The sequence below is a fragment of the Aythya ferina genome (genome assembly GCF_964211825.1).
Source record: "Aythya ferina genome assembly, chromosome: 8".
Lineage (NCBI taxonomy): Eukaryota > Metazoa > Chordata > Aves > Anseriformes > Anatidae > Aythya > Aythya ferina.
The window spans coordinates 8784217-9360932 of NC_140304.1; the positions used below are offsets into that span (position 1 = coordinate 8784217).

The following is a 576716-nucleotide window of genomic DNA, read 5'->3' on the forward strand; positions in this document are numbered from 1 at the left end:
TACCTACAATTACAACCTAATGGTGTAACAGGGAAAAATTGCCCAGTTTGCTTAGGCATGTAATTAGCCAGCAATCACTGAGCTATTCATTTGGGATCAGTATCAACAATACATCAGATAGGACACTTAACAGAAAAATGCTAACAAGCACCTAACAAATTGCTAAACGTCCTTTCACTACCAATCTCCAAAGTTTCTATTCATACACACAAATCCATGTGCACCTACTCACAGAGAGTTATATGCACAGTCCCCCTCTCACATAGCTCCTGTTGGAGATGTGGGTTCTTAATGTGTACTTTTACCGCTCATCAAAGTCTGTTAATGCACATACTGGGGAGTAAGCACCACCCAAGGTCACAAACACATACAGGTGTGCATACCTACATGTTGCACCCTGAACTGTCTCTGCCCTCACTGGATGCAAGTTGCTTGTATTTGATGGTGCAGATGCTCCAGCTGGCCTAGGGAAAAGTCATGATGCTGGTGGGCCAACATTCAAGAGTTAAGCCCAGCTGCTCTGCTTTTGACAGCTTCTCTGTTCCCACTGTTCTCCCTACTGCTACAAACTTTCCTTCATTCCTTGTAACACTTGTCCAAACTGGGACCTCCCTTGTTTCAAAAATTACTCTGTAACTCTCTCATTACTGTTTAAGCTGCCTGATAGTCATCAACTCTTTAAATGTGGTCAGCTGTGGCATATGGAGTCTCATACACTTTTGGGTGCTTTAACTTGGATTCACATCTTAATGGCTGTTTTTCAGGCCATTTCACCAAGGGTGGTATATGTAAACACCCATGGAAATAGAAAAGCAATTTTAGGATTTATTTGAATGTTGCTTTATCTTCTAATGCAAAATATATATTAACATGTTCAGGTAGGATTTTGCAGCCATGATGGAAGACCTATCATGCCCACTTCTAAATAATCTGTACTTTAAATAAATGTTATATTATAAATTTGACATCTTCTGTAATTTTTATTAAGAATTATCGTAACTTTATTATAAATTACAATAATTTTTGTTATAAATTTGCAACATGTAAGTATGCACACCCATGTACATGACCTTATGTGGTGCTTACTTCCCAGTATGTGCATTAACAGATTTTGATGAGCAGTACACGTACTCATTAAGAACCCACCTCTGTTTAATTGCCATCTCATTCTCCTAGCTTGGTACTCTGTAGTCAAAAGAAAAGCAAAAGTTATTTGAAAAGTGCTCTTTGCAAAAAAAAAAAAAAAAATTGTCTCCTACATAAAAGCAGTTGTTACTACCTCTAGTTTAAACTAAGTTCTATTTACAGCCCAGTGAAGATCTACTGGAAGGCAGTTCAGAGGACATCACCATTTCCTCCCATGTTGCTCTGCCCTGCCACAGTGCTACCATCCCAATTGTTCCTATAGTTTCTGTTACTGGTCACCATGGATGTCAGAGCACTGTGGCATATAACGGCCAGGGATAGCCCTGAAGTGGATACAGCTCCTTTTGGGATCTGTGCTATGGTGGTGCTGCTTATAAGAACACATAGATCAGGTGATATTGAATGCCCTGTGTCTGAAACAACATTAAAAGGTTCATGCTTGCAATACAGAATCATGCTCACCAGACTGTGTAAAGCAGGCCGTCTACCTACCAATGTTTCAGTTCAATTAAACAATTGAAACAAACAAACACAAAACCTTCTCCAGTTTTTTATACTTTGAGAGGAATAATCAAATTGAAAATTCCTCAGTTTTCTCCTTCTCCCCTAGCTTTACGGTGACCTTAAAACTCTGTTCTCACTTTGGGCTATTTCAGTCTGTTACTGTTTCTGAATCACTATCAAACCTTTTGCTCCAGCAGAACAGTCTGTATACTGCACAGTCATTTACCAAATGTAGAAAGAAAGGAAGACTCCAAGAATACTTTTTCTTTGAAGTTTAAATAAACATTTTTCCTGTAGTTTTTGCATGCCAAACAATGCAGTATTGTACTCCAAAAGGTGTATCAGGCAGTAAAATGAAGAGAGATGCAAAATCAACATGAAGAACACACAGTAAGAAAATAAATAGGATCATTAAATCTTTCAAGGTTTATAAGAATAGCAGTGTACTTTTGGAACAAGCTCCTGGTATAGTTTGAAACTGGTGCTGCTGCTTGTTATGATTAGTTATGATTAAAAGCTTTTGTAAAGTTTCATTTTGTATTAGTAATATTCCCCCAAAGGCTGTGTCCTCTTGAAGGACAATTAAAACTATCAGCAACTACTCTCGTTTGCATATCCAGCATACAAGCCAGCTACCTAGCAAAGAGATAACATAAGCATTTCTTTCTGTAGAAAAACTGTAGAAACTGATAGTTATTTAGGCTTATGGTCATACACAGACTGCCCTCCTCATTCTCCTTATGGTAAGATTCAGAATGAACCAAAATCGGATCTTATCCCTAATAGCTAAGAATCTAACAAGCCACAACAAACGTACATTTAAACAAACAAAAAGAGGGTTCAAACCAATACGTTCATGTTGACCTAACTTACTACTGAGATATTTTTGAGAAAAGGATGCGAAAGAGATCAGAGTGGCATTGCTATTGCTATGGTAGTTCTCTTGCAGCAAGGGAGAAGAAAACGATGACGCTTTCAAATGTGTGGGAACAGAGACTTTTGTTAGGGAAAGATGCAAAACAGAAGTAAACATTTGAATAGAAAATGACATAATAGAATACAGAAAAGTCCAGGCAGCCCTTGGAAGTGAAATGGAAATAAGTAGTGGATCTTTTATCTAACAGATACAATGTTATGGTGACAAAAATGGGGAAGGTAATCAAGGCTGCCTTTAGCTGAGCAGCAATAGACATAAAATTATGGGCCTAGGAAAGAATACATTTTAGATTATATGAAATAAATGTGCAAGAAATAGATCTAACTAGATTTAAAACTACAGTCTCAAGGGCCCTAGAATTGTTGCACTGGTCAGCAACATGCCCTTTGCTTTCCACCAAACTCAAGAAGCACAAGCGTTGGGTCAAAGTAAAATAGAATGCTACAACCAACAATTGAAGGTCATTTTGCCCTCTTGCTACTCAATAAGAACCCACTTGGGCAACATGCCCTGAGCTATAGCTAAGTTTTATAGTGGTGATATATATGCTTTTTACACATATAGTCAAAATTACTGTCTACAAGCTTTCATGGTTAAATTCATTAAGGCGTCCTCTAGATAATCATTTTACACTGTTGTAATTTTTAGTCCTATACTCCATATTAGTAAATAATAGTTTTGTATTGTGGTAGTCAAAGAGGGGGAGTCCTCAAAATAGAACTCTCACCAGTTTCTGATATTGGCTTGGTTTAGCCTTTCACATCCATTCAGACTGCTGGCCCCTCAGTCCAGCACACCTAACTTTTTTCCTACAAGGCATCGATGTTCTGTGCTTCAGAACACATCTATGTGCTCTTTCCATTTGAGCTTTGCACCCATTAGTTTCTTGCTTTTTAAAAAGATAGTAACTTTTTTTTTTTTTTTTTTTAATAAAAGTACTGTTTTCTAACTGAGGAGTATACTCCTCCCCCCCCCCCCCCCCCCCCACTACTGCATCTCTATTTTCTAAGATAAATAATATTTATCAGGAAAGATTCTTCAGAATTATACCTAGGCATGTTTTAACAGACAATGTCATTATGATTTTTTTTTTTCCTATTGAAAAATCTACCTTTGGAGGGTATTTTGGAAGTGAAATTGCAGATAAGTAAAACGTATTTAAACAATATTTGATTAATTTATCTAAACCACTGTTCATTTTATGTTATGTGAATAATGAATCCCCAAACTTTCCATTCAGCCAGCAAATCTGCAGAATTATCTCGTGCGCTTTCCAGTGGTGCCAGTACTCTAGACCCTTGTTCCAGTCTTAACCATGAAACCACACAAACACACTCAAGAGAGTTGATCAATGCACAGAAATGTGGAAATAGAGTTTGAAAAGTAGTTACCTAAACATCCAGATACTTCTTGGTTCCGGGATGGAGGAGGTGGAGGGGATATCTAAGAAGCACCAGGGCAGAGAAAAAAAAAAGCTTCAAAATAAGTTTGAGTTTTTGTCATTTATTTTTCAGTTAAACATTTTTTAAAATCATGTTTAGCTGTTTACCAGCACCACAAGACTAATAGGAAAAAGCATGCCAACTTTACAGAGAAGGCATTTCCTCTTACTGTTTTTCACTACCACCTAGACTACTGGCCTATGGGAAGCGTCTTGTATATGCCTACTTAGTGAGTTAACTGAATATCGAAGACAATATTAGTCTATCATCTTCCTTAAAAGGATAATACTTGCAAATTACTGCTGAGTATTACAGAACCATTTAAAATAATTTAGTATGCACTTGTTTCATACATGCCCTTTTCTTCTTCACCTTTTGTTTGAGAGGCTTATCTTTAAACAGTGTTCTTTCCTGTCTAACCACAACCTAACAACACTGTGTAGAAGAATAAAAACAATAGGGTCATAAGCTTATCAGATATATCAGACAACATTTATTGTCTCTGAATCTGGTATACAATTGAAAAGCAATGGAGGGAACAGAAATTAAGAATTGTGTCTGATAAGGACTATTTCATCTCCTCAATGCAAAGGACCATCACCACATCAAAATGCACCACTTTATCTCGGGCAACATTCTACTCTAACTGTTTGCAGTCAAGTTTTGCTTTGATTTACCTGAAGAACTGTAAGTATCAACACCAACAGCAAAGAATGTTCCAGTGTCAGTAAATAAACTAAATAATAAAAACATACAATCTTTTTGAGGAAGGTATCAAAAACTAACCAGTTAATCTGATTTACTTGATTACAACAAAATGCACAATTCAGACTTACATAAACGGGAAAGACATCATTAATAAATAATATATACCTCCATATACACTGCAAGTGTTCCAAAACATACAGAAGTCATTAACATTGTGCCAGCATATGCTTTTACCTATACATCAACAAAAATATGAGTAACCTAAAAAGGAAACTTAAATGCTTTTTTTCTATTTTCCATACCTTAGTATGAGCCAAGATTTATATAAACACTAGCAAAAAACTCAGCAACAAAGTTCTTACTCTGCCTCCCTTAATCTTCAGGGTTACCCACCTGTACCTAATCAGTAAAAAAGTTTAAAGAAGACAGATTAATTCAAGTCTATTTTCAGTTTCCAAGACTGTGTCACAGGTGTTTCTGATACTTCTCAGGGCTGCCATCCCCTGAGACTAAAAACTCATATTCCTTGAAAGAAGTGAGTGTAGCTCACAGCTTTTCTTTAACACTTCAAGCATAGCAGAAAGAAATCCTAGCTTGAGCACAGTGACCCAGTAAAACAGCTTGTGTATAAGAGCATTTATCTCCACGCAGAAGATTCAGTGTCTCTTCAGCTTGAAGATGTTCAAGGGGGTTTAAGTCCTAATCAAAATATTAGATTCAGATAACTAAAAACCTAGCTCTGTCCAATTTTATACACTTAAGAGCTTTTCTGAAAAAGTACAGCCTAATTTTATACAAAAGTATAGACCAATTTTGTACACTTAAGTCCAATTTTTATACACTTAAGAACTTTTCTGAAAAAAACTTTTCCTAGTCACTTTTATGAGTGACTAGGCCTCATACTGTCAGAAAGGAAGAACAGTTATTTTATAACGCAAAGAGTTTATATTACTTTAGAGAATAAAATTAAGTTTCCATATATATTGAGTGACTATAGACTCAGTTATGAGTTTGCTTTTTATTTACTCTGCTCAGCTATTTACCAGGGTGCTAGTATGCCAGATACCTACTACCATTTTGAAAAGCATTTCTGTGGTAGAAGAAGTGCAAAAGCTTCTACTGTTACTTAGCTCCTCAAGCATGAAAACAAATGTTAGATTAATCAATTAGGGTGGAAAAATTAATGAGGCTGTTAGAAGATACAGTAGACACACAATTAATTTCTCATCTGACCTATGATTCACAGACTTCAGAAAAGGACTATAGTTAGCCCAAACCCTATTTTACTTGTACAACAGATCATTATAATATATAGTTTCCCTCTGCTTCAAGTGAAGGAATAAACACAGAGACCAAGTTTTTGCAAGATGAGAAAACACAGGGGCAGAGCAAGGAAACAATGTTTTCTAAGAAGAGACACCTTGCTTGGGTGGAGAAACAGCTAAGAAGAAAAAAATAACTGCACATAACAAATATTCTAATGGAAAAAGATCCTGTACTTTTTTGTTTGTTTTTTAAATTAGAGTTTTAGAGAACTCTGACTTCAGAATGCAGCATGGTAAAACTGGCAAGAATGTGGCAGCAGGCTAATTCACTATGTTATTTATTTCTCATATCAGCCAAAGCAAAGAGTGACTTACCTTTGAACTGTTGACACATATGTGCATCTGTCTTGCTTAATCTAACAAGCCCTTATGAGAAGCACATTGTGAACTCTGAATGCAACAAACTCTGAAAAAGGGCAAGCATCATCCCCCTGTTATCCCAACGTTTTACAAGACTTGGGCTACAACATCCCACTCTCTAAGAAACAGCAATCAGAGAAGCAGTGCTTTAGAACTCTACACTGAAGAAACAATGAAAGATGCGTTGTCTGTAACAACAGAAGAGATAACCCAAGTCTCCAGTTAGTCATCTTGGTCACTTGTAGAAATCTTTCCACAGCAGTATGAAGCTTAAAGTCAGATTCTCAGCAGGGCACATCACTATTATGCAGTACACTCCAAGTACACTTGCCATGCTTCAGCTGATCCCATTTGTGCCAGCTTTTAACTAGCTTACACAGAAATCCAACTGGATGGAAGATAGAAGGCTCAATCTTCAATGCACAAAATGAACGTAAGCATCTAGTTAAGCATGCAGTATTTAGACCACATTTAGGGATTAACTTCTCACTTAGTCCCAGAACCAGCAAAGACTAAAAACCTCATTCAAACTTAAATATTACACCAGTGTCACACTGTGAGTTACTTCATTTTAATAAAGAAACACTACTACTGAAGAGCTTAGATGAAGACCTAACCAGGGAAGGCAAATCATGACAGTCAGGGAAAATGTAACAGTATTTTTGTTTACTAAAGCTGTGGCATTACATACTGAGTATGACTATAATACATATGACAGTCTAGATTACAGTGTACCTTTAAGAAGAAATCTAAAAAACTTTCTTTGCTATTTCAATTCGGACAGTGAATTCAAAGAGATCTTCATATTGGTAATATGCACTTCCTCAGTCATGTGGGAAGTTAGAGTAGTTCCTAGAATGTATCCCACTTTCAGTCATTGGCCACAAATTTCAATGTTCAGTTTTCTTTTTCTTGCACAATTCAGAGACTTTAAAGGAGTAAAATAAGATTTCAGACAAACATTGCAACTTTGGTCATCCACAGATTACTTGCTTGATTTCAACAATATCACTCAAATATGGTACAGTCTGGTCTCACTCAAAACAGTTACTAACACAGAAAAAAATCTGGCTTGGGAAACAATGCGCTAGAAATGTTTTCAGAGATGAACCAATTCAAGTACAAACCAAGATGTCCGCTTCTGTGAGAAGAGAAAAAAAAAAAGAGAGAGAGAACAAAAAAAGCATTATAGTGTCTGCTTTGATGCCCTTAGTTGTTGGTCTGATCTGTATTGACCTCAAAAAAAAAAAAAAAAAAAAAAAAAAAAAAAAAGGAATGCTAGTATGCAACTAGTGTTTTATTTTATTTTATTTTTTTTTTTTAACAAGGAAAGTAAATTTTTCATCAGACTATATTCTGTAAAATAAATTTTTATATCCACATACAATCTTACACATTCAACATGTAGCCAAATCTTATAAGATGGATGATTACACTGAAAAAGTATAGGAAAAAATGGCGAAGGATTGTGCAAAACACCCACGTATATTAATAAGAAGTGTTTGATTGATGCTTGCTTGCACAGAAAACTAAAATTGTAGTTTATTGAACCTTTAAACTCACACAAACCTACTGCTGAGATAAATAAGTCTTCCCTATCTTATGATGGCTTGTTGCTGCTCTGCTGTAGCTGCACTAGCTCTTCTGCCAGCACTTAGGGTGAAACTAGGTTTGGGAAAGTGACAGAAATGAAAATTAACCCAGAAAAAAAAAAAAAAAGTTATTTTTCAGCTGCATGGGTTGCAAATTCAGTATGTGTGGGGAATAAGTAGCCAGGGAGAGAGGAAGCGTACAAATGACCCCTCTGCCAGCTCTGCCCCTTCGTTAAGGCCTGTCAACATACAGGCGAGGCAGAACCACCTGGCCACCAGGCACTGCTCAAGAACCTCAGTGACCCTGGAGTATCCCCACGAAGGGACTGTGCTGGACGCATTTTGCCATTTCAGAGGTGCCTGTGCTCCCTTGGTAGATAGACCAGCCCAAACTGGGGAGCCAGGAGAGCCCCTTTTTGGGGAGCCAGCCGTGGCAGCTGTGTGGCTGCGCACCCCCTGGGTTCTTACAGGGCCTGGGCACTGCTCCTCCTCTGTTGGACAAAGCCCTGAACCATTATAGCACCAGCTCACCAGTGGCTTACCGCATCTGCACGTGTGGCTTCAGAGAGCTGGCACGAAGCAGGACGAGCCATTTCCCAGAGCCGTGCTTTAACCCAAGGGACTACAGGTGGGCAGGGGACAAAGGTAGGGGACAGCGGGCTCGGCTGAACAGCTGTCAGTAACGCGGGGCTGCGCAGACGCTCCCTACAGCCGGAGCAGCCAAAACCAAAGGAACAAACCCAAACACGCGGCCCCCAGGGTTTATACTGGCGTTGCATCCCTGGCGTGGGTCCTACACCGGGGCACCCCCAGGTGCAACCAGCGGGGGCTCAGCCCCCCGCAGCAGGGCCCGCTCAGCCCCTGCCCCTCGTGCCAGCGGGGCGCCTCCCATTGGCCGGCAGTGCAGAAATCCCCGCCCTTCTGCTTGAATATGCTAATCAGCGCCCACCCCATTGGCTGGCCCGGCGGCGGCGGCTCCGAACGACATTTGCATGGCGGCGGGCAGCTCCTTTGTTGTCAACGGCGGCGGGCGGCGCGCGTGCTCGCCAGGGCTGCCTGGGTGGGTGGGTGGGTGCGCGCCGCCGAGGCCGCCCCACCGCCGCCCCCGGCGACCGTCACCCGCGGAGGGACGGCGCGGCGCCCCCCCGGCTCGGCGGCTGAGGGGGGACGCCGGGGAGCGCCGCTTCGCCACCTCCTCCTCCTCCTCCTCCTCCTCCTCCTCCTCCAGGCAGGATGGTGGACCTGGACAGCGAGGTGCCCCCGCTGCCGCCGCGGTACCGCTTTCGGGACCTGCTGCTGGGCGAGCAGGGCTGGCAGAGCGACGACAGGTGAGAGGGGGGTGGCAGGACCCCGCCTGCCCCGCGGTGCGTGAGGGGGCTGCCGCGGCCGGGCGCTGAGGGGAGGCAGCCACCTCACCGCCCCTCGGCGGGGGCTGCGCGTGTTAAAACGCCCGGGGTGGCCGATTGGCACGCTTCTTGTGCTAGCTCTTAGGCTGAGGCGTAGCCACCGCTCGCCGATTTATGAATTATTCCCTTTACTAAGAAAATCAGCTAACGCCGTTAGAAGAAACAAGAACAGACGGCGGTGTTTGGTTAATTGCAAGGCGCGATGCAGAACTCAGGGGCAGCAGGAGGGCTGTGCCGCGGCTTGACCACGCATCCCATCCCCGCGTGTCGGGAAGCTGCTACACGATCCAACCTGGCAAAATTGCGTGCGAGAACCACTTTGCACGGGCAATTTATTATGGTTAAATGACAGGGAAACAAAATTGTCTGCTCGTATACAGCGGCATGCTGGATCGATTTTAATCCAATACTTTTATATAGCCAGAATGAGTCATGCTTTAACTCAGCAGCCAGAAACTTTGAATTTAATGCTAATCTAACCGTTTTCAGATTGTAGCCACATTCCTAAGAAAGATGGATTCTCCCTGGTAATCATGCAAATACGGAACTTGGTGTTAGCTCTGTTTATGGGAACATGGTATACGTTGAAAAACTAAATTAGGTGTATTAAGACAGTTTTGAAATGGTGAATGATGTCTTAAGATGATCACAAAAATGAATGCTGTTGATTGGAAATGATGGCGTTGTAAGTGTGTTGCATTAGTTTAACACACTGCCGAGATGTTTATCAAAGCATGGTTTTATATTTAAAATATTAATTAAACCATAGGTATATTCAGTGTTCACAATTTCTGATGACAGTATTCTTTGAGATTTTAGAAAATGTGGATCTTGGCAACTTATACCTACATTTTACTTTCCACTGGCATAAGAAAATAAAAAACACAACTTTTCTTATTTTACCAGCTAGGATTTCGATGGCTAAAATAAACAAAATATTCTCTATACATTTTCTCTTTGGACCACTCCATGACAATACTTTTGCCAGCTCTAGGTCAAACTTCTGCCAAGTACTTCCCTGATACCAGTTGTTTGACTTTCCTAAACTTTATAAAGTTACGTTCTATGGAGGAAGTGTTGCCTGGTCTCAGTAGAAAATAGTGCATAAGCACCTGCACAAACCACAGCACCTCTTTAGATATAGAAATTTCAATTTCAAGTCTGTGTCTGCTTGATGAAATATATAGAAATAGGCCTTGGAAAACATTGATAGTGGAGTTATAGCATGACAGTATTACAGAGCATAATTATAGATGGAAAATTATGCCTAAGGACTAGTGGAAAATGAATAGTTACTTCTAGTTATTTTGTTGATATTCATTCAAGCAATGTAAGGAAGATCTCTGGACACATATAGAAATAAAAAATATGAACCACAAAATAAGAACCTGGGACTGCAAATGGCTAGCAGAAATGGCTTTCCAGATCTTCAGGTGTTGTCCTCTGCCAGGGCTAGGCACAGCTGCGGTGTGGGGGTAGGCTGCACAGTTGTTTCCCCACAACACAAACAGGATCCCACTTTACATGAGGCTGTCATAGCAGCACTCCTCTCTTCCAGCTCTGCAAGTTACCATAGCAGTCTTTTCTGATGCTAGTTTTCTGTTAACTGAACAAAGTCCATTCTTAAAAAAAAAAGAAATTTGAGTTTGTTTGTCCACCTTACTATAGGATTCTGTTGAGATTCTTGTATTTCTGTATTCAAGGATCTCTTCTAATACTAACATGTTACTCCATGCCATGTTATTTTGCTACTAGTATGAAAAGCATACTCTGCGCAGAAATACTGTCAAATGGAATATTTCAAATATTACACCTACTTTCATGAAATGTTTAATGAAAGAGACAACAAACCTGTGGGGACCCTAAGATAAATTGTTACTTTGTAATAATTAGTCAAAGGAGCAATATCACAAGTATGCCTTTATTTTATATTATTCTTTTTCTTTGCAACCTTAAACAAATGGTCTGAGTTTGGTTTTGGTGAATTATGTTTCTAGTGCTATCTTCTAATTAATGTGTAATACAGATATTGCCAAAGGTGTTGCTTGCACTCTCTTCAGCTGAATGGACGTTGACTATGAATAGAATACCCTAACATTATAATACAATTGAAGCAGCCTTAAAATATGGCCACACAATAGCAAGTGATCAAGATAGTTCATTTTGGGAGGTTACTTGCCCTCGATTAAGATCCTGGAAATAATTTTCTGCACACTTCCAGTTCACTGCAACTTCATACTTCCAGTTGCTTTCAGCTCCTGCACTCAGATTTACATCGACTGTTTTCCATCTGTGGTCTGTGAATTTCAGGTCTGTTACCAGCTGAAACCCTCTGTTTCTTGTCTGTTCATCCTGGAGGTCTCTCTTTTCTCCTTCCTCTCTCCCTTTCTAGAAAGATGTTCACTCTTTGCTGGCTGAGGGGCATACATGCCATCTCTGTGCTTGTAGATGCCTGTTGATTCTTCAAAGTGGAGAGGAGATGCAATCATTCCTCTGATCTGCCTGCCACAAAACCAGCCAGGGTTCTGTACCACCGAATCTCAGTTTCAAAGGAATAGTTTTCCAGAAATTCATATGGTACTACTTAATAATAAATATGATTGGAATGATGTAGGTCTTTTTTTTTTTTTTTTTCTGGAAGATATATTTTCAACATAAGCATAGTGTCCAGTTTTGAAACCTTACAGGTTATGTTTTTTTAGGAGCAGGGTTTGATCAGCTCTTTATTTTGAAGGATCCTGTTCATTTATAAGATACAAACATAGAGTTGTTCTTAGCTGAATGTAATAGAATCCTGATTCAGGAAACTATTCTTAGATCTGTGCCTGGTTGCAGGCAGTTTTATAATTTTCCTTTTCTCTCCATGGTGGAGCTTCATTTAGGTTTTTCTTTTTTTTGGTGTCTTTCATTGTCCGTTTCTTACCCATCCTTCCCCAATAAGGTAACATCCATTTTACTACTTTTGCATTTCTCTCTCAGAATAAAGGTAACTACACTTGCATGGCATAATTCCTAATAAATGTTGCAGTTGGCCTCAGTAGCAGATGGGTTCTGGGCGGTCGTATTCCACAAACTATCAAATTGTGTTGTATACTCTTTTCCATAAAAGAAGTTTCTTTGTGAACAAAAACACAGCAAGCCTTTGGCAAATACATAAACTATTTAAAACAATCAACATTCTTGAATTTTCTGAGTAGTTTTTCCTGGGGGGGGGGGGTGGGGGGGGTGGCGGGAAGTATGTTAAGACCAGTTTTGTTTTTAAGGGCTAGATTTTCAAAGGACCTAGCTCCCTTTGAAAACCTTGGAGGTAAAGATGATGCTTACAGCACACAGGAATCACAAATTATCTCTTTCTGATTTATAGCTTAAACTTTCACCAACATCTACCATTTAACCTGGTACAATTAGATGATGTTAATTCAATAATGTTAAATTCCTGGACTATTCTGAGGCAATCTTTTCATATTAAGCTATTCACATTTTATATGAAAAACATTACTCAAATCATTGTGGTTAGTTTTTTATTTTACAAGTTGAGGCATTCATGTTCCTGTCACTATGAAAAATATTTAAATATTGCCTAGATCAACATGAATTTTTTCTGCAGGAGAACAGGTAAAAGATCGGCCCAGTAGCTAAAGTATGGGTGTGCCATGTGGGCTATTTCTGCAGCAGGTAGGGTAGCATACCAGGTTTCATCTGGCCTTATAAATATTCCGGCCATTGGACTAAGGGTAATGAAAAGACTGAATGATTGACTTTTTCACTAATTTTGTAAATATCACTAATATCCCTTTGTGAAGCTCATATTTTACTTTCACTGTTGAAAATATCTGAAACTAAATGGTTTGATTTATTAAATACACTGAGATGTTTTTCTTAACTGTCATAATGCAGATTGTCTTTCAGTTTGGGTGCTTGGGAAGGAAGCAGGAGTAAAGGGTTAACTCAGTGGTTAGCACAACAGTTATTTACCCACTAACTCAGTGAGGTTTCACTGAAGTGCAATTATAACAGTAAATTACATAATAAAATGTTTCAGTTTTCATAAACCTACTGATAGTCAATTCTTAGTCTTACCAGCTGTGTTGAAGAGCTACACAAATAAAAATAGAAAATATCCTACTAAGTGAAGACCTGATATGTTTAAAATCTGGTAAATAACTTGCTTCAGAAAAGGGCAGAAAAGAAGATATTTATTTTAGGTTCCTGTGTCAACTTTGGAAAGAGCTGTTTAGAAAACAAAATGTGTTTTCTTGTGTCATGTACCTGTGTAAATATATAGTCATTATATACTTTAAAAAAGCCAAACAAGAAGATACTAGAGACTTAAAAATTCTAACTTAAAAATAAAAAAATAAAAACCCAAACATTTAAATTCTGCTGATAGGAGTGCCTACTTTCTGTAAATAACTCAGTGCTTAAGTATCTTGAAGAGTCAAATTTACCTCATGTTTCTTAAACTGTTTGTGTACTTCTAGTCCATTCTTCAGAAGCTTATAAAGTTATGATGCTGCATTTGTTTTAGTTCAGTAAATTCAAGCAATTCTAGAATGTTCCCCACCATCGAAGAATGACTGCTTATACTAGTGACCTCTTTAAATTTTCTGCTGTATGCTTTGGCCAGCTGTTGAACAGCACCCATAAGTGATTCAGCAGTTGGAGTGTCCAAGGAAACACTCCTAGAAGGCAGGTTGCAGGCAGTCACCCAATTCTGGAGGCTGAAACAGTTTTCCGGTGTGTATGTAGAATGTTTTGTGCAATTTAATGTCAGTGCATGGGCATGTTAACTCACTGGTAAAGACATACCTGGAGTGGGTCATGGTTTGAAGTAACTGCTACGCTTGAACATTATGTGCCATTTCTCCCATTTGTGCTGCTAGATCCGTCTTTCTCTTCTCCTGTATTTCCTGCACAGTCACACACTCAGATTATGCATATATGGTGGCTGCATTACAGGGAGATCCATTTATAACTCACAGACTTGCTAATGCCTGGTGTCTTCCTTTCTCAAATATACAATATAGCCATAAATGTAGGCAATAAGTGTATTTTGTCCCGGAGTCCTTAAAAAAAATATGTATCTGTTAAAGAGCTTTAATTTATTGGAAAAATTATTTTCCCACAATATTTTACAGATAGAAAAAGAGAAGCATATGGATGTTTTTAAGATGTGCAGAATGAGATTCATTGTATTGACCTCATAGAAGCATATGTAGCATTTTAGGTTTTAAATATCTTTTACACTTTGGGTTTATGTAAGATTCAGCAATATGTTGGGCTTTCTTTGGATCTTGCACACCAAGGTAAATTTTATCAATGCTGAATATTTCTAGCAATATTCAACACCATCAAGTACATATTACAGCATTGAATTGGTGAATTAATAGTCTGTCATATTAATAGATTGTATATGCAATCCTACACATGATTGTACAGTCATATCTGCTTTATACTACCATTTAATTCTACCACTTTTTGGAGTTCAAGGTGGTATACAGAGGCAATATGTTCTAGGAAGAATCACCATTATTGTGCCACTGCAAAATCACAAAGATAAAAATTAAAGAACAACAACAAAAAAACAAAACAAAACAAAACAAAAACAAAACAAAAAAAAACACTAAACCCTGATACATTTTCCAGCTCCCACCCTCAAAGCATTGGATTTCATAACTTTTCCATATGCTGTATTTACAATTTCACAGTCATGGAACAAAAATTTACATTTCTCAAATCTGTATTCTTCTCATTTTGATACATAAGTAACAAGAGACATTAGCTGGTACTGGGAATGTGTTTCAAATACTGCTCCTATATCAAGGTAAAGATTTGAGTAATTTTGCTGCAGTTCATGATGAAACTATAGAACTAAATGTTACCTTTGTGCAAGAACTATTCTTATAGTGGCTACTTAATGGATTAAATTAAAATTAGTTTTCCCTTCTGATATGCTTACTACTTAATGAGCATTACCACCTATCTTGGAAGGAAAGATTCAGATAATACAGAACACCTCCACACATCACTTGGACAATTGTATGCTGCTGGCTGTCATGTTGACTGGTGACTTTCAAGGAACAACTCCCTACTGTAAGTCTCAGAAGGCACTTTAACAGTCATTTGTCAGTGTGAATTACTGAGTAAAGCCCTCCCTTTGACTTTCGTTTTGGAAATCACCTGAAATTGCTAAACTAAAAGGGGATAAAAAGCCCACACATTTCTGAATCAAATGATTTAAAATATCTGAGTCTAGATTCAACTCACACAAAAATTCTATTATAATTTCCTCAAAAGAAGGTTCTATTGTTTTCTTCAAAATAATCCTCCTCTTTCCTTTAAGAAATACTTCTGTCATTTTGACATCGATTTAACTTTTATGAGTTCTTTATTTAACAGAATCACAGAATCACAGAATTTCTAGGTTGGAAGAGACCTCAAGATCATAAAGTCCAACCTCTGACCTAACGCTAGCAGTCCCCACTAAACCATATCCCTAAGCTCGAAGCTACAAATTAAGAGGACTTCAGCAAATATTGCCAAATTTATCTTGAATTATCCTCATAAGTAAATTTTCAAAGTAAATTAAACGATTTAGAAGCCTAAGTTCTATTTTAGAAGCTTGATTGTGATTGAAACTGCTCAGGATCGGCAGGGACAACAAGGCTAGTGTCCTGGTCGGGGTCTGCTATAGACCACTGAACCAGGATGAGGAGACGGATGAGGAATTCTACAGGCAGCTGACAGAAGTTGCGAAATCTTCAGCGCTGGTTCTCGTGGGGGACTTCAACTTCCCTGACATATCCTGGAAGCACAACACAGCCCAGAGGAAGCGGTCTAGGAGGTTTCTGGAGAGCGTGGAAGATAGCTTCCTGACGCAGCTGGTTAGTGAACCTACCAGGGGTGGTGCCCCGCTAGACCTTCTCTTCACAAACAGAGAAGGACTGGTGGAGGATGTGGTTGTCAGGAGCTGTCTTGGGCAGAGTGACCACGAAATGGTGGAGTTCACTATTCTTGGCGAGGCCAGGAAGGGGACCAGTAAAACCGCTGTATTGGACTTTCAGAGGGCTGACTTTGAGCTGCTCAGGACACTAGTTGGTGGAGTCCCTTGGGAGGCGGTTTTGAAGGGCAGAGGGGTCCAGGAAGGCTGGGCGCTCTTCAAGAGGGAAATATTAATGGCGCAGGAACGGTCTGTCCCCACGTGCCCAAAGACAAGCTGGCGGGGAAGAAGACCAGCCTGGCTGAACAGGGAATTGTGGCTTGAGCTTAGGAGAAAAAAGAGGGTTTATAATCTTTGGAAAAGTGGGCAGGCCACTAGGGAGGACTATAAGGATGTTGTGAGGCTGTGCAGGGACAAAATTAGGAAGGCCAAAGCTCATCTGGAGCTCAATCTGGCTACTGCCGTTAAAGATAACAAAAAATGTTTCTATAAATACATCAACACAAAAAGGAGGACTAAGGAGAATCTCCATCCTTTACTGGATGCGGGGGGAAACTTAGTTACAGGAGATGAGGAAAAGGCGGGGGTGCTCAATGCCTTCTTCACCTCAGTCTTTAGCGGCAATACCAGTTGTTCTCTGGATACTCAGTACCCTGAGCTGGTGGAAGGGGATGGGGAGCAGGATGTGGCCCTCACTATCCATGAAGAACTGGTTGGTGACCTGCTACGGCACTTGGATGTGCACAAGTCGATGGGGCCGGATGGGATCCACCCAAGGGTACTGAGAGAACTGGCAGAGGAGCTGGCCAAGCCACTATCCATCATTTATCAGCAGTCCTGGCTATCGGGGGTGGTCCCAGTTGACTGGCGGCTAGCAAATGTGACGCCCATCTACAAGAAGGGCCGGAGGACTGACCCAGGAAACTACAGGCCTGTCAGTTTGACCTCAGTGCCAGGGAAGCTCATGGAGCAGATCCTCCTGAGAGTCATCACACAGCACTTGCAGGGCAAGCAGGCGATCAGGCCCAGTCAGCATGGGTTTATGAAAGGCAGATCCTGCTTGACGAACCTGATCTCCTTCTATGACAAAGTGACGCGCTGGGTGGACAAGGGAAAGGCTGTGGATGTGGTCTACCTTGACTTCAGCAAGGCTTTTGACACCGTCTCCCACAGCATTCTCCTCAAGAAACTGGCTGCTCTTGGCTTGGACTGGCGCACTGTTCGTTGGGTTAGAAACTGGCTGGATAGCCGGGCCCAAAGAGTCGTGGTGAATGGAGCCAAGTCCAGTCGGAGGCCAGTCACTAGTGGCATCCCCAGGGCTCGGTGCTGGGGCCGGTCCTCTTTAATATCTTCATCAATGATCTGGACGAGGGCATCGAGTGCACCCTCAGTAAGTTTGCAGATGACACCAAGTTAGGTGCGTGTGTCGATCTGCTTGAGGGTAGGAAAGCTCTGCAGGAGGATCTGGATAGGCTGCACCGATGGGCTGAGGTCAACTGCATGAAGTTCAACAAGGCCAAGTGCAGGGTCCTGCACCTGGGGTGCAATAACCCCAAGCAGAGCTACAGGCTGGGAGAGGAATGGTTGGAGAGCTGCCAGGCAGAGAAGGACCTGGGAGTGATGGTGGATAGTTGGCTGAATATGAGCCAGCAGTGTGCTCAGGTGGCCAAGAAGGCCAACAGCATCCTGGCTTGTATCAGAAACAGTATGGCCAGCAGGGCTAGGGAGGTGATCGTCCCCCTGTACTCGGCTCTGGTGAGGCCGCACCTCGAGTACTGTGTTCAGTTTTGGGCCCCTCACTACAAGAAGGACATCGAGATGCTCGAGCGAGTCCAGAGAAGGGCAACAAAGCTGTTGAGGGGCCTTGTGAACAAGTCCTACGAGGAGCGGCTGAGGGAGCTGGGCTTGTTCAGCCTGGAGAAGAGGAGGCTCAGGGGCGACCTTATCACTCTCTACAGGTACCTCTAAGGAGGCTGTAGCGAGGCAGGGGTTGGTCTGTTCTCCCATGTGCCTGGTGACAGGATGAGGGGGAATGGGCTTAAGTTGAGCCAGGGGAGTTTTAGGTTGGATGTTAGGAAGAACTTCTTTACCGAAAGGGTTGTTAGACATTGGAACAGGCTGCCCAGGGAAGTGGTGGAGTCACCATCCCTGGAAGTCTTCAAAAGACGTTTAGATGTAGAGCTTAGGGATATGGTTTAGTGGAGGACTTGTTAGCGTTAGGTCAGAGGTTGGACTTTATGATCTTGAGGTCTCTTCCAACCTAGAAATTCTGTGATTCTGTGAAGATCCTGACGGTCTAATTAATTCACTGAAAAACTAAGTGTTTTCATAGTATCTGCAGTGAGACTCTACACAGTAGTAGCTGGAAAACTTCAGTTGCCCTAAAACCTGAAAAAATTGCTGTATGTACAGGCCAACCCCTTTCCCACTGTGCAGCACCACCTAAATTAAAAAAAAAAAAAAAAAGAAATGATAGCATTTGTAAAGCCACTGCATCAGCCACACTTGAAAGTCCAAGTTTATACTTACATGGCAAGTGTAGGAGTGGAGTCTCACATGCATAAGTTCTTAATGTATCTCAGAATTCACCTTCCTTCTAAACTTATGTAGGATTAGGTCCCTTTTGTAGATAAAAAGGGGAATGCATTTCTTTGTGTGGAAGGGAGGAAGAGGGAGATGAGGAAACAATTCTGTCAGCCTCAAGGTAATTTCTGTTCTGACATCATTCTTATGACAGCAGTGAAAGCAAAAAAACCACTTTTTCTGTAGTCTACTTAAACTACCAGAAATGAGAATTGGGAGAAAGACATAAAAAGAGGAGGAACACTTCAGTATTTTTAAATCCGTATCTTTTCTTAGAAGACTTTGGTGGTGTGCCCCAGCAGAATTTTCTTGTGCAGAAAAGCTTCAAGTGTCGCAGCTTCAGAACTCTGACAGATCAAGTAGTCTTCCTCTGGGACAAGATGGTGCACCATTTGTAAATGTGCTTGGTACTTCAATCATTACTTAATTATACACTTAATACTCTAAAGCTCTTATTTTTCCATCTAGAACTTGATACATGCTACTTTACATCTGGCAGACACTATAGTATTCCTTGGGGAACTGAAGCAGTTTCTTCCCAAATGGTTTCTCTCTTAATTTTATGATTATTATTCTATCACAGCCAATGATTATGATTATTTATAATGGTAAACTTCTGTGCTGCACTGTGCATTACTCTCAGAATGACTCTTCTACAAGAAGTGGTAAAAAACACTGGTTCCTATTGTCTCCCTTTTATCCTGTAACAAAGAAATAGATCACTTGAAGCATATGAAATGTCCAGTTTTAAAATATTTTTATTATATGATAATTCTGCTAGGCATCTCAGTGCTACACATCCAGTTTCTAGACTGCACTAGTAATGTTGATCTTTTGTACTGATTTCTGTGGTACATTTAGTCCACACAAGAACTCATACTAATCCACTAAATACTTTAAAATGGGATTCCTCCTTTTTTGTTTGTTTGTTTTATTTTATTTTTTTTTTCCCTCTCTCCTCTCAACTAACTGAGCATGTTAAGTAAGTCCTTCCCATATGTCTTTACCCATTGGTCCCATGATCTGTGTTGTTTTAAAGAACATCCTTCAACTACTTTAGGTGTTCAGCACTGGAGAAGATTTGTTACAGAGTGCCTTAAAACAGCTGTTAAAGATTTCAGCCTCCCCCATGAAATCATCTGCTAATTATGTTAGCAGTCAACTTCCTGGTGGGAAGCAGCAGTAAAACAGAAACAGTCATTAAGAGACAAAACCAGTGTTTATACTCACAGATAAAACAGTGATATTATTTAGTAAGAAGTATCTCTTGAGGGACAAATCCTGCCTCCTCTCACAGAGATGTCTGTTACCAACTTTTCACCACAAAATACAGCACTTTCTAAGTCTGACATCCTTGTGCCTGACTTGATAGCCATGGTGGATATGGGGGAGCAAGGAGGGAGGAAGGAATTAGGTTGAGACCAGTGCAGGGGCAAGATACTGAGTTAAGAAAAGAACTTTGCCTAAAACCTCTGCCTAGGTCTTACAAGTCTGCCACTTTCTTTTGCCATTAATAAGTCCATATCTAACAGCTAGGACAAGGATCGTACACCTGACAGGGCGATTTACAAGATTTGAGCAACAGTCCTAGCTATGGATTAGCTCTGCCAGGAAAGTCCTGCCCGGTTTCCTAGATTCTGTAACCTGAGTCTAACTACCTTGACATTTTGCAAACAAGAGTTTGTACTTTAGCTTTTCAATGTTGAACTTAGTAGCATTTACTGTACATCAAGTATCTTTAAGTTACAGAGCTCCTTCAAAATATAGTGTTTTTAGAATCCTTAATAAGGAGTAAACACTACAAAATAGCCACACTCTTATCCTTCTAAATAGCCAAAACTCTTTTAGGGATTTTATGTTTTTACTAGCTTTCTTTTCTCTTCCCATTGCGACTAGAGAAGACTTCAGCACAGAGAAAAGCAGAGTTAACAAACCAAATCTGAAACAAATACAAAAGGAAAAAAACCAAGCTGAGTTGCAAATGGAAAATTGTGGTTATATTTGTTTGTTATGCAACAGCACCTGTTAATAAACAACATTCCCTGACTCTGGAAGGGAATTTAGTTTTCCATCTTCCCATCAAATTCAAAATAAACTAAGGGACCCAGTCATTTATCACTATTGCCCTGTAACTCTCATCATCAAGCACAGACAGCTATTGCAGAGATGGTCTAAAGGCTAGGCTCTATATTTATCTGAATGTACCCTTTTTGAAAAGCAAGCTATGTTTTCACTGTGTACTTGCATTTTATCACTTGTTCAAAGTGGTTTAATAATTTTAATAAACGATTATTTAAAAGGTATTTTTGTAGATACTGTCCATTTTTAATTACTGTTGTGTTCTTTGAGTAGAAATTCAAAAAAGACAAACACACAGCATATCAAAATATTCTGTAATGTGTAGATTCTGATTAGCTGACCAGTTTTTATAAAGACTATCAAACTCTAAGTGCATTTTTCAACACCCAAGAATATCATAAGAGTAAAATTTATTTCACAAGTGAAGTTCCAGATATCCGGTATCTGATTGATACTGAAAAATTAATTTATATAATTTATTCAAACAGTGACCCAAATGATCATTTGTTTTTGTACTGAGACTGACATCAGATTGCATGAAAATTACAATTGAGCTAAAAATGATTAAAAAAATCACATTTAAAGTGCACCAAATTTTAAAGACTTGATTAGTTTTTACTTCCCATTTTTCCTCTTATTTGGCAGTTCACAGATCTCAATCCTTAAGAAAAACAACAAATCAAAGTAAGTTGAATGTCTACTGGCATTATAAATTCATATAATTCTATTAATTGTGGCAGTTTACTGGTAACAAAAACTCAGCGATGCTATTTTTATGTCTTTGTGATTGATTCAGGTGGTCATTCAGACTCTTTTAGTGTGACCTTGGCAAAGTGTTGCATGTTAGGAGGAACAGGACCGACTACTGAGAATGCTTCAGAGTAAGCAGCTCCGAGGCTATTGGGAGGGATCTTCGATTATCATTTTAGACAAACGAGCTGTTGTAAAATCATCATTATCAAAGTTATGAGGTGAACATCTTCCTCTAAGGTGGGAATGACCTGGAGGTAGAGCTATCTATCAGGCTACAGTGAACTGTGGGTTTAGAAATTCCTTTCTAGGATGGCAGTGCCACTTTACAGTAACAGAAAGCATCATATTGCAGAGAAGGAAAAGTTGGAAGTACTACCATACCTTCTTTTATTGACTCAGACATTTGACGATGTTACTTGTTATTACCTCCTAATGTTAATACAATCAGTTAATTTCATAAATTGAAAAATCTCTGGTCATTGTATCTATGTATTCCACCTAATGCTAACTACTTAGCCTTAAGATCTATATACATCATCAAAACAAGGTGATGGAACAATGCCTTTCCTAATCCATCTCACCAACACAGTTAACTAAGAAGATTTTAAGTAGATTGACTCTCAAAGACAGAAAATGATGAAATTTCTGTATTCATTTGGGAAGTCACAGTTGAAGAAAAAATAGTTTACATTGAGTAAGCAAGTTTTCTGAAGGCACCTGGCTAACTCATTTTGTAAACAGACCTAAGGCATGTTATGGAAGTTGGAAAAATTAAATGCCGGGCACAGAATTCTACCAGCCAGACCACAATGAACTTTGAAGTGCTGTGAAAGTGCTACTTAACATGAATAAAGATGACAAATAGACTTGTAAAATATTTTCACAATATTTTAAGTTTTTCTTAATCTAATGAAAAACAAAACAATCCCTTTAATCAGGAAATATTACAGCTCACTAAGAAGAATGAGAATTATGTGAAATCCATGATTATACATGTACCTTGTTGCTGTGAAGAACAGTATCAGACAAGTGACATTTTAGACATACTGACTTTACAATACCTGTTCTATTATATATTCAAAGTTCCTGAATCGTTGCAACTTCTTCATGAGCTATTTAAAAGTGTATTACAATTAAATAACAAAGTAATCATATATAACGAATGTACTGTGCAGTAAATTGCATTTGAAAGGAAGAAAGACCACTGTTAGATATATTGCAGTAGTGTATATATATAGGATTTATGAAGTAATATTTGCAGTTTAACATATTTTATTCTCTATCTGGTAAAATTGATGTCAAAGCACCTTTACATTCTAGAAAATCAAGATAGATATGCATCAATGCATAATTACTTTAGCAAGTTTCATCAGCATGTGCTAAATGTGCTCTTCTGTTGATCTGGCAGAGCAAGACTTTCCTCAGTGGGGAAACTTCAGGCAAGACACCTACCATCAGGTATCAGGCTTTCATTTCATGCCTGTTTTCTAAACCTTTACCCGAATACACTTCTAGATTATATTTATCTATTAAATAAACACATTTATCCTCTGTGCAACTGTTAAATGCATGATTGCTGGAGACCATGCACAGGAAGATAATCTCATATCCATCCCTGTATTTACTTCTCAGAGTTGTTGGCATTCTTACAACAGCTTTTGGGGGTACCGTTTAAGTGTTTCCAGATTGCAAGCCTGGACTGTTTGGATATCCATCTTGGAAAAAAAAAAAAAAAAAAACAACCCACACTTCTTTTTGTAAGGCTACCACGGTCCTGGGGATGTGTAAAAAGCATGTGCAGTATCATTTTTTTCCCCCCCAACTTTTTAACACTTCAACTATATATGGAATCTCAGATAAGTTCATTCTAGGCTTGCTAAAGCATTTGTGGGAAGTTTCAGACTAAGTCAACTTAAAAAAATATATATATATATAAAAATCACTTGCATATCAGGCATAGTTCCTATGGTTATAATTTCTTACACTGTAATCAACAAATACTACTAACATAAATAAGGAACTAAACAATTTGAAAATTGTTTAGAGTACAAAAATGAATGAAACATTTACAGTTTTATTGTATTGCTCTGGCTGTCCAATTTTTACATCCTACTTAATTTAGTATTTCTTTTATTAGTAGAAGGAAAAATGTAGCATACAAAAGAAAAAATGTTTGCAGAAGAAAAATGTAGCTTAAATGCTTTGAGGTAAATCTTATTCTGTTTCAGTGTGCTTTGTGACAGTGATCAATGCACATCTTTAGAATAAAGTCAAGAAATAATGGAATAATATTTTTAGTTTTAAAAATTCTAAAAATAATAAATCTAGTATTACTGTATTTTAAGAACACTTACTAAATAGTGGTACTTCTCCTTTGGGAATACTGCTGACTATGATAAGAGTCAAGAAATAGCTATAAAAAAAACAAATTGTTGTGCATTCTTTACCCTTGTAAATGGAGTTCATATGAAGGTGAAGAATGATCAGATTAATTAACTAGAGATATTTATATTCGAGAAGGACTATGTATATGTTACCACACAACTTGGTCAATACATTTCCACAATCACTTTTACTAACACTGAAGAGACTATTTTAATCCTTTCCTCAAAAGAAACCAGAATTAAAAAAATGTTATATTGAATGGTGGTTTGATGATAATTAGCACAAAGTATGATTTTAACTGGAAGCCTAATCTCTTCAAAGCTGAAAAATCTTTTTCAAGTATTATTCTGCTTCTGTGATCAAGTTAGATTCACACTCCAAAAAGTTTGTTAACAATTTTTTACTAGATCATAGGGCAAAGAAGTTTCAGCATTTATTCCCTATTGCAAAACTTAACATAGATAACCTGTAAATGGTGTTGTTCCTTAGAAATTATGCACAAATGGAAAAATCCCAAAACACCCACTCAGTTTCTCTTTGCCAGCCTTCCTTCCTCCCATAGTCACTGCTTCACTTCCAACAGATTTAGAGTTGAATCTGTAGTTTGTGGAAGTGAAACACTAATGTTCTATCCATCAGATTGCCAAGTTTAAGTAGACTCATACAAATTCTGATCTGTGTAGCAAGACTGTAAAATACTATATTAGTATTCTAGAATATAGTTTTGCCCAGAATTTTATTCCCTTTGTATCAAGTATTCATCAAAATACCGTAAAAGCACTGGATCTACATGAAGAAAGTTGGCCAAATAGTGTTCTGACAGCTATGAGAAAATGGCAAGAAAAATCACCCACTTCTTTTTTAAAGTAAAATAATTTTAAAGTAATAAGTTAAACAACATATTATAAATGGCAGTGCTACCAATGCATACTTGTAAGTCTTACACAGAGTATTTCAGGTGACATCTTAATATCAGAATTTGTAGGTTGGAAGAGACCGAAAGATCATCGAGACCTAACACTAACAAGTCCTCCACTAAACCATATCACTAAGCTCTACATCTAAACGTCTTTTAAAGACCTCCAGGGATGGTGACTCCACCACTTCCCTGGGCAGCCCATTCCAATGCCTAACAACCCTCTCAGTAAAGAAGTGACCAGCATTTGACAGTCTAAGAACATTCTAGAGGATAGAGAAGTTCCCAGATAAGTTATGTATATCAGTCAAAATGTTGAAAATGTTAATTTGTTAATATTCAGTATTGTAAGGAGATGCTTTGTACACTTTTGAAAAACATAAATACTCATCCAGTCCAGTGCTTAACAACAGGCAGATAACAAAATGGCAACTCTACATTGCAGCACTTGGATTAAATGTAAGCCTTTGCCATCAGCTCCCATTTCAAGTACTATTACTGCTTGCAAGAGAACAAAGAATGTGAACTGGCTAATATGGACTAGCACAAGTCTGGGAAATTCAGGTATACTGTAAATACTTCGTATCGTAGTATTTCCTTTAATCATTAATTTCAATGCACCAGGCTGACATTTACATTGTCAAACAGTAAACTGAAACATAACTTTTTATTTTTTTTGAAAAGCTGTATCAGAATGGATATCTGACATCAGAGATGAGCTAGCATTTAAAGATGGTGTTTACATAGCTTTTCTTGTGATGTTAATGACCAAAACTCAGCTACTGTTAAATCATTACATTGTGCTCTGACCATACCTAGAATGCCTTAAATCTTAGTGAGATTTTGATAAGAATTTACACAGATAAACATTTAAAAAATTGAAAAGTGTCACACTGATCTTCAGAATAAATCAAAATACTATAATTACGTGTTTTAAAGTTAATTCATTATAAGCATACTGATATTTTTTAATCTTCAAAGGCATGACAGAGAAGAGACAGAGTGGTAAAGAAAATTTTCCATTGGCATTTGATCATCTCACCTTAAATATGGTAATATAAGTAAGATTGGTGGATAAATGCTGAAATACTAACAGACTCCATAAACAGAGTAGGAACCATTTAACATTGTATGTTAGTATAGTTGTGGGACATTTTTCCATTTCTGCAGGACAAGTAGTTCAACACAGTCAGCTGGAATAGAGTTATTCTATTGAAAATATGTTTTATTTTCAGCTATGCAGAATTGCAGAAAAAATAGTTCTGAGGAAAACAAAACCAAAATCTCAATTGACCAGTTTAATCTCTGAAACTATACTGAATTTATTTCTCAACAAATTTTCTCAAACTGGTCATTATTTCATGGCTTCTTTAATGATAAGAATCCAGACCGTTTTTAAGAGAAGACATTTTACGCTCATTTTTAACCACGACTGTCTTCTTTATACTAGTGATTTTAATATATAGTTCAAAACACTCTGAGGTATGAAAGCATTATTTTATAACTGTTATTCATTGGTGGGTTTTGTGGTAACATTTTGGAGCTGGAGAGTAGAGTGCTGAAATAAGCAAGAGATAACAGACAAAATATGAAGTCCAGGCTACAGAAAGGATTTATAGATGATTTGAATCAGTATCTCAAAGACATACAACAGAAGGCCATCTTTTCCCTTAGCTGTCACGAGATTTGTAGATTAGATGACAGCATGTTTAAAACACAGAGAGCAAGATAACCATAGGTCTCTCTGCTCTATAAGTGCATGTGTTAAGCTACATGTCCTAAGCTTTCCCTTGTCTTTCAAACAATTTCTCAGACTTCCAATTTTAACAATGCAATTTTAGACCTTTCAGTTCAATCACATAGGCACCAGGAGGGAAAGATAAATACATAGACCTTATTGTAAATATTAGGGAAAAAAAGTTACCTTGGAGCACTCCAGTTTTCTGAAATGGTTCACATACCTTTTGCCTTTCCTTATTAGAAGGAAAAAAAAACCTGTTCTAGTGACAAAAAAAAAAATCTTGCCAGCAGAATATGAGAAGACCCAAGATTGAAAAGTTTCTAATATGGAATAATTTCCTTGTTAAAAAACAATAAAGATGTAAAACAGAACATAAGTCACAGCGCTATAGCTGCTCTCTGTCTTAGGAGATACAAGGATGGAATCTTAGTTCGCAGTGAGGTAAACAGCAATCTCCCTACATAGTGCAGGATTTTGCTTACATGCCTGCAAATGAATGGAATGAGAGTCTTATAAAAACAACAATTGAATTTTTCCTTTTTCCTTTCCAGTCCTACTTCTTCTTAATACTTATTATGCTAAAACCACTGCTTAACAGTTAATGTCATGAAAGTTTCTTTTTCTATATTTAGTCATAAATTCTTAATAAGCGAAGGCTTTTTTTTTCCTCTCCTCAGCACCTAGCAAAATGATGTCCTCAGCTATTGGAATCCTTAATGTTCTGGTAAAAAAAAAAAAAAGTCTAGAAACATTTCCAGAATCAGGGCCTTAAGAAACCTTTATTCGATTGAACTGAACAACTGATGTTTAGCCTTTTGTGTGTGTGTGTGTGTGACTAATCAAAGTATTTATTTGGCAATCTGTTATTTAGTTGGTTCTCCACCTGTGAGCATACCAAGTACGTTGCTTGCCATAATTGATATATAAATACAATTCACAGAGCAAATATGTTTAGAATCATCACTAGCATGTCAGCTATGTGTTATTTTATCAAAGCAATTTAGACAACAGAAAAAAATAAGAGGTAATCATTAGCAATTTGTCACACAGCTATATTATCTGAACACCTAATATATTTGTATATGAACATGCAATATTCTGATAACCTGTTCCTACAGCTTTCCCTCCCCAGTGCCAAAATAGCTCATTCTACACCTGGAATATATATGTCCAATCGTGTTAGGCTACAAAGCATTTTTATTACTTCTGTGACCACGTGTACAGCAGTCAGAGTCTTGTTAATAAATGCTGATGAATACATGTTTATCTAAATGATCAATAGATTCACACCATAGGGAGAAATTAGAAATACTTGGATTTATTATTCCTTTGCATTTCAGTTGTATGTATCTAAGTTGCAAAATGCATATTCAGCATTACTTATTTTAGTATGCTTGTTGTTCAAGGCCAATGACAATGAATTCTATCTTGCTTAGTCTGCTTGTACTTTATAAGTGCATCAAACCTCTGCTTTGATATGTCTGTAAGAAGTTACCTGACTTACTCTACTAGGATTCTCTCTGTTCTATCTACAGGAGCAATGTATATTCCTTTATGAAAATGGACTGCATACTATTCTATTCTTCAAGAAGAATCATCTTCCTACACAGTTTCTTTCCTCTTTGATTTTTCAATCTAATTTACTTCTATTATATTAAAAAAAAAAAAAAAAAAGTCATGTTTCTTTGGCCATAATGGCAGTGGTACTGTATGTTATTTCTTAGAGAATGCCTTCTTGGAGGACAGACTCCCACTTTGTATTATATCATCTTTTTTTTTTTTTTGGGGGGGGGGGGGGGGGGGGGGGCGGGGGGAGGTAGAATTAGATGGGGATTGTAGGTTGTTTACTTCTTTTCCTTATTATAAAAGTATTTGAGTTTTTTTACTTTCAGTATCAATCTCCAGAGAACCTTTTTGAATGCCTTATAAAAATTTAAGTACATGATGTTCACTTCAGACTTCCCCCTTATCTATCTCTTCCAATTATCTCATAATGGAGCAGAGTGCTACAGCTCATACTCTATTTATATCTGTCATTTGCTTCGTTCTTAGTTTGTTCCCAGGCTAAATCCAACTTGAAGGTCCTGGCATGGGTGCCGTTTATTCTTTTTCATCTCTTGTTGACATTCTAACTAGTACTCGTGTTTTTAAATCAATCCTGATCTCCATTGCAAGAATGTATTTGTTATCTTTTTACCATGATTTTATTTATTTATTTATTTTAAAAAAAACCTCTTTACTCTTCTGTCTAATGTTGTGCTTAGAATTCAAATTACCTGGTTACAGATAATTTGATGTCTGTCATGTAACTAGTTTCTGTGCCTGGAAACCTTATAGGGTTTAAGAGTTCAACAACTGGAATACAAAACTAATCAGAGCTATGAAATTCATTGAAGAACATTAACCATATATCTCAGAGTACTATACCCATGCATGTTGTGCACGTGCAGTTAGGGGTGTAGAAATATTTTGCTAGGAATGTGGCTTATGGAGCTCCACAGAAACTGAAGTTACTATGCACTGCACATTAACCTGTGTTTAAAATATTAGGGCACTTTCCAACTTGAATGGCTATAGAATTGTTTTTCTGAGATACATAAAAAACAGCTGCATCACCACAAAGCACAAGACATACTTAGGATATCATAAAGAGAAGAACAGGAGGAAAAACACATTGAAAGGAAAGCACTGGGATATATAAAATCTGCTTTTGAACTTCATATATACTTGCCTTTATTTTAATTATTAATTATGTTTGTATGAAATCCAGATACCTTGGATCTAGGTCACACCATTGTGGAAGAGTGCGATAGGGAAACAGGAGCATATACATGACATCAATTTCAAGAAGAATATGGCATAAGTCAAGGAATTTGCACCAAGTAGATAGAGCACAGGATCATAATGTCCTTCAAATATAGATCAAACAATGAGTTCATTGCTACATCTAATCCTGAAGACAAGCAGAAGACTTATAAGCAAAATACACTTTTAGCATGGGAAATGATCCATTTTGATTTTAAGAGCACTACAAATTGAAATAGGTGGCTACATCATGCTTTATTTCAGTAAGCTAACAGGGTATACTGCTGTTTCAGCTATATAAATTCACACAGTCAGTTGAAATTCAATATTGTAAGCTTTTAAACACCTTTTTTGTTATAAAGGTGAAAGTTCTCATAATATTAATCAATTACCAGATACTTGGCTTTACTCAGCTAGGTTTCTTTTTAAAATCCTTAGTCTGTTACTTAGTAGATGATACTGGTCTGATTGGTCAGTTATTTGCAGACAGTAGTAAGAGACAAGAGGAAAAGTGTAAGAGCAGAGCAAGTTAACATACTAACTCCTGTTCTAATATAGCCTCTTTCTGGTGTACTCTTTTCCAATTCCCCTCTCCATGAACACTTGTCATATATGGTCCCATATTCTCTTTTGGACAATTTATTCTCTAATTGTCCTTACTAGTATGGTTATTATTGAAGCAAAGGACAGTTTTTCTAGTCACATCAAGTGCTTCTGATGCTGTGTTCTGAAATGCTAAAACGTACTCTGGAACTTTTCATATTAGTTAACGTTTAAGAAGTGTTATTAGGCAGTCTAATATAGGCAGTGTGATTAAGGGAAGGCTGGAGAGAAACAGCTGTAATTTCTTAGATGGGGTAACTTGTTGAGATGGGCTTTGGTTGTATGATTGTTAGCATGATCAAGTAAACAAGTGATATGTTCTGTTGAAATTACCCCTGTAGGAGATCATAGAATCATAGAATATCCTGAGTTGGAAGGGACCCTTAAGGATCATCAAGTCCAACTCTTGACACTGCACAGGTCTACCCAAAAGTTCAGACCATGTGACTAAGCGCACAGTCCAATCTCTTCTTAAATTCAGACAGGCTCGGTGCAGTGACCACTTCCCTGGGGAGCCTGTTCCAGTGTGCAACCACCCTCTCTGTGAAGAACCCCCTCCTGATGTCAAGCCTAAATTTCCCCTGCCTCAGCTTAACCCCGTTCCCGCGGGTCCTGTCACTAGTGTTAATGGAGAAAAGGTCTCCTGCCTCTCGACACCCCCTTACGAGGAAGTTGTAGACTGTGATGAGGTCTCCCCTCAGCCTCCTCTTCTCCAGGCTGAACAGGCCCAGTGACCTCAGCTGTTCTTCGTACGTCTTCCCCTCAAGGCCTTTCACCATCTTCGTAGCCCTCCTCTGGGCACTTTCCAACAGTTTCATGTCCTTTTTATACTGTGGTGCCCAGAACTGCACACAGTACTCGAGGTGAGGCCGCACCAGCGCAGAGTAGAGCAGGACAATCACCTCCCTTGACCTACTAGCGATGCCGTGCTTGATGCATCCCAGGACATGGTTGGCCCTCCTGGCTGCCAGGGCACACTGCTGGCTCATATTCTAACATCCTAATAGTGATGATACATATTTTTTTCCATAATCCATTTGGAAACATTTTTGCACTTTATAGATCACCATTTAGCAATTACCTACAAAAATATAGGCTGGCTACATGGAATTAATTACAATAATATGTTAAATTTTGTCCAAATTTGAAGGAGGCAAAAATTGAACCAACTCATTTAGTTTTGAAATACTGTTTTTAAAGTATGTTTGCCAATTGCAAACATTCTGAGTGAATATATAATAAAGCAATAACAATTATTATTGATACATTATGACTAGCATAGGTATTTTACAGAATTGTTGGAAGGCCATTCCTAAAAGGCTCTGTATCAAAGGACCAATTATGGAAATATGTATAGCCAGTGAACAACTCACTAGTAATACGTATACAACAGTTCAGTATGCTAAGTGAAGGCTTAGTTTTAAACAGTTATGGATAACACCATTTAAAAAAAAGACTAGCTAGCATTGTAAACCCAGATACCTATAAGCACATTTATGAATGCAATTCCATAAACATCACATGAACATAACAGCGTATAGTAATTGATAAAGTTCCTGGTTGTTTCACCAGTCATTCTTTTCTCCCAGTATTTTTTTTTTCTTTTGGTAATTTAGGCAAGTGCAGAGTTGATCTATTAATTCTGTGGCAGCAAATTTATGCTAAGTCTTTCACACCAGTGCAAGGAGATAGTTCATAATTGCCTTATACCACTCAATGCAAAAGAGCAGCAGGACTGCAATGTTTAACTGTGATGATAATCACAGTGATCAAGGTAAGTCTGGTTGACAACTGATCCAATTAAAAAAATTACTCTCCAAAACAACAAAAAAAACCACACACATATATATTATGATAGCTTTCAATCAGAGCAAATCCCTAGTTTGACTCATACAGAAATCACCCCATTGTAAGGGCAACATGAGCACTCCCTTTGCAGAGATGGCAGGTTCTTACACTGGTCATAAGATGACATCCTAAATTTAGGGTGTATCTAATGCTGTCTGTCAACAGTTAGAATAGGTCCATTTTACATGCCTTATAATCTTTTATTCCTACATCTGAATCATACAGAAGCCTGTACCACTGGTTTATCTGGTAGTATGCAAATCAAGCATTGGTGAGTACTGATAGATTTAACAATAGCTGGCACAAAATTGCATTGTTGAGAGCAGCAGAGAGAACAGGGACCTACATGTTGATAAATAAACAGCCATCAGTTCCAAACATAAATCATAAAGCTACTGCATCATGTAATATAAAAAAAACAACTATCTGACTTTCCTGGAAGTCTGCAAGAAGCCAATTAACACCAACTAGATGATTCAAAGAGGAAATACATCTGCCTATTTTGTAATAGTTTTGCTGCTTCTGCAGACAGATCTCAAATCTACCCCAGTAAATGACTCTGCACTGCACACATGTATTTTCCATATTATGTACATGTACACTGGTCTGCAAGTTTATCACCTACACATCAATGTTAAACATTCAGCTAGCTCAAACTGATATTGGTAGGCCTGTCAGTGCAGTCTACACTTAGCCTTATGTCCTAGACACCTCTGTACTGTCAGGCCTCTGTTAGCAGCCCTCTCCCTGTCACGGGTAATAGGAAGCTCAAATCAAAGGCCAAAGCTTGGGTCTCTCCTTTCAGATCTGCTATTCCTTGATCTTCAGATTGTGAAAGTAATGAAGGCCCATTGTTCTCTTGGGTAAAGTAGCTACTGCCTACGTAAGAATCCTGGATATCTACTTTTATATGTCACATTGCAAGGTTTCTTCAAGGCTTTATTTTTTTACAGCTTCCTCCTGCTTTCTCTTATGTTTCATTGTAGCAGTTGCAGTCTGTGCCTCCTTTGTAACAATTAAAAAAACCCAACTGCATAAGTAATCAGTCCTGTCACTTGGGCTTTGTAGATTACTGCTGCAATAGCGGTGTGGACTTTTATTTAAATCCTATTGAACTATATTGTACCTGTCAAATAAAGGTTTTAAGTCATTTTTCTGACTAAAAAATATTTTAGCTCATCAGTCCTACAGCTATTTATATTTACATCACTATGTTAACATGTACATAGCTTTACCTTCCACATAGCATAAAACTCACCCAGCCTTCTTCATGCTGTATAAAGTACTGTGGATCTGCTACACAGAGCCCCAAAGAGCAGCTTTGGCACTTACTCCACACTCATCATATCCTTCTCTGGAGGGGATTAGGAGGTGACAAATGAAACTGTGGTGACGACTGTGGGTGGCAAGAGGAAGTTGTGAGGATTAGGGATCAAAGGAAAGGAATAAGTGACAATGGTGGTAACAGAAAGTGAAATTGAATATTTTTCTCCCTTCCCATCTTCAAAAGTGAAGTCTTTTTTTTTCCTCTCCCCTGAAGGAAACAAGTGAGGGGTAAAATAGTCAAGGAATCAAATGTGTATGTATCCCAGGAATATAGAATTGTACATACAGTGTACAGATGATGTCACTGGAGATTAAAATTAGCATCAGCTTGGTTGTTGTGAAGCAGTAAACATACAAAAGATATATTGTCTCAAGTATTTCAGTGCTTAGTTTCCTGTGACCTGGCAGTTGCAGTAAACTTGTCTATTTTCTGAAAACATAGTTCATACTCAGATTGCCCTTGCAGAAAAGCCACATGTGAATTGTATAGTGCATGCCAAGCTTTCATTGACTGGAGATGAGTTTCATCTGCATTTTTTTTTTTTTTTTCATATAGCAAAGAAAGTATTTATTGAGAGAATTGTGTGATTAAGGTTTGAGGCATCATGTTAGTTTTACATCACAGGAAATGCAGAAGACATTTTACAGGGTTCACTTTGAAGCTAGATTCTCAGATCCAGAAACTTGTTGATATGCTTTATGCTCATGGTTAATAGTTATCTGCACTTAAGGTTTATAATTGTTTTAGATAAATAAGCTAAACTTCATGCTTCATTTCTCCTCCAAATATCTGCAATATGGTCACTGCGTGTGAAATGAAGCAAGTAAGTTATGCTTAGTTTGTCTTGAAGGAAGCAGCTTTAGGAGATTGAATAAAAAAAAAGAAATCAGGTCAGTCTGGATGGTATGAGATATCTATTTGGTGGCCAATTAAAAAAAGTAGGATCTTGAGCATAAAATGTATTCACTTTTAGCTTAACACTTAAGAAGAAAGTCTTCCACATTTGAAGGACAAATGCCGTGTTGTTTTTCTGACAGACACTTCCAGTTTATCTGATGCTTCTTATAGAGCTTTCTTGGTATTTTCAGCATAGCCAGGCTCTTTTTTTTTTTCTTGCCATTTTTACTGCAGAGCTCTGTGGGAAGCTGTTAAACAGCTAAGAATCATTATCATCTCCATGTAGTTATCTAGAAAGTAATCAAGACAACAAAGCTAGGACAAAGAAGTATAAGAACACAGCTCTCAAAAGGGAGGACACAGAATAGATCACATCCCACTAAGTCAACGTGATACAAAAGGCAGCATAACGTCAGGCATAGTAACTGCAGTTTTATGCGGGGAATAACTTTAAGGCTACAAAAACTTAAATTTCAGAATTTCAATACAAAAATTGAGACCAAAACAAGACTGTTGTTTGGGTTGATGTATGAACTTTGCTTGGAAAATTTGGATAGATTTTCTGCTTAAGGAACAATAAGGTACACAAAGTATAATTACCTTCTTGAACAAAACTATTTTCAGAGGGAAGACAGGAATTTGTGATTTTGACATGACATGTTGACATTGTCTTAAAATTCAGAATTCACTTTCTGAAACCTCTTCTTAACAAATGTTAATCAGTAAGACTGCATACAAAGGTCATTTAAATTCATAGAATCATTAAGGTTGGAAAAGACCTTCAAGGTCATCTGGTCCAACCATCATCCTACTACCAATGTTACCCTGACTGCTGTAGGTCAGGGTAACTTTTTTCCATAAACTTATATTTCTTTCTGTGTGGGTACAACTAATACCTCTCTATAATTTACAACGTTATATGTAAAAATGTAGGTTATCTTATTAAGCCCCAACATTTCAAGAAAAGTCTTCAAAACTTGTTTTTCTGGCTTGATGTAATTATGCTATTGATTTTTCTAAGACAAATTGTCAGTTTTAATGGAAGAATAGCAAACATAACATAAAAAAAGCAGAAAAGCCACCAAAGAGAAGTAATTATAAAACAAGATGTTAACAATAAAAAGCTCTGAAGTTGTGTTAGAAAAAGATCAATATACATCCTCTTCCAAATCTCACACTTGACCTCCAGGGTTGTGTAGAACATGTTGTACAAGTAACAAGAAGATACCTTTCATTTTGGGATAAAAACTGTAACTACTAAAAGCAAATGCCCAAATCAATAAGTGAATATCTGGTGTAATTACTTTATTACCTGGTTATTTTACTCAACTCTAAGTGAAAAGAATCTTTCTGTTGACCTTAGTGGGCATCGATTCTGACCTTCCAGGAAGCTTGCTGTGCATTTCAGCTAACAAGTCATATTTAAAGTTATGTTTTCCACTTGGTCACATGATACTTTAGAGGTTAACAGATTGGGATTCACCCACAAGGTTTTTTGTTCCTTTTTTGGATTTTTTTTTCTATATCCATCTGCTCTTTTTATCTTCTCCCTGCTGCTCCATTTTCAAAAAAATGAAATCTTAATTTCTTACTTTTTAAGTAAAAATAAAACCAAGATAAGAGATCCAATCTGTGAGGATACTATACACTAACAGCTCTCAGCCTTGTCCTACTTCCTGGTTTTGAAAAGGTGCAATCTTGAGAAACAAGAAGGAAGAAAAAGGTAACTTCACAGATGAGCAATAACAGAATAGCAAGATAAGTCTGTCTTATAGATAAGAGATATCCAAATTACTAATCGCGTAAACTCCACTTCTTATTAGGAACCTGATTTGAGATACTTGCAAGTGACCAGACTTGAAAAGAGTTTACTTAGAATTTCTTTACTGTCAAGACACTTTGGTTTTATCCTTACTAAACAAAAGACCTACACAAACACAGTTCTTCCTACTGTTTGAAGTCCTTGGCCACTACAAAAGTGAAAAGAAAAAAAATCTGCTATGCCACAGAGACATCTTTTTTTTCCCCTCATTTTTAAGAAAGGTGCTGATAAAGAGAGCAATGAGTCTAAGATTCCTTTATTTTGGGATGACAGAATCTAGCAGAATTTAAGGCTTCAGTTTATCTGAACACCTGTTTCTATCTTTATCTGGGTAATCTCCATGACAATGTCCCTCAGTGTTTAACTGCTAGCTTTGTAAGAGAGAAGTGTTAAATTGAGACTATGAAAACAGTATCAAAACTTATTAACATTTGATGCTATCTCACAGTAGGTTTTATTTTAAGTATTGGAAAAGGAACAGTACAACTCCTCACCTCTATCCATCCATTTTGAACATGCAATAGATATTACAATGTGTGGTCAACATTAAGTTTCAAATTGGCCTAAGGAAGTGATATCTTTTAGGGACCATATAGCACCAACAGTAATGGGGCCCATATGGCATTTATACAGTTCAGAGTTTATTAAAGCCATGATATCTGTGGACTATCTTAATAAGCAACACAGGTTATAGGCTGAAAATTGATGAAATAATCCATGAGGGGAGAGAAGACAAACATCTCAAAAGACTGAGATCTCCTAAGGTTCTGAAGTGATAACATTGAGAGCAGGAATTGTCAGATATACCCATGGCACAGGTGAATATTTTGTACATTAGCAATTCAGAAGGAATTGACTTCAATTTACTATTAAGCTAAAGAGATAGCAGAAACAGATGGGTGATTAAAGAGACAAAGAAGTTGCCACAGATAACACTAACTTAATGACACTTGGTGACAAAGACCTGTGAAACTGTTGACAGTGGCATATGAGAGATCTAGAGAGAAGGCTATACATTCTGTTTTCTCTGTAGTTTGAGTTAGAGGTGGTGGTGCTATGGGAGAGAATGAATTGTTTATGCAAAAGAAAAAGCAGAAGCAAAAATAAGAAAATGGAAGACTTTGACCATAAGGAGAGGAAGTTGCCAGAGGAGAATAGAAAAGGGTTAGTTACTAGCAGAAAGGAAAACAGAATTCTGAGTTACCTTTCTTTACGTGTTCACCATCTGGAAATGTGTTGAAAGCAAAGGTTCATGTGGAGAATTAGAGAAAAAAAGCCACATGATTGTGCTATTTTCCTCAATATTCTCAGGTAGAAAAAAAATGACATTCTGTAGTGTGGAGGAAGACAAGACAGGGTGAGTTCTGCAAGGAACTGGATAAAAGGACTGTGGAAGAAGAAAATGGAAGTATTTTACACTTCAGATGGAGGAATGGGGAGGAAGAGCAGCTGGAATGACAGGTTAGTGGAGTGTAAATTCTGAGCTGAGTGTGGAGAAGAGGTCTCCAAGGACCAAAGAAAGAGGTAAGCAGGAATTTAAAGGGATGGAGGGCTATAAACATTTCCTAAAACAGTCTGCAGGGACAGGAATGGTCTTTAAAGCTTTAGTGTAGACAGAAATATGTCTACTTGAGGAAAACTTACAAGTATTTTTATTTTAGGAGAGGAAATGAAAGAATGAGTCTTACTAAGGTAAGGTAACTCATTGGAAAAGTTATGTATACAGAAATTTGGTAAGCATTAATAAATACCTTTAATAATTTGTCTAAGAACAGTTATTTCTAAGTCTTTCATACATCATATGCAGTTTACCCCAGCAAGCTGCATGACCCTGTGTATAACTTGCCTGTCAGAGAGAATAGATTCAATGAACAGACCTATGTAGTTGTAGAAGTATCTGCCAAGTAGCTTTTGCTTTAGAATGTCAACGGTGATAGGGACATGTAGCTGTGATACAGAGTAGAGCACATTAGGCTCATGAATTGGCCTCCTCCTAAGGCAGTTGCATTACTCATGATTCACCAGCTGTCCTGTTGCCTTTCATAGAAAAGCAAACTCTTGAAATAAAAAAAAAAAATTGGTTTTTTGAATGGTATAGAGAAAAGTTAGTACAGAAAAATAATTTCAGGAAGTCAATAAATAAATTAGTCTGGTGAACATAGAATAATATGTGAGGAGCAAAAATAAAGATATGGTATTCTGTGATGTGTTACTCTGTCTTTTGCTCCTAACACTACAACATATAGTTAATTCTGGGCTGACAGCAACTGAGAAGTCTTATCAGCGTGCCTGGTATTCAAAAAAATTGTTTCAAGTCTCTTTCTGAAAAGGAGTTGCCAATGCTATTGAAAAACACGACTAGTATTTATGCAATTCAGGAATAGTTAACTGGCACAACTGCATAAACACTGAATATGGTCTGGAATCAAACTCATGAAACATACCACAGAATCACAGAATTTTCTAGGTTGGAAGAGACCTCAAGATCATAAAGTCCAACCTCTGACCTAACACTAACAGTCCCCACTAAACCATTTCCCTAAGCTCTAAACGTCTTTTGAAGACTTCCAGGGATGGTGACTCCACCACTTCCCTGGGCAGCCTGTTCCAATGTCTAACAACCCTCTCAGTGAAGAAGTTCTTCCTAACATCCAACCTAAAACTCCCCTGGCTCAACTTAAGCCCATTCCCCCTCGTCCTGTCACCAGGCACGTGGGAGAACAGACCAACCCCCACCTCGCTACAGCCTCCCTTGAGGTACCTAAAAAGAGCGATAAGGTCGCCCCTGAGCCTCCTCTTCTCCAGGCTGAACAAGCCCAGCTCCCTCAGCCGCTCCTCATAGGACTTGTTCTCCAGGCCCCTCAACAGCTTCGTTGCCCTTCTCTGTACCCGCTCAAGCACCTCAATGTCCTTCTTGTAGCGAGGGGCCCAAAACTGAACACAGTACTCGAGGTGCGGCCTCACCAGGGCCGAGTACAAGGGGACGATCACCTCCCTAGCCCTGCTGGTCACACTGTTCCTGATACAAGCCAGGATGCTGTTGGCCTTCTTGGCCACCTGAGCACACTGCTGGCTCATATTCAGCCAACTATCCACCATCACTGCCAGGTCCTTCTCTGCCTGGCAGCTCTCCAACCACTCATCTCCCAGGCTGTAGCTCTGCTTGGGGTTATTGCACCCCAGGTGCAGGACCCTGCACTTGGCCTTGTTGAACTTCATGCAGTTGACCTCAGCCCATCGGTGCAGCCTATCCAGATCCTCCTGCAGAGCTTTCCTACCCTCAAGCAGATCGACACACGCACCTAACTTGGTGTCATCTGCAAACTTACTGAGGGTGCACTCGATGCCCTCGTCCAGATCATTGATGAAGATATTAAAGAGGACCGGCCCCAGCACCGAGCCCTGGGGAACGCCACTAGTGACTGGCCTCCAACTGGACTTGGCTCCATTCACCACGACTCTTTGGGCCCGGCTATCCAGCCAGTTTCTAACCCAATGAAGCGTGCGCCAGTCCAAGCCAAGAGCAGCCAGTTTCTTGAGGAGAATGCTGTGGGAGACGGTGTCAAAAGCCTTGCTGAAGTCAAGGTAGACCACATCCACAGCCTTTCCCTTGTCCACCCAGCGCATCACTTTGTCATAGAAGGAGATCAGGCTCGTCAGGCATGACCTGCCTTTCATAAACCCATGCTGACTGGGCCTGATCGCCTGCTTGCCCTGCAAGTGCTGCGTGATGACTCTCAGGAGGATCTGCTCCATGAGCTTCCCTGGCACTGAGGTCAAACTGACAGGCCTGTAGTTTCCTGGGTCAGTCCTCCGGCCCTTCTTGTAGATGGGCGTCACATTTGCTAGCCGCCAGTCGATTGGGACCTCCCCCGATCGCCAGGACTGCTGATAAATGATGGATAGTGGCTTGGCCAGCTCCTCTGCCAGTTCCCTCAGTACCCTTGGGTGGATCCCATCCGGCCCCATCGACTTGTGCACATCCAAGTGCCGTAGCAGGTCACCAACCAGTTCTTCATGGATAATGAGGGCCACATCCTGCTCCCCATCCCCTTCCACCAGCTCAGGGTACTGAGTATCCAGAGAACATCCGGTATTGCCGCTAAAGACTGAGGTGAAGAAGGCATTGAGCACCTCCACCTTTTCCTCATCTCCTGTAACTAAGTTTCCCCCCGCATCCAGTAAAGGATGGAGATTCTCCTTAGTCCTCCTTTTTGTGTTGATGTATTTATAGAAACGTTTTTTGTTATCTTTAACGGCAGTAGCCAGATTGAGCTCCAGATGAGCTTTGGCCTTCCTAATTTTGTCCCTGCACAGCCTCGCTACTTCTTTAAAGTCCTCCCTAGTGGCCTGCCCACTTTTCCAAAGCTTATAAACCCTCTTTTTCCTCCTAAGATCAAGCCACAATTCTCTGTTGAGCTAGGCTGGTCTTCTTCCCCGCCAGCTCGTCTTTGGGCACGTGGGACAGACCGTTCCTGTGCCATTAATATTTCCCTCTTGAAGAGCGCCCAGCCTTCCTGGACTCCTCTGCCCTTCAGAAGAGCAACTCAGAGTTGCTGCAACATCAGAAACTTAAGGGAGATATGGAAAGAACTCACAGCCTCAGTGGGGTCTCCCTGGTAAGCCTCAGGAGGTGCTTCCCTGAAAGTATCCTCTCGTTTTGAGAGCATACAGAGAGTCATAGTATATGTGTAAAATTAAATCATGTTGCATAATATCATTCTAAAGCTGCAGTCATTTTTGTATTTTGGCAAATAGGTATAGAAGATTAATGCAATTAGTGGGACATCTGTTGGCAGCAATGTTGAAATCTGTATCTTATTCTTATAAGAAGAAAACAGATCAAAATATTAATCATGTAGATATGTTTTAGAATCATGTTTGGAGATAATTTAAACTTGGCAAACAAGCAGTTGAGACTGCTCATGGGTTTGATAATGAATGCCTTTAAACAGAAGACAATTACAACACTAATATTAGTAAATCTGGAATATTTAAGTCAAACTAGAACACCTGGGTAATACCTTCCTTGTGTTCTACAGGCATAATAGGAAGAGTACTTTGATTCACTATTCAGAAAATGTTTCATTCTATAATGAGAGGAAGCATTAAGATAAGGCAAATGTAAATATTAGATCTTAGTTTAGAGCCTGTGTGGTTTGCAATCATGGAGTTTCAGTACACAGTATTTTTTTATTTATTTAAAACAGAATACATAAGAGCCATAGGAGCTAATTTACCTGAAATCCCCTAGCTGTTCCTGGGATGTCATGTAGACTAAGTAGTAGTGGCTGTCCAGAGCCCAATGACTTTAGAAAGGCAAAAACCCCAAGTGTCAAAATGCTTCACTACAGTTTGAAATTCCATATTCTGCACATTTTGACAGTGAAATGAAGAGATAATTGATATAATACAAGACAGTATCACACAAATGGAGTTCAGCAGAGATCTTGAAAGTATTCATAACAAGTAGAAAAAAATCCCCTATCAGAAAGAGGCATTACACCTGTCAGTTTTAATTATCCTACACTTGTAGGAAGTATTCTTTAAGAAGATACAGGGACATATTGCAAGCACTAGATTTCATCTAGTACTATGCTTAGTGCTCGGCAAATGGCTTAAGTAAAGACTTGGATTTTAAAAACTGTGTTGTAAGGTACCCCCAAAAAACATTGAGGCTGTGATCTCCACAACTCTATCATATCATGCTCACACCACAAGAATAGACCAACAGATCAGGAAGCTACTAAACACATATCTTTTCTGTCTCTCCAATAAGTGGGATCAGACAAGCACCTCCCCAAAATGACTTGCTGTCATTCAGTATGGAGAGGAGTTGGAAAAACTCAGAACTTTTCTATTGTGTTTATCCTGACCTGTGCAACTGGAGACTCATTTCTTACCAGAAACAAATAGACCTCCCTGAGCTAAGAAACAGTAATGGAAAAATCACTAGTCTTATTGTTCTTTCCTTCATCATGGGAAGATGAAGTATCATTTGACAAATGGTCTTGATTGGTCATACTGATTTTGATAGAAAATGCAGGCCCAGAAAATCTAGTGTTAACAATTTAGCTGTGATGCTCTAAACAAGTCAGGGTTCCATTTATCCCCAAACTTACAAAACTTCAAAAAATGGGCTTCTACCCAAGGCAGTCCATTAAGTCACACTAATCTTTTCTTAAAAACTGTGAGAAAAAAGTGTCCATTCCTTTTTCATTGTAAAGTAAGCCCTGACAATTCACTTCAGTATTTCAAATACTTTGTTTTGATGCACCAACTGCAACACGCTTAATTTCCAAGTTGGAAATCTAACAGGATTTCACATATATTCGATTGTCAAATCCCAACTAAAAAGAACATTGTGTCTATATTACAAGGCTCTTGTAGTATATGTATCATGTAGTAGCATGAAGTGTCTCTTGCCGTAAAGACAGATTCAAATAAATGGGTAGTTATCTTCAGATTGGTTCCACACTTGTACAGCTGATGCCTTTGCTTGGTTCCCATGTCAAGTAACATTAAGCATAAACATTTTGCAGCTCTCTATGCACATAGTGAGAAATCCTACTCATACTTCAGTTTCTGAAAGGATTATTTCTGTCACATCTGCTACTGTTTAACACAAAAGAAAAGCAATTTGTAGATTTGAGGGTGCAGGGTAATACTGTAACTACAGTGAAGCATGGCTATGGAGTTAGAATGACATTATAAATAGTAGTGGAAAACTGCAAGAAAAATTAGTTAAGTCACTGTTTCCAGTGACACATGGCCACAAGAAAGGGATTTTGTATTAGTGTCCTTGATGTGAATTAGTATTTTTCCGCTATACTTTGTATTACATTAAAGTACATTAGTCAAGTTACATTTTGACAGAATTAGTAGAGTGCAATCCATACTTGTACTTTGGTACTGTCAGTGGAATGTTTTCAATATATCTTGCATCTCTCTTCCAAGCTTAAAATGGGGGAAGACCACCACTAATAGTATTTAAATCTAGAAAAAAGCTTTTAAAGCATGAACAGCACACACACAAACCAATAAAATGTTTTCAATAGTCATTACTTTAGTTGTTTGTGCCAGAGATATGTTAGCCACGTATTTGTGCATTTTCAGTAAAGCTGAAGCAAAGTAAAGCAAAATATCTGCTCTTTAACTCCCCAGAGCAGATTCACATGGTATATTCACTGCCTCCCACATAGATTGAGTTAGAAATGATTGACTGACTACATACACAATATTCTTGTGTTCATTAAACATTTTTGTCCCAGTAACCATCATGAAGCATGAGTGTTTAACATTAATCCACCAGCTTGATTTACTTTCTGATCAGGGTACACTGCACTACAACTGCTGTGTATGTGGAGATGAAAGACCCTAGAAACATAGAACAAAACCAAACCTATTCTATAGGCCAGATCTACATACACAGATCCCTGCCTTCATGTCACAGCTGCCATTTCATCAACAGCAGAATCACCAGTTCCATTTGCTTGGAACCAAATTAGTGTTGAAACTAGTGTTTCTGCTGCAACAGAGTAACCTTGTTTTATATAAACATATTGCAATGAAACATCCTAACTAATGCATAGTGAGTGCAGAAAAATCCTGTGCAAGCCCTTCACTGGTAATAATAGGTGATCGTAACATTGCAGGCAAAAATAAGAACTCATTTACATTCTGTTCCTGAAACACTCATTTTCTATGTTACACTTCAGAGCAGGAATAAGAGAGAAGACAGCAAGTATTTAGGGTAAACAATTATTCATTTGAAGAACACAACAATGATTGAAGTACAAACATTCTCCCCAAAACTAAAAAACAGAATATTGAAAAAGAACACAGTATCCAGCAGTTTCCATCCTTATCCCTACCAGTGGCTCCTTCAGTCATTTATTTTTGGTTTTATTGCTGTTTACTAAGTGAAATATTCTGTCCAGTAGCCAGAGCATTATGAAATTACAGTGATTATGTGTGTGATAAAGTATTTCCTGCAAATATAGGTCAGAACAGTTTTTACTGAAGTTGAAAAAAAAAAAAAAAAACAAAAAACCAAGAAATCCACAAACACAACCGGGGGAAAGGAGGAGTTGAACCATAGGAATGGTGTTAGCAGCATTTGTGATGCATTTTGCCATGGAAACTGCAGCAGCGTGGAATCCCAGCCTGCTGCAAGCTCTGGCTGCTAAGGAAAGTGAGGTGGAAGCAGACAGCTGCTAGAGGGCTAGCAGAGCAGTTCCTAACTGTAGTGATAGGAGGGTGATTAGCTCCCACATCCTCTTCCTTCGATATCATTAAATCATGGCTTTCTGTTAACATGTTGTTCTTCAGTTGTCAACTAATTTTTTTTAATTTTTTTTTTTAGCTAAAATCAAAGATTAGTGTAAAAAGATAACCAATACTGTGCTGCTTTTAAATAACATCTCACTTCAATAGCTTGTGCCACTTTGTTTACCTACTGAAACACATCCTTGAAGATTAAGTATATACACTTCTGTTGCAGTTGCCAAGTCATGGGAAAGAAATGTTTCCAACCTAAACTGTCACTAACACAGTGACAGTAAGTACTTTGGGAAATGTGCAGAAAAGAACTGAAGCAGAGCTCAGTCCCCTACCCCCAACCTGTTCACCTTCTAATTAACACCTGGACATGCTTCTTTAACTTGTCTTGAGATTACAGACAGTCTAACCTTCATTTCTGTTAATGCCAGTGCCTCCCACAGTCTTGAGCAACATAACATTCCATTTGCATCTAACCTCAATAAAGAAGAACCCAGCAACAAGCTGTTCATTGTCTGATGGACTTTTCCTCTAGACTAGTGGGACTCTAGGACATTCCTATATGCCTAAGCTATTCTAAATACATAGTTGTGGCTACTCTTAGTTTAAGAAGGGGAAGACAGGTGCATTTCTTCTATTTCCAACTGCTTACAGATCTTACCTCAGAAGGGGTAGAGCCAGTTAGGGCAGGAAAGCTGGTAAATCATATGATACAGTCTTAACTCTATCAAACATGTTATTTCACAGAAATAAATGTAAAATTCCCTAAGTTACAGAACATAGTTTCAATATAAATAGATGCTTAGAAATAAGCTTTTTTGGAATCCTTTGAATAGGAAGGAGTGGAATTCTCATTTGCTTTTGCGAACTCACTTCAGTAAGAGTACAGCAGTTCTCAAACTGACTGGCTTCTCAAAGAGGCACAGGAATTGTTCTGGGGTGAAGTGAATGAACATTCTCCACAGGAGAAGTAGAATTTGTGAAGGAGGTCGAGCTAATTGAATATATCAGGGACTTCAGTGAAAATGGAGTTAATGCTGCACTCATCTTAGCTGCAACCAGTGCAGCTCCACAACTCTAGAATGGACTAAGTTTTTCTGTACAGTTAATGTGCACGTTTTTCCTCTTGCTCACATCTACAACACTGTTCTCCCTTCCCATTTGAGAGCTATTACGTAGGTTATACTCAGACTGAACTGAGGGACAGAGACATGAACAGGATCCTGGCAAGTTGGGGGGTAATAGAGGAAAAGTTACTGTTGCTTTAGCAAAATTGGGAGGAACTGCTTGCAGTACAGCATCAGATGACTGCATTATGTTCTTGCTTTCAGGTCTCAATTTTGTTGTGACAAAAACCAATGAAATTCAGAAGGTGGTTTGCATGGTATAGAATCATTTGAACATTTGATACTAGCAAACACTTAACAGAGGCATGAATGCTTAATAAAGTTGTGAAGCAAATAGGAAAAGAAATCATTAAAATGCCAACTTTAGAGAAAGAATTAAGTTCAGATGGTTTAACCTGAACATCAATGAAATAAACTTCCAGTGGAAATTCAAAAAACATAGAAGTGTCTGATTTCTCAGTGTAGAGCATTCAAATACTTTGAAAATGATTCTGCTTGTGAAGAGGATAAACTAGTTACGTTTTTGTTTCAATTTTAGTCTTAATATTAACCACTCAAATCTCAGTAAGCTTTTGACTGAACACTTTTTGTTCCTCCAGTCATATAGAAAGAGAGATTATTAGGGAAAGTTATTCTTGAAAAAAAACATTTATTGCCTTTCATATTCAATTCTAATCCTTCCTTTTATATTTCAGGGTGCAAGTTGAATTCTATATGAATGAAAACACATTTAAAGAGAGACTAAAGCTCTTCTTCATCAAAAACCAAAGATCAAGTAAGCAGTTGGATTAATTTCTTTAAAGTATAATTGCGATATTTCGGGTAGAGTCCAGTTCCATTAAAAGCAATAGCAAAGTTAACATTAGTTTTCTTCTGAGCTAATTTTTCCCCAAAAGGAGTCCATTTTAATTGATTTCTATAATACACACAAAAGTATAATCTAAAACTTACAATTACTTATTTTGTAGGATCAAATAATTATAGGGATGTGATTTTATTGGTGTATGGTGATCAAACTGACTAATTTGCAGTGCTTATTAACATGTCCTGACCTTATGTTTAAGAAATAGAACTTCCAAAATGTTGAAGAAAGCAAAAACATGGGTGCTTCTGCAAAAGTGTTTAGTAGTATTAAGTATTCCTAAATAAATATCAAATCTTTTCTGTACAAAAAAAAGTGATTTGGAAGTCAAACTGTGGGAAAGATATACCAAATTCTCAGTTTTCCTGAAAGTAGTATCTTTTTAGTCTAATTTAAAAACCATCTTCATTGACATATGCACTTAGGCTATCATAGAGGAAAAACTAAGACATTCATCCATCCATGCAGCTGATTCAGAGATAAAACCTTATATATGTTACCAAATCTTCATTAAACCAGTAAGTTCACAACTGAGAAGAACAGTAGCTGAACTCGGATTTCATCTGTGTAAAATGACTGACCTCCCTTTACCCTTCACCTGTAAAGAACTAAGATTACAACAGTTTTTTAGGTAGTTTTACACATTTTATGCAAGTTTTTAAAAATAACAAGAATGCTTTTTGGTCTTCATGGTCTTCAAGATGGCTCCATGTCATTGTGTTTGCAAAAGGACAGAAGGGAGGAAGGAATGAACTTGACTTTCTCAGTGCCACAATTTAAGAAATATTGGAGAACTAGATGCAGATTATTATTATTTTTTTTTTTTTTTTTAAGACAGACCACAATATATGAGACCTACTATTAAATAAATGATAGTTTAAAATCACAAGACATGATCTTTTGATTTGCTTCTTCAGCTTTCAAATTGAGATAAGCAAAATATTATACTAGGCCCCCCTCAAAAACGTATTGTACTGTAAAACTGACACTTAGAAATCTGCAAATAATTCCAAAGATGAAATTCAATCTGGAGAATCAAGTCTAACAAACCTGTTGGATGTTCATTAACTTAGGGATGGGAAAAATCTTTGTAAGTTTAAAAAAGTAAATATTCATATAATAATAAAGACAGCATAGGGGAAAAGTCACCTTAACTCAGGTACCCAAATAATGTAGAAAGCAGAGACCTTACTTTCCTAGCAAGTACTTTGGGTAGCCTTTAAGTATCTTCATTTCTAAACTTAAAATAGGTCATAGGGTAGCTTATTTTTGCTTGGTGTTAAACACATTGTTATATATTTTACTAGATTTGGTTGGTAGATTTGTTCTCCAGTAAATAATTTTAACTTGAGTAATTCTGCATTAGCATAGGTTAGAGCTCTATTATATTTTGGCCAATATGGAAAGCGTATGAGATTTCAGCATGCACATCACAAAGAAAGGAGATACATGAAGAACAATTTCATACACTTATGTTTAGAATAGCATTTTTTTAAAAAATGAAGTTTTGCTCAGAGTTAAGGGCTATTAAGTTATATTAAATTTACATTTTAAGTGTAATTAATTGCACTATGATTTCTCCAATGGTTTTAGTTCTACTCTATTTTTTGCCCTGTGACTTTCAGTCGCAAGTAGTTTATATCTTTATAGTCTTCATCTTTTGAGGTAGTTGATATAGCATGTAACAGAGTAAGACAAAAAAAGGAAAAGCATTCTGAACTAAGAAAAAATATTACTCCTGGCCGGAGATGGAGTAAGAAATAAATAGCTTTCTTTTTGTTCCCTGAATTAGTCCACAAAACAGATTTGATGCACTCCTATTTACTAAGTAAGAACATCTGTAAAATTAAGAGCTGACTCATCGTAAAACTCTTCTCACTGATAAGATAGGAAGGTTCTCAATACCTACTTGCTTGAGATAAGGTCAATAATTCCTCCCCCCCCCCTTAGATCTTAACAGGATTAACAAATGCTTATTTTGATGACAGAACTGAAGATTGTACATTTAAAAATATAAGTTAACAGCAGCACAAAATGAAACCTGAAGTTAATCAATTGATTACTTAATTGGTTAGTTAATTTGCTAATTACTTTGGCAAGTGCTTACCTTTCTGGCTAAGCACTATAAAAGAGTCATCTTAAGTTATTACACTGGGACATATCCCCTAGGTTACAATTGGAGAAGTATTGGACTACGGAAGAGGAATAATGTGGAAGTTTTTATGAAAAATCATTTATGTTTTCAAATACAAAAACATCACCCTTTAGATCTTAGAATTCAGTGAAAACATTGAAAGCCTTCTTTCACATACTACACATCTAATTCCCATTCTTGCTGATTCTACTGATACATTTTCCTCAAATTTTCAGACATTATAGTGAACTTCTGGAGTTTGATTTAGTTAAACACTTTTCACTAATTCTCAAGACTTCAAGTAGGTGTAGACCAGAGAACAAGAAGTAATATCATTTGGTCTGGCGATATTACTCCAGAATTTAATATTCTATTGAAAATTAATATAAATTGTTTGGTCATCAAAAGACCAGTAGCATGAAATATGTTTCAATCATTATTCCAATTTTGAAGGCATTTCTATAAACCAGTAAAGTAGTAACTAAAATCTAATGTCAACCTAGTTACCACTCACTCCTTTTGCAAAAAAGTTTATAATCAAAGTCCAAACAATACACAATGCATTTTAAAAAGCTGTTGGCCAGTGAATAAAATGCTTGTAAGACTTGCTTGCACTTGCTGTGATCACATACAGCTTAAAATAAGTCTCAAAGGAAAAAGATGAGTGAAACTTCAATTCAGTGGAGAGGGAATAAAACTTATCAGGGTATGAATTATTAACAGTATACTTTGATCCAACTCCTAAAGCTAACTGCTAGTAAGATGATTTTGCTAAAAACTAACTGTAGTTTACAGACTTGCAAGGAGGGAATAATAGAATGTGATGGTAAAATCTTCAGCTACTGTCCCTGTCACTTGTGCTTTGATTTAGATCCAGTCTCTAAATTGGAGGATTAATCTCTGAAAATGCTTGTAACGGAAGCATCAAGAAGTTATAATAAACAAAAATCAAAGTTATAGTCAGTACTGGTTAAGTATGATGCATCAGTCTATACTTAGAACTTCTGGCGAGAAAGATAGCAGATACTTCTTCAAACTGAGGAGGAAACATTAACGTTTGATGTAGTTATAATTATTTCACAAAACAAACAGACTTTGAACTGTTATTATCAATTTCTTCTTTTGAAGAAGACAAAGCATCTATTGCTATGGTTACAGGCACACGGTGAAGTTATAATCTCATTAAACAATTCATAACAGTATATGATTGATGTAACTGAATACAAGTTTCAGACACCAACATCAAAATAGAGATTCTGTGCAAATGACCCTGCTACTTGAACAGTCTGGCTGGGAATGGGGAAAAAAGAAATTAAATCAAGCAGACCATGTTGCTCCACTGACAGCATGTAAAATAGAGGACCAAAATAGCCAACCAACAAACAGCGGTACAAAATACTTTCTTTTTAAGAGGGTAAGAAATGAAAAGTTAAGCCCAACCATTTAGCTAATACCTACCCCTTCCCTGATTTGAAACCTTAGAACTCAGTAATAGTGGAATAAACACATTTCTTCCAATTCACAGGTGTCACCCCTACATTCTGAGGCTACAGAGTACTGTTCTCTGGTACTTTGACCAGAGAACACTTATTTAGTATGCACACTTGTTATTACAGATTTAGTAGTAGTGACTGAATACACACCCTCTGACAGCACATCCTATTTCTAGAGGCTGACACATACAGAACTAGTGTTTTTCTGAAACAGAGGATATACTTGGTCTGTTCTTCCGCATTAATATTGTAGTGCCTGACCCAATCTTGTATGATAGGCCTATCCTATCACCTTGTCAATATAACCTACTCCATGATACTTTGTCTATGCTAACAAGAGCCCTTATATGGAAGCCATATGTGGTGTGAAAACCCTGCCTCATTCTGTGGGAAACAGCCATTCCTGTTGAGACATTCAGAGCCTGAAGCACTTAAATATAGACTGGAATAGATCTGGGAAATTTTAATATTGAATATGTAAGTAGTTTTAGATCTCTTAGGAACAAAATGTGAGAGTTTAAGACAGCAGCCAGGAGTGTAGGTCCCATGCATTGATTTAGTTTATAACCAGAAAAGCATTATTTTCTTTCAGAATTGAAACCAACATATAATTTCAAATGATTAGTAGAAGTTGACACATCATCAACATAGAAGAGAAGCATTTAAGACCAATATTAGTATTACAGAGTTAAGAATAGAAGAAACAAGTGAAAGACCTTTGAACTTATCTAATAAAGCTAGGTAACACAATATGGATAGGGCAAAGAAATCCAGTGTTTTTGTTATTGTTTCGTTTTTGCAAAATCTGTTGTTATAAGTACCTCATTGTTAAAGTAACCAGTAACTTTAACAGACTACACAAAATTGTTAATGCAGACAAACAATTTACATTTTCTTCACCAAGTGGTCAAAAAAAATATGGGAAAAATTCTAGCATAGTCCAAAAAAAAGTACTAGGGTACTTACTAGCAAAATAATAGCAATAACAACACACTTACCTACCTTTCACATCCCCTTAATACATTTACTATTTCATTGTCTTCATTCAGCTTTGGGGAATAAATAGTCTGTGGCTAATTAGGCTTGATAAAACAGCAGGAATCACTTAGGTTAATGTTCACAAACCTAATTACCAATAACAGCTGTGGGACTTCTCATGGTCAAGACATAGGCACAGAATTTTAACCCCTAGTTTACAGATGAGATGCTGTAAAAGTCCATACACTTCTCATGCGATAATTGCAGCTTCACAGTTATGTTAATAAACAGTGTTACGTAATAAATTTTCAGGTTTCTTTTAGCAAATGAATGTTACAATAGTTAAGAATGTAGTCTTTATTTTTCTATGATTTGCTGTTTGTCTTGTTTTAATGGAAATGGACCTAGGAGGTAAAAAAGGTGATTTTCCAGTATTGTCTGTAAGGTGTACATTTTGAACAGAGGGCTGAGTGAAGTGAAAAAGTTTGTAACAGAACCATAAGGTAATTATTTCTTTTAAAGGGAATGTATGCACACAGATTTGGATATGCACAATAAACCTGTAGTTCTCAAAGCATAGAAATAGTTATATCAAGTCCAGCAGGCCTACTAACATGTTTGCAACACAACAATAAAAGATCCTATCTTTATTGTGACTAGGTACAAATGAAATCAGATCTGTGTGAAACCCATTCAATCAGCGATCTGCTTTGGACAGAAGGGTTCAACTGCATGGAATTGGACTCTTGGTTGACATGACTGAAAAAAAATAGCTCTTAAGGTTGCCTGCTACCATAGACAACCAACAGTTTAATGTAATTAGTGAATGAAAACTTAAAAGCAAGAGTTAGATGAAAATATCTGGTAAATATTTACATTTAAGACCAATGAACTTAATAACAAGACTGAGGATTTAAACTGTAATACTCTAATGATTGCAAAACCTGATTAAAATACAGTTAAGTTTCATTGTAATATAAAATAGCAACAATTAGCACTGAATTAAAATGCCCATGTGATAGAACCAACAATCCAAGTGGATCCCTTGGAAGGAATCCTGTTTCTGTGCAGTAGACCTATGTTTGTGAGATATACTTAATAGCGTGTGATAGCATTTAGTATTTGAGACTTACCAGCTAGGACATTTCACTATTCACATGGTCCATAGAACAAGTTATTGATGCATTTCAAGTTGTGCATTCAACATGACTTTCATGTGTCCTGATTCTTGGATGTGTAATTATGCAACTTCAATGTTAAATAACTAAAACTTAATATTTTATGTTAGCAGAGTATTTATATATTCTGTATGAGAAACTACTTCATGAAGACTTTCAGATATTAATATTTAAATATTTGCCATTGGATATCCTCTGTTTATGATTGAAAGTATCTCTTCATGTTACTGTATCTTGCATCTCAAATATTATATGCCCTTCTGGTTCCCGTTCTGAGAATAAATCCGTAAAGCTACAAAAGATCCAACGAATGGCCTCAGGAAAGATGAGTATCATAGGATAGCTTTGAAGCAAATGACTGAGTAGATCTTCACATTAAACAGACCAAAACTTAACCCAGAGATTTCTGGAAGCTAGAAAGAGGTACTTTATGTATATAGGCATATTGCTACATTCTTCTGTATGATATGCCAAAGGCCAATATCAGGGACAGGTTAGTGGGTGGCTAGACCTTTGCAGCATGGCTATTCTAATTCCTTTTAGTTCTACCTTAAAAGTGAGTGAAAACAGAGTCTGAATTTCTGTGTTTTCTCTCTTTCTTTCTTTCTTTTTTTTTTTTTTTTTTTTTTTAATAGGCCTGAGAATACGATTATTCAATTTTTCTCTCAAGCTACTAAGCTGTTTCTTATACATAATTCGTGTGCTTCTAGATGATCCAGCACAAGGACATGGATGGTAATATTTGTTTTGTTATTTGTCCTCTCAAATGACTGCTTAACTTACATGAAATAAATTAGTTGTATGAATAAATGTTTGGTATCCTGCCAACAGGGATTTAGTTCTATGTCTTCCAGATATCATGAATGAACGATAAAACTAGTCTTACATTTTGAATGGAAATAATACAAAAATATCTTTTAATTTTACTGATAAAATAATACTGGCTATTTGTGCAGATACTGTGCAAAAGACATAGTTGTGCAAACATGTATCTTTTGGTTTTATTACTACATAAAATTTCTGTGTATAATTTTTGTGTTTTAATTTATATAAAAAATGAAATTACAGACACCTGAATACTAGTTTATGCAAAAGTACTGTAAAAGTATTATAGGATCCATACAGAACAGTGGCTGATAGGTGAACAGCTGGGAGAACCAAGCCAGGAAGAAAATGGGCAGATGAATGAGGAACAGTACTTTGGAGGGAATAAGGAAAGGTTTTCCAGAGAATACTTCTACAAGATATGTATTTTTTTTTTTTGTGGTTATAAAACATAGGACAGGAGTTAAGCGGAACTATTATCCACAATAGCTGGAATGGTTTAGAGCTGTTAAAAACCACTATTCTTCTTGTGCATAAAACGTCCCTATATAGCAGCTTCTTTCTGGTGCATCAGCTGGCAGAGAAACAACAAATCAGTAGTAGTTTTTTAGTAGTTTATTAAGTCTCCTGTCAAAAAATTTGTGTGTTGCTCTGCAGTTGTTCTCAGACACCAGAATGGAAAGTCCTTTCAATGTTATTTGTCAATAAGATAGTTTATCATATATGACTTATCTATGACACAAATATTAGAATGTTAGCTGTCTTACTTAAAACCCCGGATTTTGCAGTCAAGCAAACAAATGCATGAAACTGAGCTTTCATGCAAATGATATTGATGATAATTTTCCAGCCCTCTACTTTCTCTAAACACTTAGAAGAGAGGGAGACCTAAGGTACATTATATGCTCATGTTCTGTCATTCTAATGGATGATTTTTGCATACCTACAATTGGCAGTATGATATTCTATATGGGTCAATTGATATGCTTTTTTTCATGTTTTATACAATCAATTATCAATTATAGAAGAAATTATATTTATAATTTTTGCAATCCTGTACTTCAGTTGTATTTGTATTCTGGATATAATGAATCTTTTAAATTGTGAGTGCTAATAAGCACCACTATTTTATTAACTTACCTGCTTGTGCCTGGTGGACGCTGCTGCCTGTCTCATGTGCCTGTACGTAAACTCCCTAAACTTTCAGTCAGAATGAGTTTGCCAAAATGTAGTTTTAATATTCTCAATAGGCCATAGCAATCAAATAGGGACCATATTAGCAAAAAATTGCAAAGATCACAGTGACTTCCTGGGGCATGGACACATAGTCTCAACAGTCCTATGTAATCCTGATCAGGTCCTGCTGATTTTTCTTGTGACTAATATGTCCATCATTGAACAATGTAGTCAATTGTCCTCTCATAGCATGTTATTTCAGAGTATGTGTTGTCAGTGTGATGTATGTAACTGGTAGTCACTGATGTAAGTTGATGTAAGATCTTCAGAGACAACTCTCAAAAGATTGTTGAAGTTACTGCTTCTAATACTTTGACTAAAAAAAATGCAAACAAATTTTCATGAAATAAAATCACTATGTAGAATTTTAAACTTGACATTATTAGCTATTCTACAGTGAGAAGGAGTAAAAACTCAGGATTTTAAAAGACATAATGTGAAATGAGGGAGATATTTGAGCATTAAGTTGAGAAGTCTGCACAGGGAGCAATACTTTATAATGCCTCATAACAGTATGGAAGAGTGGTATTAATTCATGTGCATTTTGCTACAAATATGGCTTTTGGAAAAAAATGTCAAATTCAAACACTGAAAGATATATATATTTAAAAATAATTGTGGCTACAGAAGGGATTTTGTGGAAATTGAAACAATTACATTATTCTTCTGGTTTTGAATAAGTAATGCACTTGGTGTTGAAGTTTGAAGCACAATTGGGTAACAGAAAGTAAAATTGGACATCATGGATCCAATTTAAAGTAATGCAATTTTCTAGTGAAAAAAAAAAACAAACACAACACTATAGTTCACATGTTTTTGTGGCTAATAGTTTCTGTCATGAAGAAGCTACGTATATTGTCTTATTTTGAGAACTGTAGTGAGCCCAAATGCATGTTTTACATAGCAATGTTGTGGCTGACTATGTAGAATGGATTAGAACATCACCACTTCTGCCACTGGCAGGTATACTTGGATACTTTTGTATTCATATGCAGAGATCTTTCTTCATCTGGTAGGCTGCTTAATTCTCCAGGCATTTCCTAATGTATTTGTTCCTCGAGTCTAAATGTTTAATAAGTCACCAGCCAGAGAGTGTATTTATCTTTTCTATATATTATTCCATTGTATCATGTTGCGGTACATTTAATAGACTAGTTAGTTTGTTCTGTGTATATAACACCTGTCTGGCTGAAAAGTTTCAGGTAAGTCACTTCTTCATGCTCACCAAGAACCAGCCTTAGTAACTATTAAGTTACTAGTAACTTAAGTAACTTAGTTACTTAATAACTACTATACCAGACAAACAAACCCTGTGCCCAAATGGTACCTCATTTTGTCAATGGTTTTACCTATACAGATCCCAAGGGCTTGATACCTACCTAAACTACTGCCATAATACATTTTTACAATTGCTGTGAAAAAAAAAAAAAAAAAAATCCTTTCTAGAGACTGTGTCACAGTCTGTGACATTGTGTCCATTGTGTCAAAGTGGTTGACTTTAAAGTGACAATTCTGGGAGGAATGTTTTTCATCACAAACTCTCCCTGCAGATTTATTGCTTGTCTCAGAAATTCTAGCACAAGTTAAGAGTCTTTCATTTACTCCTTCAGGCACAGCAGATATACAGAGAAGTGCTTACGACATAAAGTGTCCTTATTAATGGACACCATTTAGCATCTGTCTCACTCATAGTCAGTAAAAATATCACTATTACTTATCTGTGGTCCACAGATTCCTTTCTTTTTTTGCTGACCTTGCTTGCCAGGGACAAACAAGGATATTTACCATCATTTTCACAAAAATATTTTCCCACATCCTTACATGACTGTTAGAAGGAAGGATTTGTACCAGCAATTCAAGGAAAGAGAACATCACATGTACGTAGCAGATTTATTTTTATTTATTTGTATATATTTTTTACATCAAGGTCACCAGCCTTCAGTAATTTCATATTCAAATTACTGCTTCATGAAACCCCAGCCCACCTCAACTCCTCACGAGAGGTTATGAAGAGTAGTTGGATGCAATCTTTGTTGTTGAGTGTATGGCAAGTGTATGTGCTCTTTCTATCTCAACATGTGTGACCTGTGTGATAGGGTTCCTAGTATGTCTAGATCTTTAATATCTATTGTGTACTTAGCTCAGGTTTTGAAAGCATACTTTGTTATATTGTTTTTGAATTGGATCATGTTTGAAAATGTCTTTAAAAGATGTAATCTAAAATGCTTTATAGTCTTCATCTATGGATACAGAACACATACAGAACTACTTTTTAAAAAAATATTATTTTTAAATGTCTATATCCATTGTCTAGTGTTACAAACTATTGCATATATATTACAGAACACTGTTAATCATGTAACTAATATGCTTTTTTCCCTTATATATTTTTATGATTGTGTTTTCATGTATATGTGCTAATGAAAATGAACTTTCCATGGATGTGATGACAACTATCAGTAAGGAATTAAACCGGAGTTGTTCCAATCAAAACTACACACATGGAACAATTGATTGGTGAGTTTGAAAAAGTAAACCAAAAGTCCATGTAATAGTGGGAAGAGCAGGGGAGCATGAAGACAAATATACTTCTGTCTTGAATGGTGACATTTTAACAAATAATGGTGACATTTCCATAACTCTCAAGCATTTTTCAAGTTCCTACATATTCAAAATTGAGTTTTAAATTCTAATTATTTCTCTGATTGTGTGACTCAACTGTTGGATTGGATGCTGTTGCAAGATCTGAATTCCTGCAGTCCTTATATCTTGCTGAAAAATAAAACAAAATGCAAAAAAACCCAAAACAAGCAAACAAAAAAAAATTAAAAAAAAAGGCAATAAAAAAACACACATTATTTAGAAAAAAAAGGATGACTAAGAGTAAATGACTAACCGTAACTTACTGTGTTATTGAGGGTGCCAGATTTCAGTAGAGCTCTATCAAGTATTATTGGGTTTAGTAAATACTAAAACAACATAAGATTTTTCTAAGATATGACAGTTCCTGTGACATAGCTACCATTTATACCATTATAGAGATGATAACAAAAAAATTCAAATGTAAAAATTGCCAAATTTCTTTTTCCCGGAACAGGTCATTATTCCTCTGCATCTCTAGAATCAAAACCTCAAATTGATATATTCATCTCCTATGATTTCCAGAATCATAGGAGATGAACTAGCAGCCACTGAAGACAGTAAAATACTTTGATGTTACTGGGTGTTGGATTATTCCTATGTGAACTTTGTGACTGGCTCTGGATTAGAAAGACAAAGAAGGACAATACTCAGATAGCTACTGATTTATTTATTGAGATTTTAAGTATAAGGTTGCTGTAATTTCCATTGACATATATAATTTTTCGAAACATTAACCAGCTTTTGTTTATTTTTGTATTTTTGTGCTGTAATGAACAGGTCTCCTATTATTTGGGTGAATCGAAGTTTGCCTTTATGGGGATTACAGGTAATATGTAAATGGCCAATTTAACTAATTCCATTTAATAACTATAGGCAATATTGATTTACAGTATTTTAGTGATGTTAAAGGATATGTGGGAGACTTAATGTTAAAGAAATCTACTTGATTACAAATACAACAAAAGCATAATGTAAAGATGAGCAGATCTGAGCTAACTGAATTAAATTTACAAAATATTTATGAAGTATTAAAGCTTATAACAAAATATTGTAGAATTGGGATAGCCTTTTCTCTTAGAATTATGTAATTCTGTTGAGTCTAGCAATAAATATTTTCTGTAATGATGAGTTTAAATTTCATAATCGGTTATGATTAGCATTTCATGACACGTGTTTCCTGGGCTTTCATGTTAAATACACTAGAAAGTTAAGGTTACTTCATAGTAGAAGCCATATGTTTAGAGGTTTATGTTACAAAAAATGCATTACATCTGCCCTTTGTGGGTCTTGGAGATCTTTTGAAGTACCTGGTCTAGTGGGAGGTGTCCCTGCCTCTGGTGGGAGTTTGGAACTAGATAATATTTAAGTCCATTCCAACCCAAGCCATTCTGTGATTCTATGTTATGTTGCAAAAGAGCAATGGAACTCAAGTTATGGCCTATGCTTTAGTCAGAAAAATGAGTACTTTAGCTTTATGCTAAATTCTGTTAGTTGAGATGAATTCAGAGGATGCACGGAAACACTTATCTTATTCTTTTCAATGTGATATTTTATGTCATATTCTGTAGAAGCCAGTATTAATATAAATATTTTCTCTCTCCTCTTAAGGTTTCAGTGGCTTTAATAAGTCTCTTTGAAACACTGCTGCTGAGTTACCTAAGCTACAAGGTAAGTACTTTAGTTGCCTGACTTACATCCCCACTGAATCCAAAACAAGAGGGTGTGCTGCTTTTTTCAAATCAGTACAGTGTTACCAACACTGGGACACAGCCTCTAACAAGAGAGAGATGCTAAGAAACTGTCAGTTTTCTGAAACATTCCTTTTGATGTTATTAATATACATACGAACAGTAGACCACAAAACTGCAGTAAAAATTCCAATGAAAATCATATTAAAACAGAAAGTAACTGAGTTAAATATTTCAATATGATATTCATGTGCCTGCATTTGAGTCCGCATTGATGTACAAGCAAGAGTTTAAGAAATATACACATACAGAAGACAGGATATGGAGGACAGGCAGCCCTGTTCTTGTTTCCCAAGTTGATAAGCAAATGGTAAATATTTAGAAAGTGGAAGTCAGTAATGGAATTTCCGTTCTTTAACTTTGTTCACTGACACGTTGTCATTTGGAAATCTTGCTTTTTGGATACCAATTTTCAAGTGCACAGTTTTATATGTGTTTGGAGTCCTTAATACAATGGACACATGATTCTCATTGATATCAAATCTGTACCTACTCATTATCTATAACTTATATTTCAGGTTTCTAAAACTACATAACAAAGGCTTGGGCCAAGGCAGTATTTTTTATTTTATTTCATTTTTTACAATTACCTAGGTACCTACATATTTATGTCATCTATCTCTCTGATGGCATTAGGCCTTGAAATCCTCTGATAAAAGAATGGGAATAAAATATACTTTTGTATTTCATTCTCCTTACAAAGTTATATTCTCCTAGTATATTTATTCAATTTTCATCATGTAATTAATTAATTTTGTTAACTGATATCCTAGTGAGCTTTAGCATTTTGATTATCCAGGGAAAAAAAAGATTTAAATAATTTATAAAATTTAATGCAAAAAGACTTGGTTTACAAAGCTGAAAATATCTTGGAACACTGTTTTATTTCTGCATTACTGCCATTCAGTAGCTGTAAGAGCCACTGAAGTTACAGAATTGTATTTTAGTGTACTTATCAAGGCATAAATGTTTTCCTTAGTGCCCTATAACGCTGAGAGCCTTAAAACTGTCTGCTAGCTAAAAATTGTTCTTCTTAATCCTTGTAAGCAGTATATGCTATTTAGGTGTTGCGGTTTACAAATGCAAATCAATTGTAGGCAGAAATAATCCATATTAAATTAACATATTTTGTGCCAAAACTTGACTAGCAATTGCAGTTTATACAGTTCCTCAATGTATTAGTCAGCATTTGATCCCTGTCCCCTGTGCCTGTGGTATGCACCAGTTTCAATGAGTACAGATGAGAGAAATATTGGGAAGTCAGCTCCATTGAGAAGTTACTTACTATTGTACAGTGGATATAAAGCTGTACTGTCCTGAGTTGCCGCACATACCTGTCAGAGAAGGTAATTTGACGCAATTTTAGGGTGGCTATATTTCTACTCTCCATAAGGAAATAAGAACATTATAAGGAAGAATAATAGTACTGAAATGCAGTTAGGCAATCTACCAATGCAAACACCTCCTTCCCTTTTTTCCTGTCCTGATGTTTAAAATCTGGAAACATCACGATAGAGACATTTACCTCAGTTTTACAGCAGTCTCAGTAAGCCAAAAAGGCTGTCAGATGCTGTAAAGCCTTTCCACACAGCCAGGAAGACTGAAGGAGTCTTGGTGTTTGTAAATCTATGACAGACTACTAATTTCATGCTACCATTTCCAAAGCTATTAGAATTTAGACACAGGTCAGAGGACAAGGAGGAAGAAAAAAACACATATTGCTAGGATTTCACAGATAATCTGTGAAATAAATAAATCAGTCATTTAAGAGAATACTTCAAGTAATTTACCGTTCTGATGCTTGGATGGTGACACAAGATGTCATTTAACCTGCAGAATATTGAGGACATAATAGCACGTTACGCTACAAAGATGCAGTGAATTTGCATGTTTTATTCCTTTCATACAGTGAGAAAGGCAAAGAACATAGCCCTGTATTGTACCGCTGAACACTTGGAGTCAAGAAAGAATGGATTACAATCTATGTTCTTACAGTTTAACACATTACATGAAGGTTTGCCCTTGGACAGAATTCTGAAAAATGTCTACATTACAAATGTTCATTGCCAAAACTTGTAGCAATAGTTGGGCAATCCTCCTATATCACTTGTGCACAAGCAGTCTTAGCTGCTTGTATAAGTACTGTGCACTCTCACTACAAGAGGCAATTTTGCAGAAGACATGATGTACTTGTATGTGGGAGCTGGAACATTAAGACAGCAAGCATCACTACATCCCTAGAGCACATCGTCACAAGTATTTTGCCTGCAGAAGTAAATTATGTGATGCTGCTTTTCAAGAAGCAGAACAGATAACTCGTAACATTAAAAATGAGGAAATTATCAAAAACACAGAATGGGTTAGTTGTTAGTATATAAGAAATTTGAAAATCAAATTTTCATTTTATTATTCCTACCATTAAAATCAGCTTACAGTCTCATAACTTCAATTCTACGTATAGGGCTGCTTATCATACAAAGTATTAAAAATTATTCAACTATGTCTTAACTGCCACCAGTTACAATTACATGGAAGAAAATAATCTCTGCACCATAGGTACAACGGCTTCCAGATGCAAAAGGGAAAAATAGAAGTAGAAAAAGAATGTTATACACAATGCAGCTTAATTTTAAGTTGCTATATCAGATGGTTATTTTAACAGGAAAGATTAATATGTAATTGCAACTGAAAATATGATGCTGTATTGGCAAATTATTGCAATATTATAACTACATATGCTGCATTGTTATTGCATTACCTATGATGGACTGTTAATATACAGAGTTAGAACCTGTAAGTCACTTAATTTTAAATACCTCCTTTCTTAAATATATGTATTTTCATCCAAACATATAATCGTTTACAATCACTGGTCATACGTGGAAAAGGTGGTATTCCCATTCTGCAGCTAGTGGTAAAGATTAAGAGATCTGTACTACTTCCTTTGAATTATGTGGGAAGACCTCTGATTTCATGTAAGCATGATCGAGGTTCAAAAAGTGTGCCCTAAAATGAAGTGTTTGTGGCAAAAATATAGAATTTTAATCTTGGAGTTATAATTCATATATTAAACACTAGACTGTCTTCCTTAACGTCTCTCTCAAAACCAGTTGGGAATTAGAGGATACAAAGTAAAGGTAAAAGAATAAATGCAAAGGATGGAAAGACTCACTATAGAGTACAGGTATCTTTTCCTAACTTAACCGCATTCCTCTTTTTAATACTTATTTCTTAATTAGTATCTTACTATCTTAATAGTAGGATTGGAATTAATAAAGACAAACATGCAGACCTCTGTGACTGACTAACATGCAGAAGCTAATGAAATAAGATTAAGAGAAAATGAGCTGTTATTTTTCTTTTGGAAAACAAAACATTTATACTCCTCTTTTACATTATATTCTGCTCTGAAATTCTATCAGAAGAATGTACAGAGATGTGGCTCATCATTCTACATAAATGTTGATTTTGATCATAGGGCAGTCACTTGTCCTTTTGATTAAGGATAATCAAAACAAAAATTTTCAGAGTAGGACACATCCTTTGCATATGTGTCTATACAATTCTTATACTGCACTGGAGCTTTGTCTCTAGTGTTTAGGCAGTCATAAATAATAGGTACTAAAGTGAGAAAAACTCTAGGTGCAATCAAAAGCTAAAAAAAAAACAAAACACACAAAACAGTTGAAGCATTGCAATGCAGAATTTTAGAGATTTAGAGGCTTCTAAGTAGAAATAATTGCAGGTAGAAGAATTTTGCCAGCAGGCTATGCTGCTGTATGAGCTTATGACTTTTATGCAGATTCAGTGAAAAACTAGAATTATTAAAAAGATAAATTCTGTAGGACAGGAGGCTTATCTCCTCATCTGTGTTAGTGTAATGTAAAAATTAAATTAAGCCAACCTTGGAAGAAGAAAAAAGCAGCAACAGGATCTCTATGTAGGATTCCAAGGTACTTAAAAATGCAATAGAAGGAACCAGAAACATTATTCTTTGAAAAAATTGAAAACTTAATTTCATGAAGCTCTTCATTAGAGCTGAGAGAATGAGTTGACTAGTTAATGCAATTAGAATTCTTCATTTGAGCTGTCTTACTAACTAGGTCATAGCAAGGAAATATACGGTCATAGGGAAGCAAGGAACTGCTGTATTAAAAACACAGATTTAAGAAGTATACACATGAGTTAAATTATGTAAATTATGTTAAATAACAGTAATAAAAATAGTCAGGCCATAGTGTCATATATTCTATTCACATTTTTATGTGTGTGTTTACATCTGTGAGACAAATCATCCTCCTGAAATTCAGCTACTAGGAGAGACTCCATATATGGTATTGGAATATTGCATATGTTCCTTATTTTGCTTATATATATATATATATATATACACATATATACATATATATATTTCTTTCCTTTTCTTTCCTTTTCTTTGAAGGGAAATATCTGGGAACAAATTCTGAGAATACCCTTCCTACTTGAAATAATAAATGCTGTCCCTTTCATCATCACGGTAAACCTATTTGAATTAATACATTTGCACATTACACTTTTACAGCTGCACAAGTACTCTTAATCTTTATTGAAGTAAAAGTAAGTCTTTTATGGATGTTAGGTCTATGGCTATGGGAATCAACATTAGTCAACAAGAAGAAGAAGGCAGTTTTCTACTTAAATGAAAACAATACATAACACTTTCTCCCCAAAAGGGGGCAAAAAACCCCAAAGACCTGAAACTCAAATTACAGTGCAATCAACAAAATCAACCAGCTAAACATAAAAATCCAAGAATCTCTTGTGTCTGCACTGGCAAGTGATTTTCTGTATTTTACCATATTGTTTAATATACAGTTCATCAAAAAGAAAAAGTGTTCTTTAAAGCCTTATACTAGAAACACATTAATAAGATAAATATTTTTACTGAGTGTTTCATTGCTGCTAGTTTCTTGAATAGGAAACTTTTAATGAATTTGCTAATTTTTCCTTCAGATTTTCTGGCCAGTCCTAAGAAACCTGTTTATTCCTGTATTTTTAAATTGTTGGCTGGCAAAGCACGCTTTGGAGAATATGATTGTAAGTATGACAAAACAACAACAACAACAAAACCTCAAAAACTCATTCGTACTTTCTATTTTCTTAGTATATTGTCTTTAGTGGGATTTTGGCATTGCAGTCCACTGTCCAACTTTGTTAGGAAGCTAACCAGATCTGTAGTTACATTATACAAATGGTCAAACATTGCTAAAGCTGCATTCTCCATCAAAATTAGAAAAAAAAATGATGTCAAGTGGAATCTCAAATTAGCATAAATTGGTACTGTGCCAATGAGGCACAGGTTAGAATGTCTGGTTCTTTCGCTACTCTATTCGTATACAATTACAGGGAACTCAAGTGCTATGCCTTAATTGGTCCTTGCAGCCTGTAATTTGTAAGCTAGATATGAGCAGACAAACCTTGAGGCAGCTTGCAATAGTACCAAAAGTATCAAAATTGTGCTGGGATGAACGAAGAACTAGTTAAATATTCACTAAATTACAGCTGTCTCTTTTGCACTCTTCAATGTGATCAGCAAATTCTAAGTGCATTTGAATGAGTGTATTTTATCAGGGCACTATATAATTCCACTGTATAGAATCAGTTCTTATTTATTAATTCAAAGCCAAAAATAACAGCTATTTTCCATTAATGTAGAATGATCTTCACAGAGCCATCCAACGTACACAGTCTGCAATGTTTAACCAAGTCCTCATTTTAATATCCACCTTACTGTGTCTTATCTTCACTTGGTAAGTGGCCAAAATCCCTTTGTGTTTATTATTATATATATTGACTTTTCTCACTTCAGTACATGATGATAAAACAGGCATTTTGGGAATCATGCATTGAAATAAAAAGAATAACATGCTTGCAATGAAAGCGTTAATTAGCACCTAGTACTGTTGGAGTCTTGATACTCTAGGTTTGGAAACAATGTGCATGCATGGGAGTGAGACTTACTCTCACTCTAAGGAAGGAAACACATATGATGCAAAAGCACAGGAGAAAGGGGAGGGGGGAAATACACATACATACTAAGAGTGCATTCTCAGTGGTAAAGTTGCTTGAAGAGTACCAATGGAAGTACAAAGTATTTTGCCAGACAGAGTGCCTTTGGGTTAGCACACAGATAAAGATTTGTCTGTCGTCTGGGGACAGTGATTTGATTTTCTCTTTATTTCTTTAGCTTGTTCTTGATAGCTGCTGTTAGGTGCCTCCTAACTCTTTTGGTAATAACAGTGTAAAATAAATAACATATGGCCTTTTTCAGTCCTGTCCCTTTCTATTCTTTGTTCAGGAAGAGGAGTTTGTTCTAGCCAGTGGCTAAATGAATGGTCCTTTGTTTTATGGCCATACAATTCCATGACAAATGCTATCAGTTCTAGTAAGCTAGTAACAACATTTCCTAAGAACTGACTGTGATCATTCCTGGTTGATATGGTACAGAAGATGCAGCTAAAATGGAACATCTTGCTCACCACCAGAAATTTTAATAAAGAACAGTAAAACATGAAGAAAATGGCAAGCTCACCTGAAGTAATCATGTCTGCTCTCAACAGCTGTAGATAGCAGCTCATTACAGATCATTATATACTGACCTAGTATTGACCCCACTAGACTGCAAAATAAGCTAAATAGGCTGAGAATACTCATTAATGCAGGAACTAAGGAAATTAAGTACTTTTGGAATGACCAAGAATAGATGTTCAAGCATTTGAAGCTTGCCTAAGACTGGGGTTCTGTTTAGGCATTTTTTTTTACTATTGCTTACATATACAAAAAATGGTGTTTTTATATTTTTTTAGCCCATCTATGTATTACCTTTATTATAAGGTCATACCTTTGTTATTAAGGTATGACCTTGTATTACAGAGTATATTTTAAACATACCTAAGAAATTCTTTGTAAACAGTCAAAATCAGCTTAATGTCTTCAAATTATATTATATCCATAGTAAATTTGAGGGAGTAACTCAATTTAGGAGACATCTTTTAGAGATTACATGAATTTTGTCATGTTGAAGGAGAAGCAAAGTCTGTTTCTGGAATCTGCCCACTTTAGGTTGGGTTTGATCTCAGGCTGTTCTCTTGTACTTTCTGCAATAGCAAGCAGTAACCGAGTGACTGTATTTCCCCCAGACACATATGGGACTATTTATGGGTTTATCTATACATGTAATAGAACATATTAAAAAAAAAAAAAAAAAAAAAAGTTTTGAGCTAGCATCAGTCAGTTTTCAAAAACACATTTTGGTGACATTTAGAGATATTACCTTGGTCCACAGAGTAGCACAGTAATGCAAAATTGATAAGCCTAGCTTAGTAGTTTGAATACTGTGTGTATGGTTTCAGAGCAATTACACTCATCCATACTTTTGAACTTTCCCCTTACAGTATTTTCGGTACTATGGAGACATGTGCATGGTGTGCTTTTGGTGGTACTGCTATGTCTACCTACTATGTCTACCTCCCCAGCTTTAAAGTTAATGAGATAATGCCTTCCAGGCACTGCATGTATTAAATTGTAATTAAATTAGTAGTTGCTGGTTGACAGCCTTACTTTTACCTTCTCAGTACTAGTGAAGTCTATATAACTTTACAACACAGGTTTCTGTTCAAAAGTTTGCCTTTTCTAGCAGACACATAGAAGGAAGAGGCACTAAACTTCTTAAGGGAATTACATCATTTTATAGGAAGTCTGAGATGGAATGAAGAACAGAAGGACTCCTCTTTCTACTTATTTTTACCTTCTTGGTTAGTCTGCTGCACTAAGAAAGTGTAGCAAAACTGCTTTCTTACTGCTTTAAGTGAGACTGACAGCTTTTGTAAGACTTGTGATGATCCTTTCTATGAGAAAATTTAAAATAAATTAATGCTGAAACATAAGCACACAATCAAGCACTAATCAAGTAATTAGTCCACATTTAAAAGACATGTTCCTTTTTTTTATTTTTTATTTTTAGCTTTGTGTGTGTATGTTTTTAATACCTTTAAAATATTGTTTTTGCTAGGTACCTGAAATGGGAAAGAGTTGCTTACTTTCTTGTGTAACTACAGTTTTGCAAGGAGTACAAAACAGCTGGATTTGTACCAGCTTGTTGGAGCTGACACGTTTCCACAGATAATTCTGAAAGTACAATTTTGCTGCAGAGTGTATTCTAGACTTTTCTGAGAGCTCACATGTTTACAGAGTAAGAGGTTATTTATGTCAGGAGATACTTCTGTCTGATCTTTGTGTGCACGCAAGTCTAGTGAGCAGCAACATGCCATGCTAGTTCTGTCTAGGCAGAGCTGAAATAATTCTTTCTTAAATGTGGAGGGAATGTTCAGTCCCATCATTTAGAAATGCCACAGCACACCCAGGACCCTGGAGATGAATCTGGCTGGACCTCCTGACCTCCCACTGCTTTACAATGGAGGGAGAAGATTAAGTGTGTTTAAGAACAGTACATTTTCCCTTCTAATATATAGACAATAGCATCACATTTGCTACCATTTGATTGATCATCTTTCTCAACAGAAATTACTTACGCTAGCTGAAATGAAGCAGCAATATTTATAGAAAACATTAAAAAAAAAAGAAAAAACATAAAAGTAGCTCTTCCTCATCAACTTTGCTACTATCTTGATATGTGCTTTCAAAATAATCAAACTTCTGATAGCTAGCAGAAAACCCACAGAAAATGAATTAAATTCTGCCTCATGCATCATCATCAAAAACATCAGTTACAATTCAGAGGTCTTGTAAGTGGTAGTGTCACATTCCAACCAATGTTTTATAACTCAAAAATAAGCTTTCAGATTAAATATTTAAAAAAATACGTATATTTTACGTATATATATACAAACATCTATATTTTACAATATTTATAAAGTCATTATTCAAGCTGTCCTTTGTGCTTAGAATTTAGCTGGAAAAAGCTCTTACATTTTTGCACACAGCTGACAATTTTTGGTGTTATTACAGAACAAACAGGAATCACATAACAAGATTTGTCGTCTACGCTGTTCTTTGATTTTTGATAATTGTTTATGGATCTGGGGGTAGAACTCATCTGCAGACTAGCAAATTCATAAGCCTAACTCCATGTATCTGCAGTTTACAGATTACCTACAGGGATTTTAAAATCTTTTCTTCTGATTCCAAGGATATGTTAGGCTATCAATAATTTATCTTTCTTTAAATATGACAATGATCTTCTAAGTAAAAGAAGTGCCCACCTGTATGACAAAATGTTCAGCAATTACTGTTAGACTTTTAGTCAAAGTATATGTTGTGTCATTTAGCTAATGGATGTTTGCATTTACTTGCCAAATGGAATACTAATTACTTCTGTAAACTCTACAGTTTACAAATAACAGTGAATGACTATTTCAGGCATCTTTCTATAACACAGTGAATCATCTATTAAGACTTACTTTGTTTTTTAAATCAATGTTAATCATATACTACCAGTGTAGAATAATTAGCTTGTGAAAAAAGTGGCTACAAACAGATTATTTTTTTTTTTCTTGCTGAAGAACATAAGAAGCCTGCACAAACTTTACTCATTGAAAGCTCACTGAGGAAAATCTTAACATTACCTATCCTTCAGTGCTTTCAACGTCAGAAAATGACGATATTTCCACAAACTCACTTACAGAATACCTGTAGTATGCCAATACTGTAGCTACAAAGTCAATTAAAAATTCTCATCTGAAGGAAACAGTAGGAATAAGTTGCTTGTAAGGATGAAAACATATCCAGACAACAACCCAGTCCAAACAAGGCAAACCTTCAGACTTTGAACACTATGTTACAGAAGACCAAAAAAAAAAAAAAAAAAAAAGGGAATAATCTCACTTAGTGTTAAAAAGAACGGGGCACCTCAATGCTCCAGTTCATTTTATTATCAATAAGAGAGGCAGCCACCTCAGAATGCAGTGCAGATCTGAAGCCAACTAATTCACTACATGCAGGTCTAATTCTCTGCCCTTCTGTGTTGCTTATAGCGGGAGCTGATAATGGCAATTCTCCAAGAAAGATGCCTAACATTAAGTAGGATGAACTCAGAGAGTGTTGGTGGATTATGTAATGTAGAATAATGTTTTTTTTTTCTTTTTTTTGTTTTTGTTTTTGTATCTACACTTCTTTCTATGCTGTAATGTTTTGTTGTACAGCATAGCCAGTTCTCAGGTCCAATCTCAGTTTATGATTTAGAGAGATTATTTGCATTCAAAAACAGCACAAAATTAAACTGTGATTATATCATTTAGTTTGATCAAATCCAATGATTTGATCATTGGTAAATGGTAAAGCCCATTTAGAACATTAATTGAAAGGCCTAAGTAACTGTAAATAATAAAAAATAAATTATTCAACTATTACAAGAATCCCAGAAAGTATTAAATAATAGCAGTTGTTCTTCTCTGTCTCTGAAATGAATCAGACCTGTCAGGAACTTGCCTGTTTCCAACAAAGGACCTCTATTTTCTGTTTTGAAATATCCCTATGCAGTGCTCTCCAAACAGAAAAATCCAGTCTTAGAAGTAAGCCAGGTAGTACTTCAGGTGGTCAAGAGCAGTAAGTTCTTCCCAAATCCATTGTACCAACTTTCCCCATGTCCTGTTTCTTGGTTGCTGAAATCAGGGTGGGGGATAGGGATAGTTTTCCTGTGAGTGTGTACAATTGAGTTCTACTTCAGACTCTACCTTAATGCTACGTTAAGTGATGGAACAATAAAAAGGTTGTGAAGCCTCTGGAAAGTCAACAAAACATTTCTCAAAACATACATTTGTTATTTGTGGGCAACTGATCTTTAAATTCAATAAAAGTTTATCTAAAATATTATTTTCTGGGAAAAAAGTGTAGATGAACAGGGAGACAACATTTTCATCAACTTCAGTAGGACAGAAATGTATTTATTGATATAATGTAAATTGTATTTTAGTAGAAGATTGTGGAGGAATTCAGAGTTGGCCCTGATTTCTGGCATCAAATGCAGTAGTCAAAGTCTTACTGATTTCACTGTGGCTGTGCCACATTTCTGTGTGTCTGTAGTGCCCAAGTATTTCCAAGGTTGTATATGGATATCATTTAAGCTGTAACAATATTATTTTTTGATGGTCATATATGCCATTTGAAAAACAAAACAAACAAACAAAAAAAGGCATTCCTGAACTGTAAATTCATTTGTTAAAATTAACCAATAAATAAGTATTTTGAGATTTAAACTATTAAACAGACATTTAAATAGTAAAGCAAACTGCTGATTACATTGTTGGTTCATGTTTGTCATGAAATGACAAAGTAACTGCTTTGCATCTTGGATGGATGTCATGAGTTGGTGATCCTTATCTCATAATTAAGGGAATCAGCCAAGACAATTAATGAATAGATTGATATATGTTGTTTTCAGGTATTTGGTTCAGGCCATGAAGTGGCAGAGATAGCTGAGGATAGCTGAACATGAATCAGCACATTTTTATCTGTAGATTAACTGTTGAGCTTTCAGCAAGGCCAGCTCTTTGCTTCTGTATGATAGATATGAACAGGCAAAAGGGATATATTTAGCCAGAGGTAGTATTTAAAGTCAAAAATTTACTGTAAAGAATACTGTATGACATTTTTACATCCTGAAGAGAAAACAAAAGGACAAAATAGTCCAATGTTTTTAATTTCGTCACAGATTTTAAAAGTTTGCTAGTAGCTAATTACTATTGTATACTCTGTATATCACTTCTCAAGCATATGTTGGCAAGAATTATTTAATCAGGTTTGAATTTCCACTGAGAAAGCTGATTTGTGATCCAGTCTGCTGGATCTGCTAAAAGCATGTTATTTAAAGATAATTTTTCTGTTAAAATTTTCAGATCAATAGTCATTTCCCCCCACCCCCCAACCCCTGATTGAAACTGTGCAGTTGTCAGAAATGCATACTGAGCATATGTTTTGTTAGGTACAGAAATTGCTAAGGTAGCTTTGTAAAATCTGCTTTATCAGAACCATGTGAAAACACAGTATTGCCACAAGTAGTTGACAGTCTAGATTATTTAAATGAAACAAAATTTATATAAAACTCCTATTGTTTATAATGGAATAAGGTCTTCTTGGATCGGCCACATCTTTCGCACCTTTGCTAGCAATGGGGATCATTTGCTTACGTTAGTTAGTACTATTAGTACTTGTAGGCCAAAGCCTTTCAGAAAGCTTGATTAGAACAGGTAATGAAAAACTACAATGATAAAATGTAATAAAAAGAAAGTTTCATGGATTAATGATGCCCTTGCTTATTTTAATGCAACTATTGTATTGCTACAATTGTCATATATAAATTTATACTCTTCTTTCATTTGGATGATAGAGTGGTATTTGTCATTATACATTTTAAAAAAGATTTTTACATTTTAAGTTCAAGAGTTCAGATCTTAAAAAAGCAATATGGCTGATCAAAACTGTTAGAGTGCTGCTTAAAGAGTATAGGATACAAGCTACTAAAAACTGGTGAGTTCTTTATGGAAGGCGGAATAGAAATCATGTTTATTGTAGGGCAGAGCAGAATTACAAAAGCCCAATCAGAAGTCTTCTTGGCTACCCATCAAACATGGTTTCTATGGAAACTCAGATAATTATACAGTGATTTTCATGCTATTTTAGTTAATAATTTGGTAGTGACATAATATTTCCTTTGTTAATCTTTTTAGATGTTTCTACATAGTTATTTCTAAAATAATTAGGTCAGAGTCTTTCCCATGCTGCTTGCAGGGAATTCTTTGTGCAACAGATGTAATAGAACATTTAAAACTAGATGCAGAGACCAGTGAAATTAAAAATAATTTGAGTAGCCTGTTTATTGTGGTCTGTGGTGCAAAGTCATAAAGATTAGGTAGTTCAATCTGTATTATCTTCTGAGTGTGAAAGATACTATTTGTAGTCACCTTCTTCTGAAAATAAAATAATCAGAAAGGCTAAATGGTAGTTTAGAAATCTGCCCTTCACAAAGCTTCTATAAAATGGAGTGTCAAAATCAGATTATTTATAAGCAAATCTTACTTTTATTTTTTCTGATGTTTTTTTTTTCATATGTAAAGAAATATTAAATTAAAGAAATAAGCAATATGATTGAAGGATTCCTGTTGTTTTACTATACCCTGGAAGATGAGTAGGGGCTTTAGGTAGTTGTGATATTTTCAAGTTACAATCAAAGCCTTGTTGATTTTCTAGCACAGGTTGTTGCAGATCATTAGGCTGAAAAGTAGTTCCAAGGTGAATTTAGATAAAGTGGGCAAAGAGCCCCCACAGGGAGCCTTGAGACATAGGAAACTACAGATGTAAAATTGAGAAGCATGCAAAGTCATGAAAATTATTGGAATATAGGTTCCCCAGTAAGTTTTCCATTCATTTGCAAATACACATGCACACATATCTGCTGCTGAATCACAGACTTGTAAGTAGATACCTTTTGTGGAATTGTAAATGTTGCATATGCAAAATACGCATGTTCTCTTCAGGTTAGGGTGACAAGAATAGCTTTGGTAAAATAAAATTGCTAGAATAAAAGTAGATCTGGAATGCAAACCGTGATTTGCAGATTGTGAAATACTTTATCATTTTATTGGTTAAATAAATACATAAATTTTAGGTTTCTCTTTGATTTTGGAGGACTTCTATAAAAGCAGATAAAGATCCTCTTAAAGAAGCAATTTAATACATATACCAAGTGTTAAAAACTTGTCTTCCTTTTTTTTTTTTTTTTCATTGCATGAAGGCATTGCATATCACATCCTTCTTTTTATCTTTGCAATTAAAAGAAAAATCTGATATTCCCATGCTGTCTTTGAGAGCATTTTATTATTTTAGACATTATCAAGCAGAATGCCATGTGTAGCAGCAGATGACTAATTAAGTTGAGGATATTACTTCACTATTTAAATTCAATGCCTGGCATCAACCCGTCATCACTCACTATTCCTGGCTCAAAAATGAAGTTGTCATTAGCATGCAGAATTAATATATATATATATATATATATGTATAATATTTCATTGACTGATTCATTAGCCTGACAAACTATTTACTTCACATTAGTGAGATTTCATGTTTGTGTTGGCTTATGCTAACACATTTAAATGTTATATTAGATGCCATCAGTTCTCTGATGAACAGTAATTACGTGTAGTGATTTGCTGACTTTTATTGTCTTTTACATATTCTAAATGTATTTTCAGAGTGTGGAGTTTAGCACAGTTAATATTTCTCAAATCAGAAAGTGAAGAATTAAAAAAGATGCAAATTTGGACTTACCAACAGAAGCTGGCACCAGCCACCAGGAATTACTTGCTCACATTAGGTATAGTTTTACTGACTATTGAAGGGATGTCTCTGAGACTTTGGCATAGTTAGAATTGCAATGTAAGATGATCTAAAATTAAGAAGAAAAAAAATTCATGCATTTAGGACAGTGATTTTTAAAAGAAAGAATTCTCATTTTGCTCTTCTGTATACTTGTATTCCATTAGAAATTGTTATGATGTTTAGCCAGATGTTCTTCAAACAGGTGAAGACTAGAGGGGTAAACAGTCATCCAAATATAGTACCACATTTGGTTGATAAACTTAAGTCAGATGTCCTTGGATTTCTCTAACTCACCTGTGTATGATATTCTTTCCACTAGCAATAGGGTTCCCATTCCCCATGCCTGATGCAACATGACAAAATCACTTACTGAGCTCAAATAAAGCATATAAAGAATTAAAACTATGATTCATTATGAAAATGTTACATTTAAATGTAATCTCTGATAATTGCTTGTGGAAATCAACAGAAGTTTTTAACAGAACATACAAATTTGTCAACCACTTGACCTAATCATCACAATAAAAAGTAAATGTGGGTCAAAAAGTGTTGAAATTAATCTCCAAATGGTATTTCAACTTTAGTAAACTTGCATTTCTAGCACTGTCAAAAGATACTAATTTCCATTCTTCCTCACCCTCCACAAAGTAGAAGTCTTATTAATAAAGGACATAATTCAAATAAATAGCAGAGAGATATAGGAAAAAAGCATAACTAACTAACTTCTGTTGGCTAGCAGCAGTCAGATAGTCTGTACTTCCTTTGGCAATAAAAACCTTCTCTTAAAAACAACTTAAAAATAGTAAATTATAGGGAGTTCTCAGCTTTGGTAAAGCATCCAATTGTATAGAATCATAGAATCATTTAGGTTAGAAAAGACCCTTTAGATCAAGTCTGACCATCATGTAACACTATACTTATAAAGGAACTTGAATCTAAGCCTAAAGTTGGATTTATGCTCCCATTATTTACAAAAACACAACTATATTTTTTGTTTGTGGAAGTTGAACATTTCTGAAACATACATGAAATATTATATATATACTGAACATCATAGTGGAAGTGCCCGAGTCACAGCAATAAGGAACAAAAAAGAATTAGTATTCATTTACTAAACATTGAAGTAGTAACTGTGAGTTGATTTTGCAGACTGAATGCTTAACGACAGGCATGAAATCAAATTGTCAATTCCTTTGGGCACAGAGTACCATACCTAATTACATTCCACAGCAAAACAGTATGCATACCAATATATTACAAAAGGAATAGGAGATCGTATACGGGGTGAGGCTGTTTAAAAGCATCCAATGCATTATGGTCTCCTATAATTGCATGTATTCTACTACTTTGCTTAACTTCACAGTGCAAGAATAAAATTCTTCATGAAATTCCAATATATTTTTGAATTACCTTTCTCATATTATCAGAACATCTATCATTATCAGCTAATAAATATGGCAAATGATAATCAACTGCTGCTTACTTAGGAATAAAGAAAAGCAGTGAATGAGTATCGATAATTTGTTTTTCAGTTTACAGTGTGTTGATGTCAAACAATTAAATCCAGTCCTATATTTTGCAAGTTTTTTATCATTAGTTATAAGCAGTGAAAACAAATTAAATAGAAGGATTTTTTTCAGGGAAGTTCAAAATAAAAGAGGATAGAGTTATGTGTGGGTGTGTATGTACGTTTGAGTGTACATTTATGTACCTATCTGTATGTACATATACGTAAAAGGGGGCCTACAAGAAAGCTGGAGGGGGACTCTTTATCAGGGAGTGTAGAGATAGAACAAAGGGTAAGAAAAGACCTCCAAGATCATCTGGTCCAACATCCCCCTATCACCAATATTCCCTATCACCAATATTATAAGTGAAACATAAATAAGGAAAGGAGAACTCAGTTTATTCCATGTCCAGAAGTAAAACTGACTTTTGACAGAGCTTGGATATACCTGTTTAATAGATAATAGTCTAAGATAAACCAAAACCAATACTAAACAATAAAAGGAATATTGTTTGTCATCAGAGAAATGCTATGAGGCTGAAAATAAATAAAACCATGTTATCAGTAGCTTATGGACCATTTTGTAACATGGTAACAGTTATAAGGGGGTGAACACCTAAGACTGACCCTGTCTTGAATAGCTGTAAAACTTTTCTTTTTTTTAATAAACTCTTTTCCTAAACATTTATTTAATTTCATGGCCTGGCTTATGTGGGATTAGATATTTAGTAAATTAGATATGTTGTGGACAGACTGTCAGAACAGACTGAAACTAAGGTGTTTTACCACCACAGGATCTGCACAAGGAATTGCATAAATCTAATAAGCTGCCATAAAGTAATATTGGCATCTGGGATTTTCCAGGAAACCAAATAAATGGTACTGAAAGATATTACACATTTCAGTGAGGTCTGGAAACACTTCTACCACAGGCAAGTTCAGTACATTATACATGTAAACATTAGAGAAGATACTTCAAGGACAGAAGCTGCAGGCTCATTTACAGAAAAATCAGTGTTTGTAAGGAGACTGAACTATACTTAGGCTAGAATGGACAGAAATGGTTTTCCCTCCACAAGAGAAAGTCTGCTTGTGGAGCACAACTAAGGTATGCACACTGAATTATTATTACAAGTTCTTTAATGTAAGTGGAGTATCTCTTGGGACAATCCTTCTATGCTGTTTTTGATTATTCTTTCATTGAACATCTGCTACTGCTCTCAGTAGAAACAGGCATTGAATTAAAGGAGCCTTTGCCTAACCTAATATGGACATTGCCATTTTTTTCTGTCAGTAGTTTAGAAACTTTTTCTCTATTCATCTAACTTGAAAATCATTTTGCCTGTTCTTACTAGATCTCTCCTTCACTATCATAAAGAGGAAAGAAGCAGGAGAAGATCCTTAAAGGATCCCATACGAGTTCATAGATTTTTCTTCATTTTTGACTCTGGCAAAAGATAGGGTTGTAAACAATTTTGTCATTTAATGAAGAGGTTTTGGAGCATAATGAACTCTGCAGCTGTTCAAGTCAGTGACTAAACCTATTTTTAGTAAAATAAGTCCAACTATTAGTTGCAAGATAATAACATGCAGTGCACAAAAGTCTGAGGAGGTTTTTATTGTTTTGAGAGATCATAAAATGGTATGAGACTTCAGCTAACCTAGGGCTTGCCAATTGTACAAGATAATTGGCAATTGGCTACAACTCTGGTTTAATCAAAAGGCATCAATAAATAAATGTTTGGTTCTTGATATGACTGAAAAACAGTTTGACACAGTTTTTCAGAAGATGTTCTCAGAGATTCAATGAACTATAGAACTGTCTGGGATACAGACATCTACAAGGCCAGAACATAGTAAGTAAGAATCCCTGTGCTCTTTTCTGAAAGTAAAAATTTAGTAAAAACTGAGCACGGTGAGTAGCTGTACATGGTACAGACTAGGAACTTCTCCCTCCCCAAAGTTGAGGCAGTTTCTACAGTTCATACACCACATTTTTGCACCTGCAGTATTTGACTTGGAACTAACATTGTTCAAAATCAATAAAAACCTAGAATAATAGGAGAGGCTGTCAATGTAAATTATAGATTCTGAGCACTTTTTCCATCTGGTAATGTCTGAAAAAACATAAGCGTCCCACAAAATCTTGATTCTCTGAAGCTATCCAAGCTAGGTGATTCTGTGGTTCTATACTTGGGAATACCATTTCAAGTAATTCTGAAAGTATATTCCAAAGAGTGGGAAGTGTATTTGATGGCCTGCTTGATCTTCATGGCTCCTGAGTAGCTCAGACACACTGTTGCCACAGATTAACAGCTACACCTGACAAAGATATAGAGCCAAAGATAACACGTGTGATGTTTAAAAATTTTCTGAGGAGTAATGAAGTCCAACATTTGGAACATAATTTTGTCCTCTGATTCATGTGGCTTAGCAAAGAGATTCGTTAGAAATACAGAAGCAGGAATGAAAAATGATCAATAGATTCTGGAAAATAGAGCAGGCTTGTTTTCTTTTGTAATTTATAGCTGTCCCTAGAACTTCAATGTGTGTAAGCCCACCTTACCTTCTCCTGAAAGGGGAAATAAAAAAGAGCCTATTTGGATTTAATCAACCTATGCAATGGAGACAGACTTTTCATAAACATAATCCTACCTGTTGTGCAAAATCTGGAAAGCAAGGTTTAAACATGCTTTACTATGATTGACCTGTGTAACAAAAAATCAATTATTGGAAGAGGGCATAGAATATTCCTAGGTGCCAGCCCTCCCACTAGGCTGGGTAGTCCTCCTCTCACTTTTATTAGTACCCCCACCCCCCCCACTGCTGTCAAATAATGCATTTTTAATGATTCCATGCAAGAGAAAATACCTTGGTAGAAAAGTCTGAGTCAATCAAGCTTATTTCATGACCTATTTACTATTTCCTTAGAAGTGGAGGATGTGAATTTGAATTCACAGACAGAGGATAAATATGAAGCTGGATCTTCCATATTCCAGTGGCAATCTAACAAATACTGATTAGTTCATTTAAAAATAAGCAAATATTAAAAATGATAAAAAGCAGTGCTGTCATAGTGGATATAACCTGAGTATTGATTTAGAGTTTTAAAAGATCGAGTTTCCATTTCTTTATTACTATTGTCTTCTCTTAGCCAACCTACTCTGATTCAAGAATATATATTTTTTTAATGCATCTGATTATTAAAATCAGATTTTTAAAACGTTTAACATGATTAAAAATGACAAATCTGTCAAGTACATAATCAAGCAACTTCTATGCTGACAGGGGTAAAATATCAGGGTTTGGAAATGCAAAATATTTTTCTACAAGTTACCTCAGAGCAATGTCAGATTCAGACAGATATCCAAGCAGTTTTAGAGGTAGTTTGCTTTTTTTTTTTTTTTTTTTCATTTTGTCATTATAAGGATTTTTTATTACTTTCAACAATGACTTACGCTAAGTGGATAACTTTGGACTCTGTTCTGTTACATGGGAAGGAAATATATGCAAATCTGTCTCCAATTCCTATCCTGATTCTACATGCTGGGTTAGTTTCTTCTCATGTACATTTAGCAAATGTTTGGCTATTGAATCCTTCAATTGTTAATTTAATTTAAACATTTTGTTGGAAGAGGGAATATGGATGGTTTGCATAATGCCTGTTACCCTCTTGGGAGTGTTTCAAATGTATTAGAAGAAACATTAAGCATGATTTTCCAAAGCATACCGTGTCTGGTGCAGACCACTTATTAAATTAGAAGTTTGCATTTGAATTTTCCAGCATAACATATATAATTTCTGTGTATTTTAGATTACCTAATTTTGTTTCCTGAAAAAGGATAGGTATTGTAATACTACCTAATTCTGTAGATTTCCTGGTGGTTAAAGTACGACTTGCATATTTCTATTTCCTGAAGAGTGAGTGACTCCTTGTGTGAGCAGTACAAAACCTCAGGCTCCAGCAGGCTCTTAGCTGTAACAGTACTGACACACTGAGGTCGGAATGTCAAGGTTTACTTCGTTGACCATCAATGCTCTGGGGCAGACTGAAAGCATACAAAAATACAGATAGTTCTCAGGACTTACAGACTGAAGCATGCACAAAGCTTTTTATGGAAACACTCTAAGCTGATGCAGCCCACAGTGGGACTCTACTTGAGCAGTCCCAATGACCAGGGTTCTTACACTGCAGCTCTACTTCACATAATGCAGCAGCAGCAGTAGAAAAGGTTTTCACTCAACTTCAACAAATATTTATACACACTTGTTCATTTCGTAATATCCTATTCTGCTTAACAAGATGTTCTGCAGTTTCTGGAAGTCACATGGCGTATTAGTAGAAGTTTATTTTTGTAAGTTCAGCTTTTGTACCATTAGCTACATATAACTTCCTTGGGGAAGGAAAACACTTACATTAGACATGGATAAGCAATAATACATCATCAGGCAAGATCATTTTGGCTGGAGATAGAATTGGAACAGAAAATGGTTACCTTTTCAGCTGAAGAGAAATTCAGTATTCATTTCTGACATCATGGGATTGCTGTATAGAGTAAGACAGACAATTCTCCACCCATACCTTAACTTGTATTTACCAAGTCCTACAGAACCCAAGAGCTTGATTCAAAGACTATTGAAGTTATCTGAGTCTTTTTCTTCGCTACAGTGATTTTGGGAAAAATAGAGAGTGTTATATGAAAATGTTTGCCTCTGAAAAGAAAACATTCTGGAAAAGTATAAAGACATTGGGCTGTCTGATGAAGTGGAATATTTGCAAAATATTCCGCAAAAATATTTGAGGTATTGTGTCCAGTCAGTCTTAGAATATATTTCAGCATGCTCTACTGCACTCAAAGTTCAACTAAGAATAACAAGTATATTTCTCGACTCACTCAGTTTAAAGACAGTATAACAATATTTATCTTCTTTCCAGTCAGCATTTCTCCCTCGTTTCTCTCACTGTCTTGTATATAATTAATCATTTCTGTGTCTTGGAAGTCAATAATTCCTACAGTTTTAAAGCCTATTATATGGAATGAAAGAAGGAAATTGGAACTTCCGTTCTAATTCTTAAATTTAATATATTATATATGATATATTTATCCGACCCCTACAATTATATTGTATATATTTGGATATTCCAACCCCTACAATTCTGTGATTCTGTGATATATTGTACCAGATTCTCTCATTTTAACATTTTAGAAATTGCAAATCTCTTTAAACAAGTCAATTTTGTTTTCCTATTTTAATGCTGTTTATGGAAAATTGCTTTTCAGAAAATAAATAATCAGACAAAACAGATTTTACAAAAGACCTGAGAAAACATCACAGGGCTTGGAAAAAGTGAAGCATTTTGTTTTCAGCAACCTAAAACCTTAGCTTTGGGAGGTTTGAGGAGGGTAGAGATTTTGTTATTGGTCGGGGTATTTTCTGATTGTCTTCTCTCTTCATTTACTTGCTATAGATTCTGATCATTCCTTGTTCTTTTCTTTGCCTCTCCCTCATTACAAAAGAATCAGAAGCTATTAGAAAGCATTAGATTATTAGATCACGCGTAAAGTGTTCAGCAACATCTTCACCTTTTCTGACTGTAGGTTCAGACTGCAAAGCTCTGTAGTGTCTCATAGAAGATAATCAAAATTCGGAGGACGTATATTGTCATTCAGAAGTTAACCTACAGTATTTCCATAATTATGATATAGTAAATTAAAAAGTCACTTTAATGTAATTCCAGTTACATCATCATTCAACACAAAGTTTTGTGAAGTATAAATTGAGCTTTTAATGATTCTCTGTATAGCAATTCTACCAGCACTGAGAGCTGCTTTTCCAATAATGCCTAACTTCAAAGCATAGGAAAGTACAGGACAAAACTGTATCTGTCTCTACATCAGTACCCTAAACAGCACAGCATACCCTACAGAGACAAATTCCAGTATGAAAGGTTATTTCCTTCAGTTCAAAGTAGGGCATTCTTCAAATAGAGCATTAATCCTAACATCGCTTTCGTTTCGAGGACTTTAGACTACCGCCAACTTGATATTAGCATCTTTAGCCCACAGTGAACACTTTTTGCCAATTTCAGACAAAACTTCAGTACATTTATCAGAGTACTAAAATTTAGTAAACACCTTCTAGAGACTGAAGTATGAACTGTTCTAATAGCTACAGTTTGATTTTGATTGAGAAAATTTCTTTTAACAACCTGAGTGAACTCTTACAAATCTTTGCTTTCTAATGCAGATAGTTACAGCCACTATAGTGGCAATGTATATCTCAAGGGCCTGCCATGTATTTCCTAGGAAGTTAAAATGGTTGTTGTCATCATCATTATGCTCTGTATTTTGCCCATAGGTATTTACTACAGTTGATAGTCTATCAGCAAAGGGTTCATTCCAATCTTTTTCGTACAGAAAAATAAAAAAGTCTGTGAAAGTAGCATTGGAAAACTTTAAAATAATACAAATATTAATTGGCAGCACAGATCAATCAAGTAATTGTAATTTAATTTGTCATTTGTTGTAACGTCACCATTTCATATTCAAATATGTGGAAACTTTAAAGACATTTGGATGTGAGAAACTATTAATTTAAATAGGAACACTTACTTCATATGGGCTGCAGAATTACTATATTTCTGAGTTATTTCAGATGTAACTTCTACAGTATCTAAGCACTGAGCCTGTACCACGGGATCTCACTGAACATGTTGCAATTTATCCCCAGTGCGTTCAACATATTCATTAGCTATTCCATATAGCTAGCTACTTACTTAAAACACTACAGAGGTAATTAGTCAAGTTGAAGCTCAAAGTCCAAGGAAAACAATGCTGTTAAATGCCACCTAATCCTGAAAACACCTAAGCATCTCTAACTTTGGCTTTAGCCTCTGATGCATTATTTTAGACCTCAAGAGGCTGTACCTCTAACTAATAATTTTCTGTAAAAGCAGAAATAAAGAAATATTAGATATGTTTAGCACCACTGACAAATGAAAATACAAAACAATCTAAAATGATTATATATAAAAAATAATTCATGTACAATGCTTGCAAATTGCTATCCAGATTCCTGTGCCCATTTCTGTGACATACTGCCACAGCATGGTAGCAACATGATTTAATCTCAGGGATTATTTTACACTGCAGTATTTATTTCTAACAGCAGGTGCTCAGAAACAAATAGGAACTGGGTTTGAAATAAAATAAAGCACAAGTTTTCCTTATTCCTCTGATTTCCACCTGTCCAGGTGACTTGCTTAACAGCACTGCAGGAGCAACATTGTAATTTTATTCTTTTTATATATAAAATAGTTGGGTAATTGTAACTCTTTTTTTTTTTTTTTTTTTTTCCCTTACAATTGTAGAATATTTTGTTACGTGTTACTGCAGTATGCTACTATTTATAAACTAAATCAATTCAGGCCCCCAAACATTTTTCTGGTTCCTTGGTATGGACTAATGTCATAATGCCCTTTGAATTCTCACTGTGGAGTGAACTGTCCCCTCTTCTGTGCTCAGATTTTCCCTGAAGAAAAAAAGTTCAAATTGGATTGCATAGGTAAAACTTAGGATATGCAGGGTGAATCATTAAGGTCCTGTGGTAAAAGAGGAACAAACCAAGCAGTGCAGACATTCAAAAAAAGGAAGTGGGCAAGACTAGATTTATATTTAACTGGACTATCCCTAGGTATAAGCTACAGCATCATCCTGTCTGTTCTGTTTAAACATCTGAGTTTCCTTACAGAAGGGCTGTCTTTTTAGCATGAAGCAGTTAGAAATTTGCATATCTGTGTCACACCAGTGTATTATCATTTCGATCTTAACATTTGGTTATTTTATCAGGACAGTTAAATACTCAACTAAGGGACAGGGAGAAAACAGTAAGCTCCTGGTAGTAACCACTTTCAATTTTTTTAATTTTTTTTTTTTTTTTTAAGGTAGCTTCTGCACTGCATGTGGAGATAGGTTATTTACAAACTGTAGTTAGTTTTGGCACAAAAAATACTTAAGCAAGCGAGTATTCCCGGAATTAAAAAAAATAAATAAATAAAAATTCCAGTAAAATGAAGATTGAACTCTCAAAAGTTCAAATGATACCTGGCTAAACAAAACATGACTGATCTTCAGAGATTACATTTATATGTTTAAAATAAGTTTTCTTCATGAGTTTGTAGTAAATTTGCTGACACAGCTTTTACTTTAGCAGACCCATGTTGTTGTTTTTTAGTAATAAAAATATCCTTTCCATTATACCAGCTTTATTTGTTGTTATGGCTTGCTTAAATCCACTATGAGAAGACTGCTTGTTGGAATTACCGAAACCTTAAATTGATATAGAAGGTGGAGAATTGGGCACCCTATTTTAATTAGGTGTTTTCTATGTATTTATTATTACAGTTTTCTCTTAAAGTACAAGCTGGTTTAAGCATTGCTTTTGCTGAACATTGCTTTCTTGATTGATATCGTTATGTCTGTCCAGGCATGACTAAGTAGATAATTGTTTTGTCATGGCATGAAAGGAAAGGAGGACATAAACAAGAATAAGGAGATAAAAATGCCACCATACAATATCAAAAAAGCAAAAAGAAAAAGTCTGAGTTATTGTATATTGCATTATGTTGGGAAATATGAGAAAGCAGAACAAGAACATATGCTGGCTCTTTTAGCACATGTAGTATTGATGCATCTTTTAAAAATAATGCTCAACATTTAACAATTTACAAGAAAAATAAAAAGATGCTGATGCTGTTATTCATATGAAGAATTAGGTTATAGAAAAAGTACTCAATAAATTTTGGGGGAATGGAGTAACTAATCCATGTGGGCTTGTCTTATTGGAAAGGCAGTAAATTTCCATTAGACTCTGTGTGCAGTATAACCAGGTAGCCCAGACTAATGTTTCTTCGGATGTACTGGTAGTGAGATTAAAGTACAAAATTATTGGTGAGGAGTAAAAGGGGTAATATTTAATTTGGAAATTAGATTCCCATAAAGCTGTCTCTCAAAAGTCACTTTTTCTGCAATTTTGTGATCCCTTGCTCTGCTAAAAACAACAGGCAGAGCAGCAAAATGACCAGTGAAATTAAGACTTGGTAGACTATTTTTGGATTTATCATTCCTTTGCTTGCAGGGTTATTAGGGCCTCAGGTATAATCTGGTAGAACTGCAGATGAAGTGCAAGTAATTTTGAAGAAAAATAATTTTTTCAGGTTCTAAGAAGAGATTAATTTCTGTTTCAGTAAAGCTCCCATGTCTTACTGACTTTAATATTCATAGCTAAAAGTAAGAAGCACTGGTTTATGCCCACTGAGTTCAGCAAAAGACAACTTGAATCCACAACAATTTGGCTAAAGCACAAAATTATTTTGACAGCTTCAAGGAATATGAATATAGAGGATTGTACAGGAGTTCAGCTAATAAAATGATGGGCTCAATGGGCATTTTGCTGTTCACTTAGAAAAGGCTGGAAGGTTAGCCAGACTATAATTGGGTTGGTTGGCTAAAGAAAGTACATGAACAATAATATTAATAAAGAGGATATCCCCTTCATCAAGCTGTGAGCTTTCCTATAAGCAAATTAGTAAAGATTTTTCAAGGTTTTACAAAGTGAATAAAAACTGAAGAAACAACTCACACTCCTTTAAAATGTAAAAAAAAAAAACAAAACAAAGAAAAGCACCACCACCACCAAGAAAAACAAACGAACAAAAAACAGATTTTATACATTTTAATCCATTCCTTTAGGTACAAAGTGAAGAATTGACCCTTTTGATTATGCAAACACTAAGCAATTTGACAGGCACCAGCATTAGAGAAAATACATTGCTAACAATCATAGAATCATAGTTCAATGCAAACCTATCTGCAGATACTTAACACTCTCAGTGGAATGGTATAATAGTCCTGTTATGGCCATATCATTGACTATGTGTAATTGCTACTTTCCTGGCCATCGTGACTTAATTCCACAAGTCAAGATTGTATTTTAGAGATGTACCCACAAAAGAAAACTGAAGAGAAGAAAACACACAAGGGTGTTCAGGAATAATAGCAACAACAACAAAAAAATCCACCACAAATCTGTTTTTAAGATTACATATAAAAGTTATGTGAATATTAAAATAGGTTATTTTTTGTACTTGGATGCCTCTGCAGTGTACTCCATTATTTCAAATTGAGACTAGAATAGGAGCTAGCTGAAAAACTTCCTTGCCTGAGACCAAAATAAAGTGTTTTTCATTAGCATGTTTCCAGACAGTCCCTCTGTTAATATTTTCAGGAACAAAAATATAATTGCCATTTTTTCTAAGAAGGGAGGGAAAACAAAGAAACAAAGAAAGAAGGAAACAAACAAAAAACAAACTGGGAACATAGTGAAATTATGGAAGATCTAGATTACAACACCAGTGAAAAATGTGGAACAAATTGGATAGGAATATAAAAGTATCAGTTCTGACTGAAGGATGGAACTTATGCAAACAGAAAAAAAAAAAAAAAAAAAAAAACGACACCCTTTTTAGAACATTTTGAGAAGTGTGAAAACTACAAATGCTAGAACTGTGAAAAGGAAACTGGGAATTTGATCCATATGTTCTGGAAATGCCACTGCCCACTGCTAAATTATTTTTGGAGAACAGAATGGAGAACAGAAGAACAACTGCTAAAGCTGTTATAAACACAGGCTCTCCCTGGTGATGCAAAAATTTTACCATGGCAGATATTAACGAGTGACTATTACCATCTGGATACGGTATTTGAAGAAATAATCTTTGGTACATTCTAGAATAATAATTACCAAGGAATACGGTATTATTTACCAATTACTTCTCAAATTCTCCAAGAGGAAATCATTCAGCTAACTTCAATGATAAAAAAACACAACACTATTCAGAGTGGTTCACGGATCAATTTTCTTCTTATAGGTGAATATAGTTTAATAACTGAATTTGTTTACATGATTCTACTGTCTTAAAAAAGATCATATTTTAAGCTTGGAAAGCTCTTCATCATGGTATAGTTTTTCAAACTGAAGTATTTTTAAAACATGCAAAATACAAAACAGCAATAGGACCTCTAAATAGATTCTGCCACTACTTCTAAAAACCAAAAGAGCATTAACTTACACAAATCATTCTGATTACAAGAGAAATAATTACCAAGTAACACGTGGAGCACACTGACTTGTTCATAGAAATGTGTGACAGGAAGGAATGAACATTATTTGTCCTGCTATTAAAAACAACCAAACCATATATTTCTATTCTGTACTTGTAGCAATCAGGAACTTCATAACAGTTGGCATCTTCTACCTGAAGTTTGGCCCTGGATACTTATTCCTCTGACAATTGGATAGCCTCCAATTCCTACATTCAGTTTATTCTAGACAGTTGGTACTCATTTATACCAACATTGTCTTTTTAGTATGCAACATGTACTCTCATAACAAGTTCATTCTAGTAGCTCTTACCATACAAAGTGATTTAAAGAAAGTATTATGTACATTTTCTTGGCCATACCAGCAAACGCTCCCTGAAAATGTTAAAAGATGCTTTTTAAAAAATTCTGAACGGTGGCAACTATATACCATCTGTTTTGTTCTGGTTTAGAAAGGAATTGCATCAATCCATGATGTTCTATACACCACCTCTCCCTCACAACAGCCACTAAGCAAAACCTAGCAACAAAGTTCTATCATATCAAAATATTGAAAAAAATTATATTCTTTTATAATAAATGATGTAAAAATTATACAAATAACAAACTTGTGGTTTGATACTCATTTTTCCTCTTTTTGAAAAAAATGTCTTTGCTGAGCAATGTATCCACTCTAAAATAAATAATTTTCTGCATATATAACATAATCATCAAATTTGAACTGAACCTAAGTGCACTTTATTTTTCGTGTCTTTATTCATTCTTTTCTACATAGTATTTGTGGAATTCAGCATCTGGAACGAGCAGGAAACAGGTTGACTCTCTTTGACTCCCTTTATTTCTGCATAGTGACATTTTCCACTGTGGGCTTTGGGGATGTTACACCCAAGATATGGCCTTCAAAGCTGCTTGTTGTCATTATGATCTGTGTTGCTCTTGTGGTGTTGCCCATACAGGTAAATGTGGATTTTTTCTTCTCTTTTGAATTGTTTTTAAAACAAAACAACTGAAAAAATACTGTTATTATTGCATATAAAATATCAGAAAATTACTGTCTTCTATATCTTTTATTCTATTTATACTTTTGCCACTGTTTGTCCTCATATAGTTTAGATTTATAATGAAATACGGAACACTAAAGCCAGTTTTCAACTGCTGGCAAAAGATATCAAGTACCACATAGCCCTTCTCTTCATCCTGAGATATGGGTTATTAATGGAGCAATTTAAAAAAGCAACACAAAACAACCAAACAAAACCAACCAACCAACCAAAAAAAACCAAACAACAAAACAATAGCCAGCACTTTCTTTATGAGTATAACATTTCCTCTGCAGGCTTTCCCTGTTTCTAATCTTGCTTCTCTCCACTTCCTCTCTTACTCTTACAGCTCAGTGCTAACTTAAAAAAAACAACTCATTAAATCTGCAACTTAAGCAAATTTTCTTCATATCTGTGTATGTCAGTATACACAGAGCCAAATGCACGTTTAGAAAATTTTGATGCCTATATAGGCTTAGGCCTTCTAACCCGTTTCTACAAGAAAAGGTTGATTCATTAAAATACTTGGATCAATCAATCAGTTTCATTACATTTACTGAACATTTGTCAGCTCATGAGCAAATGCTTGATGTCAGACACCCTCAGACTATACAGCAGCACTGTCATGATGTTAATGGTCTGACATCTGGTGATGACCTATACCTCCAGGACACAAAAGGGAAGTGTGAGGAGACACCATTCATGCTTATCAAATCTTGGAGTAGGCCTGATAGACCTTGAAGCTGCAGTTTCTCACACAGCTATGGTTTCCAGACTCTGCTGCTCTGATGGTGAACTAAAGCTTACTGTGAGCAAACACCACAGAGTCCCTGGGAGACTTGAAGCTTGAGCTGTCAGCATTAATTTCCTTGAAAAAAATTGAACATTTTAATTATAGCTAAATATACAAACATACACAAACATATGCACTAATACAATTATATTCCCACTCAGTGGCAATTTAGTAAAATACATATTCTTTTTGAGACTAAAATATGCTTTAAGAAATTTGGAACTTCCCCAGAAATAGAAATTTCATGTTTGAACTACTTCTAATATACACTTAAGCATCGTGTATATGGCATCCCTCCTGAGCAAAACTGCAGGCCACCATGAGGTCTCCCCTCAGTCTCCTCTTCTCCAGGTTGAACAAACCAAGTGACCACAGCCACACCTCACACATCCTCCCATCTAGTTCCTTCACCATCTTTGTTGCCGTCCTTTGGATGCTTTAGTATTTTTTATGTCCTTATACTGCTGTGCCCCAAACTGCATACAGTACTCGAGGTAAGGCTGCAGAGTAGAATGGGACAATCACTTTCCTTGACTGGCTAGCAATGCTGTGCTTGATGCTCCCCAGGAGATGGGTGGCCCTTTTGGCTGCCAGGGCGCACTGTTGACCTTGCCATTAACCAGAAGCCCCAGACCCTTCTCCACTGAGCTGCCCTCCAGCTGCTTGTTCCTCAGTCTGTATATATATCCAGGGTTGCTGTCCCAGGTGCAGAATCCAGCACTTGCTCTTGTTAAATTTCATACACAAATATTCATTCTTGTTAAATTTTACACACATACACATACATTCACTAGAGTGCCTAGCACTCTAGTCCATCAAGATTTTTTTGCAAGGCCTCCCTGCCCTTGAGGGAGTTAACAGCTCCTCCTAATTAAGTATCATTTGCAAACTTAGTATGCATTCAAGTCCTTTGTACAGATTATTCATAAAAACATTGAAGACAACTGTCACCCCAAAATGGAGCCCTGGTGTACCCCACTAGTGACTGGCCACCAGCCTGATCTAATCCCATTTACTATAATCCTCTGATCTCTTGAGCTTTTGTCCTGCTATGATACGATATACAATTATTATTCACAATTCAGTTTCTCCATCAGTTGAATGGAGTGAGAAAAAGAATAGTTATCAAAAACAGTTAAATGAAGCTCAGGATTAAATGCATATTACATACTACAAGAAGCTTTGAGATGGCATTTGTGTGTTTTATTAGTGGCACAGATCATTACAATATTATCTTTAGTCTAACAGGTTCAGACTAGAGGAGCAACATTTTATATACTTAATAACTAATTCATATTTCCTAGCCTATTGTGCACTAGGCTTCCCTTTGCAAGAGTACAAAACAGGTATTACTGTTAGCCTGCATACACTGTTAGCTGAATGCATCTATTATTCAGCAGCTGGCAAATGCAAAATTGCTGTATTAACAGCTCCAGTTATTTTAATTGGTATCTATATGTATAAAACAGATAGTTGAGTATAGATTTGATAGGAATATACAATGATATTGTCACCTCCTGAGTATTATAAAATCTCTGAAAAGAGTCATTGTCCAAAGAAAAACGGTGCTTCTATCTGAACATTTATACTTATAGTGACCTACATGTATGAAAATTTAACCTTTCATTTGAGAGAAGCATTTAGGTAACAGGGCACTGGAAAAACAGATCAGAGGTGTGAAATAAATAAAGTAAATAAGGTACAGTCTTCATTCTTTTCCAAATTTTTGTGACTGAGTATCACTTGATATTTTAATGGACTTATCCTGCTATTTGTGTGATAGAGACTGGCTGTGTTGCCATGTTTTTTTATTGATCTAATCCACTTATTAAAGAACTTTTTTTACAAAGAAAAATGCATTGGGAGCTAAGGACGTCTTTTAATAAAGGTATGAGCTAAACAATGCAATGTAGCTAAGTCATGATACAGTTTTACTGCACAGCTGCTTGTCTATATTTCACCGACACATGGCATCTATTGCAGTTTGAACAGCTGGCATACTTGTGGATGGAAAGACAAAAGTCTGGTGGCAACTACAGTCGACACAGAGCTCAGACGGAAAAACATGTTGTGCTGTGTGTCAGCTCCCTGAAGATTGATTTACTTATGGATTTCTTAAACGAATTCTATGCTCACCCCAGACTACAGGTATTTAGAGTGGGAAAAAAAAAAAAAAAAAAAACACAACAAAAAATAACAAAACTCAAAACACTGATTTCGGGAGACAGTGTTCTGGAATGGCCTTTAATTTGAAAAACTGAATTTGGGAATAGTTGACTGAATTGGGAATCTATAATTGCAGTAAGAAGCTGAGATACAGTATGGAGACAATCATTTTGAATTGAGCTAAAGGGATTAAATAGATAGAATTACTGTCTTGTTGAATTACGCTAGTCCTTTCAGAAACAGATATTTCTATGCAACTTCCTTTTATTCTATTTAAAGTAGACAAGAAATGAAAAATGTTCAAATTCTTTTTTTCCTCTTGTTTTGGGACCGTATCCAAAACTCCTCACAAGCCAAAGAATATTTTTGTTTTGTCATTTTGCTTTGTTTTTCATCAGTGTTAGGATAATTAGATCCTTTTGGAAATGTTGAAATTAAGAAAAAATTGCATGGACTTTAAAGGACAAAGACCTTGTAAGGTTGCATGTGAGATTTTTCTTGGTTTACAGTTATTCCCTAGTTAATGCAAACAGATGTCATAAAGTTGTTCTGATCACATAAAAGCATATATGAGGTAGCAGTTTGGATTCATTATTAGCTTTACTATAGACAATTTCTTTTACGAATATTTCTCTGACAATGTCTATTACTATGTTAACTGTGATACATTAAGTAATGCAAAACCCCCACAAAATACAGTTCTTCAAATAGTCAAGCAGCAGTATGACATCCCAAATGCAGATTATTGCCCAAATTAATTAGCTAATAAGAAGCATAAGCAAATGTATAGAGAAATCCAGTTTTTCACAGATATATACACAAACTGAAATCAAAAATTTACTTAACTAATCTTAATAATGAGTCTGTGATACACTAGAGACAAAGTAAGAAAAATCCTAATACTACTTCTGTAGCCTGAAACAGCTTATATACATTCTCTTCATATTTGAAGTAGGAAGCTGTAAGATACAGATGATGCTGGAAGTAAGCTTCCAGCAGAAGTCTGTGTCTGATAAGGAAGACTTCTACATCGAGCCTATCCTAAGCTCTCAGTCTCTCCCCTCCTTACATTCCTTCTTTCTCTCCTTTCATAACTACACACTTATATGCCTCTGAGCAACCTTACTTTTGCTGATAGGAATTTGTCTGTAGAACAGAACAGGAAGAAGTGTAGAACAGAAAACGAAGTTTGGATCAGCCCATTAGTGTGGAGGAAAAGATTTCAGGGACTAATAGAGCTGGATAAAATAATTCTGTTTTGATTGCGGAAAGCTTCTTACATTTTCCAGCTAGAATTACAGGAAAGTGAACTGTATCTAAAAAAATGACACTTGTACAGAAACAAAAAAAATGTTTCTAACTGGACCCTAGTGGCCACCTTTTAAGTCCTTCACGAGCAGTGAACAACTGTCCTGCCATTTTAAATTTGAGAATTAACACAAGTTTTTGACACCCTGACTCTCTATTGACTCATCTGCAACAACAAATGGTAACATCAAATAATAATGTGATTATTCCCCATTATGTTTTTTGCAGGACTATTATGTTGTCATTTTGTGTCCTACTGAGATGGATGCTCAGGTCCGAAGGGTGTTACAAATCCCAATGTGGTCTCAGAGAGTTATCTATCTGCAAGGCTCAGCACTGAAAGATCAAGACCTGTTGAGAGCTAAGTAGGCAAATATTGACAAATATTTGTTTTTTACTTTTGTTTTACACATACTGTTTCATAAATAAGCTTGACGGACAACAAAAGCTGCTGTACTAGAAAGAAAGCATGGGTATTCAGAAAGCAGGGATCTTTGATGTAATTTGTTTTTCCTAATATCTGAAAATTTTCAAGGAACATATATTTGTAAGCTTTCATTTCACCAATTTTTTCTTCACTGTCTTTTCTTTCTCAGTTTCTGGAGTTATTGATAGAGAGTGCCTGTTTTAATGTCTTCTGAAAAAGCAGTAGAGAAAATTCCCAAACTTCCAATAATGCTAGAATTTGTTTCTGTTCTTTGTGCTCAGATAATAAAGATAACAGTAGCTCTCCTGACTGATTAAAAGGGGTTGGGGGGGAGTGAAAAATTATTATAACCCTTTGAACAGGCTTGTTTTCTTACTAAGTTCAGCCTGGTAATAAAAGCGACAACTCTACTATACCTCCAGATACTCTTCCTTCAGGACCTTCCACTTAACTCACACTTATATGACTTCTAAAAAAAGCCTTCTGCCAGTTCTTATTGAATGACGTTACTCAAAACACATCAGTCAAACACCATTTCTCAAAAAAGAAAAAAATAAATAAAACAAACAAAAAAACCCACCTACCATTGCTCAATCACTAAAAGGTGGGAAGGAATTCACAGTGGAATTCACGTAGGAGGACTGTCTCTTCAAACTCTCCAAAGAGAAAGGTGATACTTTGCAAATAACTGATTTAACTTACCTGCACTTCTCTTTATAAGAACTTACCTGTCATCACTTAAATTAACCAACTAATACAGATATTTAAAATTAAGCCAGTAACTCAGTACTTGTGTCACTCAGCCTTTTAAAGAATTATTCCCAAGAATTTAAACTGTGAGAAATCTTGTAAGCAGCGGTGTCTTTTCAAATATCTACTACTAAAAAAAAGCTACTTTCTTATTTGTTTAAAATTTGAAAATACTGCAAAGCTTATTTTCAGGATTGCAAACTTTTTTTTAAGAAGTGGTTCCTTGTTTTTCACTTTGTTGCTGATGTTAAGGAGGAATTCATATGGGGATTTGGCTGGCATTTGTTCTACACATTGAGAAAGGAAAAATTAGACTGTTCCCTAAAGATAATCATGAATTTCACTTATAATAACCTGGAGGTAGTCAACTGTGCTTTTTTCTGCAGAACATGTAATTGAATGTACCTGTCATAGAATAATTTTAAACCTCTCCTGAGGGAAGAAGCATAGTAGGAATTTAATAGAACATTTAATATGAACTATAACCCAGTACCTAAGATGTTTGCTATATTTCTTTTTAATGAGAACGTAATGTACTGAGAAGATAGCAAGGGACATGGTAAACAACTTCTAATACAGTAATGGTTAACAACAACAACAAAATCAAGAAGTGTTTTTTTTTTTTTTTTTTTTTTTTTTTGTCAAAATTTATACATACATTATACATGAAATACAGTGCCAAAATATTGGTGATAAAGGTCTCGCCAAAAAAGGAAAGGAATACCAAAAGTTGGCAGACTAAATAATTAGTAAATCGTTAACTAAGGACTGTATTTTTCTTTCTAAGCCTTAGTACACAATCTGACTTTACAAAAAAATGATATTTGTTCTTGCTTCCTATCTTTGAGAGTTTCATTTTGGATTTTTTTGGTGTTCTCTGAACAGTGTTCACATGCCTAGCATTAACAAGAAAAAACAAATTCTATCCTGTGGTATCATACTGCTACTTATATTGTTCATCAGGACAACTAGAACTTTTGTATCTACTTCAGCATTTGAAATAGCACAGTAACTGATTAAACAGCTCTCATGCTGACTATTACTAGAATGTGAACACTACTGTGCTTGATTTCCTTCCCCTAGAGCTTTCTCCCAGTCTCTGTCATGAAAAACATTTTTTTTCTCTCTTTACACTTATCCACTTCAGTGAACCCTGCACAAATCTTAATCCTCTTCATATCCAGTCATTTTTTTACTTTATATTTTTTTCCTCCCACAAATTTATCTTCAATATATAAAGCGCTTTTAAATTCTGTCATTGTCAAGCAGTGGAAGAATTGTTTTTTGCAGATCCAGATTTTCTGACATACAAATATGGTGTAAAAGACAAGGCTTTTCCAATTGTTAGAACATTGTTAAAACGTTTCTCTCATTAGGGTATTATTGTGTTTAACATAGTTGTTATTAGTGTTTCTGTTTTCAAAATTCATAATATCCACAGAATGTTAATATCAAAGGGGTTGTTACCCTTGCAATATGTAGCTGAAGTGATTCAAGAAACTTCAAAAAACATTGGAGAAAATGGTGGATACAATCATTGAAGTTTAATTTTCTTATAAAATCATCTATACATGCTGTTGGTCCCTCATCATCTCTCATCAAAACGTGTTCCATCACTCATTTTACTGAATTTTCTTTCTTACAGTTTAAGACCATACCTTCCTATTTATGTTCTCATGCTTCACTGAAACAACTCATACAGCTCCCATGATTTCTTCTAAATCAGTGATTAGAATCAGCCTCCTGTCCTCACTTCTCCACATCAGCTGCACTTGACCTTACTATTTTAGATATATGGATTTGCCTTTGTTGCAATGTTTTTTTTCCATTTGAAATACTTCAATCTTCTGAAGCTTCCCTTGTTTTCCTGTTGTTTACTGCTTATGGGGAACCTACAATGACCTAACCTTATCCTTCTCTTTGTACTTTCTCTGAATGACCTCACACAAACCATGTATTTAATCACCATTTCTGTAGCCATAAATTATGAGGTTGCCCAATCTATCTGGCTTCTCATTATAGATATCTATTCATCAACTTTAGTTTAGTTCCAGGAAAATACATCTTAATTTTTTTTTTTTTTTCTGCCCAAATAAAACCAGTATGCTATTGTTGGTCATAAGTTTGGGATCATCTTGAAAAGCACCCTAAGTAGACTGAAACTGCACGTTTCAAGTGTTTTCTCATAGAAGCTCTCACTTTAATCTCACTGAAACAATGCTTATGTTTTTCATATATATCATCACTTTAATCTCACTGAAACAATGCTTATGTTTTTAATATATATCATCTTAAGTCCCTAAATACTTGTTTCAGAACACTCTGGAAATATTATTTATATAGTCCATTGTGTTACCTTTCACTGCAGTTCTTCCCTGGCTTACGTTTCTTTTCACATCAAAAAGTGACCCCTTATTCTCATTTAGCCTGCCACTCCTGGTCCTTACAGAGATGAAACTCTCTGATAAGCCTATAATACTATTCTCTTTCACACAAACAATAGGTTAGCATACAAATCCCACTGTGATTTCACCTGTGTTCTCCCTTCAGTCTGGGATGAATTACTCAGAAACATCTACAAAGTAATGCTAGTATTCTCCATTGCATCTTCTCTTCAATCTGTTCTCTGCTCTGATATCTAGTGAGATGACTTCCTCTCATGATAATTGTCTTTTTGTTCTGTGTGTACACAGCACTGAATAGAATAGGCTCTCAGTCTAAGCCTATGACCTAAACTATTGCTAGCAACCACCACTTCCATTTTCTAGCAGCAGAGAAATCAAAGATTTGGGAATCTCAGGTCCCATTCCAGAGTTGCTGTAATAAGCAGATAATTTTCTCCAGCTTATGTCTCACTTTCCCCTTTCCAGGACCATTCCTGTCATGCTGTTTTTCTTTCCCCATAAAGTCCTGTCTTCGCAAGCAGGTCAGCCAAGTCCCCATTTCTTTGCTTCCCTGCACCAGCAGGTGAAGTAGGACTCACTGGAGGATGACAGTAAGATCTGAGGCAGGAGTCAAAAAGCAAGCTTTCATGAGACTTTCAGTCAGAGAGTTTTTCCTCCCCACTTCCACCATCCCTGTTTTTACTACATGACCTGTAACCTGTAGAGAACAATTAAGCATTAAAAGTTTTCAAAGAGGCCACGGACTGAAAACAGTTGGTTTATTGCATACATACACAGAGATGTTTTTTATTCCTAACACATTATTCTACCACATCTACCCATATTCTTTGCAAGTGCTATGGAAGACAATTCTATATCATAAGCCCCCTCTCACTTCTTCTTATCAATAATAATGTGTACATAATGTACACTTACACAGTATATGAATCGGTGCTATTTATTCATTTTTTATACTCATGGCAGATAAATACTTATTTTGCAAAGAAAATGTGTTTGAGACCACCTTGTTTTTTGTTAATGTTGGTACAACTTCTACTGGCACTGGGGAAGGAAAGTTTCCTAGAACATAGTCAAGAAGTAGTGATAGTACTGTGATGTAGTACACAAGTTAGACTAAACTTTCTCTGTATTCTGTATCTATGAGCACACAAGACTATAAACTGTGAAACACAAGTCAACAGGTGTTTTTTTTTTGGTATATAACAGGGTTTTCTCCCCCCTTCTTCTAGAATGGATGATGCTGAAGCTTGTTTCATTCTGAGTAGCCGCTGTGAGGTGGACCGGACAGCAGCTGTAAGTTCTGAAGAAATAACCAAGAATGAGTGTGCATGCTGTTTATACTGTTATTGTGCCTTATAACCTCTGAGGAACTGAGGTTTGTTCTGTGAAGAGATTAAACACACAGATTTTGCATAAGGGGGATTAACTTCAAGTCAAAAACCTACTAAAACTTCCATAAATGCTTCTATTTGAATGAGTTAGAACCTTTTCAATTAAAAACATTTGCTGGAAAAAATCAATTCATCAAAATCATTCCTAGCAGATCTATCAGGTTCAAAACTGTTTATAGAAAAGCAACGTATCTTGCAATTTGCTAGAGATCGCACAGCTTTAACTGCTGAAGGTTCCATAACAAAGCCTACTATTAGGGCTCCCTGGAGCTGGAAGCAACAGGGTTTCCAGCTTCTATCTATCAACCTTGGATCCTGTTAGCTCATGTCTCAATGCTCAGTTCTGTCACAGACCTGGGAGCCTTGAAATCCCAGAGCATTACGATTCAAAGAAGTCATTATTCTGTGTCTCCAAAGGAGAATGGAGAAAGTCAAGAATCTCAGCTGTAAGACTCTTTGGGTCAATGTATTTTGAAGTTTTTAACCAAGATTTCACTTCCCACTCCGTTTTGTTGTTCAGATTTCCTTTTCACAGGGAATACAATTATCTATACTTTAAGTAGGAAATTGGACAAGCTTGTTTCTGTTTTTCATTTTGTTATATTTTACTACCCCCTAGAACTTTGAAATGAAATGGAATTTATTTTCTACACTGTTCCAGCTCTAGGCCCTACTGAGGATTTCAGTAATGTAGAACACAAGGCTACAGTTTGTCACTGAGCTGGTGCTATTTCATCTAAGTCCATCTCAGAATCAATCTACAACTGATTTTTTTACCTGCTGTGCATAAGAAGCCGACAAACTGTAGGAGTGCCTTGGATCCTCTCCTACTTTTGACAGCTGTTGAAATAAAAGATGCATCAGGGAGATCCCTTACCAGAACAGCTGTTGTTACTCATGTGATTTTTCAAAGCCAATGAGGCTTTATCTCTCCAGCTAGTCCTCAGCAGAAGATCTACTCATTTTGCCATAGTTGCCAGTGACAGTTCATTACTTCCTATTTTCTTAGTTAAATTCCACTGCCAAAGTTTATTCTGCTTCTGATCCATGGATTTCAACAGCAACTCAGAAGTACAATAACAGGTGACAAGCAGTTACTTGATAAAAATTGTTTCCTTTCTCACTTAAAGTAGTAGGAATTTCAATAGTCAGAGCAAGAATTTGTCAGCTTTCCAAAGTCTCCTACCAGCAACTCTCTCTATTCTGGCAGGAGAGAGCTTTGCCAAGTTTAATTTTATCAAATGCTATTTCAACATCTCAGACCAAGATGTAAGCTGCTCTTCTGCTATAGAATGCAAGACACACATCTGTTTCACACAGTAGGATGCAACTCTTAAAAGTGAATTCAATGGGCTGTCTACATCAAATTGCTCCACAAAACTAAGGTTCCTGAAACAGTGCATCTGCTATTTTAACCTAATAAAGGATGGGAAAAGTGTCTTTTAAACTATCCTGTAGATAACTCAATAATAGGTTATATAAGTATATGAAAGATGAGTTCTACTGCCAAAAGCTTTGTTCTGGTGCTTTCTGAAAATTTGGAGATTGCTGATTTCAAGGTCGCACCTTTTCTTCCTGTCTTTAATCAAATGGAGTGATATTACTCTACTGCTAACCTAAGTGTGAAGAAAAAAAAACACACAATACTAGTCAAAAATGTATTAAATCAGTCTTGGTTTGAGTTCTGATGATGTAAATTCCCACTACATCCTCTTTAAAACTTGCAGCTTTTAACAAATGAACTTAAATATCACCTCTATATTTATCAGCATCAGTATAACAGGTAATTTTTGATCACTGTCTGCAAGTTACTGTGTGGAATGCACACAGAAGAGAATGTATTTTTTTTCCCACATTTCCCAAAGATGCATATATTTTATAAAGAGGATAGAAGCATACTTTTGCATTAGCTGTCTCTGTTTATAATATATCCATATATGCTGCCTTTTTACATTGGAGAAATATCAAAATTTTAAAGTCACTGCAATATAGTATAGAAATTACTATAAACGTAAAACAGAAAGCCAACAGTTCTCCAGTAATGTCAAATTGTGATGAAGCTACAGAATCAGTGCAAACTACTCTAAAGACTGTTTTTCTGACACCTTTTCTATTTTCCTGACACCTTTTGCATAAAAAAATAGATGACATCTGCAATAATACAAGTTTTCAAATCAGTCCCCAACCCACCCCCAAACCTCTTCTCCTGTAGTGTATCACTATAACCTCCATGTATGCCATTACATAGCCTTTTGTTACTTCTCAACTGCGTTGGTGTTTTATTCCCTTGAGACTAAACAGGGAAAACAAAACAAAACCAAACAAATGCAAACCAAACCCACAGCACCCTAGGGATAAGAAGTCATAAAATACAGAAAAAGTGAAGAAAACGTGACTGCAAACAAGGAAATCTTATAGCATGGTATACCTAAGATCTGAAATTTCCTGAACAGACACAGCACTCCTACATCTTTCATGAAAAGGTTAACATGAAAAACATGAAATGAAGCATTTTACCATCCTCAACAGGTCTTTCTCTTATGATTTCATTCTAGTATTTCTACTAGAAAAACTACTTGCTACCATCTCAAGTGACATTAAAATATTATGGTTTGAAAACATCAATTATGTTCTGTTCCAGGCAGAGATTTTCCCTTGTGTTTATCAGTCTGAAAGCTTTTCTTACTGCTGATGCTGCAACCATAATGAATCATTCTTTACATATTATCTTTCCAAAGCACCAATTTCATGACTAGGCAAAGCATTTCAACCCAAATATTGTTTCCTACACGCAGCTCTCAATTATTCCTTTCTAGTTCTGAAATAAATAAAAACTGATCACTAATACATTGAAACTACCCCTAGTTCACGAAATTCAATATACGAATGCATTAGCACATACTTTTCTTTCATGGAATAACAGTATTCTTCCTGTCATTAACTCACTCTTGACATGTGGTAACAAGTGGGAAAAACTATCAGGCTAGGAAATCTGTTGGAATCCTTTGGCTGGTAGCTGGCTGCAGATAAGCTGTAGATAAGGATATGTTTGGTGTAGATATATACATATTTAGATTTATGTAATAAGCATAATATGTATTATTACTTAGATGTACATAAACATCCACACCAGCCGGTGTTGCATGTTTTAAAGTTAGTTTTCTGCAATGGAAATTTTTTTATTTTCTAATGGAACAATATTATTTGTATTATATTGTTATCACCTCACACTCTTTATTCTAGGATCATCAGACCATTTTAAGAGCATGGGCAGTTAAAGACTTTGCCCCAAATTGTCCTTTGTATGTACAGATACTGAAACCTGAGAATAAATTCCACATCAAATTTGCAGGTAAGTGTAAGATTTCAGCCATTTGAACCACCTGTTAGTGGTTAGCAGCTTGTTTCATAGATGCACAAGCAAAGTCATTTTACCTAAGCATATTTACATGTTAGAACCACATGAACAGTACAATATTTTCAAGTACCATGGGCTTATATTGTAAAATTTCATTTTTATATTAAACTTACTTATAAGCTTTTTGAAGATTACTGTATTTATTACTCTGCTATGTTATGTAATATACCATGTTGAATTATTTGAGGTCCAGGTAGGTTTTCATCCTGCTACATTACCCATGTCTTGAAACAACTTCTTACTTAAAACATACTGTTACCAAGGCGTGTATGAAAAGATCTGCTTAGAAAAGGCCACATTTAATTCAACAAGCAACTGAAAAAAATCTTTACATTGGAGTGTTTTTTTTTTTTCTAGGTCATGTGAAAAACATGATTTTCTTTTCTTTCAAATGTTTTGGAAAGAGAAAAATAATTTAATTCTATATTCAGTAAAATTTTTATCTTGGAAACTATGATATAAAATGCAAAATGATGTTAAGAAATCCAAACAAATCCTCTCTCATAAGAATGGATTACAAGCTCTAATCTGGCAAACTTTCTCTGCACTATATATGTGGATCTCTGTGTCTCTCAGTATACATAGAAACACACAGATGTTCACACACACACATATATATATTCATGTGCAAAAACATATCAATACATTTATGATGACAATTCATTTTGCCTACCTCTGGAAAAATACTACTATGAAGTAGAAGGAAAGCTTTCCTTTTCAACTGTAATTTTGAAAATTCAGTTTTCTTGAAGGATATTCTAATCAAGAAAAGATTGATGATTCATGCAAAATTCAAAAAAACTCAATGGAAAAATATTAGTCTCCTTCATCATCCCATAATTTGGTGAAAAAGTAAATTTCAGCGCAGAACAATTCCAGAGCAACATTTAAAGCTGTAATTTTTCAACAAGGTTGGAAAGAAGGAAAAGAGCATCAATAGCAGTCCCAAAGTTATAAAAGTGTAATCTTAAACTATGAGATGGCACAGCAGAGAATAAGATTCATGCTGTGACAAGAATGATGGTGCTTTTTCATCTCTCCCTTAAAACCACACAGCACAAACTCTTCTCCCTAGCCATGGCCACTTTTCTTTATTGGTGACTGTTAATTTGTTGTTCCTAATTGTATTTTTAAGAGAGTTTAATTATTCTTAATGTCTTGTCTCTGTAGGAGCTTATACGTAACTAGATTTGCAAAACAGAGAGCTTTTTAGTATCTGTTTAAATCTCAGGTTAAGAATTTGGCCCATATATTAAAACAAACAAAACCTACAAAACCTTCTTTTGTAAGATTTCCTTCCATTGAACTTACTCAATCTGAATGTTCTGTATTTCTTGAAGCTCTTGAGGAAACCTTATATACTCTATGCTTCATTAGCCCCCTCTAATATTAATAATAAAAGCACTGTATTATAGAACTATATGTATATATACAGCACCTTACATCTCAAAATAATTTTGAACTGATCAGAGGGATCACTGCATCCATTTCCACACACACTCATTTCAAATCATATTGTTTCTTTCATACAATTTCACTGTGCAAACAGAGAATTATAAGCCTTCCTGCAAGATTAATTTAATCTTACTGATTACACAGGAAATTTTTAATGCAGTTTTAAATTTGGCTAGGTTACCAGCAACACCAGATGCTAATCTACCACAGATAGCTGGCCACTGATATTAGAATCATCAGAGTAGCATTTGCTTGCATACCTTTTCCCAAGAGGACTCTTTTGGTTACTAATCTTGTCCAACTTGCTTCATTCTACGATACATACCCACTGGAAGCTGCAGGCTATAGCAATGTCCAGAGTCCTTACAAATAAAATTTGTCATAACCATTGGCAACATTTTTCTAAGTGTTTTTCCTGTTATGTTTCAAGACTGTTTTATTACTGCCTTAATGCAAGAGACTTCCTTTAGATTTGATACTCCTCTAAAAAATGACTCCTTTCTTCTGAATGTTTCCCAAACCAATATTGTGCATTTTTATGAACCTGAAGTACTCAGTAATACGATTTCTTCTTCTACTACTACTTTGTGTGTGTGTGGTTTTTACGTGCAAGTTTACAGAACACAGCTCTCAAAAACAAAGTTTCTGAATTTAGGAAAAAGAAAAAAATCAGGAAAGTTCTCCTAACAAAAAGTTTCATTTTAAACTAAATTGAAAATGTCTAAAACACTCAACATTTTATATTAACCAGTCATCTGAGATTGTATTAGACAATCCTGAAATGTAGACCCCAATTGCATTGTCCCAAAGAAAATCTCCAGGATGCTACTCTGTCTTGGATTTAGAAACAGTACATAGGACAAGTAATTATTATGATTTATTTCCATCCAATAGATAACATTTTGATGTTTTTCTTCTCTTTAATAAGAGTACAAGAACCCATTCTTATCATCACAGCAAGGGAATGGAGACACTTAGCACTGGGTAATATGGCCTGTCAGAAAGACATGTTTTCCTGTCTTTTCACTTGATGCCAGAGAGACACCCTTGCATCCTGTGTTTTCTCTGCTATTTTTTGCCATGGAGTTTTAAATAACTTCCCTTATTTAAAATGGTAGCTTACACTTAATACAGTGGAAATATTTCTCTGTATTTGGGTACTATGTTTCAGTGGAATCTGAAAAGCATGTGGCATAAGGGTTTATCTTAGTAAATTTCTTGGTGTGTTCAAGGTGTGAACACACTACAATGTGGTGACCTGAAAGTTATCAGATGGGCAAGGAAAGACTATATCATCATTCCTAACTATTTTTTGTCTTATCTGAAATGCTTTACTTCTTAGCTATTTCCAATATCCAAATACTTTCACATGTCCCATTTTTCTTTCAGTAATATTGCATTTTCCTTCACCTGCAATTGCATATGGTTTTCTTAATCTCCCAGTTTTTCCTGCAAACTCACAGGGTTACAAAAAACTACGTACCCTTAATGCATGCATCTGCTGTTGCATTTCAGCACAAACATGAAATAAAGTGAAAATTATCCACAGCAGAGCAGTACATTTATGTAATTCAGAGACTGGAGTACATTATATATTTTTTGAGTTGTACTAATAACTTCATATATTTTCTAGAAAATAAATTAATCATCTTTACGTTGAATATTCAGAAATTATATATAATCACAGTTCCAGGAACAGGGGACATATTTTGTCATTCTGTATTTATTCAAAATGCACTAACAAATTAGCTCATATTGGTGAAGTCTGACATTAAACCTTCAGTGGTTTATTATGAAAGAACACAGTCCAGATTCACTGAAATGGATATCGAATACATCTGATGATTAATCTATCCAACCACAGATAAAAATAGTGTAGAGATAATGGATGGACATTTTTATCTATCTGGTCTGGTAGTGATCATGTTAATTTATCAGATTGACAACAGCATCATTTCTGAGAATAGTTATGTCAGGTCTAGGACATTCTTACTACCTGGATAATGCTGCAGACATAAATCATTATTTTGGGTATGTTTTATCTTCAATAACATTACAGAAGTCATAACTCACTTCATGGCATTATTACATCTATTTGTGATAGACAGCAAATTTTCTGTCAAAATATATTTTCACAAAAACTACAATTTCCCAAATATTTTTAATGGCATATTTCTATAGTATAAATACAATCAAAATACTTCTGTTTGGTAATCTGATTTGACATCTTTAATATCCAAGATAACTTCCAGTTTCTTCCTCTACTTTACTGCACAAAGAATGAGTAATTTGTTGATACCAGTAGCCAAAGTTACAGATTTGACCAATGTCCCAGACTCGAGAACTGTTACCCAACTTTTTCCTTACTCACTTTAAAAGAGGAAGCATTAAATACAGTTCTGCATAACCCTCACCACAGCTCCACAATAAGAGTCCTGAATGTAAATATAAAGCACAATGACAATGTAGGCAAGTTATGATCTGTCAAATAATTAGAGAAATGAACAAGTTATTTTTGACCTTGTTTGTGTATTATATGAGACCTTAACTCCGACCAGAGAAGAGAAACCCATAGTACCTCTTCCTGATGTTTCAAATGACTACAGAAAAGAAGGAAGAGTGTTTATATAGTACAAAATATTCATTTGAATAATGTAAAAATGCAACTTATGAAGGGGAAGAGAGATATCAGATAATTCATGAAATAAGCACCACTGAAATAAGACGACAGCACAAATTAGGATAGGAAGAAGTAGTGGGCAATTTTTTCCAGTTGTATTTCTTGTCCTGTAAGTCAACACCCATAGTTAGGATAGAAGAATAATTTAGCGCAAACCTCATATGAGTAGATTTCCAGAAATGAACTGAAAATGGTAATAAGCATCCCATAAAGTCAGACACATTTTAACAATAAAGATAGACACATTTCTAGAATAAGACAAGGTTGGTTGCAATTATTTTATATTGCTTATAAACCAGGAGCAAAACATGACCCTAATATAGAGAAGAATCAACATGCAATTCTATTCCTTAGCACTTTGGATCCTTATCATTTTGGATCTACAGAATTTTACACTATTGGATTTCTTAAAACCTAGTTTCCAAGTGTGTTATGCGAGTCTGACGAAAAGGCAGATGAAGCATGAAAATGAAATTCAGAAGTAAATCTGATTCCTGCTTTGGGATTTACTAAGCCTAATGTTACTGTTTATAAATTAATATTTTACATAAATTTCATTTTTTTCTTAAATTGCTGAACAGGAATCAAGAAGGGCTGCACTATTGTATAGTCTGGAAATGGTGGTTTTTTAATTTAATTTTTATTTTTTTTACTAATGAATTCGAATAATGTTTCTAATAATGGTAATAAAAGTGCTGAAGAACCTTTTGTATGACGTTGTTGAAGTATCTTTGAGAATATCTATAGCTTCAAAACACTTCTGAAGTAGGGTATTATTTTCATACCCATTTTACAGATGCATTAAGAGTAATGAAGGACATGAGTGACTCACAGTCAAAGTCTATAAGAGAAGTGGAATTAGTCCTATAAGTTCCATTGTCATGAATCCTAATCTAAAAGCACTTGAGAACACCACATGCATTCCTTACACATCGGTGATTAGCATGACTACTGTAGGACAGCAATCTGTTTGCTGAGAGCTATATTTTCTGTTAGCCTAACATTTTGCATAAAATCCATCCAGAAAGTCCCTATATACATTAGAGAGTATAGGACATATGTAGGATTTAAGTGAGATATACTTTTCATTTGCATTGTGCCATCCATGACTGACTCTTTCATTTATATATAGTTAGGTCAACATACACAGTTTTGTTCAGTACAAGATTTGAAATAACAGCTGATGAAGTAATTTCTCTGTATATTTTTCTTGTGTCTATTTTCAGAAGTATTAGGTGTATTACAACAACATTATAAGGAAAGACCAAGGGGAATTTATTTGGTAAAGCTCTATACAAATTCAAAAATATAAAGATTTCTTATTCAATATTAGGAAGTCAATATTAGTTTTCATAAATCTTTGCTATCTGAGTAATGGTAACGGAATAGTGATATTTTATCTAAGTAGTAGACCATGCCTTATGCTCTCAAAATCTCTAGTTTAAAATTCAAATAGATGTATTAGTGTCACATGGTCAACTAAAAGAATACATTTCTGTCTGAAATATTTTGTGCAGCAAATACTTCATTGCTATAATTGAAATATATTTAGGGGAAGAAAAATCTCAGTTTGTTCTACTTTGACAGTGTCTTCATATAACTAGATTCATTCTTTCCCTATGGCATTCAAATAGGTCTTGATCTTCTGAAAATACAAGAATGAATTCCTCCTTTCAATAGCCAATGATTCTGTTAGTGAAAAGTGTCTAGAAATTAAAAATAATAATAATAGTGAAGGCATACAAAGTGCCCTTGTTGTTTTCAGCAAGAGGCATGCTCATAGCTACACTATAAATTCTGGCTGGAGAATAGCTTATTTATAGCAGTAAGGTGGTTCTAATCATTTTGATGATATGTTAGTGCAGTTAGAAGTAGAGTTATATAGTCAGTTCAGATCCAGATAGGATTATTCAAATTTACTTACTTTTAGTCATCACTTTTTATATGGCTTATATTCATCATATACGACCATCATCTGTACCAAGTGCAGATCATGCTCATCAGAAGCAAATACTGCTCCCATTGAAAGTGTGAATCTCCCATTTAGTGTGAATCAAACACTAAATTCAGAAGAAAAGAAAATTACTTAGCATGCAATAAATGTCTTTGAGACCTTTAAGATTCTACAATGAATGTAAGTTTAATTAAATTGTAAGGTTTATGCTTATCCCTTTTTATATCTGTTTTTCTACTGTCAGGTTTGCGTGAATGCCATTAAAGAGTAGTATCTGTTTCCTTTTCATGTTATCACCAGCACTGGTGAACTGGTGAACTGTGATCTGAATTGTAAGCAGTAGTCATCCAACCTTAATAATAATTATTCCAATACTGAAAGCATGTGCAGAAGATTTGGCAGTTTTAAATATAAGCCAATGTAGGGAACTAAATTTAATGCCTCTCTTGCTTTCTCTTATCAATTCCTCTCCTAAATTCCATTAAAACAAAGAAAAAAATAGACATGTCTACAGTACTGTTCCATCACAGCAAGTATTACTGTGCAGTACTACTGTGCAGACATACTTTCTTGTAAGGACTCTCAGAAACTAAGCACAATTTTGTAATTGCAAAACCCAGGCAAGGACTGGATTAAAAAAAAAAAAAAAAAAAAAAAAAAAAAAAAAAAATAAGGTTGTATGAAACAGTAAAAGAAAACAGAACCACCTTTGCCTAGATGATAAAAAGGCAGCAGCTATCAGCTGCTTCTAGGAGGTCGTACTAGTCAAAACTACAACATACATGCAAGTGCAGTGCAAACATCCCAGAGCTGCTGTCAAATAACTGGTCTGTAAGCCAGCACAGCCTAATTGATCGGGCAGTCTTGCACTGCAGTATCCTACGTATATTATTTTCTGAACACAAAAGTGCATCTCTGTACCATACTTGATGTCTCTATATGAGTTCATAGAGAACTGCAGGTACAAAATTTATAAACTAGATTATGTTACAAGGCCTACTCATACTACCAATGTAGCAAGATAATGGAAAAGCAGATTCACAGAGCTATTGCATTCTCTCCATGCATAGCTGTGGTGAAAGTAGAAATTGGATGCAAAATTAACTTCAGTCATACAATCTGAGAGACAGCACAGATGGGGCAAATCATCTTAACATCTTGAACCCCTCCAGGTTCAAGTGGATGCAGAAGATCTGAAGGCAAATTCTTGTCTTGTCTTCAGCATTTTCCTATACAAGGACAGGAATTGATAATTGTGTTCAATGGAAAGTATTTTTTATCTTTTTCCCCCCCCACAGATCATGTTGTGTGTGAAGAAGAATTCAAATATGCTATGCTAGCTCTGAACTGTATATGTCCGGCTACCTCTACATTAATCACACTGCTGGTTCATACATCTAGGGGACAGTAAGTATATACTACCATTATACTACCACAGCAGTCTTCAGACCATGTTTATATTTTCTACACTTTAAAAGCATTAAGATAATTTACTCAAGGTATTATAATATCAAAGAGATTTCCCCTTCCCCCATTCCAACTACTTAACAACTTCTTGCATCTATTGTGCACTAGTTCCACAAAGGAAAATGTTCATTGAGTTCAAACAAAATTTCTTTTGATAATATATAAAATACCATATTCTATTAATTGTGTGTACATTAAATAGCAAGCAAACATACACTTGAAGAGGTAGGTGGATTTCAACATTACTACCACACTGCTGGAAGGGGTACAGAATTACAGTATCTCTACAGACTGCAAAATCACAGTAGAAATTCTTTATATTTATTAAAATAATTTTACCATATCTATTACATTTCTGTTACACTACAGTCTTGGAATAATAAGATGTTCCTATTAAAATGTTATGGCGAGAGAGAAACATTTAAAAGTAAATCTCCAAATATACCTGTAGAAGTGGAGTACATGCATACAGACTGTACATTTGAGAGCAGTAAAATGCATATTTTTTTTCCAAGTAATCACAAGCCCAGTAATATCTTGATATTCACTAGCAGAATTATTTAACCTTCTGTATGGCATTTGCAGTATTCCCTTATGCCAAAGATGGGGAACACTGAAATTATTGCTACTACCAGCAACAACAAATGTCAAGATTTTAATGGCACTGTCTGTACTAGAATCTGTTAATAGGCTAACAGCAAAATTCTGTTTCCACGTCTCCTGAAAATCATGGTGACACACATTCTGTATCTGCCCACTTTTCATTACATGACATGCAAACACAGAATACAGATCCACTTTAAAATATTCCACATTATTTGTACATGAAAGAAGAGTAGTGTTAACATCAATCAGAGTTTTCTAGCAGCATAAAAACTAATATATGAAAAGGACTCTGACTCTGTTTTCTACTGCACCTTACAGTATTAGCATTTCTAACACAGGTATATTGATCCCCAGGCATAGAGCTTCCCAAATAAGATTCAAAAAGTTGTAATAGAATGCAAAGGTACTTATTACTTCTTTTGCAGTAAAAAATAATTGATGTAAAAAAATAAGTGTTTTTAAAATAACCTATTTCTACTCTGGCCATAAACTTTCAAAACTGGTTATTGTATACTAGGAGTAAGAAAAATATCTGTTGTGCAAATAATTATTAGTATTCCTTTGAATCCTATTTGCAGAAACATACAAACTTGCTGGATGAGTACAAAAAGACTTTAGTGAAAATGTTTAGTTGTCAGTCTTATACTTTTAGACAGTACTCATCAGAGCAATTGATTTCAAATGGGTCCCCAAAATACTGTCAAATGGCAAACTTCGGATAGCTTAGAACACGTGTATTAGTGCTGGAGTAATTGCTTGAATAGATGTGACTATTCTTTAAAGCCCAACTGTATTTGTGGAAGATAAAAAAAGGTACTAGAAGGAAGTAACTTCAAAAGTATTTCAAATTTGAGTAGTCTTGACTTCACAGTGCAAGAACTAGAAAACTTAAAAGATCAAGTATTCCCCTCCCAACATGTCACTAAGCGTTCCAATTTAATATTTTTGCTGCTTCCCTTCATTCCATCTTTACATGCATTAAAACGCACATAATTCCCAGACTGGTGTTTTTTTCTTCACATCTTATTAAAGATGATCTTCAGTAATGAGAGTTTTAAACATTGATATTTAACAAGTATGTGTTTATTGAATATAATATTCTGACTTTAAAGGACCATAATCACATATATTTGAAAAAAAAATTGTGTGGGTGAAAATAATTGCTTTTTCCTGGATTATCCATTAAATGTCCTGATTTTATCATTCTAGAGGAAAAAAACCTTTTAAACATGTCTTCTTCATTAAAGTCTCCTGAGATTTCAACTGACTTTGAAGTGCATGAAAAATGTTGGTAAAACAAATGACTCTGCACTTCATCGTCTCCAGGGGGTAATGTGTTTTCAAAATAGCTTTAGGTTTTTAGCTTCATCTACAGGTTGACATTGTATTGCAAACATAAAATTGCTTTGGATTTGGCTAATTAATAAGCCAGATTATTATTTTTTAGATTTTATAGCTATTTTCCAGGTTAAGTAATAGGTAAATGAACTAATTGTTAAAATACCTGCCCAATGACCCTAATTTATGCAAAAGAAAAATGATGTCAAATGAACGTTTGAGTTTATCTCAGTATAAGTAAAAAGATTTGGTGAAAATGGATTATATAAACTAAAAATTAAAAATTTAACTATACATGCATTTGTATCTGGACAAAATACTAAACTGTATCTTAATAATGAAAAGTATTGGATTAACAGACTTCCAATCTTAATAGTGAAGCCCTTTCCCTTAACATTGGTTCCTGTTTCATTATCTTTTCATTATGCCATTTTGTTTACTACCAATAACTGTATTCAACTTTCAGTAGGATGTGAGGTATAAAATCCCTGTAAGCAAGATTTACATGAGAAGAATAGAGTTGGATTATGGGGACACTGCTTCCAACTTTGGATAATCCTTTCAAGTCTATTCAAAATCACTGGATCTTAATGATTAGTTTTAGCTTTCACAGAATCATCTAGGTTGAAGACACTTCCAAGATCACCTAGTCCAACCTCTGACCTAACAAGTCATAAACCATATCACTAAGCTCTTTAAATGTCTTTTAAAGACCTCCAGGGATGGTGACTCAACCAATTCTCTTGGCAGCCCATTCCCCATATTTGCTGGCTTACAAGTTTAGTAACTTTAATGCAGTGATTGGGAGCGTTTGTTCAAATTGATATCACAGATAAGAATTTATTCAGAAAGTAGCTGGATTGATAATTTAGAACTGTGAAGTAAAAAATTGCTACTTGCTACTCAAAAAAATAAATAAATGTTCCCACCCTTAATCACCTCTTATAGTGACAAAGCTTTATCATTGTCTCTTTCCTAGATCTCTTTTTTATACAGCCTTCTCTTACCACTCAAAGTAGGAATTTTTTCTCTGAAGTCTTTAGATCTACTATTCACAGGACTGTGTAGCTCTAGTCCCTGCTGAGGGAGATGCTGGAAGCATCTAGCCACAGCAATGCTCCTGGCTGCCAGGAACCAACGTGTCTCTTTAGCACAGCTTTTAAAAAGAAAGGTACTTCCAAAAACCGTCACTGCTCTATGTCAGCATTTCATAACCAATATTTATCAGAGAACTACAGAATGTTTGAATGACTAATTTTAAATGATCATCAGTTTATTAACTTAGAGCATTGGAAAAAAAAAAAAAAAAACATACGGAAATAAGTAAGGTTAGCAAAAATAAAGCAGATCAGAACTAGAAATTGCTGACAAAACTGAATAAGAAGTAATCATGAATAGTGGGTTAATTTTAAGTTCAGCTATAACTGGGTCCAGTTACACACTGAAAGAAATCATTTGTAAGTGCATTTGCAAACTGTACACTGCTGTTCAATTTTTACCAAGTTCAGATGACCGCCTACATCTTTCCATTCCACAAGGAATGGCTCCTCTTCTTCCATACAATTTTAGACACATCCAAATGGAGGAGATTATCAAGACACTGACCAATTCCTTGATTTTTGTCATTTCCCTGGTGAAAATGAAGGGAGAATATGACCACTGTCACATTCTAGCTTGTTGTCATTTGTTAATTTAGCAAAGTTAAATCTTAACATGCATGGCTTATAATTTCATGGAATTGAAGAGTTCATTGACATTTCATTTGTTAAAAGAAAAATTATCCCAGGTATTTGTACTTTTACAAATGAACTGCCAAGTAATATAACTACAGGTAGACACAGGAAATCCCATATTTGTGGTATTTATAACATTTATTATATTTATATTTATAAATGGTGTGACACAAGTAATATGACCTCTTTTCTGATAATCATGAAGATAAGTACACTAGGATAATACTGGAAACTAAAGGCAATAAATAGCAGCAGAACACAGACAAAAATAATTATTCTGTATTATCCTAATTAGAACGATAACACAATAAACAGTAAACAAAAAGAAACACATACAAAAAGACATCTTGTCTACTGATATAAATATGTGAGGATGTTAGGGAAAATGTTCACTTTCTAATCAGTGTTGACTGCTTAAAATTAAGGGGAGGTTTGCTGAACTGGCTTTCCTCTTTAATACTACTTTTCACATTAACCAGACTAGATTGCCATCCCAGCTGTTTATGGAACTCAAAACCTCAGTTTGAGAGATCACCTCAGTTTGAGAGAGATCAAAATTCTACCTTTACATATGTTCTTATTTAAAATCTTATTATTGATCTTAATTATTAATCTTAACATTTACCTTTAAACATTTCCAGTCTAGTAATAGAACTCTAATATTGTTTGTATTATGATACAAAGAAAAAAATACCATTTCTGACTTGAACTTCACATGATCTTTGCAGAACAGCACCATGGGAAGCTTTTCGACAACTAACTGGAACCAAGCAGACTTTAAGCAGGTAAACATTTCATAGGGGGTAAAGGGAAATACGAAACAATTTTCTTCTGAAATTACAATCTATTCTACAGAATCACAGAATCACAGAATTTTCTAGGTTGGAAGAGACCTCAAGGTCATCGAGTCCAACCTCCAACCTAACGCTAACAGCCCTCCACTAAACCATATCCCTAAGCTCTACATCTAAGCGTCTTTTGAAGACTTCCAGGGATAACACGTAACACACTGATTTTTAATATTGTTTTACTTATTTCCATTAGCCCTGAAACAAAATGTTTCTATGCTGAGGGTGGAGAAAAAAAGGTAAACTGAAGAAAACAGAAATTGCATCAAAATACTGAAAATTCACAAGAAAGAAAAACACAGAGCATGTTTGCCGGTTATCCTGATACAGATAGGGATATATGCATCTATTATATCAAGTAAAGCTCATGCAGATGGAACCCTGTTTCCATGTAAAACTTCAATAAAGGAAGAGGCTCACAGAGGCCCCAAGTTTGCAAGTTTTGGTATTATCTAAGGTTTGGAACATTTCCACTAACGGTTCACTTGGATAAAAGAAGGTTAGCTACATATACTAAAGGTGATTAAAGGTGATACCCTTAAGGTGATTAAAATAATAATTCCTTTTTTTTTTTTTTTTTTTTTTTTTTTTTTTTTTCCCCTAGGAGAAAAAGGGTATATACTTATAATAGTATACAAAGCACCAGTAACTAAAAATGTTTTTTGGGTAAATGCTGAAGATAAACTGAGAATTAAATGCAGAAAAAACATCTCTTTTACAGATAAATTGATATAAGCCAAATGGGTCTTGCCTGTGTAAGTTATTTGTAAATGATTCTTTACCTTCTTCAAACAGAACCCAGGCAAACTGTCAAGGAGCATCTGAAGCAACTGCCTTTATAAATAGAATGAGCATGCTGTTGGTTTCACTTGTCATCTTTCGATTGCAGTGAATCTACTTACTGTGGTGTGAATTTAAACTAATTCTGCCATATTTTTCCTGATACTGAAGCACATAATCTTATAGGCCTATTACTTAGCAAAAAATGCACTTTAATTCATTAAAAACAATCTCTATACTTACAGCATCACCAAGCTTTGATCTCAGATATTTCACAGAATCACAGAATCACAGAATTTCTAGGTTGGAAGAGACCTCACGATCATTAGCCCATGGGACCTTTCCAATATACATTTGTAGTTTCTACAGCCAAGTGATATTGCTCTGAGATTAATAAGAATTTTACATTGTTTTAAATTATTCCTTTTATTGGTATATTTCAGGGAGAGTCCGCAATCATCAGAACAATGGCAGAAAATGTATGGCAGATGCTCTGGTAATGAAGTGTATCATATTAACCTGGAAGAAAGTACTTTTTTTGCTGAATATGAGGGGAAAAGCTTCACGTATGCTTCTTTCCATGCACATAAAAAGTATGCTTTTTTTTTTTATCAAGTATTAAAAATGTAAATAATAATTTGTTTTGCCCAAAATGTACCTCTGCATTTGAAGGTGCAGTATTATACATTACTCTGTTTCTGGAATTAAATACACTAACACGTTCTTATACTAGTACTAATAAGTATATATTAATATATTATGTATTAGTGTATTATTATATTATACTAAAATATTTCATAGATATTCTTCTCTATGTTACAATTGGTCAGGAAAATCTTGTGTTGTTATTTAAAGACAACTCAGTCTGAGACATTAGAATATACAGAATAAGCCTGACAACCAGGAAGAATCATACCTTTGAGACAGGTTATATCAGAACACCAGTCTTTTTTTTTTTTTTTTTTTTTTTTTTTTTTTTTGATTTAGGAGTCAAAAATTTGGTTTCCTTCACCGCATGTTCGTTTTTGGAAAATACTCAATTTTAAGGTAGTAATCGCTTAATCCTGGTGATTTTTCAAAATAAAAACATTTTGTTCAGTCAGATTGAACCTTAATGTTAACATATATTATGTTCCAGATCATTCATTTTTATTCAGTACTGCTATGTGAGTTGAATATACAAATGAACATAAATCATGTATATTCATATGTATTTAACAAAATTATCATATACCAAACCCTAAACACTGATTTTATTCTCATACTTAGTGTGAGAAAAAGATTTTTTAGCCTTAACTCCCTTTTCTATCACTAATCAAATAGATTTTTAGAGGTGAATGGCAAAAATGAATTCTGAAAATGGTTTCCATTACATGTGAATAATGGAACAATTTAACTTGATGAATACTTTTTCATGTCATGTATCCATTCTTATATTAAATATTTTCTCAGAAGGGACTATTCATCTCGTTGAAAAATTAACTGAAACAGTATTAGAAGAATACTCTGGGGATTAAGAAAAATGTTGGATTCAGATGCCAAGGGATTCATCAGCTCATAAAAACTGCTTGATCAGAAGTGGCCTATTTAGGAGATAACATTTTTCAAATTTATTTGTCCTCCAGAACTATACAAAATAGCAAATATACTGAAGACTCATTTCTGACAGTGGAAATTCTGGTGTATACAGAACTATGCAAAATGAACCATGCCTTTCCTTTTCTAATTAAGGTTTGGAGTCTGTCTGATTGGTGTTAGAAAGGAAGATAACAAAAACATTTTGCTGAATCCAGGTCCTCGCTATATCATGAGTTCTACAGATATATGCTTTTATATAAACATCACCAAAGAAGAAAATTCTGCTTTTAAGAACCAAGATAAGCATAGAAAAAGACATGAATCAAAATTATCGTATCATGGAGCTTCTAGGTTGCCTGTACACAGTATAATAGCCAGCATGGGTAAGTAAAAAAAATAAAATATATATATATATATATCAATAAGTAGCACATTTATAGAAATACCATGTTTTAAGAAATACCAAGCTTTAAGAAATTAAAACATTAAAATAGAAATTGTATTAAACACTTGCCCTCTTATTTTCTAGAAAAGTATTTTTTTTTCTTTTATTTGAGAATATGGAGTTAAACCGTTTAAGATTGTTGTATATAAAATGTATGCAAACCAAAACAGGGGATAAAATCACATAGCTAATTTCTGTCATTCACAACTAGACTTTCACAGTAAATTTTCATAATCTTCTTTAATTACCAAAATGCCCTGTGCAATTTGCCTCAAAGCTGCTGTAACTGTATCTTACTCAGCAGACAGAGATAGCCCCCCCACCTCCCAACAGAACAAATGTTATCAAGAAGCTAGCAGACATACAAGGAGAAAAATCAGTATGGAAGATATGCCTATGATAGACTAAAAGTCAGAGCAAATGAGCCAAAAAAAAAACCCTGCTTAATTAAGATAGAAAAACATGCTGTAAATCATGTAAAACTATCTTCGTTGTCAATTCTTAGTGATACTTGAGAACAATTTGAGCAGGTTCCAGAACTGAGATTTGGTGTAAATATATATATATATATATATATATATATACACACACACACACATGCATGCTCATATAAATACGCTATTATTAAAACCATCAAAAATATAAGTACTTTTTAGAATGGAGATTATGATTTTCACATACATGGAAATAGAATAAATTGATTTAGTACAAATTAATAAAGTAATTACACATTAGTAATTTCCATCAAGATTTTTCTTTTTTTCCATGGCAACCACTAGTAGATCTTACAACAAATAAGGAGATAAACAATCCCGTCCAAGTTTTTTTTCTCTCTCTCTCATTTCAGAAAATAACGTCTTAAAGTTAAAACAGATACTGAAAATTAAAAATTAAAGTGAATTAAAACAAAGTAAGAATTCAAGTGTCAACTTCTCATGGAGATTTTAGAAATACGAACATATCTAGTGAGTTGTTACATGCATTGGCAAATTTATAACTATTATTAAATGATATTCATCAATCAAATAAATCTATAGGAGATGCATACAATATGGATTAATTACAAATAGTATATATACTCTTGGTTAGAGAAAATGCAGTTTTTCAGGAAAGGGCTTCTTCAAGTATAGTTTAAATATTTGTTATATTTTAATGCAATAAACACAAATAATCAATACAGTATTCCTTTCAATCTTTGGGTGTGTGGGTCAGATAATCCCCATGAAATATGGGAATCTTATTTAAATGTTTTGACAACCACATTGAGAAAACAATTTCAACACTACTTCAGGGACAGTGGCTATCGATTTACAAGACACAGGATGTCGAACATCCAGCGGACCTACACTAGCTCTTCCTTCTGAGGGAGGTAAAGAGGGCAGACGGCCCAGCATAGCACCTGTTTTGGAGGTTGCAGACTCATCCTCACTTCAGACATGTGACCTGCTAAGTGACCAGTCAGAAGATGAAACTACCCCATCGGATGATGAAGTCTCTGCAGGCTTAGAGTACGTATATTCAATATAAACTAAACAGTATTTGAAATACTAATAGCATGTAAAAACAAGCATGGATAATTTTTGGACATGCAGATCAATCCAAGTTTTAGCAAGCAAGAGACAAAGGCCAGTTATGGAAACATTTCCTTTTTAAGAAATGCCATTGTCTGTTAGCAGAAGACTGTTATGCCCATTTTGAAATAAAAACAGGTCAACTCCTCCATTTACTGGAGATTTTCTACACTCTATTAAAGATTTAGATGTGTAGAGCAATTTATTTTATAGCATAGACAAAGTAACATTCCTGAGCATTTTTGTACACTCCATAGTTATAAGGACTACTTAACTAAGTTGTAAATGGATAAGTACTTCTGTCCTGACGATCAGGTCATTTAACAAGCTTGTTAACGTAGAACAATAGGCATAAGCATCTGACTTCAAAACGTAGGAGCAAAAAAAGCAATATGAGGCAAACTAATCTAAATTATATGTATGTTACTGAAAGTAATGATGCATTGCTCACATAAATGCTCAAAAATAAATCCTTTAACTGCTGTACAGATAAGCAATTATGTTTATTGGAATACTGACAGGGATATTAAAACTGAAATACACAATTAAGCCTATGGCTCACCTAGCACAGTTTCCTATCTCCAACAGCGGGAAGTATGAGAGGTCCCAAGGAAGATCACAAAAATCCAATGAAAAAAATAATATAAGAAGTCATCTTCAGTCTTCAAACTGAAATAACAGAGCATAAAAGGCTTCCTATTTGCTCAGTGTCCCCTGATGGCTGTGGATATTGTACATACCATGTATGTACAACTGAAAAACTTTCTAACTTCTGTTGCAAGTGACAGTCTTCCTTGCTACCACCCAGACTCTTATTAAAAATGAAAGCCAATTAGAAAGCTCATCTCAGGTAAAAGAAGGTAATGGTCTCTCTCAGTCTTATTGAGTTTTTGAAAGACAAATGGAGAAGGAAGAAGTCCCACTATGACTTCTAGGCTTTTTTATATCTTTATTTTCCGTTGTTAGAAATTTTTTGTATGTGTATTGAAAACACTAGAGCAATGAACTACAATACATCAGCCCAATTCTAAAGATGCCTATACACAAAAAAATACCAATCAGATTTCCTTCATTCCACAAAAATGTGACAGCTTTCATTAAATTTTATAGAATTGGTCAAAGATACAAAATACATTCTTTATTAGCTTTATACACTTCAGTCTATTAAACTACAAATAGCTACAAAACTTAGACATAGGTAAAAAATTGCATAGAACAGTTGCAAAGTCAATTGTGTGTTTCAGTAATTGGCTATATTGAAAAATGTTTTTTCTACTCCCCTAGGTATGCCAAAGGCTATCCTCCTTACTCTCCTTATATTGGAAGCTCTCCCACATTTTGTCACCTTCTGCATGAAAAAGTACCCTTCTGTTGTCTAAGATTAGATAAGGTAAAAGGAGTTTCTGTTACTGCATGAAACTGCATTTGCATTTGTCTTTTGCGTCAGTTAAATTCTGGTTTTAGCTTAGAGATAAGCTTTATTTAGTACCTACTAAGTTTTCTCACCCTTTTCATCACCAAGTATTTGTTTATGTCTACTCAGGTCTGTATCGGGTCAGCTGATACAATTTTCTATTTCTAGTCATAAAACCCTTCAATGTCACAGCTAAGTCTTTATTCAGGCTGGGAGACGAGGGGTTGGAAAACTGCCTGGCAGAGAAGGACCTGGGAGTATTGGTTGATAGTTGGCTGAATATGAGCCAGCAGTGTGCTCAGATGGCCAACAGCATCCTGGCTTGTATAAGAAGCAGTGTGGCCAGCAGGGCTAGGGAAGTGATTTTCCCCCTGTACTCGGCTCTGGTGAGGCCGCACCTTGAGTACTGTGTTCAGTTTTGGGCCCCTCACTACAAGAAGCACATGGCTCTGGATGCTCGAGAGAGTCCAGAGAAGGGTGACGAAGCTGGTGAGGGGTCTGGAGAACAAGTCTTATGAGGAGCGACTGAGGGAGCTGGGTTTGTTCAGCCTGGAGAGGAGGAGACTTGGGACAACCTTATCACAATCTATAGGTACATTTAAGGAGGCTGTAGCAAGGTGGGGCTTGGTCTGTTCTCCCATGTGCCTGGCGACAGGATGAGGGGGAATGGGCTAAAGTTGCACCAAGGGAGTTTTAGATCGGATGTTAGGAAGAATTTATTTACCGAAAGGGTTGTTAGGCATTGGAATGGGCTGCCCAGGGAAGTGGTTGAGTCACCATCCCTGGAGGTCTTTAAAAGACGTTTAGATGTAGAGCTTAGGGATATGGTTTAGTGGAGGACTTGTTAGTGTTAGGTCAGAGGTTGGACTAGGTGATCTTGGAGGTCTCTTCCAACCTAGATAAATCTGTGATTCTGAGACGATTCTGTGATTCATACCCACTGAACTTTTTTCTTATTTTGATTTTAGGGGTGCCAGCATAACTACTATGAAGATGCCAAAGCCTATGGATTCAAAAATAAATTGATTATAGTTGCAGCAGAAACTGCTGGGAATGGCTTATATAATTTTATTGTGCCACTCAGAGCTTATTACCGACCGAAGAAAGAACTAAATCCCATTGTATTACTCCTGGATAACCCGTACGTAGACTTTAGAAATATTATTCTCTATTTATTGTTCTTTTTTTTTTTATGATAACATTTTAAAATCATTTACCATTACTTTGATAGATGATCACTCTTCACACAACCAACTTAAAATCAAAAACATTATGGCACGTATAAGTTTGCAAAGTTGGTGACAAAAAATAGTACCCTATATGCATTGTCACGTACAACATTGACTTTCTGCTGACTGTAAAAGGTCAAAATTTTTATGTCCTTATTATTGACTGCTGATGTTTCAGTGGTATTTCTTAAAACACCTCAAATAAAATGAGTAGTTCCTAAAATTAAATAACTTCATAACTGCTATATAAAGATCAATCCGTGCAACAGTTTTATAGCTATGAAACAGCACTTCAAACCCTAACTTCAAAAAAGCACTTAAACATCTGGACCAGATAAGAATATTAATAATTTTAGACAAGATAAGCAGTTCTTTAAGCCATTAGGACCCACCTCCCACCCCCCTTTCTCTGTGATTATATAAAATCGTGGAAGAAGATTAAAACCTGAAATATTGTTGTAAATACTACATCTGTATGGTGACAACTCGAATTATTATTAGACAAATTCTCTAGCAAGACCACTTACAAGTTCACATTGAATATACAACTTTTTTTTGCAGCACTTTGGTGATGCTTAAGTATGTACAACCACAATCTGGAAGACATGCAAATAGAGGTTAGCCAGATGCAGAATATTAGACCAAACTGTGACTTAAAGAAATGGTAGCAACAGAAATGTACAGATTTTGATTCCAGACTGACACTTGTTTGCATATATATGTTCTGGTTTATTATAAGTGATTTTTTTTACGTACAGATCTTCAGTGAAGTATCCTACCTAGCCTCAAACAGCTCTTTAATGTATCTATATATGCTGGTGTTTGCAAAACAAATGTTTTATGTTTATATGTGTCATGGCATAATATTTAAATTAAAAATACGAGCACACAGTGACCTCTAGTGTCCTATTTACTATAGTGCCTGAGTTATACTTTAACACTGTTGTGATATTTTACAGCTAAAAACACTTTTCATAAGCAGAAATTAAAGTTGTGGTTGTTAAACTAATACCCTTAGTGTTGCACTCTCTACACAGCATTTTCTTTGACTCCTCCCATCATTCAGTGAGGCTGCAGAGGCCTAGCTGAAAAGCGAAAGTGCTTTTCATACGTGCACTAGGCAGAATTCATGCTGCCATTCAAGTCAATTGGAATTTTTAAATTACTTCACTGGACTTAGGAATTCAGCTACTTTTGACGAAAATATCCGTGCCTTGTTGCTATATTCTTATTTTCTGTTTATTGTAGCAATTTATTACAGTATGACCATTCTGACATATATCTCATGTTTTAAGATTTCACTCATTTCTCAGTATGTAAAAAGAAAGCCACTAAAACTTCTGAATAAAGAAACAATAAAATAATATTAGATTTCATGTTCTGTTTTAAAAATAAGGTTTCCTCTAAGATTTTCTCATCAACTTGAATAGTTACTGGCACTATTGGCACTAAAACCAAATGATGATTCTACTTTTAAATACTGCTAATTCATGCATTGGAGTGTAAGTTGGCAGTATGTCTTTGGAATCAGTCATTCGTTTTTATATTTGAAATTGTACTGTGCCATAAAATTTCTGATTTAAGAGGTGCATTTATTAATATAAGCATGTTAATTCTGATCATTCTTTACAATTACAGAAAACTGTTAATTCACAGCTTTCTGCAAACCTATCTCCTTTTTAAAGAGATAATACTGCCAATGTCTTTAAAAAGTTTATTTTTTATTTTGTAAAAAAATCACATGCTGAATCACATTGAAGTATTTTAGAAGAGATGCTGCTGTTGTGATATTGTGTTTCATTTTGTAATCCCATCTGCTGCTTAGGCCAGATATGCATTTTCTGGATGCAATCTGTTGGTTTCCAATGGTTTACTACATGGTGGGCTCTATCGACAAGTAGGTGAAGTAACTGTTAGAAAACTTAACATTGTAGTGCTCAGTGGTATGTTCTGTGTATTGTCAATGCATGTTTAAATGTGTCTTGTATTTGAAGATGATCTATTTGCATGCATAGTTTGTGTCTGTGTGCAACAGTTTAGGATTTCAAGTTTCTGATTTCTGAAGGATACAGTTAGTGAAAAGAATGAGAGGGAATGCAAGTTAGTATCTTCAAAAACAAAACAACAATTTATTAATATGTATCTAGAAATTGACAGATAATAGCCCTGATTCTAGTGTCATCCAATACTTGTCAGATTTGTTTGCATTTACAGACTGGTGTTTAGCAAAGATAGCTATAGAACATACTAAAAATGATAATTCTAAATGTATCCAACAGTCCTCATTTTCTGCTACATAAAATAATCGCCTAGTCCTGTCTTCAGAAATTCTGCTAATACATGTTCGCATCTCTAAGTTTAGCCACATGGATTTAACATAAAAATCAGGCAGAAATGAATGGATCAATTGCTCATTAGCATTTTACTAATATCCCTTGTATAGAGTGTCAAATCAAAGAAAATGGTTTACTTCACTACACAGCTAATAATACTGCCCATAATACTCATTCTCCAGATGGAAATCAATCACTTAATTTGCTGTCCTGAATTAACAGAAACCAGTTTTTCAGAGAAAATTCTAGAGATTCAACATTTTTCAGTTTCAACCTGTTGTAACAAGAGCTTTAAAACTACTTGTAATAGTGATACAGTTTCAGATTTATTTTGGCAGTATCACAGTCATTGTGAGATTTTCAGTGAATCTACAGAACTGTTTTTCACTTTCCAGATTTTTCTCTAACCCAAAAAGGTATCTTGAGTTGTTAATAGCTACTATTGTTTTTTTTTTTTTTTTTTTTTTTTTTTTTTTAAATCTCTTAATTCCCTAATGATTATAGAAAATTACCTAAAAACTATAGAAAATTACCTAATAACTATAGAAAAAAAAGCATACCAGCAGAATAATCAAATTGACTCAAAGTATTCAAAGTAATTAATAACTCAAAAATGTTTGTGTTTTTATTAATGTGGGAAATTCAGTTTAATACAATTCACTGAATTTATTTCATTTATTTCAAAGAGGAAATCACCAAACCCTTCCCTAAATATTGCATTTTATTTTATTTTTTTTTAAGAGCTGGATGCCTAAAATGGCTGTGTGCCATCTTTAAAAGAAGTGATTATGCAGAGTTCTCCAATCTACAGTTATACTAGCATGTACAGTTGTACTTTAAACCACTTTAAACTCTTGCTACTATAACTAGTCAGACTCTGTAGTTTATTTTTTGACATCTATTTTCGTCAATGACAAGACTTAAAAATATAGTTCATACTTATTCTGTGTTTTCCAAAATGTGTTTTTAAATCACATGCAATTATTAGAACCTGATCATCGTTAGCTAAGAACTACAATTAAAAATACCCAGAGTTCCTTTCTTATTTAATGTCTATGCTATACATTTCCTAAGCATTTAAAAATGCCACCTACTACCTTTTATACCGTAATTATATTATATATTTGTTTTTGAAGAATATGTACAAAATGTAAAATAAATACCTAGAATTTCTATCCTTTTCCTTATTCCAAAATTTCAAAGTGAATTTATAATAGGATATGGAAACCTTGGAACCTTAGAAGATCAATGAGAAAATGAAAAAAATGAATCAGGATGGTAAAGACAATATTATAGATAATATCAATTATAGAATCACAGAATGGTTGTGGTTGGAAGGGACCTCTGAAGATCATGTAATCCACCTCCTCTGCCAATCACAATCACCTAGAGCACATTGCACAGCATGGCATCCAGATGGGTTTTGAATATCTCCAGAGAAGGAGACTCCACAACCTCTCTGGGCAAATTGTTCCAGTGCTCTGTCACCCTCACAGTAAAGAAGTGAGCTCTTATATTCAGGTGGAACTTTCTGTATTTCAGTTTGTGCCCACTGCCTCCTCTCATCCTGTCACTGGATGCAACTGAATTGCCAAATGAAAAGCAAATATAATAACAAAATAGCTTTTCTCTTTGGAAGTAAACATGAGGATGCAAAAATTTAGCTTTCAAATTTCCTCTAGAAACCATGAAATACCCTGCTCATTTTAACTTAAGAATTGCTACGTTTCTAGCAGACACACACACACACAAATGTATGCCATCACAAAAAAGTCCTTCCTAAACTCTTCAGAAAAGTGCTTTGTTTCTATGGAAAATGTTATTGTTAAAACAACTGAAACATGCTTCATTTTGGAAACAGATACTAGTTGCCTGTGATTGTTTCCTTTGGTTGAGCTCATAGGAGGTATTGAACAATATTGGAATATATTCACTATTCCAGCAAGGTGAAAAGTTTTCCTGAAGTACATCTGCTCCTAAACACATCATAAGAACACTGTAACTACATAAGTAAACCTAAAAGAGGAGTTTCTTAGACATACTGTTATTTTTTGTTTGTTTTTTAATTAACATTTTGAAACAAACGGTTGTGGGGAAGAGCAACCCAAGTCATTTTAGGTCCATTTATTGCCAAAAGTAACTACAACAAAGTGAGTTGTTGAAGCACATAAGGACATACAGTTTTCCCACATTAGTGTTAAAGGCTTATTTTAACAATCTGAAATAGTTTTATCATTTTAGCAAAAGAAGAGGGACCATAACCTACTGAAATACATTCTGTATAACTTCAAAGTCAAAATAATTATTCATATTCTATTCTATCAATTCATTAAGATGATACATTTAACACAGACTATATTGGAGGTTATAGTATGTACATGGAGATTCAGGGAACCAGCAACTCAGCATGTGATTTACCAATACCAACCATCACTAGTCTTTCAAGCGTTCCATATTTAAGTGACTTGTTTGTTTCTTTCTCCCTCTTTCTCTACACAAAAGCCTAGATGACTTATTAAGATGTGGGGTCACCTTTGCAGCTAATATGGTGGTGGTGGACAAAGAAAGTACGATGAGTGCTGAGGAAGACTACATGGCAGATGCTAAGACTATTGTAAACGTTCAAACACTTTTTAGGTAAGAGACTTTTTCAATCTATCTATACACCATTATTAATCATGAAATATCTAATAATGTGTTATATACTTAGATGAGAAATAATTCTTTTTTCTTTTCTTCTACTTCAATTTCTACTTAAATTGTGTCTTATATGGGCAAATCTGTTCACATAGCAATAAATCTTAGCAATAAACTTTTTCTTGGCATACTAAGATTTTCTTTTGAAATCTCAGATGATCATCCCAAAACAGGATGATTGATCATTTTTAAAGGCAATTTACAAGTTTGCAGAAAAAGAAAGAAAGCTACTCTTGAAGACTTAGGACCAAAACTAGTTGAGAAAAAGGTTTTTTTTTTCCTCAGTGCAGTCTTTTAGAGTAATGCTAAAGCCAATACTAAAACCAGATTCTTCTAAAGCAATAACTTCTAAAGCAGTAACCAATGCATTACTATGAAGTTAGTTATAAGTGCTTGCATTTTGCGTACATGGTTTTGAAAAAAAAAAAAAAAAAAACAACCTGTTTTGTAGGCACATTTGTGTAGTATTATGTATGACAACAAAAGACTAAGAACCATAAAAGAATGCTTAGTGACAAATGATCAGTATAGTAAATGGGCTAAGGAACCAGTTTTACGATGAAGAGATAAAAAATCCTGAGAACCACTCCTGATTAAAACCGCATATTCAATATATTGATTCAACAAGTACCTAAGGATACCAGTCACTTTAAACTGTGAAAAAGTTCTTAGTTGCTTAAAAAAAACCCCACAAACAAACAAACAAAAACAAAAAAAAAACTCACAAAACCATATGTGTATATAAGCACTATACAGCCAAGTATGAAACACCTTCTTGATATAGAGGGTTCAGTGTCATTCAACACTACTGCCCTTTTGTGTGTCCATTTAACACGGGAGAGAGATGCATAGAAGTCTCTTGAAACTGTCAGTTTCTGAGAACTAAGCACATGAAAACAAAAGTATTTTAACAGATTTATTTTAATACACCTGCAACTACATAGCTAAATGCTGTCAGCATTATCGCATGTGCTCAGAAGGAGCAAAATCAATGTTGCATAGGAAATTAGTTCTGACCTGTTTTAACTTTGAGCTTAGTTTTTGAATTTGTATCTGATTTTAGCATAGGTTTGTTTCATAATCATGCACAAATTAAAAATTAAAAATGAACTTGATCTGTGCAACATTCAGGTGTACTATTAACCATATCACATTAGGGTATCTCACTGAGACTTTGATATGCATCACTAAATTTTCCAGAAATACTTCTTACCCTAAAATATAAAACAGAAATATAAACTGAATAACAAAATTCAGTAAGGACTAATTGATTTTTCCACAGTTGTGTTCTACCTTGTCAAATGCTAAAAATAAATAAAAAAGAAATCACAGTAACACCATAAATATCCAACTAGAACTTGCTGTATAATCATTCAGTTGTCTTGCACAATGCTTACAACTAGATAGCAGCTTTAACTCATGCATGAAACGTAAAATTCCAAGTATAGTTTAGTATGGTTCTAAGTCTGTCTTGTTCTTTTTGCAAACATCAAAATAAATATGTTATAAGAGTTAATATAACTTTTCTGAAAACTTTCTAAACTTTGTAAAGTATTGTATTTTATATATTTTTTAAATTTTTATTTTTTTTTTTCCTAGAACACATGCAAAACATTCACTATACTTTATGTAATATCAGAGTTGAAGAAATAACTAAACTTCAAAAAGAAGCATAAAATAGTGGCATTTACCTGTTTTGCAGGATAAACTACCTAGAAGACAGAGACCAAGGCTGAATCTCATTGATTTGATTGACTCAAATCAACCGATCTCATTAAGAACTGTGGACAGGCCTGAAAAGATGTTGCAAGTGTGCTGTAATACTGTTTGGCCTAGGTTGCCATTTCTAATAAATGTGTTCTGACATTATTCCCTGATTTACATAAATTAATCTTGCTTTTCCAGAAGGGTTGTTTTCCCCCCTCAACTCCCTTTAGGAACTAGATGTATTGTTGACAAGGTTATTAGCACCTTTAAGGCTAGAAATTGTTCCATACCAATTAAAGTTGTGACACTAGCTTATCTGACTTAATTATAGTTAAAAGGAGTGAAGAAGTGTGACTCAGTCATACAGAATTATAAAGGACTTTTTTAATCCTTTAGACAGAAAAGAACTAAGGAAAAAATACAAAAATAAAAGTACAAGGAGAAATTACTAGTTTGGGGCTGTGTCCTAGAGATGCTTTTCACTTCTTGCTGTAAAATTAGCCACCAACCATTGAGTTCCTATTGATAGCCACAAGTCTACCTGAGAAAAATAGGTTTCTAGCACAGATTCTCTGCCTAAGGAAAGAGCATTTATATTTACTTTATATTAATGGATTTAAATGTTGGTGTTTAGAAGTCCTGTTTAAGTTCTTATAAGCTAGCATTCTGATGCCTATGTTTCAAATACTACAAGAAGTATAGCAGTATCTATATAATCTATAGCAGTACATCTAACAACTAAAAAGTTCAACTGGGATCTGGCAATCAACACCAAATGAGGTTCATCTATAAATGAGGTTATGATGGCATTACATACTTTATCATCTTGGCTCAGGAAAAAACTAAATGCATCTCTCACTTGTCTGATTCTCAAATACCATTTCAACAGCAACCCATGTTTTCCATTAGACTGATCAAGGCTTTCTCCTCCCAGTCCAGCCATTTACTTTTACACACACACACACACACATATATATATATATAAGTATATATATAAGTATATATATAAGTATATATATATACACTTATATATATAAAAGTGTATATATATATATATATATATATATATATATAAGTGTGTATATATATATATATTATATATATATAAAACCAGAATGGAGTAGAGAAGAAGAATCTTGGCACAGAATTGGCCTGTTCTGGTGCTGAAAGCTTGCAGGCAGTGCCTTACACCAGGGACAAGAGGCAATCTGGCTTTGACAACCTGGAAAGTCTTTTCCCCTAATTCTGCTAGAGGGCACTCGAAGTATGAATTTTACCAATAGCAGGTTTGAAATAGATTTCCTAACCAAAGTCAGTTTTTACATCTTGGTGATGAACTAAATCAATTTTTAACAAATCTAGTAAATTGCAGATTTTCTGCTAGTTGTATAGATTTTATCATTAGATCAGGTGTTCAATTTACTGCTACTCTTAGTGCGAAATATTATACTGTTATTTGTCAAACCTGAATGCCTGTCCTTTAAACACAGCAGTACAAAACTTTTCAACCAGCAGAAGTTTCAGTAATTATTCACTATATGATGCAGAATTCATGCAAAAGAAATCAGGATTTAAAGAGGAAATTTATTCCTCAGAACTTTAAGAGATTTATTAAGCTCCTTAATAGATAAAAGTTCATACCTATAGAATATGACATTCTTAGGATTTTTACTTTTTAAACACATGATACATGTGCAGATGTATCACAGATGCATCTCAAGGGTATGGTTACTGTGTATTTAATCTGTGTATGCACTCTATTACTTAAGTGCTTTATCTTTAGTAGGATATAGCAGACTGTGTAACTACTGCACCACTGAGAGTTGGTATCAGTCTTACTGTAAAAGCTAAGAAGCTACAGAAATTCCTGAGTGTACACAATGCCTTTTAGTGTACAGTGCCCACAAATGGTCATCATTAAGTGATTCAGATTCTCACCCAGTTTGCCAGCTCCATTAACTTATCCTTATACAATCATTCAATATTTGGTTACTCGCAGGGATGTAAGTGCTAAAATAACAATGGTTAGCATTTCTATCATCACATGATCATTAAAAGTCTACTTTTTAGCTTCAACATACCTAGAAAACTATTGGAATAAGACATTAACACGCATACTGGTAGGTAGCTTTTGAAATGTATTTCCCCACATTTAGGCTCTACATGAATTAATATTTCAGTGAAGCTCCTCACACAAGACTGAAGGTAAAGACTAAAGACATGGAATTGATTTGACACTAACTTACTAAGTTCGGGTTCCAAGAAAACCACACAAAAACGGTTGATGAGCACCATTTCTTATTGGTATAAGATGACAGAGTTAAAGCTTTGCGTCAAGGTCTGTTCAAGAAAGCAAAGGTCATATCTCACATCTTTGCAAGGGAACTCAACCACAGATTTCTCCGAGTTTGACAAATACTTCCCTGGAAGAGGAACTAGAACAGAGCAGCTTTTATTTTTTTTTTTTAAACAGACAATTGCTCAAAAACTCCTTTTCATCATGGAAGTGATTGAGTAGACGTATGAAGATACTGCCAGTGTATGAAGGCAGACAGATTTTAAATCACATTTTGTACAAAATCTAGAGGTCCTGGGAGAAGAAAGCTTGCATCTCAGTATCACTAACCACTACTCCTAGACAGGCTGAAGTAATGTGCTGACAGGAAATTCAGAGAGAACAAACACAAGATACTAAGCACAGGAAGGAATAGCCTTGTGAAGCATTGCAGGTTAGGGAGCAGCTCTGCTGGGAAGAATCTGAGGGGCTTGGCAGACAGCAAGCTGAGCATGGGCTGACAGCATGCTCTGGCAGCAAAGGCCAACACAACTGTAAGCCGATAGCATCTTGGGCTGTGTTAATAGGAGCATGGCCAGTAGATGGAGAGAAGCAATAATCCCCCTCTACCCAGCACACGTTAAACTGAACCTAGACACTGTATCCAATTTTCAAGCCTTGATACAGCAAAGACATGGATAAACTGGAGGAAGTTCAACAGGAGATCACTAAGGTGGTCACAGGCAGAAGCAGATGCCCTGTGAGAAGCTGAGAGAGCAGGATTTACTCAGCCTAGTGAACAGGGAGACAAACGGAGGATTTAACAGTCATCTTAGAACTTGAAAAAAAAGGAAGAATGTAAGCTGAGACAAGAGAGGCTCAAACTGGATGTACTGAAAACCTTTTCCCTCTTGAGGACAGGCAAACTATAGAACTAAACACACAGGGAAGCTGCGCAGCCTCTGTCCTTGGAGGTTTTCAAGACCTGACTGGAAAAAGCCCTGAGCAACCGGGTCCAAACTCATAGCTACCCATGCTTTGAAGGAGGTGTTAGGCTAGAGGCTTCCTTGTAACATGAATTATCCTTCAATTTTTCTACAAACGACAGTTTTAAATTCAAAGTCACACCTGGAATACTGTGTCCAGTTCTGGACTCCGCAGTACAAGAGAGACATAGATACACTGGAGAGTCCAGCAAAGCACAAAGATGTTCAAGGGACTGAAACATCTCTCCTATGAGGAAAGGCTGGAGAGCTGGGACTGTTTAGCCTGAAGAAGAAAAAGCTCGGGGATGTCTCGATGCATACATTTTTACTGGGAGGATGACTGCAACAGGTTCAGCAGAGGGGTTGTGGACTCTTCCTCTTCAAAGATACTCAAAATCCATCTGGACACAGTCTTAGGTGCTACAATATTCTCAATAATGCTTGCAAATCTTTGCTGTTTGCTATCTGTAGACCATCTGTTTGTATTCACCTATCAGTGACATTTTTTTTTTTTAAATAAAAAACACTCCTTCATGATTGACTCATTTGGGAGAACATACTTTACAATAGTGAATCACTGGCACTGAGAACTAGAGAAAGTCAGGCAGTAGTTGCCACTTAGAATTTGCTGATTCCAAAAGTAACATCCACAATACTCCAACCCATGGCGAGTAGCAAACAATGGCTTTATTCCCCATGATAGCACCTGAGTTTCTTAGTGACCTGTAATCATTTTATCCCAGGATAAAGAGTATTTTCTAGGTTTCTTTGTATAGTGAGGGGAAATAAAAACATGCCAATCATTCTGGAATGATCTGATAACAAAGAAGGAAGCTTAAGTGATCGTAAAGCAATAAAATGTAACAGATTATTTTTATCTGAACAAAACAGAGGCCAGGATGTTTTAGTCATTAATATTACAATTTTCTACTATCATATGTAAATAAATACTTTCAGGATCAGAAGAGATTACAAATACATGTCTCATTTTCTTAAGAGATTAATTTACAGAGGAAATAAATAATGAGTTCTAGTCCAAATAGCGTAGCCTTTGCATAGGGTAACCTACAAATCTTTTTCCTTGTGAGATAGCTGAGGTTTGGGTCTTCAGAGTCAGCTTCATGAAAATCTCTTATTCAGCCAGGTCAGAGTTAAATTTCCTTCACTGTTTTTTGTTATTGAAAGTCTGAAATAGTGTTAACTTTGAAATATTTACACATGCAAAATATTTGTGAGAACACAGATATACATAAACATACATTTGCTCAGCAATTTTAAGTTCCTACAGTCCCAAGAAGTGCTAATTCTAGTCCAGATTACTCAGTCTGTAGACACAGACCATATAAACAGAACTAAAAATAAAAAGGAAATAGTACATAAGCTAGCTGTAATCAAATGGTATAGTTTACATACAACTGGATACCAAGAAAAGGCTAAATAGTTCTGCATTTTTTATTTCCTACAGATTTCTGTAATTTTAAAAATAATTAAATAAAAGCTCTGGTAATTAAGTAGTTCCTTTCTAGCATTTAAATAGAATGTAAGCTTGACCTTCAAATGTACATTTGCTTCTTTGTGAATTCTACAGAGAGTATTTGTAGAAGTTCCCTCTGCTATTATAACAGCTTTTCATTGTACCAAAAAAGGTGCAGTTTTCATGCACTTAATAAAAACATGGACATAAACACAAATCATAGCATTATATAGAGCCTTACACTTGTGATTTGTTGTAATTAGAGCTATAACTGTAACGTTCTTTTAAAATACAGGTTGTTCTCAAGCCTAAGCATTATCACAGAACTAACTCACCCAGCCAATATGAGATTCATGCAGTTCAGAGCCAAAGACTGCTATTCTCTTGCTCTATCCAAATTGGAAAAGGTAAGGAGATTTGCCCTTCTCCCCCTCCACCCCCAATGTAAATATTACTGTTTGAATACATTTTCTTATTTTTTCTTTCAAACAATTATTCAAGAACAAGTGGAAACAGTGAAATTATTTTATGGTTGTAGCAGCAACGTAAAAGCAAGACAAACAGTATCACGATACCGGTTTGCAAATACAGATCTCTCTTCAGTCACCTTCTCCCTAGTCCCATTTGCTATTAATCTAGGTATTATTGCTAGGTTTTCTCACATAGCCTCCTGTTCTCATCACCTCATGAATCTTAGTTATCTTGGCAAATTTGAATTCATGCTGAAATCGTTTTCATTATACAGAAATGAACATATGACTTCCATTTCCTAGCTGTACAATATAGTCCTAGATTCTGGGAGTAAATTTCAGATTTCAAGTATTTTCCCTATTCACTACATGATGTTGACATAGTGTTGACATGTGTTCACAAATTAATGTAAAAAAAACATTTAGTAGAAGCTTATCTTCACAGGCCAGCTCCAAGTTTCTTACATGGGAGTGGAATTGTGTAAACTCAGCCTGCCTAGAGGCGATGGCCTAAGTTTTATAAGAATCAACCTTTAACTCAGTTGACTATCAAGTTACATTTTGATCACAAATACATGGGTGATGTTTGTGATTTGTCAGCCTTTGCCTGAAAGAGAAGGAAGGCTTCATCTCATTTAGATGGTATTCTGATTTGCACTTAAAAGGAGAACAACGAAGAAGCTAGACAAAAATTGTTACGGATAGAGGAGCAGTTTGCATTAGGAGGCATGTTTTTCATTCGTATTATGCCACTCCCACTATCCCTAAAGATTTTTACCTGTGACTCCTGCATTTTACGACTCCCTTTCCTCTATGGTAATTGCAGGACGAATAAGCTGGAACAGCACACCAGAAGGCTGTTCTGCCATTCAGCAAGACCTGGACAGGCTGGAGAGATGGGTAGGAGGAAACCAAATGAGGTTTAATAAGAGCAAGTGTAGAGTCCTGCACCTGGGAAGGAACAACCCGAAGTGTCAGTACAGACTGGGGGACGGCCTGCTGGAGAAGAGCTCTGAGGAGAAGGACCTGGGGGTCCTGGTGGACGACAGGTTGACCATGAGCCGGCAGTGTGCCCTCATGGCCAAGAGGGCCAATGGGATCCTGGCGTGCATTAAAAGGAGCATAGCCATCAGGTCAAGGGAGGTGATCCTCGCCCTCTACTCTGCCCTGGTCAGGCCTCACCTGGAGTACTGTGTCCAGTTCTGGACTCCCCAGTACAAGAAAGACAGGGATCTCCTGGAAAGAGTCCAGCGGAGGGCCACAAAGATGATACGGGGCCTGGAGCATCTTCCTTATGAAGAAAGGCTGAGAGACCTGGGTCTGCTCAGCCTGGAGAAAAGCAGACTGAGAGGGGATCTCATCAATGTGTATAAATACTTGAGGTGTGGGAGACAGAGGGATTTGGCCAACCTCTTTTCAGTGGTTTGCAGGGACAGGACAAGGAGTAATTGTCACGAGATAGAGCACATGAAGTTCCGCATCGACACATGAAAGAACTTCTTCACAGTAAGGGTGACAGAGCACTGGAACAGGCTGCCCAGGGAGGTTATAGAGTCTCCTTCTCTGGAGATATTTAAGGCCCATTGGATGCCTACTTGGGCAGCCTGCTCTAAGGAAGCTGCTTTGGCAGGGGGGTTGGACCCGATAATCTCCTGAGGTCCCTTCCAACCCCTTCAATTCTGTGATTCTGTAACTGGCTGGAATCATGCACTGGCAATTTAGAGTATCCACTGTCAACAGCTGAAAGACCTTCAATACAGTGTTTCACCTACTGCAAAATTATTTTTTAAAATACTCCCTTAATCCATACAACTTAATGACATGGGGAAGAAAGAATAGGAATAACTTTTTTTTTTTTTTTCCCCTCAGTATATAGTATCTACAGTTGCTTCTGGACTATTCAATGGATGGTTAACGTATCAATTCCAATGCAATGAAACCAAGATTTTAATCTCATTTCTCTCTCTTGCCTTATACAAGCTCCCTTTTTTACCCAGCACAGATACTGAAAATAATTAGAAATATTATAACTTCTGTAAATTTATTTATTGCACAAATGCAAAGTTGTGGGCATAGGTTGGAAGCTGAACAGTTAACTTATTTCCTATCCAAACCATTCTATGCTGAAATAGCAGTAGATAATTTACCTTAAAAGAACATTTTCTTTATTGCGATTGAAGTTGTCTGCTGTTGATATTTCCCATTCATTCCATCTTAATGTTTGCAGGGAACACTTCACAGGTGGTGCTGGAGTTCATTAAGTGTTCCAGAACTCCCTCATGAAAAATCAAAGACAATTAAGAACTTGAGTAAAAATTATCTAATGCAGTCAAATGTACAGTCGATGATTATTTCTGCATTAAGCATCCCATTTTCAGAAAGACTTCAAAAGTCAGACTAGTTGTCTTCAGATAGCACTCAAACAAGCATGCAAGATTTACTTTTCAACCTAATGGGCTATGGAAGAAAGATACACATCTTGTGTAGATGTGAAGTCCATCTGCTGTTACAGCTGCAACTTTCCTCATTTTAAAAATAAATAGATCTGGACACCAATCTCAGCACTGACATAAGAGAAAGTAGTGGTCCTTTTATACAGCAGAGAAAAGGAAAACATAGTACTCACAGTTTAAACTTAGAACTTAGTTCTCCATTTGTCTTCGATAAGAAAAAAATGAAGTAAATGTTCCTGCTTTCTTGAAAAATGTTTAGAATACCTTGAATAAAATTCAGACTTTATTGTTTTATGATTTTTTTTTTTTTTTTACTATTTTGTAAGTAAATATTGCAGGTGTCGACAGAAGGATAAAATCTCTGAAGTGATCATTTTAAAATATGTGCATATATCTTTTCATCACACCAACACTGATTTCATACCTTCAAAGAGATAAGTATATATATATATTAGGTAAGCAGAAACCTGCCTTAAACATCCTAGCATATTTGCTATGACACATAAAAGTATGTTGCTTTTTTCAACTTCAGTTAAGGATAGAATCACAGAATCATCTAGGTTGGAAGAGACCTCCAAGACCACCTAGTCCAACCTCTGACCTAACACTAACAAGTCCTCCACTATGGCAAACGGTCTCCATTTGTTATTAATACTGATCAGGTTTTAAAACAGATTTGAAGTAACATTAAACAATAGCAAACAGGAATTAAATGTGAGTAATAAAAATATTGATTGGTGCCTCTTAAATTGTATAAATCTATCAGTTGAAGTGGATCTCTAATGATTTAGATCAGCTATAGCTCTGACTGATACCATATACATAATTTGCATGCACATTTTGTTGTTGAACTGACAGATCTATAGAAAGCTTTTTCATATCTTCAACAAAAATGAATCTGTTCTTGCCAAAACAGTAGGACAGAAGCCATTAAGAACATAGTCCAAAATATTGTAATCTATTCCAAAGGTGAAGCGATATTGATCCAAAATCCCTTATGTCAAGAAAGAGACCGTAAAGAGGCTTCCATACCCAGATTTAAGTCATATCTCACATGGGCAACAACCAGCATTTACCAAAACTAGCCGTGCACTTACGTTTTCTCTGTAATAAGCCACTAAACATCATCACGTTTATATGTTCTTGGATAACTCCAAAACTGTGTTTCACATTATATCCTTATACATTCCATACAGCAAATTTGCATTGTTCGTACATACCAGTTAGATAGCAGTTTCACATTACTGTCTAAATTGGTGTAGAATATATTAAATGAAGATGGGCCCCTACATCTCTTTCAACCACTGAAAGATATTCAAAACAAAGCTTCAGGTTACTTTGTAGTTGGTATTTTACAAGTTACATTTGAGACTAAAACCAAAATATCAGAGCCTTGATTTCTTCACTAGAAGCTACATGTATAAGGTCAAGATTTCACATGCAACTCCTTACATCACATACCCATACCTCACACTCTGGCCTGGAGCTGAAAGACATTTCCCATCCCCTAACAAGGAGGTGCAGCACAGCCCTTGTGCCATGAAACCACTGTGACAAGCTCATTCATGTTTACATTAGCACAGCTTAGAATATCTTTGTGTGAACTGCATCCTGACTAGAAAGAACATAACAGCATTGACTGCTATGAAGGACTATGTGTTTATTTATTAATAGTAAAAAAAAAATAAAAATAAAATAAAATCGTGATAATAAGAGAGGAAAGAAGGAAATAAAATTAAAACATTATGAACTTGACCTGAGCAAATATAGTCTAGTATTCTGACAACAAGCAAACCCCAAAGGAAATAATTAATTGAAAATTAAATAGCCTTCATGAAGAAGGCATGGCAAATGCTAGGAACTTCCCAAAACCAGAAGGGTATTACTGTTTTCAAAGCAATAACAAGTGTAATTCTGAACTTCACATGAGCAAAGCCACAACCATAAGGAGAACACTGAGAATGAAGTTGTAATAAATGGCTTAGTCTTCAAAATATGACTATAATCAAAGTTTACCATTTATTAAAGGAATAGAGGTAAGCAAACAGTGCAGTGTGTGCCGGGTCTCTGCTCCACCAAGACGCACACCAGTTACATCAAGCAGCTGATTTTTATGCTCCTAGGCTGATACATATTCATTACTACTTCTAAAAAAAACAGGGTTATTATAGTTTCCGGAATCCAAACCCTCCTACTGGAGCACGCGTATCAGTCTCCGGTGGTCCCTCTGGGGGTCTCTTGTGCTGAAGGCTCATAGTCTTCCTCCCTCTTGTCCTTCTCCATTGTCCAACTTGGCTGTATGTCAGAGACTTGTGCAGCGTCCCCTGCAAGCTTTGTCTTTTAGTCGTTCTTCAGCTCTCCCCGTCTCCTTAATCTCCTGGCCAGATATCAGAGACTTGCAATAGTCATAATAGTTTGCGGTTATACTGAACTCCCCCAGATATCAGAGACTTCAAGGAAAAGCCTACAAATACATTTCCCTTCAAGCTCTCCATTGACACGAACTGCTAAAACATTCCTTTGCGAGATACAAGAACTATATACATTAACCACTCTGTTTTTCCTAGACTTGTGGTTATACAAGGGTCTTTAGGACAGAAGGTCACATTCATCATAGCATGTGGTCCTAGCCTTGTTCCATACTGACACGAATCAGATGAACATATTTCACAAAGTAAATAACTCCATCTATTAATAACAGTCTTAAAATGTCACCTAAGAATGTGCAGTTCTGTTGGATGCACTCATGCCGTGATCTTTTCTACTTATGTTCCTAGAAACAATCTATACTTTAAGTAGTTGTAACCCCTTCCTCGTGAATTCCAAAAAAGTGTCAGGGAAGGAACTGCTGAGCATCACATGAAATAAAACAGCTGGGATATTCTGATACATTTTGGGGTTCTACATCTGCAGTATTATCTGGAAAACCAATGAGTCTGCAGGTAATAAAGAAAAACTTCAACACAGCATGCTTGAGTAAAAGTTGTATTTCTTAAAAATCTCATTTAAGCAAGAATAAAGAAAAAGCAAGCTTGTAATGAGAAGAAAGGAAACAATATAAGAAATGTAATATATATGGGAAAAATAAACTTCCAAGCTTTCATTTTTAAATAATCCAAACAGGACCTATGCATCTATCTTCAAAATTCTGTATACAAACAAATTATTCCCCCAAAATATATCTTTTACTTTATCCTATCTTTCTTAGCACAAAATCAGAATCTGCAACAATTTTATCTAAACAGATGGACAGATAAACACAATACCTCAGTCACGATGTGATGATAGTCACTTCACAGCCAGTAATGTACATTATTTTTTTTTTGCACAGCCTATAACATACATTATTTTTGATTCATGCCATAAAATGTTATAGAATGGATGTAGTTTTAATTTTAAAGTATTTGTTGTAAAACAAATCTTATGTTTTCTGTAATTCACGCAGAGATTTTCATTCACAACAGCAATTAAAGAAAAGTATCTTCTACTTTGCACTAAAAGAAAAACATTCAAAAACATAAACTAAACTACAAAAGAACTACATAAGTTGTTTCTGTGGCTTACACCAGTAGGTGTAATGTTATGCTTTGCTAGGTAAAATTGCTCTTTGTACTCTGAGACTGCTGCTTTCCTCAATTCTGTCTGAAATACACAACTTACTAGAAACACCCCTTTGCTGCTTGACCAGGGTATGTGAGCGCATGTTTGCATACATGCAGTTCACATGGTGAAGAAAAATTATGAGTCACAGAGAAAGTTAATAAAAATACAGAGCATTGGTTCAACCACACAAACAAATAAAAAAAAATATTAGGAGAAAAACCAAAACCAGGCATGTTTTTTTTTTTCTTTCTGTGCAAGATAATAGTCCTCCTTTCCTTTGCTTACGTTGAAACCTCTGCTCAGTACTTGTTCCACAGAAGCAGCATAAATCTTAACAATAAACATGAATCATGAAGGGCAGATTTAACCTCTTGAATTTAAACACATTGAATTTATTAGCCATAACAATGTATGTGATATTTCTTTCTACTGATTCAAAAGGAGAAGCAAGTCAAACAGATGCTTTTGAAAGTATGTGCAAAAAAACAAACAATACGCTTATGTACCTGGACACCTGCTTCTCTGGTTTTTCATTTAAACTGCTTGTTTAAAATAACATCTCTGCTGTGCTTTTAGTGGTTACATTCTTCCAAAAGGAAAATGCAACTCAAATTGATACTGTAGTATCAAATAAAATTGATCTTATAATAGTCTTGCATTGTAAGGGTAACTACAAAAATTCATAAGTTCTTACACTCTTGAAAAAGTAAGTAATTTAAAGAACAGACAATATTTTACTAGATTTTTAAGCAGGTTATAGGTTTTGAGAAATACGTGCTCTACATAAACACCTCTAAATAGTGGTGGACAGGATAGTATTGACAGTTTTAGTTAATGGGCTTATACTATAAGCCCTATGTCACACTCATACTTAACAAATAAAAACAAAACAAAAGAGTGTAGGTTTTTTTTGTTTGTTTGTTTTTGTTTAAAAACGTTTTATGACATAAAAGCACTAAGAAAAGAGGATTGTGACCCTACAGAAAAAAGGAGTACAACATCCTTTCCATTTAGCTTTGGTTTGGATACCTGGTTATTTGTTTGTAGAGACTATGCACAATGTCCAGCATACTAAAGTGAGTTGACAAGTATGAGAACAAACCTAAGTTGAATAGTATGGAAATAGGATCTTTAGAAGGAAGGAAAGAAGTTGAACACATTAACTGCAAGTCTTTCAATGCTGATGGCTATGGTAGGCATACTAAGACATCTGCACGTAGAACAGAGGCCTGCTTATTAGCAATTTGCCATAACATGATTTTATTTTATTTTTTTTTAATAGTAATGGGCCTGTACCTTTAGTCTTGACCTGTCTGATGATTAGGGAACAATTGTCTGTTTTGTGGAAAACTTACTTAGCTAGTCAGCAGGAATGCAGCTGACAGACTTGAAACAGACTTCAACCGTTAGCAGAGCAGTTAACGTGGCAAGGGTCAGAGAGGGAACCCAGAAGCTCTGTTCCAGGCAGGGTGGGACTGCACAACAACAGATGACACAGCAAGCCTTGGTCTTCCCCACTTCCTGCTGGGGAGTTATCTATAGCAAATCAGCAATCTCAACTCAGCCAGAGTTCTGGAGGCTAGTTTCCATCATTCAGGTAGTGCTTGGTATGGATGTACCTTGTGAATTAGCAACTGGTTATCATGACTTAAGTCACTGGTAGCACTTTGTAAGATTCTGGATCCCTCTTTGAGCAACAAAAACTGCTAGTGAGAGATGCAGTCTGTTTGACAAAGTTAGTTTCTTTGCCAACCTTGTTAGGAATAAGTTGTGAGTTAATGAGTTGCATTGGTTTATCTGATGCTGTCAGGTGAGTGCTCAGGAAGAGTAGGAGATATGACTTTCTACAGTAATGCCATCATCTAAGCATACATTTTAATTTGCTAATGCTTGTTCCAGTCGATATCTCCAAGGAGGGAGGCTTTACAAGCTGTTTCACTGTTATCACCCTCACAGTAAAAATTTGTTTCCTTATGTTCAGAAAGAGCCATTTGTATTTCAGTTTGTGCCCATTGCCTCTTGTGCTGCCACTGAGCACCACTGAAAATGCCTCACTCCACCATCTTTGCATCCTCTCTTCAGATATTTGTACACGTTAATGAGATACACACAAATACCCTCACCACCTCCTCTGCCCCAAACCTTCTCTTCTCCAGGCTAAACAGTCCCAACTTTCTCAGCCTTTTCTCAGCCTTTCCTTACAGGAGAGATGCTCCAGTCCTTCATTGTGGTGCTTTGCTGGACTCTCCAGTATGTCTGTGCCTCTTTTCTACTAGTGAGCTCAGGATACCATATTCCAGGTGCGACCTCACCATTGCTGAGATGAGGTGCAGGATCACCTGCTTCAACCTGCTTGCACACTCCTCCCCAAGACACTATTAGCGTCGTTTAACTTGGTGTCCACCAGGACCCCCATGTTCTGTTCTGCAAAGCTACTTTTGAGCCTGTCAGCAGCAAGTATGTACTGGTGCATATATGTGATGGATGTGTGTCTCAATTACAAAATATAACACTTCTGTACTTTGAGAGCACATCTTATTCTTCATGATGTCTCTGAACCAAAAGCTTGATGCATTCTCTCTCCTTAAAACAGGAAGCTCATTTCCAACCTGTAGTTTCACTAATAACTAAAGGAATAAGAAGCACATTGGTGTGGTGTCTCTAGACATGAGTTGTGATATGAAAAAGGAATAACTGTAGTTATGTTCTTTGGCTTCCTTCCCTAGACGTATCAGATCAAGAAGTTTCTGCCCTAGTCCACATATGATCTCCTCTCACATTCTCTGAAATACTATTTCTTCCCTTTTGAATAAGGTTCTGTTCATGCTTCATGTTCACTTCCCTAGTAGACTTTTTGGATCTCAACAAGAGTTCACTGTCAGCATCAAGAAATTTGGATCAAGAATAACAAGAATTTTGCTTTAAGCACAGTTGAAATCCTACAATCTTTGTTTAAAATGATCTGGTAGAAAGTCCCTGTGCAACTGCAGATGTGAAGATTGAAACAATATATGCATTAAACAAAATCTTTCAACTTGAAAAACTAAGTATTGAATGCAGGTGCTACATATTTGTGGAAACTACAATTCTGGGTAAAGGGATTTTATACGTTTGGTCTCTTTCAAGGTAATATCAGTTTGATATTATAATCCTTCTAAAAGCAGCACTAAAATTATTTTTTGTTATTAATTTCTATACAGAAAGAGCGGGAGAAGGGATCTAATTTGGCATTTATGTTTCGACTGCCTTTTGCTGCTGGCAGGGTTTTCAGCATCAGTATGTTGGACACACTGCTATATCAGGTATTGTGCCTAATTGTCTTCTGTCAACATAGATAATATGCATTCTAACCACCTGTTTTATTGTATGTAATTGTCAGATGACCCTGTTTTCCTACATGTAAGCCATTAACGTAGGTGTCTGTGCCACGAGCCAAAGACAGATCAGTGGAGCATGTTCCATGTGACCTCGCTATTACAGTAATCAACCCCTCAAATTGCCCTCTCATTGAATGAATTCTGCTTCTAAACAATACAATACTTGCTATGAAACTCTTAAGAGTCTGGTGAGATGGATAATTCTGATTCAAACGGTATAAAATACACATCATACAGGCTATTAATGCTTGTATTCTGCAACAAAAAGTCAGTGCCCATTCCCACAAAGTAGCAGGTCTAACCACAAAAATCAACAGAAATATTTGCATGAGTAATTTACCAGCCATCTTACCAGGCAGCCTCTTCTTACTCTTGTCAACTAGACCTCCATATGACCAGACATCACACTTTAAAGCCAAAAAACAACTAGCTGCAAGTTGTGTTCCAAGAAGGAAAGATAACCTGCCTCCAATGCTGCCCTGCTATACCCAAGAGGTGGCAACGAACAGTTTGCAGAGCACACAATGGCCTCTAATTCCAGCAGCCCAACTGATAAGGAGGAGAAACGTTAATACGTTTTAGTTGATCTAATGTCTGTTCCTGGTCTTTGCCTTCACTTCTACATTTAGTTTGCTTAGTCATATCTAATTTCCACCTTTCTGCCAAACAGCAAAACACTTTGTTAAAGCAACAAACCTAACCTGAGAGAAGGCAGATCTACTTTAAACATTAGCTGGGTCAGCAAAGGCAAATGGCTCCAGTTTCAATTAAAATAATAGCAGTCTCACCTTAGCATTATCCACTACGCAGTACTGCAGCTCCATCTAACATAAGACAGCATTTCATCTGCACTGAACATAGCTATTTTAATTTTGTAATCAACAAAGCTAACATCTGACTTCCACTGATATTACATCTACATGCACCTTAGTTTTCAGGCTTCCTCATTATACCTTACTCTCCCTGAATCTTTTTGTACACGAATGCAGAACCAAAAAACTTTTTTTTTTCCCCTGTCAGTAGATGCATAAAGAAATAGCTATTTCTACAATGATTAAGATATCTAAAAGATGAAGAGATTGATTTTAAATGTGGATGTGCAATGTGTTTAGAATTCACACTTAGCACATAAGGTTACCTGCTCATCTGTTCATTGAAGTTTTCTTTCTTCTCTGTCTCTCCTGCTGAAAATCTTGCAGTCATTTGTGAAAGATTATATGATTTCTATCACAAGACTTCTGCTGGGACTTGATACCACACCAGGATCTGGGTTTCTTTGCTCTGTAAGTTGTTTTTTTTCTTTAAAGATAAATTATTGTTATTACAGAATAACAAAAAATATTCTGTATTGTCTGCAAAACACCTCTACTTTCTTTGTAGAGCAGTTTCTTTTGTGAAAGTCCAAGAAAGGCCATCTGTTTCCGTTTTCACTGGGGAGAAGACAGGAAAAATGGGTAGAAAATGTGTCTGTTTTTAGTTACCTCCAAAGCAAAAAACATTCCCTATCCCCAAAACCCACAACCCATTCTATAATGCATGAAAGAAAACAGGCAAGACAGGAAAACACACAACTGCAAGTTTTGCTGTTGTTTTTGCCCCCCCCCCCCCTTTTTTTTTTTTTTTTTAACGTAGATGGCAGTTCAGCAACCAATTTTAATAACCAAATATATCAAAAATAGGAAACTCTACCTGTCTGTAGAGCCTAGCTAGCACTTACACACAATGCTGTTTGACAATACCTATTTCCATCATAGGTAACGAAGGGAAAAATTGGACTTCATATAAATATATATCTACACACATACCTAAACTGAAGTAATTTAGTATATGACATTGATGTTCAAATCATCTTGTTCATGTGTCTCTATATTCCCTATGCAGAGTTAAAAATATTTAAGTGGGTTACTCCACCCAACTTTGTTTTCTCCCACACCAAGGTAGCAAACATAGGTGAGTTTTCTAGTTTCTTTCTGGGAAAATATAAAGAATTGCAGGCTGTTGCTCTCAAAACTAAAGTTATCTTTGCTCTGATCAACATTGGCTGAAGAAGCTTGTTTTTTAAAAGAAGCACTTCAGTGTTTGTTGGCCAATCAGTAAGCTTTGTTACAGTGGAGTGCCAGTTAGTTTAATCTTTCACAAGGGACTCATAAATATCTTGAAATAAAGTTTTTGAAGTCATGAAATATTTGAAATTAATGTAGTAAATTTTTCAACCATTTACGCTTAGTGTATTGCTTTCTCCACCTTCTTTCTCCCCAAATACTGAGCTTGCTGTCTTAAAGAACAGTTATCTGGCAGCATTCAAAATATTTGCTTGTTCTACAGCCTGTCCATCAACAGGTTCTTACTACCGCTGATACGTAGTTCATTCTTTTTATATTTATTATTCTTTTTATATTTTACTCAGATAATGAACACTGGATGAGGGATACCATATAAGTTTAAATAATTTTAAAGCATTTTAAATGACGATAATTTTAAAGATAGAAGTAATTCCTAAATGACTGAACCACTTGCACCACAATGTCTACCAAAGAACAAAGGAACAGTGTCTACAAACTTGACAGAAATTTAAAATTTATTGTGAATGAAAGGTGCAACTCTACAATAAGATAATTACCAGCTAGCATTTAGTTTTCATTTTTTCTCAAGAGTATTATAATGAACAAGTTATAAGTCATCATGACTTAAAGTTTTCCTTCCTATTGTTTGTTCAGATGAAAATCACAGAAGAGGATCTGTGGATTAGGACATATGCCAGACTATATCAGAAACTTTGTTCTTCTACAGGAGACATTCCAATTGGAATCTATAGGACAGAATCTCAAAAGCTTACAACATCTGAGGTACGTCACTTTACTATACTTTGGAGTTGGTTACAGAGTATACAAGATTCTTTTTTTTTTTTTTTTATGGTCTTCATAAAAATTGGAACAACTTATTTAAAGAATATTGGGGGTGCCATGTATGCAAATGCACTTAATTCTAACCCACTAAGGCCTCCCTCCGCTGGCATGTATACAGTCAGATTAACACAAGGCCCAGACCACATGAATATCAGACCCAGTCTACATACAGATTTTCATTCCTATGCTCATCTATGAATTGACTAACTAAAGAGCAAATGCAGCTCAGGAACAGGTAGATTTAGGCTGAACTTGCATGTAACGACTAACAGCAATATCTATAACAAACTGTATGACCAGGTTCTGTATCAGGTGCAATAAGAATGTCAACACTCTAACCCAAACAGGTAGCATTTCAGTATTCACATGAATTTGTAACTAGAAATGAACTAGAGAATAAAATTGTTATTAAAAATATAATGGTATTTCTTTAACCTTGGCTGTTGTTATTTCTGTATATGTCTGCCATATAAATATATATTTCTCCCTGTGTGTGCACATACACACACAAACATATCAAAATTGATACTCTCTTTCCTGACTATTTAACATACGTGCTGTAGTGACGTACTACATCATTCATTTTCATTTTTTGTTTGTGCAGCTTCCATATCTCTTATCCATAAGCCATTTATTTACATGAGCATTAATACTGCCATCTCATTAAACCATGATTCAAATATGGTTCTACTTTGAACAAAATTTTTCTGCTTCTGAAATACAGTCTCAGTTTACAGATTTCCAATATAGACAATTTATATTCTTTTCTGCGGTAAGGTTATAAAACATTAAGCCATTTAACTACAGGCTTTATCTTGAAGCAAGTACAAACATTAAAGTTAACTTAAAAATAAGGGTTACAAGAGGCTATGCAAGATGCCAAGTTGACTAGTGATTCTTTGTGGAGCACCAATACTACTCCACATGGCTTCTACAGCCTAGCTGGCATGCACTGCATTTGCAATAATGTCAGATGACTTTAAATTTAGCAGCATTAACACAATCCATCAAAATCCCTTTGAGAGGGATTTTGTAGGCAAAATCACTGCCATCGCTGCTAATATGAAAAAAAAAGTTGTCATAGCTTTTATCACAGCAAAGGACATGGCAAACTAAGAATTAATTAAACACAGATAAACTTTCAAAGGCTTTACTAAAAAACAAGATTTAAGTCAGTCAGTTAAACTCACAATTTTACTGTAACATGAGGAACCTTTGAAGCCTGTACTTTAGTGCTTGAATACCTGATCAGATCAGGCCCAGATTTTCTGGGGAGGACAAAAGCAATTAAAAACCAAACAAAACAACAAAACAACAACAACAACAACAACAAACTCCTTCTATTACTTCCTGCCAGGTTTCATTGGTAGTCTCCTGAAGAGTTTGATAAATCAGGCAGAGGAAGAATTGGAAAAGACAAAGACATCTAGTTAAATTCCCAAGTTGTTATGTACTGGATTCAAGTGGAAGAGTGGTACTGTCTTTGTTCATTAAATTAAAAACATTTATTAACCTTTTTAAAAAGCTCCAGAATCAGAATGCAAACCCCAAGAAGTATTTCCCACATATACATACTCCAACAGTTTCTTGTTCAGTGGGTGAACATTCATGAAAACCTTACCCTTCTACAGAGGCATGGGAGCCTTTCCTAACCTAGCTCTTCCCCAGAATATGTAGAAGCATCACACCTGGCTCTGCTTCTGTGGTGAACTGAGAAATTCTGAAATCTGTAGTCTTTCTGGAGAGCTATTCCATTATTAAAGTAATTTCCAACTAATTTAAGAAATAGTGTGAACTATCATTTAGTTTTTCAATATATTAAACCAGAAAACAGCATTAAAATACTGTTTGATGAGGTCTTTAAAATGGAAGTTAGAGAAACTTGAATTACTTTTTTTTGTTTTGGAATGATGAATTTCTAGTCATAAATTGAAGGTTTCTAATGCAGAACCTCAAAAGTGTATATCAATTTCATTTTAAACAGACATACAAAACTTAATGTGAATTAAGTATACCTTAGAGCAGGCAGTTAATTTTTAACTTGATTCACAAGAACAAAATATACAAATATTTCTATATGTACTAGTTCTCCTTTGAAACCTTTTTTGTACTATCCAAATAAGACACCCTCACTTCACTCTGACAGACAGATGCACGTCTTTCCCCTAAAAATAAAATTTTCAGTGATCTAGTTGCTAAAGAACATGAAAACCTAGCTTGCCACACAATGACCTGCATGATTCCATCTATTTCCATTTAGTTAAGAAGAGAGATATGAGATATTCCTTACTACCTGTGTAATTGATTTTCTGTGGTTGCTGTTAAATACTCCATGTTTGCTTCTGTGAATTCACTTCAGTTTAAATTGTCTTTTGTTTTGTTTCCCCCACCCCTTTCATTGTCAGTCACGAGAAACGGCTTCACAAGTAAGTATTTGATCATTGTCTGCCTGTTTCTGAGTCAAACCCTGGGAGTAAAATCCTTACAGGAAACAGAACTATGTGATGGAACATCCTTGAATAAATAAAGTGTAAAGCAACATTGTTCTGTACACAAACATCTTATTGAAAATTTGAAAGCTGACAGAATGACTTTTACAAAGCCCTATGGGATTTGGTAGGCTATCCCTATTGAATCCTTTTTGAATCTTTGCAGTGAGCTGAAAACCTTGATCCTAAAGACACTAACTGTTAATGGACAAAAATCCCCAAGTTTATTGTAAAGAATATGTGGCTACACGTAAACCTGGTTCGGGTTGCTGTTGGAGCAAAATTTTCAACACTGACAAGGTCAACAGAATCTTGCCTTCAGATTTGATTTTAATAGAAAAAGATCTTTAGAACCTCTGTAGCTCTTCAGATAAATTTGGTGTAGTCATTGATCACTTTAAGTGTATCATGACCTCCTTCTGTTCTTGAGGATTCATATAAAGTAAGACAACCTCAACTTTAAAAGTCATCTTTGTTTTGGATTTAAAAACAAACAAAAAAAAAGCCACAACACATCAAACTAGCATCAGTAACCGGGTAATAAGACCACACTGATATCAGGATATTGGTGAGGGCTTCATGATTTCAATGCCAATGAAAGACATGTTTTAAATATCAGAACAACAGCTCAAGATTATAAGGAAGTAGGGTTTTTTTGTTTGTTTGTTTTTGGAAATACAATCCAAAGGTATTATAGTTAAATCTAACATTCACCTGAGTCATTTTAATACTGCTTTGTGTGATTGCACAAAGAGTATTATTGGTCACAGTTGGGTGGCATGAAGAAAATAGCAATAGAGGGCCAGATTTTAAGTCTGCTTTTTTACAATACCATTGCTAAAAAGCAATATAACTATACCTCAAGGTAGGAACTATAGATTACCACATTTGGAAGAGATGCCCTGAATCACACTTTAGAATATTGCATACAACTTCAGGAACAGATGTAGTCCAGAAATCACATGCTGGTAGATGAAAAATACCTGGAAATGAGACACTGGTAACAGGCAATTTTCACCTGTAGTATTAAGAGAGCACTCGAAATGGTGCAGTCAAAACAGTTACAACTTCAATTTCTTTTAAAAATTAAAAAAAGTTTTTTTTTTTTTTTAATTTTTAAAGCTAAAAAAAAAAAATAATCTAGTAGAGAGTAACCAACTCAGGAACATTCAGTAACTACGAACAACTAAATTCCCTCAGCTCCATTACAGCTAAAACACTTGTTCAGCTGCACTACTGAAAAGTGAATGTTTTATTCTGCCTCCATTTTTTAAACCCCTTAATGTCTCATCATTCTCCCTTCAAGTCTCAAATCTCTATTAGTGTGGAAGAATGGGAAGACACTAAAGACACCAGAGAGCAATTTAATTATCGCAGTAACCATCGTAACTCAACATCTAGTGATCAGTCTGATCATCCTTTGTTACGACGAAAAAGCATGCAGTGGGCCCGACGACTGAGCCGAAGAGTACCAAGACACTCTGGTAAAACGGCTGAGAAGATAAGCCAGCAGCGAATGAATCTTTATAGGAGGTCAGAAAGACAGGAACTTGCTGAACTTGTGAAAAATAGAATGAAGCACCTGGGCCTTTCTCCAGCAGGATATGGTATGATTAACTTAATCCTTAAAATTAATAAAAATATTAGCATTATACAAACCCCCCCTTTTTTTTTTTTTTTTTTTTTTTTTTAAGAACAGTGTGCCATAAGTAAAATAGGCTTGTGGTAATTTCTTTTAAATGAAATTTGTTTCATCTTTTTAAAAAAATCAGTTCTATTATCACCCATTCCTATTTTCAGATGAAAGTTCAGAATATATGAGCTTTAAATAAATATGACCACCTCCGTCATATTTAAATTTAGCATATATATGTGTATGCAGAATATGTAAATATTCCTTAGTCATTGAACAACTGCTCCATATTTCCACAAACTTGTTGAAACATAAGTGAAGAGAGCTATTATGAAGTTTGCAAATCTATCAAGGTGGGGAATTGTTTGTGTGAAGGAGGATACATTTTCCCTGTATTTTTAAAAATGAACGCAAAAGTGTCATATTAAAGGCATTTTTATGAAGCAAGTTTCACTAGGTCTTTAGATGTTTTTATAAAACATGTCTTTTTCCAGCAAAACTAATCTTAATTAAAAAAAAAAAAAAAAACCAACAACTCTATTGACAAGAGTTCTGTAATAAACTCCTAAACTTTATGCACAACAGCTGCCTGGGATGGCCTTCTACAGCCTTGGCTTTGTAGTGTTCTGTGGAAATCCTCAGAGCTATGGGTTCTAGTTTTCCTAGGAAAAGCAACAATTTCTTCATCTCTCATCTTTTCTGTTTGCAGAGTAGGTCCAATAAGAAGCTTAGCGCTTTCTTGTTCAGAAGAACCAACACTGCAATTCCCATGCTCAATTCACATTCAAAGCATCCAAAATATTGCTTGACAAATGCATTACTACTGATTTTTCAACACCATTTTATTTACAGTTTACCTATATCTAAAGTATCCATTAGCTGAAGGTAATCAGTATCTCCTATACCATGAATATTCTTATTGGCCCATTTTGACAGCACATATTCTTAATGCAGGGTCAGGACATCCTTTAACATCAACAGCAATGTACTACCCAGCAGTGGTTCCTATTGTTGCTATGTACACATTAACTTCATCATGAGAAAAAGCTACTGCAGAATACACGGTTATAATTTTGCTCAGTCTTTACAATTTACATACGAGTTCTTTATCTGAGACTCCAACTGGATAATTACTACTCCCACTTTATATGTGTATACTATGAGTCTGCTGAAAGAATCAGGACTAAGTATCTTCCAGGAGTGACACAGGCCACAGTAACATTTAATCAACCCCAAGAAATTTTGTAAACATTGTTCACGTTTATACTAGTCACAGGAGAACTTTGGTCAATTCCTACTTTTCTTTTATAATCCTAGTTAGGAGCTGACATCAGATGTTCATTTAATTACTTAAAACCATTCTGTTATATTCAGAACAGCAAAATCTTGATAGGTAGATGCTTTAGCTAATACAAATCTATCTGCCCTGCTTCTGATTTACAAACTTCTGTTATCTCTTCCGTGTTTTCTTACAGATGCATCTCATTATAAAGAAACTACTTTGACAACCCCAGGAACACCATGTTCTGAAAATAAAAATTAAGTTTTACACATGCAGCCAGCTGCTAACCTGGACTGTCACATTCCCACTGCCATCTATCCTCCTTCACATTCAGTAAAAAAATTCCACACGACTTTCACCTGCCTTCAAAACTAGCTCACTGCCCACTCATCCCACTACACATTAAGCTATTACTACATATCCTATTACTACATATAGAATAGAAACCTTTTAACATCCCTGTTTTTTCACACTTAGAAATCAGTCATTCCAGTTAGCTCCCTGCAGAAGTTAAGCATATTCCTTAACACCATCTTTCTGAGTGTATGGGGAGCGATGAAAAAAAAACAGGAAACAGTCACAGCTGCTTACATATCCCCATATAAAGGAATGATCCTATACCTAATTTCACATCTTCAGTTTTGTTTACACTGATAACCTAAAACCCCCTAAGCACTCCAATTCTAAAGTCAAATAACTGAATTCACTTATGCCAATTGAGGCACAACACATTTTTGGCCATGCAAGCCCTCTAGCTGAAGCATGATACTAGGATATTATACTAGCATGAGGCTAGTACACTGGTGAATGTGTTTGTGTAACTTTTTACAATATGTTGCATCAGCTTCATTTTACAGAAATAAGCTGTACTGTTAGAGACCATTTTAGCTGTGTAATTGCACCTGTGCTAAGAGTCTGAGTTTATCTAATTGTTCTCTAGACAGACATGCTTACGGTAGTGCAAAATGTGGTACAAGCACATAAAAAGTTACATGTAGTTTAAAATGTCCAATATCAATTTTCATCCTAAAGACCACATATCAAGCATACTTGATTAACGCCATATAGGAATTGTGCTGAAACTAGAATGGGACTGTTCTCTTTTGCATCATTTTCCCTAAAAGTGAAAAAGTAATTAGTACAGATGAAACGCAATTAAAAATTCAAATTTAATTTCAATTCAAATTTAATTTCAATTTGAATTAAATTGAAATTAGCCTCACTGCAACAACTTATGAAAAAACATCAAGAGAAGGTTATACAAAAGAAAAGATACAGCAGTGACAGCTACAGAGCTACAGAAGCGTGCTGAGACTCAGCTAAGTAAAACCCCTAAAAAAAAAAAAAAAAAAAAAAAAAAAGGAAAAGATTTCTGTCAGCCAATGCAACATAGCATTAGAAGAATGGTTAAAAATACAATGAAGAAATTCCAATTGCTGTTCATACAGCTTTCATATTTCAACCCACTGGCACAGGTGATAAAAGTGAAGATTAGTATTTTCCTTGACACTTAGGGAAAGTGAAGAGAGAGATATATTGACCAAATTTGGAAATGGATAGCATTTAGCTTTGGCTATCGGTGGAACTTTATGCCAACTGAGGATGGAAGACCCTACTTTCCTCTTAGCAATGTAAGCCAAATAAATGATTGTTTAATCAAAATAAAACTGAGTTGCATTCAGAAATAGTATGACTGGAAAAAAGTGCAAAAGAACATTTTTTAGAACACCAGAAAGAAAATGCATCTTGAGAGATAAATCAAAAGATGCTATGTCAGATAGTTTCAATTCAAGTACAGTTGAAAAGTTGCTAAACTTATTTGATATCACTTTGACACCTGATCCTTCTGACAGCTCTGAGCTTAAGATGATCTTTTAATTGAATTAGTTTACCAGAAATTATACTTTTGACAATTTGTTTTTCAGTCTAATGAATTTGATATGTGCATTTTTGTCCTCTAGATGAGATGAATGATCATCAGAACACCCTTTCTTACATCCTGATCAATCCTTCTCCAGATACAAGATTAGAGCTGAATGATATAGTGTAAGTATAAGCACAAAAATCACAGGACATGAGAATTTTATTACTTTTCTGCTGTTAACAGGAGAACACGCTTTCACATATACCTGGGAAAAAATATGGAGACTTCTGTTTAGACAACCACTTATATGTATAATTATGTAAAATATACACATTTCATAACCCTTTTACCTCCATATTCTCTCATCTTCCTCTTAATCTGTGTATTTAAACAAACAAACAAACAAAATTAACCGAGTTCACTGTATGGCTTCACAGAATTAATGTTCTCAATAAATTTCTCCAGTCTTAATAGAAATATAATTCTTCAAATGGGATTTTACTTCATGGATTCAAATGCCACTAAAATAAAAAGCATTTCTACCCCAAATATCATGCAATATTCATGCTTATGATAATTCAAACAAATGACAGAACCTAAATGCATCATTTTTTATTTTTAATTATTATTATTTTTTTTAACTTGCTCAATAAGAATTTTGAAGACCACTTGAGAAAAAACAGGTGAACGCAAAGTTTGAACTGCTCAAGAATTTTAGATATATTATCAGTCACTTTCTCATACTGAAGTTTGATGTGATTACTCTGTTTAGGTCCTATGCCGTTTTTGTCTCTAGCCTCTTTTGCCTCTGCCTTACTATACTAATATCCCCCATCTGCTCCAGGGTCCTTGTGCAAGGTCCTCCACGCCAGCGCCAACCCATCTCGCTGTCTACTCACAAGCAGGAAAATTGTTTGAGCTATTATCCCTATTGATACTAAAAAAAAAACACAAAACCAAACAAGGAAACCCTACATTTTAGTGCTTTATATTATTGTGGTATTCTAATAGTTTTTATGCTATACTTTTTAACAGCAACTACAGTTATAAAATTTGTTGAAATTATTTGGAATAGTATTTTCACTGTTATGGAACTCCACAATATAATATTTACTGATATTTAACCTGTAAATGCACATACTATTTCCTAGTCTAGCTAGATGGACTAGGAGTCCACATTTTATTTTTCTACCTCTGCAAAATAATCAAGGTATACAGCAATTCAATAGTGAGTGCATAATTTTGCAGCGGTACTGAATTTGCTGTGCTGTACCTACACATCTTTAGCCTGTACACGCACATACTGTTACCTAGCTTGATGTATGATCGTTTCCTGATAGCGGGCCTCAGAGCTTGTGTCTCAGTTTATGCCAATGGCTTTAAGATAAATTTTAGTTCTCTTGACTAGACAGCCAGTTTACCCTCATGCAATAGGAGATAATTAGTGGAGAGGCAAGAAAGAAGAAGTGGTTTTTTTCTACAGCAATTTTCCTTTAGTCACACATTTTAGAGCAGGTAAAAATTTTTTTTTTTTTTTTTTTTTTTTTTTTTGTCCTTGCTGCTGACGAGCTGGAAGGCTGGTCTTCCCACATCTTTTTTCACCTGTTTCTCAGTACATTTTCCAGACTTCCTCCTGCACATTACTCTTTCGTTGCTGTTATTTGCACTTTCAAGCCAATGTGAGTTAATCCCATCTAAGCCATTTATTTCTGGACAGCTCTATGATGAAAACAAAAGCCCTTAAAGGGCTACAGATTCAACTTTCATTGTCTGAATTCCTATACTTATACAACTGAAGTCCTTCACATTTGCTATGATCTTATTATGTTTGTGATTTATTGTAGGCATATTAGATAATATGCAACTTTGAGTTAGCATATGAGGAAAGTTTCTCGGCATTTAGAAATAAGAGTACTTTCAGGACTCTCCAAAGCAGTACTTGCAGCTGTTGGATCTACTAGAAGTCCTTTCTCAAAACTAAGAGGTCCATCCTGAGCCTGCCAGACTACACCAAGATTATCAAGATTGTGCTTTTCAGTTCTCTTAGCTATGCACAACTAATCTCTTGATTCCTTACAACATTCTTTTTAGAGGAAATGTATGAACTGCTTGTCCCTTTTTCAAGGCATAATGAGTAAAAAGAGATGCATAAAGAAATACAGAGTTACTGGCAAATGTGTGTTCAAGGACTGTAGCGGATGTTTAGGAACATAGCTGATGTATCAAAAAGATCAAAGTGGCTCTCAGGCAAAATTAAGGTTTAGCTGTACCCTGTACATATATAGGATGCCTAGGCAGATGGTGCGAAAGGCTTTACTATTATACAGTGTAAGTGGAATTGCCAAAAATTTCCAAGTTACCCAACAGGAACTAGGCCTATCTAATTCTTCCTCAAATCTTTTCAACATTACAACAGTCTGTGTTTATTTGTCCTTGCTTGTTCCAAGGCTTTTAATAAGAGGTATAATTTCTTTTTATAGATACTTGATCCGACCTGATCCCTTGGCTTATGTTCCAAATACAGCACCCAGCCGAAAAGACAGCTTCTGCAACACAATGGGACAAGATACCAGGGAGGAAACACAACTTTGATACGTAATTCATCACAAAATTAAGAGACATTTTTATACACACACAGTTTCCACCAACCGTTTTGAAAACTGAGTGGTACATTTTATTCAGATTCTGGAATCAAATTGACAGTTGGTAAGTCACCAACTTTAGAAACATGATCTCTAGAAATTCTAATTTTGGTGATTGTCAGGCTTTTGGCCTGTTCAGTATGGTAGTTGAACTTCATCTTAGCAGAATTGTGAAACTTATGATTTAACCAATATAAAGAAATGATGAAAGAAGTGATAGATTCCAACATATGTTTCACTTAGAAGCTTCTATGCATATTTGTCAAGTTGACAGCATGCCAGTGACTAAGCTCCTGATGTACATCCTCAAAGATTATCTGATGCCCATAGACAGATGATGCATAATTTGTGGCAGAAAATATGTTAATACCTAAAGGCGCCAATAAGGCTGTATGCATCAAGAATCCAGCCTTTGAGATAATATTCAAGCTTAACTTGACACCTATATATATTAGAAAAGCCTAGTTTGGTCCCATTGTCTCTAGGACTTCAGTGTATGTTCTATGGGCTTACAGAATGACACAACTTAGTCACACTCATTGAGGTTCAGATCTGGGGCACATCCACTCAAAATTTAGCCCAGAGAAGCCCATCTGGAAGCAACTCCCCATCATCTCACACAGGCATTTCAAAAGGTAGCATTTAGTAGAACAACTGAAGCAGGACCATTTTATTAGGGATACAGAAACAGCCCCCCCCTATCTGCAAAACCTGGGAAGGAAGTATGTGAAACTGCAAACAGTGGTAGCTCAGGTGAAAAACGACCCTTTTAACCTCAGGGAGGTGTCAATGAGAAGCCTTAGTAGATAACAGAGAAGAGAGAACATCTCTTTAGGAAATGATTCATATCACAGAGCCTTCCTATCTCCATGATGATGACAGAACTGCAACTGTCCAAAGTATGCATATGCCCAGTCAGATTACCCAAATGTGATAAATTTTATATGAAATTATGTATCATGTTGAAAACGAGAGAAACTTATTACCCAGCCATAAAACAAATGGAATACTGCATTACATGAAAAAGCACCATGGATTTGAAGGTTCGGTTTTGGCAGTAAGTACACAAGAAAGCATCTACTATTGTACCAAACACCTGAAGCTGTTACAGAATCTTCAGTCTACACATATAAGAACCTCAGAAGTTTTGCTCAAATCTTCTACAGAGGAAACATGATCTTGCAAAATCACATGCTTGCTTTGCCATCAATCACAAATGGGGAAGAGCATCCTTGAGGTAAAAATCCTACTGCTACAACAATCCAACAGCGCAAGAAATTTGACATGCAGATTACAGTGAAAAGACAGATTATTCTTTGGATTCCCTTGATGTCTTACATGTACAAAAAAAAAAATACGTTTTCTTCTGTATTATTCAGAAAACCAACTACATGGCAGATTTTGTTCTGAAAAATAAAATGCCAAGTTGCCCAAAGAAAACCTCATTGGTGCAATTATGCTTATAAGCATTGCAAGAATGTTGAAATCAAATCACATTCATATTAGGAATTACAGAAAATATATTATTTCTTCTCTTCCTCTTAATTCTTCTGAAACTTAACTGTTCCATATGGCTTTAAGATTACTGACTTACAAGAAAACAAAGGCCTTAGAGTAGACTGAAGTTGTCAGAACACTAGCACAAGAACAAGAGTTCCAGTTCTAAGAGGAAACTTCACTACTGAAAATTAGTACGACTACTATTCACTACTGAAAATCAGTACAAGTATAGGTTCTATACATATCTAATGTAAGGATCAATGGGCATATATAATTCATTTTGACAAATCAGTTAGAACAAAAGTATAAGTTCATTTTTCAGTTGTTCTCACCTATTAGAAGTTAACTCTGAATTTTGCTGCCTCCTACATCAGTAGGCACATTTGCAAGCTACCTGTTCTGTTAGGGGACAGGAGGGCAGGCAGAATATCTTCAGCACTTCAATTTTCTCTACTTAGAAGGGAAATTCAGTGCCAATGAAAGGACTTTCCTAAAATGCAACTGAACCATCGATTGCTTTACTGAAACAACTTTCCTTAGTGACAATTTTAATTACTTAGTTACCGGATAGACTGTTGGTTTCTAGATAGATGCTTTAATAAAAAACACATATTGCTTATGCTTCAGTATTTATACTAGTTTGCCTATGAAGCAGATAAATTATCCAAATAAATTATTCATAGATGCTACCTACACTTAGATCTCTGAAGTTTGGTATAGACTATTGACAATGACAGGAAGTCTGCTTATATCTAGGATATACCTATATCCCACAATATGCTAGCCAGAAAGGTAGTAAGTTATCTAAATCTGTATCAGAGCCAACTACTGCCTAAGCAAGCACCGCTTCAGCAAAACCAAACTTCATAAGAATAATTGTTTTACTACATATGAATGTGGAACATACTACATATGAATGTGTATGAACCCTGAATGTTTCAAGGGTTAGTTAAGCAGAGCCCAAAACAGCAACGCTAAGGAACCTGTGTTTTTTCCACAATGGCTGCCTGTGGAATCATTGAAATTCAAATAATGCAGAGCTGCCAGAAAGCGATATTCCACTAAAGTTTTTTATATGGGTCTCATGTCAGGCATTCCCCCCTCCTCCCCCACTACTTGTCTTCAGGCCTGTTCTCCAACCATACACACAAGATGAGGTTTCATGTAAGAGGGCCTGGAAACAGTCTCATTATTAATTGGAGCCAGAAGTAACGCATTCCAGTTAGGTGTCCAGAGGCCATGAATGTAGAAGAGGCAGGAAACTAACTCTACTCTGAGACAGCCATTTATACAAAATTAGGAGAGCTGACATGCTGTCAGCTAGAGACAGCATGTAGGAAGTAGATCTTATCACTCTCCCAAGATGCAAGAACTGTTGAATCCAGTGTTTAGATTAATAAGCATTGAGATTTGAAAATGTTTTTACTTCCTACCAGACACCTGAAATGAAAGTAGAATAGAACTATGACCACCTTTTAAATGTTTATAAACAAAGATAAACAGAAGGTGGGGAGATTCACAACAGGAAAATAGCCCAAGCACACAGGAGACTGCCTAGCATAAGTCATGCCTATCTTCTCAACCTGACTCCTCAAAAAACTCATGTTAAGTAGAATTAGCATGTATTCAGTTATCATCTCTGCCACGGAAGGTAATACTAGCCTTAGGGAACAAATTGGTCAGTTACAGAATCATCTCTGTCTTTTGATCCAGCTGGGGCCATCTCCTGAGAAAGTTCCCCTACCAAGAAGGAAAATTGCTATGATTAAAGAGTCAGAAGAGGAGGATTGTCAAATTCATTCAAGACACTGGTCTGTTCTGTGGCATAGGGAAGTCTTTCAGCATGCAATCACGTGTACTGGAAGTGACTACAATGCTGTATTCAGACTAGCCTGGATAGTGATTTAAAATCAGTCACCAAGACAATTCTGGAGAATAAACTACAATGCATAGGTATTTGTCTGTAAGCCACAGGCATCTGCTAAAGACATCTTACAGAAATATATACACATATAGTCTGTGCTTTTTTGCCTTTTTTAATTTATAAGATTTCTGGATGAATTAGCTCAAGACCATTACGTTAAAGGGAGAACAGAAAGAAGCTTTCTGTTGCAGAAGCTTTTCAATAGAATAATGTTTTGAGACCTCAGGAACCACAAATCACCAGCTGGGTCTTCTGCATAACCAGCAAATAAATGGCAGCTGAACCAGTTGCAGGACGTTAGCCCATTAGAAGAAAACCTTATGGTGTACACATGGGTAAGACACCACTGATAACCCAAGAGAATTTTCACAGAAGCAGTTTGAACAATGCTCACAAGTTACTTAGAGCTTGCCCCATTCACAATCCACCCTTTCCTCCAAGGGAAAGGGTCAATATTCTAAATCAAAAGACATGCATTTGTTACTGCTTCCAAACTGATTCTCTAACAAGCTGTGGAGATAAACTCTCATCTATCCATCCAATTCATCTCAGGTGCTAAGTATTCCACTAATAAACTACTTGATTTTTTTTTCCTGTGCAGATTATCTGGTCATTGCAGCTGTATTTATTTATTTATTTATTTATTTATTTATTTATTTATTTATTAAGCTGAGGCAGAGGGGAGGCACAGGAGATGTTGATTACTTTGTCTGTAACGGGGCTTGTTTCTGCAGAAAATTCCTTAAATCACCATGCAGAACTTCCTTATTATCAACTTCAACAGGAAAGAAAAAGACTAGATAGAGGTACAAATGATAGCTAGAAACATACAAAAACACTTTATTTACCAACCCTTCTATTTCAGATTTGGACTTTTTGAACATTTACGAGCAACAAGACTTAAGCTACGTTTGAGTATTTTATGTAATCTCCTAATTCCCACCCCTAGTATAATTCCATTATTGCCATCTGTACAGCCTCCATCACATTATAGGGGCAATTAAAAAAATCCTTAAATGCTTTTAAGAAATGGTGAATTCACATTAAATAAAGAGTTCAATACAGTTGAAGACTATTCATTCATAATAAACTAACTATAAACATTTTAATTAAGAGGAACCAGTCAGAAAAGACTTCAAATAATCCACAGGGCTTTGAGATATTCTGCATACTTGACACTTGCTACAATTTTACTATGCTCCTGCTGTGTTTGTGGCTTATGAAATACTACTCTGCATTTAGCAACTTCAGTTTTCAGGCTAACCTCTTCAAATAATTTATTAGTATGTCTAGAAGGAAAAGGAATGCATTTCAGCTTAAGAACAGCTAAAATGATGAGTTCTCTCTGGGCATCTTAAAATCCTATGCAAATGTTTAGAAAATAATCCCAATTACAAGTGTAAATCAATGTAATATCTGAGGTAAAAAGATTACTTTTTAAATTGAATTGCACTGGAAATTTTTCTTCTATGCTTTTTGTGAATACATTCATAAGAAACTGCGCTGAATAGGAACTGTTGGAATAGACTATTGCTATACACTAAACTATACAAGTGGTTGTTCTATGTCAGATAAAATGTAACCTGAACATTTATAGTTTTCTCCTTTCTAAGCAGAATAATAATCAAAATGCCAGCAATTATAAAGGCAATTATAAAATCTAGTTATTAATGGTCTTTTCCAAAGATAATTTTAAGTTACTTATGGATGCAAAATGTATTACATTTTTACCAGCCAACACCAGAATTAGAAGATTATCTCTGTTTACATTTCCTGAGATTAGTCTTACCTGAGTGCAGGAATTTGTCGCAGAAAAATTATTTTGCCAATATCCTTGTAGTCACATCAGTAAGAGTACTTCTGAAATAATTAAGACTTTCTTGTAAAGAGATGGTTTCAAAGGAGAACTATGCTGCTCAAACCTCCCCCATAGGGAGTACAGCCTCCCCCAGAACTGTTTCTAGTAGACCAGCAACTCCAGTGCTGCCAGAGAGGCTGAACAAGCCCCCAGCCCAACCTGCAACAAATGGACCTGAGCCCGATCTCAGCTTGCACCACTCCAATACACTGAAGGATCTTCTATGGGCAAAGGGGAGTTTGCAAGTTCCATCCCATGGACTAAAAGAGGTAAGAGACTCTATCCCATCTCCTGGCACCAGAATACCTGTTTCCTGGCATCAATATCAGAAGGCCTCCTAAGCCTTTCAATTAGCATTTTGAAAGAGTCCCCACTCATGCCTAAAGAATTGCATCACACAGCCTTGACCCTTTCCAACTTCCTGCCACAGGGGCTCAAATTATCATCACCTCTCTCCCGCTCCCATAAGTTTACTCACCTCCAGTGAACCCATAACACTTCGAAACTTCTCTACAACCCACAGCTTGCTTGTAAATTACCCCAATTAGAAGATCTACCTGCATCTACAACCAGTCTTAAAGAACCTGCACCATGTCATACAAAGGGCCTATCTGTTTCATCTGCAAAATAAAATCTAAAGATTTCCCTCCAGGGAAACATGAATTTAAAATGCTTTTGTACCATGACTAATGTAGAATCAAATCTCACTTTTTTTTTTTTTTTTAGGAGCCTATTGTTCAGGAAACAGATAAAAATGTTTAAAAATAGCTTAGGAAAACCATGTTACAGAAAGCAAGCAGCATTTAACAGCTTGTTCTGTTTCTGGTGCCAGATGCATATCCCTATTTGTTAGTGCTCACAGTACTCTAATTGCATAGTCATAATACACATTATCAATTTGACATACTCTGTAAACTTCACCAAATAAGCACGTTTTTTTGGACTTAATTAGAAAATTTGCATCAGCAAGTTTTGTCAGCTCTAGTACAGCATCCTGAATCAAGCCCTTTCTCACTAAGAATCATTATTATTGGAGTGTGTCTTGGTTTTCACCCAAATGCTATTGCAATCAGAATTTTAGCATGCCTTAGATAAGTTCCTACAATCATATATCACGTCACACAGTCATAGGATCACAGGATCACGCTACCTGGAAGGAAACTCAGAAAGTCTGCAGCCCCATCCTCCTGCTGAAAGCAGGACCAGCTGTGAGCTCAGATCAGGTTGCTCAGGGCTTTGTCCTGAAACCCTCCAATGGTGGAGACTGCACAGCCTCCCTGAGCAGCCAGTTCTACTGCTTACCTGTACTCAATGGAAGAAATTTGTTCTGCATATCATCTGAGCCTCTCTTATTTTAGTGCATGCCCTTCCTCTCTCATCCTCCCACCATACACCACTGGGCAGAGTCTGACTTCACCATCTCGATAGCCTCCCCATAGTTACTGGGGGCTGCTGATAGGTGCCCCCAAAGCCACCTCTTCTCTAGGTTGAAAAGCCCCACTCTATCAGCCTTTTCTCATAGGGCTTGTGCCTCACCTCAGCCTGATAACATACAGGAGTTGTTCATGGATTATAACTTTAAATTCAATTTCAGAAGGATCAATTCTTCTATGGTGGAGAAGTTAGTATTACAGAACACAGAGAGCGGAAAGGACTTTTCCTGATATATGTGCTGATGTGAATAAAGTTGTACAAACATTTAGCTTTTTGTAAGAGAGTTTGAAGAGTTCATTATTTTTTACTTTTTCTTGGATATGTATGATATATTTGCTGGGCATTGTATTATAGCAACACATTTTTTTGCATTGTACTAAAAATCCATCAATAAATAGGTTTCTTCGTTTATTTCTTTGTCATGAAACAATCTTTTTTTTTCCTTTCAACAATTATTTTTTTCATTTTAACTACTTTTTTTTTTTTTTTTTGTAAATTTTATATTTGAAAATGTGCCAAAAATAACTTAAAAACTGAATATAGAATGAAAAATTCTTCATCCAAGGAAATTTTGTAGTGTTTTCTCCTTGAACATGCATTACATGAAATTTGATGACTAAACCGGTCCAATATTGTAATTACTGTTTTTAATTTTTTTAGTTTTTCATGACTGTGTCATTTCCTGCTGAAATCAATGACAATGTTCCTAACATGCATTTTTTTTTTTTTTGTCTCAGTAAAAATCAAGCAATAGCAGTTAGTAAAACCACAACTTGAGCTACCTTAAAATAGTAATTTAAAACTCCTGTATTACAGATACAAAGTGATTTTCCTCTTGAGTTTGTGTTCTGTCTGAGTAATATTTCCTCATGAAGTAAAAAGCCCCACACTTGACAAAATACATATAAAGCAATTCATACAGACAGCTCTTGTATCTCTGTATTTAACCTTCTGTATACTTTTCTGAATATAATCTCCCTGGGCATTTAAAGCTTTTGGTGACACTAACATTATTTATTTGGACAAAGATTAATACTCACAAAATCATAACGTGGGGATGATAAGCAGAATCTCATCCTTACCTCCATGACAGGGCAGATCAGCTAAGCTGTTGCTGGCATATTAGCGTAACATAACCTTAAATTACAAGATGGAGTAAAGAAAAAAGCTCCAGTTTCTTCAGGTTTTCATTGTTGGTCATTTTGGTCAAGACTCCTGGATAATTTGTATTTTTCTCCTCTGGACTATCTTTAAATTGTTCAAATCCTTGGACATAATGGACAACACACAGAAATAACCTGCTAACCAAGAGGAAATAAAATTCCATGAAAGAAAACAGTCCAAATAGCAGATAATTTACATTCATAATCAGATAGAAATTTGGGAAGTAATTTACTTACATAGATATTTGGATTGAAACTTTTAGCCTGCAAGGTTATTAAGCATAGTGTTATTTTTCCCTTAGCTATGAGGATACTTTGTACAAGCTTGAATATCCTAAAATGGAATTTAATAACTTGCTGTCAAATTACTCTATCAGCATTTACTTTCCATCTAGTTTATTGTATCTCCATAATAACACCTAAATGGATATCTTGCATGAGGTATTCTCTGCATATTTGACTACTGAGAGTAACAGCAGCTGTACACATTAAGAGAGTTTGGGCAAATCCTAATATTAGATTTTCTGAAAAGGAAGCAGTTTCCACCCATATTTCTAATGACTTATTCGCTGGCATAGGGTACCCTGTATGCTTTCTTCTTCAATCACATTAGAAAGCAATCTGAGAAATATGAAAGGATATTAAGAGTAATTACATCTGAGTAATATAATATTAATGTATTAATTTATTATTACCTGTTAATGAAAATCTGTTTCATTGCATCTTCACTGTTCTTTCTTCAGTGTAACAAGTTCACATAATCTTTTTCTATAATTTAAAACAACAGACTTAATCAGTCTCATCCAAACCAAATTAACATACCAAGTGGCATTTAGCCAGCTGTTTTGGCAGAGAAAACCTGCTTTGCTCTTTGCACTTCAAAAATGAATATACATGTCTGCTGCTTTGTCCACTGACAAAGAAAGAACAGGCTGCCCACTATAGGTCTTTTCCTTTTACCTGACAGATATGTTTCTCTTTTGTAGTGTTTCCCAAAAGAATTTCTGTTCATCTGTTTGAACGTAATAAGATCTATAATTATGTTATTGTACAGACAAGGAGAAAATGGCAATTTGCATATATCAAACAATGAAACACTAGGTGGACGTAGTATATGTATTCCCTGTGCATTGAGATGGAGCCCAAGTAGACATCTTCCAAATGTATATACTTCATCATTACAGAACCACTGACAATTGTCAAAGCTAGGTCCCAGAAAAAGAGACATTTTCTGATCAAAACGGAAGATACTCATCACCCAGGTATTCTTATGATATGTATCATTTATTTGCCTTATTCTTAATAGGCTTCTGCCCAATTATTAAACAGCCTGTGAAAGAATGTTGTGGAGGAGGTGAGAGAGGAGCTTTTCTATTAGATATATTGTGTTAAAAGAAACATAACTATCTGTCCTCATAACAAAGCTTTTGCCCCTGCAATAGCAATCCAATTAGTACCCCAAGAATTAGTACCCAATTAGTATTAGTTTAAAGTTGTGATAAGTGCTCAGTTTGTCCTATTGAATAATATCAAGATATTGCTTACTTTCTCTCAGAAGGGCCTTATTTGGACTCTAACTCTCAACTCTCAGCATAAACAACCAATCTTAACTCCTGGAGCAGCAGAGTCATTTCACCAAGTTTTCCTGATGGACCTGATGAAATGGAAATATATATATATATTTTTTTTATTTTCCAACAGTCTAATTTTCAGCCGGTAGTTCTCAATTTTCTTTCAGTAAGAATTGTTTTATTTATTTGGTTATATACTGACCTTTGATTTCAGTTAGAACAGTAAGGTGATCAGAATTCAGAAATTAGAAAAGTCAGAGTTATTGCTGAAAAAGACTTTGAAGCAATCAGGAAACCATTTCTCTTGGTCCACTGACAAGGACAGGAGAAGGATTTTCTATAGTAAGTCATGCTGACAGCTTTAAAAGTGTGCACAAAAAGTTGTTCCTTTAATTGGACAGATATTGTATCAGAAGAGAAGTTAGTTTGTAATTGTATCGCTCAATGACAGGAAGATGGAAGCAATCTGCAGGCTTCTGATTCTTCAGAATTCCTTTTTGTATTAAACATATTCCAAAATTTCATTTTAGAATAAATTATAAAACATTTTAATAGAAGTAAAAAAAATCTCTTTAAAACTTCATTGTTTCATTTTCAGGTTTTTCCTGAGTAAGAGAAATGCAGTATGATGAATACTGAAAGAAATAAATCTAAATACAATAAATACAGTATTAATAAACGATTTTCTCATATATGGCAGACCTTATTATTCAGATATTTTAATTTAAATTAATTAATTTAAGTATTTTAATATATATGTAAAATATATAAGTGAATTCAATACAATATTATAGTCATTATTTTAATATGTATATAAATGCAAAATAACCTGCCAGACTTTCAGTATGGTTGCTTTCAATACTAGCAACAGGATAGTGAACATCTAAGAGATACGACAGATTGTAGAGTACATGTTTATTTCAAATGCATACATTTATTAAAACATGCAAAAATGCATACATTTATAGTAAAGATAGTAATTGCTGTTCCAATTGCTACCTACCTTGTAGGTTATAAAAACAGGAGAAAGCTTAAATTAATGTAAACTTTTCAAAATGTTAATATGCAATTGAATGAATTCAAATCTAATAAAAGGTTATGATTGATTATATGTTTATAGCCTTCGAGCTGTGGATTGTGATAAATCACAGAGCAGGTACCTTTGGCCATCTAAAAGTTCAATACAGAGTTGATAGTGACTGTCTAGGCTAAATAAAATGTTAATGCAGATAGAGAGCAAAAGATAATTTCCAATGATCTGAGTGTAGTTCCGCATTGTGATTTTCTTGATTAAGCTAAAACATCTTGTCAAAGTCTTTTTTGACTTCAGTAGGTTTTAACAGCACAATTAGATAAAATTCTGGTTAGCTGTAGAAAGAACAGTATCTTCTAAGGAAACATTTCTAATAGACAGCTAGAATATTTATTGGTTCAAGTTTGATAAAATTATTAAAATGGTAGCAGCGATTCATATTGCAGAACAGCAAACAATAAAAAAAAAAATAATTAAAATTTATCTTATGACTTTTAAAGTGCCAAGAAGCTCCTTGGAACTTTGTTTTCTATTCTTCACACCTTGTTTTCTATTCTTCACAGAAAAGAAGAAATGAAACATATTTTAAAGAAATTTCTTACCCACCAGAATTACCCATACTATTAAACCAAAAGAATTTGAACTTATGAGGATTATTTTTCTACAACATACTGTGTGGCAAACTTGAGTTAATAGCACTACCTATGTTAATGTTGACATAGTGACACACCATTTATTCACACACATATGTACACACACTTAACTGCATTCAGAATTTAACCTAATTTCAGATATGTTGAAAGAAGCCAGAACTAGGCCTTACTAAAATGATAAAAAGTAAGATGAATATGAGTAGAGAAAAATAGAAAAGGAGGAAAAAAAAAGATTAATATGGTACTTTTTATTGTAGTTTCTGAATACGTCAACATTTGCTTTTTTTTTTTTTTTTTTTTTTAAAAAAAAAAAAGTCAGATGTGAGAAGTCACGAGTGAAGATCTACCTCACTAGCTTCTTGTCCACCCTACCTCATCTCTGGTTTTTGAAATAATTTCAAAATAAGACAAAAACAAACAAACAAGCAACTCCCACATATTCTATCAGTCCTTTGATATTTTCACATCTTGAAATAATGAGTTTTGAAGTCCAGTACTTTCAAGGTGATCACACAAATGACAAACTTCAAAGCAAATTTTAGAAAAAATGGTACTTATGTTTTCATATGCAAATTAAAGATTGGCAGAAAGCTAATTGCAGAGATAGCTAATTGCATTAAAGTTGTCTGTTTGTAAACATATCACAGTGTCTTTTGCCTACTTTGTTTCAATTTAGTCAAACTGACTTTTGGCTGAATTGACTGAACACATAAAAGGAAACTCTGGGAAGAGAAGAGCGGGAAATGTACCCACATAGGCAGCCTCTGTGGAGAGTACTTCTATTCAGTGCTCCACCATCTCCTCTTCCTCAGCAGAGAAAGCAGTCTTCTGTGAAGACTAAATTGTGAAAAGTCCTGATCCCAACCTTCTGGTGGTGAGGAAATTCCAGGGACAACTATGGAATTAGTGAGATGAATCTATAGCCATTTCACCTATTTTTATTTTTATTTTTATTTTTATTTTTATTTTTATTTTTATTTTTATTTTTATTTTTATTTTTATTATTTTTATTTTTATTTTTATTTTTGAAAGCTTTATTTCACTTCAAAGTTAGGTACCACAATATTTGGAGGATTGCTCTGGGGATCTCAGTGAAATTTTCTCTCAGTGGATGCAGGGATATTGCAGTCCTGAAGCAAGCTCCACCAATTAGTCTTGAGTTACAGGGGGAAGAAGGCTTTCTTGATAAAAGAAAGCAAGTTCTCTTCCCCTTTACCAACAATATTTAACCTCCCAGAGAACCCATGCAGTTCTACCATCCTTTCCACATACAAAGTTATCCAGATGCCAACTGCTGAGGCTTGAGTTTAATTGGTGGAGAGAAAGAAGTGGGAAGGAAAAATGTACTATATCTTAACTTTCAACACATTCCAAGCATTTTCTATTTCTTCATAATATATTGTTGGAAAGATCTGCAATCAGTTATTTCAAGATTTGGAATACGTTTACATTTTACATAACTGACTCGGTATTATCATTAAACTGAAGTCTCTTACAGTGATTACAGCGATTTGAATAACAAATGGATTAATAAACTGTGAAGTGCATTAAGTACTTTAGAAAAAAGACTGGAAAAGTATGTTAATAACACTGAATAGTACTTAATGAACATATGGAATGGATTCAAATGCCATATGAAGTATTTTTTCAAATATTCTGTAAAATCTTCAGGTATGTACTTTTATGATTTAAATTATACCTAGACTGAGTTAATCTCATCACTACTTTTGCATAGAAGCAATATTTATTTACTTTTACCAGAACATTTGTGAAGTTTTTTTTTAAAAAACAGAAATATGTGACAGAGAAAAGAAGAATTACAAATTCTCTTTTTCTTTATACAAGTGCTCTATGGTTTTAAACATAGTTTTAAAGGAGTATTTAACAGTAGCAGCTATCTTAAGTTTTGATTGTCTCTAGTTAGCTGTTATCTTAATTTTTCTTACAATACATATGGAAGTGTGGATGATGAATACTTAATCAGATAAACATGGCAGTTCACTGCTTTTATGCAAGTCAAGTTCAAGAAAAATTTGTCATGGGACAAAAAGGGAACACACTTCATGTGTTGAGCTATGAGTTTTTCTTTAGTCCAGCAAAACAGTCTAATTGAAGAATGATTACTAGGTTAAACTCTCTACATTTATTAAAACTTATTTTCTTCTTATGTTACATCAAGCAACTAGACCTAAGATCTTGAAAATCATCCAGTACAACTACCTGAGCACTTCCAGGCCTCAGGAAGTTACAATATTGTAGTGGGTTTACGTGGCAAGGTTTTGGTAGCAGGGGGCCATAGGGGTGGTTTCTGTGAGAAGGATCTAGAAGCTGCCCCATATTTGGGAAGGGCCCCATTGTCTTCTAGAGCTGAGCCAATAAGCGATGTTGTTTTGCGCCTCTGTGAGAGCATATTTAAGACAGGGAAAAAAATGCTGCGCCACACAGCAGGTGGGAGAGTGAGAGGAGTGAGGAACAGCCTTGCAGGCACCAAGGTCAGTGCAGAAGGAGGGGGAGAGGTGCTCCAGGTGCCGGAGCAGAAGTCCCCTGCGGCCTGTGGTGAGGACCATGGTGAAGCAGGATGTCCCCCTGCAGCCCATGGAGTACCACGGTGGAGCAGGGTTCCACGCTTCAGCCCGTGGAGGAGACCATGGTGGACCAGGTGGCCCTGCACCGACGGAGGCTGCCGCCTGTGGAAGACCCCTGCTGGAGCAGATTCCGGGCCGGACCTGTAGCCCGTGGAGAGGAGCCCACGCAGGAGCAGGTGACCTGGCAGGAGCTGCTGCCCGTAGGGGAGCCAGGTTGGAGCAGTTTTCTCCTGAGGGATGGACCCTGTGGTATGGACCCATATCTGGAGCAGTTCTGGAAGAACTGCTGCCTGTGGGAAGCCCACACTGGATCAGTTCATCAAGGACTGTGTCCCATGGGTGGGACCCCACAGCACAGGGGACGAGAGTGACTGAGAAGGAGCGGCAGAGAAGAAGTGCTGTAGACTGACCATAACCCCCGTTCCCCCGTTCCCCTGCGTCGCTCGGGGGGAGGAGGTGGAAGAGGGTGGATGGATGGGAGGGGAAGGTGCTTTTGGTTTCTTTCCTTTGTTTCTCACTTCTCTAGCTTGTTAGTAATGAGCAATAAATCTTACTATCTCCTTATGCTGAGTCTGTTTTGCCCGTTACAATAATTACTGTGTGGTTTTCTCGTCCTTATCTCAACCTTTGAGCCCTTTTCACATATTTTCTCCCCATTCCTCTTTGAGGAGGGAGAGTGAGAGAGCGGCTGTGGTGGAGCTCGGCTGCTCACTCGAGCGGAACCACGACAAATATCAAGTTTTAAGGCCCATTTGGAATTTGGGAGTGAGTTGAATTGTATGTGTAGAGATATACAGAGAAAACCGAACAAGGTGAGATCTCAACATGACTTCAAGACCACATGTTGCCCCCAAACACCTGACCATTCTCTTTCCGCCTCAACAGATCTCTTGAAAGGATTGACATCTCCTTAAATGAACAACACAGACTTATTACTTCAGGTTAAAACTAGCACTAGGGAAGTAGAATAGAAAGATTACTTCATTTATTCTCCATGCTTTTTCCCTGTTCATAGACTGGGCAAAAATCTTTTTTTGTTAACTGTTAGATTTTTGATCCACATCTCTGTTATTGCAATAACAGGTATAGCTTATAACCTGCTGTGCACCCTTTTAGCACAGCTGTGCAGTGTAGCCAATATGCCTTTTTCTTGCCTATTTCTTATTGTATGCTACTTTACACTTTAAAGATCTAGTTAAGTACATAACTTCAAGAAATAATTTAAAGGAATCAGAGCTGCTTATATTAAAGCTATAAGCACTCTTACATAACTAAGCAATGGCAAAATTATTTAAAAAAAACAACATTTTTATAGTTTACTTGACATAAAGGGTTTTGTAATGATGCCATCTTGTGATCATGGTGAAAATGACACTGCCTCATACTAAGCAACATTTAATTTTCATATTTTTTCTAGGTTCAGGCAAACAGACAATCTTAGGATGAAACTGATGGCAGGGCATACTAGGTTTTGTCTCATTTCTTAGCTTGACCTAAAACCGTTTTTCCATGGTTAAGTTTTCATCAGGTGGCTAAATCTTAAGATTGTCCAAAGCGAAGGTACCAAACACATCTGCCAATAGTTTGAGTACTAAAAAGAAACAACGTATTTGCCTATATGGAACTGGCACTAGAATTTTCTTTAGAAAATGCATTTCATAAATGGCTTTCTATGCAGTTTTATAGATAAATTTAAATAAAACATTTTAACATCAGCAAAACTGAGTCAATGCAAAGAAATCAGAACACTACGCACAACCTCAAGAATCTACCGATTTTACTGGTGTTTAACAAGAAGGCAAGATGATAGGGGAATGGGATTATGAAGAATTCAACTGAAAATCTGGAATCATCAGAGTTTACATTTTACAGTGGTTGATTCTAACAGTAACCTACTGGAAGACATTTATAGAACATATTTGCTCCTCTGATCCTCCATGTAAAGATGTCACCTTTATGTATTATTAGACAGCTATTTAATACTCTATACACTCACAGAAAATCTAAGATTCAAGTTGCTTATAAAGCTTCATTTTCTAACTAAAAATTCCTCAGTATACACATTTGTTTTCATGAAATAAAAATTGCAAAATATGTCAAATGAAAAAAACATATTGCATTCTGCAAGTAACTTCCTTCCTATTAAAAAAAAATAGAGAAGGAAAATAAAATGAGAAAGATTTTTTCATTTCCATTTAACTGATCGAATAAAAACCCAGTACATGGCTGGGGTTTTATTGCAATTAGAATAAAATGGAAGACTATATTAGAAACGTTTTAGTTAATTTATATTTTAATAATTAAAAGTTCTGACGGTAATGAGTTACTACGATCAAGTACAACAAAAATTAACAAATTTAATTATGGGTGTTAATATGTGGGCAGTTCATAATCAACTATTTTTCAGGATCAGTGTCTCATAATACCTTATGTGGATTCCTGTAAAATCTACAGAACATTAAAGTGTTCCCTCTTCTCTTGGCTAGTTATGAACATTTATCATTTAATTCAGATGTTACTAAAGCTTAAATATTCATTAGAACAGAAGATCCTTGGGCTGTAGCCACAGGGGGACATGCATATGAAGAGTCCCGTGCATTTCTGTTACGCAGTCACTGGCTGTAAATCAAAGGACATTTTCACCACTGGATTGGAAACATTTCTTCCCCAATGGAACTGTGTGGGTCTCATGTGCTTTCCTACACGGGTTTGCCTCATGGAGTCAAAACACATGGGAGGTAACCTGGAACCCCTTCCAGCTGGGAAAGGCACTGAATCAACTCTCTCCTATACCAGATACAGTGCTACCTTCATTTTCTATGGTTACTGCCACATTTTTGTAAGTCAGCGCTTATGAATCAAACATGAGCTTTGCATGCTCATCAGACCTTCAAAAGAGAAAGTAAAATGTGACCTCATTTGAATAGTCTGATTTAGAAGTGAATTTAGAGGTGCGATGGACGGAAGTTGTCAACCTTTCCCAGACAATGACCACTGTGAGCTTGTCCACAGGCACTATGTAGAGCTCATGAGAAACCTCCCCAGTGAAAATACAGACACCAGCAGATTTTCAGGTGCTCTGGGGGAGAGACCGAAGCTGAAGACCGAACACTGAGGTTCCCTTGATTGCAAGACTGAAGCTACCTGCTCCAGGGAGCATTTTACAGCCCAGAGTCACACATTGCAGTTCTTTTTTAAACCTTTATAGTTAAGTCCCCTTGAATGTAGGAGAAAGATCACTTTTATTTAGGGGTTGTTAAGAAAAATTGGCCTGTATGAAGAATTGTATCCTGCCGAAGATGTTAAACTGTGAATTCCACACAGAGGAAAGCCTCATTTTTACACAGTTCCAAAGAAACACCAGCATGGTTACCTGCTTAATGCTTACTATCTAACTTGGGCAAAAATACCTGCAAAACCAGATATAAGGGGATTTTCTTTTGACATAATTGTTTCAAAAACACTACATTCACCTTTCAGTTCTAAAATAAAGAGAAGATGCAAACATATGAACATAAGGACAAGGAGGGTTAAATTAAAAAAAAAAAAAAGAAAAGAAAAGAAAAGAAAAGAAAAGAAAAGAAAAGAAAAGAAAAGAAAAGAAAAGAAAAGAAAAGAAAAGAAAAGAAAAGAAAAGAAAAGAAAAGAAAAGAAAAGAAAAGAAAAGAAAAATAAAAAACAAAAGAGAGAAAAGAAAGAAGAGAAACAACAAAAAAGTACATTTACTTTCCTGAGTGGGAATATCTGCCTATGCCTTTCCTGTCAAACTGTTCAACTTTTTGCTTGATCCCCAGGGATTTACTCTTGACCTTGACAGTCAAGAAGAATTCCTTTAGAAGATATTCAGCAAATTGTCAAAGGCAATTCAGGTAGCTGTGCTGCCAGGCCTTGGCAACTTTAAGATAATATGGGCACCAAAAAGACAAAAATTTTGTACTTAAAAGGTAATTAAAAATAGCAATCCTTTGCAATGATTCTTAAACAAAGTAACCTCTAAGTCACTTTAAGAAACTGTATAATAAAAGACTTTTTTTTTTTTTTTTTTTTTTTTTTTAATAATTTTAACTTTATACTACAAGGGGAAACAAGATTTTGCATTAAGATCTCTTAAATTCTTCCTTAGGCTAAAAACTTCAGAAGTCCAACCAGGTACCGAAACCCAGACAATCATAATGGATTGAATGATAAGTATAACTGCCAAATATAGACAGGGATTACACTCTGACGTGTGCTAATGTTCAGATTGCACAGAATAACAAACATTTTCACTTGTATGGAAATGCTTTGCTGAAATGTCCTGCCAGTTGAACTGGGGGAGTATATGTAATGTAGTTCTATGTAAAATTAGTTACATTCCTATTGGTCTAATAGGTATTCCTTTATAGTGGCTTAATCTTAGCTGGGCCTCTAGATGGTAGTCTAATACCACTAGTAAGAACAGGAGGACTTGTAATGAGGTATGAATACTTTCCCTTTGTCACTGGCAAATATCCACCTCATGTTACAAAGTAATCATAATATGCATGTATTATCAGTCACCGTAAAACTTACTGGTAATTCCAGTTCATGCTCTATTGGAAAATTGTCTGGTTTCCACCATTTGAATTTGTATTTTTATTGGCCACGACAGTCAATTATTCCCTAACAAAAATCAGTGCTAAAACACTCTGCTGAAATAAAATTTTAAAAATTTTGCAATGTTCCTGTAGAGGAAAAAATTACAATTTTTATTTCAGTCTAACACCTAAACAAACATCACTTTTATGCTAGCAATTACCCCCCACACCCAAGCCTTGTTGAAAGATGAATTCTGAAATGATATATAATGAATGTATCATGTAAGTGTCTTAAATACCCATTTTTTCAGAACGAAATATTTTAAAATTTGCTTTCTTTTTTTCTGTGCTTGGTAGAGTATTTATGAGGAAAGCCAATCTGTCCATAAAAACTTTATACATAAATTCTGTCAAAAATATTTGTGTGTTTTCTGTATTAAACAGTTGTACATGATGACTGAACTGATGGTGTTAAAGTTGTTTAATAATTATTTTTGATGTATACTAAGCTTTATTTCCTATGGACAGAGTTGCTGAGTTGGGAAACTAAAATTTTCTAAAGCACTTCTACAAAGATTAAAGTATAGTTTTCCAGCCATTAAGGACACCATTGTAGATACACTACATGTTTATCAAGTCAATGTACACAGTAAAGTGCACCTAACGTTCCCTATCTTTGATCACCTCTGAGACTGGATTTTGAAATGAAGGGTAAGATATCCTTTTCTTTAAGCAATGGTATTTGAAATGGAAATATGTTTCTAGCATGCTATCTGCATTGTGAAATCCTCTTGACTGGACTGGAATTCATATCGTGGGAATCAAGTTGGATTAATGAAAAATATTATAATATATTTGGTGTATATATCTGAACTAGGAAAGAAACAACATCTATAACCATCTAAAGTTAGTACAACAATGGGTGATAAGCTATCACTTTTTGTATTTTTTTGTATACTTCAATTATACTCTCTCCATTTCTCCTTCTGATTTTTGTTACAGCATATAACGTGAATCACCTCCTCAAGGCAGGTATAGAAAGAAGCATTTAGGCTTTCACATTTTTTTTTCACTGAGTTCTAATGTTCTTCTATTTGCTGCCATACCTTGAGCTCATGTAACATTCTTACTTGGATTTAGAATCAGGTTTTACACTTCAGAATATTACTGCAAGTAAGCCTATCATATATAAATAAAACATAGTTTTGAACTATCATGGTTATTTTTTCATAAAGATAGAAGTAGCATACATGTGGTAGTAAAAGGAAGCCACACTCAGTAGCAAAAGCAATGGAAAGCAAAATTCATTAATACTGCATCCAGACTATACCACTTGTCAGAAGTTTTCAAGAGAAAAAAAAAAAAAAAAAAAAAAAGTAATCACTCTGCTAGTCTGAAATGATCAAGTCATCTTAAAAAAAAAAGGAAGCACAAACAGAAAGCTTTGCGTTGCTATCTGAAATACAACACACTGTGATAGAAGGAAAAGAAGAGAGAATCTAGCTTTGAAACAATATCTCTGTATGCTAAGATGAAGGATAAGTGGGTCACTCTAAAATAGGGGCCAAGACCTTTGGAAAACTTAAGACAACCCTTTAATATAAACATGCTTATTACACAGAATCACAGAATCACAAAATTTCTAGGTTGGAAGAGATCTCAAGATCATGGAGTCCAACCTCTGACCTAACACTAACAAGTCCTCCACTAAACCATATCACTAAGCTCTACATCTAAACGTCTTTTAAAGACCTCCAGGGACGGTGACTCAACCACTTCCCTGGGCAGCCCGTTCCAATGCCTAACAACCCTTTCGGTAAAGAAGTTCGGGCATGGTTTAGCAGTGGACTTGGTAGTGCTTGGCAGATGGTTGGCCTTGATGATCTTAAGGGTCTTCTCCAAGCTAAATGATTTGGATTCTAAGAGTAGAAGTGCCCTATCCTTAGGGAGATTCTCCAGGAGACTAGAGGTGGTTGGTTCTGTTCTGTCACGCTTTAGGCATCCAAGTTGTCCAAGTTGTGCCCTGTAAAGCTTTCAGATGTAAACAGTTCATGTAGAAGACCAGGTTACTTTCTACTGAGAAGTACTAATTTGCTCTTGAAATTCGGCAAAGAAACAACTAAAAGAACTCAATTAAGCAGTCACATATTGTAAGCTCCACAGTAGAAATCCAGGCTCAGGTCATCTTACCTACCTATCAACTTGTAGTGACATCGTGATCCAACAATAGCATGGGGAAAACGCTTTACTATGCATACAGCTAAAGGCTTCTCCTAAGCAAATATAAAAATTTAAAGGGTAAATTATGCCCTCAAATTTCACGGGGCTAGGGTAAAGCTGTTTACACTGCTCTTAACACTTCTTTCCATGCCTCCATTTCCATGCCTCCATTGAGTCATGAGACTCAAACATCAAGACTCAAATTTAAGACTCAAATTACAATTACACTTCACTGGGTAATGCAGGAAACACTATGTGAAGTAAAAGGTAAATCAGACTAAGGGAGGAAAATTGGCTCCCCTGTAACATGGAAAACAGACTAGAGGCAAGTTGGGCCAGATCTTCAGTGGGTACGAACTGGCAGGCAGCCAACGAAAAGGATGTTACTTTATACTTGCTTAACCTCTACCCTTCATGTCCCCCCTCACCCCCCTTATTCTTGCAAATTTTATTTGTGATAAGATAGAGCATCAGTTAAGATAAATCCTTACATTCTGTAGCAACTCTAGTTTATTTCCTGGTATATGTTAATATTACAAGCGTCTTTGAAAATAAGACAGCCACGGTAGCAAAGCCTTCTGTTTTTGGGGGGTAAGACACTGCACTCTTCTTTCTTTCCTGTTTTTTCAAAGGTCCAGCATGTTGCAGTATCATTTCCAATGCCCAAAGAATCTCATGGCTATCAGTGACAGCAATGCTTCTGTTTCTAGATTGCTCAAAATAATCAAAAAGACCTGGGCACTCAACCTGAAGTGTGAAAAACACCTAAAACTCAAATCAACTTATCTGAACCAAGTCACTCACCAACACTTAAATCAGTCTCCCAAAGCATGTTCCATATGACAGATTTCATGACACACAGAAGGAAAAGACAGCTATAGTTTCAAAAAGAAGAGCCAAATTTCAATTTTCTTGCTCCGCAGATAACTGAGACACTGTCCCATAAATCCCTTGCCCAGCTGGCAACCCCACAAACAGAGAGGGGTTTTAGGACACTCACAGTCAGAGCAAGAAAGTCCTTTCCAATTGGAATAAACCAGAAAAAAATAATAATTCCACTAACTTGGAAATGAAACTATGGAATCATAGAATAAATAAGGTTGGAAAAGACCTTCAAGGTCATCTGGTCCAACCATCACCCTACCACCAATGTCACCCACTAAACCATGTCCCTAAGCACCACGTCCAACCTTTCCTTGAACACCCCCAGGGTGGTTACGCCACCTCCTCCCTGGGCAACCTGTCCCAGTGCCTGACTGCTCTTCTGAGAAGTAATGTCTCCTAATTGTTTTACTTGTTGAAGAGCAGTGCTCTTTGTTCAATTCTTTAATTCTTGAGGGGCAGGGGCATGATGTTTCCATTTTTCCACTCCGCAATGACATCACCCCACTACCAGGACTTTTCTGCTGTGATGGAGGGAGGCTTGGCAACTCCATCAGCCTGTTCCCTCAGGACCCTGGGATTCTGCTCATCAGGTCCCATAGACCTGTACCTCTTTGGATTCATCAGCTGGTCTTGAACCTGCTCTTCGCTTACACTGGGTGGGACTCTGCTCCCCCAGCCTCCATCTATGGGTTCAGGGAAATGAAGGATGTGGGAAGCCCATCTACCAGTGCACACAGAGGCAAAGAAGTTGCTGAGTACCTCAGCCTTCTCCACATCTGTCATTATCAATTACTCAGTTATAGAAACTCACTCCTAATATAAGAAATTAGCCACCTATAATCACTCACACACTACTATTTTCACCCCTCGGTTTATTTTTACAAATGTTAAAGGCGCATGGTGGTTCCTGGGGACTCCTCCTGTCACCCCAGCGCAGCAGCCCAAAGGGAGCTGGGGCCTCTCTTGGGCTCTTCCTCGAGGCTCTGCGCAGAAGGGCTGCCACCTCTCGCACAAGGGCTGCCGGATGGGAAAGAAGCACTCACACAACCCCTGAGAATTGGCAAAGGTCTTTATTGCCAGGTGGCTCCAGGCTAATGCCTGGAGTGGAGCCTGGGCGATGCGGAATAGGGAGCTTGCCGAGCCCTTCTGCACAGCTGCCGGTGTTCCTTGATGACACTTTTCAGAGAGCTGCCAGGGGAGTCCCATGTTTGTTGTGGCCGAGGTGGGTCCACTTCCATCGGTTCCTCTTCATCTTGTGCACCCACCTCCATGGGCTCTGCGGGTTGGAGGACGAGCCAGTCCCTGGCAGGGACTGCCCACACAGGCTGCCGTCCATTGGGCATATTTTCCGGCCATGGTGCCGCACCAGGACGCCTCCCAGTTCCGTGCCTGGGGTCCATTCCGTTCTCCGCTTGATTTTCATTCACGGAGTTCCTGCTGTCATCAGACGGTTGGCCACGGCTGGGTCCTGCATCATATTTCGTCCGCTGGGCATGGCTCCACTTCCTGTGGCCCTCCAACCCACGCTCTCCGTCATCACTGGACCTCCGGCTAGGCCCAGGCCTGCTGCTGGTGTCCATCCGAGGGGCCGGTCTGCTCCCCGCATCACTTCGGCTCCAATGATATTTATCATAATAGCCTCTGGGCCGGGCACCAGACACCTCCTGGGCACTGCTGTTTCTTGTGCTGGAGGTGCTGGCCCTCGACCCATGGCGCATCCACGCAGAGGCCGACATCCTTCTCAGTGGTCCCAGGAACAATTTCTTGTCCTCGCACTGAGAAGGGCTGCTGCTCGCCTCTCTCTCACTTTGCTCCTATATCTGGCCTTCCTTCAGCCGCTGGCTTTCAGAAGACCAAATCGCTGAGCAAGTGGCAGGCCAGTGGCAGGGGGGCTCCTTTTATAGGGCCCAGGGCAAGGGCGGGGCCAGTGGTGGCCACTGTGACCTCGGCAAAGCTCTGTGATGGAGTGGCCCGTGCGAGGCCGAAGGCGCCTGCCTTGGGAGAGGCCCAGAAGATGCCCTCATGTGGAGCGAGGACGAGGGCTGGGGGGGCTGAGGTCCCCCTTTTCTGGGGCTGGCTCCCCCCCAGGCTGTTTGGCTTGCCAGAGAGAAAGGCTGCCCCATGCAACCCTGCCTCAACCCGTTTTTTCTCCAGATATCCAAGGGTTAGAATCTCTCGTTAACAAAAAGAAAACCCCACCAACAAAACCAAAACAGACCAATTCAGAAGGCTAAAGCAGTCAAAACTGAAGTACCGATCACAGAATCACAGAATTTCTAGGTTGGAAGAGATCTCAAGATCATCGAGTCCAACCTCAGACCTAACACTAACAAGCCCTCTACTAAACCGTATCACTAAGCTCTACATCTAAACGTCTTTTAAAGATCTCCAGGGATGGTGACTCAACCACTTCCCTGGGCAGCCTGTTCCAATGCCTAACAACCCTTTCAGTAAAGAAGTTCTTCCTAACATCTAACCTAAAAATCCCTTGGCACAACTTTAACCCATTCCCCCCTTGTCCTGTCACCCTTCTGTGAACTCGCTCAAGCACCTCCATGTCCTTCTTGTAGCGAGGGGCCCAAAACTGAACACAGTACTCGAGGTGCGGCCTCACCAGAGCTGAGTATAGGGGGACAATCACTTCCCTAGACCTGCTGTCCACACTGCTTCTTATACAAGCCAGGATGCTGTTGGCCTTCTTGGCCACCTGAACACACTGCTGGCTCATATTCAGCCGACTATCAACCAATATGCCCAGGTCCTTCTCTGCCAGGCAGCTTTCTAACCACTCATCTCCCAGCCTGTAGCTCTGCTTGGGGTAGTTGCGCCCCAGGTGCAGGACCCAGCACTTGGCCTTGTTGAACTTCATGCAGTTGACCTCAGCCCATCAGTCCAGCCCATCCAGATCAAATTCTTTATGATTAGGACAGACGTTAACAAAACCTTATGCAAATAATATTAACAAAGTATTCTGTGTACTATTTATGACAAAAATTAGAAGTGATTGGAGGTTTTTGACTCTACAAATTATTGATGAAGGAAATATACACTTTTTACAGGTTGATTATTTACTTTGCATGTGCATGTCCCTTCATCTGTCTCTTTTGGAGCTATCTCCCTGGTCTCCTTGTGATTTTTTTTTCCTTCCAAACCAAGATGAACAGAGATGAACCTGGGTTCATCCCCACATTGCAGGGAAGTATCTCATCTAGCAAAGTGATTCACACACATTTTTTCTTCCTTTCCTTCTATTGTGGGATTCTGGGAGAAAAACTCAAATTTAAAATATTTTGTTCATGTATCACTGCAGTTGCAAATACATTTTGAAGTGGATAAAATTTCCAGGAAACTGTCAGCACTAGTAAAAAATAATTGTGGCCTATTCATGAAATCCTGCTCAGCCAAGTTTCCTTGAAGGCTGTGATATGAAGGAATGTGGGTTTTGGCCCTCTATTTCTTCACATCTTGTTTCTGGATTGTGGGAGATAATCATATTGCTATATGAAAACCAATCTCTTATGCACAGCTATGTGAACAGCACAATTTAAAATACTGCTTATACTTCCTTACAGAAGTTGCCATAGCCATTTCATTTCCTTGCAAAAAATGGTGACATCCTAAGTTATTCATTTCCTCCTTTGTAAATAATAGTAAATGGTTCTTCTGATAGGCAATTCCTATTATTGCATACAAGTGCCATCAAGTTACGGATGCATTAAAGTGCTGCAGGAATTAAATCACCTTGCTGCTCATGATACCTCCAAAAAGCTTGGATATTTTAATAGACTGTAATAAATTTTGTCACTGGAAGTCACTTTCACAATTCACTGTGCAACAAATTATTTAACTACTTCTCTACACTTTTCTACCACTCTTTTCTCAGATACCAAAGGCATTAATTAAATTGCATGCACTTCCTTGATACTCACAGTACTTTCCTCTCCAATCCTCTCATATACAGAAGCGTAGAATGAAGAAATCCCTCTTCAATGTGAACTTTAGGATGCAGGGTGAGAAAAAGTTTGATAAGCTCTTAAAATAGCCCAGAAAATAAATGTTATGTCACACAAGCATTATTTAAGCATTAAAGTGGTGTCTGTATGTCTGATGACATTAGCTAGGATATGGAACTAGTAAAACTATTATTTGAGTCAACTATTATTTTATTTTCCTCATACTTCTGCTTACAGCTTTCCTTTTCTCCTTCCAATTTCAATTTAACCTTTATGATCTGTGTAAGAATATTTGTTTGAAATTGAAATCCTAACCTCTGTTAAGAAATACAGAGGATACAGCCCACTTCAGAAACAATAGTACTAACATTTTTTAAAAATTTGATAGGAAATAGCAAGACAAAAATTTCTATTTTGTGCACATATAGTAAAATGTGCAAGCCCATCTATAATATAATACATAAACTTTATTGCCTACCTGTCTAAATGCATTGCAACCTAATATACTTTACATTAGCTATTACTTCTGCAAATTCTCATTTTCTCTGTCAAACGATGCATGAAAGCTAGAATCACTACAGCTTAATGGAATAAGCCTCTTATCAGTGCTATATGTCAAAAGCATCCCCTTCTGAACATCTAAGGACGGAAAGATCACAAGTTCTAAAACAATTGCAATGGAATTTACAATAGGTCAGAGGTTTCAAAGTTCTGCCCCAGCTGTTTACTCCTTCTGCACTGCAGAGACAGTGTTTGGTGTTATGCTTTAATTTGGTTTTTAGAGGTTTAAGTGTGCAGGAGGCCAGCATTGGCTTACAGATAAGAAATTATGTCAGGAAGAATTTATGTCTCAAAGAAGTACTCTAGCTGCATCTATTAAAGAAGTTTGGAAAAGACAAAGAGATAAGGTCATGCATATTTGAAATCATTGCTATAATATCAATAATTCATATACAGAATATCAATAATAATGAGTAATAACATAATGGAAAACAAACAATTGAAAATAATAGAATAATAAGTAGAATAATAAATAATAATAGTAGAATAATAAATAGAAAAATAAACAGGCAAGAAAGCAGTTGAAAACAGTTTAAAAAACCCAAGGCTGTGGTCATTCAGGCTACATCCAAAGAACAGAAGCACAGATTTCTGGGTGAGCTGCAACAAATGATGTAGCAGGAGAGGTGAGAGAAAACGAATTCAAGCCCATGAGTACCGTGATCTGGACTGACTGCCTCTGCATCTCTTCTAAGCCTGTGGATATATGGACTTGAGACTATATGAATGACTGTGTCCTTACTTAATGAAAATTACAACTAAAAATACTGCTAATGAACCATTACAGTGAAAATAATAATAATAAAAAAGATTTGTTTGCCTTTACACTTAAAAAACAGAAATTGTCAGTTTAGCAAAAGAAAAAAAAAAAAGTAGTTAAAAGAGATTATCCTGAAATTTCCAATTGCTGTCAGTATGAAGTAGCTTGCTTCCATGGCTATTAATCTACCATAGGACAGTACTGAAGAGAAAAAGGTGATATCTTTAAAGAGTTACAAATCAACAGTTCTACTTCAGATTTCAATCTTTGAAGAATCAGTTTGTTTCGGTTCGTTTAGCTTGATGCCATGAGAACATGTTAACCAACAGTCCTCACATATTTGAATATTCACTCATGGGCAAATCTGTGGACACTTAGACAGGGCTATGCAAACCAGCAAAGATCTAATAAAGAAACTAATCTAATAAAGTCCCACAAGAACAAGGACTTCTCTTAAGTTTTTCTCATTCACTTTTATTAGAGAGTAGAGTAACAGGGAGAAATGAGGACATAAAGCATTAGACTAAATTTACACAGGAAGCTTTTGAACCTTCCACCACTGCAGAGCTTTAAAAAAAAATCAGCTGAACTTCAGCCAGAAAAGACAGCCTGCTTCAGAGCATGGGAATTCCACTGATGATCACTGAAGGTCTCTTTCTGACCTATTTTCTGTTATTCCTAGAATATACACATTTACAAAATTATAGGTTCTTCAGAATCTCTTAAAATAAAGAAAAAGCTTATTACAAGTCTACTATATACATATAAAATAGGCTTTCTATTTAAAGAAAATATTTTTCCCTCACATCCATTTATTCCCTTCATTCAAAAGAGTCAAAGTTCCTACTAATTTCTTAGATTTTTATACAGGTATATGAATTTATTTCTTAGATTTTGATAACTGATATAACTCACACAGAGGAATGTGCCTGAATTCTTTTTTTTTTTTTTTTTTTTTTTTGACTTTGTTCACACTTCAAATGGATAAATGGATCCTTGCCTAGATAAAATGGGTCTGCCCATAAACTAGCTTATACTCCAGAACAGTTCATTCTTACTACTTCTATCTAATTTTTCATGCCTTTCTATGATATTGTGTTTATCTAGGATGATTTTTTATACATTTTATTTTATCATAATTCAGTAATTTCCAGCTAAATCAAAGGATGAGTGAATTATTTCAGTAAAACCTGACAAAGTGTGGGAGTTGCTCAAAATCATTTGCATTTTTTATGCACTGGACAAGCAAATTTCAAAAAGCTCCTGCTGTTGTAGCAGGATGTATTCATGTAACACCAGTGGACTGTGTTTATGAGTATTCAGCTCACAGGTGAAGCAGCATGAGCAAGAATGGGACATAGATGAAAGAGTGCTGACAGATGGCAAGTACGCCAACTTTCTTCACACATAGCAAAGAGGCTGGACAGAAAATGCAGAACTGAGAATTAATTCATTTATTTCTTAGTAAGGCCATGAATGTTTTACTGTTGTAACCTTTTGTTTCTAGTGGACTTCATAATGACATGATTTATTTAAATAATCTTGATTATTAAAGGTAAAAAGAGCATTGCCACTAGCATGCCATGAAAATAAATTATATACACACCATCTCAAAATATGTGAAAAATATGAAAAAGCAAGTCAAGAATGCCTCAACTATTTAATTACACCTTCAAAATCTGTTTCAGTGTTTGCTAATAATTACATCAAAACCCTAACTCTGAGTAGCCTTAGCTCCTTAGCCCTTAGTAATAAAAATGTTACTTTCATTATACTTATTAACTTATTAATGTTTTAAAATCTAATGTGTAGACAGAAGAAAGACTAGGCAGCAAAAATGTAGGTAGAAAGACCAGTATGTAGAAACATGAAGTTATATGTAGAAAGCAAAACATTACATTAGTGCCCCTTGTCATGATTTGCTAGGCACATGACAGTTCTGAGAGCAATTAAAAGGTTTCTATTAATTTCCAAGGTGCTGGATCAAGACCACAGGGACCTTCTCTTGTCAGTAGAAATATCCCACAATGTGAACAAGATACTCTGCCCTCTTCTTGTTATAGAGCTTTCTGAGTGTCTGTTAGAAAGACAAGGAACTTGTCCTGCCTCCCTGTATATCAGCTGCAAATACACAGAGGTGCATGGGAGCCCAGTCTCCTGTCTTGACTGGCCAGAGAGCATCTTGGAGAGAGATCCAGGGAATGTACACTAGCCACCTACAGACATGCTTCTACACTTGTTCCTCTTCTCCAGCAATGGTTCTACATTCTTCCACAAACTATTCACCCTCCAATGAAGCCCTCTTTCTTTATCTCTTTGATAATACCACTGCTTCAAATATCAGTACACCAAAAGCTTATATGCAATTTTTTTTTTCTGTTCTCACTTCAAACAGAACACCCACCAACTCCTACTTTGGATAGTCAGACTGCCAGAACACAGCAAAGAGAAGCACTAGTAGCAAACGATCCCTCCAAAATACTTCTACAGTACTGTATAATTTCCATCAGAATCCACTCAAATTCCCAATGGATAATTCCTTAAACAGAATAGATTATAATGTTATTAGCACTGATTTGAGGATGCATTTATCAGGGGCAGTTGCTGCACACTGGTGGTTGTTTTACTTTGTGCACACATATTATTGGGCCATGTAGTGTAAACCAAAATACTATAATCAAAAGGTAAGGACAAAGGGAAAGATGGGGTGAGTCTCACCCCAGCAGCAGTCACTTCCATTGACAACTGCGATAACAATATTGCAATTTTCAGGTACAAGGCGATGAGAATAACAGCATGAGATCAAAAGCATGATGTGCTTCTCTAGGAAGGAAGAAAAATATGAAATTATAGGGTTTGCCTAGATTCCTTCCACAGCACTACTGAAATAATTGAAAACATGAGCCAGATGCCCCAGCCTAGGAAGAATACAGGACCCTACAGATCTCAAGCACCTTTTTAGGCAGAATTTCTTTGCTTTTCAGTGGGTTAATCACATGGTGATGCCATTCTCTCAAGAAAATCAGCAGAAACATTTAAAAAGACATTTGACAAGGGCTGATCCAGTGAGCCAATCTTTCCAGTGCAATTTATAGAATCATATAGAGAATATTTAAACTTGATGATATAAATAAAATCTTTGTGTTCAGTTTCCTGACATATCCAACACATAAAAAATTTAATTTCCTTTTCTTTTTTTTTTTTTTTTTTTCATTCAAAATAATTTGCTGGAGACTGTTGTATTATTTTCCAGCTTTAGAAGTTCTGAAGCAGAGAGCAGAAACATCACTGTATGATTTATGTGATTAATTACACAACACAAAGCCAACACTTTATCTGCAGTGTCCAAATGTCACATATAACCTAAAGAGGATCTATAAAATCAAATTTTACCTATCAAAAAAGGCTGATTCTAGATACCAGTAAGTATTTAAATACTTCTACCTGGTTTAATTATCACTTCTTCCTAAACTTTGTTATTGCATTGAAAATAATGAGTTATTTCTCCTTCTCTACACACCTGATAATCATAGAACCATAGAACGGCTTGGGTTGTAGGGTCCTTAAAGATCATCTAACTCCAACCCCCCTGCCATAGGCAGGGATGCCACCCACTAGATCATGTTGGCCAACGCCCCAACCAGCCTGGCCAAATGTAAGGAAGTGGTTATAAATCAATGCTCCATCAAAAGTAAAGAAACTCTACAGAATCTGCTTCCTCTGAACATGAACTTGCCTAACCAATTAATAGATATGGTGTGACAAAGCTGTAACAAGTAAAAGAACTAGTGCATTTAGTGGTAAACATCCTAGTATGTCTTCTACATTTCAATAGCAAGAAAAAAAAAAAGTACATATATTTGGAGAAAGATGCAGAATTATATTTATACTGACAAGTAGAAAAGACTTGTCAGTCTCATGTGTTGGAAGAGAAAGAGCAAAAGAAAGTTTGAAATGAAAATAGAAGAAGGAGGGGGAGAGGTGCTCCAGGAGCTGGAGCAGAAGTCCCCCACGGCCTGTGGTGAGGACCATGGTGAAGCAGAATGTCCCCCTGCAGCCCATGGAGTGCCATGGTGGAGCAGGGTTCCACGCTGCAGCCCGTGGAGGAGACCACGGTGGACCAGGTGGCCCTGCACCGACGGAGGCTGCCGCCTGTGGAAGACCCCTGCTGGAGCAGATTCTGGGCCGGACCTGTAGCCCGTGGAGAGGAGCCCACGCAGGAGCAGGTGACCTGGCAGGAGCTGCTGCCCGTAGGGGAGCCAGGTTGGAGCAGTTTTCTCCTGAGGGATGGACCCTGTGGTATGGACCCATATCTGGAGCAGTTCTGGAAGAACTGCTGCCTGTGGGAAGCCCACACTGGATCAGTTCATCAAGGACTGTGTCCCATGGGTGGGACCCCACAGCACAGGGGACGAGAGTGACTGAGAAGGAGCGGCAGAGAAGAAGTGCTGTAGACTGACCATAACCCCCGTTCCCCCGTTCCCCTGCGTCGCTCGGGGGGAGGAGGTGGAAGAGGGTGGATGGATGGGAGGGGAAGGTGCTTTTGGTTTCTTTCCTTTGTTTCTCACTTCTCTAGCTTGTTAGCAACAAGCAATAAATCTTACTATCTCCCTATGCAGAGTCTGTTTTGCCCCTTACAATAGTTACTGTGTGATCTTCTTGTCCTTATCTCAACCTTTGAGACCTTTTCATTGTATTTTCTCCCCCTTCCTCTTTGAGGAGGGGGAGTGAGAGAGTGGCTGTGGTAGAGCTCGGTTGCCCACTTGAGCGGAACCACGACAGTCACGAAAACAAGGCCAAGTATAAACAAACACATCAGACATGTTTTGAGATTGATCCCCTCACTTCCCAGCCCTGTATTCACTGATTACTTATCCCCACTCCTTTCTTTCTCTCATTATATTCAGCATTGTTTTGCATTGTAATCACTTAAATAATGTTTACTGGTCATGGTTATTATTTGTACTTTAACAGGAAGTCTAAATGATAGATAATAAATAATAAACTTACACTAAATTTACATTAAATAATAAACTGACATGACCATAAAAAATCTTTGGAATTTGAGAAAAAAACAGTCAGCAAAAGCCTTCCAGGATGTAAGCTGGTGGTCTGAACTATATTGAAATTCCTAGGCTTTTCCAAATAAAATTATGATATTAATCTCTTCATTAAATGCCTTTCATTTTGTAACAACTGGACCAGTCACCGTGAGAAATTTCACAAAGAAAATCTGTTTGCCCATTCACCAGAAGACCCCATTCTGACTGGGCTCCAGATGGTCCCCTGGAATCTACTATTTTCACTTCTGTTGTTCTGTTTGCTTTTTCACTCCTACTATCAGTTACTTTATTATTATTATTATTATATATATATTTTTTATTATTCACATTTCCCTTATTTATTTATTTATTTTACCACTTTACCTCCTTATTTATAACCAGCTTCTGCCTCTGGTAAAGGCCACTAGAAACCTTCTCATTGTCGGACAGATTAGGAAACCCCTTTCCAAAATTTCATGCCCATGAACTTCTTTCCCACCTGACATGAAACACACCTGAGGGAAGGTACTTAACGTTATCTCAATATCTCACAGTGGGGCTGTTAGATTTCACCTGGAACTCTCATAGGAAAACATGAAAACAGGTTTGAAGGAGATATGAATCTTTCCTGTCATGCATTTCCCCTTAGCTGAGCCTAGGTCTCTTGGTTCTTAACTAGAACCTTTTACTCTCTGGCCATGCCCAAGGTGTGCAGTCAGTGCTTGTACCCAGAATCTAGAAATAAGGAGTCTGGATGTAACAACTGCAGTTCCTTTTCCAAAGGGACTCACTGTAGTGACTAAACACAGATTTTAAAAATTAAAAGGAAAAATAGAGATGCTCTTTGTCCTCGCTGTAAGCCTCTGATTTCAGTAGGCATTTCTCAAGGGTTAGAGCACTCATGATCAAGGATAAATTGAAATTAACTGAACCATTTGAGCTGTTTACTTTTGCAGATCTCACCCTTGCTATACATCAGGAAAAAAAAAAAAAAGATGACAGTGGATTTTCATGACTTTATAAAAATGTAGGTTTGGTCTCAAGTGCCTAACACCGCATTGGCAACACAGTGCATTATCACTTAATGCCTGTGCATAGCGATTAGAAAACACTAGCGTTTTCTCTCACTTCACAGGAACATAAAGTGCTATTTCAGATAGTCAGTGGGCAAGCCTGAAAGTGCAGCAAGGTGACTCAGTAGCAAGAAAAATAAATGACAGCAGGAAGCAAGAGAAAGCAGTTTGCCTCAGCCGCTGATGTTGCTTATCCCCTTCCTCTGCTGTGCCTTTTTTTTTTTTTTTCTAGCACATTACCTTCTGCTGTTTCACTAGCATCACAACTATCTTTTCCCCCCACAAATGAATTGTGGATCATCTGAATATAGGAAAGGCTAATATTAAATCTCATGTTTCACTTGCATTTTGCAGGAAAGGTTTGAAAACCTTTGTCTTTCATGGCCCGCTGTATTTAAAAGAGGGGTGCAGTTGACAAGGATCAGTGTTTGTGTTTCTTGCAAATATCGTTAAGGCTGGGGATAGAGGTAAAATTCAGCAAAATAAAGGTGAAAAAAAAAAAAAAAACACAAATGAGCATCTTGCTCTAAATGACTAACGGAGCTATGGTAAAAACTGGTCAGTGACTCATGCTTACTTTCAGGTTAAGCTTTGGAAAAGACTAGTTAAGATGCTCCAGTTAACTGACAGTTAACTGCTGGATCCTGGCAATTCAACATTTCTGTCTTGATCATAGAAGGAAAAAGGCTTGGATAATAGTTGGTTTTCTTAAAGAAGTATATCATCCAAATATGGGTAAGTGATTCAGGTCTTGGTATTCATGTTATCCTTTGAAAAAGGTTGAGTTAAAAGGACTATGATCAAATATACTAACACAAGAGCTTGTGTTAACACAGTCCTACCTATATGTTTGATTTTGGTCTGGCTGTGTGTTGCCCACCTACAATTAATGGCAAAAGACAGGACCAGCAGCTCAGGAAGAAAAAAAGACCACAAGAATGAAGAGGATTCGTAATCCTGGGTAGTACACAGGCTGTTAAAAAATGAGGAAGGCTTCATCTGGTACAACTTCGGTTGCTATTAGTAACATTACCCTTGGTTTCAGAAAAGGGTAAAAACTGAGGAAGACTAAGGTTAAAGTTTGGAAACAGGAGAGGTGAAGAACTTCCCTTATTGCTGAAGCCTGAGATGAGAGCTGGTAGTGGCAGATCTACTTATCTCTGAACTCTGGTGCCAAAATCAGTTCCCTAAGTGTGGATCAGTCCAGGTTTGGATTAGGAAAGGAAAACTGGAGAACCAAATCTAGTGTACGTTCTGACAAGAAAGACCTTTCTGTGGTCTCTGAACATGGCACAATCCATCTAAACAAATTATAATATGCCTTACTTTATTTCCAAGTGTACTAAACATGCATGTCTATCCAGAGGAACAGTCACTAATACCTGTAAACAACACAAAACAATGCATTATTCATTGTGATAACATTTATAACTCTGAACCACACTGATGGAATTGCCAAAGTAAGCAGATTTTATTCTTCTTCCATGTTCATAGAGGCCTGATTTCCTTAGATGCTGACATTTTATAAATGTCATAGTTTATGAGGAAATAATAAAAATCCAGATAACATGGCACAACACTGTGACCTTTAGCTGAAGGATTGATATAAATTCTTTGGTAAGCTCAGTAGAGAAATTCAGAGGTGAAAACTGAGGTTCTAGTAAGCAGTTGTGGACTTCAAAGGTCACAGATTTAGCATCAATTCTGTTTGTGAGTCAGAGCTAGTAACACTTCTAATTTTTTAATACCTGTTGTTTGTGATTTGTAAACCATTTTAATTTAAAACTTGTATGTGTTTGTTATTTGGAACTGAATTTGTTTTCCGTGACTAGACCAATCAAAATATAAGGAATCTCCACTATTAATGTTATTGCTTGGGATGTAGATCCCAGAGTATCTGCAATTTTATTAACTTAAAATAACTTTTTTCATATATACCAAATAAATCCCAACATTTGTTAGAAAAATGTGTATAGCCTACCATAAAGTTATGATACTGTACTTTACAGATGCTTTTTATAAAATATGAACAAAAAAATCCTGACTACCTCTGTTTAATACGACAATCATGTAATAACACAAGCTGTGAAGGCAAAATATGTTATTCCAAGAATATTTAGAACTTCAGCTGAACTCATGTCAACGTTGTGTAAAGCTTTTCTGATTTTCTGCTCTATCCACAAGCACACACAGAAACATCTCAATAGCAGATCACATGGTGGCCTAACAGTATTTTTATTCTGTTGGTCAATTAATGTGTTCTCTAAATATTGCAAGCAAATAACAGCTGCATCACTATAACTGTCAGTGAGCTACAGTAGAACCATTCAGGAACAACATTTGTTACAGAATATCACAAAACCACCAAACTTGCAGCTTCTTGAGAGATGTACAAAGAAATCTCTTAATGCCTGAACTGTAGAAAGAAATTCCCCTAAAATTTATAACTGTTCTAAAACTTCTTTGAAGTCATTCTCCATACTAATTTTAAAGACATCAGTTTGTTTCAGATCATGTCTTCAAACTTGTTAAATCCTGGTGTGTTGTTTTATTATTATTATTTTTATCTTGTAAAAAGCCCTTGTTTGAGATTAAATTTTACATGTCACTGTTGAGCATATTGCAGCAAAATGAAATATCATTATATCTTAGTCCTCAACTACCTACATATATTATGCATTTTAGAATAAAAGACTCATTGCAAACAGAGTAGATAAAAACACAGATTTTCCTATTAATTGTGTCCAGATATAACTTTGGCTTTTCCTTAAATCTTGAAAAAGAATTTTGCTGTTACACACTTACCTACTTTTAGATCAAATACATCCAAAGGTATAATTACTATTTTGCAACAAACATTGTGGTTACTGAAAAATTATGAACACCTTGTAAATGCGTGTTTTGTTAAATTTAACATGCAACGATGATGAAAGAGATGTTTCAGTCTCTAGATTTTTCAGTGATGTTCATAATAATCATTAATACCCTTCAAGCAAAAATCTGATAAAAATACTGTAATATCAAAGAGTATTTTGAATACACTCTGTACACTTAACACCAATTTGTATTTTAATTTATTCTACAATAGTATTTTGCAGTTGTGTAGCACCTTCTATAAGAACAAATTTTAGATCTTGCATACACTGCTTAAGTCAAGTTCATAAACTGTGGCTAAATATAACAATTGCTGGGTATTAGAATTAAGACATCAGATTTCATATGTTGAGCATAATGTGGAAAATATTAATTATAAGTTATTAGGAACCTAATCTGTGGGTCATTTAGGAAAGGTCAGTAGAAACCATTTTAAAGAGGAAGTGGAAAGAATATGAATGTCTCTCCCTTTCCCTCTTCCATCATTAAACACTCATTATGAATCATGATTAAGTAAAATGCATCTGGTTTATCACTTAGTCTGTGCAGCAGAAGGTTAAAGACCATTCTGCCTTCTATTGAACCATCTAATGAGATACTCTGATGAAGATTACGTGCAACAAAAATCTTCTTGAAAAATTCTGATTGAATTTTTCTCTGCATGTGGATTTCTTTTTCTCAAAAGAGAAAATTATGAATCTCTTTAAAAACCCAAATGTCCTTGAATGAAATTATCACTGTAAGGTTCTGGGCTTAGGAATGTGAAACTCTTTTTGATTCACTAGTAAGAGAACCAGCTCAAGATCATTGCTTCAAGAATGAGGGAAAAAATACCTTATTCTCATTCTTGAGGAAATCTTGCTTTGCAAAGTTTTGCTGCAGCAGCAGAACAACACTCTGGAGCAGGGTCAATGAAGTATGAGTTTTGTGAGTGGGCCATTGAGAATTTTAAGGTGGGGAGATAGATATCTAATAAAACGGTACCTTACTAGGGCTTCTGATTCTGTTTCAGGATGCTGTGGATCTTAGCGAGGATTGCTGTCTATCTTCTTACTGATCCCTTAAGTCTTTCCAAGCTTCATTGATTGTTTTGGATCATCAAAAGCCAAAGTCAGCTTCAACTAAAGATTATGCTACAGCAGACATTCTGGCCAGGCATAGACATGGAAGGAGTTGGTTAAATGGCCCAAATTTTATCCCATACCTGTAAATAGAAAGTAAAGAACTTCAGAAATACATAAATGTAAAAATAGGCAGAGCTCAGCCTAGACAGCTATAAACGATCTCATAACAGACCACATCTTGTCATGGTTCAACCCATGCTTGTGAGACACACTGGGAGCAGGGGAGGAAGAATAGGAAAGGAGAACCTGTGGGATGGAGGAAAAGATGAAAGTGCAGCATGAAAGAGCAGTTGCAATGTCTTAGTTGCATTATGTAGTGACACTACATGGAGTTGTCCCCTATAAACAGAGAAGAGTTGGCACAACAGCTGAGCACAAAAGCCTGAAGTCACTGTTACTACTTAATTCTAATTCTAGAGCTCATTCTAATTTTTATATATGTATTATTTCTAGTATTACTGTATGCATATGTATATATATATTTATATCAAGTTCTTAGGCTTAAAAAGTAACTTCACAAAGTTGAATTTATTAACTATGCAATACATAAGAAATTAAATCCTTCACCTAGTCACTCAAGACAGAAGTATGGTTTAGTCCCTATTGTGTGTGTGTATATATATATATTTATATATATATATATTATTTTCCTCACCTAATTTATATTAATTAATATAAATTGTCTGAAAAACAAAATAAAATAACAAGAAATAAGATTTCTGATCTCAAAATAACACAAAAATCCTGAAAGCACAGGAGGCTAATGGTATCCCATTTAGCCCATACATGCTTCAGGCAAAATGTTTACTTCTTTATCCACAACAACCTAGAAACAGAGGATGCTAACACTTCCATGAGGGGTAACTGTGTTAAACTGAAGCAAAACTATCCATGTATATCCTTTGTACGAGTACTCAATAGAAAGATCATTCAAATCATGTTTCTCCATAGTACATTTCCATCTGTCCATCTCAATTTCTTCATATGCCTGCCTAGCACTTCTCGTAGGAATAAGAGTTGCTCTTTCATTTGGCTACTGTTCTATACTTTGGGAATGTTCTCTTTCTGCCTGAGCTGCCTTTGATTTTTGTAAGCGTTACTATTATACCATGTACAAAAGTCTTGAAATCACGTTACTTCACTCTAATGAATAACCAGAACCCTTTGAAAGATGTCTTCCAAAAGTTCTCTCTGGCATTCCCATGCATCTGTCATAAATGAGCATGTGCTGGGTAGAAGATATAACAAGCTGCATTAGTAGAGTTGACAGAAAGAACACACATACATGAGATGCATATTGCCCTACATGCTTCCAAAAAGAGTGGTTTAAATAGAGATTGCTCTGTTCTTTACTACCGATTAGTAATTAATGCTGGACTACTTCCACAACTTCTCAGCAACTATTGACCTTGGTTTTATTTTTTAGTTGACAGCTTATGGAGTATACTATTCAAATTAAGACATAATATTCTTACAGTTTAATGTTTAGCAAGTACCCGTGGGCCATTAGACTGTGCATTTATTTAGCTTATGACTTCACAATGCCAAGTGCTGAATTGGATTCATGCCTTCAGTGAGTAAGGAAGATGGTCAAAAAGGAGAGAAGGGCTGCAGTTGCATTTCCATTTCAACCACCTGAGAGTCACAACAAAGGCGGGTTTTGCAATTCCTAGAAAAGGAGTACTTAATTCTTCATCCCACTTGCATGACACATGACATTTACCTTGCTCTCTATCCTTTTTCTTTGTCCAGTTTCATAGTGGACTAATAACCTCAGCCAGTTTTTTTTTTTTTTTTTTTTTTTTTTTTTTTTTATCAGATCTGTGCTCATCTGGTAACTCATCCGAAAGGAAGCACAGGGTTAACTTCAACAATGCAATGTCCTAAAGGACAAAGGTATTGTAGGTGTGAAAAATGAATATCTTGTTCACATGGTATCAAGTGAGCATAAGCAGGCAGAAAATAAGGGTGGGTGTGCTACTGATAAGGAGAAAAGCAGTCCTGCTTATTGAGAAGGAATCAGAAATGAAGAATAGTGGAACTTAATTAAACCACTTTGTTTTGAAGGGAAAACATTTGTAGTGGTCTGACATTCAGACCTAACCATTTTTACTGCCTTGTATCCTGACTAGATTCTTTCTTCAATGTGTTGCAGAAGAGCAAAACTAGCCATTTCTTTTCACAAATTACTCTTTTATGTAATACCTATTTCCATGCAATTTGCTACGGAAAGATAGGTATTTTCTAATATGGTGAGACCTATAACTGCTTTGATCCCCCATTTCTCCCATAAAACTATCCGGAGAAAATAGATTCATGCCATTCAAAGCCAAGTGAGATTCATATCTCACAAGTCCCCAGAGACATTTGGGAGGAAGTATAAAGTACTATTTACATGAGGAAGTCTGTACGGCTAGTCTTCCTAGCTGAATTAAGTATTACTTTTTGAAGACGGTTAGCCCTTCCAGCCATCTCAGACACAAATTACATTGGAAAGCAAGATAACAAAGGTTTCTCTCTACAGGTTAGGAGTGATTTGTTCCACAATATGCCATACTGTGACAAAACCTATAAAAGAGGAGAAAATTCTCAGTTATCAAGGTAGAATCTGTGATCTGAATAGCAGTTAGTTACTCCACAGAGAATACCTCATCAGTTATATCTTACGTAACAGAAGTAAATTGAGAATGGCTTTGATGAAGTCCAGAATATGGGAACCTGGGAGGAAAGCTGCCCTCTATTTTCTTCTATTATTTCAGATGACTGAAAAGTTGCCATGACCACTTGGCCACTCATGTGAGAGGACCCATCACCTATGAAAACAAGAATCTTATTTTTCCATAGTATACAAGACAGGTTTTCAGTTAGCTCCAGGAATTATAGTTTAATATCATTTATGTTTTTATCTACATAGTTTAGGCTACTTCATTTTATTATATATAAAACAACATATCAGGGGTTTGACAATGCTTGCATTAAGCAGACAGTCATGCATCTCTTTCTAGACAGCTTAATGAGTAATTTTATGAAGGAAAGAGCTCATTTAGGAATTATGTCTGAGACTGTATCACAAAGCCTTGTCTATACAAGTACATTAAAGGTGATAAAATATTTAAAATTACTTTAATGACTCTATCCTTATCTCTAAAAGAAAAGCAAGGGGGGCAATTCATGCCATTAGTGTTTAATGGAAGAGGTTTACGTGCTGATATATACTGTTTTGTTAACCTTCTTCTAGTTAATTCATTATGTATTGAAAAGCTTCTGACAAGATGCAATAAGTGAATTTCTCCTGTAAGTGAGGCAAAATAATTAACAGATTAGAGGTGCCCCAGGTGTCTGCTATGGCCAACATTAACCTTGCTTCTCTATGTCCTCTGCTGTAATTTCAAGATCATTTGTAGCCCCTTTCTTTTACAAAAGAAGGAATTTATTCTCAGGTATCCTCAGAGGTCTCACACCTTTCCTTCCCTGAAGTAGCCCAGCCCTATCTTCTTCAAGAACTCAATGCTAATGACAAAAGATACGACTCCTATTTTTAAGTTAGTCCATCTGCTAACAGTATTTGAGTAAATGAATAAAAGTAGAATAAATAAATGAAAGAACATTTGACTACATTTATTGCCATTAGAGGCTCTCACTATTCTTTTCATTAGCATTATCAGACAGCTTGTAGAACATTGTTCTGTTTTTCTGTATTTTCATTGTCTTTTCCTTACTCTGTGCAAAATGTTCAGATAAAATAGAGGGCAATTTGATTTCAGTGAGACTTTTTTCCATTAACTTTGGTGAGTGAGATTCTTTTCATTATCTTGAGTGGGAGTGATTTTATTAATAAGAGGGTTTTACCAAAACAGTTTCTGCCAAATTTACCTATATTTTAACTGAGAAAGACTGGCAGAAACCTGATTCTTTTTGTCCCATCGTACCCATTCTTTTTCAGCCATATCACTTCTGGTATCAAAAGAAATACTTCCTTTTTATTTTTAAAAAGTATATATATTTTTAATATTTATTCCTTATTTCTACTCAGTTTCACTTGAGAGCCACAGTAGACTGGATTTTCCAACCGTACTGGGTCTGGCTGGAATGTTAAATTTCCCTGCAGCAGCCCATACAGTGCTGTACTCTGCACTTGTAGCTGGAACAGAAGTGTTATCACACCAGTGTTGTGTCTACTGCTGAGCAGCACTGGCACAGCATCGGTCCTCTCTCTAATCCTCCTAGGGGGTGGGCTAAAAGTGAGAAGAGAAACATCACTAGGGCAGCTGACCTAAACCAACCAAAGGGATATTCCATACCATGTGATGGCACACTCAGCAATAAAAGGTGGAAACAGGAAGAAGAGGGGAGGGGTGGGCTCTCGTTGGGAAAACGTCGGTCCTCCTCTCAAACACCGGCTACGTGCGTTGAGGCCTTGCTTCAAGGACATGGTCAATCATTGCTCATTTGTGGGAAGTAGAAAGTAATTTCTTTCCTCTGCACTTCCATATAGCCTTCATTTATTTTATTTGTTTGTTTTCCTCCCTTCTTTTTATTTTCCCTCTCCTTTCTCCCCTTTCCCTTTTTATTTCCCTTTAGTTAAATTGTTTAGTTCATAATAATCTTTATTTAATTATTATTATTATTTCCCTTTAATTAAATTATCCTTATCTCAACCTGTGAGTTGTTCTTTGCTTTACTTCTCCCCCTCCTCATCTAAAAAGAGGGGGAGTGAGTGAGCGGTTGTGGCGTTTAGCTGCCCATCACGGTAAAACCACCACACCAACCAAACATTGTTGTATTTCCTTCTGTCAATATGAATTACTATTGAATTTTTTCTGGTAGTGTTAGAAACCATGTGGTTGAAACTTAATGGCAATGAAAGACGTATTTGTCACACAAGAATGAAGCATGCAATATCATTAAAGCACAAGACTGAGAATTAAATGATCTGGGTCATCAAGTAGCTGTGGATAAATCATTTAGAACAGTCTTTCCTAACTTCTGTTAAATCGGACAGTCAATTTAGATTTCATACATGTATATTCAACTTCCATGATAATTACATGTAGGTCACTCATCTGAAATGCCCATATCGCATGTACTTTACAAGAGGAGTTTTAAAGTTTCTGTGATTCTTTTTCTACCCATCTAAGATTAAATATGTTTTGGTTCTTTCACAAAGGTATATAATAAGGCTTATGTAATTAATTTAATGCACCACTATTTCTAAATAGTTAAGCTCTTAAAGACTAAAGCTGCTAATGAAACACTGTTGTTTAGAAGCTGGTGCTAAGAAGGGTGCAACTGATGTTAGAAATTGCAGGTAAGCCTAATGAGATCACGACATATGTCTTTTACTTTCTCACTGGGTATAAACCATTTGGATTGGAAAAGTAATGGATACAGTTGTTTCTTCTTTTATGAATATAAGCAAAACACACGTGGAAAGAAACTGTCTGTTCTGTTGCTGCAAATTCTGACACTGAATGGCTGATAAAATCCTTCTAGTAATTTCAATTCTCTCCGAAAGAAGGCTTTAAAGGTTTAGAAAGATTAGAGAAGAGACTGATTTAGAGTTTAACATTATCCTCTGACCCACTACATTAAATGACTAACATATTTAAAGATTAGAGGGCATGTTGAGACAGGATGTGGAAAGGTTATATCTGAATGATGCAGCATTTTTAATTGCTGACTATTAGAGACAGGTTCTATCAGAAAGACACTTCTGTATTTTATACTGCTTGTCTCCAACAAATGCTTAATTATACAGAAAAGGTGCATTTTCTGCCAGTTTTCTAAGGAGTCATGTGGTTTCTTTATCCACTTTGTGACATTTTAAAATTAGCCAGAAATAACTGCCATCATAAAAAAATGTTTTTGTAAGTTTTAAATTCAGAGCTGAACAATAAAGTTCCCCCTTTTACTTGCAGTACTTTTTACTCAGCAAACAAATAAAGGCTTTATCCGTGCCCTACAGATCAACCTGGTCTCAAGAACATTGTGTTTATGAGACATCAGTATAATCGTGCCTGCTTATTACAATTCTTATTAATTCAGAAAATTGAAGAATATCAAAGATGATCTTGCTTTGCTACACCAAAATACTGAAGAAGCCATCCTCAATTTTGTTATTAATAAAGGAATTTAAAAATGTTAGGTTTAGAAAACAAATGCAAAAATTTGCATCTTCTATTTTTAAAATTAGAAATACTTTTTGAATGTTAACCAGTGCCTAACTTCCCAGGACATTAAAAGCTAACATGGCCTTCCCTATTTCCTACTACACCGGAGAGTTTCAAAAGCAGCACTTTAAAAATCAAGCCCTTCTGTGTGAACTCTATTTCTTCTCTATTGGGGGTGGGGGAAGGTGCAGCACCCAAAACACCAACAAAACACCAACACAACCTGCTAAGAAACCTATTCTTTTATATAAAAAGATTCTCAACAGCTAAAAGCTTTGTGATATATTTAGCACATCATGAAGGGACATGTGTATAGGGTTAATTATGACAATGCAAATGGTTCTGCTGTTTACTTCCACAGAAAATTCACTATGACTATTAGATTACGTAATCTAAAACTATGTTCAATATAGTCAGTTTTTATAATTTAATTCTAGTGTACTTTAAATATGGTTAATGCAAAATTTGTGAAATAAGGTCACCTCATTAGTTATATTTCAATATAATTAATTCAACTAGCATGTACAATTGTACCTATAGAAGTGAAGCAGTACTATTTTCCATGGCAAATAAATACCTTCTGGCTGAGGTATGTCAATTTTGTACCAGCTGAGCCTGTTTACATCTTCTGAGACAGAAATAAGATTTGAGGATCCTTTCTTGGGAAGTGCTATAGTCTACCAGGATTATTATTATTTTCACAAGATCATGTAATACTTAGTTACAACTTCTGTAATTTACCATGTTATATAATGCAGAATTGAAAACCCACACAAGATAGTAGAGGGAAAATATGCCTCTGCTTTAGGAGTCTTTATCTCACATTGTGTACTACAGTCACTGAAAATTTAGCTATGTGATTTTATTTTAAGAAATGGTTGAATAGAACTGGTACTCTGGAAAAAAAAAATAGACATGCCACCCATAAGAAAAGAAGCTGACAATGGGAAACAGTCACCATAGCATAGCATCTTCCTAGTAAAGCACTACCTCTGCAAGACAAAGTCTCCACTAACACTTTAGCATCCAAAGCAGAAGAGAGCTTACCATCCCACCATCCTGCTCAAATCATACATACTAAAAGACAGTGAAATGCTTTTTTTATATTAGAATAGCGATAGCTTCTCAAGGTGAACACAGAAGTGCGTAATCCAGAGAAGTCTTCAGTAGACATGGGAAACAAAGAGGCTATCTTATCAATACGATGAATTTACTAGTTCAGCAAAGATAATTCAGTATGTAGTAGTAATGAGTTGTGCTGAAGGCCCTTTTTCGTATAAACTCAGGGTGAATCACAGAATGGCTTAAGTTGGAAGAGGCCTCTGGAAATGATTTGGTACAACGCCACTGCTCAGGAAGGGCCACCTAGCGCAAGTTGCCCAGGTCAAGCTACTATGTTCTGTCTTTTGCTGTCAGAAGCACTGGAAAGCATAACTAATACATGTGCTATTTTCAGATACTATGTGCACAGACCTAAAGTAGATTAAAGAATCCCTCTGTCAACAATTAATTATCTGAGCATAGGAAACGTTAATTTGCTGTTTACTTTACAAATACTACTGAGTACAAAATAGGAATTATTTCTGGACTGTTCAGAATCCTCAGAGTTGATGGTTTGCACATGATAAGCAACTGTCATAAAAAGCTTACAAACTCCAGATGAGAAAATGAGAAGGCAGGCTGACAGTCCATGGAGGTAGTCACACAGTATGTCATTCGCAAACCCTGGTGGAGACTGCCACCTCCTTTTATTCAACAAGGTCTCCTGGTTTAAAAGACAATACTGTTTTTGTAATAAACACATTGTGTTCTAACCTAAATAGCGAAACTACAGCAGAGTAGTCCAGCCCATTCCCAGACAGGAATGTTGTCCAAGGAAGGCCATTGCACTCTAACCAGTGTGGGGTACCTCTTACAATAAATGTCAACCCCTCCTCCCTCCCAAAAAAAAAAAAAAAAAAAAAAAAAAAAGAGAGAGAGAACATATATGAGTTCATGAGAAAAAAAAAGAGAGAGAACATATATGAGTTCATGAGAAAAGTGAAATTGTTAAAGCTGTCTGAAGCTGGAAAATAGAGTATCATAACATTTTTACAAATTGTTAAATTTCATTATATTTTTACTGTAACCTTGAAGAAAACTTTCTTTCGTTGGTTAAAATTTACAAGTAGAACCTAATGTTAACCAATGGCACAGGACTGTGACATGTGAGGATGTGAGGGGACACTAAGGAATGAAGAAGTGCAAACTATGGGACTTTCAATCACCTGAATAGACAGCTGTCACCTTAAATACAGTAAAAGTTAAAATCACCTGCTGCAAGTACTATTGGAAACAAACTCAGTGGAGGAGGTCATCGTTGTGAACAGCTATTCTCCAGAGCTCTTGTTAATGGATAGCATGAAAACTTCCTGAATGCACACCAGGACATCCTTGAAATAATTCTACCTGTGACAAACTACTGTAGTAGAAATAACTCATTTCCTCACTCAGAAATTCAGACTGTCAGATGGGAATCCCTGAATTACATAGTTTTAGAATCATAGAATCATAGAATATCCTGAGTTGGAAGGGACCCTTAAGGATCATCAAGTCCAACTCTTGACACCGCACAGGTCTACCCAAAAGTTCAGACCATGTGACTAAGTGCACAGTCCAATCTCTTCTTAAATTCAGACAGGCTCGGTGCAGTGACCACTTCCCTGGGGAGCCTGTTCCAGTGTGCAACCACCCTCTCTGTGAAGAACCCCCTCCTGACGTCCAGCCTAAATTTCCCCTGCCTCAGCTTAACCCCGTTCCCGCGGGTCCTGTCACTAGTGTTAATGGAGAAAACGTCTCCTGCCTCTTGACAACCCCTTACGAGGAAGTTGTAGACTGTGATGAGGTCTCCCCTCAGCCTCCTCTTCTCCAGGCTGAACAGGCCCAGTGACCTCAGCCGTTCCTCGTACGTCTTCCCCTCAAGGCCTTTCACCATCTTCGTAGCCCTCCTCTGGACACTTTCCAACAGTTTCATGTCCTTTTTATACTGTGGTGCCCAGAACTGCACACAGTACTCGAGGTGAGGCCGCACCAGCGCAGAGTAGAGCGGGACAATCACCTCCCTTGACCTACTAGCGATGCCGTGCTTGATGCACCCCAGGACACGATTGACCCTCCTGGCTGCCAGGGCACATTGCTGGCTCATATTCAACTTGCTGTCTACCACGACCCCCAGATCCCTCTCTTCTAGGCTGCTCTCCAGCGTCTCATCGCCCAGTCTGTACATGCAGCCAGGGTTTCCCCGTCCCAGGTGCAGGACCCGGCACTTGCTCTTATTGAACTTCATGCGGTTGGTGATCGCCCAGCTCTCCAACCGGTCCAGATCCCTCTGTAAGGCCTTTACGCCCTCATTTGAGTCCACAACTCCTCCAAGTTTGGTGTCATCAGCAAACTTGCTCAAAATACCCTCTATTCCTACATCCAGATCGTTTATAAAAATATTGAAAAGTACCGGCCCTAAAATGGAGCCTTGAGGGACCCCACTGGTGACCGCCCGCCAGCCTGACGCAGCCCCATTTACCAGAACCCTTTGGGCCCTGCCCGTTAGCCAATTGCTCACCCATCGTATGATGTTTTTATTTAGCTGTATGGTGGACATTTTTTGTCCAGTAGGATCCTATGGGAAACCGTGTCAAAAGCCTTGCTGAAGTCCAAAAAAATCACATCAGCTGGTTTCCCTTGGTCCACCATACGGGTGATGTGGGTTTTGGGTCTGATGTTCTCATAGAGAGGGCAGTCAACAGGCAATAAACTTAAATGGAGGAATAATTGTATTATTGTGTTGAAAAACCCACATTTTATTATCTCTTTTTCACTTCAGATGAATATAACATTCAGGTAATGAAGCAGTTATACTCATTTTTAAAATGATGCAGTCAGAGGCTAACTGTGAGCACAAGAGTTACAGGGATGGGATAAAACCAACAAGACCACCTCTGTTCGCAGCTGAAGAAATGAAGTTTGCTGAAGGTATGTAGTTGATATTCTGATGTATTGAAATGGTATTTATGCCATAATTAAAAGGCTCAGTGAGTGTTTATGTATTATCTTTTAGCAGTCTCTGTTGAAGCAGTTAATGGAACTGTTAAGGAATGCAATTAACTGGCTTAAATACCAATGGAAATTATCCCTGAATTTTCAAGACACAATAACCACTACAAAGATGCTTTAAACATTCAGTTACAGAAATCCCAAAATGACAACAATCATAGAATAAACACAGTTGCCTTACAGTTCAGGTGCAAATTGCAATCGTACTTCTCTGGAAGATACAATTATAAGAAAAAGATCCAAGTCTTAAATTCAGCATACCTTCCATGATTGAAAAGATAGGTTTTAACAAGAGTACTAGGAATTTGAAGCATACAATATGTGTTAGCACACCATATTAAGTATGTTTAGGCAATGCATTTAATATTTGGGTATTTACGGAGCTCTCAAACCCTCAGAGTTACTTTCAAAATGGAAATAACTTAACTGTAGGTAACACTCAGAAGTTTGTATTATGACCAATAACAAAAAAGATGATGTATAACAACTGCTCTGCCATAGGCAATACCTACTAAAAACAGACCTGGCAAAATTACTTGCTTCAGGTGAATTTCATAATAATCTGTTACAGGTTGTCTGGACTATCAGGAATATTGGTTTTGAGATGCAATCATTTCTGCTTTCTCCTTATCTAAACAAATATGCAGTTTATAAGAAAAGGGAATTTATTTTTATAGAACACATAATTCTTATTGGAAGCTTGTTCACAGTGGCAACTTCTTTGTATTAATGTAGCATTTTCAATGCAATTATTTCTTTTAGAGGAATCTTCTGCAAGAGTAATTATGTCTTCAAATTTTTCCACACAAAAACAAGACCACAAGATTCATTACCCTCCTCAGTTTATAACCCCCTCACCTCCAAAGTCCTAATTTCTCCAGACACTATATTCAGTAAAGCTTTAATAGACTTAGATAAATGTCTAATATACTAGCTCAAGCAAAACACCTTTTTGATAACCACTACTTACTTTCCAGCCTCCACTCACTGCAGATAGAAGTTATTAAGAAATTATCACAACTGAAAACTGAAAAGTTGGGTCCTACCCTCCCCTACAACAACAAAACAGAACAACAATAAAAAGCCCCCCCCCAATAAATAAACAAACAAACAAACAAACAAACAAACCCAAGGCTCATAAATGCTTTACCCGCTTCCGATTAACCAGTGCTTTGTAGCTGTCAAAGAATTTCACAATTTCTGTTTCCCAAGCAGATTGGGATGGAAGGGGGGAACTTGGAACAAACTGAATGCATTTCCCCATTGCTGATCTCTGTGGAAACAGAGTATTAGTTTGATTCAACTAATTGTAATGCAAGACAGGAATAAAGCTTATGGCATAATGACACTATTTTTGGAAATACAGTTTTATTTAATCATGAACATTTGCAATAAAGAATGCTACAGGCTGTTTTTCTAGTTTTATCTCAACTTGAAAAATGTAAAGGACCAAATACCTTTCAAAAACAATAATGAGATAAGTACTTTTTTTATGTTGAGAAACTTAATTACAGTATAACATGCAGAAAACATCTTTTTAAAAAAAAATACAAATATATTAAAAAAAAAAATCTAATGAAAATAAATTATCAGTAGATGCATTCAAAAATGATCAGATTTTTATGTAGTGTTCCTGATCAAAAAAAGCAGTTTGTATTGAATGTTTTAACATAGTTATGCTTGAATAGCAAAAAAAAAACAACAGAATTTAATAAAGAAAATAATTTCAATCTACAGAATATTTCCATGCAAGGACACAAAAATATGGAGTGGGATACATCATTAGCATTTGGATACCTAATTCTAAGAATCTGAAATCAGAATATTCCAAAGATCTGAAGCAACATAATGCATCTCATATGTTGCGGTAGAAAGCCATCGTTGGCTAATAATTAGATTTATGACTTTTTTTTTCCTAGTGGAAAAAATCATTGGGATAAGAAAATGTGACTTCATAAAACTTTTTTAGTATAGGCTTTTTGTTTATAATCTGATCCTGAAACCATCATACTCCATAGTGAAAACCTGAATATATAGTACCACATCATTAATCAGCTGGAAAAGGAATGCTAACAACAGTATAGGCAAGATTCTCAAATTCTGTTTCCAGAGAAGTCCAGGAGTAGAAAACTGCAAAACAGCCTTTAGAAAAAAAAAGCAAAGCTGACTTTTAATCAGGTTCTTGCTTTTAATACCAGACAGGTGGCTACCAGCAAATTTCCCCATCCTAGTCAACAGTTTTCATGTCAGAGGAGACTTGGCTGGAGCTGGAAAATAGTGTTAAACTCTGCTGCAGTTTGCTGCCAGTGTTTGACACTCTCTTGCCTCACCATGCAACACCTGTCCTTCCTTCACATCAAGTTTCAGCATCAACATTAATTTCTGTTTTGTACAGGGGAATGACAGTACTACACTTCATTTTGAAGTTAGTGCTGTGAACTGTGGTGACATTCCTTTTATCAAGACACAGCATGTTTACAGGAAATGACAATAAATATAGGAAGAGTGTCAGATTTTTCCTTTTAAAAAGTGTTATTTCAGAAAGGGATAGGATTTAAAAACAACCCTGTGAACATATAAGTTATGCCTCAACTGCGCTTGGAGAACAGTTTGGAAATCCTTTTACATGAATCTATAACAAATGTTGTACCATTCCCTGTTTCCAGACTAACAGTTCAATTAAAATTCACGAATTTTATTTTATTCTGACATCTGCTTGCTCACTAGGCATTCACCTCATGCAAACAGATAGAAACCTTTGAAAGGCTTCCTCTGTGCATTGTGAAAACACTTCTCACTTCTTGGTGAGATGCCCATGCGTTCTTTTTTAAGCTTTGCCGTTGTGTTTCTCCCACAACTGGAAAGTGCTTCAGTCATTCACATTGACTGTAGTGATTTCTGACAGAAGTACAGATGATTAACAGCAAGGCCTCCTGCTGTTTTCAGTCAGCAAGCAACTATTCATGCTTACAACAGATGTTATCTTTTTTTAGGACTTCAGAAACTATAAATGGGCTTGAAAAATTGATCTCAGTTCCACTCCATTCTGTTCCTACCACTACACATACAAAAATTGTTCCTCCTGCATCTTTCTCCATGCATCCATTTGAATTCCTAAATCATGTTCATTGCACTACATCTGAGTGCTGCCATAAACCCAGAAAACAGGGACTTAAAAAAAAGAAAGTCTTGATTCTTTAAAACAAGTTATCTTCCCACATGCAGTGTTAAAAAGTAACAAGTGCTTGATTAAGGCTGGGAAATTTCTCTGTGAATATCTCTGCATGAACACTGTACTTTTACTGTTAGTGCATTTTTACTGTTAGTAAATTACTTTTAGTAAAACAGATGAATTTTAGATTCTATGTCACTTAGCAGTAGGGTTTTATGCCAATGGCTGCACAACTGGTCAGATATGGACTTTCATACTACTTGGAAAACCCAAGAAAAAATTAATCCAGTGCAGTTAGCTATGGACCTTGCATAATCTACAGAGAATGTTCCATGCTGTGCCACAAGTTTTAGAGTTGAAAGAACATGAGATCTGTTTAAAAGGAAATTTTTTCAGATTAGGCAGTGGTAACCTTGATATTCAAATATTTTTTTTTGCAGTTCAACTGAAGAATGTTTCTAAGTGATTATGAAATACAAAAATCTGAAGTTCATAAAGCTGGATTCAGAATAATAACTATCCTGAAAATGATTCTCAGATAGTAAAAAAATATCTAATTTCTTTCAACAAACTCTTAAATTGGGTCTGAGTACCTTTGTTCATAATTATCTTCTGCTTATATATATTTATATAAATATGTATTTTATATGTTTACATATTCAGAAGATTAAAAAGTTGGGAAATATTCATTTCTATATTTTTTTTCAAATCTTTTTTCTCTTTCTTGCTAATCAATTCACAGTGACCTATTTTTGATTATGAAAATACCTTATTTTTCTCCAATGACATTTAATCTCTTAATATTGTCTCAAAAATCTGGAGTGGGTAGGGAAAACTAAGTCAACCACTAGTTTAGAATGCAAAAGACTCCCAGACATGCTAGGGTCTGATGAAGACCCATACTCCTAACTGAAAAGAAGGCTTGTATTTATTTATTTTGCCTTTCAATATTTTTTTGTTTTATTTTCACAAATTAAACACTCGAACCAATAGGTCACACAACTCCAAAGATGACATTTTTTTTTTTTTTCCAAGTATACTGCCTGTTTTATATTCAAAGAACATTGAAGAGAGTACTTTTGCTTATGAGTTGGCAAAGCTCCTGGCATAATGGGAATATAAAAGGGAAATTTATGTTGTTCCCCTGAGCACTGGGTTTTGCATAACATGCTTTACATATTAAGCAATACTGACAAAATGATATTTTTAATCTCCCCACAAAATACAGACTAGTGCTCCCAGGTGCCCCATGAGAAGTCTTTACTTGAGCAATTCCATTAACATCATTCGAATGCTACAAGCATAGATGGGGGTAATTTGGACAGCAGATCAGAGTCTTATTTTTATATGGGAAAACACTCCATGTGCACAGAATCCTCCCAATATAAAATTAGGCTTATAGTGAAAGCTTGAAAGATTATGTCCCACCAGCTAACAGAACTCTGATGCAATACAGATACAAAGAGAAAGATATGACATTCTATGAAAATTTTTGCGTCTTTTTTTCTATTGTAGTAGTTTGACTATTTTGATTAGGCATTCAAACAGCTGTTGTGATATTTTCCTGTCATCTCATAACAAACAGAAAAAAAATAGAAGATCATAATACAGTTATATTTTAAAGTATAAACTTCTAAAATCCACCTTATGTAGTTACAGGTTATGTAGTTATACCTTATGTAGTTACAGCTACATAGAATTCTAAGAAAGTGCAGCATCCTGTGAAAAACTATTTTCACCTTCCAACCCTTCTCCTTCCTTCTTTTACCTTGACTTTTTTTTTTTCTTTTTAAATCAAAAAATGATGTAATGACTTTCCAACTTAAGTCTACAGATTGTAGTCTAAAAATGACATTTCAGGAGTCATAATTTTTAGCAGCAATTCTATACACATGGAAATGGATTGTGATCGAGTCGGATACAAACATTCATTTATGATTCACAGAACGTGCATGTTTTATGTTTGCCTATGAAAGGATTTTGTATATTTTTAGTGCTTGAAATATGGTCAAACTTGGTACTTGGAAAAAATAAAAATAAAATTAACGTTAGGTCATCACATACATTTACAATACATAGGAAAAGAAGTGTAAAGCAGAGTTACGCACTTTGAACTTTCACCCTACTTTACCTCAATAACAGAAACACACTGTTCTGTGTCAAGGGATCCCCACCAACTAAGAAACACTGAAAGTCATATTTTTTACTTCTAGACATACAGCAGGCTGAGATGAAAGAAATACACCTGAGATGTATCTGTCCTTCTCAGCCCAAAACATGTCTATCCAAAAGAGCAATGGAAATGAAGTCAGTGAGAGTATAATGTCTTCTAACAGATGAATATTTCTCTGATTTTCTTTAAAGTAGGCATATCAAGGATAAGTTCCTTAGGTTAAGGAGATCTTTCAGAAATTCCATTATGATAGTCTCTTGGTCATACCTAATTTACAACTGTGTTTTTTTTTTTTTGTTTGTTTGTTTGTTGTTTTTTTTTGTTTGTTTTGTTTGTTTGTTTGTTTGTTTTTAAAAGAATAAAGAGCTGTCTGAGTGCTGTATGTCATCATATATTTCTGACACAGAGAACTCATTTAAGATGGCAACCATTTCCAAAACCTGAACATTAAGCTAATGTAACATGAAGATGAATAACTCAGTCTAAAGGTTTTGATCAAAACTCAGAAATAATCCTTACTACAGAAACACCTAGGAAATTTGCTCTTGGAATAAGAGGATTTATTGTTAAAAAATCCACATCACTGACAGCTCTCTGAACTAAAACAATGAAATGCACACATCAACAACATCAGAAACTTGCATCTTTTCTTAACAGCTTTTCATTCTATCACTGTGCTGCAGATAGTACTGGACTGTTTTCCTAAATTGTCTAAGCTTCTCTAGGACAGAAGACAGGAAACAACCTTTCTTTCCTAGGCATCAGCCCAGCAGTTTAGCTTTCAGTAGTGATCTTTGGTATTTTTCAACAACTAAGGAACAAGAAAAAAAAAAAAAAAAAAAAAAAAAAAAAAAGGGTTTTTAACCTCTGTGCTTTTTCATCTCAGTTTTTCTGAAGTATAAAGGAAAAGTCCAAACACTGTAGTATGCTACTGGCTCATTATGTCTCTAGTCTAGAAAATACTGTAGCTCTAGCTGTGAGGCATTACATGGGTATGATTATTCCCAAATTAACAGAAAGATTTTGTAGATTTTGTATAGGAAATTGTGCAATCTTCACCCTTCCTGCTCAATTTGTGAAAACCATGTTACTGGCTATATTGTTATATTTATGCGAAGGATGATTAGTTCTATACACAGATTTTCCAAAAGGAGTAAGTATTACATCCACTGATTACCCTAGCAATGTGAAATGGTAATGGAGAGGCTTGCATTGCAGGTGGGACTGCATCTCCTGCAGAAATGATTTAGAGAGCTTTGAACTAGTGAGATAATAGAAACAATCCTGTAACACCCCAGATTTCAGCCACATGACAATAGAAAAAGTATTTTTTAACCCATTTTCATGAAACTCAGAATAACCCTTCACTGAAAAATTCTGAAACTTCTGAAAATTCAGAGACCCCCAAACCCGTGACCTTGGTGCAGATCAAACTGAGAAAACTTCAAAATGGAAAACAAATGTTTCAAAGGGATACAAAACCACAAAAAACTCACCTCCAGTATGAGAAGATATGAAAGAGTGCATCAGTATAAAATGGCTAGTTTGACACCAGTTAAAACACATTTGTAGAACATTTTATAAAGTACTTCAGAAATTTTAGCATACTTCTTTACATCAGCCAATGGAATGTGAAATGCCAAAAAAAAAGTCTTGTGCCAATATGTAAGTAAGCCTCCCCCATCATTTCCTGTTTCTATCTGAAGGATCAAAGAAGAATATTCGTTTTTTTAATCTTGTCAGCTAATAATCTAAGGAAAGCCTTTTTCATCATAGATATCATACACCAATACCACGACATATGATGACACTATTTTATTTATTTATTTATTTATTTAATATGAGGAACTGTAATGGCTCAAGAGACTGGCAATGATATTTTGAACTTAGGTCTTTAACTACCTGTTTAAGACTCATAGAGAAAAAAATATTACAATCATGCAGATGCTCTTGGATCATGAGAATTGAATGGGTGTTAGCTATTAGTCTGTTATGGAAAACAGTCTTCTCTACTAGATATCAAACCTGTATTATCCCTGTTGTGAATTTTAATGGAGTCAATATAGATTTAATGAGCTTTGTACTTGAAATTAAAATAAAAACAAACAGGCATATCCAACACTGGTTTATGTGATTTGAAAACAAGTGGAATGGAAACTGCAAAATAAGAAACCTTAGCTTTTACTTGTAGTGGTAGAACAAAATTTAATGTACAATGTTGACCATGAAAGAATGATCTTTTAAGCTGTCACAGTTGTGATTATCAACCATTAGACTTAAACTGTAGAAAAAGAATGTTCTTGTAAAGGAAACAAAATGATGTGATCTACCTGGCTTCCAGCCTGGTCACACTAGTCCATTTTAAGTAGCAAAGCTATGAGATAAATGAATCCCAAATAAATGGTCTTACTATATCTACATTTTCTCTACAAGAAATAAAAAACAAATATTGATATTAAAGAAATTATGTTACCTAGTACTAATCTACAGTCTAGAAAAGCACCTGTTATATTAAGCATTAAGAACAGTGTCACAGTTCTAAACTTCATTCTTATTTTTTCCAAATTTTAATGATGTGGTTATCTAAAGCAAAATTTTCTGCAGCCTGGCTAATCATCATGGCAAACATTGGCAAATAGCAACGAAGACATATAAAGAAATGGAGTAAGTTATGCAATGAAAAAAAAAAAAAAAAAAAGATGGTATCTGATGTGAGAACATCAACAACAAAATAACAGCACAATTTGTCATTCATGAAGGCTCCTAGAGCACACACACACACAAATATACGCCTTCTGGCAGAACAAAGACTCACACCCAAATTTACAGTCCTCAAAATATCTACAGACCTTCTGTTTAATACTCGAGTCTACATGGAACTATCTAAAATCCTTTATGTTCTCTTAACAAGAACCTAACATTTTCTTTCTGGGCTTGAAGATATACGACACTATGTTGATACAAATGAGCAGTTTCAATGAAAGCTACTATTCAATGAAAGCTACTGCTCAAAAAAAAAACAACAAGGCAGTATCAAGGATTCTTTTTTTTGATAGCTAACTTAGTCTCAGATATTCCAATATTATAATATCAGAAAACTTTACATTATACTTCAGAATTATGGAAGACGATGCAGCCAAAATATACTTTGACACAAATAGCTCTAAGATGCATGTTTCCGCAAAAGGTATTAGAAGACAGACAAATTGCTTATGTCTTGAACTGCCTGAAGTATACGAGGAAATCATTAAAGTACATACAGGTAATTATCTGGAGTATGGACGAAAAGACATTTAAATGTCAGTGATTTCATTAATTTTATAATGGAAGATTGAGAACTGGTAGAGTAGAGGGTAACAAACCATGAATGGCTGTCATTATAGGCTAATGGACTATGATTCTGATTTCATAAAACTAGTTGGGACTGATGTACATGCATACACATAGAAGTATGCATGTGGAAGTTAGCAATGTCTGGAAATCACCTCAGTCAAGCACACTGTTGAAAATGATTCATGATGTGATTGTTGATTTTAGTGACTAGACTACATGGCTTACAGATAGGACATGTGAGTTGCCTACCTGGCTTTTAGCAGAGCTTTAATCCAAAATCTACTTTAGAAAATCAGAATGCTAAATTTGTGCAAACCCTGAACAGAGAATATATTGTGGACTTCAAGACATTGTGAAGAAAAAAATTAACAATATTATGGTGAAACAGAAATATGTATCAGCACCAGGAAACTTAGGTTCAACTTGGAAGACTATAAATATGGACCTAATTCATTACCTATATAGACACATTCTCCAGTTATGAGATCCACATCCTTAACACAAACTTCTCATCCCTCCTGATGCCCCATCTCTATGTGAGGGAGTCCAGTCAGCCTGTACTAAGTGGAGTCCTGGAAACTGCAATCTGATGTTTGTTCATTCACAATTTTGATTTCTTAAGCTAAGTAATTTAGCCAGGATTTTCATGGGATGCTGGACTCTGCTTATGTGGGTAGTTGCTAAGAAAATGTTTCTTCTACCAACTCCAAGCCAGAGTAGTCAAAGGAGGCAGCAGAATTTACAGTCATCCTACCTATAAGGTAATATTCCTTCCCCAGTGCAGCTGAAAGCAATCAAGGAACCTTTTATTGTTCTCCCTTGCTAGAGCAGAAATAACACTAGCAACCATATTTCTATGAGTCAACTTGAAAAATCATAATTTTTGGCATGCAAATTTTAGTTTCTGTTCTCTCTCAGTAGCACTGATTTAACAGTTTGTTACTATGTAAGTAAATTATGTGTATATATATATTATATGGATTATCATTTCAGGTTGTTTTAAAAGCACTTAATGTTTGGTATTTTGATTTATAAGGACTAAAATAAGGGAAAAAAAAATGTCTCCTACTCCATTTTTTTGAAAGGAAAGACACTGCATACCAATCTAAAATGAAAGACAACGACATGTTTTAAATGAAAAAATATTGTAGGTGCAGGATGCATAAAATCAGGTAGGTTTTGATCAATGCATTTATGAGATTTTCAAGATGCATGAAAAAAATAATCAGTGATCTACTCCCAGTGACCAATGCCAAACCTTTCATCTGCTGTACCTATGACACAGTAAAAATGCAAAAAAAAAAAAAAAAAAAAAAAAAAAGATTTTTTTTAAAAAGGCAAAAAAGCCAAACAAACAGTTCTATCCCTTATGAAAGCAAGAGCATACTCATTGGGACTGGGATTTTAGTAGTATCAGACCCTGGAAAGGTGTGCTTTGATTTCTTTGTTTGTTTTCCAGGAAAAAATAAGAAAGTCTCATTTAATGTTATTTATTTGTCCCTGTTATTTGGTTCCTTGGTAATTAGAAGAGAGTTTTCATCTCTTGTCAGGCAAAATATTATGTGAAAGCCTAATGATGCCACCCCCAAAGCATCATTAGGTTACTTGATGGAGGATATGATTTATGTATGTTATAGAAGCATTTACTCCAGGGAATCTTTTCAAATCAGCAAGAACAAAATTTTGTTCTCTGGTAAACAGAAATGTAATGACAGGCTATTAGTTTTGGGTGGCTGATGTTTGAATTCCTGGAGTTATGAAGACAGTCTGCTTTTATACCAAGGGCATAATATATGTCTATGATGGAAATAACTAATGACTGTGCAACTTAGGTCATTACTGTGCTAGAAAACGATGTTCAGTTGTACTCTCAAACACATGTAATTTTTATAGGGTAAATCAAGGTTTCAGCAAGAAAAAAGAAAACATATCTCAAATTCCTGTATGTTTGTAGGCCTTACACCAGAGTAAAGGAGAAATTTTTACTTTTCAGTTCTGCTTAAAAATGTAAGATTCACTTGTTCCGTTAGACACAAAGGAGTGCAGTGAGACAAGTATTTCATTTCTGACAAAACACTAAGGTGGAGAAGTGTAATTACTCACAGCTACTTCTGTACAGTAGTGCCATCCTCTTCAGAGTTGAACAGTGTCCTATCAAATAGATGGACAGATTGATAGAGTCATGGGAAATACTTTCTGTGAGATTTGCAGAAACACAGAGATTTGTATAGTCTATAGAAATACTGTCATGCAATGGAATCAAAACCATGATATGATGCAGAACTATACCATTTTGCAGGCTTATCTAGCAATACTGGTTATAAAAACTTCTAATTCCACAGAATTTTAGTGACGAATAGGCACTTACTAGCCATTTCATCTAGCCACATTAATTTGTTAGCAGTATCAGCATCTCACAAGCCATTTTCAGAATTTCACCAACAATACTTATCTCAAGAGATTCCTACAAATTCCCAAGTGGGGTCATTATCAAAAGGGTATCAAATCTCTTTCACAAAAAGAAAGCAAAAACAGAGCTGGGGCTAGGGTTGTTAAGCATTTAATCATGCTGTTGAATCACTACATCCTAAAAATTTTCACCCTATGGCACTGAATATCTACTAGATTTTAATACTTAAGCCTTTTACTCTGAGCACAGAGATTATTTTGCTCATCCTTACTCAAGTGAACAAAGCCATTTACTGTATAACTTCACTTATGTGAGAAGAGTACCAGAAGCACAAAGACTTTTTTTTTTTTTTAATGACATCTTCAGATTATTCCAATTTTAGGTCATGAAGATGCAGAGTACACAGACAGCTCTTCCCAGTTCTGAGTAGAATACAGATGACCAAACACGAACAGGTGAGGGACATTTGCTCCTTAACTCACCATTACTGGCAATCCTTCTGATATGTGGAAGTAAAACTTGACATATGTAGAGCTTAAGTGTGTCCTTTTCTTTCCCAGCTCACGTAGGCAGAGCTGGAACTACGTGCTTCATCAAGTAAGCTATAAATCACCCTTTTCAATCTTTATGTCCCTAGGTGTTTTTCACTCCCCATTGTCAGGCTACTATACATCAGCTAGTCTATGTGATATAAGGAGTTTCTAGTGCAGAAAGTTGTATTGTCAGCACTTGAGGCTACATAGGTATGACAAGCAAAATAGTATTAACTAAAGAAAAAAGATGGCTTAAGCTCAGGGTAAAAAGCTTAAGTATTTAAAGCTATCTAATAGATCTCTTCTACCTGTTTCAGCTTTCGCAAGTAATGCATGCTAACTCTTTGGATTGCTTAAAATCTCAGTGTACTGGGTCTTTAGAAATAACCACAAAACACTTGTGTAAGACACAAGACACCTGCAGAACTTATCTTTTATAAAACAGAATTACTCACACAATATAAGACAAACATTTTGTTTAGAAAACAGCACTGAAGATGTAGAACAGAATGCAGGTATACTGAGATTTGTTCATTTCAATCCATCAAACTTATCTTTAAAGAGATAACCTTAAAGTTATATAAATAACAAAATTGCTGAAAGTATCTGAAGGCATTTTGCTAACCTCTAGCTACCTGAAATATAAAGTGTAGCTATACAGAGTTTTATTATTAAGTAATTACTATCATTTATTTTCTGGATTGTAACACGTACAACCTGTAGCCAAATACTTCTAATCACTTGGGACCAATTACCTCATGATAATCTTGTTAGTTGGTGCTATTTTATTTATTTTATTAAAAATAAAATACTCAAAGGTAAAATATATACTTTCTGATTGTAGGGAACTCACAGACTTTCACTTTTTTCTGGTGGGTTATTATCAGTTCTGCAGCCAGTATGCAAATCATCCCAGAACAACTAGTTCCAAACAAATAAAAGTACAGGTGGAAAGGTGGTGAGGAACTTGTTTGCCCAGACTTTTATAAAAGCCAAAGAATCTCTTCTGACCAATATAGTATTTTTGTATTACATGTAAAAGGATAAAGCTAGTTATGTTAAAACCTAAATAGCTGTTGAAACTGCAGATAATTTCACTGGACTTGATCAATCAAACAGAAGAACATTCATCTCACTGTTCATCAGCAAAATAATTTTGGACATCGCTACTGTCATGTGAATTTAAAAAATTTCTAGCATTATATTCTGTATTCCAATATGACTTGCCTTCAGGTAGCAAGAGGTAAACTTCTGCAAACTGCAGGAAACTGTCATATGACCTCACTTTGTTCCACAGTAAAATGTGACAATACATTATAGAGAATCATTTCTAGAATGCAGGCAAGTGAAATAAGTTTACAGAACCAATTATACGAAGTCCCAGATGTCTAAAGAAGTAGTCAAGTGTAAAGAATGCTAATATGTAACCTGAATAAACAATATCATCACACACTGCAATGAAATCCACAGGTACCTGAGGGGATATCTGTCTAAAAGCTTCACGAACAATTACAAAAAGCTAGTTGCATACACACTTCCCCCAAAATACTGGGTTACACTACAGTGAATTTTTATTTTAAATTCCAAAGACTGTTGGACTGAGATACAACACTGAGTACATTTCAAATGCATTTCCTTGGAGGGTAGATGTTTAAGTATCTAGGATTACCAAAAGTGGAATACAGAGACTTAAAGCCAGAAATCTCATGTATACCAGAAATACTTTAGAACTCTTAAAAAAAAATAAATAAATAAAATCCTCAGTCTACAGGAAATGATGCTATCCCATTTAGCCACAGAAATCAAGTATCTTTTTTTCTTTAGAAGTTAATGAATTTTATATACTTCGATATTTAGTATGATACCATGATTTGAAAATTTCAGGTAGTTTAGCACTCATTTATACTGTAGCAGGTCTGTTGATTAGTACAGATTGAAATCTAAAGAAGGAGATCCAGTGCCTGCAAGTGAATATCAAGGATACTCCCAAAAATACAGATTTAAAATAATTAAATCATCATTGCATATAGCAGTTATCTCATATAATGGCTACATATGGTAAATACTCATCACTTCATAAACATCACAACTAACATATAAAAGCTGAGTACTTAGGTGTATTGCAATAAATTTGGCAACCGAGCTGAAACTGGAAAAGAGCTTGGTTCACTGTATTCTTACAAGTAAGAAGAGGTAAGTTAAAAACAGAAACTATTTCACAGATAACAGCTGACACAACTCTGAATTAGAAACAGCAGCTACGTGATTTCTGACATTTCTTTCATGGAAAAAAGAACAGTATATAAAGCTAGCCAGATGCTACCTAAATAATTCTGTAAAATAAATTGATTTAAAAAAATATTCTTATTTTACCTGGATTTATAGAACTTGTACTTCAACTGAATAAAACACATGCCCATCTGAGGCTCTTGAAGAATATAGTAGAATAATAAAGAGGAGTCTAATTGAATGGGAGGATATGAAAACCAGTGATAGGGTCTTAAGTGGGCTTTATGAAGTATCTCATCTGCTCTTACCATCGTGCTTTTTCAACTAGTGTAAAGCTTAAAAGCCTCTGTAATAGAAACAGTCAGTGTCTGATAAACGCAAGAGGAACTGTCTGATTTGTGAGCTAAAGGAAAGAGTACTTTCCTCCTTTCCTCTGGAGTAAAAGCCAAAGCTACTTTTATTTCCCCTCCTCAAGCTCACTCAGGCACTGAGGTTCAGGAGGTAGCTATTTCCTTGACCAGACACAGCAGGTTCAGCTAATAAAAGAGGTCCTTATTGGAAGGCTAAGTAATAATGGGGAAGGATTACCTTTTGCATTGAAATAGTTACACTTTTGCAATGTTAACCAAATACTAACACCATCTCTTCATTTTCTGGTACTCTAAAGACTTGGATTTATTTTCATTTTTATTATTTTTTTTTATTTTTATTTTTTTAATAATAAACAGGAAAATGTCATTTTTTCATATCATTACTTCATAACAATAAAAAATTCAGAAACTCTTCTCAGCTTCTATCCATGTGTCACAAGGACATGTAAAGAAAGCCTTTTAGCCTTTTTTTTTTTTTCTTCCTGTAGAGGCCTTGTGTCTGCTTTTAGTTGTTAAATAAAAGAACATCTGCTGTAAATATTGTGAAGTATTATAATATACTGTAAATATTGCTAGAAGTAAGGCTGTACATTAAAGTGAAAAGGTTTGTAATTCATTGAGGTAAAAAGAAAAACCAAGTAAATAGATCATGATATGATCCTCCTCTGGTGCATCAAGTACAATTCATGATGCAGCATTCTGCTACACAGGAAGAGTACATGCTACTTGAGGAAATTAAAAATAATTACTGTAGCTGCAGTAAGATTTCATAACACTTTTTGGTTTTATGTGCTTCACAATAATCATCAAATCTTTGAATTCCAGGCACAGGAAGTAGAACAGAATATATTCTGTTCTATATATATTCAAGCCAAGATTTGCTAGAAGGCTGACACCCTTTGAAGATCTCCAAATGCAAATAAGTGTGGGAGGAAAAAAACATTAGCTCTATATAGTATAGTATATTATACTATGTTATAATTATAGTACGTTATACTATAGAAATGATGAGGAGATCTTTGTTCCTTTTCTTCTGGAAAAAAAAAATAAAATGCAAGAGTTTATATTTTCAAGGCTGGAAAATAAATTTAAAAAGGAGAAGGAAGGGAGTTTCCTCTTTTGGGATGGTCACTGATTTCTCCTATCAAGAGCTCTGGAATCATCTCATTTACCAAGGTAATCTATATTCATATTATATTATATTATACCAATACTATTCATTTAATATTGAAAACCACCAACATTTCATTCTTCCATTTTTGAAAGAGTATAAATATTCTAATGTTGCTATTAGGAAGAGTTTCAAAAGGCCGCAACCAATTTCTATGAGTTTTCATGGCAATGAATATGCAATTAATCATTACCTGAAAACAAATGTTTCCCTTCTTATATTAGAAAAAAGTGCTGATTAATACATTCTGTCTCCCTTCCTCCCTTCCCACCTCCCTCCTTCTCCCATCTCAACAATGAGAAACTACACATCATCTTTCAGCCAACTTTGGATCAAACAGAGAATCTTCCTTGCCAAAGACTTCACATCTTTTGAAAAATATGAAATATTTTGAAATCGATTTAGATCTGAATGATGTGATTGTATCTCTTCCTTGTATCTAAAGCACTGAGAACTAAAGTAATATAGAATACATGACAATTTTTTAATATTTTTAAGTTCAGAAAACCAGACCTGAGCTGCACCCAAAATTACCTTTTTATTGTAGAATTGAATCTAGATCACAACACTGTAAAGGCAATAAAGTAAAGTATTTTTTTTTGGTAGGAAACAATTAAATTTTGGCTCACCTGATAAAAGATAATCATGGTTACTCTTGGGATAAGAGGTAGAAACACTAACAGCCATTTACCCATCTTCTCTGATATGATCTGAATAGTTTCAACCTTTTTTGAAGTCTTTATCCCTGGCTACCTTGAAAAGTTTCACTGAATTAAGTTAATAATTTTTAAGAAATATTGAATCTTGTTAAAAATAAAAATTATAATAATAAAAAAGCCAAACAAATAGCTTTTCCCTGTGTAAAATATTTAATTTTTGCTTTGAACACTTTGGGGAAAATATAGAACTATTGGATAAGAGAGACTGTAATGGAAGGGGAAGCAGCAGAGTGAAAGTGTTATTTTTTTATCCTTTTCTGGAATTCATCAGAAGCAATTTTCAACAGTTAGTCACCTGCTGTTCTGGCTTCCTACAAGTAAAGTAATAAGGAAGATGTTATTTTATGTATTCCAAATTTAAAACAATCCTTTTTATTAGGGGTTCTCTATGTCCATTTCTTCCCGTAGACACTGGGTTCTACTAATAAAGAAACTGTAGATTCTGTAGTGCAAGACAGCAAGGACTGGAGGCACGCTGGGGATTTTGAACTTTGCACTTCAGACTGGATCATCTGGTCCCCCTGCAAATGTCAAAGCAGAACAGTGTTCAAAGCCTGTGTTCAGCCTGTGTTCAGCCCACAGGCTTTCTGAGCTATGGAGAACTGCAAAAGATATCACTTTTTGAATCTCTTGTATTTGAAATTTCAAAAGCATGTCAAAGTCAATGAGTTGAACTACGGAATCTACCCACATCATCCTTCTATATAGATCTTTCAAGAGTTCAAGGATAAAGTTTTCTTTCCAGAAGCTGTTCCTCTTCATCCCACCTACCCAAATAGGCTACTCTATGTAACACTTTTTCCAAGCAGCACAAATATAAAAGGAAACTTAGAGCTTCAGCAGAACAATTCCTTATAATTGCACTGTTACACGATTGTTTAGGACAGGAAGAAAGGAACACCTTACATGACTTTGAAGAAACTACCAGTCAAATACAAAAGACGTGCTGTATAAGTAGAAAGCTACTAAGATAAAATTTCACTTTGTTGAGGTAGTTTCAATGACAGGTATCCTATATTGTTTGGACAGATGAAAATAAAAGTAATGGAACATAAAATCAGGAGTCTTCCCTTCACAACTAAAGATTAAAAACACCTGCATGCTAGGTATTAACACATTAAACAAACAAATTTTATATGGTGTAGTGCATAGCAGAAGAGCAATGTCTGAGCTGTTGTAAATTTATTTAGTTCTACTGACAAGATTTTGATTTACATCAGCTGTATCTGTAATCCAAACACTTGGCTCAGACAAGTCAAAAGCCTAGACAAGATACCTACTATTTAGATCGAGAATATAACTCTCCATTAATGTTATTGTTCTGTCCTTCAGATTACCCAGCATAGGCTGGAATATACTAGTAAAAGAGATAAAACAAAGTATTTGACTGTAATATATGGTGGCTAATTCAAAATTGGTATTACATAATGGCAGATACTTCTTTCTCAAATAAGTACATTTGAATACTATATAAGATAAAATAAAAAGATGTATTCAATTCTCTAAAGAAAAACAAAATAGCCAGATAGAAAATAGGAAGCACCTTTCTTTTAAGACTTGGTTCCTTTCAAGCCATTAATCAAAGAAGAAAATGTTAGGACTTTTTTGGTTTTGAAAGAATTTTGTTCCCATAGCTAAACTGTTTGACAATTTTTTGTCATTCACCATAAGGTGAAAATCCACCATTTGCAATACCGTGAATACTTTCATTACTGTAATTAAGACCAATCTTCATAATTTTGAAAGAAAACTTAGATAGCACAAACATCTGCATAAAGAGTGTAATAAATGTCTTTTCACAGAAGTTAAACAAATTTAGGGCAGAATAGACAAATGTAGGGCAGAATAGAATTTGTTCTTCAAACTCTTAATGCTAGTTTCCGTATACTATGACAATAGAGGAAGGAAAATCAGTTAATTTTTATTACAAAATGTTGGACAGTTACTTATACTCCAGAAAGTTGTTTTCTGAGGGAAAAAATAGTTAAACATTAAAATATTGCTCACAATTACTACAGCATCTTTTAAAATTTAACATGATTTGTACAAATTGAGATTGGTTAAAGGTAAGGGTTTTGAGAACAAGCATATAATTTTGTTTTCAAAGTAATTAATTTGCTGTAGTTCTACCAATTTGGTCTGCAGCTTGCACTACAAAGTGAATTTCTCTAAACATGATCTTCTAAATGCATCTTGCATATTTACTACTCTGAAATTTAAAGGAGGAAGGTGGATTTTTTGTTGTTGTTGTTGTTGTTGTTTCCTTACATCAGTACATCATTTCAAAGTGGAGCACAAATAGCTTTTTGTAGGCAATATGCTTCTTTGCAAACTCCAAAGTCTTCTCTACGGGTTATTTTAATTATTAATTACCACATATAATTTTAATGTGGAAGAAATTAAATATGGCACCTGAATACATTCCAGTCAGTGCCATATAACTGGTTTCAAAGAATATTTTACTCCAAATAGAGCTAGTCAATGCAATACAAAATATATATGTACATGAAAGCAAAGTGGAAAATGAATAAAATACCTAAATATTAATCCCACTGTTTCCATGTACGGGACAAGACCTACATCCCTCCAACAAGTTCAGATTAGTAAAAGTGTGGAAAAAAAACTGTGCTTTGATAACAAGAAAAAATATCAAATCTGTGCACAACAATCTGGGGTAAATAAGACTGAAGTGTGACTGCAATACTATTATGACTAAAGAAAGCATTACACGAATATAAAGCCAATGCTCCTGAACTACATGGATCTTATTATGTAACAAAGGTATATCACACTTTCAGATTCTTTTCAGCCTAGTATTTCTGCACAGATTTGATCCCTTTTATCTAACGTTCCTACACTTACTGTACTAGTGATTAAGGCACCAAAAGACGCTCTTTACTTTACCTGTGCCAACTGATCAAATATACCAAGAAAACATTTCCGTTTCTGTCAAAGTCAAAAATGGCTTCTGACTAGCCAGGCAGCTTGTGATTTTGTTGTACTAATTCCTAATGTCACGGTCTATAACCATTCTCTCTCAAACTTGCAACTATTTTTTCTTATAATTTACTCAAATCTGAACAGTTTGTATAGCTCCAGGTATGCAGGTACAGATCAGTCTGCATCAGGAATTATTACTGTTACGCAGGAGTGACCCTCCCTAGCCAAATGTTGTCATCCTTATTCTGGACTAAAGCAAAGGGACTGATTTACACTTTTTCCCTTTTTCCTAATCTGAAATCTTACTCAGCAACCTTGCTCCCACATGCTACCATCATTTATTACTTTATCTTTTCCCTTGTCCTATGAACTTTGCTTAAAAAGCTGGGAGCAGTCTGACACTGAACACCCAAAGCTACGGTGGAAATACCAACAGTGGCAACAATTCAATTTCCTTTGCAGTAAAGGAAACAAACCATGGCATAGGTGACAGAAGTCTCCTAGCAGAATCAAGCCCCATTTTACACACACAAAAAAACCCTACCATAGAGTTCTAGCACCAATATGAAAATAAAGTTACCTTAGTCAGAATCTACAAACATATATATGCAGAAGTAGCTGGGCAGTTATTTTTTGATACCCTTTTTTATCAAATGTGATTTAACACTTGGTGAACACAGAGGAACATTGTTTTTAAAATTTAAGTTGTTCTGCAGCCCCATCACCAAAAACTGAGTTTCTGGTACTCATGCTTTAACAGTTGGCTATCCATCTTTTGGAGCAAGATAGCAAAGAAACTATGAATGTGCTTCAGCACAGCACTGTATTTCTCTTACAGGATATCATTTCAGGTGCTAATTAAAATAAGATAAGACATTCATAAGAGAAAAGCTCAGTCTACACACAAGTCCCTAGGGAGGAAAAAAAGATTAATTTGTACAGGAAAAACAAAGCCACCTGTCATTCCTATAAGTAGCTCATGTGTATGTGAATCCAGGTGCATACCATTAAAGACTAATGTATAACTGCTCCCTTCTTCTGCTTATCCACTCCTCTGTTTTTTTTTTTTTGTGTGTGTGTTTTGTGTTTTTTTTTTTTTTTTTTTTTCCCTCCTTCTTTTCCTTTTCTATTTTTCTTTTATATAATCTTTCCTAGATTATGTAAAACTTCTTTTTCCCCTCATGTGTATGAGCTCTTTTGATTTATTAATTCCAGTGGTCTGGAGAGACATATTAAGAGAGCTATCTGTGTTTTAATGATGACCACTGTGACAAGTACAATATGAAACTCTCATCCTCATTCCTGGCACAGAGAGATAGGCACGTTACCGATGCTGTACTTTAAGTAAAGAAAAATAACCATTAAAATATGCAAGCAGCTGCATTTTAAGTGAGACTTGTGCATTACTAAGCAACATATTGTAATAAAGGAAACTATACTGTGTTACACCAAAGATTATGAAATGCCTAAGAGTCACATAAAGCAAATTAACAATATATTGTGTATTTATAAAACCATAAGGACAAAAACTTGCTCTTCATAAATTAAATTGAACATTGTAAGTTTTCAAAATTCTCCTTCAAAATTGCAGTAGTGATAGCTGAAATAGTGAAACTGGAACTTTTTCTGAATATAGTTTTGGGTTTCAGTTAACATGAGGGTGACTCAGAAAAGATCCTTTGAGATTGTGTTTTAACTGTATATAACTGTACATAGACAAGCAACAAATATTCATAAATCAGGTTAGTAAGGAATACTGCTTATTGCAAATGACTTGCAGTGAAGTTCAGCAGTTTGACTTCTCTTAATAAACTCCATAAAATGAGGAAAGTAAAAAAAAAAAAAAAAAAAAAAGGTCAGGACTTTTCCATAGCAAGATTGCATACAAGCCAGGCTATGAATTAACAGTACACTGACCAATTCACTCAGGTACACAACTGCAGCACAGAAATGGACTACAGATAAAGACAAAATATTTGCTAGGGAGTAGTGGGGGGCATCCAATTAATACTAAATCCACAATTGATTCTGTAGCTTCTACATAGATGAGCTTTCACTTCAAATAAAGTTCCAAATTTACTCTAATTACTAAAAATATCTCTCTCTGTGCAACAAGACAGACACCTTAGAAGGAAGTTATCACACAATCTGCAGCGTATTTTAGCAAGAATCTATTATGCTTTGAAAAACATAAGCAAAAGTAGATTCAAATTAAGATGCTTTCTTCATTACAACTGTGCATCTCCATCCATCAGAGACAGGTATTTTCTTGCAAATATCACCATATCACTATGGTTCAAATTCATGTCTTTCCACAAGCTTAGATAATAAGACCTACAATCAAACCTTACTAGCTTTAAATGGACTTGTGCCAATTCATACAGGGAGAGAATCTACCTTGTCACTTCTTTATTCTTTTGTGTCATTTCCCAGCTATGTTAATCCTTTCACTACTTTTGGTTTAGTAAATACTTTGTGTTTTCAGATGGGTTTTGCATATGCTAAACATGTTTAAGGTGAACTATTCAATTGGAACTATCCCATTGATTAGATGCACTGTGAAAGGTTTTTAATTAAAATATATGTTTTGTCAGGATGTGAGAAGAACAGATTGTGCTAACCAAGAGAGCTTTCCATGCCTCTTAATTAACAGATCATTTAATTTATAGATGACATAAAGGAAAAGAACCTAACTTTGATCTTCCTTGCATGGTACAAAAATTACTAAGAGATGATAGGTCATTAATAAGTTGTGCTATTCACAAGTTTTAAGTTTGTTTGTTTTTTTTCAAAACGTTACCAAAGAGCTGAGCTACTTCTAAAAGTACTCAGGTACTATGCTGTTATATACATCTCCCTAAATTTCTCTAGCCATTAGATTTTCAGATCTGAATTGGTATAAACCATAAGGATTGACACTGCAACATCTGAGATTATCTTTCAGATTTCAGAATTCTTGAAACCATCCTAATTCCTTTTTGAGCTAGGATTCAAGTATTGTACATGTGTTGTGGTGGCAATACAGGAAGACTGGAATCTGGACTTTGTTTCTCCAGTCAAACAATAGACTTTAACCTTGTTTTCCCTATTCCTCTCTTTCTCAATATAGACCTTTTTTTTTTCTTCTCCCAGTTGCAGTCTGTCCTCTCTTTCATTAAAGACATCCAAACACTGCAATATAAGAAGATATTAATATTATATTTGCCTATTTATTTTATCCATCTTAGACTGATTCTCTGGTCTTTTCTATTTTATAGAGGCAACTTTCTAGGTCTAGATAATCAAAGGTCTTTGGTCTTCTCTTTGGCAGTTTCCTTCAGACATTGATAACTGAAAATTGAAATAATATTTGGTTTTATTTTTTAATATTTTTGCTCAAAGTACAGATGAAAGCACTACAAAAAAGTTCTTATTAGGGTTATTCAATATTTAAGCAGCAGTGTTTCACATAAGGAATTTGTATTGAACTGTATTCATACTGTCTTCAGCAACAAAGAATGAGAAGCAAAAAAGTATAAATTGAAAATAATATGGTACAATATATCCATTATTGCAGAATTTCTGCAAAAGATACTAATCATTTGTCTGGATTTGTTTGACTATCCCCTCTCTAGTGAAAGATAGTAAGATCTGGAATTCATATTGAAGCTCAAGTGATCAAGAAGTGAACTCAAACTATGAATGTACTCAGTGATGTTCCCAAATTAATTTTATAATGCAAATGTACACTCCAAGATTTACCACTTCACTGTGAGAAATGCATTTACAATGTATTTAGAAAGAGTTTAAATTACATGTATGGCTTATCTATTAGCCTAAAGATCAGGGGACAAAAATTTATTCAATACAGTAAATTGGGAAATACAGAAATACTTTGAGCTTAATGATACCTGTGCTCAATTCCTTCATTCTATTCCAGAATCAATGAAACTGTTTCAAAGAGGACCTATTGATCTAACGTGTAGTAAAGAGGATGGTTTAGGAATCAGCTGCAAAATGAGAATGTTTTGTGTAGACTCATGGCAAGGCACACATATGATGAAAACCAAACAACAGAAACAGTATGATTAGAAAAGGCACATTTCCACATAAGTGGAAAGGTCATCTGGCCTCTCTGTACCAGAATTTCCTACCTGCTGTAGCTGAACAAAGGTGGACAAATATCAGGAAAGAGGTCCAGGAGTTTTATAGAAATATGAAACAACATCTGCACGTATAATTGAAGCAAAGAGTGTACAATGTTACAATCTAAACTCTCTAAAAATCACCAAAAATCCATCAACTGTGAAACAGAATGCAATATATAAACAATCAGGTTGCAAAACTCAACTAGTTATGTAATTCTCATTATCATTCATGTAACACAGGCAAGTAATAATGGTACCATGAGGCATGACTTTTTTTATTAGCATAATTTTTTTTTCTGATGCTACCATTATGGTTTTCTTATACTGACAAATGACTGCTGCCCATTCCTACACCTGTTACTATTTCCCTTAGATTAACTATTCCATGTTTCTGCTCTCTATGCTTCTCCTCTACTAAAATAAAATCAACACCACCCTTTTTTATTGTGTTTTTAATTCCTTCCTGTTTTCTGTATTCACTTATGCCATGGTTATGTGTGGTTAAAATTGCATTCCAGATACAATGTATTCTGGATTATAATCTTTTATACGAGGAACGTGATGTGGAACCAATTTTCAGATCAAGCACTTAACAACTCAATATTGCCTGCCTCAAAAAATTGTGTAGTTTTTCAATTAATGCGATTTATCTACTCTATAACGGTTACAATTTCCAGAGACTGTGAAAATTGTATTTAAATCATAGGTCTATCATCAGAGATCTACAAAGATTTTTCTAAGAGCTTAGATTCTACAAATCTAGAGTATGATGAGTATATCACACCCTGTAGCAATCTGAACCCAGATTTTGAAATAAGAATTTCCTACAATTTTGGAAGTACTTGCTCAGACAACGTCAGGGAAATCAGTGGAGGCATGAAGATAGAGAGCTTTAAGGGGACTGTGATGTCTGCTTTACTTCTTCAGCAGATTCAAGGATCTTTAGGGAGGCTTCAGCTAAACACCAGCATCCAAATGAAAAGTAATTTTCACTGCAGTTACCTTCTACTTGGTTGCTTATGAACAAACATACTATGACTTCACCTATTTCTGTGACGAGCTCATATTATACTTAAATAAAGCTCCTGTACTGACATGCCAGTCTATACCTCTATACAGTCTAAATCTATGATCTCCTTTACTAGTCCCCTCCTAGTCAACATGACCCTACAGTAAATCCAGATGACTACCAACATATTTACCTGCACACAATTCTTTCAATAAAAGAACGTAGTAGCTTTACTTTACAAGTAACAAACTACTTTACTTCCTGTTTATACACAAACAGCATGACCTAGAAGCAATGGAAGTAATGCAGATGCTAACAACAGCTAGCAAACTTTACTTTTTTTATTTATTTTTGGATATATGGTAACTCCACTTAAAGATAATTGCAGACCAGCTAAATCCATGTCTTGCACAGTTGCAGGATATGACTCATCACAATATATTTTTCGCATATATTTTCAGAGAAAGAAATCTGCCAAAGTGCTGACCAGAATATTTTGTATGAAAATACTCCTGATGAAAAATACAACATTTTTCAACGAGAGCATGACATAGATAATGGACTAAAGGGTAGAGATTTTAAATTAAAGAATGAAAATATTTGACACAGCATTTTAAAATTATGATTATGAAAAATGAACATTATTATTTGTAGTAAATGAAGAGTGCTGACACTTCTATTTTGGGTACTGAAATAGTGTAACAACAGTTTCAGTTGGTAAAAGCTACGAAAAATCTTCGAATAAAAATAAGGTAATATTCCCTTTCATCAGAGTTTTTCCATGAACATGTTAAAATCATCCTAATCATTTAACACTTTATTCTTTCTGAGAAAGGAAAGCTCAAAAAAAAAAATCAATTTTTGCACAACAGATCATTAAACTAATATAGCAAAATATATTCCCCCCAAGTGACTCAGTATTTATGGAAAACACTTCTAATGAATTAATTAGCTTTTTATTGAAGGATTCACTAATTCATTTTTACCTAGAGATGTTTTTTTTTTTTTTTTTTTTTTTTTTTTCCTGAATGTACTACTGTTGCTGAAAAAAAAAAAAAAAAAGAAAAAGTTAGTTATTAAAAAAATTAAGCTGGAAACTCTATTTCTTTTTATACTAGTGAGAGAAAGCAAGCTCATGGAAAAAAAAAAGACAATAAGAAAAAAGTTTATCCTTTATCTTCACAAATCAATAGTTTAATCAAAAGAATCTTAAATTACATGACATTGGAATACCCTACAGAAACAGACCACTCTAAGATCTATACTATCTTTACCAAGGACAAGATAACCTTAGATTGGGCATTAGATGTAGTGTACAAAATTGATTGTTTTTGTTAAAAGGAAACATATTTAGACTTAAACAAATAGAAACCTATTACAAAAGAGACAGTAAAATATAACTTTGAAATATGACTCAAAAAAATCTCTTAAATGTTAAAATTAATAAACACACAAGCTTGATATAATTTTGCTAAAATATTTCAAAAAAGAATGCCATCACCCTAATTCCAAAAACAAAAGCAACTGAATTAAAATGCTAGCAAGGAATTTAATCTTAAAAAGAAACCTCTGTTAATGTTTGGTTTGGTTTGATTTGGTTTCAGAAAAATGGTAATAGAAAACCAACAGATTGTCTCTTATCTTGCAGAAAACAAGGCATTAATAATTCCTAGAAAATTCCTCTTTAGTTGACAATGTATGCACCTAGTTTCATCAGAGCAAGGCATTGAGATTTCAAGACTCTGTAATACAAACTTAGTTCAAGATATTATATTTTGAAATATTGGTGGGGTGTAGGGCCCAAAGTCACTCTGTCTTAAAGCAGCACCATAGCCAATACTGTTAACAAATTGTTAATATATTAGTTATATTAATAATATAATATATTAACAATATATTGTTAATATGTTACTTATTGTTAATTGATGCAGAATATATTGCATATATATATATTATATATGATATACATGTATGATGCATATATTCTGCATCAATTGTGGAAGAATAAGTGTTACCCAAACAAATGAAAACATATTTCATGGGTGAGTCACTTGTTATTAATTTGGATACAGTATGTTATATATAGTATATGTACATAGTGCTTTCATGCCCAAGCTGGTGTCATCCCAATGGATTCTGCTATGTCATGTTGTTTTCTTGCTACTAACATAGTCAAGCTGACAGTACACACATCTTCTAAGTCATTTAGGCAAGAGTCAGAAGATATCTTAAGTGGTCATTTTGTCCTGGTCAAATAAAATCTAATATTGAAAGGGTTAATTCTGCTGCCCAAACCTGAGCAATAAGTGTTGCTTTATGGTGACAAAGACACCTACACACAGCTGATGGACACAACATGACTTGTAGAATATCAAGCCCTTTTCCACTAGCAACTGCACTCAGAAGAATGAAGAAATATGTGCAAGCCTAGTGCAATGAGAATATCAACCATGATATATTTTGCAAAATAAAGTAGTGAGTAAATGATGTTGCAGAAGTATAACAGAACTAATTTGCTAACAAATTAAATAGAATATCAATAGGTTATCACTTACATAGTAACACAGGTTGATAGTAGAGATGAAAGATAGCAGAGATGAGAGACAACAATTACAGATATTAACACACATGAAGCTGGCAGACGTTAAGTTTTCCAGAATGTTGTCTTGTTATGATGTTCTCAGGTTTTTAGGTGTGAGATTTCAGCTTAACACTTTTCACTCAGCCTCCTCCATGCCCTTTTTAACACCAACAGTTTCACTCGGGAAAAGAAGATGGAAAAAAGGTTTTCAAGTAGTAGCATATGTGTTTTTGAAATACATGTACTTCACAGACAAAATATGAGAGAATGTATCAGAAAGGCCAGATAGGAAACAGGCCATCATTCTACCTCTGGAATTTCCAGAGCAAATATTCCACTCTGGGGAACAGACTGAGGTGCAAACTAGAGCAAAGTGAACCTTGGCAAATTAACAGCAAGCAAGATTAGTAACTTGAAGGTGCATGAAAAGCCAGACCTTCAGTTCAGGACAAGTCTAGCACCAAGTCATTCACAAGTAAGTTTTCCACTATTTCACTAGCCTTGTATCACTTTCAGAAACCACAATATGAGTTTGCAAGATTAGCTTGCAAAAAAATTACTTGTCATTACACTAACCTAGTCACCTGACTGCCCCTAGCAGAGCATATTTGCCTTCAAGATAGTTATCAGAAAAAAAGTGAAGAGAACCAAACAGTGTCTCTCCAATATGACACAGAGAATACTTTTCACATACATGTACATCTGTATCTGCTGCGGAGGAGTGATCTAATACCCATGTGGTTATGCTGAATGTTGTTCACTTAAAAAGCAGTTGCTAAAAGGAAAAAAAAATAAATCTATGCATTAAAGCAGTAGAGAGCAATATAATTACTGGAGAAGTAGTAGGCTACAAGAACCTGGAATTGCTGCTAACATGCAACTTTTGCATAAAGTGGAATATTATTGCATCAGAGATGTACAACTCTTGTGGACACTTAAAACTAGACAGCATAATCAATGTTTACTTAGCTTTTTGTCGTCTACTGTTTTTGTTTCTGTTGTTATATAATTGAACACATTGTGATTCCAAAGGTTTGAAATAATGAACTAACCACAAATATGAACTTAGTATTATAAATATCACAAAAATGATTTTCATTAATTTATGATCATCCTTATAATAGTATTATGGTACAAATCTTAAGAAGTGTTGCTTAGCTATTGTTGATTGATTAAATGGCAGATTAAATGGTTAGTTTGAATCTACCTATTTTTCATAAATTTTAATATTTTAAATTATTTTAAATGTCCTTACTTTAGATACTAAGATGAGAGTACAGCATCATTTTCCAAGGTGATTATAACACTGACAAATATTTTTTAGTGCATGCATTTAGGTGGTAGAGCTCAATCAACATTGCTACTTCAATAAAAAAGAGTTATGTATTTATTTTCCTTGTATTTCATTTGAAGAAGCTGGTCACTAATGATGCTTAATGTCTACAGTTCAATTTCTTGTTTCCCATCCTCTGTTATAAACCTGAAATCAATTTGATTCTTGTGGAGGTGTTATGGAAAGCTCCAAGACCTTTTTTCTTATTGCAGTATAAATTTCTCTTTCCAGTGACATTCTTTGTGTTCCTGTAAATAGGAAAAAAATCCCACCTAACTCTTAGAGAGACTGAACGTTTAGTCTTTGGCAAAGATCAAAGCCTAAGCCAAAAGAAAGACCTTAACACATAATTTGGAACAGTAGGAAGCATATTAGCATCACATTCACAATGAAGTCTGTCAAGTGAAGTCTTATCTGGAGGAAAGTGCAAAAATGGTTACTTTCTACAGGACAGACAAGCTGTCCCTGCAGATCCTCAGGACAAATTTTCAGATTTTAGTTAGTGAAGATTTTAAACTAAGTGTTTTTTTTTTTTTTTTTTTTTTTTAATTCCTGATAAAGGAAGAATAGAAAATGGAGACTATGGCTTCATTTTCATATGCAAGAGTTTACATGATCTGCAGTTCAAATACATTTCTATCTCATAAACTGAGTCAACTTGTTTTGGAATCAGTTGAAACCCTTTGAAATATCAATAAGAAATTCCCAGCTGTCTTCTTCAAGTCACTTACCAGGCAAATTCACAAATTTATTAGAGAAGACTTGCAAATCCTACATTAAAACAACTATAAACCTCCACAGGTAATACACAATTTAAAAAAACAAATACCTTAGCTTATTATTTAAAGTACAAAAATATCTTAAAAGCCCAATGTCAAATGAAATTGAGTGTGATATTTTTAAATAAATGGTAATTACTAAAATTAGTGGCAATTACCACAATTAAAAAGATGTACAAAGCAAGAAGAACATGAAGAAGAAGAAAAAGAAGTTGCAAGAAAAGAAAAAAAAATCCACAATTTATTTCACATTTGAAACAGAGGACAGTTAAGGGACTGTTTACATCTTGTAAAAGTAACCTTAAAAGTCCAAGTGATTTTAGAAACCAGTACTTCTGTAGAAACTTTTTCCTGCCTCCCTCCCCTCTAGCAGTAGATTAAGAAGAATTTTAATACTAGTTTTAGATGAAATTCATATTGTTCCAGCTTTTTGAAACTTGTGATAAACTGAGTGTATTTAAAGAGAAAAATTCTAGGCAAAGACTTCCTGCACTGAACAACAATATTAAATTTATACTGTCATTGTATACTGAATATTACATATTTCCTAGAATATTGTTTATGAAAACAGTGAATTGGAAAACCCTCTGTGGTTTCTGTTGACAAGTCCTGTGACTGCTCATACCTTTATGGCAATTTGTGACATTTATTAGTTAATTTATCTTCCTGAAATGAGTCAGTCAGATGCAGGAGGATAAAAAATGTTGAAGAAAACCTTAATACTGTTAGGTTATTTTTCCCTCTGTGTATTCCTCAAGACAAATACTTGGTGAGCCACCTACTCTTGCAGATTGTTATTCTATTTCTAAATTACTAACATAAATTCAATTAGGATAAGCTTTTTAAGTAATGAACACTTGCAGTGCTGTTCACAACTGAATGAACACAAAAGTTTTACTCCACTTTCAAAGAGCAGTTCTTCAGAAAATACAGTGTGGGATCCTTGCACTGAATATACTCATAAGCAAGATGGAAAATTGTGATCATATCATTACATTCTCTTAGATGTCATCGTAGTAAATCAGAGAATTGCTTCTCAGGCAAGAACTTTGAAAGCAATTTTTTCTTCCCACCCTTCAGCCTGCACTCAGTCAGTTCTGTGAAGCTGGCAGAAACCGCTTTCTGGGAATTAGTTCAGCCTAAACAGAAACTCTGCTGGTAGACTGTGGTTAAAGAAATGGGTTTTGCTTCATTTTAAGGAATCCCAGGTTATAATTTAAATACAATTGTAGCATAATGCAAGTTTGAGCAACTTCTAAAAGTTAAATACAGTTCTGAAGTTTGCATTTCCATCATTTCTGTTTCTTCAACAAATGCAAGCAGCAAATATGAAAGGTCAAGACCATAATTTGTTTGTATGAAATAGCAAGGAGAACATAAACCTAGAAAAAAAAATCAGGTCTGGCAATATCTAGAGCAAAAATTAATCAGCTGCTTCTATACAGGTGATGAAACTACTCTCGTTGTATTTGCTCCAGTAAATCTTCATTCTTGCTTCAATTAGGCTGGGAGAATGCACATTATCCAGCAGAGCCCTCATCAGTCAATTGATCTAAATGACTCAGACCGTAAGTTATGGAAAAAACAACTAGTCAGGCCTGTAGCCTTTATCTCAGTTCATTCAATAGCACTTATGGCATGCACTAAAAGCTGATTACTAGTCCAATGCTGCTGCTGACTTAAAGGCAAAATTGCGCTCAAACACAGAAATTAGTTGGATATCCTTATAAATGGATACATCTTATCGTTTCTTAGTGTTTTCTTCCACATGCATTTTTCTTTTTGTCATTGGTGGTACTTCTAAAACTGTGCTAGTTTATGTACCCTGCCCACCCACATTTGAAGAAACAACAGAAGTTTCTCCAATTGGAAAAATGAGCAGAAACCTCAAATGCCTAGCACTGCCATAAATTAAATATTTTACCTCCAATACTTGAAAAGGAGCGTAGACACCTACATTCAGTAAGAGTCCAAAACCACTTAGCACAATTTAAATTGTAATTTCTTCCATATTACCACAGACTGATAGTATACATAATAACCAGTACAAGTCAGAAACATCTGCCAAGTTGAGAAATACTGACGCAGACGAGGGTGAGAAAAAACAATTTCAGATGGCATCCTTCTTAGCAGTAGGATTTACAGATTCAAAACCAATTATTTACAAGTGGAAATATCTCCCAACCTTTGAAATACATTTATTTCTATTTTATTTTATTTCATTTTTTTCCCACAGAACTGCTCCATGTGTACATTTTTACTTTTATCCCTTATACTTCTCACACTGGTGACATTAGTCAGCCTGGTATAAGAAACCTCACATTAATGGATGATAAATACATCATGCCTCCCTTTGCATTTGCTGTGCTTGACCCTTATTATAAGCCCTTAAAGTTTATATGCCCATAAGCTCCAAATAACTTCAATTTTAAATACGTATTTTAACACTACAATATTTCTTCCTTCACATCTAATGAACTTTTCTTTCAAAATGATACTTCAATTACTGATACTGATTACCTTCAATTTTATATCTTTATTTTTCTGGTCATACCTTATTAATTAACAAAATTTGAGGCATATCAGTTCTAACCTCGTCTAACATCGTTACCTGTTTGTAGAAACTGCAGCCATGGCACTCAACAATTGGAGCTGCTAGTTATAATGCCACATACCCCAACTGCAGGCAGCAATCTTGTTTTTCATTGGTGTTTCTTGACTAATGGCAAAATTGGCAATAGTCCAATGTGTGTACACAAGTGACATTTGTTGTACACTACTGTAATGCCACTAACTCCAACATCACAGTTACTCCTACTTTGCACTGCTATAAATCAAACTGCAATCACAGTCTAGGAGTACCTTTGAGCCAAGAGCTGGCATTTCCACATAATTACTGTTCCAAATATAACTGCAGTTAATGTCCTGCCTATTTTTCAGCATTCTTTGCATTGCACTTTTCATTTTTCAGTGATTTACCTATCTAAGTACCTTTCAGTGGTGGCAACAGCAAACATGCTTTCTTCTTGCCATCAAGACAGCATTTGTTCTGTCAGTTACAGTAACTGCACGTGTTACTGAGACCTGGGGCAAACACCAGGGGCAAAAAGAAAAAAAAAAAAAAAAAAAAAAAAAAAGAAACAGAAATAATGGTGTAAAAATATTTCTGTTCAAGAACTGAGTTGTCCATATTTTTTTCTTCCCCCAAAAATAGCATCACAGGAGTAAGAATAAAAAATGTATCAAGTGAAACAACAAATACCAACAAAAAGAATAACATGAAATACAGCAGAAGATGAAGAAAGGGCATTTTAACTGCAATTGATTTCCACAGCCACCTACATGGTAACTCCAGAAAAAATGCTTTCGAATTTCACTGTCCCTGAGGCCCACAAGACTCCCTGCAGTATGACAATTCCACAGGGGGAGCACAAAAATGAAGTAAATATAATAGGATTTATTTTAAATTGCATTTTTAAGAAATTCAAGTTACTCTATGCTAGATACTAATAGTCTTACTGAAGGACACTGTAGAGAAGCTTTAATTTAAAGCACACATTAAATTATTTACTTCAGGCACTGCTGACATTAAATTGGCCAGGTCAATATGAAACTCATTATGAGATAGGTTATATTGCTAAGCTCTGTTTCACTGTGGCTAGATTGATATTGTCACCTCAGCTGAGAGTTTGTACTTTATACTGTATCTCTTAACAGGCAGTTTGTGTTTTAGGATTAGCATTGTAATCCTATTGAGTTCAACGCCACCAATATGTAATCCTGATTAATTTTGGTGTTTTCTAAGAGTTGTACAAGATCAAGAGTAATTAGTAGAACTCAATATAAAAATATCCTGCTTTTTCTGTATTTTAAGTCATACATGCATACGGAATAAAGATTTCTGTATTATTAAGAATTCTGCTTCCACAAATTGAATGCAACTTGGTGAAAAATAACAAAAAGGACATAAAAATGAAACAAATTTTCCTGGCAGAGCAAGACACCAAATGTTTGTAGCTCAAGGACAAGTCATCCTAACAGTAAGATGAGATGCTGATATTACTACTTTACTTCTTCTGCAGTTAGTGGAAAAAAAGAACTGTGCATTACAGAAGCCCTTATCTCAGTACTCTGTTAAATGCAAAAATAGGATTTCAGCACTTAAAAAATGATGATTAAAAAAAAAAAGGAACCTAAATCTTATATCCAAACTGTTGTAAACCCTTGTTCAGCTGCCACCTGAGCTTAGATGTACCTACACTGGCTACCACAATGTGTGTGCCTTAAATATCTCCTGGCATCTGTTTCAAGGTATTCTTGGCAACCTTCAAATCTTGACATAGCCAAATAACCCAGTGCTTAAGTTCAGTCAGGTTCTATAAGTCTGTCACACTGAATTGCTCAAAAAGTCTTAAATTGCTCAAATCTTTCTAGGAAATACATGTGAAAATAATATGTGGAGCAAGAGTTGGAAGGACAGGTAAGTCTCTTAAGCACAATAATCAAAGAATAACTCAGACTAGATTGCTGGACAGCAATAGTAATAAATAAAAAGTTTTCACAGATACATTTGAGATGTTCTTTAAAAGTAGCAAACTTTTTGCTTGTAAAGGACACCTGTCACAAACTAACACTGAGAAGTATTTCTGAATGCTCACATACACAGAAACAAAATACAAGTGAATGCTTTACCAAATCATGTTATGAAGAATAACATGCATAGAATTAAAAGAAATAAACAAAAATCAGAACATATATACCCAGAGCCACATTCTTAGATGAAATGGGTGTAGTTCAAGCTAGGGACCTGCCAAATGTCTAGACCTTCCTATTCTGTCTAGCTATATTCTTTATCTCTCCCTTTATCCCTCATTTTGGTCCATAACTAGAGCTGCTTTCTATACTGATGTTTCTGGATGTGAGTGGACTAAAGATACCAGTTGTTTGTGATTGTAGAGGGTGTGTAGAAGATTGTAGACTTAATTATCTAGGGGTAGAAGAGACCATCATCGTGTAAAATGTCAAATGTGAACAGCTAATTTATGTGCAAACTCGTTTAAACAGGAAGATGCACGCAAAACCCTTTAAATACTCTGTACATTTTTTGCCTTCATCAATATATAAAAGATAGTAAATACGTGATTATATGAATAGTTTATGTACATTTGAATATTGCTGCATGTTGGGAAGGAGTGCATTTATAATCAATCTTATTTCAAGAAGAGAGTTTTAAAAGATTGTATTTTCACAGCATATGTGAAAGACAAATCTTAAAGTTATGTACGGTATGAAAATTATCATTCTTATGGTCAAGTTCTGAAAATGCAAAACAGTAACCATTTATAAGATTAAATTGACAATTCTTGCAGTGGCACGGGAAAAAAATACAGGGAAAACATTAAAAAAAAAAAATCCAGTTAAACCATAAACCAAGAACAAACTTTGCATCTGAGTTTCCAAGACCTGATCCACTGTCTTTATTAAATATATTTTTCTTGCTGAGACTCTTGTTCTGGTCTATTAAGCACTGTCATTGCTATTTATGGACTGCAGACACCTGCCCACTAAGAGCTGGACCGAGACCAGCTGGAAGTTATCCTTGTGCAAATAAAGCTCCATATGTTCAAAGGGCTACATAAACAAACTCTGGCAAATAATTCCTCACAGAATCATCTTCAGTTCAGATCATCAACACGTGGGCAAAGCAGAGGGACAGGAGAGAGACATGATGACACACCCCATAATGAGAAAAAATAGCAGTAGAGATAAGGAACAAATAATCTTGCAACTGTTCATTCGAAGTGTGTTGGCCAACAAACACTTCTGGTCAGTCAATAAGCAAATAAATAAATAAATAATGATATTTTTAAAATTGTTACCCATCTCCACAGCATTTATTGTGATTTCTGAAAATTAACATTATTTCACTATGCAAAGTAAGCTTTCTGATTTATATAGATGCTAATACAGTTTTAAGTTGTTATTACTCTCTCATAAAAATAGATTCTTGTAGCTCTACCTTTTTCTATTTTGAAATATATTAGAGATAAGTATAGAATGTACTCAACAGAGATTAATTTTTGTTTGTTTGTTTATTCCTTTATAAATACTAAGCAAGTATTATAGTATCAGATGTTTTAATCAGCTTAAATCCTTCCTGCCTCATGGGAAAAATCCACAGACACTGATAAGGAACAGCATAGAATATACACCTGTTTATTACACATAAATACATCACATTTTAAAATCTCCAGGACTTACATCAGCATGAAGAGAGTTTCTGGGGGAAAAGACTTGGAAAATTCATACTGACTTTTGCCCTCTACAAAAAACATATAGTTACATTTATTGGCATGAGCAAACAGATAAATAGCATTGCTATTTGTGAAGCTGTGATTTTACAGAAATTCACTAGAGAGGATTGCATCTTGGTGAATATATTACATACAACCTCTTAAAAATGAATAACGTGAAATCTAAAGTAAGTACCAAGACAGATTTCTATGCTCAAAGTAATAGATACTGCATATAAAATCCAAGATTCTGGAATCAGTCTTGGGAAAGACCACTCTGTAATAATTGGCAACTAACAATTAACTCCAGTTACTTTCAGTTGGAAAAATTATGCTCATTTTTTTTTGTAACAAGGATGATACACATATAACATTAACACACACACACACACACAGAAAGGGTTACTTTTCCCACCATTCTATAATTGAAAGCATATTGAACAAGCAATCAAACCTTCTTCTAAAGGACTGTAATGCTAACATTCCTGTGAGTCACAATGGACCCACTCTGTTGTATTCATTTTTATCACCTTGATGATTTGGACTGCATTTGAAGAGCAAAATTGAAGAGCAAAGCATAATATTGACTACAGCAGGACAATTACAAGAGAATTTTTCCATTCAATTCTCATTTCAGCAATAGTGGCCAAAAAAAGAGAAATCATCTGTCTTTCACAAATTCCAAATCATTGTCTTTAACAAATATAGAAAATATGTTCTGGGAAAACACCAGAGTCTTGAAGAGGAACCTACATCTGCAGATATTTGTTATTTAATGTTGTGAATAGCTGTGGACTTCAACTAGAAGGAAAAATATGCTTATGCAGGAGGATGTGGAATAATAAAAATAAAGCAATCAAAAGCAGTTGAGTAGATAAGAACCTTTAAAGTCTGCAGAAAAACAAAAATGAATAGAAATAAACAGTAAACCAGTGTTATCCAAAAAAAAGTGACAGATAACGTTGAAGGTGGTCAGAGAGAAGAGAAGCTATTTAAATGAGAAACTAGGATCTGAAGTCCAAGGAAAAACAAGATAGTCACTAAATGAGGATGAGATGCTTTAGAAGTTAAATGAAAAAAATTATAAAGCTCTCAATAAATGCAGAAACAGTACAAAGAAAATAAGAGAAAAAAAAAAAAAGTGAAGAAAGGAAAATATTAGTAAGATACACTGGCTAATTCCAAGGCTATTTTCAATTCCAAGTAAAATTAAATTTTCAGTTTCCCAAATAAGGAAACTATATATTAATTTAATGTCCATTTCAAACAAATTAAAAATACACTTTATGCTCAACCCCCCTACTTTAAAACCACTATTAAGACTCAAAAGGGAATGCCTCATAGATTAGCAAATGATAAAAAAAGTTGCTCAAAAACAACCTTTTCTTCCTATCTCACTCTGTCTATTCTAAGAAGTTTCCTCTAGCACCAGTTTAGCAAAAGACTTAAGAACATACTCCTTTTTAATTATATAAGGTAACCACCATCGTTGTCAACCCCGATGGAAAATATAAATACCTGAAATAATAGCTAGAGCTGGTCTGTGGCCTGTAGGTTTTGCAATTGCTATTAAAGGTTATCCTTATCTAGGTTATAAACTTTTTAGTACAATGAATTTCCCTAGCATGTATTTAACATTAATCACTCAAGAAGCTCTAACAAGAGATGTTTTTCAGGACACTACTTCAATACAAATCTAATGATTTTTCTATGAACTTATCAGTTAAAAATTGAAGACACAAAAAAGCAAACAGATCAAGCTAAGAGAATGGACTTTGAGACTTTTGCAGTATTGCTAATTTTAGGAATAAATACTGCATTGCAAGCACAGGGCTGATCTGCATTTCATTACACTTTAACTGTCTGTTTGTGATTTTATTAGATTAATTAACACCTACACAGTGCTTGTTTTGGGCTTACAGCAAATCTCAAGAGCTAGCAGGAAGGCAGGTAGGAAGGCAAGCACACTGATGACAGCTTGGAGCTGACATGGTCATCAGGTTTTGTGTATTCAGTTGAATTTATTTCCCCCAAATATCATAATTACAACACTCAGTTTTAGGCCATATTATGAAAAATTCAAAAAAAATAGTTTTCTAATAGTTACCTAATAATTTTATATCCTCTTTGTCCTTAAGTAAAAAGATACACCAACACAGTACATCCATATATCTAAATCTATTCGTATCCGTATTTCTATAGGTATGTGCCATGCTGGTAGATATATGAAAGATTTAAAATGTTAAAATGATTTGTTGTCACAATGACAGCTAGTGAACCATTTATTTCTGACTACCTGGGCATCACTAGTGCCGACAAGTAAGAGACAGCTTTTGCTGTTCAGAGACAGAAGAGACAAACAGTGTAGGATTTACCATTACTGAAGGATTCCCCCCTTATCCTCAGGTTTTGTATTGTCTTTCTTCTAACAATCCCACTTCTAGTGTGATTTTCTCATGTACATTCCTATATACTTTAAATGCTGTTAATACTGGTGATTTTGAGAGGAAAGTGACGCAGTATAAAACCATGCATTTGCTTAGTCTCATTTGGAGCTATGGAAATGCTTTTCCTACAATCGTCTTCTGTGAACGTTTTTTTTCTGTAAATTTTCACAAATTCCCTAAGGTTCATTCTCCTTTGGTGGAGTTAAACAGAGAAGTGACCGAAGTTTGCTCTTCATAAAATATTGGTAATATAGACCTACTTTTAGGCAGAAATAAAGGTTATTTTAAATGTTCTGTAGTCAGCAGAACTTTCTATCTTCTATCAATGATTCAATAATACTATGAAGTGTATGACTGACAGATCCAGAAAATGAATTGTGCATGGAAAGTTTACCAGTGGTGTTAATATACTTTATATTCATACCTTCCTTTCACAAGGACAAGATAACATTTAGAATTACAGGATAGTGATCTGAAGATACATGGAATTGTACACAGTTGTGCCCAGAGTACAGACAGCTCCATCAAATATGCACATGCCAACAAATCATGGCATCATGGCATAATTAGTAGTGGCAGAGTTGACAAACGACCAAAGAGCATGTGTTTAGGGGATAGGTTTGTTTCAGCACTGCAACAGAGCACTAACAACAGCTATCACAATAAACTGCTCAATGAAAGAAAAGGCTTGCAAGTCTGTCCTGAAGAAGAGAGGATTCAACTCTCTCAATTCTTCATGCTCACTAGAATTGGTTTGGGACGTGAACAACTGTTGCACATAAGGCAATTTTATTTTTTATTTTTTAAAGTCATACTTTAGAATATTTTTCTTTTGCTCAGTGCTGTTGTTCTGCAAGGATGGACAAATCAATGGACAATTAGACCTTTCAAAAAGCAGCAGTGTGACACAAGCCCTCGGTCTCACTGAGGAGGATGACAGTAATCCAGTATGTAATAAAGAAAAAAGACACTATCAGATCCTACCAAACAGACTGGCTTCATTGTCAGGCACTGTAATAAAACGGTGATCCACAACAGACAATGCAAGGTTGCTCTGTGCTCAGATTTCCCTACAGCACCTATTACTTCTACTAAAAAAACACCTTGAGAACAACACTGGAAATGACACATATCCACCGACACTTAATTGACTTTTCAGGTATGATGCCAAAACCAAGACTTCTATACATATCAGCAGCAGAAAATCAGGCTACAATCATTTAGGTCTTTGTGTTGTTGTTAAATGCTGCTTAATGATGCCTTCAAATGGTAGTCATCTGGTCTTACTTAGATCTAATTTTCTGTCTAAGAAAAGGAAATTTTAAAGCTTCAATCCAAAATATGCCAGTTGTTAAAATCTTTGCTGGATTGTCAGTCAAGATTGTCACTTACTTCCTGAGAGTATTCTTAGGTTTTTGTAGCATACACTGAGCACATAAGAAGATAAGACTATATTATGGGCTTCTGACTAATCCTGAAACTATCAACTTTAATTATAAAATGTAATACTTCATTTGTCTGTTTATCTTATCAGTAAAACCATTCATTTACCTTTCCCGTACACTTCCAAAAATATATCTATATATCTTTGTTATTCATGTCATAATAATAGCTTATAAACTGCACATAACAGCTTGAGGCATATTCTAGTTGCTGTGAGAAACACTCTCTATGGTGTGCTGTGATAAAAAGTAATAGATGTAGCATCTAATTTAAAAAAATATATAGAAGACTAAATTTAAATATATAAATTAATATTTCTGTGCACTATTCAAATTGCCTTGTTGTGACAGATGCAGCAAATTCAAGTAGTTTCACAGGCAAATGAAATTTTGAGAACTTGTCTTGCAAACTGTACAAATCAATTGAATTTTCCTGTAAAGACCATGTGCCAGAAACTGTGAATCTTCACTGTGTAAGACACAATTGCAACTACCATCTCAGACTATTTGCTTCTTCTGACAAGTACTTCAGGTTCCACCTTGAGGCTAAAAAAGGTAACTGAACCTACATAGGCAGTTTTATTGTGCTTAAAAAAAAACCCTCCCTTTTAAACAGAATAATCATACAAACAAAAGGGGTACCTTCAGGTTTTAATGCAGTGGATTTGGAAGGCTTTTATAACTAAAACCAGTATGAAATTCTCTCTGAATATTACACTGCAAACTGTAAAGATATCATGGAATTTCAGACTGTAAAACTAATTTAAATGCTTAATGGAAATATATCTCAAGAAATTAGTTGAGAAAATGAGTTAACATTAAAGAATTCTAATGTTTTTTGTATGATCAAGTAATTATGGCTTGATTGAGAAACATCAGGTGAAATTTTAACAGTTTTTTGTTTGTTTGTTTGTTTGTTTTTCTAAGTTAGCAACACTACTCCCTCCATTTTATTTATTTATTTATTTATTTTATGAAAAACATTAAACTTTCCAGCCTCACAGTCTAAGAAGAAACAATACAAAATCTACTGCTTCAGGTAATAGTTCTCAGTTCAATTCTTGATTTCAAATACCATTTTTTATCATGAATCAAAAATATTGGTCATTGAATATTGCTTCGTATTAAAAAATGAAAAATGGAAGAAAACTATGACAACTTCTGTTTATTTGAAAAGCTATTTCAGTTGAACAATAGCTATACCAAGCCAAGCTTGACAAGGTCAAGAATTTATTGACCTCATGTAACTAGCTCCCTCAGAGGTTTCTGCTATTAATGTTTTTACTGTAAAAAACACTCACTCACTTTGAGCACCTACACATAATTTAAGTTAACATATGTTATTACCAACTTCAGAGTAAACATACAGTACAAAATAAAAATAAGTAACAGCTAAATCTCACCACCTATCAATCCATTAGGAGAAAGCTTGCCTCATGGGTGAGCAGAGATCATTTAGAATTATTGAGGTTAAGAGATCATACATTCAATTCTAAATTATAAGTAGATAAGTAAGTCTGCAGTGGCAAATGTGAAGAGAAGTTCTTGGACAATGAATTTTTCCTTCCTAGTGGTTCACAGTTCTGTACATTGGAATGGGAATATGCATCGATCATCCTCCATTTAAAGTGGAGGATCATTCATTACCTGATTCATTACCTTTTACACTTTTATTCCCCAAGAAGTCACTGAGTGAAGCTACCAGAATGCAAGCTAAGGATCCTGACCTTGCTTTAAGTACACATCACAAATCAAAGCAAGAAAAACAGTGTAATAAACTATTGTTCAGAACTACCAGAAATTAAAGATCCAAAGATGAAAACCATTTTTAGACTATTTCCAACTTGTCCCATCTTTCTTCCACTTTGCTAATAATGTTAAGACTAAAGAGATCAAGAAGACCAACAGTCCATTTTTGCATTTTAGTATATCTAGCAGATGGGCACACAGCAGCTTTCTTCCCACTCCACCATACTACACAACTCCTACAACAGTCAATGTGTACAAACTTCCACTTGTTTATGAGAATAAAAACAGATAATTCTATAAGTTCAATTTTCTAAGCAGAATATTATTTCACAGAATAGTAAACATCTTTTAAAATAGTGATGCAGTGAGGTCACTAGGCGCATACTGAAGTTCTGATCATTGTTATTGTTTTAGTGAAAAAAGTAATATTTAATTACACTAGACAGACTTTTACAGTTTCAACTTATAAAATCTTCGTGTCTTAATAAAACTAAAAAGAAAAAAAGATTCTATAATGGAAGCATAAGCACAAAATTTAGCTAGCACACTATTAGTAAAAATTGTTATTCTCCTTTTTATTACTTCCTAAAATTTTAATTAGAACTCTATCAATCAAAGTAAAAGCCACAAGAGCTAAAAATAATGCCAAAAAGCTGCTTCAGTTTTTATTCACCATCTTGTATCTGTGAAAAGTAGTTACTCCTATCCAAGTGTGTTGCCTTTCATTTGTCACTACTGAGTTTCTTATAAGTTTTTCCAGATTTTTCATTCTATTATTATTTTTTTTTTTTTCAGATCATTGAAGTACACTTCAGGGAAAAAAATATAATAAAAGGAAGAAGGTTTATGAAGCTCATGATGATAGTATGTATGAGCCTGCCTTTAGGGCAGGTATTGTCGAAAAATACTTATTCATTTAGTCATAATGAACAATATAAGCCATTGAGAGAAAGTATCACATCTGGAAGAAAAACATGAAGCTGGCTTAAAAAGAAAAGAGTAGTATTACATCAAATATTCATTGTGACTAATTAGTATTCATTTCTAGTTTCTCCTAAGTAACAAAGGAACATGGCAAATGGAAAAAAAATATTACAGGAACAGCAATACTTAAAATATAGATGTCACTTAGCTCACCAAACTCATTATTATTTTTTTCTCAGGCTATAAACAGCATGCCAAGAAAAATAGTTCCTGTGTGTGGTCATTTCTATGCATTAATATATTTTATAATTTTCTGAGGAGCCATTTCAACACAATGCAACAAATGCTAGAGGCAACAGTAGGCTATTTATGATTTTTTCCAACTGAATAGCTTTACTATATGATTCCAATAACTGTCAGGTCTACCTAATAGCAGAAGAACTTTTCCATTTATTAAATTCTGCGTATTTCATTAATCTAGTACATGCTCTAGACTACCTTCAGTGCTACAGTTTGTTTTTCCCCCAAGATATCTAGTAGGGAACAGCATATCAAACTTGTTCCATTATTCACCCTAAGTCTGTAATCAACCGAATCTGTTATTTCCTTTGCAAAGGCATTTCAAATTGTTGGCATTTCATCTAAACCAGGGCACTAAGATTATTTTTATAAAGGTCTGCTGAGAAATTTCACTAATATTTGTTCAGCGGGCTAAAGTCTACTAGTTCCTGTCTCATGTCATCCTGCATTAATGCAGTTTTGGATTCTTCACGACCTCTTTGCTCCACAATACAGTACCATATTTCTTAGGAATCAAGAGAACACCAAAAATGAGAAAGTCATTCTAAGAAATCACTGGTAAAATGTTCCGGTGGTCTGCACACAAATTGAAAACCGCCATATGAAGAACTTTTTTCTACCTGTTTTGGCATCCCAGGATTATCCAAAGTTTTCAGTATGGCACACTGCTTCAATTAGTCATGATTTTTGATCATCACATTATTAAATGTTACATAACGTATTAGAGAACTTGCTGAGAAGCAGACTCTTCACAGCAGTCTGTGCTATCTATGTTATCCTTCACTAGCAGTCTATGCTATCTGTTTTATCCTTCACTAGCAGTCTATGCTACAATAATCAATCACAAAAGGTTCGCCCACAGGGTGCCAGGTTTTGGATGCTATAGGAAAGAATTGAGTGAAAAATTTTGAGAAAGTGGATATCAGACTGTCTTCAGCTGTTTTGATGTTCTTCACTGGAAAAACACTGTCTACCAGTTCACATGACTGCATTTCATACCTGGTTCCCAGACAAACTTCTTTTGTCCCAAACCCAGCTGGTGTGACAGCTTTTCAAATGAAAAGCCAACACAAATTTTAGGTTAACATATTTATCCCATGAACACAGTACTGATGTTTTTGCAACCTACTTCTCTATATTCTTGGCCTCAAGCCATGTTTACTTTTCAAGCTTTTATTTGCATATGTAGATGAACAGTGACATGAGGAGTTGACTGTCTCTAATATAGATATAAGAACAATTAAGTCACTACAGTTGCTTGAAGAAAACTCATTTTGCTGACACAATATATACCCATGAGGGATTCAGAATATGCTAATTAGTAATAAGACCATTTTGACTACAGAAGTTGCATTTCTGCTAGGAATACTTTCCAAGTCTAGGACATCTGTACTCTTAAAGCCACTTGCTTTCGTTTTCCCCTATTTGGCTTCCTATTTCTGCAGAAATGAGAGCACAGAAAATTTAAGCTTGCAAGTTTCAGATAAAGAAATTTGTAGGTGTGATAACAGATAAGAATGATCCACTTCACATGAAAGCTACATACAAATTTTGGGGATGAAAAAAGAGAACAAAATCAAATACGCAATACTTCCATTTCAAAGACAAAATACTTCCATTAACAGGACTGCAGATCATTGTGAAGTGCAAGGGTAAATAGAGATAATGAGACTTAGAACATCACTGACAGAAATTTGATTTTTAAATCAAACTAGACTCAAGAATCATACACTTTAATAGGTAAGTGTAATTGGGCAAAGGAAAAAAATAAATGCCGCTACAACAGTGTATATAAATTATAAAAGTGATTAAGTGGGTGGAGCTGTCCCTGGGTTGATACTGACTGCTCCGAGTTGTGGCTGAGAAGCATATATCATAGAAAGTTTCCTTTCCTCTTACCTAGCTGTGGATCAGCAATGTTCTTCATTCACACGAAGCATGCACTGTTCTCTTTAGCTCTTCTGTAGCTTCTTGGGAGGAACCGATTGGAATAGTTTTGATTCCTTAAATGTATGTAACACCATGGGGCCAGAAACAGGTTCCTAAAAAGGAAAGAACAAACACAAGAATATGTAACCCAAAGAAAGGGATATTGGAGTTATTCACATGTATAGCAAAGCATATCCCTGGTTGTCTACCATATTAGCAAACTATTGCCATTTAAGCTTCCATTCCTACTTCTGATTTTTGGTTTCATTAATATATGATATCTTACAATTTCCTCATTTAAGCTCAAGTCTGTATATGTGAAAGGAAATCTATATTGGTGATTTGAAGAGTATCTAATACTTTGTTTTCACATTCTTTCCTTTTGAAGTTCATAGCTGCAGAAGAAGAAATAAATGTTTACCAGATTCAGACAATAGCTACTGCTGAAAAATTAAGATTCTTCTTGAAAGCTACTGTCTTACCGATTTTAACGGTAGGTAAAAAGATGACGCAGACACTAGTGTTTCAAATTTAAGATATTCACTTATTAAAATTCAGGATCATTGGCTGAGGAATTGAACATTTACTAATGCAGGAAATGGTAAATAACTTAAAAAAGAAAAAAAAAAAAAGGAGAAAAAAACACAACACTTTGCATAAGTTTTGGTGAAAATGAGTCTTAAAGAGAAATAATCATTTTTTTTTCTTCCTTCAGCTTGGAAAATTATTAGCAATTATGGGCCATGAACATACAGATTTAATCTCTTATATAAAAATTATATGTTAGTGGAAAATATACTTTTTGTGCTTCTTTACATAGCAGTAAAATGCCAGCAGGCTTGAAAAATTCCCCACTTTCATTATGTTTTTAATTTGCGATATAATCAGTCTTGTCATTCCATCATTAGCCACAATTGTTTCACATTATAAAAAGTTAGCTCAAACATTTCACAAAGTTTGCTTGCAGTTGAAACTAAGAAAATGACAGTCAGTAAGCCTTTATTTTCTTCTTCTCATAATCTTTCAGAGCCAAGCAACTATCTAAGTGCCTAGGAGCTAGAATCCAAAGTAATTAATGGTTCTAAAGTAACAAAAGCTTTTTCCTAACAACTAAAATTACACAAAATTTGTCAGATCTTTCTCTCCATTCATTTCTCTTTAATCCGCAGGCACATAGCTCCCTGAATTAGTAGACTGATACACAAGTCAAAAAACATTGACAACTGTGTGTAGAGAGAATTGAATAATTTTTCATTTGCAAGAGCTAGAAACAGGTAGCCAGCAAACATCAACAGAATTCCAAATGTGTAGGTAATGTACAATACATAATCTATATATGAGTAACAGTTAGAAAGTTGCACAGGAAAGTGTAACTAACACAGTTACAGACAGTTAGACAAGAAAGTTAGATGAGATAGACTCCAGAAATAATTCTTAAAGTTCTAGTGGCTTACACAGCTCAATTCAGAATATTTTCCATGCAAAATAAAAATTGTGCTTTCAGAAATTCTTTTTTAGAAAGTCTTTAAATGTGAATTGACACTATGACGAACCTTGTCTAACTCTTCAAGCTATCTTCTAGCTGTACTTTCAACTAATCTCATTCCTTTGCATATTCTGAGTTTCTAGGGAAGTTTTAAATGTGGATCACACAAACTTGGATACAGCATCCAAAAGTCACATCTATTTTGTGATATATAACAAGTGAGAAAAGACACTGCCACTGGTAAAGGTGTGACTTTTTTTTTTTTTTTTTTTTTTAATTATCATACACCTATGCTTTACATATTTCTTATTTGTTCAGTTTGACATTCACCTTGCTTACACATTCCAACTGCTATTTGAGAAAAATTTTAGCCTGCCTATAACCAAGGAAAATATATCAAAACTGATCACACTCTGCATAGTGTGCTGCCAGTGATAGCTATAAACTATTATTTCCTCCTGTAAAATTCTACAGGTTACTGTGCTTGAACTAAGGGAATAATGGGTCATGAACCAAAATCAGTCATCACAGCTCACTTCCAGATCTTTCAGCAGGAGACTTATACAAAGTCGAGTTCTTTTCCTAATCATCTGCAATGTTTTTAGAAGATCTTGAAAAAAAAACTTAGGTGGCACATGCTGAAATGTTAACAATGAATGGAAAATGCATGGAAAAGACAGCCTTACAAATTTTCTAGAAGTAATTAACATTATCTGTAATTTTCCTCACCAAAATGAAGTCCTAAATAACCACATGACCAGTCAACTTTAACACTGACTGACAAAGGGATACAAATGAGAAAAACAGACTTTGGGAAGCATAGCAACAGAACTCAAAAAAGATTATAATCATTAAATATCCAGATGGTGCATTTACTGTTGCTTAGTTTTGGATCATGAATTAAGCACTAAAATCATAAAATCTTGATGATCTGCATATTTAAGGCTAATTTGTCTTTTCCAGCTGATCCTAATATCCACAAAAAAGTGAATGAAGATGTATTCTTTTGATTACATTTTTTCATCCTCATGTTAAGCTATTTCTTCAGGCTCGGACTTCAGTATTTGACTTCACTTTGGCTTACTTATAAAAATTACGATCTATTTCAATTTCAATTTATGAAAACAACAAGAAAAGCTCCTGAATTTTACTATATAACTCTTTAAAATATATTTTTTTCAGCTTCTCAGCAGCATGATATATAGCCACAAATACTACAAGTAAGCAAGACAGGTGAATGTAAATGAACCACCTGTGATTGGAAAGCCTGCTTATAGTACTAGCATTACTAGTTAGTAATGCTAACTGTTAGCAATTAGTTAATGTAGTTTAATGTTTTTAAATAGAATTTAATGTTTAAATAGCTTTTAAGTTATTTAAAATAATTCATTAAGAAAATTTACAGAAAGTAATTGTTCAGTCCTAGATTATACAGAAAAAAAAAAAAAAAAAAAAAAAAAAAAAAAAAAAAAGAACCTGTTTTTTTACTGGTAAAATTCTGGATACAAATCTCCTTCACAATCCTCTAAAGGATTCCAGATATAACAGCACAAGAAAGAAGTTCAATCCCATATAGAATCCTCAACAGCTGCATCTGGTTTTATGCCTATTTTATTCATCTTTTCTAGCATGATGTACAACTAAAACTTATACTTATTTTAATGTTCCATCTGTTTAGGCATATTCTATAACTGTTCTGTCTGATTATGCTGACACATAGATACTTCAGCTAGAAAAAAACTTAAGGACTAATCATAAAACACTATTATTTTTTGTAAATAAATTAACAGTTACTTGAATGGAGATGAAGACAGGCATCTGAATGAAAAATAGTTTTGCAATGTGATAGATATCCTACAAGTTGCCATTGTTTCTTTGTTGGATGCTTGCCATTATACTATTGACTTCTAGCACAAATATCTACATCTTCATCCGAAATTAGTCTTCAGCTCTAAAAGTTTCCCTTTTTAGTTAGAGGAAACCTTCTGGAAACTCTCTCCTATTCTTAGCTTCATGTAAGGTACTAATCTACTTTGTTGAGAGTATTTTCAATAATCTAATATATCCTACTATTAGCAAGACAGTTTTCTTTGCATGTTCTATATCCTTCCTGCATCAGTCTTGAAAATTTTATAGAAAACTGGAGTATCTAATACTATCTGCTGTAAATGGAACAATATCTGAATGAACATGAAATGGCACTCAAAAATATTATAAAGATCCTGACAACAGAAAAGAGTGAAAACCTTTACCTATTCCTATTCAGTTGTTAACAGAGATTGTTCTGAGGATATTTTAAAAAGTTTTTTAAATTGAATTTAAAACTCAGATTTTGTACGTTAAACTGTATTAGAAAATTTTAAATACACCTTCAGTAGATCTACGCACATACGCCTCCTTGTGGGAGCAGGACACTTATTCTGTCAGGACATTTATTATAAATAACACTCTATATATGTCCAAACAGCATAATGAATTAATGAAAATATTTATAGAACATATTTATAGAAATCAGGACTAATGTGCTGAAAATCCCACAAAGTAAGAAAAGATTTGTGAAATATTTATTGCACAATGAATGATTTACAAAAAACAAACAAACAAACAAAAAAACAAACTATCAAATTATTTTGTTCCATCTTTGTGTTGACACAGGAAGCATTACTATAAGTTTCCAGAGCAACTGGGATGTAACTGAGTAATCCAATTAATTCTGCAGTCATATCTTTCCCTGTGGTTGTGACATCCTGACGGCTATTACAGACACTTCTCCACTTTTTTCCAAAACCTTTCTGACAACTTCTTGGGTTTAGCCTACGGCAGTTTCTGTCTCTATGCTACTCTCTAAACCCATGGAGAATTTTGTCTCCAAAAACCAACAGTTATTGGGGGACAGTATGTCCCTTCTATTACTTCCCGGACTATAACACTGCAAATGACACAGCTATTTGCCACTATGAAGTCTGGAAAATATAGTTTGCTGTAAGTTTTTGTGCTTCAGGAAGACAGAGTCATCCCTACAAGAAGTTCACCATCTAAGCAACTTGCTAAATGATTTTAAATCTAAAATATTGTTTAATATCCTCATTTCTAGTTCACAGATGCTCTTTATTAATCACATAATTAAGATGTGATTAATTACATTTGTTTCTCAAGAATATCCAGGATTTTTTAAAACCACAAGGAAAATATAGAATTTTTAATATAAAAAAAGTAAAATAAAAGGTTTCCAATATAGTATCATAGCTACACAACATTTATTCAAGAAATTAGTAGTTTCCATCACTATTTATTATGCTTTTCATATTAAAAAAAGAATAACTAATTCCCACTCATTTCTTTGTTCCTAATAATCATTTATTTCTATCAGAGACTTAAGAACCAAAACCAAACACAGTATTTTCTTCTTTCAGACTCTTATACTCTGAAAGTAGCCTTTAATGAACCATATAATGCTAAATAAGGTTAAAAGACTGTCAATAATAATAATAAATTACAATACTTGTTTTTCAACTACTGAAAGCAAGCATCCATTTCCCATTTTCTTCCTGCCTTCTTCATACCAATAGATAATATCCTATTATTTGGCTTGTTTACTTCCTCACTAGTTATTTCACCTGTGGTGCATCAATTGACTTCAACAGCTTAATGTAGCCCTTAGCTGCTTACAAAATCTATGGAAGAGGAAGACTCCAAGACAGGTTAGAAAAGGAATAGCATGATGTGGTTGCTTAAAATAGAAAGATTAGACTGAGCAATCCAGGAGGTTTCTTCCAGTTTTAAATTTCAAAGCCAACCAACTAAAACTACTATCACATATTACTTCTCCATCACCTACCGATTATCAAAAAAAAAAAAACCAATAAAAAATCAAATCATTCTTTTCCTTCTGTCCTGACTAGGCTACCACAACATTATTGTTTTTTTTTTTTTTTTTTTTTTTTTGGTTGTTTTTCTTTTTTCTTTTTTTTTTTTTTTTCCCTTGAAAGAGGCTCTCTCTCATCACTTCACTTTCACCACATCCTAAAGCTCTATGCCTCTTTTATATCAGCTCTATTTTTTCTTTTACATTCAGTTGTAGTTTTTTCATTCTCTATTTAATCCTCTACTCTTCCCTTCTTGATTTATGTCAAGACTCTCTTTTATATTGCTTTTTAGCCTTTAAACCATTTTTTCCTCATTCTCATTTCTCTCCATTTATTGGTCCTCAGCCTTTGAAGGTTTCCTATGTCAACTGATTCTCTAAAGTCTCTCTCCATGCAACATAGCTATAGTGACCTTGTTCCACATAAACTCTTTATGAATCCATGTTTTTTCTTTTAAAAACACACTTAGAGTGCTTCATAAATAATTACATTTTTGTCTTTCAAAACTCATGTAAAATATCTCCAACGACAGCAAAAGCTGTAGATCACAAAGGCATTCCAAGGACTAGCTCACAGAAGTGAGATGCAAGGAAAGAAAGTCACTTTTTTCTCTTCATTTTTATTAAGGCTTATTTTTATTACACATGTACACACACAAAATTCAAATTGCATCTACAACAAAATTTAAAAACAGTTATAACCACAATGAGTTATATGCTGTATTACAGATGTAGGTTCTAGGCTGTTTCCTTCAGATGTGAGCCTGAATGGCCTTCAGATATGAGCCAAAATTTTCATTGCCAGTTCTGTTCAATCACAAGCACAAGATAAATCGAACCTAATTTTCCTCTCACCTATTTTTCAGTGAAAGGGAACAAGAAAACACTAAGGTGTATAATTCAATCAGATTTCATGTGCAAATAGAAAAATCTATGAGAAACTGTTCAAAACAGAACTGAACAGTTGTGTTTAGCTGAAGTCACAGTTGCTAGGGGTCAGTAATCCACACAGAAACTTGCTTTGGTTTCTGCAACAACATGGTTATTCTATTTAGATAATTGTATAGTAAATATAGTTTATATATAAGTTGGCACTCTACTATCCAGAGGCAAGTAAGGGAGAACATGTCTTACCTAGAAGGCTCTTTTTTTTTTTTTTTTTTACTCCTTCACTGGTTGAGTTGAGTGAAAGGACCCTTTATCACAACATAATACCAAGTCAACTAAAAAAAAATCTATAAAATTAGAAGTATAATGTGGTTGTGTTCCAACAGCAACAATCAGTCGATAGTAATTCTGTTAAACTCATCAAATCCTAACTCAGTTAAACCTGGAAACAGAGACATGAAACTAATGAAACAATTTAATATTTTCTCCTTGAATATCACCTATAGTCTTCACAAAACTAATAATACAAACCAAGCTATGGGTTATTTGAAAATTTTATGTTATCAGTACACTGTTTATTTTCCTCTTTTTATTAGTTAATAGTAATACCAGATAGAATTAACAGTAGATGCTTTTCTCTGTATTTGTTTTTAATCAGTAAAAATGAAATCCCTTCATCCTTTAAGAACTTCAGTAAGACATTTATTTACTTTTTTTGAATGTCTGCCTGTTACATGCCCCTGTGCAACTTGTGAAATATTGGGCCAGCCAGCATTGTGCCATACAAGCGTACTAATCCTCCAGAGGGGTATCATGGATGTTCAGAACACTAGACAAAATGACAGATTTTCACTTTTTTGTTTGTTTGTTTGTTTGTATGTTTTTGTTTTTGTTTTTTACCCTAGCTGACAACAGGAAACAGACTGTCCCCCTGTCCTGGTTTCAGCTAGGATATAGTAGGATAGAGTTAATTTTCCTCCTAGTATGTGCTGTGTTTTGGATTTAGGATGAGAATATCATTGAAAACATGCTGATGTTTTAATTGTTGCAGAGCAGTGCTTACACTGCTTGTGTAAGAACTTGTCAGCTTCTCACACTGCCCTGCCTGCTGGGTGGCATGAGGAGCTGGAAGGGGACAGAACCAGGACAGCTGATCCCAGGTGGCCAAAGGGATGTTGCATCCGATGTGGTGTCATGCTGAACGATTATATGGGATGGCTGGGGGGAGTGGGGTGGTGACCGCTGCTCAGGGACAGGCTGGGCATCAGTCAATCAGTCAGCAGGTGGTGAGCAACCGCACTGTGAATCACTTGACTTGTAAGTAAGTATTATTACTATTATTATTATTATTATTTATCTTTCTTTTCTGTCCTATTAAACTGTCTTTATCTCAACCCACAAGCTTTTGATATTCTTTTTCCCAATTCTCTCCGCTATCCCACTGGCGATGTATCTTGCAGTGAACACTGTGCTGCTGAGCTGCTTACCAGGTTAAGCGACAATACCCTCAAATTCCACTCTCTCTGACACTTTCAGAAATTTGATAAACAATAATTTGATCCATCATCAGTTATCAGCTCACAATATTTCATGTTATATCATAACTTCCTATATATCTTTACGCAAACTGTTGTGAAAAAGACAGGCAATTAATACCTAAAGCATCCACAGTATTTCTTGTCCACACCCCCCTCCCCCCCCCCCCCCCCCCCTCAGGTCAAGTATCGAAGCTCCATAAGCAAAACTTTTGTAGCTCAGACAATTGACTCTAGAACAAGGTAATTCTTTATTTTTTCACTAGTCATGATTAAATTATTAATTACACTGTTCAACAGACTCCATTTACTATTTTATTGCAATAGGGGCTTCTCTGGCTCTTCCAACAAGCTTTTGTTACAATTTCCTTTCTAGAATAATTCAGTAAATTATCACACATTTACCTGACTTGGATCATTTCCTTAACTCATCTGTTATTTCCCTGAAGACCACTTTTATACCCAGTGAATGTCAGTAATGTTCACTTACTGCACGGATGTCGTCGGTGCAACTCAAGCGTTCTTATGGCTAAATGAAAAAGTTGCAAAGAAATTACATATAATTCTTGCAGACAGACAGCCACAGTTTTTACTGATCGTAGCTATTGGATTGATATTGGTAAAATAAAATAAAACAAAATGTACTTTTCAAATTGTGTTTAAATACTGAGTTGCCACAATACTTCACAAAATACTTCTGTAGTAGAAGCACCTTTTCTGCAATTTTGCAAGACATTCAAAATCATCTCTCTCTCTAAGGTATAGAAAGTGATGTTACTGGTTTGAAAGGAAATAGAGTTTTAAAACAGCCAAGTGTCTTAAGTTGCACGTAAATTGGGTAGTTAGGCCTATCATTTTCAAAGAGTTTAAAGGAATTACATCTCCTCTTTCATGGGCTTTTATTACAGATGACTGACTAACTTCCAAAGACTATTTGAAAAAAAAAGCTTGAAAGAAGCTCAGTGTAAAAAGAAAATACGCTGTTTTTATTATTATTATTATTATTTTATTTTTTATTTTTTATTTTATTTTTTTTTTCCTTCGAGCAAGGCTTTCCAAAATTTGAGAGTCAGTTGCCAAGAAACATTCATGTCAGGAAATAATAAAGATTAGGGTTGGACTTGAGAAATTACTTTGGTTAAAGGTGGCATAGCAGTAAAAGACATGGTTGTTGTTGAAACCATGAAACAAATCTATACACACACACACACATATATATTGCGGTATTTCATAGAACTGCTTTCTGGCTTTGCCTGAAATTGGAAGATTTGTTCAGTAGCCAGATTCCACTCACCAGAGATCACCTTTGACCAAGTAGTCTATCTTGACCCACTGGAGTCTACTTCACAGAAGTTTCAGTGACAGAGAAAATGGCAGTGTACTTTGTCTCACGTGAAATGAATTCCTCAGTCTAAATTCAGCTTACAAACAAGTGAAGTACAGTGATTCAGACTGGAAGAGACTTGTCCAACAAAGAGAGACAGACTCCCATCAAGATCAACATTTAGTGGATATCAGGAGGCTAAGCATTTACCATATAAATTCCTTAAAGTAAAATTAAAAGAAAATTCTTCACAGAGAAAGTCACCAGTCTCCAGTTCCTTGCTCATCTGAAAAAAAATTTCAAAACCAAAGGAGGTCATTAGGAACAGTACAGCAGATTTTTATTTAGGGAAGCAATGAAAAAACTGCACAAAACACAGGAAGTTTCCTGATTTCTAATTTCTGTATATTTAGCCATGGGTTATGGTTAAACCAAATGAAAACAAATACAACAATAAGGAAAGGTTTTCTTGGGTAGAGAGCACTGTCTAGCTCATACCCACAGCAGTGAGACAAATAAAGAATTTACACCTAATTTTCTAATCCAAGAATTACGTACCATTGAGTTCTAATACATGTCAGAATGGTGTTAAAAAGATGTGAGATTTAGCACTAATCTATTTTGGAGCTTCTGCTGTTTCACAAAGACACTGAACCTCTCCTTCTCAACTCCAAACAGCAGTGGGCACATGAGTTTGGGGGTATAGTAATTACTGAATATCCTGCTTTTAGATTTTATTTGTATTTTAAATTGAAGCTACACATACTTAAAATACTGCATTATGGGTCTAGTAAACTCGTATGAATCCCACAAGAATTGGCAAACTTTAAAACTATTCATTTCCTGTTTTTGCCTTTCATAAAGGATTGCATGCAGATATCAAGGCTCTTTGAGGCTTTGCCCAATGGGAAATATAAAAACATGAGAAGAAAATCCAATACAACTCAGTTTACAAGGCTTTTGGTTATCACTGCAATAAATAAGTGTGAATTTGGGAGGGGAAAAAAATCCATCCGCCAGCTTTCACACTGATTCCTCTCCTAAAAAGTTACTCTTCATGTTATCTATGCTATCATTAATACTGTTTTTGTTTGTTTGTTTGTTTGTTTTTTCCCATTACTAAACCATGCTAAACCACAAACCAAGGCTCCAGTGTGTGAAACAGGAAGAAACACAAAATAAAGGTATGATATAAATATATATATCAAATGCAATTAAAATAAACAGAATTGTTGATAGAAAAATCTTTTTTTTTTTAATTTTCCTGGTCAGCAGAGTTTTGCAGGGCATGACTATTGATTTTGATTGCATATTAAATCAGTAAATAACAACAATTTTCAGAAAGCAAACCTGACTAAACAATGCTAAAACTATGATTTAATATCCTAGCAAGTTTTGATTTACTTATTATCCCTGAATTTTCCCACCCAACTTTGGAGTGAAGTTCTACTACAACATTCCATTCCACACACCTAACAGCAATCCAGCTGTAGGCAAGAAAATCTCAGAAAAATAATCCTTGAATGTATCTGAAGTGAACAGTAGTCATACCCATGATACTTGTAGAATTAAAGTAGAACCCCACAATGAAGAAGCCATAGCTACAGGTTGCCAAGAGAAGCTGTGGATTCCCCACCCCTGTAAACATTCAAGGCCAAGCTGAATGGAGCTTAGAGCAACCTGGTCTGGTGGGAGGTGTCCCTGTGCAGGGCAGGAATGCTGGAGCTAGATGATCTCTAAGGTGCATTCCAACCTAAACCATTCTATGGTTCTATGATTTTAATCATCTGTACTAGTCAATTTATCAGCATTAAAACTTTTTTTTTCTTTTTTTTTTCTTTTTTTTAATTCTCCATGAATTAATTCAACAACTGAGACCTTTGGTTTAAAATCCTATTTCACCTGCTTAAAGCAGGGTAAATTTGAATGTTCACTCAATGGGGTGTATGAACCTCATGCCTACAGCATGGGTGCAAAAATGATAAGGGACGGTTGAGAGGACTTTCTGATTCCAAGGCATTCTGGAAGAAATTATCTAAATGAAAGCACTGACACTAAATAGCTAGAAAATTTTGGAAGTTCATCACTTTCCACTGGAGTCCGTCAATATCCTCATACATAAGGAGCCAGTTCCCTGTAAAGTTGGTGCTCTACTTGCTGCTGCATGTGAATCTTTAGGACTGATACAATTACCAAACAAGTGTATTCGGTATCAAAGGTATGCTTATTCCACTTAGCTTTTCTTCATTTAGCTCTAACAATGCTTAAATTATATTTAGGGTCACAAAGTAAGTCTATTCCTAAAAGATACTATCAATCCTTGAGTTTTAGGCCTCAGAGTTACAGTTAGCCTTTCAAAATAAATTCATTATGTAACAGACTTAAAGATATAACCTCTGTGTTGAACAGTAGATTCAACATCAGGAAATTGATCTAATTAGCTATATAAGGCAGGCAGGATTAGGAATGGTCAGGTAGATCAACGACCCATATACTGGTTCTCTGTAAATTGATTTGAAGCATATTCTTTTTAAAACAAGTTCAACAAGTTGCCGGGTCCTGCACCTGGGGCGCAACAACCCCAAGCAGAGCTACAGGCTGGGAGATGAGTGGTTGGAAAGCTGCCTGGCAGAGAAGGACCTGGCAGTGATGGTTGACAGTCAGCTGAATATGAGCCAACAGTGTGCTCAGGTGGCCAAGAAGGCCAACAGCATCCTGGCTTGCATGAGAAGCAGTGTGGCCAGCAGGTCTAGGGAAGTGATTGTCCCCCTGTACTCGGCTCTGGTGAGGCCACACCTTGAGTACTGTGTTCAGTTTTGGGCCCCTCGCTACAAGAAGGACATGGAGGTGCTCTAGCGAGTCCAGAGAAGGGCGAAGAAGCTGGTGAGGAGCCTGGAGAAAAAGTCCTATGAGGAGCAGCTGAGGGAACTGGGCTTGTTCAGCCTGGAGAAAAGGAGGCTCGGGGGCGACCTTATCGCTCTCTATGGGTACCTCAAGGGAGGCTGTAGCGAGGTGGGGGTTGGTCTGTTCTCCCACGTGCCTGGTGACAGGACAAGGGGGAATGGGCTAAAGTTGCACCATGGGACTTTTAGGTTGGATGTTAGGAAGAACTTCTCTACCGAAAAGGTTGTTAGACATTGGAACAGGCTGCCCAGGGAAGTGGTGGAGTCACCATCCCTGGAAGTCTTTAAAAGACGTTTAGATGTAGAGCTTAGGGATATGGTTTAGTGGGGACTGTTAGTGTTAGGTCAGAGGTTGGACTCGATGATCTTGAGGTCTCTTCCAACCTAGAAATTCTGTGATTCTGTGAAATATTCTTTCACAGAAATCCAGTAAGAGACAATTGATTTACTTTGGCCTCGCACGGGCCGCTCCATCACAGAGCTTTGCCGAGGTCACAGTGGCCACCACCGGCCCCGCCCTTGCCCCGGGCCCTATAAAAGGAGCCCCCCTGCAACTGGCCTGCCACTTGCTCAGCGATTTGGTCTTCTGAAAGCCATTGGCTGAAGGAAGGCCAGAGTTAGGAGCAAAGTGAGAGAGAGGCGAGCAGCAGCCCTTCTCAGTGTGAGGATTAGAAATTGTTCCTGGGACCACTGAGAAGGATGCCGGCTTCTGAGAGAATGCGCCATGGGTCGCGGGCCAGTGCCTCCAGCACAAGAAACAGCAGTGCCCAGGAGGTGTCTGGTGCCCGGCCCAGAGGCTATTATGATAAATATCATTGGCGCCAAAGCGATGTGGGGAGCAGACCGGCCCCTCTGATGGACACTAGCAGCAGGCCTGGGCCTAGCCGGAGGTCCAGTGATGACAGCAAAGATGGAGAGCGTGGGTTGGAGGGCCACAGGAATCGGAGCCGTGCCCAGCGGACGGAATATGATGCAGGACCCAGCCGTGGCCAACCGTCTGATGACAGCAGGAACTCCGTGAATGAAAATCAAGCGGAGAACGGAATGGACCCCAGGCACGGAACTGGGAGGCGTCCTGGTGCGGCACCGTGGCCAGAAAATATGCCCAATGGAAGGCAGCCTGTGTGGGCAGTCCCTGCCAGGGACTGGCTCGTCCTCCAAGCCGCAGAGCCCATGGAGGTGGGTCCACAAGATGAAGAAGAACCGATGGAAGTGGACCCACCTCGGCCTCAACAAACATGGGACTCCCCTGGCAGCTCTCTGAAAAGCATCATCAAGGAGCACCGGCAGCTGTGCAGAAGGGCTCGGCAAGCTCCCTATTCCACATCGCCCAGGCTCCACTCCAGGCATTAGCCTGGAGCCACCTGGCAATAAAGACCTTTGCCAATTCTCAGGGGTTGTGTGAGTGCTTCTTTCCCATCCGCCAGGCCTTGTGCGAGAGGTGGCAGCCCTTCTGCGCAGAGCCTCGAGGAAGAGCACAAGAGAGGCCCCAGCTCCCTTTGGGTTGCTGCGCTGGGGTGACAGGAGGAGTCCCCAGGAACCACCATGCGCCTTTAACATTTGTAAAAATAAACCGAGGGGTGAAAATACTAGTGTGTGAGTGATTATAGGTGGCTAATTTCTTATATTAGGAGTGAGTTTCTATAACTGAGTAATTGGTAATGACAGACGTGGAGAAGGCTGAGGTACTCAGCAACTTCTTTACCTCTGTGTGCACTGGTAGATGGGCTTCCCACATCTTTCATTTCCCTGAACCCATAGATGGAGGCTGGGGGAGCAGAGTCCCAGCCACTGTAAGCGAAGAGCAGGTTCGAGACCAGCTGATGAATCCAAAGAGGTACAGGTCTACGGGACCTGATGAGCAGAATCCCAGGGTCCTGAGGGAACAGGCTGATGGAGTTGCCAAGCCTCCCTCCATCACAGCAAAAAAGTCCTGGTAGTGGGGTGATGTCACTGGGGAGTGGAAAAATGGAAACATCATGCCCCTGCTCCTCAAGAATTAAAGAATTGAACAAAGAGCACTGCTCTTCAACAAGTAAAACAATTAGGAGACATTACTTCTCAGAAGAGCAGTCAGGCACTGGGACAGGTTGCCCAGGGAGGAGGTGGCGTCACCGCCCTGGGGGTGTTCAAGGAAAGGTTGGACGTGGTGCTTAGGGACATGGTTTAGTGGGTGACATTGGTGGTAGGGTGATGGTTGGACCAGATGATCTTGAAGGTCTTTTCCAACCTTATTTATTCTATGATTCCATAGTTTCATTTCCAAGTTAGTGGAATTATTTTTCAATTGGAATAAACAGGAGAAAAAAAATAAAAAGGACTTTCTTGCTCTGACTGTGAGTGTCCTAAAACCCCTCTCTGTTCCTGGGGTTTCCAGCAGGGCAAGGGATTTACGGGATGGTGTCTCAGTTATCTGCAGAGCAAGAAAATTGGAATTTGGCTCTTTTCTTTGAAACTATAGCTGTCTTTTCCTTCTGTGTGTCATGAAATGTGCCATATGGAACATGCTTTGGGAGACTGATTTAAGTGTTGGTGAGTGACTTGGTTCAGATAAGTTGATTTGAGTTTTAGGTGTTTTTCACACTTCAGGTTGAGTGCCCAGGTCTTTTTGATTATTTTGAGCAATCTAGAAACAGAAGCATTGCTGCCACTGATAGCCATGAGATTCTTTGGGCATCGGAAATGATACTGCAACATGCTGGACCTTAGAAAAAACAGGAAAGAAAGAAGAGTGCGTAGTGTCTTATCCCCCAAAAACAGAAGGCTTTATTACCGTGGCTGTCTTATTTTCAAAGACTCTTGTAATATTAACATATACCAGGAAATAAACTAGGGTTGCTACAGAATGTAAGGATTTATCTTAACTGATGCTCTATCTTATCACAAATAAAATTTGCAAAAATAAGGGGGGTGAGGGGGAACATGAAGGGTAGAGGTTAAGCAAGTATAAAGTAACATCCTTTTCGTTGGCTGCCTGCCAGTTCGTACCCACTGAAGATATGGCCCAACTTGCCTCTAGTCTGTTTTCCATGTTACAGGGGAGCCAACTTTCCTCCCTTAGTCTGGTTTACCTTTTACTTCATGTAGTGTTTCCTGCGTTACCCAGTGAAGTGTAATTGTAATTTGAGTCTTAAATTTGAGTCTTGATGTTTGAGTCTTAAATGGAGGCATGGAAAGAAGTGTTAAGAGCAGTGTAAACAGCTTTACCCTAGCCCCGTGAAATCTGAGGGCATAATTTACCCTTTAAATTTTTATATTTGCTTAGGAGAAGCCTTTAGCTGTATGCATAGTAAAGCGTTTTCCCCATGCTATTGTTGGATCACGATGTCACTACAAGTTGATAGGTAGGTAAGATGACCTGAGCCTGGATTTCTACTGTGGAGCTTACAATATGTGACTGCTTAATTGAGTTCTTTTAGTTGTTTCTTTGCCGAATTTCAAGAGCAAATTAGTACTTCTCAGTAGAAAGTAACCTGGTCTTCTACATGAACTGTTTACATCTGAAAGCTTTACAGGGCACAACTTGGACAACTTGGATGCCTAAAGCGTGACAGAACAGAACCAACCACCTCTAGTCTCCTGGAGAATCTCCCTAAGGATAGGGCACCTCTACTCTTAGAATCCAAATCATTTAGCTTGGAGAAGACCCTTAAGATCATCAAGGCCAACCATCTGCCTAACACTACCAAGTCCACTGCTAAACCATGCCTGAACTTCTTTACCGAAAGGGTTGTTAAGCATTGGAACGGGCTGCCCAGGGAAGTGGTTGAGTCACCATCCCTGGAGGTCTTTAAAAGATGTTTAGATATAGAGCTTAGGGATATGGCTTAGTGGAGGACTTGTTAGTGTTAGGTCAGAGGTTGGACTCGATGATCTTGAGGTCTCTTCCAACATAAAAATTCTGTGATTCTGTAAAACATATATGTTGATAGTCCTTTTTCTGGCAATGATCACAAAATTCCATGAAAGCCAGTACCATCTGTAATAGAAAGAAGGTATTATACTCTGTGCAGCATTAGAGATTTTTCTTAATAATATCAGGATTTTCTGATTTAAAAGGGGATTCTTTTTCTCATTATTAAATTATTCCCATTTTTCCAACACTAGTAGGTCTAATTTTCACTTTACTTGCAGAGAAAAATGTATTTTCCTTGATAAAGACAAACAAAATTATCAATCCAATGCTACAAAACAGGCATTTCTCTCCAAACACGTACTATTCTGACCATATCCAGAAGACCTTTTTTTTTTTTGTATTTTTTTCCCCACCTGATTGTGCCTTTAACAGCAGCAATATTTTTCAGTGAATTCAAGTCATTGTTGATACCTTTGTTATTAATATAGGAATATCAATAACATTCTTTCCCCCATTTTTTGCCAGTTGATTCTCCTCACTTTCTTGTCATTGTGCTCTTTAAAAACATTAATCAATATAAGCTAGAGAAAAATAAAACTTTACCTTGTTTTCTACATCGTTTTCTTGTACTTCATTAAGTCATAGTGAAAAATATGCTAAAGTTGCAAGTATGGAAAACAAAACAAACCAAAAACAAAAACCAGTTGTGTTTTAAATGTAGGTGTCATTTAGACAAAGAGCACTAGGTGGACAAATTCACTTAAAAAGATCTTTCTCACCAGGTATAGAAATGTCACTACCCCAGCTATGATGCACTGCAGCATCTACTGGTACTCTGAAGCATCAGTCAGGAAAAGTATACTTTGTCTGTCAAAGTCAGCTTCCTGTGCTCAAGCTTATCTGGAAAATATGTCATGTATTCTTTTCCTTTTCTGTTTTGAATTACATATCCAGTGTCTCATTTGTAAAGCACTGTTCTGAAGTTCTGACTGCTTTGAAGATTTTTCTTAATTCTAGGCTGACTCAGAGCTTCCTGCGGTAAGGACTGCAACGTTTAATCAGCAGTCAGCTGTCAAGCCTTGTCAGGAGTAAAGCACAGCACTTTTAGCTAACTGCATCTTTGTTAAGTCTGCCTCAGCTTTTGAACTGCTTCGTTCAAACTGGACACTTTTAACAAGCATGTTAATATCTACCCCCTCATGAATCTTTTGTTGGATTAGTCTGAAACCAGCTATGGCATAAAAAGGAAGAGAGCAAGCTACATAATTTGATGACATTAGTGAATTTTCCCAGAGGCCCAAAGGGTGAGCTGAGTGTCCTTCAGCTAAGAACATGAGGAGCAGCCAACTTCAGTGTGACTAAACCTCCTCACCTGCCTTGTCACTTTTTGTCAACAGATACTAAGAAATTGGCTATTAGGTCTTTACTTCCTCAGAAGTGAAAATTTTAAATTAGTCTTTAAACTCCATCCATATTCCTCTTTACTAGGGAAACATGTCCTACCCTAACGATTGGCATCAGGCATACTCTGTCAGCTTTATAAAACTGGTTTGTTAAATTTCACTGTACCCAGTTTCATGATCATCCCAGCTTTTTCACTAATTCTAGTGCTACAGAGTGTCTATTTCATACTAACAAGTACAACTTACCTGCCTCCCTATTTCATAGCAGCCTCTATGGGTATACACAGTAATCTTAGCAGTAGATTTTCTGTATATCTTTCATTTTTCCGTAGAATCTAGATCTTTCAGTTCTGATTTAAACTGGAAAAGATAGCAGACATTATTATTTTTTTTTTTTTTTAACAATGTTCCTATTTTTCTTCATATTTCTGCCTTTCTCCCAGTCCTACTTCCCAATATCTATTGTGGATATTTGCCCTTGTCAAATTTCACCTGCAAGGTGAAATACAAATTTTATGACAATTAAAAAAAAAAAACACCACCACCACCACCAACAACAAAAAAAAGCAGTTATTAGTTACTATGAAAACATTTTTCCATTCCTGAATGCAATGAAGGAAAATCCACATACTGAATACAGTTAAATATGCAATAAAAAACCTGAGCTGCATGGGAAAGAGTTACAGGTTAAAATTCTGACACCCACTGAAATGACTATTTACAGCGCATTATCAATTTCAAATAAAATATTGAAGTGACTTTTTCTGCCACAAAGAAACTCTGAGGGTTGAATATATTTCATCATATTTAAAACTCATGAACAACAATGACAATATTGTACTGAGTTTTTACTTGATAGGGAGCTTAGCTGAATTTGCCTCAGGCAACAAGTAAATTATGTTTTATCTCCTCTCAATGTCAAGTACATAGCAACACAGAGAACAAAACTACCATACAATTTGCAAAATTGGTGCTCTGTTAGAAGCAGAACTAACCATTGAATATCAGCTTACATTTTTTTCCTCCTGCAGGGTTCATTACCTGTGCATTTGAGGAAAATGTGCATTGTACCATGCTGTATTCTCCCTGAACTGTGGTAAAGGGAGGATGCTGTTCATCACAACAATCCCTTCTTAATTCACCCAGTTCAGCCTGTGGCTGAACAGGCAACAGCTTGTGCATAGTTTATTTTGGGCACCTCTCAAGAGAGGGATTGGAAGATATTTTTTAGTAGAGTAGTATTTATTTAGGTACTTGATGCCCCTGTGAAACCACTTTTTCATTTGTCCAAGCTATGAGGTATGCAGTTCCATGTTGACACTAAACATGTCATTATAATAAATGATGAGGAAGTAGTTCACACCCTGACAAAAAATGAAATCTTTAATATGTGTCTCAAATATCTTCCATTATAGGAATGTAGTGGCTGAGCTCACTGAGCCAGACTGGGCTCACTGAACTACATGGTCCAGAATCTTTTCTTGGACAAAAGCCAGCACCAGGTGCTTTAAAAGGTGGGGACTACCCCACCACACCACCTCACACACAGCAACTCATAAGCAAACAGCAAAAGTCTCTCAGAAAACAAATATAAAGATGTGGAATGTACTCTCTCACAACAGATCAACTCCTAATTCTAGCAAAGCCAGATTGTTTAGCCTCTCCTCAAGAATTTGAGGATGTCAGCTTCTGTAAAAGTCAGATGTTTCACAGAAATGCTGCATCTGTTTTTGACTTACATTCTATTTTCTTATTAAAGACGTCCAGTAATAAACATATGTGCCTTCTAGTTTCCCACTGTGTGAAAGCATCCCTTCTGTTTATTTGTTTCTGGTTCTGTGCTTCCTTTCTTTCAATTGAAAGAAGTGATTAATCCAATTCCTTTAATTGAATGACACGACCTTTTGTATCCAGCAATAATTCAGGCTTTTATTTTTATTTCAACCTGAGCAAAGTGATTAGCTGTTAACTTCCCTAAGAGAGAACCATGTCAAGTGTAAATCAGCTTCTGGCTTTTTATCATAAATAAAACTCCGTTGAACTGACTCTGCTTCAGTTTATACCAATATAAATTCAGGAGTTATAACTCCAGAATCCATTAAGCTGCAGCACTTAACATACAACTATAATTATATCTTCCAGTACACTCATGATGAGAAGGAATTAAGTGATTTTCCTTTTCCCAAGTTAACTTTGGAGTCATCAAATGAAAAACAATTATACATTTATGGAATTTCAGAATGCTATAGATATTCATTGAGAATAAAAAGTAACACAATTGCCCACAGAAAGTCCATGAAGGGTCCTTTTCAGGTTCTAAACCCAGTACAAACCGTCTCTTTCTGTTTGATGGCCAATCATTCAAATATAAAGGCAAGCATTATTTAGCTCTCTTAAAAAATGAAAATAATAAAAAATGGTCAATTGACTGTAATGTCTCCTTTAACTCTATTATAACATATCATGTAAATCTGCAACTTTATTTTTGCACTTAAAAAATAGATTTGTGTGCAGACTGAACCACATCTAATGAGTATTCAGGGACTCTAAGATCTGCATTATTGGAAAAATTCACCACAATGGTAGTCCAAGTCTATTATAGTCTGTTTAGTCAATCTGGCTGTAATAGATATAGACAAATTTAAGAGATTTAGACGCAACTCAATGAATTTCCATGAGATTTAATAGCTGAATTCATTGTCTTTGACAAATTCTAGTTTTTGCATGTTATTCATTCTTTATACAATTGAAAACTTAATTCTTTTAACTGTTGGAAACATATATGTTCTTGATCTTCAGAAAGTAGAAAAGCATGTGTATGGACTTGATATCTATTTTGCAGTTTTTAAAAAGCAGCATATAACAAAACTGTTATTGATAAAAGTATAGAATTTGAGCAGAAGCACAAAAATCCTGGAATAAAATCCATTGTTTTCTTAACTGCTTTCCCCAATTTATTTTTTTATTATTATTATTATCATCTTTAGCAATAGAGTTAGGAGAGCAAGTCTTTGGGACTTCCAGAGAAGAGCTTAACTCAGTTAAGAGGTTGAAACTCAAAGGTGACTTTAGCAAATGTTTGTTCTTGATATAATTATTTGTCTTCCTGAACCAGTGACTATTTTGTACCAGACTGCTGGCCTGGTGGTCCCTGATTGTACAATGGGATATTGATGTCAAAGATATGTCCCTCTCTTCTAGGCATCTCCAGTGTAAGCTCAAAGTTACTGAAGCACTATGAAACTGAACATAGATAACTAAGTCTAGAATTTGACAGAGGAGCAGTGATAACCTTAAGTTCTTTTGTACCAGCTGACACCCAAACCTCTCAGTGGTTAAGGAGGAGCTCAAGATGTGCACTGAGGTCATGTCTCAAAAAATAAAATGTGAGATCAGTTTCTAAGCATCCTTCCCAGATTCTTGAGACATACTTCACATTCTTGAATACTTCCTGGGTCTAATACATTTAAGAGGCTCTGTGACATTATTTCTCACACCCCTCCCTCCCTCCCTCCATGAAGAACACATTTTCCCTCAATTTTATCTTTATCCTTAGGGTGTTTTTTTTTCTGAATCAATGCCATAAACAGTGATCAACATTGTCATACAGTGTTATATACTGAGTCCGGACAATGCTTATACGACTCATTTCCATTATACTCCTCAGATTATCTTTAATAACAACCTTATTAATTCAAGGGGAACAGGAAATTTAAAAGGAAAGACCTGTTCCCAAAGACCAGTTCCAACCTCGTCTGTAACCCTGAGAATTATTACTTTTTTTTTTTTTAATAGCATTTTAATTAGTAACAGCTTTTCTTTTTTAGAGCTTGTCAATTTGCAGACATTTGATGAAAGCTACTTCCAGAAGGATCAATGGTAAGCTTTCCTTTAAAATACTGCAACATCTGATGATGAAAAAATACAAACTCCACAACATTAAAATAAACCCCAACAACTTTTAGAATGGCCACAGTGTACAGCTGTATCAATGAGTATCTAATGATTCAAACTAAATAGCAAATGGTGATGTAAGTTCACAACACCTAACAATCTCAATTTGTACCAAAGGCTCACCTCCAATGGTAGCACAAGCTTTGGGGGTTTTATATTGGAACATTAAATTACCTAGAAAAATTACTTTCAATACAGTGGAATATCATGTTCTCTTATTTTAAATATATCCTGACATTTTATATGTTTTCTGTATTTGTTCAAACAGTTCTAAAGATAGCTGAATTAAGATGATCCAATAATTTCATTAAAACAATGACTTTTTAAATGTTCTGCTTTATTTGGCCAATTAGAATGAATGTCCTTCATAGTTCAAAGGACTAAACTGAATAGGAAAAGTGATGACTTCATAAGGCTATGCATGGGGGAAGATGTTTTGGTAAATTAAAAAATTTCAAGGAAAACATTTGAGGTTCAATAGGCAAACGTCAAAAATAATAAGCTTCACCTTCTCATTTCATTTTGAGGCTTTAACTTTAAAAAACATTTACATTTTCAAATAACATAGTATGTGTTTTGACTTGATATATCAACTTATGCAGACAGTATTCATCTTACAATTTTGATTCAGCAATGAAACTTTTTGATCTTTTCTAATCATCCCTTAATGATAGTAATTTTTCCTCTTTTTTGTTACAACTTCTTGCTCTAAAGAAAAAGGTTGAAATGTCACCTCCATGATAGACAGAAAAATCCTGCTTCCTGCTGACTCTGACTGATTATTTCCAAGGACTCTGAAGAATATTTTTGTTAAATTAAACTCACCTTCAGCAGGGAAGTTGTCAGTCATACTGCCTGAAACAATATACCTACATCAAGGTAATGCAAACAACTTGTGGTAGGCAGGACAAAACATATGGCAAGAAGAGGACTTTGAAATAAAAGCCTACATCTCAGATTAGATTCACAAACCTGATAGGGAAATTCTAAGAATGATTTCTTTCTGATGCACAGCAGGAAAAAGAAGATAACTCACTGTTCTTTCCTCCTCCCTTCGTGTCCTAATTCTTAGCTGGGACACGAGAAAAATATCTTCCTTGGAACCTGTATCTAGGATAGAGAAGTCAATGAAACAGTAGAGGTTCTTGGCCTCTGGGGTTGCATTTTTGGGGGTTATGATAAATTACTTAACAGCACTTCCCACTAAGAGAGCAGTATGACAGCCATGAATTAGGAATGAAGTTCTGAAGGATCAGCGCCCACAACAGTTTCATTATGTCTTGATGAAATATGAAGTAGAAAGGTCAATACACAATTTAACTTTTCAAAATTGTTAATGGCTTTCAGTTGTGTCAGATGATAGGATACATCTATGAATTCTAGTAAAAGAACACTTGTGTTCTTTTCTAGAAGACCGCTCAAAATATATCAGCATTTTTCTTTGTTGCTCAAAACTCCCTCCAAGAACCATAGAATATTCTGAGTTGGAAGGACCCACAAGGATCCTCAAGTCCAACTCCTGGCTCCACACAGGACTGCATGCTAGTCTGTATGTCTGACAGCATAGTCCAAACACTTCTTGAACTCTGGCAGGCTTGGTGCTGTGACCACTGCCCTGGGGAGCCTATTCCAATGTCCAACCACCCTCTCAGTGAAGAATCTATCAGTTGCTGTCCCCAGAGAGCAGAGCTCAGTGCCTGCCCCTCTGCTCCCCTCATGAGGAAGCTGCAGGACTCCATGAGGCCTCCCCTCAGCCTCTCTGGGCTAAACAAACCAAGGGATTGCAGCTGCTCCTCAGACATCTGCCCCTTTACCATCTTTGTTGCCTTTGTTGCTTTCTCTAATACTCATCAAAACTGAGTGTTACAAAAGTTAGTGTAAATACTCATCAAAAACTCTGATAGTTTTATGTCTTTATACTGCGGTGGCCCAAACTGCACACAGTACTTGAGGCGAGGCTGCACCAGCACAGAGCAGAGTTGAACAATCACTTCCCAGTGAACAGACTATAGAAAGGATTCCTTACCCTTCTTGCCACACGAAACCATCATCTGATTTGCTTTTTACAAAGAAACATTTTGGTTTGCTTGCTATTGTGAGAGAAGGAACACCAGCAAAATTGCTGGAATTTGAACCCAACACCTGGCAGCTAATTTCTCCTCACAGCCACTTTCAGAATGTTCCCCATATCTGAGATGGAGAGGCTGATGACCCCCAGAGGTCCTTCCTGATAATTTTTCTATCATTTTGAACAGTTACATTACCGAATTGTTTCCCTATTTTTCCTAAAATCTTCTGTACTACCAAGTGCTATTTAGTGCCATGAGAAATTACAAATATCTCATGCCAATGTTTTTTAAAAACCATGTTTTTTTCTTGTTTCATTGAAAACAAGCTTATTACAGTTCTAAGTCAATCCACAATGTCACAAGATTATATGCTATGAAATAAATTTACTGTTGGGGAATCTGTTTCTTTTTACACTTTCAGTATCCACATTCATAAGACTTTGGTCTGTCCGGACCTATATCAAGTCTGGGTATGTTCAGTAGGTGATCGTGCTGCAGCATGTTTCTCTAGAAAACGACATATTTTGGTGGCTATTTTCTTTCTACTCACCTTCAAGTGAGTAGAAAGAAAATTCTTTCTACTCACCTTTTACAAGTAAAACCTGTACAGTGGATCTCTTAGAATCATATCTCATTTTTCTTTTCATGGAGCTTGCAAGCATTGGAAATGAAAAACAATCCCAAAATTATTTCCTTCTCCCTTTTCCAACAAATATATGTGCATAAAAATCTATTTATTACTCTTGTCTTTTGTTTTTCATATGTTACTGGTATGCAAGCAGCCAAGTTAAATGCAATTTAGTTTTATCAAGAGATATTTTTCCTAACCAAATGGGTCTCCTTTCTCCCTAGCTACCAATCCCTTATATGAAAAATACAGTGATGTTCTAGCCTCAAGCAATTTAAAAGCTCAGGGCCATCTGTTATGTATTACTTGCAAATTATTCCCTGACATCTTTACATGTTGATGCAAAAACATCACATTATTAACATATTTAGGATTGGGAATAAAACAGATTAGATTAGTCTTCCCCAGCTAAAAAACTACACCTGCAGTTTTTAATTCTGATCCAACAAATCCCTGCTCAAGAGAATAGTTATTATGCATGTGAAGAAGAAAGTGCAGTTTCCAGGTCCTGATTCCACATTAGACCATACTATACTTCACACTGATTAATACCATATCAGTGTCACTCTCTTGGGCTCCCAGGCAGGCAGGCAACAGCTCAAATTCCCCAATAGCCTGGCAAAGCCTTTACCCCTTGAACCAGTGGCAAACTTTGCTGTTTTGTACCTCACTACATTAAGATAATTGCACTGCTTCTTCTACACCTCTAGATAATTTGTAATACCCTTTATACATACAGGAAATTATAGGAAGAGTAACTGTATACGGCTTCTGTGTGACCAAGACATTGACACTTCCCTGAGCTGTACGTCTGTGTGGAAGCCCAATCCTGTTGTTGAACCACACAATACTGTGGTCCTTGTAGGAGAACTACTGGAGCTATTTTAGCTCTCAGGTCTTTTGCTGTATCATTTGAACAGGGGATATGCAGGTTTTATGTGCAACTGCAGGACAAGTCCTGTAGTGAGTTTAGATCAGCCACTTTTACCCTTCCTTTTCCATAGTAAGAACTTAGAAGCATGGTCCAGAGTCTGCATAGATATATCTGAATAAACAGACGCCTGCAGATTCTTACAAAATTTAGAGAAATCTGCATTTTGTTGTTGTTAGCAGTGCATACCAGCCTCAACAAGACTGTTTTAGTACACTCAAATGTAAATTAGTGAATTACCTTAAATATGGTTCCACAGTTTACACATTTCACTAGTAAACATTCATCAGGATATTTTACTAGTCTAATCAGAAAACAATTTTTAAATGAAGAGGAAACAAAATAGTTGTCAAATAAATTTATTTTTTAAAAAAATGTATATTTTTTTCTTACTAAGCTGACCATTTGCACTGCGCTTAAGTCATATTTCAGATGAAAGGAATTTTCAGCCGGCTATTGTGGGAAAAGGACATGGAGAGCTGCATTATTATGCAATACTCGAAGATGACAAGGTGACACACAAGGAAATCATAATGTGGCCTGTAAAGACTGCCTGCCAACAGAAGAATTATAGATAAAATTGGCACAAGTTCACAAAATAGCTCCCTGATCTGACAAGTGACAGATCAGTGCACTGCCAAGAGAATAAATATTTTTAGTATTCTTAGACAATTCTATAAATGCAGATAACATGCTTGTACTACAAAGAAAACATGCAGAATTGCTACTGTAAATAAATGGAATAGCAGAAATTAAGGTTTGGAAAACAAGCCATTTCATTACAACACCTTGCATCAACTGCTGTGCATTTCAGAATATGCCAAACAGCTTTTTCAGCAAAGTGTCTAAATATGTGGTAATGCCAACAATATGAAAAAGAAAATGAAAAAAAAAAAAAGCAACACCGCAACTGTTTTATGCCTGCTACTCAACAATTAAAAAACAGTAAGTTTGTCTGACACGAGGCTTTTCTTAGGTCTCTGAGGTTGTCATGCTTTGTAGTTCCTCTACCATTAGACAACATGATCATTGACTCCTTTGTCTTATGAAAAATCAAACGCATGGATGATTCTTAGCAAATAATTATTTCCCAAAGGAAAGGCATTGCTGCTAGACTTCAGGAAGTACCTTCAATCTCTTTAACATTTTAATATGATAAACAGGAATTGAATGTTATATTAAATGGCCTATTAAGTGCTTTGTGCTGAGAAACAACGCTCAAAGCAAATTTTCTGTAAATATTATTGCTTTTCACTAGAACTAAGTGTTAGAAGGGCAGAGGCTTGTAACCTGACACAGGGTCTGTTGTTGGTTTGGTGCCAGGGCTTCACTGTCACAACAGAAGCTGGATGTAGCCCCATTAAGTGGGAGACATTTTAAGAAAGGAAGTCCAAAGCAAAGCTCTGGATACAAAGGACTAAGTACACAATCTGATACAAAGGTAATGGCTTGGAAAGTCCCAAGCCTAGAGAAGCCCAAAGAGAAAGCACACAGGCTGGGCTGTGAGCCTTCCTTTAAGGGAGACACTAATCCCACAGCACAGATTGAGCTGGAATAAAGAAACCAGTGAGAAGGCTGTGGGCAGCACATCAGACTTCAGATCAAGGTTGGAGTACCTGACCCAGTATAGGTCCACCAGCACAGAGCTGGGGTTTTGGGGTTTCTCCCCAATTCCCCTGCCCTCTCACCACCACTTTTTTTTTTTTTTTTTTTTTTTTTTTGCTTGTTTTTTGCTTGTTTTGTTTTCAAGTGTCACACAATGGTTTTGTACTGCATTAAGCTTTGTTAAATTCCCCAATATAAGCTTTAACATTACTTAAGCACACCTGAAAATCAATTTCCCTACTTTCTTTTGTTGTTGTTAAATTTTATTAAATACTCATAAGATGTATAAGCTTGACTAAGACTTTTCATTAATCTCTATTCCTCTCTACATATGTTAGTTTTAGTTGCATTATTTAAACAACTATATATCCTCCGAGTTCTAAAAATTAAGCAGAAGTACACTTTTGGACTGAGGTTAAACAGCTTAGCACTTTAAGATTGATTCTGTAAATAAATGCATGAAAACCAGCACTTAGAACATAGTCCTAACTAAAGTCTTTTCTTTCAAAAGGCAGTAGTTGTGACCAGAACCTCTGGACCTTTTAAAAAATAAAAAGGAACATATTTAGGAAACACTGAAAAATGATCAATCCACTTCTAAAATGATGATTAAATATATCAGCAAGCAGATGACTAACATGACTAACTACTGCATCAAACATATTGCCAGTCAGGGATTGTTTTAATGTATTAGAGCATTTGGCAAGTTCATATGGCTCTTCTGGAGTCCATGAGAGTGGCTATCATGACTACATCAATAGCAAGACAAATTATGTATTGCAGTATCTGATAAGGCCATTTATACACACTAAAGAAAACCTAAACTTGCATTTACTGTACACAAATAAAGAACGTGGGATCCTTCTCTGTGCTGGAACTCACCCTAATGCGATATCTCATGAGTATGCCAGGAAACAGGTTAAAACTCCTTTGGAGGAATAGGGGTAAACCCACGATTTTGTATCGCCCTTGCTTCCAGGTACAGCTGAAGAGTGAATTCTCCAGCTTCTTTGACATTATGAAAATGCCACTCTGGAAGACCTGGAAATCTAAACTACAGGAGTGGGAAATGAAAAAGGAAAGGGAAAAGAGTCAAATCTAACCACAACATCTCTCCACTGACTATAATAGCATGAGATCTATTGTAACACAGAACTTGCCTGGTGACAGCAAATAAGTTGTTGACAACATTGATAAAATACCTGAGAGGATTCATGGCGGAGTAGGCAGGCAGACTCATAATATAGCGGTTGGTTTTACAAGATGATCTACCTTAAACAGTTTGACAAGATAAAATACAGTGTGTGTGACAATACTTATTAACTTTGCATTTTGGCACTAATGTGAAAATAATTTAATATCGCAGGAAGCTGAGAAATGTGCTTTTTGTAAAGCAATTCTCATCTCTTTATTGTCTTGCAAACAGCTTATTCTGAATTGCTGTCATGCTGACATTTATTTCTTTTTCTATTATCACTGGAATATTTGATAGAAAAGGTACATTATATTCAGTTGTACAATTGTTTAGAATTTATTCATATCCTAAAAACTAAGTCAATTTAACTTAGCACTTCTTACACAAAGTTTTAAAAATAGCTGTAGACCTATTTTCCTTTTCACAGTTGGACAAAGTTAATTTTGCAGCTAGTTTAATTTACTACCTGTCACAAAAGGAATGGCACCAGTCATTTACCTGACTTTCATATAGACAAAATAAGAGTATGATTCAGATTTTGCTCAAGACTTGAGTATTGTTAATTCCAGTCAGAACAAAGAATTCAAATCTGGTGTTCATACTAACCAAATGTTCCAGGACTAAAACTCAACTGGCACACACACACACACACACACACAAAAAAAAAAACAACAAACAAACAACAACAAAAAAACACTTTAAGCTACTGTGACCATAGAACTGGCCCTTTCTTTCAGAGTTCCTCACAGGGCACTGGACCTACAGGGAAGTGCTGCCTGTCCAAGAACTTAGGGATGTCCTTGTTTGAGCCACAGCTGTGGTGTGACTGCCCATGTACTTTCTGTTCTTGCCAGAACCCCTGAAGTGCAAATGCATATGTGTCATATCGGTGTGTTATTCCCACTTAGCAACTTTAACTGTCTTTTTCATGGTTTTGATTTTATCCATCTTCAGTTCCTTTTAAAGGAAATAGAAGACACACAAATAATATGCTTTCTGAACAAGTACTTCAAAGGTTTTATTTCAATTTTGTAATCATATGCAAAAAGGAAGCCAAATAATGCACAGTACCTTTGAACACTTATTTTTAATCCACATACAAAAAAAAAAATACACAAAGGATCTCTAAATACTGTAATGATAATCCATCTTTAATGATGGATAGCTTTTCACAATAAAAAAAAAAAAAAAAATCTGTTATCTTTAACAGTAAAATATGTCAATCCAAACATACCACACATGCTTTCAGTAATGTCATTAGCACCTTTCAGAAGCTGCATGAACAAATGGCAATGGAAGACAGCTTTGTTGAGGAATGGGAAAAAAAAAAAGTGGGAAAAAAAAGTTGGAGGAAGTAGAAGTTCTGTGAATATGGGTTATCCTATCAGGACTTTTATATAAATCCTAATTAGCTGATCCAATGTCCTATAATTCTCATAACAATGGTAACCCACAAGACCTGCTACATACAAATTAGGTCTCTCAGTAGAAATTACTTGAAGGATTCTTTTGCTTCACTTTATTGAAATGATAGACACTACTTTGTCCTTCACTAACTACTCCCTTGATCAGTAAAAAAAAAAAAAAAAAAAAAAAAAAAAAAGACACTTGTTGGATTTTAATAAGGTTAAAAGAGGTACATATTACACTGAACAGACATATAAAAAAACATTTCTGAAAATTTTATATTTTATACCATAAAGAAATCAACCTTCTGCCTTTCTAGCTTAGTGCTGATGAATGCAATTGACTTTTTAATATATTTATATATATACACACACAAAAAATAAAACTTATGACAAATCCCTCTGTACAAAAACGATGGAGTATAATTCTGTTTATCCAGTTTTACTGGGGAAAAAAAAAAAATCACACCTATATCTAGAGGCTACAGTCCTGAACACCATATTCACATAGTACATGATACTCTCTAGGAGACAAATGCTGTTAAGTGCTTTGATGCAATGAGTAGCAAACCCCCCTTAGCTGACTAGCTGATTTTGTCCCCACTTCAGAGAACAGTAAACTGATAAACAAAATTAGAGACATCTGTGTCCAGGCATTCCATGCTATTCCTACCAGAGTGATCTTTGCAAATCAACAGTATCCTCCATGCTCTTCAGAAAGAAATTTCCAAAATTGCCGTGGCCTTTAGATTGCCCAAGACATTTTCTTCAATACCAGTTATTTAAATGAAATTTTCTAGAGAAGTAGATTAATAACTGCAGCAAACCATGTGCAAGCTACTTAATATTTCACAAACCCCATCATACTCTAGCTAACAATGGTTGAGGTTTTTGATTTCAAAACTGGATACAAAATTATAAAAGAAAATAATTGGTAAGGTAAAATAAAACTGGAACAAATTATTGTCCTTGACATTATTCAGAAACTTTCTAGGGCATTTATCAGCCATAACGACTAAGTAGCAACTTAGGAGTATTCTGCCTCTTGAGTGGATCCTCTTTTGTTCCTTTTCCTGAGGTTTTCCTCTTGTTATTCAATGCAAACAAAGCACCAAGGATGCTTCAAGGTGCCTCTTGACTTCCTTGTTAAAATTTCCTGTAATATTTTGTATTATTTTGTATATTTAGAATTGTATACCCTTTATTTAGTCTCTTTGTCTATGTAAGAATACTAATGAAGTACCCTGATGTTTAAAAATGACTTTGCTTTCATGAGGAAAGAGAATCCTTGGAGAGCTGACTCTTGTACTTTTGTATGCCTGTATGTAAGAATTGTAAATATAAAATTGTGGAATTTAACAAATCACCCATCATCTAGGTATTTCTTAATTTAGTAGCAATTCCTTAGCTTTTTGATTTGCCTTTTAAATTTAATTTTAGTTTTAGATAAACAACACAACCATATGGTATTACTCAAAGAGAGGCACATGAAAAGCTTCTATTATATTTGCAGTTAATCATTACTACACTTTATCCACACATTAAAAATAAATTTGATTTATTCCACATTCTGGAGATCACTGGGAAAGTAAAGATCTACTTATACCTAGGTATTATAAGCTACTATCAAGACCACCAATATTTGAATAGGTAAGAAGATTTTAAAGTTCAGGAACGTTGTTCCTCTTTCATAAAATAAGATCTGCATTACTTTCTACAGCTGCATATCTCTGATAAAGAGAAGCTTGGTTGATTAGCATTTCTTCTGGGCCTATGGACAAGTGCTTAACCAACATCCTATTTTAAAATTGTAACCTATCGTGGAAAAATAGAAGTTTTTTTTTGGTTTTTTTTTTTTTTTTTTTTTTTTTGATAGTTGTGAAAGGGCCAATGAGGAAGAAAGCATCCTCTAATGAACAGGCTCTTGATTGGGAGTCTCATACTCTGATTCCACTCAAGCACAGTTGCTGTTATGGATACTTCCTTTCTTAAATTATTATTTTAACCTTCTTCCACCTTTTTCTGATTTCTTATATTTTATTTTATTTTTTATTCAGTCAGAACAGTATGTATTATTCTTACTGAAAGTTTCTGTTATATACTGCAGTATAAACATTAAATTATCAGAAGCCAAATGATTTCAACTGTGGTTCAAGTACCCAGGCCTCATTACTATTATTAGTTAGATATTGAAACAAATGTTGGTTCATTTAAGGTTTTTACTAAAAATTAAAGAATACAAATATTTTTTAAGTACTAGAAGAAACACTTATATTTTGGGAACTGATTTCCAATGCATAGAGTTAGTCTTCACCAAGACGTGCATAACTATGGTTAGTTATGTACATATAACAACCTTCAAATGAAAAATAGGAATAAATGCTTATTGGTCAGATGTACTAGCTAAAACGGTTACAGTGAAGACCAGTTTATCAGGCACCTACAGGCTCCCTGGACTTCCACACATCCATATAAAGAGTGAGTAGGAAGCAATAACTGTGTAAGATGAATTCCTGTTCAGGGTTCTGCCTTCTCAATCTACTGTGTTCCTTTAAGCTACTTTACTGAACATATTAGGCTCACCTAATTGAAGATTTGGACCAGTATGGAAATTTTAAAACGTGCATGGACATTGAAAATGATGAATATATATATATATGCATATATATATATATATATATATATATATGCACATGTATATATGTATGTATATTATAGGAAACTAGAAGCGGGGGATGAGACTCATAGATTATAAAAAGAATTAATTGCTGGTGAAAAAATGAATAAGATAAAATTATGATCTTACAATCAATACTAAAATACTACTACCAGAAACCCAGAGACTCTTTCATGCTCTAATTCACATCCAAGCAACTAAAAACTCAGCTGCATGAAGGAAATATGTTGAATTTGTCTTCCCTTTCAGGCACCCTCCCCACACAAGGGAGATGCACACCTAAGCAGTTACAAAAATGACTGTGCAGCATTTTCTATGAAGGAAAAACAAAAACAAAAAACAACAACAAAAAACAGCAAATAATACATAGTAGCCTTGCAGTTGCAACCTGTGCATGACATACTGGAAGAACTGCATTGCAGTATTCAAATGTTTGGTGCAGCTGCAGGGTGCTACAGTGTGACCCCTCAGACTGAACAACTCCATCAGCTGCATGACACATCCCTGTAGAGCCATATTAATGATATATTATAATGATAGAGCTGCTTGTGGTGTGCAAATATATATTATGTTTTTGGAGCTATACACAATCACTGCATTACCACAGTTCCAACAATGCTAATATTTGTGGTTCAACTACAAGTGAGTTGAATCAAAAATAGCTCAGCTAGGCTTAAAGTCTTGCAATCAGTGGCATGAAGTCCAACCCTAGGCCAGTCAGCAGTGGTGTACACCAGAGGTTGATGCTGACACTAACAGGTACACTAACAGGTCATTAATGACCTGTACAATCTGACAAAGTACACCATTACTAAGTTTGCAGAGGATACAAAATAGGAAGGAGTGGCTGATGCATCAGATAGTTGTGCTGCCATTCAGAGGAATGTTACCTCTTTGGAGATAGGGTCAAACATGAACTCAAAGTTCAAGGAAGAAATACAAAGTCCTGCACCTGGGAAGGAGTAATCCCACATATCAGTAGCTGCTAGAATTTGGCAGGGAAAAAAAAAAAAAAAAAAAAAAAAAAAAAAAGATGGAGGAGTCCAGTTGAACAACAGGCTGAATATCAGCCAGCAATGTGCTGTTACAACGAAGAAGGCCCACAGACCCTGGGTTGTGGCAGGACAAATATTGTCAGTGGGTGAGCTGGAATAAAAGAAAAAAATGGGTCTACCAAAAATAATAAAAAATATATGCTGTTATTTGTTATTCATTATTATTGTTTGTTTGTAATCTACTGAAGAAATTTACTTAAATAGAATCAACAGCATGGAAATAGCTTGGAATCAACTATTGTTTCCTGACAGCTGCTGATTAGAAACGTGTCAGATATATACCTAAAACATCTTTTTCTGAAGTATCTCTAGTGCTGGTAAGAGTTCTGAATGGAATTTTATTTATTTTTTTTCACTCGTTTCATTTTTGCTTCAGATTAGTTGACCCATTTTTTAACCATTAAATTTTAAGGCAAATGGAAATGGAAAATGGAAAATCTTTGTACAAATATAAGTACTTGCAAGTTGTATTTTTTTTTTTATATTGTTGTTTGCTAAAACTTTAATTTCATTATTAAAAACTTAATTCAAAGAACTTCTAAAATTTTTATTGTTATTATAAAGGATTTGTATTATCTGCAGCCAGTGTTCTCATTTAGAATGACTGTATAGAAGTGAATACAGTAACATGTCACTGAATGTTACTGTTTTCTATCACTGCATTTTTTTGCATGGTTGAAGAGTATAAAAGGCTTTTCTGACAGAAAATGTCATTAGTCATGCCTTAAAATATGGTGACATATGGTAACATTGCATATATGTGAGAGAAGAATTGTATTCAAGTACATAGAAAAATTATCATACTTAAGTTTTTTTGTTGCTGTTGCGTTGTTTTTTATTTTGTTTTAAAAGCCCAATAAAGTACTTCAGCTTGAGCTAGCACTAGAAAACACTGTCAGCAAATGTATGGGAGTCAAGGTTAGAGAATTACCTAGAAAGTGCTTTAGCTGGAGAGATAAAAATTCTTCATATTCTATGACTTTCTGTAATGCATACTTAATAATTGTGAATGAGATACTTAGTTACTCCAGTGTCCGTAAGGAAGAAAAGCAGCTCATCTGGTTGAAATCTCCATGTAAGGGTGTAAACAAGGGAAAGTTAATATTGTGGGAGCAGTATGAACATTTAGATTAGAAGAAAATAAAACCTTCAGGAAGCAGTAGAACCAAATAAATTCAAGGAAAAGGAAAACTAAGCAAAAATAGAAAACAAAACCTGGATTGAGGAACTTTGGCACGTTACAAAACCATGTATCAAATAGGTTTATTAAGAGCATTTCATATTGGACCCCTTCCTGCTTCCTGCATTTTGAGAAACAACAAAGAAACATGGTTATTGTGGCTTTGAAAAGCCCTGCAATAGATAAACAATACTTTTATAAATTTATGCACTAGATAAGCATCACTTATCTACACCCTTGGTCTTTTTTTGTCATTTTAAATCTGTTCTTTGATGCCTGATAATCTGCTTACTGAATTTATCAATGAAAAAATTTATCAATGCAAAACATTTTATAAACAACATATAAAGAAAAATCTTTTTACTAGGACACAGCAAAGCTTTTTTCCTTCTTTTCCCCCCGAAGACAAATTGTTCATAAAAATATAAAGACCATTCAGCTGAAAATACTGTAAAAAGTATAGGAAAGATAGCAAGAGGTATTTATCTGCCATTCTCTTTAGAGAAAGTGTCATTATAAAGAAGGATATTAAATCATTGCTTATAAGGTATAAGCTCTAAACCATTACAGCTTAACCTATGATATGCAGAAGGAAAAGTAGGAAAAGGAAAGCAGGTCAAACAAAAATGTGTCTCAAATGGCTTTGAAACCCTGGAAGGAACTGTTTATCATCTAGAGAAGACGAATTATCTGTGGTTATATCCATAGTGTCTTCTGCAGGCATGCTGACATGTTCCATAGTGTGAAACAGTCCATAATCTCAAAGCTTCTATTTTCTTGGCATAACCAAATTACTGAAACAGGGGAATATATCTTGGTAACAGAGAATTTTGTATCATGAGAAACTGGGATAAGAAACGTACAAAATGTGCACGTACTCCTACCAGAAGGGACATCACCTTTGTACTCATGTCTTGTGCTATATGAGAGATGTCCTACTTTGTAAGAGGTAACAGTCCTACGCCATATACATCAGACTAGTCACATTAGTTGTTTAACTGAAACTACTCGCTCAAAGGAATATATAGTGTGACCACACAACCTGTTAACCCTTGCTTAAGCAGGGTTACTACCAGCTGGTTGTCCAGACTATTGCCTCCTTTTGTGGTCATGAGCTCACATAGGAGATGTACTCTTTGGGAACTGTAAAACTGCACACTTCTGATGGTAAAGTCATAAGAAAGAGAAAGAAATGGAAGTTGGACTTGACACCTTGGTTACACAAGAGCTAAGAATGACTACAGGAATCATGAAATGCAAAAGTCATTTCCTGAACTTAGCCTTCCCTTGAGAAATTGTGTACACACACACTACTTATGAACTGTTCATAAGTATATATACTGTTCAATCAAGAATTTACTTCTAAAATTGAAGAAAAGAAATGAGATACTATTTCTTCTTAAGTGTTTGAAAGTGTCTCAGAAACCAGGCTGATAATCTAATAAAATTTTTAAAAGACACTGATTTATTCAAGGGCATAGTCCTGGTCTTTAGGAGACAATTTATCAAAACAGGATAGCTTGCTCTTTAAAAGAAACATGCAGACTTCTTGAAGAGATCATTCAACTTCATAAGTGCTGATAAATTTCTACACTGGACTGTTTAAATGATTGAAACATTTTTCTGAAACCTAGAGGTGTGACAAACATTTTGATGAATGTATTACTTGATATTTTTCATGCTTCTTAATTCGAATGCTACCTGAGCATTTATGTAACAATTTAGAATACTATGTTGATTACAAAATTATAATATATATTGAAACATTGATATTGAAAACATATTTAATTTCCTTAAGGGAATAGTATTGCATTAAAAGAAAAACTAAAAAAAAGAAAAAATGTATTTTGGTAAACCTAATAACTGGGTGATGAAATGTAGGGCTTCCAGAGTAGTACAGAAGTCAGAGATCTACACTGGGTTTCTGAAGATGACGTGCAGATTTTGAATGATAGTAAGAAAAGTGTTGCAAGGTGGAAGCCAGATGGAAACAATACAATACTAGCTTGACTAAGTTGAAATAACTTTTTACAATTATTTCTGTCTACTAATCTTGTGGGGGAAAAAAAAAAAAAAAAGACTTCTGACCTCTGCAGTTCTGCATAATTTAATGAGTTCAAAGTAATTTACTTAAGTAATTTAAGTGATATTTATATTTTTTTAAGTAATTTAAGTGGTATTTATAAAATATATTTATTTTTCTCCCCCAGCTAACCCATTTTTCAGCTGTTCTTTCAGTCTTAGTGTTCTGAATTTCCTCCCAGCCTCCAATTTTGTGGGCATTCAAGCTTGCTAAGAAAAACAGTTAAGAAAATAATTAAGAAAATTAAAATAGACCACCAGACTAGAATTTTATAACTGGAAATGTTACTGAAGAAAATGTGTACTGGTTATGAGTATAACAATATACATTCCATAGAAATTAATGAGAATGGTAAAAGGTGAGAAGTTAATACTCTGATTTAAAAGGAAACTGCTGTGTGTCCTAAAGAGGTGATCATACACTTTTCTGAAAAACAGCCTGTAAGTCTTGGTGTTTTGAATTAATAATGAAAAATACCTAAGAATAAAGTGTTTTCTTATGTGGTAAAATTTCATCAACTCATCCACATTATGTTGGATTTCCATTATTTTCTTGCTATCAAAATATAGTCACTTTGATAATATTAAGTAGAGAGTAAAGAATAATAGAAAAACAATGTGCTGAAGTTATCTTCCATGCCCTACTGCCTTTAAGCAGTAAAAGTTACCTGCTGAGCACAGCAGTGACTGAAGGACTCATGCAGTGAGCAGCTGCCTACCTTGGAATAACAGGTGCTTAAAAATACTTTCTGTTCCAGGTAATTTTGTCTTTACAGTCCAATAAACCTCAGCTGATCTCAAGGACAAAGCTCATGCTACCAACTTGGTCTAAACAAGGATTCCCTGACTTCCTTTAGACAGAGCTTCACACATGGTGATTATAGAACACAAAGCAAGAACACGAACAATCCTTTCTCAATCCTTTCTCAAGCCAGTCAAATGTAGGGCGCTCCGCAGTGCAAAGGTGTTCTTAAGAATTCACATACACCTACATTTTACATAATGACCACAAGTTTCATCACTATTAAAGGTAAGATCTGCTAACATTTTTAGCCTCCTCTACACAGGTCCTACAATATGAACTGTATGTCAAGTCACTGCAGACATGCAGGGCTTGCACAGAATTGGCATGTTGTTCCCAGCCCTGGATTCATGTCAGAGACTTAACAGAGATGAAATAAAGCACAGCTTTTCTGCATGCATTTCCAGCTGTGTGTTGATGTTGTTATACTCAGGTATAGCTTAGAGTAACTACAAATAATGTTTAATGTGCAGGAAATCTTATTTGTCAGGAACCAGGACCACAGACATGAAGGAAGATGGTATAATGTAAGCTATTTCCTGCTCAGTTTTCCTTGGCTGATCTAGGCTTTACTTATTTAAGAGGTGTGGTGACCATTGGTACAGAGTTGGGCATCAAATGATTTTCTCAGACCACATATCCATCTTACTTTTTAGATTTAGAACAAAAGATGTTTTCAGGTCAAAACTCTCTGTATGATTGGCCTTAAACTGTAACCATATTTTTAATTTATTTTCACTTTGTCTTGGCAGCTAAAACTCCATCTCCTCTCTCCCTACAGAGGAAATTATTCTAGCCTTTCCTTGGCTTTCAGCTTAATTTATGGAAAAATTAACAGTTCAAATGTATCAACAGAAATAAGCAGAATTACACTAGATTGTCCAGCTACAGAATTAAGGATAAAATAAAGTATTTTAAGAGCTATCTATAAAAATAGAATTTTTTTAACTTCCATTTGCCATATGTATGAATTCAAATAAATGCTGTTATGTGCATTTTCCCCTTAAAAAAAAAAAAAAAAAAAAAAGTGCTCTGTGCAGAGAAGCCTTCACATAATCACTTGTAATTTTCTTAAACATCTTTGTGATGAAGAATCCCTACTCATACTTCCTCTTTACACCTCTTATTTTTTTACTGAGCAAAGTCATTCTGGGGAACACGTTCTTCTCGGCTTAGGTCATTGATTCCAGTGGATTTCCATCATGCTGATGTGATGCTTAGCTGGATCTTTTTATAGCATTTCAAGACTGAAATTACATTTTCAGTTGTCAAAATAATAAAAGTCACCTTATATTTCTTTTTGTGATGAAAAGTTATGTTTTTTAAATTGTTATGAATGAAATCAGGTGCTACTATTTTGATATACTGGCACAAAAATGCAAATCAGATGCAATTGCTACAGATTTTTTTCCTCAACTTTCACAGCTCAATCACCCACTTTTTCCCAAATGTCATTTCATGTGTATTCATGTGATGTACCACAACAAAACTCAGTCATGCAAAAGGCAATGGGCATTTCTTAAAAGCAACCCAAGATCTTTTAATTTATTTTATTTTGAACATAAAATGTGAATGCTGATGAGTTATGGCCCATTTCCCGCCCCCCCACCCCACCCACCCCCCACCCCCCCCGGAAGAAATGAACTGCATAACAGAAAGAGCACTGTAATGATAATGCCATGGATATAAATTTAGCATGACTGACCATCCCCAAAACAGGATAGAGTTTCAACTCCAGAAAAATTGAAATGATAGGAGTGTATCTTGCTGAAAGGTACATCTCTATTGGGACTGTATCAGCATGCAAGAACATTAGCTTTATTTGTGGAGGCAACATTGCAGATTTTGGGATTTCTCCCTTTCCTCCTCTCTATGTAAGCTTTATAGTTATCTATAGAACATGACCAAAAAAAACATTCACCTCCTTATTTCCAAATGTGAGAAAATGGATAAAAGGTGCTGTCTCTAGTGACTCAACATTTAGCAAAGCTCATGAAGCTCAAAGAAAATCAGAGTGGAAAATTTCTTAAGAGTCAGATAACAAAAGGGAACATAAAAGCCTTGAGAATAGAAGATAAAATGCTTTACTTAAATCTTTTCTATTCAAAGGTATTTTTTTTTTTATAGCATTCTTTTAGAAATCTGTACTAAAAGTATATTTCAGCAGCTTTTCATAATTAAACCTCTCACTTTAAGGCACACAATCTTAGATTAGAAATGGTTATAGCATGAAGAAACTATGCAAGCCCTTCCATATTTTTGATTTTTGATTTTTTTTTTTGTAACAAATAATAGGAATTATATACTTTCTTCTACAATAACAAAAACTAAACACATTTGTAATGTCATAATTATAATGCAAATTCTGAAAAAGATATTCAGTGTTCCACACTTCTGTGAGGACTCTTGAAAGATAATCTATTAAACATACACTTAGGAATGCTTTGAAATTTAGCCTCTATTAAAAACAATCTTACAAATCTGTATTAAGAAAGCTAAAAAAATAAAAAAAGTAGTGTTGTTTTTTGTTTTTGTTTTTTTTTTTTTTCAGAAAATAGTTTTTGAATACAATACAAAACAAGAAAAGCAAACTATAAATCCATCAACATCAACTCTCTAACTCAAAACATACCACGGAATTTAGAAAATAATTTTGGTAAATTCTAACCACAATTGGTTACTTTCAGAAACTCTAAAAATATCTCATCCTGTAAAATGTGGGTGAACGCAGTTCCAGTCTCTGATGAACTGCAGAAATATTGGTGTTCCTGTTGACTGCTGGACTCAGCAATTCCAGCAGTATTCAACCTAGAACTAAAAATGCACTTTCGAGCCTTGTTTGAAAGCTTGCTCTCCTCTATACATAGTTCCAGCTAACCAAACTACTTTGCAGAGATGTACATTTTCCTGCCACAAATAAAATCCTCAGTCTACTCATTAAAGATGAAATCATTACATCTGAGATACAACTGAGAGTTGATAAGATTGCTATTAAGATTACCTGTAGTTTATTACTTGGAGTATCCCGGAGATATTAGACCAGAGAGACTTGATGTCCTAATCTAAGGAAGTGCTCCATGCGAACTATTGGCTTGATGACAGCTGGCATTGTAACCATTTCACTGAGCAGTATGAAGAAGCTCCCACTTACAGGAAACCCCATTTTAAACCCCATTTTCCTACATGGATAGGAGCATCTCTCAGTTGAAGTTAAACAATGTTGGAATACACTGATGGGTTTGTTCACATACCATGCAACTTAGTACTAACACTTAGCACTATCAGAGCTCTGCAAGACTGATGAGTACATGAATGTGAAGCATTTGAGTAATCCCATCTTTTGACCTGACCCTCTTATTTTTTTAATTCTCAGTTAATGGCTCAACATTACAATCTCTTTGGCAGCAAAGAGGGTTTCAGAATGTTGTCTCCAAAGACAGTTTCCTATATTGAAAAGTATAAAAACAACATACTAGAGTAATCGTTTATCTGAATCTTTTTTGACAACCAGCTTGCTAGAATTCCTCTCCTTACTACACTCATTAGCTTCAGCAGGATTGCTCAGATATTTAAAGTTCTGCTGAACAGGAAGCTATGATTAAATGAATTATTTCTAGATTGGCGCTTCAGCTGCCTGACAACAAATTTGTGTATGTATATGAAGAGAACAAACAGCCCTGATTCACCAGTGTGCTGTTGCAGTTTTTAATGACTAATACTGGTAAAAGCAATGTAATTCCTCTAATATACGCATGTTAATGCATAGTCTGCTAAATGCAGGATCTAAAATCATTCAGCCACTGATTAAGGAAGTAACAGCTCCTTGCGCTACTGGTGATGTTGCTTATTCTAATAAAGTATAGAAACATCTATTGTCTTAGCATTCCAGGTTATTTAAAATATTTTTTATTCGTTTATATTTAAAATTTCCATAGGGGGCAAACTTGGTACACATTAAGGCACATCAATCAGAAATGTCTTCAGTTCAATTTTTTTCTCCTTTTTTTTTTTTTTTTTTTTTTTAATATCAGACTGTATGTTCATACAGATAGCAGCCATTCTTGTAGAATCAATTTGCAGCCTTTTTAGCAACTGTCATTTTAAGAATTAACTTACAGAAGTTTTATTAAGGAGAATTAGTCCTTCCTGTGGCCGTAAAACTGTACAGATAAGGCAAGCATGAATTTTCAGTCTATTTTTGTAACATTCTAAGAGAAACAGATTAAGATAATGGCTCACACAGAAAGCAGAGAACTGACAGAAAAAGTTTTCACCAAAAATATTATTTAGGTACAACAGAGACATGCAAAAAGTAGTATCAATAAAAAGGACCATCCAGCATCATGTAAAGGGTCAACAGACCTTGCAACATTGGCTGAAATTAAGCCTGTTTTGTGTTAGGCTCTGTTATAATGAACCAATCATATCCCTTTGCTTTCAAACTGGAGATTCAGGGCAAAGCGCTGCATAGAGACTATTTTTTCTCACAGAAGTCTACTTTTGATGTTGTTGCTTAATACACTTTAAGAAATTGCATGAAGTTTAACAAGGCCAAGTGCCGGGTCCTCCACCTGGAATGCAATAACCCCAAGCAGAGCTACAGGCTGGGAGATGAGTGGTTGGAGAGCTGCCAGGCAGAGAAGGACCTGGGAGTGATGGTTGATAGTCGGCTGAATATGAGCCAGCAGTATGCTCGGGTGGCTAAGAAGGCCAACAGCATCCTGGCTTGTCAAAGAAGCAGCATGGCCAGCAGGGCTAGGGAGGTGATCGTCCCCCTGTACTCAGCTCTGGTGAGGCCGCACCTCGAGTACTGTGTTCAGTTTTGGGCCCCTCGCTACAAGAAGGACATGGAGGTGCTTGAGCGGGTGCAGAGAAGGGCGACGAAGCTGGTGAGGGGCCTGGAGAACAAGTCCTACGAGGAGCGGCTGAGGGAGCTGGGCTTGTTCAGCCTGGAGAAAAGGAGACTCAGGGGTGACCTTATCGCTCTCTACAGGAGAGCTCTCTCGAAGGAGGCTGTAGCGAGGTGGGGGTTGGTCTGTTCTCCCACGTGCCTGGTGACAGGACGAGGGGGGAATGGGCTTAAGTTGCGCCACGGGAGTTTTAGGTTGGATGTTAGGAAGAACTTCTTTACTGAAAGGGTTGTTAGACATTGGAACAGGCTGCCCAGGGAAGTGGTGGTGTCACCATCCCTGGAGGTCTTTAAAAGACATTTAGATGTAGAGCTTAGGGATATGGTTTAGTGGGGACTGTTAGTGTTAGGTCAGAGGTTGGACTCGATGATCTTGAGGTCTCTTCCAACCTAGAAATTCTGAGATTCTGTGAAGAAAACTTCTGTATCTGTTCCCATTAGCTGGGTATGCTTTTGGCAAGGGGGCTTCCCTCATATCAAGGGAATAGAAAGACTTTGCAGGAATAATCTAGCAAGTCCCACGCTTAAGCTATGCTATCACATTTCCAGAATGGACCATGCTCCAAGGGTACCTTTGTCTTCCCAACAGCATAGGAAGTCTAGCCACCTAGCTTGGACTGAACTCCAGCTATTCAGAATACCAATTGCTCGATTTACATTTAGTAGAGGTGTACCAAGGAACAGCAAAAGTAGCAATGTATAAACTATTCTTTCTCAGGCTGACAGATCATTCAGGACCTTCCCAGCTACATGCTCCTCTTCACCTTCTTGTATGGAGAATGTCAACTGTGACAAAGTATGCAAATTTAATTTAATGCTTTAATGATTTCTGTCTTATTCATTAGGGAACATGCATTTTATTTTTAATTAAATTTGCACAAGATGACTTCTGACCACTTTGAAGTCAAACACATTTTTATAATTCATAAACATATCAAACCCAATACTCTGCTCTTTCTGCTGACATTTTCATAGACTGCTGTCCTACAGCAGATGGCTGAAAAATTTAATCAAGAGATTTTCTGAAAATGCACAAAAAAATTTAGCTAGGATCTGTATGTAGCTATTGCAAAAAAAAAAAAAAAAAAAAAAAAAAAAGAAAAAAAAAAGAAAAAGAAAAAGAAAAAAGTTATAGAACTGCACATCTCCATAGTTGCCTAATGTACTAATGCTTAGGTTTTGCAAGGCATTTAATCAGTGTGTACTGTACTATCAAAAAATCCATTACTGTGTCAGCATCTTCCTGCTTGGTCAAGACAAGTTCCAATAATACAAAGATCAGATAGTTCTTACTGGGCTCCGTCCCTTACCAAATGAGGTAGTGATGGAAAATTCCCTCCTTCTTCATTCTTAGCTGTTTCCTATCAGGCACAGGAATACTTTCTCCTCATCCTTAGGACATATTACAGGCCCTCATTCTGACTGATTTAACTCCACTACTTAGAGAATGGAAAGAAAACAAGACTGGGACAAGATATTACATGAGAACGGCTGTAGATTCCCTCTTTAAAAAGGCTGAAGATGAACTCTTGGTTCATGGAAGTGAAGAGATAACTCCACTTATCTCAGCACATAAAATTAACTCAGTTATCTCAATTACCTCAATTTAGTCACAATTACCTCAAGTTTTGCTTTATTGAAAGTATGCTTTCAAAATTTCAATTCATCAGCTTTTAATTACTTCAAAATCAGAATTTTAATTCTAACGTGCAATACTATTAGGGATGTAATTAAGGAGGCACTGTGATAGATTTTCCCCCTACTCTACACTGGAGAACCCAACTATATTTCCCTGACATAGCAATATGATTTTTGGGTGATTTTTTTTTCTTTTCTTTCTGTTTGTGCTTAATTGCACAGCTCAATCACTGTGGTGAACTGCTGCTTACATTTGCTGAGTTGGTTAAAATTTGTCCTCTTTCTTGGAATTCTTGTTATTTGCCAGATAAATGGCAATTTTAAATTGGCTTTACATTTATTTTTATTTTTTTTTTCCTCGGCTTTAACTTCAAATCCTAATAAATACATCAGGAATATGCATTAGTTCAATATGCAACAGGACTGGATTCTAAAATGCACCACTAAGAAGCAAAGACAAGTGGTTTGTAAGTATAGAAAGGGACATGACACTACAGGAGTGTCCTTACACATTAAATTCAGAACTCAAGACAATATAAGTGGCTGGACAAGCCACACCTGGTTCAGAGAACCAGGTAAGGCTATATGATAAATTCCTACTTTTTTTTTTTTTTTTTAAATTGTGAAACCTTTTAACCTCTGAAAATGAGGATTATTTAAATCACTTTTGCATGAATAACACATTTAAATCTGATCAAATCCTTACATTTGGCTTGTGTGCTGTGATTCTTCAAGTTGTCCCTGCTGTGACTCAATCAAATTTCATCTTTTAGCTTAAGACAAAATCTAATCAAGTCATAGCTGATTTTTCCTTTCCTGCTGCAGTTTGCCTGAAGAAGTAAACATGTTTGTTTATTGAAAGTAATATTACTCAACTCGTTTCATATATAGAAAACTGGAAATACACCAGGAAAAAGTCACAATCTAATTCTGAACAATAAGTAAATATTAACTAAGGAAGGGCAAGAGTAGGTAGCATAATATAAATAAGCACTGAGTATTTTACTTCATGTTCTAATTGATGCCTGTGGTCCCAGAGAAGCCTAGAGGAGTAACCATTTGCCCTACCTGCATAAAATTACACATAACAAATGTTGAAGATAGACATCCTCCAAGCATTTAAGATTAGGTCAAAAATATTTTGTTGCAGTTGTACCCACAAAATAGTCTTTTTCTTTTTTTTTTTTTTTTAGCCAGGATTTTGTTTCTTGCCTACAATTCCATGCAGTTGGGTGTATAAAGTGAACAGAAGCTCATTTCAATGCTACTCCCAAGCTGAGTTTTTTTTTTTTTTTTTTTCCCCTGTGGAATCACACTGTATTTTCATTTGCAACATACTTTGTACTGAGGCCAACATTTTTATAATTATTATGTAAAAAATAAACATGCTGCAATTCTGCAGATATACTTACTCCCTTGTAATTTTATACAAGTAAATATAATCTCATGAATTTTCAGTTTAGGGAGGTGCAAGCAACAAGGTACATTGCTTTGCACAGTGATTTGTTGCATTTAGAATTGAGCTGTGTTGAAGACATCAGATATAAAAGGATTCTAGATTCAGGATCCATTAGGATCTTTAGGATACTTTGTGAAGTATCTTCACTTTGTGATGTATCTTCTCAAAGAACCTTGAAGAAGTAAAAGCACTGGCTACAGGATGCAAGAAAGCCGAGACAGCTGGAGGATGGGCTTGAAGAAGTGATAGAAGATGACATACTGAATCCCCTGCTAACCTCAAGGATTTTATGGAAAGAAAGTCGTTGCAGATGAAGAGCTTGCCTGTGAAAAATCAGTTTTTCTTTAATCTTAGGTTAATGAGTAAATAATATGAAGAGGTTTTATGGTCTTATTTCTGCTGTCAAACATTTAACATCTAAGAAACAGACACAAGAATTTTGCTAGGTATGAAAGAGAATCATGAAAAATATCTAGAGATACCACTTCTCATGCTAAATCACACATACAAAAAAGGCAATACAAATATAATGTAAAACAAGAATGAGTACAAATGAAATTAGAGATGCTAAAGAGGCCTGAAAAGGACTGAATGATGAAATAAATCTCAGTAATATGATTAATAAAAAGGCCCCAAAGGACCAAAGATACAATTATGTTGATGTTCTCATATTTGTTTAGGCTTTGTGTTTGGGGCAAACAAACAACTTGCACAATATTGCCGACATAAACTAACAGTAGTTATCATTTCAGCACTTCACAGGAATCAGTGTAATTATTTCAGTGAAAAAGTTTTTTTTTTTTTTTTTAAATTGACTTAAATTTTCAAAACCCTTAATTAAAATGGTGAACAAAATCTTTTTCTCTGTCATTTTAAAGAAGCTCTTCAGATTATAGCAGTAAAATGAACAAACATTTTATTTACTTACAATAATCTTTTTTCAGCCTTATAATGCTATCTTAGCTGTACCATTTTGATAGTGGACATACCAGCTATCTTCCATTTTTACATTTTTAAGAAGAGGTAATCCTCTCCTTATTGTTTTCTCATTCATGTGACACCTTGTCAACAGAACAAATTTGCCAGGAACAACAGGAACAAGCATAGAAAATTTATTTTCCTTATACACCATGCATCAGGGCAAACCAGGATACTACATATTATGTTTTCCTTTTCCTTTGAGATACATAACAGTTAATTTCAAAAAAGCACATGGGACAATTTAGTACTGCAAAGACTGATCCAAAACAGAAAACCAAAACATTTTGTGCAAGCTTGTTAGCATAAAATAACCAGTGTGGTTTTGCTTGTTTCTCACAAAGCTGTTCAGCATAGATCAAAGGTATGGTGTGTCATTTATTACAATGAACACCTCAATTTTTCTGCAAACCAATAATTTATAAATTCTTTGGACTGTCATGCCACCATCAGTTCTGAAAATCCATTTTCCTTAGTACAGGTCAGCACAAAGTACTTGCACACTTGATTCACATACAAGCTGCGTTGATCCACAGTCTCCTTTAGGAGATATATTATGGCTACAAGCATGCATCAAAATATCATTAGAATTCAGTGGAAGTTGGATGACTAATTCCTATTAGAACTCTAGAAAATTTCAATTAATGAGCTTGGGAACATCGAGGCTAATAAGTGAAAATGTAGTTATATTTAATTAAAAGGCACAATGCTAGTAAGGACTGTGAGTATCAAAGTGCATATAAAACAGACATCAACTAAACAAAATTGTTCCTACATAACTCCTTTGTAGACTGAGTGGCCATTTCCTAGAATTCTTTTTCATCAGCACTTGCCTGTTTGTTTGTTCCAGAAAATTACATTTAGTTAGAAAATATCATTTTCACTCCATGGGAATGGCAAAAGATCAATCAAGTCACAAGTTCTGGGAATGTATAATACCTTCCTGTAGGACTATGCATATTGACAGTCTGTGGACAGATGGTTTCTGTATTACTGGAGAATATTGAGGCATGTGAAACGCCATCGCTTTTGTTTTCCACCTCTCATTTGAAAGGAAGAAAATTATATTGCTTCAGGAAAAATACATTGTAGAAAAAAAAAAAAAAAAAAAAAGATATTTGCAAACTCATAAGGGATTAAATAAACAGGAAACGTTCAGAAAATTCTCTAGAGAACGTTTGAAAAATGTCACTCTTAACAATTAGGTATTTGTATACATCACGTTAAAATACAACTACAAACTAATTGATTTTCCTTTGTTTGATATGCCCAGAATGAAACTCTACCTGTATTAGTGCAATAGAAAAATAAGTTTTGTTTCTTAAGACTAACCCCAAGGATAAAGCACAAACTGCTCTATGACTTAAATGGCTTTGCATGACCAAATTGTAGATACATAAGATGTATCAGACTGCCTGATGTGCTTTAGCCATATCTGCCCATTTGTCAGCACTTTCCTTTAAGGATCATTTATTCAAATTAGACCTTGCATTATATTTATCTCTTGAATTAATACTTCGAGTTCCAGCCATCTTCTCTACATTCATATATTCCACACATGACAATCAAACCTCAGGTGCTTTTGAGCATGTCAAGTGTTGAAGAGGTTTTACATTTAGATTTGTAAGTAGAACAAAGAACTGAGCTTTACTTCTCTAGCCCACAGAAAAAATAGTTTAAAGAATATACCCAGTTCTCTTCTGCTGGTGGCTGAAGAAAAAACATTTGTGAGGTTGTAAATAAATTAATTTTATTAAAAAAAAAAAATCTTTCAGAGTTCATAAAAATATATATTTCTATACCATGGAAATAATACATTTTTTAAGTGTTAGGTAAACACCGTGCATGTAATAGCTTCTATTTTAAAAATTTGGTAAGGGATCTGTTGGAGGTATGCACCTGTACCACTCAGAATGGCATGTAGCTAGCTATAAAATGGTATTTCATAGTAGGAAAACATATTCAAGCATTTATCATAGCTTATAATATGTTGCTGGAGAAAGTGTATGATAAACAATTGCACATGTAATTTTAAAGCAGCCAAATCAAATTTAAGTTGATGGAAACTCTTTGGTATTTCACTTTCCTGACAAGCTATTCCTGGCCGTAAACTAGAGAAGTAGTTGAATTTTATTTTACTTTCTAAACAGCCATTACAATGTACTACTGCTTTGTGTCATATCAGCTAAACATGGTCAAGAGCATAAAATGAATTTCTTATCAACTTTTTGCTGTTTCACATCAATGAAAATTTTTTGCATATGCACATAGTGATCAAGAAAGATAAGACAACACCAAGTCTTCTTCTGTTTCCTTATATCTCCCAAGCTGTTAACATGAGAGCTCAGTGAATATAAAGGCTGACAAATCACACTGCTTTTTGTACCACTTAATAGAAATGAGCTTGATTGTACAAGACAAAATAACAGATAATCAAATGCCAAGCAAACCAAGTCACTCTTGTCTATTAATAAGAATAGTTAATCGATTGTTACTCCACAGATCTGACACAGGACTGCAATAAAACATTAATTTAGGAATGCCCAGACATGCTACTCTGGATTAAGATCCTCAACAGTTTTAATTGTGAGGGATCAGTATTTCTGGTGTTACTGATTTGAATAAATCAGAGTCCTCATGCAAGGGATAGCATTATACATATACCTATTCAGCTGAGTTAGGAATTAGTCCCTAGAACTAACTATTCATGTATCCCTTTCTGGTTTTATTGGCACCTCCACAGCTGCGTGAAGCTTCATATGTACTCCACAGCATCCAGGCTTGTAGTCACACTCACTAAGAGTTCCAATGAGCTGAACTTGACAACTAATCAAAACACATCAGTTCGGAATTGAATTCTTAGGATGTTTTTCATATCATAAGCTACACAGGTTTATTTGGACACCTGCTCAATGTGTGAATTTTCTGCTTAAAATCCGGAAAATACAAATATCGTTCAATTCTTATTTGGTTAGAACCCAAGTGTATTCTGTGGATAGCTCGGATATATATGTGTATATATATATATATATGTATATTCAAAAACACACACACACATTACTCATATCAAGAGTTTTCCAGTATTTTTCCCATCTAATAAATAAATTCTGTCAACTTTATCCTGATGAGTTGTGCTACCAAAGTGAAATTTAATTCCCTATTAAGGCTATGGCACCAAAAACCCCTACTAGAATTTATAAAAGGAGCATAGGAGGCTATTTTTATGCACTGTTAGCTTTTAATTGCACTGCATAATTGCATAAGAATGGTAAAACAGTACTTCATAGCCAAACAGAAAAGCATGCAATTAAAACATAGTATAGCCTCTGCTTTCTCGTGAATTACCAATCATCCCTTTCTAAAAAAAGTCTAGTTGCAAGTGCCAGTCTTCTAAACTGCCTCAAAGAAGGCATAAGTATTTCTGCTCCCAGTGGATTCCCAGACTTTCAGTTTACAGGGTGTTAGTGCCTGTTCCTTCTGCATTTTAGAGTGCTTGGTTCCGTTTATGCTTTGAGAAAGCAGTTAAGTACAATTTGCCTTGTGGAACAAAGCTGCTTTTAGAAAGAAACGTCCAGTTGTGCATGACAGGGCCTGGGTTCACTTAAAAATCTGTTGACACAGTGTCAGGTAGCCACATTTTTAGAACAAAATACAACACAGAAAGGAAAATTAGAAAACTTAGGCCTCAGGGGTTTTTGTTGTTGTTGTTATTGATTGTTTTTCTTTAATATATTTTTAAACCTTTTAGATGTAGGAGGATTTTCATAGTTAAAGCTTGCGCAATTAAAAGCTCCAAGTGCCAGAGACTGTCTCTGGTTAGAGTAACTGTACAGTGACACAAGCACCAAGCTACCAACGTACCACGGATGTTTGTGTGTATGAATTGCTGCTGAGCATACATGTACAAGCCCCTGTTATGCCCCTGGTTCATTGCCAGTGCACAGCTCATGCCTTCTCATCAGTCACTAACACTGCTCAGATGGTTTCAAGAGTAGATGTCATAGTTCATGTAGGGCTGTAAAAGCCTGCCTATTGAAACAGCTGGGTATACAGCAACCTAATGGCTAAAGCAACCTAACGGCTGGCATGCCATCTTGGCTTCCCTGTTACCTACAACAGTCCTGTGCACAGAAAACAAAGATATAAACAAATTTATATCGTCCTTTACCAATTATGTAAGTAAACAAATATAGTGTATTTACTGTGGGTTTTGTTCATGAGAACTGAGGTTAAATCATCTGTTTTACTACAATTAACTCAGCCAATAGACGTTTCAAATTACTGGTCATCTATTTATACAGCTAGGAACAACTTGATATTATTAAATTTTTTTCAGTTCTTCAGATAAAATTGCAAAAATTCTATTAAAATCCTGAAAGTTACACCAGAGAAATGCATACAGAAGCTACACGAAAGCCAGGAACATCGTTAAGATGTTTACTGCATTTTCTACAATGTTTCCATGTATATAGGAATTAAGTACTTGTCCAGTCTTTTCTAGAGGACAGCCCCTCCCCTACAAAAATCCTAACATCTGACAACATTACGACAATGACAATATTTTTATGAGCTTCTTTCCATCACTTTAACATACTCCAGCATTCTTAAATTATTACCTTAATAAATAACATTGAGACATTTTGCAGGGTTAAAACTGTACATGCAATAATGAGATGTGGTATATAGAGCACCTTCCCTACCATTACACTGCAAATCAACCCCAAGACTCTTACTGAAATAGTATATAAACTGTAGATAGGTGGCTGTACCAGTCACAGATTTCTCCTTGAAAGTAAATGTTATAAGTGGCAATTGCACGGTCCACAGAGAGAGTAAGTACCTTAATCTTGTAGCTATATATGTACAGTGCAACTATTGCAACTGTAGAAAAAGAAATTCCAATGAAAATACAGGAATAATAAGTGGCAATAATTAGAGCTTATGATAGTTTGGGGAGACTTGTATGTCCAGAAAGAATGATTTACTAAATTAAGTTCAGAACCTACTGAAAGAGAAGGAAAATTATATTTTTGTACTGCCTTTGTTTAGTTCCCCCTTCCCCCTTCAAAATCATATGCTGGTGATAACCCCTACACGGAATAAAGAGTGCTATAGAATGGTATTACAGTGATAGATTTTAAGCTTCCAGAGGTAGCAGACATAAGTGAGTTAGGTTTCTACAGAAGTTCTGATCTCCTGGAGTCTCTAATGGTATTTTAGCTTATTAACTATATACTTGTTTCCCTGCCTTCCTTATAGGCAAAATCACTTTCATTTTCCTGGTGTCGGTGCCAGATTAAAAGAAGTATGTGCTACATCACTGTCATCTTTGATTTTGCTTTTCCACCAGGAGAAGCATAGAGAGATTATGTTCTTCCAGGTAGAGGGTACTGGGTTAGTTGGAAAGCCAGAATGTGACAGATGCATAAAATATCTCACTTCTGAGGTTAAAAACCTAAGCATAATAGATGGAAAAGATTATTTCAGGATTTCAGCCAAGCCAATTATTTTGGCAATTCTGTAGGACTGTGTGGAGGCAAGTCTTCTTAAAAAAAAAAAAAAAAAAAAAAAAAAAAAAAAAAACGAATTCACCATGGCTCTGCTAGATAATTCTAAAATTCCTACTGCAAAGTTCTTAATGCGAAAAAAAAAATAAATCAGCATTTTAAACCTAGATGCTCATACTCAGCCTAAACAAGCAGTAATTGCACTTTAAAACTTTGTTTAGGATTGCTTGTAATCATAAATGGAAAATTACTGACAAAATATGGCAAAAAAAAAAAAAAAAAAAAAATGTTCCACAGAACATGAATACCCTCACAGCTGGAGGTTTTCACAAGCAGTACTGGTTAAACACAACTGCCACATGCTCTCAGGCTGCTGCCTTCCCTTCTTGTCTTATTTTTGCATAGGGTGATGCAGACCACAGGCAGGAAGGTCTGGCTACTGTTGCAGTGGAAGTAGGGCAGCAATATTCTATACTGGCAATGATACTGTCAGAACTCTGACTGCCACCTTCCCAAACAACCCAGCCATTTCCAAGCACTGGGAAGTATGGCAGGGAAGGCTGGGCAAATCACCAAACAAAACTGTTTTGCCTTGTTCAGGCCCAAGAACTAAGCTGTTCCAGACATGGAGGTAGGTATGGCATCTAACTTGGAAGAATTTTTCTGCAGTGATTTTTTCTGCTGTGATTTACTTTTACTTCTTAAACCACAGTCCTAATTTCTCACATGGTTTTAATAGTAAAAGTCTTGACATCATTTGAGGGAATGGTGCTACAGGAACAAACATCCAGGATGTCACAGAAAAGGTTAAACAGATGGTGAAGGTAACATTCAAGATGCACTGATAAAACCACCTTATCTTCTCCTACTAGCAATGCTTGAGAGACTGCATAAAAGCAGATACACATTTGTATGTGTATATTTTGAAACTCTGGAGACTAAAAGTATTAACCTCTCACTGCTGTATTGAGAACAACGAAACTATTGTTTCAGAAATATAGGCAGACTTTCTTGCCTTCATTTCAAAAGGCAGACTGAGATATGTTATTTCTGATAGCTATTCTGTACAAAAATTAGAAAATGCATCAGGCCTATCAAGTCACATCTGTGTCACTGCAGATGCAGCTGACATATGGAACAGTCTACATCTTTCCTCAATGTCATAGCCCTGAGGTACTTGCATGGGTATACAGAGCATACCTATTAGAAGGATCTTTCACAAGCTCAGTATGTAGTTCTATGCTTGTTGTCACCATACTTACAGCAGAGGTGGACTTGTTCACAGCATCTTAGTAGCTGTGTGGAATCTTAACTTACCATTGTTCACCGAGCTGTAAGAAATAAAAACGATCAAAGAAAACATTCACTTTTTCCTAATATTACAGAAACCTCTCTCTATGCTGTTGCAGGCGTGTAAGGTAGGAGGATAAAAGTATTATCGTCGTCTCATCTGAGCAAGGAAGAAACTCAGCCAAAATAAACAGTTCTTCCAGACAATCACAAATGTCTTCACCCATGTACTAATGATCGCAGTTTTGTTTCCTACAAAAAGAGAGGTATTACTCCTATTCCTTACCCTTGGTATTCCAGAATGTGTGATATGCTTTTCCTCCAAAAAAGCTCTCCTAAGACCTGATTTCTTATGCAGTGCCTACAACTTCTTCTCTTTCAGATAGGAAACTCCATACTACTGCTTCATCCTCCCACCAGATGAGAGCATGTTCCAGACTGATTTAGTTAACCTGGCTATCAGACATAGATGCACAAAGTCCAGGCTCCATGCATACTGAGTTTGGGGAGAAAGAAGAGCAGCACTGCACTCATCTATAACCCTCAGTGAACATCTGGGTAGTTTTTAGCATGGCAGCAAGAGTCCAGTTTTACTCTCTTGATGCTTCTTAACTGAAATCATATTGCAGTGTCATGTCGTATAGATATAGGAATGTATTATACATTAAGTCCACACCTATAAAAATCAGGCAAAACACGTAACTAGCAAGTAAATAGTATTGTAGATTCATAGATTCAACCTCTGCTATTAATTTTCTGCTTTACCTTTTACATCATTTATGCCTTTTTGTTTCCTAACTGTGAGACTGGAAAGCTTACCCATTTTATTATTATTATTATTATTTTTTGGCACCAAACTACAACACAGTAGAGGTTCTTTGCTGCTGATGTCCAGGCTTGTGTTCATCCCTCCATTCTCAAATTGCCTGTCTTACAAAGTCTCATAATTTTCATGCATTCACTATAAACATAGAAGCATTGTGGTTTAGAGAAGCTCATTCCATAAACCTCTCACTAGGACGGAATCTGCACTCTCCCATTTCATCTGAACCTCTCAAGCTACAGGATCATTAAGTTTCCCTCAGTGGATTTTTTGTTTGTTTGTTATGGAAAACTAGATAAGAATAAGAGGCATCTCATGGAAGTGTCATGGGACAGCAGAATAGTTTCTTGCCCTACTCTAATTAGAACACAAATCCTGCTGGGTTTAATTATCCTGTCTTATTACAAATCTGACAATACAGACAACATGCTAAAAATACCTTTTGTTTTTATTGTTATTGAGGAAAAGCTCAACATTTCATATTACTGGAAATAGAAGATTAAGAATTAAGAATAGTATTAATTACTTTTTTTAAAGTGAGGGACAATTGGTTTCTGGTATTTAAATCCTATTACTTGGATATTCACTAGTTTCCAGTGAAAAAATTAGAAATTTTCTGTTTTAAAATTATTCATAGCAACATAATGATTAATGAAATTCTCATATTTGTAAACATAATTAAATGCCATATATTTAGCCGGTTTAAGAACATTTATAAATGATATTGCATTTACATTTGTACTTGAAGTTTAGTGCTCATTGAAATTTTATGATTCATAGTAGTAATATTTTAGAACATAATAGTTTTTGATTATTTAATTTCATTTATTTCAATATTTTTATTAATAAAGAGCTAAATTTGGAGCTTCACAATCAGTAGTGCAGTAAACATGCATAGTGGACATGAAAAATAACAGTTTTATTAATCTTTTCATCTTAAATATGGAAAAACATGAAAAATATTCTTTCCCCCATTCAACTTCATGTTAAATAAGAAATAAAATATGTCTTTAATTTCAACTGCAAATTTGAAACACATTAAATAATTTATCGTTAAAATATACTGCCATTCCTCACTGTAATCAGGACATTCACTACTGGATTTAGTAGTATCTTAATAGCAAATAAAGCAGAGGGAGAAGTGTTCCAGAGCCATTCATTTCCAACTGTTTTCATTTGAAAGCACTGCAGTGAAGCTTTTCTTTTTTTTTTCCTGTAAATAGTATTCAGTAATAGAATATTCTAAGTGTAAAGAACCCTTAATAAGGAGTTTGTGTAATAACAGGGAGCTAACCATATAACCATATTTCTTCCTATATGAGACAGTAAACAGAGATGGAGATAACTCTGATTGGAGAAGGGTTTCTTAATAAGAAGTTTCTATGAGTATGTAAGTAATAATAATGTACATCCTAACTGTGCTTAGTTAAGCTTAAGAATAAAATTATAAATAGTATTAAGCATTTGTGGGGCTAGAATTATCTCATTTATACACCATGCAAGTCTAAATTCAAACAGTGAAATTCTAAGCAGTTAGATGCAAATTTGAACGAATCATAGCTGTTTAGTTTTCTTTTAAACATTCTAACTATATTACACGTGATTTTCCTCCATCATCTCTGTAAATGAGTTATTAATGTGATTTAATGGGGTATTAGGGAAAAATCAGAAAAAAACACATTGTTTTATACCTCTTAAAACACACACACACAAAATAACAAATACCCAACAAAAGAAAAAACACCAAAAATCAAAAGTCAAGCCCTCATTTCAGCACAGGCCAAAACCCCACAGAAATCTTCATCAGAATTAGATGTAAGGGCTAATTTTGATTCATAAGACTGATTACCAAGATGCTGACTTAAAGATTTCTCAGTATGTTGCATACCACTGATGATGTGCTGGGCACACAGCTTCAGCATTCTCTCAAGAGCAGTAATGGGAGTGTGCAATCCCACTGGCAGTGGCCCTTTCTTAGAAGTGAACTGACAGTGACCCAAGTACAAAATGAACTCCTGACAGTATCCTTCCAAAATTAAATCCCAAAGGAAAAAAATATATATATATAGTTTATGTGTGCATCAAGTAGAGCATACTGAAAAACAGCATTATGACTTTTTTTTTTTCCCTTGGCAGGCAAAACCTCCCATTGATTTGGAGCAAAGAGTGACTAAATACTCCAGATCAGTATAAAATCTGATGAGTGATGAGTACTGCTCGAGTTATAATCAACACAAATCCTGATATTGTTCAATAGCACCATATACAAACTGTATTTCTTGTTACTAGTCAGAAATTTTCATAGCCTCATGACTTCATGTATCCAAATAATCAAGCCATCCCAATTTCTTTCAGCATTACAGGAATGCATTTCTTCTCACATGCTGTGGAGCTATATCACAGTTGCTACTTCAGCAACACACTGCCAAATGATTAGATCTCCCCAACTAAGTTATTGTAGAATAGATTCTGCCTTTCTGTATTTCCTATTCAATAATTCATGTTTATTGCATTTATGAAGAGAGGGCTTTACATGAAAATACTCTGAAAACCCTACATGGCCGGCTAGTGCAGGGAATCTGCAGACCAGAGCACATCTTTCACAACCACAAAAGGCTGTGTATTCTTGAGTGAAACATGCTGTTAAACTACAAGATATTTTCTATTTTGTTGTGCAGATGCATTAGTTTACATATGCAATATATACTTAATAAACTCTGAAACATAATTATCAGAATTAAGGCAGCAGATACTCTGAATCATTTTGATCCTTAAAATAATAAGATTATGAGGATGTCATAGGAAATTGTATGTTATATGTAATTTATATGCCATATATATATATATATATATGCTATATGCAAATATAACGGATGTACTTGATACTTAAATCACCTCACGAGCTTCTACAATGTGCATTATTCAGAGCAGGATGACCACGCTAATTCTATCTTCTTGCCTTAAGAACTATGCATTTCTGTATCAGTGAATACATTGAGAACACCTGGAAGTAGGAAGTTCTTCCTCAAGAGTAAGAGTTTTCCCTGGTCCATATAATTATATTTTTATTAGCATTGGTTTGTTATTAAAAAATCCCACTTTTAAACATACTACTTCATAAATTTTAAAGACAAAACACAAAAATTAAATATAATTGAAGGTGTTTAAAAGTTTATCAGCAATGCTAACTGTGAATGCTTTGCTAAAAGGTAATAAAGACAAATGAGCTGAGGAGAGCTACAAAAGTAATCAGTAGAAAGAAGAAATGATCTTAAATGAAAAAGCTGAAGACTGTACTTGGTCCAGGAAAATGAAGTGATTGTGTAAAGATACATGGGAGAAAATCAATGGAGCACAGAGGGAACTGTACAAGATTGTACTATATTGTATAAATCAGATACAAGTCAATTAAGGCTTCTAATAATCAAAAAATGAAGTAATGAAATATATGACAGTTGGTAGGAAGAAAACACGTGTCACTATTTTACAGTTTATGTTAATGATTACATGATGTAAAATAACAAAGCACTCCTCTTGCTGATCAGGGTTTCTGATTTTCTCTGCAAACACTTTGAAGTCAGCCAAGAGAACTAAGCAAGAAATACCTGACCTTTGTTCAGCTATATTTTCAGGAATCAGGGCAGAGCAATCTCCTCTGTGTATTTACATAAATGTTGATTTTTGATAGAAATAAAAGGCATTTTCTCAGATAGGCAGCTAATAATTCAGCATTATTATTATTATATAAATCTCCTGAGAAAGGTTCCACTGTTGTTTTGAAATACAAATTTTGTGCTCTTTTAAGGTATCGTGGGTTTAGCCATGTGTATGAACAATGCAGAAGATGAAGAAATTGACACCAAGAATCAGCAAGAAATTAGCCTGGATTAGCCCCAGATGTGTTACCTAATCAATAAACTTTATAACCAACCCCATCAGCTAGGTCTCAAATCTCCAATACCAAGGGGAATCCAGACTTAAGGAGCAACAGAATAAGCTAGTCAGAACTGAGTATTTCCTACCCAATCCTGTAACTGATGTGGTCAGGAGTAACTTGGAAAGACTGAGAAAAGACCCCAAGAGAGACAATGAGCACCTGAGTAGAAAGAGAGAAACCCACAGACCTGCAGCATCCTGTGTGCAGTAAAGCTGGAAGCTCTGTGTTGACCCACCTGACCTTCCTCCCAAACTACAACATCTGCTGAGCAGAAAACTAAAGTTATTTATTTCATAATACTGTGTATAGATGGGTGATTAAAGTATTCTGACATGCAATTCCATTTAGCCTTCATACTAAAAAGCTTTAATTTCATCTTAAACCATGACAAGCACAGCTTAGAAGTACCTGTTCCTGGAAAGCCCCTTATTTTTAAGGATATTTTTATGCTTGCTATGATTAATACGACAACTGTAAATGTTCTTCATTAATTTTCATTTTTACAGTTAGTCTCCCAGATAACTCAAAGGCAGTAACTGGAAAATTTCCACAAGTTACATTTCAACACTCAGGTTTTGAACAGAAATACCACAGTACACAGAGTAAATGTGTGATAGAGACCTAAGTACTAGAAGGACGTACTTCATCAATCCTTAGAAAAAAATTAATTACCTTGGTACAAGTTACCCTATCACTCATATACCTAAAACTCTTCAGGAAACAAAACTGAGAGACCTTGGAGGTACAACACCAACAACCCAAATAATCTCTCTCATTTAGCAAATAACAACTCTTGATTTGAAAACCCTGAAAATTATAAGGAAACTTCAGTGCATATGATTTGAGATAAACTATAACTATACAGTCCTTACTCACCACTCTTATTCAAGTTCTGCAATAGCACTTTGGAGTTCAGCTGAGTCACAACAAAAATCTGAAAGAATATTCTGAGAGAATATTTTGGACTAGATGATTTTAGAGGTCTTTTCTAACCTAAATAATGATTGTATATGACAATGATTCAAATCATATCTAGAAAATAGCACCTATTTTCAAACCAGATAGAAAAAGTTGTATTTATATACAATACAGCAAATTACCAAAAAAAAAAAAAAAAAAAAAAGGAGGCTATCAACATAAGGACAGTAGAAATTGCAGTACTGTGATTTTTTTAAAAGCTTTCCAAATGTATTTATCAGGCATATAAATGGAATAAGATTTCATAATCAGTAGTTATGAACTAAACTATCTTCTGTTTGCTAGTACATTACGAACTGCTTATTCAAAATTAATTGTAATAAAACTGTTAGCTATAGAGTAACGTATTTTCATGTATATCCAACTGGTATAAACATTTTTTTATATATGGTTTTAAACACCATTTACCTCTAAAAAGTGCACCCCATGAATACACAATAGGCCAGATCTTGTTTTCATATTCATTTTTCAATCTGGAGAAATTCTAACACATTCACTGCAATTTCTGAAAGCTTACACCAAACTAACTAAAAATCAGAATCTGGATTGTTTTTTCTAATACAACAGTTGTTTGCTCAGCTGGTCACACATTTGGAAGTAATTTATTGTGCTTTAAAATAATGTCAAATCAATCCATCTTTCTTTCCTGACTCTAACAAAATGAAATGAAAAATCTCTGTAGCTCAAAAATGTTCAACACTGCAACTTCCTGCTTCTTTTCAGAGATAAGTTATTCATATTTTTCTTGTAACAGTTGAGCATGTTTCCTATGTTCATCTTCAACTGTGATACTTTCAACAGCAATTCTGACTTAAAATTTGAAGAGGACAATAGCCATAGCATTACCTCACTTGTTCATTTTGATGTGATAACAAGATTAGTTTTTGGTATTGCCCCCAGACTGAAACAGGGCTGAAGAAATCAGTCAAGTAATGATTGTGCATCTACTTAACATACCTCTATAAATAACTCCATAGAGATTTACCAGCTACACGAATGATGTACTGAAGACATGCCTTACACAACTTACGGCTGGTTAAACTGCACAAGGTAAATACTAATGGAAACCAAGGCTTTCTTAAAAAAAAAATAATAAAAATAAATAAATAAATAAAGGGAATTTAACGGGAATTTACAGCATTCATACAATACTAAAGGCTTAGGTCTGCCCATTTACTGGCACTCATTCTACAAGGGATATTGTTATAAATCAGCATTTCATTTGTGCTGTTCTGCATTTAAGATAACAGCCAAATAAAAGTTTTGTCTCTTAACTACAATGAGGGCCTTGTAATTTTCTGTAATTACAGAAGCTACAATGTGCCAAAATAAATACCTACACACAACTATGGGTCTAGCATGCTGCAGATAAGATTTCTTATGACTTTCTAACAAGACTTCCAATGGAATAGGCCACAAACCTATTCAAATGAAATACATTAGGAGAGCCTCATCTCTGAGAAACACTCCATAAATAAAAATGTCATCTGATATCCAGAAGCTAGAATCTGAATTTTGTTTACCTATTTCAAACGTAAACTGAGTATCTGAACAGATGGACGTATAAAACTAACACGCAAGTGGTCTACATACTCAGAAGCTCTCGGGCATCCAGCTATATCTTTCATACATTAAGCACATGTAAAGTTTTATGAACAATTATGACTCGGGTTTATACAGATTGATAAAAAAGTGCATACAGTTGGATAATATGCATATGTTTTTTTTTTTTTTTTTTTTTTTTTTTTTTCCCCTCCAAATTCCTAGTATTCCTCTTTTAATCATGGAATGTTTCTACAACCTCCATGCAAATTCCATACAGAAGTGTCAATAATATTTACTACTATGTTGTGTTGTAAATAAGGTAGATATGCAAAGAAAGCAATTAGAATGCTGTACATAAAAGTGACTAAAAGATAAATTAGCATTTTATTCAGAAAACTACTCATACTATATTTACTTTTGAAAGTGTGATAAAAGGAATGCAGGTTGTGTTTTATGACATGAATATGTGCAAGACGAAATTGAAAATTAATTACTAAACATGTACTTTTTCATTTCTGATCATTTCCAACCATCCCTTTAAGTGCTTTCAGGGGGATCAGTAACAATTCAAAAGTTAAAGTACGTCCAACTTTCTACAAAGTCCTATTCCATCACTTGGGAAAGAGAGAGAAAATTCTAGATTCAGTTTGCCATGAAGAGCTTTTTCACTCAATCCACAGAAAAGTAAAAAGAAATGCTAATAATAACATTCAAAGGACACCTTTCAGGAATCTTTCTTATAATATCTTTTAATTGCCCCCAAAGTGATTCCAGAAATAGAGGATGTTGCACTCAAAAGACAGAACAAACAACAGATAGCATGAACAACAGAGTGGTATTGCCTCTCTTTACATATAAACCAGAAAAAAAAAAAAGGCTACTTTTTGTGGCCCCTCCAAAAGGCACTGAGCCTTCTCTAACACTCGCCCCGGACATATACACCTCCAGTGCAGAGACACTTTACTGAAACGTGAACAAAATGTCAGCTCTGTGCATCTGATGTAACAGGCATAAATAATGCCATCTCAAATAATATAATTTTAATGGTGTAAAGCAGGTATAAAACCTAATCAATAGCAACAGATAAAACAAAGAGAAGCACTTCAGAAATTGAATTTATTCAGAAGTCATTGCTGCTCAAACTGAATACTTTAGAGCACAATTTAATGCTTATGATATTCTCCTTATTAGCTATGTAGCTTGGTAATTTATTTTTCCATGCTTTTTGCTTCATACCATAGACATTTACAATTAATGTGTTTTCTTTAATTCCAATAAAATATTTTTTTAAGCTAGAAAAAGGACTTTTGTTTGTACATTGGGAGACAATTGACACCCTTAAAATCCATTTTGACAACCCACCACAATCATCACACCACAAAGAAGCCCAAAAAGCATCCTACAGTCTTTGTCTTTCACTACACTGTCTTAAAACTAGAGACATTAAGGATATGATATTCTCATCTAACAGCACTAATGGCTCTTTTGTTTCTGGAAGAATTTTTATTATTATATTATTAATTTGAGAGCACAACATGTGATTTTATTCTTATTTTTGTCATTCCAGCAGATGCACACAGCCATTGAACAACTGACAGATAAATTTTACAATATAGCTCTATTGTAGTTTAACTAAAATTAATGTACTGATTTGAAAGAAGACTCAGGTACACCAGTGTTCTAGTAGAAGGGATGGAAACATTTTTTCCATGTTTCAGCTGTTACAGAATCCATTTACAGTATCCTAATAAAAAAAGTCCTGCCAAAGTAGTGATTCATATTAGTCTTGGCTTTGCTGTTCTTTTTCTGAAAGATTCTTCATGCAATTAACTTTAACAGTTAATTTGACATAAAATAATGAAGTAAAATCACAGACAATTGCTCCAAAAAAATGAAAAAAAGAGGCACCATTATTAGTCACAATTGGTGGTCAGCAAAAGAAAGAAAAGAAGAGAAAGAGAGAGAGAGAAAGAGAGAGAGAAAGAACCTTATTCAGGAATGCAGAAATATGTCTAACTTTGAACAGCCCAGCTATGTGCTAGTACAGCTCAGCTTATTCTCATTATGGCACCTTTATATAAAAAATGCAAATCAAGTCTATGTATTTGATACTCTAAGTGCCTACTCATGAAATTATAGTTTGAAACACAGCTAAGAATATAACTGAATTCAATAAATATTTACTATCTGTATCAAGCACTTCTTAGATACTACCTTATACCCAAGTGGTGGGCATGGTTATTTTGCATTATTTCTTACAACTACTTCATTTACACATTTATGAATGTCTCAGAAGATAATAGTTTTCCATGTCATTGATGAATATGCCTGAGTTACAGGCAAAATATTGTGGAATTACATTATCACAAAGCTTTTGGAAAATAAAAAAACTACTTACAGAGAGGGTTCAGAAGATATATATATTAATATATTTAAACACGTGGTCACGTGGTCAGCTGCAGTTTGGGGGGGGGGGTGCTCATTTTTATAAAGCAGAATCTTTGCATATGTCAGATGTTGGGAAAACAACAGCAATACCTAAAAATACTATAAAGCAGAGCTTTGGTAGGTAAAAATTGAATTTACAAATCTGTGCGATTAATACCAGCTCTGAACATCTGTGTCAAACTAACGAATAGGAGGATATTACTTTAGTTTACTACATCTTATTAATACCTGAGACTGCTCTGGTATGTTCATGAGATCCTTAAAGGACACAAAACAGATAAAACAATGGTTCATGACTGTATCTCAGCAATGCAGTCAGATGTAGGTTCTAGGAATGCAAGGCAGAATTTGTTCCTCAGTGTACAACATGAGTTCCTTAAAAAAAAAAAAAAAAAAAAAAAAAAAAAAAAATTTAAAAAACTTCTCTAGGTCAATGAAATTAGCTTGTACACTGTTTTAAAGAGTTTTGGCAGCAAGATCAGCTTACCATTGCCGCTAACTTTTGGTGAATGTAGCATTATATACGTGCTAACGGCATTACCCTTTTCTCCTTTGTCATTGGCAAGATTCTAATGGGATTGTCTGATAAAGAAAGTTGACATAAAAATAACCTGATCTGGGAGTCAAGTCTGCACTTCACAGGGTTCAGTAATTTCTCAGAAGTGTTGCAAGGACAGACTAGGTGATGGGAAGGTTAGAATAAATTACGAGACAAAAATAATGAATTTCTGCATTATGTAGACTGCATATAAAGGCAGATAAGCTTAGGGAAAAGAATCTGTTAACTGGAAAAATACAACTGCTTGCATGAATTACCTTAGTCTGCATCCTGTTCTGCTATTCTTATCATGTTTTTACAATTCCAAAACACAAACTACCTCAATTTATAGTTTTATATTTGAGTTTGAAAGAAATCATGTAAAATTACAACTGTCTTTCTCTGTATGCATTTTCAGTATATAAATGAACGGACCTCATCAGGTTTTTCCTGCATCAGTGTAGCATCCCCTGTATTACTGTCTTTTCTCACTGGCCATTTCTCATCTTGAGCATCATTTTTTTCCTCTTAGGCCTCTATTTATTCATTCACACTTCTCATTTATGCATTTGGTTGGTGCAATATAAATGCAACTCTGCCAATCCTAAAGATGCTAAAATTACACCTTTCAAAAGGCAAGTGCTGTTATTTATCTATGCGTTTTTAAACACAGTTCAAGTAAAACATACACTTTCATTGAACACAAACATTAACGAGGTTAGAAGAAAATCATGAATACAGTACCTTCTCCACACTAAGTGAAGAGCAATAAAAAAAAAGTATGCAAGCCCAAAGAAATGTCATTCCTAGAAGCCTTTGGGGAGGTTGGTATTTCAAATGAAGTGACTGTGACTGCCAAAGAGGTAATGAAATTCTGTATTTAGTACACTGCTGGCTGAAAAAATACTGCCAGGCATTTTGCTGTCCCATCAGGGATTCAGGACTTACATTGTTTTCATTTCCTGAGAAGCCCCTCTCAAAAATGATATTATCTCCAAACCTTTGATTTATTTATTTATTTATTTTGAGGGGTAGGATTGCATTCTAGAAGAGATACTACCTCAACTTTTGAGGTCACCTCTGGCAGATGATGGGCAAATCATCGCTGTTTCACTACTTAAGATGCTGGTTTTCTATTTATAAAATAAAATGAAATATTTAGGGATTCATTTAAATAATTAATATGAAATGTTAAAATTATGCTACATGTACATCACTAAAAGGTTTATTTACCCTTTAAAATGTAAAGGCTTGCATTTATTTATGAAGAATGAGTTTTGCAAGACTAATAAAAAAATCTTGTGTGGAGTATTCTGACCAGATTTTGCTTGTGAACACAAGAGAGGAAACAATAATGGCTGTTGTATGAAATGACTGAGAATATTTAGCAGGTGGTGGTTTTTTATACAGTGATGACATTTCAGGGAATGAAGGTTCAAATAGCCAAAGCAGCTGTAGATAAAACCTAATTTCCAACAGAGTTGAATGTCTGTTATTCCCATGCTTTGTTAGAGAACAGACTTGGTTAAAGCCGTTTTATATGATGATACGATGCACTCCCACTGATCAGATACCAGTGGCTGTATACCAGCAGGAATACAGTGCACCCAGGGCCATACCATTCAATAGGAAGCCCAACTCACAAAAAACAGCTAAAGAAGCACCACACTATGTTCACATAAAACACCATCCTTTCTCCAATGGAAAAATTTAATTCCATTAAGTGACAAAGTAAACATAACTTAGTTGTTTTTTTTTTTTGTTTGTTTGTTTTTTTTTTTTTGTTTTTATTTCTTTCTAAAATAATGATAGAGACTAGATTTTTTTTTTTTTTTTTTTTTTTTGGGGGGGGGGGAGGGGGTAACATTAAGTTTTCTGCCTCAGCGCTTCATTTTACAAACACGCACAAAGAGTATATTTTCTCCTTCCTGCCTCTGAGTATCTTAAGATTTTCTACTATGATACTATTTAAATCTGTATTTTATTAAAAACATCCTGAAAAGTACATCTGGTTTTCTGGAACAATTTGAAAGTCATCAACAACAAAAAATCCAAACCATTAGCTTTAAGTTCACCTACTCGATGTTGTCTTATAGTAGATTTCAATTCCTACCCCAAAATTTTCAACCTTTGCATAGTTGAAACAATTTTCTGAAAAGTAATTTGCCCGCTACATCAGTATTCTGAAATCTACTTAAAAATGTCCTACCATTTTATAGTAAAGTTTTAATAGCATTAATAACTTGATACTGCTTACAAAGTTTGCAAGAGAGCTTTAAAAATGCAACTTGAGCAAATACACAGGAACACACCCCACGTGGCAATTAAGAGGTAAAACAGTATGAATTCACTATACATAAAATTAAGCTGAGGACAGGAAATGCAACCATACTCTTGTAAAATAAGCTCACAAACAAATTACAGATAAGTGCATCCGTGCGCGTGTGTATATATATACATATATATATATACACACATATTTACTTATTTATAGGGAAGAACATGAGTAAGCCTATGGAAAAGTTTCAAATCAAGCCAAGACTACATAAGTAAGAAAAACACTACCTTCATGTATTAACAATTCAAGATTAAATCCAGGTAAGGGGAAGCCTGAGAAAATCTCAAATCAGTCATTAACCTGAACTTCACAGCAATATACACCAAAATTTGAATACTCAGCACAGCAGTGTCTTGAAGGAAGTGAAACAATGGCAACAACCAGTATTTGCACCCATTCCACAAACTATACGTTTCCAAAGAATCAGAAAGAAAAATCACAGAGAAGAAGGATTTCAAATTATAAACTTAAAGCATTACAAAATTGGAATACACTTTCCCTCGTTCTGTTATTTATTCATATGAGAAGGATAGGTGTTCTCTAGCATTTTCAGAGAGGGGGAAAAAGGAATTTGCTCCTTTTCTCTAGAAATTCAGAAGAATCTATAGAATCTTGAAACTCTATAACAGTTTTTGTTCTTTCAATTGGCAGTCTCTAGGTCAGGCAAATTATTTTATTACCATGATTCATCCATGGGAATAATATCTTGATGATCTTTATCAGAACACAACGCCATGGCGTTTGATTACACTACTGCCATTTTAGAACATTTGTCTGGAAGATAAGTTTGTTGTTTAGTGCTCTGTAAACAGAACATACTAAAACTGATATTCCTACGTCATCATTTATGTGTGCTGAGAAAATCTGACTGCCCACCTCAATAGTAATCGTATGTAATTGTTTACTAATCCATCTTGCTCTCTCATTTAATCTACACCATTATTCCAAGTGTTACTGTTTTCAATAATCTAATGCACTCTTTTGTCCTCAATTTCAGTGATTTTACCTGTTCCTATTCTTCTCTAGTATTTATATTTTCTTCCCCCTTTTTGCATTGGTGTTTAGAGGTCTATCAAATTCAATTCTTTCATAACATTGCTTCATATAGCAACAGAATTTATGCAGAGGATGTGTTCTATTCTGGAGGCTATGACGCATTCACTAAGTATCCGTAGTCATGTAAGGTCTTACTGATCCTAGCTCTTTATTACCCAAGTCTGAAAAAAACAGGAAGCTCAGGAACAGACACCTACACTTTCAGCCTGCTCTGTTATTGTAACAGTAACCTGAACGAAGAAGCACTCTAGGCAGCTGGATGTTGGAGTTCCTTAAATTTCAGACTTGGACATAACAGTAAGGCACTTCTCCGACAAAGTTACTCCAGAACCACAGTTGCAATTGACAGTAGGAAACAAGAGCTGGGCTACCTTTTCCCACCTTGCCTGGTGGCAGAGAACATAGGCTGTTGAATTGTCACATGTAATGTTTATGGCAGCTCGTGGCCTTTGTATACCAGAGGCCATATTCTCCAGTGATTTGTACTCTACAGTTCTGAGTTGACATTCAGCAACAGACTTACTACCTACCCAAATTCCATTTTATATCACCCCATAATGGTATATTTTTTTTCCCAAAGCCTCCATGGATTTTACAAAATATGTCCATACAGCAAGCGAATAGTGAATGTCCTCCATTGCCAGCAAAAGGGCTGTACTGCAACGTAGTCCCCTTACAACAGTCTTGTCTTGTCAGTGAAATGAAGCATAATCTTTAACACTTTATATGGCATAAGTAAATGCAGTCTTGGGACTCTGGACTGTTGTGAACACACCTGAGCTCCACTAGGCCTTGGAAAGAGCTGCTACAGTGCTGTATTACTAATTCAGGGGTGTCAATGTAATGCAGCAGAAAAAAGGGACCATTCAGACTTCTGGTGGAATGAAATGGTACCATTCAAACTTAACATTTTACCTGTTATTAAGAGAAAGCACTTCTCAAATTAGAGATTATTTAACAAAGATTTTGTTCTGCAGATGCTTATGACCTCAGCTCCTGCTACATCCTTGAATGTTCAACTGAAACTTTAAGCACTACTAAAATACAAAACTAAGAACTATAATGATCAGATCTAAATAAAGACAAAGTGGGGGGCAGATAATACCTAAAGTCATCCTGGTAGGATGGCATTGCAGTAGCATGAAATCAAGTTCTGTCATCTGAGTCTAAAGGTTATTCTAAGAATCATCTAATCAGCATTTATCAAAAACTTCAATGTATCAAGATGAAGGTCTTTATCAGATCTTGATAACTAGTAACTGTTATTATCACATACTTAGCCTATATTCAAAGCAGAACTATTTTAAGGGATGATGGATATAACAATTCTGATGTCAGGTTAGTGCTTCAAAAATCTGAAGCTTGATAAAGAAGTGAAGGCTAAAGGATATAAAAGCTCAGAGTATCAGAATGAGTGAGGTATGAGAAAAATGGAAATGAGAAATATAAATGTCAGGTTATTTTTTTTTTATTTTGTTTGCTTGTTTGTTTTTCCCCCCTCATGAAATAGTCATAAGTGATACTAGTGACTCCAATGTGGAGCACACATGTTGAGTGAACAACTGGCAACTAAGGTTTATATCTACAGTATTTGATTTCATGAAGTAAGCTAAAGGTAAATACTGAAAGGCTAACTGCGGAAATTGCCCCCTTCCAAACTTTTTCACTAAGCATAAACCAATGATTTAGTTACCTACACTATAAAGAAAAATGACAGTTATTACATATGATTTATTACTGATTCTTTCTATTTCTAAATACGTTTTGGAACAACAGGAAATTTGTTCAGCAATTTTATTAGGCCTGTATTTATGAAACAAGCACCTTGAGAAAGCACTAGACATCAGTTTAGGGAATCATTATATCCACCCAGATCACTTGATAAGAATATCACAGAAGAGAAAAAAATCTAAACAACGTCAAGAACTGGCCAAGACCTTGCGCTTCTTTGATCCCTTCTGTAATTATCATCAGTGACAACACAGTGAGACAGCATCTTGACTCCTCCTTTTCCTCTCCATAGGATACAAAATCTCTGACTAAGCTATAAACCTGCCTGGGTTAGTCTATCTACTATGTTCTAAAATAATGTTCTTCCAAAACTGAGCTTTTGTATCTGTCAGAACGAACCAAGTTATGGCTAATTGCCTTACATGACAACACGCAAAGGGGCTGAGGTCAGTCACCAGAGTTTACTATCTTGTCACATACAACAGGCTATAACTGTATTCAAAACAAACTTTGTAAATAAGCCACACATAGGGAATAGGAGTAAAACATTTTAATGAGGGTCAGAGCTCTAATGAAAAAATGAGTGGAAGAACGTGTTATCATATATCTTACAGTAAACATATGCACATCCTTGCAAAGCAGTTTCAACATTTTAAACCAAGCACAGCAGGAGCATTGTCAGAATACTCAGCAGCTATTACCCAGGAGAAGATGCAGGCAAAGAAAAAGTGTAATGTTGATACTGTTGATACTTTCCACATCTTCATACCCATGAAATTATTTCCTGCATTCTTTTTTTCTGCTTGCAACACCATCATCTTCTATGTTTTCACAGTACCACAGTGGTCAATTTCTATTATAGACAGCACTTTCTGCCTCCCTCATTTGAAGACTTTCCCACTTTTGGCTAGGACTGAGTTAATTTTCTTCCTAGTAGCTGTTTTTCGGATTTAAGGTGAAAATAATGTTGATAACATTCTGATGTTATAATTGCTGCAGAGCAGTGCTTACATTATACAAGGACTTGTCAGCTTCTCACACTGCCCTGCCAGCTGGAAGGCTGGGGGGGTGCACCAGGAGCTGGGAGGGGACAGAACCAGGACATCTGACCCCAACTGGCCAAAGGCATGTCTTATATACCACGTCATGTCATGCTGAACAATTATATGGGGTTGCTGGCAGGAGTGGAGGAGGACCACTGCTGGGAGGGGCTGGGCATCAGTCAGCAGGTGATGAGCAATTGCACTGTGCATCGCTTGACTTGTACATATTACTACTAGTAATACTATTGTCAATATTATTATTTCTCTTTCCTTAAACTGTCTTTATCTCAACCCAAAAGCTTTTACTTTTTCCCCCCAATTCTCTACCCAATCCCACTGAGGAACAGGGGAGGGCAAGCGAATGGCTGTGTGGTGCTGAGCTTCTGGCCAGATTAAACCACAACAGTCCTTTTGGCTCCCGATATAGGGCCTAAAGAGTCGAGATAATGTCAGATCTGACGACAGCATGGTAAAAGAAAATTGTTGTAAACATTATATATCAGTTTAATAGTTGCTAATCAAACTGTGGATTTTTTTATTATTATTATTATTTTTTTTTAATCTCAAGTCTGCTGTGCTTCTTTTCCCAACTGAGCTATATAGCACATTACTTACTGTTTGCGCTCCCTGTCATGCTGTTTATCATTTCTGGGGGCTGGTTTAAGGTTATGATTTGGCTGTACTGTGTAACACTGGATTATGATATGACAAAATTACTAGTCATGAGACTAATTTGGTATTTGTATTCAGCACTGCTGTCACCTCCATACTTCAGAAACCAATCTCAGGAACTATTAATAATTACACCATTTACCTTTTCTCCTCAGGGAACCAATCTATGGAGGGTGCAGGGGGGATACTTCTTCCGACTTATCCAATCAATTATAGAATGGCTTGGGTTGGAAGGGACCTTAAAGATCATCTAGTTCCAACCCCCCTGTCATAGGCAGGGATGCCACCCACTAGATGAGGTTGGCCAGGGCCCCATCCAGCTTGGATTTGAACACCTCCATGGATGGGGCATCCACCACCTCTCTGGGCAATCTGTTCTGGTGCCTCACCACCCTCTGAGTAAAGAATTTCTTCCTAACATCTCATCTCAATCCCCCCTCTTTCAGTTTAAAACCACTCCCCCTTGTCCTATCATCTACACAAGTGAAAAGTCCATCTCTATGCTTTTCATAAGACCCCTTTAAGTATTGAAAGGCCGCAATGAGGTCTCCATGGAGACTTCTCTTCTCCAGACTGAACATCCGAGCTCTCTCAGCCTTTCTTCATAGGAGAGGTGCTCCAGCCCTCCGCCATTTTTGTGGCCCTCCTCTGGACCTAACAAGTCCACATCTTTCTTGTGCTGGGGGTTCCAGACCTGGATGCAGTATTCCAAGCAGGGCCTCATGAGTGCAGAGTGAAGAGGGACAACCACCTCCCTTGACCTGCTGGCCACTCCTCTCTTGATGCTGCCCAGGACTCAGTTGGCCTTCTGGGCTGCAAGCACACACTGTTGGCTCATGTCAAGCTTCTCATCCACCAGAACCCTCAAGTCCCTCTCGCAGGGCTGCTCTCAGTGAGTTCTTCTCCCTGTCTATACTCATGCCTTGGACTGCTCTGACCCAGGTGCAGCACCTGCACTTGTTGAACCTCATTAGGTTTACATGGGTTCACTTCTCAAGCTTATCCAGGTCCCTTTGGATGGCATCCCTTCCTTCTATCAACTGCACCACTCAGCTTGATGTCACCTGCAAACTTGCTGAGGGTACACTCAATCCCATCATCTATGTCACTGATTAAGGTACTGAAAAACACCAGTCCCAAGACAGACCCCCTGAGGAACACTGCTCGTCACCGGCCTCCACCTGGACATAGAACCATTGACCACTACTCTCTGGGTGCATCCATCAAGCCAATTCCTTACCCAAAGAAGGGTCCACCCTTAAAATTCATCTCTCCAATTTAGAAATTGGGATGTCACGTGGGACCATGTCAAAAGCCTCACAAAACTCCAGGTAGGTGACACTGGTCAGTCTTCCCTTATCAACTGATGCAGTCACAGAGGAATCATAGGTCACCAGACTGGTCAGGCATGATTTGCCCTTGGTGAATCCATGCTGGCTCTCTTGGATCACCTCTTGGCCTTGGATGTTCCTTGACATTGCTTCCAGGAGGATCTGTTTCATGATCTTGCCAGGCACAGAGGTGAGGCTCACCTGTCTGTAGCTCTCCAGGTTTTACTTTCTATCCTTTTTTAAAAATGGGAGTAACGTTTTCTTTTTTCCAGTCACCAGGGACTTCGCCTGACTGCCATAAATTTTCAAATATAATGGAGAGGGGCTTGGCAGCTACACCAGCCACTTCCCTCCGGACCCTAGGATGGATGTCATCAGGCCCCATAGACATGCAGCTGTTCAGTTGCATCAGAAGGTCCTAAACCTTCTCTTTGCTTACAGTGGTGGGTGACCTAGAGGTCTCGGGAGTTGAGAGATGTGGGAAGCCTGACTGCCAGTGAAGACTGAGGCAAATAAGTTAAGTACCTCAGCCTTCTCCATGTCTGTTGTTACCAGTCCTCCATCTACATTTTCCAGAGGTGGTACACTCTCCTTAGTCTTTCTTTTCTGGACAATGTACCTGTAGAATCCCTTCTTGTTATTTTTTGCATCCCTTGCCAAGTTCAGCTCTGTCAGTGCCTTGGCTTTCCTGATCCCATCTCTGCACGTCCAGGCAGCCATTTCTGTACTCTTCCCAGGGCACATGGCTCTGTTTCCACTGCCTGTGCAGTTTCTTCTTTTGCCTAAGTTTAACCAGGAGGTCATTGCTCAGCCATACTGGTTTCTTGCCTTCCCTGCTTGATTTATTGCACATGGGGATGGAGTGCTCTTGCACTCTAAGAAAAACATCCTTAAATAGTTGCCAGTTCTGATCAGATCCACTGTCCCTAACACTGTCCCATGGGATCTCATCCACTAATTCTTTGAACTGGAAGTTAGTTCTTCTGAAATTTAGTGTCCTGACTTTGCTCTTTGCCTGGCCCACATCCCTCAAGATCACAAACTCAACCAGGGCATGGTCACTGCAGCCCAGACTGCCTCCGATCTTAACCTCTTTAATGATGTCATCCACAATGGTGAACATCAGGTCCAGAAACGCTTCTCCTCTGGTTGGTTTGTCTAATAGCTGGACGAGGAAATTGTCCTCAATGCAGAAGTCTCCTGGATTGCTTACTGCCTGCCATGTAGCCTTCCCAGCAGACATCCGAGTGGTTGAAATCCCCCAGGAGAATGAGAGCCTGTGAGAGCAATGCCTCTCATAGCTGGAGCAAGAAGACTTCATCAAAGGCTTGACCGGGTGTCCTGTAGTAGACCCCAACTACAAGGTGCCCTTTACTGGTCTGATGCTTAATTTTTACCCACAGGCTCTCAACCTGCTCATGGCTGTTTCTCAGTAGATAGATTTCACAATCTATCTGCTTCTTAACATAGAGGGCAACACCCTCACCCTTCCTTCCCTGCCCATCTCTCCTGTAAGCTTGTGGCCTTCCATTCCAGTGTTCCAGTTGTCCCACCACATCTCCGTGATGGCAATTAGATCATAGTTTTCTAATTGCACCATGGCTTCCAACTCCTCCTGCTTATTCCATGTGCTGCATGCATGGGTGTAGAGGCACTTCAGCTGGGCTATAGGCCGCATTACCTTTTTAGAGGAGTCATTCCCAATTCCTATGTGACGATTCACAGGTGTCTCCCCATTGTTTTCTAGAGTATTGGCATCCACTGGTTCTTTTGTGTCTCTTACAGGTACCTTATGCCCACCAAGTACAGTGTAAAGCCCTACTAATGAGCCCAGCCTGCCTTCTGCACAGGACACTCTTGCCTCACTTTGTCAGGTGTACCCCATCTGGTGTCAGCATTCCTGGTCCACACAGCCAATCATTCACCTGATTTGTACAGTCTCCTCCTAAGGTCCCAGTCTCCAACTGGGAGGACTGAGAGCACCACTTGCGCTCCCACTCTCTTCAACGTCTTTCCAAGGGACATAAAGTCCTTCTCATGTTTCGTAGTTTCCTTGTTGTGACCTCATTTGTCCATACATAAAAGGGTAGGAATGGAACGGGTGGTAGTCATGTGGTTTAATTGAGCTGGGTAGAATCTTTGTGGTGTTGCAAATGCAGGCCCCAGGTAGGCAGAAAACCTCTTGAGATAGATTGTCTCAGTGGCAAATGGGCATTTCAGTGCTTCTCAAAGAATCTCCAGTTACCAACAACTTTTGTGTGTGTGTGGTACTGCTTCTTATATGTGTGGTTTACTGGCCCACCTTTATACTGTTGCCTTTTCCTGAGGCTTGACCATTACCATTGTTATTATTCTTTCCTTTTTTTAAGCCCCAGAACATCACATCTATTGCATTGGGGGAACTTCAGGGGCAAAGGGGAGATTCCTCCTTCTGCTCCGAGTGGAGACGAGAGTCCAGCTTCCCTTGTCTTATTGGTTTATCCATTGTGCCAATTCAGGGTTGGAGGCTCCCTCACCAATCCCTTGTGACGACTTATGGCAGGGCTGTTGCTCAGGCTGTGCCAACGCTTGATGCCACTTATCAATCTCTTGCTTGGATTCCTGGATTCTTCACAGCCTGCTAAGCTCCTCTTGCAAGACAGCAACTTGCTCAAAAAGCTCATCCAGCTGGGCACTTGCGCCCATGACACTCAATTCTGCCTTTGGTCCCTAGGGGGACTTCCAAATTCTGGAGTTCCCCACAGCTGGGGGGGTCTGGGAAACTCTCAGTCTTCAGGGGCTCTTCTCTGTGTCTAGGCATCTGCCAAGGGGGATCGTATCCCCTCCGTCTGGATTTTGGTCTCAGTCCGGCTGGTGTGGTGGGTGGATGCCATTTTTGCCTCAGTATCTGCCCGCTCCTTGCCACCACAAGAACAAAATGGCCACCTCCTGCCCTTCTGTGCGCACCTGTGATCTGCCGTGCCATGCCCTGACTGAGGCGCCATGCCCCAGGCCGCTCGTGCTCCCTAGTGGCTGCCTTTGTACATGACAGCGAGAATGGCCGCTGCTGCCAGTTCCGCCCAAGCTTCATCAGCTGCTTTCACGAGGACCTGCTAGCACTCACCCCCCTTCCCTTCCAGACTAGCTATAATAGCTCTTTAAAATCTCTGAATATCCTTGGGATTTTCAAACCATTATGTACTCAAAGTCATGTCCCCTGAATGCACTTAAGGTTTTATTTAAAGTCAGACAACTGCTTTAAAATGCTATGCAGAGATCTGTCCTGAGGCACGATAGTTATGAGTGGCAGGGAGTGTGGGAGGATACGGGCAGGCACCTAGAGCCACAGGCACCTCCAGTGCTTTGGAACTTTACTCCTGAACAAGTGCAGAATCCTAAAACACTGGCAGAATGCTTGAGAAAAGGTGTGTCATCACCCTGGAAGTTCCAAACAGACATAATCACTGCAACAGGCCCTGCAGGCCATGCCAGACCCTGCCACAGGACCCAAAGCTGGTCTAAGGAACCAAACTGTGCCAGTATTGGTTACCCCTGTATTGAAGAAGAAACAATGGGTGAGAAAGTCAGGTCATTTAGAAAACAGAGGAACTCCTACTCAGACAGGGAAGGAAAAAGATGAGTCAGGCTACTCCAAAGTGGCTGGGCCATTAGAGAACAGGAAGACTAAAAGGAAGATATCATAAAAGCGTCAATAACTACCCAAGGCCCCTACCAGTATGCGCTACGAGACATGTGAAAAGATTTCAGTCATTGCCTAGCTGAGCACACTGAAACCTGTCTGCTCCACTGCTGCGATAGTGGGGCCTGGAATTAGAGGGCAGGGAAGACAGGCAACTCTGGGATCCCTTGCTAGGGAAAGGGGCATTGGCAAAGCAATTGGAAAGGAGCACAAAACTTCACTCTATAGAGCTGTCTCCTGTCAGGCATGAAGGAAAGGTATCCCGTCAGGGAAGTTCTTGTATGTCAACAAGGCAAGTGGACCACCGTGGAGACTGGTATCCAGTACCTGAGAGAATTAGCTATCCTGGAGGGTGATTTTTGGTGACCTAGACAACAAACAACAAATGGCTACCCAAAGATCCAGATGATGTCAAATGCACATAACCCACGTGGTGGAAGTTTGTATGGAGCGCACCACTGTCATATGCCAGCTCATTGGCATTAATGACCTGGAAAAACTGAGAGGAACCCACAGGGGGTGAAATAACTAGACTACTCTGGCAGTCAGAAGAAAGTCTCTCTTGTCTACAGGACTGCATCTGCTGTTTTTTTGCTATTTTATTTTTTTAATATTTTTTTTGGGGGGGGTGTTTTTTTTAAAAACAAACAAACAAACAAAAAAAAGCACATATCATATTGCATATCATGTTGAAGGTCTAAAGAGAATTAGCCTGTACAAAGACAAAGTGAGAATAGCACATAACTACGCAAATACAATCTGTTAATGTTCAAAGTCCTAGGGAAGAAACAAAAGAAAGTTACTTTTTCAGAAAACAGCATTTTAAAATTTCTGAATCTCATAGTCTAATATGACAATAGGAATTATCTATGAATTCAAGATTCCTTGTCAATATTATCCAGACTCTGGATAGGAGTAATTATATTTGGAAAAGAGACCTCAGTTCAAAAAGAAAAACATTTTATATATATACATAAATACAACACTGTAAAGCAAAGGTCTTAGACTTTATTTTACACAGCCATAATTTGGAAGCTTATCCCTCAGCAAATGCTTCCAAGTGAACACCCTCAATCTCTCAGCAAAAATGGAATTTCCACTAGTGAAGGTATATGCCTGCGTCCATGTTTTTCTAATCTGTTTTCAGCTTTATGGGGTAAAAAAAAGGGCTGTAAACTTCCCCCAATTCCTGTTCCTTCTTCCTACTCTCATCCAAGTTAAAGTAAAACTGGCATTCCTAGGTGATCTTTTTTCCAACACTTCTTCTAAACTGTCTACCAAAGTGAGATAACTTTGGATGCAATGATAGCAGAGTAATGGACAGTTAAATTATACCTATATACTGCTCTAATCACCGTGCTTCTGGACAGCAGCAGTGTAGGAAAAATCGAGCTCCCTATACTTTTTCAAGCATTTTCCCATTACCTATACTTCTGTAGTCTTATATACAGGATTGCTAAATGATACAAAAGAAGCTCTGTAAGCCTTTTTTATTGCACTGTCTACCTGCAACAAAAAAAGATGTGCCTTTTTTTTTTCTGCAGATGCATACTAAATAAAATAATCATAAAAGGCTATTAACTTTCTCTAGTTAATAGATAATGTAAGAAGTGACATTTTTGTTATTAAATATTTGTTAGTTCAACAGGTATCCAGCAAGCCACTTTAAAACCTCTACAGTGAAACCAAAAATTAGAAAGCCACATTTAAAACACAAAAAAAAAAAAAAAAAAAAAAAACACAAATGTATAACAATAGTAAACATTGACTTCCAAAAATAAAGCAAGAAAAATATTCAGAAATGAAAGCTTGTCTTCCATTATGTTCTTGTGCATTACATAAGATCATACTGATTCCCTTTTGATTACCAAATCGCAAGTCTTACATCTTCCTGGAAAATCCACCACAATAAATCTTATATTCAGAAAATTAGCAGTTTCATCACCCAAGGAGTGTTCTATTAATGCATTACCTATTTCTATGGAAAACCTTGCCATGAGAACAGAAAGTAAAAGAGTGAAATTGATAATATTTTCAGATGTAGAAGTTTGTACTACATTAAAAAAATCTCTACCAAAGGAGAGGGTGGAGAAAAAACAAAACAAACAACAAAAAAAAAACACCACCAAAGAACAAGCAACAACAGAAGTAGATATTTACCCCACTTTACAGCAAGAGGACACATCACAAAATATAAGAAGAAAAGAAGTTTCTGTTGACAACCAGTTTTTCTTCCAGAAGCTGATCAGGAAGTGACCAACTCAGACTAAAGAATACATTGAGAAACTGCAAAATGAATAGTCAGTACCTCAGAACAGCTATATCTATTTCTGTAGAGGAGAAAATGAATTAGAAGTTTAACTTTCCAGGTTCCACATTTTCCTTAACTCTTATTTGAAAAAAAATACCCTGCACAATCATCTCGAAGCCTTGGAATAATACTTACTGAAAGAAGAGTAAGAAATTCACCACTTCATTAATATAAGGATTTACACATGCTTGAAAAAGATAAAAACAACAACAACAACAACAAAACATTTATCTAAAATTATTAGCAGATGGTAAAGAATAAAGGACCAAAAATTTATTGGAGTTAAGACTGAGATTCCGCGTAGCACACAACAGAAATAAGGAAGAGTACCTAGGCCAGATGCAAAAACATCCGCACAGATTAGACACTCAGACGTATCCTTGCCTCCAAATGACTTATATAGCTCATTTATGTGATACACGAGTCCACATCTGAGATATATCAGCATTAAATCACCCTCCAACATGGGTGAAATTAAGGAACTCTCTTTTCTATGGTGATCGTTGGTACTTTCCAAAAGTTGCTTAGGACTTTTCCTAAAGTTACCATATTGCTCCTTGTTAATGCACGAGAAGATTAAAGAAAACACAGGTCTGCAAAGGATATTTAATGAACGTATTTAAATAAAAACATAAAAGCTTCATTAGCATCCAAACCCACAATGGTTTATGTTTATCAAGTACTAACGTGTTTGTGTTAGGTATTACATCTCAATACAATAAGTATGTAAAGAAGATTTTGAACATGCCTTTAAAGAACAACTGTTATAGCTAAAAATGAGTCTGAAACCAAATAGAAAGCCTGCAGCTATGTATTAAGGACACATCGTATCAGAGACTATTCTTGAGAGTGTGCTGAAAATCATATTTCTGCCAACTTCTTGTCTTCTGTCTTTTCTGATTACCGATGCAGCATGTGTCAATGTTCAATAATGACTGCTGAAGTATTCATGCTTGATGGCTTAGGATGTCATAATGAAAGTACAAGGTTTATTAATCCTCTCATCAATAGAAGCCACAGGGTGTCTGTCACACTTCATTTGTGTGTGCCAAGAGTAAATAAACTGCAGCAAATGAAAAGTGTTTTTATAAATACAGACAGATGTCAAGTGGTTTATGTAGTTACTCATGCTGTATTTCCTATTAAAGGCTTTCAGGCTTCATAAAAATTTCAAAAAGCCATACTTGAAGATGCCTATATTTCCATATATATTTTTACATTAATGTTGCATATGAATGAAATAAAAATATTATAGAATCAATAGCCAAGTAAAAATAAATTCATGTCTCAGTCTGCCTCAATATTTACAAGTTATCCATCTGGAAATCGTCTGGTAGAGCAAACAATATTTGAGAATCTTAATCATTTTCAACTAGAAGCACAATTAATAGACCCACCCACAAAGTAAAAAAATAAAAAAATAAAAAAAATAAAAAAATCAGAGATAGAAGATACTGTGCTTAGGAACACCTCATGTAACTTCAAACCAAACATTTTACTTGGAAGTGATAGTCACCACTATTTGAACATCACAGAAGAAAGTTTACTGAGATGCAAAGCAAATTATACTGAAAGACGTGTTATGATTACAGTTTGCTTGAGAAATCAGGAGATCATGAAAAGGAGCCTTGGTAGGCCAAGGGAGGAGGTAATTCTGTAGCTGTCCCACACAAAGTATTGTATCTGTCACTCTGTTAGTACATAAACTCTACTACAAAGCAGATCTGTAGTTTCTTTGAGATAGAGCTCTACCCAAGATCCCGGTTAGTGTATGTAAAATGGTCTCTGTGGTGAAAAGCAAGCTGCAAACATAAATTAACTTGTCAGAAACTCAGACCAAATGATACAATGTTGAATATGGCTGTATTTTTACCATCTGCAGTAATGACAGATGCTACACTGCAATTGATCTTGAGGGCAAGAAGTAACTGCTGACTGGCATTTACCACACTGACATAGACACACCCTGAGGCTCAATAAAGTCATAAGCCAAGTAACTGGAATATTACCTTAATGAATGAAAGGATGTCACATATAAAAAAAAAAAAAAGTATCTATTTATAAATATATTATCTGTGTGTATATATGCATATAGTATTTATAATTTTATATATGTATATATAAATATATGTTATCCTAAATTTGGGAATGCTAGTATCAAACTATAGCTCAAAGCCTGGTCTTATTTATTGACAATACAACATTGTTTTGCTGATCCGTTCAATGTGATCAAGCAAGATTTTTTTTTAAAACTGTGCAGTATCTCCATTGAAACTCATGAGTATGCTGCTGGGTCAAAGCCTTAGAATTTTTTGTAATCCTTATCCTGAGATTGCAAGGCCTCCCAACAGAGGCTTCTTGTGCTTGCTTTGTCTGAACTTTATTTGACAGGCCTGTAAAACTTGTTGCAGCTGTAACAATATTTTTTCTAATTGACTGTTGTATGCCACTTGCTTTAAGCCTAAATTTATATGGTATCTCCATGAGGTTTCAATTCCAACATAAGACCTAATACAAATAAATAAAGGCCTGGTGTAACAGGCCTTGAGAACTGGAGATACACAAGGGAGTGTAGAGGAATACAAGCATGGGATGACTGTAAGTGTAACACAGACTTAACATTGTAGACGTCAAGTCTCCAGAAACAACTCATACCAATGGTTATAGAAAACTAGGCCAGCACAGACAGGGTTTCAGAGTAATAAAGAGAACAAAGAAATAGCATCTAACATACACAACAAGCATCATACATGATAAATTGGGATATAACGTGTCACATGCTGACACAAAGAGCAAGGTTCAAAACTTTGTCAGTAGATGTATGAAAAGGATCCCCAAAGTGGATCCTAGAGTGCGAAAAAAAATAATCGGTGCCTTATTCCTTTCAGTGAGGGACTCCAGAAGCTGATGAATTACTCAGACACCTTCACTACCAACACCAGGATGAGATCGCTGATCTTAGGACCCAGAGAAATAGGGGAAAGGTGCACATAACTTTAGGAGAAGGGGCAGAAAGTTGCAAAGTGTACATACAATAGTTTAAAGTGCATTAATACTGAGACTTTTCCTGTGTAGTCTTTTTTTCTTTTCTGTAGTAAAGAGACCTGAACATATAATGTTTAGTCTGTTAAGATTTCAGTTACAAATAAATAAATAAATAAATAAATAAAATTATATATACACTTGCATTTTCCATAGTCCATAAATGAGATTGCATATAGCAGCTTATATAAAGCGAATATTGCTTAGGAAGCCATGAACAAAAGTCTACTTAGACATGCTCTTTGTACAGCAGTTAACACTTTTGATTAGCTGCTCAGAGCAACAGCTGTAAACCACCACTGTAACATTTTACAGCATTTCATACTTGAAACCGTTTATTTCACAGTTAGCCTCTGAAAAGACCTAATTAACTCCTGCTGTAGATCTCTACTAATGAGTCAACACCTTTTCTCATGGAAACTAGCTATTTATAAGTTTAAATGGATTTTATATTTTGGAATCCGAGGTTTAAGAAATATATATATATTTATTGGAATGATTTAAAATTAATAATTAATTCAGGAAATCTGACACAACAAATGGGCTATCTGCATCATCATTAATATAAGCCAGTCCTTTATGCTATACAAATTGATAACATCCCTTATTGAAGTAACTACTGAAACCTCTATTCTGAAGTAAAACTTGGAACAGTCTATGAAGTTTTGTGTAGTTCAAGTCACTGCTGTTAGCACAAATATTAAAAAGTTAGATTTCATAGTTCAAACACAAAGATTTTAGCTTGCTTAGAGCCAAGGCAAACACATACACTTAAAATATTAATCAATCTTATGTAAAGATTTGGTAAAACCAATATAAATAAACTAAAACATTTGCAGTTAAGTTTTTATCTCGCATTCCTTTACTATCTTCACATCATCCTACATCTGTGGTATATTATAGCCTATATTCCTTATATCTAACGAGGAAAAAATAACCCCCCCAACTCTCTAAAGACAGTATTCCCTTCAATGAGAGCAGGGAACAATGAAATGAAGCAAGAAGCAGGTGACTTCTGGCATTATGTTATTTTTTTCCATTTACCAAAAATCCTACTATGGATCTTGCTCTTTTTGTAGACATATTGATGTTGTATGTTACATCAGGCTCAGAATTTCAGATTGCATAATTCGTGATCCTTTGTTTTCAGCTGATAACTGAAAACAGATGGCTAGCAACCACAAGCGCCTTTATAACACTATCCTAACAGGTTGGGTTTTAGTTGTTTTTCTTTTGTTTTTAAAGAAAAATACAAATGGAGCTTGCATTAACCTCAGAACTACCAAAATTGCTTTATCTCAGCAGCTTCTAATATGATTTTGCTTCAAAAAATATTTAATTGCTTTAAAAACAGACATCCAGAACTAGAAATGCAGTTTTGGACACAAACAACTATATTATAAGTCACCAAATCAGAATCTGTGTTTTAACCACAGCTACTTGCAAACATCTATAAACTCTGCATCTTTCAAGTACTACTCTGTCTGCCAAAGTAACAATATTTTTAATCCTGATTTATTGATTATTTCAGTCCTAACATTAACAAAGTGCTTTTAATAATAAATAAGAGTTGAATAACAGAGTATTTTCTTTCAGGTATTCTTCAACGTACATGAAAAGACTCACCGCATCAGGAAACAGGAAAAGCAGGGCTTCTCTGCAAGATGCAAAGGAGCATGGAGCTGCCAGGGACCCAAGGTCCTGAGCACGGTGGGCAGCTCAAGGAGCTACCAACAGTTCAGCCTCGGACACAGCAAGGGGAAGGAGCAGCAGTGGCTGAAATTGCAGCATGGGTCCAAGATCCTTCCCAGAGACAGGAAAAGAGACAAACCTACCTACAGTGTAACTCTAAGAAAGACTCTGCCTCCACGCCTAACCTCAAACAGAGCTCCTGGCAGAGGGTGAATGCCCAGGTGAGGCTGATCAGGGCAATTAAGGCCTAGTAGTGCACTCAGGGATCTGAATATTGATTTAAAGGCTAAAAACACCCTTTCACCTGTGCTATAACAAACAGGTGTAGTTATAAGTTCTAAACCTGTAGTTACAAATTTTTGTGTTTTTGCATTTTCATTTTCTCATTTTCAACAAGAGTGGATATATCTTCTCCTCACAAAATAATTTCTGCATTAATAGAAACTGGTCATGAATCAAAATGAAAACTTACCATAAAAACATCAAGAAAAAGCCCATGCTAAATTTAATAAATAACCATAGGAAATCATTATGTACACAAGCTTCCAACACAAAGCATTAGGATTACGAATATTAAAAGCATCTTAACTCTGATATTTTTATAAAGAAGTCCTTCCCCCGTTTGTAGAAAAAGCGATCGATAATAAAACACTTGATAATCCCAATTAGTTCAAGGAAAAAACAAATAAAGAAAACTATCTAACATGTAGTTGCACCTCTTTATTTTAAAAATTTGGCCACTGTTTCCAAGTCCCTTTATAAACATGTTAGTGCCACAAATCACTTACTTTGGTTGTCAACTGTACATGTATATCTTAAAGTAGGTTTTTCAGGGAGTCACACACTTCTGTTTTCTCAATGTCTGGAAAAGAAAAAAGTTTCATAATAAATCAATCTGTCAGAGACATATATTTATTTTTGCAAAATATTTTCCTCATTTCTGTAAAACGAGGTGCAGAAATTTTCAGCATACTGACCTAGACAGTGATGTCTTGATGACACACTGACTGGGACTTAGTACTAGCTTTTGTTTGGACCTTGTTGGACCTTGGTCTGGTTGGACCTTGAAACTTCAGAATTTAAATTATGAAAATTTCCATTACCAAATTTAGAAAAAAAATATATACAGTTGTAATTAGTTCAAAATATGTTATAGATGGTACCTTTTTCTTAGCTAACAAAAATAATGACAGATATTTCTACATGCAGCCTGAATTGGCAGAAGAGATTAATTTTGCAGAAAGATGGGAATAATTTTGTAGCACAATGCTTTATGTTTCTGCTAAGACTGAACTCCTGCTATTAGTCACTGTGTCTGTTAGTGAAATATAAGGACTCCAGTGAAAAACTGTGAACAACGAGAGAATTTTTCCCTCAAATTACATATTTTCTCCCCAAAACTAATTTGTATGAGTTACATTTTCTGCCTTCAAACCATTCTCATTAAGAAGCCATGAACTTCGCTTAAAGAAATGATTTGCATGGGACTTTCATCATGAGAACATTGTTCAAAGGAACATCCAATTTAATTAGGATACTGATATGCTTTTCTCATCTTAAAAAATTAACAATGAGAAGTCTTCTAGACAGACATTAAAATTATTTGCACATAGGTATTATTATATTTTCTAGGAATTCTGAATACTACAGGATGTAGTGTGTTCAGGGCAACATTAATGACAATCCATAGATGAAGCCTACAGTAAATCCATATACATGTACATGCAAATCTAATATGCAATCCTACAGTAAATGTGATACTATCATCTTTACATACAAATATTTATACAGATATTTTTCATAAGTTCTACTCTTACGTGTTGTTGTCTTGAATAGCATCAAACTCATTTAAATGGAATACTCAATCAATACAATAGTTATTAATGCTGTATTACATTACTCAGAAATTGTAAGAAAATAGATTTGCATTTGGAATTTATATAATCAACAAGAGAGAATAGCACCTTGAGATATAGACGAAATTAGGAGATGCACATTGCTACATTTATGTAAATACTTTAGGAAGTGACTTGCTCTGAAATCTTAGCAGGATATACTTTTATGCAAGATAACATTTCTTTCTAAAGTCAGGGAGCATTTAGGAGCAACATACTAACCAAGTTAGGGAGAACCATGGTTTCTTATTGCATTGGAGACTTCATAAACATATTTTCTAGTAACTTTAAAATATTTGTAAATGACATGAAATAAAAAGGCAGAAATGCCTAGAAAACAGTAACAGAGTATGTGTTTGATGGTCTTTGTTGCTTAAAGGTAATTTTATAAAAGGGTTTAGATGACACTAACTCCTTGGGCAGAAATAATTTTTGTTGTTGTTTTGTTTTGTAAAGGGATGACAATGGGGCTAAAGAAAAATATTCCACTCTGTGTAATATAAATGAATTATAAAAATGAATTCAGAATACTTCAAGCTGTAAGAATTGCCCAAGAACACACATATAATATATAGAGACATATGATGTGCCCTAAAGTATAAAGATTAAAAATGACATTTATTTATTTATTTTGTAATATGATTTCCGAGCTGGATATTATAAAAATAAAATAAAAATACTGTAATTTTTATTCCCTTCTTTTAGGATTATTTTTTTTTTATGTCAGAAATTTTGTATTCCTGATCAATTACAGAACTCCTGGAAGTTTTCCCTTTCTAAATTCAGCATAGGTGGTTACTAAAAAAAGCCATTCAAAGATCAAAGAAGGGACGCTTATATTCAGTCAGCACTTCATCAGGTAGCATATTATTAAATGAAGTTTACTCTGAATCATTTGCAACTCCAAAAGTTTGCATATAAACAAGTCACTGTCATTACATGATGCTAATAATTTCTCACTCCATTGTGACAGGAAATTGCATGAGGAAGAGGCATCTAGATGCAGTTTATAACCTACATATAGTTTAGGAAATGCTGTGTTTTTACTAGGGAGTGAATTAATATGTAGAAATGAAAGTCATGGTATTTATTAATCATTGTTACCCTGATATATATATCAGGGTAATATGTGTGTATATATGTATAAAATCAGAAAACTGACATATATTTACAGTTAGGAATGTTGTATCAGCTAAAGCAAAGCAGAGTCAAAGTTAAGAAGTAAATATTGAAGTATGAGCCTTTGTACTTCTTGGAACATCAATTCCTATCAGATGAGCCTGAATTTTACAATAGTGTCTGCGAAGATTTCTGTAACCGTTCTTATAGACGTAGGATTATATTTAGCTGAATTTTCTATGCCAACTTTCTTATAATAAAATAAAAAAAAACATTTCATGTCTTTGCAACTACTTTGTCTCATTCAAAGACAGGGCCACATAAGACTCACATATGTTAAGGCAATGATTAAATATTTAAATAACATAAACTGGATTCATACTTAATTCTAATTCCTTGATCCTTATTCTTCATTGTTCCTCAGGCAACTATTAATACTAGTAGCATGTGTACACTTGCACACAAACAAACAACCAAAATCCCCACTAATCAGAGTAACTAAAAGGAATTTATTTTAAAAATATTTTGTTTTGCTAACTTGCATGTTCACAGGTGTGATAGCAAGTGACTTTCTTTCAACTCTCCTTATATGAAAGGGGGTGCTAGAAGCTACCCAACAGCTTTGTTTGCCAATGGCAAGTCTTAGCTTCACCAAAGCAGGGAAATTTCTGTGGAATAATGGAGTTTCAGAGAGTAATAACCCCTCTTGAAAATTTTTGGCATATTTTTTTAAATTGTAGATATGCTAACTAATTTACAGTTGTAACTATTTTGAAGATTAAAGGATTAAATTTAAAAAAAAAAAAAAAAAAAAAAAGAGCTTATCTTTTCAGCAGTGAATGACAGTTAACTAGGCAGACAAGTCAAAAGGAAATCAATGAAGACAACCTAAGGTCAGAAGTGAGTAAGTCAAGGCTTGTACACACTTAATGCAATGTACCGGACACGGATGAAGTCAGAAATAATAACAATGTAAGCACACATTGGATTTTGCTTGCATGCTTTCTTCTTTCTAAAATCCACACATGAAACTTACCTTATTCAAGCACCTTATCTTTGCTAAGCAAAATATACTCAGAAGTTAAAATGTCTCTAAATCATCAAAATATATGGCAATATAATCATCAAAATATATGGCAATACATTGTTTTTTGACCTAATTTTCATTAGTTACGTACAGTAAAAATACACTATTATTACTGTAAAGCTAAACCTGGTCATATACAATGAAAATTCGGCAGTCTTATAATGCCATTCTTGATTAGTGCTCATTTTGAGTCATGAATATCAAGGATGTAATATCCTCATTAAAAACGTGGATTAAATATAAAAGTTGATATTTGTCAGAAGCAGCCTGAACAGAAAAGTTTAGATTGTTCTACCTTCTCAGTAACAGTGTTCTACCTTCTAAGTAACAGTGAAGAATGGTGGATCTTGAGCTGACAGTGAGATTTGTACTTCATTATACCCTTTAATACAGTTTTGGATATGCTCAGTTTGCCTAAACTCCAAATGGGCCAAAGACTAAGAATGCATGTATAGCACAGAACTGGGTACCCAGTGATTTACCCCACCTTGAAACAAAATACCTGAGATTATATTTGGAACTGTAGCACCACAGTTTGGATTCTATTTACGAAAGACAAGAAGCAGCACATACCTAGTTAGAATTCAAGTGCTTATAACAGTGAAAAAAGTATATATAGTCATATATATATGTCTGTGCCCTATTTCAGCAGAGAACTTAGTGATCTGGGCTGCATGATATTCTTCAACACAAATAAATTGACACCCAGAGCACAAGGTATATTATGAAGTAAGCCCCACAACAAAACAAAACATCTGAATCCAAAGTAGTTAATATCACAAAACTCCACACAGAATTACTCCTAGTATATCTACAGGGATGGAAAGTTGGTCAAAGCAAAAATCATTGTTTCTGTAATGCACATAGCAAAAATAGTAGCAATACAGTTAATATTTTTAAGTCACTGTATATTTATTAACAGCAGAATTCTTCAGTAGCACTTTATCAAAAACTGATTGGTTGCTTAAGCTCAGGAACAACTTCAGAGAATGGGTAGCAAAACTTCCCTTGTAGTTTACTACCTATAAAAAAGGAAATGTAATTAAAATAATCTATGGCTCCGTAACATATACAAGTGAATAGGCTCTCTTAAGGTTTTCTTCCTGCTATTCCAAATGAATTCCCATTTGGAATTATGCTGATACCAGATATACACTGGTTTTCACACACTTCAGTGGAACAACATCTAATTCACATTGGTGTGGAAACAATGTATTTGTAAATACATTATTTGTAAATTTGTAAAAAAATAAAATAAAATAAAATAAAATAAAATAAAATAAAATAAAATAAAATAAAATAAAATAAAATAAAATAAAATAAAATAAAATAAAATAAAATAAAATAAAATAAAATAAAATAAAATAGAGACTGGAAAGCCTGAACATACCTGATTGTACAGTAACTGTATGCGATAATTTGAAACAAATCAAGGAATGCCATTCAAAGTTATACATATTACCAACATTTTAAAAGCTATTACTACTAACATTCCATGTTTATTTGGGCAGGCTTAGAACTAAAACTAGTGATTTTCTTGGATAAAGTTTTTCCTACTCTTCCTTGTAATTGCAAGAAAAAATAGGAACTTGCTTCCCTTTGCCAAGCTGACTAAAGGTTTGCTCTTTAGAACCAAATGGAACCCGTTTAATTTCTCTTTCACATTTTAGTTACATGCCTGTAAGATGATACCCACAAGTGGAAACATTTCAGTGCATTTACAGCATTTAGTGTACCAGGACTAGCAACACAAATGACACTAGGAATTAAATCTGGGTTCATGGAAAGTTGACATCAATTTTAACACATTCAGTATTTTATTTAAGGTTTCAGGGCTACAGCCACTGACTCACTCACGATTAACCTACCTGTTAGAAATATGAACCCACTGTAGATCTCAAAAAAGATAAAAACAAGCTGAGTTCAAGAACCTTCCAGAAACTTCATTTTGCTTTATGTATGTGCTATCTTAACAATACATATCAGTTAAGATAGTTAAGACACATACAATGGTCTTAACTCAGACCATTGGGTAGACCAATTGATTCTCTTGAACAGCAGAACAGGTCATTTGGCCATAGCTGCAGTAAAATCATCATCAGATTTCTTACTTCTTATTTTCAGTTGTCTCACGTGCTGAAACTTTAAACACCAATGCAGAATCTACTGGTGATACTTTATGAAAAATGATATAAAGTTAAAATATGATACTTTTTTTTTTTCCTTTTCAGATGAGGGCTGTGCTTGTATTATGTCTGCTGCTTTATATTATGTCTGCTGCTTTCTATACTATTTTCTTCCACTCCCACTGCCATAAAACTTCTGCAATATATATTGGTAGCATGATTTTTGTTTTAAAATCCTTCAACTTTCTAAGTACTTCCAGATCATTTAGCAAATTTAATCCTACAACTCCAAATCCAATAACCAGCTATAGATTGTGTTACTTAATTTTCGTATGCGGTTTCTATTTGCCACTTTCTAAGTAACAGAAAGGTATTTGGTCAGATTTTTATTTTATTTTTTTCTTTTTCATACCTTTTCTTTCATAAATATATATAAATCATACATATTTGACTGAAGACTAAAAACTCTTTTATAAAACAAAGAAGTGCTGTCTTCTGTTTTCCCCAGCCTGATCTTGCTAAGGAAAATCTTTGTAAGTTGTCCTCTATTTACCTGTTGCTTCAATAATAGACTTTTCTGTTTCTAGGATGCAAAAACTGAGTCTACTTTTAATGGCAAAGAGGCCAGATAGAAAACTACCCAATCCTCATCAGCATGACAGTGTAATGACTTGTTCACCTAAGGTTCAGCTCCTTGAAGAGTTTTAAATTTATTAAAGCTAATTAGAAAATGACAGAAGTGTTGGTTGAGAGGAGATTGTAGAGGTATATATAAATAGGAAAGGATTTAGAAGAGCCAGGTCTTTGAGCAACATCTGAACAGAATAAACAATTAAATATTATTTAAAACTCAAATGTAGCTATTAGAGCTACAGGGGGGACAATGGCAACCTCTGATGTCTGAAAGCTAGTTAAAAGCTTATTTTCAGCAAATTGCTTGACACTGTCTGATTGTAAAGCATTAAAAATTCAGACAGCATTTTAGGTATGTCACTTACAAATGACATGAAGAAATTGTGACAAAAAACAATGCACACTCAAGGTTTAAAGTGACATGAGAAAGCTAACAGCAGAATATCTCTACCGCAGATTTTTTTGCCTCTTAGTTAAAGCCTGATACATAAATCAGCATGACTCCAATGATGTCAAGGAAGCCATGCCCAGAGTCACCAGATCTGAGCAGGAGGTCAAACTAGACAATCTCCTGAAGTCCCTTCCAACCTCAGGTTTCCTGTGATTTAATGGTTTTCACTACACAGGGATTTAGCTCCATCACATAGGTTTTTGCTCATATACCTTAAACTTGGAGTAAAAGGACACTATCCTTAGCTAAGACTGACAAAGAACAAAAAACAAAAGAGAAACAGAGCATTTGGTGTTTTGTCCCCCTTACTGCTGAGGGAAGACAAAAAAAAAAAAAAAAAAAAAAAAAAAAGCAGAGCTATTGACTGAAGAGCCTACTTGTCTTTGCATCACATCTGCATTGAAGACAGTGGCAAGAATTTTGCTGAGTCCAGCTCAGAAGACATTTAAAATTCCTCTTCATATTAATGCAATTTATACACATTAGGTGTGATCAAAGAGTAGTTTTGTATGTGTGTTTAAGGAGGGCTTGGTTGATTTTAAATTTCCTGAGGCAAGAATGTGGGAAGTAGGTTTGTGCTGTAATAATTGAGCAAGCCAATTTGCATCTAAGCATCAACATTTCTGTGTCACTTGATAATTTAAGCAAACGGTACTGGAAACATCATTTCCTCTGAAATATATTCCTTTCCTATAAAGATTTCCTCACAAGTGGCTCAAGAGAATATCGTAATCATATAATGATTTCATTGGGTTAATTATAATTTATTCAATGTTTAAGAAGAGTTAAATACTTATTGAAATTTTCCTTAGTAGTATAGGTTTTAAGATAGGTTTAAGCAAACTATCATATTGGACATTGACATTATAACGTTAACCATCAGCTGAAGGAAAATCATTTGATCTTACCAGCTTTTGCTTTATTCTTGACTTATAATTGCAATTACATCAATACACATATAAAGTTTGAAACAAAAGAACAGAGCACTAATGCATATTTTATCTCTAGCTTAAAAGCCAACAGTAGCTATCTAACATTAAGACAAAGCATGCTATGAAGTCTGGTGTCATTAAAAAAAAAAAAACAAACGTATGAACTTTCTATCAAATGGTGTCAAGGTTGATCAGATTGATATTCCCAATGCAAAAATAAATAAATAAATTAATTAAACAAAACCACAGCACCTCTTCAGATTAAAGTCCATTTGCATCTAGGAATAATTTATAGACATAGATACTTATGGTACACAACTGTTATTTTTATTAAAGAGTATTTTATTTATTGATTGATTGATTACAGTATAACCTTGAAAATGTTAAAACTGCAAATGACTATAGGGTAACTTAAGCCTTTGTCTTTATTATCGTTACTTGGCCACTGGTAGAAAAAGTCTGTTACTTGCTTCGTTTCTATAGATCACAAAGACTCAGAGCTCCAAGTACACAAAACTCATTTTTCCAATACAGAAAAATATAATATTTTTAATAAACCAAATCATACAAAGCACTATCCCCTTAGCTAAGGGACAATATCACGGATGAAGTTAAAGTTGCCCCCTCACCAGAATCCCATTTAGGATATTGTAGCACCTCTAAACAAATTTGGGCGAAAGAAAAATATTTGTATCTAGTTACTTAAAATCAATACGGAACTTTATGTCTGTCTTTTGAATCTCTCTTAAGTCTGTTCTACAGAAATACTATATAACCTTTTAGAGAGTCATTGGCTAACAAGTTGAGTTCTAAACATTAACAAATACTAAATATTTAGCAGTTCTAGGTTGCATATATGCATAAATACACGGGCCCTGATGCTTTTCTTACTCTGCTTTTAGAGTTCTGTAATATCATTGATTTCTGAGATAGTCCTGATTGACAAATATGCAAGTGAGAATAGAGCCTAGTCCAGAGGACATTATCCAGAAATACAGATTGGAAAAAAAAAAAAAAGCATCTTTTCTTTCACTTTTGTGTAGGATAACATAATTTTGATGTATTGCTTATTTTTTTTTAAGAGAGAAATTAATCCAGTGGAATTTACTCATGAAAAATACCTCTAGAAAATAGTAAACTATGTCTTAGTGTAAGAAGAAATCTATGAAGTTGACATATGTAATACAAAAGGTTGGTCTTTAAACACAGCTTGTATTCCTGACATGCATTATTGTACCAGCATAATGTACCACACACATTAATGTACCAGCAACAGTGAGTGGTCTAGTAAAAATGTCTTTTCCAATTCTTAATTCAAGTTCCTAGAAACAAATAGCTGACACTAAAACCCTTCAAACAGCTTAGACTCTCAAGAGGCATTTGTGTTCTAGATGTACTTGTTATAGTAATGGAAAACACATTGTGCTAATACCAGATTCTTAAAGCAAGGAGAGCCCTTTACAAGGAATATAATAGTAATTCCAGGATCTACAAAGTAATAACAATAAGGTTTCTCGTAAGGATGGATTTTATCTAATCCTATAAAAGGATTCTATGCATCCTAAAACAAAACAAAACAAAACAAAACAAAAAACACCAATAAAACACTTTTTTTCAGTGCAAATAAGGATGAAATGCAACATGACTATAAAAGCTGTCACTGTTCGATGGTTATGGAAATAGACATCATTATGCAACAGTGCTGTAGGATTATTTGTGGAATTTACATTCAGAAACCGTATGGATTCCATCCAAATTTATGAACTCTGTGTGTATATGCAAGACTGAAAACTTCAGTATAAAGTTGATAGTTGCCTTCTTTATTCTGCCCTGGACTCCAATTCCTAAGAGATTCTGTCATAAATCTAATAATCCTGGGTCACTGTATGTTCCACCACACATATAATTATTCTAACACATAAGAACTTGAAATGAGGACTGGTTGTCAGGTCACTTTGGCAATGAAGTCACCTTAAGAATTTCTGTGATAGTTGATGGGGGCTCATCACTGAGAAAGCTTTTTAGCCTTCTTCATCAGTTCAACGTAATGGGCACCTTTATGTAGTAAAAGCTTAAAGGGAAAACCCAATCTCCATGATCTCTAACAAATTATTCTATAATCTCAAAAAGGGTGAAGGAGCACTGAGAGAATTTAAGGAAGTCTCTGTTCAGAAAGTTCATTTATATCTAACTGTGTTCTTATCCTTAAAGTCAGTAGTAAAGTTTAAATACTCTACACAGCCATTTGGTTATTTTTCAAAAAATAAACTATTTGTGCATTGAAGCTAAGGTCATAACCATTCATAAAGAACTAGGTGAACTGATCTAATCATCACTGTCATTTGAAAGGGTAGTCCTTTTCTCCCTTATAACCTCTTTCTCTCTCCATCTCTTTGAAGAAATTTAGTTCTCAGAGTTCACTTTCTGCTATCCAAATGATCTCATCAGGCTCAACAACAAGAGCAGAGCATTCAGGATCCTTGAGATGACAAGCTGGATATATTAGTTAGGTGAAAACTCTATATTAAAGTTACTCTATGGTCTCCAATATTCAAAATACCCCATTTAGGTAACTAGGCTGCACTGAAAGACTGGACTGTTGGCTGGACATACTTTGCAGGGTCTGTTTGCTCATGCTACTACAACAGAATACCTACACCAAAATTCTCAACTTCAGCAAGACTCTCTGAAAGTTTATTTAACCTATGGCGGGAGTTTGGCAGAGTACAAAACAAACAGTTGGACTAAATTCCAGCTTTTGGGAGGGAACGCTATGCAGACAATCTGTATCTTTGAATCAAGTCCAGATATTTTTGCTGGGTTCAATGGCAGCACACGTACTCAATTTGAAGCCTAGAAGCTTAAAATGATTTCAATACACAACTGATATCTGGAGACACGTCGAACAAGATGCTTGACCAGATCCAATCACAAAAAAATACACGACAACGATCCAAATATCAGAACTTGCACAGATTATTATTATTATTTTTCAAATAAGTATAAAATAAAGCTTTAGAAGATTTATCAAAGCAAGACCAGCAGCCACAAGTTAATGTTTCATTCACAAATACATGGCAACTTTCTATTTGGAGAGTGAAGCAACCTGCTTCATTACAACCATTGTAATGAACTAATTCCACTACCAGTACAGAACTCTCCACTGAGCAGCTTCAACATCAGGATTTCATGTCCTCTTTGCAAAGGTCAAAAAGGGGCAAAGACACCACTTAGCTCTCCTAATTGACAAGTCACACTCATTAACAATATAGCTCTGATAACAATGTAGATTCAATGGAGGCATTCATGGTTTATACTGGAACATGCTAGAGAAAAATCAGACTCAGACCCCAGGGATCAAAGCTGAGTACAGGGAAGGAAAAAATCCCCGGCATATATTAGCACGATGCAGTATAGATCCATTGTCTGTAATGCATTGACTTGCTTTTAACTCTCAGCCTGAAGCCAGATCAATTTCAACAGTTTGTGCTGGACAGAGACCAATTGCTAACCTTCTTTTTTCTCTTTCCTGCTGTTTAACAGGACTAGAAATAAGGGTTTAAAATTATTCTCAAAGACCTACCAGCATGACTTTAAGCGCAGAAACCAGGGAAACTTAAATGATCAAGTATCATTTACATAGCAAGGTGAAGTGTCTCTCAAATACAAAGAAAAGAAAAATAATATTTGAAATTAATCCAGAAATACAAATTGTCTGTAGTCACTGCAAGGGTCCAGTCTACATTTCCAATTATATAAAGCAAAGTGTGGAGTAAACAGGAAAGAAAACTCCTTAGTATTAGTTAATGTATTGCAGAACATTTACCATCACTCTGACATTGCAAAACAATTATAAATCTGGTTAACTAGCCAATTAAGTTTGTTTGTTTGTTTGTTTAATATGCTGTGCATTTCTAGAGAAACAAAACAACTTGAGCACACTGACGATTTTAGTTGTGTGCAGATTAAGACTGATGCATTGATGATCTTTACCAGATAATCTTTTTTGATATTGTTGGGGGAGGGCGGGAAGGGGGGAGCAACCAACAATACCCAGAAATCTACATTAACAGGTCAAAAATAACAATTGTATCATAAGAGAAAAAAGAAGTTTTTTCTTAAGTCCTAGGTCTCAGTTTGAAGTATACTCAAGTGTTGGTACTGCTCTACCTTTCCTATACACAATAGTTCAGTGAACTATTTAAATATATCTCAACTTCAAGACAATACATTCTGTATTGTCTAGGAAATTAAAACTTTTCCTGATTTTTGTATTTAAAATAAAATATATAAAATGAAAATAATGGGCCTCTGCCTATTAGCTAGCAAGAATACCATGCAACTTCGGCATTTTTAAAACACTTGGCACAGGTTTAACTCTCTAGCTGTATTTTTCAAACGATGAGAGCCATTTACCCATTTTCTTGTTATCTAGCAAATTAGCCATATGATAAGATAACACTTTGTATCTTGCTGTTTGCTGACTATTGTTTTCCGAATGAATATTAACTGTTCAGCTGTTAACTTTCCTTTATCCTCATCAATATTTGGTAAGTTCCTCTGGTATATTAAAGGATGTAACATATCCCTTGACACAACTGCTTGTTGTAATCATTTCCACTATGCAATTTATTGTTTTCCAAATGGTTCATCAAAATGTTCTACAAATTGCCTTAAAAAAGAACAACAACAAAAACACACACATGCAAAAACAACATCAGAATAACATTACTCTTACTTCAGTGTTAATGAAGCTAAGCATATTTATTCATCTAGCATTACTCTGTGTTCTACACTGTAGAAATTCTCCAGAGGACACTGACAAAATGACCAAAAGAAAGAGTAATAATATAAGTAAGCTAATATTAGAGCCTTTCTGTGTAAAACAAAACTAATGATACTTAGTCCACATATTTATATACATACCACTATATATATATATACATACTATATATATACACCACTATATATATATAGTGTATATATATACTCCACTATATATATAGTCCATTACTCCTGACATTCTGGTGCTTCTCATTCTCAGACTCGAGCACTATAATTTTAATCCACTGATTTTGAGCTGAACTGCTCAAGATTACAATGCTATGGTTTACAATGAACAGAATGTGACACTACACTAGTAAAAGACTATTGTATTCATAAAGTACAAAGGTAGATTACATAAGAATTTCCTAACCTTGTTCTATATCAGACTGAACCAAAGGGAAATTTCCTTGGGTTATTTTAAATGCAAAATGCAAAGAAGAAAGCTAATTATTGCTTTCAGTTCTTGCTTCACCTTAGAAATTCAGGGAATAATGTTGAGCTCTAAAACCAAAATCAACTTTTTATGCACTCCTACTGCATGTCTGCAGTTTCATTTTGCCACCATATTAGACACCATTCCTAGTATTTGCTAACCAGAATACATAAAACAGTATGCTAAAACTTATTTTTTTTTTTTTAGAATGCATGTAGCTAAACAATTTCTTTCAAATGGTTGCTGTGTATCTTGTCATTTTTAGAAGACACTTTCGTTTTTTCTCCTTAATGTAGGCTTTTGTTACTTGCCTAGTGCTTTTGGTTTGCTGCTTGCTGAAATCTCTCTCTAGAATGGTTTTAAGTATCATGAAACAGTGACAATATTTTTTTGATCTGTATTGTTTCATTAGACTATGAAAAATAATCAATAGTCCTTCATTATTTGAAGACATAAAGCCATAGGTTGAAACAATGACATACTAAATTAATCAATATGAAATGAGTTTACTAAGAACAGAGGAAAGCATGGAACACCAAGTAGTGGCATAGCTTACTTCTAGACCTCTAAAGATAATAACAGAAAATAACATGAACAATGAATCTAGATTTTAATAAAATGTGTTTAGTAACTAATTGAGCCATGCTCCCTAGAATGAAGAGAAGATGTCTAATACAAACCAGATTTGGACTTTGTGATTACTTATTACCATGTTGTCCTCTATAAAACTACATTTAAATTATTCTTCAAGTATGCCTAGTTATGTGTGTGTGCAAAGTGTTATTTAATTTTCTACCAAGTCATTAAAAAAGTGTCTGAAAGAAAAGGACAAATACGCACAATAAATGTTAGAACAACACCTTTCATCTCAAGTTGGTAATTAAAGCCGTGTTAGTAAAATTCTCTCAGGAGACTCAAACCCCATTTTTCATACTTAGGCTGTGACTGGCACATCAAAAGATTTTGGAGTCCTTCTGCCAGCCCCACTCCAGAATTATGAAGGAATCATTTCAATTCCCTATGTTAAATTTTCAAATATTATGAAGAGCCATTTGCCAAACAGAATTAAGTATGTAAAAATACATGTCTTCCCATAAGTTAATGAGGGTCTCTAAAGGAGATCTTACACAATACATGCTGCAAACTGGAGCAACTCATACAAACATACTGAGATCAACTTAAACCTAGCTAGCTCCGGCAGTGAAACTAAGTGATACAAATTGGAAGTGAACATAGACATCCGTTCAACAAGTTACCTGGATACAAAACAGCTCTTTAGTTTCATTTCAAACAAGATGATGACAGTCTCAATAATATTGCCATCTAGCCATCATTTCTTCATCAGCTCAGTGTCATATGACAAAAAGGTATTTTACGTTTCAGATGCTTACTATTTCTGCAAGAAACAGAGTATACTTAGCATTTTTCAATACAGAGGATCATAAACAAAGAGGACAGATATATCTCCAGCTTACTGTTTCAGGTATGCTTTACATACACAGTGGAAGTGGGAAGTTCAAAGAGTTGGGAACATGTGCAGGTGTTTGCAGAGCCAATGGTCACACTTCCCTCCTCTCTTTCCGTTACAGAGCTAAAACCTGCTTTTTATCAGAAGCTCCTGATTCTCTGCAAGTCTGATCCAATGCCCAAGAAACCCATAAGAGCACTCAGCACAGATGGCTTATTTTACATTCTGAACATCCAAGTTCCATCCAACCATTGCATCTTAATTAGCATTCATCATTCTCTCTCTGCATAAGTACTTTTGCTTTAAAGATTTCTTTGTGGGAGTGGTGGCTTAACCAGCACCATTGTAACACTATACTACTTGCATAAATCTTGGCTGCTACTGTGTTGGAGAAACAAGCAATTCTACATTGGAAACATAGATAATACTTTGTTGTTTTTTTCTTAGGGACCAATACTGTAAGAGGTAAATATCTTCTGCCCCTGAAACCTCTCTTATTAAAGTAGCTAAAGAATTAAAAAAACTGAAGGCTATCTATATGTAATATTAACCATGTATAGAACCATTATGGAGAAACTACAGAGTTACAGGGGATAGGAACACTAGTGTTGACTCCAGTTCTAAGCACAAGTAATTATTTTAAGTCAGTTATGTCATGATGGAATCTTCTTCCCATTCCTGGAATTTGTAAATTATTCAAATGTGTTATGAATAAGCATTAGCTGCTCTATTTGACAATCAAACCACATTAACTATCCTTGGGAATAGTTTACATGCCTATTCTGATTACAAACAGTAGCTAGAATAAGCAGGACTACAATGATTATTATACCTTTCTTGTACTTCTTTAAAATAATAACTAATGAATAGAGAAACCACTTGCATTGTGAGAAAACATGAAATAAATAGTACTACACAAATCCCAAAGATATATCTGCAACTTCATCTGCAAAGAAAACCACCAGCAACAAGAAAAAACAATATATGAAGTATGTAACAAAGTCCTGCAGAAACACCATTCAGTATCTTTGAAATTAAGTCCTGAAATTTTGGCCTTGATACTTCTGGCACATCTGCAGAATTAAACAAAAATATTTTGTTTGCAATTCTCCCTCTTCCCATACTATTAACATTTGAATAATTGCATATTTATATCACAATCTAGTGATTTATATCTACAATGTTAAAAATATGGTTCAATTAAAAGATTGTTATGATAACCAGCATATTTGCTTCGACTGTTCTCTCACCTTCCCCCTCAAAAATACCCTAAACTGTGAAATGTTCTTTTATGCTTCATTCACTTTATTGAAGTATGATGATGACCTGTTTCTAGAGAGAGTCAGAAGGTTGGCAGTGTTTTAAATCCTTTTGCCAGGTGTTGTTGACGGTATTAAAAGGTCAAGCTTAAATATCCCAGGGTTCATTTTAAAATTAACAAAAAACTTCAGTTTATATTATTCAAACACCAGCCCTTGCCTTCCTGTTCATAAACCTTCAACCTAAAAAATAGTCCTCAATCATAAGATATCAGTCTATCCTAAAGATCCTAATGTGTTCCATTGTTATGGAACACAGAAGCATGGACACAGTTGGTTCTCTTTGTGTATAATTGCATATCTTCATACATATGTTTGTACAAATTTAAGGAAAAGAAGAGTCAGATTTTTTTTTTTTTTTTCGCAGTATTGCTTTAAACCAATTTTCCATTCAGTGATTTAAAGTTCTGATATGCAGGTGTTCTTTGCACCTTACTTATTTTCCTTTATGGTGTTAGATCCCATTTTATGTCAAGCCACATATCTGTACATTTCTGTGCTTCCACAAACAGTGATGTGCTCCAGCCTTTAAGCCTACCAAATGCACTGTGCGTGGTATCAGGGTGAATAGCCAGAAGAAGAACTTAAGCCAGCTAAAAGATAGTACACTTGATCAGATGTTTTCCATAGGGTAATTTTCTACTAGTTTATGTTTCTGTACCAACTTCTTGTGGGGACAGATGAGTATCTGTGCAGGCACAAAGAAAACAGCAGAAGCATCCAAGTAGATGAGTGCTTATTAAATTAAAGCATATGAAAATATTTTAACAAGCATTACATAGGCATAGAAAAAAAATGATGCTTATCTGGATTCCCACTATGAGGGATTTACAGCAATGACTTTCTTATTATTGTTACATTTATAGTAAGCTGTGACAATACACTCCATATGCTTAATTGTGCTCTTATTTTCTACAGATGTAATTTGATGAAGTAACTTTAAGTCTTAGGATAGGCAGTTGACTGAAATCAGAATTTAAAGGAATAGCTGGAGTAATAAATGATGTAAGCCATGGTCTGATCCCCCTCCTCCCCCCCCTCCCTGTCTATGGACTTAGTCATGTAATGATATATTTTTATGCCATGTTTGATGAAAGACTTACAGATAAATCTTTGAACTTCAAGAAATATTGAAAATATATGGAAGGTGTCAATGAATTCACAATCTATAGAAAAAATTAATCCTTACACTGTACTCCAGTTATGGTCTGTCAGCATTGTTTTTTCTTTGTTTTACACTTCAAGTATCTCAGAGAGTTTACACAGACTTTGGTACTGTAAACCCTATACAGGCCTGCAATAAAAATGATTAATACTGCTTCACTTCTGCAATGCATTGCTTCAGCTAGGTAAGAGAATTTGAACTCTTGTAAGCAAATCCCTTCCTCTAAGAACCTGGAGAAATTACAGCATATTATGGCAAGAATTGCTAGAAAATACTCCCTTATTTATTTTTAATCTCCATTAGAAATCTTGTCTTCTTGTCTCTATGACAAGATTTGAAAAATAGAAATTAGCTTAAAATGGCAAAGACAAAGACACATGAATATATCTTGATTCTTAACTTGATTATTTAGAGACCCATAGATTCAACATGACTTAGGCCATTAGAAATATTTCATCTGATTTTATTAAGAAAAAAGAAATTTTAAAGCCTAAGAAGATGACAAAGTTATGTGGAAGCCTTTTATTAAGTACAAGTATACTATATAGCAATTATTTTTTTTAATGAGTATTAAACAAAAGTAAATAAATAAATAAATAAATAAGTAAAAGTAAAGCCTAATCACAACTTAAGATAAAAGATATTTTATTTAAGACCAAAATTTTTGGTAATAAATGGGTGAGAAATCAAAAGTTTCAAAGGATCATTACAACTGAGGAAGGAAAAGAAGCCCCACAAACCACACAACTAAATGAAGTGTCGGGTCCGAACTACTTCTAGTCTGAAAGATACATAAGAATCTGAAAATTGCTTGCTTACTATATGGACAACATATGAAAAGAGTTGGTAGAGGAACTATGTTTGGGAAAAAAAAAAAAAAAAAAAAAAAAAAAGGAAGAAAAATACAGCCATAACAAAAGTATAAAATCACGACTGATGTATAAGGGATATTGATCTGTTCAGAATTCAGAGAACTTTTGTCTGAATTAATATTGATGTAAGGCACCTTTACATAAACTTGTGGAAACTGAGAGGGACAAAAAAAAAAAGCCACACCGAAGCAGAAGGATGAAAAATTGAAAAGAATTGTACCAAGCTGCCTAGCCTGTGGGACAGAAAGTAAGGTAGGACAGTACTGCATGTCAGACTGTCACTAGCATGATTTCCAGTATCTTTCAGAGGATAGCTTAAAAACATAAAAGTTATGTGGCAATTAAAGTTGTAGAAAGATCACTAAGGGGATTAACAAAAAAGCATTATCAAACTAAGTGCATAACTCTGACCAAACCTTGAGATGCCCACAGTATTGCCATGAAAGTACCTAGATCTCTCTACAGTAAAATCCATTGAAAGATCAGAGGAATTTTAATGCAGAAAAAAAAAATAATTTAAATAAAATAATTTTTAAAATATAATAAATATAAATATAATAGTTTAAAAATAATTTAAATAAAAGCTGGGAACTTTCACAATAAAGAGAACTCTGAGCACCTAAAAAAATAGGACTGGAAATATTTGCACATAAATCACCTACTCCTACAATATGAGGTGAGGTGATGATGATGATGATTATTTTTAGGTGGAAACAAATTCAGCCTAGCCTTTTCAAGTCCCTAGAAAAATCTTCACACAACTTCTGAAGCCTCACTAGCTGGCCCTATTCCTTTCTACAGCCTCACAGTTTCTCTACATGAAGTATAGGCTCACAAATTTGCCTTATGATTCTCTTCTTGCCCAGTGTACCCTGCAGTTTCTGAAACCTCCTCTTGACAGAAGTAGTAGCTCCCTCTTTAAAAAAATAAGGCACTTGAATTTCCTTATCACTACCCCTTAGCAAATATTTGATGTAGATTGAAAGTATCTTCAAACTGAAAAATAAATATCTTCTGAACTTGATTAATGAACTATGCACCTGTCAGCAAAACCTGATTATGTTCTGAATTGTACTGTATTACTACATAAAATATGAAATTGACTTTTATGAAACCAATAATTCTTAATTTAATTTCCCCCAATCCACTTTTTTTTTTTTTTTTCCCTGATACATTACTTCAGGTTTGAACAGATACTTCCATTTTACCATGGCAGTATCTCAAATTGCATGTACAGGTGCTTGAAAACAGGGGATATACACATTAATTTGAAATTTACATTATATCATATATCCAATTATATCATACACCAGAGAAAGCTAATCAAATCCATAACAGATTTTCTTTTAGGTTTGGAAATAACTCAGAATATATTAATCAGTGGGTGATTAATATAAATTTCAATTAGAACAGTAATGGTGAGTTTTACCTGAAACGGTTTGATTTAGATTTTCTGCTGGAATTATACATGGAAATAATTGAAATAACAAAGAATTGAGTTCTTTGTAGCATTTCATCTTTGTAGAGACATATTTCTATTTTAGTGTAAAACAAACTATTTGACATCTGTGAATAGTTCATACTTTAAGTTACTGCTATCATATGAAAAACTATTACAACAGTAATTTTTGGAAGGAGTTCTTCCAAAGATCTCTATGCATTGCATTAGATACTTCTTATTTTGTTGAAAAATGAAAAGCTGAACAAAAATGAATTTACTGTAATTTATGCAAAATTACACATTCATTTGTCATGTACTTATGAAAAGTGGCTAAAAAATTAAGTATTGATCAACAAAATATATATTTTTTTAATGTCAAGAATTTAACTCCAACAAGAATTTTATTATTTTAATAAAATAAAATTTTATTTTATTCCAAAAGGTTTAAAGCTTTCATCAGTTACTTTTTTGAATTAGCATTAAAACAACTGATTCAGCTAAACTACTGTCAAAGACATCACTTTAGGTCGCGAATTCTCATCTCAGCTACTGATAAAACCTAGCATTGCAAGAAAAAGACCATGTGTTGTGAGATTGAGTGAACCACTCTTTGCTTAGTTTGTCCAAAATTCACTGCCATGATCAGCATCCAAGACAGCTGTTTTAAAGGTAGCTTTGACGAATTTGTACAAACTGCGATCGGTTTGTGGATAAAATACAAGTATACAACCTGTCAATTTTTACAAGTGTTTTGAAAATGGCTTTTACATACTTTTTGAATGGAAGTTTTAAAAGTATTTTGTATCTAAGATTTTGTAGGACTTGCAAAAAGGCTGAAGAAAATTTTAGGAGCTTTTCTTACACCGGTGCACATGCGCAATACAATGTATGGGACAATAGATGACTACAGTCATGCAGTGTCTTCTGAATAAACAGGTATATGCACCTTTAGCAAACATATATTAAACACAATGCCTCGAGTACAAACTGTGGATAACTGAACACATGGACAGCTGAGCACATCTTTGAGTAACATATATAAATTAGATATTTGACTACATCTGGCAAATCATGTATTTTTCAGACAACTTTAGCAGGTCTGGATGATGGAAGATGGGACAACCAAGGTACATGAATTTCACTTTGAAACAATGTTTTCACATTCCATTAAATCCAGGCTGACAGTCTTGAACAAAGCTGTCCCCAAAATATGAAGAGACAAGTTTGTAAATAATCTGCATATATACAAATTACCTGATTATAGTCTAGTGACTCCTTAATCCTGCTGTGGCTATCAGTTTCCAGTCACTTAATGTATAGGCTGTTTCCAATGAACAGGATATACACATCTCCTCCCCTGACCCCACAGCTCCTCCCTCCCAGTCAGTCTGTTGCTTATTTTCTCATTCTGCTTTCTTATAAAGCTCCAAGGAGTTTGAGGTTTGTGTCCTATTTCTCTCATCCATTTCCCTTCCTTTCTACTCATCAGCTGTATTCAAACATCTAACAGGCTTCTCAAGTTTCCATAGTAGAGAGTAAAAGCTGTTTAAATAGTAGTTATAATATCAGATTCATTTACCACCTGCACTGAAATTAGTGAGTTGCTCACACCCAAAGACTTTACGCCATCTCTACTGTGAACAGCAAAATTAAAGAAGGGAGAAGAAAACCCCAGATTATATTACTGAATTTTAATCTTTGTATTAAACAGTGTATAAAAGTGAGGACTCCGTTCAATTTTCTGCCATTTGCTACAATCAGACTTTGCTAGTAAAAACACACTTTTCATTAGGTTACTAGAAAAAATAAAAATAAAAACAAAGCTGGCATGAAATTAGGTTACACAGTATGAAATTATTTACAGCAGCCCACCAAGCCCTTCATCAGGGAAAGCCATGGTGTCTGAGTCTACAGAATTTATGCAGCTTGACTGTATTACAACTGGAGGTCGACAGCTGGTTATTATGTACACCTAATTTATCCAAGCAGTAAATACCACAAGCAGAGAAGTCTGTTCACCTAAGGCTTACAGTTCAGTTGGTTTAGTATTTTATATTGAAAATAAAATGTAGAATAAATTATGAGCAACTCTTACCCACACTTCCTCAGTAGTGCATGATACTCCATAGAGTAAATAGACTTAATGAAGCTTCTTTGATCTAATTATAAATCTGGTAAAGAAACTTGATAGTGAGAAAAAGGGGGGAAACCCCAGAAAGCTGACCTTTGTTAGTATGGTACTATCAATTTAATATGAGATAAACATATTACAAAGAAGAATACTAATAATACTGCATGACAGAATGCTATAAATTAAATTGTCTCAGATATTATCCTCCATCATAAAAACAGCTAGGACAATTTATATCCTCTAGTCTTATGAGATTTCTGCATGAAAACAAGCCACATTATTCCTCCTCCCTTCTTGAGCTTTCTTTATCCACATATAAATCTGAAGACATACAGTCTTCTTCCTGAATAATCAGAGGTATCTTTTTTATGTTCTGTATAATTGTTTGTAACAGTATTGAGTCTCTAAAGAAAATGTCATAGCAAAAGGCCAAGGAAAAATAAGTTTCTGTATAATTAAACACATATTGACATTGTAACCAAGGTTAAAAAAAAATAAAAATAAAAAATCACTAGGTTCTTGTTCAAAAAACAACTACAAATCATTACTGGATACTCATTCAAAACACTCTTAGACATATCGCTAAGTTCATCCATCTTCAGTGCTTAAAGAATTTTTAATTAAAATAACGTATACAACTCTTATTGATCATATTAATATAAAAATGCATATTTAAAAGTTGTCTTAAGCAAGAATGCCTAAGACACATATCTACTAGAGTTGCAAGATACATTCCAAAACCTCATGGAATCAGTTACAATTGTATGACCGACTAAATTAAGTTACTAAGCTATTTATTGCCCTAGATTAATTACAGACTAAAAAGGAGAAAATATTCCTTTTCAAATATGACCTTTGTTAAAAAAAATTGATAATCATTGAGCCTTCATTTCCTATTTCATTTCCTAGAAAAAAAAGTATGGCAAACGTTCATCAAACATGCAGGTATCTATAGCTTAATGTTGATTACTTTAATACTAATTTAATACTAATAATACTTTGTATTATTAGTATACCAATTTCCATTCAAGCATCTCTCAGCATCTGTCAACAGTGACTTGATTTTTACAATTGTGAGAAAATTCAGCTTAAGAAAAAAAAGGTGACTACAGAAACAAGAATTTGAAGAATGAGATAATCCAGATAATATTTTTCAAACTCACTGGAAACAAACTAATCCAAATATTTTTTTTTGTACCAATGAGAAAAAGATGTTAGTACACAGTAAATTTCTGTTCAAATTACTTTGACTTAAAATGGAATTAGTATCATTCTCACAGTTTTCAGTGCACATGGTTTTTGTTTGTTTGTTTTTAATTTATCAGCCTTTTGAAGAAAATAGGGTATAAAGATCTACCAGTATTATATTTTCCCTGTAGCCATATATCTCCATTCTGAAGGAATATAATAATTTTATTGAATGCTTTCTAAAAAACACTTTCTAAAACACTCTTGTTTTAAAAAAAAATATTTTCAAATTAGTCATTTTTATTTTTAAATGTATAAATAATTTTGAAAACTATTTTGTTCATAGTGCAAAAGTTGTTTTTTTTTATTGTTGTTGTTTGAAGTATTTGGGAAGAAACATAGTGGTAAAAGAAAAAAATAAAAACCTTCTGGAATTACTTAAAAATATTCATCTGCCATCAAAGGCAGGTCATTACTTTGCCAACTAGAACACCCTGAAATTGCTAAATCAAGTCTTTTCTTTTTCTATCAAACAGATGTGCTAAGAAATATAACATAGGCAGCCTAAAATTCCACTGCCTACTGTCACTCTATTATGGCATTACATCCTTGTAATGTGATGTAAATATTTCTTTCTCATGCAAGCGTTCACTCTTTCACTCAGCTTATTGCTCCATCTCAAATATCACTTACTCAGATTGCCTGTATTTATCTTCTTAATGTTTTCTCATAAATCACTATGAAAATTCATTTTTTTCTTCATTCTCATCTCTCTTCAAACAATTTGTTCCTATTTGTTCCCACTGAATACAAGTCTCAAAATTAATAAAGTGAAATAAGCCAATCTTTTTCAGGTTAAAGAGAAAAAAATCAACAACTGTCTTTTCTGTAGATATTGGCAATCCAAGACTACTGCAGTTTTTGAAGAAGTTCTAAATAACATTCACAGTAGTGGGAGAGCTTATCTCCCTATTATTGTATGTATCTATTTGTCCAAGTGTTATTTGTACCACATTGGCAGTATGTTTATACAATATACAATGAATGGAGGGAAAATTCAGAATTCTTTTATTTGAATATATGATTTTCCTACAGTGCAAATTGTTATGTTTCTCTTAAAATAATGTTTCTAAATATATTTCTGTTTGCTTATTGTCATTGGCTAAATGGATGATTTACACTGATCTGCATAACTAGTTTTCTAATATTGGCAGAATCTGTTTTTAACTACACATGTCATGACAATGTTTATAGTCACAGATCACAAACCTAAGTGAGTGGAAGTCTAATCAGGCCATTTACATTGTCTGTTATATTCTGTTATTTCAGAACTATGCAACTATACTGTGGGCACTAAACGTTAAAAAGAAAAAGAAAAAAAAAAAAAGCTGACTACGCCTGCAAAGAACTATGTTTAAAGAGCACCCAGAAGATAAAGCATAAGACAAATACAGAATTGGTCATCCCTAGTCCTGCTGGTCGCACGGTTTCTGATACAAGCCAGGATGCCTGGGCACACAGCTGGCTCATGTTCAGATAGCTGTCAAAGTGCCAAGTCAACAACATCACGTGGAAATCTCTTCCTCATTTTCTAAGAAATTGTCACAAGTGGATGTCCATTTGTAGTGTCTTTTGCTGCACACAACAGTCTATTCTGGCTGAAGACTGTAAAACAGGTGAATACCACTCATGTCAAAGCCATATGTCAAAATATAACCACTTATCTCACTCTTCAGGAAACTCGTGCTTACACCCTCTAAACTTGAGGTAACACAAGAACATATGAATTTCATTATTTTAAAATAATTTATTTTAAACTCACATTAATTATAACATCCTATAAATACTGACAAAAGTAGGTAATATAGAAGACTGAACTACCTCTCAAAATAAAATGCAAGTTAACTGTACAAATTCTCTAAGAAAAAAAAAAATCTACTGTATCCCTCAAAACAAACAAAAAACCTACACATGCACAAATCATAATTAAAATTCCACTCTGCTTTATTTTCTATGACCTTTAACTGGAGCTAAAGAATATAAACTAAGAAACTACAGATGGAGAATGCCTCTAACAGTGGAGAAAACCATCATTTCTACGTTTTAAAGCATAGAAGGAATAACCATAAAATACCCTTTGGAATACCTGTGCAGCTTTTTTATTTTATTTATTTATTTATTTTTAACCAAACAGGGTCATTTTTCAGCTCTTGTTCTCACACATATGCACGTTACTTATCAAAACAAAGACAGTTTTACATTTAATCCAGATCTCATTAAACTGCAAGTTCTTTTTTCTTTATTCTTCAAATTTCAGTACACTCTCAAGACACTGGCAGTCAACAAGTTATTTTTAAACAAGTGTTTAAAAATAAGGAGAAATTTAGCATAAGAAATTTAGCATAAATAAAGAATATTCTGATATTTCCAGAATAAGACAGCAAGCACTGTGATTTAAAAAATCTGAGGAATTAAATATTGTTCATTCATTTCCTTATAGCACTTGCAAAGATTCCATGTATTTCACCTTATAAAATATTATCTATAAAATTATTTCATGCAATTTAAATAAAGTACTTCTTCCTTCAATACCAGCCAATTTTATTTATTTTTTTTATTTTTATATATATATATATATTATTTTAATGAAGATACTGCCAACAATATAGTGCAAATCAGGATGCCACAGAAAAGGTAGTGATAAAATCTCTAGAACGATAAATGCAATTCATTCATTCATTGGGAAAAAGAGAACAAAGCTTATAAAAAATAAGTGCATACACACTGGCACAAATAAATATCCAAATTGATGCACATGGTATATCCTTTCACCTGTAAGAAAGATGGGACGATCATTAGTAGCTTTGAATAGGATCTTCCTTACCTTAGGCTATAAAATCCTATAGCAGTGATGGAATAAAACAAACAAACGAACCAACCTAGATTATCCTCTAGAAATAGAGTCTACCCATTTATTTATGAAGATTCTGATTCTTCACCTACTGAAGTAAAAGAAGTAACAACATAGATATCAACAAGACGAGATCTGAAGGTGAAGAAAAGCCCTTGACGGATCAGCATAGCTTAATAAAAACTAAGCATAGTAATACTATGCGCTCTTGCCACAGGCTTCTAATTTATTTTCATTAAGATTATAACATTTTCAACTGATTGCCTCCGAAAGTGATGATGTATACAGCAAACCTTGTAAAGATGTGTCTGAAACCTCACTGGAGAGAAATAAATATAATGTGGTATACATTAACTCCAATATAATATCAAATACGATGACTTTAAATAACATTCCAGCCATCTGGAATCAAGCTAGTTAAACTGAGTTAACTTTCTAGGTGTTTCTTTTCATTTTCTTTTTAGTATTTTCTCACCATAAAATGCTTTAGGAATGAAATTACCTGGCTTCTTCTCTTATATACAGATGTTGAATTCAAGTTCATTATGGTCTCTAGTACATCTCGAATCAAAACTAGATTGAGTGCTACATCTCCTCTTATAGATTTTGACTGATTGCTCCAAAAAGCAGTCTCAATTTTTATGTGTGACAGAAACAGTCTGTTTTGATATGACAATTATCCAAGATTTGTGAAGGTAACTGAAGCCTCCAACTATCACTGTAGTTTGCAACCACTCTTTTATTTTTCATATTCTCTGTCACTTGTCATCAATTCATGGTAGATCCAATGCATTTCTTTCTATAATTGGGTACCACACTTAAATTCATAGGAAATATGATACTGCTGAGAGAGTTGCTTTAACTATCTTATCTCACTGTATGTTTAAATATATCTTGCCAGCCATTAACTATAAAACAAACCCTAAAGTTACAATAAAACAAACATGATTTCAGTGCCATGAAGAGGGTGGGTTGGTGAGGGTGAAAAAGAAGGGCTGAAAGCTCAGAGGGTAGACCATGCCAGAATATTCACAAATGTTTTGTCCATGTAGCTGTCTATTTCCCTCAACTCCTCCAGTCTAACATGGTCAGCCTCAAATAAATAATACTATTTTTTCATGTGCATGTTTATCTGAACTGCATTGCATTTACACATAGACAATCTATTGAAGTGTTCACTTGATTTAAAAAGTTAACCACTATAACCCTCCTGGAAAACTGTAAATATTACCAGGAGAATCTTTCTGTACCACTAGGGTGCCTATTTTGACAAAAGTGGAATCATCCAGCCTCTGCAGTACAGGAGGAGTCAGATAAGAGCCTACTGCTCTTGGAACATTTTCAGGTGGTTAAGAAAGCCAACAGCATCCTGGCTTGCTTAAGAAACAGCGTGGCCAGCAGGGCTAGGGAGGTGATCGTCCCCCTGTACTCAGCTCTGGTGAGGCCGCACCTCGAGTACTGTGTTCAGTTTTGGGCCCCTCGCTACAAGAAGGACATCGAGGTGCTTGAGCGGGTCCAGAGAAGGGCGATGAAGCTGGTGAGGGGCCTGGAGAACAAGTCCTACGAGGAGCGGCTGAGGGAGCTGGGCTTGTTCAGCCTGGAGAAAAGGAGACTCAGGGGTGACCTTATCGCTCTCTACGGGTACCTTAAAGGAGGCTGTAGTGAAGTGGGGTTGGTCTGTTCTCCCACGTGCCTGGTGACAGGACGAGGGGGAATGGGCTTAAGTTACGCCAGGGGAGTTTTAGGTTGGATGTTAGGAAGAACTTCTTTACCGAAAGGGTTGTGAGGCATTGGAACAGGCTGCCCAGGGAAGTGGTGGAGTCACCATCCCTGGAAGTCTTTAAAAGACGTTTAGATGTAGAGCTTAGGGATATGGTTTAGTGGGGACTGTTAGTGTTAGGTCAGAGGTTGGACTCGATGATCTTGAGGTCTCTTCCAACCTAGAAATTCTGTGATTCTGTGAAATATTCTTTCACAGAAATCCAGTAAGGGACAATTGATTTACTATTTTCAGAAATATTATTTATGCACAGAACACTAAGATAAAAGCAGCATGCAATACAGCAGTAATAATACAATTTCTGCTGCTAGATGAACGAGAAAAGGGAGAGAGAAAGAGAGGGAGAAAGAAAACAACCTATCCAAATTTGTGACTAGCCAATCAGCATAGAAATATAGTTTTCCAAATTTTAATCTGTCCTTCACTGTCCTGTCTGAATTTAATCTTCTGAGAATACAACACCTGAATATCATAAATATTATGTATAACAATATTATACAACTACATGGTACTTGTTTCGGCTAGGATAGAGTTAATTTTCTTCCTCGTAGCTGGTATGGTTCTGTGTTTCGGATTTAGGATGAGAATAATGTTGATAACACTGATGTTTTAATTGTTGCAGAGCAGTGCTTACACTCAGTCAAGGACTTAGCTTCTCACACCGCCCTGCGAGCTGGGAGGTGTACGAGGAGCTGGGAGGGGACAGAACCAGGACAGCTGACCCCAACTGGCCAAAGGGATGTTCCATACTGTGTGGTGTCATGCTGAAAAACTATATGGGGTTGCTGGCCAGAGTGTGTTTGGGAGGGACCACTGCTGGGAGGGGGCTGGGCATTGGTTAGTGGGTGGTGAGCAACTGCACTATGCAACATTTGACTTGTACATATTATTATTATTACATAATTAATTATTAATAATTATTACATAATTATTTCCTCTTTCTTTTCTATCCTATTAAGCTGTCTTTATCTCAACCCAAGATTTTTCTTATTTTTTCCTGATTCTCCACCTCATACTGCTGGGAGGGGGAGGAGAAGGGAGCTAATGCCTGTGTGGTGCTGAGCTGCCTGCCAGTTAAACCACAACATTCAGATGTACTAAGACCAATGTTTTCCACATTCAATACCTGAATCTATCAAGACATGGGTCAATGTTAGGGTTCTAACTTTGAACATTTTGTAGCTAAGCACATTAACATATTCTCCCAAGCATCTGATAAAGCTTCAAGCTACAACATACCAACCCCCCCTACCCCCCCAAAGTTAAAACCTTTCACATGAAAATACATAAACCTCAGGCATACACATTTCCTTTTCACCTCCCTGATGGATTTCATTACCCTCAATTCCTTTGCCTTCAGCACAGCTCTCAAATCACTTTGTTATGTCTGTATTGTTCTCTTGTAGTTCTTATCTAAACAGTCCCACTACCTTCAGAAATACCATTTCACTAAGTTGTTCAGCTTAGGTAAGTGGTAGTTAAAAAGATTTACAAAGCAAGCCTAAAACACGGCTTGTAGCTAAAGAAAATTCAGAGACATTAATAAACAAAACCAAATACCACAGAAAGCCCCACCAACATTTCTGAAAACATGTGGAAAGCAATCAGCTTTAGGTTTTCTTTCTGCTTACAATTAAAAAAAAAAAAAAAAAAAAGCGCAGAAAATACTAATTCATTGAAATGGAGACCGCATTGAAACTGATACAGATCAACAAAAATAAAATATTGTCAAAAAAAGGTTCTCCAGAACACCAAGCCAGAAAGAAAGCAATTGTAGAATAGCCAGACAGTTGTTCTACAGAGACTCAACTGGGGAAGGGGAGTCAAGCAAACCTCTGCTCTAAATCTAGCCAAGCAAGCAGCTATCTCATTTTTATTCTCCTGAGAAATCTGCAGTTTGAATTGTGTACAAATGTGGAAAATTACCTGCAGTTCCAAATGGATAGCTAGCCATAATAATCATAACAACATATTCCTATACTTTTTGCTCTTAAGGCATTTACAAACTGCCATATGAACAGCAGTTTTCACTTTAGTACTGGAAGACGGAAACCACATATCTACTTCTGTAGTTCTATTTCTATATTTCTGTAAATACACATTAACAAGATAGAAGAACTCTTATTAATGCTTCAGAAGAGAATGTTCTACCACCTGTCTCAACATACCTTAAGATATTGTGCACACTGATTATTGCTGTTTTACTTATTTCAGATGCTGGCAGTTTTGCAGCTCTTAAGATCTACATAAAATGTAGAAACAATGCATTTTTTTTTCTTCCGATTTTCTGTGTTTCAGAAAGAGTAACAATTATCAAAAGCCTTGAAAGATCATAGCAGAGTTGCTACATTTCTGTCTCTATGTGATGCCCTAGAACAGGTAGTAATATTAGTAATTTAACAATATTTAATCCTCTCATTGCTTCATAGTGCATGCTGTTTAAAGCTGAAAGTTTAATGTGTTGAAAATATATTTATCATCCTATTGCAATTGTATATATAGATATTAAGCCCTTCTGCAAATTGTGTCTATAACAATACAGTAGCTGACAATCATTAAACACCATCAGTAACTGCAATCTTTCTGTAGGGAAACCAACTTCTCAGGTAATAGGCTAGACTTACACAATTAGGAAGTTTCAGTAGTCCCTTTCAATTAAAATGAGAATCCTCCCCTTCCCCCAAAAAAATCTTCCCTCTGTTGTACAGTTACTAAAAGTACTGATTTTAGAAAGGTTGGAAATGTGTCCCAAATGTATGAAGTAGAGTTTTCAAAGTTATAATCTCCTGGAACCAATTATATATATATATATATATTATTATTTTTTTTAATTACTCTACATATTGGTGGTATTTAGATAACTTAATCAAAAATGAAATTGTTTTCTCAGAGGCATCTTCCTGTGACAAGGTTATCTTAAGACAAGGTCATCATTGGGCTTAATGATATTCCCCTCTAAACACCTGCAGTACCATCCCATAAAGTACTCCTAATGTTCCTATGGGAGATAAGTATGCTATTCTGTGAACTTTTAGTATATGGTAGTTGTAAACAATCTCTTTTTGTTGAGGGAACTCATGTTTAAGATATTGGTGCTTTTGTAGGAGCATTACAAACACATTTTGATGGAGAGGAGGGATTAATTGACTGGTGACTGAAATCAATAATGGAACTTGTGTTTTTTGTCTAGATGATGAAAACGTCCTTCCTCAACATACCTTAAGTGTAATACAATGCAGTTATATCATACAATTCTCCAAAACAATCTTCCTGCATACAGAGAGCTGGTATGCAGGGAAACATTACTATTAACATCTTACTATTAACATTTTGCCCTTCAGTTCATAGGGAATTACAGCAATTGAAGTGCAAGTTAGGGTTAAGTAAATGAGCCTCATTACTGTTTTGTATATTGTCTATATTGACTTTCTCTCCAAGGTAAAAATATCCTGGCAAGAATAGCTTTTGTTAAAACATCACATTTTATTCCATTAAAAAAAACAACAACAACAACAAAAAAACACTCATGAATAGCTCAAGAGATGGTTTTATCTATGATAGGATGTTCATTACAATGAGTCTAATGTTATTATGTGTGTCATGCTGACAAGAAGTGCCAAGACAGGATTAGATTTAACCATGTGATAAAAAAAAAAAATAATAAAATAAAATAAAATATAGAACTACATTGCAGACACCAAGTTAAAGGAAATTCTTTTCAATTCCCAAACAGATATATAAGACTCTGAAGAGGATAAAAAACATCAGCTAAGGTTAGAAGCTGCTATATAAGTTAAATATATTTGAGTGGTACACCTGATATTGCTCTGGACATCTCCTAGATCTCATTGTATACTGTCACTATGGTAACACTGTTGACTACACTGATTCCACTTATTCTTCCTGTTATCAGTAGTTACCATCCCATTTATTTTGGAGGGCTGACTTTTATTTATTTATTTATTTTAAACAAGAGTGATTAAATGCACTTTCACATTGATAAAGCTTGCTTCTTTATTATATTTATTTATTTATTTTATTAGGCCTTCAGAATTAAGCTTTTCAGTATAACTGCACTACATATTTTGTAGCGTGTGATCAGAAGACAGTGTTAGTCATCTAAAGACAATGATCAGTTGGGATTTATACCACTGTAACACAGCCTTGAAGGCAATATTTAGATTCATGCTACCATATAATTCACAATGAATATTGAAATATCTTCCGAGAATATTATTGGTCTTGAAACATTTTGAAAGAAAAAAAATTCCCTACAAGATAATACTTTGGACCTCAAGCCTCCCACAAGATAAACTCAGACTTATTTTAAACTGTAATACAGGCATATTCAATACCTAAAAAACACTAGCTTTATTTTTAATTTAGTCAGAATTCAACAAGCTAAAAATGAAATAAGTAATGCAACTAAGAATACATTATTTAGAGACACTAATGAGAATTTAAAAAAAGAACTAAACCTGACCTTACTGTTCTGGTACCAGAAGATTTCATCTGCTCCATGAATTTTTCACTTAATTGTACTTTTTTTTTTTTTTTTTTTTTTTTTGTCTCCTCTCACCTTGCAGTAGCTTGTACTTTTAAGAACTATAATGACATAGGATTAATAATAAATCTGAAGTGATAAGTAATCTACAGATATATTTCACATTTAAATATTTATACTAAACTTAAGGATTTTCTTTTAAAATGTCAGTTGCTGAAGTAAATCCCTTGAATATGCACAGTTCTTTCAAACGACGTCAACAGGAATGAAACAGTAATATTAAGCATTTTAATATTGCAAATTCTGAAAAATTCAATTGAGTCGCAAATTGCAGACAGATGGTAAAGCTGACAGATAAAGGGCACAGACTATGTCACAGAGTGAAGCCAGAAGTACAGAATGTCGATATTTTTGTCAATTCACTGACATTCACGACACTAGCATCAGAAAAATAAAGGCCGTATTGATGGATTTGAAAGTTTGTTTGGATTAAGTGTATTTTTGGAATAAATATGACATTTTAAAACTTATTTCTACTAATTATATACATTTGAGATCGTTATTTAAATACCTGACTGCCCTACAGGCCCACAGTGTGTTTACTCAACCTGATATGTTCTTTTGACTTTTATTTTTTTAAATAAGAAAAATAACAAGAACACAACAAGAACAAAAATACATGAACTCCAAATAGGAACTGCTTTTTGTATGATCTCCGTTACACTGATTTATTTATAATACCTATATATGTACTTCACTGTGGAAAATGATACTGTTTAAGCAGGCTTATTACATGCTGCTGTTGCTGCTATTGTTTTGTTTTAGTAGCTCTGACAGTCTGGATCCTTCAGCAACAGAAAGCTTAAAATACTATCAAAATATCTATCAAAATAATTAAAGTCTAAACTTTTGTGAAGACTAATTCAAGATGGTATGTCCCCTCATTTTAATGACTTAATTGATATATTTACTCTTCCAATAACATTTCCACATTTCTGTTATAAAAAAAAAAAAAAAAAAAAAAAACAAACATGAACAGTATAAATTAATGGATAAATGGAAGCTTCAGAATATTTCAACAAGCTTTCTAAGTATTTCTTATAAACAGGTTTTTTTTCCCCCCTCAACTAATCGAGTTAAACTAAGTTTAACATAAATAATTTTTAATGCATAAATTTTAACCTTCTTTAAGCGCATACAACTAGCATTAAAATAAAAGGTCCATTCGTAATCATTCAGCATAAACAAAAACTTTTTTTTGGTTCAATATTACAATACAAATAAACTCACTCCTCCTGATCTTCCAGAAAGTTAAATGGCAAAAATATTCTTCTGAATTGCCCTTACAACTAAGGCAATTTTAATGAAAATTATTCCTTCATGTATTCAAAAAGCTACATTCCATTTTCTCTGCTATTTTCTAGCTAAACGTTTCTAGCTACACCTGTGTAATTCCAAACTAGAATATGGGAATATGTTAAATTGTTTATCTAATAAATTTTGATTCTGAACCTATGCTGTCTCACAATAGGCACAGGTTCCTGTAGGAAGGTTTCTATAGGCATAGCTGCATACCTGCACAGCAAATTGTGCAGGTACGTGCTTGTGTATACACAAGGGCAGAGGTTCCCTTTCATTGTTTCTCAGATTCATGTGGATAAAAGATGCATTACTGCTTTTTATCTCCCCAGTGACACATATTCTGCAATGAATAAAAGAATACATAAGAACAAGGGTGGGGACCGTCCATAAAATGATGCAGCTTGAGAAGAACAACAGCAACAAGAGAAGTACATGATTTCTCAGTAGCAAACACTTGGTGCTTACCACCCCAGTGAGTTCATCTTTCTCAAGCTTAACTCTTGAGAACTGAAACCCAAACTCCTTGAGTAATTTGTTGTCCACTAATAAAAAGTTACTAGTATTTCAGCTGCATCATCATCTGCTTGCAGCATACCCTGCAAAGGTCCCATCTCAGACACCACCCCGCACTAAGGAGAGACTACGTAAAAACAAAAACAAACAAACAAAAAGTTTTGAACATGAGCAAAGAAGTATACAGACCAAGCTGGTATCTTCCACAAAACCTGCTGGATATTATCTGAATATGCCAATAGCGCTCTTCAGCAGTTGACTGCACATGTTTAGTATTTCAGAAATCAACAACAAAAAAAATGCAGAAATTGTATTGCTTTATGTTTGCACAGACAAGACAATCATGCTACCAGAGGATTCCCCCCCTTCGCATTCTTTCCGTTCACAGCACTTTCCTAATACACCCAATTGCTCTCCTTTTCATATTCTTATGACATTTGTTCTAGGTGTTGTTACCAGGTCTTGGTAAAACCTTATACAGTGGTCATGTTCAGTGACTCACTCTCAGAAAGAAAGAGGAGGAAAAAATAGCAGCTTCTTCAAGAAGAATATTTTGCTTATTTAGAATCACTGTTACTCTACCTCAGTTTTTGGCCACTGCACATTCATTCTTTCTAAAGTTCTTGACCTGAAGAACTCAATTACCTTTTCTTTTCTCCCTCTTTGTTAAGTGAATGCAGCAGATGTACATTTAAATGCTCTTTAATAAAAAAGAGGTCTAGTGGAACTGCATAAATAACTAAACTTTTGATTTGACAGCAAATAAAAATAAAATTAATATAAAAAGAGTACTTCTAACAAAGTATAATCTTTCATTATGTTTTTCAAAATACTTGAGCATAACCATTGTTCTGGATAAAATGTCTGTGCTACTCTTATTTTGTATACTGCTATAATCACACTACTGGAATAACATACTTTAATACATAAAAATACAATTATGTAATCAAGTCTTCTGAAGAATCTTGTGTTAATTTCCTAGGAAAAAAAAATGCACTTCAAAAGATAACAGATTTAATATTTTATGGAAAAATTAACTTTGAAGTGCTGTCTACTGTTTTGCTCTATTCACATTCAGCAGTTAATTACATATCAAGAATATACACTGCCAGCTCTGCAGAAAAAGTTTTTTCAAGGGGATTCCTTTATATTTCATGCTTTTTTTCTATGTCACAAAATCACAAAACTGTGATAAAAATTATAACAATAACCAATCCCAAAGTGTTTACATTTTCAGGTTAGGAACATATTATATACTATATATTATTTATGCCAGATACTAATTAAAAAGACTAATTTAATGCTTTTTAAAGCCATATCAAGCCACTACTATGTAAAACATATGTATTTTGCATAGACAGAGAGGAAAAAAAGCAGAAACAAAACCAAACTAGTAAAGAAACAGAAAGCTTTGATAAGCAGAAAATCTAAAGGACAGAAAAATAGCCTTTCAAAAGTAAATAAAATAAGGAAACTTTATTTGCATCTCATACAACATGGCATAACGATTAATAGTATTCCCCCATGAAACCATGTATTACCTTGATGTATATTTCATAAACCTGTGTTTATGAAATACACCTTTTATACTGTTTTAACTAGGTACAAATAAACAATTCAGATTAGGTTTTCCATGTCACTATAGATGATTTATTCTTGCCAGAACCTATCATATGTTTAATGTGTGATGACTATAAGAACAGAAGGGATTTGCATTCCTTAAGACAAAATGAGTAAAAACTACTCTGTTGCCATTGAGTAAGGCTGTTTTAAAGAAATAATCTCACAAGACTATAAATAAATAAATAAAAATACTTTAAATTCAGGATTCCATGTAAACATCTATCTTCAGTAGTCAGAAGTAGCTATACCACACCTAAGTAGTAAGGGTTCATTTTCTTCTTGCTTTCACCCTCATCTGTGATCTCTACATGATCTGAACATAGATCTGTTACCTGAACGTAGTCATAGACCATCTGGGTTGTCTTCAGCTGCCTCAAACTCATTTGCTGACCTTGATCAAACTAACTTCTACTTGTGATGTAGAAGTTAGTTTGAACAAACTAACATTTGTTAGTTTGAACAAACTAACTAAAGCCCTGTGATGGCTTTAAAATTCCTTTTATATTAAATGATTTTCATGTTTTCTCAATGGAAGGATGCTACTAATCAACAATAACAAATCTTACCTTTTAGATTACTTTATTTAAAGCTTGCAAACCATACTGGAATACACAAACAAACTGCAGATGTCTTTGGAATCATAGGATATTACAGAAAGATTCTGAACCAAAGCAAATTGGTAGGAAGTAATGTACATTAGGTTCTCAAGTTTCACTCACGTAAAGATTCGCGTATTTCAACATAACACTGGTACATACAGCACAGGAAATGTCACATTAGAGATTAGGGATATTTGGTACATTACAGAGTTGTAGTGAGTCGTATGCATTCAGATATTTAATTGCTCTACAGATAGTATTACAAAAAACTATCAGCATAATAAAGAACTACAAGCATATGTGCTAACAGAAGGTTCTTTTACTACAACCTGTAAATAATACTTATCCAAGGAGAACTATTCAACTTTGCCAAAACACAGATAGATACAATTGTCTCCTGCATACTGAAATTAGGACTATTTTAATTTAACAAGGCTACTGAAATGACCTCATTGTGGTGACTAATCATGTTTTATTTATCAAAAGTTCCTTCTTCATACTACAGATTTTCATAAATGGCAGGTTTTATCATTTTTAAAAGCATTTATCACTGCCAATGTATTTTTGAAGACAGTTTGTATGAATCCTCAAGTCCACAGAACAGCAATTTTGCCTCTGCACAGTTAGCTATACAATTCCCTCTCTGTTGGCAGTCAGTTTCACTATAGACATGCACATTGTTACCTAAGGAGATTAGATTTTGGTTGCTCAAGCAGCATTTTCATGAAGAATTGAGTTTTATACAAACATTATTATTTTTAAAGATTAATCAATTTAGAAGTTTTTCTGAGCACATACATTGACACAAGGCTGCAATCAATGCATAAAATAATTCCAACAGATGCCTCTTGCGTTTTTCACAAACTATGTAAGTCTTCAAGTATATATTATAGGTAGATGAATTAAACTATGTTTAAGAAGTTTACCAGCTCTTCAAAAAGCTAATTCCATACAACTATGTACTGATTTCTTAGCCAGTGAAAAAAAGTGTTTGCATCTGGCACAGTAAAATGAACTCTTTTTCTTCTCACTTTATTATTCTACACAACACGCAAAGGGAATAAAAATCCACATATCTATCCACCACATCCATTTCATAAGCACATTTTTCAGTATTCTTTTATAGTCTGTTTTAAGGATGATTGCATCAAATCCAGGACTTAAGGTGAATTCTGCAAACCCATAAATGACCAAAATCAAAGTTTACTAAACTGAATCCTGTATCATTTAAAGAGGGAAGAAAGAAAGAAACAAAAAACAAGGAAAGAAGTCAGTCAAAATGAGCTACCACTTCTTTGGATAACTGCTAAAATACAGTATCTGGAAGTACTGACTTTCAGTAATTTGATTATTTGCATGTGATACACACCTATATAAAAGCTATACACCTTGAGGTCTTCAATTTTTTACTCCAAATAAGTTTAGGATTAAATATATTAGCATTGTAACTTCTTCATTTAATGAGTGCATCACTTACCACAAGCCTTTGTATCCTGTCTCACTGTGTGATAGGGTTGGTAAGAGGCAAGAAATTTCAGTTAGTGAGACTACTAGTACCACAGCTTCAGATACACCAAAAGGATAAAAGATACAAGGTTCAGAAAAAAAAAAATATATATATATGTATTTTACTACAGTAGAACATAACCTAACATTAGAAATGAAACTGCATTCCTGACTGAACCATTTCTCTTCATTATTCTTTATCATACACCTAAAACAACTAAAATATAACTTAAGAGATACTGCACATAATGATCTTGATTCTGACCATAACAGCTTGGATATCCATATCCAACCATAACAGTGACTGGATATTACTCATTCATTGAAGTATGGGAAAAATGAAAGGCCCCAAGACCATCTCGCATTAAGGTCAGATAGACATAGGCATCTAGTTATGATCTTCTCCCAGTAAGGAAACTGGAACAAGAGCTTTGCTGCTTAGTGATGTAAGCTGTTGTTAAACAAGGTAACAGCAATAACCACCTATTTTTCACTATAAAAACTCTAGTTGTGGTTGAACTGCAGGTCCAAAACGGTTAACAAAATGAATGTTTAAAGACAACCATTTATTTTTAGAACAAGAGTTTTATGAATTAAAAAGTTATGTTGTTCCAATATTTTTTTTTCCTGAAAGAATGTAGTGACATGTTATAAATAAAAATAATCTATAGAACAGAACAAAATGATCAGCAACACGTAATTTCAGAAAATTGTGTTAATTAAAATAAATATAAAATTAATCCTATCCTCACCATTATCGCTCTAATTCAAAACACAGAAGACACCGAACTGGTAAAAGAAAAGGAGAAGGTTATTTGCACTAAGTGGATTATATCTGAATTTATTTTCTTCCAAATTCAGTAAGTGCAGCAATAAAAATCTGATCTCATTAACACCAAATTTGACATACCAGATATTTCAGAAAAGTTCCCACAGTCTGTACTGAAATATGCCATAATGTCATGTTATCACTACTTGCTGCTCAAACATAATCCATGGCTTTTTGCATACAGAAGAAATAAAAATAATATTTTTTAAAAAATCAGACTTTACTATTCATTGGACACATCCATAGATAGAAGACTACTCACAACACAGGCTAAATATCAGAGATGCTGTGCTGGTGAGAATCTGACATTGAGGATACTAAAAGTATCTTGCGCTACTACTTTTTCAAAAATTCGAAGAAAATATCTCAGATGGTACACTCTGTGTTCACGAAATATAGAATATACAGTTGTAGGCTATTTGTTAATTGATTTTCAACCACTTGGCTCTGGGTTAACCTCTATAACAGAAAAGTTTAAATGCAAGACACATAGTTGAATTATGCCTCTCTCATTAGTCCTAGGAGTTCCTTGAGATTTTGGAGAAAGAATAGTGTTATAAGGGTGGAGTATGGTAGTGTAGAATATCAAAATGGTTTGTTTTCCTTTTCTTTTGAGATACATACTAAAATTCTTGTGTCATATTCTTGTATCATATTTAAAAGATAATACCTGCACAGATTTGGGGTAAATGGAAACAGAAGAATCACACCCAGAAGACTAATGAACTATTTGAGTAAAAGTATTTCAAACCCATCATTGAGAAGTGCTGCAAAGGAGTTGATATACTCACGCATTCTTATGGAAGAACTAGTGATTATTAGAGGTTATAAGATCCAAGCCAAAGGTCATGGAGCCACCCATCTGATTAAGCTAAATCAACACAGCAGAAAATTACTGTCATTTGACATCTAGCATTGAGTCATGAATCACAGTAACTCCAAATTCTCAGAAAATAAAGAATGTATGCAAAATTGTATTATTACGTTTCTTCTGGAATACTACACCCTAAAAGTCAGGCCTATTTCCAGAGACTTGAGGTACAGCATTTTAAACTCTTTTTTTTTTTTTTTTTTTTTTGACAATTCTACAATGTTTTAAGAGTCGTCACCACTAATTTTTGTGCTTCAGGGATCTTTTTAATTAGGCCCCTTATTTAATAAGGTAAACAGTCTGTGAACTTCAGATTCACAAACTGTTTATAATTGCATTACATAACTTTTATGATTGGAGCTTTCCTTTCTAATGCAAATCACCATTCGGCAACTGTCTGGAGCAGCTAATGATTGCCTTAAACTTTTTTTTTTTCTCATTTATTATCCACAAAATGCTTTTGGAAAATATTTCCTGAGCTACCTATAAACATTCTATTTCAGACTCTATGCAGTAAAGATGAGTAAAACCACCAACCAAAACAAATAGTACAGTACATTCAGTAATAAGCTGATTCTGAACAGAGCACATGCATGGAACAGGTAACCCTGGAGAAACAGTTGTGACTCAGAGACTGTGCTTATCAATTTCCTGAAAGAAAGGGTATTTGTGGAGGAATTAGGAAAGCTATTTCTCTTACCTAATCTTCCTATTCCTCACCAATTCTTTCTCTCACCTTCCATGTCACAAATCTTATGTGAATCGTACAAGTATCAACATTTGTTGCCCCATTTGCCTCTTGTTTAATCCAAAGAGAAGCAAATAATACTCACATAACTCTCCTGGATCCAGTTACTTGAAAAAGAGGCTAAGCTAGTATCAGCTATGCCAATTAGTGTCCTCAGTAGTATATTTCTGAAAGGTGCAGTCTTGCCACTGGAATCAGACTATGCAGATTTGACAGACATTCCCAAGCTAGTTCCCAAGAGACTTACATACACTTGACTCCACTCTTCAAAACATATCCGAGGCATGCATTCAGACAACAATGTATTATTTTATGTTTTAAGTGTAACCCAGAATTATTTTCTGTTTTAAAGTCTGCTTCCCAGATGCTGATCACTTGCCATCATAAAGTACCTTGGAAAAAGATTTTCATGTTTCACTTGTAGTGGATTACTTCTAAATAGTATTTAAAAATATTATTGTTAAGAACCTGTAAATACCTCCAAGACATTAAGACATCACCAGATATCTGGACCAATTAACATAAAACGGATGATTTTTCCTCACCTCAAACTTCAGGGTTTCAGAAAAACTCTGGAAAGATCATACAGAAACACGGTAACACCAGAAACCATTACAAAAAAAGCAAGCAGAAACTACTTTGAACAATCCAAAGAGATATAACTAAAATAAATCCATTATTTCTCATAGTATGATATTTACTGTTAAATAGCAACAGAGGAATCTACCAGATAAATGTCTACACCTAGATACTATTCTATTTTTGATAAACTTCAAGACTGAAATTAGATCACTGGCAATTAAAATTTTTCAGAGAAATACACAAAATACCTTATGTACATACAAGTGGTTTCAGTGCTGTTTTTCAACTGCTGTTACTCCCTCTCTCACTGGTACCTGACTGCAGCAGCCGATGGAGGAAAGGGTAAAAATTTTTCTTCTCTGCAGTTCAACGCTGTAATACTGGTCCATAAGCAACTATCAAGGAGCAAATATGATGTCTCCTGTACTGAGACTGACAAAATCTTGCATATGTATATTTCTGTGACTTAATAAAGGTTAAAGTGTAGTCCAGATGGAGAGTAAATTGTAGTCTTAGAGTAAATCTTATTTAACCAGCTTGAAATTGGAAAGAAATTCTTTTGACTTTTTCCTTGGTACTTCTTACATCTACTTCAGACCAGTCTTCTACAGTAGTTATCATTATGGAGCATTTCTCATATAAATCAAAGTCTAGCATAGCAAGGTCAATGAGAGTTGACACAGAAAAGCCATCTCACACATTTCACAAGGTCTAAAAGATTTTATCTTGACAGTGAATTTTACAATTAAAAAAAAAAGGGGGGGGGGGGGGGGGAAATCACACACTCCAAGAAAATCATCTACATCTGGCAGGAAAGCTCCGCCTTTTTTAAATTGTTAAATAAGAAGAATGTTCTGATCAGAAGAATTGTATCTTTGCATCTCCTGTTTTCTCCTGGATGGAGCCAAACTGTGATGTTCAAGTCTAGCAGTTTTGAAGGTGTTGTAAGGAAGACATGCTTGCTCACGTAGTTCAAAAGCCTCATCTGTTTGCTGTCAAAGAAACTAACATCACATCTGCTACACAGAAAGGCAATGTACCGTGCATTGGTCAGCTATATTCCATGTAAGACGGGCACAATATAAATGCTGATTTGAAACTCAGAGTGCTGAAACACACCAAGAAAACCTCTCAGCAAAATAAATTAGTTTCAAAATAGGAATTCTATTCAGAAAAATCAACACCACCACAAATTGTTTATGGTTTGGCTTGATTGGGCACAGCTGAAGCACACAAGCTAACTTTCTTTTTCCCCATAGAATAATAAAATAGAATGAAACCAGAAACTAGTATTCAATAATTCCCTTCTAATGCCCAGGTTATTCCACACAATATGGGCTGCACTGTATAATGAATTGGAATTTTTAATGAATTTTAAAATTTAAATAAATATATGAAAAGTTATTTTAACAGGCAGCTGAATGTCACATGTCAGATGTGCTGTCTGAAAAGAAACGGCAAGCGAAAATATTTACTACAAAGTGAGAAGGATGAAATTTGGAAGAAACACAAAAAGGATTGAAGGACATGTTCCCAACTTCAGTTTGAAAGTACATGGTCAGAAAGGAGATTTCATGTTACTAATAGACATTTTTAGGATATACAAATATTTTGCGTAACATTTTCTTTTTAGCAAAATGCTTTAACCATCCTTAAAAAATTATTTTTCATTCATTAAATATTTCTGTCAGTGCTATACTTTCAAAGCACATGAGATTTATCTAAAAAGTAACACACAAAGTAATACATCTGAACAATTTTCTTACAACTCCTCTTTACTGTATTGATGCCAGGAAAGGAAAACAACAGAGGAAAAACTAGGCAGCTCAGGTCAGTTTTTCTAGATAAAATAATAGTAAAAATATTAAGCGAATCCACTAGAAGCAGAACTGGGTATTGTACTTCAGAAACTTAAACTGAGTAAATATAGATTTTACTAGACAATATACACGAAGCTCACTAAAAGTAAGTGAGGTTTATAAAACAAATGTAGTGGGAACCTTGCTGTTTCAAGAATTGTCACTCAATTATTTCTCCTTCATTAAGGTAAGTTTAAGATAGGAAATGCTCAAAAAAAAAATAATCTGACAGTTCTGGTATCCAAAGGAAGTGCATCTCAATGTAAAGGGCTTTTAGAGAAGTAACAACAGCTTTCATAAAAATGAGACTATTTTGTCTCCCCTTCTATTATTTCTCTTTCCACCATTTAACCTTACATTGCTGACACGACTTTTACATTCTCTTGTCCTGACAAACTGCATCATGCTCAAGTCATTACTTTGAGATCCTAAGGAGTTTATTACTGTCACAAGCACAGCATGAGCACTTGAGCAAACCAAATGTTGTTTATGAGAACATGCCACAATTTGAAACAACTGCAAATGTTATTTAGTAGAGAAAAAGTCCATACCAGCGGAGTTCAAGGACTCACTCCTACAAAGCTAATCCAAGTGAATCAAAAAAGTGAAGGGTAAATACAAGAAACACTTTTACTGGACTCATGGAGAAACAGTGTGGGGTCTAGAATCTGGTTTGAGGTCTCTGACAATAGGTCAGGTAACAGATGGCAATAGGAGATGATAGGTGATAAATGAAAAGTTACTTCAATCAGCATGTGGAAATGGAGAAGCTGCAACTAAATAAACTGCAACTAAACTAATAAAGCTGCATCTTTATTCAGTGACCTATGCCATGTTCATCAGGAAAAAACTTTTAAAGAAACTCACTTAAATATGCATTGTAAATAATGGGAGAAGTGGCTAGTAACCACAAGAACATTAGTTACCTGTACAATATCCATGGATAGAGTAAAAGAGCAAGTCATCATATGATTCATAAATACCAAAAACATATTTTTATATGATGAAACAATTGGAAAGCTGAGACAGTCAGAATGGAGTTTAAGCCAATGAAAAATGTTTACTCCCATAGAGTTTAAACCAGGAGCTGTTGATATCCTCAATAAAAATTACATTAGATTTTTAAAAAGACCATCTTTCCACAGACTTCTAATAATTACCTACAAAATTACCTAATGGTTATTTATCTTCAACACTTGAGAACAAGTTCTGATTTAATTCTTGTAGCATTCCACAGTTTCTGACTTAAAACGTCAAGTCTAGATATGTCAACCTTTTGTTACGATTAAGATGGCTGAAACGAACACACACATTTTCAATAAATAAATTGACTAGATGTTTCAACTTTTATAGAGGAAGTACAGTTCATTAAATCAGTTTTAACTTTATAAGTGTAGTATATTAGCAGCTCACAACAGTTATGATAATCACTGGATTTCAAAATTTGACTGTATTAGTGCAATTCATCTCTTGCTATTGCATATTTCAAAAAAACTACCATCACCTTTAAATATGGCTGAGACCACACCCTAAGAGGATTTTATTAAGATTATTTTTTGAAGGGTAATGCTATTATTTGTAAGACCAGAATAACTTTCCCTTCTATTTTCTAATATATATTGCTTGCAGCAGTAAGGAAGCAGAAGCCTAGAAATTACACTGAGCCAAATTGACACATTCATCCAGCTGGTATTTTTTTCCCTCTGGCCAGCTTTAAAATGTGAAAGAAATTGATTGATTTATAACCATGTTCTCACTACATCCTGAAAGACAGTAATTTGTCCTTTTATCAAATAGGAGAAACAAAGCTACGCTTTAGAAAGTGAAGACGCCATCTAAATATAAGGTTTACTTGGGCAATTTTCAAAAATACATTTAATAGCTAAACTTCCTGCAACATCTGCTTTTCAATAGCTGCATTGGCACAATCTAGAATTTCCATCTATTTTCCTCTTGCTGCTTGTTAACTCATGTTAGCATTGAAGATACTATTTTTAAATATTTTAATTTTTCTACATAGTACCCCCAAAATATGGGGGTATATTCTCCAGAAAATGATACCTAAAAGAATTAGGAAAAATGGTTAAGAGAGAATCCAATGATTAATTTGCCAGTTTCCATTATATCAAAACTTTACACTTCATTACTTAAACAAACAAAACAAAAAAACAGAAGTATTTTATGGAAAATATATGTTCTGTTAAGTATAAGATATGTTAAGTTTCAAAATACCTGTCTTTATTATATTAAAAAAAAAAAAAAAAAAAAAAAAAAAAAAAAGACAAAACAAATTTCCCTACAAGCTAACCTAAGGAACATTATTATTATTATTTTTACAATTCTGGTCTCCAATACTCGTACATAATTCTTCCCACGCCCTCCATTTTAGGACTACAAAGTCTGTGTTTCTTACTAGATTTCCCTTACCATCCATTCTTTTCCCTGGCTGTCCCATTTCTATCATAGACCAGACTGAAGAATTCACAGACCCTCAGCCAGCAAATTATGGGTTCTGTTCCCTAGGTTCAGACCATGTCTTCAGGCAATAGCACCAAATACCCACTTCCTTTTTTCATCTCACTTCTACCTTTCAGATTAAAATGCCTATCTACACTTTTAGTTACCACCATCTGGATTAATCTTTTAAAATTCATTTCATCACTTTGAAAATGACTGTTCAAGAGAGAGGGAGGGAACAACTCTACAGTGCCAAATGAACATTGTATTTTAATTGTCCCAGATCTTCTTGTTCCTGTCAACTATTACTTCGGCGCTGGAAGCTTTAGCACAATAAATTCAAGCTACAATTCTCCACTTCTAGACCAGGTCAAATGATATGCTGTTTGTGTATTAATTAACTGCAAGAGTAATCAACAGTAAAGTCAAGTCATTCCCTGTTCTCATTTAGTGACATTTGATACACATTCCAATAACATTTTCAATTTTCAAGTACAGGAACGATTTATGCACACAAACTAGGAAGTGTGGCTTCTGTGTATATTTAGCACATTAAAAGCTGAACACAATTTCTCATCTATAAAATGTGAGGATAGGACTCTGCCATGACCAGGCTGAGAGAATTGGGTTTGTTCAGCCTGGAGAAGAGAAGGATCCAGGAAGGCCTCGTTGTGGCCTATGAGTACTTAAAGGAGGCTTATAATAAAGATGGAGAAAGGCTTTTTACAAGGATATGTAGTGATAAGACAGAGGCTAACAACTTTAAACTGAAAGAGTGTAGATTTATATTAGACATCAGAAGAAATTCTTCACTCGGAGAGTGATGAGGCACTGCAACAGGCTCCCCAGAGAAGCTGTGGATGCCCCATCCCCTGAAGCACTCAAAGCCAGCTTATATGGGACCCAGAACAACCTAGTCTGGTGAGAGGTGTCCCTTCCCATCACAGGGATGGGAACTAGGTGATCTTTAAGGTCTCTTCCAACCCAAACATACTCTAAGTCTAGTTTTGTTTTGTTTTTTTAATTTACTTATTTCATTTTTTATTCTCCCCTCCTCCCCTGAGTTACTCATTATAGTGATTTCCTACTTAACAATTTTCAGCTACCTGGACAATCCTTAAAAGATTATTTGGGATTTTCTGGACTCATCCACAAGGTATCCACAGGATTGGACATACTTTTTCTTTAACGAGTTGTTTCAGAAATTCATCATAATTCCATTCCATGTATTCTATAAATTCTGGTCAAAGCATTTTAGGAGGGTATAAAACTTATCAAATAGAACCACTTCACACTTCTCAGTTGTGGACTATCTCCTTACAAATTTAAACAATGGAGATGTAGAAGACAGACTTGTGTTGCACTGGCAAAAGTCATCACTGAGTGTGCTAGACCTGTAAAAATGACCATACCAGAACTGTGGAAGGAATTAGTAAAGGCAAAGGGAGAATGCCACTGTCTCTCAATTTCTCCCCTGTCACCCCTTTTAGTATTCCCCATGTTCTACATCCCTAATTTTTTATGGACATTCCTACACTAGGTTTGTGAAGCTAAGGTAAGGAACTCAAGAGGTGAAAAGCAGGATCTCAAATACATACTTGATTAATCTGTTTTTCCTTGCTCCACAGGAAAATATGTGAATCCTATTACCATTTTCATTAGGTATTACTTTTATGGTATTGCATTTAGAATCATACAGGCATATAACAAAAAATGGAACTTGCCCTGAGGAGCTCGTATTCTAAATAAACAAAGAATATAAAATGGAGTTAAAGCAGAAGCATAAAGGTCTACAGCAATTGCTCACAGTAAATCTGCATAAAGACCTCAAACTTCCTTTCCAGGTACTTATTAGACTGTGTTGTCACTATGTTTTCATACTGTTTAATTTTGCCACCTTCAATTAGCAAATGGCTCCATGTGTATCTTTGTGTTAACAAACATAGCAGGATGAGATCTGCTTTTCTATGAAATTGTTGTGCAGTGAAGGATGAGAAATAAGTGAGGCAGGTTTCAGAAGGTGAAAAAATACCATTCTTACACTATGTGAGAAAAAAATCACAACAGTTGTAAAAATAAGAATTGGTGTAAAGGGAGTGGAAAAGAGACTACAGAGTCCATACTATCTTTCCTGATCTTACTAAGACTAGTACACCACGAATCATCCTGTTACAAACAGAAGATTGTCACATGAATGAAAATAAATGCTAATCAGAAACAGAACCAAAACAGAATAGCTGTTCTAAGCTCAATAGTGTTTATTTAAAGCTCCCGCTACTTAGACAGTTGGTGCTCGCTATAATAACACACCATAATTAACTCAGTAAGAACATATCTATTGTAGGATTTCCTCTCTGCCTAGCGGTAACAATATAACCAAGAATAAAATGCACGTTAGAATCAAAGAATCATTAAGAATGGAAAACACCTCCAAGATCATCTGGACCAACCAGCCCCCTATTATGTGATGCATTCTATATCCTGTGCTATCTCTAAGGCATTGGGATCATGCAGCACAGATTTATTGTATATATCATATTTCTTTTGAATTTTAGTAAGATTCACTGTCGTTCTACAATATTCCAAATTCTCCAGCTCCACCCAGAAAGTCAGATAAGCTTGATTTGATCGTAAATGAGCCAGTTCATTGTGCCTGGATAAAGAAAATCTCCTTTTAGAAATAAGCACAAGATAATGTTTTGTAAATCACATAAACAAGTGATTGCTGTTTTCAAAAGGCAACTAAATGTTCATCCTCACTTCTTAAATGATATTTTGGACTGAATAACATGAAAAAAAATGAGTGGGTTTTGCCCCTAAATGTTTAAATTATTTGGAGTTTTAAGACCAAGTTTGAGCTCCACAACCATACGAAGAAACACCAAACTATGGAAAAGAGTATTAAGAAAAATGAACTATTTTTTTTTCCATGTAACAGTACAGAGAAGCTATAATTTAACATATTTTAATAAAATAAAAGTTCCACTTAATATTGACCAAAATAATCTGAAGGGAAGAGACAGCCCTGGTGAGAAAGGTATCATGCATACCATAGTGCAAGTAGTAGGTAACCAAATCAGTTTTGTTCACCTCTGTGCTTCATCTCCTATTCATCAACTGATTATAAATAATTAAAAAAAAAAAAAAAAAAAGAATTTATTATATTCAGTGAACCCACACTGTTTTTTCCTATTACTTTCAGTAACAGAAATACACCACCTTCTCCTCCCCCAAAAAAATCTTGGGTGAAATTATATTTCCTCTGAACAGATAAACCAAATTAATTCTTCTGGCAAGATAAGCAAACATAACCACAGGAAAAAAATCAGAGAAGGACAATCTTTCATTACAATTCATTTCAAACCTACCAGGTATTGAAAATCTTCTATTTGGTGGTTATATTAATAGTACAATCACTGTAGCTATATATATTTCCATAAATGTTTGTTTTGCTTCTGTTTAATCAATGCTTCAGTGTAAATAAGGATAATGAGGCTATCTTCATTGCAATATTTATTCTTCATGGGAACATCAGATCCAAGAATACACTGACATCCAATAATCTGATTTGCATAGAACAGTCATGCTTGTCTCCTGTATAGACTTTTACAAGTGACAAGGGGAGACTTCAAGTAGAACAGTTCAGCTACTGAAAAGGTGAATCCCCCTCTTCTTCTCCACCCCACCCCACCTCACCTACTGACTAGGTTTGAGCTAAAATACATATTTTATTTTACCAGATAAAAAGCACTGATATATTTCAGCTTAGTTGTAAAATGCAAGTGCCAAAATATTTTCAATGCAAGTTCTCTACAGCCATGGCTCTAGTTAGGAGCTACTGCATAGATAGGCTTAACTGTACTATAATATTACCAGATTTCATCGTTATTATAAATTCATTTTTAACCATATGTGGAGACCTGGGGAAGGAAAAAGGAAAAAAAGCAGAACATGCATATGAACTCAGTCTCAGTGAAGTAACTACTTCAGATCACTAACTGATCATGTTTCCTCCCTCTGTTTTATGTAGTTTCAGTTTTCCCGAGCTTTTTAATCGAATCCTACTAGCTTTCCCCCCACCCCCAAAAGAAAAATCTGTATTAAAAGAGATAGCTTCTGAACATTAAAGAGTCTGACATCTCCATGAAAAAAAAAAAAAAAAAAAAAAAAAGATTCAGGCATGTCTTGATGATGTGTTGTCACGCATTTCAAGCATGTCTTGATGCTATATAAAAACCTATTGTGACCAAACATTATTTGTTCTGTTCTTTTCCTTAACTGAATGGCTTAACTCTTACATATTAGACTACTGCGTTAGCTGTAACTATTCTTAATTTGGTATCAGACCATTTATTTTGGATGAATGAGGGAAAAAAAAAAAAAGGCATTTTAAAAATAGCATGAGTAGTATGGAAGTTGTGCTATAACAGTCACTGTGTGCATGTAATAATGTATGAAAAAAGGTCTCAAAAAGACTCTAAACTAAATGTGTAATAAAAGTGGAAATCTTTATACACAGAGATATATATAGTGTCTGAAGTCACACAGTAATGTCACAGCCTAATCAGCACAATCATCACTATTGGAACACAAAAACACTTGTTGTCCAATATCCTTTAGCAAAAATATGATTATATCAAGTCCTCCACTTGCAAATAACATTCATAGGAAATCAATAAAAACAAACAAGTAGAAACAACCCTCAAGATAATTTTTGCCCAGACACTTAAAAAAAAAAAAAAAAAAGTTTGTTCCACAAATACAAATACAGTTGCTAACAAAAATCAGTAAGTTTTATTCTTGATATCTTCCTTTAAAAACTGTTTGTCTCCATTTACCTCTTTCATAGTAAATAATGAACCATTAACGTTTCTACAGTGATGAACTATCTCTATCTTTGAAAAAGTTACAAATAACAACTACAAGACTGCTTGCTGATGAGTGCTATAAGAGATGTGGATAGAGAAAAATTAGAACAGAAAAGTAGCATTTTTATTATTTTTTATTTTTTATTATTTTTAAGATAAACATAACTAGAGCAGGTGTAACAGTAACTGAATCTTCACAACGTCTGAACTAACAGAATCTTCAGGTTCTAGCTTATGTGACATTTTAGAAATCTGCTGAAAGTTAAACAGCAGCAGCAGGTATTTTAATGCCTACAATTTTGCAATTAAATTGTTATAAAGTGGATTTTATAGGCCAACATCTGCCATGTATTATGAAGCAATTTAATAGCTAAAAATTAGGTGTCTTTTCTGCAGGAAGTGTGCTATTGAAATTACCAAAGTTTTTCTCTTTCTGTTTTTGGTTGTTTAAAAATGATGACAACACCAACCAGAAGAGCAGTGCAAAGGTACCAATACTAAAAGAGATTTTTAAAAGAGTTCTTAGAGTTGGGAAAAAGTGAAATGAACTTGTATACGTAACGAACATCTTCGAGTGTACATACTTGGAATGCCACACACAAACTCTCAGATAAGTAATGCGATTCTGCATGTACTTGTTAACAGATAATTATTTCTACCAGAAAGCCACTGCATTACAACTATTTTTAGCTCAGGGTTACTTGCCAAATAACAACAAATATTATGCAACTACCTGTTAAATCGCTTTACCATGGTAGTAACAAGTATATTCAGGAATTTTTCTGTATACATTTAATGGTCATTACTGATTATTTACAAGTGCTTGTAGCAGTGAGTCTCCCATTAGCTCCAGAAATGTTATTTTAAATTGCATGTGACTTCTTTCTTTATTCAAAGCTAAAGATTTCTACCAGGCCAAATCAACCTTTTCTATTTTATTATTTCATTTCTTCAGTGCAAAGCTGCATACAAATTTTGGTCAATCCATTTAAAAGTATTCAACCTCTCACAGTTGCAAGAAGAAAGAAATGAAACGAACGGGTTATTTTAGCAGTCTGGCTCTGTGTTAATAAACAAGGATAATATTCCATCCCTCCCTTCTGGCATTTGAAGTTCAAGGATCTGCCTGTTTCTACCACACGACATACTCATATTTTGTTCCTTTTAAAATTGTACGTTATATTTTGTTCTTCTTCTAATATATCTTGTTCCTTTTAAAATTATATTTGGGTCTACAAATGTGGCTAACAATAGTTATGCACAAGAGAAACAGCTATTTTTCAAAGCCCCCCCAAATTCAAATACAGCGTCTGGAGACAAAAGAGGGAGAATGAAGGGAAAGAATGCAACACAAGTATATGTCAGTGCTGAAGCTGCTGTAATGAACAACTTCAGGCAGCCTAAGTACATGGTCTGTTATCCAACACAAAGATATTCCAATACCTGTCAAACTGAAGTCTATTCTTCTGCTGAGAATGACAGGTAAATAACAACCTGGATTTCTAAAAGTTAATCCATAAAGAACAAGAACAATGGTCATTACAGAAACAGAGAAGTGGCACAACATTGTGTACAGACAGGTGTCTAAAAGTAATCCCTCAAACTGAAAAGGATTTTAAAGAATGCTGAACTAAATTACATGTTAATCCAGCCAGCTCACCAGACACCACATAAAAAGTGGAAAATGTTGAGAATGTTATGATTGAGGGTTCTTTATTCCAAATTCATAGCAGTGACCCATTCCCCTATCACGTTAGTCCAACATAAATCACGTCAGTTATACACAATTACACAGAAAATAGAAGCAGTCACACTGCTACACATGGTCATCATGAAAAAATAAAAAAAACAACCACTTCCCCCCACCACATTTGGCTTATTCAGAGGTCAGATTATGTTTGTTCATATTTAAAATGTTTAGCAAATACATTTGAGTAGCTTACTACAGTTATAATACTACTCAATTAAAGGAAATCCATTAACCCCCAAATGATCAGTGATTTAGATAACTTATAGGGTTTCTATATTTGGTGAACTCTCAGCGGTAAGAGAACAGATGAAAATATTTAAATAATCAGGTAACTTGACGAATGCTTTTTGATAGCCCCAGTGATAGTATCTTCTTCATCTTCATGCATATGAAGATAGTTCGTCTTCAGCATCTGGGTTTGTATGAACATGAAAAAAACAAACAAACAAACAAACACAGAAGAGTATTGACCAAAGGAATAACAAAAAGATATACAGTACAATGTTTCCACCTTTGCTCTCCATCACTTTTAGTCACAGTTTAACAGAAGCTCATGGCATTTAAAAAGTTCTCTTTCAACACCAAAATTTCCATCTTTGAATACAAGACCAGAGCAATATATTTTTACTGAAAAAAAAATTATTCTTTGTAGAGTTGAACTAAATTCATAACCAAGTTGTTTAATCATGCATATTTTACTCTGACAGTCATGCTAAAACAGACATGGATATAAAATCTGAATTTGCTTAGAGGAAACATGTCCTAAAAACAGACACTTGAAAGTGTATCTGCTTACATGAACAGTCACAGAGCTATTTGTAAGAGTTTGAAATGCCTTTTATTTATTTTCTCCATAGAACTTTCTTACTTTTTTTCTCCCCCTCCAAATAGTGATTCAAAAGTGGAAAGGATTTTACTGAATAAAAATGCTTTGGCATTTAGATGGCTATCTGCATATAAATTAATATGTTAATTACACTCTCATGAGCGGCATATAATGAGATTCACAGAGAGCATTTAATGTTAGGCTTGAGAAGTGAATGTATCCAATTACGTAAAGTTCTTTTTTAAATTGGTCATTTCAATAAGCTTGCTTAAAAATTTAGATTTAGTTTTTATGATAATTTATTTTTTAAAAGGAATAGTTCCTTGGAGATATTACAACTTTAGTAGTCAGAACTTCCAGGTCTGATAATTCAAAATAAAAGCAAAACTAGGTAACCAGAGAGCCACTATCTTTACTAGTAAGAGCACTCCTATCTGCTTTGCTCTTCAAGGCTGGTGCTACTTTGTTATGCTCAGATATACTAAGATACAAGCTAACTCTGTACATTCTTGTATTCAAAAATGGTTAAATAAAAATTCCTGTAAGAAAAAAGTTTCAGGGGATAAATCTTTCAGGCTCCTGAAATGTCGTTTCAAATCCATGGAGATTCAATAATAATTATATATAGAATAGATAGTATATATTTGCTTATGTAGTTTACATGCTGCATTATGGGGTTCTATGGCAACCAGGAATATAAACTCCGTCTAATAGAATCTAATGCCTAACAGAAGTTGACATTTAAAAACAAGCCAAAAGCACCTTATAGAAACACTAGTAAACCTCAGTGTAAGAGTGTAATTCAGGCTCAGTCATTTTAAGAACAGACTAATGGATGACGTCAGTTTATTAAAGGCACAAAAATTCTTCCTACAATTTGCTATTTATTTAGAATAGTCTATAAATGTAAGTGTTCAGTTTCAGTAGTTCTGTTTGTTTAAAAAAAACATGGATAAGAACTACAATACACAGAAATCTTCGCTTCTGATAAACTGCATAAAGTAAATGAAACAACTGGCTAAGTAAATACTTTCATGATATTTGGCAGATTTTTTTAAGTACATAAGCAACTCAATAACTTTCTAAAACATATAACAGACCAACTGAAATGCCTGTTTAAAGATAAATGCTGAAGTCTATAAAATCTTCCACAGATAAAAGCATTTTTCATCTAATGAAGGTGTTTCCAATAATCCTATGTTAATTTCAAGAACTCTTCCTCTTTAATCCATTTAATTCATTTGATTCCATTTAAATCCATTAATCCAGTAGGCATTAATGTGAACTTTGTTTTTGCAAGATACATTAGGAAGAACTTGCCAAACAGATGTTACAAGGTTTGATACCTAAAGTCTACAAAACCTTTTGTGCTGTCAAAGCCAAAAGAACTATAACATTTTAGGGTAGCTGTGGGTATTCTGTAACTGCAGTTTGTTTTACCTGAAAAATACACAAAACCTAGCAATAAGCTAATTACTCATTTCTACCTATGCAGTAGATAAACACTTGTAACACTTGCTACTGTTAACACTACAATTTTATCCTGGTAAATACAGTATTAAAGTTAATGCAACACTGATCGCAGTTAAGTGCTTAGTATCATTAATTTTATTTTCATAATACTAACAGAAGCTGAACTTTTGATCTTAACACTGAGAAAAAGTCAGCTTATGCATTACCAGGGCATAGTTCAAATGTACATTTGAGTAGCATTTATTTCAACTACAGCTCTGAATCAGGTTGTAAGGCATTAAATATTTTTGAACATTTTTTTGTAGAATAAAAGTCCTAAATTTCTTCTCTGAAACAATCCCCCTCCCAAATCTGAAAGTACAGCAAATCACTTTGAAGAGTAACAGTTTAATATAATATAAAGTGATTGAAAGAATAATGAAATGTATACACAACCCCAATCTAATAAGTGCTGTATCCTCAAAGGTTCATGTACAATATACACTATTGAGAAATTCCTTTGATGAGCTGGAATACACAAAACTCTCCAAAAAACACACATTTCAAAGTGGAAAAACCTTAGGAGTTCTAAATAGTTACCATCACCAAACACTATTAGCAACTGAAAATACTTAAAAATGTGGAAATGTTTTTGAAAAAGAAAAAAAAAAAAGACAGAGGTTGTGTCTTCTCAGATATACAATATTTTTTATTTCATCGTTTTTACTGTGCATAGGATAAAGATTATGAGAGTTTATAAAATAGAGAAATATGGTAAAAGCAAAATAATACCTTTTTCCCATAAAAATTAGTTTCTTCCATTAAAATGCTTTTACCTTTCTTGTTCCACTTGCTTGGATAAGAACAATGTTTTGGCAGAATTGTTTTTTAACCACCAGACTAGCCCAACCTAGCCCACAGTAAAAGATTTCTCAGTTACTCCAGTGAGCTTTGGTTTATGAAGTAAATATGAAGAATAAAATGAAATAATAGGTACATCGCTGGGCTTTTCAGCAGAGTTAGAATTCTACCCACTTGGTATCCCTTACTGCTGACTAATATGGCCTATATTTCATCTTTCCCACCTAGCCCCTTGACCCACTCACCAACAGACTTCCATTCTTCCCCTACCCCTGAATATTATCCTGAATAAAGCAATTAGTGACATAACCCTACAAAAAGGAAAGACTCTTGCTCTTGTTGCCATTTTGTTTTTCCCAGTACTCTCCAGCAATGGCGCATTTATGATGTACAAATAATAAGATAACACAAATTCTGATCAACTTTTTCAAAAACAGCAGGTTTACATTTTAGCATGTTTTTCCTTACCTCATTCTATTACATACAGGCATTAAAAAAAAGTCCCAAAACAACACCAGCAGCATACCCACATTTGCCCTTCCATACACCTCCTTTCCCCCCACACAGTAGCTTACTGGATATGCTAGTATTCACTATAATCTGCAGATGGTTAAAAATCATCCTGTATTCATGTGAACATCATACATACTTGCACAAAGTCCATTGTATTCCACCATATTTAAAATCCAATTGCCACCATGAACTGAAGTATATAGCTAGTAATATTTGAGGCAGCAAAGAGCTTCTTTTGCCAATGCTTCTGTTTCAATACAATACAATGAAATGTCACAACATGAAAAATGGGATAACATATAAATAAACACTCCACATAGACATTTTAATCAGAAAACACTAAAAGTGCAAGATAACTTTTAATTTTTGTTTTCTATCGGTACTCAATTATACCACATGATCAAGTCTAGGGAAAAACAAATGATCCATTTGAAACTATTTTGATCACTTATCACTTGTGATCAGAAGACTTATTTGTAATCCTCCTTCCATGTGTTAAGGGACGAAAAGATTATAAAAATACAACAGTCAGTCTGACTTTAGTTATTACTGTTTTTTAAACACTATAAATAACAAGCCTAAACCCCTCTGATTTCAACACTACAAATCCTACAAAGTCAAGTATTTTATTTAAGCCACTGCAAAAAACCAGTTATTCATTTGGCATATGCACCCACAATAACAGAATAGAATTGGTGTATCAATTATTCTAAATGTAGTGTAAGCTCAAACAGATATTGCCCTTAATAAGAGGCATCTGTTTGTAGAAAACACTTAGTGACAGCTACAGCACAAACAAGCAATTACCACCCAGTTTCAAAACTAAAGCTATTTATATGTTTAGAGAATATTAACAGAAGTTAATAACACCTGGGACTAGACCCACCTCAAACTTACTGTAGCTTTGGGAACATAAAAATTTCATAGGTTTCATGATATGTATATAGGTCCCCAAAGAGTTCACTTTACTATAAGCTGCCACCATACAATGTTGTTTGTGACACTGTAAAACTAACTCCAAAAGGTAGTTTTATTGTATAAATCCTCTTTCACAAAACAAACAAACAAAACAACAACAAAAAAAAACACTTCTAAATTTTGGTGAATTTTCCTGTAAGGTCATTTCAAGTAGATAGTTTTAACCATCTAATTTGAGAAAATAACAATTTAATGATTTGTCTATAATTTTTACTTTCACAGAATCATCTAGGTTGGAAGTGACCTCCAAGATCACCAAGTCCAACCTCTGACCTAACACTAACAAGTCCTCTACACCATATCACTAAGCTCTACATCTAAATGTCTTTTAAAGACCTTCAGGGATGGTAACTCCACCACTTCCCTGGGGAGCCCATTCCAATGCCTAACAACTCTTTCAGTAAAGAAGTTCTTCCTAATATCCAATCTAAACCTCCTTTGGTGCAACTTTAGCCCATTCCCCCTCATCCTATCACCAGGCACATGGGAGAATAGACCAACCCCCACCTCACTACAGCCTCCTTTAAGTTACCTTTCCCTCATCTCTCCTCACTAAGTTTACCTCCACATCCAGCAACAGATGGAGATTCTCCTTAGTCCTCCTCTTCATGTTAATCACAGAATCACAGAATTTCTAGGTTGGAAGAGACCTCAAGGTCATCGAGTCCAACCTCCAACCTAACACTAACAGCCCTCCACTAAACCATATCCCTAAGCTCTACATCTAAGCGTCTTTTGAAGACTTCCAGGGATGGTGACTCCACCACTTCCCTGGGCAGCCTGTTCCAGTGCCTCACAACCCTTTCAGTGAAGAAGTTCTTCCTAACATCTAACCTAAAACTCCCCTGGCTCAACTTAAGCCCATTCCCCCTCGTCCTGTCACCAGGCACGTGGGAGAACAGGCCAACCCCCACCTCGCTACAGCCTCCCTTGAGGTACCTAAAAAGAGCGATAAGGTCACCCCTGAGCCTCCTCTTCTCCAGGCTGAACAAGCCCAGCTCCCTCAGCCGCTCCTCGTAAGACTTGTTCTCCAGGCCCCTCACCAGCTTCGTCGCCCTTCTCTGCACCCGCTCAAGCACCTCGATGTCCTTCTTGTAGCGAGGGGCCCAAAACTGAACACAGTACTCGAGGTGCGGCCTCACCAGAGCTGAGTACAGGGGGACGATCACCTCCCTAGCCCTGCTGGTCACGCTGTTCCTGATACAAGCCAGGATGCCGTTGGCCTTCTTGGCCACCTGAGCACACTGCTGGCTCATATTCAGCCGACTATCCACCATCACTCCCAGGTCCTTCTCTGCCTGGCAGCTTTCCAACCATTCCTCTCCCAGCCTGTAGCTCTGCTTGGGGTTATTGCGCCCCAGGTGCAGGACCCGGCACTTGGCCTTGTTGAACTTCATGCAGTTGACCTCAGCCCATCGGTGCAGCATGTATTATATACATGTATTATATTATATATAATGTATTTATAAAAACATTTTCTGTTGTCTTTAACAGCAGTAGCCAGTTGTCTTTAACAGCAGTAGCCAGACTGAGCTCCAAATGAGCTTTGACCTTTCTAATTTTGTCCTTGCACAGCCTTACAATATCCTTACGGTCCTCCTGAGTGGCCTGCCATCTTTTCCAAAGGTCATAAACTCTCTTTTTTTTTTTTTTTTTTTTTTCTTTTTTTTTTTTTCCTAAGCTCTGGCCACAGCTCTCTGTTCAGCCAGGCCGGTCTTCTTCCATGCCAGCTCGTCTTTAGGCACGTGGGGACAGTTTTATATATGCATAACTTCATGCAGCAACAAAATTCTTTCCAGAGTAAGCTTTTACATTACTACTTAGTTCTATAGGTGTTTATTTCCTTTAAGATATTTGTATCATGTATTAATCATGCAACATGAGGCCAAGGCCGGCTGCCTCGGAGCTGGCCCAGCCATAGCGCCCACCCACAAGTTACAGGGGGACTTTGGGCCCTTGCCTTGCCAGGGGTGGCCCGGGGCAGTGGCGTGACCCAGAAGCATCTGTTAGTGAGGCTGGCATGGCAGGGGCTTTGCCAGGGCAACAGTGACTGCTCCAAGGCCCTCTGCCTAGAGAAAGCCTACAGGAGGCAGCGCTACCCACCGCCAACAGGGACAACCGCCAGAGGGCGGTGGAGCCCCTGCCCGGGCACTGTCGGGCGAAGGGAGGGGACAAAAAGATCTGGAGGGTTGAAAGTGAGTCCCACTTTGGTGGTGTGGGCAACCCTCCTCCCTCACTTCCCCAGGTACCCCTTCATGATAGGTTTGAGGCCCTTAACAGACTACTACTTGCTACTGATCTTTGTAATGGGTCTGCCTGGGATAGAGTTAACTTTCCCTGCAGCAGCCCATACAGTGCAGTGCTCTGCACATGTAGCTAGAACAGCATTGGTATTACACAGAATTGTAGGGGTTGGAGAGCGCTCTGCACTTCCACACGGCCTTTGCTTTTTTATTTTTTTCTCCTTTAGTTAAATTATTATTAATAACTTTCGCTTAATAATTATTTTCCTTTAATTAAATTATCCTTATCACAACCTGTGAGTTGTTTCTTGCCTTTTCTTTTTCCCCTCCTCTTCTGAGGAGGTTGGTGAAAGAGTCTGGGGTGCAAGCAATTTTCTCTCCTTCCATTTTCAGGTGATGACATGGGACAGAATAGAAGGTTCCAGTCCATAAATGCTTGGCTACGAGACTGGCGCTACAGGCAGGGCTCTGTGTTCTTTGATAATGGCTGGTTTTATAAGACACCAGGCCTGACAGTAATACGTGGGAAAGGTTTATCTCACAGGGGCAAAAAGGTTCCGGGACAGGAATTAGCAGGGCTCAGTTTAAATCTTTAAACTAGATTCAAAGGGGGATGTTGTTGTAACTGGGCTTGCACTGGTAGGGCAGCGCTCTAGTATTGATGAAGACTGGGAGGAATCTTGAATCCACCACTTGAATTGCCCTTTTTCTTTTGCTGATAGTCTCTAATTCTCATGCCTAAAGACACACAGAGGAAAAAGCTATACCTGTTTTCGCTTTGGAGCTAGCTGGTACCACAGCTGATGGCATTTTAGATAAAGTCACTGTTATTGATTGCAGAGCCGTTTGCAAAATGGCTCCCTGGGCTGCACCTGTGAGACAGGACACATCACACCTCATGCCCTGACAGACCCCAGGTTTATAGGAACTTTCCATCCTCTTCTGAGGTGTTCTGGTCCCATCACAAGTTTAGGTGATTGCTTTTTCTTTTAGTGACAATGCAACACCTAAAGACAGAGTATTATTTCTGCTGTGTAATGGAACTTTATTCTTTTTTCTCTAGAAAGAGCTGGGATCTGGATACACAGCACCCTGACAGCAAGTTCACAAGGAAAGGTTGTAGTGCGCTGTCACTGCACTTGGTTCATTCTACTCAGTGTCTACCAGGACTGTCAAAGCAGCAAGTTTGTGCAAGACATAATGCTTAGATCAAGTCTGTATCAAGTCTCATCCCAGTTCTACTTCAGTTTACTTCAGCCCAACAAAACAAACCTCTTATTGCCGTCTCGAGTACTGAGAAAAAATAATACACAATTAGACAAACACTTATCCTCCCACCTGCCCATTCTCAGATTACCTTGTTTTTGCCACCAGTCCTCTGGTAGAAAATTCCTCTAATGAAGTAACAGATGGTACAGCAGTTGAGGTGGGAACCTATCAGTTTCTGCAGCTCTGTTCCTCAGTGGTCCTGCCCTGCTCAGGTGTGCTGCTGGCAGCAGACCATGGCCCCTTCAGGAATGTCCCCATTCTGGCTTGGCAGCTGCAACAACAGTTTCCTCAGGATTGTCCCCACTCAGGTAAGGCGGCAGTTGTGGCAGCCCTTCCCTCAGGACTGTTCCCACTCCGGCCTGGTGGCATTTGTGCTAGCCCTTCCCTCAGGATTGGCCTCACTCTGGCAAGGTGGCAGATGTGGCAACCTTCCCCTCAAGACTGTTCCCACTCTGGCACGGTGGCAGCCCTTCCTTCAGGACTGTTCCCACTCTGGCAGCAGTTCCCTCAGGAGGGAGTTGTTCCTTCTGTGTGGAGGGCACCAACTGTAACAGCTGCAGTCTCCTTAAATATGGAGTGCTGCATACCTCCCCAGTGAGTAATTTTGACATGAACTGGCTTTTTTCTTCTGGTTCTCTCTGCAGCAGGGTGAGCTGGAAGCCAATGTGGCATGGCACCCTGTCACCAGCCACCTCTGCAGTCCCCTGCTCCTTAGTGTCTGCAGCCCATGCCAGTTGCAAGCCCCTTGGTGGCCCGAGACCAGGCTGTCAGAGGAACATTCGAACTAGGCCCTTCCCACCAAGGTTAAATCCTTGCCTCCTAATTTGCAATGCCACCAGGAGAAAACAGAAAAAAAATCAACACAATTGTTGAAACTAGAGAGGCTTAGAGTAAGGTTTTATAACTGTTTCTGTCTTATTCTTAGAATGTCTGAAAAAAATTATCCATGATATGGAAACAGACTGATAACTCAGGAAAATGAAAAGGTCACAATCATTCTGAAAACTTACCCTTTGAGTTAAACTATTTTACATCAGTGGAGGACTCACAACCCATATATTCTGAGTAGTCTACATTTACAGCAAATTGTGGTTTGTTTTTTTTTTGAATAATTGCTTGTTCTTGGCTAAGATAATTGTGGTTCAGCACTAGCAGCATATAAAGTCATAATCCTTTATCACTTCAGTGCCATCACACTCCCTTGTAATTCATCTTGACATGTAATAGGCCTACATACCACTATATGATTTGTTTTTTCAATTGTTTATACCTCAGTAGAGCACAATGAACACCTGTATTTGAGAAATGGAAAATTTTCAAGCCAGATAAGCTTTAAAGCAGGAAGTTAGACCCTCAGCTATATAAAATGAGCCTTAATTAAGCAATTTCTCTAAGAATCTAGTCCCTATTTTGCAAAGTCAGAGGAAAAAAAATAGATGTACCTTGCAATTTCTAACAGGAAAAAAAATCACTATACTTCAAAGCTCAAATCATCTACAAATTAGTTATTACCATCTTTAACTTGGTCAAAGAAGACTTCTGGATACAATGTGTCTAAGGTTAAAAATGTGCTCTTTTCACATGACTTAAATAAATTCAGTATTACTGTCTGTACTTAGATCAAAGATGGAATGAACAGAGTGAGAGAGAAAAAAATATCTGATAAAGGAAGAGGAACAGAGAAGCAAGGGAGTAGATCAAAACCATAGGCTCATGAATATAAGGCTCACTTGTATTGAACCATTCTGTTCTAAAGTTCATACTATCTTATAATTAAATATATCAAATATAAATTGTTTATAATTAACTCCTTGGTGATTTTAAAAATACATCGCTAAAAGTAAAAGCACTTTGTAAATAAACCAATTATACTTTTTAAAAGAAAAAATAGTATTAAGGAACTGTTAGAAAGTTGCATTTATTTCACTTTCTTTTCACTAGCTTAATTTTTATTAAGAATAATACTGTCCCACTCTATACAGATTCGTAATGAACGTCAAGTTCAGTAACAAAAAAATTTTTTGTTACTTTTTCAGTAACAAAAAGAATCTCTTATTTATTTTTTTTTTTATTTTAAGCCAGATAAGCTTAGAAAGTATTTCTCTTAGTTATATCCACTTGGGTATATCACACATGAATTACTCGAAGACAAAACAGAGAGAAAAAAAAATAAGCATTTAGTCAAATAATTACCGAAGTTACATTTTGATCTGTTTTTTGAAACTGTGGAATTAAGGCTTAAAAATATAGTGACCTGGCTAATCTCTTCTTGTTACAAAATGCTGAGGCAAAATGAGACTTACTGTACACCAGTCTTCTTCAAATGTACGAATCAGAATCCATATGCTTCCCAAGTAGAAGTGAGTGTTACTGAAACAACCTTGGTGACATAACTCCTCCTTGACTTTGGACCCATTTTTCAAATTAAAAATTTGAAAATATGGAGCTAGCTGGAATGTAACAAAGTTTATTGTTGATATTGCTTATGCATAAAAAATCTTATGGAGCACAGTAAGTCATTTTAAAGCAGTGAAAAAGCTGCCACAAAATTAAAGTACCTTATTTTACTGGTGCCGTAACAGTGATCATGCCATCAGCAATGTAACAACCTATGGGTCTAATAAAATTCAAATTCAGCTGAAAGACCTCTGTGAAATTCTGTGCCTTTTCAAAATAGCCTGTTCCAAAATTATTATTGTATATTATTAATACAGCAAATATTTTCTTTAGCATCATCAGTTATTTTTACTGTGCTTTTCAAAATCAGAACAAAGGAAACATAATTGGTGTACATACTCAAATATGCAATATTTTTAGACTTAGTCTTTATTAATTTGCGGCTTATCAAAGGGCGACAAAAATTGACAAGTAAGCATTTTCATAATTGTCACTGAATATCAGGCATTTGTTATTCCATACATTGATAATGTTGTCAGGGAAGACTTGCTCAGAATGTCTACGATGTACTTTTATTCCAGTATTCAATCATAATCAACAATTCTCGAAGTAGTAATAGTTCAAAATGGCCCCAAGGCCCCATAAAACAAGAACTGCTGAGCTCTGTGACCTTGATCTTTAGAAAAGGTAAAAAGATTTTAGACTGGATCTGAATAGTAATGTTGATGAGATGCCATTTAACAGTTTTAGAATTTTGAAATATAATGTGTGATAATTTTAATACAAGCCTTTAATGGCTTTTTAACTTCTATTATGGAACTTGGTGTTTCTAATTAGATATAATTGGATCTAGTTTATGGTACACAGCCAGTAAAGAAACAAGATAAATGCTGCAGGAAAAGTAGTATGACCTTTTCGTTATTGCTTTGTCAGGACATCTGTCAAGAGATTTTTACTCTATTCCAAAGCAGTCAGACATTTCAATGAACTGTAGTAAGGTATAGCCAGTTCTTGATAGGAGGAACTATGTTATCCAGTAAAATTCATAATGTACTACAGTCAACAAGATATTGAGATACAAGGTACATAATAAAACAGAATTTGTCTTTTGAAGTAGAAAAGGTCAACACTTTATTGCACTTTAGAAGGGAAGACATGGATGGACAACAACAACAACAACAAAATCCATATCCCTGCCAATATTTTTAGTGATTATACTCTAGAATTTATTATAGAAATTTATTTCTGAAATCATTTTAATAAGCGATTTTGTAATACCAGCCATGAAAGGCAAATGAAAAATGGCAGCTCAAGATTTACAGAAGAACAGACGAGGCAGACAGTTTTCTTGCAAAAATAAAAGGCATTGATTTATCGAATTTTGGAGAATGTAATAGTTATGACAGCTTCTAGGAAGCTGCTAAAACCATTCTGTCATCTCAGGTTAACATAAATTGTTTCAGAGACAAAAGAGGCATGCCAGCCCCCCAAAAATTAATAACCTTTTCCAAGTTGTAGTTATTACAGTATATACAAAAGTGACAAACCAAACATGTTCCAGCATCCGTGTGTATGATTTCTAATCTCTTCAGATTGCTTCTGAGAGAACTGCAAAGTGTAAGAAAAAGATACATGTCAGTAGTACAGTCCTCTCTATTGGGAATGTTTTAGAGGCTTGCTAATCAAAAATGTCATGAGACTGAACAAGTTAAAACTTAACAGTAATTACCTGCTACAACACAGCCTCAGACAAACATTTGTTATTCACGAGTAGTTGCACCTTCATTCTAAGCAATACACAATTGAAACGTTTAGAATGTTAGCTTTTTTCTTCTGGAAATTAATTGTATTTACACTACAGCTGTCTTTCTCTTTTCTCCTTGTGTTTCATTTCACCTCTTACATCTAGCATATAATTAAACCTTGAATCTTGTAAATGATGCTATACTGAAATACAGTTGAATCCCAAGGACCATCCCTTTCAGTCCTCCCACTTTTCATTCTACAGCTGAGACCTGAGACTGCATTCTTTGGAAAATAAATTTCTGGATTTCTTTTCCTTTTCTCTTTCCTAAGTTAAAGAATTTATTTTTATACCTTCCTATTTTAGTGAATGCCTTTGATTTTCAGAACACATAGGTGCCAGAACATATTTAGTATAAGGCAGATGGTTATTAAGACTCTATGGACTCAGCCCTACATTATCAACGTTACAAGACTGCAAAGCTATATAAATCCATATAGGTCATTACTGCAAAGAACTGCAGGAGTTTGTAGCTTGTTTATTAATACACTAGGGAACAAAACAAGAAGGAAGACTGTGATATTAAGTGTAATTAGGTGATATTAAGTGTAATTTCGGACAGACAATATGATTAACCAAGTATTTCTGTTCTTGTTTAATTACATATGTTTCTAATGCTTTCTGACACTTTTGTGAGTCCTTCTGGCTTCCCCTTCCCTCCTGCACACACAAAGAAACACTCTTGGAGCCATACTTGGTTACAAACCCAGTAGCCTGGTTCGTTGTCATTTTCTGGAAAGAAGTCATGCTTTGACATGTCCAGTTACTATTATTTCCTTAAACTTTTCACAGAGCAGAGTCAGGCTGAATTTTCTGAGGCAAACACCCACAAGGGCTACTGCAGCTGTTTCTGCTGTAAAAGCTTAGTGGTGACAGGTATGACTTACAGCTTGACATTCTACAGATAGTTTACAATAGAAATTACTCTCAGTCAGGAGGACATTCCTACCTCAGCAATTAAACAGTCTGTGGTTGCAAACTTTATTTTGCAACAGTTGTGAGGACTCTTGAAATGAGAAAAGGATAACAGAGCAGTTCTCTAAACCTGGCTTGGCTTCAGCAGAAATACACAACCTCTGCCTAGGCTGGGCAGAGCATCCTTTCCATTGCATGTCATGAGCAGCCCACATCCAGAGCTAGAGAAGAGACAGTGCATGGTGCAGCACGAGGGACCCACACCTGGGTATGTGTATGTGACCGTGGCACCTTCCTCACAAGTTTGTGGATTATCAGGCTGTAGGGAGCAGCAAGGTACACATAAAGCTGGGGTGCCCACAGCTCTAACAGAAAGTATATGTAAACAGGGGGAACCACATCCCAGAAGTGTGCAACCCTCAACCTGCAAGAGGTGGAGAATTGGCATACTAGTAGTGTGCATATGACTGGAACATTTGAGAAGCAGTTATAAAAACTTTAGAAGATTGTAGGTCTTCATTAACATTTTGTAAATGCTATTGTAGCTATGCTGAATGGCTCGTTGATAACCAGTTAATAACATGTTGCTAATAAATCACTAAGCTGCTCCTATCCTGATCTGGTCTAAACCACAAGTTGAGTTTTCCCTGTGACAGCCTACCTCCCATTTGTATTATACACAAAACTCTGCATATACCCACAATAACTATGGCATATGAAATAGAAAGAAAAAACATCTATACTACCTCGCCTTGCTACAATTATTTATCCTGTGCTTGGAAGGCCTTAGAGCTCTTTACTTCTCTAAGCGTGTCAGCATAGATACAGCTAGCTGCAGCTTAAGTTATTTTGGTAAGAAAAGAAATGAGGATGTAGAAGAGCTCTTTAAGACACCATTCTCTTTTACTAGCACTTTTCACATTTTTTTTCAAGTGCTTCTGGGTTAATAGAACTCTTAAGCAAAAGAGGTTCTGGCAGGACTTGGAGCTAGGTTAAGTAGATTTCTACCCTCAGAGCACAAAGTAGAGATATGAAAGCACCTACAGAGAGAAAATGAGAAAAAGTTGCTTCAGTAAAATTAAATAAATATACCAAAAAAAATCTTTTACAAGCATAAAATGCTATTAGGTAACATTAACTGGATTCACAAAAGAAAGAACTTCAAACAAACAAACAAACAAAATCTAACAGTAACCTGACAAAACCAGAGTAAAACAACCATTGATACCACAGCTATGGTATATTGTTTACCATTTGTACATTTTCTATGAAGATTTTGTGTCTAACCAAAAGTAGTTCTCCAACCAAACTGGAGACAATGGAGTTAAAGTGAAATCTTTTTGAATAATTATATAGGTCTGTCATAATAATTAAAGGATCGTTATGATCATTCAGATCTTAGAGTATAGCCATCTGCCTAATACTTATTTCTCCTACTGCTGCTAATGCGTGTCTTTGCAATGCAGAAGAGGTTTTTCCTCAAGTTCCATTATATTTTAACTAAAAGGTTATAAATATGCAGCATTTACAATCCTTTTCATGAAATGTTGGAAATCGCATGCAATCAATTCAAGAGAAATTAAACACTGAGGAAATTAACTCAAATAAATACATCAATTCTATTTAATATTTATTGTGATTTAATGTAGTGGTCACTAACTCTGAATTCATAAAATATTTTATAACTACTGTTACATTGGCTAATTCTGCTTTGCATTAAGTCTGCATGTGTTAACCTTTTTTCCAATGTCATCGAAGCATTCCACTTAGTCTGAACAGCCTTTTGACTTTGTAGAGAGGAGTAAGTAACTTATGTCACACAGTGGCTACACATTTCAATTGCAGGAATCGCAGACAGAAAGAAACTACAATGGATGCAACTATTTAAGTTTAAAGGGATCCAGTTGTGAAATTAACTTGCAATAGTGAGTAGCTGCACTGTCTTTGACAATCCTTTTTGTTATACTTGAACTTAATGACAACCATATCCTTGACACTGTCATACAAGTAAACAGCAGTCTCTTGTCACAGCATTTGAATACCAACAACAAATCAATTGAGACAAAATATAACTCAAGCAAACTTTTGCTTTAGGATATCATGAGTACCTTAATATCCCTAAAGACTTTGAAATTACTTTTAACTAAATATTACTTTAACAAGTTCCCTGAAGTTTGGATCTCGACTATGGCCAAACTAATACTTTGACCAGTGACTTTCTTACTAAGGGGAAATGAAATGATTAGTGATCATATTTGCAGATACGTAAAGATTGAGACAGAGATTAATGTAGTGGAACAATGATGATGAAAAGTAATCTTTGTTATTTCACAAACAGGGCACAAACTATTTGGTAAATAAGGCACAAGCAAGAAGTATTTATCTTTCTGAATAGCTATTATGCATACTATCAAACTAACAAAATTGAATGACCTCCTTAAGCAATAAGAAACTATACTGGGAATAAGTAAAACCAAAAAGAGCCCTAAGAATCATGAATTCACAACTTACAATGCAGTAGAAAGTGCTAAATTGCTGCATGTTAACAAAAGTGCAGCTTTTGCTGCATGTTAACGAATAAAAAAGCTATTTAAAATCTTTATTTACCATTATATTATTGATATTGGAATAGTATAGTGTCCAGTGTCCAAAATGAAAAAAAAATGTTGGAGAAATTGGAAGGGTTTGACTGCAGATGTTGAAATTTTGGAAAATCTGTAAGACTGAAGCATTTTGATCTATTTATTTTTCTCTAGAGAAGATATGTAAAGATATATAAATAACTATATGGAGAATAAAAAGTGTAAAAAATTAATTTTTTTAAATTAAAAAAAAATTAAATTCTTAAAGTTCTTATTTTGTTGTTTAAAATTGACATCTAGAAATTTATTTACTTTTTTTTTTTACAGGGCAAGAGGTAGAGATTAATGCTAATAATGGAGTTTGTACATTGTCTGCTGTACTAATCTGATATTGTAAGTAATTACAAATATATTACTGCAGTTTGTCATTGTGATAGAGATTAGCAAAAAAGTGTGTCTTTTTTAACATATAATATGCTTATTTCTATAAATAACATTGAATTTATATTCCATATAGCACTATTGTTACCTTCCAATGAATTCATTTATACACTTATATATAAATACATATGTTACACATTCCTGCCTGCTTTCAAGGATGAAAAGGTTTTATTTAGACTAAGTGGAATAAATCTAACTAATTTGCATAGAAAAAAAATACTGTATAACACATTTAGAAAATTACTGTAAAATTACATATAAGATCTTCAAATAAACTAAGGTTTGTTCCTTATTACTAAAATATCCTTTTAATTATTTTTTAAGAATTCTTGTTTAATTCTTATTCTTCTAGGAATAAAATCAACCAAATTGCTTGTAATTTTAGAAGTATAGAAGACCATAGAAAAGAACTGCAGAAATTGTAAAGTTAATGAAGATTAGATATAGCACCATATTCTTGGGAAAAGCGATTAAAGTTTTTGTTGGTGGGGACTTAACTGCCCTCCTGACTGTTGTTCTGGATTTTGCAAGAATTCAGTTCTGTTACTTGTACCTCAGGGTACAGAAGTGACAAAGTTCTTGCAGCACTTCTTTCTGACAAAGTGTTACTTTGGTCAGATTCCTTTACTACAGAATGTCCAAGCAGAGCTGTCAGGAAGAAAGTTCCGTTTAGGACCACTTCAAAATAATTGTTTACTACTCAGAAAACTATTACTAAATATGTTTAATGACTCTGGAAACAAGAATCAATCAAAACCAAGAAAGAAAACCAAATGGACCAATACTCCACCTCAAGTTAATTTAAATCTTACCTTGGTAGCTGCTTTTCTTAAATTAACATAGACCAAATGTCTCTGTACTGTGAGTTGTTAGCCTCAGGGTGCAGGTACCAAGAAATGTCAAATAGCTCTGAAAAACCTCTTATTATTGATGTTTTTATGGCATTTGACCATAATAGTGCCTTGCCTCCTTTTTCTTTTTGTTGTGGCAGATAAGCCTAAAAAAAAATAAAAATAAAAAGAAGAGTTTGAAACCAAAGATAAGCAAGCAGCAAAATGTCTGATGGTTATTCAGTGCTTATCTGAATCGCCTATACCTTCTGAGACAAGTCTCACAAGACTTACAGTTCTTCCAAATTTCAGGCAGTTCAGAAATAGCAGTTGTTTATTATTATTATTATTGTTGTTGTTGTTTTGTATGTTGGCACTTTTGTCTGTCTCTGCAGACTCCAGCTAAGACCTGCAAATGCATAGCTGTGCAAAAGTTAAAAACAAACAAACAAACAAAAAGTTATTTAACAGTTTAACAGAATTCTGTATTTTTAAAAGTTATTTGATTTTTGCCAACTGTTATCACTTTTATTCTGGGGGCCCTCACATGCCATCCTGTCCTCAATCACAGGTTACCTGTATTACTTGCCAGCAATTAAATACTGTTATTTACATCACTTGCTTCTGTATCTCCTCACAGCTTATAACAATATAATATATATAAAACAAGTCATGGCGAATTCCCCCCCAGTTTTATTCTTCAGCTGGACGCCAAGTGGTATGGGACATCCCTTTGGCCACTTTGGGTCATCTGTCCTGGTTCTGTCCTTTCCCAGCTCCTTGTGCAGCCCCAGAATCCTCACTGGCAGGACATCACGAGAAGCTGGAAAGTCCTTGACTCAGTGTAAGCACTGCTCAGCAACAACTAAAATATCAGTGTTATCAGCATTATTTTTCTCCTAAACCCAAAACATGGTAACATACCAGCCACTATGAAGAAAATTAACCGTCTCAGCCAAAAACAAGTGCAGGAGTATAGAAGCCAGTGAAAGGAACTGTCTCACAGACAACATTTATAGGAACATGTCTGTCCCTTTCTTTGTTGCTACTGATTCTCACACACCTGACTATAACCAAGAAGATCAAACTGTGTCTACAATTTTTAGATTTTATACTTGCATTTATACTATAAGTTTACCAGCATGGCCAGCAATAAATAATCAATAGCCCATCTACTTATTTTGAATAATTACTTTTGTGTATAATTACTTTGAATTGGATTGAACAATCAATTAAAACAAAATATGCCCATTTAACAATATCTATGTTCTTTGAAGATTTTTTTTTTTTTTTGCTTCCAGACTATAATAGATTTCAAGTCCTAAGGTTGCAAGCAGAAGGCCCCCATGTTTCAGAATATTCCAGTTTCTGCCAAAACATATGGCACATCTTTATTTAAGTGTTAATTATTTTCATGTTCAGCACAAATTCTTTAATTTAATGCTGCATTTGTCTTTGATATAAAATAGTTTGATATAAAATAGCTTAACTAAAAGTTAATCTAGTAAGTTTTCCAAGCACTGTAAATGTAATACTTACGCACCAAACTTTGCAATTGGGACATTTTTAATTAATTGTAGTGTTACAGTGATTTTAGGAAATCATTATCAATAAATTTGGAAGCATTCTGGTTACCGGAATCAATGTGTCTTCCTATTTACATTCAAGATAATGTTTTGTTTCTAAGCAAGTTATATCCCAAAGGACTAAAAGTTGTATTTAGCAGGCTCTCCAAATGTCTTTTGTCTGAAATAATTGCAAATGTGCTGGTTGCTTTTACAGCATTTAATCTGACTTCAACTTCTGTGCAAAGATCCATGAAAGACATTTTGGATATACAATTTCCTTGGGGAAACAAATCCATTGTTTGAAAATAAATCACATCAAGATTTCTGTGCAAAAACTAATACACTGCAGTTTTAACGTTAGTCTGACAATACCTTACTGTTCATGCCATGCATTTTGTTTATCCTCATCAAGCTGGACTTGACTGAAAGTAGGTGACACTTTGAGTGTTCTAAACAGACTACTAGCAGGTGGTCGTGTCGAGAAGACTTTTTGACAAACCTCCCTGAGGTACAAGTAACAGAAGTTAGCACTCCATCCCAGGAAGAATATCATACTCATAGCCAATTAGCACTTTCGGGAATGTAGCATAGAGTTTGGTGTTTCTGGCAGCAACATCATCCAGAAAACAACATGCAATCTGCTTATTGAATTGTTAGGCAAAAAGATCATCCTCTTTGTCTGACATAAATGCAGGACTGTTCCAAGTGAATATTTGCTTGTTTTTGCTTGGTTGGTTGATTGTTTTTGCTTTCAGATATATTTGTTCAAGAAGTATGCCTTTCCTGCAAACTAAAAACACAGGTTTGAATCTATCCCACTGATTCCAAATTTCATTTGATTTCTTGACTTACATGGAAGTGCAGTTCATCTTTCTCATATTAGGTTAGATGTTTATGAACTGACTTTCCACTAAAGAGTATCCCTTTTACAAACATGGTAACTTCTTACTTGTTCAGTATAATCTAGCAATTTACTTCTTCCCAGTCAATAAATATATTATTAATGCACAATAAAAACATATATATATACTTCTGTAATACAAGGTCATTTCTTCTCTCTAGAACAGTACTTTTTACCTTTGAGAGTCAAGCCATTTCTTCATCCCCCAGGCTACATTTCACTTCTGTTAATCTAAAGAAGATAGCTGTGGCTCCTTTTTCCCAGATCAGAAACATCAAGATAAGAGCAGATTCATATAACAAAATAAAGTATAGCTTTTCCAAGTGTACATTCAAGTCTACTGAAACTCCATTGGCCTCCACAGTGGAAACATATCAGTCACCTAATTCCTTTCTCAAAATCTTCCTATCAGATTCTCCATCCTTAACCTTTTCCTAATTTCACAAGAACTTCCTTCTCATTCTATCAGATTGTCACTTGTCTAACAGATCACAATGCTCTGATCACCTCTAACCACAGAGAACTCAACAAGTTTTTTCTCCTTGGAGGCTGAACTGTCAGCCCCTAGTTGAATTATTTGCGGGATGACACTGTTATGGATTCTTGACACTACTATTTGTAAACTAGGTTTCATGTCAACTTCATTAAACAACTAAAACAGTTTGGGGGCATTTAGTGGAAGACGTATGCTACAATACAGATTAAACAAATATGATGCTTGTGCATCATCACACAAGCACTTGCAACAGAATGAAATCTAAATGCAAAAGTCTCAGATTTTGCCCTTTAAAAATACAGAAAATAGTAATAAAAGGCAAAAGAGAGAAAGAGAAGCTTTAGATGCTAAAAGTAAGCTGCCTCATAAGAACAGTCATTTTATTCTTCTGTGTAATAATAAATTCAGCAAAAAAAAGTATCTTGCTATTTATGGCCTTTATATATAGGTCAGACTTCTGCTGTGAGCTGAGGACTGATGGAGGAACATATGTTGTTCTCAACTTTAAACCAGCCAAAGAGACAATTTGTTCTTGGGGTAAAAGTGATAACTTAAAATCCTTTCAGTTCTTGGACTCACTAAATGTGGTCACCTAATCCTTTCTGTTCAGTTGGAATAAATCACTTTGTTGTAAACAACATTTCTTAGCATATCAAAGCATATCCAGAGCACCTGAGCTCCAGATTTAAGGTACTGTATTGAATCAGCTTGAGCACAAACCAAATCCAAAATTTTCCTGTCTTCTAAACAGTACTCTGAAGTGTTCTGTGTGCTTTATCCCTAAAACCGTCAAAGACTCACTTTCTGTTCTAACAAAAATAAGTATCCAAACACTGATGTTTTCCTTGAAAAGAGGTCTTATTTTCTAGTCAGTCCTGGTCTTAAAATAGTGATTTTTGACTGAATAAATTTCTGCGATCATGTTTTGCATGTGGACATGAAACAAAGTGTACTTTACTGATCTATACTCCTACATCAGAAACAGTGCAGTCAGAGTAGTAAACCACTGTGCTAAAGCACCATTGTGCTACAGCAACATTAGCACAGCACCATGTCTTGCAAAATGAGCTCAAGGCTGTATCTATCCATACAGAGATTCTCTAAAATGTATTACAGAATTACTGAAAAAAAAGATAGCCACCCAGCCTGGAAACATTTCTTCTACATCCAAATGGGCTGGAAGAAAAATAAAGAAAAGCTTTTGGAGCACAGTTGTATGAAAAGGCACAGAATTCACTCACTATTGTACAGCCAAGAAATGCTAAAGTCATGCATGTAGCCAATTAATTAGTCAACTCATCTTCTAACTCAGTGCAACATGTTTGATGTATTTCCTTATTCAGTTCCAGAGAAGACAAAATTAACTTGTAGAGCTTAGGGATATGGTTTAGTGGGGATTGTTAGCGTTAGGTAGAGGTTGGACTCGATGATCCTGAGGTCTCTTCCAACCTAGAAATTCTGTGATTCTGTGTGATTCTGTGAACTCATAGTAAAACTGGGTTAAGGGAATTATGCACTTATTTAATTTGCTCTACCTGGAAGAAAATGATACTGTTCCTACCTCACTGGATATGCAAAACGCTAGTTGTACGCAGTGTGTATTGCTTGTAAGTAATGCCTGCACCTTCAACTGTATGTACACATAGTGAGATAGCTGGTAGAAATAACCTCAGTAGAAAAAGGAATATAAAAATAAAGTACTGTGTTATATTTTTCTAAGCAACAGAAGCGTGTTCTTGATTCTAATCTGCAAGATACCCAGCAAGAATTCTTTACACCAATACATCAATTAAGTAGGAAGAAGTGCATGTGTGTATTTTTTTCCCAATTAAATGATAGCAAATAAAACTCCATTTAATTGATGCATGTCTAGTTAACCGAATATCAAATCAAGTTACTTTTTAAATGCAGGATCACTTTATATTCTTTCTCTATTACCATGAGGGTATGTTTTTAGTTTATTCAAAGTATGTTTGCCTGCACTGCAAAAACTCATAGTGGTTTTGGCCAGTAGACCAGTTAAGGATACTACATACCTGATCCACAGAACCAAATATAATCACAAAATTTTGCAAGGACAGTTATATCACAATATTATTTTTCCCTTCTTAACTGGGAAGCTCAAAAATATATCTTTGGAAGGCTTTGCCAGGCACAGTAAGAGTAGAAATCCAAGAAAATACATCAACTAAGGTGTACTTTGTAGAAAAGAGGTTTTCTCTCACATTAGTTGGTGAGATGACAGCGATTCTGTAAGATATCAAAATACATTGTCAAATGGAAACCATTTACTGTGCAATGATTATTTACAATGATCTGCCCTGATACGTCTGCATGTCATTCAAGAAAACATAAAAATTAGCTGGTGGAATACAAAACACTATGCAATGATCAATGAGGAAAACTAAGAAGGATAATTGTTAGAAAATATTCAACTTTTAGAACCAAAGAGAGGATGACCGCAATCATACATGAATAATCTATATAAACATAAAACATTTAGAACAATAGTCCACCAAAAATGAACGGCTATTCTGATCTAATTCGTGTCCCCATTTAAGTACTCATTGACAGTCTTGCACTACAGCACATTCTGTAATGGATAATCCAGAGTGCAGAAAAGTGGGCATTACATTGTTTCCCATTTAAAAGGCATACTGTTTTTCTAATTCAAAATTTTTATATGCACCAAGCAGACTAATTATCTGATAATAGCTTACGGGCAGCAATACTGTTTCTATTCACAGCAAAGCTGGTAAAAAATGCAAAGTTATCATAACCTCTTTTTTGGTAGAAGTATGATACAAGTCCGAGTGATTTCAAACAAGGCATACAGTTAAAATCATATTTGTCTTTCAATTAAGAGGTGATAATTTTTCACTCTGTTTTGCTTTTCAAGTTTGGCCTATTTAATTAAAACTTATATCCAGAAGATTTGATTCTTTTAATGTTACAGCACAGTTGTTAGGTCTTAACTAGTTAAGACTAGTTAGTTGTGTGTTCTATCTTTCTTTCACCTAATAAATGAAGTACTGTACTATTGAAAGAAATATTATCTATACATAAACCATTAAATCCCCGACAAGCAAATAATATCCTACAATCAATTTCAAAATATAGTTAGAATATAGTGAGCTATAAAGCAAATACGAGATTTTTTATTTACTTATTTATTTTTTTAGTAGCATGTTAGCAATGATTATTAGATAGTATTATTTCTGATGTTATTTTAGCAGGAAATTATTACATCACTCACGTACATAGGTCAGTTCAAACATTTGCCTCTTCCTTTGCCATAATCTCTCCTCTCCTTCACACCAGACTGTCTAGGGAAGCATATGTAACTTGGGTAAATGCCACTCATTACAACTCAACTAGTACTCATTGCTTTGCTAAATGCGAATATTGAGGAGGTTAGGAAGTCATTAACAAGACCTTTTTCTGGATTTTGGGTGGTAGTTGAGCATACATAGACAGCCAATTTATTACTCATTTTCTTGGGAAATAAAGTAATTCACCATTCAAATTAAGCCACTTGTAATCACTTCATTGGTTAGTTCGTGAAGCGTAGCATTTCATCACTATCCAGCCAGCCAGGTTAACCAGCTTTCATTAAAAAGGAACTCATCCTACTCATCAGGTTATGTGACAAGACTCAGCTCCTAAAGCAGGCATTAGGACTGATGCTAGGTCTGTAAATGCTGTGTCTGCTGTGTCAGGACAGGTGACAGATCCCTGTCATCTGTTTATACTTTAGAATGATTTGGGGCTGTAATACATGAAGACAACCAAGCAGTTCTTCTAATTATTTATATGAGCAGTAAAGAAACACTAGCAATACCTACATTGTGTAAGGAGACGAGGCTCAGAACTATTTTTGTAAGAGTTTTTTTTTTTTTTTTTTTTTTTTTTTTTACTTTACTTATCAGCCCTTTTGAGAATGATGCACATATTTGTTTATATCAAATATTAGCTGAATATGGTTTTTGGGGTTTTGGACCCCATGTGACTACTGTATAGAGGGTACTAATTAGAATCATAGAATCATTCAGGTTGGAAAAGACCTCTAAGATCATCTAGTTCAACCTTTAACAAGATGGACAAGATGGAATGTCCCCCGTGCCACTGTAAATGTAAGGCCTTGCTATATGAGCATGCTAATAGGAAAGAACCATTGATTGTGGAGGAATGGTTAAGTGAAGTAGGTCATGTGAATGTTGAGCAACTAGGAGGTCGCGAGCTAACAAAGTATCGAACGCAGCTCATATGAGTCTGAGAAAGTACGTAAATGAGTGTGAGAAAGCACGTAAGATCTGGGAGGTTTCAGGGAGGTTTCGCACGTAAGATCTGGGAGGTTTCAGGGAGGTTTCAGGTACAAGAACATGATATCTGTTGGTGGTCTGGGAAAGTACTAACTGTGTTATTTCGGTTGATGGGAGTGAGAAACTAGCTGATAAAATAGAGAAATGCACTAACCAATCATGAGCTTAGCTTTTGCAATATGTATGAGCTAATTATATTGAATTAGATAAAAGACGACTGAGCTATCCAATAAATCGAAGTTCACTGATCACTCATATTGAGCGTCTGTGTCTTCCTTCCGTCGACAACAAATGTCCTCGCAACAATTGATTATCAAAGCCACTATTTTTCTAGAAAGATAATATAGTGGAATAATTTCTGTTGAGTTAGATCACTATATTTTTTCCTTAACATAATTTTAGAACCATGAGATAAAAACAGTTGCAGATAGAAGAGACTTGGATAAAAAAATCTACATACAGAAATAAGGATATACTATCTTTTAAAGGAGCATATAGATATACTATCTATAGTATAGAGATATACTAATAATACTACTAATGTTTTTTACTGATGATTTGGTATTGTTGGGATAGTAATTATTGTTATAATATGAATTGGCAATAAGATGCCTAACTACGTTCCAACTGTTTAGGAAACACAGGAAAACATCCTGATGAAATGCTCATTTATGAGTTTGACAGCCTCTGTAAATGCAGGGAAGGGCAGAAGCAGATAAAAAATATACAATTCAAAATTCAGACACAAAATTGTACGTTTTGCCAATTGTATGTTGGTAAGATGCTAGTTTGGTCATATAGCATCTAAGACAGTTAAATTTGTTTCATGGCAGCAGTCTCAGGAAATGGCATACAAGAATAGTTTGCTGCATGTTAGTGTGGTGGATAATGTCACCTGTTGAACAAATTCCCATTTGCAATGTGTACTTACTTCTAAATGTAAATAGATGGAAAGTCAATGCATCTTAATGGACATGTTGACTCATTTATGGCTTAGTTGGATTTGCTAGCTGTCTGTTGCTTTTATTTTCTTCTGTCTATGTTTGGAAGGCTAACTCAATCAGCACACTGAGGGGAAGTATTGATCTCTTGAGGAGATTACTTTCCAGTTGGCTGAGTAACTTCAGAAGAGAAAAAAATAGCAGTATCAATGTGTTTTAGAGTCTCTCAAACCTGTAATCATCCTGTAATGTTGGTACACTAATTTCAGTTTAAACTTTACTTCTAGGCATTATTTAATCATAATTTTAAAATTTTAATTTAGTGTTGTTGTTGTTTATCTTTTCTAATACACAAAGTATCTTCCTGGACATTTAATACATTTGGTATGTGTGAAAAAAAAAAAAAGAAAAAAAAAAAGGAATCAATCTTGTTTGTAACTATGTTTATTTATTTATTTATTTATTTATTTTTTCTTAAGTACACCTATGGTTAAGAGAAATCTGAGCACAGTTGATCATTGTTTTGACTGCAACAATCTTTAATTAAAACCATTGCTGCTGAACTATTTTTTTTTCTCTGAAGGGAAAGTTACTAATCTCAGAGATAAAATATTGCTTGTTCAACCATCTATACTGCAGTAACTTTCGCTGTTCAATCATTCAAACGCATTATTTGTAATTTTTTAGGATTTTGTACTTTAAGTCATTTCCATGCATTTTATATAAATGTTTTATATAAAAATGTTTTATATAAAATACATTAATTTCACATCACAGGCCAGAATACATCGAAGGCAAGTCTTTTTTTCTCAATGCAACATAAGGGATAACATATAGAGCTCAAAGGAGCCAGAGTATGATCATATACGTTAACCTAAACTACTAAAATCTTGTCAGAATGGCCACTGAACTTAAAGCAGCATACAAGAACTTCAGCTGAGGGTCCCAAATTTTTGAATATTAAACAGTAAATAATCTATATCCAGAAAATTTACTTTTACCTCATTATAAGTATACAGATACAGTTAATTGGAAAGCAAACAACTTAACAGAGAAATTGGAGGCTATTTAGATTAAATATGCAAGCGTATAAGTTTTGTACAGCACAGAACTGTCTTGCATTGCTAGAGTATCATATACTGTTAAATTCCACTTTCTGTACACGTCAAAAACATTTCACATTTTTCTAAGATGGGAAAAATCAAGAGTGTTCTGAGAATAATAGTTTTAATTAGAAATTCCCTCCTACATAGCAGAAAATGGGAATTTTGATACTATGATCTATTTATCCGCTCAATCAAATGAATTTCAATTAAGGACACGGCTCCTACATTGTGGTTTACTGTCAGGGTTGCAATCCAAAAGATATAGCAATAAAATAAAGAAACAGATGCACATGAAAGTGGAAAAGGTAGCAATGATAGTTATCAAAATCACAGTGTCAAACAGTGGTAGTCTTTTATATTTTATTTTATTTTATTTTTTCCCTGTTACACAATATCTAGAACAGTGGCTTTGGCTGCAAAATGGTAAAATAATAAAAAAAGTAACAATAAGTGAAGTAGCTGTGAAAAATATTCTTGAATTCCACACTACTGAGCTCTCCTTTGCCTAGAGGCCTATTTTGTACAATTCCAGCATTTGTTATCATGTATTTATCTCACACATATGTTTTAAAAGGTCACTCTTCCTATTAGTAATCATAGAATCAGATTTAACTGTTACAAGGTGAAACTTTATAGATTTCTATTATCATTGCTCAGAAACTCAGATCTCAGGGTAATGTTAACATAACCTTCTATAATTTAAACTCTTCTACCAGAGGGCTTCTTCCTGTATACTTATAATTTAATGATAAAGAATACTTCCCTGAAAAATTACAGTATGGCAGCAGACATTTTTTTCTGACCCCAGGAAGTCATTCAGCAACAGAAAATTCCTCAACTCTACATTAACATCCTATGGAGATTTCAATAATAGGCTGTCAATGCTTTCAGTTTCAACAGTTTCAACAGTTACTGAAGAGATGACTTGTCAACAAATTAACTGAGATGCTAATTTACTGGAATTGTCTCATTGTATATTTTAGTACTTCCTGCAAATGAGGATTTTTTTTTTTTCCTTTCCCTATCTGACAAGTGTTAATGAAATTGCATTTAGGTTTAATTTTATTTAACTATTTGTGCTTGAGGACATCTTGTTTTACCAAACTAATTTTCAAAGAAATTGCCTTTTTCAGAACATCTTCATTATTTTTGTGTGAGAACTCCAAGATATATTGCAAAATAACTGAGCACAATATGTCCCCTTTATTACCATTTTCTATGACTCCTATAATAAAGCAAAATTGAGACTTCATTCAATTCAGTTACATTTGCATAAATATGTCACCAGAGGGTAAGGTAAGTTAAGGTAAAGCAAGGAAAGGACCTTTATACAGAACACAACAGCTAAAATTAACACATGAGCCTCTTGTATCAGGAGTTATCAGGTTAATTCCTTTTCTGGGGTTGCTGGCCCTTACAAAACAATATATCTACTACTTCAGCCACTACCTTTTAGATCACATGTAAGTGAAATGTAATGACCAACGTTACTCAGAAGATCAGAATATGAGAATAATATATTCTGACTGACATTTTCATTGAAGAACACTGTCAGAGTATATTTTAAGACACTGAGCAGATTCCTTAAACTAAGTAAATAAATAAGAGAGGTGTGTGCAGGTATTCAAGAATGCTTGGGAGAGATTTTTTACTCTGAACTGAAAATATCAGTATTTCCAGGATTTCATTTCCTAACCCATAAAATAGAGATGTTATTAATAAACATACCCATTCTGTTTTATCCTAAAATATGCTGAAGACAGCACTGTCTTAAAGTGATTAAAAAATAAAAGTATCAAGATCCTAAATATTTTTTTTTTTGTTAAAGCTGTGACTGACCAACTCCAGAACAGACCTATATTCAGGGCACAATACTGAACTCAGTTTCAGTTCTCTTCATTTTCATATCTAGCTTATGTTCCTTTAGTAGTAGGGCTAAAGAGGAACACTGGGTTGTACCAAAAACCTCTCCAGTGTTTAAAAAAATAATTGTTTGAAGACTTGGCTGATAATACCAAAAATATTCAAGTCACTTCTAATGACCAAATCTTACGCATTGAAGAGTGAATGAAACAGCTACAGAATTCCTCAGTTCACTTCTTCACTTTTACTTAATAGCTATGTGATACTGGGCAAATGATTTTCAGTCTGTTTTTTATTTACTTGTACTCTAGGCTTAGGCTACAAAAATAGTCTCTGTTATTTGTTGTGTATTCCTAGCCCCAGATCTGTTTTGCTATTTGTTATGCTGTTCTTCAATTGTTAGGTATTTAGGGCTTGTATCTAGCACAAAGAAATGCCCTCTAAAGCAAAAATAAACAAGCAAATAAAATACTAAATTAAATTTCAATAATTTTAAATGTCATCCAAACTAAGGTCTGTTAGTGACCTAACAGATATATATTGTGATAAATATATACAATCAAGAAGCAAGTCTGATGCACTTATATATGTCATTCACCATGTCTTGTTGAGTAAAAGAATTTGAAAGTGGCAAGTCACTTCTGACTTTTATAAAATAATAGCAGATAATACAAAAAATACCCAAGTACCCTCAAGTTTTGGGAAGATTCCCTGCTACACTTACTATAGTAAGTGACAGGTGACAGTGCTGACAGTTTCCCTACAATGTTAAAGTCGCCGTTACTCAGACACTGCTCCTGTTGTGCTCTCAGACTAGCATTGACAAAGATCTCAAAATTCCCATAAGATCAGATGATAAATTAAATATGATTGCTTAAGTAACTGCTTCTGTTGCTGGATCTGTCCAAATCACCTTACATTTATTAATTCAATCAGCACACAATATGCTTAAGTTTCCTTGAGAAGTAAAACTTTTCTAGTAGAAAAGTTAAAAAAAATAAATAATAATAATCCAGCACAGGCAATTGCATTTACTGCCTAGGACATCATCCCTTCTTTTATTTCTCCACCTTATCCAATGTTGTCTAGCAGATGTACTCTTCATCTTGCTTTTAATTAAAATTAAAGTGTAATTATATTAGAACTGTGTTTTAATGTAATTACACAAAGTAATAGAGTTGTACACAATTACTACTGTGGAAAGATTTTTTTATTTTATTTTATTTTTTTTATAAAGAATTAAAAGCTAAATAATTCAAAAGGGAATTGGAATTGTGTTCCTACTGTACATTTCCATTGTGAACATCAGAGGAGACTGTTATAGCAACAATATTTGTCACAGAAAAAACACTGTTAGTAAAATGAAAACAATGACAAATTAAACAAACAAAAAGAAACTGTGGCAAAGATAATGGAATCACTCAGGGGAACAGACAGCTCCAAAACCTCTAACCTGAGAGAGAGAAGTTGTCCTTAAATCCATCTGCTCTATTTTTCATATGCTTAAAAACTTGTACACACTTGCACATTTGTATGCATGTATGTTTTGTACATGTGTAAGATTTGTTAGGCAGTCAGCTACAAAAGAATTAGGAGGTTGGCTGGCTAACAGCATTGTGAACTTCTGAATAAAAATATTATTTTTCCTGCCCTTGTAGATGAACTCTTAAAGTACATGAAAAAAAAAATAAATATTGTTGTTATATAGTAACTAAACATAAACATGGCATACACTTGTATTAACTTCATATGATCTAGTGTCAGGGAATCTTCCACATTCTGAAGATTTGGCTACCTGGGATCCTGTACAACATACCTTATTGATCCTGACCCACAGACTACTTTCAGGATTAACCTCAAAGCTGCCTTGTCACCAGAGACTGCCTGGTGATCACTGAAGTCTTGCCATACCCTCACCAGGTTTGCTGTTTGCCTTACGCAGGAACTGTGGGACTTCATCTTTGTCAGTGAGGGCACTGCCCTGCCGCTATCTGTCTCAACTCCTGGATCACTTCCTCTTGCACAGTTATGCCAACCCATGTTGCTCCCAAAGAGCTGTCCTTATAGAATAATCTGGTATGGAAAAGGGAGGTGAAACTGGCAAACTATTATCGTGAAAATGGCAACATTTCAAGGCTGAGCATCTTTCTAACCATCTTATTGTAACTAATCTTCCTTATCACTGTATTTCCTTGTTCTGAGGGAACTTTCCTTTACTCTTTGATGCACTTACATTCTTCCTCTCTTACAAATGCCACTATAAACCTAATATTAGCTTGAGATATGATGTTTACTATTCTTACCTTTCTAAATCCTGCAGTCACATTAACTGTGCCCTGGCAGCCAGGAGGGCCAACCACATCCTGGGGTGCATCAAGCACGGCATTGCTATTCAATCAAGGGAGGTGATTGTCCCGCTCTACTCTGTGCTGGTGCGGCCTCACCTCGAGTACTGTGTGCAGTTCTGGGCACCACGGTTCAAAAAGGACATTAAACTGTTGGAGAGTGTCCAGAGGAGGGCGATGAAGATGGTGAAGGGCCTAGAGGGGAAGAAATACGAGAAGCGGCTGAGGTCATTGTGCCTGCTTAGCCTGGAGAAGAGGAAGCTGAGGGGGGACCTCACTGCAGTCTACAACTTCCTTGCAAGGGGGAGTGGAGAGGCAGGTGACCTATTCTCTATAAACACCAGTGATAGGACCCGTGGGAATGCTGTTAAGCTGAGGCAGAAGAAGTTTAGGCTGGACATCAGGAAGAGGTTCTTCACTGAGAGGGTGGTTGCACACTGGAACAGGCTCCCCAGGGAAGTAGTCACTGCACCAAGCCTGTTTGAATTTAAAAAACGATTGGACTGTGCACTTAGTCACATGGTCTAAAATTTTGGGTAGACCTGTGCAGTGCCAGGAATTGGACTTGATGATCCTTTTGGGTCCCTTCCAACTCGGGATACTCTATGATTCTATGAACACACTAAAATCTCCACTTAAGTACCATCTGCTTTTTAAAACAAAATTCAAAAAGTCTCTGCTTTAAGTGGTTATTTTCTGTCCCTCAGAGCTAGTGATATAGTGATATTTTCTCCTCTAACTTTAGATAGAGTAGAACCCAAATGAAACATTTATATGTTCCTGGGATAACAAATGACAACTCTTTTACCATTATAACATCTGCAGTTATAAAGCCAGTAAGGGTGACCAAGAAATCAAGGAACTAAGTATCCTGTTGAATTTTCTGGAGTGCTTAATGAAGGAAATATATACCATTTTCCACATATCACCGGAACTTCTTGAATAGATAGCATAAAAACTATTCAGTATCAACTCTCCTGACTCTGTCAGGAACCTTCTGAGACTGTATGCTACAATAAGTGCAGGCCTAAAGTTTGAGGAAATTTGGAAAAAAAAAAAAAAACTTACTTCATTTTTATTAGACTATACCGACATACCATGGGCCACTCTGTATTGCATAAAGATGATCTCTGTCCAAAGCAGCTTGTATTAAAAACAATTCAAGGAAACAAATTGTACCAACCCCCTACACCCCCTACTCCCCCCTCCCCCCCCCGACTCACTTTTTTTTTCCTCCAAAATGATGACCTTGGGCCCAAACACAGTAAGAAACTTAGAATTACAAAAATTTTATCAAAGATCTCAACACTAAAAGTCACTAAATATACTATCACAGTTCATTTTTCCTTGTTTTTGTCTTAGAGCCAAACACAACGCTTCTATTTATTTTTAAAGCAGACAAACAGAGGCTGAAAAAATGCTGCTACTCCTCCAAAAAATATTGAATTCAATTTTGTTAACAATATTAACTTACAGATAAACTGTCTTGCATGCTATACATTTCTGTAATTCATAATTACAAGTTTAAATGTTTCCTGTATCTTCACTGCAATAAAAACTTTACTGCAATTAAGGACATTTTCAATATTTCATTCAAAATCATCAGTTCTAATTGCTGTCTAGCTGTCTGGGAAATAGAGGCTGTTAATATTCATACTGTATGATAGGCTTTTACAGAGCATAAACAACAATCTATTGTAATGAATGTTTCAAAAGGTATGTGATATTGGTTTATAATGGTATTAAATTATTCAAATTTATTGTAATAAAATGACCTTAATTTATTATTATAATATCATAATGTAATTGCTCTCCGTGTATTCAGTTTACATCTTGATTGCTGATTAAGTTTGATGGCTTCTCCAGTACCTATGGTGCATGGCACAGCTCAAGCAGTAAAAGCACTTGCTAATGCACTGTTCTAGATGGTTCATTTCCAGATCTTAGGAGAGCATAGAGTATTTTTCTCCCTACTATTTTGTCCTTTTTTTCCCCCAGTAGGAAAAGGTACTTGAGTTTAGGCCCCAAAACATATTTTCTTCACTTTGGGATTATAATAACATGTTGTAAAATATTCCATAAAAGTATAAAAAAGTAGGACCTTCAACTTGACTTGAAAGAAACCTCCCCATATATATATATATATTTATATATTTATATTTGTTAGAAATCTAATAACATGACTTACTCTGAAATGAATCTAAATCATATGATTTAGAGCTTGGATAACCAGACTAATTCCTGGTGACACGTATGAACTTTTATCTTATAGCAGTGCTATGTCATATGGCTGTGACTACAACGGTACTTACCACTGTTACATCCTTTGCTGGTTGAAGAGCAGAATTGAGTAGACTTACAGTACCCAGTTCCAGGTAATTTATTAGATCCATGCCATATTATTCTGCAAAGAAATGGTATTCTGATACAATTAAGTTTGCTCTAATAAGCAGAATAATTGACAGGTGTATAAACAAATTATAAGGGTTTTTTGTATGTTACATGCAGCTACTTAACTGATTCACACCACCCGTATAATTTACCTTTGGAATGTCCTTTAGATTAATACCCAGAAATTAATTTACATTTAGCTGTAGTAACATAAGGTAGATTAGCGCCACAGCACTCTGACAAACCATGACAAAGACCATATGGTCTACTCAAAAATTGTGAGATAACCGATGCAGAGATGTCAAAGGAGAGTTTCTGGGAAAGCTGCAGGTTGCATTCTAGTCTTAGATGCAGTGGCATAAGTCAGAAGTAATTTAACAGCTGTATACATTTAAAAACAACAACAACAACAAATTATGCTTATACTTTTGTATTAATTTAAAAGCTGAAAAGATCTCTCCTTTAGATGCAGTTATGGATAGGATATAGGAACGGTGTATAGTCGGGAAAGAGATGATAAATTGAAGAAGGAAAGATGCCATTTCCACATCCAATACTTCTTTTTTTTTTTTTTTTTTAAGATTCATTTTCACTTTTCAGGAACAGATTATACCAGATTTTATAGTTTATATGCACTGATAACTTCCTTAGACCTCAGTGGACTTTCTTTGCAGAGAACAAAAACAGTAGTTAGAAGAATGTAGGATCTAGGGGAAAAAAAAAAAAAAAAAAAAAAGCAGAAGTAATAATAGAATAACACCCTGTTGTAAGGAGGAAGGAAAGACAGACAAGTTGATAGGAGTTCACAGCATGACTGTTCTGTTTAAAACAGCCAAGTTGAGAAATGATTGAATCATTTCTCTAAAGATTAAGTCTAAAGATTAAGCTGTGTCATGCTGTGTCATTTATGGTTACACAACAAGGTTATAACAAACACAAGGAGAATTTTGTCAAAAGCTGGAGTTTAAGTATCAGGTCATGAGATTTAGAGAAAAGACATCTTAATCTGTGATTAAATATGTCAGGTAACAGACTTGCTGAAGACAGCAATCAGTGATTATCTAGTTGGTATATCACAGGAGGTATGGAAAATTGGGACAACTGAGAATCTTTTAAGATGTCCCATTAAAATATACTAACACATTCCAGCTGAATATGAGAGAAAAGTTACATTGTGAATATTGGAAATATGTAAATGGTACTACTTGAAATATCAGATGCAACTTAAAGCATAAAAAGCAGAGGCAAAGAAAAGGGGAGCTATGAGATCAAGAAAAAAAAAAAAATCAAGATTATTAGATTGATTCTTTCTTCTGAACAGCTCCTGAATAGAACTTTTCTTAATAGAGCTTTACAAGGACTGCTGAAGAAAAGTTTATATAAGTAAAAACAACGAACACACATGATATTAGGCAAATGGAAAAGGAGATAGAAGACTCATTATTCATTAAGGAAATTTCAGTCTATATATTCAGTTTAGAAGACTATCCAAGCTTTCATGGGATTGGCTGAAATAACTTCCATATCACAACTTCTTTAGTTTCTAAAATCAGGCTTCAAATTAACTGGAGTAAAATTGTAGTTTCTATATCTGATTTATACTGCCATACTTTGGAATTTAGTACTGAAGGGAAAATGTTTTAAGTCATTTAACTATCTGCCTCGGGAATCATTATTTTATTTTCATTGACACAGAACCTGAAGCTACTGCAGCTGCATCTGCAGGATGTTCCACTTCTGCTACTAGCATACCTGTGCAGGTAACAGACCAAGGGCTGGGATGCTTGCACCTTTTACTATTTCATACCCTCTTTAGTGGTGTCCAGCCAACTGTGCTATGGAACTTTGCTTAAATGTCTCTGTGAAAGCCATGTATCAGTCTTTGACACTGTTCTCCTTAAGCAAATGTTTGGTTACACAAAATATCTTGAAATAAAATAAAAGTTCCCTAGAGTAAGACTTAATTCAGACACATTGGACACTAGACCTAATTCATGGCTAGAGCAATCTGATCAAGGCCACTCTGAAGACCCCAATTCCCAGCAAATCTGTATGATAGATATGACATTTCTTTAAAACAATTCAGCATAAGAAAATTCCATAGAAAAGGTATTAATACCAAACATTTTTGCTGGGAGGCTCACATAATGAATTCAGCCGATATCTCCACTTAACAATAAAAATAAACAGCATACTCAAGACATTCTCTACCAAAGCCACCCTGATCTTTCAATCTTGACAATTTTGGGCATTCAGAAAATCAACAGTTCGCTATCCTCTTTCAAGCCTTGGTTTCTGCCAAAGAGGTACCACGAGAACTACCCTGACAACCTGTAAGTGAAAAAGGAAAATTTAAGTACTTGAGCAACCTATGAGAAATTTTGAATGATTCCTAAGTACCTTATGTCTAGATTTTAAAGGATTTGAAGTATAAATGCTTTAAAAATGTAAATAAAATGTCAAACTGTCAATAGATACATATGAACATGCAATCCAGTAAATTTCAATGGGAATCTGCTCAGATTTCAATGGGAATCTGCTCAGAAGTGTTTAAATTCTTCCGTACCTTTAGCAAGCAAAGTACATATGAAAGTACAGTGCTATTTCTATAGAATAACAAGTTGAATATATATAAAAAAAAAACTATTTAGCATAGAACTTCAGGAAATTTAACAGAACAAATCTCAGCATTATCTAATTTAGTTTAACTGAGCTTTACCACTTCCAAGATCTGAACTAGTTTTGAATAGATTTTCTTAAACTTCACTAAATATCAAACTTTCACCCATGTAGCCATGTTAGAGTTACAAATATAAAATCAGACAGTTATACTCTTTTTTTGTCACTGAAGACAATTCACACAGAGATGTTCTGTTACATCTGCGCTAAGAACCTGATGATTATGGTTATTTTGTCATAGCCATATCATCACTTTTTGCTACATACCTTTTCTTCTACCATTTTAACTTAATAAGGAATACATCTTTGTTTTTTCATTGCTGTATTGTATGGCTTAAATTGAGGTCATTATTTCCTAGTACTCAAGCTAAAAAAAAGTGTTTATTCCCTGCTTACCCTATGTAAGGAAAATATCAAAGCTTAGGGCTTGTAGGTACAAGCATTGTATATTTGTAACAGAAATTGATAACAAATAACTATTGATTTTAAGGAAAACCACATTAAATCTGAATTGTTACAAAATGTACACTTCTTGATGTTCAAAAGCAATTTTTAAAACTATGAACGAAATCTTTACATGTAGAACACCTGAAGTTAGAATGAATGAATATTTCAAACAGATTGCAAAATGAAGTAACACCAAGAACAGGGACAATATGAAATTTTCTGTGCTTATAAACACGCTTCCCTGAAAATTAGTTTAAAATATTATTGGTTTTCTAATAGTTTCAGTACATGTCTTTGAAAGACTGCTGATTTTTTCCAAAGTACCTCCAGTTCCTGTTCATATTTTTATGGATGTATTTTATTAGTTCTTAAATTCCTTTCCACTGTGGGTCTGCTTTTGGGATTTCGTTCATTACTTAATTTGCCTTAAATTCTGACCCTTAGGTTGGAAATTGGCAGGAAAATGATTGACCTTTATCTCTTTTTATTTTTAATTGCATAGGTCATGTTGAAGGAATAAAAAGTCACCATGAAATGAAATTACACACAGGTCAACTGTAATGATGGCTTTTATCTTTCCAGAGTATTTGTTTCAAGTTAACTTTGATCAAACCAGATACTAAGATGACTTGAAGACACTAGCACATTTTGCCAGTGTTTATAAGCACAGATAATTTCATATTGTCCCTGTTCTTGGTATTACTTCATTTTGCAATATTGAGAATAATACTCGATATCCAAAATGATATTTTATTTTATTTTTCCAGTCACTTACTTAGGGAGAAAACTTCTAACAAAAGTTACCACAGATTAATCATTTTTCTATTATTGACAAAAAACAGCTGTGTAAACAGCTCCAGAAGCAAAATCAATATCCCATGATACAAGCAATGCACATGAGTAGTAGCTTGTTACAGGAAACAGTTCACAAATAAAGAGGGAAGAGACATTCGTTAGAACTTGAAAATGGGAATAATTCTTTATGAATATTGCTTGCTAGAAAGTACTGAACAAGTTCTGAATTAACAGCATTTAATGGTGTCAACTGTTATTTTATTTGTATCTGTTAGTCAATCAATTCAGATGTTAAAACGTACCAAAAATTACACTCCACTCTTTCCTTTTTAGAAAAAGAATGTTCTTTACAAAAAAGCACTTGCTATTATAAGCACAAAATACATATGAGAATGATTACTTGCTGGAATCTCTGAGATTTATTGATTCCAATCTGTTCTGTCATGTGTGCCTGTAACATGCTTATGTATAGAGAAGTACAATGAAGAAAGCTTAAATATGTTCATGCTACAGAGAACAGTTTTGCTCTTGTAATACTGTTTTTAGAGCTGTCAGTTGTGTCCCAAAAATCCAATTCAAAATTAAAAAATTTTAGAATAACAGATGACAATCTGCTAGATTCTGCTAGGTTCTGCTAGACACAACAGCATGCTTTCAAAATGCTTTAAGGACAAATTAATTCCTATAGTCCTATAGTATTCCTATAGTATTGTTAAATGTAAATGAAACCAGATGCCACAGAACTAGGCAAGAAATGATTTTATCATCCTCTGCAACTATGAATTACCTGCTGACCTCAGTATGGGCATTGTATACAGATTAAGACAATATTTAGTCCTGAATTATTTTCCATCAACGTGGTATCTGTCGTGTGGAAAATCAGGGCTGAGGTAGCTGCAAGGACAGAACCACACCATTTGTCAACAACAAAAAACAAACAAACAAACAAACAAAACACTATGATTTATTTATAAAGCTGGATTCGTACAGGATGTTACAGCAATCACATTCTCCAGTTGCATTGTAACCAGTACTGTGAACTCAGCTTATAGGAACAGGAACAGAGTCTGGACCATCAAGGCATCTGAGCCCTAAACAAGTCTGAGATCAGCCTAGATTTTACATTTAGCAGCTGTAGCCTTCTACACTGTGTGGGTTGTGCATGGATATTTTTCTCAAAGTGCTTCTGTTTTCACTATGTAGTGATTTTTTATTTTCTTGGTTTGTGTAAACCACCCATTGCTTTTTTAGTCATATCACCCCAGGCAAATGTCTTACTTTCTTTATATCTGAACTCTTTGCAGTACTGGGCTACCCAGTACAAGAAAGATGGACCTTTTCAATTAGAAGCTTATGTTCTTCAAGCCTGCATATCAGAAAAGGTAAAATACTGTGTAATTTAATTAATATGGAAATTCATAGGAATATAGAAAATTCTGTTGCTCTGCTACAAAACCACAATCTCTTCTTGTTTAGGAGTAGATGTCTTTTATTGTATCTATTTAACACTATTCTATTTATGAATTGGAGTTGACAATAATTCTGTAATCTTTGCAACACTCATTATAGCACAGGTGTAGCTGGAATTTTCAAGAGCATCTGTAGCATTGAAGAATACAAATCCCATTAAAGATAATGCACTTTCAGTGTTTTAAAATTCTGAATAAATACTATAGGGTGTGCGTACACCAAATAGCCAGGAACATACAGTCCCGGATGCTCCCATCGTCTTCATAGCATTAAAGTTGGTTTACTCACAGGCATTTTGGGAGTCAATTAATAGGTTTCTTCAATAACTCACTTGCAGAAATTCTTCAGAAAGACTGAATCAAATTTGGCCTCATACACAGCATATATCTTTCAACACATGTTTACACATCCTCATAGCATGCCCTAGGACTTTTAGCACACCCTTGGGATTATACCCTAAAGACCCCTTATGCTGCAGCACAGTCCTCATTATTTCAGAGACTTTGAGCTGCAAACACACATAAAAGCAACTGCTTCAGGATGACCTGGATCTTGAGAACACCAAAGTCAAGTGCTACACAGTGTGTAGCAGTGTGTACACAGCCCAGAAGTAAACAACACTGAACACTGAAGACACAATCCAGCCTGTGCTCTGAGGCTTGAGAGCTGAATTGAATCTTTGGGTTGATGCTTTTAGTATTTAAAGGTAGCCTACTTGGAATAAGAGCTCCATTATCTGAGACTATAAATAAATAGATAAATAATGAAAAATGAGTAATCGTAATGGAGTTCCCTTTAAAGACTACATGAAAACTGCAGGACTAGCTCAATTCACAGTTCCATTTGTTGCAAACACTGTAGGCCCTGTAGCATATCCCTCTATGCAGACCAGCCACTTGCCTTCATTCAGCTTTGAGTAGATATCCCAGTAGGATGCATTAAACTCTCGCATCCAGACTTGGTTGTTTGCAGTATTTCACTGGCTAATTTAAACCACACGCAGAAGCTCTCACTGCAGTTGGTGGAGATGGTCCCTTTAAATGTCATCCGCTTGAAAATCCAGATTATAAACAATAACCTCCTCTGAATCTGAAGCACAGAAGCCCAGATTCTACAACATACTTCACTACCTCACTGCCAACATTTGAGTTCCTTGGTAAGAACACAGAAATCCACAGCATACAGGTACAACTTGGATTTATTAAGATTAATCAATTTCTACATCGCTTTTTCTTCTCTATTGGTCAATGGTTTCTTTTTGTTTGTTTGTTGTTGTTGTTTTATTCGCATAAGAATATCTGAATGTATGTAGTTTTGTATCTTATCATTTGTCCCATCTCTGACTAATACAAAGAGCTTTCTTAAGGAATTTCATTGGAACTCCACTGATCACTTTAAAACTTCAGTTAAGCAGGCAAATTCCAATGCTTTTTTCCCCCCCTACTGCTTTCAAGAAAAAGCTCAACTCTTCACTGCTCATAATTTAAGTCTTTGAGCCAAATAGCATATTGGTTAGAGAGTTTTTCATCCTACCATGTGCAATTATAGCTTTTCTCACATGGCTATTAGTGCATGCAAGGCTCTTGCTGAGATATAACCAGTACCTTGTAATTCCTTTAATTTTATGCATCTGGGATTCATGCCAATATTCTGTTCCTTCTGTGAAGTGCTAACACCTTAAGAGTTTTTGCTACTTAGTGTTCTCAAGGCTTATATGTGGTCATTGTATTCTAGGACTTCTTCCTTTTTATATATATATATATTTTCTTTTTCCTAAGAATTCATTTTTCTTCATTTATCTCAACTGAATTCTGATTTCTATACAATAACACAGGATATCAGCTTCTGATTTTACTTTCTACAGATAAAAATCTAATAATATATATATATATATAGAGAGAGAGAGAGACCTTACAACTCAAAACAAAAGAGGAAACCTAAACCATCCCTACCCCAAACCAGGGTCACCTGTGAGTCACAGCAAGCAAAAGCATTATCTAATGTAATGCAGCTATCCCCAAGAACCACTATGATTTCATTTGAATATGTTGCTCAAGCTAGGAGAAGACAAGCTCAGTACAGAAAGTAATGATGATATTACTTGGCAAGAACAAGATGAACTTGACAGCTGGACTAAAGGAAATGAATGAGCTTCATTAGTACAAAACAAGTTCATCTAACAACAACATTAATAGCAGCAGCAACTAACAAACATTTCATGATGAATGCTTCAGCAAATAATCCAGTAACTCTGTAACTGAAAAAAAGTAAAGAAGACAGACATCTTTGAGTGACAGGGTCATCATGTGAAGACTGTAAACCTTAACGAGATGCATCACTAAGAAAGGCAAATGTAGTCAAGATAGTGAAGTACTAAGGACTTTGGACCATATAAAAATGATCCAATAGTTGTGTTGTGTTTTTTTTTTGTTGTTTGTTTGTTTGTTTGTTTGTTTTTCTTCTACTTGGTTGTTGAGAAAACTAGAATAAGCTAAAAGATAGCTTTTAGATTGGAGAATCTTACAAAAGAGGAATTTGTCTTAATTTGCCTACAAGAATAAAAGAATTGGATTAGTAACTTTTACTGTTGTGAACATGGAATGCAAAATTAACATTTGTCTATATGTGCTTTAAAAGGACCTATGTCCTTTAAGGCAAGAGATTAAGTCACAAATACAAGCTTCAGAAATAGTAGAATAAAAACTGCCAGAATCCGTAAGTTTCCAAAACAGCTATCATTTAAGTACAGTGAAGAATTTCCCCTTCTATTCTTTGTACACTGTTGAGGTTAGTGATTCTGCAGTCTTTGTTTTCTAACCTGAAATGGCATTAGAAATGCCAGCTCTGTGTTCTGTTGCTGTTGCCATGTAAAGTTTGATGGATTCACTTCAAAAAATCCAGCGAATAGTGACAAAGCTTGCTAGCAACTTGATATATCTAAAACATGTTTCCTTCCTACCTGGGCACACACATGCGTGTTGTTTTTTAAAGGATGTATGTTTCAGTAGAAGACCTTAAATAAATCAGCAATATGTTCCACTCTCAATATATTCTCATATTCTCTTGCACCCTTTCCCCCCCCCCTTTTTTTTTGGTGACATGAAAAGCATTTCTTCTATGTGTCTGAAGTTATTCATGCACAATATATTCTTGGCATCCATGACAAATTTCACAATAATTCAGAAAGTAATATTATACCAAAGAGAATATTGTCTTGAAGAATGCAAAAGGCAGATGGGCTTAGGATAAAAGAAAGGTATCAAATAAGTGGTATTAAGCAATACTAGTTATAACTTTGTGAGAAGGCAAATAAGTTTAAAAAATTACTGTATTTAACTTTTAACAGTTCAACAAAAAACAAACAAACAAACAGAGATCCTCTGAAGGTTATCTGTGACCTAATAGAAATAATTGTCTTCAATTACCCAACGTGCCACTTAAGTCAACAAGGCACTGTATTGTCTCAGTGATGCACATTCAAAACAAGTACAGGGCTGTTCAATAATAAAAGGCACTGATATATGTTTGTTTTTCACATCAAATGTAGCATTTGAAAGCTGATTGAAAGCTTTTACAATTCATTGAAATATCTCCTTCTGAGTTCACAGAACTTCAGATGAGGCTTCTAGGAGAGGACAAAAAAAAAGGAAGATAAGGTTTATGAAGAACTGTTTTGATTAAAAATGAAATCTTCAAAAGGAAATTGAAACAAAAAAAAGATTGGATGCATTTACATTTTGGCACTGGCTCATATGAATTATACTCTCAGAAAAGAAATTAATAATGGTAAGAATTTAAAATATAATAGTTTAAAGTGCTTAGTTAAAAAACATCATTAAGGCACCTCCTGTGATGAACACCTGCTAGAGACTCTGCACAGTGCATTTCTGAACACTTGAGTTTAGAAACATTGTTTTTACACTAATTAACAAACTTTGGTCTGGGGTAGCAGGTGTGAAATTGCTACCATTTGAGATTTTCAGCTGTGTTTTCTTAAATGAATAATATACTACTTAACAGAGAATGAAAGTAAATTCGGTTTAAGAAATACTTGTTTCTCCACTGATGTTGAAAGACCACATAAATATGGAGATTTGTTTTGCTTCACCCTTTCCTCTCTGTTGTGAGGAATAAGGATATTCCCATTAGAAGGTGAGACTAAGTAGACATACGTAGCAAGGCCACAACAGTTACCTGTCCTAATCTCTGATTTCCTTCCTGAGCACATGAACTTTTGTAAGACTGAATAAAAACTGCATATTTATGACTTTTAATTTCACAAGGGCATAATTAATAGCCAAATAAAAAATACATGGTGTTTACAGGAACCATAAACCATGTCAGTATTTTCAAGTAATAATATTCTCTCTTTGACTTAAGTCATCCAGGCTGCTGAACTACTATTAGTTAGATTATTATTCTAGATTATTGAATCTAGAGGCAATGAGCATTGGTGGAAGAAGAGTAGGTAGAGACAGAGTGTGAATGTATGTCAGTTAAAGCCTCTGTGCTTTCACAGACAAAAGACAGACGCAAGCTTATCTTAACAGTGAAGACAAGATATTTTTCTTTAAATAATTGCTTTTCTAAGATTTCATAGAAGTTAGAAGATAAAAGACTGAGCTTATTTTACATTAAAGGCACTGAAACAAAGGGACATGGTTTAGTTGGTGATACTAGTGGTAGGAGTATGGTTGGATCAGAGGAGGTCTTTTCCAATCTTAGTGATTTTATGTACATTCTATATGAGTAAATGTTCATTCTAATCAGCAATTAGGAGGAAATCTTTCCTTCTTACACTTTTCCTTCTTGCCTGTCTTCTCAGTAGATGCTAATACCAATAACTTGAAGTAGACAGATATTAGGTGAGTTCACAGTGCTATCTATAAAGTCATCACTAAAAACTTTTAGTTACCCATTCTCTCATAAGAAACCACTTAACAAATTAAACAGATGGGGATGAGGAAATCAGGGTTGAGTTTCTGCTCTGAGGCACAGGGCTCTTTTGTGGTTGCTGTGTTGGGCACTTAAGCTTGTCTATTGTTAGTTACCTAAGAGCCTAGCGTTAAAATAAACAAAACCATTATCTCTTTGGAGAAAGTTTATACTAGTTTTCAATATCACAGGCATAGGTGTGTACATTTCCTAGCATTTCTGAGTTTTCTCTATATCACAACAAATGTTTGGACTCCCTGCAAAAGCACCTCTCAAGGAGCAGCAGAAGCAGGGCAGCTCCATGAAGGAAGACAAGTAGGAACTGAGGGTTGGTGTCAGCCCAAGCTGTGCCCTCTTCAACAGGCACTGTGCCACAGAGCCTGAACTAGACAAGCAGCTCTGTACATGGCAAGGGAATGGACCAGGGTTTTCCATGGAGCCTGGTCAGGAGCAGAAGCAGAAGGCAGGGCTGGAGAAAAGGCTCGACGTTCATAGCTGTAAGTTCCATGCAAGAAATTGAGACAAGTCCACCTACAGCACAGCCCAAATAAGGACTATGGCCCTAGGCCTTATCTCAACTGGATATCCCAGACCAAGGTGAGGGCTTCTAAGGCATAATGCTGCCCTCAGGGTCATGGCTTAAACTGAAAACTCCAGGTTAATATGTTTCAGAAGTTAAATGAGCTAAATAGTTGTAATCTAGTCCAATTTGATATTTATCAGCATAAAAGGAAGTTGGCCCAACTGTCAGGCTACCCAGGAGAGAGCCATTAATGAGATGACAAGAGCTTGGCTGGACTGAAGCAAGCTCTGTTGGCAGAGCTGTATAGAAAAGCTTGTGGAGCACCTCCTCCAATCATGCTTGGCTCTAGCTGCCAGACCCAGCTTCACAAAAAAATTGTTCATCTTTTTTTTCCTGAAAGGAATGAAATAATTACATAAAACATGTCCAAGGTAGTATGTTTGCTTTAAATATTTAAAGCGGCAGAAGGAACTCATAGGAAAATCAAGAAAATAAAACACAGCTAAGAACACATTATTACGGGTTTATAACAGAAAAGTAGAATCAAGAATGAGACCTAAATTCCCCTGGCACAGCCTACCACGTAGCAGCTTGAAAAATTTTAGAGAAGCTGTGAAGACTTAACAAAGAATTCTTTGAATTAATGGCATTTCATACCCTCTCTGGATCAATAAGCAGTATATTCTGCTCTCCCAGAATAATTAAAAAATATATATATTAACCAAGTTGAAAAAGAAACAAGACTCTGGGCTTGTACAAGTGACTTTATTTGATACATCTTTCCTTATGTACTTAAAATCTTGACTCATCTGATTTAACTCATTACCTTTCTCTTTTACTGTAATTACTATTACTCACACAGATCAGCTACTGGGATCTTGTACTCTTTCCCAATGTTCTCAACCATTTCTTTCCCATTTTTCTTCATGCATCTTGATATGTTCAGTTTCCATTTTTTTCAACATCCCTCTGAAGATCCTAGTGCAAACCACCAACAGACAAATATTCCAGTTACTCTCTCTCTTTTCAATTATGGAACTGCAAATGGGAGGGATTAAGAGATGCTTTAGGCAGCAAAAAGCAAAAGTAAATGTGTATTTAGAGGTGAAGCTGACTATAGTGAAGCAGCATCTTTAATCTATGGATATGTTCAAAAGAATTTCAGATTCTAAGAAAGAGCTTCCATCTGACAGCATACAAGACCATCTGACTGCTGTCAAGGTTTATTCCTTTGGAAATAGGTATTTTAGGCTTGGTACAGGTAAACAAATATAAAGATATACCAATTAAAACATGCCATTCTCATTACTATATGATGCTAATGCAACAATAGGTTGAGTGAGCCATGCTTGTATCTGTGTTGCCCATTACTTTCTTAAGATTCTGTGAATACCCAGTGGAGAAAGAGTATGTAGAAACATTACGTCTCTTCAATTTTAGCTCTATCATTGAATATTGCCAGCCCAGTATAGATCTTGGGCAGCCAAAGTATTATGGCCTATGAAAAAAAATAAATTATTTTTCAATAATGAAAGCAGGAGCAAGCAATTGTGAAGCTCTTTTTTTTTTTTTTTTTTTTTTTTTTTCCTGTAATAACAGCTGTAATTGCTTCTCCCTATTAAAATATATCACTGACAAACTTAAAAGCAGTTTTTGTAAACTATTCATATTATATTATCTGTCCTCTGCAATAGTCCCAATGAATTATCACTAGTTGAGTCTTTAGGTACATGACTGAGAAGATATGCTTAGCAGAGTAATATTATCATTAATTACTGTAATTAATGCAAATTATGCAAAACCAGTAAAACTCAATTACCAAAGAGATTATAACCTTTGAACTGAAAATGCAATACTACATGCAGAAGTTCAGCTTGTAATGCCTTAATTGTGGCAGAAAAAATTGCGAATAGTGTTTAGATTTTGGTTCTACATGCTAAGGTTGTTTATAAAAGGCTGCATAAATGTATAAAATGCTAATATATGGAACATAACATAAGAAATATCATTATATGAAAGCGTACATATGTAGAAAATTTCTTTTAAAACTTTTGTTTTTATATGTTACTGTACTTTAAACCAGCTATTTTAAAAAATGGTGCACTGTGGGTTTCTTGCAGAGGACAGTAGGCTAGCTGTATCCCCATTTTGATAAACAAACTATATTCACCCCGATTTTAGTAGTGAAGTATACAAAATTCTTACGAAATTGCAGAGCTTCATAAAGCCATAGCTTCATACACAACATGCCCAACATTTCAGTTACGTTGAACTGATGTGAAAAACATGCATGCAAACCACTAAAATTCCAGTAGCTTCAGCAGGGAAGAATTGAAATTCTCTGTAAAATTATTAGCCTAGTCACAAAGTTCATGAAAATGCACCGGTTCTACTGAAATTAAAGAATTCTGGAATTCCTGTTAGGGCATCAGAATTTCACCAACACTTGTATTCAGAACCATGTTGGGGCAGGGGGCAGAACTTTCTGTTTCATTTTGCACCTTTCCCTAATCCCATATTAGTCCTCTTTGGCTGAATAATAGGAGGGATTATATGAGTAAACCAACCACTTCAGGACACTTGAAAAGTCAGCTCTTGAAGGTGAGACATATTTTTACATCTGAACTACTAGTTATAAAATAACTGTTTTAGGATAAAAGTTTTCTTAATTTCAAGCAGTATACGATATTGAGTGTGCAGGTTTATGCAAATGTCATATATCTAATATAACTTTGAAAGTTCTCATATATTTCTTTTATGAAACCTCTGGAGTTCTCCAATTAAATTATGTTGCTCGGCAATCTGTCTCAAATATGACCTATGTGTCATATTAAAAGAGGAAGTAATTAACGTGTTTCATTTTACTTTGTTCTATGAAGATAGCCTTCTTTGGAATAAAGAATAGCAGAGGAGTGTGTTTCACACTGAACTTTGTAGATTTACATTTTGGTGTCAGCTATCTTATATGATTATGTCATCTCAAATGTGCGAAATCAAATGTACTTCTTTAGAAGAGGTACTATCTAAATTCACCTTGCAGGCTAGATGCTTGTAATGTAATATAGGTGATTTTCTCTGCAATTCAGGAGATAATTAAAAATATAAAAATAAAATATTTTAAAAATATATGAGGATATAGTAATATGGCTCATGCCAATTAAAACTACAGCTGCTGTTTATCCGAAGAGCATAAATCAAAGCTTTAACTGTTGTTTTAAAATATGTCTTAAATGGTGATCAGACACTGTAAAATACCAGACAGCCTAAAACACTGACAGCTATGAATCCTAAAAAAATCTCTGGAGATTCAGCCAAGTCCAGATAGTAAAATACTGCTGGTAAAATACGCCTATCTAGAAAAAAGGATAAATGCTTTGCTAATGTATATTTTAAAATAAAATATGGTACAGATGTATAAATAGGGAATTACATGTAAAAAAAAATATGATTAGGTATGTGCCTATTAAGAAACACATCCCTTACGAAATCTGTTTCTAAGTGAAATAGGGACAACATTATCGACTGCAAGTCAAACCTGGAGAGGGGGTTTGTCAATAATTCTGTAAGAAAAATCATCACCTTTATATGCTAACAAAAAGAAACAAACAAACCAGGAAAAGTTAGACTTGATTCTGTAACTTCTCCGGAGATTGGATTGCCTTAGCCATTTCTTCCCTTGCGTTGATTTCAAAAGACCATAGAACGAGCTCTGAAGGTACAGTTTCATGATACTTCAAAAACAATTGTAATATTCACTTCCCTAAATCCAAGCATGCCTATAATGTTCAAAAGATCATTACCCAAAGGCTTATGTTAATCAGATACTTTCCCATCCACATTTCCATATTCCCACATGGCTTGTTTCTTGCAGTTACTTTCACTTCCTGGACATTTTATTTTCAAAATTCAAATGTTGTCCATGCCCACTTTTAATATAATTTTGGTGCTTCATGCAGTATTTATTTATTTTAACTGCTTTTTCTAAGCATGATCTCAATACAAAATTGATCTGTTTTCAACAAAAGCTCTATTTTATAACATTCCATTTTTTTGTGAACATTTTTGTCCCACTTATGCATTCATCACATCAGCCTATTAAAAAGATTTTAAGATTTTACTTATTGAAGAGAATATTAAAAACCATGAAAACAATTAGCAATTTTTTCATCTGAGAAGATGAATATAAAATGCAACCTTAGAATACTGAAGTCCAAACATTGCCAGTGCAGTAAGTGAAAGTGAAACCAAAGTAAATGCCAAATGAACAGGTGGAAAAGAGCTAAAATATTTGTTTGTCTGTAGAAAAGTGGGCCTCCCTGATCCAATGAGTTTCTCATTAATCTAAAGGACCAATAGATTTTAGAGATCCATGGTCTGAATTCATTGAGTTGCTCTTGATATTGCACAAGTTGCATAGAGATCCCATCTCTACCAGACACCTTTATTCTTATTTTTATTAAGCTAGGAAAACACTTTTATTTGTCCATTCTTTAGTTAAGTCATCTTTAAATAAGTGGATGATCTTCCTATTTTAATTTTCCTTTTAATTGTCATTTGTTGGCAACACAGATATACTATTGAATCAGCTAACCATTAGAAACATGGAGATGTTTTTTGAAACTAGGTTAAGTATTTAACTTCTGACACTGTTGACATTTGTTGTCTTAATAAAATGGGATTTATTTGTCTTTGTTCCCATGTTTTGGTGTGAATTAGAGAGTGAATTTGATACCTTCAGCAACATAGATAGAACTACCTGTTCTCAATGGACTGGGAGTGAGCACCGTGATTAATAACATGACCATTACTAACATGACCATTAATTTACACACTTTACAAATTAACCTGCAAGCATATTTTGATTAATGTGGAACAACAAAAAATATTATGAGTAATTGCATTCAAGGAAAGGTATATAGGCCATGAAACTACATATAATACCAATAATTTTTTTAAAATGGCTTGTTTGTGGCCATTTAAGATTAAAGTAGCCTTTATGCAAGATTGTAACCCTGTACCCTTCACATGATACTCCTAACAGCAAACTTTAGTACATTTTAATTACCTAGAATATGTACAAGTACGACAGCTATCCCTTTAGAGACAAGCCTTAATTACCTCCTAAAATGGAGGTGCAATTCATCAGAACCAGACCTGCTGACCTGGCAAAAGAAATTTCCAATATTTTCCTGAAATTTCCAATATTTTACTGAAATGAGGTCCAGTGCACAATGATCTAGTGTGAATAGAGATTGACCCAAAGCAATCTAGCAAAAATGAAGCTCATTCTGGGAGAAACAAATAAAACAGAAAATCAGAATAGCAGTACTTATAATATTTGGGTTAATTTCATAATTTTGAGGACTTATGTCCTGGAAACACTCAGCTGCAAATGCAATAATGTTTTCTCAGTTTTCACCTGCTATGAATCTCCTATCTCTGCATGTGTCAGGTACATAAATAAATCAGAGTATATTATCAGGACTACTTGTATGTCTCAAAAGTGCACTGATGGATAGAATGAAAAACAAACTCTTCTCAGTCTCTTTACTTTGACACAGGGTATGTGGGGGAAATGTAACAGGGATGATTTACTGTTGGAGTAAACTTATTCAAAATAAGTGGAGGTGACACTAAATTCCAATGGAATAATCCATCAAGTTCATTCTTTATTCCATTTTGCAAGACTTCATGTAAAGAACAAATGTTTAGCTGCCATGCTGTCATTCACTTGTCCTGAGTCTTCCCACTATACTTCTGATAAAAATGATGCTATCACTGGCATGAGACCTGGCAGCTCTATAGCTTTCCAATCTCTCTTCTAGTGCCTCTTCATGCAGACTGAAGATTCAGTATTGCATAGCAATATTAAACTGTTTGACTGAATCAGAGTGCTCATGAAAAGAGGATAAGAAAACAGAAAACATAAATGTTTGAGAGTAAAACCCTCAACAAATAAAAAACTGTACCTGCCAAATTTGTCTGCAACTAATTTTTCTCCTTGAAATATCAGTACATTTTCCTTATGAAATGAAATTCAGTTCAAAGTAGCTGTCCCTTTTTAGACAAGTATTCTGCTAATGCAAAGAAATGCAAAACTATTAGTGTCTGAGGTACTGATTTTCTGTTAGTTAAAAACAATTGAAAATACTACTTTTTTTCTATGCATAAAGTCTCATGAGTCAAGCCTTGTTTATTTTGCATTTTCTCGTCTTTGATGTTTCTTACTTAAATAGTCAAGGTGCTACAAAGCAGCATATTTCAGGTCAAAAACTAAAATAACAGTCCAAAAGCTCATCCGGTAAAAAACAGTGTCATCTTCCCTGCTTAAAATAAAATATTTAATGAAGTCACTGGCAGATCAGAGGATCTCTAGCCTACTACTATACCACAGGAAGGTTGTCATAGAAACAAGAAGTAGTTCAGGATTATTTTCCATTTTATGAAGACATTTTAAAGCTATTTTATATATTAAAAAAAAAAAAAAAAAAAAAAAAAAAAAAAAAAGTGAACTCTAAGGTACAAGTTTTCCAATTTTCCTATTGAAGTAGTCAATAGCAGAAATCCAAATATCTATTTCACCTTTGTAGCCAAAAGTAAAATAATACCTATGGATAAGCAGACATCAGTCTCACCTAATGCTATTCTTTACAATGATTTAAAATCAGTTGTATGACTTACATGATACAATGAAAAGAATGGCTGGTTAAACACAAAATTGATCAGAGGGTTTCTGTTAATCTGCAATACAATTTGGTGTTAAGAAGCATAAAAGAAAAAAAAAAAAAAAACAGGAATAGTAGAGGGCACACAAACTATTTCTAGTTGTAAGGAAAAAATGCTGTATACATTCTTGTGATGGCAATTCATACAGTGCTTTGACTTTATTAATTATAAAAGTATTGCCAACCTTATATATATACGTATACATATAATTATAATTATTCCATAGATAGATTTTTGTTAAGGTAGAAGAATGCTTTCAAAATATTTTATTAACTCAGGAAATAAATAAAATGAAAAAACATTCAAGTCTACAGTAGAACAACAGTTACTGAGATAATGAAATAATGGTCTAACATGGACTATTGAACTACTACTACTTCCAGACCAATTGTAAATTACAAGTACAGCTTGAAAACAATTGGATAACCAATTCTTTGTAAGAAAAAACAAGATATATATAAAGTCTGTGCACATGCACATTCAGGCACTTCTGTGGTAAAGAATAGAAGCAAAATATATTACAGAAACATTTATATCACCTCATACTTGAATGTGCGTCACAGAAAGAGTATTAACAAAGTTAACTGCTTTATGAGACCATGCACATATACGTGACCGCGCAATCTTTTATTTCTGTATAGAGATAAAAGTGCACTTACGAATATATATTTAACAGATAACCAGAGAGTCTCAAAATCTATAAACTGCCAATGGAATAACTCTGTTTATATCTGTTGAGTCTCTCTTTGATTTGGTACAGAAAAATATAACTGTGTTGACAAGCAGAATTATTTATGTAGATAAAGAAACTGATAGAGATTTTAACTCCAGAGAGAATTCTAATCTGATATATTTTTTGAACATAAACCTTGAAGGGAGACGGGGGTGTTAGATATATTGTATAGAATCATTTTTTCTTGTCCTGAACAGAATTACCTTTATTATAAAAAGTTTTAGTATTGTGAAAAGGTATTCTTCATAATCCATCTCAACTGATGAACTGTTGTTCATGAGAGCAGCAGGGATGAAATACCACCTAAAGAGACAACTTCAGACCCAGATAAAGGATTTTTTTCTTTCTTTTTAAAATGAGTGAGGTCTATTATTGCTACTAGCTACCAAATCAGTGTACAACCTAAAATAACAGTAAAATAGTGTAAGTGTAAATCCTGGAAAAAATGTGTATTTTAAAAACTAGAAAGTAGATTAAAGGATATGAAAATGGATCTATATCTCTTCACATATTAAAAATTTCAAAATCAGATTAATAGTACTAAAAAGAGCAATCATTTTGTATTCCTTTTCATAGAATTCACATTGCCACACTGGATCAGAGTGACAACATTACTTTACAATGTTCATTTTCTTAAATGATACATGATCCAATGCATTGTTTACAAAATGAAAATTTGCCCTATTACATTCTGCCAACTATTATTTGTGTGTAGTATAATGACAGAAACTGTCCCTACAGAATTTTTAGATTCTGAGAAAAACTCTATTAAAGGTATCTGCAACATCAGCTCATATTCATTCTAAAATTATCATGTTTACTAAGTTAATATTTACCTCATGAAAACAATGTCATCTGTGTATGAGAATTAGATTTTTTTTTCAAACTTTCTTGCAGTTATCTCTACTTTAATTTGAAAAGGCAAAATAACATCAGGGCTGCAACTATTACATCTCAGTTGTTGAAACTTATACTACTTTGTCCCCTTGCTATCTCTCTCTTTACTACTGCAAATATACACATATTTCCTTGCAATTTTCTTAGTTAGAAATGCACTGTTACCTATATTTATTGAACAAACTGAATTTCTGAAAGCCCAAGGACATGCAGAAGATTATGCAAAAGACATAATAGGGGAGAAAAAAAAATAAATGAAGGAATTCTGTCAACTTTTCAGTTCTCAAAATAGGCATTTGTCTCAAATTCTTTTGTAATTTTTGATATATTTGACTACATTTGCCTCTTTATTTTTTCCTCTTTTGTTTTTCTTCTGTTACTTTCCTATTTGTCATATATGAGCCTTTACTGGAACTTTCCTATCACTTCTAGTTATACAGATCCTTCCTAATCTGTTCTTTCCTTGCAAGAGGAATCTACATGGTATCTTTTTCATAGAATTCATTTTTGCATTTTTACCATGATCTCATTGACTAATGTATTTCAGTATAATAACAACCCCATTTTCAGATGTAAAGTGAGATAATATATACAACACAAAAGCAAGTTGAAATTAAAAATTTTGATTCTTTTTTGTTTTGCATTTTTTTAACCTTCTTCTTCCATAAAACATGTTTCAACATTCTAAGCACTCAGTAACGTACTCTGAATTCCTGGGTTGTGTGCTTTACATCAAAAAAAAGAATCCTTAAGATTTATTGAACTGGGCTTTCTATAACAGATGTTGGAAATGATAAGATTGGATCTTCCCTCCAAATCTGTGCTCCGAGAGCTATGTTGATCTGAGGGAAAAACTGCAGAGATTGATTGTTGTGGGCTGTGCTGTAAAATGATGCATCCAGGTCAATCTTACCTGGCAATCCCAGGTAAGCAATCACACATTTTCTTCTCCATTCCACTTCAATTTTTTTTTATTTTTTTTTTTCGTTTTAGGTCTCTGCAGCACTAACCCTTGGGGCTATTGGTATTGATGCGCCTTTATAGTAGTAAACTGTCTGCCATTAGCAAACCTACGCCTTTATGCACACTATTGACAAGGCATGTGTTCACTAACAATGAAAAGCCTATCCTAAAAATCATGTTGGAACTAATGTATCTGTGCTCTGTGCCAATCTGCTTTCTCAATCCTTGTTTCAAATGACAATAAGAAATCATTGGAGAAGCTTCAAATAACCAGTCTGTAATGACTCCTCTGCCTTTTAATTTTTTATTTTACTTCTTACAGAAATTGGTTTTCTGATACAGAATGGTTTCACTATTTTGAGTTTACACGTCAAATGACATCTGTACTACATTCATGGAGAAAATACAGAATGGACTTGAGCTGCTTCTGTTGATGCTCACTTGGACACATACTAAAGTTCTTGAAGAATATCAAAAGAAAGACAATCTAGTTAAACAAATGTTTTCTATTACAGTTTTTATTTTCTTGGTTTTGACTGACAAACCTGAAGCTAGAGCTTGCCTGGTGAATTGTGGAGGTATTTACCTTGCAAGCGTGAAATGATAATAAATTCTGAGATTGGAGTGGAAATCCAGTGCTTCTACTTTAAGTATGCAGAATATGTGAAGCATTTCCACATCTAAAAGAACTTCAAAAGCTACACGATCCTCTGTAGATGACAATCTAAGCAAAGGACTGTATGAGTATCACAACAACATACTATATAAAGTTTAAGGGATGAAGGATAATTTCCAGTCTTTCAGGTGGAGTAAACCTAATTTGAAAGGTACAGGAAGATAATATAAGAAAAAATACAGGAATAAAAGAATAGGATAGAAAGCTGGATTATTCATAAATTTCACACTTTGCATGATATACAGAACTAAAGCTTTAAAATTCTAGCTGTTCTGCAGGACAGGTTATTAAAGTATCAGCAGTTGTTTTCCTTTTTATTCTACCTCATTATACTTCACAAAAGAGTTACAGCTGCAAACAAGCATGAAGGAAAAACTTTGTACTCCCTATTACCATATTGCTTGCCTGTTGTTCAAAGCACTGAAGAAAATCAGGAGTTTCATTGCTATTCTGATAAATATACCTCCTCCCCTCCAATTTCAATGTACTCATAGATATGAATCACATATTTAAAAGAATATTTTTTTCTTTCAAGAACAACTAATTATATCAAGATATTTTCCCCCTAAATGCCCATTGGGGCACTTTAAAATTACATATAAATAATATATATATTTTTAAAGTTTCAATGTGAGACTAAATAATAAAGATTTTTTCATGATCATTGCTCATACTGTACAGTCTTCTTAAATTTTATTTTGCCTCTATTATACTTGAAAAAAAAAAATATTAGAGATGGTTTTAATTGAAATTTAATTTGGGAGCAATTTGAGAAAGGAATCTACCATACCTTTTGGCTGGGGAACATGAGAGTATAACAAAAATGTTTAGAGTACCACTGTGTAAAAGAAAATGTGATGACTAAGCTCACAGTTAAAAATAGAGTACTGCTTGGTATTTCTGATTCCCAATTACCTTTTCTGTCACTACGGTACCATTATTTGTGCTTGTTTTTAACACAGATATGTGATGTCTGTAAAGGCAGTATTTTATTGACTTTGAGAGTTTCAAAGGTAAAGCCAGTTTTTAACCTAATGAATTTCTTGATTTTATTAAGACAAGGAATATGGTACTGCTTGCTTACTTTTGGAGGTTTTAATATTTGAGTCACTGAGCAACCTGGATTTCTTGCCAAAAAAACACTGAGGTGTTTCATTCTTTAACACTTCAGCCTGTCATTATATTTTGTTTATATTTGATACATTTTATGCAACAATCCTTTAATGAATATTTATTCCATAAGGCCTGTTTCCATTACAGACATGACAGAATTTTAAGTGACTTTGCTTTTTGTGACAATGAAACCCAGAACTTGACACTTGGTGATGAAAACAGATAGTAAAAAGGAAACACTGAAAGAGCAAAAATACTAATTAGCTTTTACATAACATATTCTACTGGAATTCAGCTTCCTTTTACAGAGAAATACAAATATAAGACATAATTGAGTAAGGTTTAAGAAAAGCTGATAATAATCTATTATAGGATCCTATTCTAGTTCAATAATTCATACAGCGTGCACTGGACAAAACTCAACAAACTTAGAAAGAGATGCTTCTAAATTAGGCCAGAGAATAATTGAGATTAACATTACAACCAAAGACAGAAGCCAGGCAAAACAAAATTAAAATGTGTCATCCTGAGAAAATGAAGGAGAAACAAGTCATGCAGCAGTATGATTACTGATAGTCCTTTACACAGGAACAAATTAGAGCATGAGGCACAGTACATGGAGAAACACTTGGAAGGGGAAAGCCGTGCAGACCTGACTTCGCTAGATATAACAAGGGCCTGGCTGGAAAGGCTAAGAATTGCCTGTCAACACCAGGAAGTTTTTTTTTATCTGTGCACAGCTTGTTGATTCAGAGAGATGGAAGCCCCTTGCTATCTAAACTGTCCTTTTCTTTCTTGTCAACTCCCTCATAGATTTTCTGCCTCCCGAGGAACTCAGGAAACTAAGTCTTAGTTGTTACTTTTCAAAGAAGTCTGTTTTCCTGTGACAGACTTCTAAATGCTCTCAAACTGTCTGCTTCCAAAGTGAGTAGAAACTGATCTGGATCTTGACCCTCAAACTGTGATTTTACTCACATATATAGTGCATATAGAGAGGAACATAGGAAGTAATGCATCTGGGACTCTGGGTAGGAAAGAGATGCCCTTATGTTAATACACGTACACATATTAATACATAATGCAGAATTGGTATTATGATGTACAAATTTGCTCAAAACTCAGAACTGAACCTCCCAATTTTTAGATTATCTTGACTGAGACATTATTTTCAGTCGATTTTCCCCTTTTATTGTTAGAACTGCAGTGGATCTCTGCTACTCTGCTGTGACAGTAGTATTTGTTTATTAGCTGCTGTGTCCTACACACCTCATTTTAAGAAAAGAACTATTTTATGGGATCGTAGAAGCAAGAAAAGGTACTGATGAGTTGTGTGCTTATCTACTGTAAATTCAGATGATAAAGGAGTTCTCTGGCTACAGAGATACACACACAAATGCCTTAATTCTAATTATTAACTATAATCTTCCATAAAATAATAGCTACTCTATCTTCCATCTATATGCCTAGACATAGATATCTGGGTGCCTAACTCTAATTGTAATGCACGATAGGACTAAGTAACTTAATGAGTTTGAAATCTGAGTCAGCATTATAGCAAAGCAGTCTAGCAGTGAACTTCAAGTTAGCTTTTGCACTGCCTCTTTTGGAAGAACAGGGAAAAGTAGGAAAAACTTTTTTGAATAATAAGGTTTGATGTCTTACAGTCCTGACTACTTTCATTTTCCTAAGGTTTATTAGAAAACAGCATAGGAGGAAGTGAAGAGTGCTATACCTGACATGGGAATACAGGGAGAATTTGGCTTGACTGAATGTTATTAGAACTTGTTATTTGGGCAGCATATTGGGGTTAGTGATCCTATTTACAAAAGGTATCGTGGGAGCTTTTACAGATCACAGTTGATGCAGACCTTCTGAATTGATATAGACTAGCTGATCCAAAAGACAGCATAAGCAGTGGCTCAGTGCTCCCTGAAATTGCTCTGTGACAGTAGATGAATATCTCAGGGAGTAATCATTTGCAGTCCCTAGGACATTTGTCATTCAAATATTGACACATCTTAATCACAGTTAGCTTGGGTATATTTCTTATTCTGATGGTATAACAAAGACACTGTAGGTAGCTCAGGAGTATCACAGTGGTATAAAAGCACATAGATGCACACAGAGTGTACATGTCAGTGGTAGTAGATGCAGCTGCTTTGCTTGTGCTAAGCAGCAAAATATACTTTATTAGGTGTGGCTTGCTTCCCTGCAAGGATAAAAGCAATGAGCTTTGATTTTCACTTTGATTTTCTCTTGATTTTCACTATGATGTATCTCTTGCCTGTAACATTCAACCATGGTAACATCCTGCTTGCACAAATGTGCAGTGACCGAAATATCATTATTTTGTAATTCTGTTCACAGTCTAATGAAGAACTCATCAGTGGGCTAGAAAGATTGAAGCAAGCCAGTTTCTATAGCCAATGCACACCATCATACCCAACCCCTCTAACTCTTCTGAATAGATCATCAGATACCATCTCTTGCCCAGGTTTGCCATAAAATTAGTCAAGAAGAAGATTCTAATATTTCAACTGAGAGCAACACAGCCTGCCTAAAGTGTTAAACACAGACAGTAAACTTCTAGGGATAAGAGGCTGCCAAAAAAAAAAAAATAGGGAGGAGAAAATTTTCCATTGAAAACACAAAACACTTTGTTATATCTTATTTTTTGTATGTATGCAGGAGAAAAATTCAGGTATTTAAATAATAATCCCATAACCCTCCCCCCCCAAAAAAAAACAAAACAAAACAAAAGATTACACAGAGAAAATATTTAGAGAATTGTGCCTCCACATCAGCTGTGAATGACACACAAGATAAAATAGGATATCTTTTAAAATCTGAAAATACTCTTTTATGTTAGATTACGTTGGAAAATGTTTAATTCCAACATACTGATCTGCTGTTTCATCAGGACAAAAGGACTGCCTTTTTTTTTTTTTTTTTAATTTCGTCATTTCAGAAACTACTTTCTAAGATTCCATAAGAAACAATGTAGCAATAAAAATTAGTGTAGTATTAAGATTTAGTTAAAAATTCAGCAAGATAACTGGACTTGTTCAGAATTGGTTTTCAATTAATTGAGCTTTAGAGAGAAAGCTAAAGCAGTTGCTCTATAAAATAATAAATTCTCAAATCTTAGTATTGGGAGGGGGGCAAAAAGTGGTCCTAAACTTGCTGTCAGTAACTTTCAATTCATAACAATTTATCCATTTTGGTAAGGTGTACATGTTTTTCTATGTAAGTCAAACTCAAGAAACAGTAAATTTAATGTCCTACAATGTTGGTAACTGTTTTGTAAAATGTTTACAGATATAGATGAAAAAAATCACTGGCTTCTAAAAAACAACACACAGTGCAGAACAAATTTTAAGGAAAGAAGAAAACAAAAAATAAGATTTTTAAATGCTTTGTAATGGAGAATGAAAAATACAGACAAACTGACCTTAAAATGATGAGGATATACATTAGATGTTGTCTATATTTAATGTATATAGACAATGTATATAGACACTATATATGAAAACTAACATAACCTTTTATTTTGGAGTCATTTTTAACATGGTATAAATGAATTCCAATTTCCCTGAAACAAACTCCGCTCCATCTTTTGGGTCCTGTATTATACCTTCAGGTTTAACCACCTACAAAATTTGTAGGGCTCTTTCATTGCTTTGAGTGCATTGCTTTGATCATTGCTTTGAGTGCAGTCTTGAAACCATTTAGAGACACACACACCTTCATGGGCATCACTTTTTACCTTAAGGAAAGCATATAGGCTTCTACAGGCTTCTAGGCTCCCTAAATTTCCTTTTTTTTTTTTTTTTTCCTCATCATGTTTCTGTGATTTAAATAGGTAATGCAAAGGAATGACCACATTTCTTCAAAGTAACCAGCACTTTTCTCTCCAAAAGACATGGATTGCATTCACCCTTGTCCTTAAGGATGAATAGGGAATGTTTTCCCTAAGCAGAAAGGGTTAAAAAAATCTCCCCTTTCATACAAGCTGTTCATTTTATTTTAATTTGAATGATATATTTTACCTTTTATGGATTATGCAAGACTTCTCTCCCACAACTGCTAAAGAGTTTTCCCAATTAATGATGGCTACATGAATAATTAATTTATTTGTCTGCATTACACAGAAGTCTGCCTGTTAAACTGTAACTGATGAGAAAAAGTATTTCCAGCTACACTTCTTTTATAGTTTACAGAAAACATGGCAAATCCTTCTTTCCTCAAAGAGCTTGGATGGCCTTTTGAAATATTGATTCTGTATATAATAATATATGACTACATTTCACATTTAGCCATTCTTAGCCCCAGATTCTCAATAGCTAGTTGAAGGAGAGCATTAGCTGTTCCAAATTCCCAAGCCACAGAGCAGCTATTAGGAACCTATTTTTTTCCCAACTAAATCTACACTGAAGTAGAAATAATACTATCCAGATTCTGTGCGCTACATAACACATTTGCACATTTAATTTATAAAGAACATTAATTACATTGCTCTGTTAGAATGACTGCTTGCATTCTCTAGCCAGAAAGCATTAATGATTTTTAAGAATGCATCAAGGGAGTGGATTTTTTCCTGTAGGGTTGCTTCTTTTGTGCTCAGCCAAGCAATAAGAGATGTACACGTATCTGCTGTGATTATATTCAGAATCTCAAGAAGTTTGAACCTCAAGGACTGTCAAACAAAGCTCAATAATAAATGAATTTTTGACGCTGACATCAAAAATCAAAGCAAGACAAGCAACAGCATTTTAAAGTAATCTTTGCCACATTCCAGAAAAAAAAATATAATTATGCATCTTTTACCATTTACAGTTATAAATGTATGCATTACTCAGATCAATTATTTCCTAATAATTACAATTTGTAACAATGGGGTAGATGACTTTCTAGAGAATATTAATGGCAAGAAAGTGATACAAGTATATTCACTGTATGATTCAGCACATCATAAAGGGTACCTAGCTTGAATACATTGTTATTGCTTGCAAATTATGATCATTTGCTGTGTACTGTAATCATGTGATAAATATGTGAGACAGAGAATAACAATTCTAGCTGGCATTAATGGGAGCACTGAGTAATTAGGAAATGATTGTTTCAGGCTTGTTAGCACAAGGCATGATACAACCAGTAGACTCTATTCTTCCTTTGAAGTGAGGACACTGACTGCCCCCAGCATCCATATTAGATGTCTGTATGAATACCAGAAATAACACAGACCTGTCATATACAACAAGATGGAAGAATGGGGGGTGAATACAAGATGTTTATTCACATCGATGGTTACCTTCTTAACATACCTACATTACACCTCTGATAGATTCTCCACAATGACAGAATTTTCCTAAACTGGATGACTGATTACAAAAGAGCAATTTCAATACACAAGAACTTCACCACTGACTTCCTCCTAATTTAATGTAAGGAGGAAAAGATTCAAAATGGTACAAACCTTTGGAGTCATATCCACAGAGTTATGTGGAAAGAGGATACCAAACACTCTAGTACTCTCAAGCCCCACGTATAATAATGGTGAGCATAAAGAGCAGTTCAAAGTCTTATTTCAGGGCCCTAAAGACTTCAGGCCCACATGTTTGTTCATCTCTGTACAGATCAGCAAAATGAACCCATATTTGGTTGGAAAACATGATAAATAGCTTGCTTGGATATCAGAGACAGACAAGTTTCCAAATAGCCTGTCTGACTGGGGTCCGTTCAAGATCAAGACATTAATGAAATTACAGAATTATGAAGATTAAGGGTGTGCAATATACTTAGTATTTATGATGCTTTTGAAATAGCCCCTTAAACCACTAGTATATGGTAAGTAAGCAAGCAAGCTTGCTCAAGGCAGTTCCTAATTATGAAACACGGAATAAGAGCTTTTCCCTTCCCTTCCCTTCCCTTCCCTTCCCTTCCCTTCCCTTCCCTTCCCTTCCCCTTCAAAAAATCAACAATTCAGTCCTTTCTAACTGAAGCCATTATTTACTGATATGCAGCTATTTATTAGTAATGATATAAGACTATGGCTGTTTAATGCTAATAGCATACTGTGCTCTAGATATGACAATAAACGTGGCAACAGAGGAGAACTGCAATGCCTGATCAAATTTCATGAGCTTTATACCGCAGTCTGTCACGCAGTTATTTATTTGAAAATGAGAAGTGATGTCTGATATAGAAAAGCAGATTGCCTGATACAGGAAAAAAATAAACACTTCTGAGAAAATATTTAAAATAATCTCCAAGAATATACATATTGCTCAGTTCAAATAAACCAAAAGAGAAAAGTTACATAATGCTGTATTTTTCACCATGCAGCCTCTCCAAAATAAATATCTTTGTGTGGAATGCTCCCAGTCTCTCTCTCTCTCTCTATATATATATATATATATAAAAATATAGATTTCTAACATGATATATATATATATCACAGAATCACAGAATTTCTAGGTTGGAAGAGACCTCAAGATCATCGAGTCCAACCTCTGACCTAACGCTAGCAGTCCCCACTAAACCATATCCCTAAGCGCTACATCTAAACGTCTTTTGAAGACTTCCAGGGATGGTGACTCCACCACTTCCCTGGGCAGCCTGTTCCAGTGCCTCACAACCCTTTCAGTAAAGAAGTTCTTCCTAACATCTAACCTAAAACTCCCCTGGCTCAACTTAAGCCCATTCCCCCTTGTCCTGTCACCAGGCACGTGGGAGAACAAACCAACCCCCACCTCGCTACAGCCTCCCTTGAGGTACCCATAGAGAGCGATAAGGTCGCCCCTGAGCCTCCTCTTCTCCAGGCTGAACAAGCCCAGCTCCCTCAGCCGCTCCTCGTAGGACTTGTTCTCCAGGCCCCTCACCAGCTTTGTCGCCCTTCTCTGCACCCGCTCAAGCACCTCGATGTCCTTCTTGTAGCGAGGGGCCCAAAACTGAACACAGTACTCGAGGTGCGGCCTCACCAGAGCCGAGTACAGGGGGACGATCACCTCCCTAGCCCTGCTGGTCACACTGTTCCTGATACAAGCCAGGATGCCGTTGGCCTTCTTGGCCACCTGAGCACACTGCTGGCTCATATTCAGCCGACTATCCACCATCACTCCCAGGTCCTTCTCTGCCTGGCAGCTCTCCAACCATTCCTCTCCCAGCCTGTAGCTCTGCTTGGAGTTATTGCGCCCCAGGTGCAGGACCCGGCACTTGGCCTTGTTAAACTTCATGCAGTTGACCTCAGCCCATCGGTGCAGCCTATCCAGATCCTCCTGCAGAGCTTTCCTACCCTCAAGCAGATCGACACACGCACCTAACTTGGTGTCATCTGCGAACTTACTGATGGTGCACTCAATGCCCTCGTCCAGATCATCGATGAAGATATTAAAGAGGACCGGCCCCAGCACCGAGCCCTGGGGGACTCCACTAGTGACTGGCCTCCAACTGGACTTGGCTCCATTCACCACGACTCTTTGGGCCCGGCTATCCAGCCAGTTTCTAACCCAACGAAGAGTGCGCCAGTCCTAGCCAAGAGCAGCCAGTTTCTTGAGGAGAATGCTGTGGGAGACGGTGTCAAAAGCCTTGCTGAAGTCAAGGTAGACCACATCCACAGCCTTTCCCTCATCCACCCAGCGCGTCACTTTGTCATAGAAGGAGATCAGGTTCGTCAAGCAGGACCTGCCTTTCATAAACCCATGCTGACTGGGCCTAATCGCCTGCTTGCCCTGCAAGTGCTGCGTGATGACTCTCAGGAGGATCTGCTCCATGAGCTTCCCTGGCACTGAGGTCAAACTGACAGGCCTGTAGTTTCCTAGGTCTGCCCTCCAGCCCTTCTTGTAGATGGGCGTCACATTTGCTAGCCGCCAGTCAACTGGGACCTCCCCCGATAGCCAGGACTGCTGATAAATGATGGACAGTGGCTTGGCCAGCTCCTCTGCCAGTTCTCTCAGTACCCTCGGGTGGATCCCATCCGGCCCCATCGACTTGTGCACATCTAAGTGCCGTAGAATATATATATATATATATCATATATATATATATATATATATATCATATTAGAAATGATAGATTAGAATGATATATTAGAATGATATATTAGAAATGATATATTAGAAATGATATATTAGATATATTAGAAATCCCTTTCTTATTAAGGAAAATACTTTAAAGAGAAATGTCATAGAATCATAAAATGGCTTGGGTCAGAAGGGACACATTAAAAATCATTTAGTTCCACTCCCCCTGCCACAGGCAGGAATGCCACCCACTAGATAAGGTTGCCCAGGGCCCCATTCAGCCTGGTCTTGAACACCTCCAGGCATGGGACATCCACAGCTTCTCTGGGCAGCCTCTGCCAGTGCCTCACTCCCTCCGAGTGAAGAATTTCTTCCTGACCTCCCATCTTTTTGTTTAAAATCATTCCCCCTTGTCCTGTCATTGTCTGCCAGAGCAAAAAGTTGCTCTCCATCATTTTTATAAGCCCCCTTTAAGTACTGAAAAGCTGCAATAAGGTCACCCCAGAGCCTTCTCTAGGCTAAATGTCATTTTTAAACACCCCCATCCAGGCTCCTCTCAAACTCCTCTCACGCAATTCTTCTCAAACATTTCCCTCCAAAGCCCCATGAAACACCCTACATGTGTTAGAAGCTTGTTTTTAAAACATTCCTTGATAAAGTACACGTGCGCTGTCACAGGGGTTATAATAAAGGCTGACAACAACAATAATAATGACTGGGTTTGAGTGTAGACTGCTACACTAATTAAAATACTCCTTTATTTGGATTTATACACTTAAATTAAAACAGCAAAGGGATCATAATGGCACTACTAGGCCCTAATTTACTGCAGATTTATTTTAAAAAAATCAGTGAATAAAATGAATATTTTCTTATACCTCTAGCTACCACAGTCTCCTGTACTATTACTCTGTTATGGGAATGATATTTTATCTAATAATAATTGAAAAAAAAATATTAAAAAGTGCACGTTTGTGGATTCTCACAAATACAAGCGAGGAATTTTATCCAGACTAGTGTTGGGGAGTGTGAGCAGATGATGGTTATGTGCCCTTCTCATCTTAAGGTCTACTAGCCTTAACCACTCTTATAAGTTAGGCTAGTGATATTGAAAAATAAAATAAAATATAAAATAAAACAAAATGAAATAAAACTAATTAAAAAGCAGTCTTTATTGTTATGACCCTGTGTTGAAACATTTTATGTTATAAATTACTTTAACTGAATATATTCTTTTTTATTATTATTATTTTGTATTTTTATTGATTATCTTCCTTATCAGTAAAATGCAGCTTTTAAAGGAATATGAAGAATTATAATTGGTGCATTTATAAAAATAAATAAAGGTTTCAACCACAACAATATTGGTTTAAATGTATGCAATAAGTATTTTAAAGTAATTCTAAAAATTGAATTTTACTGTAGACTCTAAATTATTTTAAAACCCGATGTCTAGGGAAATTAAGATTGCATTGGCACAAGGATTTCTGCACAGCTCCTAGAAGTCTGAATATTTATACTGCTATTAGTTTGGAAGTATGCTGTGTCCCCTTCCTAATTAAATGATCATTATGACCATTTTAAAGTTATTCAGAAGGAGTTCATATCGTTTCTGTGTACTGTTTCACCAACATTCACTAGACTATCAGACTTTCAGCTGACAAACAGAGGTATAAATTCACTTACAGAATTATAGACATCTAAACATCACTGAAATCAAACCTGAAAAGTATTAAACTAATACTGCACAATAAAATTAATAGGTTTAAAGGATGAATTTGGTGTTCAGAAAAGAATAAATCATCTTAAAAGTTAATGACTCCTTGCAAGGCTTTGACAATGGTAAGGAGAGATTGGCTTAATATCCCAAGTGAGCTCCCTGGCTGGAAGTTCAGTATCCTGGGAATGACATGGCACATTGGCTGTTCTTCCCTCACAGCAATGTTACTCGGATTGCTCTCATCTGCTCAGCCTCCTTGAAGTTTTGCATTTCTACACAGCAGAGTGCTCCCTGTGGTTCAGAAATACTCTCTCTCTCTCTTTTTCCTAACCCAACTCTCTGAGAGAAAATTACTCTGAGAGTAATGGGGATGAACTTCAGATATTAGGTTAATGAAAAAAAATCTGTAAAACACATTAAATGGAGTATTTATTCACAGATGGGATTTGCTCTTTATTTGCTCTAAGTTTAAGCAGCTGCAGGATTTGTGCATCTGCTCCCTCACACCTTTGTCCTGAGTACTGCTTCTCTAGATCATTCACCTTCTAACTTCTAATTTCCTTAAAATGAAGAAAAAAGTCCTGTAATTGCTCTTTAATGCTTCACACCACCAACTCCTTGCTTAGAAGAGTTGAAGAGAATGATCACAAAATTTTATCAATGGTTGCCTTTACGCCCCTCTTCTGAGCTCCTAATGCTCTGTGTTTTTGTGGCCATCTATTACAGACTCAAGAGTCAGTTCTTCCAAAAATATTCTGTAATAAGCATCACACAGGTCTCCCTCTTCTCTGACATTTCTGTGCTCCTTTGAGCTTGATGCACACGATGGAAACAAAGCACTGTGCTCCTGCCTATATTTTGATTGCATTTTGTGGAATGCTTGAGTTTGGTGAGTGGCAGCTATTGAAAGTAAATGAGATTATTTCCTAGACTTTCGTATAGAAGCCTGAAAGCATATTTTATATTTTGTATAATTTGTTTTCCTGACTCTGTTCAGCAAACCCTGTTACTCCTCAGCAAAAGGAAATTCATAATGAAGTTTGCTAGTTATTTGTTTCTTTATCTATCTGATAACCTTCACGAATGGCTCCTTTTCAGCACTTTCTCCTTTGTAAACCATCATTAGGTTTTATATCTTTTTCTTCATACCATCCATATATATTTTTTCCCATTCAAAATTACTAGGGCATCCAAATGGTAGCATTAATGCCTTTCAAACTTCACTAGATCAGCAGTAGAAAACTGCTTAGTTTTTCATTCAGACAGTAACACAGACTGAAGACAATTCTTTTCCTCCTGTTGACAGGAATAGTGAGCACCATGAAATGTATGGAAATAGTGTGTCTATTGAAATCCTCCACGTAATGGAGAAGGAGTCACTTCCTATACAAAGTATTTTGATGTTTGCTTACCCTTGCTGTTAGTATGTTAAGTTTAACACCCCACACATCTGTGTATCTCACTGAAACTTAGGAAGCCACTATACAACTGAAACACATGAAGTGCACATGCTGAGAACCCTAAATTGAAAGTCTTTCCAAAGATATTATTCTGAGGAGCTATAAATTCATTGGGAAAAAAAAAAAAAAAAAAAAAAAAAAAAGCCTCTTAAAACAAAACTCCTTACCTGAGTTTTCAGAACACTTTTTTGTTGTTGTTGTTGTTGTTTTCTTGGGATTACTCCAGCCCTGTGAAAACATGAAGCATGGCTGTGGTCACGGTCTCTATTACAACAAAAACTTAATGTGCAGCAAGTATCAGTTACCACCAGTTTCGGTAAGTGAACAGTGGTTAGAGATTTATAAAGATTTAAGAAGCGTCTCTAATTTCTGACATCTCAATCTGTACAGAATTTTGATGTAAACATAATTATATTTTTAAAATAAGAGGGTATTGTACTAAAATGTTTGAAACCTGAAAATAACATTGCAATGAACTGTTACTCAAATACACTGAATCATCTAAGGAATAGAATTCTCTCCGTGAGTACTCTCTTGCATACTTTTAATATATAAAAAATGAAATATAGCTACTACTTTTCTTCAATTCTCAAGTAGATAACTAATGGCCAAATGAGAACAAAATGAAAGATTCCTGAGGTCCTATTGTAATGACAATTTTCTTAGGTTGACGTAGGAATTTTTTAAGGGAAGAAAAAGGTTAAAGTTAGCCATTTAACATCTTTGTCCTGTTGACAGTAATTTCCTTTTCTGAAATGCTAAAAGGTCTTTGAATCTTTACAGGTCTTCTTTATCTCTGAAAGAGCTAAACTAAATTATAGCTTATCTATGCACAGGGGGTTCAATGACACACTGTCTAGACTTTGCAAAATCTCTCCTTTATAACAATATCATAACCTACTGACAAGAATCTTCAAAAGGAAATTTAACTACCCTAAACACTAGTTACTTCGCTTCCATGTGGTGCAATGAGATTCAGGCCTCCTGATGAGCTTAATCATCTCAGTTACCCAGAGGCTGCTGCACAGGATGGCAGCTTCTTTCTGGTTCCCCTGCAGTAGATGATGATCTGCAAGGCAGACCAGGAGCACACGGCTCTCGTTGGCTGCCTGTCACCCCTCTGGTTCCGATTCACATTGGTGGGCAACGGCTGGCGTGATCTATTTGCACCATTAACATGTAGCATGGCTTAGCCTAGAGTTTGCCCCAGCTGCTAGGTAATTTCCATTGCAGACATCTATTTGTATACGCAGAGGGACAACGGCTGCTTTAGCTGAAGAAACTTAATGATGATTTAAAGCCAGAAGAGAAAGACACTTCATGTCTTCCCTCTCAGGACATCAAAAGCATCTTGCACAATCACTAGGAACTCCAGGGCCTAAGTCAAAAGATGATCATCTCATATTCCAGACTGACTGGGTATCTACAGTCTATGTTTAACCAGTTGTTTGTTTAGTCATTTGCACTAGTATTAAAAAGATGTAAAACACTATTTACGTAGAATTGTATTACAAATTTCATTAAGATGCAGAACAATGGTGAATCAAGTCCAAAAATTGCCACTAGATACTGTGAGACTGTCTCATTCTCCGAAATCAGTGTCTCCTGGCTGTTCTTTACAGCAAACAGAAAAACACCTTGAAGTAATTGCCACTCTGCAAGCTTCTCTATGATTTTATTTTCTTTCATTTGTATAGATTTTGAATGGATATTGCTATCGAATGCATATAAACATTAAAAATGCTCTTTGAATAGACAGATATAATAATTTGTATTTATGGAAACAAGGTAATGCATACAGAAAATTCAGTTAATTCTATGCTTGTTTCCCTAATTAAATTTCTCTAATTACATTTGAAATCTTGAACTATGCATAACTGTAGATGTTATTACCAGATATTGTTGGACTACTCACTAATCAAAACATACATGAGTGATTTTGAACCCGAATTCTTTCAGTAATTTCAACAGAAAGTTAAGTTTACTCTTCAGCAAAAACCTTCCATGTTGAAATGTATAAATAGCTCTGCTTATCTTGGTAAACATAACTGGAGATTCAGACTACTGCATCTGCAGCACTTAGAATTATATCTTTGGAGTGCTATGCATGGTTTGTTTAGTTAATTGATTTTACGCATTCTTACTGATTTATGTTTATTTATCAAATTCACGGAATGCAAATGCTGACCAGTACTTCCACACAATGATTGAAGTTCACAGGTTTTCTAATTTAAAGAAAAAAAGGTGAAGATCATTGATCACACTTCAGAGAATAGAAATGTGTTTTCAGTCACACATCTTAATCCTTGATCATACAAAGTTTAAAAAAATACAAACTGCAATTATATGTCAGTGGCCTGGAAAGTCATTATTTCCAGCTTAAAATTAGTTATGCATTCAACCCCGCTGAAATGTAAATATATTTTCCCATGTAAAAGTGGGTACAGAATTATCCATTCCAGAAAAAACAAAATGAACTCAGACAATCTATACAATCTGCTTCAAAAAGAAGGGAAAGGAAGGCAGAAACAAAAAGTGAACAACAGCATGTATTAACGGTACACAACATTAAAAAATAGATAAATAAAAATAAAGTACTACAATTACAAGAAAAAATGAACAAACTAGTAAGAATAATCACTTTTTAAATTGAAGACTTCCATAAAATTTAAAATGGAACAAGAATTTCACAAATATAACAGAAATGTATTTTAAATACATTTAAAATAATAATACATAAGAGCAGATAAATAGAGCATAATACATAAGAGCAGATAAAATGCGTAATTAATGAAGACTGAGTTGTTTGAAACATAGGTTAAAAATGGTTAAAGTTAAAATTCTTAAGTAGGATTTTAATTTAGTCAGATCAATTGAAAAATATATTTCCTTAAGCTGCTCAATACAAAAAATAAAAAGCCTGCATAATGTTGGTATCAAGAAAATATCAAATAGCTTCATACAGATGACTCACAATTTCAGTATATTGTTGTATTCCAGATGGAATAAAATGATAACACTGTGATTTTTTATGTCATGGAAATACAGAAAAGATTTGATTTTGAACACAGTGAGATATCAACACTTTTATCATTTCCAACATCTGAAACAAACTTAGTGGGTCAGTCAAGACACGAACAGAAAGGGGGGAAAGACTACTATTTTTGTATAAGTCATCTGGTCCTTAACACAAGAATACTCACACTAAAGCAGAAAAAAATAAAAAATAAAAAAAATAAAATCTAACAAAAATCTATTTAAAACAAAAAAGGAAACAAAACAAGCTCTTCAAAATTAAAATACCTGCTTTTATTTTAGTCATCTTTAAGCCTCCTGTTAGTAGAGCAACAAGTAACAACTCTTTTTCTTTATCTTCACTGCTTGGGATAGGGAGTCTTAAATGATGTTTAGTGGTGAATTAGGACAAGCTACTTCACTTTTCATTGAAGTAGATAGGGAGTGTTCACATTGCTTTTTTCTGCTAATTCAGATGTAGGATCAGCTATTTTCAGCACAAAAACAATATCAAACAGCAGATACCATCAATATCTTAATTTTGCATAACCATTTCTAAAAGTATCCTGTTTTTTCTTAACATGTTTTCTGCTCACACTACCTATGTTCTGTCTGTGAACTCAGTTGCAAACACAGTGGTTTATACGGTAGAGAAGTCAAAGCTTTGTGGATTATTATTATTTTTTTTTATTTTTTTTTTATATAGATTACAAGGAATCATGCAGTTTTCCTTATGCCTACATGTAAAATAACATTGACTGAGTTTAACATTTTGGCCAATTTGGTAGAATACTGGATGCGAGCAGTCCTCAGATATGATCAACTTGTCCTGAATACAGCATAAAATCTAAATGTGTTAACTGGTATCCAAATATTATTGGATAAATTATATTGCACCAGAAGATCTAATAGATAAAAAACAATGATTTTCATCTTAGGCAATCAACAAGCAAGGATATAGAATGAATAGAAATTTAACTTATTAGTGACAGAACAAGAATAACATATCTATATGATAAAAGACATCCTGACATAAAGGAAAGAGAAGTAGAAAACATACTAGTAACACTGCAAAATAAAATACATATGGATTCAACTGAGTTTTTTTCAAATTCTTTTTTCAAATGAGTATTTTTTTTCATTCTTAAACTAAACAAATTCTTCTTTTTATTGCTTTTGTTGTTGTTGTTGTTGTTAAGAAATGTTTTATTTCTGATATGAGATTCAATGAAAATGTCTCCTGCTAGGAAAAGCTTATCTGCCATCTGTTTAGCAGAAAATCTTGACACAGACTGCATGTCAGGGATCTGATTCTTGTTTACATTTCTAGACAAGAGATGCTCTCCTCAGGAGAACATTTTATTTTTATTTTGCTTCCTCTTTTGTTTCTAAAATGCTCCTAGCCAAAGGTGGAACTTCAGATCCACATATGACAACAGCTCAATTTTGCCAAGGGTGATTTCTGCACTTCATATAAAGTGCAAGACAGGTAGGAAAATAGAAGATGATTATAATTTCTTAACCATGAGAATGATATCCCAAACTGTTTTTTTGTTTGTTTGTTTGTTTGTTTGTTTTTTACAAACCTGTATAAAAAAGATCATTATTACTTCACAGCTGAAAACTTATTCTAAACAGAGAACTATTTTCACATGCAACCATAAACTTAAAATAAATAAATACATAAATAGATCTATAAACTGCCCTCAGCAGGAAGTTCAGCATGTTATTCCTTATGCCTTTGTAGGTTTATTACCTAAGGCAAATAGTCATTTCATATTTTTTTACATGAATTACTCTTGGCCACTTCAGGTACATGATGGATAAAATAATATAGAGCAATTTCCTTTCTGGTCTGACAGCAAGAAAAAAGGTTTAGGGGATCTGAGAGGAACGAACATGAGGAAGCTAAGGATTGCATGCATTCGATCTCTTTCTCGTATCATTTCTTGAAGTAGAAGACTGAAAAATAAAAGGATGCTATTCTCTAGGTGGCTGAACTGAAACATAAGCTAAGTTGCACGTGATTTATATAGTGGAAATATGCCCAGCATGAGACCTCTCTCAGCATGTTCCCCCATTGCAAGGATTTCCCCATTTTTGTAGACAGTGTGGAGTCAGACAGAAGCAGCCTATGGCTCTTTTGTGCAACAGATGCACTGTACTGCTGGATCAAAATGTAGCAGCATTTCTACATAGTTTGGAGAAAAGGTGTGATATGCAGAGGCAAGATGGTGTTATACACGTTCCACATAGCAAGTATATACTTAATGTTCCTGGTACTTTTAATGTGGGAAATTGCACAGCAGAGAGTGACAAAAACAAAACAAAACCAAACAAAATGATTAAGGTATTGCTTCAAACACTGGTGATAGTAGTGCTTATTTCTACAGTCTGATTCTCACCATCTTGAGATGATGTTATTATGGAAGATAGGAAGTTTCAAAACAATATTAGAAGCTGGAAGATTTTTTATTTGCATTTTGCAGCACTGACTGACAGAATAAAACAATGGAGCTTCTGTCTGTGAAAATGTAATAACCCCAAGACCTTCTATGGTCTGTAGATATAAAATACTCTTACAATAAGAATGTGAAATAGAAAACAGACAGATAAACATTGTATTAATCTGAGCTATTGGGTAAATGCTACACATTAATGGAAAATATTATGCCATGTTATTACCTCCCCATTTTTGTTGTAGCTCTGAATTTTATTAATCTGTTTAATGATGAGAGGTTAGTCTACTCAAAAAAAGAACAATGGGGAAAGAAAAAAAAAAAAAAGCCAATCTAAAAGCCAATCTAATAGACTGGTCTTTCTCTGCTACTAGTTTTGACCCTAGCAGAATGATGCACCTTTTTAAGAAATAGCCCCACTTTAAGCAGAACTCTTTTAAAGAAAGAGGTTTGGATTTGGTGGAAAGGAAAAGTAGACATAGCTGAGAAGTTTTCAAATGATTACTGTTGATGATGATTTCAAACGAGACCAAGAAATATGAGCAAATTTAGGGGTGAATAACTCCACATAGGCACTGATAAATAAAAGAAGGCCAGTAACCAAGTCCAGGGCCCCTTATCAGTGGCACTGCTAAACTGCTAGCACAGCCCTTACCTCTCTTTTAGAACATTCTAATCAGAACAAAGAGAAATATTCAGTAAAAAAAGATAGTTGCAGGCCAGCAGGATGTAGCTACTAGGTCTTAAAGCCTGTGACTGAATTTCAGTAAGTTTTTTTTGTAGTCAGGAAATTGTTCCGAAAAGTCCTAAATAGCCTCAAAACATTGCATTCAAGGCTCCTTCGGTAGAAGTGGCAGATCAAGTTATTCTAAAGTTATCATTCAGTGTCCTGCCATGGGATGAGTCCAAGAAATTTAAAATTATGTGCTAATGTATTTATCTTTATATGTGAGACTGTAATTTATGGATGGGTTAACTTTTCAACAAAAGGACTTGAATATTCACCTTAAGCCATAGCTATTCAGTTTTAAAGTTTGACTTTACCTTTAATAATATCTGTCCATAGTGTTGGCTCCTTGAAGAGCTCCCTGTCCTTTTAGACAGACAACTTTTTAGACACTCAGGAAGCATGCAATGGGAAATACTTGAACAGCTAGTGCATTTCAGTCTTCATTTAACTTTTTCCTAACCAGAGAAGGTGATGATGAGAAGGCAGGAACAATAGCATGACATATCTACACAAAATGGAATTATATTTGAATTCATTGATAGTACAGAAAGTCTGCAACAATTGCTTTTTTCTGGACAGTCTTCAGATTAGTCCTTAAGCTAAAGTAATATTAAATAATAAAGCCTATTTGTGATGAAATGTGAATGATAATTCAATCTAGAAACTGATGCTATTTTTCTAAAAATGCAAATGAACATAATACAGTGATATTCTTCTACCATATTATTCTACATAGTACCTTGATATCTTACTGGTTTTACAGATATCTTGTTCTTATCCTTTTGGTTATCTTAAAATACAACAATTGAATATGATTACAGGGAGAAAATGCTTATCAGCTGCTATCAGATTCCTTTGATTTTTGATAGACATCAAGTAGCTTTTTGATAGAAACTTCAAATAACATGCATAAGTATAATTCCACTGACTCCTGTGAAGGTATGCTAGCTGCTACCTGGTCAGGATCTGGAAGCAGTGAACAGTGTGCAATCGTGACAAACTAAAAGTGACTGCTTAGGTCATGAAGTGGCTTACCACAGTAGTAGAATTACTCTTTAAATAAAGAGGTAAACTGTAGAATGAAAATGAAATTTGCTTACCACTAGCACATAAACAAGGGAATTTGACAGAGTTTTCTTCCAAACAGAAACCATCAGCTTCATGTTTCATTTAATGCTGTGCCATAAAACTTAAATGGTTAATTTAATACTAGATTTATAAAGGTATGACCTACCTTTGTAGGTCATGTTATTCCATTTATCTGTCTCACAGTTCAGAGCAAGACAATAATGAAAGACTTTCTATTAATTTAAGTACATTTTAAAATAGCATAGAAAGTAAAACGCAAGAACAGGTGGGCAAGACAAGACAAATACTATGTCTGCAGGCTACTCCCGCTTAGCCTTGCCCCAGGTGAGACAGCTTACTGCTAAAGAGGTGGGCAGAAGAGGTCTTTAGGGCCACAGCAGCTGGTTAGAGGACACAAAATATTGCATCTCTCTTTACTCTTCCTCTCTTTTCCCATGTCCTGGACATTTCACTCTGTTCTTACCTGTTGTAACAGCAGTTTGGCTATTTTTTTCACAGTTTGGTACTAACACTTCATACAATACTTCAATTGTTCTTTGCCTCCCCCTTCATTCTGAGATGAGTACAATAAACCCATGTTGTAAACAAAGTTACAAAAAAAAAAAAAAAAAAAAAAAAAAAAAAAAACAAGCTATAAGAAAAGTTATGTTACTCTTATGCTATCAAAGAACTTCATAATGTTTTTTTCCTCCTCAAAACCTAGTTCTGTAAATCTTTCCTCATATATTATATTTTCACTAACAGTTCTTATTCTTTTCCCTGGATAAATTCCAAATACTCAGTATAAAATGTAGTGCTCAAAAATTCACAATAATATTAAAGAGTCTTTATAGGAACATATAAAAATACAAAATCTCTGTTTCATTGGAATGTAGAAAAATATTACTGATTACTTTTCATACTTTTTTTTTTCATTCTCTTCCCTTACATGTATAATTCTCTTCATACTTTCTTTCTAATTCTCTAATATTTAATTATAATTAAAGAGTAAATAACAGGCAAACTTCATTATGAATATTCTCCTATGAAGGATCTCTTCCCCCTTTAAAATCTGTCCTCCAATGAAATCTTGAAAGAAAGATCTTTTCAAATTTTAAAATTTGCTGGAATTGTCATCCCTTTTTCATTTTACAGAGAACTAGTAAGAATTGGGGCTTTAATAGAGTGGTTTTGAGGTGCTTTTTTGTTGTTTCTTTGCTTGCTTTGAAATTTTCTTTCTTCTTTTCAACTATATTCAAAATTCATTTTATTATTATTATTTTTTTTTAATAATATAGGCATTTCTTCTATATGTGTATATAAGGTTTGAGGAAGCTGTTAAAAATTAATCTGTAGTTTTCAGTGTATCAACAGCATTCAAGTCTGCAGAAATACAGCACATACAACCTAATATGTACTGCAGTGAGAAAAATGCAACAAAATGCATTATATCTATTCTTTAAATCGCAAAATTAGCTAGCAAAAAATACAGCTTTTAAAACCCTGTCTGTCTGGGAGTAAAGCCACTGTTCTTACCATTTCTTGATATGTATAAATTGCTCTGTACTTTTATCTTTGACTTTGTCATCTCATTCTACAGGGGACCAGGCTGTTGGGATCTTGCCTTTCAGTTATCTGGGTCTGTACAGAGGAGCTCTCCTTCATGCCAGCTCTGAAGGGAGAGTTTTACACAGAATGAAAGATGCAGTTTCTTCTGACATCACTCTTTCTCTATGCACTCCTCCTAGGGGCTGATGTAGGCAAAATTGCCTTGGACCTAAGCACTCCTATTATTAGACTTCTGCTTTGCAATTTCATAATTTTGGAAATTTGATTTCCAGAAAAGCTATCTTCCTTTGCTTTTTATCAGAAATGAATTATTCACTTAGAAAAGATAATTTTACTTCATTATGAAAACAAATACTTTCTATTATGAATTACTTCTTTTTTTTTTTTTTGAACTCTTTGTCACATGCCTAATTTCAAGAGAATACTCAGTAACAAACTAATGAGAACTGTCATAGGTCACTGTAATTAGAAACATTTTTCGAAGTGCTGTGTAAGGCAATAGCAGCTATATCATTCATAATTCATTAAAACTTAAAACATTCAAGTGAATATGAAATTGCTGTATGGGCAACTTTGCCTGAAAGACTGTATGCAAGAAGAGATATGAATGTGTTCTAGTTGTGTGATAATTTTCCTTTTATTCAAGTGACCTAATTTTTCATCTTTCTTATGATGTGATTACTTTCATAGCACAAATTTCAAAGCTGTGATCAATTTAAATGAAAAATGATTATGACTGGATGTTCCAATTCAATGTTTCTACAAGATAATAAAATGAAAGCAACAGTGGTTAAAAGCATTATATGAGCATTAAAGCTCTGAAGAGTTTAAAAACTTTTTTTTTTTTTTAAGAGCTGCCAAATTTTCATGACTGTAATACAGTTAATTAAATATCACTACTAATTTTAAATCATTTAATTTCTAAAAATTCTGAAGTACACTCTTAAAGACAGCTGATCTAGTAGCATTCCAAATAAGCTGTCATTTTACATTAAAATTGCCATGGCCTTTCTGATTACCTGGTGTTGATACTATTTGTTTGGTCCAGATGGGAGAAGGATCAGTGGTCATGGATGGACTGGGCATTGGTCAGCAGGTAGTGAGCAATTGCGTTTTGTATCAATGGCTTTGTACATTCTACTATTATCATTATTTTTCCTTTTCCTTTTCCTTTTCTATCCTGTTAAACTTTATTTATCTCAACCCATGAGTTTTTACTTTTTTTTTTTTCTTCCCAATTCTCTCCCCCATCCCACTGTGAGTTGGGGTTGAGCGAATGGCTGTGTGGTGCTGAGCTGCCAGCCAGGTTAGACATCTGCCTTACAAACACTGTGCAATTTCTAACTTGCTTGCCTATAACTGGCTGCACTCAATTCAGCTTTTTTTTCTCATTTTCTGACAGATTTTCTATGTTACAGAAATCAGTGTTGGGCATGGCTTCTTTGTTAAGAGAACACAAATTGGTCTAGAATTTATAACTTGGATTCTTTTAACTACCTTTATAATCTTGTACCTCTAAACAGATGAAGGAAGGGACCGCCTCTTTTGAGTTTACACTCCCGTATCAATTTAGTAACTGATCACAGTTTAGTGATAGCTCCCTACATAAATAGATCAATATTTTCTGGCAATTTATAAGAAATTGGCCTACACACTCCATTTACTTTTATAACACAGACAATTTGTTTTGAAAATCACACTCGTTTTTGTCTGATTCATATTACATTTTGATGAGAAGAAGCAAAGCTTACAGTCTGCTACAAGCATGGCTTATAGGAAAATAATAATGAGACGTGTGTTTTTTTTTTTTAAATTGGTATACATCTAATATACTTGAGCTGCTTGGTTAATATTTTAATTAGGCTTAAGCATAAATGACTAGACAACTAGACCCCTCAGTGAAATACTTCTTTGTAAAAAAGTCTTGAATAAATTCCTGTAATTTAAAGATTTATTATTATTATTATTATCAGACATAGTGCACTAAGCTGTAAATAAGTTTTTCATTGTTATATTGGTGAGACTTGCTGCATGTGTACAGCAATGAAAGTCATGAGTGTGTATTTAGAGGTTTCTAAGATTTGAACAACCAAAAAATGACAAGTCATCTTCCCCAAAACTTTCTAAAACTGCAATTACTTTGATCATGAGACTGGTTTTCAAATAACACACCTAAGAGCTCTTTCTCATTTATGTTTAGGCCTGGTATTATATTAATAAACTTTTCTTCACAATCATGAAAACTTAAGCCATTTAATCATGTGTTTCTGTGAGAATCTTTAAATGAATAAATAGGAACTGCTAAGGGTGCACATCAAATTCTCTCACTGCCTGACTGGAGAAGGTTTGTGTACTCAAGACCACACAATTACCACATCTGAATTTAAAAGGAACCTCCTTCAGCTCAGATGAGGCAGCTGCACAGTGTTGCACAGATGGTTTTGTTTTTCTATGTACCATCATCTAGTACCTAGTGGTACTTCTTGCCCTCAAAATTTACTGCTGCTGTGAAGGTTCTCCAAATTAATGATGGCTTGTTTTTTATCTTCTTTACCATAATCAGGTATCGTAATTTTTAAGACTGAAATATTTTGTGTAACTAAAGACTTTGAATGTGTTATTGAGATCTGGGGTGCTCTCAATGGCATGCAGCATAGAAAGAGTAACCCTGAAAAGTACACTTAAGAATATCTCTAAACACCGTACAAATGACATTCCTTTTCTTCCTTACTGTAAATTGTCTATTTCTTAGATGGGTTGTCTTGGGAAACACCGTATACAAAGGGACATATAGCTCATACTGATAGAATTTCCATTCACTGGTTACCAGAATTGACATCTCTGCACATGGAAGCATTCAGCAACAAGAAAGGGAATCATTATTTAATTTGTAGTGTGAATTATGTTTGAGCTGTTTCTGCTCCTGAGCTTCTGATAGCCAATAAAGAAGTTTGAGCTTGAAAAAACAATCTGTTCACCATGCTGGATGACAGAAATAAATATCTTCACAAGGAATGTGCTCACTATAGTTTTTCTCAAGTCCTGTTTGAACCAGATGACTTTCCCCAAAATTTTTCCTTCCTATTTAAGTATCTGTAAGCAGAGAAATATTTTCCTTTCTCATTTACCTATCTCACCACAGCTGATCAAGAGCAGCGTACTTTTAGAAAAGAGATATTTCTGCAAGACAATATATTACTTCATATTTTTTTCAGATAGTCGGTGGGACACAGAAATTGCTTCTGGCCCATGGACATGTAGCTGGTAACTGTTCCAAGGGCAGTCCCAGCTGCTCACTGGTGAACACATTTTGATAAGCTACTGTTGCTCAGCTGGGAAGTAGGAATGATCACACATTTCTACTCTGCTGCACTGAATTTCTGTATACTTTTTATTTATTTTTGTTTAAATTTGAAGTATACAAGCATTTATTGGCTATACCATGTTATATGGCTCCCAGGTTAAGGAATAAAGTAATAGATGGGAGTAGAAGTTAGACTATTATTATTATTATTATTATTATTATTATTATTATTATTATTTTATACACATTTCAAGTTTTTTCCAATATTTTTCATATTGCTTAATTACTAGGATTATCAGTAGAAAAAGACTTTGGTACTGAGTAGTACTACATATCCATTTTCTTAAGAAACTGTAATAAGTATTAGAGATGCAGAAAGCAGCTTTTTCCCGAATTTCAAGGTACCATTCTTACTAAATATGCATAGGTAAAACTTGTATAACTGGCATGAAAGAAGTTTTGTATTTCATTTCAGCATGCTTTAGTGCGCCATTAAATGTAGAAATGCTTTTAGGCATTTTCTTGAATTTGACTTTGTAGCTATTGGCACTATGTATTAATGTAATAGCAAAGTGAGGAATAAAATATAGAAGTCATAACTTGTAGGTTTCATAATTAATTTTTCAGAGCATTTACGAATGAATAGTTCTACTTCATATTTTATTATTCATAATTGTATATAGGATCTTATAATTCTTGTTTAACATACAGGCAATTTAATCCATTCCCACTGTTCCAAAGTATTGGTTACCTTTAAAATATTCTTGAGAATAATGAGCCTTTGCTCTTAAATATGATCACTCATAAATAATTGCAATAGGTATTCATATACACAAGTGATTACTGGAGTTATTGATGTAAAACAGAAGCACTTTTTAGATGCGGGCCATGAAACACTCTAGATGCTCTTCCACCTAAGACCTCAATTTACTTTTGAGAGACTAAAATGGGGGAATTAAAACCAAACATGTCTCTGTCTTGCAGAAGCGTGTTATTTTCTCCAAGTAACCAACCAGTTTCCGGTTTCAGGACCCACTCAAACAACCAATTCTACCTTCCAGTTGCTCATTACAACTGTGCCCAAGCCTCCTTTTAATATGTATTATTTAAAAGACAGATAACTGTTTTTTTTTGTTGTTTGTTTGTTTGTTTTTAATACAACTTCTGACTCCACACTGATCCAGATTCACTACTTTATGCTAGTTTTGTTTGTTTATTTGTTGTTTTGTTGTTGTTGTTGTTGTTGTTGTTTTCAGACATCCTGTGCTAATTACTATTGCAATAGACTTTTCATTTTCTTGTATTCTCAGATTTATATACATGTTTGTCACTACATTTTCTGCTGTCAGAATTTATGCAATTTTTATCAACCAAAATTTCATATTTTAGACCCATAAATCTAATTTCTGGAAATGACTGTTTCTGGTCTAATGCTGTCCTTCATTGTCTTAACAGTGGAGTAACTGTGTATTTCTATATTTAATGCATATAACCAAACCCATCATCTTTTCCTAAACTATTCAAAAAACTGGGCATGCTTTCGAAAAAAAATCAGCAATGCAGAAGTCTATGCTATTGGTTTACAGACAGAAATTATCACATTGATTTAACTGAATTTATTTCAGTGATCAAATATTCACTAAAACTCGATAGCTTTAACAATGTGGCAATATGTTGAAAAATATGCAGTGTTCATGTAACGACTGTATTTATCAGTCCGTGTTTTACTTCAGTTCTTAACTTCTTACCTGAAACTAACTGTAAGCTTTTTCAGTGACGAAAAATCTCTCTTCTAAAGCACACTCCTCCGGTCTTTTAAATATCATGGCAAGAAAATGAAATACTTATATTGGTGAATTCTTTTGAGTATGTGATTAGCCTCATTAGATTAGACTTGATACACAGTGTCATATTCTCAAGAATGTTCTTCCCAGTAAGAACTTCCTCATCATTTTGCACAATGACTTGCAGGTGGTCATGCCCGTGTATGCAATGAATGTACACAAGACAAACTGGAAAATTCCAATCATAGAGGCATTATGTTTAAAAAAAAATTAAAATGATGCACACAGATGTGATATCTTTGGAGATTTGTAACATGAAATAATCAACTCATCTGTTTCCAAATGCATTGATTTTTCTTAAGAAATATGAAGTAAATGATTGATAGATTATATTTAAATCACATAGCAAATAGGTTTAGGGCACATGTGTAAATCCTCAATGACATACTCCAGATTTCTTGCATTTCAGTGTCTTAAGATAGCAATACATCAGAGGATCAGAAAAAAAAAAATAAAAATCTAACACCTTCAAATGCATGTCCAGTGTTTCTGCTGCTCTTTTTTGGGCTATGGTTTTTGATTTTAATTTTTTTAGGTGATGATTTTGGGTGGAGTCTTTTTATTTATTTTTTTTTATTTTTATTTTTATTAACTATTCTATTTGAAAAACGATATGAGAGAATTTAATTATTCACTAAGTTCCACCTAGAACCTTATTCTGTCTATGGCTATGGCCAATAGTTAGCATCTAGGGCTGTATTTCCCCTCCATGCTTTCCCAGCCTCTGGGAAATGGTGTCTCTGAGGCACCATCATTCTGTGCCCCAGAGACATCTCAAGGTGTTTTTTTGTTGTTGCTGTTGTTTTAAGTTCTTAATAGTCCTTGACAGATTCTTTTCCCCTATTTTTTTCTGTTTGCTTTACCTCAAAAACCTTCAGCATTCCCCATGTCTTGTGAAAAAGATTTCCGCATCTTAATTACACAGTGAACTCAGACTTTTCTTTTTTTTTTTTTTCCCCAAATGGAATATTCCTTCTTTTTTTTTACTCCTTTTTCAAATGGAGCCAAAGGAGATCATCCTCATTTCCCTTCTTTCTACCATACAGAGAACAACTATTCATCAATAAGAGACTGAAACTGGAATCATTATATATATAATTCTTGAGACACTGTTAACTTGCTTGAATCATTTTACAGAGCTTCCCCAGAAAAAGTAATCAGGATCTGGTGCATATTTAGAAAAGCACAGGTCATCATTAGGAATTACAGTTCTGGTAGATATAAGTATTCTGCAAATGCTCAACAATCTAGAGCTCTACAAACATAAGAAGCTAATGAAATGATGAAACAAACACCCCATACAACATTTCTTTCTGTCAAATACAGGCCTAACATATTTTGTTTTCCCATCTTTATTTCTTGCTTATGAAAAAAAAAAAAAAAATAGGCAACTGGTAAATGCTTCTGCTTGTGAAACATGTCTGTAAGCACAGCCAACTGAGATGATGCATCTGAACAGAAACAACCATTATTTTACAGAAAAAAAAAAAAAAAATCCTCATGAAACTTCACTTAAAAACAAACAAACAAAAAAAACAAACACCAAATATGTATTGGCAGTATCTGCTTAGAGAAGGCTCTCAGTATTACGTGACATTTGAACTTAGAATAGGCTGAAAATATTCACAGACATGATCAAAAGCTTATGAAAGTATTGTGTCCATACAATAACTGCTATGAAGAGAAAGTCATCCATTTGAGAAACAAATCCATCTGCAGAGGATTCTAAGCTAAGCTAAAAATAGGAAATTTCACAAAATATTTCCTATTTTTCCCATGTTCTGAATAATATTTAAATGTTTTATGAAATGCTATCTATTCAAAGTAATTTTGAACTATACAGAACAGAATAAAATCATTATGTGAAGTTATATTTGAAGGACTGCACTCTTTGCAGCATTGGCATGAAGTTCCAAGATGGACAGAAAGAACTATTTCCAATTATTATCTAATAATTTATCCATCTATATTTGAAAAAGATGAAATAGTAAACTTCACAATTTACAGCTCAGAACTCTAAAATTCTTTGCTTCACCTATTTTTGCATTCTCCTAATGAGCAATTTTCATCTGCTATTCATTCATGCTTACTAGAGTATCAGTTTGATGAAAAAATGATTATATTTATTCTTCCTTCAGCAGTCATTCTTTATAAACACTGATCTTAAAACTAGCCTGCTGGGGATACAGACACTTTCAGCAATAATTATTATTAAATTCCTCAGTGGAGGCTTGACCCAAGACAGGAGAAGGTCAATACACTCTGACAGAGTGTATTAGCAAGTGAAGAACATATTCGTATGGTCCAGCCATCTTTACAACGTTCAGAGATACACTTCTGTAAAATCTTTAAATTGAAGAGATTATCTGAGTAATTTTCATGTATCTGAGCTACTGGTTCTTTTTAGAGATTTTAACATGCATTCTCAGAAATCGGGGCCATCAGTAGTCAGCACCCTCATTTTTTATTATTATTATTATTTTTTTTTTTAAAGTTTCTTTGTACACTGTTGACAACAGGGTACTGTCAAGACTGAATATCACTTAGGTTAAACTTAAAAATGTAGTTCCATCTGTGGGTTTCTCCCATCAGACAGACTATAGAGCTCTGACATATCAGCCGAATTGTTGCAGTAAAAATAGATGTAAAAGACAATAAAATTGTCTAATCCTTGTCTAATCTGAAGCCATCCACTTCATTTTTCAAAAATCCTAATGGTCATGCATTAGCCCAAGCTATCTTCCTTTAGTTACTATTCTCTATTTTATCAAATCTGCAGTAAGAATATGCATTTGTGTTCCGAGCTGAATATAGGAAATTCTGTAATGTGAAACTGTGCAATAGTTGTTTCTTTAAGTCATACATTTCAAATTGCTTTCTGCCCAGAAAAAAATGAAAACCAGATTATCTAATTTAATATCAGTTCCTACCCTGATAATAGCTTTCTAATTTGCAATGTAATGCTTCCAGTTCCAGACTTTTCATCTCAAGCAAAAGATGTTATAAAATATTCTTCCTTCCTTTAACAATGTCATTGTTCAGTTCATTTGTAACCCCCCATTATCCTGCTTTCAGAGGTAAATTGTCAGTGAATTCAATCACTAGTGTCATGTAATATCTCAGTTTAGTCTAATGCAAAAAACTGAAAAACAGATGAGGGTACAAATCTCCCAGTGAATAATCATTTGTTATTACAAAATCTTGCTGTGCTATAAAGATTTACAATATAGCTTGTGAAAAACTGGTTTTGTTTTTCTGGAATTTTCTGTGAACAGTACAACGAGAAGTGAAGGAGAAAAATGTAGAAATTATTGCTAGAACACTTTATGTAATATGACAATCTATAAAGAAACAGCTGCTTGACCCTCCTCTTAGGAACTCACAACAGGTTAGTTGATCAAATCAAGTGCACATCATCATCTTATCTCCCAATTTCTACCGCTGCACCACAGATCCAATGTGTTCTCTGTGGGACTGCAATAATTGCTTACAGATAGCTAGCAGAGGCTGACAGGTTGCAGAATTCAGAATAGCAGCATTTCATTTTAAGAGCATTTTTCCCTTGTTCAGTATGGTATAGAAAACAGGTAGTAGTATCATCCCCACTGATGACAAATACTGCCCAGGTTGCCAACTGGAAGTGGCGAGTCATGTCCTGCTCAGAACGAGAATGATACTGAACTACATTTCATTTGATCCCTATTTTACTGTTTATGAATCTTATTCTAGTTCATTGCTACTAAAAGTGGACCCATTTGTCAAACATTTTTCCCATAAAATTTTCAGTGGCAGAATGAGCTGAGCCTCTGTGGGTACCTGCAGCTGTCCTGTACATCAGCACACAGCTCTGCTCAGCTACCTAAGGAGGTACTGCAGGACCTGGCTATTGGCTGCTAAAAGAAATGTTGCTGTTACTACTGCCTAACCTTGCTAGTTCAGAAAAAAAAAAAAAAAAAAAAAAAGTTTAAGAATATTATTGCTTTCAGACATGGTGCTTAACATTTTTAGGTTAGTGATTTAGCCCATTTTCCTTCAGTGAAGCAAACATAAAATGCTAACTATTGTCTAAATTGCTTGAAATAATGCACATAAAATATACTTTGACTTGGCAAAACTGTAATTGATTATGTGTTTAATCACATATGCAGAGAGAGCTGTAGACCTACCGAAAAAAAAAATTAAAAAAAAAAAAAAGAAAGCCATAAAGTTCAGCAATGCTATTTACTTACACAAGCACAGGTTTTTGGCTGATCTAAAATGATTTTGACAGTTTTTGAAATATTTTTCTTTGAATACTGTAAATCCAGATGCACTTTTCCCACTATTTCTGTAATCTAGAGCCTATACTTCAAAATGAAGTGCAGAAGAAACTTCACATGAACTATTAAAACATGGAAAGTTCTATTTCAGTGTTCTTTAACTTTCACTGAGGTAACGGCAAAGCTTCTCAAAACAGTCTCAAAGCAGCAGTGCAAGATTTTTTTTTTATCAAAGCTTTTCTGTTCACTTTTTCAATGAAGGCTTCAATTTCTCTTCCCCAAACACCCCACCTCTTGCTCTCATTGTCTCTCACAAAAGGCTTGGGCACTCCCCGCTTGTGATTAAGCACCACACAACTCTCAATCTTGCCTTACTGCATACAACGTGGAAACATCCCATACTATGACTATGCGATTGCACCCAGGCATGTTAATGGTTTTACTTGCACACTGTAAATTATTAAAGAAACTGCACTTAAGTTATGGATGACAAAATCACCCCTCTCTTGCTTATAGCTATTACTTATGCATTTAATTACAGAAACAATCATAGACATCTTTCATGGCTACTTAGGCAAGAGCATAATTAGAAAAATATTGCTGCTAAAAATGAGACTACAGCTTTTACTAGATGCATAAAAAGCCTAACTTCACATATAGCAACGTGATGATTCTGTCATCAGGCCAACAAGCATAATGTATCTATTATGTAGAACATCAATCACTTAAAAAAAATTTCCCCCAAACTGAACCTTATGACATGGTGTTTAACAGCAACAATTTGAATCAACTCTTGGAAAAACAGTTCTATTGATTTGCTTAGTGTAATTTAAATCTATTGAGATATAAAACAAAGTTTCTTTCAAGGCTCCCAGACCACAAATGTCATCCATAATGCAATTAGAGACAGAAGAGCATCCTGGAGGATACCAGGGCTCTACCCTTAGAGACTCTGTGAAGGGCTACACACGCCTAGTTTTGCACAGGACAGATGGTTAACCACAAAGGCCAAAGGTCCCTCTCAATGATCATCCTGAAGAGGAACTTGTTCTACTTCATCATCCAGACAGCTTAACATCAATTTCAACTACCTTTTGTTTTTTCTTATTTGACATGAATTATTCAGTTTGTTTTTGTCTGTCTTTCCTTCTATTCTAATGGTACTGATGGTATACTGTACACAGTTGTATTGGAAGAAGATTATATTTTACAGCTAAAATCTCATATTACATTGGTCACATAATAATAAACATTATTTATGATAATATTATTACTCATTAATGGTGACAGAAACTGACAGTAATAGGGAACCACGTAACACAGTATCTTTTATAGTGACACCAGGAAAAAATCCAAATTCCTCAGTCTCTATCCTTTTGCTTTCATATTACTTTTACATAAAACATGCTGTTCTGCAGTACAACTTTATATGTTGCATAAAGATCCTTAATTCAGGCACTGTGATGCACTTTTTACAACAAATGTTGGAAATTTCTTTACTATACTTTGGCTCTGAAGCAGATATAAGGAAGGCAAACTCACTACAGGAACCCTAGGGACATCTTGAAAAGGTACAAATCTCACAAACACTATTTTCTTAGAAAAGGGAAGTTGCTCATACAAACACCTAGAAACATTTTTTTATGCATGTTTGAGAAACAGATATACTTTGCAAATGAGTATTTATGAATTAATAATAAGTTAGGACATTAGCAAGTATTAGAAACCTAAGCACTTCTTAAAAGTCCCCTATGTAGTAGGGGGCACTTCTTTACTAGGCACAGCCCCATAACTAGTCATCATTTTTTGCCATATATATATAATGGAATTTACTGAAGACTGGCTTACATGAAAGTGATATACTTTTTATTTTATTTTTTTAAATAAGATCAGTATTTCAGGTACAAAGCAAATATTTGTAAGTCTGAAAAACTGAGTAACTAAAAAGCTTCACAGCAAATAGAAGAGAACCATCACAAGGCAGAGTAATTTCATTTTGAAACATGATAATGCATACCATCCTACAGAATATGTTTCTGGTGGTTCCTAGTTTTCTCAGGCTCACTTAAACTTTTAAATGAATTTTAAGTGTGACACGAATGAGAGAAATTCATGAAATATCTCAGCAATGTATTTACTTAATTTTAATTTGGGTAAAATACACAAAACATACAGTCTACTAAAATCATTACTGCAACAGATTAAGTTCATATTTCTCTCAAATTTAATTACAAAGAATTGATTTGAGCAACTTCATACTTGACATGCTACAAATAGTTTCAGTTAACGAGGCAGTTTTATCAATTAGTCTTATGCCACATTTTTCTCTTGTGAGATCATGTTCTCTTTAAGCATTTTTACTAAGCTCATCATTACTATGGTATCCTATTTTAGAAAGCTCTCCTTGCAAGCAATGTAATTTTACTCCGTTTCTCAGAACGATAAGAATGTGCACTTTTGAAATGGGAGTGATTATAATTTCTTTCCAAGCTAGCAGAGCATATCAGCTCAGGACCTAATCTAAATCCATCTTCTCTATATTCAATTCAGAGATCTCTACATTTGTACAAATTGCAAGGTTGTGGATTACTAAACTTGTTTAACAAGAGCTAACTAGGTCCAGATTCAGAAGTCATTCCATTTGGGAGACTTAAAATGCATTTTGTGCTTATTTTGGAAGATTTGCTTATTAAGGGCATTAGAGAAAAGAATTATGAATTAGCCAGTCACTCTAGATTCTTGGAAGTTCAGAACTGACCTAATATTCCACTAAAATCAATATGAGATTTAATATTGACTACTAAGAAGGCTGAGGTAATGATAGGCCATTTTGAATTTGCTCCTTCAGAAACACAATAGAGATTTGCTGTTTGTTTCCTTTGGGAGAAAGGCAGATAAGGCCAGGTCATGTTAACATCATTACCTAGACTTAATTTCCACTCATTTATGTGGAAACTCTATCCAAATATATTATGAATTGATAAAAGATGTGGAGATTTAACCCCTGATTGAAGAAAAAGCTTTGTTTTGCTCTTTACAAACACTGTCATGAATGTAATTTCCAGTATGCCTAGGTGTACAGATGAAAACCTAGCATGTCTTATAAGTGTCCAAAGATGCATCAGGTAATTAAAAGAAATGTTTACATTTGCATGTAAGATTTGCACCTAAGCATGCCTAAAATCCCTTGTCTATTTGGTCCATAATTTTTTAAGAGTTAAATGCCCTGAAGAAAGAAGAATTATTTTTGTAACCGAAAACTAAAAACTAAAATATAGAAATGAGAATTTATCAGGACAGAGAGAGCCTTTCATAGATTCAAGCAGTGAAATCCACAAAATTCTGTTTAATAAGAGATACCATTTCACTACTATTACTAGATTATTTTTTTTAATTTTATTTTTTACAGCTGCCAAAAATATATATGGAGCAGTGTAAATGTCTAGGAAACTGTAATTAAACAAGACATTTAAAGTCAAAGCCGTTAGGCCCTGGCAACTCTTGTTTCTTTCTTGACAGAAATTACTGAGTATAGGAGAAGTCTGAATAAAACAATTGTGAGGCTAAAATGTAAGTGAAAAAAAAAAAAAAAAAACAGGTCTGCTTGCATAGAATTACTGAAACAGTGAGCACTGGAAGTAATGCATGATATTAAGGTCCTATATATATATGTAAAGAAAACACCCTAGATTATGATTAACTAATTTTCTGTTGAATGTGTTTACATTTTCAGTTGGCTGGGGACAGGGATGGTATCAGCTCCTCTGTATGTGGAAAGAAATGAACATAGTGAGTTCAATAGCTGAGCTATTAGGCATCATTTCATTATTTTATTAGTTCATTGATTCTAATTTTGTGGCTGTGAAGTATTTTGTATTTGCATTTCATCACCTTTTGTTTGGTTGGTTGATGTGAAAAATCTGCTGTACCTGAAAGTACCATAAATGAGAACAATGAAATACTTAAACTCCACACATCTTGAGTCTTAAGTGCATTAAAAAGAAGTTCAAGTGTCCTCTTTGTTATCATGGGCAGTATAAGGCATTACACGGTGCTGACCACAGTAAGGGAAAAAAGTTTGCAAAATTCTTGAGCTGCACTTTGCAAAATATTTTCCTGCCTTTGTTTACTTTAACTACCTCTATTATTCAGACTGGTGCTGTTTTGTACAGAATTCTTTCTCCAGAGCTGCATTCAAATATGCACTCTAATTGCTGGCCTCTTATATGCAGTGGGTTCAGGTACTGACGATTAGTTTCATAGCTGTATAAACAGATCATCAGTCTTTTATGTGATTCTGAGATTTTCTTATTAGAAGTTGTTCAAATGGGGTTTTCTTTTTATGGCCAGCAATCCATGCATGACATCTGTAGATAGATGGTCTCAGAAATGTCTCTGTTCACTTAGAGTCAAACTACTTTTTATGGACCAGTGGTAAACTATAAAGATCAAACATAAAACGACTGAAGGTGCAATTCATGGGAGAAAAGGACATCAAAGGCTCACCTATGTTCCCTGTGGAGTTCTACATCTTGTTACAGGCCATATTCTGCTATTCTTTATCAGTATGTAGCAGAGGAAGAGTAGCAATGTCTTTTCTCCAATGAAGGAACGATACTAAGCTACCCTTCAATAGGACTGAAAGGTCAGTACTAACCAGTAACTCTTAGTTTCAGCCACATCCTGCCTGTCCAGAGTGCTCATTAGGTTCATCCTATAGCAAATTAATCTTGCTGTACAAAGAAGTGGGCTAGCAGCCATTAGTCAGTAAGCAATGACATTTCTGCACTCTATGTAAAGTAACTTACTCAACAGAAGCCTGAAATGCAGCATGTGTAAGAGTCATGCTGCCTGCATGGAGCAGATTACCAAGGTTTCTACCTTGCAGCATGGGAGTACTTGAAGGAACTGGGAGAAAGCTGTCTACATGCATTCATGGTACTAAGATGCCTGATCTTAAAGGGATTTCATAGTAATAGACCCACTAACCCAGAGGCTTGAAGAAGTCACCTTCTTTTAAGGGAAGACTATGCATTCAGGTGGTATCAATGGTCCCTGATTCACACTGGAATTTATATATTGAGTCATACTTCAAGTATTCTATCTTGTTAAGCATCAGGCCATGAATAGTGCCAAAGTTATATCTTTAATTAGGTGTGACTGACCTACAGCTACAAGAACTTGCTGTATTTTCACTTATACACTGCTCATATTCTCCATCATGTCACTATTTTTTCAGTTATGTGACATTCTATCATGAACAATTTTTTGCTACAGAGAGTCTTTCTATTACCCAAACTGAAATAGGAATTAAAAAGAACAAAAAAAAAAAACAGGTTCATTAATTCAAGACTTGAAATGCAGGGGGATCAATATTGGGGGTGGCAGGTGGGAGAGGGGACCAGGGAAGATTGTACAAACACCTTAATTTTAGTCAATTTTAAATTTTTGGGCTTGATTTTGCAACTACTCTTTAACATAATATTTTCTATGAAGCACTACTTATTGTTTGTTTAATACCAAATGTACCATGCAATTCATAATAATATATAATAAAAATGCATTTTAACTTAACTGGTTATGTCTGACAGCACACAATTTAAATCTCCACTGTCCCATGGAGCATTCTAAGTAGCAAGCATGAAATATGTAAATGAGATAATTAGACTACAGATGATACAATTGATGCAGTTGAACATCTATGCATGAAGATAGTGGGGATAAGTAAAAGGCCATGAAATACTTGTCTTTAAACCTCTGAGAGCTGCACTACAGATTTATTAAGAAGAAAGAAGCTTTCAAAATAATTACCTCACTGCAAAGCAATTAAAATTTGCATTATACTGTCTTAAGTTTTGAAAAGCCATCAAACTTACAGATGACTCCTCAGACCTTAATACTACAGTGCACGCATAGTCTATTTATGTGAAATAATATATACCACAATGTGCTATGGGAAACAAACAGCACATATGGATTGAAATACACTTAATATAACCAAATTGTATCTTCAAAATCTAGTTCTAGCTAATGTGCTTAAATGTTTTTTACTCTTTACATGCATTTTTATGTGGATTGTTAGTGAGAATGATTCATCCTGTAATAATAAATGATTGAAAGTATAATAACAATGTGAAATTAGAGCTCCAAAGTGATGGATTTGGACTACTATTACTGCAAATATTGGGTCCAGACACATCTTGTTAACAGGTTCATACCACTATAATTTTGATTCCACTGAAGAAAGAGACTGGTTCAGTTATGGACATTGGCAGCCTTATGCTGAAGATCATGTAGGACATGTACATCCATATTGTCCGTAGATCTGCAGAATATGACTGGGATTTCTTGGTGTTGGTGTGAACTCAGAACACGGGTACACTCAGAACATCAGAACACTAGGAGTATAGAGGTGTAACTCGATTTCAGCCATTATCAAACATTCTGGTGAAATCCAGAATATTAGTTTTAGAGTCTTATATGCCTTCTGTGAGCATCTGCTATAAATTGCTACAGGAAACAGCTGTCATCTGTCATGTGTCTCTTCCTTTATCTTGAGCTGTGACTAGTTAGAATTTTAGGTCTAGAGGTCCCTGACTCAGTACTTGATTATTTAAGATAAGTTTTCAAATGGACGCAAATCCAAATCCAGTGCTGATCTGATCCAGACTTTACCATTTAGAGTTTTTCATCTTTTGTTGTTACCACTTTTGTGCTGGATCTCCTCTAGCCTGGACTCTGTGGACCAAAGTTATTTCTACAAAATTAAAATGTATTTTTCCCCACAGAGTTTCTTGCCTCTAACCCAGGTTTTAGGGCTTTATTTGCTGTGCTAGCTATGTGTAATAGGGGATATTTCCTTTTTCCAACCATTTTACCAGTATTTGGAACTCTCAATAAAAGCATGTATCCTACTGTGCCTAGAGATCAGTTAGAGATTAATGCTTTCTGAACTTAAGGGCTTTGGGTTTTCACCGTTGTTGGTCCTCAACAAGAGAGATGTATTTAGAAGTGTTTTTGAGCTATATTCTCTGTACTATATATACTCCTCCGTAGACCAGCTACACTTTTTCTATTATCTTGATATATCCTTCATAAATTAAAAATATTAGGCCAAAGCTTCAGTTTGCATAATATCATAATTGTCAGAGGGCCTTCTGTTCTTATGCAATTCATATTTTTATTGGATTATTGTAAACACAAGAAGTAAAGAGCTAGTTAAGTACAGAAGTATTAATAGTATAAATGTTGTCAATGATCTTTTAAAGAGAGCAAATGAAATAATGAGAGACAAGAGTGTGAAGCTAGAGTTTAACCACTATATTTTTTAGAGGAGCAACTACTAAACCCACAGAATGGTTTAGTACCATAAACCCACGGTCAATGTCACATAGCTACAGATAAAAGAGAGGGTGCAGGAAACAGGTCAATAAGTAGCAGATCGTTATTTCGTTAGGGGTGCACAAGGTTGTCAGCAAACTTGCCCCAATTACTCAGGGTTTTGTTCATTTTCTACTGTATTCATAATAAAAATCTACAACAGTCTAAATGTAATGTTATGAATGCATCATTAACATCTGCTGGTGAATCTGCTAAAGCCTGGTAGTGTTGTTTACTAAGAACTGCAGACCATTTCAGTGATGTTAGACCACGTGGTTTCACTGAGAGTTCCTCTATAAAACATTTTAAAACCATAATGCTCTTATGAGCAGTAACTATGTAATTATGGTTACAACTAAGCCACCTTTTCATCATCATCTGAAAATTCAAAATACATTCATAAAAGAATTAAATCTAAGAAAACATAAAAAAGAACAAAAAAAAAAAGTTAGAACACCCTTAATTTTCAAACTTGCATCCTTCTGTGATTATCTGACAACAGCGAGCTAAAGCTTATATATATACCATCACCATTCAGTGATGAATAATGACAGATGAATAGTCAGTTCTTCCATTGAAAAGCTCAGATCAAATGTGAAAGCTTTTAATTAAATAGGTCATTTTTTAGTTCTTCAAAACCCTCAGTGGGGTTCTGTTCTCATTCTTGGGAGTAAAGATTTAGTAAACAGTATTCAACAACAGCAACTGTGCCCCCAAATGCTCCTTATCTTACAGAGTCCTTTTAATCACAGAGGTATGTCTATAGTATCCTTTTATCCAGATAGCATCACTTAGCCAAGATTTGAGGAATTACTTCTCATTTTCCCTTTATTTTTCCCTAGTTCTCACCAAGCGGTCCCCCCAATTTCACTGACAATTTCAATTTTGCTTACTTTTTCCTACTCCCTTTCTCTGATTTCTTACGCAAGGGGCTCTAGTCCTATTCAACTGGAAACTGTTTGCTCTGAAAAGAACATCTGAGGTGGGTGGCAGAATAAAAAAAAAAAAAATGGTTCTTGCAAATTTCGTTTTTCCTAGAAATAAATGCATAAGGAGAGCACTAACTCTGATGAGAGTAGGTTTGGGTAGCTGCCTTCAGCTGCAGTTCCCACACTCTGAGGGTGGTATTTTTGATCTAGGTTATTCTCAGACAACAAGCAGCTATTGTGGTGGTTTTTTTTTTGTTTGTTTGTTTTTGTTTGTTTGTTTGTTTTGTTTGTTTTTTTTTTTAATTTATTTTTTTATTGTTATTGTTATTCTCAGACAACAAGCTGCCTACTTTAATCAACACTTCCTGTAACATAATGCAACAATTACTAACAAATCCATATCTATTTTAAAGAACATGTTCTGTACACATAGCAGTGCCATAATCCTCAGAAACTGCCTTGCACAGAAGACAAAGCATATTTTCTCACCTATTAGCCAAATAGGTGCTATTCTTCCCTCAAAGCTCATCTCTAATTCTTCAAGTTCCTGCCCATTTTACAGTCACCTACTAAGTCACCTACGTTCCTCATCCCCCATGATGAGGAACGTAGGTGACTTAGTCATTTGACTAGCCAAACTTCTCACATTTAAGAGTCCTTAGCAGTGTTAATTTTGGAAGCCTAAAATACATTTCTATCCCACACATTTAGGAGAGAGTCACCTTACTTAAATTAGCGTGCATGATTGTCTATGTCTATAGTGCATTATATAAATAAATAAATAAATATATATATATATATATCTCAAAGAAAATGGTGAGCTTCAAAACTTGGAAGAGTGATCCACAGTAATATTCCCATTCCAATTCCCAAGTTTCAAGTTCTGTGTACTGCAGGACTGCATCAAGTCTCTCTACTCCATATTAATTTAAACACTGAGCTGTAACTGTTCATCTTGGAACATATTACAGTTATATTGCAAGTATTCTTAAGGCTTTTTTTTTTTTTTTTTTTTTTTGACTGCAGATTTACAATTACAATGAGGTCTCATGTCTGATTAAAGAGTGCTTTTCACTCAATACTAAGAGCCTTGGGGTGAACAGCATAGAAAATTTATTGTGAATGTGAGGAAAGGACCATATTACTTTTCCATTTAGCTACAGGCATAAGTTCTTTCAATACTGTTGGAAAGTTTTAATGATACTACAATATATGTCAGAAAGCAAACAAACAGAAATGATAAATCTGGTGAAAGCTCAGTATTTGCCTGGTAAAATAACACAGAAATACATTTAGATAATTTATGGTACTAATCATACAGACTGTCTGAAAGCCCCTTCATCATTTCACACTACCAAAAAAGGAAGACAACTACATAGTGAAGAGAAAATATCACAGTTGCTACCAATTAGAAGGTGCCCTCCTTGCAGAAGATAGAGGATTCTAGAGATTCTAAGGATAAAGAAACCCTGCAAAAGTTTCAAGGAAGTGAAAAACTACACAGCAAATTGACTAACAGATACGTCTGAACAGAAAACATTCTGTTTGGAAAGAAACAAGTTCTAACTTTCCAGTTATATATTCTGGAAGTAGCAGAGACAATAGATCATAAGCTTCTAATGAAGCACTCCTACTTATAGCTTATCCATACAGTATCATCAGGAAGCATCTGGAGGAAATGATCACCCACACATTATCCAGTCTGGTTTTATATGCAACAGAGTGGATGCACACAGACTACTCAATGTAACGGGGTCACTGGACTGACTGTACAGTTTTGAAATGTCACGTGGTAAAACACACATTAAAAGTTACATCCCAGATAATGATGACAGTGAAAATGCTGAGCAACCACAGTTCAGATCAAAGAGCTTAATACTGCAAATATTCACAGAAATTAGGGAAAAAAATAATTGCAAAAATATGACTTGTCATTGAAAAGCAGAAGAACGAACCAACACTGTAGATACAACCCCAGTCCTGACAAGTTTACCAATTGAGAGGTGCTTGAGTCATGTTGAAAGAAACTCCTTGTGCTTGTTACTTTTTTTATTAAGCTTATTCACAGCAAGCAGTTTACTGAATGAAACTGGTAAACTGATTCATCATCTATACGTCATCATATGCATACATAAACTCACAATGGGTAATTTCAAGCTATTCTTATGAATAAATATTATTTCACTGTATGCTGGGAGAGACAGTGAATGATTAAAATTTTATTATGATTTTTATACAAAATGATATGAAACAATTCCAACTGTTGGCCTCTGAACATCAGGTTCTTCATGAAGTCATAAGATAAATACAGTATCTCCACTTTCTGACTTATGATAAAGAAAAAATAAAAATAAAAAGTACATGTTCTACATAATCCTGTAAGTAGATGAACTTCACAGAATTACAAAAAAATAAAATAAAAAGAAAATAAGTATTTTTATGAATTTTTGAAATACTCCCAAGACAGTTAATCACCAACTGAATGGGGGGGAAAACTTAGGATTTCTCTTATGGTTCAAGACCAACACCTGATTCCTGATGCATAATATATATTATACATCATTATGTATATATTATATGTATATATAATATGTATATTTTATGTTATAGTAATAATATATATTATATACATTATACATAATGTATATAGATACATAATATAATTATATAATATACACAATATAATATATACGTATTTATAATATTTGAATTAAGTATTCTGCTATGACCATCATAAAAACTACCAAAATACAGAACTGTCTTTTGCAACCATGAAGTACATAAATGGAGAGAGAGAGAATGATATAAACACACCTAAAAACATAAACACGCATACACACAGATGTCCATGTTAGCTATGAATCATTATTTGTTCTGATTTAGTAGTTGAATTGTATGTAAGTATGTCTCTCAAACATACTAAGAAAGCTCTGATGCCAAAATATATTCCTGATATGATCCTGATTCTAATGAAATCATGCAGAGCAGAGCTTGACCATCCATAAGGACAAGGATTCCATCCCATATATATACGGGTTAAGTAAGCAGATATTGCTTGACCTTACAACAACTTTCAGATTAGAAGATGCAGAATGTCCATACAAAATTTATAGTAACACAGGTGTTACATAATCTGTCAACTGAAAATTAAGGCTAATTTCCATGAAATGGGGAAATTTTACTTCATAAATCTATGAAGTAGATTTCTGTGTAAGGTATAACTGTGCAGATTGAAGTTCATAATAAAAAAGCTGATTTTATAATCAGCACAGAGTAGAAAATCATCTAAAATATTTTTGTATTGTAACATAAAAGTTTAAAGAGTTACAATATGGTAGAATTACACATACAAATGAAGACTGAGAATCTTTTATGTCTAAAATACAAAATTAATACAAAAGAACATGAGCTTCCCTTGATTGCATGATATCTTTTAAAGTTAAGGTAAGAACAAAAAAATTAAATAAGAAGAACTTTTCTGACCCAAAGTAACAATGATCCTGCCAAGTTAGTTTACGTTCAGTGTAAACTGATATGTAAACTAACTGTTTATTAACTGTTATGTAAACTGTTAATTTACATTTTGCTGGTTTGACTGACCTGCCTCTCTCTCTTTCCTGGAAAACTAAATTAGATGTTGAAGCCCTTGTCGTGAACTTCTCTGAACTCACCATTTTCCACCATTTGTCTCCCAGACAAATAGACACAAATATGACTAAGAAATTAATGCTATGTATTGCTCACTCCTCCCCAAGACTCATCTCTTCCCTCGACAAAATGTCTTATATTTCAGCAAAGACACTGTATTGTCCTGTACTACGCACCTCATCCCCTGAAAAGAAACAGCTGCACCACATCTCAATAGTAAAAAGCACATCAGAGAAGCACATTTCAGTGCTTCTTTAATTCCTGTTTCCTCAGCTTAGATGCAAAATCTCTCATCCCATCTTATCTCCAAAATACATCTTTCAGGTATATAGACAAAGCATTTTTGCTAAGAAGCAGTGAAAGAGACTTAGATAGTACAAGCTGAGAAGGTCAGAGTTTAACATCCAGGTTCATAAAAGAAAAATGACCTTTCTAACACTGCATCAACTTTGCTGGGTTTTAAATTAGGTTTTGGCTTTAGGAATGATTATGAATTGCTTTCTCACAACTTTGGAAAATGCAACAAGACATCACAAAACTTTTATCGTGATCTTTACGTGGAAGATCCTGACATCTCGCTCTCTCTTCTTCTTTTCCTCTTATCAGCCTTCATTTCCATTCATGTAATTCAGCCTTGTTTGAGCTACTCATTATAACTTGTAGTTCTAAAAAACCTATATTCTCTCTCTCTTTTTTTTTTTTTTTCCCTCTCTCCTCGGATGCCCCCTGCACACACCATTTTTCCCTTTAATTACAGCAAACACATTGGACCACTGAAAAATTTAACTGTTCCTTTTCATGTCCAACTGCTGTTTGTTCATATTGGTAGTGTTGCTTTCTACGCATTTTTAATACATTTTTCCTCTGTGCTTAAAAGCGTATGTTAAAAGAAAATTAAACTACAGCATTTTATGAAAACTAGGGGAAAATAGATAAAAAGTAATGTTAACGAACTTTTGTCTTAAGCATAGGTGATCCAAATATCACAGTTAGATGCTGTTTTGTTTTTTTTTTTAATGGCATTAGATTTATCAATTTGTACAGAAAAAAAAAATCCTGTCATGTCCACTGTTTATAACAAAATGTTTCCACCCTCTAAACCTTAAAAAGTACTACTGCCTGTTACATTTTGCAACTTTCTGTGCCTATTTGTTCAGTGGCCAACTGGGAGCACTGGGCAGCTTTCCAGCATGAAAATTTGTACTCTAGAGTGTGACCTTTAAGTACTTTGCAGTCAGTGTGAAAGTTTCCATTGATTCCAATGCCATTTGGAAGGTCTTGGCCCTTCATGTAACCTCATTTTCTGGTAAACAGTAAATTGTTGATAACATTGGCAAAGGACGATAAGGTAATTGATTTGATTACAGTTGTAAATCTGATTTTATTGGATTTAGCCAATAAGATGCCTTAGAGATGTGTGAAGAATACTTTAAGCGAGTACAATATTGTAAACCTGACTTTACAAATTCAAATAAAATGCAGAACCTTTTCTTAGTTCACTGAAGTTAATTCACGCCTCTCCTGCATTAAAACCATGAGTCTAGTATACCATTTAATTAGGGAGCAAAGTTCCTTACCAGTTCATACCACTGACCATCCAGGCAGTCCCATTCAAACAGCAGAGACTCAGGAGCTGCGTTGCTATTCAGTGTAAAGAGCTTTCACTCTGTGATGTGAGGGACCGACCTTTCTGCCCTATACAGCTGGTGGTTCAGAGCCCAAAGACAGCATTTATTCAACCTGAGCTGTCAGATAGAAAGGGCAGATGTACCAGCAGGTAAGTGAATTAAGCACTGTTCAGTAGTTAGTAATATCTAATTATTCATGACACATTTGTCATATGCTGTTAGGAGACATTAAAAATGCTAATGTCTGACCACTCTATTCAGTAATACATCTGCTGAGAAACAAAGTATGTGTTTCAGGTAATGGTGATTACTTTCCTGTAGATTACATTTCCTTGTAGAAAACTTGTTTCAAAATTTTATTTACTTTTTGGTCAACTGCAGTTTCCTTTATGAAAATGTAAGGGCTAAACTTTATGCTTATGGAAAAAAAAAAAAAAAAAAAAAAAAAAAAAGAAAAAGAAAAAAAAAAAGTAAAAAGAAGACCACAATGCACTGTGAAGTGTGCTGTTCATAATCCGGTCAGCAAGTTACATCAATACTCTGCATTTTTCCCGTGGGGAAAAAAAAAAAAAAAAAAAAGCACGGCAAGCCTTTTCATTTTTATTATTTCTAACTATATAACATTCTCTGTGGATGCTATACTAAAGTTTTACTAGTTTCCCATAAAACAAATAGCTGTGAACTCCATTACTGTACATGAGACAATTGATTGACCCACATCGCTATCAAATTAAGCAGTAAAAGGATGAAGATATAGACTAAGATTTGAAGAATCCAGGACTGAAAAGCTTAGCTTTGGAAGTTATCCTGGTGAGAGCTTAAAATATCTGCAATATAATCAGGTATTTCATTTCTAGAAATGAGCAAGTTTAAGTAACTTCTGTTGCTCTTCAATTCAGTGGGAACAAAAGCATCTTCAACACGAGGCTATCTTGCTCTAAAATGAAAAAGAAAATATTTCCGCTGTGGCTGCTTCTGATATCTTTAATGAAAGGAGTAACACTTCCAAAGATAGCTGACCCACTGCCAATCTATACAGCTACCGTATTCCAGTTACAGATGGAGCTTGTAGTCATTACTAGCCTCATTTTTACCATTGTAAGCATTAATGTGAATATATTTTATAAACATCTCCTGTGTAAGGACTGTCTTGGTAATTATATTACTGACATTTGCTTGTCAAGTATAATATGTTCCACATGCCCTTATCAGGCACATGAGAAAGTCATCCCTTCCTCCTGGCTATTAAGTGCCAAATCCGATCAGTTCTATCACATAACTCTTTGCTGTATTGAATGTAGTTCTTTACTTAAAAGTCTTGCCATATGCTAATTGATCTGATCTTTAATGGGAATAAAGACGTCTAATTCCTCTGATTTCAGCACAGCCACATTCTTGACCATTTGCAGAGAGGATCCAGCTACGTAGCCAGTATTTCACACCACTCAGATAACCTGTAACACCTGGGACATACTGACTGATGCAAATTCTATCCACTCACAAACAGACCCGCCTCAGAGCAAGCAAGAACCTTCCAGGTGGAGGCTTTATGGGCAGCCTGTACCAGTCAGTATATATCAGTATATATTCATCATAATGAAATTACTGTCATCTTTTTTTTTTGTTTGTATGTTTGTTTTGTGCATGCTATTGCAGTCTCCATCATCTCCATCTCTGGAGGTTTTCCTAATCTGTCTGGGTAAAGTCACAGGCAACCTAGTCTGAGCTCATAGCTACCTTCCTTTGAGTGAGGGCTTGAACAGGAGACCTCATGATTTGCTTTCTGACCTGAATCATCTATGATTTTCAGTATTGGGGAACAATAAGAAATCCTTAAAATTCTAATTCCTGAAAAAAAAAAGAAATACAATCTATAATCCAAAGCAGAGATTATTAGTGTAAATTTAGAAAACATTACAAGGAGAGAAGCTATCAGGGATCCTACATTCATAATGACTATAACTTACATATTCAACTTCTTGTAACTTTAGTTTTCCAAATAACAGCCAAGTAACAATAAACATTATTTCCTAAAGCTAAGCCGCATACATTTCTGAATAATCCTAATATTAAATCCTTTATAAGGAGAAGAACAGTTTTGAATACAGCAATTAAGCACTTAGGGAGATAGGCATTCTTGGTTCATGCACACATAACTTCTCAATATTAATGAAAATTACAAGCCCAGAGTAAGAGAGAGGATGGCTTGAATCTCACCACTGTATTAAATTAGGCTTTCTGTAAATAAATCTCCTGAGTGTGACTGTTCATATTTTTTCCCAATTAATTACTTCAGTTAAATGGAGTTCAGGATGTATGATAAAATTATGAATATTTCTTTACAAATTCTTAAAGCATGGCTCCATTATTCTGAGTTTATTTACCCGATCAACTTAAACATATAAGAATAGGCTTTCTTTTGAAATTCTGTGATTCAAATTTATAACTGTTTGGCCTAATAGTATCCTGGAATGGTCTCTACAAACTAGATACTTTTTTCTATATGTATAATAAGAAGAATCTGTGTTAAAACCATGTACCACAAAACCAGACAAAGCAACAGAACCAAATGCACAGAAGCCACAAATAATAAGGAAACATATGGGGGGAAAAAAACACAACACATTATCAAAGCAAAGAAAGCGGGATCTCTGTATTTGTTGAATAGAAGTTTGTGGTCAAAAAATACACCTTCATCCCTACGAATGTCTGTTAAGAACACCTATTTACAGGAAAGTTATTCAAGCTCACAAGTAAGTTGGAGACAGCTCAGCTATGCTTATATAATACAATTCAATGCGTTGCATTGGGAGTCATTTCTATTCATCATCAGCCATTCTCTAGCTGCAACAAGGCAGAGGCTTCATCTGTACTTGTCCTGTCCATCACATTGAAGGGCTTGGCCAGAACCCCAGCAAGCTGGCAAGAATCAGTTGGCAAGTTCATGACATTGTCACTTAAGATCATCTCCTTGGTGACCTTACCACCAGTGCTGAACTTGACAGTGATAGTTCTCCCCAAGAACTCAGAGACCTTTCTTTGACTGAGTTGTCTGGTCAGAATACAGATAGACTGCATGGATTTTCAAAACTATCGTTCAGCAAAAAGCTATTAATAGTATTCTAAGATTGCGATCTATCAGACAGGTGCAGCCACAATGTGAATGAGAAAGTGAAATGTGAAAGGCAGAGAATGCAGACTGTGCAGAGGTGTGCAGCTGTATTTTGGGATGGGGAATACATACATGCACCACACGTGGGAGGAAGGGAGACACCGGAAAACACTTCCCCTCAATTTAATCTGTCCCTTACCACAGAGTAAAATGTTACCTGTGAAACACATGGGATAAATCTCATATAGTTTAAATTACTTGGAGTGCATTAAACACAACATAGCCAGCTGGTCAAAAAAAGGTGATTCTCCTGCTGCATTTAGTGTTGGTGTGGCCTCACCATGGATACTGCATATAGTTCTGGTCTCCACAACATAAAAAGGATGTTAAGGTACTTGAGAAAGCATCCAGAGGAACACAACAAAGTGGTTAAAAGGGCAGGAAAGCATGTCCTGTGATGAGAGGTTGAGGACACTTGGTTTGTCCAGTCTGGAAAAGAGGATGCTGAGAGGTGGCCTTGCTGCTCCCTGCAACTGCCTGGGGCAGTGAAGCGGGGAGGGAGGTACCAGCCTCTGCTGCCTGGATACTGAGCAGCACCAGTTGAGTTTCAGAGTGGACTTTAAGAAGATTTCTTCACTGGGAGGATGATCAGTCGCTGGAAGAGGCCTCCTAGCCAGGTGGTTGATGTCCCAGGCCTGTAAATGCTCAAGAAGCATTTCGATAACACTATCAATGATGTGCTTTGACTCTTGGCTTGCCCTGAAGTGCTTGGGCAGTTGGACTGGATGATCTTTAGAGGTCCTTTCCAACTGCACTGTTCTATTCTATTTCAGATATATTAATTTCAATGTACTTATGACAAAGATCAGGTGAGAATTTCCCATCTGCAATTTTCAAAAACTGATCAACAGAACTATTCATTTCATTTCTGAGTTTTTCAAGTCATAACAAGCAATTTCCAAACACTAAGAAAAACCAACTGCAATTAAAATACAAACAAAAAATATACAAAGCAAACAGAAGAATAAGAATAAAAAGCACTGGAAGGCCTCAAAGTAAAATAAAACTTCACGTTTTAAATTATAGTTCTGAAAGATTTATTGTCTATTGAGCATCATTTTCAGAAGTCCAGACTTATTTCTTAGCTCTACTAGACTCTCAAAATTTCTTCCAAGCAAATTTACAATTTAAAAAGTACTAAGTGGATTAAAGTTTCCTCAGACCTTGCATGCATGTTTGGACAGTTCATAGTATTGATCTTTATCTTATTTGCAGTATTATTAGAGAGAGGCTCTTTGAGATACCATGGAACAGTGCACCATGTGGGCACACAGTAAGAATCCATCTCTGCTACCATAGAATCTAAATAGATACCAAGAGAAAAAGAAATTGAGTGACAAACAGGTACAGCCCCACAATAAATCAGTGATAGAGAAGTAGGTCAAATATCAATACCTTGGATGTTAGTCGAGCAATTCAAAATTACCAAAATGCTACAGTTCACAAAGTGGAATAATAACGCTTATTCTTTGCTCATTTTAGTCTTTGTAAGAGTTTTTAACAGTAAAGCCATGCACCTTCACACATCAGAATGAAACAGTAGGAAAAACAAACTGTAAGAAATGACTTGTCTGACACACTTGCTCATTATACTTGCTCTCAGCTCAGCTTCCACTTTGCCTGAATCAGAATTTCACATTCTTGATCATCTTCCAAATTGCACAAGTAGACAAAGGGAAGAAAACCACCCCTTCTCCTCTGTGCAAGTGAGATTTTTTTCATTGACTCTGCAAAGGGCTGAGCCAGTATTTTGTGATTCCAGCCATTAAAGGAAACTTGTAACTTCTAACTAGCTGTAGCCTTCTAATTCAGTAAATAGTGTTACTTACCACTGCTTGCAATAGGCCACAGCCTTCCTGTTAAACTAAGCCTAAGAATTTCTCAGTTTATCTAAAACCACCAACCAAATGTTTAATTTGTGACGTACATAGGTGTTCTTTGTTTTTGTACCCCTAAATATATAAATAAAAAGGAAATAATGAACCAAACAAATTCCAGTTTTCTGGTAACTTATAACTAGTAAGATTGGTTAATGGTTTGAAAAGTAATGAAAAAGTTCCACTTCTCCATTTGACATTTCATGAAATGAAGCAACTTTGTCATACTTGACTGCATTTAGATCTAACATGTCAAATTTCTGAGGAAAAAAAAATAAAATATGGGCCATTGACTGAGACATAGTTCCTCTGACAGCAAACCATATGCAGAGAAAAAATCCCTTATGATCTTTTTATTTATTTTATTGTAAGATAAGGTTTATGTTGCTACCACAGATTCTGTGAAGCTGCTGAAAAAAGGCAAGGTTTGAAAGGCAAGGTACATGCAGCAGTCTTACATACCACTTAATATAACTTTTTAACCTTTTCCTTTATTCTAACTATATGGCATACCTACTGAACTCTAATTTCTGATTACCTGCTTTATGCATTCCCAAACTCCTGAATAGAGTATATGTCCCTCACTTGAAGTGATATTAACCCTACATATAAAATCATATTTCATGGTATCTTCCTTTATAGCAAGATAAAGCACTGAGTGTTGAAATGCTAGGTATATGTGTCTGCACTCTTTTATTTCTCATAGCTTTCCTTAGCATGACAGCAGCACAACTGTTTCTAAATAAACAAACACCTATGGGAGCAATGATTTGTAATTCTGAATAAATTTTAACAAAGTCTAAGTTCAGGACATTTAAAATTTGTTAAAAAAATTCCTTTAAATATGGTCAGTTCTCAAACATTCTAAGTCAGCATCTTTGCACCTCTTTTCTAGTCTCATGCCTGGACAAGAAATTTACTTCAAGGTAAATTATTATGCAGGTAGACTATTATGCAAATATAATGCAGTTTACACATCTCAAGAAATTTCACCTCCTCGTTTTCTTTTCAGGTAAGTGTGATTTAGGCTCCTAAATTCTCCAGCAGGAATTTTAGAGCTTGAATTTCTGTCACTAAGCTTAAATTCACAAAAAGATATATATGCTTGTCACTTGGTATGCAAGTCAAAACTTAGATGCTCTGTAATCCTGTACCATTTCAGTTACTCTCTTCTCCCTTTGCAAGTTACAGGAACGCACTTATCTTCAAGTGCACACAAACAAGCATGTCCCAAAATGGAAAATATTAAATTAAATGCTGTTGATGGTGTCTCATTTTGTATAAATATTCATTGGAACAAGGATGGAAATCTTGTTTCCTCCTGCTCAGGGAAGTGATTTAATCACTATAGTGCAAAGTCAATCTTTGCCTTGGAAAAAAGATTTCTCACAAACCATAGAATTTTCTGTAGCTTGATAATTAAAGCAGTTTAACTATATATAGCTCAACCAGATCAGTCTCAGCCACTTTCCTGCAGACAGTCAAGAGATGCATGGTTTAATTTCCACTGCAGTTATAATCCCTGTAATATCTTTTTGTAATTCTTCAAATGTCTAAGACTCCCTGAACTTCATTTAAGTAATTTGAAAAGTATTCAGGAGGAAATAAGAATGTGTAAATGATTTTTTCCAGGGGTAATGGTTTGAAAGAAAGTAGTTATATTTTGTTCAATATTAGGCTGCAAGACCTAAATGACTTAGGTGCAGAAAAATAAAAAGAGATGTGATAAATGATGGTATTTCAAGGAAGAAAAACAAACAAACAAACAAAAAAAAACAACAACAAAAAAACACAGAGGTCCTGCATTCAGCGCATTGGGAACCAGAAGAGAGAGATGGAATTAAATACTATAAATACAATACCAGAATTAAATACCATACAATTGGTTTCTTTGGAGGGATCTCCTTGAGAAGCACTTTGTAACTGCCTGAGGATCTGTGGACATCATGTTCACCTTGTGGATCCATGTAGCATAGATCTATGAATTTAGTACTACTTTGCCTCACATCTACTCATCTACGCATAGACAACACTTTGCAATACAGGACAAGGATTCAATTTCATTTTACTTCATCAAGTAGCTGTTACAGTATTTTCAATACTTCAATACAGCACACAGCTGGTATTCCTTGTAGCTGTAGTGCTGTTTATAAGTGTACAGAATATAGAAGTTCTAGAACTCCAGTCTGCACATCAATAAATTTTAATTGTTCAGGTAGACTGTAGTGACCCTTATTGTACTATTTATTTTCAGATCTACTGACCTCTCTGTTCTATTCATTATATTTTTATATTCATGTCTGCCGTATGCTTGCAATCCCTTCAGAAAAGAAAAAAAAACAACCAAACAAAAAAACTAGATAATTTATTTTTATGTACTATAAAGTATATAAAAAGTCTTTTCAGATTTTCACCTTCGATATGTACAAACTGCTGCTTTCCTCTCTTAGCAAAATCAACTTGGGAATTTGATCTCAATATATAGAGCAGTATTTGCTTTTGCTCTGCTTAACAATTCAGTGTTTTCATGAATACACAGTAGGTTTTTAACACACCTAGCAGAATGCAACTGCATCTGTTACCTTGCCTTTCAAATCCCAATGGCAGAGTCAGTCCTGCCCTACAGTAACCAAGACTGTCTTTATCAATTCAAAAATGCATTTCCTTCCCACAGTAACATAGGTTAGTTTAGTTGGAAGTTGGACACACACACACACACAAAAAAAAAAAAAATCTGAATGGAACAAGTTGTTTAGTTTTCATAGATTCCTGTCCTCAATGTGCCATGGCAACTTTGCCTGACTGATTATTATGGTCAGTTTCTTAGAAAAATGGAGTCCCATTTATAGAACAACCTGCCTTTCCTGCTGTGTGAACTGCAACTCTCCTATTTAACAGAAAACCATTAGACAGAAGCTGGACTATTGCACTGCTAGTAGCATTGATTGGCATGCTGTACATTGACTTTGTTTTTTAAAAGCTGTTTTTATTAAATTGTATAATAAATAGCCAGTATTCTTCATGTTGGTATACTGCTGTCTGACTTGGCCTTGAAATCATATAGGGATCTTAACTATTGTTTGACTCTACTATTGGTTTTAGTAAGTTTTCTAAAATCTGCACTTATGTGGTCTTTTCTATCAAATGCTGAATTCTATAAGGTTCATTAACACTTTTCTGGAGCATTAAGGTCATTGTTTCAGTCACTGTCATTACCTCCAAAGACCTGTTTTAAAAGCTGCTTTTTAGCAAGATTGTTTGTTAAGACAGGAGTAGAATAAATTGAATTGTTTAGCTGTAGTCCAACATCTCAGTAAATTTCCATCAACCGGTGCTCTGGGCACTGAATAGACTGACTTCAATCTATCAAGAATTGATGCCATATTTCCCAAAGTCAAATTTAATTCTTTTAGCAGAATGTAAACTTTTCAACTATTTCCATATAAAAGTTTCATCCGATAAGTTAGAAGAAATAGAACACATTCCAAAAGCTGCTCCGTGGAAATGCTGTATTGGGTGCTGGCATATCTGCCCAGGGTATTTTATACAGATGGCATACAGATTCAGTTCAACTATTCAACCAGTACTTCTCTATTCTCCTCTCAGGGCACTTTCTGCTACTCTAACCCCTCCCACCCCCCCACCTTTTCTTTTTTTTTTTTTCTCTTTTCTTTTCTTTCTTTTTTTTTTAACTACAGTCTCATATATAAGATTAGAGTTTTATAGTTTTGGCATTGCTGTATCTTAAGATCACCTTTACCATTACCTATGAGAAGCTTAATACTATTATTACATAGCAACATGTTTTTTCTTCATTTAGTAACATTTCAGAGGTCTGAAGAGACCCTTGCATATCTCTGTCATTACTTGAGAGAATGGAACAGGCGAAATACTTAGTACAAACAAGTAATTTATGTAATTATTTTAAAAGAGATTTAGGGTTGAATTATGTAGAAACCTGCTTGAAAAACTTCAGAATGGATGTATTTACTTTCAAGTCTACCATTTCATAATTTCCTCTGGTGGTCTCCAGCCTCCTTAATGCTGCTAGTGAATACATATATCCTACAGCACTGCTGCTCTTGCCTTTACAATTTCTTGCTCAACATTGCTTCAGCAGTCTCCCTTCTCAAATTTTCTCAAATTGATAGAATGTAACTTTGGGAAACTCCTCACTCTTTCAAAATGGGTCTTGTCTATACAAATGATTTGCAAAAAAAAAAAAAAAAAAAAAAAAAAATTATCAAAAGACAACAATAATTATAACAATTATTGGTTTTGCCCAGAATGAAAACATTATTCAAACCCAGTTAAACAAGAAACCAGCATAAAAATTCTTGTCTACAGCTGAAATTGTGTGCATTTTCTGAAGCTATTTTTTCAACAATTCTTGGTCTTGTAATGCATGAACTTCAGGCTATGCATTCCAATCCTTCCTCCATGAAATCACCATTACCGAAATGAAAATATATCCAGCCAGGGAATGCTGTAAATGAAGCCAGCTTGACTCAAGATTAAAACATGAACAAGCTACAAACCAATGTCCTACCCTGTTCTCCATACTGGATTATTTTTATTTTTGCATGGCTTTCTACAACTCACAATGCCAGCAGTATGAACAGCAGAACACTAGTTGAAAAAACAATCCTACATACTTCTCAGGTGAAGGTGAGGACAACAGTGACATCACCCAGACTTTTCCAGTGAAAGAAAAGAATAAGATTATTTTATTTTATTTAAATTACCATAAAAAAATTCAAAGCAACTTACATACTGAGGCTTAATTCCCAAAGCAAGATGCTTCACATTTGAAACTGAATTTGCAACTGCTCTTTAGGTACAGAATAACAGTGGCTGATTCCCCTATTAGCTAAATAAGGACTCACAAGCAGCTAAAATATTGCATAAGAGAAGCCACATATTCTCAAGTTCCTAAATTTTTGAGACATACGATTTTAAAATGAAACATTATTTTAAAAGGAAACAGTAACCCACTTATTTAGTTATCTGAATGCAAGCAGCTCTGTTCTGGCCATTTTGGCTTCAGGGAACCTGCTTGTTAAAGCAATATTAATTTACTTCACTAAAGGAATTTAGATTTCACAACTAGAATCTCATTTATATTTTCCAGACTGCCATTTTCACTCAGTGAGAAACATCAAAGTCTGTACTTATTTCAAATGGTTATTCGTAAAACATGATATTATTTCATATACTCACATATGTGAAAATCTAGGCTTGCATCTCCCTAGAAAATTTTTCTTTATACAACACAATGATGTCAACCTGAAAAGAAAACAATACCTTATGTGGTATACTGTTCCTTCAGTAACTCTGAAACAGACTACATTACTGGTTAAGAATAGCATTATACAGTAATGACCCTAAGAAAGTAAAGCACCGTATCATGTTTCTTTGAGAAAACACCTTTCTTAATCCCTTCTCTTTATGACACTTAACACCAGAAAAATGTATAAATTCAATAACAAAATCATAAAATTTACTATTAAGAACTGCTTCAGTGCTTTTCTTTATCCTAAAAGAGATATGACTGAATTCTGTAGATGGGTAAAGGCCAACAATTTATTTCAGGTTTGTCCTTTTTTAGGCATAATTTAGACCTATAACTAAACAAATTAATATTAGTGTGCAATATATTCAGATTAACTCCATATATATTTTAATTATTTTCAAATTCAATATTTTATGTTAATGGACTAGCATTAACATAAAAGAAGTAAGGGAATTCCAAATAAGTAACTACTTACTTTGAAAGACATTTTTCACCTTAAAAATAATAAATATGGGATTTATTTTTTCTATGAGAAAAAGTTGCTTTTAAATTTTAGGGATATGATTAAAGAAAAAAATATGAAAGTGGAACATGGGGAATGAAACATTTATATCAGTAAGCCCAATTTGTCTGCTAAGCATCTCAGAAATTGAGAGTGACCATGTGTGAGACTTAAGGTCAATGGTACAGCATCACCAGGACTCATAGTCTGATAGTCTCATAGTGTGCATCAGGACTCAGAGCCACAAGAGGAATATTGTGGCTATAAGCAAGAAGCTTCAGCAGTCATAGGTAGTTCTCTGCCACTGATTCATTGCATGACTTCTGGCAAATAAATTACTCTGGTCCTTCCACGTGTTCATTTGCTTTCTTGTTTTAATTAAATATACTGTGAGGAGAGGTACAACAGAACACCTGGAATACACACGCACATATGTATAAACATGAACATGTAGTATTTTAATGTACGTCTGTATAAAAAATAGCAGGGATCAAATTTTCTGTAGAAGTCCCCATGATTTAAAATCCTTCAGTGAGACGATAGCTATGCAGACTGGATGCAGAATGTGACTAAGCCGGCAGACCAAGTCTGCAGAAGAGGTGAGAGGTAGTCCTCTCCGGGCACTGCAGGTGCATCTCTCCTTCAGGGGGCAAAGGAGCAGATGCAGCAAAAACCTGCAGTAGATCCCTCTCCTCGTAGGGATAAGAGCTTGCACAAGGACAGCTCTTCCAGAAACCAGTATGAGACACAGGACTGTTTAAACACTGAAAGAAGAAGAATCTACACTATCAGTTGTGACAGACAGAAAACACTACGGCAGTGGACAATAAAATAGTCTAGTGCTATCAGCAGTTGTGTGGCCCAACACCTAGCCAAAAAAAAAAAAAAAAAAACAGGTGGTAACTTTAAAACAGATGGTGACTTTACTTAGATAAAAATAATAGATTTTTTTTTTTTTTTTTTTTTTTTATCTTCTGTTATCACAGAATCATCTAGGTTGGAAGAGACCTCCAAAGTCACCTAGTCCAATCTGAACAATTTGAGCAAACATATGTATAAGCATTGTTTTATTTCTCTGGGCACGGGGCTTAATTCATCCCTGGAGTAGTTCCACTGAAGTCCGTGGAGCTGCCTGAGGGATAAACTTACGGTCGTTCAGACGACCGCAAGTGATCAAATTACTGCACTTAATGATATTGCACTCTCACCAGAGATGTTGTAACAGATTTCTTAACTCAATTAAAAAGAACAAACTAACTTAATTGAAAGGAACAAGTTTAGATCTCCAGCTTGCATTCACACTCCCATTTCTCCTGTCTACCAGCAGGCACACTTATTAAATCCATCCCTATCCTATTCCCTTGTTGATGATCTAGCTGCTGACCTCATGACTAGAAACAGCTAGGGCTCCTTGTTGCCCTGTAGACATGAGGTCAGCAGCTAGATCATCAACTACTGGTACAAAATGCTGTTTTATACCTTAATATTGTTGTAGAATTGCTTTCAGAATATATTTCACAGGAAGATACTTAGGGCATTACAGAGACAGAAACTAATTTCCCTGCGGTTCATTGTCCATTTTCTCTCCCTGCAATGGCTCTGAGCATAGCAAGGCAAAGGTTGATTTGTATGTAGACATATTTCCTGTCATCAGTCCAGAAGCTTTTTTTTTTTTTCTTGGATTTCTAATTGCAGCTGCCCATATAACTTTCTTTGTGTTTTATGAATTGAGGAGGTATGCCTTGACAGATGTCTTCAAAAAGATGTGAGAAAGGTTGTCACATTTTTAAACAGAACTATTTTCATTAAATCTCTGGAATCAGAGATAGCTGCTGGTCAGCTTTCCTGTGTTTTTGCTTTTTTGCAAATATGACAGAGTACAATACTTATGAAGGATAGTATTTTAAGCAGGAACACAAAATCAGGGAAAGAATATAAAACTGTCTTCTCTACTCTTAACAGTTCCATTGCAAGTAAGTAATGATTTGTATATTCAGGAATATGAGTACATCTATTACTGAGTGGGGACAACCTGCATTACTTTATATAATTATTCAGACTAAGAAATATAAGTTATCATACCACATGTCATAATTCCAAAGAATGATTTCCTTATATTCCATATACAAAGCTTCTCTGATTTTTACTGTTCACGTTCACCCTGCTCTCTAAAGACAGCTACGTCTATTAAAGTGAATTCAGCAAATTTATTATACTTTTTATCCACTCCTATCTAATATATTTTCTCATGTGGATTAATAAAATAAGGGTCAGGCTTCTGAGGATGACAAAGCATGAGTCAGTCAGTCTGGTTTATATTTCATCTGAGAGTGCTAGCACACCTTTAGATAAATATACCAATCAGTCTAAAGCTGTCTCCTAATTATGACAATAGATGTTAGTGATATCTTCTCAAGCAAGAGCTACTGACATGCAAGAATTAATAATGGTGGGAAAAAGAAAAAAAAAAAAAAAAAAAAAAAAAAGAAAAGTGCTAACTACTGAGTAGTCCTTGGAGTTTTTTGTTTTGTTGTGTTTTTTAATTTGCATCTAAAAGAATATGACTAGAAAAATAAAAGAAGAGAATCTGAAATCTCATATTATCATGACTTTCAATTGGAGAAGCATTTTTCAGAATGAATACTTTTTAATATTCTTGGTGGTTTTATATTTTAGTATAGAGCTCTTTTCAAATAGAAATACAAAGAAAAACACATTTCTGTAAAGTGTACGAATGGTGTTAAGAGCAAGAAAGGTCTTTAGAAACAGTTAATGCCTTTAGGGAATTCAACTATTAATAGAAAGCTACAGTCGAGATCTAAAATACCAAGCAAAGTGACTCATAACAGAATATGTTAAAAACAAGTATCTGCAGAAAATATTACTTGTGTTAACAACTGCATTATTGAGGAGCCATGTTGTGCAGAAAAGATAGACTGCCTTTTGGGTGCTGAAGACTCCATGCAGCAATGCTTATTTGCAGAAGGGTATGCAGTTCCAGGGAAAGTCACCTGCACCATGCAGGCAACAAGAAATTGTACAATTCTGATGAGCCCTATGTAGCTGGACCCCATGAAAAGCTGCTGTAGTCCATGCTCCCACCACCATTTAGTGCCACCATGTCCAACGTCCCCTGGCACAAAGTAATGTCTCATGCCAACACCACTTATAATACAAATTTACTAAATGGAGACTATTACCATAGAACATTAGAACATTTTTTCACAGAATCACAGAATCATCTAGGTTAGAAGAGACCTCCAAGATCACCGAGTCCAACCTCTGATTTAATACTAACCAGTCCTCCACTAAACCACATCACTAAGCTCTACATCTAAACATCTTTTAAAGACCTCCAGGGTGAGTGACTCACCACTTCCCTGGGAAGCCCATTCCAATGCCTAACAATCCTTTCGGCAAAGAAATTCTTCCTAATATTCAGCCTAAACCTCACCTGGCACAACTTAAGCCCATTCCCCCTCATCCTGTCACCAGGCAGGTGGGAGAACAGACCAACCCCCACCTCGATACAGCCTCTGTTAAGGTACCCGTAGAGTGTGAGAAGGTCGCCCCTGAGCCTCCTTTTCTCCAGACTGAACAATCCCAGCTCCCTCGTCTGCTCCTTGTAAGACTTGTTCTCCAGACCCCTCACCAGCTTCATTGCTCTTCTCTCAGCAATTTTGATATTGATCTTAGGCTTTCCATTTCACACCCCTTTGGTAATTACAGGCCCAAGGAGTCCCTCTCTCTATGTTTATGATGGGGATTAACTGGACTGTATGGATAGGATTGCCTTTCAAATTTAATTGTTACCTTTTTGCTCTGACAAAATATTGGTAACATAAGTGACAAATTCTGCAGCAAAAGCTTAGGTTATAAGGAAGGTATTTTAACAGTCATATACTGAGTGTGAAATATATAATTCCTCTCATGTGCTAATGGCTAACATGAGTCAAGAAAAAACTTGTGAAAGAAACCAAAACCCTTGCATCCTCAAAGGCAAGAACTGTACTAAATAAAGAACAGTGGTTTATCAATACTTTCATTGTATTTGCTTAACTTTATAGGCTAATACATTTAAATTGAGTCAAATTTTTCACAGTATCCCCAAAAATGTACAATACTTTAAGTATTATTGAAATATATTTTATGTTCTAAAATCAGTTCTCACACTACTTTTTAATAATATAAATTTATATGCAAGTTCTATCAGCTTCAAAGATATTCAAATGAGACCTGTAACAGTTATTGTACCACAATTGATTTCACAAATAATATTCATTTTGTAAGCACTTTACAGACTTTTCAGTTCATGTAGCCTTGAACTGATTACCTGTTTAAAAATCATCACTGAAAGGATTTGAGAGCCCAAACAGTTTCTCTACCAAACTACGGAGACTTGCATGTAAACTTCTAAGAAAAACATAAATCAACTTTTTTACATTTGTTTCAGTGTGATGGTACTAACCTATTTGTAATTAGAAGCATGCTGGTAATATTTGAAATATCTATTTGAAAACTTATTTTCATGTAAATAGGTTTAAGAAAAAAACATAGGTGCATGAGCATCAAAATTAATATCTACGCAAGACAGAGTAATAAACGTGTGATCAGTAACTGACAACAGTGACTGAACATGCCCTCTGCATGTGTTGAATCACTGAATGATCACTGGTTAGGTCCCTCACACCCCCATTGGGGCAGAAGTGCATTGGGTATGGACCTGAGCTCTTGAATGGCCCTATCAAAAAGACAATTTGATCTCGAGGACATCATTTGATCTGGAGGACATAATTTCTTCATAGATCTATAGCACAATGCAACTTCACCTTCTGCCCCAATCTTTAGGAGACTGACCGCAAGGCTTCAAAACCTTCATGTTGCCTGGAAGCTGTGGAAGCTTCACGTAAAAATTTAGAAAACAAGAGCTCTGAGAGAATTTCTGATATTCACTAGCCCTGATAGTTTGCAGGTGCAAACTCATTAAATCCCATAGTCTCAGCTATACCAAGGATTGTAGCTCTTAGCTTCACAGACTAGAATCTTCCAAAGCTATAAAGCTCTCAGTCCAGCCATGACTGAGGTTCAACTTAGCTAAGTGCCGGGTCCTGCACTTTCGTCACAACAACCCCGTGCAGCACTACAGGCTTGGGGCTGAAAAGCTGTGCAGTGGAAAAGGATCTGGGGGTGCTGGTCAATGAACATGAGCCGACAGTGTGCCCAGGTGGCCAAGGTAGCCAACGACATCCTGGCTTGTGTCAGAAATAATGCAGCCAGCAGGACCAGGGAGGTGGTCGTCCGCCTATACTCAGCTCTGGTGAGGCTGCACCTCAAGTGCTGTGTTCAGTTTTGGGCCCCTCAATACAACAAGGACTTAGAGGCCCTGGTCATGGTTGAGTGGGTGACGTTGGTAGTAGGGTGATGTTTGGACCAGATGATCTTGAAGATATTTTCCAACCTTAATAATTCTATGATTCTATAAAATCTTGATGATTTTTATCAGTCTGCTAGGTCACAGAGCTGGACACTATGACCAAGACAGAAACCTTGGAAACTGGGCACTTATTCTTAGTTTCTTTAAAGAATTTCAAAACACTTTAAATTCAGCAAGCACTCTGGAGCCACGTGCAGGGCAATGCTGCATGGCTGCACAGCTCCTCCTCCTTAGTCATATTCTGAATTTCTGCAGTGTCTGCTGTCTCATAATGATACCTAAGCTTTGCTTCTGAATCAGAAGAGGGCTGTCTTGTCTTACATCACCTGTCCCAGCATACATAGAATACAACGCTCCAGTGTTTAATGTGTGATTCTGGCTGTATTCTTTAAACACGCATGTAGAGTAATCACATAAAACTTGTGCTCAGTCTGGCTATATAAAGTTCCTTAATGTTTTCCTGCTAACAAATGGAATTATAGCAGCTAGTAATAAATAACATCAGCTTTAATTAAATTTAATATTTTATTTGAGTATATCCACTCACTTTAAAGCCTGAGTCATTTAAGTTCTTACTAATATGCCTTCTTTTCTAAACCAAATTCCCGCATTTCTGACAAAGGTCTGCACTGAAGTATAGAGGGAGCAACAACAACCACTATACTGAAGATTATAGAACTGCTTTCAGTTTTTGTTTTTGACTTCTGTATAATAGACATTTTTTTTATATAATCAGTCCAAGTTTAAATATACTTTACTAGTTTGATAAAAAATAAATTAATCTTAGAGATGGGAAAAAATGTACTCTTAATATCCTATTGTATTTTTTATTTATTTTTAACAGCATTACAGCTAAGGTTCAAGTTTGCCACAGCAAGAGCTGTCAGTTGGGAATCATCTCTTTGATTTTTCTGTAGTATGTTGCTTTTAATTTGACCGTGTTACAAATAAAAGTCTTTGCCACTCAGGTATTGTCTCTGGAACTCCTACATTGTGCAGCTGAAGCTCACTCTGCTACCTTCAGTTGACCTTGGAATAAGCATCTGCAGAGTGATTTATTGTGCACGTGCTTGGATCCAAGATGCCTAGTAAATATCAAGGAACAGACAAAAATCAGTAGGGATGCCTAGATCATTAGCACATGAACAGGTGAAAATTTTAAGATGAAAAAGGGCTGTGATATGTCTTTTGCATCTTTCCTTTTATTTGCTAACCAATCAAGCTGTATTCTCACAGAGAAATCATTTCTTGGCAGGGATGCCACAGGGATATCTTTGGAACACAAAGATTATTTTCCAAAACAAAACAACATGCTGTGACTTTGCCTCCAATGGTGACACTTCAGTGGGAAAACAGAAAATAGTCAGAAAAATAATATTAATAATAACAATAAAAATAAGAAGAAAATTATGCCAGCAAATGGTTGATTTGTATCTTTAAATCTAAGGGTGAATATCCCAGATGAAAACAACAACAACAACAAAACTGAATCATTCACAAATGCCTTGCGGGCTTTTTTACATTTACTTATGTCTGATAACTATACAGAAAACCCAAGAACTATTATTCGACATTTTTTTTCTCCCCCTTTAGAAAAAGTATTTATATTTATAATTTAAAACATGCCCCATGTTCATTAAGCCCTTTTACTGTTCTGGAAATCAAGATCAATGGTACAGAACAATTATCTTCTCTATGGCATTACTTATCTTTGTATTTTTTCCTGTTTTCTTATTCAAAGCAAGCACTCTTTTCTCATCTCTAATCATTTAATCATATGAATCTCCTCTATTCATGTTTAGGAACCGTTTTACTGTGAATCCTTGGATTTGGGGTTGCTACGAGCTACCTTATTATGAGGAGGCTGTAAATCCTTCCTCCTCTGAAAAGCACGGTATTTCAGAATGCACTTTCTAGAATTCCATATTTTAGCATTTAAGGAAGGAGAATGCACTTAGGGCACTATATAATTTCTAGAGTAAATGTTTCATAGCTAAAGAAGTCAATTAAAACAAGGAAGGAGATAGGCAGTTCTCTTTTTAGAAGAAAGGATGTTCACAGGCTTGAAAGGGTTCTTTGCAGGAACCAGTAAAACAGGATGTATATAATTTAATGTAATATTAATATAATTTAATCACAGGCTATTATAAAAATTCTTGATAAGCATGGAACCGAATTGGCTATAACAGACTACTTATAGTAAAGTTGTCTTTGCAGAGTAGAAGCAAGTCCTGATTAAGTCATTGTCCTGATTAAAAACAAGCTTTACTGTCTGGTCACTGAAGTGACCAGAAGGGAAGTGCATTTCATGACTCTCTAAGGTTAAGGCAACAGAATTAACTGTATCATTGCAGAAGTGAGATTTAATGCACATACTCTTAACCTTATTTAACAAAATTCCTTCCAGAAACAGTAAAATAAATTAGTATGACAATTAGATACAGGTTTAGATTCTGTTTGCATTGTAGGTTTATGAAAGCATTCCTTTTGTATCTCCTGAAATGTTTCCATTTTATATTTGTAATTTTATATAGATTTATTAACATTGCAGCTTGAGGTATATTTGCTGTTCGGTCAATTCCAACACATTTGATTGCACTGAAATTTCCATCACAGCTCTCACTGTAAGTAGAAAGAATAGGCTTTCTGAAATCAACTTAATCAATAATAATTTATTTATTTATTTATTTTGGCTAATCTATTGGCACATGATGCAAGAAAATCACTTTTGCTTGTTTGCCCTCATAGCATGTTTTTGTTTTGTTTTGTTTTGTAGATTTGAACTCCAGATACTAGGTTAGTTTGAAAATGAATTTCACATATTTGAACTGGTGCATGAATTACAGTGTGGTAACTGGTACAGCCGGCAGTCAATGCCAGTGGGGTCAGAGTAGTCTGGGAACTAAGTCTCAGAGCAGGGAAGGTCAGTTTTTACAAATATGAACTTTGTGATAACAGAGGTTGTTAATGACAGGGATGAATAATTGGCACTTATGAGCACTGAAGAACCTCTCATAAGTACTTGGCTAATCTTCCAAACTGCTTCACAAGATAGCTAATTGGTGAATCAAAATAATGGTACTTTTCAAACTTAGTTCAAATGAACTCAGGAGGGACTAAGTTTTCAGCAGCTAAAAAAAAATCAAGATGTTTATTTTATTGGTCCTGTACAGGAAGTTTTATCTAAATCTAAGGCTCTGGATCAGAAAATGTGGACTTTCTTAAAGCTGCCACGGAGTGTGTGGCAGAACAAGATGTTCTCCCACTTCAGTCCAGACTCCAGGCCAGAAGTAGCACTGAGGCCTCCTTCCCATCTGTGCTGCACATCGCAGTGCGCTGTGCAGATAATCAACAGCTTGCTTTTGGTAGCAGAAGGCTATTGTAATAGCCCAGCTCTCTGGGAGGATAATTTACCATCCCACCATAGATAGACTACTTCCCATTAGAAACTCATTTAACACTAGCTTGGTTTTCTCTCCGGTACATTACAGTGCAGACACACCCGCAGATGCTTATCACATAGGTCTGTCTTGCAAGAAGATGTGCCCAGACACATTCTTACATTTGCACAGCTCAGATGACAAAACTAGAATCCGTTATCATATATTCTTAGACTTGATTTGCTATCCAATCTTTTCAAATGAACAGCAAGAATATGAGGTTAAATTAACAATGGTCACTGTAGCTTTATACTGCAACTTTGCAAAAGCTTCCCTAAATCAAAATTAGTGCAAACTTTTGAAGCAATTTTCTTTCCACTGCTCTTTACACAACTTTTACTGATATCAGAGCACCCAGAAGATGAGGGTCTTCTGTTGTGAGTCTATTTTTGCTTTTGGCATTTTACTTTAATGTCTTCTTGATCATTCATTATTTTCTTCAATAATGAAAATCAGTACAGAGTGTGTATTTATTAAATGCAGTATCTCACTGTTCTTTCTCTTTGTTAACTTGGACTGGAAAGAGAGGCAAAAATTGCTCTGACTTCTCAGCAATGCAAAGGATTCATATCACTGCAGAAGCTGGATCTTACTTTCACAAGATATTGCTATACTGGGATTACTTAGGGAGCACAAAACCCCACGATGTTAGTTTTACAGCACAGTTGAAGTTTGTTCCATACAAATATATGGTTATGTAGACTTTTGACCCCTCTAATAACTGCAGTTTGGTCCCTTACACATATACAATATCTTGTGTTACTATACTTGCACAGTTTTCACAGAGGTATCAGCAACACAGAAGCAAGATTTCTTAAAAAGCCACTAAAATTGCAAGAGGTTTTTGTTCTTGCTACTAACCATGTTTTTAACAAAACTTAAAACATCTTAGACAAGTTGCACAATATACAGTTGCAAGCAGAAGCACTCGCACACTTTGGAATACTACAAGCAACTGGTTGTCTTAGTTAAAATTGAGCCTGCAACAAACTATGTAAGCAAAGTTCAAAATATAAAAGGAAAGCAAAAAGACGGGACTGAATCCTGAAAAGGTTTTATTTAATTACTTGGAGATCATGCTTTACATTTGAAAATGAAATTAAAAGTTCTGTTGGACTGTTCTACGAATTTATTGAACAGAATGACTCTCTTAAATAATGCGTAGGCAATCTCTAAAATATGGCTTCTGGCTGCTGTTTGACCAATTATATTTTTTAAATCTAAAAGCTTACACTTAAATTAAAACAAACATCTAACCTGAGTTTGATGCTAATACTTGGATGCTTCAGTCCATTTGTTGAGTATCTATGCCTCTGCAACAAATGTTTGCTGCAGTGCATAGTTTACATTCTTGACATCAATTTTTCTTCCATTCTTAATAAATTATAGATCATCACTTTAGTGACACAATTATTGAAGCAGATAGTGTTTAATTCAATACATTAAAAACCTATTACATTCCTACATCATAAGCAGATAATAATTGCTTTATTATTAAAACATGCCTTCCATTCTGACAGTGCTTAATGCCATCTCTGAAATTGGTGCAGACCAGTAATATTGACAGAATAGCAAAAGGTTATATAGACAGCAAAATGTCGTATTAGCATTACTACACAGAAATGGTTTCCATTTATTGATTTCATTATCAACTGGATTTTATGTTCAAAATATCTAATCCGTATCTTTTATCTGAGTCCTGTGTTGACCTTCATTATCTTTAGGAGGATTTAAACTGTGTACAATGCTCCTGTTCAATCCATATTATTTTAGCTTTCCTGAAAATATTCTATTAAAAACAAATTCAAAGTGATGAATTTGTCCTTCATTTTCTTTCGTTTCTAACAGGGCTAGATGAAAAGGCTGGCAAGCTAGGATATCCACTACTAAGTACACAGAGAAAACTGTAAACCTATAATCATCTAGGAAATAGAGTCTCCAATGTTTCTGCATGCTTCCAACTTATTCATGATTATATTCTTCTGTACACTTAGGAGTGAATAACAATAAAAAGTATAAACTGATTGATTATCCTAACAAATTAATAAATCATAAGTAGCCTTAAATAAAAAAGCATTTTTGATGTGACTTTTACAATGTAATTGCAGTATATTATTACCTGTGGTGGTGTTCTAAAGAAATGTGTTTGTTTTTTTTTTGTCATACTAGGAAACTGTAGGCATTCTTCTATTTCACCTTATTGCTCAGTAAGTAGTACAAAATAACGGGACTTGTCAAGATTTGTATTTGTATCCTTCCATAAGGTAGTGTTTCTAGAAAGTAGTCCTTCAGGGACTGAATTAAGATCTATGTTGTAAACAAATACAATAAAAGTAGCTGACTATTTATAGTATTTTTGTTTGTTTTTGAAAAATATAATCATATAAGCATACCTAATATATATGCCTTCAAATACACAAAATTTTAAGTGGCGAGATAAGAGGATTAAGGGGAGAATCAAGAACATTAGTTCACTAAACTTGCCCAGACACTAGCAAAGTGCTAGTTATTTGTGTGGAGGTTAGCAATTAGCAAGCTAGGTACTGACCAACTGTATTTACATTTAAAATTGACCCTGTCATAGTTAAATTGACCTTATCTTAGTTAAAATTGACTCTATCGTTACACTTGAAGTACAAAAAAAAAATCACTATTATGTTATAAGAAAGTTAAAATAACACAAACACACAAAAGACAGGGCAGTTACCAAAGCCAGTTATTTTCAAAACAGCACATAGAAAATGTGTTAACTGGTAAAGTTACCAGGTGTCTTAGCCCACTTTAAATATTGCATGGATACTTAAAAGTAGATTATTACTTAGTAGATTATTACTAATATTCTACTGGCTGCCACTTTGATTTAGTCTCCTAAGCATCTTCATTAGTTTTGAAAATAGGTTTTGGTGCTTAAGAGTTGTATCCAAAACAGAATGAATGTATTGGAATCCTGATTCTGATTTCTGAAGGACATATGTGATCCTACTGTCTCTTGCAATCCACGGTCATTTGTTATATATCTATACCACAAATAGGAAATTAGATGCCTGCAAATGGGTGTTGTTAAAATATATATATATATACAAAACAAACAAACAACAAAAATAACACCACCACACAACTGTGCATGGAGCATAACATTCAGCCATATTAGATGCAGCAAGGACTTATAGCATGGCTCTTGCCTCTCAGAGTCATTCTCCCAAACTGCAGGAAACAGCCCCCTCTGAAATCATGAAAAGATTTGTAAGAGACTACATAATGTTGGACCTGATCATGCCTCAACATCTGTCATTGAAACAGTTTCTTGCATGAGATTTCAGTTTCAAGAAGACATCTCATATCTCAAGAGTGTAAAGCATATTCAGTGGAAGGCCTAAAAGACCTAGAAAAGCCTGAGTATAGAGCACATTAAGCCTTTAAACACTTTGAAAACATTTCATTATGTTTTTGTTGTTGTTTTCGTGAATAGGTCTATACAGCACCCAACTGCTTGAAGAGCATGAGGGGATATGAATGTAAATTAATACAAATTAATACAGGTGTTATAATGACTCGTGGAATTAGCTCCCAAAAGTTCTCTTTCTGAGCAGTTAGTTAGGACCAGAGAAAAAAAGTAAAAATAGTAAAGTAAAGTAAAGTACCCTGCAGCCTAAATTAGTTACCCCAGAGGATGAAGAAAGTTCTCATAAACACAATCTTCCTTGAAGACATCTTTCCCCATTGCAGCTTGTGACCACAACATACCTGTGATTTGATAAGGAAGGCACTCGTGAAAAACGACTATAGGTCGGGTGAATCCAGAGTAAATCTGGAATACAGGTGGAGGTTACGTTGAACCTAGTGATTGAAGAATATATTTGCTCCTTCAGCTAATGACCTTAAATTTCAGTTAATGCTATGGACATACATTATTTCCAGAAATGGAAATGGTCAGATCAGACCATTGATAAGATATAAACAGACCACTAGTTCTGAATAGAGCATTAATCAGAACAGAACAAGTGTTTTTCTTTTTTGTTTTGATGGGTTTTATATTGTTCAGCTCTAGGACTGTCTTCCTTTTCTGCTGACTTAAGCAGTCTGTTTAGAAATACAGTGACCAGCTGCCATTCATATTCCAAGAGGAAAAATAAATTCATTTAATGGAAGTATTTGGTCTCACTTCAACTTTCATCCATTTTACAGATCAGAAAAGATGATATATATCTAAATTCAAGGCAGAGACAAGATAAATCATTATATATACAAAATAGTTTCTAAATAATGTTTACCAATCAAATACATTTTACAATAATTAGAAGGAAACTATTTTAGCCTGCAAAAATATTTTCCTTTACAGTGATGAAAACCATGGTATAACAAAGCCCTCTCAGAATGGCTGTTGGTAAATTCTCAGGCTTTTTCCTTTGACAGGAAAGTAATAAAGAAGTACCAATGCACAATGGTGTTGCACTTCTTGCTGTGTGGTCTAGCACCATTTAGAAATTCAAAGAAGACACTTAACAATGAGGTGTGCATCTGCTGAATGAAACGTGTGTGCACCCTCCTCCTGCTGACCTGAATTTCTTCATACTTCACAATACAGGTTAAAAGCAAGTGCTGATATTCTCATAATGTGTATCTATACTGGGTCAAATCTTGGGAAACATGCAGTTGAGCATTATTATAAACGTCTGCAGTATTGTTTTGAAGTTAATATAAAGTTTGGGCCTTAAATGATACCTATTTGGTTTTTGTAAAACCTTACAGCAAATCAGTATTTTGTTGTTGTTGTTTGTTTGTTTAGTATTCAGTATTTTAATGAAAAAAAAAATATTTATTACTGATATTCAGCAGCTTATGTAAACTGATTTCAAGATCTCAGAACACGCATCTAGGAACAAAGCTCTGCATTATAATTTCAACTAAGCAAACATATCTATGTTTTCAGAAAAAAATAATAATAAAAAAAAGTACAGATTAACTTTGAAGAGAGGGGTGAGAACTGAGCAATCCTGGTTCTAACACAATCCTGAACAAGTACCTTAAGAACTGCTTCCATCTCCTGCTCTACACATAATATAAAAGATAAGCAGTGAAAATGTGCTAAGGTACTATAATAAGCTCACAGAAAACATTCTAACTGAAAATGTTTTGTGTTTCTATTACAGTAGTTGAGTGGGCAACAGCAAATATAGACACTGTTCAAGACAAAAACAACAACAACAACAAAAATGCACTTAATCGATTTAGGCTGAACATCCTATAAATTCAAATACCAAAGTTTCTAAAAGTCTGATGGCAGAATTAGGTCCCTGGTACGCTGCTAGGCGCATTGCTTTCTTTCCTCTATTGCCAACCTCGGATGTCCCACAAGTCTCTCGAGATTCATGTTGAACTTGCAACTTACGACGTCCCTCACTAGAGGTCAGTGTTGGGCTGGCAGAGGTACTCCCTCTGTACACGACCAGTAATTAATCCTCCAGCCACGCAGAGATGGAAGCGGGAGGTTGATACTAATTTTATAAAAGCTCAGGAAACCCTGATAGCACAGCAGTTTTCAGAACAACAAAACCACAAACTGTAGAGGAAAAAAAAAAAAAAAAAAAATCCTACGATATATCCAGAAACTTTCCAAAAAGTCATGCCATTTCAAAAGCTGCGTGGCATGGCTCCATTGTAGAACCGGGACCAGGTTTACCAGTGGAGGCAGAAGGTGCAAGGCCGCCGGCTAGCTTGCAAGGGGGTCTGCTGAGCAGATGAGGACTATGCACCACACTATTTTGTCGCACACAGAAAACAGAGAAATATATAGGGAAATAATCCTTTATACAGAAATAACTGCTTTCTGACTGTACCACATTTTGGACACCTGTTTGGGATAGTATTCTACTCAAACTCCTGACTTAATTTTCAGTGATTTGTAAAATTAAATGCTAGAGGTTGGGGGGGTGGGGGGGGTGGGGGGGAACACCAACATGAACACCAACAATTTTTTGTTGGTTCTTTCTACTGCAGATTCATCTTATGACTGATGCTTCTTAGAAATGTTAAATAAATTCTTCTAAATATTTCCTTCTGATCACTTCACAGTATCTTTTAAATGTTGATACCCATGGGGATTAATGGAATGGTAAATGTTATTTTGATATTTCCTTTCACTGGGTTGCTGATCTTCAAGATGTGGATACTGTTACTCAGCAAAACATCAAGGCCTTAGGATTTACATAATTTGTATGGTTTAATGGAAAAATGACTCTTAGAATTGCTATTTCAGTAAGTTTTTATCATTGTTAATTGTTAATTCTGAAGGGTTTCACTAGCTCAATGGGTCAAACCTAACACCCTTCAGGAAGAACCCTATCAAATGGGTAAATTACCTTTAAAAAGTAATAAAAAGCTTTTCATTGATCAGATGCTACTTAGGAAAGAGATCTTCTGGAAGGTCTACATGATTAGTTATTACATATTTTTTCCAAAATAAATCATCAGAGTAAGCTGACTGATAGGAGAATAGAAACCTCATAAAAACAGAGGTGGGTGTGCTGTAAGTTCTAACGAGCATTCAAGGCTCTAAAGAGTTGGAATATTTTTGATGATGTACATGCAATTTAACGGAAGCTAATACCTGACTGAAACAAGCCATACTTTCTATTTATTCTTCTTTCTGAGACTGCTTGAGGGCATCTGAAAATCTTGGGACACCCAACTGAATATAACCACTGCTATTTTTACTGACTATTAAAACATGTACTTTCCAGATACAATTTAACATAAAGTTACTCTAACATATTTTTATTTCTAGCCAATTCTTTAAAACCTAAGACCCAGAGCATCATCTCATTTTTCTTGAAACAGTTCTAAATGCATGTATCTTTTTTTGCCACACTTCCTTTAAAGTAATTATTGTTTTATTTCCTTTTTTTTTTTTTTTCCAGAGCTAAATTCAAGAAAAGTGGGAAAAAATAAAAGACTTCATTTCCTTTGTTTTTAGCTTAATAAAACACTTTAATTCATTTTACTCATTCTTAGTTATATTAGTAAGTATACTTAAAGAAAAAGAGAAAATATCTGACTTTCCTCATCCCTACAAATTCATGAATTGTATGCCATACACTTTTCAACTAAGTAGCACTAAATAAATTCCACTGAAATAAATAAGGCTAATGACTTAACAGCGTTGCGTATTTCCAAGAAATTTCAGTTCATTGAGTTCCACAGTGAAAAAAGCCCTGAAAATCAGTGAGAATTTTTGTGCAGTTCTTGTTGAAAATGATTAAGAAATAAGAAATTACCTAAGATACCTACCTTAAAATGAAATGGGATGGTATGTGAAGAAAGCATAATCAAAGTATGGAGGTTTCTCCTTTAAATAATAAATTACTCTAACTTTTTTTTTTTTTCTTTTTCCCCACAGAAGGAACAAGTTCTGTTGTTTAGACATACCTTTGGCAGGCAGCAGGGAGGGAAAAAAAATCATATTACAGATGGGTATAGTTGCTGTCAGCAGTCTAAGAAAAATAAGTACATCTTCACATTGCTTAGCTAAGCTACTTTTTAATTAACTGCTTCAACAATTTTAAATAGGTTATTAATAAAAATAACTTTTTTTTCCTCGTTATCCTGTGGCTTTTCATTAAAGCAATTCCATTAAAGTATCAGCCCATTTTCGTTAGAGTTGTATGATGAAGACTGCAATGCCCATATGAAAACCAGAAAGAAAAAGCATATGGGAATCAAAAGGTATTACCTTAAATATTAAAAACTGACCAAAATAAGTTAAAATTGTTTGGAGAAATATATTTGTTCAATTTTTTTCTTTATAGAAAAAAATAATGGTGTAGGAAAACTCATTGCCTTGCAAGTAATAGAAAAAAAAAATAAGACATTTAAAAGCATAAAATATTTCACTGGGCTCTAGACATCCAAGTGTAAACAGGAAAAAAATATGTATCATATTTTTATGAAAATATACTAAGCAATATAGGACAAATATTTTCAGTATGTTAGAAGAAATGCAAGCAACTAAACAACACGTGATGAAACATCCCCAAGAAGAAAGCATGAAAATCCGTATTATTAGGTGTCAGTTGAATGTTGAATGTATGCTGGTATGTTGAATGACAGTGGGGTTACTTTGGTACAATTAACAAACACCTCTGCAAACTCCACTAATAAATGACCTCCAAAACATTATCATTTATCCTTGCCCTAAGATTGCTCCTTCATTGAGGACACATGAAATTCTCTGGTATCTGTGATTTCTCTGATGAAAATGATTATCCAAATTTACAATCTGTTGAAAAAGAATTTTAAAACGAACAAAAAAAAAGCAAAACAAAACAAAACAAAACAAAACAAAACAAAAAAAAAAAAAAAAACAATTAAAGCTTCAGAAAGAAAAGTTGTGCAACAGGGGATGTCTATCCTAATGATAAGAAAGAAAAAGGGAACAGATCTACCAGCAAAATACAACCACCATATAAACCATATACTTCAGTGTTTTCATTAGCATTTCACAATACATTCTTACTCATTTCACTTTGCATGAGTACAGGAGAGTTCATAAATATTTTAATCTCAGTCAGATTCTGAACTCTTATGAACTTCAGACAAACGACACAAAAAAGGTGACCATGTGTGGAGATTTGAATAGAAACAACCCAAGTTATTTTGTTTGATTAACAACAATTCAGTTAGTCTACCAATTCATTGTTCCCAGTTAAACAGAGTACAGGAATATGAAGGTCTGTATTTACACTTTAACTTCTGTTTTGTGGACACAAGCCAGTACTTCTAAGGTTTCAAGAAACTTGAGCTTGAACTTCAGATTTACTTAAACTCTCCAATTCTCTGTTGCCTTCATTACATTTTATAACAGGACAAGAGACTGTTTGTTTAATGAGAAACAGTTGCCTGGAACATGGAACAATCACCTTTCAACAACTATTTTTATTTTTTTTTAATTCCAAATAAATACAACCAACTTCTATTTCTTTCCTCATGCTCTCTTCAGATTTGCAAATTGCATGCAAGCATATAGAACTATAATATTGCACTGGTCAGCTCAATCTTAAAGCAGAAGTCTTCATTCATTAAAGTGCATTGAAGAGTTCTACTGGTGAAAGGGGACAAGATTGATTATCTATGACTGGTCATCAAATTTTTTCAATGTTTAAATTCAGGATCAATATGTGAACAAGCTTCTAGAAGTTAATGATATGAAGAAGATGCTAAAGAGCCTGGAATGCACTGTGAGAGGAATTAAAAACAAACAAGCAAGCAATGACAAAAAAAAAAAAAGAATGAGACCTAGTCATCTGTTGGAGAAAACGATGGATCACTAAATAATAAGCTAGCCTGAATCTAGGTTCAATTCTAAATTGTGCCATTAACTTTCCACACTGTCTTGAGTGTGTGAATTAAACCTCTTAAATCACTTATTCTAGAGAGTAGAAATACATAGGTGGATTTCCACTGTATATCAGCCTTTTAAAAGTGCCATATTAAGTTCCATTTTTATGGAAACATTAATTTACCCTTCTAAAAGTGACTGCTGTCATAAAATCAGGGCTGTATTTTGTTACCATTGACTACTTCAAACATGATTTTTAAATCACTATGTTCGCAAAGACACTCTATTATTAATAACAAAAGAAATTAAATAGATAACATTCCATAAGAAAAGTACCCCTGATCATTCTTTTCTGCTGACAGAAATACAGATTTTGAAGTCAATTAAAGTTTGTTCATTCATCTGAGAGGAGAACATTTTGTTGAATATTTCACATATTCACAATAAATCTATCTACAGTAATTGACTGGATTTTGTTTGAAAACATGCTGCGGAGCATTAACGAATACATCAATGTAATGAGCTGCAGCTGTTTGTTGACAGCACTGTGCAGTATATTATGAAGAGATTTGCTACATCTCTGAGTGGCAAAGTCTTTTTTCACATCTTTGATTACTAGGCAAGGTTGTACATTTGTCAGTGGAGCAATTGTTTTAGTCTACTACCTAAGAATTTCACTAACTGACAAAGAAAAAGTCTGACACTTCCACTCATTTCAAGACCAACTTTAATTGCTACAAGGCTAACTCCCTATTCACTGCACTGTTTAATTTTCAAGATCACAAAAAGTAAGGATAGCTCTGAAGGATTTATAAGGCCCAATACAAACGTTGATTAAGATAATTTTCCTTCTGCAGAAAAGAATATGGATGAGGATTTTAAAGAGCCAATATCTCTGCATGACAGTCGTTTGACATCTTGCCACTGCACAGGAGTGCAGGATCTCACCCGTTTCACACTTTGACCTAATGCCAGTAGCAATCTAGGACTGACTTCAAAATACTCCTAGCATCAATTATTTCTCTGAAGTGCTTTTCTAAAAACAATCCATGAAAATCATTGTCTTCCACTATTTTTTTTTCCTTGAAAAATAGACAGCTCTATTTCATTGGTTCCCCAAAAAAAAAAAAAAAAAACAAAAAAAAAAAAAAACTTTTCTAAGAGAATCTCCAACCTTCACACTCATATTTCTCATTAACATACATGTATACATGTATGCATTCACCCTCTGAAAGAATATACTGATTTCCTAGTCACAGGAAAACAGGATTTTCTTTCCCTGATAAGAGCAACCTAATTCTCTTCTCAAAGATAGTTTCAAAGATGTTTATCTGCCTAAGAAGACTGGCAGGAAACCAGAGGGATTTTCAGGAGTTTTTCTAGGTAGATTATGTTCTTGGCTCCCCCTGGAAAGAGTAATGAGTTATGCAATAAAAATATACTCTGGCATAATTTATGCCAATCTGCCACATGCTGTTTTCAAATCACAGCTGTAAAATATACTATATTTGTCCAACAGTTATCGCTCTGAATCACTGAAAATCTCTTGAACTAGGGCCAAAAGCCATAGATTTACCAAGGTTAGTGCTTAACATTTCATTGGTCTTTAACCAATTTTGTCTATCTACAAATAGCCCACTGTTATTATTGCCATATGAATTTTAGATAATATTTTTACAAACCAATCCAGTAATACTTTTTCCATAGCTGATAGGTCATAAAAACCCTGAAGCCATCATTAAAATTCACAAACACTTTCTCATGAACTATTTTACCCTATATACATACATATATATAAATACATATATATATTGCTGCAGGGCGGCTCAAAATATGACAGGTGCAAAACCAAAAATATACCTGAACTGCATTTTAATTTTGTCTCTCTCATATTCACATTTCAAAGGAGTTTTCTTTCTACAAATCATTTCCAACATTATTACAAAAATTGTAATCTCAGAACTGCCTCAAACACTTCAAGAACTATAAATAATTGTTAATCTTTTTCCAGGTCATAATGGACTTATTTGCTTTTGAGGTACACCTGTCTGCAAAGAGTTTTTGTGTTTTCAAAATATATTTTTTATCTTAATCCATTGTTGGTGGATTTTTATTTATTTTTTTTTTTTTCTCTGAGAAATGGGACTTAGGATTTTATTCAAAGAGTATGCCTGAGATCCTTGTCTAGACATAACATATGTTCTTTATATTGGAAATAAGGTTGGCTCTAAAGTTCACTGGAGTTGGAAATAACCTGGCCAAATGATTGTTATGGTACTTTGTTTCTCAGTTAACATCTTCTTCCCTTTTAACACCAGGAAAGGCCTATTCTTGATTATCCTCGGCTTTGCCTTTTAACTTAATTTTAACACAATAGGTAAAAGCCAAGAGACTAGATTTTATTCTTCAGGATTGTGTTCTACTCCAGTATTACATATAAAAACGTTAAATAAACAAATATTAATACAAAGTTTTCATTGATTTTACTGGTGTCATAATTTCCTCCTATGTATATTAATTTTCTTATGTATTTCATATAATATCCTACGTATATTCATTTAATGCAATGAGACCTGCAATTTGAATAATTGCATATACACACAGACTTATCAATTTAAATATTATACATAGCTTGTAACAGCCAAAATCTGTTCTTGGAGTCTTATCTTTTACTGCCCTAACCTAGATCTGTAAACTAAATTCAGTCTTGAAAATTTAGACAATATTCTGGGCAATAAGCCACCTGTCTAAACAATAGTAATCACTTTGTTATATATCAGTGATAATTCTTTACTTCACTGAAGAGCGTGATCTTAAGAAGCTCTCTATGAATTCAGAGTTAATCCTTACATCAGCCATACACTGTCTCTTTATTAATTGTATTGAGTTTTACATTCCCCTTAATCCCAAATTGTTCAAACTACCGAACACTGGGAGCACAGGAGGGAACCTGACTCAGAGAATATGACAGAGTTATTTATGTACACTTGACTTAAGGAATAGAGCATAAGAGCCTAAGCCTCTGCTCAAAGAAATCAATAGAAATCTTTCCATAGACTCCAGTGGGCAATGAATCAAATCATAAAACCAACTGTTCATTTTTGTGATCTTAAATAAATTATGCTGCTTTGGAACTATACCTGTCTTGTAAACCTATAAAATACGGTGTCCAGCAGTTCTTGGGACAGAAAAAATAAAATTGCTTTTTCTAAGCATATATACTGGGCTGTTTCTTTAGGAAAAAAAATAAAATAAATTAAAAAAAAAAGTTTTTAAAAATTGTAAGAGCAGTTTTTTACATACTTTCAATTACCAGATGAAAAATCCATTTCTAAAGTCATGTATTGTAACAATAGTATTATTTTTCTTCAGAGGTCCATTTCAATGCTGTATACAATAGATGAATATTTTTATTGAAAAGAGATCTTATAGTCCCTGTGAGACAGTTTTTGAAAGAAGTAGATTTTTTTTTCTCTTTTTGATAAAACAAGTTAAAAATATAGATGTATACTTCTGATAGCAGTAAAATGGACTGTCACGTCATCAAATACAGATCACCTCTGGAGAGGAATATCAGCTAAAGGTAACTTTGTTAACAGTAACAAACATTAAATAAGATACAAAAGTGTCAGCAAACAAAATCATGTCATGAGAAACGGACTAATTACGTTTAAAATACAATATTCGGAAATTATTAACAACTCTTAAAGAACTTGGCTTCTAATCTGTTTCCTATTTTAAAGACATTAATACTACTATATTTATTTGGAAGGGGAAGGGAGGGGAAGGGAGGGATTCAAATTAATCGATTGATTAAATTCTTTCTCAGCACTGTTGAGTGTGGTGAAAATATAGAACTCCATAACCAACCTGGCTGCCCTGGTGGTACAAAAGCAGAAAAGACAGGTTCCCTGCCAGATATCCCAGATATCCCTCCTAGCATCTGAAATGCTCTCAACTTGCTTACAGCTAAAGACTGTATTTGAACATGTATTCTTTATACTGTTTTCTAAACTTTGACTTTTTTTTTTTTCTTGTTTGTTTGTTTTTCCTTTTGTCACCTATACTGACTGCAGACAAATATTACGTTCAAAATTCTGGGGATTAGGAAGGGAAACGTATATGTATACATATGTATTCACATCTCCAACTGTGCTGACACAGGAACTGCCAGAGCTGGGGAAAACTTTTGAGGAAAAACAGGCTAAGTGGACAAACTCTCTTAGTTTACCAATTACAAGATTGATCAGTAGATCATATGGTCCTTCCCAGCTAGTGGCTGTTTTGACAAAGCAATGAGACTTCATGGCTCTTGAGTGGTTGGAGTATCACCTTCCTACACCAAGGTTGTACCATGAATCAGACAACTGTGCTGGCAAAGATTCAGATTCTGGGTAAAGTAAATACTAGATGTGAAAAACAAGTTAACAGAGACTCTCTAGCCTAAGACTACGCAGTTATTCTGGTATCCATCTATCCAGGCAACACACTATGAAGTGGTAGGAACTAAAGATCCTATTTGTGATCTGGTTCAAAACACCTCTCTCACTAGTTATGTTATATGCCATATGTCTGCAACAACATTTTGCAGGCAGCTGATAGGATCAGGTACATTCTGATCCACTATGTTCTACATACGTTGCTGTTGCTCTGTTCCCATGAATATTTGCCCTCAGACATACGCAGTCACCAGCCTTAAAGATATTCAAAACACAGGTGATATTCAGAACCTGTGTAACCCTATTAAATTTTGAAGTTGGACCAGATGAGTGCAAAAGAGACCTTCTAATCTTAATTATCTTTTAAGTATTCTACTGAAGTGTATGAAAAAATCTCTATGACATGCCAATCCATAACTCTACCCTGCAATATTCAATTTACCCAGCCTATTTAGAACAGGGATCCTAAATTTTAGGGGTCTTAAATTTGAAATACTCTTAGGCATTTTAAATACTATTGATGAGGGGGAAGAATTAAATGCTGAACATATCAGTTCCTCCAGGAAAAGCAGAAACAATAAGCAAACAATAAGCAGTTGTGCTGTAATTTCATCACCATACCTCTAATCTTCCAATCATAACATATTCAAGTATTACTTAACAGTTAGGTCACAGTTGTTAGGTTTTGCAATTTTAGTGTAATTCTAGTAATATCTGAAGTTTAATTTGACATTTTTAAATTCAGCTTCTAATGTCTACTTTTCATTAAAAGGACCACTTCCTTTCCATAATACATTATGCATGGATTAGCAGCAGGGAAAATAAATAAATAAAAACTTTCTTTTTAAAAAATATGTTCAAAAGTGACAAGCAATTCATACGTTTGAAATATTTGGGACTGGTAACACTATAGTACAATAAATATATATGAATATTGGCCACTTAGTGTTGTCCACAGACATTATTTATCAAACTACTGTACACTGTTCTTGCATAGATCATGTATTCACAAAGCTTTATCACCTACATAATGTTTGGAAAAGTGTATAGGTAAAGGCTGAATCATTATTTTTTCTATTTTAAAACCATTCCAATTAAGAAGTGGCACATCAATCTATTCTCTTGAGAATACTTGCATGTAAATCTGATAGAGGTCAATTGATCTTGCAGTCTCTAAATCAGGAGATACATACAATATCACTCTTCTATCCTATTCCATAGTGGATAAAACCCATATATTCCCACATAATTCTGAAATGATACGACACCTTAACAAGTGTTCTAAATGCCACTAATTAAAAAATACTTATGTTGAGTCACTGTTTGAAATTATGTCTAAATAAGTCGAAAAAACCTGTTTCATCTCACCAATCAACTTACTGTCATTTTGTTGCTTTACTTCTGTTTCAAAGAGCATTGGACAAATATAAGTATATTTTAAGAGACATATATAGCACAGAAATAATATAAAGAGAGAGGAATGCCTTCCAATTCCTCTTCTGTATCCAGCTTCATACACTCAAACCTGTTATGAATTTCAATATTAAATGCAGGTTAGTGCTGTCAGAAACTTTTAGGCCTTGAGTATGTAACCAAGCCTTCACTAGAAGTTTATTCATAGCAATGCAAGATGCACCCTGCATTGTGCAGACCGACACCGTATCAAATATACCTTACTTTATTTCCTGCGTATGACACTGGATTGCTCCTCAACAATACTGCAGATATTTCTCAAGAATTTCACATTGGGTCCCCACAGTTATTAGATATCTAGAAATCCAATAAATCACTGCTTAAATATAAATGGTAAATCTTCGCTTATAATACAAAACAACTAAAATAGCTGCTGCATACAGAAGACAGTAAAGTTCAGTACACTACTCAACTTGGGGAAAAAAATCCCACAGTGTACGAAAGGAGATGAGATTTTTTTTCTAGATTGCCCAGCAATTAGGTGAAAATGACTGTTCCTTTGCCTTAAGCAGTAGATTGATATGCGTGAGGCTTAGCAAGGGAATCATCTTACCTTTCAGGGGACAAAGTGTCAGTAATCAACAACTTGATTCTAAAGAAAGTAATGAACACTTTACAGAAGCCAAGCACGGTCACTTCTCAGTGAAATCCAAATGCAAACAATTCACTGTTTACCTGGCCAAAATCTGTTATGCCAAAAACCAAGAGAGAGCACAAGATATTTATTTGAGATAATTTTTGGTTTTGGTTCTTTTCCATCTTTAGTTTTGAAGACTAGCTTCTTCCAAAAGAAGAGATCCCAAGCAGGTGTAAACTAAAGATCAATTATAAATACATTTCATATTGTTAGAAAGGATCATGGAGTCTTAGAACAACCAAAAGCAAAGCATGCTTCATTTGTTTTCTGCCAAATATATATCTATATTTTGGAAAAATGATAAACAAGGAAACATCAAAGTAACTTCACAAGTAATAGGAAACACAGAAGGTTCTAACTTCAGCTTGTAGGTATCACCACCTGCCTGGACTCATGAGAAACAGAACAAACTCTGAAATGCTGAGCCCCAGCTTTGCTTCTCTGGCAGCAATCCTCTGGCTGAAGATAAGTAACTAGCTTTGTGACTGATCTTGATTTTATTACTTTTCCAGTGAGAAATTACACTCAGTTATAACTATGCTTGCACAATTGTAAGTACATCAGACAGAATAATCAAGCAATAAAAGGACTAGTTAAGTTAAGGACATTTTACATTTAGAAATTATGTAAAATTACTCAGAAAATATCTATAACTATAAACAGTTCAGTGATTTTCAGAGTTACCTGTGAGAGCTGAATGCCCAGATTTGGTGAATCTCAATGTGATTTACTTGTCTAGATATCAGCCTAAAAGAATAAAGATTCTAAATAAAGACTTACACCTGTAATGAGCCATAATGTTCCTCCAAATTAATCTGCAAATTGCACTTACGACACATTTGCTACTAAAACAAATTCATGTTGTCATAGCACCTTGAAATTTTAGTCCAAGAACAGGGCCATCCTATGCTGACCGCTGAATAAATGAAGGGAAAAGGTAAGACTTTTTAACATGCACTGACAAATACTTACACCTTGCATGCCTAACACCAATTGCAGATGGCAGTGACATCTTTAGACTGTCACCCATCTTGGAATTTCACACAGCCCGTTCTTTAACTGTGTTACATTAGAATGGTTTCACTAAGGCAAACGTGAAATACAGGTTTTGCTGTTGCTGAAGATCCAGCTCTAATCATCTCATCTACACAAAAGATTCATGAGAAAATATTTTTGCTTAAAATGCTCACACAGTTCAAAACTGACTGAAACAGCGTAACTCTGTATAGAACTGGGACAAGAAAAAACTGCAGAGCAAAACCAGTTTCACCTGATGGCAGCTTGCCACCGAAACAATAGTCGGCAGTTATATAAAATGGACACTCTACATAAAACACCACTGCCAGTTTTCTAGTTATAAAGGTTTGGTGCTTGACTTTGTCAATGCTTATGGACATTGTACTGCCCATAAAGTTACTGAGTTAGAAAATATATTTTGAGAAAATATGGCTCCTAGCACAAATGCACACTGTAGATTGAAGCCATCCATATTCATTTTGATGTGCCTCCATAAAGACGTATGATACTTCAGATGCATGTTGGCAGGCCCAAGAATTTTTAAAAGGTTTTACTGAAAAACATCGTGGAGTTTACCAATGGCCTGAATGCTAAACAACAGCAACAGAAATGCCTAAAATCAGAACACTATTCTCACACTGCTCAATGAGCTTCCCAGTGGGTGTTACATAAGAAAACAAGATTTGAACTCTACTTCTGACTTAAACTATGAGAAGGTGATAAAGTATATCCACTGAATTTCAAAACTATTTCACTATAAAATAGGAGGAGCTTGGCCAAATATTTCATTATGAAATCTAAGAAGCAACTGGTTCTACCATCATGCTATATTTTAACAGTGAAACACAGCAAAGTCGTACAAGAGAAACTACCAGCCTTTTATGATCAGTTTATGTTCAGATGAAAAATACAGACTTCCACAGAACTGAATTGGAGCAGAAATAAGTTTCAAACTCTGTACTTTCAGAGATTTTTTTTCCACCTTTTATTTAATTACATACTGAGAGAACTGAAATCAGTACGTGTTTTCAAGAGGTTTATATGAAATAGTAATACTCAAAATCAGTATATCAAAATCAAATACATACCAAGCGTCTTTATTATCCAACTTATGACAATATATACCAGAAAATACATATGAAATGTCTAATTTAATGATTTAAGTTAAAAGCAAGCTTGATGAGATGTAAACATGGAAGAAAGTATTATAGTCATTTATATTTAGTCTTGAAAATGCTCTAATATTTTGTGTGATCTATGTCTTTGACAGATCATAATATAAGGCCAAAGTGAAACAGCTTTCATTTACCAATTTTTGAATGGATTAGCATCATTAGATTTTTTTTTTTTAATCTTTTATACTTAACTTCGGGAAACACTAGAGCAAAATTATGATATTTCTCTTCCCCAAAATCAGTTGTCACTGTCACATTGCAGTTGTATAAAATCATCAAACAATACAAATAATATTTAAAGGCCTTGTTTTAATTTGGAAACACAATGTTATCAGCAATAAAAGATAGCTTTTGACAGTAACTAGTTTTGAAGAAACTCCTCTGTATATTTACAGATACCTCTGTAAATGAAATGAGAAACACATGAAAAATAATCTGGTAAAAAAGTTAAAAGGGCATTTGAAAGATGGAGAGTCCGAGGAGACTAATGGAGGAATAACCGGAAATCAAGCTAGCAACACTGACTACTAAAACTGACAGATAATTGATCACATTACCATCAGTATCTAAGCCAGCATGCATACATTTAAGCTTTTTTAAAATGATTTTTTTTAAAGCAGAAGAAAACAGAGAGAAGACTTAGGAAACTAACTGGTTAAGCAAAGACAAGCATAAGGTGCTTTGTCTTTGCGAACTCTGGTCTTGTTTCCTCAGCTACGCTTTTTATAAACTAACTTCTTGTTGGTTTGATTATAGCATTAAACCAACTGTATATGTTTACTATAAAATCCACTATGTTACTTTTCAAGTATATTCTAAGATCGGGCAGCATATGAAGATTTCACTAAGTTTGAATGGGCATTTCAGAAATAGGTTTAGATAAGTAGATAACCTAGGTTGCTCACTAGAAGACAAAATGTTTCATTTTATTTTAACAGTTTAGCTCTAGCATATAGTTCTCTAGAGTCCAATAGTACAGAGTACAGAAGCAGTCTATATACCTTTGGCTTCTCTATAAACCTTTCTTTGGCTTACCTCTTTCTGTGTAACCTTGACTGGAATTGACTTGAAAATTGCCACTCCCTTCTTATCTCTGAGAATAAAATATAAATTGGCTTTAACTTAAACCCATAATCAATATATATTTCAACTACAGGAGATAAAGGCACTTTGGAAACTGAGACATCAATGCACAATACCCTAGACACACACATGCTGATAACAAAATCTGATCTTTTACAGCCAAACGTTCTTAAAAAAAAAAAAAAAAAAAAAAAAAATCTTATCTTATAGGTTGTGATTGCAAAGCCAACTCTACAACTCTATCCAACTCTAATATCATGGATACCAACAAAATAAAGTTACAGCAGAAATCCTAGAACTTGAATGACATTATCCAAAGACCACTCTATTAAATAAGATGAGCAAAAAATGCTTTAACCTGAACACTGCATAGGCTATAAAGCTGCTTTAAGCACTAAGAGAAATCCCATATTGCCTATTAAAAAAATATCACTCCTAAAAAACAAAAATATTTATTCTATAGCATAAAAAATAATTGAAGGGAATACACAAAGAGGAGCCAGGTTAATAGTGCACATTTATACAACAAATTTTGCTCTTCAGAGCTGAAAAGGAAGATAACATTTTAAATCATGATGCACAATAGGAATTTACTCAAAAAACAACACTGAAAAAGTGTTGCAAGGGCAATGATGGTACTTAAACCAAACTTTCATTTTCCAGGTGTTTTTATGGATGTCTTTTTTTTTTTTTTTTTTTTTTTCTTCCCTGCAAGTGTTCTCTCTTTCATCGATTCTTAAGTTAGGATGGGTTTGACTCACCTAACTTTCCTGTTAGAGAATAGGGAAAATCCATTCTCTTGAACTTTTTTTCTTTTTCTAAATTTGTTAAGATACTTTCATGCCAATTTTGAACAATCTGTGAAGGGATTACATGTGAATTATTTGATGATAAAATGATGCAAAATGAATTTTATTTCATACTGAATCTTGGAATGAATATCTCTGAAGCAACGTATGAGGAACAGGAGCTCTATTCAACTCAACATAGAAGTTAGCAATTAGGCCAGCATAAATGTTAAAATGACAAGGAACTGATAGTTGCAGATATAATGTCATCTATAAATGTTCCGACTGCCTAAGACTGTAATTGTGCAAGATGTTTCACAGACGATACTACTGTTAAGGTATCATTTTTAGCTCAAAGATAAGAACAATCTGAATTTCTAAAATATGGTACTTGACAATTTCTTCACTGCCTAGTAATAATAACAATGTAATTTTATCTTACATTTTCAGGTATGAAAAAAAAATAGTAAATGTACACATAGCTGTAAGACAACATCTGAGCAATACAAAAATTAATGTTTTACTGTTGTGAGATTAAACTGACCTTAGAATACAAACAGACTTGAATCCTTTTAAACAATTTCAGATTCAAAGCAACTGTACTACAAAGGGACAGAGATATTCCTAAGGAGGGGTGTGGAGATTGTGACGTCCTCTATCAATCTTAGGAAATCATGGAATCAGAATCAAGTTTCCAGACCTGGGAGAAGGTTACTACTGCTGCATGTTGAGTGAAGAAGCATATGTAAAGATCCTAGTCAAGCATCCTTTTATATTAAATTCCCCCTTTTTTTTCTATGAAGAGGAGATGAAGAGCCCACTGACTAGTAATGAAGGGACCAGTAACAGCTTGGCTCATGCAAACACCTTGCTGAGATCTTGTGTTACACAAATGCAGTACACAGAAGACAGCTGTATCATGACCACAGACCTTGGGCTACATCCATTTGTGCATCACCTGTATGAACAGTGCCACAGGTGCTTGTATTCCCAAATGTGCTATGAAGCAACTGGGCTTTATCAATTTTTTTCTCAACATACACATGACCATAGAACTCATTTATGGTCATTTTTAATTGTAAAGATTCCTGTCTCTCTGGTACATGAAACTTAACTGATGAGAACTAAGGGTCTAGATCTACAGTCTAAAAAAACTGTGACACATCACACTAGTAAAAATAGTTTAAAACTGTCTAAAATACTACTGGAGTAGTTTGCTACAAAATAATTTCATTAACAGAACATCCTGCTGTAGCAGGCTTTACAGGACCTTAGTCAGTACATGTAACTTGGCACTTAAACTCATGCCCGCATACTTTTGTGCCATACCTCAGTTCCATGTGTTCATATACAACACTGTATAAAAGCCAAAACATTCTTCTTTTAAAAACAAACCCTGACTGTAAAGAGGGAAAAACTCACATGTACATGAAGTGAGGTATACAACTTTGAGGAGACTGAATTCACTTTATTCTAATTACGGTAAGTATTCTATAGCAAGGATCAGATCTACTTCTCAGGACACCATGAGTTTTCTGGTTATGTGGAGTGTACAGAGATCTTGGGACTCTTCAAGAAAATATCTGTGAGGAAAATGGAACAGTTCCCAGTGACTTCAAAGCACTCTGGACAGAGCCTTAAGGAAGACAGAACAGCCTTAGTGAGGACAAAACGCTCGAATGAAAACAGTTCACCAAACTGGTGATCCTCTCTCCTATGGAGAAAACTGAAGCATTTTGAAAGGAATCATCTACTTCCTCCTCCTCCCCTCTCCCCCCTTCCCCCAACAGCTGGGCAACTCAGAGGAGATTTTACCAGTTTAGGGTAGGAAGATAGTTACAGATAAAGAATGAGGAGCAGAGAAACACAAAGCTATTTCTAGTAGGTGGAAACATTATTTGGTAATGTATAGTGGTCTTGATTAGAATTTTAGCATGATTTATCCTGAGCAAAAAGGAGAATGAATGTGAAGTATGAATTATCCATGTGATCTGAATCAAACTTTCATGTTGAATTCTCTAGTGTCTGCTGACTTGGCCTACTTATTTCAGAGTAATTTAAAAGGTGTTCTGTTAAATTCATTTTACTTAAAGAAATTTGAGCTGCTTCTGATATTTCATATTTGCAATATCACACAAGGTACGTATCACTGTGTTATCTCTCACAGTAAAGTGCAACACTTTGTGTTCAAAAAGATCAAAACAAAGCATACAGAAGGCTAACTGTTCACCTGAAATGGTCTGTATTTCAAATGAACCCCATTTAGGTAAATGAAGGACCAATTAGCAAGCCTGGTGTTTGGTTAGCTATAAAATTTACATCTCTGCAGGTTATAGCTTTCACATTAGAGTAGAAACAAAGTTTGCACAGGCTATTTCTTGATATTACACTGAACAAAGACATAGCCAACTCATCCTCAAGAAGTCTAGTAGCAGCAAAAGATATCAACGCATGACAACACTGGTATCAAGGCAGAGTAGTCCCATGGATGCATACCAAATCTCTGCTGATAGAGGCTGTCATAGTATCTGGTTTACCAAAAAAATATTTTTGTATCAATATTATAACTGAACTACAGGAAATACAGCACTGCAGGGAAAGTCTGGATGTATTAGCTAGCAATTCAGGCAGTGGGGATCAGAAATTGTCATGATTTTATTTTCTGGCTTCTTTTGAAACTTCTTAAAATCACTTTTGTATCTTCCAGGCTGAGAGAAGTGGAAGAAACTCCAACGATTTTGCAGTACATGACATGAATACTAAGAATAACAATAAATAATTTAACCTTTGAGTAATTTGTGTTGTATTACAGTAGTGCAAAGTAATTTATGGGATACTCAAAGCTCTGAAAAGCTGGATTTCTTCCTCAGCCACTATACAGTACTTCTGATTTCGTAAGAAACAGTTTGCATGCAGCAGTTAAGCCAAGAAGGAAGCCATCAGCAATAGCGCCTGGCGGGGCACAGCAGGACCTACCAACAACAAAAAGAGAAAGTTGTTGAAACAACAGAAAGTGTGAGCTCTTCATAACCAGGTCAAACAAGGCACTTGTCACTAGCTCTGTCTATTTCTTCAGCCTCTGGTTGCTTTGTTTTGTTCCTGATGACCACACTAATACTCTGCTGACCATTGGTTTAGGAGCATAATAGAACATCAAGAATAAATATGCAGATTGTGCCTATTTTAGAGAGCTAGAGAAGTACTGTAGTTCTGAAGGTTTCCACACACCACAAGTTCAGCTTTCACAGCAGTTTTGGTACATAAAGGTATTCCTTTTGCAGGAAACTAAACCAGCAGCTTTACTTTGAAAGCATATGGCTGACGCTACCACGGTCACCCACTGTGCACCTGACATCTTTTGCTTTCAGAAAGCTTCAAACTGTATGCCACTACTCGTGCGGTGGCACTAGATTAAGGGAACAAGTGCACAGAATAAATTCTTGAATTTACATATAATAGAGACATGAATACTCTCAGCAACAACTCTCAGCGTACTGATCACGCTTCACTGAAATGCTTGCCAATGTAGACAACTGCACAATTTAAACAATATTAAAATTTTCTGCAAGACAAACCCTGGGTCTCTGTGTCTCTTCCGAAGTTTGCTATCTTCACAGTATTAAGAAGAAAAAAAAAATCAAGTCATTTATAAGAGGCCTCCCCACAAAGAATGCCCTAATTAATTATATAGAAAGAGTAATAGGAAAAAACAAGAACAACAAAATAATTATTTAAAGATTAATTATTCAAGTCACATGCTGGGATGATGCTTTGGTATTTTAAGATGGTGACATTTTCTACTCAGTAGAACCAGTTTTAGACTGAACTGGTAACACTATTAATTTCTGCATTTAAATCAAGATATGAGTGACAAACAGACCTCATCTTTTTTTTTGTTGTTTTTATTTTGTATGGGTTTTATTTTTTTTTTCATAGTAGTGAATGTAAACATCATTTTAAAAAATAGCTTTCTTCTTTATACGATCTTATGCTTTGCACTTTTTTTTTTTTTTTTTCCCCAGAGACACTAATTACTCTATAATTTCCAAACCAGCATAATTTACCTTGCTGGGACATACCAATTTTCTACTACTATCACCTCATACGTATAGGGCATGACCCCACTGTCATTTCCACCAATTTGTGCTGCTGTTAAGTATCTTCAATAAAGTTTCTCATAATTTTTATATTGATTCAAAAAGGATTCTGCACAATTGAGTTGTCTCTGCTTTAGCTGTCATTAGCTCTTACTCTGTAATTGTTTCTAAGTTGTTTACTGGTTTCTTGGGACTGTCATCAGAGGGGCATCCTTCTCATCCTTTTGATGACAACAGAAAGATGAGCTGCCTAGTAGCTGCTGAGCAATTGGATACCCAGGGAATATTGTAAACCTTTATTTTCTTCAGCAAAGCAAATGGCTATGAAAAAATAAAATAAATAAAATAAAATAAAATAAAATAAAATAAAATAAAATAAAATAAAATAAAATAAAATAAAATCTAGTTGATGCATATTACAGCAGGGCTCCTATAACTAAATATTGTGAAAGATGAGAGATAATGTGATCACAGGAAAATATCTCCCCCTTCACAGAAAATATCTCCCTTCTCCCTCTTCCTTTCCTACCACGACCCATTCTGGTAATTCAGGCTCAGAATTCACATTATTTCAGCCAGCCACGTATGTAAGTAGGGTAAGTATTTTTTATTTCATATAAATCAGAACCTTTTAGAAGTCGATTTACCCATGGTTATATATTACGAATAAGGAATATGCAAGTTTGCATGTTTGTTTGTTCACCTTCTCTTCATATGAGTCCAATGAATCACTAAGAGAAATAAATTTCCAGGGGGAATTCGTCTATAACCTAACTCATTCCTTAGACAAGCAGTGAACAATCTGGAGACAAAAAAACTTGACTACATAAAACATTCATAGAATAACAAACACAGTCTTCAAAACAGCAGCATGTTCACAAGCTATTCACAGCCAAGACAAAGGGCCAATTCATAATCAAGACAAAGACAATTGGGCACCACAGAGTGTTCAAGCAGCTGTAAAACAAAGGGTCTATGCGGAGACACAGTTTTAACTGTTTTACCAATGAGTAAAAGCTTTCTGTACTGACACCAAAGTCCCTGTGTTAACGTCCCAGTTCCCCCCCTCCACAGTGGCCTGTATTTGCAATATAAGGAAAGAAAATACAAAATATAAATCATTCCTTAAAAACACAGAACTTGCATATTGGTTTGAAAATGTGAACTACTACTTTCTTGAGAAGTTACGATCACATCACTGCTTGCAGTTTGGTTTTGTACTAAAGTCAATAATAGTAATTCCATTACATACAGTGACACAACTGAGGTATACTTTCAACATTTTCCTGAATTAAGTTTAAGCATATTTATGTGCTTATGCACTATGCATTTTGTATGTTACCGTACATAACAGAAGTTAAATGGTTAAAGAACTTTCAAGATTGATGAATTAATTGATTGATGATTAAACAGTTTCCTCTTTAAAATACCTAGTGTCTGACTGTAAACCCCCAACCTGCAATATTCCTTTACTGATCCTAAAGGAACGCAAATCAACCAATATCGACTTTTCAGTTGGACAAGACAAGAAAAAGTGTTCTTAGGAATAAAAATTTTGCCATAGGAATAAAAATTTTACCATTCTGTTGTATTCCACTAAGCATATTCCACTATACTTAGTGGAATACAACAGAATCACTAGCTATACTTTTACTTTTATATATTTCACTGTTTCATTTAGAAACGAAGACAGAGACATGCACTACTAAGCAGCTAGTCCCATTGCTCAGGAAATTTTGCAGAATAAAGTTCCTACAGTGATGATCTGGAGTAATACCTGGATGCTTTCACCTCCCTTCTAAAGCATTTTAATGAAGACATGGAGAATCCCATCCCCCGCATCATTCAGGAAAAGAGTATGACATAAAAATAGTTCCATCAGCTTTCCAATGAGCAAAAGTTCTCCCTGATTCCCAACCACATATGTCAACTGAATTGTGTAAAAGACAAATCCTAGCAATTCCCAGTGATGATGTATTAGCATTGAAATGCTAATCTGGACATTAATTAATGTTAAATTAGTTACAGTGGAATAAAATTACATCAACATAAAAATCAAAAGAGCTGAGCGTAATTTGCCACTTAAGATAAATATTTCTGCTTTACATGGGAATTGTAACAAATGATTTTTATGTCAAGTTAATTGATGCCAAATAGCAGTGAAATTCCCTTGTAAGTACACATCACATTCACGCTATTTCCAATAAAAAAAAAAAATAAATCATTGAGTTTAATACTGTTACCATAAGATTCTTACAGTCTGTTCATTGCAACTCAAAATACAATACACTCAGAATAAACCAATATAATGCCTTCCCTCCTACCCCAAATGGTGGAAAATAAGTTTTAAAAGCTTATATGTAACGGAATTTGCAAAAGTACTCATCATCACAAAAGATACTTTTCATCTCAGTGAACAATGGACATATCCTAACCACCTAAAAGCATTCTTGGCAGTTCACACTTGCTTTAACTTTATGAATCTACTCAATTAGTATGTAGTAGGCCAAAATCTCATTGGTAAAGGTATTTTGCCTTCAAGTCATGAGTATCAATTCCAGATTCTAGTTAATATGATCTCCACCTTGTGGTAGAAACAAATGAAAGGTTTGTGTTGGTTTTTTTTTTTTTGTCTGTTTGTTTGTTTGTTTGTTTTTCCTCCTTCTTGAGCTCTTGATAATCTTTAGGCAGCTCTCACAGATAAGAAAAACTGCAACAAAATTAAACAATTATTTTGAAGCTATCCAGATCTTTATCATTAGAAATATAAACTTTTTATAAACAGTATCTATATCTTATACAAATTTTACTGCTATAATATATAGAATTCACAACCAGAAATTCTTCAGCTATGCAAATACTTGAAGTAAAAATACAGCATCTTGAAGAAATTGCACATATCAAATAATTTACATTATTAGCATGCATCATGAATGGTAAGATTATTTGATGAAATTCTAGGCTATCCTCAGATACATTCCAGGTACACTGGATGAATGAATCCTCACCATTTCTAACTGACCGTAGAGAGCCTAGCTTAGTCTAGATGTCTACTTCCAATATAGCTGCAATTAGTCAAGATAGATCATCCTTCCATCTTAGAATTTTTGAAGTAATAGTCAGGCCTCCAAAACTTTTCCGAGCCTACTTGTGTTAGAATCCATAATTCTCTAAGTCTCTTTTGGAAATTCTGGCTTGTAGACCTATTGATTTCAGTGACCATGACTGATTAGCAAATCTTAGTGTTCAGATGAAAAGAATAGAATTACTTAGCAATGGGTCAATATATCAATCACTAAAATGTATATTGATTACTTGAAAAAGTGTGAAGTTCTACAAGAAGAACTACACACACCTAAAAACATAATGCACTGCCTGCAAAAACATTCTCACTCACTTCCAGTTCAGGATGTCACACTTACTTTGCCATTATAGCTGCAAGAATGAGGAACTAATCTCCCAGAACTCTTCAAGAATAAGTTATGATTTAATGATTAATTTTCAACTTTTAAAAAACAAACAAACAAACAAAAAACAAACAAAAAAAAACACCAAAGCAATGATACAAAAAGCAACAGAGGAAAAAACAGACAAACAAACAAACAAAGAAACTATATTCCTCACACAATATTCTAAATAAAATACCGACCTTTAATGCCGACTTATTTTTCCCTTTGTACTTATTTTATTCACTAAATAATATCTGTTTAGTTTCTCCTCTTACTTGGCAGTATGAAAGATAAGAGCTAAAAATAGATTTAATTAGAGGGACTTCAAAAGTTGCATTCTATCAAAAATTCTCTCATAATGAACAGAAGAACATTCTTCTTTACTCAGATAGAGCAGCTGTTTATCAACCTTGCACATAACTATAATATATTGGCACGTTATTACTTAGAATGAACTTCACTGGAGTATGCTTTTAAGTCAGTACAGACACTTCCCCCCCCCTCCCCTTCCTCACTCTAAATTCATTTTGGAAAAAATGAATCCAATATTTTAGTTATGTAAAAATTTTTTTTTTTTTTTTTTTTTTTTTTTAAATCAAGAGGTCTTTTCTTCAGTCCATCCTTATTACTAATATTTGATCATTTACATTATGAGAGATTACAAGTACCACAATATTGGTTACATTTTTCAAGAGTTTATGTCACTGAAATGGATGTGTGCATCTGTGTATAAAAGGAGATTAGATTGTGCACCTGCTGAATATTTTCAAAGGAAAGTGCAAGCAGGGTCTTGTGTATAATTTGACTATGTAAGCATGTAAATTGCAATGTAATTGCCAATATTATTTTTTTTCCCTTTTTAATTTCTACACAATTGTGCTTCAAAATTAAAATTTCCATTTACAAACAACCAGGGCCAGATTTTTTTCAGTTGCTCCTACTACTTCACATCATTCTGGACCTGCAGAACAACTATAAACTGGGATTAACAGGTTGGTTAGACAGGTTTATAGTTGCTTTATATCCTTGTGATAGTAGACACCAAGCAAAACATAGTCAAATTTGAGCCTGAGGCTCTAAACATTATTCTGGGTACAGAGCTAACCTTTTAAATGTGGCATGTATAGGATGTCTGCCTAAGGCTGCAGACAGCTTGAAACAGTCACATGGCAAGACAGATAATATCCCCTTCATCTCAGTGCAGTGCTAGCTCCTAATTCTAGACTGGCTGGATATTAACAGAGTTAACTACTTGAGTGCTGTTACGTTTATTATTTTCTGATTTATTTAATTAAAAGATGGTAAAGAGGAATATCTTTATTAATTAGCTTCAACATTTAATCAAACGATTATGTGTATATAGTCCTACTCTTCAAGTCTGCACACAATAGGGAAGGATTCTCTCTGGAAAACTGCACTTGATATAGTTTATTCAGAAAAAGGTTAACAAGAGAATGTAGGAATAAACAGTGGCTTTTTATAGGTTTAATTTACATTTATTAATGTATATTATCTTTTTTTTTTTTTTTTTAAAAAAAAAAAGAAGAAGAAGCAGCTTAAATGCAGAATTAAAGCGATCTTCTATGGTAATACCCTGTTCATGCTGTATTTCTTTTCTTGAAAGAAATAGTTGTTGAACTGGAAAATCATTGCTGAAGCCCTCTGCCATATTCATTAGAGTGCACTACTGATGATATACTTCACGTGAATAAACACAACCAGCCTCCACCATACATTCCTTTGAATTATATTTTGCTTGTTGGTGGGACATCAAATATCTAACAGCACTGTGAGGTTGCATTCTGTCATCCTTGAAAGGTCCTGCAAACAGGAGAGGTTCCTGATAACTAGAAAATGCCCACCATCACCTGCAAGGGTGAAAAGATCCAAGGATTTACAGCCCAAGACACCCTAATCTCACATCCTAGGAGGGTTATAGAACAAACCTAGGAGGAAAACAGTTTCAGGCATATGAAGGATAAGATTATGACTGAATAAGATCTGCATGACAAAGGCAAGTGCAAAGCCCTGTTTAGGGGGCAAAATAACTCCTCCTTGCAGAAGTATAGCCTTGTGTGCCAACTGGAGAAGTAGCTTTGAAGTAAAAGAGCTGGGGCTCCTGGTGGACCTGAAGCTGAACACAAGTAGGCAGTGTGCCCTTGTTGCGAGGAAATCCAACAATGCTTTAGAATGTACAAGCAAGACTGTAGCCAGGTGATTAAGAAAAGTGATGATTCTCCCTTTAGTCATCACGTGCAAGACCACAACTGGTGCAGTGCCCAGTTTTGGGCTCCATAATACAAGAAATTAAATGTCATGCAGTAAAAGTCCAGCAGAGAGCCACTAAGATGATAGGCGGCTGGAGAACATGACATTTGAGGAGGAGTTGAGAAGAATGTTTATTCAGTCTTAAGAGAAAGCTAAGAAGAGTTCTTATCTCTGTACTCAGAACTTAGCTGAAAAGGTCCCTTGTGCACCCTAATCTACAATAGCCCTGCCTTGAGTTAGAGTTTGGCCTCAACCTCACTCTAGCTGAGGTCACCAGCTGACCTCCAGAGATATTTTCCAACCTAAATGAGTATGATTCTAATACTTCTACACACAACCTCTTCTGCTGCTCTGTTGCTTATTAGCAATCAGTGGGAGATTACATGTTAAATGGATCTCTGGTAGCAATCAGGGTTTGCTACACATTAAGTATTTAATATTTCTTATATTTTTATTTAATTGCCTTTCCTAGTTTACTCTTAAGCATTCATTGGAGAATACAGATAATGGCACCACTATCAGATTGAACTCAGAGCTACTGAGATAAAATAAAAACTAACGTTGATGAATCATCGTAGCTTTCCTAGAAAGTGGAATTAAATGCAGCACAACAGAAGGTTACTTTTAATAGAAGCAAAGAAGATGGATTATATTTTAAATTAGAATTTTATCAAAAAATGCCTAAAACACTCATCTTTTTTTAGGACAACCTTTCTCAGTTATTTACATGTCAAAGGTAACTTCTAAACAAGTTTGGAAAATGTGTGCACTGCCCCCTTGAAAATCATGTCTGATGTAAGGCTGAGACAATGTTTGTTTTCAATGAATGCTTTCTGATCACTTTCTTCTGATTCAAAGATTTTTCCAACAAAAGATTTAACATTTTTAAACTGTGTTTTCATCTACCAAGGAAATCTGAAAAGTAATGACGTAAATAAAATTAATAAAATGCTAAAAAAGAAACTAGTCTAGCAACTGAAAGTTGATGGCTGTGCAGTTACCATAATGCAATGACAGTTCAAAAGGTTTAACAGCTAGAAATTTATGGCGGCGTGGATGTGAAGGTTGTGGTCTTCAAAAACAAAACAAAACCATCCTTTGAAGGAATCCAGGTCCACTGTTTGTTTGTTTGTTTTTTTTCAGAGTGTTTGAGGTCAACATCAATAAGTGCTCCATGCTTGCAGCTCCCTAATCAGCTTAAATGAGAGGATTGTCATGCCATTCTGAGATTAATCTGTCCATTCCCAGATCAGGCTCTAAATGTAGTTGATTCAGTGTTCATCCAGTACTAAGAAAGGAGTTCGTGCATAGCAGAAAACCAGCCATGATTAAATCTACGTTATGCATCACCGATTAAATTAAAATAAGTCTTTTATGCACACTTAAACAATGCAAAGCTTTTGATATAGTTCCAATATAAAAAGTGCTAAAATTTTGCAGCTGTACAATTCATTTAATAAACTATAGCTAAAAGAACTGTTGCCACATTTCCAACTACACTTTCAGGGTAGATTTTGACAGGATATTTAAAGACTAAAAATGGTCATGCGACATCTGTGCAAAAGCATTAGTGCCTATGAAAATAATTATTTTCGCGCTTTAGCAAAGTACCTTGGATGACACCCAAAAACTAGATCTTAGATGACCTAAAGTGCAGTTTAAGAAGATTTTAGATCTCCCATATCTAGAAGTGAACCACAAAACCTAAGGATTAAGTACTTTACAAATTTAACCTTCAACAGAAGGCTTAATCAGTAATCCAAAATTGTGTTTCCCTTTACATTCCAAGACACCACTCTTGCAAGTTAGTGCCTACGACATATCAGACCCATAATTTGCAACTGTGTGATCCCACACACAACCTTCTTTGAGATCCAGTGTAATAAAATTGCCTGTCTTCAGTATTCATTGAAGACTGATTTGGCTGTTAACCTAAATCTCATCAGCAAGTTTGTTCCCCTCAGTCCTTGTTCCATAGGTGCTTACTCTGCCTCATTTTTGCAACCACAAACAATAGAAGTTCCAAGTATTGAGGCCCAGGCCAAGTAAGACTTCTTAGGGTTTGTCTGAAACTCTCCATCACTATAATGAAGCATATAGAAGGGAGAATGCACTTAAGAAATGCACAGGCTCATTTTCCTTACCAAACTACTGCAATATCCTACTATATTATGTATTGAATTCAAGCTCTTATGTTCCGTTGATTCATGTAAGAACCCAGTCCACAAATACACTCTTCAGCAATTAAAATAAACTTCTAGGCACATCAGACCAAAAGTAAACCTCTGCCACCTTGTTCCCAGTAAACTATTGTCTACACTAGTGGTGCCTACAATAGGTACGTATTGAATTTAAGTCGTTAAAATTTCAATATCCCTCCAGGGCTGAAAATGTTAATACTGGAAATGGCCAGAGAAACTTGATTGTTGGCAGGCTTCCATTCAGCATTTCAGATCCCAACTTACATCTAAAGATTAAAAAATAAATAAAAATCATATGCCACTACATTTTGGAGTGTAAATAAATCACACCTACAGTCAAAGACACCGTTTGTCTAACTTTTCTTTAAAAAGTGAAAAAGCTTCTGCACAGTAGTCTAGTTTTTTGCAATAAACTTTTGTCACAGAGACCAAAGTGCCCATCTACTTTTTGGCCAAGTTTGCTCAAATTCCTGTCTCCCAAGTAAGGATTCTGACCAATTGCTTTAAGGCTAATGTAACATGGGAGGCAAAGAAAGGTTTATCTCCAGCCTTCACACTGAAACCATGCTACTAGGAACAAAATATTTCAAGAGGCATAAAAACTAAGCACAAGAGAAAAAAAGAAGTGATAGGAGAGATCATTTAAGGTTTACAGAATTGCGTAACTTAATCTTAGTTCTGTGTTACATTGAGACATGATTACTATAGCACTTTAAGACCAAACTTTTAACAAGACCTCAGCATTAAACTGATGAGCTGATTTTGAAATTCAGGGCGTAATACATTTCACAGTAAATGCTCTGGGGGTACTTCTGGACCTCACTGCAAATGCAAGGTCACGTCTCACTGTGTGACCAGTATTTAATGCATGTTACTGAAGCGCTAAACACTCAGGCAGTACTCTGAAATAGCAGCAACATTTAGGAGAAAAAATCATCTTACCAGAAAAAATTAACACTAGACACAATAAGTAATGCACAAATCACAAAAGCTCTAAGGCTACTTGCATGAAATGATCACCAACAAGAATTCCCAAATAAATTCTTCCCTGCGCCATAATGAGGTAGGCTACAAGGACAGCTCTGAAGTGCCTGGCATTGCTTATGACTGGAGAGAGGATTCTAGTCACGACCAATTTTTAACCTGCAGTATAATCCTTAGGAACTGGATATGGAATCCTCCAGAGATGATGTGGGAGGTACCTACTAACATGTAAGCATCAAATAACCTAGAATACAATTTAGTAAGTATCATTTGCAATACATTTTACATGATGTAAACAAAACTAAATTAAAATACAATATAACAAGCAGAGAAAGCTCATTTGGTAAACAAGATCCTTCAAAAGACTGCATTTGCAGAACTTAGAAAGAGCATACCAATTTGAAGCAGATAAGTAAGGACTATTATCAAAGGGATAATAACCATCTCATACTTATGCATGCAGCATAATGAAAAGAAAAGTACAATAAGGCAGATATGTTAGATTAGCATAATTTTATTCCACTATTCGAATGTGTAAGTTGGAAATGAGTTTTGTTTCAATTACTGTTTTTCTCCATGGTTTCTAAACATTTTATTCAAAATCCAGACTGTGTTTTATTTTGGTTTTAGCCCATTATCTGCAATTACCATTTACCTTGCCTCTGTTTTAACAATGGACACAGCTTTTCAATCTACCCAAACAGTCTTAAGGCCACATAAGGTCACTACTGACATCATCTAATAATATCTTTATGGTATTTCAGATAGATTTTGTAAAGCATCTCTCCTACTTCTTTATCTGTTCATATATTGAACCTCGTCCTTTGGCAAAACATTCCTTCCATCAGAAATAAGGCATTTGGAACACTGAACTTTTTCAGAATGTTTTATTCCTGTTAGGTATGTCTCTTTCAACAATTTACATCCAGTGTATTCAGTACTTTTAATTTAACAGTACTGCTCAGAAGGTAATTATTGCACCTGAAAGTCTAACAGACTGTATATGAAAACTACACACTTAGTTCATTTGCTAGTACTCAGCCCAACACTTTTTCCTGAAAGGAAATAATCCTTCAGAGATCTGTAGTTTAAATTTTAGCTGAAATAGAAATGGCAGCTCCTTTAGGTAAGTGTTTATATAGTTAATTACCATTACTGCTACTGAAAATAAATACACAGAAGCTTTATATGACTTTTTATTTTACTTCAAGTACTGACAGTTATGTCATTTTCTTTCACATTTTGTATTTTTCCTACCTCTTACTCTACTTGTAAGAAAAAGAAAAAAGTAGAGTCTGTCCAAAAGGTATATCTCACATAAGGCACTCTAACTAGCTGCAACATAATTCCAGAGAATTTTTTTTGGACTTTCTGAATTTCTTCTGTACCTTTCCTAAAGTGCACTTAAACTAGACATATTACTCCTTTAACAGCCTAACCAGCATCATCTGTAGAAATAAAGTTACCTGCGTAGTGTCTTGCACTTTTTTTTTTTTTTTCTTTTAGGCTGAGAGTACCCCTTTTTGACATGATGTTTCTCTGAGAATTTATGTTTAGAGCACCAGCATTTCTTTCTGCTGGAGCCTCTTGTACCCCTAACATTAGAATTACATAATTCAGACTTGTTTGTTTTGTCTTAAACCTGAACATAAGCACAAACTAAATCCTCTAGCTACCAGCCCAAGAAGACAACATTATATCACTAGCAAGAGGCCACAGGCTTCATACCTTACCTTATGGTAACTGTATGAAGGCCCAGCCCTGGCCTGATGGTTTGCTATCAACTTGTCATAAGAATTTGCTCTGTGAATTAGAATTTGAGACTGGGTGTCTCTTGTTAAGATATGCAGTTTAAGTGTGAGATGACAGTAAAGCCTTTAAAATGTGAGCACACATTGAAAACTGCCAGAATTATAAGCAATTTACTGTTAGTCAACTACTGGTCAAAGTAGTGCAATTAAAAGAATTAGAAAATGACTGTTTTTGCTTTAAAGAGAAAGTGAAATTGTAGCTATCTAGAAGCAATTCTACAGATTAAAGATCTTTTATAACAGAACAAAAAAACTTGCACTGAATGTATTTAACAGGGAGGCAATCCACTGTGATTTTTATCAGTCTTCAGATGAGCACAAACAAAATGCTTTATTATAGGGTTGCAATGAGACCAAAGATTCAGAAGCACAGAATTATTCTAAGTCCTTGTGTCTGATAAGAGGGTGCTCTGGGAAACTAACAGAACTATAACAGACAATAGCCCTCATCTATACCCTTGGGACAAAAATCTGTGCAAATACTATGCACATATCCTTCCAGAATGGAAAAATGTTACCATAACATGGAAAATAAAGTACAAAAAAAGAAGTTATTGTAAAACATTAAATAATTCCCTGTTACCTTTCAGCTGGAAAGCTGTCTGTGAATAAGATGTTCAATTCTGCTAATATAATTACTTATTGAAATCACTTCCAATAGCATAAAATAGGCAGCAAGGGAGTAATAAAACTATTAAACTAATAAACTGAAAAGCAAATAAAACTACAATTATTCTGATCATACACTAGCATATTTCCCCAGATTACAATGCTATACTTGTATCTAAAGCAATGCCCTCAAAAGGGTTTCCTCATAGGTAGTAAGAGATAATCATGTCTGCACTGTTTCTCAAGGCAGTCAAGCAGATACGGTAATAAGAACAGAACTCTTCATTTATTTACCATGGTAAATAAGATTTCCTGAGCCTGTGTTTTCAGTTTCACAACACACAGTTGTATAGCTCCTTATCAGGTTGCTATTAGAGACTGGGGTTATTTGGTTTGGCACAGCTTGTATTCATTGCAACTTCTTTCTATGAAAACAAAGTCATTCTTCATTGTATATGTTTGCTTCTGCTCCATTTCACAACTTGATATGCCGTCAGATGACATTTGTTCCATCCTGTAAATCAATTTATTTTCTTTAGCACAAAGACAGCCCTTCCCTAAAAGGTCTGATCCAAAAACATAAGAATATTGAACTACAGAGAGCATACATCATTGCTCAATATAGTATCGATCTGTTAATGTATTGTGACTTGTTTAAAGATGCTTCTTTGTTGATTTGTTCAAAAACGACCAAGGAAAACCCAAAATATCAGCCTCCTCTACATGTGTTTATATGTGTATAAAGATCTATTCAATACTGTGATTTCTAGAAATAAAATACAATTAAATAATCCTCTAAATGACTGAAAACAGTCTGGTACTACCTAATTAAAAGACTGATTTTATCAAGATTAAAAGGAATCATCTCTGTCTTTCTGTACCAGCTGCCATCACATTAGGGAATGTCTGGATTCTGCACAACACTGAAATCTCATTACGCTCACTCATCTTTGTCCTAGGATTTCATGAGACATGAGGAAAAACTACAAAATACGCATAAGAAATATTCTAAAAACATTAAATACATATTTGCACATGCACAGGCCAGTACCTAATAATAGAAATTTAATTTTTAATTACAGCCACAATGTAGCTTCCATTAAAACTCATGGTAGTTTTATTGCTCTCTGAACAGCTGATCTCATACAACAGTTCTGAAAAAAATACTGTTGTGAACAACTTTGAAAAACACCACTCCTCTTTTAACTTTGGAATGAGTAATTAAATAGTACAGCAATGGTTTTGGTGACACTACAAACAGTGTGCATTCTAGATTTATTGTCCTTTGAAGAAGGCATATGATATATCTCCATGGGAAAAATAAAAAATAAAATAAAATAAAAAAGATTCCCTAAATGTTCTCTCTCAGAAGTATACAAATGGCATTTCATTTAAATTATCACCTGTTGCATGATCTTTGGGTGGTCAGCATTATGCCTGCTATGGCACACATTGTCTTAATTATCATCATTTTATAGCATAACTGTAAGAGTAAGTCATAGTCTCACAAAATAAGGTTTGTTGATGCTTCCTTAATCTTGGAAATCTCAAATGCATTTGTAAAGACAAGTAGATGTCTACATGCTTGCTGCTTTAATGATGCAAACTTACATGTTCACTTCAAAATATCAATTTTATATTAAAAGGATAAATTTACTGCTGACCTAATCATGCTCAAACCAATAGAGGTAGCGTCTAATTTTTCAATTCACCACAATACCTAATAGATACCCCCCTTTGGCAGTTTTCTTGGTAGTTTACCTAAACTAACTTATTTTATTCCTTTGCTTTTTTAAATGTCAGAGTTTGCGCTCACTAAAATTTCTTGTAGTGATCCCCCCCCCCAAACCCTAAACACAACTATTTCATAATCTTGGCATTAAAATCTAGATCAGCTGGTAAACTGTTGAGATACACAATACTGCTATTACATTCACCAAAATATTTTGCTGATATTAAACTAGGAGCAATGCCCAGTAGGAGCATTCATCCTTGTTTGAGAAGTCTATGGCAGTTCCTACAAGGCTGTGGTGTTTAATTATGCATGCTCTCCACTATTTTAAAGTCTCAATAATGAGAATCACTTCTGTTGGTGCACTGCAAGGTATACCCACAAGTAAATATCAGGAGAGCCTTACCAAGAGTTTCTTAACATTCAGGAAACTCACGTCTTTTACTCCTACTGAATTGGGAAGGCTGTATCTTTTATATGAAAGACCAGTTGTTTCAGAAGTTATCCATGAAACAGAAAGGTTCAGAAAGTTTCAGTCCATGATTTCATCCCCTATTTAATGGCCTATAAACTACGTTGAGATAAATCGTCCTACACTCCTCTGGCAAAAAGCAGTGAGGGAAAGAGAACATGTAAGAGCATGATGGCAGCTAAGCAGCCAGGGTGTTTACCAGGTACAAAACTTCATCTCTTGACCTTACTCCTAAGGTGTTTTTTTTTTTTTTTTTCTGATTTCATCTAACAAGTATCAAGATAAAACGGAGAACTTTATTGGCTCTGAGTAGTCTCTGCAAATAGACGCACAATTACAGTGATAGTTCCAGAGACAAAAGGAATTTGGAGGTTAAAAAAAAAAAAAAAAAAAAAAGAAAGACTAAATACCTACTTTACAAAAGTACTTTTGGATTCTACAAAATAAAGAATGTCATCTACTGCTCATTGACATTCTCTGTTTAACAAGTGACTCAAACATCTGTTTACTGTTAATCACCTCTTTAAATATCGTAACAAATTGAGGCCTGATCTGGCACATTAAAGTGTAGATGAGAGGAGGGTTCCTGGAACTGCCATGATTCTCATATAAATTTGTGCTTTGCAGCCTAAAATACAAGAATACCTTTCTCGCAGAAGTCAAGGTTAAGGTCTGCTCTTTGCAACAGACAATATACATACGGATACAGAATGGAATCAGAACATGGAATATGTATATATCACGACATGAATAACAATCTCACTCAAATCCCAGGTAAATGAGTATAGCATTCACTCCTTTTAAGGGAGGTTGCTTAAAACTGAAAAAGGTCAGAAAGATCACAATGCCCCACTTTGCATTCATACTTAAAGTCAAGATCAGGGGAACTTTTGTCCTTCTGCACTTTAAGATAAGAGCTCAGTTTAGACACCATTAAAAAGTTCAGTATTTGCTTGATTTCAAATCCAAAGATTTTAACCAGATTATTTATAGACAGACATTTCTATTTGCGAAATGAATTAGTTTTTCTGTGTGAAAACCAGTCGCTGAAAAATATGCATAATAATACAATATTTAATAAATACTATGTAGACAACACTTGAAATAAAGGCGACCTTTAATGGTATTAGGTGGCCTGGACCTAAAAATATGTTTTTCCTCTGAATGACAAACTCTCTAGGCACTATGCTCTCTAATTTGGTACTTCATTTAGGTATTTTAAAGATAATGATGATCATAGGCAAAAAAAAAAAAAAAAAAAAAATTGTGCACGTAAGTGTACTGACATGTATACATTTTCTCTCTGGCTGGACTATTTACACTTTTTGCTATGCCTATCACTACCATGAGAAAATATCTAATCATTATCAGAAGCTGCAGTGCCATATTAAAATGGATATTTCCTTAGAGGTGATTATTAGGGAGTTTAATGCACTGGAGGTAATGTGAGTGCCTGTACAAAGTCAGTGAAAAGTCATTGTTTCTTTCTGTAAAATAAAGGTAAAGAATTGTTTCATAAATAAGGAATATCCTATTTCTGTAAGATGGTGCTTCTCTTCTGAGACACAAACTCTTTCAGTCTCCAAATGTACTCTTCCTGATCTACTGACCAATTAACATTGAGAGGTTTGGCTTTGTGGCATCTTTGCCCTGCATGTTGTTAAATTGGTCAGGTAACAAGATATGACAATGCAAGTCAGGTAGTTATGAGATGATCATTTTGCCTCTTTAAGAAAAGGGATGACAATTAAGATACAACCAAGTGTTCTTCTTGCTAATGGATGTAATTGCTTAACAGTAACTATTCTCTGTGGAATTTCACATTCTTTTAACAAAGACCACATTGAGTGGAAGATATATTGGTATGCATATTGTCTGCTAAGGTGCACACAGTCTGTACGTGCGTGTAACTACATATTTTCCACTGCCTATATACTTGCACTTACATTAGTATTATACTGATCTTGAGGACTGTGACCCCAAGTATCAAAGAGTAAATTGTTTCATTTAATATACAGGGAAGAAGTATTAAGGTAGTATTCAGAAAAAAAAAATTAAGCATAACTAAAAAATTTGGTGAACAATAATCTTGATTTTTTTCCTTCATTTTACAATTCGAGTTAAAACCTCAAAAATTGAAGACTGATAAATGTATGTGCAAAACAGCAGTGATAGTCAATTCCTGCTGTAAGTAACTAAATACAAAGTAGAAAATGCATGACAAAATATGAGACATGAGTATCTTTAAGAGCTAATGATTAAAATATAAAGGTTGCAGATTTAAATTAGGAAGTTCTCACTGACGGAAAGAGCAAACAACATTTTAATGATCTGTTTACAGATGAACCTCAGAAACCACAGAGTTTAAAAATACATTAGAATAGTTGTTTATTCAGCCTTTGTTCACAATCTCCCATGAAGCCTCCTGAATAATCCTTTGCAAAAGGTTTCCACAAATTTCATGGAGAGTTCTAGTTGGAAAAAAGGGTTTTCAGGGGCTAGGCACAGAAGTTTGTGCAAATAGTTAGGAAGTTCTATCACCCACAGAATTCTTAATGCCTCTACCCTGGGGAGAACTCAACCCCTCGAGGTTTCCTGGAACATACCCTAAATTTTTTAATTGGATACGATAGAACAGTTATCTCCACATCTGCGAGATTTGCCTCTTCTATCAGTATTTTCTTTCATACAGACCTTGAATTCTTTTTAATTTGGTAATAAATACTTAAAAATGAAGTTTTCTACTTAGAAACAGATAAACAAGTGACCATGTTTTTTGGCAAGTGCCAGTTTCATGAAAAAGTGTTCTTAGACTAACCTGCTGCTGGGATTAAGTCACTTATCCTTCTAGTCCATTTACTAAAGTTTCCTTCCCTGTAAGATTCAGTTGTGCAGATTTCAATTATCTCTAATTAATATTATGTTCAGAAATCAACAGCATTGCACCTCTGATTTCTTGGGCAACGACCTCTCTAAAATAACCACTTGCAATACTGAACAGTGCACAAATTCTGCTCAGTTTCTAAGAGTGGATCAGAAGAATGAATTATGACCAAGATTTTCCCATAATATACTGTACTTGATACTCAAACTAAAGGAATAAAAATAGAATCAACTCCCTGCTTCATACTCATTATAAGAAACCATTCCTTTCATCTTGTTCGAGTTCTGCTTAAAATTAAACATCCATTAGGATCTTCTCTCTGCACTGCTTTCACTGACTATAATGATTTTCAGTTCCAAAAGGATGAATATCTACAGCTCATCAAAATCTTCACTAGATTTGCCTATCCAGAGCAAGTTCTTGCTAAGCTCATGGTTTAAATTACGCTATGCCTACGATGGTTTAAAAACTTTCTGGAGTTTTCTGTCTTTTGGTCTAGTACTCAAATAAACAATAGTGCACACAGAACACAGTTATGGTTTCAACATTTCCATTTTCTCTAGCCTTGAAACAATTTCAATTTTATAGTAGTTTGCTTTTTTTTTTTTTTTTCAAATATTTAGTGTCTAGTGGTGGATGAATAGTGAGGCAGAAGATGAGGAAGACAGTGCAAGCAGCCTGAATAGATAGTTTTAAATTAATGCAAGATGAGATTTGTGGCTTGCAGATCATTGTCCATATTTATTCATGTTATTTTCTATTATTTAATCCACTTTTATTTTTGCATAACATTTAAGATAGTAACAGCTAAGTGTTTATTTTCATTAATGCATGTTTGTGTAGCCATGGATCACTGGTGTGTTTAAACAGTAATCTGAAATAGGTAAATCTGTTTATTTTTCCTTGGGGATAATACTGAGATATAAGACAGTATATTAAGTGACTAATGAAAATAAGATAGTTATTCAGTACAACTATGCTTACTACTAGAAAACATTATTTATCATTTATTTACATTTATTCACTGCCACAATCTTTCTAGAAAGATTACTCAATGGAAATGAGTCATCAATATTATGTCATATTATAGCTCTCACTGTCTAAACTGTCAATTATATAAAAGGCAATGCAGAAACAGTCCATCAGACCCAGCAAGTTCTAAATCTTACCTCCCTCATCTCCTCTTTCTCCTATTTTGGAGCAATGGAAATCCCTCAGGCCATCACGTACAAAAATGCAACACAGTCACTATTTGCTCTGCAGTCCTTGGTATTTCAGCACTCTGCATTTTAACTTGCAATTGGCATTTCACATATATAATCCCAAAGTCGTAATTCCTCTATTGCTGTATTGTATGAAACCCATTTTTACAAATAATAAATCTATTGTAGATGTGTAAGACACCCTACTCTGACTCCCACATTCAGAGTTTTCAGATTAACCCATTTATTCCTTTATTTTAACTGAACTAGAAAGGTTTTGTTTTTAATATGTAAGAAAGAGGGGATTTTACATTCTGAACTCTGCAGCCACTAATATTTAATTATCTAACATTTTAAATGTGTGATTGTACTATTAGATACATTCCTCTATAATCAGCTCTGTATTTTCCCAAATAAGTCTACACCAGTGATTTAATTTAAACCAGTATTTACATGCTGCAACAAGGTACCACAAACCCTTTTTCCTTGTAGCATACCACTTATCAGCGTAGAAAAGCTGTACAGTTGCTGTAGGATATCTAAAAGTTTTTCTCAGCAGGGCAGCTCCACACATTTTGTCATAAGTTTAGTATCTGATATACATAATCACACAGCATCAATAGATTGAGAAAGCAGCCTACATTCTCCTTGCCTGCTACAGTTCTACCTCGTCAAATGTACAGTGCAAGTAATTTAGCATGCACAGAATTGCAATAAGGCAATGAAGATAAAGTAGTACTAAGATGCAGGCACAGATATGGCTGGATTTAGACTTGTACAAAGCAGGCACTTGCCTAGCGGACGAGCAGAGGAACACAAGAGAACCTGCCCCAAGGGGGCAGGGAGACCTTCCATACCCCTTTCAGAATCCAGTGTCATCACAAAATCCATTTTACCCTCTCTCAGCCTGTTTAGCTGAGCCATCTCTGGTCTGTTCCTTCAAGAGCGTTTATTTTATGTACGACCTTTGTGAACGAGTCAAGCCTCAGTTCTACCAGGTATGAGTGCTGCATGTACAGCATCTCCCCACGCTGAGTTTTACAGGAGGTTAAAGTGTTTCAATGACATACAATTAGCTGCAAATAACTGAGACTCTTTGCCTTGCATAACAAAGTATATGAAGACACTACAAGTTCAGTAAGTCAGCAAGTGTCTCAATTTGCTTTTGATTTATTTTCAGTGTTTACTCTGTGCTTAATAGAATGTTGTTGAAGAGAGATACAGTAAAAATTCCTTCTGGTAAACAATTTAGCTTAAGAATTAAAATTAGAGATAAATAATGATGCAATTTTATTGAGCATGAACACAATTGAGAACACAAATTGAAGCATCTTGATGACAAATTAAATTGTTTCATTATCTTTCATAAATTGCTTTGGGAGAGATTCACTCTTGGTTAATGAGTATAAAACTGAAGACCAAGTAGCATACTGTTTTTTTGTTTTGTTTTGTTTTGTGTTTTTTTTTTTTGTTTGTTTTTTGTTTTTGTTTTGTTTTGTTTTTGTTTTTTCCAGGAGTTTGAGGCTTTGAAGTCAAAAGGAGTCTCCCAAGTGACTCCAACACAGGTTAGCTAGGGCCCTTTACAGTTACTAGAAGCAAACACAATCCTCATGCCAGATCCACTAAAAAGCATGTCAAAAAAAAACACAGAAAAAATTGATCCATTTCTAAATCCATTTCATAGTCATTTCAGTTAACATCCTTTTCTCTCAGAGGTCTTCCGAAAGCAAATGCTTTCCATGAGGTCTACTGTTTGCAAAAAGATATGCATGTACATAATAGGTCTGACTGAAAATCTGTTGAAGAAAAAATGCACAGAACAATTTGCTTTTGAAGGTCATCAATGTCTTGCTCAATGTCTGCCCCAGTGTCTTGCTCAAAGCATCTTTTCAGAGAAAAACATTAACACCATGTTCACATTGAAAGTGCATCTAGTTCAACGTACACAACAATCAACTCCACAGAGTTGAATCACAAACATTAATGTAACAGTTAGCACTGTAGTGATAATATTATTTATCCCTGTCATTGTTTATTAGTTAAGGTAGGTATGGGAGTAGATAGTGATTTCTAGTCTAAGATTTCTGACACACAATACTGGTGCACCAAGAGAGACTCCTGCCCCTCCGATCCAGTTCAAACCAGTTCAAAACAGGACCTGGGCCCTGGAGTGAAATGACATGACTTTCTTTGCCCACAGAAGCACTTTTTGGGAAGTCCAAGATTTGCAGCAGCATCCTCAATAATAAGAGAATTAACTTCTCTTTCAAACAATATCATTCCTTCAGCAAAGATCCAGCCTCAGTACTAAGATGATCTAGAACCAGTATTTATATTATTTATATGGCAGTCAGTAATAAGTCACAAACTGATATTCTAGTTCAATTCTAATATTAAAGAACCATTAGTACTTATTTAGAAGTAACAATGGATACAAAGAAAATACAGCAAGGTCATGTTTCATGCTAAGTAGTTCTTCCATAAATAGGTAATGATAAGATCTTAACTTGAGCTTCATATTGAGTAGCTCAAGCCCAAGTTTGGAGCCAAATCATTCTAAGATGTCCACTGTCCACAACAATAACTCATCAACTTACACGGTATGTTAACTAGCTTAATAATAATGATTATTACATGCATATATTGCACTTCCTTGGTACCTGAAAATGTTCTTTTAACATTTGTCTCCAAAATGGATGAGAGATTAAAATCCTCACTATCATTCATGGCACCATTAAGACTCATTGCAGGATAATATTTTTTAAAAAGTTCACTTAATGGTGTCTTCTCAAACTCCAATTGGGAAAAAAACAAAACAAAACAAACAAACAAACAAACAAAAAACAACAAATATATATATATTAAAAAAAAAAAAAGAAGAAGAAGAAAAATAAGGTGAAATTACCTTACCCTAAATACAAATCACATTAAAGTAATTTCAAAGTTCAGCTGAGAGAAAGTATAATAGTTAGATAGCAGCATTGCAATAAATTTGAAGTTAGCACTCATGCAGAGAGCATGATAGTTATGGCAAGGTTGATAAGTATTATTGTTATTAGAAAATGTTTCTTCCAATTTATATGTACATACATTTTAAATTGACCACCCTCTTTTAAGAGGAATTTTCTGTTGTTTCTTTATATGTAAAGCAGTTCTCTAAGAAATTAATTAAATAACTATTTAAAATTCTGTTCTTCAGGGTGCCAATATCACCTGCTGAAAATCACTATATATCAGGATTCATATTAGTTCACTAATCTGTCCTCTGGGAGGATTTTAGCTTTGTACAGAGAAACTGCAAAGGGTCTAGGCATTACTTAAATCCATTTAAATGCTTTGGTTGAACCTGATCCCGTTGTGCAATGGCAAAACTCCCACTGACTTCAGAGAGGCCAGGATTTCATGGCTCAGATTGTGCCTATGCCTTAGACTTTACATGTGTGTACAGGAGAATCTAATACTAAAAGAAAAACAAAACAAAACTTCTGAGAAAAGAGCTTTTGTTAGGTTGCTCCTTTAAAAAAGGGGTCAGGGGGTGGGGGTATGAACAGGGGTTGGAATTGAAGAGCACTGGAAGATATGTAACTATAGTGCCAGCAGATACACATTTATTTTTTTATTATTTTTTTTTTCCGTTAGAGGTAACAAGGACAAATATAGGTGCTTCAACAGCACCTTCATAGTTAACCGTAGGGCCTTGTACCTGGGGGCTTCTGTTTTCAAAGAGTCTATACATGAGCATATATTTAACTATCTTCTTAAGCACCAGATTTGCTTTTCCAATATTGCTGATTTTAAAGACAGCATAGAACTCTTACAGACAAGAATGAAGTCAAGCCAGAAAACCATGAAATGGATATGAAAAGGTACACGTTGGGCAGTTTGGAAAGCCCTCATTATGAACTTGAGCTGTGCTTGGCTCAGACAAATGTTTTGGCACAAGCATCAGCACTCTGTTGGTCTTTATGCTCGTGAAATATTCACAACTTCCCCAAAGGATAAAAAAGGATAATTTTATTTACCAGCTTTCCTAAACTAATGAAATACCTATTAAAAATGTTGTGTTTACTGAAATTCAGTTTATAATTCTTTTAAGGATAAAACGAATAGGATTAACAGGATACCCCAGGATATTGTATTGTTCATCTATACAAACATTAACACTTTTTTCATCTACATAATTTCCATAATCAAACAGTTAAATTAACTTGCTTATGCAATCTAGATGCTGAGATCTCATGAACTGAAATGCAGGATCACTAATACACAGCAGACTCAAAAATTATACAAAAAGAGTTGTCTATTTACATTTGTAGTGTCTCAGAGATTTCTCACCATAGAACATGACACAACCTAGTCAACACATTTCAGAAAGAAATAGAGATGCAAATAGGAGGACTGCAATCACATTATGTTCAAGCTGAGTGTGCAAACAGTATAAACAAACAGTAGACAGCTTGCTGCTCAAGTACTAGATTTGGTTTAAACATTAGTGAGCTCAGAACTCAGTCCAAAGGTATTTGTACTAGGAAGTCAGCCGGAGAGTTAGAGTCCTTTATCTTGATTATATTGAATAGTATCGTATTTCTGACGTAGGGAGCCAACTGTGAGACAAATTTTTGGAGTAAGTAAACTATTTAGGTAATGGTAAGATAACAAATTTGTAATTTCAGATCACAGCTGTACATAGCATAAGCTGTCTCCTTTCTCAGCTATTTAGCACTAATTATATTAAAACAAGGTACAGTTCATGTTTAGATGAATATGCTCAACGTGCAGCATTCAGACTGACCATTCTGCCAGCTTGTCAAAGCATAGATTTAGCTCATTTCTTTCCCCCACATAAAAAGCCACTATACTGTTCACTACACCTTTTTTTCACTTCCTCAAAACTGGGTAAAGGCACTTATAACAAAACTCGGGCAATATACAATAGAAACTCATGCAAATACAGTAACATGTATTTTCAATGGTTAAAGCAAAGCTGTAAGCTCTTTTCGATTCTTCCAACTTGGAAGTTCTCAGTAAACGAATGAGTTGCTCTACTTTTACCTTTCACATTTGTTATTAAATAAAATTCAGTGTGGTAAATACTGAAGCTTAAGGAAAAAGTCCTCTAAATTAAACCCTAATCCAAGTGATGAACATATACAAGTTTTGAGCTGTTCTTCATATTTATCACAATTGCCTCTCACTCCCTAAGCAACTTCAGCAACTACTTATTCTCAAGTTTCAATAAAACAGATATGGATCTCTACAAAATGCTAAAGAAACTAGGAAACAGATTGTTAAAGAGAAGCCAAGCATTTCACAGCCATGAAAGTCGGATAGCTCTGTCAGCTTCCATAATGGTCTCTCACCACAGTGAGCACCTAAAAGATTTATGAGATTTATACTTCAAATATGTGGGACTGCCAGAGATCTACATGTAGAAGAGATCTAAGCAGAAGGTACAAACCCAGAGTAGCAGGGTCATGAATAAGATGGGTTTTGAACGCAAGCCAATTTGTAGTTCAATGTTCCAATGATACAATGGACAGAAAGAATTGTATAATCAGAGCGTTTGCCAAGGAATGCAGACTACTAAAATAACCTATGCTGATCATAACTGCCTATATCAGTCCAATAAACTTATTTATTGCCAGGACCTATAAACTCAATAAAAGACCTTTTATAGGATTCCTCATTTTTTCATCATAGAATACATGTTGACAGCCTAAGCAACTGAAAGGTGCAGCTCGTAAGTGTGCCATGCATATAAATTAACAGCTGATAGATTAATTGCCTGGTGCTAAAATCTGAAGCTTTTTACACTGTCTGTAGCTTTGGCATTTTTAATGAGCTTTTTCCATATGAGTGCCAGAAAATTAAAAAGGAGCCATCACTGCTTCCTTCAGTGACATCACTAAGAAACACGCAATTTTCCTATGTGTATGTATTACTGGGAATGAGCTTTCTTGGTCCTGCATGCTTCTTCTGGAAGCCCTTGATAAAGGCTTCCCTTTTACCTATTTCACTGTAAAGAAACAACATATGCACTTCTATACTGACAGCAAATCAGCATTCTTCGAACGAGCTCAGAAAAGCTTTTAAGATACAATACTTCCTATGGGGCATGAAGATCCTTTACAGACTGTCAAAGGAAAGGGGTTATCTACAATGAGTCAGAGATAACTCTTCAGAAAAGAATGATTTTCTTCCTCCCCCCACCCCCAAGCTATTTTTCTTCACTTTAACACTCTAACTTTTGCAGTTTCACCAATTTATTTCCCCTTATTACACCATTAGAGTCATCAGTGCTGAAACTGTGCTATCCTCATTTTGCAGCAGGATTTTGAGTAGAACTCTTGAAAATAAATTTAAAAAAAAAAAAAAAGAGAGAGAGAGAGAGGAAAAAGAAGGAAGAAATTAAAAATTACATTCTACCTGGAGTAAAAGATATTAACAAAAGAAATATCCATGCTGAAGGTGCCAGTTTAACTCTAACTTCCATTTCTTCTAACTGCCATTTCTTTTCAGATCAAAGGCTGCAAGTACCCAAAATCTCAAAGCTCCTGTGTAAAGGCTATTTATATAAGCTTTCCCAGTGTCAATTATTACATCAACTTCACAGTGCAAACCTCAAATACAGTGTGGATGATGGCTATCCTGAGCCTATGGATCATGGAAACCTGGACTTCCCAGCAAATGGACTTTCAGGAAACCTGACCAAATTTTGCAAATCCTCCTACACCCCATCATGACAGCTAAGTTTCTGCAAAAAAAATCAGTGACTTCACAGAGATCTCACTTTTTCTTTTTCCATCTCTTATCAGGTGTAGGTTGTAAATGGAACACTTGAAGTTTTAGAAAAAAAAAATCAATGTGACTCACATGTAGGCCTTGGTCAGGGGTACCCTGGGAGGCCATCATTGTCATTAATATTCACAGCTGGTTCACTTTGTTTTCAGTGCATATTTTGTATGAATAGTTGTTGTTTTTGTTGTTTTTTGTTTTTTGTTTTTTTTTTTTTTTTTGTACAAGGCATCTACCAAAGCTGCATTTCTTCATACCTATAAGAAATAAACACAGTTAATAAATACAGGGAGAAAAAAAAAATCTGCTTGTTCCTTCTGGTTTTTGTGTGTTTGTGTGTGTGCACTGATCATTTGTTTTATTGTTTTTAGTCATGGATAAGTCAGCATGAACAGTTTATACCCTCTTAAGCACAGGTAAAGGGGGATTGCCTAAATGAGTGGTTGCATTGGATTAAAATTTCATCTTTCTAACTGATGCACATTACAGTTATTTCCAGGTTGTAGATAAACAGTGTAACAAAATAAGAGAACAGAGCACCACATTTCTCATGTTCTCATTCTACTTCTATTCAAAATCACTTTTTTGGGGGCTCAGTTTCTTGTTACAAGCAGTAAGATCAGTATTAAATAATAGATCAGCAGATAAGTAGATAAAGTAGTTCTCCAGCCTCCACAGAGATAAGCAATCAGATCTTCCAGAAAGATTTTATATTATTTGGCACATTAAAAGCATAAAGAATATTCCAAGTATATCTATATTAATGATCTATTTTGTGTGTAGTGCTGTTAGAAAAAAATATATTTCTGATGTCACTTTTTAAAACATATATACATTCATTAAGTTTTTACATTTAAAAAAATAAGAACCATCACTCAAGCAGTCAAAATGAAAAACTAAAAGAAAAACAAGCAGAGTGTCTGTCACAAATATAATTATTTTCTGTGCATTAAATTATGACACTTAAGAACAGACTTGACAGCAATATGAAATTAAATTGTGATGAAGAATGTATGTAACATTTTTCAGAACTGCCTGAAAACAAAAGTTTCCCTATTTCAACTCATAAAATGAGGCTTTTTAAAAATCTCTACCATACAAAGCTCTAGGACTAGTTTTCTGGATATTGGGTGAGCATAAGTTTACCAAGGATTGAAGAATGCTGCATTTACAGTTGTGTGCCTACATACTCTCAGTAAGACACCCACAAGTTCCCCACCTATAACATTCAAATCCAAACTTAATTTTTGATGAAGCTGATGAAAGGGGAAATGTTTAAATGATGTTGAATGGTTAAACCACAACATTTCCACATGCAGAAGAGGCAGAAATAGTCTAACACTTTTCTCTACTTTGATGTTTGTTAGTCTAAGTCTTATTCGTATGTATAAAAACATGAGAAATATAAATGCTTCATCTTGATTCAGGATTAGAAACCCTCAATTCTGTAACTCTTGCTCATTTGAGGAATCTTATTTCCATTAACTTTGAGTGACTGCAGAAAACAAGTTTCACATTACTACAAACATCTCTCAAAGAACTGTGCCAATAGAAACCAGCAACATATAAATTGAAGCTAAAGACAAAATGAAATTTTATATGAATGAAAAAATAGGTCACTAATAGAAATGTACTTGGAATATTATTTATGCTTCTAATGTGCCAAAATTAATGAAAAAATGAAGGGAAAAAGTAGAGGAAAAGGGGGGAGAAGTGTAAAATATGTGCAAATTTTATTATCCAAGTACTTTGCATTGCATGTTTTTAAAAACACTGAGGTTAAATAAAGTCATCTATGGGAATCTCTCTTTTTGTTATAGAAACAAAGACTTTTAAAGTTAACACCAATATTGCAAAATACTAGAAGTTGTCCTTCTGTCACTTGGCAATTAAAGAATTTTAGTCTTAAAGGTATTTTAAAATTTGCATTGGTATAAAAAGGTAAAAAGTTGACTATAAAAACGTATTGTTTTGGAGAACAGAGATATTTGGATTAGATGAGAGAACTACTACCACAAACAGATTCAGTCCAAGTCATTTAATACTCCCCTGAAAAGCTCCTCCTTCCCAGTGACAGCTAAGATTATCCTTTTCATTTATTTATTGTTTACTTTACTCTCCAGGCAATTGCCATTCCATATCTGAGCCATCCCAGCACAATCTCTGGCTTTTCACCTCCTGCCCTTATCTTCTCCTTTGGCGCTTCACACAAGGAACAAATGTGCAACACAGAACTAAAAGCTGCTTTCAGATCATTCGTGTTATCAGCTAAATATTAGAGAATAGCAGTGTAGACTGTGAACAACATTTTATGAAATGGAAAAAGCCTTCAAAGAAGCCCATGTGTATTCCCCACCCCTTTTTTACTTATATTTTAATCAATCAAAGAAACAATATAGATCACTGAAGAAAAAATCCTTGCCAAACGCACTGCATTCACATTAAAAACATTCATGATACGTCATGAACACCAGGAAACAATAATAAACAGTCATCCACAAATATCAAGTATTAGAAATCAATCAAAACGTAGATCTATACTTTGGACTTCAACTTGTTTGTTTGTTTTTTAAAGCCTTTATCCTCCCTTGGAAAACACTGTCTGCTTAGAGGTACAAATGGGTGATGACAGACACGTGCAAGGAAACTGTGCTGCATTCAGAAACATGCATTTTCTCAAGGTCTTGTTAACCAGAAGCACTTCAATGTCTAAGCTATCACAGAATCACAAAATCACAGAATTTCTAGGTTGGAAGAGACCTCAAGATCATCGAGTCCAACCTCTGACCTAACGCTAACAGTCAGGTGAATATTATGTGAATATGCCAGCATATAACTGGAAGAATCAAAATGTGAGCAAGGAGAGAGTCAGCTAATTGTTTACTCAACAGAAATAAACAGCAATGCATGAAAAGAGAAATTGTCTTTTAAACCACAGACACATGATTTACTTTCATAACACTAAAACTTCAGCTAATTGCAATGTTCCCTATTTCTACCAACAGAGTACTACATGCTTTTCTCTGAAGAGTTAAAAAGTACAGAAAACTTACAGTTACTTTCAAGCCAGATATATCTGTAGCTCCTCACTATGCATTTTTTTGTATATTTTGTGTAAATCCTATCTATCATTTATTGTTTATTTTGATTAAAAAAATAAAAATAAAAATAAGAAAATTCCAAGCCTCGGAACTTCCTTAAAAGTTAGCACTTCCAAATACAGGAAAGTTGTCTATAGCCTTGTGATTTCCTGCCTGGGTCTCTACTGCAGCGTATAAAAACACCACTGCTGTGCTTATATCACAGAAAACAGATCAAATTCCAGCAACTGGGGATTTGTGGGTGGCAAATAAATCTGCTTAGCTTGAGAACACACTTATATTTCTCTGCTACTTTGTCAGTTGGTAGAAGAGAAATTAGAGAAAACTGAGAGATTGAGAGATTAAGAAACCAGAGAGAAGTCATTCAGGCATATCAGTGCAGAGTTGCAGTTACTTTTCTGATCACTTTAACAGTCTAAGTTTTGTATGTCAGTTGCACTGTAGGAAGAGGTCATTTAAACACTTTTAGTTTCATTATAAAGTCAAATGAGAAAGGCTGAATGACAAGAACTGAAGTGCAAAATATACTCAAGCCAGAACACTTGCCTTGATTTTGAAAATAATATTTGTATATATTTAATATGGTTACAGAGTCCAATAAATGTGAAAATTCTAATAACCAATGTTAAACTAGCTGACTAACAGCCTAGATGCAGGAGATGGGGCAGTGTGTTTGTATTGTAGGAAAGTGCAGTCATCAGAGTCACAGATCCCATCACACAGTGAGCAGCAGCAACATGCATCAGCCCACTACCAGCTATCTCTGCAGAAGACTTCCATCCCATGCTTACACAGCTATTCAGACATTTTAAAATGCTTAAATTCCCTTTATCTTAGATTTTAGCATAGTTACATGGTAGGTAGTTTGGTTTTGTTGTTGTTTATTTTTTTGTTTTTTTTGTTTTTTTTTTTTGGTTTTGCTCTTGTTATTTGTTTATAAAAACAGCAAGACATGCAAATAGAAGAGGGATATATTCACAGCAGCCCAACGAAACTATTCACTCTACTTCTTCCTGTTTCACAGCTAAGGAAGCTTCTGCTCATTTGTCTTCTCCTCTTGGAAGAAAACACAGGGCAGCACATGGGACAAGCATGTTAAACCTTCCCCTTCCTCTTCCTGGAAACACTGCTTCAGAGAATAATATTGTTTAGAGCAGCAAGGTCTTGAATGATAAAAGCACATTTTGGGCATACACATAAAATCTAAGTACTTTCTTAGCTATATAATAACTTGAACACTGAAACACTCCGTTTTCTTTTGGGTCAGATCATGTCAAAAAGCTTTACAAGCTTCTGGACATCTGCTAAACTGTTTTCTCCTAAAGCATACTTTTATTTTTCATATACAAACCAAGCAGGGTTTGCTACTTGACACCCTGCAGCAAGCAGGCACCTTGCATTTACTTTGAAAGTGTTGATTTGTTTCATGTTATCACCGGGCAAATTTCCTTCTATCCCTCAGTCTCTTTTATGAAGGTTCAAATAAGAACAGAATAAAGATTAGAAAAAAGTTTACTCCTTGCACTTGCACCCTGTCTAAAAGATATGCAGACTGATGACAGACTGCTGAGAACAAATGATCCCATATTTTTTTTTATTTTTTTTTTTACCAAATCCTATTTCTAAATCTCGTTCATTTAAAAGCCATTTTCCTCCTGCAATTTAATGTATCATCAAGGAATAACACTCACGGAAGCTCAAGAACGAGTGAAAGGAATGATAAGAAATGTACCATAACACACAAGCACTTCTCTGGGTTTAAGGTTTCTGGCACAACAACAAACATTTGACTCCGTTAACTCCCATGAACAATGCTCCATCATAACCTGTCAGCGCACACATGCACATTTTCATGTCTGTATTGCTAACAAAGTTCTTCAGCCATACTTCTATTTGGAACATCGATACTTTTCAGAGCCATCACTTAAAATATGATCATTATTGCCTCTAGGCAAATCATTTTAATTCATTCTCAATTCATATGAATTAAAATTAATTGATCTTGGCTCAAGCAGCACAACTTTTTAAATTCATGTTTTAATTCAATTTTAATTTGTATGAATTAAAATACATTGATCTAGGCTCAAGCAGTAAATTTTTTCTCACTTGTTTTCCTATAAATATTCCAAAAGCCACAACATCTGTTGATGACAAACTCCATTGAAAAAGGGATTTGATAACAACACTAATTCATCAGCAAGTCTGCTGGTCTGCTGGTCCTGGACCCAGGACAATATTGGTTTCACCTGAGAAGCAACTGAGCAGACTGAGCTGCCAATATTGACCACAATGTATGGGATCACAGCATCAGCCTGTGATTCCAATTACGCTGTGTTTTCAGCTAGTAACCCATGAACAGCCATACTATAAACGGAGGTCCCGTTCTTTCAAAATAAAGGACACTATTTATTGCTTCTGAATTTTGTTCTCCAGCTCCTACTTTGCTTGGAGTTTGGTTTTAAAACTATGGGAGCAGAGAAGCTGCAACTGCCATAGTAACCATAAGCATCCATTTCCCGTTACTTCATTTCTGTAGAATTAATAAAGCCTTACATTATTCTTTTCCCTTTGAATGGAAGGGAATTTGTATGCCAAGTCTATGCTGATATTATAAGGTTAATTTGAAAGAATGTGTCTTGTGATTTTATTTGATACAGCCTGCTGCTGAGAAACCATAACCATCTTCTGAGTGCTACCGCAGCACTGAAGTTCCTGCATTTATTAACTTTGGTAGATGTGTCAGATGATATGAATCAACAGTTCCCTGATCCAAAAAAAAAATTAGATCAATATCTTTGACACAAATGAGCTTCTTATATACACACCAAGTCATCCATTTAAATGTTTCAGTCAGTGTCGGCTTGACAGGGCATTCTCAATGCAAAGCATGTAAATCAAGCAGAAATCAAGATGAGCAGACATGGTCAATATTGTCATGGAGATACCTTGACTGCTACTGTGCATGCGCCTGAGTAACCAACTGTAACAAGCTTCTGCCCTAGCTAACTGGCAAACAATTCTTTGCTTTCCCCCAAAAGGGGAATGCTCTTGAATTGGTTTCTTACTCTTATTTTGAATTCAGGTTGCCTAACACAGAGTCTCATAATTTTCTGGCTTCTGATGAGAGGCAGTCACCACTGATTTCAATTCCATTATGGTAAGGAGAATTATAGGAGATAATATAATTATCTCCTAATAATATATTAATAATATATTAGGAGAATATAAAGATATTAAGTATGTAGATGCAGTAATTTATATATTCTTTCACAATACCTTCTGAGAGGCAGATCTTGAGCCTCTCAGATGGTTCAAACTAATATCTAGTGCAACACAGGCTCCAGCGTGTTAGAATGTTAGATCAGCTGGAAGTACTTTGTAAAAAGCAAACACAGCCTTACTTCATGTTAATAATAATAATAATAATAATAATAATAATAAAATAAAATAAAAACAGTGAAGAACTTATATAAATAGCCTAAGTAAATTCTCTACAATTGATCAGAACTGCATTTAAGAAGTCAAAATACAACTATAGTTTTAACTGGTTCCTTTATCAAGGAGAAAAATAATTTGTAGATTTTATTGAAGGTAAACTACATGAAATTGAAAAAAAAATATATAATTTCTCTCCTTTATCAGAAGAAGCCAACTTGTTTGGAACTATCATTAGGAAGTCCAATAAAAGAATATGGCCAGATGAAAATAAATGTAGATATATTAATAGAAAAAAAAAATCCTATTACAAATCTTTAAGAAGCAACACACATACACATATATAAATATATATAAGTTATATATCTATATAAATATATATAAATTATCATTACCCTCTACAGGGTAACAATACATTTGGATACTTTTAAAACAGCTTTGTGCAGGGGAGAATATTATCCAAATTTTGTTCTTCTTGTCTTAGTGTCTGACTAGAGTAGTTATTTTACTTTCCTTTATCATTCCTACTCCTGGTCTGTAGGAGTCTGTATGTACCTATTGCCACACACAGACATGGGGCTGTCTAGGTACTATTTTAAAACTAACACACGTGTTATATACGAAGATCATTACAAAATCAGAGAACACCCTATCCACACAAACTGTTTTTGTCCTTCCCAAATTCCTTGGGGAAATCAGCTCTGCTGTTTAGGCTCTCTCTGGCAGAAGTGAATGGTTTCTGAAATGCTAAAAAAGAACCCACTGAGAATGGAAAAGAACCTATTAAGGACAAAAACAAAGAACAAAATAAGTATAATCGGAAACTATGAGAGAAGATGTCTTGACATTTAAGAGTAAGAAAGAGGATTGGTATCTTTATGTACCTGCATGGGTATCTGGACAACTTTATATTTCAATATAATAAAGTAATTATGTATAGGCACATTTAGCATACTCTGATTCAGAATATCCTCTTAAGAAACACAACTCTATTAATCTGATTCAATTTCGGACAGAAATAATTGCCTTGAAATAATAGGTATGAGTAGCCTTTTTGTTTTTCCTCTGGGAATTAATGATTTTTGCACCATTTCATAGCCTGACCTTGTTTACAATTCTGTTCTGTTCACATCCAGTTATGCTTTGCATTTAAATCTCTTACTGCATTAATCATAACTTTCTAATTACTTCCCTCACATTTTCAGTGTACCTATATGTGGTGGTTTTGATCTCACACTAGAAATGTATGAATTCTGAATATTGACTATATTCAAATGTTATTCAAGCCAGTATCTCTAAGTTTTCAAGCAAGCAAAATCTACAGCATAGTAAGATTTATAATAAGCATATACTGTAAACCTAGCATATACTGTAAAATAATGAATAACAAGTGAACAAATTAGATGGTTTATGATTAAATGAATAGGTTACAGGCTACTTATTCAAAACGTGAAAATATATAATAATATAAAAACATCTGGAAAAACTAAAGTCACTTCAGAGATTCATTAACTTCTGACCGAAGTTTTTACATAATCCAGTTCTACAGTTACAATATTCAAGTCATATTGACAGTTCATGGATCTTATGTAACAATGTGTTTTTTCCTAGAGATTCCTACTTTTAATTCTCATTAAGCACAGACACAACACAATTCACATTTGGTTGACGTAACAACACCTTAAGCCTCCGTCCCTTAGTCATTTCCCATTCCTCCCAACCTCTCTGCTGTATTTTCCCCTCTTAACCTCAAAGGAACAGCACTTTACACTCAATCTTCTTTGAATTCATATTGCTTGATCTTCAGCAACCAGAGACAGGCACAGTATCCCATGACATTCTCATCAACCCTTTGTACAATTGCACTTCTTTCTTTGTGAAATACCCTGCTGAATAGATCAATAAATTTTTGTCTCAGTCATTCTATGTTCTGCTAATACACTTTCTCCTTCTCCTACCATTTCCTAGTCAAAACATTTCAAGCATCAGTAGAAATCTAGTTAGTGAGTTCAATAGCATAAGCTTTTATTTGTGGATAAAACAATAATATTTTGACTGTAATGCATCTCAAGGACATCCAATTAAAAAACAAAACAAACCACTAAGCCTTTTTTTTTTTTTTTTAAAGGGCGCAGGGGTGGGGAGTAGTGCCACTCAATTCACATTCTGGAAGAAAGCTAGCCAAAAAAAAGTGCATGAAGGATCCAAGGCTTTATATAGTCATCTTATTACACATTCTTATTATCTTGTTATGTAGAACACAGAAACAGAGCAAAACAAAGAACTGAAGCCTGCTTATAACAGGGAAACATCTTGTGCCACTTTATACAGCATTAAAAAAAATAACAATTAGAAAAGAAAATAAGGGAAAAGAAAAGGAGGGAAAAGGAGGGAAAAGAAAAGGAGGGAAAAGAAAAGAAAAGGAGGGAAAAGAAAAGGAGGGAAAAGGAAGGGAAGGGAAGGGAAGGGAAGGGAAGGGAAGGGAAGGGAAGGGAAGGGAAGGGAAGGGAAGGGAAGGGAAGGGAAGGGAAGGGAAGGGAAGGGAAGGGAAGGGAAGGGAAGGGAAGGGAAGGGAAGGGAAGGGAAGGGAAGGGAAGGGAAGGGAAGGGAAGGGAAGGGAAGGGAAGGGAAGGGAAGGGAAGGGAAGGGAAGGGAAGGGAAGAACTAACATCACTTCAAAAATCCAGTTTCACTAATAAAAATACTCGGGATCCCAAGTTCACACAAAATCAAATTAGGTTTCCAAGCAGTCTACTAAAACTATTTAATCTACAGCCACTGTTTCACTAGAGCTGCTGGATGCGATGGGGACTGACACATCTGTGACACGAGGTTCCAACACTGAAGGAAGCAACTGACAACCGCATATGCAGAAGGACCAAAATAGAATAATACCAGGCAAAAGTTGCTTCAGATCATATCCCTCTGTTTCTCAAATACCTGCATGCAGCTCAATATTCTTAAAATACTTTCTTATTCTTACTTTGATAGCAAAATTATTCAGACACAATTGCAACCTAGTACTAAAGACCATATATTTAAAGAAGTGGAAAGTTTAGAACAAGAATGTTAGGGATTTGAATCATCTTTCTGGAAACCTCGAACTAAAAAGGCTTAGTGATATGAACAGAGAAACATAATGAATGTTGAACAGCAATTTGGATAAGGCAAAGTATTGTGGAAGCTAAATTAAGTCCAAGCTTTCCAGCTCCCAGCAGGGGAAAGAACAAAAAAAAACAAAAACAAAAAACAAACAAACAAAAAACAAACAAACAAACAAAAAAAAACAACACCACGATTTTTGGTTGTGTAGCCAAATCCAAAATTCAGAATACACAGACTGGTATTGAATAAGCAACCAGCAAAGCAGGAAACGTTTCTGGCATTTTTTACTTGACTCAAAATCATGGTTAGTTTTGGTGGCCTAAAGCCAGATGCTATGCAGATTATTCTGTTTTCTTTACATTTATTTTCCTCACCACTTTCACCATTCAGATCTGGATAGTGATAAGGAAAAGGCCTGGGCAGCACACACTCTAAGAACCCTGACATAGCAACACTTTCCTCTTGTCAAATTTGTTCTGACCAGGTCCTAGGCACTGGACTCTTCAATGACTGCATCATGATATTAGAGTAGTTACGTTGGTTAGTCTGAGCAGCAAGTTTGTAACCAATTCAGTGAACTGATTCAGTGAATCCAGGACCACTTTTATGCAACATTTTTTTTCCCGTAACCATTTACTTAGCTGTAATTTCTATATACTGTTTTCTCTGTATGTTTCACATTTTCATTTTTTCTTCATGCATTTTCATGTTTCTGACATAAAAGATGCTATGGCAGCATTGTCAAATTCTACAGGAAAAACAAACCACTCCCCAAAAACACCCTGAAATATCTTTAATTTTCAGTACTGAAATACAAAATAAAACCACTGCATAGTGACCTGTGGTTGAATAGAGATTTTTTTCTATCCCTTCAGCCTTTGAAATATTCATATGCCTAAAATATTTGTTGCTAAACCAAAGCTTTATTTACTTCTTTCTCCCTATACAATTTAGCCTGCAAGCTGATCTGTAAACTCTTTGGCAGAAGTATTTTTACATTTTTTCTGCTGATTGCCAGGTTGTAGCACCTGCTTATAGGTAGTTAATCTAACCATTTTTGTTAGAAAAGCCATACAAGGTTAGATCCCAAGGGACACTTAAAGAAAACATCTCTTGCATTCGGTCTCTAACATGGTGCTTCTGTGATTTGTTTTTCTTGTACTGAAGGCTTCTTTGGAATTAATTTAGGGCCATTGCAAGTAATCTCATAGAACTCATAGGCAGGAAGCAAGAAGCAAAAGACTTCAAATGAAAATCTGTGTATTTTGAAATTTCTTTCAGATATCAAAATGAAAAATGTCTGCACAATATCAAATGCATTGTAGAAATGTGTGCCTCCTTTCCAGCCCTTTAAAAACTATTACATTCATTCTCACATCTATAAAAAAATCAATATTAATCTGGCCAGAAAGACTAATGTAATTTTTAGACATATGAACTTTTGACATTATCAATGGAAATACAGCTGCTAGACTAACCATTGCTGGAATATGATCACCAATTTCTCATGTACACAATTTCAGAATTTGAAGAGTTCAGAAAAAAAAAAAAAAAGGTACTTAAAGGACTGGAATGCCTTTTATCACTAAAGATATATATATGTGTGTGTGTGTGTATTTTAATCATGAGTTTATACCACGTTACATTCTCAGAAAGAAGATTAAGAGATTATTTTATCTAGAGTACCTAGATGAGAAACAAAGCTCAGATTAAGGCCTCTTGTGGTTTTATAATCTAACTGATGAAGACAAAGACACTTTTTAGTTTTAAGAAACTTTTTAGTTTTTAGAAACTGTAGCAAAGTCCCATTTTTGCACAGATTTTTTTTTTTTTTTCATGGCAAATAATAGTGCTTTCAGTTATTTTCAAAGGGATTAAACTAACTGGGAGAAACAAACCTTTTGCTGCTACTTATTAGAAATGCTGTCAAAACATCAGCTGCAAATATGAAAAAAAAGGCATATATTGAAATACTAACATTTTGGTTGTATTTAAAATGCCTACGACACTAACATTCACCTGACTTGTGTAACGTTTTAATCTACACAATATTCATAAATCTGGAGCAGTAGAAGATAAAAATCTTACAAAGATTGTAATCCACCACCTCTTTCAGTTGATCTGTCACACTGAATAATTCAGAACATGCTGAATACTTCACTAGCTCTTCTGCTTTTCCAGCAGGCAAATCAGAGGGATTCTGTAGTGAATCACTGAGCAGAGGCAATGAACTCTGTCCCAGCCACATGCAACCCACAGGAATTTGCATGTCAGCATGTAGACATCCCGGCGTCTGTTACACAGCAAGCCTATTTCTGAGTACCCTGAATAACAGAAAGTGTTTTCAAGGTCAAATCAGAAGTGGAAAAAAAGGGAGGTGCTCAGTATTTTTAGTATATGTAGGCAACACGCTTTCATACCCATGACTGCTACACTAGTGTGTAACTGCATTCTGTCACAATCAGCATTCCTGATTTCTTTTAGCACCTTCTTAGCCTCCTGGTAACACAGAAGGGTGCAGCAGAAGAGGCAGGCCTGGCAGACGTCGATGTAGCCTTGCTACCAGAGTGGGGAAGCCTGACAGCAGGGAACCCCGATTCAGCAGAAAGCTGACAAGGTGCAGAGAACCACGCAGCGCGGAGTTACGCCTGCAAACCCCGAGCCTCTGGGAGCTGGGATTCAGAGGTCACCATCAGGGCTTCAAATGACAGTGGCACTTTCTTGCCTTCATACAATGCAGTGGGCAGTGGCACAGGAGAAGCAAGAGCACCCCCTTTAGTGATACTGCAGTGGAAGAGTTTCTGGTCTTGTAAGACAGGACACGAGTACCTTCGCTGCTGCAAAGCACAGGTGCTGCAGGCATAGTGCAATGAGATGGAAGCACATTACCTTTGTTTTTCAATGCATAACAATCAATTCTTCATATAACCAGGAGATCAACCTGATGTGAGATACACAAAATCGCTCAGCATGCTTGCACATGTATCAAAGCTGATGATACACTTTCAGTATTTTAAATGCACTTCCAGAGTTCTATTTGGTTAGCATCATTTGGCTACTACTAAGCGATAAAGACCTGCCCCCAGCTCTGGAGATTTCATATTTATATTGATCCATCACAACCTAGAAATAAAATTCTCAAATGCATGAATTAATAGTAATCACAAATCACAAAATACAGCTTTGGCATAATGACATAGTAATTAGAGTATTGTGTCCATATACATGTATAAAACACTATACTAAATAGGAAATCTCTAACAATACACAAAGTACGTGGATGGTTACCTGAACATATGACCAGAGAGCTTCATTGCAGCCTGCAGTGACAGTTTGAGTAACAAATCTGGACACTGCCTAATTCCAAGTGGTTGTGCTTGTCAAAAGCCTTTTTTGCCTCTGTCATACATCGAGTAGGCTTTTCCTCTCTATTCAATGTAAGTTTCAAGCATTAAACAATTTCATCATTGTTTCGCACGTTTTCAGTGGAGGTAATTCTTTACTGTTAATATTGCACTGAACTTTTCAGATCAGATGCTCCTGGAATACACATCTGAATATTAAATGATAACATTAAATAATTAAATATTCAACATCAATAAAATGCTGTCATTACAACAACAAAAAGAAAGTGCTGGTATTCAGTTTTCTCTTTTAAAAGGGTTTACTCTTTTGAAAAATTCCTAGGCATTACACAAAAATAAGAATCCATCTTTGTTCATTTTAATTAACATACTGTATTTCATAACACAACATTTCAAAAGCAAATCAATATACTAGTGAGTGAATACAGTTACAAGTTTGAACTTTACAACATCTCTGAAAAGCCTTTTAACTATCATACAACAGTACAATCATACAAGTATATATATATATATATATATATATATATATATATATATAAAAGATACATCTTTATTAGATAGCATCAATGCAGATTACTTCAAACTACTTCTCTGGAAACACAGAGGAAAGACCAAACTTGTGAATTATTTAAATGGTATGATATTGATTAACATGAGCTCTTTGCTAGATCCTATCAGTATAATTTCCAAAAGTCCTTCAAACGCATTCATTAAAAGTGATAATAAATGCATTTGGGAAAATCACAAGTGCATTCTATCTAGGGAAAAAAAAAAATCCCTCAATTCTGTATGATTTTGTTTCCATTTATACATTATTGGGAATGGAATTTTGTGGACCAATTTCATGAAACATGCTGAAGTCTTACTCACATTGGTCAAAAGAAATTGGTGTCCCTTTTCTTTTCTGGCTAGAAGTTCCTTGGTGTTTTCAAAAATTATTTTTTAAAGGCCATAGGGGACATTTCCTACTTTACAAGTAGCATGTGGCTGCAGAGGGAGAGAAAGAAGAGAGCTGAAGCTAGCAGACATCCATAGTGATCTCCGTGAGGATTTTCACTGCAAGATGTTTGCGACATGGCCATCACTCACTTCCTTGTGAAATAGACTTCAGGGCTGTGAATCTGGATGGGAACAGAACAGTACCACAAAACAAGCTTCAGGAAGCAAAAAGGAGGAATATTTTACACAAACTCCATCTTTGATAGGAGTAGAGCCCTGACTAGATTGTGGTAGCAGAAACCAATTAATTTGTCGTCTTAAAATTTTTTGAGTCCTTTATCTAGGGTATTGATTATTAATTGCTTAAATTTAAGAGGTTGCTTCATCTCAACTCTAATGTAACATTTCCTATTTACTGTAAACCTGTTCAATATTTCTGCACCTTCACTGTCCAGAATTCTTCCTGAATCAGTTTTATACTTCCCATTAAATCATGATCAATTTTGAATTTTTTTAAATTTTTTTTTCCCTTTTCTATAATAATATTCCCTTAGAAATCATAAAGGTGAATATTAACCTTCCTACAAGATCTTATGTTTCCATATTTGACATATTTAGTTAGCACTGACTTTATTTTTTTTCCTCCTCTTCTCTTTTTCAATACCAGCATGTGAGATAACAATTTCAGTGTACTCCAATGCTGATGCACCAGCATAATGAGTGTTTTTGCCAATGCACCTCTGGGAAAAGTGTTAGCAATTAACTGCATCTGCTACAGCTGAGAGGATACAAAGAAATGCTTTGTGCTGATTTCATGAATGCTCCCAGCTATCTAGTAGTCAAAACCACTTTTGCTTTCTTTTTATATTAAGTATAGACATTCAGAAAAACATTTTACTTCATTTTATGGACTAGAAAATTGTATTAAATGCAAATGATGAGGCAATATGAACTCCGGAGGCCATCACAGCTTCCAACACTGGTTACAAAAGTCTAGGTGACTGCAATGGCTGAGATTTCAAAATCTGTATTAAACTTTCTGAAAGGCAACGTCTAGTCAATATACAACACAAGCAAATGTCTGTAAGCAAGCCTATGGAAAATGTCTCATTGTGGCCAACTTACTCTTGATCTACCGTAACACTGAATTCTATCACATTCACAGCTTGGGGCAAAATTAATTCTCATCCTCTGACAATTTTATTCAGCATACCTGTTTATATTTTTCATGAAAGGAGGGACAGTGAGTAAATAGATCAGCATGGAGAGAAGGAATCCAAGCCTTTGTCCCTATTCTCTGGGTGTTTATAAATATTTTAAATACATCTATGTACGTATGCATAATATGCATATTGTATATGTATAATATGTATATGCATACTATGTACATGTACATATGCAAGTATATACACAAACATACACACTATATTTTCTGCTCATTAGGCAAGTTTACAAAATACCCAGCAAAGCAATATATCTGACCAACACAAGATTCATAAGAAGTTCTACAAGATTTTTGGTTTTGCTTTAAGCCAATCTTGTATTAGCAAGTTATCTATTTGAATTTTGGCCAGTTTTCTAAAAGTTGATTAAAATCAAGGATATAAACTGCATTGAAACCTTCAGAGTTGTTCCTGTCATGAATTTGGCGTACACCACACAAATGCCTATAGCATTCACTTCCATTTGCTCTTAAGTGGTTCCAGATTATTCAGGGATGTTTGCAAATATGAAAGGGCCCAATTGCAAAGGTTCAAGTTTGGTTTACAGGAGCTGAGCTTTCTCTGCACCTTGGAGAACTACTGAAGCACAAGAATTAGAAGTTTGTCATTGTATTCCTAAATGCAGAAATTTATATTCAGATGTCTTATATGGGGAAATTATAAAAAGCATTAACCAAAGAGCTTTTTATTGCTCATAAAATTAATAATGAGTGTGAAGCTGAAGAAAAGATCAAGTGAATATCTGCCTTTTTTCAAGTCCTAATGATTAATTTTGAAAATCCAATTTTAAAGCTAGAATTTAGTGGTTTGTATTTAAAAAAAAAATGTGATCACAAGAGAAAAATGCAAATCCAACTGTTCAGTATTTTAGTTATGACTTTTCATAATTATTTCTACTATTAAATTCAATCAGTTTCCAAAACGTCCAAGAAAATTCTTTACTACAGCTAACATTTTGATGTATTACAAGGTTTTGTGTTCTGTACTTTACCAAATCATTTGGTGGGGCTCTTTTTAGTATCTGTAGGTACCCACAAGTCATCCTTAGCCATTTTCCCTGCCTTAAAATCTGGATTTATTTTACTTATTTTAAATGTCAAGATTTAAAGCAAATCTTATACACTTAGTCTCCTTAATAAACTGAGGAGACTTACAGAATCAAGACTTTGTGATCAGACATACTCCTAAGCCTTTTTAGAAATGTAGGGTGTTTTTTCTAGGTTTGAAGAGATCACAAGTTAAAAAAAAAAAAAAAAAAAAAAAAAAGACATATGCACACTTTGCAGACCCCAAGTTAACCAGAAGCTACCTGACTATATTAGCCCAGCATTAAATTTGAACTAAAAATATCGACTTGCTTCTTCATCCATTATTAACTTGGACTCATCTCAAACTCATGCAAATGGGATCCTTTAGAGTTAGAATATAGACCATCGCCACTACATGGATCACTGGAAGCTGCAGTGCAGTCTCCTCAGAGGAAACAGTCACCAGGGTTACAGTCAAGATAATTACTTGATTTCTCTTTATAGAAACTACTATGATTCATAAGAAACATTAAAGAGTAAAGCAACAGTCTTCAGTTTAATAACATTGATTAGAATAAATTTGCAAACAAGCTTTAGCTACACGCATTATCAACCTGAATACATTAGCACCAAGAGAAACAATTCTTTTGCACAGCAAAAATAATTGGGCATTTACTGTTCAGTATTTTAAACTCCCTTTAATCTATTTGCATATTTATTCAACATATGCATTTAAGTTTTGCTGCGTGAGTTACTCAGACAAAGAACAATAGCTGACGGTACTGCAACCACCTCTGCATAATTTCCGCTGGATCACTCGATACTCTTTCCTCCAAAGGAAGATTTACATTCTAGTCAAGGGTGGAGAGTCCCAAAGTGCACTTTTCCTACGTAAATACACCAGAAGGGCACAATTCAAAGCAGCGTTAAATGAAGAAAATGCTAATTGTGCTATGAAGAAATATGTATTATTCAGGGTCAGGGCTTAATATCAGCTACCCAGATTGTCTTTTTTATTACTACTTTACACAGTATAAAAATTCACCCTGGAAATGGCACTGATTGTTGGCAGCACACAGATCCACAAGGGACATACGCTATCCGCTAGTTACACTAAATACTTGCAATTGATGCTAGAATGACAGGGACACAGTTCCAGAGCCATCTTTATTTTCAGAAAAAAACTTCCAAGTCCACAGAGTATTTTACAAAACTAGACTACTTTGTAGCTCAGCTTTGTCTGTAACACCACACTGCAAATACATCCTGTTCTTTTCCACATTGCCACTGAACATGTTACTCATTTGCTACTTGCTATTTTGTGAAAAACTACCCAGGTTCTCTTCCAAAAGAGATAGGAAAAGAACCCAGAGAAGCAACTTGGCTTCAGAGCTGTGTAAGTGAAAGCCAAAAACTTATGCAGAAGAGAGTGTGCCTCCAACATGGTGTGAAAGGAACCCACTGTGAGCCAGGCCTGCTCCTGCTCCTCCTCCCACAAGAGGCTTGTGAAGAGAATGGAATCAGGGCATCCAAATATGTGACGGGAGAGAATTTAGGAAATGGAAGATGGAAGGAACCAGAAAGACTAGGTGCTGACTGCCAGAAGAAGCTGTCTCAATCTGGCAGACAGGGACAGCCATAACCACCTCTTCTACCCACAGTGACTGCCACCTCCCCACAGCAGGGAGGCACTAATGACAGCACAGAAGCTGCAGAAATAGCTGCAGCATCCCTCCATCAGGGCTCAGTGGCAGGACACAGCATCTTCCTACCCTTGGCCTCATCCCACAGGGTGCTCAGCAAGTGTCAACACCTGGCCTGGGGGCAGCCTACATGTGGTCACATGAAGAGGAACCTGCATCTGCAACGTAAGGAGCTCTTAAAATAACTTCTACTTGTGATGTCTCTGGGACAGAACTGGCAGCTATTTCACTCAATTAGCCACAGCTGAAACCACATGTAACATTTTAAATGATCACACTTGTCAAATATCCAAGCTTATCTACTTCCAGCAAGTTTTGCTCATTTATTTTGTACGCATCTGGATGGAACCCAAAGTTATCGGCAGATCAGTTTGACACTTTGGATGGGAGAATGAGGGAATCAACTCCGAATCAGGGGACTTGCGTGTCAGCTGACCCAGAATGACTTAAAGCCAAGAGCTGCTTTAACCCAGAACTGTTCCTATTGTCGCTCGCACAAATGCCCTCAAGAACAGACAGCTCCATTGTCCAGTTATTTCTGGAAAAAAATGTTTCTCATTAACTTTATCTGTGTTTTTTAATCTCATAACACTAAAATTGTTTTAAAATACTTCATATATCCTTCCCCCCCAAAAAAGTGAAAACAGATGTCATTGACCCCAGCAACACCATTCAGATTCTTTTCTTCAAGCTTTTGAAGAAAAAGGAAATTATTATTTTCTATTTATCCGGTGAAGACTATCATACACATCCATGCCTGTCATTTTAGGGACTGTTTGTCACTTTAGGAACTCCAGCGTAGACCTCCATTTCTTTCAGAACATGCTGGGAAAACTCTGGCTGACACAGAATGCCTGCGGCAAGATTAATTACCAGCACAGAGAAAAGCTGCTGCCATGCTACCCCTTCTTGTCTCTGCCCTGATTTCTCAAAGTTCGAGGCTCATTTAGAAATGATTACTTTAATGTGGAACATTCTGCAGAGCCATGCCCCTCTTTATTTAGCTGAGGAAACACGGGTACCCTTATACTTTCCATTGACAGTATATGTTCTCTATAACTTAGTCAATTAATTATCCCCAAACAGAAACAAAAGTTGGCAGATATCAAAGTCATCGTAAATACCTCACTAGGACTGCTGAGTCTGTTCTGTATTTGAGTTTGAGAACAGATAGAACAACTTTTAGGATTTTCTGCAAGCTTTCAGTAGGTTCTTTCTGCCCTGCCTGCATCCCTCTCCCCTGCGCCAAGGGTGTTACACATTATTATAGAAATTCTTCAGTAAGAGATTTATTGTACTTTGATACCCAGGAAAGATCAAAGTATATTCTGAAGTAGACAACAATATCACTTCACTGAGAGACTACACTCCAAAGAATGCCACCATCAAAATGCATGAGACTAGAGTAAATGTTAATAAGCTCACTATATTGATGATGGTAAATAGACCAAAAAGGTCTAGCAATGATCTCTGTATTTGAAAATTATAAACATGCTGGTAAATATTAGATCTTTGGACCTTGACCCAACAATAATTACGTGAAATCTTTTCAAGAAAGAAAAACTCCTTGCAGTTTTAATATTCTCAATGTAAAATATTAACAGCAACATAAAACACACATGCCACCATTTCAAATTACAGTGTTATACTGATCAACTTTCCAATCAACACATTTAAGAAAAAATATTTTTCTATTACTTTCATTCCTCTTTGTCCTAAGCTACATTATTGCTTTACCTGTTCCTCCATTCCCTATCTATTCTCTTAGTCTTGACAGATCTTCCCGAGACCTAGGAACACCGTCTCCAGGAGAGACTTGAAGAAAATTGAAGAGGGCCAACATACAGCACTATGGTTCCATGTTTTTGTTTGTTTGTTCGTTTGTTCCTCCAACCCCCTTCAAAGGTTAATTGGACTTTTTGTAAACACGGTTTAGAAAGCACTAAACACTAGTTTTTTTATAGCTGTTATAATGAAAGGGTGCTGACTGAAATCAACAGTTACCTCAAAGTAACAGTTTTCTTATATTACCCAGGAATAGCCACAACTCACCTACCAGAAATTCACATGAGATTACAGTTCCTTCCACATCTGTTCCAGTTACTCATAAAAAGCTTTGCAAATATTTGAGACAACCGCTACTTATACAATCTGAGACATTCATGATAAAAAAAGAGCAAAAAAATTATACTATGCACATAAAAATGTTATGTAAATTTAATGCATAAATATAAAATGAATAATGAGAATTATGGTATTATATATATATGTATATATTTACAAGAGTAACAAAGACATAAGATCAGATGCAGCACAATACTGACAATGCAAATCTGCTTTCACTACCTAAGAGTCAGTGAGTCACCTAACTGGGCAGAGTAAAAAATAAGAACGTTAAATTAAAAATTCTATGCAAAGTAGTAATCTCAGTAGCTTTTTCTTCAAGTCTGTAACACGCAAGCTCTGCACCATCCTTAGACCTGAGGCTAGCTACTCCAGTCACACAGTCAGGGGGCTTTCTGGCCAGAAGACCATTGCTGAATGAAGTGGATCATAAGGCATTAGCCAGACAGACTCTGAATCATCAGCTTTCAGCCATGAAACCCCAGGGTTTCATTTCTCTCAAAGAGAACTAGGATCACCTTTAATATCAACCTAGGGAAAGATGCCCACACCTTTGTTCATCAGCAATAAGAAAATTCTCCTCTGAAAAGTCCACGTGTGCTTGCAAGCATATGGGTGTGCATACACTTGAATTTATAATGACCATATGTAAAGCACAAAAAGCATTATTAAGATACTAGTATCTTAGTAGCCTTTACACAGAGTCTCTAATTAGTGTGACCCACATCCTTTGTTCAGGTTCATTTAATGGACAAAAAACATCTGCATGCTACATTTGCACCAAGATCAAACCATACAGCTTTTGTGAGGTTTCATAATTTGCACACATGGTAAAAACCACAAATTAATGTTTCAAAAAAACAACCACTGCAAACAATGGTCAAAATCTGATATGTCGGTAGCGATTATTACTAGAACTAACTAGCAGGCACATTTAAGAGACTAAAATAATCTATCCTATGCCTAACTACAAGCTAAATACATTTTTTCAGAACTTGTGACTTCAAGATTATTTGAACTTTTAAAAGAGATATAAAGTAATTAATACTAGTCCAAGAATCTCTTCAATTTGAAAATCAACTTTAAATACACTTACTGAAGCTTATTCAGCTAGACGGTTCATAAACTGACTTATATACTAAGCCAGTTTCCAAACAGTTCTGTTACATTTAAAAAAAAGAAGGCAGGTAAATGATAGTAAACACTTTTTGGGATGTGAATTTCTCCACAGCTTCTGAATGCCAAATATTTTAAGTGATCACTTCAGCAAAAGTCAGGACTATCTTACTCTCCATTTCCAGAACCTCAATATTCGCTCTAATTGATCTACATCTGAGAAAAGTGAAAACTTTTAATTTTTTCAACACCATGACTTACTGCACTTCAGAATGTCTTTCTTACTTAGGAAGTCTTAAGTTCAACTATAAACACTGATAAAAACATGCAACACTTATACCTATCTTAATTTTAGTGTGGCAAGCAACGCACTCTCTTTGTTGAGGAAAGAGAAATTTCTTCACAATGAGGCTCCAAAACAAGTTTCCCAGAGGTGCTGCTGGTGTCCCATCCCTGGGAGTGCCCAAGACCAAGTGGAATGGGGCTCAGAGCAACCTGGTCTGATGAGAGGTGTCTCTGCCAATGGCTGGGGGTTGGAACAAGATGATCTGTAAGGTCCCTTCCAACCCAAACCAGCTGGTGATTTTATGATCCTTTGAAATATATTTTGTGGGAGTCATTAATATTGGTTGAGTTTGAGGAATGTGGTCCTGTGTGAGTGTCATCTGGTCACTGCTCACAAGGCTCATCTGAAAGAGCTTGAAATGAGCCCTGAGACAAGTACAGGGAAAACAGGGTGATTTGTTTACTTCTTTACTCTAAAACATTCTGTGCTCATTTGGTAGGTACTTCTACCAGTTTAAGAGTTGTCAGTCTCTTTCTGCTCATTCTTAATTGCTTAAACCTGCAAGAAATTATAGATAGAATAATCCAAATATTATTACTAAATGTATAGAAAGGACCTTGCCTTGAAAGATAAGACAGGATTAGTGTAACCAAATCTTCACAGAACTTCTAACCCTTATTATGTTCTTCTAAGGATCTCACTCATTCACTTCTCAGGAGATATCTTTTTCTGAAGTCATGAATATGTAAGCTCTGTTCTCTACAGATTTTCTTAAACCTAACTATTTTACAAGAGACTCACAGATTTTATTTTTTATTTTTTCAAAGTGATGGTTTATTCTGCACAGTTTGCTCTTTCTGCACACTCTTTCTGTATACTTGATTTTACGCTTTCTTTTTTTTTTTAAATAGTCACTGACTTATTGGAATCCTTCACTGATAAGCTGAACCAAAGCAACTGCCACACTGCCGGTGTGCAGCAAAACTTTACATCTGTTGCATACGCTGGTTTACCTGACTATTTGTTATATCTGTGCTAGAGACCTCTGTGCTAGAATAGGGAAGAGGGGAGGTGTGTGGGGAAGGTTATTTCCGCAAAGAAAGTGAATAGTAAAAAACACACAGAAATATTAGCAAACTTCCTGAAGCGAAGTAATAACCAGAACTGTGAGGTCACAACCATGGCACTAAAATTAATCTCATTACTGCATGAACTTTTAAAAACACATGCATTGAATTCGAATAATCGCCATCCTATTGCACTGTATACTGATACAGTTATGCCTCTATCAATATTATCCAACATCATCAGCAACAGTTCCTTTCATTTTGTCAGGAGAGAGCAGCGCATTATCAGGAATGGCAGAGACAGCAGGTCCCTGAAGGTGAGCTGTGCAATGCATCACACATGGAAAAAGGAGACATCCCCTGCCTCATCTGCAATCTAACCTTCATTTGACTAGTCTATTCAGGTTGGATAAGTTCTGTTTTTCACTGAGACAAGATTTAATATACTATTGTTAGTTTGGAGCTTTTCATGAGGATTTTGAAGCTCTAATGAAAGGTAGCTGCAAATGGTTTAACAGTAAGGATATTTAACTCACTAATAATTTTCTTAATATATCCCAAAGCATACCAGCAGCTGAAGATTGAGGCTCTATTAAAAAAAAAAAAAAAAAATCTTGCCTTACTCTTATTATTTCTTTATGACATTCCTTTTCCACTTTTATACGGTTTTGAGTAATTTTTCATTTTTCATTATATAAGTTGATTTCTGAATAAATGTTTACAATATCAGGCATTTTATAAGCCCTAGCTAGAGGGTTTATAGCTAAAATCAAAATATTGTGTAGTATCCTTGGCAGGAAGGAAAAGGGCAGGCAAAACATAAGACTTCAAACAATCCTTTTCATTATACATGAAGCACTTGGTCTCGTTCAATGTGCCAAGACTGAAGTCTTTGAGCTACATTTATTTTCTTTTTTTTTTTTTTTTTTTTTTTTTTAATTTATTTAGTTCTCTCCTTTTCATTTTAAAAGTATGAAAGGGCAAAGCATATTGTAAAGGCAAAGGAAATGATGTTAGAAAACACTTCACCACCATACAAGGAGCAGCATCCATTGATGCAAAAAGGAGTATCACAGGATTTTGTGCAAAGGACAGAAATGCCTCCTAGAATCGCAAAATGATATTTTCTTTAATGTTTTAGAGAAGGAAAAACACCACACTGACCACAAACCTAAATCACTTTTCTTCTTTCCTTGCAGTAGCAACCCAGTTGCAATAATATGCTTTATGTGCTGACTACAGGCATTTTACTTTGGTTTTTCATTTTAGATGTTACTCTAACAGAAAAGATGGTTGCTCAGCTTTGGATGCTGATATTTGTTCTGAGTTATCTTTCTTCTGATGTTTTCATAGTTCAGAGTGGAGAATGTAAGGTTAGCTGATAAAGTAAAAGCATTTTCTACATTTGTATTGGTAGCAAAACAAAGAATGATGGTGTGTATTCATACATCATCTTTCTGAACACACATCACCTAAAAGACTCAAAAATGCTGTCTTGTAACATTTAGACAATCTTACATACAGTGTGCAGCTTTCCTTGTGAAACATCTGATGTTTTTTTCTAGTGCTCATTTTTTTCCTCAGTATTTTATTTAGCTGCTTTACTGATTGAACATTTCCATATTTTTTGAGTTTAATATCTATATTAGAGCCTGTTATTGCACAGATTGTGCCTTACTGTGACTTTATTAATTTTAAATTTCATCACATATATTTGTAAAATATGATGCAACTGTTTGCAGGCAGTGTGCTTTGACTAACAAGGAAGAAACGTTCAGGTAGCCAGCAAACTGGACTATCACAATGTTCAGTCTTTCCTACTGCACCGAGTAGCATCGGTAACAGCATACAGCCCTAAAGATCCTGCTACCTCATCATCCAAGCAAAAATTGCTTGACCATTTTGTTTTCTTTATCTACCATTAACTCATATTCAAGAATCTTCTCTTATCAAATACTTGTTGCTTTCTAATTTTGGTAAATGCTGAGATTTTTTCTTGTACTTTGCCACTAGTGGAACAGAAATGGCTATCCTACAAAGACACCTAAAGAACAGCAAGATCAGAACATTACCATGCTCAGTGCTTACATATTTCATTTATCATCTGTGTATGACATAATATACAAAACGAGTAATGATCCAGTATTAACACTGATTAATACCTTATTCCCTGACAGAGTCAGAGAAGGTGCAAGAAGTGAGACAATAAATACATCAGAGTCAGACCACTAAGAAACCCCTGCAGCCACAGACACTGTGTACTAAAAGTTCCTCTAGATATATCTGAATTTGTCTCCTCAAGGAGCTCAACATATAACTCTATTTGCTTGATGTTTAATGCAGAATCTACAAATAACTTGAATGTTGTAAAAATTTCTTAAAGTGTTATAAACTTGAAAATGGAAGTTTACCTCATTTATGTTGCTCTCTGCACTTTTTCCAAGTGCCTGAATCTCTGCCTGAACAATCATTTATAGTACATTTCATATTATATACTATGCATGATGTTGTTCTGTCAAAAACAAACAGTAAAATATGTAGCAACCTAGAACCAGAGGAAATAGTCTAATAATTTTTGTAAGTTGTAGCAGTGCCTGAATTTGAACAAAAACCCCATATGCCATGAAATGCTTGTTGACCAGTAAAATGGAAATATTTTTCATGTATTAGGTAGGATATCTGAGTGTTCTGAACTTAGCAGAATGTTATAGTTGGTAAGTCACTACAGTACTAAAAGAACCAACAACATCCATGACTTCCATAGTTAGGCAAAGCTGAATTAATATGAGGGAAGGCTTAGATATCATGATAGACATTCTTTACTGAAAAGAAATAAAAAGAAAAGTTTTACAGAATTTGGACCTTAAGTCTGAGAAAGCTATGAACTCTAGTCCCTCTCATTTCAATAGCATTGAGCTAGAAACTTAGAAGGAAGTTTTTGAAACTACTGGACTGTGCATTGAAAGTTAGGTTTAATACTGAACTCTGGTAAGATTTCCTGTGAAATTTGAGCTCATCTTCATTTCCAAAATTTTGGCATAGAAAACAGATTCCTCCCTAACCCCTCCAAATACACATGGGAAATTCCCGAGTAGGTCACTAAGTCACATAAATGTTAAGTACTTGCTTCACGTTTAATTCTCCTTATGGATTATGTCATTTTATACAAAATAATTTAAATGCTTTTTACCATGTTATGTATTGAGTGTAATATAGTGCCTGATGAGATGCCATGAGATTTGATGTGAAAGAAGTGTGTATATGTAAGATTATATATTAATATGATCATTATTCATACTATTATTATACATTTTATTCATAATATTAATTTTATAAGAAGAAAACTCAAACCAATGTAAAAATCTGTAAAACATTCAAATAATGGCTATGTAGTGATACTAAATATCCTTAAATGTCTATCACCTCTTAAAAAATGCTTTCTGAGGTAAAGGTTAAAAGTCTTCCGGTTAATGAATTTAATAAAAAGTGTCCTTAAAGGCCATTAGGATTAATGTGGTAGTAGAAGGTATAAACTAGCTACTCTCATCTGTTCCCAAATACCTGTTCAGGGCATTTATCCAGTCATAGTAAAAATCACAGCTGTTTTAACATCTTCCACCCCAACATTTTATTTTTCATAGATCAGAATCTATGTCAAACAGCATTTTCTGTGAATTAATCATGTGCCATTGCCAGTCCTAACTAAGATCAACAGAAAGCTTTCTACTGACTTGATATGAAGAACACACGAGACACACACACACAAGACATACACTACATGAGACTTTGGACCAAATCCTGCATGTAGCTGAAATGGGCAAGAAACAGCAAGCGACTTGCCTAACTCTATTAAACTGCTAAACCATGCCTTAAAAATAGACAGCCCAGTTTAAAGTGTTTCCTTTCAACTAAAATAGCAAGAAACCAACTGGAAAAGGAAAACAGGATCAAAACATTTTGGCTTTGCTTTTAGCAATCGGAAATATGCAGACTTAGGGAAAGAATTCCTTTGAATTCCTTTGAAACAGTTTACCTAATAAAAGCCATGGTCTCTGTGACCTCTAACTGAGCATGACCTAATCTTTCCCATGAAACTTTAGTGAAACAACATCCAGAATATTTCCCAATTCAGAAAGTTGTTGACAAGGCAAGAAAAGTTTGTCTAAGAAAGTTTGTGTAAGTAAACTACTGAGAATACAGCAATTGATTCCAGAAATGATAATGCTCATTTACTCCATAAGAGGTGGTTGGTATCTAGGACATCTGGTATTTGTCTAACAGAGACACTAAACAAGATGACTGCATAAAACTTCAGCTATCCCATTAACGAGTCAATAAAATCCTACACAAAGGCTTTCTAGGAAGGAAGAATGTGAGACTGCAATATAATACTGCTATGGAATTTCTGAAGCTATTTCTTCAATTTATATATTGGAACAGTTTGTCTGTCTAGCATTGTACAGCCAGAGTAAATGAAAGGAATTTATGACACAAGATTAACATGTTAACTTAAGTTACCCAAAAATATAAAGTAATTTCTTTTTCTTCCCCCCTAAAATATTGACATATTGTCTGCATTACGTAGCATCTTAAAACCTCAAGCCAATGCTTTTTGCTTGAAGCCTGTAAATCATCAATTAGTTAGTTAACCCTTAAAAAACACACAAAATAGGGTTGTTTGTTTTTTGTTTTTTGTTTTTTTTTTTTTTTCCATACAGTATCTCCTTGAACATAATTACTTTATCAAGTATTCTGTAAGTACTACACAAAACAAATATTTTTCATCAGCACACTAATATGAGTCAATTTTCATGTAGCAGTTCACTAGATAATTAGCAAATAAATATATATGTCTGGACCTGTGTAGTGGGTTTATGTGGCAAGGTTTTGGTAGCAGGGGGCCATAGGGGTGGTTTCTGCGAGAAAGATCTAGAAGCTGCCCCATGTTTGGGAAGGGCCCCATTGTTTTCCAGAGCTGAGCCAATAAGCGATGTTGTTTTGCGCCTCTGTGAGAGCATATTTAAGACAGGGAAAAAAAACGCTGCGCCACACAGCAGCCAGGAGAGTGAAGGGAGTGAGAAACAGCCTTGCAGGTGCCAAGGTCAGTGCAGAAGGAGAGGGAGAGGTGCTCCAGGTGCCGGAGCAGAAGTCCCCTGCGGCCTGTGGTGAGGACCATGGTGAAGCAGGATGTCCCCCTGCAGCCCATGCAGTACCACGGTGGAGCAGGGTTCCACGCTTCAGCCCGTGGAGGAGACCATGGTGGACCAGGTGGCCCTGCACCGACGGAGGCTGCCGCCTGTGGAAGACCCCTGCTGGAGGAGATTCCGGGCCGGACCTGTAGCCCGTGGAGAGGAGCCCACGCAGGAGGAGGTGACCTGGCAGGAGCTGCTGCCCATAGGGGAGCCAGGTTGGAGCAGTTTTCTCCTGAGGGATGGACACCATGGTACGGACCCATATCTGGAGCAGTTCTGGATGAGCTGCTGCCTGTGGGAAGCCCACGCTGGATCAGTTCATCAAGGACTGCATCCCGTGGGTGGGACCCCACAGCACAGGGGACGAGAGTGACCGAGAAGGAGCGGCAGAGAAGAAGTGCTGTAGACTGACCATAACCCCCATTCCGCTGTTCCCCTGCGCCGCTCGGGGGGAGGAGGTGGAAGAGGGTGGATGGATGGGAGGGGAAGGTGCTTTTGGTTTCTTTCCTTTGTTTCTCACTTCTCTAGCTTGTTAGTAATGAGCAGTAAATCTTACTACCTCCTTATACTGAGTCTGTTTTGCCCATTACAGTAATTATTGCGTGATTTTCTCGTCCTTATCTCAACCCTTGAGTCCTTTTCACATATTTTCTCCCCATTCCTCTTTGAGGAGGGGGAGTGAGAGAGCAGCTGTGGTGGAGCTCGGCTGCCCACTCGAGCGGAACCACGACAACCTGATAGAGTTCATGAGCATTTCCTCTGTTTCATGAAGAAAATTCATTAACTAGACAAGGAAAACAAAACCAGACTATCCCAAAGCATGTGGTGCCAATATGGAAAATCACACCTTTTATTTTCTTGTTTCCTAATAGCAAATAGATTAAAAAAAAAAAAAAAAAAAAAAAAAAGAGGGGGAGGGGGTCTGTACCAGCCTCAGGTGCAGCCTGTCACGGACAAGAACAATATACATCACATAACCTCAAGAAAATACTTCTTATTCATCTTTATTCTGCCTGTTATCATTGATAAAAGATGACAACAGTTGTTATGTTTAACTTTCCCGTCTGAAACAATTATGTTTTCCTTATCTGCAATGTGTTCTAGGAAATAGTCATCACTTTCATGTGCCACTTTCACATAACATCAGACTTTCTGGAAGCGGGGTGACTCTTCTGATGACAGAGCACCACCAAATGTCACTGATTGTGACTGAAAGGGCCAACATAAAAATAATTACAACGTGTTCAGGAAAAAAAGTGCAGAAAATGATGCCCCTCCCAACATCCCTCAGGTCTAACCATGTTAGAGAAGGACACTGAGGATTACATACAAACTTGCATTTGATGAGCATTATCTAAATATTATTTTTTATAGTAGTCTGAAAACCTGGTTATCAAAAGTGGTGGCACTAAATTCCAGGCACAGCACAAGTAGCATGTTATTTGTGGAAATGATGTTTCTGTTCACCTAGAAAGCCACATAGGCATTACTCTGAATCAACTCCTCTTCAAAGAGTATGAAAACTATTAATGTGCATAATACTGATTACCATACACACTAGATATTTTGCATTTAAAACTAATTTTAAAAAATCTACAAGGGCTAAAATACAGTAGTCTAATCAGGAAGAAGCTTTCTATTTGTTCAGAAAATCACCTAGTGCTATCAGAATTACCTTATTGATCAAGGCTACACTGCACTAAATTCTCTTAAATGCCCATTGCATGCAGCTCCAGAGGTTCTATAAAATCTAGGATTAAAACAAAGTTTTAATACTTATGCTTTGAATATTCACTGTGGCACATACATATACAAATAAAAACAATGTGAATAAAGACTCACAGAAGAAAACAACAGCAGTGCTCCCCAATGTCAGGTTAACACTGATGAGAACAGCAAGCTAACACAGTGAACTCCAGCTCATATAAATGGAAGCCATCAATATGAGCACTTGAACTCTAACACACAGCAAAAGTGAAGCCTTGGAAAGGTAAAGGCTAGCTAAAGGAATGCCAAAATTGACACAAATGAATGTAAGACATGGCACAAATGTTAACAAAATAAAAAGGCCATTAAGACTATAGGACGCTTAAAAAGAGGTAGTTGCCACTTCATGGTAGAAAAAAGCTTAAAATGCTTACTAGACTCCTCAACCCTAAGTGTTGTTCAGAACAATATAAAAAGAGAAGGGAAAACTAGTTATGCTCAAAGTTTACTTTTGATTTTTCATGAGGAGGGAATTACCATCTTCATCAATTATTTAATGTCTATCACAGAATCAGAGCAGTATTAATACACAAAAGAATAAATGAAAATGAAGTTGTCTTGTATCACTTACTACATATATATATATATTTAATGATTTCAAAATAAGTATTTTCAATATGGTTAACAAATATCATTCACTTCGGCACATCATGCAGCTTTTCATTTAGTTTGAGTTGTTTGACTTTTTTTTTATTTTTTAAAAAAAACTTTCCTTGTCTAATTTTATCAGATTTGAGCAAATATAAATGAACTTTAATACAGAGGCAAAGGACACATCTTATCTAGCATGACAAGCTGAACCACCTCCAGGGTGTCCATCTAGTGAAGAAGTCATATTCTATCTCATCCAATGCGATTATGAAATGTGACAATATTACCCAGGAGATATCAGTGCACTTGAGCAGACTGTTCAGTAATGCCATTACAAAATCTTGCCATCTTACTTTCTCCTGTTGTATTCATGAGTCAATATTGTGAAGCAGGTCCTGAAACATCACTTTCACAAACAAGCATGTCACAGTTTCTACATGATAACAGATTCCCCTTTTATTATCTTTATATGCATCTTAACTCCATAAAGAAGAAAATACTCATACATGAGTATTTACGTATTGCCTATGTAAGGCTGGCAATGGGAAGGGGGGGGGCATTCTCTCCTTTGACAGCAGAGCCTGCAGGAACGCCCTGGCTATGTTGCTGGCCAGCAGAGCACAAAGCCAGCCAACCCGCTTATCTGCTCTGCCATGAGAGGCTGCTCTGCTGGCTCAGCAGTTTTGGAGATGCAGGGAACACCACCAGGGGAGCACAAACCACAAGTCTCACATGCTGTCAAGGTATTGACTTCACAAGTCTATAGCTTTGCTTGAACCATTAGCTAGATAATTTAAGAAATGAAAATAAAAGAAAACAGAGCTGACTGTTGCCAGCACTGTAGGAAACTACTGCTGCTGAATGAGACTGACAATCACTATTGAATTTGCTACTGAATGATCACTATGGAATCATTTTTACAATTCTTTGACTACTCTATTGGATTGCCCTCATGCTAGACAAGACAATTCTTTTCTGTACGTCACTTCTGTAATATACACAGCATATATAATACTGAAACATTTGAAACTATCAGGGAGTGAAACCAACCCAGAAGCATCACTCATGAGAGAGACCTTGACTACGTCTGCTCAGCTCTGTCTCATGATTCCGTGATGCAACCCAAAGTACTGCTGATGTGGATGATTATATTGCTTTCAGAAATCACACTGCTGACCCAAAATAATGTTATCATAGAGCTACCCTGTATTTTAGATGAAAATGACTACAGATCGATTCTCCTAATGTAATGCACCTACCATAAATCCCCACATCCTTTGTACCAACTGAACAGGCTACTTCAGGATGTGCCTAACTTTGGGTTCCACAAGCTACTCAGGTACTTAAGTGATGTTTAAGAGCTTCTTTGAATAAGGCCTTTGTAACAAAGCAGCTGAATGCCCACAGAGAGCCTACGCTGATTTAGAAATCTTGCCAGAAGCACATAGTTCCAGGAAGTCTGTGTCAAGGAGCACAGCAACCAGGACAGTGCCACATGCATTTTCTGTTAACCAGTTCTGTCTTTCCCCACACAATCTGTAGCCAGTATTTAGTCTGTTCTACCTAACCTCCAGACCTACAAACACTAAGAAAGACTGCAGGCGTTGTAACTTGCACAGTATCAGCCTTATGCAGTATCAGTCATCAACTTTGGAGCTAACACAACTGTTCATAGTCAGCTTGTTTTAACAATGATCTTTCTGCTGTTGGCAGGTGTGCCTACACAACCCTCCAACAGAAGTTTGTCAAAGCTCCACAAAAACTGTCACAGCTTTCGAATGCTTGCTGAAAGTTCTGTGATTCCTCCTGGTTTTGTTAAAGCTCCATTTTACTAACCTTTCATTAATGAGGGGATACTATGAAGTATCTTCCTGCATAAACCTGTCCTTGTTTTGCTTATACACTGTAAATGCTCATACATATCAAAGTGATATATCATTTTCCCCAGGACTCCACTCCTCATAGTCTTAGTAACACAACAGACAATATTTCACACACTTTATGGATTATGCTCATCCTCCACATATTCTGTCCTTCTCAGCTCTGGGTTTCTTCACCATAACTAAGATAGATGCTAAGTAATAGATGCTAAGGAATGTAATATGTATTCTCTCATGCACTTTCTGTAAAAACTTCCTCCCTTTCAGGAAGGGGCTTCTTACAGATCTTTAAAGACTAACATAGAGCAAGTTTATTTGTGTAATACTGCATTCGCATTATTATATACTGAAATTACTAGAAAGAAAAAAAAAAAAGTACAAATTCAAACAAGTTCTATTTGAAGATCAAGTGTGTTTGTTTGTTTGTTTTTAAAGAAAAGCAGAGTTATTCATGAACTGTATAGACTTTACCCCCCTCTTTGACAAATTATTGTTCTATACAGGATTTAACTTCTGGAAACAAGAACTTATCCTCCTTTCTCAGATGAAAAACAAGACCATCTTCCAGAGATGGTCTTGTTAAATAGCACAACCACATTAACAGTGTGCCTGTTGATACATGATTCAGACCATTCAGTTCAAAGCCACCACCCTTGCTTTCATATATTATACTGACAGTTTTGCAGCTAACAAAAGACAAGTATGCAAGCTTAAAATTAGACTACTTGTTCCCCTATATTAACAAAGCACAATAACAGCTCTTACTGGCAGATTGCCTATATAAGCAGTCACTTCAGTGTCATATAGCATATATTAATTAAACCAGTGACTTTTTCCCTTTTCGCAAAAGGAGATGCAATGATGCAAGTAAAGTGAGCTTTATTTTTAAAGATGACCTCACTGATATTTCTCCTAACAGACCACTATTTGCATTATTGATCTTTCAAGAAGTTAGCAGCTTGTGGTCACCTTGACTAAAATGTCAAACTCTTTAAAATGTCATTTACAAAAAGGGCTGATTTTCAATTATGTGTGCAAATGGAGAAAAGGTTCATGGAATCATCTGAAATAAATCATGCTCACACTTTAACTCTGATTCGTGTGATTCATTATATCAACCCAGTACTTTCTGAAATTCAGAACAATACAGTGGAGTTGACGTTTGCCTTGTAGTAGTGGTTAATTTCTGAAGTGCTTTAGGACACAGGGCACTACGGGAATGTCATACTTACATTTGTGTATTGCTGATTAAGATTCGGTGTACAAGTTTCAACATGCCAAACAAATATTTAACAAACAGAATAGCATT

The 576716-nt window shown here is 35.3% G+C and overlaps 1 protein-coding gene and 2 long non-coding RNA genes across 7 annotated transcripts in view; 1 reads left to right on the forward strand and 2 right to left on the reverse strand.

Annotated features, from left to right (window-relative positions):
• Positions 1-9109: 9109 nt before the first annotated feature.
• KCNT2 (potassium sodium-activated channel subfamily T member 2) lies at positions 9110-159779 on the forward strand. 4 transcript variants are annotated; one of them, XM_084528514.1, is made up of 31 exons: positions 9110-9342; positions 46222-46301; positions 52807-52906; positions 56693-56749; positions 57653-57701; positions 58484-58543; positions 63065-63139; positions 63616-63699; positions 64318-64412; positions 86441-86621; positions 89482-89646; positions 91201-91337; positions 95784-95847; positions 99189-99297; positions 106751-106859; positions 111325-111381; positions 112668-112817; positions 113956-114185; positions 115539-115755; positions 117103-117208; positions 118201-118373; positions 120287-120358; positions 123297-123431; positions 130229-130340; positions 139660-139761; positions 141036-141119; positions 142554-142682; positions 145148-145168; positions 146538-146838; positions 150108-150192; positions 152491-159779. In XM_084528514.1, exons 1-31 carry the CDS (start codon positions 9248-9250, stop codon positions 152600-152602), a joined length of 3546 nt encoding a protein of 1181 aa, XP_084384640.1. In that variant the 5' UTR covers positions 9110-9247; the 3' UTR covers positions 152603-159779. The 4 variants fall into 4 exon arrangements, with proteins under 4 accessions (XP_084384640.1, XP_084384641.1, XP_084384642.1 ...); XM_084528515.1 differs by lacking the exon at positions 145148-145168; XM_084528516.1 differs by lacking the exon at positions 120287-120358.
• On the reverse strand, positions 72997-325664 carry LOC311440962. Of its 2 annotated transcripts, XR_014695678.1 has the most exons (5): positions 325368-325664; positions 243615-243757; positions 210462-210509; positions 189282-189501; positions 72997-73063 (listed from the first exon to the last, which is right to left on the reverse strand). It is a non-coding gene; the product is annotated as an uncharacterized lncRNA (long non-coding RNA). The 2 variants fall into 2 exon arrangements; XR_014695677.1 differs by lacking the exon at positions 210462-210509.
• A 63263-nt stretch (positions 325665-388927) lies between these two features.
• LOC311440807 overlaps positions 388928-576716 on the reverse strand; it is a 242320-nt gene continuing 54531 nt past the window's right edge. The window contains exons 2-6 of the long non-coding RNA XR_014695597.1: positions 443652-443712; positions 422034-422153; positions 410248-410339; positions 394376-394560; positions 388928-389429 (exon numbers count right to left, since the gene is read on the reverse strand). This is a non-coding gene — a long non-coding RNA (uncharacterized lncRNA). The remainder of the gene's footprint in view (positions 389430-394375; positions 394561-410247; positions 410340-422033; positions 422154-443651; positions 443713-576716) is intronic.

Excerpts from the sequence above, each read along its gene's own strand:
- KCNT2 (XM_084528514.1), top strand. The coding sequence starts at position 9,248 with ATGGTGGACCTGGACAGCGAGGTGCCCCCGCTGCCGCCGCGGTACCGC. Across the intron at positions 63,140-63,615 it reads CTGTCCCTTTCATCATCACG|ATTTTCTGGCCAGTCCTAAG; the intron begins GTAAACCTATTT and ends TTTTTCCTTCAG. Across the intron at positions 106,860-111,324 it reads GTTCATACATCTAGGGGACA|AACAGCACCATGGGAAGCTT; the intron begins GTAAGTATATAC and ends TGATCTTTGCAG.